Below are 452,703 nucleotides of genomic sequence, written 5' to 3' on the forward strand. Positions count from 1 at the left end.
CTTCATGTCACTGAATAGGCCAATTCTCAACCTACATATCTTTGGGCACATGAGACAGGACATCCCACAAGGTAGCGTGATCCATAGTGCAGGATTTGCTTCCTTTTCCTTCCTTCCCTGCCACTGCTCTGCCTCATCATTAAGACATTGGGATTCAAAGCGTGATGCAGCTTAATGTCGCCATTCTGAACGACTAATAGCAAGCTCCTCCTAGTCATTAAGGTCAATGCCACTATGCTTCAAGGTGAACTTCAGAGTGCATTTGAAGTATTTAATCATTTAATAAAAGTACAGCAAAATAATTAATTCTGCAAAGCAAAGGAAAATATTTGGATACACATCATCCTTTTTAATTCATACAAATGATACAGAAACAAAGACAACCATATAACTAAATGTTTCACTTGGTAGAATCACAATTATATGGAGGAAGAGTGAAACTATCGATAAGATAATGGAATAGGAAAACTATACTAGTTAGCCTAATGGCAAAAGAGCTTCTTAAGTAAGGAAAACTAGTTATTTGTATGGAGTAAGTCAATTCTCCTTTAAATAGAGTTTTACTTTTATTTTTTATGTAATTATGTCCTGCAGAATTGGGTATATTGTCTGGTGGTGGTTGTGAGAGAAATGTATAAAAACTGGCAGTTTGCATTTTGGATTTAGACTCATAAAGACCTAAGATGTTGAGCCCAGAACTGTGACACATTTGAATTCCCAACCAAACATCATCATAAGTATGACTAATTACATGTATGTTTAAGCACTATTGCCTGCAGTGTGTGCTTAATAAACTTAATACTCCTGATTTCAACATTTAAGAGCCTTACTAAAACCTTATGTAAACAATTGGATGCTTTATATGTATTGAATGGTCTTGAGAAGGCATCCAATGTTTTTAAATTGAGACTGCATCTCTGCACCAACAGTTTCTGTTATTTATGAACATAGGCTATTCATTTTTATTTAATATACCATGTATCTAATTGCCGATACATCATCAGTATTTTTCTTTCATGTAATTTATCACCTTTTCTGTACAGACATGAGTTGTGTCCTGGATGTGGTTAAAACTTAGTTTGTCATACATTTCATGGTACAGGAACATTCAATTCATATGCTATTACTACATAAACTCTCAAATATTTAATGGAAAAGTGTTTCTACCTTCACCGATCTGATCAAAGTTCATTATCTCAGAAGCTATGGAAGCTTCTAGTTTATCATGAGTTGGAAGAACAATTACTCTCATTTATCTATAATGCAATTTACATACATACTTTGCTTTAAAATGTTTCCTATTTCAGAGCATCATCCTTTATTCAATAAATACATCTCATTATTTTTAAATGGTTCTACCATCTATCTCATTCCTTTTGGTCAAAACCCAGATTGCTAACATTTCTACAATTTGGCAGCATGGAGATTGACTCCTGTGACCATTACATGTAAATAGTCAAGCCATTTTACCACTAATGGTGCAGTTTTAATTCCAGACCTAAACTCAGTTCCTAAATATAAAGCAATCACAACTGCAGTCAGGTCTTTTAATCACACATTATCAGTTGAAGAAATCAACTGTTGGAGTATTTTGAAGAAGAAAACAATCCCACTTATCACAGACAGTATTAGATTTGGCATTTCCAAAATAAATCTAGCGGCTGCAAGAGATAAATCATTGCAAGTACTTTTGGTCTACACATAATGTCACAGTCTTAGGCAATCTGCAAAGTAGCTCACTCATTGGCATTCAAATTGTACAAACTGGCATGGCAATTCTTACAGCTGTCACAGCGAGACACCATGCAGACTGCTGTACCAGAAATGTGAAAAATAAACAAGAGATCAGTACAGTATATTACTTGGCCATGGTCATTGCGGGAGATTTCCAGGAGGTGACAATTCAAATACTTTAGGAATGTGCTCAAAGCATCTCTGAAGAGGTCAAACATCCCCACCAATTCATGGGAGTCCTGGCTTTGACTGATCAAAATGGAGAAGGTTCATTCGGAAGTGCACTAAACATGTCAAGAGAATTCATCGGGAACACAAAGAGATGAAGTCAAGGTGCCGCGGAGAGTGCACAAACCTCCCAACAATTCATCCACCCAAACTTCCAAGCACCATTTTCCTCACATGTGGCAAATTCAGCAGTTCCTGCACTGGACTTATCAGTCATTTCGGAACCCATCAAACCAGAAAGGAAGCAAGTCATCCTCAATCTTGAGGGACTGACTAAGAAGATAAAATAGATGAAAAACAAGGCAAACCAGTAATTTGGAATTTGAAGTTGTTTATCTGACAGACAGGAAGTTGCCACCAATATTCTGGCTTGATCCATTTGGATAGCAATCAGAAAATTGTGCACATAATTTTGCAAATGGAAATAAAACAAATCAATAAGAGGCAAAGCCTTCACAATGACCATGTGTTTGGCCTGTTATGACCAAGCAAGAAGGGGTGAACTGGATCCATTCTATTCAACATCCTCAGTCACAACAAAGGTTCAAGTTTCTTTTTCACAGAGATATGCCTTGTCCAAATCAAAATGTATTTAACTACTTAAGCTCTGAGCAATAAGTTTTCTTGAGTCAAAGGAAGAGCAAATTTATTAACCACTAAACCTGAGAAAAATAATAAAAATGTGACGACAAGCATCCAGTCCCCATGTAGTCATTAGAGCCCATACACAAAACACACGCACATATACACACACACACACACACACACACACACACAGGTACCAGAAATAAGGAGAGAGTCCAATAAAAAAGGTAAAGGAATTTACGGTTAAATGTCCTTTGATTGTCCTTGAGGCATAGATTTTAAACATTGTGGCTGATTTAGGTTAGCTGATTTCTTGGTTGCAGCCAGATGTGAAAGATGTTGCAATTATAACAAGATCTCGGTTTGCTGATAGGTTTCTGGTAGAGTTGGCTTCTCGAACTGGGTGATAACCTTATTCGAAAAGAGAGAGAGAGGGGGAGAGAGCAGCCCTCGGCTTGTTTCCTCTGTTGAAGACTTTCTTGACACTGTGTGTGCCACTTGCAATCTCTCTAAAGTGGCTGACAGCCTTGCCTTGAAATACTTCACCCATTGTGTATTTCCAAGCAGTTTTGGGTGTGTCTGTCTGTGGCTGCTGTTTCAGTACTTTGCATTTTTAATGTCTCTTTCTTGGTTACGAGTTTCGTTGTGTGTCTGGATTATAGGAAATGTCTCCTTCTTCATACTCCTGAGGGAGATTTGTTTGTTTCTCACTGTTATCTTGGAATATGGCCTTGCATTTTTGAGCTGTTTGCTCTGCATCAGTTCAAATTGCAATATTTCCAGTCAGTTGAAAGTTGAAAAATCATATTTTCAAAAATAAAGGGGCATAGCCATGTGACAGGCCAGGCACTGTTTACCGGCCAACTCGTATTAATGAGCATCATACCAATTGTGAAACAGCAATTAAATTTGATCAGGACATTAAAACTGCAACATATTTCACTGTTACCCCAACATATCAAAAGTAAATTTTGGGACTGACTCTTTTCACCTCCACGCAATCGCATGAAGCTCTGAACCACTGAAATAACAGAGAACAAAAGGCATGAAGTTTTTGACTTACAAAGCAAAATATATGAATTTTCACACCATAAGATGCAACACTAATGTTGTCCAATAATACAGAAATTAACACATAACAACATTAGTGTTTGGTTTCTTGGTGATCCGTAGTGATGCAATTCTGAGAACATTCATCATATATTATGTCATCATTAGGTTTATATTGGTTCTTTCATTATTGTTCTTACCTCCTTCACATTATTGTATTTCTCATCATTGTTCTTTAACAAGAATAACGAAAACTTGCATTTATATAATGCCTTTAACATAGTAAAACAACCCAAGGTGCTTCACAGAGTGTTGTTAGACAAAATTTAATGCTGAACCATATGAAGAAATATTAGCACAGGTTAGTTTTCAGAAGCAGCTAAAAATAAGAGGGAGAGTTTTTGTGCTATTTCAGCACCAGAAGTATCAGAAAGTTTTCTTTATGTTGACAGCAATATGCATGGATTATCCTATCCTTAAGTGACCTGGGTGCTGAAGACCCACGTTTGCCATAATTGAACTATAGATCGACAGATTTTTGATTCACAAGGAAGGTGGAGTTTATGGGGGCCAGGCAGGAAAGTGGAGTTAAGGCTGCAGTCAGATCAGCCATGATGTTATTGAATGGCGGAGCAGGCTCAGGGGGCTAAATAGCCTACTCTTGCTTCTATTTCTTGTTATGTTATGTTCTACTATAGTTAATTAGTCTCCATGGTTAGGGAATGCAGCCTCTTTGGTAGATATTCTGTGAAGTTGTATTAAAAGACAGATGTTGCAAAGCATTCTATAGATATATAGATAATTTTATTCCAAATAAAAGTGAATAACACACTACTAGTAAAGCAGCTATGTTGCTTAATCAGTTTTTCAGCCTCGTTCTCTTTTGCTTCTATAAATCAGTTACAATGCTCTGCTGAAACTAATCTGACAAGAGCTAAATTTTCAGTTCTGAGCTACTAAATTCTGTTCCTCCTCCAATTCAGTTACTGGGCAGCTATTGTTGTTCTCTGTTCCAAATATTGCTTCCAAAAAAGTGAAAGTTATGCTTATTTAAGAATTTTACACTGTTCTTGTAGTGACAATTATAAGCATCATTATCAATGGCTAAAAAGTGGTAACTTGAAACTCTTCCCTCAAAAAAATGTCCTGCAAGTAAATCTTTTCAAATGGAAGTAAGGAGAATCTGAGCAATAGAAATTTCAATTTAAGATCTTCTTTTATGCATTAATGCAGTGAAGGTAATTACTCTGGAAATCAAATGGTAGGAAATCAAAATATGCTACTAATCCACAAAACTGCAAGGGAATATTTAAAAAAGACCTAGGTGAGATTCTTCAACAAAGACTAAAGGTGCCTTTCTCTTCTAAGAATTACAGTATCATTTTCTATTTTTACAATAGATTTCCAGCATTTGAAGTTTTTCATGTTATTGCTAATATAAGGTCTTACTTGTCTCTTCATGTTCTTAATTTTCCTAATGCAACTGCTGTATCTCCATAACTTAACAACTCATCCAAAAATTAAGCATAGGTTGCTAAATTAAGAGAATTAATTAAAAGTTATATTTAGGTAAAAGTAGTATTTTCTAGATGAGTGATTAGAATCTGTATTAATTATTAATCAGTGCCAAATGATTACTCCTTGTCAATACTGGGAAACTTTCTTTAAAAAACAGTGTGGAGGTAAACCTCAGATAAGACAAGGCCAGCAATCAGTAATAAGAAATATTTCCACAACCTAGACTGGTTAGATAGTTTGTCGCAATCTCTATCTCTATTCATTGGCCATGGAACATTTTATGCATCAAAATTGGAAGTATTCAACTGGGGAAAATATAGCAGCTGTATCATTTCACAGAAAGATATTTCAATGACGAGTTACCACAGAGCAAAATCAGTTTCTTTTTATCTGACACCACTGTGCTTTAAAAGTCTCCAACAAAGCTATTGAGAAATTTGCACGGGTAGCCTCTCCATTGACCCAAAACAGAACACTCCATAGGAAGATGCTGCACTTCTCTAATTCCAGACAGTTTAGGTGCAGATTGAGTTATGGACTCCAAACATAGGGGTGTGGTTGGAGTTTAACCACTGAAATAGTGGGGAGGTGATGGCATAGTGGTATTGTTGCTGGACTAGTAATCCAGAGATCCAGGGTAATGTTCTGGCCTGGGTTCAAATTCTGCAACAGCAGATGGCGGAATTTGAATTCAATAAAAACGTAGAATGACCATGACACCATTGTCATAAAAACCCATCTGGTTGACCAATGGCCTTTATTGTGCCATCCTTACCTGGTCTGGCCTAGCCTACACAGGAATGTTATTGACTCTGAAATGGCCGAGCAAGTCACTCAAACCGTTACAAGGCCTCAAAAACAGGAATGAAACTGGACAGACTGCCCAACATCAACCTAGGCACCGGAAACAACAATGACAAACTCAACCCTGTCAACACTGCAAAGTGCCCAAAGTTGGGACAGCTGTCTCACAAACTAGTCAAGCAACAGCCTGACATAGACATCCTCACAGAATCATGTCCATCACCAAGACTGACTCTGTAGCACCACTAAAAGACATAGCTGCTAGACTAGGTCTGTGGCAGAATTGTACTCAAACATGATATGCAACCTCATAGCCTGGCATATCCCACACTCTACCATTACCATCAAGCCAGGGGATCAACTTTGGTTCAATGGGGCATGCCAGGAGCAACACCAGGCATACCTAAAAATGAGGTGTCAACCTAGTGAAGCCATAACACAAGACTACTTGCATGCCAAACAGCATAAGCAGCAAGTGATAGACAGAGTTAAGTGACACCACAGCCAATGGATCAGATCTAAGCTCTGCAGTCCTGCCACATCCAGTGGTGGACAATTAAACAACTCACTGGAGGAGGAGGCTCCACAAATATCGCCATCCTCAATGATAGGGGAGCCCAGCACATCAGTGCATAAGATAAGGCTGAAGCAATTGCTAGAATCTTCAACCAACAGTGCCAAGTGGGTGATTCATCTCCACTTTCTCCAGAGGTCTCCAGCATCACAGATGCCAGTCTTCAGTCAATTTGATTTACTCCACAAAATATCAAGAAACGGCTGAAGGCACTGGATACTGCAAAGGCTATGGGGATTGACGATATTCTGGCAATAGTACTGAAGACTTGTGCTTCAGAACTTGCCTCGTCCCTAGCCAAGCTGCTTCAGTACATCTACAACACTGGCATCAACCCAGCTATATGGAATGTTGCCCAGGTATGTCCTGTACACAAAAGGCAGGACAAATCCAACCTGGCCAATTCCTGCCCCATCGGTCTACTCTTGATCATCAGTAAAGTAATGGGATCATTAACAGTGCTATCAAGCGGCACTTGCTTAGCTAAAACCTGCTCACTGACACCCAGTTTAGGTTCCATCAGGACCACTCAGCTCCTGACTTTATTACAGCCTTGGTTCAAACATGGACAAAAGAACCTAACCCCAGAGGTGAGGTGAGAGTGACTGGGCCTTAACATCAAGGCCGCATTTGACCAAATGTGGCATCACGGAGCCCTAGCAAAACTGGAATCATTGGGAATCAGGGGTAAAACTCTCCACTGGTGGAGTCATACCTAGCACAAAGAAAGATGGTTGTGGTTGTTGGAAGTCCGTCGTCTCAGTTCCAGGACATCACTGCAGGAGTTCCTCAGGGTAGTGTCCTTGGCCCAACCATCTTCAGCTGCTTCAACAATGACATTCCTTCCATCATAAGGTCAGAAGACTGGATGTTTGCTGATGATTGCACAATATTCAGCACCATTTGCGACTCCTCAGGTACTGAAGCAGTCCATGTCCAAATGCAGCAAGACCTGGACAACATCCAGGCTTGGGCTGATGAGTGGCAAGTAACATTCGCAACACACAAGTGTCAGGCAATGACCATCTCCAACAAGAGAGAATCTAACCATCGTCCCTTGACATTCAATGGCATTACCATCACTGAATCCCCCACTATCAACATCCCGGGGGTTACCATTGACCAGAAACTGAATTGGACTAGCTATACAAATACTGTGGCTACAACAGCAGGTCAGAAGCTAGGGATCCTGCGATGAGTAACTCAACTCCTGACTCCCCAAAGCCTGTTCACCATCTAAAAGGCACAAGACAAGAGTGTGATGGAATACTCCCCACTTGCTTGGATGAGTGCAGCTCCCAAAACAGTCAAGAAGCTTGACACCATCCAGGACAAAGCAGCCCGCTTGATTGGCAACACGTCCACAAACATTCACTCCCTCCACCACTGACGCACAGTAGCAGCAGTGCATACCTCTACAAGATGTACTCAGAAACTCACCAAGGCTCCTTAGGCAGCACGTTCCAAGCCCATCTAGAAGGACCAGGGCAGCGGATAGATGGGAACACCATCACCTGGCAATTCTCCTCCAAGCCACATACAGTCCCAATTTGGAAATATATTGCCATTCCTTCACTGACGCTGGGTCATAATCCTGGAACTCCCTTCCTTGTAGCACAGTGGTTGTACCTACACCACAGAGACAACAGCTGTTCAAGAAGGCAGCTCACCACCACCTTCTCAAGGACAACTAAGGATGGGCAATAAATGCTGGTCCAGCCAGCAAAGCTCACATCCCTTCAACAAATTTAAAAAAGGCTTATCAGTATGGTGACTAGTAAGCTACTTACTGCTTCTCCAACCAACACCCGCATATCCATAAGCACATTGGTTTGTGGGGTTACAAGGAAATAAGTGGAAGAATCCCTAGCCCCTAGGGACAGGTCTATCTTCCCTGCCCCCATCAATGAGCTAGGCTGATTGGTCAATTATCAACAGTGCCTGGAATACTGTAGATCAATGTTCATGTACTAGATAACAGAGTTTAAAATAAAGGGATTCACTCTCCACAGATGCTACCAGACCTGCTGAGTATTTCCAGCATTTCTGTTTTTATTTCAGATTTCCAGCATCTATGCTTCTGTAGAATAAAGGGTTGACTCATTTGGCAATCTTCAATCTTTGGCATTTCACTTTGGAGTCAGCTAACGTTAATAGGATTTTAGTGGTGTTCTTGAGTGGATTCTAAAGGTTTTATCTTTGAAACAGTTGAAAAGCTCAGAATAATCAATATCTGAACTGTTTCAAGACATTACTATTAAAAACAATGCAAGAAAGGGGAATAATAACATTTTTAAAAAAGGTTTTATGTTACATTTCCACAGGGAGGGGGAAGCTCTTGTTATCAGGCATTTCACATTTTTATTAACTTGGTGCTTTGTCTTTGCAATTGAGGAATCTAAGATGATTGGAAAGAGGTTTCCATGTGCTTGCCGGAAGCACCAAGCCTATCCAGCACAATGCAGTCATGCTCAGAAATGTTACAACAACACTTTATACACAAAAAGGATGTACCAGTGTGGAGTTCGCAATGGGTAAACACATGAATTTGAAGCCTTTGGAATTCTAAATGTATTTGAATTCTGTCAGAACAACACCCTGCACTTATATAGCACCTATAAAATAGTAAAACACCCCAAGACATCAAAAATGGATACTGCGGTAAAGAAGGAAAAATTAGGAGGTGACCAAAAGCTTATTTCAGAGATGGATTTTAAGGAAGGTCTTAAAGGAGGAGAAAATGGAAAAGCAGAGCTGTTTCAAAGAGGAATTCCAGAGTGTGGAATTTATGCCGCTGAAAGTATGGAGATTAATGGTGAAGCTAAAGGAATGATGAAAGTACAAGTGGCCTGGATCAGACAAAAGGATGATTTAAGAGATGCAAAGCACAGAGGCAGGGAACAAAGAGGTTACAAATAGACATAATCAAGGGTTGAAAATTTTAAATTTGAGGTGTTGGTGTATTGGGAGCCAATGTTATTCACCCATGTGGGACAAAATATTTACACCAACGTTTTGAATGAACTGAAGTCTGCAGAAGATGGAGAGTAGGAAGCTGGCCAAAATATTGTTGGATAATGGAGTTCAGAGGTGACAAAGAAATAAACAAAGATTTCCGAGGCCAAATGGGCCAATATGGGTATCGAAAGTGGAGAAACAGTGTCTATGTGATAAATCAGATATGAGGTTAAAAGTTCAGCTCAGGACCAAGTAGCATGCTGATTATGCATTTATTGTGGTTTAGTCTAAGATAATAATATCTTTTTTTTTACCTTTTTGCCACTATCAGCACCTTCTATAGCCTTCACACTACCATTAACACTCCCTTTTTTCTGTGTCCATGACATCTTTGTCAATCTCTCCTTAGCTCCCACCTATCCCTGACCTTCTATCTTGTTCCACCTACTCAACCCCCTCTTAAACAGTATAAAATCCATCACGTTTCCATTCCTCTTTAGCTCTGAAAAAGAGTCGGACGGACTGGAAATATTAAGTCTGTTTCTCTCTCCACAGGTGATGCCAGACCAGCTGGGTTTTTCCAACATTTTCTGTCTTTATTTCAGATTTCTAGCATCCACAATATTTTGCTTTTATCTTAGTGAAAGATAGAACTGGACCTAATCTTTATATACTTAAAAGCATATATTTACAGAAACACATTATGTATCGTGTACCTCCAATCCAACAACCACAGTTTCAGCCAGCTCCTATATAATATACAAGTCAGCACAGGTGGGTTCTCAGTTAATGTACGCCACCAGAATATAATTTTTTTTATTTGTTCATGGGATGTGGGTCACTGGCTAGGCCAGCATTTATTGCCCATCCCTAATTGCCCTTGTACAGAGGGCACTTAAGAGTCAACCACATCAATGTGAGTCTGGAGTCACATGTAAGCCAGACCAGGTAAGGACAGCAGATTTCCTTCCCTAAAGGGCATTAGTGAAGCAGATGGGTTTTTCCAACAATCAGCAATGGTTTTTTGGTCACCATCAGACTTTTAAATTCAAATTTCACCATCTGCTGTGGTGGGATTTGAGCCCCCATCCCAGGAGCATTACCCTGGATCTCTGGAATACTGGTCCAGTGGCAATACTACTATGCCACTGCCTCCCCAACTGATATCCAATTAACAGATGGCGAGAGTACAGAGTTCATGATGGAGACAAAAGATCATGGCTTCAGTCCTCCCAGTATTTATCTGATGCAAGTTATGGTTCATTTAATATTGAGTGTCAGGCAAGAAGTCTGAGAGATGGTGCGGTCAAATATGTTCAAAGACTATAAAGACGTCAGGGAAGATGAGAAAGAAGAATTCATCACAGTCACAGATAATGCTAACAGTTACTTTGCTTTGAGCTGCCTTAGTGTTGTGGGAGTGACAGGAACCTGAGGGTTTTAAACAAAGATTTCTTGGAGAGATGGGCATGGATTTGAGAGGTAACAACATAATCGGAGCCACAAAAACAAAATACTGCAGATGCTGGGAATCTGAAAGAAAAACAGAAAATGCTGGAAATATTTAGCAGGTCAGCATCTGCAGAGAGAAACAGAGTTAACATTTCAGGTCTATGACCTTTCATCAGAAAAGAAGGAAAATAGAAGTGTGGGAGTTTTTAGGCCAGGAGGGAGAGGGATAGAGCAGGAAGAACAAAAGAGAAGGTCTGTGATAGGGTGGAGAGCAGCTAGGAGAGATCAATTAACATAAGATTTTATGATGCAAAAGCCAAAGAGAATGGTAATGGGCATAGTAAAGAAACAAAGTTTGTGTCCAAAGGCATGAGTGGCTGTAGTAGCAACATGAAGGAATAAAGAAAGAAACAAGCCAATAAAAAAAACATAGAACAAGATGGAGGCACAGGTTATGATGCAATGCAAACTTGAGAAACAGCACCTCACCTTTTGTCTTGGCACTTTGCAGCCTTCTGGACTCAATATTGATTTTAACAATTTTAGATCATAATCTCTGCCTCTATCTTGGGCTATGTGTTTTTTTTTGTTGTCTTTTTTTCCCACTGGGCTTGTTTCTTTCTTTATTCCTTCATGTTGCATTCAGACTGCTGTTATATAGCCACTCATACCTCATCTGGACACAGCCTTCATTTCCTTATTATATTCATTACTGCATATTCAAAAACCTTGGAGATCAAAGATTCAAAATGATCCAGTAGTTAGTGAGGTTGAGCATTTTTCTTTGGATGGGACAGTACCTATGGAGAGGGAGCCATTTACAATGTAACTCAGCACAGATATCAGGAAGAGAATGGAGTGGTCATCAGCTTAGTGCGTATGGGGTCAAGGGAGCAACTTGGTCTCATGGGTGAGATGAGGTTGGACGGGGAATGGAAGAGAAATTAGTGAGATCTAGGGTGGGAAAGGCCTGGAGGTCAGTTTGACTGCTTGGGCAAGAGAAAGGGGGGAAAGCAGCAAAGGCACCTGCAAAGACAGTCCCTATCCTAGGGATAAAGAAATCCATGAGGTCCTCACGCATGTTGCTAGAGTTGACAGAAAAGGAGTTGGGAAGACAGATTTAAGGAGACGATTGTTAGCAGATCCTGGGATTGCATTTGTCCACCAAAATGGGTGTTTTGGCAGCAGACAACAGGACCCATGACAGCCAGGTTTGGCAAAAATGGCAGTTAGAGTCATTTTAATATCAATTTCCATACTAAAAGTGGCCTATTGCAATTTAGACCCCCAGTGATTGGCCTTTTTCAAAATTGAGTCAGTTAAATTATAAAGTGATCCCATTCTGAGGCAATTATTATCCTGTTAAAGCCAGGCCAAAGCAGTCAAACATCAACCCCACTATGGCCAGGATTTTCTGCACCAGTTTGCAGCGGTCGTGGAATAAATTGTGAGAAGGCCAAAAACCGGTTTCACATTGTCGTGAAACTAGTTTGTGATTGTCCACTCCATCCATCAATGGCGGACTGTGTTTCCCATTGCCACATGTCAGGAACATCATTTTAATACATTTGCATCTCGTTGTAAGCCCTGCTTGCCAGATTCATCCCCCCCATGGTGGATCACCTGGCTATGTCGGTGGAAATTAGAACAATGTGTTTCACGATTATAATATAAGCGACGTTCACCCGGTGACCTGCACTTCACTCATCACTTCAAGGTTAGTCTGCCTTCCTTGCATTGTGCAGCGCTCACAGGAAGCACCACATTGCTTTCAGGTGGGTGTCACAGGCAAGTATCGGCCTACCCGATACAGTGGTAAGGCGGGGGTGGCTTTTAATTGGCTGCAGGGTTAGGGCTGCATTGGGGAAAGAGGAAAAAGGCATCAGAAGGAGAAGGGGCTGCAGGGCTAGGTGTGTACTGGGCGTTATGAGTGGGGAATGCTGCACACAGATACATGACTGGGGGGTGGGTGAGTGGGTGGTATTTGTTCAACAGTGTAAGTAGTCTCAAGATGGGGGATGGGTGAGGTCCACATGGGACATAGGCACATCCACTTCAAAATGTTCAGGGGCTAATAAATGGACATGCCGCAGAAGCACAATGGGATCGAAGAGTACACGGGGTGGATGGAGAGCTCTGTGAGGGAGGAAACCTGAACATAAAACTCCTCTGGTACAATGGGGTCAGTTTCACACAGGGAGGGTCCAAGCTGGTCTGGCAGTGAGAGTTCCGCACCGCCGTCTTCCACCCTGCAATGATGGTGCAATGCAAAATTAAAATGAGGAGAAGATCTGCTGGTGAAGGCTCTGTGGGCACATTGGAGGGCAGCTGCATGTACTGGTGGGGTGGGGGGCTGATTACACTGGCACACAATTGAACTGTGCATTCCCCAATGAGGAGAGAGGCACATCTGAGACATGTTGGGAAACTTTCAATGGCAGTGCAGGGAATCAGGAAAGTGAAGCAATGTTGCCCATTCTTCTGAGACTAATCCCGCAAAGTGGCACTAATCGATCTCCTTGTTTAACCCCTTGTTTGCTGCGTGGTAATTCCCCAAAATAATAATGAACTCAATAGCAACTGGGTGAATGGACAAGCTGCATAAGTTGTTAGAAAGTTGGCGCTGGACGGTTCACTGAAAAGAAGCTCAGTCCCGCCCTTCAAATAATCTCATTCCCTGAATGAACATTTACCCTCATGTTTATTCCCACGAGTGTAGTATTAGAGTGCAGTGACTGAGGGTCCCAGCAACTAGGCTGAAAGCAGCATATCTAAGCACCTCGCCAAAGCAATGCCGTAGCGGTGGTCATGTTGGGTGTCGGGGGCAGGTGGGGCGCCTTAATATGCACCCCGTACTGACCATCATTTCAGGGGCAAGCACTCTCGACACAGGGACAAAGCCCTTGAACCCACATTCACTGATGAGTCAGTGACAGAAAGAGGACCTTTGGAGACTAATGCTGACACTTGTCTCTTTCTCATTGATGCTGCAGAGAGGAGACCATCAGAAAAATGGAGACTGGATTTATCGCTGCCTGTATTTATTGCTTATAGGTAGGAGAGAGGAAGGAGAAAATTGCAACAGAGGCGCCTGGATCACCAAAGGGAGGAGCAAGACTTTTATGTCTTGGGTAAATGAGTTCATTGGCCAACCGAACGTTAACTGCACGCCTTCCTATGTTCTCCTCAATCGCTGCTTGCAATCAATAACAGGGAGAGACTGATGTAAGAATAAACAGTGATGGTTTATTGAGACATAGGGCAGAGGACTAGATCATATGTGCTCACTCAGAAACCTCCAGAACTAGGCTTAAAGTTCCCAGTTGCCCGCACAGTACAGTGATTCACCTGTGCTGTCACATGATCAGTACACTTGCATTCTCTTAATGGGACAAGGTACCTCACTTTACCACAAAGACCTTCAAGACCAAGGACCAGCAGGGCCTCCTCCAGATACAGGGGATGAGGCTCACAGAGAAGTTGTGAGTAGGCGGTTTGCAAGACCCAGGGCCTACAAAACTCAATGTCTTATCTGCAGATGAGCAAAAACCAGTGTCGCTGAATTACTTTGCATGTCCAGGGATCTGGAGACTCACATTTGCCACATGCTCCGGGAATTGGTGCCATTTGCTGGTGCCTGTGAAAGTGACGGCTGCTCTAAACTTCTATATCAGTAGTTCCTTCCAGGGCTCCACTGGGGACCTCTGTGAGATTTCTCAAGCGTCCACACACAAATGCATTCTTGAGGTCATAGAAGCCCTTTTTGCCAAGGTCCACAGTTACATAAACTTCGACAGAGATCAAGCCAGCTAGGAAGCCAGAGCATTGGGCTTTGCTGGGATTTCTGGATTCCTACAGGTGCAGGGTGCTATCGAATGCACTCATGCGGCTATAAAAACTCCCTGGCAACAGGCACTGCAATACAGAAACAGGAAAGACTACCACTCGCTCAATGTACAGCTGGTCTGTGACCACAAGAAAGCTGTAAAACATGCAGCTTTGTGCTGGATACCCAGGAAGTGTTCATGACTCATACATCTTGAGTAGATCGCAGGTACCAGACATCTTCAAGGGGCCACATAGAATCCAGGGCTGCCTCCTCTGTCACAAGGGCTACCTGCAAAGGACATGGCTGATGACGCCCTCAAACTCCTGCAGATAGAAGGTATGACAATGCTCATGCCACTGCCCCAGCGTTAGTGGAGCACACCAAAGGGATCCTAAAGATGTGATTCTGATGCCTGGACAGATCGGTGGAGCACTCCAGTACAATCTCCAGAGGGTCTCATGGATCATCATGGCTTGCTGCACGGTGCACAGCCTGGCACTGCAAAGTGGAAAGGACTTGCCAGATGATGAGGTAGAGAAGCTCAAAGACGGTGAGGGTGATGAGTTTGAGGAAGACAAGGCTGCAGGGTAAGAGGTCATAGCACGGGGCAGATGAAGCAGGCGTGTGCATGAGGCCCTGATAACCATCACATTCCACCAGGAGGATGACAAGTTGTAATGAGTACCCTGTTGGACAAGAGCCCTCCATCATGGGCCAGCATGAGTTCCAGCGTTGCTATTACTCTTATTTCAGTCATGCATTTCAATATGAGACTGAATAGTTACACATAAGGCTCACATTGTCCTGATCCTTTGAAGGGTGACAAACCCTGGACAGTATGTGTCCTTGCTAGACAAGGGGTCCTGGCATCAAATGGCAGAAGGTGCTGCTTGTTCAAGCGTCTCTCCAGCATCCCAGTCACAACAGCAGCTTACAAGAGCCCCAGGAGCTGTCAGTCGATCCTCAGTGGTCTGCTAACTGTATGCCTTCAATGTGACAAGGCTCCTGAAGGACATCCATCTGAAGCAACAGAACAACACACTCCGTGTAACATTGATGGTGAATCAGATAATTGAGTCAAGGCAGCAGATGACGTTCCGCTGCTGTGAATCCATTTAGAGTTGACTCAACCGTCTATGGTGCATTCTTCCAAACCACACTGACATCCAGCACTCTCAGTTAGCGATCCTGGGCTGCATTTATCCTCAGCTTGATAAGGATGCAGACCGCCTGAGCATGACAAAGTCAAACACCTGTCTGCCAGACATTAAAATGCCTCCTGTTTAACACATACATTGTGCCCTCATGGCCAGCCCCAGCCCTTGCCAAGTCAAAATGTAACACACCATGAAGTCCTCAAGGGCACGCATCATTGCAAATAAAGCTTCAGCTTCAGCACATCTTCGCTCTTATCCCATTGCTCCTCTACACATTGTCTAAAACAACCACACACGCTTGTACAGCCTGCTCAAAGCCTGTATTGCTGGCTAGAGTGCTCAGGTGAGGGGATGCACAGCACTGCATCCCTAGTTTGTGACAAGAACCTTGTCCCCGCAAGACACAGAACTACAAGGAGAGAGACACATAAGCTTGGACATTCGAGCATCAGGGCAATAATGTGGCTGACAGGGGCCGAGCTTCATCACCTTCAGGTAGCAAGGTGCCCCCATTTATTGGTGAGCTTAGCAGATGCACAGTCTGAAAGTCATAAGATAGCAGAACATACAACCTCGGAAAATGGGCTCATAGCATGGGAACCCTACCAACAGACAGAGAGCTCATGGAGTTGCATGATATATGACCCTTCTCCATGCGTGAACACATCTCTCCTTGTACACTGCATCTTCACCTTTCAAGAATGCAGACGAGATAGGAGAACACCTCTGCCTCAATCTTACACAATCAAGAATAGGCATGACATGACCCTGCAAAGCATGTGAACGAGGTTCATTCCACAAGCACACTTAACATTAAGGTCGAGACATCACTGATATCAAGAATGATGTGCGAAAGGGACACACACTGTGGTGCTATGAAAACACACTACATAGGCGAGAGGCCCATGATAGCGATATCTGCAATAAGTGGGGGGAGGCACTATGGTATCACACCTGATTGACAGCAACACAGCTCATCAGCAAAAGGAGGCATACACAAGAGGAGATGTGAAATGGGTGCAACTCTATCTACATTTACATTACCTACATGTTGTGAACATCCATGTCTTCGCTGCGCTACTAGATCTTTGGAACTTTCCTAACCCCACCGTTAAGTCTTGGTGCTTGCCCGACATCCACAGTGGAGGTGGAGGCAGCCTGCTGACTGCTACACCCTGTTGTCTCTGATGACATTGGCAGGCATCCTCTGGAGCACCGAGACCTGGAAGGCCTGCTTTGAGTGTCCTGCTATGGAGCAGGTGCACCTTCCTCGGCCTGTGGAGCTGGAGGTGATGGGGTCACAGGAAGAGGGAATTCGGATGGGCCAGAGAGTCCCAGTGTCACCTGGCTGGATGATCCCGAGGTGTCCAGCTGCTGGTCCTTCTCCCTATGGATGCTTGAGGGCCCCTGGCTGACTCCTTGAGGATAAGGGACAGCTTGGAGTGAGATCGAGGTGACCTACCTCCCTATCACATTAACATTGTTGGACGCCACCAAGAGCTACAGCAATGGAGTGCAGCTCCTGCAGCAGTGCAGGACCAATACCCTGAACCAAGATCTCCATGGCGGCCGCCATCCTGCCAGTATTGACCTCGGTGCGCTGGCACCTTCACCTAAAACTGAATGCGGACGGACTCCTCCATTGTCCGTTGCAATGTGAGGAATGCAGCTGACACCCCTTCCTGATGTTTCCGTGAATGTCACTGCAGCTCCACCAATTGAATTAGGGCCAAGCCCTGAGGCTCGTCATCAGACTCAGACTCAGCAGAATCGTAGCCTCCAGTAGTCCTCTGAGTGCCGGTGACCTTGGACACCTGTGCCTCCGCCTGCTGTGAAGCAGATTGTGCGCTGTGCTCACTGGATTGTGACCCAGAGGCTGCCCTGGAACCAGGTCTCACTGAAGTGTGTATCTCTGCACTGGTGGAGGGTGTGAGTGAGGTGCTGTCCTCAGTTTCCTCATCTGAGGTGTCCTTGAAGCTGGAACTAAGGGCCTGGCTGGCTGAGGGCCTCAGCCACTTGGCGGAAGTGCCGATGGAAGAAAATAGAGATAATTAGCGCGTGGCAGCTGAATAAACAAAAGGACAATGCACTCACAGTCGTGTTGAGTGACGGGTGAGTTGGTGCAGGATCCTCACATGGGTGTTTGCCACCAATGTCACCATCGCCACAGGCACGGTCCACATCCTTTCTAGCCAGCTCAATGGTGCGATTTTCAAAGGGAGTGAGATCCTTGAGTTCTGGCACTCCACCACCACCGTCTGGGACCTCTTCCTTTTATTGTGTGTGAACTTATCCTGCGTAAAGACAGATGGAGAGAGTGTGAGCAAGACACATGCAAGGGTAAAAATGCAGTTTATCACGTCCGCTCCTGCACTTAGTACAATGGGGGGAAAATGTCTACCCATTGTCCTGCACACATATAGCATCCTAATCATTTGTAATCACAATCACTGTTCTTTCTGCAATGTCTGTTTGAATGACAAAAAATATGACAGATATAATTTTAAGATAAAGTACAAACAGACTTTAACTTCAAATAACCTTGAATTAAATAAAGTTCGCTGCCTCAGTAGAAGTACATAGCAAGATTGAGTGAAGTAATAATATAGCAATTTCAAAGCATCAAGCAGAATATATTTTAAAGATATCTTATCTAGCTTGTCTGCATGTTAGTGCAAAAGTCCAATGATATTTCCATTTGCCAGGTAATAATGCTTCAGTTTCCCCCACAGTATTGTGGTACCATTTCAATACTGGACTAAATTGGATGTACTGGCTGCAAATTTTAGTTGTGCCATGCCCATATTTTCAACACTATTGACACCACGTTGGTTCCAAAATACTGTCACAGTTCTTGTACATGCGACACTGGTCAACATAGTAGGAAGGGCTTTAGTGTGGGCACTGGGAGCACACACGAAAAGTATGCAGAGTAGGCAGATTGTGATATCAATTAGTGTGTAATGTTGACTTGGCACCAGTGCTGGCATTTTGAAGCTCCAGCTAACGCGGTCTCTAAAACTTCCACACTCGTTCAGCAGGAGGAAGGACCCTCACCCCCACCAGCACCATTTAAAGGGATCATCAATTATTTTCAGGTTTGTTACTGATTGATTTCTTCTGGCTATTGTCGAGTTTTCAGAAGCATCAAGTGGTTTGTAATGCCATTTAAAGCTGCTGAAGTCTACCTGGAATGATGTGGCTATTGCTGAAGACCTTTGTCCTGACTTCAAGGTTTGAGCACAGACCATTGGCTCCCATACATGAGTGCAGCAGTTTGTATTGCCCTGGGCCTGCAGCATGGCATGGATAAATGACAAAGGCTACTTCAAAGGAGGGCAAACTGCTCAAAGACGGAAGGAGGGTGGGGAGTAGATTTTTCAGCTTGCGTCGTTATCTACCCAAGGTCTTCAGGGACTAACTCTCCTACCTCAGTCTCAATGAGGAAGAGTATGCATGACACCTCTGCTTCACTAAGGAGGTATTCACTGAAATCTGCCACTTGTAGCAGCCAAAACTGCAGCTTGAGAGCAGGCTGAGGACATCAGTGCCAACGGCTGTGAAGGTGACTATGCCCATCAAATTTTATGCATTGGTGTCCTCCCAGGCTGGAGTAGATGATATTTGTAACATCTCCCAGTTTGCCGTCCACTGTTCCATAAGGGGCAGGGGGTTGGAACATGGTGGGGGGAGGGGGGGGTGCGGCACGGGGGCACTGAGTCTCAGTATTCTAAGAGAGCTGAATACCTTTCATTTTCTCTTACCGAGAGAAGCAGGCAAAAAAAAACTTGTGGCTTTGCTAGGATCGCAGGCTTCCCCTTGGTGCAGGATGCCATCAGTTGCACACATTTGGTTTTGTAGGTGCTGCGTACAAATTCAGAGATACACTGAAAGAGAAAGAGATTCCACCCTCTCAGTTGATGTGTAACCATATTCAGAGCATAATGCAGGTCAGTCTCAAGTATCCTGTCTTGATGTTTTGTCCTGTGGCAGTATTCTCAACTACCGCATTTGAGCTGCCACCACAAACCAAAGAGTGGCTCCTGGGTAAGAAGAGCTATCCACTGACCACCTGGCTCATGACTCCTGTACCCAGTTCATACATATGTGGGCAGCATGTGCAAAATAAAAACCATGCTGCCACACCAAATGTGATTGAGCAAGCCCCTTTGAATGTGAATATCTGCAGCTATGATACTAGCAATCTAAGCCTTCATGGCAGCAAGCAGACTTCACACAATTTCAGTCTGAGCATCCACTTCAGCACCCAAACATTGAGTGGCTTCCATTTGCACTGCATCAAGGATGGGTCCACAAGTATTTTCATGGAGCTGGCCACCACTTCCACACTGGACAGTACAGACTCCAAACGGTGTCAAAGCCCTATGCCAGGTTGGTGTTGGATTCCCCCATGCTCCTTGGCATTGACTACATGCGTTCTGGCTGGCCTGTGAATGCACCAAGCATTTCAGTGCGCAATTCAACCTTCTTCTGTAGTTTGCTCCATCAAAATCCTCTGCAGCAAACTCATATGCAATCTGAGCTGGCATACATGAGGGCTTTGCCCCATTCCCTGGCTGCAGATCACAATGTGCCCTATGTCACATCATGTGCAGATCCTACCTCCAAACTATCCTGTAATGTACGCGTACTGTCAGTATCTGAGCTGGTGGCTGCAATTATGAGAGTGACGGACAGTGTTTCCCAATGCTTTCATTTCTTTCTCTTCCACCACTGCATGACCAGGTTGCAGTTCTTGGTAATGTGAAAAGGGAAAGACACAAGTGTAGGGTTATGGTCGGGCGGGGGGGGGGGGGTGGGGGTGGGGGGGGGGGCGCTGCATGGAAAACAAGAAATGCATGCTTACACCATCTGAAGCTTGTAAATCAGGGGAGATTCTGGGTTGAGGAGGAAGTGGGATATGAGAAGGAGGATTAGGCATGACCCACAGCCTCAGTCATGGCCACTGCAATGATGACAATGATGACAAGTACCAACTCTTCCTTTGAGGTAAGAAAATGCAGCCGTGCTTATCGCCCCCTGGTTAGATTCTGCTGCCTCTGGTTATCTACCACCTTATCCTGCAAGAGAAAGGAAAGTACTTCCTTGAGTGTGGTGCAGTGTGTTTGGGTGATGTGCCTCTTAGTGTTGAATCCCTGGCAGCGTGTGCAAGCTGTGTGATGTGAATATGCATCAATGCTAAGTGTGTGAAGGTGCAGTGAATGCTAGGTATGAGTTGTAATTAATATGGACTGTGGTACATTGTCCAGTGTTTGAGGCTAATGGTTCAGTTGCGATATAATTTTTGAAGATGCTTCACGTTTTGATCGCTCGTGTGAGGTTGCTGAACTTCTTACAACGCTGCATCCAGGCCGACACTGCTGACATTAGCAGTGACAGCTAACTGCCTTCTCAGTGCCTGCCTAGAGGAACTCCTGGCCCACTCTGAATAGCAGACATCTCTCCTTCTCTCCACTGCCTGTACCAAGACATCCAGTGGAGGGTCTTAAAACCTTGCAGCATGCTCTGTCTTCTGTTACACAATAGTTACTCCTCTAGCAGGTCAGGCACTCAACCGCAGTCACTTCCAGTACCTTCTCCAGCCAGAATGCATTCCCCTTCAAGAGGTGGCTGGCTTTTAGTAATGCAGACTAGCTTTACGTAGTGCTAATGTTACATGAACTTGGGTCCCTTGTTAAGGTGTCCTTTTTTTTAATACATTCATGGGGTATGGGCATTGTCGGCTAGGCCTGCATTTATTGCCCATCCCTAATTTCCCTTGAGAAGGTGGTGATGAGCTGCCTTCTTGAACTGCAATCCATATGGTGTAGGTACACCCACAATGCTGGTAAGAAGGGAGTTCCAGGATTTTGACCCAGTGACGGTGAAGGAATGGCGATATATTTCCAAGTCAGGATGGTGAGTGTCTTGGAGGGGAACTTCAAGGAGTTGGTGATCCCATCTATCTGCTGCCCTTGTCCTTCTAGATGGTAGAGGTCGTGGGTTTGGAAGGTGCTGCTTAAGGGACCTTGGTGAGGTCCTGCAGTGAATCTTGTAGATGGTACACACTGCTGCTACTGTATGTCAGAGGTGGGGGGAGTGAATGTTTGTGGATGGGGTCCAAACAAACAGGTTGTTTTGTCCTGGATGGTGTGAAGCTCCTGAGTATTGTTTGAGATGCACTCATCCAGGAAAGTAGAGAGTATTCCATCACACTCCTGATTTGTGCCTTAAGATGGAGAACAGGCGTTGGGGAGTCCGGAGGTGAATTTCTCACCACAGGGTTCCTAGCCTCTGACCCGCTCTTGTAGCCACAGTATTTATATGGTTAGTCCAGTTCAGTATCTGGTCAATGGTGACCCCCCACCCCCCCACCACCCCCACGTTGATAGTGGGGGATTTGGTGATGGTAATGCCATTGAATGTCAAGGGGCAATGGTTAGATTCTCTCTTGTTGGAGATGGTCATTGTCTGGCACTTGGATGGCATGAATGTACTTGCCACTTGTCAGCCCAAACCTAGATACTGTCCAAGTCTTGCTGCATATGAGCACTACTGCGTCCAGCCACACATCAGCTCATTTACTGCTGGGTTACATGCTACAATCATTTAAATGAGCAGGCAGCACAAAGTTTGCGCTTTGTCTGCATCAGAAGCAATGGCACTAGCTAATTGCATATCATGATCCCTGTGACTGTTTTCAGGGACTATCCAATTTTGCCTCCACTTTAATGTTCCATTGCCTTAAATTTTAGCCCACATATAAATTTAGAATGCTGCAAAAACATTTTCCTTCTTTAAATAAAGTAAAATATAGATTTCAATTATTCAATCAGGAAGATGGAGAAACACTATGAAGCAAAATCTAAATAGCTAGATGAAATTTGTCTCCATTTCCTTAGAAAAGGATTTACTGAGATAATGTTCATGCAGAATGGTTCCTAAATTATCATACATAGCAAGACACTACACAAAATAATTCATTGCGTGAATTGCAAGATTATTATAATGACAATATAATGGATTGCTTAATACTTATCAATTAAAATTTTAATAATAATACTAAAGGAATATGAAGAACAAAAACACATATCCAAGCAGGAGATATCAGGTGCATGGAGTCTTATTTTGTGGTCGTTGCTACACCTTTGTTTGAAAGGATTTGAAAGGCACGCAGCAACTTGAAACATTATATTGCCAACATTACAGATGGAAAATGTTGTTTGCATCTCCACTCACATTGGTGTAATACAATGACAAGACTGGTAACACCTCATAGCACATTGAATCGCATTTTATCCAGTCACAATAAAAATGGCCTAACCAGGTTCTCACCATATTTCAAACTCAGGAGACTGACAGAATAAATACAATGCATAAATCAGGAACCACAAAACTTTTGTTTGCGCTTACTTTCAATAGCTCTGTTCATGCCAACTGAACTGCATAATGTACCACAGTGCACAGGCCCACATCCCCTGGTTCCGAAGGCCACCTCTGTAACTGGCACATGGCACATACCAAAAAGCAGTGCATATTCGTAATGCTGAGATGCCATTTTACAAGGATAACCTTGCACTTATGCATTTATAGATTCTATTAATTTTACAAGCAACACAATACTGCTCTTGCCTATGTTTAACACTTCAGAATGCTTTTAATGAATTGAAGCTCAATTCATGCTTTCTTCAGCAAACACAATAAAGAATGTACAGACACTGTTTTGCTGCTGCTCAAGGCAACAGGTTATATGGAACTGACATAATTGTGACAGAGCCAAGAGCACCTGTGCAGTCTAAAGTTCTCTTTCCACCCTAACACTGTCAAATAAATGCAGTTAATATGTGCATTCTACCTAAGATATGATGAAATAAAATCACAATAAAATGGTATGAAATTATTTTATATTTGCTTGTCAGTTGAAATATACAGGGCCATAATTCACCAGAAATGACAAACTATAATTTACTTATCAAATTAACATGCAAAAACTTGCTATATTTGTGTGACATCCTCACGCCTCGGTACAAGCTGAGTACTTGCCCCTTTATTATTAATAGCTTAATGTCTTTGTTGTTCATCATGTTCACCTGTTAACATCATCAACAATAAAATCTGCATTTATATGACATATTTAGAGATCAGAGGATAATCCCCATATACGAACATCACATGGGACAGACCACTAGTGTCAGAATTTAAAAATACCAATTGCTTTAGAGAATAAGCATGTCAGTGTGCATTATTTAGAGAAGTTCTCTCCATCGTTAAATATTTGTTGCAAGACTCCCCAGACACAATATAATTGCAGACTATTTGCTGATTTGTCAATTACACAAAAAGGGCTTGAGATGTTGATGCTCTTCAAAAAAAAACAGGGCACAGCACTCGAAGCACTTAGTCTCAGCACAGATGCCAATTTAGTGATCCCAATGCTTTCTCTTACAAATTTTGCTATTTCAGTCTTGGCCATATTTCTTAGTGTTGCTAAGCAAACGAATGCACGGTTGCTAACCAGGAGGCTTTTGCATTCCTTGAATCCAGGTCTCTTGTGATTTCAGGCCTACATTTCCTACAGGGAAGTTAAGCCCCTGATTGATGAGATGCACCTGAACAATTTAAATTGGTCTTGAGTGGCAAAGTGACAAGGTCACAAACCAAAGGCCTGGATTATTACAAACAAAATATGTTTGATTACAAGACTTGTTACTGTCACTTGCTAGTTCTTCAATCACACACAATCAGAAATGAGGAAGAAAACTGAATTTAAACTCAAACCAATACAAAGTTGGATTTTTTTGCATGTTGTCTGAAATCTGAAATCCAAGCAAAAGATCCTCACTGATACTGACATACCAATGACTATTTATCTATGACTATTATCCATTTTATCACGTGCATTTCATGATCAGAGTGAGATCCAGTCATTTCCATTTTGCATCTAAAGTTATGTACTAATAGCATAGTATACCAATTCTAATTTCAGGTCAAAGTTAATGCCTGCTGTGAATACTTCCCTATATGTCTCCTTCCAAGCCCATAACTAACTATGATAAATTCAGTGTAAAAGGAACAGAAGGTGCAGAATTTTTAAAATGCATCCAGGAGCATTTTCCTTTTTTAGCCAGTACGACACAAACCTAACAAAGGAAGGGACTGTTCTTGACTTAGTTTTAGGGAATGAACCTAAACAGGCGAAAGTGGTATCAGTGGGAGAGCATTTTAGTAGTAGTGAGATTTAGAGTAGATATGGAAAAGGACAAAGACAGAGCAAAAGTAAAACTTTTAAACTGGGAAAGGCCAGTTTTACGAAGCTGAGATGTGATTTGGCAAGAGTGGATTGGAAGCAGCTACTTGAACATAAATCTGTGTCAGGGCACTGGGAGACCATTCAAGGAGGAGCTAAGGAGGGTTCAGAATAAATATGTTCCCACAAAGAAAGAAGGGTGGGACTCACAAATCTAGACCCTGCTGGATGTCAAAGAGTTACAGAGTGGGATAGGGCAAAAAAAAATAAAGCGTATGTTAGACGCCAAAAGCTCAACGCAGTAGAAAGCCTCAAATAGAATGGAAACTGCAGGGGTGAAATTAAAAAGGAAATAGGAAAGCAAAGAGCGGGCATGAAAAATTTTGACAAGTAAATCAAGGAAAAGAACAAGAGGATAACTAAAGAAAGAATAGCACCAATGAGAGCAAAAGAGGTAACCTGTGTGTGACACAGAAATATGGGCATGGCTCTCAATGAATACTTTCTGCCTGGTTGATAAAAGAGAGTGACAAAGCAGACATTGTAGTTAAGGAGAAGGAGTGTGAAATCTTGAATGGGATAAATATAGTGAGGAAGGAAATTTTAAGGTGTTTACCATCCTTAAACCACCAGGCCAGGACGAAATGTATCCCAGATTGCTGAGGGAAGCAAAGGAAGAAATAGTGGAGGCTCTGATCATCATTTTCCATTTCCCTGTAGCTACATGCATGGTGTTGGAGTACTCAAGGACTGCTAATGTTGTACCTTGGTTTAAAAAGGTGGGGAGGTGTGGAAGAACCTGAGTAATTACAGGCCAATCAGCCTAACCCTGGTGAACAAATTATAGGAAAATCTTCTGAGGGGCAGTGGAGAAGCATGGAGAAATCAAAGACAGTCAGCATGAGTTTGTTAGGGGAAGGTCGTATCTGACTAACTTAATTGAACTTTTGAGGAAGTAATAAGGAGGGTCAGTGAGGGTAGCATGTTTGGTTTGGCCTACATTGATTTTAGCTTGGATTCTGACAGGCCCACATGGCAATTTAAAAAAAAAAATCAGGAAATTAAAAGCCCATGGAGCCGCTTGCCCTGAGACTGTAACTCCTAGTCCTGGACCCACCAGGTGGGGAAAACAATCTCTTAACATCTATCCTGTTGAGTCCTCCAAGAATTTCATACATTTCAATGTGATCATCTTTCATTCTTCCAAATTCCAGAGGATATAGGCCCATTCTACTCAATCTCTCCTCATAGAACAGCCATTACATCCCTGGAACAAGTTTAATGCACCTTTGTACATCCCCTCTAAGGCAAGTATATCCTTCCTTAGGCAAGGAGACCAAAATTGTACCTCAACCCCTTTGCAAAAGAGGCTAAGATATCATTGCCTTTCTAATTAATTACTGTACCTACATGCTAACTTTCTGTGATTTGTTTACAAGAACCCTCAAATCACTCTGAATACCATCACTTACCAGTCTCTCACCTTTTAGAAAATAATCTACTTTTCTATTCTTCCTACTAATGTGGATAAATTCACACTTCCCCAACTTCTCCACCATGTGCCACCCTCTTGGCCAAACACTTAACCGGTTTATATTCCTTTTCAGTCTCTTGTGTCCTCCTCATTGTTTATTTTTTCATCTAGTTTTGTATCATTAGAAAACTTGGATATAATGCACTCAGTTCCCTCAAATAAGTCATTAATATAGATTATAAATAGCTGAGGCCCAAACACCAATCCTTGTGGCACTCCAGTTAGTTACATTAGTCTACCATCCTGAAAATTACCCATTTAGTTTTACTCTCTGTCTTCTGTCAGTTAACCAATCCTCAATCCATGCTAAAATATTACCTCCAACACTATGAGCCCTATTCTGGTGCGACAACAGCTTGCGTGGCACCTAATGGAAAGCCTTTTGAAAATCCAAATATACAACAGACACTAGCTCCCCCACTAAGCTGCTAGCTACATGCTCAAAAATCTCTAATGGATTTGTCAAACATGCTACATTTGCTACTTTCCATTCCATGTGGACTGTTTTAAGAACTAGGGAATTCTTGAAGATAAAAACCAATGCATCCACTATCTCTGTAGCCCCTTCTTTTAATAGGTATCGATCATCAGGTCCCAGGGAATTGTCAGCTCTTAGTCCCATTAATTCCTCCAATATTTTTTATTTACTAATATTTGCTTTAAGTTTCTCACTCTCATTAGACCCTTGGTTCCCCACTATTTCCAGAACATTTTTTGAAGACAGACACAAAGAGCAAGATTTTCGTGGCCCAATTCGGGCCAGAGTTGAAGTGGGTGACCTGAGAAAATGGTGTCAATGATGTGCGGCCAGTTGTCTTGGACAGACATAGGCTCCAGGCATCACCTGGACATGAAGGAAACCACGTGTGATTGAAGTTTCCACTTTAATTTTGGTTATTATTAACCTCTGTTCCAGCATCAGTGCTTTTCATGAGAGTGGGGGAGAGCACAAGCCTCCAACCTCACCTACACTTATTACCAGGTCATTTAAAGGACTTAAGGGCTTATTGAAAGCCCAACTCTCGGACGTTTTGGGACTTTAGTGGAGGCAGCCAGCCCTTAGGAACCCTCAGCTATCACATGGACTGGAGGCAGGTGTGCAGCATGTCAGAGGCAAGCCAAGAGAGAGGAAAACTTCACGAAGGTTGGTGGCATGCTTTAAGATTGTGAATTATCTATCTTATTTAGAGCAGTACACAATATGAAAAGGATAGAAGGGCTATTGAAGGTGGCAGGAAGGGATATACTGGTGCCAATCCATGTGGGGGTGTAAATACAAGGAAGAAATAATAGCAAAGTCCTACTCAAAAGGATTGCCTTAAAACTCCAAGGTAGTACAGCAATATTCCCTAAGATAATCCTAGGGCTGGGCAAGGCAGCGAGTTTACCAAAAAAACTGTGCATGTTGTTATGTCCATAAGAAATGAGAGAGATCGTAAACTTTGTAAATCAAGCTTTACTTTCAGCTGATTTAAAAATGTATTTTGCTGGACCAAAAGCACAGCTACTACAGGTCACATGATTTGCATATTGGCTACAGTTCAGGAAAATTCCAACAGTAATTACATGACAAAGCTCTACCCTCATCTTTGTCGAATCTCACCATTTATTGTTGTGTGGACCCATTACAATCAATGAAACAAGGGAGCAGCAGATGGCCTGTCTCCCCAGCCTGGATTTACAACAAAGAGAGAGCCATCAAAACTCATTATACCTGCGGAGGCGCTAATAGCTACCATCTATCTCCTAAGGTGAACAACGAATTTTGATCAGAGACATATGTCATGAGATTTTGCTCATTGATGAGTCAGTTTCAGGTTAACAATCAGTTTCTAAGCTCCTTTGGCCCTTGGAAAATTTTAGTGTTACATTTCTGGACTCCCAGGACAGTCTGCTGTTAACATCCAGCCAACGCCAAAACAGGATTCCAGGCTGACACTAAAGCATGCCTCATGTCTAAACCTCCTTGAAGTCTGGTTCTCTGGAAGATTCCTGCCATTGCCTGTAGAGTGAACCAAGTATCTATATATTAATCTCACCTTACTGCATCATCAACTACTTTGAAGAAATTCAGCAACTCCTGTTTTCAGCTAGCTGAATCTGCCTGAACTTTAACTCCTGCATGAAGGAACCCTCACTAGATTCTGGCATTCCAGATGCTGATATTCACTTGAAATAATATCCATAGCTTTGCTTTTTTGTTTTAAGTTATTCCTAGTTATAGAAGTCATTTCTTTCCTTTCTCCTTCTTGTGTGCTGGAGTGTACATGTAGTTGCAATGACGATTGTCCGGATTTGAATGTATGGATAAACAATGCCCTGATCTAACCCTAAGGCGAAGCAGTGGTGTTGTGGTAATGTCACTAAACCATTAATTCAGAGGGTCAGGCTAATGTTCTGAGGAGGTGGGTTCGAAACCCACCACAACAGCTGGTGGGATTTAAATTCAGTTAATAAATCTGGAATTAAAAAGCTAGTCTTGGTAACAATGACCATGAGACCATTGTCGATTGTCATAAAAATCCATCTGGTTCATTAATGCCCCTTTAGAGAAGGAAATCTGCTGTTGTTACCTGGTGCAGACTCAAAGCAATGTGGTTGACTCTTAAATGCCCTTTGAAGTGGTCTAGCAAACCACACAGCTATAATAAAAAATGCTACAAACTCTATGAAAAGGAATGAAACTGAACTGATCACCCAACATTGGTCTAGGTATCGGAAACAACAGTGTCAAAACCCAATCGTGTCGACCCTGCAAAGTCATACTCACAGGAACATACCTTACAGACAATGACCCAGACATCACCATCACCATCCCTCTGTATGTTCTGTCCCACCAACAGGACAGGCTCACCAGAGGTGGTGGCACAGTGATAGAAAGTCATGAGGGAGTTGCCCTGGGAGTCCTCAACATCAATGCTGGACCCCATGAAGTCACATGGCATCAGATCAAACATGGGCAAGGAAACCTCCTGCTGATTATCACCTACCATTACCCCCCACCCACCTCAGCTGATGAATCCTCCATCTTGAATGCCACTTGCAGGAAGCACTGAGTGGGGAATGGGAAAGTACTCTGGGTTGGGGGCTTCAATGTCCATCACCAACAATGGCCTGGTAGCATCACGACTGACTGAGCTGGCTGATTCCTAAGGGACATAGCTGCTAGACTGGGTCTTTGGCAGGTGGTGAGAGAACCAATAAAAGGGAAAAATCTCATCCTTACCAATCTACCTGTCATGGATGCATCTATCCATGACAGTATCAGTAGGAGTGAACACTGTACAGTTATTGTCGAGATGAAGTCCCATCTTCACATTGAGGATGCCTTCCATTGTGTGGTACTATCACCACACTAAATGGGATAGATTTTGAACAGATCTAGCAACTCAAAACTGGGCATCCATGAGGCCATCAGCAATAGCAGAATTGTATACAACCACAATCTGTAACCTCATGGCCCGTTATTTCCCCCACTCTATCATTATCATTAAGCCGGGGTTGAACCCCTGGCTCAACGAAGAGTGCAGGAGGGCATGCAAGGAGCAACACCAGGCATACCTAAAAATGAGGTGTCAACCTGGTTAAGCTATAACACAGGACTACGTGCGTGCCAAGCAGCATATGCAGCAAGCGATAGACAGAGCTAAGCAATCCCACAGCCAACAGATCAGATCTAAACTCTGCAGTCCTGCCACATCCAGTTGTGAATGGTGATGGGCAATTAAACAACTCACTGGAGGAGGAGGATCCACAAATATCCCCATCCTTAATGATGGAAGAGCCCACCATACCAGCGCAAAAGACAAGGCTGAAGCAGAATCTTCAGCCAGAATTACCAAGTCAATGATCCAACCTGGCCTCCTCCTGAGGCCCCCAGCATCACAGATTCCAGTCTTCAGCCAATTCAATTCACTCCACATTAAATCAAGAAACAGCTGAAGGCATTGGATAGTGCAAAGGCTTTGGGCCCTGACAACATTACAGCAATAACACTGACATCTACCCAGCATTGTGGAAAATCGCCCAGGTATGTCTGGACCACAAGAAGCAGGACAAATCCAATCCGGTAAATTACTGCCCCATCAGTCTACTCTCAATCAAGAGTAAAGTGATGGAAGGGGTCATTAATAGTGCTATCAAGAGGCACTTACTCAGCAAAAACCTGTTTATTGATACTTAGTTTGGGTTCCACCAGGGCCTCTGAGCTCCTGACCTCATTGCAGCCTTACTTAACTGGCTGTGGTTGTTGGAAGTCAATGATCTCAGTCCCAGGGCATCACAGCAGGAGTTCCTCATGGTAGTGTCCTCAGCCCAACCATCTTCAGCTACTTCACCAATGACCTTCCTCCCATTATAAGGTCAGAAGTGGGGATGTTCGCTGATGATTACACAATGTTCAGCACCATTCACAACTCCTCAGATACTGAAGCAGTCTGTGCCATTAGGCAGCAAGATATGGGCAACATTCAGGCTTGGGCTGATGAGTGGCAAGTAACATTTGTGCCATACAAGATCCGGGCAATGACAATTCCCAACAATAGAGAATCCAACCATCTCTCCTTGACTATCAATGGCATTACCATCATTGAAACCCCCACCATCAACATCCTAGGGGTTACCATTACCAGAAACTGAACTGTACCAGCCAAATAAATACTGTGGCTACAAGGGCAGGTCAGAGGCTGGGAATTCCGGAGAAAGTAACTCACTTCCTGACTCCCCAAAGCCTGTCCAACATCTACAAGGCACAAGTCAGGAGTGTGTCGGAATACTGTCCACTTGCGTGGATGAGTGCAGCTCCTACAACACTCAAGAAGCTTGACACCATTCAGGAAAAAGCAACCTGTTTGATTGGCACCACATCCAACACCTTCAACATCCATTCCTTCCACCACTGACACACAGTAGCAGCATGGTGTACCATCTACAAGGTGCACTGTATCAACTCATCAAGGCTCCTTTGACAGCACCTTCCAAACCTGCAATCTCTACCATCTAGTAGGAGAAGGGCAGCAGCTAGTTGATAGCAGTCTAATGAGCACAGGGGGCCCATGATGGGGGAGGGGACCTCTCCCCTCCACCACCAGCCACCAGCTCAAGCAATGAAAGCTGCTGAACTGCACACTTGGCGTTGGCTTCTCCCAAATCAAGTTAAATCCCAATAGTGAAGGGAGGACATTAATTGACCATTTAAGGGCCTCAATTGGCCCACAGCCAGGCAGGCAGGCCTCCTGACTCCTCACCCGCCTGGCAAAATTGTGGCAAGGGAAGGAGAGGGCAGGTGGGCAGGTGCTAGGAACATCAGCCATGGTATGGCACCCACTTTTCCAGCCACTCCCCACCTGCAAACCCACCCTGGAGACCTAAAAATCCATCCTTAAATTTCTTGCTCGATCTCCTGATCTATCTACCATTTATTCATATCTTTTCATCTTTACTCTCCTATTTTTTCCCTCTTTATCAATTTCTGGATCATCCTTTCTGATTTTTAAGATCTTTCAATCCTCAGTCTTATGATTGATTTGTCAACATTGTAAGCCTTTATTTTAATCTAACACTATCCTTAAAAGCTTTAATTAGCTATGCTTGTAGCATGTCTCCTGTGGAGTTTTTATTCCTTAAGGAAATGTATATTTATTGAGAATTATTTCTTTAAATGGTTGCTATTGCTTACCTATGGCCATATCTTTTGAACTGATTTCCTAATCTACCTCAGCCAACTTGCCCACTTACACCTCCATATTTGGCTTTGTTTAAATTTAAGACCTTAGTTTTTACTTAACCACATCAGTCTCAGACTTAATATGAAATTCTAAAAATGGTGAAAAATCAATTTGCAACCAATATGAGGAAGCACAAAGACTCATCATTCTTGAAATGTTGTTCTGGACAGGATAGTGAAGGAAGAAACCTTAGGCCTGTTGGAGATCTAGTAGAATGAGGTCATTTTTTTTTCTCTTTTATAGATAAACTAAGGTGGAACAAACATCATCCAAATTTACCTTATGAACTAAATGTTATAAAAGAACAATATGAATTTAGCCTCCCAGCCTGTCAACCATTCTTATGCTTGCTACCTGCATATTCAACATTTCTCAATGCTCAAAATGGTTCACTATACATTAGAATAACTGAACATCCAGAGACAAAACCAATCACACAGAGGAAAATTTTAGTGTGACATTATATCTTTGGAAAAGCTTCCTATAAATTAGTGCACCAAATAAATCAAACTGTGTGAGTTTTGTTTGTGCTTTGGAGATCATATGCAATGATTCCATTTTTTTTGCATAAAAATCAATCAGTGTATTCTCTGAACCAACTCAACTTTTATCCAAGTGTCTGAGCACCTGTGAAAGCCTCAGTTATTATAAGCAGAGAATGGACCCTTGCCATGTCTTTTTTCCACATTTATCTGTTTCACATCCTCTTTTCACCCCAAACAGCCCATACAAATCTACTACTGTCCGTTTATTAAGACAATAATTATATGGGACTTGTGCCTCTTACGGGTCAAGAAATGTCTTTCTAAGGGAGTAATTAAGCCCCTCAGGGTACAAGTATGTCCTTCCCTTTCTTGCTTGCATTGGTGACAGATTCAGAGCCCTGGAAAGTGTGTGTGTGCTTTTTATATACCCTGTGGCAAGATGCATGTTCAAATGAAACAGGTCTGTGTGACTTCTTTAAAAATAATTGATCAACTTAAAGGAGTTTTTTTTTGTTTCTAAATAGCACAGGCATCATGATTTTAACAAAAATATCTGTTGATAACAGAGAAATCCACCAACACCCTTTCCGATTCTTCCACAACCAATGGAGGACAGACAGAATTGAAAGTTTCAAAAAACCACAAAACTGAATGATTGCATCTAATGCACCAAATTAAATTCCATGACAAAACTGAAACTTATTTGCAAGAATACAGCCTGTGATGTTTAGCATCTCTACTTATCTAAACATTAGCATGGCCTGATTTTATTTGGCTAAAGTTTTGATGTGTAAATATTGTTGAAACTGAATGGCTTAAAGGTTACACTGATCACGAGGTTTTAGCTGAATTTGGCTCCTGACCACTAGTTCACCAATTTGATTTAAAAAATGTTTTACTTGCCTGCCTTTATCTCACTGTATGATATTTTGGGATATAAACTCACAATATATCAATAATCATACTAAAGTAATAAGTAAAATATAGTACAATTTTAATTCTGTTTTATTTGTAACAACTAAGTGACAGTTCAGCTGGTATGAATCTCACCTCTGAGCTAGAACATTTTTCTACTGCAGAAACCTCAAAGCACAGGAGAAGTACCACCTGTGGTGCCTTTGCAAGATCCCCCAAATTCGATGGCAAGAAAAGCAGTCCAACAGCTGTGTCTTCTCACAAGCCAACAAGCCCAAACACTGAGGCCCCAATCACTCAAATCCAGCTCTGCCCGGTGGGTCATACCATTCATATGCCAGACACAAGACTTCCGAAGCAAATATTCTACTCGGAACTTGGTCATGGCAGGAGACTCACAGGACAACGGTGGAAATGCTCAAAGCATCCCTGAAGAAGTTAATCAAACATCCCCACCAACTCTTGGAAGTGCCTGACTTATGACTGATCAAAATGGAGAAGGTTTATTTCAGAAGGCATCGAGACACTTTGTCAGGCACACAGAGTGAAGTCAAGGCATTGGAGGCAGAGCACGAACCTCCAAACAACTCATCTACCCAAACCTTCAAGCACCACCTTTGCCCCGGATGTGGCAGAGTCTGCAGGTCACACCTTGGACTTATCAGCCATCTCAGAATCTATTGAACCATCCTCAATCTCAAAGGACTGCCTCAGAAGAGGGGGGAGAATATTGTATGATTTGAACAGATAATCTAGGTTGAAAATCCAGTGTAAATTCCGAGGGAGTGCTGCATTGTCAGGGGTGCAATCCTTCAGATGAGATGTTAAAACAAGACCCTATCTACCTGTTATGGTGGTTCAGGTGGGCATTTCATATCTTCTCATCATTAAGAAGCTGACTACAAAGCTCCAGGCAAAGATTCCTCCTTCAAGCAACATCGCTCAAAAGAACTTGGGGGTAATTTTTATTTTCAAGGGGGTGGGGGGGGGGGGGGGGGGGGGGGGGGGGGGGGGAGGTGGGGGGGGGGGGGGGGGGGGGGGGGGGGGGGGGGGGGGGGGGGATGTGGGGGGGGGGGGGGGGGGGGTTGGTGGGGGGGGTGGGGGGGGTGGGGGGGGGGGGTGCAGAACACTTGTGATATCAGGTCAACTGCTCATTATGCTCCACGCCTGATTTTCCTTTCCACTGAAGTCAATGTTTGCATCTAAGGGTGTGAAAGTAGTAGGGGAAATTTATGGTGTAGACCTCCCACACTCTTGGGGCAGAATTTTATGTATGATGTGTGGGTGGCAGAGCCCACACATCAGCGCTTAAAATGTCGCATGCTGACGTCGGGCGAGTGTCCCAACGTCAGCATGCGCCATCGCAATATTTAGCTGGGTGGGCGCACTATGCAGCGCGACGTGCGCCCGCCATTAATTAAAGGCCTTGTTAAGGCCCTTAACTCAGCAATTGACACCAATTTTGAGGCGCCCGTGCGATCTTTGGCTCGTCGCATGGGCACAACGAGCAGGCGGGTAAGTGATTTTTTAACAACCCTCATCCACGGGCGGGATATGTGAGCTCAGAGGAGTTGTTAATGTTTTATCTGAAGTATTTAATGCAGAAAGTGTTTTAAACTTGCCTGTGTGATAGTTAGCAGTTCAGATCAATTTCCAACAGCTTTCTCTGTACTTTGAAGCTTCAGCTCACCAGTCTGCAGACAGTAATCTTTATTGGGCCTGCAGCTTTCCGGAGGCCTCCATTTAGCCTGGGTATGGGTTCTGACATCTCCACTGGAGGCAGCTCCACTGAGGAGGAAGGGAGGGATAGAATAAGGAGGAGGCCAGGAGTGCACAATCAGCCTCCAGGGGAGCCACCTTTGGGAGGCCAGGCGCAGGCACAAGGGGCGCAGGGCCGAGAGATTGTCCAAGGTGGAAGGGGCCACAGGAGACGCCATTATCCCGCTGCCGGTGTATACAGGCGGAGAAGCAGCTACCTCAATATGAATGAGGTGCAGTGCCGAAGGAGTCTCCCACTGTCAAGGGGGACAGTGAACTATATCTGTCAGATGATCGGCCCTGAGATCTCTCCTAACTATGTGGGTGGACACCCCATGCCAGCGACTCTGAAGCTCACAGTTGCCCTCCACTTCTATGCCTCTGGCTCCTTCCAGGGCTCGGTGGGTGATCTTTGTGGTGCCTCCCAATCAGCTGTCCACACTTGTGTCAAGCAGGTGACAGACGCTCTGTTCAGACGGGCATTGACCTTCATCCACTTCCGCTGCAACCAGGCAAGTCAGATACAGCGAGCCAGAGGCTTTCCGGCCATTGCTGACTTCCCCCATGTCCAGGGTGCTATAGACTGTACACATGTGGCCATCAAGGCGCCAGCAGGTGAGCCCGGTGCCTTCGTCAACAGGAAGGGCTTCCACTCCATGAACGTGCAGATAATGTGTGATCACAGGATGCAGATTCTGCAAGTTTGTGCAAGGTACCCAGGCAGCTCCCACAACGCCTACATCCTCAGACACTCCCAGGTGCTGGGGCTCTTCAGTGCTCCAGCTCGGCTGGATGGATGGCTGGTGGGTGACAAGGGCTATCACCTCAGAAGGTGGCTCATGACGTCTCTCCGCCATCCAAAAACAGAAACTGAGCAGCGGTACAATAGGAGCCACAGCACCGCAAGGGTTGTGGTGGAGAGAGCCATCGGTCTTCTCTAGATGCGCTTCCATTGCCTGGACCACTCAGGGAGTACACTCCATTACCCCCCAGATCGTGTCTCTGTGATAGTGGTAGCATGCTGCACTCTGCACAATCTTATGCTGGAAAGGGGGGATGCAGTTGATGATGAAGATCTTGACGCAGTGGATGAGGTTGCACATGATGAATCCAGCAGTGCCTCAGAGGATGAGGAAACACAGGGCGATGATGAGGGGCAGCACGCCGACCCGCTACAACACCAAGGAGGCAGGGACATCAGGGACACTTTAATCCAACGAACCTTCAGCTAGCTCCACACACATGGATCTGTAGGACCAGCATTGCCTGGCACTTCCACACGTGGCACTTAGGTGTTACAACTTCCATCCCATCAGCTGCAACTAAGGGCTTAGTATAGAAACATCAATATCCACTGAAACACTCATGATATGTCTGTGAAACATACAAATGCAGCACAAAGGAAACACCCTCAGCCATGGTCAGAAATGTGGACTTCATTGCCACCAAAATAAACAACAAATGTTGCTCTGACGCAAATAATGAAACATTCCCTAATCTAGGGCCAACAAAAAATCACCAGTGACAAACCCGTGGAGTGCCTAACGTTTGCGGGTGCTACGTCTTGGTGCCGCCCCATCGCTCGGAGTGGCATAAAATTCTGCCCAGTATCATCCAACTCATATCTTGCTCACATCCTCACGGATATACTGATCCTATATACTGATATGCATTTAAGTAGAACCATCACACATAGTTAGTGCCTTCAAACACACATTTGGCCTTTTCCTGTTGTAGACCTGGTGAGTCTTGGATACCACACCATGGAGTGGGCATCTTGCCAATGCTTGCTGGCACCATCTCATTATTAATAATCTGGCAGGCACAATTAGCAAACTTGAGGAGATATCTCCAGTAAGTCACTGTGTATGGGTGAGCAATAGTAACTGCCTGGATGGCCACATGGCTACAATCAATGACTCCTCCACCCCAGTTTAACTTTAACTATTCAATGTGAAAGGCAATGTTAGTATCAGCTATGCTTACTGAATTAGCAACTGCCTGTTGGCTGCATAGACTAATAATCTGCAAATGATCCCTATCCTAGTTTGGAAGGAGATAGAGACAGAAAAGGTGAGGGGTAAAAGTCACTGACTTCCACTGATAGTGCAGGTATCCTTGCAGCATATGGCACAGCTCAGGATTGGCACCCTGATGGCCTAAATCTTGCAGAGTTGGTTTCTTTTGTCATTGTTATATAAGTGTATCCAGGCCTTTAAGATCTGTTTGGTGTAGGGCTGCAAACCCTCCAGGATTGGCCTGGAGTCTCCAAGAATTGAAGGTCCATCTCCGGGAGACAGCTATGTGCAACCCTGGAAAAAATTCGCTGAGACATTAAGAAAGATAGTTTTTAAAAGTACTATCTTTGAACATTTCTCTTTAGCAGATATAAAAATATTGAAGATGGGTAAGAAAAGGCTGTTTGGCTGACAGTTGAACATCATCCAATTGGGTAATGAATCTTTTTGCTTTCCAGTTGGCGTGGGAAGGCATTGTGTCAAAAGGATGGATATTTTGGCTGACAAATGGCTGGAGCATGGTCATGTGATGAAATCTCTAGGAATACATTTAATTACAGTTGGCAACCCAATTTAGTGGCATAATATTATATGTTGGCATATCAGATCAGGTGCCTTCCTTCATCTTGTAGCAGCTTAACCATAAAATAATTAGATACTTTAAAACCATCTTATGTAATTAAGTTTACTTTGCTGGTCTTGTACACTCTTGTGCCTTAGATGCCTTGTCATTCAATAAACTCCCGTGAAAATTTATATTTCCTGTCCCTTCTTTTTTTGGTTCTTCCCCTTTAACAGACATAATATATTTCAGTCTTTCATCTTGGAAAATTGTTTCCTGTTTGTCCTTTTTCACAAGAAAACTAACATGGCTGCTAACATTTAAAAAAAATCATCCATGGGATGTGGGCATCACTGGCTAGGCCAGCATTTATTGCCCATCCCTAGTTGCCCTTGAGAAGATGGTGGTGAGCTGCCTTCTTGAACCATTGCAGTCCCCGTGGTGTAGAAACACCCACAATACTGTTAGGGAGGGAGTTCCAGGATTTTGACCCAGTGACAGTGAAGGAATGGTGAAATATTTCCAAGTCAGGATGGTGTGTGGCTTGGGGGGAAACTTGCAGGTAGGGGTGTTACCAGCCATCTGCTGCCCTTGTCCTTCTAGGTGGTAGAGGTCATGGGTTTGGAAGGTGCTGTCAAAGGACCCTTGGTGAGTTGGTGTATTACAGCTTTTCAAAGGTACACACTGCTGCCACTGTGCGTCGGTGCTGGAGGGAGCAAATGTTTGTGGATGGGGTGCCAATCAATTGGGCTGCTTTGTCCTGGATGGTGTCAAACTTTATGAGTGTTGTTGGAGCTGCTCTCATAAGGCAAGTGGAGAGTTATTTCATCACACTCCTGACTTGTGCCTCAAGGGTGGTGGACAGGCTTTGGGGAGTCAGGAGGTGAGTTATTCACCACAGGATTCCTAGCCTCTGAGCTCCTCTTGTAGCCACAGTATTTACGTGGCTAGTCACAGTATTTATATGGCTAGTCCAGTTCAGTTTCTGATCAATGGTAACCCCCAGGATTTTGATAGTGGTGGATTCAGAGATGGTAATTGCCCTGAATGTCAAGGTTAGATGGTTAGATTCTCTCTTGTTGGAGATGGTCATTACCTGCCACTTGTGTGGTGCAAATGTTACTTGCCACTTGTCAGCCCAAGCCTGGATATTGTCCAGTTCTTGCTACATTTGGACATGGACTGCTTCAGTATCTGAAGGGTTGCGAATGGTTCTGAACGTTGTGCAACCATTAGCAAACATCCCCACTTCTGACTTTATGATGGAAGATGGTTGGGCCGAGAAAACACCTTTGTGTCGTGGTGATGATAGTCCACTATGTCCTTTGATGGGGGTTACATTCAGACTCCCCCACCACACACACACACCACTCCCCTCCCCCCCACCACCACCACCACCAACCCCATCCTTACTTTTTGGCTGGTCTATTCATTTTTTTTTATAAATGTTTGGTGATAACACATTTATACTCTGCTGCCCATATCCTAACTTGCACCAAGTCCTGTTCACGCACCCTATCTGTAGTCATGGCCTGCATTGGTTCTGATATGACACTGCCTTGATTTTAAAATTCTCATTCTTGTTTAAAAATTCTTACATGGCCTCATGCCTCCCTATCTCTGTAACTTCCTCCAATCCTACCATCCTCAGAAATCTCTGTGCTTCTCCAATTCTGCATCTCCAATTGGCAGCCAATACAATCAGGCAGAGACAACATGACTTTGAGAAAGTGACTTTGTGTTTGACAAATTTATTAGAATTCTTTGAGGTTCTCAAGTGCAATCAGGGATGGCAATAAAAATGCTGGCCTATAGCCAGCGACAGACATGTGCTGTGACAGAATTTTTAAATGTAACAAGCAGGGTGGATACAGGTGAACCAGTAGATGTAGTGAATTTGGATTTCCAAAAGGCATTTGACTTGGGCTTGGAACTGACCTCCCGTCCATGTGAAAAATCCCAGCAGTAGAGGGAGGAGGTCCTTAAGTGGTTAAGTACCTGCAGGGGCAGGCAGAGGCAGGTAGGTGCCATGGCGTGCAATTTTATTATATGCCTTGTCTGTCAACACGCTGCCAGTGGAGCATAAAATTCTGGCCCAGAAGTGGTATTGGGGAGTTGGGGGGAATTAGCCTATTCCCCTCCACTGCCTGTACCAACACTGCTCAAAGATCTAGCCCTGAGGATTGATTTGTAAGTTTCAAGGGGTAAGGCTCAGACTCGTATAGCTCCTGCTATGGTAGGAAATTGAAGAACAAAAGGAATATTGCGCAAATAAAAGTTAACTAGAAAAGAGTAATTTAGCATTGAGATTGCAATCCTTGGTTGTTTTCCTTTAAAGGCTAGATAGAAGGATTTCTATTGTGTGCGCCTGTGAATCTGCACCGTATCATCTCCATTGCCCCAATTTCCTTCTTATAGCATGGAGTCCAAAATAGCATATCATTGCCGTTTATGGGACTTTGCTGTAATTAGATGGCTACTGCACTTGCAGGTAACAGTTAATAGCAACAGTCTTTGCAATTCAAAACAATTCTTCCATTTGTGAATTACTTAGATATTTCAGAATGTCACAAAATGTTAACAGAAGTCACTGATTTAAGGTGCTTGGGAAAAGAAGCAATGGTGCTTTGAGCAAAAACTATCTTACACAGCGAGTGGTTAGGATCTGGAAGGCACTGCCTGAGAATGTGGTGGAGGCTGATTCAATCTTGGCTTTCACAGAGAATTGAGTCATTGGACGGAACCTTGTACTACTCCTAGGAGAAGGAAGCAAGGCAGGCAGGAGAACTTAATTGAGCGGAAGGCCAAAAATCACAAAACTAACCTGCCCTTCTCTTGGCCAAAGTTCAGCTGAGGAGGAATGGGTGCAGGTTAGCCCAGGGCCAGGAGCAGCAGAGGCCAGTGCAACAAGAGGCTGCGGCGCAGAGCTTCAAGGAGGTCAGGATGCAGGCAACTAAGGGCCAGAGCAACGGCGAGAATTGGCCCGAAATTGGATATATCACAGTCGCTGCAGGTCTCGGCAGATGAGTGACAGGCAATGCCAGAGGTGTCTTAGGATGTCTGAGATGTGATTAATCACACACATCCAGTGTTCCATTAAATCCTGCAAATGCAAGGACTGGGAAGCAATCCAATGCCGTGGCATTAATGATGACCGTGGCCCAAAACTACTTTACCAGTGCCTCCTTCCAGTTTGTTGAGTTCCACTTAGTTCCAGAGAGCCAGGCAGCAAGAGCTTTGGGTTTTGCAGCCAATGCAGAATTCCCACAAGTGCAAGGGGCTATTATCTGCACACAGGGTGCTGACAGCTCCCTCAGCAGGCTGCATTCATTGAAAGGAAAGGTTTCCACTCATTAAATATTCAGATAGTTTGTGATCACACCAAACAAATCCTTCATGTTTGTGTGCGCTACCCAGGGAGCTCTTATGATGCCTACATTCTCAACCACCCACAAGTGCCTCAAATCTTTGGTCCACCTTGTCGATTGCAGGCTTGCTCATTGGGGACCCAGAATACCTGGCTGATGACACCAGTTTAGAAACTGCAAAGTGCCGCCAAGGAGAGGTACAATGCTACCCATGCCTCAACAACGGCTACCATTGAGCAGACAATAGGCCTGCTGAAAAAGAGGTTCAGCTGTCTGGACCGCTCATTCAGGACACTTCAGTATTCCCCACAGAGAGTTTCCAGGATTGTTGTGATATGTTGCGCCCTGTATAACCACACTCAACAAAGGGGGAGATGTCTTCACAGAGGGAAAGATGGAGGATCAAGATGTCCCCTCCGACGATAAGGGAGGGGAAGGAGATGGTGATGATGAGGACCAGGATATTGCGGATGCACAGGCAGAAGGCATGGCAATGGTGCAACATGGCAGACAAACCCATGACAATCTAATCACTGTCAGATTCCAGGCCGAGTGAGCTACTGATACATTTCTTTTACACTATTGTTTCAATCCTCTGCTGGCTAGGAGGCTGGGGCTCCCTATTTGGGGGAATATTAGAGTTTACTTTCATTGACCTTGTTTTCTGGTGGTTGAAATAAATTGTACTATTTCATGTTAATTCTGCTGGCATTGCAATCCTTTGCACGTGCCAATCTAAGATGAAACACATCCCACTTGCACCAAATGCATACAGCAGGACCTGCAAAACACTACATACTTCCCTAACCTCTGGTGTCTAGAAGTAAAATAGATGCAGGCCTTTGGTCCTAGCGAGCCCGAATACATGCTATACTGGATGCCACATGCACACCTAATTCACTCATAGCTCCAAGATAGGTGCCATAGGTTGGGGCAATGTCTTGCACAGCTGCACTCGGCATCATAGGAACATATAAAACAGCAGCGTGAGTAGCCATTTGGCCCATGAGCCTGTTCCAACATTTACCTAGACCATGGCTGATTTTCTACCTCAACGACATTTCTCCTCATTATCCACATTATCTTTATCATTATCTTTAATAAGTAGAAATCTAACAATGTCTGTGTTGGACATACTCAATGACTGTGCCTCCACTGCTCTCTGGGGTAGAGAATTCCTAGGCTTTTCCACCCTTTGAGTGAAGAAATTCCACCTCATCTCAGTCCTAAAAGTCATACTTCTTATTCAGAGACTGTCCACTGGCTCTAGGACACTCAACCAGCGAATCATCCTTCCTGCATCTACCCTGTCGAGGTCTGTAAGAATTCTGCATGCTTCACTGAGATCATCTCTCATTATTCTGAACTTCAGATAATGCAAGCCCAGATTCCTCAATCTCTCTTCATAGGACAATCCTGCCAAGCCTGGAATGAGTCTGTGGAACATTGGTTGCACTCCCTCTATGGGAAATATACCCTTCCTTAGGTAAGGAGACCAACACAACACACAATACTCCAGGTGCAGTCTCACCAAGGCAACTGCAGCAAGACATCTTTACTCCTGCACACAATTCCTCTTGCAATCAAGGCCAACCTGCCAGTTGCCTACCTAATTTCTTGATGGGCCTGCATGTTAGCTTTCAGTGACTTATGAACAAGGACACCCAGGTCCCTTTGGACATCAGAGCTTCCCAATCTCTTACCATTTAAGAAATAATCTGCTTTTCTGTAGTTCCTACCACAATGCATAATTCAAATTTTCCCACTTGACATTCCATCAGCCATGTTATCATTAGATGTAACCTATCTAACTCCCCTTGAGGCCTCTTTGTATCCTCCTCACAACTCACAGCAGGACACCAGCAAGACATGTGATGACTTGGCTACAGATACTCAGACAGCAGCCAGAGGAATCATAATGGGGTGAACATGACCTACTGGCTTGCCAGATGTGATCCAAGGCCACTACTTTACAAATGATGCCCACGGTTCAATAGTATACTCAGAGATGGCACTACTGATGATGTGACACAATAAATGTTGTATCCATAGGCCCATATCAACCAAGACTGATCAGGAATGAAATGCAATGGCCTTAAGTGCATGTGACCATTGCAGCAACTAGCAACATAATAGGAATACAATATATATAAATAAAGTACAATTAAACAAATATTTACAGGTGTGTTTCATATATACAATGATTAGTCGCCTGTGCCACCTTGGTGCTCTCGTAATTCCTTAGTCTTTCCTTTTCTATTACTATGCCTAGGTGCAGCCCTGACATCCACAGCTGAGGTGGAGTCAGATTGCTGACTGCTATGACCTGTTCCTGAGATGAACTTGGTTGTTGTCCTCTGGAAGCCTGAGGCCTAGCGGGTTCCAGCTTGCTGAAGATCTCCTGCACAGGTGCAAACAATGCAGATTGCAGAGAAATATTTCTCTGTAATCATGAGGTTCATGCTGCAGTTCACAACTTAATGGAGCCGACCATCAGGATGCTGAAGATGAGGAGGTGATGATGTAGTGGTAATCACCTGACTAGTAATCCAGAGACCCAGGATAATTCTCTGGGGACCCAGGTTTGAATCCCACCATGGCAGATGGTGGAATTTGAATTCAATAAAAATCTGGAATTAAAAGTCTGATGATGACCATGAAACCATTGCCAATTGTTGTAAAAACCCATCTCGTTCACTCCTTTAGGGAAGGAAATCTACTGTCCTTACCTAGTCTGGCCTACATGTGACTCTTAACAAGGGCATCTAAGGATGGGTTATAAATGCTGGCCAGCGATGCCTACATCCCATGAACGAATAAATAAAACGGTTCAGATGCATGGACCGATCTGGTGGAGACCTGCAATACAGTCTGCAGAGGGTGTCACGCATCATCGTTGTCTGCTGTGCCCTTTACAACCTGGCACTCCAACGGGGAGACGAGCTGGCTGAGGAGGATGCCGATGGGGATGGCGTTGAGGTTGACCAGGTCCTCGGAAGCGACGATAACCTCGCACTGGCTAAACAAGGCATGTGCACTTGGGAGGCCCTCAGAGCTGCTAGATTTGTGGATGATAATGACAACATGCAGTGAGGTGATCCTATTGTTCCTCACATTGCATCTGTGAATGTTTGACTCCAGTCTGGCTTATGGCAGTGCGAATACCCTCTGTGAGAATGCTCCTGTCATGGAAAGGCAGTGGAGGCCTTCAATTGCAGGAAGGTACATTGAGGACACTCCATAAATCATCACACAGCCTCTGAGAATGTCTGGTCGAAGGCATCTCACTTCCGTTCCGTGATCAGGGTCATATCAGAGAGGCATCCATGAAACTTTACAAGCATCTGATGCTTTGTCTGCCTTCAACACCTTTTTTTTTATTTGTTCATTGGTCCTAGTCTCTCCCACAAGGGGAAACAGCCTCTCAGCATCTAATGTGTCAAGCCCCCTAAGAATCGAATATGTTTCAATAAGGCCGCCTCTCATTCTTCTAAATTCCAATGAATGCAGGCCCAACCTACTCAACCTCTCTTTATAAGAAAATCCCTCCATACCTGGGATCAACCTAGTGAACCTTCTCCAGGATGCCTCCAACGCCAATTTATGTTTCCTTAGATAAGGGTACCAAAATTGTTCACAGTATTCTAAGTGTGGTCTAACTAGTGCCTTGTACAGTTTTAGCAAGACTTTTCTATTTTTATATAAAAGCAAAAAACTGCGGATGCTGGAAATCCAAAACAGAAACAAAAATACCTGGAAAAACTCACAGGTCTGGCAGCATCTGCGGAGAGGAGCACAGTTAACGTTTCGAGTCTGAATGACCCTTCAACAGAACTAAGTAAAAATAGAAGAGAGGTGAAATATAAGCTAGTTTAAGGGGGGTGGTGGGGGGTGGGGTGGGGTGGTGGGACAAGTAGAGCTGGATAGAGGGCCAATGATAGGTGGAGATAACCAAAAGATGTCACAGACAAAAGGACAAAGAGGTGTTGAAGGTGGTGATATTATCTGAGGAATGTGCTAATTAAGGGTAGAAAGCAGGACAAACAAGGTACAGATAGCCTTAGTGGGGGTGGGGTTGGGTTTCCATCCATTGTTTTACGTCTACCTTCTAGCCTTTTAGGATTCCTTCACCCCACCCCACCCCCACTAGGGCTTCTGTACCTTGCTTGTCCTGCTTTCTACCCTTAATTAGCACATTCCTCAGATAATATCACCACCTTCAACATCTCTTTGTCCTTTTGTCTGTGACATCTTTTGGTTATCTCCACCAATCACTGGCCCTCTATCCAGCTCTACTTGTCCCACCAACACCACCACCCCCCCCCCCCGCCCCACCGCCCCCTCAACTAGCTTATATTTCACCTCTCTTCTATTTTTACTTAGTTCTGTTGAAGGGTCATTCGTACTCAAAACATTAACTGTGTTCCTCCCCACAGATGCTGCCAGACCTGCAGAGCTCTTCCAGGTATTTTTGTTTTTGTTTCCTATTTTTATACTCCATTCGCTTTGAAATAAAGGCTAACATTCCATTTGCTTTCCCTATTATCTGTTGAACTTGTATGTTAGCTTTTTGGGATTCATGCACAAGGACTCCCAAATCCCTTTGTGTTGCAGCTTTCTGCAGTCTTTCTCCATTTAAATAATATTCTGCTCCTCTATTCTTCCTGCCAAAGTGCATAACCTCACACTTTCTCACATTATATTCCACCTGCCAAGTTTTTGCCCACTCACTTACCCTGTCTATATCCCTCTGTAGACTGTGTGTCATCCTCACCACTTGCCTTCCCACCTATATTTATATCATCAGCAAACTTAGCGATAGTACATTCACTTCCCTCATCTAAATCATTAATGTATATTGTAAATAATTGAGGCCCCAGCACTGATCCCTGTGGCACTCTACTAATTACAGGTTGCCATCCCAAAAATGCCCCCCTTATCCCAACTCTCTGTCTTCTATTAGTTAGCCAATCCTCTATCCATGCTTATATACTACCCCAACACCATGGGCTCTTATCTTATAAAGTAGCATTATATGCGGAACCTTATCGAATGCCTTTTGGAAATCAAAATATATTACATCTACTGGTCCCCCTTTATCTATCCTGCTTGTTACCAGTTCAAAGAATTCTCATAAATTTGTCAGGCATGATTTCCCCTTCATGAAGCCACTCTGACTGTGCTTGATTAGATTATGTATTTCGAAATGCTCTGCTATTACATCCATTATAATAGACTCCAACATTTTCCCAATGACAGATGTTAAGATAACTGGCCTATAGTTACTGTTTTTTGTCTCCCTCCCTTTTTGAATAATTGGCCGTTCTCCAATCCTCTGGGACTTTTCCAGAATCTAAGGATTCTTGGAAGATTACTACCAGTGCATCCACTATCTCTGTTGCTATTTCCTTTAATATCCTAGGATGCAACCCATCAAGTCCAGGGGACTTACCAGCCTTTAGCCTTGTTAGTTTCCCTAGTATTTTTTCTCTAGTGATAGTTATTGTATTTATTTCCTCTCCATCTTTTGCCCCTTGATTATGTAATATTTTTGGAATGCTATTAATATTTTCTACTGTGAAGACTGAAGCAAAGTATTTATTCAACTCCTCTGCCATTTCCTGGTTCCCTATAATTATTTTCCCAGCCTCATTCTCTAAGGGGCCTATGTTCTTTTTGACTTCTCTCTTCCTTTTTATGTATTTAAACAAGTTTTTACTGTCCGTTTTTATATTACTTGCTAATTTACCCTCAAAGTTTATTTTCTCCCTCTAAATGATTGTTTTGGTCATCTTTTGTTGGTTTTTAAGACTTTCCCAATCCTCTGGCTTACCATTAATCTTTGCCACATTGTATGTTTTCTCTTTCAATTTGATACTATCTTTAACTTCCTTGGTTAACCATGGTTGGTTTATCCCCTTTCTTGAATCCTTTTTCCTCACTGGGATATATCTTTGTTGAGAGTCATGACCTATTTTCTTAAATGTCTGCCATTGTTCATCAAAAGTCTTTTCTGCTATACTGCTTTCCCAGCCCACTCCAGCCAACTCTGCCCTCATTCCTTTGTAATTACCTTTATTTAAGTTTAGCACAGTTGTTTCTGACCCAAGTTTCTCGCTCTCAAATTGAATGCTAAATTCTACCATGTTATGATCACTGTTTCCTAGAGGATCCATTACTCTGAGATCATTTATTAAATCTACCTCATTACACATTAACAGATCTAAAATAGCCTGATCCCTGGTTGGATTCACAACATATTGTTCTAAGAATCTGTCCTGAATGCCTTCAGATTCCTCTTCAGAGGTTTCTTCAAGGCTTGATTGGAGGTCCTGGGCCATGGACTCTTTCGGCTGTTTGGTAGATGTGCCTTCGAAAGCAAGGAGAGATAGTTAGTGCATGGCAGTGGCCTGTGAAAGAGGACACATCACTCACGGCATGGTTGTCTGATAGATGTTGCACTACTGGATCCTCACTTGGTAACCGCTGGCACCGCCAACCTCATCATTAGCACAGAACTGGTCCAAATCCTCACCAGACTAGATGATAAATGTGCCTGGCTTGCGCAGGTGGTGAGTGGTCCCATGGAAGGGATGAGGACAATGACGGTGAGTGTGAGAGTGAATGGGGATGTCCCTTGAAGTGGCAGTGAGTGAGGGCACTGTGGAAGTGTGCTGGGTTTGTGAGTGTGTGAGTTGAGAGTGATGAAAATGTGACTTACCCTGGCAGAACGGAGGAGATCATTCATCCTCTTGCGGCACTGGGTGAAAATTCGTCAGCGGGCAGCATGCCATTTTACCCATTCACTGCCATGCTTAGTTCTCTTCTGAAGGGCATTGGCACTGGCCACCACTGCCCCCACCTCCCAAGCCAGATTGGTCACGTTGCTGCCCATCCTATGGCCAGAGTGGGGGTACAGGACATCATGGTGGGCCTCCACAGCCTGAAGTCTTCTTGCCTTTGAGGGCCGTGTCTCCCAGTGGTGAGCTGGAAGCAATGAGCGCTGTGCTTGAGGCTGGCTTTTAAACATGGTGGGATGTAATGGATGGGTGATGGCAGGCAGATGAATGCCATGGAGATGGTGTGTTTCCTGAGAGTGCATAAATAATGATGCAGGCTAGGGACAATATGGTGTGAAAACCCGCCATCACCGTCGGTGGGCAGCATACTGTTTTACCCGCCTGCTGCCGCACTTAGTGCAAATTTGGGAAAATTCCACCCTATCTTTCTGCACTGGACTCATGAGCTGCTGTGTCCATGATCTTCCGCTCTGCTTTAACTACAAAGTAACTTTGTTCAGCTTGCAGTGCCCTTCCCTCAACATTGCTGTTTCCTGCGGAGCCTCTGACTGATCTACTGGCTCTACTGGTTTTTCAGCTTCAGTTACAATCTGATCACTGACTGGGCTGAAGGACATCTCTTCTTGCCACTACTTTTGGACTTTATGGTGTTTGGTAACCTCCAGCATTGTCATCATCTTCCTGGACACAACTAATTCTGCACACGCTTGGATCCTCATTAAAACAAAAATACCTCCATCAGTGCATCTTGTCAGGAAGATGTAATAATTGTGATAATGTTATTGGAATTTTTTGTAAAGTAGAATAATAGTGGTGTGTGTGCATGTGTGTGTGTGTGTGTGTGTGTGTGTGTGTGACTTAATTAGATTAAAGGCAGCTGGTCTGAAGGCTTTAATGTAAACATGGTAAACATGGGGGAAGTTTAGAATGTAAGGTAAAAGGACATTTGCATTTTAAAATAAACCAGACTAGATTGTTTTCAAAGGAGGGGTGAAATATGTCACCTAACCAGGTGAATTTTAGAAACAGTTTGTTTATTTTTCCCAGAGATTATTGGTAAAACTTAGTGCTATGAGAGGTTTTTATTATCAGGAAGATAAAGTACAAAAACATAGTAAAACAATGGGAATATGCATTCAAAGGGGAAAATATGTATAAAGGACTGAAGGCTGTGTGTAAGGGTAAGCATTTTAAGATCTTACAAGTGTGAAAAGCCTTCAGCATCTATGCCTCAAGCTGCTATTTTCAAAGAACTGAAATTAAGAAAACTCACTTTGAATTCGACTTGTTCAGGGTATCATGTTTCTTTGCCTGGGTCTTTTAAAATCTATGTGGCCAGGATTTTTTCCTCATTAGGCGAGTTCAAAAAGTTGGGAAGCCAATCGCTGCCCGCAATTGGGGCCCAACCATGATTTCACGCTGGTGGGCCAATCAAGGCTCGTCCAGTGAGAAAAGCTTGCTGCAGTGCTCAGCACTGCCTGTGCAGGGGGGAGGAGGGCAAGTTTGCAAGTTTGCACATGCACACAGATGCACACAAGAGAAGCTCCCTGAGGCACAGACCTGCCTCAGGGAGATAAAGATTTTGAAAAATTAAAAATAAAGAATTTTAAAATGTTAAAAAATGTCTCCTCATGTGACTCTGTCACATGAGCAGGGACATGTTATTAATGAAATTTAAACATTTTTCCCAAAGATTATTGGTAAAACTTTCTGTTTTATTTGCTGTTGGATTTATTTGCCCATGGATGAGGTTTCCTAAAAAACCCAAAGGCCGCTTGGCCTTTTCACCTGCCCAACAATCGTAAGGTTGGACAGGCAGTGAAAAATTTAACTTGATTCTTACTTTAATTGCCTTAGTAGGCTTTTAATTGTTAGCGGGTGCATTGCCGACTCCTGCGTGCGCCCGCTGACCGAAATATCGTGTGAGTGCATGATGACTTCAGGATACTTGCCTGACATTCATCGCGCATCATTTTACGTTCGTTCACCTGACGAGCGAAAAATTCTGGCCTATGTGTCTTACTGTTGCCTTAACGAAAGTGTAACTGGGAGTTAGATTGATTTGGGGATTTAGAAATTATCAAAGTAGCAATTTGTAGATCTATGTATGTATTTAAAAATCATTTCTCTTATTAATAAATGTTTAATCTAGTTTTATAAAACCTATAAGACTTGGTGGTCTTATTATTACTGAATTCAAGGCATGCATCTCGAAATTTATACAAACTGTGAAACAAGTTGTGGCAGTTGTTTTAAGTTTCCCTTTGAGATTTGAACAATTCAGCTTTTACCATCAGCTATGCCATAACAATCTGCATCCTCTGATTCGCTAACCTTCAGATAGGCTCTGGAATTTCCAACACACCATTCTCCAAAGTTAAACAACAGTTCATTAGTGTTCCATGCTGAATCCACTATGCCTACATCATCTTTAATCTACCATGAGACCTCTGACTTTAACTCTGGACATACTCCTATTGTCTCCTCCCTTCTCTCCATTTGGTATTATATTCATCTTAATAATTTCTACATAACTAGGCCTTTGCAACTTTTGCTTTCTGTGTCCATTCATACACACATTTTGGCTGCCACTTTGGATCCAAGCTTATCACCTCTATTCTGAGACTAGGGAATTAATCATGGAAGAGGACTTGCCAGCGACTTTGAATAAATATTTTGTACCTGTCTTGATGGGTAGAGGATACTAAAAGCATCCCACTAATAGTAGAAAATCAGGAGACAAAAAGTAGGGAGGAATTTTTAAAAATCACTTATCACTAGAGAAATAGTAATAGGCAAATGTATGGGACTAGAGCAGAGGTGGGAAACCTATGGGTATGTGGGCCTTTGCTCAATTCCATTCAGCCTGCAGCAAGGGTTCTAAAGATATAGGTCTATGACAGTTGGGCCTTCAAAATAGCATTTATCATCATGGTTACGAATTTGCTTTGGATAGAAGTGTCAGCTAAATTACTATAATAATATTTAACAATATAATGTTCAAATTTAGCCATCACATTAAAACAGCGGGTGAGTTGAACATTTCTGTATTCTCTCTAAAAAATCCAAATTAAGTTGACTTTTATGCGTTTGTGGCCCACGACTGATTTTGCCTATGTGTGAATGGCCCGTGAAATGAAAACTTCTCCCCCACCGCCGGACTAAAGGCTGACAAGTCCGTTGGACCTGATGGCCTACGTCCTAGAGCCTTAAAAGAAGTGGCTGCAGAAAGTGGAGATAAGTAACCTTCCAAAATTCCCTAGATTCTAGAAAGTTCCAGCAGATTGGAAAACTGCAAATGTAATGCCCCAATTCAAGAAAGGAGGGATCGAGACAGATTAAAAGCTGTCATTGGGAAAATGCTGGAATCGAATGTTATAGTAGCAAGGCATTTAGAAAATTGTCATACAATCAGAAAGAGTTACCATGGTTTTGTGAAAGGGAAATTGTGTTTGACAAATTTATTAGAGTTCTTTGAGGATGTAGCAAGCAGGGTGCATAAAGGGGAACCAGGGGATTTAGTGTATCTGGATTTCCAAAAGGCATTCAATAAGGTAACACATCAAAGGTTACTACACAAGATAACAGCTCATGGTGTTGGAGGTGATGTATTAACATGAATAGAGGATTGGCTAACTAGCAGGAAACAGAGAATTGGGATAAAGGGGTCATTTTTAGATTGCCAAACTGTAACTAGCTGAGTGCCTCAGGGATCAGTGCTGGGATCTCAACTGTTTACACTCTATATATCATGACATAGGTGAAGGGACCAAGTGTAATGTGGCCAAATTTTCTGAAAATAGAAAGATAGGTAGGAAAGTGAGCTAAGAAGAGGACACAAAGGTCTTCTGAGGGCGGGAACGCAGGTGGGGCAGATACTGAAAATAGCAGTGCTGACCAGTGTGCCAGTTTTCCATTGCTGTTCCTGCCATCCAGGGTTTTGTCAGGATGGGAAAGACCAGGCCTGGGAACTCAATTATCCAGTTAAAGAAAGCTTTCAGAGGGCCAGCTTGAGATTTTAGTGGAAGTGAACAGGCTGCACGCTGGATCAGGTGCAGACCACATGCATGGAAGCGGCAACAAAGTGGGGAGCCAGTAATGGCTGCCCAAGAAATTAGGTGGGCCACTTAAAAGGGAGAACAGCTGAGTGGGACAGTCAGCCACACAGGTGCCATCAGGTATGCACAGTCAGTGGGGAGAATATTCACTGCGCGATCGGGCAATGCAGGGGGTGGTCACTGTCCAGGCCATCAGGCTTCTGAAGATGTGTTTCTGGTGCCTGGGCCAGTCAGGTGGTGCCCTGCAGTATTCTTGGGCAAGGGTCTCACACATTGTGGTGGTGTGTTGTGCCCTCCAGAGGGGTCTGGACAACAACAATAACTTATACTTATATAGCACATGTAACATAATGAAACATCCCAAAGCACTTCACAGGACCATTATAAAACAACATATGACACCAGGTCAGAGAAGGGCATATTAGGTCAGATGATCAAAAGCATAGTCAAAGAGGCAGGTTTTAAGGAGTGCCTTAAAGAAGGAAAGAGAAGTAGAAAGGCAGAGAGGTATAGGGAGGGTATTCCACAGCTTGGGGCCTAGGCAACTGAAGGCCTGGCCACACATGGTACAGCAATTAAAATTAGGAATGCACAAGAGACCAGAATTAGAGGAGCGTAGATATTTCAGAGGGTTGTGGAGCTGGAGGAGATTAGAGAGATAGGGAGGGGGCAAGGCCATGGAGGGAATAAGGAATAGAGTTTTGAAGTCAAGATATTTTTTGACCGGGAGCCTATGTCGTCAAGCACAGGAGTGATAGGGAAAGGGGACTTGGTGTGAGTTAAGACATGGACAGCAGAGATTTGGATGACCTCAAGTTTATGGAAGGTAGAATGTGGCAGACCAGTTAGATGTGAGTTGGAATAATTGGGTCTAGAGGTAACAAAGGCATGAATGAAGATTTCAGTAGCAGATGAGCTGAGACAGGGACTGAATCAGGCAGTTTTAAGGAGGAGGAAATTATAATATTCTTGGTATTGTTAGACTAATTCAAAATACTTGATGAGTTTCAGAGATATGTGAAACAGTCACCTTATTGGAACAGACCTTACTGCTCTGACTCACATTTTCCACAAGACTGTATGAGAGACCAAATCATGTGATGTTGCATCACTTCCTCTGATGACATACGAAGTAAACTTTGAGAGACCTGGCCACCAAATGGAGTACCTTGCTCTGACTCAACATTTTTTGGTGCCCAAACGTCCTTGATCTGATTGTTGCAGTCTGTCGTGTCTTAGAACTCACGGAATGACCACTCATATAAATGAGTAAATCATTGAGGTGTTCTCTCTGTTCATATTGCTGTCTGAGAATGGGGTTGTGTGACATGTATGCTGGCCACCCTTTTACGCTCTGACCTGAGCACATTTTTCATCAGATTTCTGTTCATCTCTGATGCCATTCAGTTGCTGAGCTGTTGCTGGTAGAGTTGTGGTTGTTGTCGATACAAAGGGTTACATCACTTGTTCGGGCCTTGTCACTGGGATGTGGGTCAAAGCATCTGCTGTATTCTGCTGCTTTCCCGGAACATATTGTGTCCTTGCACCAAACCTCTTCATCCTCATTCTGAATTGTTGTACTCACGGAGGCATTTTTGCTAACTCCTTAGAATTAGGAGTGTCACTAAGGGCTTGTGGTCTGTCTCTATCGTGAAGGGAGACCAAGAACATAAGCTGTAGACTTCTCACAAGCCCATATTGCAGCTAGTGCTTCTTTTTCTATCACTGCATATCTCTGTTCAAGTCTCTGTCAGTGAATGGGATGCGTAGTAAACTGATCTGTGCCTTCCATCCATCCATATCTGAACAAGTACAGCTCCCAGTTCCTGTAGAAGATGAATCTGCAGCAATGAGAGTGGGCAGCTGGGGGACACCCAGAAGGATAAAACAGCAAAAACTGGGAAATAAGGGTACAGGTCCAAAGTGCTTTTTTCCTTCTGGTGAGCTAAAATATCAGGTGATATCAGTATCTCTTCAATTTTCTTAAGAGACTTCAGTTGTGTTTCCTCCCAGCACCATATATTGCCTTGTCGCAACTGCTAAGGTAGTGGCTCATTGACAGCTAGGTTGGACTTAGTTTACCACACGCATGAATTTGTGGGGCTCAGTCACATTCTGAGAAGCTGGGAACTTCTTGATTGCTCTTCTCTTCTGTGGATCAACTCTGGTACCAGATGCAGCCACAATGTGCCCAAGAAACTTTGCATTTGTTGTTGAGTGTAAGCCCTGCTTCCTGTAGGCGTCACAGCACAGCTCACATTCTAATGTCATATTCTGTCTCAGTGAGTCCATGAATCAGGACAGCATCCATGTGACAGTTCTGTTGAAGGGTCATGAGGATTCGAAACGTCAACTTTGTTCTTCTCCACCGATGCTGCCAGACCTGTTGAGTTTTTCCAGGTATTTCTGTTTTAGTTTTGGATTTCCAGCATCCTCAGTTTTTTTGTTTTTATCTAAGGTTATGAGCAACTTCAACTCTTCATTGGGGGTTAGTTGCCAAAAACCACTATTTGCATCCAGCTTCATGAAGATCAAACTCTCCCAATTTAGTTAAGCTCTCATCCAAAGATGACATATGAGGAACTTCATGTTCAACTGCTTTGTTCAGTTGTGTAATGTCTATGCAAATTCTGTTAGATCCATTGGGTTTTTGGCACCCAAACCATCTCCAAGCATCAGCTCATTGATTCTGTCACAGGTGAAATAACCCCTTGCTTCAACAAGTCAATTTCCTTCTTACTCTTGGCAAGAGTGGATGAGGAACTTTTCTTAGCGTAAATAAAATCACAGACTGTTACAATGCAGAAGGAAGCTATTCAGCCCATCATGTCTGCACCAGCTCTCCAAATGAGCAATTCACTTAGTGCCATTCTTCTGCCTTCTCTTCGTAACCCTGCAGATTGTTTATTTTCAAATAACCATCTAGTTCCCTTTGAATGCCTGATTGAACCTCCCTCCACCACAATCTCAGGCAGTACATCCCAGACCCTAACCACTCGCTGCGTGAAAAAAGCTTTTTCTTGTACCATCTTTTACCAATTAACTTAAGTCTGTGCCCTCGGGGTACTCAATCCTTTCATCAATGGGAACAGTTACTCCCTATCTACCCTGCCCAGGTCCCTCATGATTTTGAATACTTCTATCAAATCTCCTCTCAGCCTTCTTTTCTCCAAGGGAAAGAGTTCCAACTTCTCCAATCTATCTTCATTACTGTAGTTTCTCATCCAGGCACGCTGGCTTCTTTTCTGGATATGGGGTTATGTGGAATGCTGTTTTCAGCTTTCTTAGTCCTGTGAACAGCTGTGGGACTTTAACTCTGAAGTTTTTGGGCTGATCTTCTTGGCTTTGCCATTCCTCTATTCTGCAAATCAGATGCAAGTCAGTATAGGCTTTCCTGCTCAAAAGTGAGCAACTCTGGTTCTGAATCACACACAATGGCCAGAATTTTGAGGTTGGCAGGCTCGGGAGCAGCTGGGAAATGGCCTGCCACCTGCGATTGGCCCCCAACTGTGGTTTCATGCTGGCAGGCCAATTAAGGTCAGCCCGGTGTGAAAAGTGGCTCCTCACTGGTTGGGAAGGGGTGGGTGGGGGCCTGTTGGTCGCCTGGTCCAATGGTGACCCAGCGGCCAGCTTAATAACAGCCCAGGCAGCCCCTGGAAGACTACCACGGAAGAATGTCTCCTCTGAGTCTTCAACATTCAAGTTATGGAATCGAATGCGGCTGGACACGGCAGGCGGGAGGTCAGGTCGGGTGGGTACTCGGCCCCCCCGCATTTCGGATGAGTGCCTCGCGGTCCTCTTGGAGGAGGTGGCTGCCAGGGGGGACACCCTTGTCCCCAGGGATGGGAGGAGGAGGCCATCGCACTTCACAAAGAGGGCATGGGAGGAGGTGGCAGCACTGGTTAGCAGCCATGGTGTGGTGTGGTGCACATGGATGCAGTGCCGGAAGAGGTTCAATAACCTGCTGCGCTCAGGAAGGGTGACCACCATGTTGGTATGGGTCAGTGTGCAGAAGTGTTAAGGTGTGGCCATCCCTCCATGGATCCCAGGGATGCTAGAGTCTGAGTGCCAACTGTCAATTACGCCGGAGCTGGCCAAGGGGGTGAGCCCTGGCTGCTTGGACTGAGTGTCTTGCGGCTCAAGGGCCACGACTCGGACGTGCCCTGCAAAGTGTTCCTCAGCTGGGATTGGCCAGGCTGCAATGGGGCTGCAGGTAGAGAGTGGACTAATAAATGCTCTTCTGTCCTTTCAGGAGAAGACAAGTCAGAACCAATGAGCGAGAGCACGTACAGGTAGAGGCCTGTCCAACCTGCTGCTGCTCACCAGGTTCAAGCAGGATGCCCTTGAGCTGGAAAGCCGGCACACTCCATGTGCAACTGGGCGTGGAGTGACAGGGCTGCCAGACAAGGTAAGAGTGCAGCGCACAGAAGTGAGAGTTTCAGATTGTGCAACCATTCTAGTGTAGTTTCTTCATTGATTTGAGCCTTGAATCTGGCGTCCCCATTGATCATTGAAAGATGATGGCACCATGATGAAGATCTTTATTGTCTCACCAGGGTGCCTGGCATGCACAGTGACAGTGTGATGACTTTAACTAATACATGCCCCTGCTCTCCCTTAGATTCACCAGCAGGCTTTCACTCTTTGGGCCCCAAAAGGCCACCCCTGAAGCCGGAGGACCACCGGGCTTCATTTGCAAATGCTTCACCTGCTCTCTGAACCAGGTACCAGCACAGATACCAGCACCTGGGTGGGCTTAGATTAGCGGCTAGAATGTTGGTGCGCATTGGTGAGGGCACTTCACACTCACTTGAGGTGCAGGTGGAGGCAGAGAATGCCCAGGGCGCTGGCAGCTGGAGCACTGCTGGGAACCAGGATGATGCTCAGTTGAAGGCTGATTATAAGTCTCTGGCATCGTCCATTAGGCGGCAGATGCTGGATGTCCAATGGGATGTGAGGGAGGAGCTGGAGGGTCTGCATACCATGGTCTCTGTTGTGGAGGGGTCCATGTGGAGCATAAGCAGTACATTGACCCTCATGGTCGAGCACGCAGCCTCCTCTGTTGAGAGAGTGGTGACTCTCATGGAGAGGCAGCTCCAGGGACAGAATCAGGGATTCCTGGGGTTGCACTCAGACCTGCAAGCCCTCAAACAGGCACTGAGCTCAGGTAGGCAGTGCCAGTGTGGGAGATGGATGAGGCACCCAGTATCTCAGCTAGGTGCCTGTCTATCAACGGTGAGCAGGGAGGTCCAGATCAATCTCACGTTGGTGCACGAGCTGCCTGTTGTTTCTGTGGGCTCCTCTCAGGGTGCTCTGGATGATGGCAGCAGGTCCTCTGCCCCTCCGCCAGTGACCATGGCATCTGATGAGGCTGCAATGACTGGGGAGATACCAGCTGTGGCACTAGTTGCTCCGTCCCAGGAGGGGCCAGCACAAGCTCCACTGACCAGAGGACGACCTCCAAAGTCATCAAGGCCAACAAAACAGCAGAGTCAGCAGACTGTCTCTACTGCTGGTGCCAGTGAGGGGGGAACACCTTGAGGTAACACTCAGAAACGTAAGTTAAAGGCACTATGAACACAAGAGGGACAGGTCACAGGTGATCTATGTTCATTTATGTTTGGTTTATATATCTGCTGGTAAGGACATCAATACCAGTAATGGTAATGTCATTATGATTTCAATGTGACAAGAACATTAAATTTGCTTTGGTTCTGATGGCCTGAGTATACTTCACCTTTTTTTTTCTGGTGCAGGGTATGCCAGTATGTAATGCTGGACGTGAGTGGCTCGATACTTTATTGCACAGGCACTGAGTGGACTTTGGGTGCAAATGAAAGGGTCATTTCAGGCATCCGGGATGGAGGCGGCAGCCCTGGCATGAGGTGGAAGCAGATCTTTGGCAGCCTAGCTGAAGGAGCGTTGGATCAAGGGCGTCCTTGGTGTCACTGCCTCCCTGGAAGTTACCGAGGTCTGTCTCCACGCCCTCAGTGTTCCCCTCACTGTGCTCTTCTTCTGACTCACTACTGGGTTCATCATCTGTGGCCTGTGCAGCTGTATTAAGATCCTCTCCCTCCAGTGGGTCCCCCCTTGCCAGTGCCAGATTGTGGAGAGTGCAGCATGCAACCACGATCAGTGACTCCCACTCTGAGGGGTATTATGGTGTACCCCCTGAACAGTCCAGGCATCGATAGAGCATCTTGTGAAGACCTATGTGTCCTCTCCACTACCGCCCTTGTGGAGGCATGACTCCTATTATAATGCTTCTCTCTTCTGTTCTTGGATGGTGGAGAGGCATCAAGAGCCAACTCTTCAATGGATAGCCCTTGTCACCCAGCAGCCATCCATCCAGTCAGGCTAGAGAACTGAAGAGCTTCGGTGCCTGGGAGTGTCTTAGGATGTAAGCACATGGGAACTGCCAGGGTACTTTGTACAGACTTGCAGAATCAGCATCCTGTGCTCACACATTATCTGCACATTCATGGAGTGGAAGCCCTTCCTGTTGATGAAGGCACCCAGCTGACCTGCTGGCACCTTGATATCCACACGTGTGCAGTCTATTGCACCCTGGACACGGGGGAACCCAGCAATCACTGAAAAACCTCTGGCTTGCTCAGCCTGGCTGGCCTCATCCGTATGGTAAAGAATAAAGGTCAGTACCTGCCTGAACAGAGCTTCTGTCACCAGTTTGACGCAACTGTGAACAGCTGATTGGGGACTCCACACAGATCCCCTACTGACCCCTGGAAAGAGCCTGAGGCATAGAAGTTGAGGGCTACTGTGACCTTCAGAGGCACTGGTATGGGCTGTCCAACCACACAGTTGGAGCTGATCTCAGGCCCAATCATCTGGAAAACAGAGGTCACACTCTCCCTGGAGAGGTGGAGCCTCCTTTAGCATTGCACCTTAGACATATTGAGGTAGCTGCATCGCCGCCTGTAAACCCTGACTGCAGGATAGTGGCATCTTCTGCGGCCCCTTCTGCCTTTGACTATCTGCTGGCCCTGCACCCCTTTTGCCTGCGCCTCTTCTCCCACAGATCCCTCCCCTGGAAGCTGCATTGGGACACCTGGCCTCCTCCCCCTTCTGCCCCTCTCCTCCTCCTTAGAGGAGGTGCGTCCAGTGGAGACCACAATCCCAATTAACAGCGTAACAGAAGGCTGTCTGATACCTGGAAGGGTCCACGTGGTCTGAATCCTCCGGGGGCCTTGGAGACACTGATGAGTCGTGAAATGAAGCCTGGAAATAGTAAGAATGAAGCTCTGAACAGATAAGGAGCTGCCAAGTACCAATAAGAAACCAACAGCAACTTATCCCCCAAACTCCTCACTACTCACACTGGCAATGCTGCTGACCCTTTTTATCCCGCCCTTGGATGAGGTTATTGAAATTGTCAGCAGGCCGCATGTCCGTTTTGCCCATGTGATGAGTGTGATGTGCACGGGCAATGTAAAATCCAGCTTAATTGCATTTTCAATGGTCTTAACTGGCCTCGTAATTAATGGTGGGTGCGGCTCCGACTCCCACTCACAGCCACCAAATGAAATATCGTGCTAGTGTGCGATGACGTCAGGACACTCATCTGACGTCCTCACGTGCTATGTTACACTCGAGCGTGTCGGCCCCACACCCGCATGCCCAGCAAAAAATTCTGCCCAATGTTTCTGTGACTTCTTTCTTTCTATATTAGAGGGTTGTTTTCAGTTCTCCCATACCTTGAATTCTATCCATCCCGGGGATAGTTTTTTGCATGATGGCTGAAGAGAGCTTCTCTCCAATCACGATTCCAGATCAGGAAGAACAGAAACTGCTGCACCTTTGTCTAACTTAAAGTGCAGCTTGCTTCCATCAACCAGAATATCAGCAGTCCAGTAGCTTCTGTTTGGTTCCTGGATCTCTCCAAGGAAAGGCACCTCAATATCATTGATATCACCTACTTCATGAATCTTACCACCTTTCAAAGGCTTCTCTTTGTGTGTATTCTGTGTGGGCTTCTTTCTATGGCACACAGCCTGGAAGTGGTCCATCTTTCTGCATAAAAGACATACAGGCTCTTTGTCAGGGCAGTTTTCATGCCTGTGTTTTTCCCTGCCACACCAACTACATTTAGCTGTTGACGGATGCTCTTTCTGTCTCCCCTGCTTTTTAATGATTGCTTTTCCTTTTTTTTATTTTTCATATGCTTTATTGTGTCAGCTGCTTTTGAGATAGGGCTCCCCCTATCACCGTGAACCATAGATTGATTCTGTTCCCTGACCTCAGCTTGTCTGCTCAGTTGGATCGCCTTTGCTAAGGTTCAATCATCTCTTGATTGCAAGTGATCAGACAAAGGCATCATCCAACACTCCACAGCAATTCTGTCTCCGATCAGTTTACCTTTCAAGCTGCCATACTCTCAGTCCTTTGCAAGTCTATACAGGTCATTTATAAATGCATCAACACTACCCCTTTGATGTAGGGTATGTTTGTTAAATTAGTTTGTTCAATAATGGCATTCTTCTCAGATTGAAATATGTATCAACAGCTTTGATTATTTTATTGTATGTGGCTTTCTCCTCATCAATACCTTGTGTGATGAGGATACCATCCACACAATCACCCATCAATTATAATAGCGTACTGACCTGCTCACTGTTTGCTTTCACAGCGAGGCCCAAAGTGGTGCAATATCTGGCAAATCTTCAATACCATTTCAGCCATGCTTCTGTTTGATTGAGGCCTTCAACCTTCTCAAAGCTTTCAGGTAATGTTAGAGAATTCTCTATTTTTCATGCACTGCCACCACATAATATTCTTGATATTGTTAGATGAATGCAAAATATTTAATGAGTCCGAAGAGGTATAGGAAACAGGAACTTTATTTGAAACACATCGAACTGCTCTAGCTTACATCTTCCACAAAACTGTGCAAGAGACCAAATCATGTGATGTTGCATCACTTCCTGTGATAATGTACACAGTATATGGTTAGCATATTAAACAATTAGAATTAACCCATTAACAACCCAATATTCAATATAACACATTATGCCACAGAAGGAGGTGGTCTTAGTGATGGGGTGAATATGAAGTTGGCAGCTCATCTCAGGATCAAATATAACACCAATGTTGTGAACAGACGGGTTTAATCTCAGACAAGTGCCAGGGAGAGGAATGGAATTGGGAGCTGGAGAAATTGAAGAGGATGAAGTGTTTGCTTGATGCAGTTCATCAGAGGAAGAGGAGGAGCAAAACAGGAGGAGGAGGAAGATGCAGAACAGAAAGGGGTCCTAGCTGCTTGGGAGGTGGCTGGGCCTAATGCAGGTCTTGAGGGTTTTGTTAGGATGCTATCAAAGTCAGGGGTCATCTGATCCAGTCACATTTCAGTCGAACCCTTCCAACTTAGGAGGATTGCGTGATCTGGAACTCACTTTGAGTTCCCTATGAGAACACTTGCATTGAGGATGCAGCCTGGAATAGATTTGCTCTTGCCAGCAATGAAGGATTCACATATGTCCAGAGGTCTCGCTGACCCCCTTCAAAGACCATTGCTTCCTTTCATGATTTCTTCCCTCTTTTCCAGTCTCTCCATTAAATAATGGAAGCTCACATATCTGGCATTATATGTCAATATTTACAGTGTGTTAGGAAAGTGAAAAAGTGCACATTTAGAAGGCAAACAAACTCAGTGCTCTGCCCAATGTGATGGCCTCTGCTCTTGGTCATTTCTATGCAGCATTTCCCTTGTTGCCTCGGATGAGTTGGAGACAGCCTGCTCACTTGTGTCTGCTTGCAACTGAGATGCATGTGGTGGTCATCATCACAGAGTCCTGCTGCATAGATGATCCCTCAGTCAGAGGGGCCAAGCTGGACAATGATAATGATGCTGCTCCATGATGGGTGGCACCCTCATCCCCCTTGGTGCAGCCTCAGTCTTTGGACGGTGCTCTGAATGGCTGGAGGAGGTCACCAGCTGGGACACAACTGGCATTCACTCCAAACATCTCTGTGCCACCAATGCCTCTAACTGGTTCATGATCCAGAATATAGCATGCATCCTGTGCATGTTAGTATACTGCTCTGCATCCACTTTGAGTGCTGTTGCATATGGCTCTCCATGAGGTTGGGCACTCTCTCAGTGGAGGAGCTCATGTATTCAAAGTCCTGAGCCAGGGTGGTACACATGAGCTGGATGGACTCCTCCATTCTCAGCTCATACCCTTGCTCTGTCTCAGGAAACTCTGACATTGATAACACATCGGGTTGCTGTTTGTCTAGGTAGAGCCTCTACCCTGTGACTCCTGAGGCTCTGCATTTGTGCCGAGCTGAACATGACTGTAACAAAAACAAAAAATACTGGAAAAAGTCAGCAGGTCTGACAGCATCTGTGGTGAGAAAGACAGAGTTAACGTTTCGAGTCTGCATACAGATTCAAAACATTGATCTCCACAGATGCTGTCAGACCTGCTGAGTTTTTCCATAATTTTTTGTTTTTGTTTCAGATTTCCAGCATCTGCAATATTTTGACTTTATCTGAACATGATTGTATCAGTCCTCCTTCTTCTAAGTGGAACTGCCCATTTGCCTCTGCCTCTCTTATCTCCTCCTGCTCACTCGTGGCCTGCTCATCATCCAGTGCCACCCTAACTAAGCATGCACGAGGTCCCCCCAAGGTGGCTGTATCTGATCTGGTGGAGGGTATGTGTGTAAGATGTAATGCTACTGGCTGTGCTATTTCAGTTTTTTGTGATGACCCTGGTGCCCTTACAGGACTCATGCATTGCCCTTTCACAAGAAGAAAAGGAGAAACAAGAAAAGATCATGAAAACTAGCCTTTGGGAGCAGAAGCCTCTGCAGAGTTGAGGTTTCCTAATGCAGTTTAGTTTTTGGCAGGCTGCCTGACAAGGAGGAGCGCACTCCAGCCCCTTCATCTATAGATTGCAATATCTTTTCACCCCCTCCACCAGGAAAGCCCACCTGCCCTTCCCAGACTTGCTCCTGCAGGGCCACTCTTGCAATTTTCATGGCTCTCCCCTCCATGGCAGTGACAATGGAGAGCTGCGGCAATTCTCCTCCAGTCAGAGTCCTTGCCCTGGCACTGTGCACCCTTTCCTCCTGAAAGAACAAAAAAGAAAAGGATAAGGAACTACTAGTTTCTACGGCCAAAGCCTGCAGCCCATTGGCATAGGAAGCTTCATGTATCAGTGTTGGTAAGTCCTGAGAAGCACTATGTCTTAGGCCCTCACTGAGGGGTCGGTAGATACCCTGGGAACCTCTTTGCTCCTATGTTCAGACGCATCATGTGCACTCAGCTTCTTCAGCTGGTGTGGCTGCTGGAGGTCTAATAGCCTGTCCTCAGTGCCTGGCATCGCATCCACCTTGCCAGAGCCAATGTCATTAAAATTTTCTTTCCCTGCACTCAGTTCTTCCTGACTGTCTGCAGATGGTCTCAGCCACCTCTTTCCAGTCCTGCTTTGTTTGGTAAGGTGGTCTCCTGCACCCTCCCTCCTCTCCCTCAATGCCTCCAGGAGGAGCTCAAGGCCAGCCTCGGAGGATTAAGGGGCAGCTCTGCCGGGTTTCTGCCTCTCACTCTCGAATCCCTGGTGTATCCGTTCATTCAGCCAGTGTAGTAATGGCTGCTATGATGTGGTGGAATCAGGCCCACGCTTCTTCAGTCCTGCTTCCATTCTCACACTGGTGGCCACCAATTGGCTCCCTAACCTGTCCTCTAATCAACAAATTGTGGGCTGTGGCCTTGGAGGGAGAAACTTGCCCAACAAGTCTGCAAAAGGATATAAATAGTTTAAGTGAGTAGACAAAAATTTGGCAGGACTAGAAGGTAGGAAAATGGGAGGCTAACCACTTTAGTTGGAAAAATAAAAAGCAAAATATTATTTAAATGGAGAGACTTCAGAATGCTGCAATGCAGCGGGATATGGGTTTCCTTGTACATGAAACATAAAAAGTTAGTTTGCTAGTACAAAAAGTAATTAGGAAGGAAAATGGAATGCTGGCCTTTGTTGCAAGGGGGTTGGAGTATAAAAGTAAGGAAACCTTGTATTATAGACAGGAATGAGAGAGAAATGAAACTCCTATTTCTTTCCCTTCCTGACTGTAATCAGTGTGTTTTTGAAATGGAATATGTGGGTGTTTCTTAACCCCTGAGTGTATGGTCAATTTGAATAACCAGCAATTCACTTTCCATGGGTTTAAATAAATAACATTATTTATTTACACATTTGCCCCAAAAATCTAATGCTTTTTCACTCATTCACCAGTCACACACAAACACACACATGCACATTAGAGAAAAATGCAATTAAAGAGGATAGTGCACTTTTACAAATTACAAACAAAAGGAATAGTATGTAAGTCACATAATTGGCTCAACTCAGTGCATGCCTCTTGAAGCGTAGCTAGGTGAATTCACTGATCAAAGTCATACATCAAAGTCATTGTAGGATTCCCTCAAAGATATGGATGTTTCAGCAGGTCATAAAATTAGTTGCTTGTAGTCTTATTACTAGGAGGTTGGTTTTCAGCACTGGTGGACTTGAAAGGGAACAGGCTTGGAAAACTTACAATGTTACAGTCGTCACAGATGTTGCTGCCTTTGCAATTGTTGTTTCTTGCTGTGCTGTTTGCAGTCTGATTTGTCTCTCCCTGGTGCTTGGCGAAATAAGATTGGTTTTCTGAAGTCATTTCAGTCAGATGACCGCTGATTGATACTTTTATTGTTTATCCAGAATGATTTAAAGTTAGAAGCCATTGTTACACAATGGGAAATGGAAGATGGCCAATCACACCTACTTATGAAGAACGGGTTTCTCTACAGCACTTTGTTAAGTTTTGATTTTAGACATAGTGAATCTGGCAGTCCATGGATTTTGGAAATGTGAGTTCCACAATGCTTTTCATCTTGGCATGTCCATTCAGGGCAGGCACTTCACCTATGGTCATTCAAATAGGAACTTTCCAGACATTTGAGATACTTCTGAGTCTGCGCAGAAATTGCAAAAGTCACCCGGCCCTTAGCAGCCATCTTAGCAGCCTTTTCATATCTACTTTTAAAAGAAGGCAGTTCCAGAAAATTCTATACTGAATACAATTCCTGTTTAAAATTATGACTATAACATGCCTTTACTGGGGGTGACACATGCTACAACAGTACATAGCATTATTGGTGAGACCACACCTAGTACTGAATACAGTTTTGGACTCCTTATTTAAGGACTTGTTCAGAGAAGGTTACATACATACAAACATATAAATTAGGAGCAGCATTTGGCCATTCAGCCCCTCAAGCCTGCTCAGCCATTTGATAATATTATGGCTGATTTTGGCCTTATCTCTACTTTCCTGTCTACCCTCTATACCCTTTGATTCCTTTGTAAATCAAGAATCTATCTACCTCAGCCTTAAAAATATTCAATAACCTAGCCCCCACTGCACTCTAGGGAAGAAAATTCCACATACCAACGACCCTCTCAGAGAATTTTTTTCCCTCATTTCCATCTTAAATTATTTTTAAACTGTGTCCCCTAGTTCTAGTCTCTCCCACAAGGGGAGACGTCTTTTCAGAATCCACCCTGTCAAGTCCTCTCAGGAGCTTATATGTTTCAATAAGATCACTGCTCATTCTTCTAAACTCCAATGGACACATGCCCAACCTGTCCAACTTTTCCTCATAAGATAACCCCCCAATCCCAGGAATCAGTCAAGTGAACCCTCTCTGAATTGTTTCTCATGCAATTATAACTTCTTTTCAAATAAGGAGGCCAAAACTGTACACAGTACTGCAGATGAAGTCTCACCAAATGTACAACTGTAACAAAACTTCATTACTTTTATACTCGATTCCCCTTGTAATAAACACCAACATTCCATGTGCCTTCCTAATCACTTGCTGCAACGGCATACCAATTTTTGTGATTCATGTACCAGGACACCAGGATCCCTCTGTATCAGAGATTGGCACTCTCCACTTAAATTATATATTGCTTTGCTATTCTTCCTGCCAAAGTGGACAAGTTCATATTTACCACATTATACACCATTTGCCAAATTTTTTGCCCGCTCACTTAACCTATTTGCAGACTCCTACTGTCCTATTCACATCTTTTGTATCTTTGTGCAATTTGCACCTTTACCAATCATACATTCTGACACTTCATCCAAGTCATTGATACAGATTGTAAACAGTTGTGGCATCAGTAATGATCCCTATGGCACTCCTTTAGTCACAGCTTGCCAACCTAAAAATGGTCTATTCACCCCTGCACTTTGCTTCCTGTTACCTAACTGATCCTATATCCATGCTGATATGTTACCTCCTACACCATGAGCTCTTATTTTGTGTAGTAACCTTTGATGTGGCACCTTGTCAAATGCCTTCTGGAAATCCACATCCACAGGTCCCCTTTTATACACATGCTTGTTACTTCCTCAAATAACTCGAATAAATTAGTCAAACATAAATTCCCTTTCAAAACACCATGTTGACGCTGCCTGATATTATTAAGATTTTCTAAATTTCCTGCTATATCTTCCTTAATAACAGATGCTAGCATTTTCCCAATGACAGACATTAGGCTAACTGGCCTGTAGTTTCCTGCGTTCTGTCTCCCTCCTTCCTCAAATAAAGGAATTTCAATTTCTTAGAATACTTTTGATTTCTCGGATGAAAGGGCTGTCTTATGAGGAAAGATTGAGCAGGCTGGACCTATCTCATCGGAGTTTAGAGAATGAGTAGTAAGTTTATTGAAACATAGAAGATTCTGACGGGGCCTGACAGGGAAGATGTTGAGAGGATGTTTTGTCTTATGGGAGAATCTAGAACTGGTGGTTTGTTTCAGCATAAAGGTTTTCCCATGAGACGATGAAGGTGAGGAGGAATTTTTTCTCTCAGAGGTTTGTGAATCTTTGGAATTCTTTACCCATAGCAGCTGTGGAGGCAAGGTTATTGAATATATTCAAGGCTAAGATACACAGGGTCTTGAACTATAGGGAAGTCAAGGGTTATGGAGAACATGCAGGAAAGTAGAATTAAGGCCAGAGATTAGATCAGCCACAATCTTGTTGGAAGGTGGAGCAGGTTCAAGGAATCGTAAGGGCTGTTCCTGCTCCTATTTCTTAAATTCTTATTTTCATTCTTTTCTCTACACCATTGTTCTTCTTTTCCAGGAGCCCTCTATTGTTTCATTATGCATTCTTTCTGATATTGTGCTCTCCCAAATCCTTATTCCAACCCTTTAGTGCTCCTTGACTTTCCTACTCTCCTGTCATCCCAGGCGATGTCCTCTTAGATAAGCCGACAGTTTCCCACTGCGCCTCTCTTAGAATCATCCAAAGAGTGCATCAAGGTGTTTAGCTCCTTATGACAGTGACACTATCTGGCCCATCTTATTTTCTCACTGACCTTCCTGCCTAGCATATCCATTGAGGATTAGTCTTTCCAATCTCTTCCCCATCCAACTGACTCCTTCCAGTGCTGACCCTGTGGACTGTGCCAGCAGATCAGCTAACACCACTTCTCTCTAGCTCCCTCCAAAATGCCCATTCACTCGTGGACAAGGATCTTGTGTATATGACCTCATTGTTAATAATTGCATCGACATCTTGACCTTAATGCAAACCTGGCTGAGCAGTGTCGGCACCTTCCCCCTAAGTGAAGCCTCCATGTCTGGCTATACCTATCACCACTTAGCTTACCGAGGCCATCACAGTTGGGGTGTGGCTCTTATCACCAAATAGTACCTTGGTCTGTCTTCCTGTGAGCATCTCAGCTTAATCCGCCCCTCACTTCTCATTTAAAGTCTTTGTTCCCAACCTAAATGGGTAAATCCCAAGAAACAAACATTTTCTCACCGAGGTTTCTTCACTGCTTTCCTCCCTGAGCCTTTGCACCGAGCGACTGCTCATCCTCAATGATTTCAGCCTCCATTTCATTTCATTATGCTCTCCCTCCTCCCTGGTTCACTGTCCTCTTACCTTCCTGTAATCTCTCTCTCCATATAAGCTTCCCAACCTCACATCCACGTCCTTCCATCTCACTTGGCCTAGCTATTCCCATCATATTAATTACAGATAAGGACATCTCTGATCAATTCTTATATCACCCACAACCTCAGCTCCACCTCTGGCACCCCAGTCCCCATTAAAACCAATTCTCTCTCTCACCCTGGCCATTCCCCTGGTTCAATCCTCATTCCCACACCCTTAAGTCCGAGGGACGCAGACTAGAATGAAAATGACAAACAATTGGTTTAACCATTCAGCATCAGATCTGGCTACACCACAAAAAGCCAAAATTCTCATGACCACAACAGGATCACTCCAAGTTAAAGTGTCAGTTTCCACCTGTACACTGATGACACCCAGCTCTACCTCATCACCACCCCATTCTCAACTCCCCCACCATCTCGAAATTTTCAGACTGCTTATGCGACAGCCATTACTGGATGTGCAGAAATTGCTTTCAATTAAATATTGGGAAGACTAAAGCCATTGTTTATGTTCCTCCCCACAAACTTTGTTCCTTAGACATTCCCTGGCAAGTGCCTGAGGTTGAATGAGACCGTTCGCAACCTTGATGTCATACTTGACCCCAGGATGAGCTTCCAACCACATATCCACACCGTCACTAACATCACCTATTACCATCTCAGTATGATTGCCTGACTCTACACCTGCCTTAGCTCATGTGCAGCTGAAGATCTCATCCATGCCTTTGTTACCTCTAGACTTGACCAACTCTCTTGGCCAGGCTCCCACATTCTGCCCACCAGAAAATTGAGGTCATCCAAAACTTTGCTGACTGTGTCCCAGCTCACACTAAGTCTCATTCACCCATCAATTCTCTGTTAGTTTACAGGAGACAATTCCATAAACAGTTAAATAAGCAAGGATGAAAAATATAAAATGAAGTGGAAATAAATGACCCATTCACTCAGAGTCAAAATCTCGAGGGCGTTTCTTATTTTCCGAAAGATAGCATCAATAATAAAAGGCTGCCAGTTCACCCCCTGAATGTTATAATGTGGGCGGCCTCCATGTTATTATTTGTAATATAGTTCTGAAACACCTATTATTTAGGGCAGTTTGAGTAAAAAATGCGGAACATTTCCCTCAGATCTCAGTGACTGGGAGAATATCTGATGCTACCACTGGATGGCGCTCATGCAAACTAGAGCAATGGCCAGGTACAGATAAGAGCATTTGATCCATCTGAACTGATTCATCCAGAGACTTTACATCTTCCCCATCAGAGGATCCAGCTGTTCTTTCCATGTTGTTTCACATTCAGAATTCCATTCCAGTATTGTTGCTCTCTGAAAAGGAACTGTCGTCAGTCTTAAATTTTAATTTTGCTTATTAAAATTGTGCCCCTTTGTTCCCCACTCCTGATTTAGCTTCAAACGGTGATCTGAATTTCCCTTTCCATACCACTTACTATATTACATATGCCAAAAAGATTACCTGATGGTCAAGGTTAAGTAGTACAAGTTGTTACAACCTTCCCTCATAATTTAGTTCTTTTCTGCTATGAAAGAAACTCTAGGCTTTCCCTGCACCACCGTCAGAGCATCAGTGTCTCTCCTTGTGTCTCAGTGGCCACAGCACAGTCTGATCTCTGACTAAAGTACCCTAAGTTGTCAACCTAACATCCTCCAACTTGAGCTCTATCATTTTGATTCTATAGTTTAGCATCAATTTGCTATGCTGATTGCTTTTCCTATCCATTGTGTCACTTGCTGCAAAAAAGTCAAGAACGTTAGCCTGGCAAGATTTTCTAAAGATGCATTTGTCATGATCAATAAAGTTTATTACTTTGCAAATAAAAGACATGTCTTCTGTGAGTGCTTAATTGCTCAAACTGTAGGACTAAGATAAAAGAAAACATATATGAGTGAGAATAGTGATGAAGATGAAATCCTTGTATTCCAGCTCCAGTAGGTTTTGTCACTGATAGTGAACAAATGGGACAATTTCTTCCTGAAAACAAGATTGAAGTGAAAGCCTCTGTGTTCCTGATTATCACCAGATTGCCCCATTTTACCATGGGGTTTTCAGCTGAATGATAGTTGAACGTAAGGTTCAGAAGAAGGGAAAAAGAAACTTTTTTCCCAAACAAATAATGTGCTACAATTCCTCTTGCAGCTGTTGAAAACTCAGATATTCTCAACACCATGAGCACCTCTAGTATTTTGCCAGCTTAGGAACCTTCTGGTTCCGGGTACCTAAGTCATCTATTACCCAGAATGAGAAAACAGTAAAAACTGGGAAATAAGAATACTGGTCCGAACTGGTCTTGTATACTTTAAAATGGAGCACCAGTAAAAACTGGAAAATAAGAATACTGTCCGAACTGTTTTTTCCTTCTGGGTAATATTGTAACATTGCATGAAAATAAGGTCTTTAGGACTCTCAGTACTCAGAACATGGTGTATTCTAATGCAAAGCATCATAAGGCTAGCTTGGTGGGAGTGAAGAATTACTATGACATGAGTATGGAATGATTTGCATAATTAACAGTGGAAATCACTGAATTGTTACAACAGGAAAATTTCTTTTAGAACACACATATCATTTGTTGAACAGTCTCAACAAAGTAAGAGTTCCAGAGGGCACCATGGCAAGTTTCATATATCTTCCAAAACCTTTATGAAAACTGTTTGACATAATGGCCTCTCAACTAGAAGTAGACTGACAGACGAGACAGTAAACCTGCCTCAACTAGTTGTCCAAGAGTTATTGTGATCAGTTTTCCATTTATCAGAGAAAAGAGAGAGCCTTTGTTGAGTCTGTGTAAAACCTGAGATCAACTGGTTGAATCAGAGGCAATAGTACATAGTAGTGATATGGCTAATGATAACCAGAGTGTGACAGAAAGGCATAGAGCTTACAAACATAAGCGTGCACCAACAAATAAGGCAGAGTAGGGAAAAATGTTAAAAAGGCAGATTTAAAGGCTCTTTATCTGAATGCACTCAGCATTTGTATCAAGACGGATGAATTGATAGCACAAATAGAAATAAATGAGTGTGATATGATAGCCATTACAGAGACATTGTTGCAAGATAACCAAGGCTGGGACCTGAATATTCAAGAAAGACAAGAAGAAAGGAAAGGAGGTGGGGCAGCTCTGTTAATACAGAGTGAGATCAGTGCAGTAGTGAAATGATCCTAGCTTTGAAGGCCAAGATGTAGAATCATTTTGGGTGGAGATCAGAAATAGCAAAGGCAAGAAGTTACTGGTGTGAGTAGTTTATAGGCCGCTTAACAGTGGCTACATGGGAGGACAGAAACCAAGAAATAATAGGGGCTTGTAAGAAAAAATAAATGATAAGAGTTTGTAAGATACTGCAATAATTGTAGACAATTTTAATCTTCATATAGATTAAATTAAATTAGCTAAGGTAGCCTGGAGGATGAGTTCACTGAGTGTATTTGGAACAGTTTCTTAGAACAATACCTTCTTGAACCAACCAGAGAGCAGGCTGTTTTAGACTTGGTAATGTGCAATGAGACAGAATTCATTAATGGTCTCATAGTAAAGGATTTACTCGCCAAGTGTTCCTTAATCCCACAGTCCCTATCCCATCCTCATGCCTTTAGCCTTGGGTCTCTCAATGATTACGGGCCTCTGATGCATGCACTGCCTGAAGTTACCATCACTCATGGTGCTGCTGACAGGGAGGACTTCTATCGTCGGGGTCCTGAATTCCAGGGAAGGCCCAACAGTAGCTACTTCAGGAATAACATCATGCACGCCCCCTTATGGAAATGGTGGGGGTTCCCCATCAATTTCCCACTGCTGGGCGAGACCCCCATCAAGCTGACTAAATCTCGCCCAGAGCTGGCTGAAGTAGACTGAGAAAATAGGTTAAAAGGTAAGACAGTAGAGAACCTATGGCAGACATTTGAAGAGATATTTCATAACTCTCAACAAAGATATATTCCATCGAGAAAGAAAGTCTCTATCAGAAGGATGTACCAGCCACGATTGACTAAGGGAATTAGGGCTGGTGTCAAATTGAAAGAAAAGATGTACAATGCTGGGAAGATTGGTGGCAAATTTTAGAAACCAGCAAAGAATGACTAAAAAAAAATAAAGAGTGAGAAATTGGAGTACGGGAGAGAACTAGCAAGAAATATAAAAACAGACAGTAAAAATTTCTATATATATAAAATGGAAAAGAGTAACTAAAATGAACATTGGTCCCTTGGAAGGGGAATTAATAATGGGGAACAAGAAAACGGCAGAGACTTTGAATAAGTATTTTGTTTCTGTCTTCAAGGTAGAAGACACAAAAGTATCTCAAGAATATAGAAACACAAGAGGCAAAAGGGAGGGAGGAATTTAAAACAAGCACAATTTCAAGGGAAAAAATAGTAGGAAAACTAATGGGACTAAAGGCTGAAAAGTCCCCTGGACCTGATGACCTATATCCTAGGATCTTAAATTAAGTGGCTGTGTAGGTAGTTGGTGTATTGGTTATATTCTTCCAAATTTCCCTAGATTCTGCAAAGGTCCCAGCAAATTGGAAAATCACAGATGTAACAACTCTAGTCAGGAAAGGAGGGACACAAAAAACAGGAAACTATAGGCCAGTTAACCTAACATCTTTCATTGGGAAATGCTAGAATCGTTTATCAAGGAAGCGGCAGCAGGACATTTAGAAAATCACAATACAATTCAGACGGAGTCAACATAGTTTTGTGAAGGGGAATTGTGTTTGACAATTCTATTAGCGCTCTTTGAGGATGTAACAAGCAGGCTGGGTAAAGGGAAACCAGTAGGTGAAGTGTATTTGGATAAAGACATTCAATAAGTTGCCTCATAAAAGGTTACGACACAAAATCCAAGCTCATAGTCTCGGGGGTGATATATGACCATGGATAGAGGGTTGGCAAACTAACCGGAAACAGAGTTGGAATAAATGGGTAATTTTCAGGCTGGCAAACTGTAACCAGTGGAGTACAGCAGGGATCAGTGCGGGGGCCTCACTTACAATTTATATTAATGACTTAGATGAAAGGACTGACTGTGTTGTAGCCAAATTTGCTGATGATACAAACATAAGGGAGGAAAGCAAGTTGTGAGGAGGACACAGAGTCTGCAAAGGGAAATAGATAGGTTAAGTGAGCTGGCAAAAAATTGGCAGATGGAGTATAATGTGGGAAAACGTGAGATTGTCCACTTTGGCAGGAAGAAAGGAAAAGTAGAATGTTATTTAAATAGAGAGAGGCTGCAAAATGCTGCAGTACATAGTGATCTGCGTGTCCTTGTACTTGAATCACAAAATGTTGGCATGCAGGTATAGCAAGTAATTAGGAAGGCAAATGGAATATTGACTGTTATTGTTAGGGAGATGGAGTATAAAAGTAGGGAAGTCTTACCCCAACTGTAGAGGGTTATTGAAGCCATGCCTGGAGTACTGCGTACAATTTTAGTCTCCTTATTTAAGAAGGAATATATTTGCATTGGATGCAGTTCAGAGAAGGTTCACTAGATTAATTCCTGAGATGAAGTGGTTGTCTTATGAGGAAAGATTAAGAGTATAGGTTGGGCCTATACTCACTGGAGTTTAGAAGAATGAGAGGTGATCTTATTGAAATATAAATGATTCTGAGGGGGCTTGATGAGGATTTTTCCTCTCATGCAGGAGTCTAGAACTAGGGGTAAATTTTAAAATCAAGGGGTCTCCCATTTAAACAGAGGTAAGGAGGAATTTCTTCCCTCAGAGGATAATCATTTTGGAATTCTCTTCCCTGGAGAACCGTGGAGGTTGGGTCATTGAATATTATTGGATAGACAGAGGAAGGGCAGGGAAGCTCTGACCCCCTGGAATGCACATTCCGTTCCATGTCGGAACTCCAGGGCATTTCCTGTCTCCTTGATAACCCTAAGTGCAGGAAGTGTCATCAGCTTGAGCAGCAACTGGTGTCACTGCAGCACCTCTGCAAGTTTGAGGGCTTCATGGATGGCACGGTTATAGATGTGGTCACCCTGCAGCTTATGAGTATGCAGGGAGAGAGAGAATGGGTGACCACCAGGCAATCAAGAAGAATCAGGCATGTAGTGCAGGAGTTCCCTGTGTGCAGTCAGTATTCAGCTCTAAATACTGATGAAAATGGTGGTTCATCTGGAGAGTGCAGCCAGTGCAAAGTTCATGGCACCACAGCCGGCTCAACTGTACAGGGAGGGATGACAAAGACTGGAAGAGCAATAGTAATAGGAGATGTGATAATTAGGGGAACAGAGAGGTAGTTCTATGGCTGCAGTTGTGAATCCAGGATGGTATGTTGCCTTCCTGGTGCCAGGGTCAAGGATGTCACTGAACAGCTACAGAGTATCCTTAGGTGGGGAGGGTGAACAGAAAGCAGTGGTGGTCCACATCAGTACCAATGACATAGGTAGAAAGAGGAGTGTGGTCCTGCTGTCAAAATTTAGGGAGCTAGGGAAGAAATTAACAAGCAGGATCCCAAAAGTCATAATCTCCAGATTACTCTGGGTACTATGTGCAAGTGAGTATAGAAATAGGAGGATAATGCAGATGAATGTGTGGCTGGAAAGATGGCGCAGGAGGGAGGGCTTTAGATTCTTGGGACATTGGCATCAATTCTGGGGGAGATGGAACCTATACAGATGGGTTGTACCTATAGAGCCAGGACCAATTTCCTTGCGGGTCCGTTTGCTAGTCCTACTGGGGAGGGTTTCAACTAACTTGGCAGGGGTGTGGAAACCAGGAGGTAATATTAGCGAGGATTATCAAGATGCACAGAATACTGGGAGAGACAGATAGTACTAGAATAGGAAATAGTAAGGGATTCGATGTATTCAGCATAAGACGGAAAGTAATAAAAGTCTAAATTAGGGATACGGTGCTTGTATGTGAATGTACAGAGTGTGGAAATCAGACTGGTGAGTTGCAGATGCAGATAATCACATGGAAATATGATGTTTTAGTGATAACAGAGGCCTGGTTCAAAGAAAGGGAGGACCTGAATACAAGGTGTTCAGGAAAGATAGGAAAGGAGGAGAGGTGGCAGCAGTGATTAAGGAGAACATATAGTCTATAGGCTATAAATTGGAATTAAAGATTAGCAGGCAAAGTTGTAACTGAACAACGGGCTGCCTTTAAAGAAGAGATAGTTCAAATACTGTTGAGGTATATTCCCATGAAGGGGAAGGTAGGGCAAATAAATCCAGAGCTCCCTGTAAGCTCCCCATCAATCCACACACCATCCTGACTTGGAACTATGTCACTGTTCCTTCACTGTCACTAGGTCAAACTCCTGAAACTTCCTTCTGGCAGCACTGTGGATGCCTACACAGCATGGATTGCAATGGTTCAAAAAGACAGCTGGCCACCATCTTCTCAAGGACAATTAGAAATGGGCAAAAGATGCTGGCCTTACTCACAATGTTCACATCAATGAACACGTTAAAAAAGAATTGAGCCTTGCCTGAAGCACCAATGAGACTGCCACTCTCTCTATGGCAGACAATCTAGCAATTGTCTGCAACACCAATCCACTTCATTTGGAGGTGGACTCCTCCATCCTCTCCACTATTGAGGGAATGTGTGTGGCACACCTCCCAGTAACTTATACACTTGCTGATGCATCTCTATAACTCTTCATTTTAATAATGGCCTCAGGGTTCAGCTGAACAGAGCTAAGAGGATTTTGTCCCTTGATATGGACTCTCCACAGCTGTCCTCATCATCAATTGCTGCTTGTATTTGTTTGTGAGGTGTAAGTTACCAGCTAAAAACCCAACCAGCTGTCTAAATGGACCTACTGAAGTGCAAATGTTTGCACTGGTGCATGCTGCACCGTATGTCCTGAGAGAGTGCACCTTCAGAAAGAATGGTGTTCTCTGATGAATCACCATCAGGCATGTCCCCAGACTGTTGCTCTACCTGCAAAAGCTCGGGAAGACAAAAGGAGAATATAAATTAGACGTGGCAAAGTAACAATCTTGGCAATCACCATACTCAGTTTTCTCATAGTTCAGACCGAATATGCGTCAGAGATATTATTAATTTTGCCTCACGTTACTTGTGAGTTTCTTATCGCTCCATCTCTGATTGAGAGAGACACAGGTGTGCCACTTATCTTCATAGCTGTGAGCTGGACAAGTTGTGGTGGCCCATTTCCAGTCTTCCCCCACTTCTTTGATTTTTGTAGCCTCTTCTCCTACAAGGAGTGAAAGAACAGAGCTGCGAGTGACTGAAGGTCACGTAATTATCCAAGAGATGCAATGTATTTAGTGCAGATGGCTATCAGACAGCCGCAGCATGTATCATAAGGATTGGGGTGAGTAGCAGCGATGAATGGATAAATGGGTGCTATTGAAACTGAATTGTATGAGGAGTGATGTGGAGCACATTTGACAAGTTGAGTGAGAGGGAGGGGAATTGTTGAACACCTCAGGATATATGAGAATCTGCTTCTCCTAACCTGGTTAGATTGTTAAATCACTTCCTGCACTGCCTCTAAGACCAGAGCATAATGCTCCTCTTGCTCACATCCTCAAACACTTCCAACCACTCCTCTGGGTGACCACAGCTGGTTTCTTTGCCCATTGCTAAGGAACAGTATGCTCCTGCTGCTCCTGACTGCACCCAGCACATTGAATCTGGATACTGGCTTTGTTTGTTCCGAACATCATCTCCTTCCAAAACCTATGAGCTCCTCCAAATTCCATTTTTACATTGGTCCTTTAAGTAATGGAGTTGAGGTTATATTATGCCAGTGAACATCATGCCCATTGTCTCAGCCTGGAGACATGAAATCAGGAGGGAAATATTTAATTAGACAGCTAGGCTGAAATTGGACATTATAACCCACTAAATTTTCTTCAAGGTCTGTGCACACAACTCACTTCCCTCTCCCCACTCGGATCCTGACTCTGCATTAATGTTCAGGCCTTTCACGTCCAAGTAATTCCGAAATATTCTGCATTGTGTTTCAATATTCAAGACACCTATCTCTAGATTAACTAAGCGCAGGAATTTTGGTTAATAGCAACTTCCAATTGCCACTGAAGTGATTTCACTAAATTGAGAACACTATAAAAATCATATTAAATCATATAATCACTATAAAAATAGGCATTCTTTCAGTAAACCAAAGTGATTGATGTTAAATAATCTGCCTTTAAACTACTTCTGTGCTTCCAACATAGTCAGAGGGACAAAATATAGGGCGGATTTTCCATCCCCTCCCACTGGCAAAGTCTTCTGCTCCCAAAGTCAATGGGGATTTAACTGGATCACCGCATCTGCCGCAGGAAAACTCACCACAGCGGGGCCAGAAAGTCTCAGTGATAGTGTCTTAAGCAAATATAAATACTGTTGTGCCTTTTGGTTCCTATAAGTTAGAAATCATCATACTTTAGACTCAAAATGCTGGAGCTCCAAGGAGTGTATTTCTTGTTGCTCTCCACGTGGCTGGTGAACTGATAGACTGATACATTATGACTCAGCACATGACTGCAGTGCAGGAGTCTGGCACCCTGGGATATATATTCACATAGCAATTAGTTCCTAGTCTTTACAAATAATACAACAATATAACAAATACTTTACAAAGGGAAAGAATAAACCTAGGCCTTACCTTCGAAACTGAATAAATGAGTGAACTAATGAGTAAAATGGCTCAAATCAATAACCTAAAACTAAAGAAAAGATTAACTAATTGATAGCTTTCCTTTTTCAGTAACATTTCTGTAGTTTGAGGCACGGATTTGAGACCTCCTGTTTATAAACTATGTCCAAATACAGGCCTTTTTGACACCCAAATGCCTTCTTTACTTGAATAGTGCCAAAATACCTTGCCCTAATTTAACCCCTTCTTTGCTGGCAAAGCCAGCATGTCTTACCCATCCTTAGTTGCCCTTGAGAAAGTGGTGGTGAGCCACTTCTTGAACCACTGGAATCCATTATAGTGCTTTTGATACCACTAAATATTTTGGTTGGCCATTTTAGAAGGCAGTCAAGAGTCAACCAAAGTCCAGACCAGGCAGGGTAGCAGGCTTTCTTCCCTCAAGGGTATTAATGAACCAAACAGGTTTTTACAACAACTTGATAGTTACATTGTCACCATTATCGATACCAGCTTCTTATTTCAGATTTAATTAACCAGTGCAATTTAAATTCCCCTGTTGCCATGGTGTGATTTGAACTCACATCTCTGAATTCATCCAGGCTTCTGGGTTACTAGTCCAGTAATATAACCATTATCTACTGTACCCCAAATGCAAAGTTTCATGCTACATGTACAAGATAGTATGTATGCAAGGATATTATGGCTAAATGGTCATACATTACACATTCTGCACCAGTTGCTCCATAAATTCCACTGCTCCGTATTAGATGGGGTTGGCTTCAGGTGCACACCCACCTACAAATATGTGTTCAGGAATATAATAAGTCTCACAGCTTAGTGCTGTCTGGGTAGACAGGGTGTCCACAGTGAAAAGCTATCACAACTCTTGATACATGTTTTCTCACTCATTGGTGGAGTGCAGCATCACCCACAACAAGCACAAGGCTGAAATAGGTGGAATATCTATCATTCAGAGTGATTGATGTTTGGCCTTTTACTTGAATTTGCTGGGGACAAGAGCATCAATTGTGGAGGAGAGAGAATGGTTCAGCAGATTGACAGTTGTAGTTGCATCTTGGTGAACCTGACCAAAACATTTAGCTCGGTAAAAAAACAAGGCTCTGTGGATTGCACTCCAAAGATTTGGATGACCAAGAAACTTCATCACAATCCTACAATTGCTTCATGATGACATGACTGCAAATAGCCCCCATACTACCTATAATCTACCTGACAGTGGCTATTCACCTCATCAAAGATCAACTGCCTACCACTGAGTATTAAATACTGCTAAGATGAAAACTCACCTCTGTGCAAAAACTGAACTGGTTACCATAGACATGATCTACAGACTGTGGATGACTGCAGTGCCATTGTACAATATTTGCAAGCTGTTCTCTCTTCAATTCTGATACAAGTGGCTTGGCCTGTCCTTGAATATTGCCAAAACAAAACAAAAATTGTCAACCCACACCTGGTCAGGCAAATATTCCACTCCCATATATGTTGAAGGAGAGACTCTGGAATATCTTGGGTACTTGCCATACCTTGGCAGTCACCTCCCTCAAATGAGGAGATCCAACACAGGATCAGCTGCTCCAGCTCAGCCTTCTACAAAATGAAGCAGCGAGTGTTTGACAACAAAGACCTCCCCAAGTCAACAGAGCAGCTGTCTTCACCACACTCCTGTACTGCAGTGAGACCTGGGCTGAGTAACAGCGACACATAAGAGTGCTGGAGAAATTCCATCAGCAATGTCTCTGCCACATCCTCCGGATTCAATGGGAAGACTGTCAAATACAAGTGACCTTCTTGAAGACTGCTCCACAAGCATTCAGGCAAAGCTCCTGCAAATCAACTATGACAGACTGGACACTGCACTCAGATGGCTGACAAGCATCTCCTCCACCAGGTCCTACTTTCTCAACTCTCAAATGGAAAATGTTCCAGGGGAGGACATAGAAACTACTTCAAAGACATTGTGAAGCTCTACTTGAAGTGCGGCAGCATCGTCATTAATGATTGGGAGGGTTTTGCTACCAATCATTCAAAATGGTGACAACTTGTCCATCAAGCTGCATCACACTTTGACTCCTTTTCTTTCCTTCTCTGCTGCCTTAATGATGAGGCAGAGTGGCAGCAGAGAAGGAAAGAAAAGGAAGCAAATCCTGCACCCTGATCCCACTGACTCGTGGGACATCCTGTCCCAGGTGCCCAAAGATCTGCAGGTAAAGAATCAGTCTGTTCGGTCACATGAAGACCTATGGCAGAAACTCGTGATCCTGGGTAGACATCATCCTCAAAATGAGGGACAGCTGTCACCAGTGACAACCTAAGTCATCTGGGGAGAATTTATTGGAAGGCAGATGAAGTAAGAAGTGAAGTTGGAAGGGAGTTGGGAAATATAGATAGCGAATGATACAAGAAAGTGCTTCATCAAGACCATGAGAATGTTAAGGCCAAAGGACATTATGACCAGTCTAAATCCCTTTCTGTTGGACCCAATCAACACAAACTACCCCCTCAGCAAAGCACCCCACAAAGTGGCTACCAGCCCATTCAACAGCATGTAGGGCCTCTCTCCATCATCCCAAAGCCCAACCAATTACCACATTCAAACATCAAACAGGTTTCTTTGGACCCTTAAATTGCATTGCTGCCAGTGTAGGCAGGCTGAAGCAGCAATACATTCCACCGTGTAGCTGGAATGCACAAAGATTCCATCCATAAACTCTGAATGGGAACACATACACTCATAAAATAGAGAACAGCTTCATAAAATATGTGTGTAAATGTATACCACAGTACAAAAGTTAAATGTCTGGGTGCAGATCTATTTCAGAACCCAACAACAAAGTGAAAGGAAAAAGAATTGCATTTCAAATAAAAATCATTTCACACTGCAAATGTTTCTCACAACAAAAGCTAAAGCTCGCTCAAAAGTGGTTTGCAGGAACTGGCACTGAGTGTTGTTTTGTGTTCTCAGGTGGGTCTGACTGACAGCATCCAGCCTGGGGTTAAAATGCATTATGCTCACTGAACATAAGTGGCACTTTCTGTATTTCATTGTTTATGTTGTGCACTTTAATACAGATATTGTGTTTATGACACAAGCAAAGCAATTTTGTCCACAATGCATTTTGGTGTTTGTCCGTGCTTCTTTTGTGTTGTACCAGGGGTTAAAAATCAGCTTAAAACATGGAAATCATTTTCTTGTTCAATTCAATACATTGTCAGGGAGATTGTTCAGTTGGTCACCAAACAGCCTGCTTGATGGAGGAGTCAATTCAAAGACAACAAGGCTGTATGAATTGCTCAGATACGTGTCTGGATTGACAACATGGAATTTAAAATTGTTTTTTTACTATTTCATGAAGCTTCATTCAATATATTTGTCAGCCTGTAATTTTCAGATCTATAGGTTTGATCTAGAACCTTCAAAGAAAATCTCTCACACTGGAATTTCTAAAGACAATTAGCTGAGCCAGATAAGATAAAAGGGTTATATAACTATCAGCTCAAAAATTACTAAGTATTTACTGTTACGAGGCAGGGACATATTTCCACCTCTTGACCTTACCAACATGGCCTCTCTACTCCCATGACCTTGATTCAATCACATTCTTATCTCGCTCACCATCTACCTTCCTCAACTCTCTTCCAATCCTGCTTCCTACTGAAATAAGAACAGGAAATGCTTAAAAAAATCCAACAGGTCTGGCTGCATCTGCGGAGAGAGAAACAGATTTAACGTTTTGAGTCTGTATGATGCTTCTTCACAGCTAAAGAGAGGTAGAAATGTGATGTGATGGGTTTTATACTGTTTAAGAGGGAGTGGAGCAGGTGGAGCAAAATAGGTCAGGGTTAGGTGAGAGCTCAGGGGGAAATTTGACAAAGATGACATGGACACAGGACAAAGGGAGTATTAATGGTAGCATTAAAGACTAAAGAAAGTGCTGATTGTAGCATAAAGGTAAGATAGCAGAATTTGTTAAAAGCAGAACAAGGGCCTGTGAAAACAAAACATAAGGGCATGTGACAGAAAGGCTGTGATGGGGGTAGGGGGGGGCTGATGGGGGCGGTTGGGGAATTTTTTTTTGGATTAAAAAGAGGCAAAGATGGAGGAGAGAGTTCATGGTCTGAAGTTGTTGAACTCAATGAATGCGGAGGCTAGTGGGGTGATAGGGGGACCCTATCATGGTTCTGGGAGGGAGGGGAAGGGGTCAGGGCAGATGTGCGGGAGATGGGTCGGACATAGTAGAGGGCCCTGCCAACCCACAGTAGGTGTGGAGGGGAGCGGAACCCTTGGTTCAGGAAAAAGGAAGACATGTCAGAAACACCATTTTGGGAGGTAGATCTTTCTTATTCCTTAACCGAGGGATCCCCCCATTGTGATTGACAGGGACCTCAATCATGTCAAACCCATCTCCCACCCCTCTGGTGTCACCTCTTCCATTCCTTCCCAGGACCAGTATAGGGTCTCCCTTGTCCTCACTTTTCACCCCACCAGCCTCCGCATTCAAAGTATCATTTTCCACCATTTCCGTCAACTCCAGCATGATGCCACCACCAAACAGATTTTCCCCTCACACCCTCCAACAGCATTCCGCAGGGACCATTCCTTCCGTGATGCTCTCATCCACTCCTCTATCACCCTCAATTCCTCATCCCCTTCCCATGGAGCCTTCCCATGCAATTGCAGAAAGTGCAACATCTGCACCTTTGCCTCCTGCCTTTCCACTCTCCAAGGCCCCAATCACTCCTTTCAGGTGAAGCAGTGCTTCACTTGCACCTCCTTCAATTTGGTTTACTGCATTCGCTGCTCCCAATGTGGTCTCCTCTACATTGGGGAGACTAAATGCAGACTGGGTGACCATTTTGTGGAACACCTTTCGCTCAGTCCCCAAGCATGACCCAGACCTTCCTGTGGCCTGTCATTTCAACACACTACCCTGCTCTCATGCCACACATCCATCCTTGGCCTGCTGAAATGTTCCAGTGAAGCCCAACGCAAACTGAAGGAACCTCATCTTCTGATTAGGCATTTGTCTGCCGTCTGGACTTAACATTGTGTTCAACGACTTCAGACCATGAACTGTCTCCTCCATCTTTACCCATTTTTAATCCAATTACTTTATTTATTTATGTACAAACCAACCCCCACCCGCAACCACCACCATCCACCCCTAACCCCCACAGGGCCATCTGTCACTTATTCTCATGGTTTGCTTTCACAGAACACTGACCCTTATTCTGCTATTAACATATTTTGCTATTTTGCTATCAGCACCTTCTTTAGTCTTTAACACTACCATTAACACTCCCTTTGTCCTGTGTCCATGACATCTTTGTCAAGTGCCTCCTTAACTCCTGCCTATCCCTGACCTTCTATTTTGCTCCACCTGTTCCACCCCCTCTTAAACAGTATAAGACCATCACATTTCTACCCCACTTCAGCTCTGAAAAAGCCATATGAATTTGAAAGTTTAACTGTTTCTCTCTCCAAAGAGGCTGCCAGATGTACTGAGTTTTCCAGCATTTCTGTTTTCCTTTCAGATTTCCTGCATCCGCAGTATTTTGCTTTTATCCTATTTCCTACTGCATCTTTCCCCACCTGAACTAAAATGGTTGACTCTTAACTGTCCTCTGAAATGGCTCATTGCATCAAACAGTGACATAAATAAAATTCCCTTCATCACGGAGAGTGCAGTGGTTCAAGAAGAAGGTCCACCACCACTTCCTCAGGGAAACTAAGAGCAGTAGCACCTAGATCCTGAGAATACTTGTAAAATTGCATGACCAAAGCCTTTGTCTTCAGACTCCACCACAAACACTTTACCTTCACCATGATTTTATCCCTCTCGTTGAGTTGAACCAGACTTTTTGCAACTTCAGAGTCGGAGATAAGCCTCTGAGATCCTACCTCTGTAACATGGCCTGCATCGACTGCTGCTTCCACCCATCTGCTGCTGAAGTCCCATACATGCCTTGTTCAGCCTCTCATCTCCCATTCTCTGAAAAACATTAAGTTCATCCAAACTTTTGCTGACATGTCCTATCTCACAAGTCCCACTCATCCATCACCCTATGCTCATATTGATTCCCAGCTCACCAACACCTCGCGTTAAAAATTCTCATCCTTATATTTAAATCCCTTCATGGCTTCAATTCTCCCTTCTCTGTAACAACCCTATAACTATCTGATCCCTTCAACTCCAGCCTCTTATGCATCTACCTCTTCTTCTCCATTATCGGTGGCTGTGCCTTCAGCTGTCTAGGCCCTAAGCTCGAGAATTCTGTCCCTAAATCTCTCTGGGTCTCTATTTTTCTTTCCTTCTTTAAAGCCCTCCATTAAAATCACTTTTTTTTTTTTTTACAGCAAGCTTTTAGCCACCACTCCTAATAACTCCTTTTTTGCTCAATATTCATTTTTATCTAATTGCACTTCTGAGAAATGTGTTGGAATATTTTTTTACATGAAAGGTGACTAAATATAAATGCAAATTGTTGCTGTTCTTGTTGAGTTCACCCTTGCTTTCCCTCACAATAGTCCACTTATCAATATCAGTTTATTAAATACGTATTCATAAACACAGGTTTCAAAATCATAATGAATACTTATGATGTTTTTACAATTTTCATCTAAAATCTTTGTAAGATCTCAAAGGCAATTTTAAGCTAATCTAAATAGAAAACATTGGTCGAGTGTCCAACAGTTTAGCAAACTTCAAGGCAAGGAGCAGAAAGATCCCAGGTCACTGTGTGTTTAAAAAACAATTATAATCTTTATCACACCACCAATTTGGAAGGTTACTTAGTTCAAAATAAAGTTCATTCTGAGCTCTGGCTTCATACACTGAAGCAAGGCTATTAAGATGCAATTGCTCAATACGCAGCATATTTTAAAAATGTATAGATTTTTCTCTCACTCAAATGTTCTTCCCTTTACAGAAAACATGGAGTCCTTGCTGGGGCATCATACTACGGCCACTCTTTGGCAACTGAACACTTGTCCAAGTTGCCATTCTTCATGTGTAAACTTTGACAATCAATGTCTGTAAATAACGTAGCACATGAGCACTCACAGTCAAGTCTAAATCTGTTCTTATCCAATGTAAACACAGGTATTCACTAGGGGGTTCTGCAATCACTGGAAGCAGGGATGGGCTGGAGTCTTTTGTCTTTGTCCTTTCTTTTATCAGGAACACTGGAGCCTTCCTATGTATAGCACTTTGGCTGGATCAGACAACGGACCTATCCGCACAACGTAGTTCAGCTGCAGAGTTCACAACCACTGGGCTAGCCTCGTACATTGTCTTGAACTTCTGGATCTTCGTTCACTGAGCAATAAAGTAGGTTTCACGTATGCTGACATTGTCAGGCTCCAGTGGTCCACATGCCTCAGCAAAATGCCTCTATCATCCTCCTACTTGCCTACAAAACCTCGTCTCACCCTAATCTAGTGATCTCCTCCAACCATACTTCACTGCATGTACCCTCTGCTGTTCTGGTACCAATCTACAATACTACATGATCCCTGCTCCCTCTGCTCTACCAATGGTGGCTGCTCCTTCAACCCCATGTCCATCCTCTGGAATGCTCTCTCCCAGTATCTCCTCCTTGGTATCTACCTCACTGCTTCCAAAGGTCTTCTTTAGAGCCCCCTCTCTCTCATTGTGTTGTTGCGCACATCCACCTTCCCACCTAATACACTACCCGCGGGACACAATGTGGCTTCTCACGCCATATCATCTCAAATCCGCCGCATTAATTATACATTCCCCAGAGACACGCCGTTTCCATGGCGGGTGGGCTCTTATTTGCCTGCCATGCCATCACCTTGCCACTTCATCATGCTGGGCGCCATATTTAAAGTGCAGCCATGTGCACACCTCTCAGTGCTTCCAGCCCATGACTGTTGCACAGAAGACATGGCCCTGAATGGCAAGAAGACTGCAGTCTCCAGGTTTAATGCCGCATCCCTCAAGTGCCTTTTGGACACGGTGGAGGCCCTCCATGATGTCCTCTACCCACGCTCTGGTCACAGGATGGGCAGAAACATCACTAGTCTGGCTTGGAAGGCAGTGGCAGCGGTGGCCAGCACCATCACCCTGCAAAAGTGGACAGCCACCCAGTGCCGCAACAGGATGAATGATCTCCTCCATTCTTCAAGGGTAAGTCATTCTTATCATCACTCTCAACTCACACACCCACAAGCACATCACACATCCACAGGGATCTCACTCACTGTCAGTTCAAAGGACATCACCATTCACTCTCCCTCACACACCTCCATTGTCCTCATCATGTCTGTAGGACCAATCACCACCTACACAGGCCAGGCATATTCATCATCTGGCCTAGTAGGCATCCTGCTCACACTCTCTCCATCTGTATTCATGCAGGACAAGCTGGCACACAAGAGGGAGAGGTCGCAGACCGGTGGAGAAATGCCTGAAATCAAGGTCCTCATGGACTTTGAAAACAGAGCCATCCAGCTGTTCGGCGAGGATCTGGACCGGTCCTGTGCTGAAGGTGAGGTCGGTGCTGCTCTACCAAGTGAGGGTCCAGCAGTGCAACATCCATCAGACAACCATGCTGTGAGTGATCTGTTCACAGGCTATTGCCATGCACTAATTATCTCCCCTTGCTTTTGCAGGCACCTCTGCCAAACAGCCAAGAGAGTCCGTGACCCAGGGCCTCCAATCAAGCCCTGAGGAAAGTTCAGAAGAGGACTCCCTGAAGTCTCATCACAGCGCTCACCCACACCCTCCACCAGTGCAGAGACATGCACCTCACTTGATGGGACCTAGCTTTAGAGTAACCTTGGGATCACAATCTGGCGAGTACATTGCACTCTCTGAATCACAGCAGGTGGAGGCAGAGACTTCCCAGGTCCCTGGCACTCGGAGGGCTGCTGGAGGCCAGACATTTGATGAGTCTGAGTCAGATGACGAGCCTCTGGACAGCTGCAGGAGCTGCAAAGGCAAGTTAGGGAACAAGAGGAAGGGATGTCTGCTGCGTTCCTCAGATTGCAAGGCACGATGGAGGAGTCTGTCTGCCTTCACTCTGAGGTAATAGTGCCGGCATGCCAACACGCTGAGGTCAACCCTGGTAGGATGGTCCAGAACGTCGCTCCTGCCCTGCTGCGTGGGTTGAACTCCATAGTTGGCCTCCAATAGTGTGTATGCGAGAGGGGTACGGGACAACTCAATCTCACTCCAGCTACCCCTTCTCCTCAAGGAGTCAGCCAGGGGCCCTTGGGCACACAAGGGGAGGAGGATCAGCAGGTGTACTCCCAAGCCATCCATCTAGGTGACTCCAGGGATATCGGGCCCACCCGAATTGCCTCCTCCTGTGACCTCAGCAGCTCCAGCTCCACAGGCCCAGGAGGACACCACTGACACACAGCAGGACCCCAAAAGCAGACCTCCAGGTCTCAGCCCTCTAGAGGATACCATCCAAGGTCATCACAGACAGCAAGCTGCCTCCACCTCCGTTGTGAATGTCCAGGGAGCACCAAGACAGGGTTAGGAAAGTTAAGAAAATGTAGCAGCACAGCCTGGGCACGGGTGTTAATCATTTGTGCATAATGTTCACTAATGTCAATAAACTCCCAAGAAAGTCTCCCTACCTATGGATCCTTGTTCTGATGGGCAGTGTTCTTATAACTCAGATATGGAACCTTTCTGCTCAAGATAAAGGCAGGTGTCTCAGTCCAGGGCCTCTTCCCTGTGCTTTGTGCAGCCTTCAGACCAAAGTGATGGTCCAGCCTCACACTCCCTGGAGACATTACTGATGCCTGCACCTCATTGGTGCTGCCAGAATGTTGTGGGCAGGTGTCACAGAGTTCCCTCATCCTCTTTGTGTGCTCTCAGCACCTTTAAGGTGGGTGTGGCCCTCATCTCATCAGCATCTATGACCGGTGATACTGTGCTCCTGAAGGGCTCAGGTGCTGAAGGTGCACAAAGGATCAGATGCTTTTCAACTTTCATGGCTGTGTCTCTATGATATGACCCTGATCACAGGGCGCAAGACCAGACTGGAGTCAGACATCCTCAGGGGTTATGTGAAGATCTACAGGGTGTCGTCACTGCATGTTGTCATCATCCTCCTGCGATCGAGCGACTATTAGGGCCTCCACTGTGTCTCCATGTCAGAAGCATTCTCACAGAGGGTATTCGTGCTTCCATAAGCCAGACTGGAGTCAAATATTCATAAATGCGATGTGAGGATCTATGTTGTCTCCTCATGTCATGTTGTCATCATCATCCTCAAATCTAGCAGCTATGAGGGCCTCCCGAGCGTGCCTGCCTCATCTAACCAGCACAAGGACCTCCTCACCCTCATACCCATCAACGTCCTCATCGGAGGAGACCTCCAGCTCCTCCATCTCCTCCTCAGCCAGCTCCTCTCCCCGTTGCAGCGTCAGATTGTAAAGGGCACAGCAGGCGATAACAATGTGTGACACCCTCTGCGGACTGTATTGCAGGGCTCCACCAGACTGGTCCCGGCACTGGAACCACATCTATAGCATCCCGATGGTCTGCTCCACCAAATTGCAAGCTGTTGCATGAGCCTCATTATAGCGTCGCTCTGCTGCAGTCTGAGGCCACCGCATGGGTGTCATCAGCCATGGCCTCTGTGGGTAGCCCTTGTCCTCGAGGACCCAACCCTGCAGCTTCTGTGGACCCTGGAAGACTCCAGGGATCTATGACTAACTAAGGGTGTAGGCTTCATGCACACTCCCTGGAAACCGTGTGCACACCTGCAGGATGCATTTGTGGTGGTTGCACACTAGCTGCACGTTTAGCGAATGGAAGCCCTTGCGGTTGACATAGTTGACCCCTTGTTGCGATGGAGATCTGAGTGCCATGTGAGAGCAGTTGATGGCGCCCTGCACCTGTGGGAAACCCGAGATCTGGGCAAATCCCAGTTCTCTTGCATCCTGGCTCTTTTGGTCCAGGGCGAAATGCACAAAGTTGTGTGCCCTCACAAAAGTGGCATCCGTGACCTCATGAATGCATTTGTGGGTGGAGACTTGTGATATCCCATGAGGTCACCTGTGGAGCCCTGAAAGGAACCACTGGTGTAAAAATTGGGCACCGTGGTCACTTTCACATCCATTGGCAGTGGATACTCTCCATGTCCCCATGGCATCAAATCCTGCAGCAGCTGCCAGATGTGACCGACCAGTTCTCTAGACATGCACAGTTTTCGGTGACACTGGTTCTCAGTCATCTGTAGGAATGAAAGGCGGTGTCTATTGACCCTGGGTCTAGCTAGGCACCGACCAGCGACACCAAGCTGTGGCTTTTCAGCAATGTATGTGGGAGCTCTAGCCGCTCCTTCTTCCAGAGAGGGTGCTGCTCCTCCCTCTGCGCATCCAGACACCTTAGTCACTCTCTTCTCCAACATCTCCACTCTCTGTATGCCACGAGACACACAGCTAGTTCACCTGGCTCCATGATCCTGATGTACTCCTCCTGGAGGATGAAAGAGAGAGACACGTGGGTTAGCTTGGATATACTGAGTATCTCTTTTACTTAAGTCTGAAGGCTCCTTAACGCATCCCAGAGAGTGCTGGCAACCACTTGGATGGCCAGAGTTTAGTGCTCTGCATGGCTGCCTAAGATCCCACCCAACCTCCGCCCTATTCTACCTGACCAATTGGCGACAGTTTTGCCCACTGGACTGCATGCTGTGCTTTCAGCTCAGGCACAGGCATTCTCCTAACCCACACTGCAAGGCTGCACTGTTAGCTTGAATCATGGGGGAGACTGGTCCAAACCAGGATGCTGACATTGCAAGGGGCTGTGAGCGCCTCCACCAGTGACTCTCCATGGCCAGCTTTAGCAAAGAGATTGTACAATATGCCCAGTTGTCCAAATGTTCTGCAGTCCACTAAAATGCACATTAGTTTGCAGACTGTGCCCAAGGGGTGAAAAGCTCTGGAGCACTTGGTGGCACTTGCATGCCCCTGCGCTGCTAGATAAGCTAGAGACCTGACTCTACACGTCAATGTGGCTGTATCTGAACTGGCTCAGCTGCAGAGGAATGGTCACGTTATACAAGGTTTACCAAATGCATGGCCGCTTCCCTTCCCGCCAGCCCGTACATGCTTGTGCACTACCTTCAACCACAGGGCAGTCCTTGCTCCCACCCCCTCCAATGCACCGCAACCTTGAAGTCCAACAGGCATCCCTTGTGAACACTCTGTAACATTACTGTGCACTCACCTCCGAGTTGCTCTCACATTGTAGCCCACCAAGTGCCTACCTTTTATATGGTGCTGTGAAACACGTCGGCATGCAATCACACCGATGTGGGTGGACATTGCAGGGGGGCGGTTGTGGATCAATCCAGTGGGCAAGTCTTATAGTGATATGCTGATGTATTACAAAGAGGTTCCTGACGTCCAGAAGCAGGAAACATGGCTGAGCAGACAATCGCAAACTGGTTTCACAACGTCCTGAAACTGACTTTTGGCCTCCTCGCCATATTGTCCACTCACGCCACCGAACCCGACTGACGCCAGCGGGCATGAACGATTCTGCCCCCTATGTTTTTCCACATCTGAAAGTCATCTGGTTTGACTCAAACAAATTTCTGACTGCTCTGTCATGCAGCATGGCAGCCTAACTATATCCTGTCTGAAAAACTGACTAACTGCCTTTATCTCTGTGTTTTGTCCCTTATCCTTCACAGCCAGAAAGGGAGGGTCTATCAAATCCCAGGAGGAGTGCCAGGGTCAATGACTTCCCAGCACACAAGTGTGGGATGACTTATTGCTGGTTAATGCGAGCTAATGAATTGCTTAATGCTTATTCCTACTGATGGAAAACAACATCAAAGCTAGCACATTAACATCTTAACTACTTATCATCTTAGGGCCTTTAACTTGCTTGATTATGCTGTGCTTTAAAGCCCAAGATTTAAAAGTAGCCGCCCCCTCACCCAAAACTTTTCTACGTAAATATGATAAAAAGCTTCCAAATGTGATGGTGAGGTTAGCCAGACTTTGTATGCTTTCAGGAGTCTTTTTCCTTGACTTGGTGTGCGGGTAAACCTGAGAACCGGCAATTGTATTTCTTAATATGAGATTTCTTTCACAGATGTTCATTAAAAGGTTTAATATTTTGCAATGATTGTGGAACATTTTACTCAGTGCACTAGTTCTTTTAACTGAGTAATTTTGCATTTTTGTTTTTCTTCATTACAGTTTCTTGGCTGTGCTGCCATTTGAGTCACATTGAGTAAAGTTGTGCAGATGGAAATTTCTCTGTGGGTTCTGCACTGCCTGATTTATAGAACAAGTCACTTGCATGAAACATTTTGCCCATGTAACCAGTACCCTGAGACCTATGTTTACATGCCAGAAATGTACCAAGCACACATACGGGGCATGTTTGAGAAAACTGTCTTTGTTGCCTCCAGGTCAGAAGAGAGGCTCTTGAGAGTCATACAATCTGCTGTATGATAACCTGCAGTGATGGCTCTGTCCATAGCAGTGATGGCTAACAGGACATCAATCTTTCATTGCTAGTATGTTCTTCCAAGCCACCCCAGGGGACAACTGCTGGATAGGCCAGTCCAAAAGGCATAATTAACAACACAAAGTTTGCAAATGAGAGGAGAAATCAACTGGACAGGGTGCAGATTTTTCACCGGGGGCTGGTTTTCTTGATTGCAGAGCACTTTAGATGACATTAATTAATGAAACAGGACTCCTGATATCAATCCCATGGAGGGTTTGTGCTGAACATAAATAGTATTATGCACTTAAGTGGCCTTTATCCAGGCGATGCGATACCTGCTCTTTTAGCTCCTCTCTCCTCAATGTCCAAGGCCCCAAACACTCCTTCCAGGTGAAAGGTGATTTAGGTCTACTTGTTTCAATTTAGTTTACAGTATTCGCTACTCATAATATAGTCTCCTCTACATTGAGATTGGGTGACCGCTTTGCGGAATACCTCTGCTCAACCTCTAAGCATGACCCTGAGATTCCAGTCACCTGTCATTTTAATTCTTCATCTTGATTTCAGCTGACTCTCTGTCCTCAGTCACTTGTAATGTTCTAACAAAGCTCATAGTAAGCCTAAGGAACAGCACCTCATTTCTCAATTAGACACTTTACAGCCTTCCAGACTAAATATTGAGTTTAACAATTCTAGACCTTAATCTCTGCTCCCATTTTGTTTCCTTTGCAGGTTTCAGTTTTACTCCCATTTTTGTTTCCCGGTAGCAACTAGTCTTCATTCTGCCATTCGCATCTCCTCCAGACACCTCTTTTGTTTCTTTGCTTATCCCATTACCACTCTCTTTGGCCTTGCACCACCAACCCTTTTGTCATTTAATCTCTCCTGTCTTCAACCCTATCTCAGACCTTACCTCTTGTCCTTTATCCCACCTTCCCTCTTTCACTTGTTTCTCTAATCGATTCCCTCTGTAAGGAAGAAATTGATGCATCCATGTTGGTGGCTGACACAGATCCAAAAAATGAATAGGCAAAGGGAGAAACAAAACTAATGCAGTGAGTATAACACATTTCTCAAATCATTTTTGTACTTTTAGTACTTGTATGGGGAGTTAGAAATTCTAAAGGATTTGGAAGGAAATTTTCTATAATGTCTGGTACAGATGGGCTATAAAGTAATGAAAGCCAGAAATTTCATTTCATAAGGTTTTATATGTTTGGAACTTACCATAAACTTATCATAAACTCTTGAAAAATAATAGATGGTTTTTCAGAGTTAAAATTGGACATATTAGAAGAACATAGAGTTACAGAATCAAATAGCACAGTAGGTCATTCGGCCTATGATGCCTATGCCAGGTCTCAAAAAGGGCTATCCATTTGGCTCACTGTTCTTTCCCCATAGCCTTGCATGTTTTTCTTTCCAAGTAATATGTTATATATCCAAGATAGTCTGCCTTATAGGCTAAAAGTGTTTGTTTACAATTGTGTTGTTGGCAAGCAGTTCAGTATTTGACTACACAGAAAATTAAATATGTTGCACTTGGAACCTGACTGATATGGTTGTATAATTTTACCCGCAGCTGTGATATTACAATCCCCAAAGTCATGTCTAAACAGCATGGTGTCAGAAGCAGTAGTCTACCCAAAGCCATGTTCAGGACAATATACAGATCTCATGCACATGAAGTTCAGAACATTATGTGATGTAACATAAATTTTTCAATGAGATTTTTCCCTCTCAAGTTATATTTGGTGCCTTTGGGGACCTCAGAATGTATGAAAGAGCTTACAGTCAATGAAATACATACAAAAAACAGAACATCTTCTCAAGGGCAATCTGTAATAATGCTATGTCATAGCACTGGTCCTATCACTTTTTACGTATAAATGTTAAAATGTATTTCACAAGGCATTTAACACTTATTGAAAACAGTTAAACATTGAAAATGTCATTACAATTTAAAAATCAAATCCGGTATGTAAACCTTAATAAATACCTTTTTGTTGGAAAAAATTAAAGTGACTGTAGTAACATTTTCAACTAAATGTATTAAAGGTGGCTTTGTTCCTAAAATATATTTACTGATATAATTGGACTAGCAAATGTAAGAAACAATACTTCATATGCTACAATCAAACCCAGTCCAAGAAATGCTGCTATTTTTATCTATTAAACAATTGAGACAGTTCAGGAAATACATCTATTTCTAATTAATAGTTTGATTTTGTTAATAAGGTTAATCTCTAACAGTACAGCATTATTGTTTATTTAACTTGAATCAGCTCAAGTTTATCTCTTTAATCATTAGTACCAAATGAGCTATGGATGTAATTCTCACCAGTTCATTATTTAATATTATGATGGAATTTCCAGTTATCTTAAGTGTTCACTGTTTTGAGTGCATATTCATTCCCAGGGGAAGTAGGGGAAAAATTAAACAAATCCTCATTTTACACAAAACAATGGCACTATCATGGAGAGGGCACAAAATAAATTCACAAATCTAACACCAGGTATGGGAGGCTTTGGTTGTGAGGAGACTAAAGTAACAGACGCTCTGTTTAATAAGACAAAGGAGGTTAAGAGGAGATTTGATAGAGATTTTCATAAGAGAGAAAAAAATTGCACTGATTATTGCATTTGTAACTTGAGGTCAAAAAAGTTAAGATCATCCAAAGAATGAGAGACAGGTTAAAAAAAAGTATTTTTATGTAGAGTTTTGTTAAGACTTGGAATGCCTAAGTCGTGGAACAGAATCATATGCAAAGCAGATTTTATTTTAATAAGGATACAGCAAAAGGATGGGGGAATGGATTACACCTTTCAGAGAACTGGCATGGGCACAATGAGCCAGGTGGCCACCTGAGCAGTAGGATTCTATGGTCCTGCACTATGGTGTGTTAAAAGGTGATTCCAATGCCAGTTACTTCTGCTTTACTTTGTCCTCTCTCCAAAACCTTTGAACTTAAGTGTCATCTTCAACCAATGCTTTGGTGCTTCAATTAGGGAGGCGGTGGTGTAGCGGTATTGTTACTGGACTGGTAATCCAGAGACTCAGGGTAATGTTATAGGGACCTGGGTTTGAATCCCACCACAGCAACTCCAATAAAAATCTGGAATTAAAATTCTAATGATGACCATGAAACCATTGCCAATTGTTGAAAAAACCCATCTGGATCACTGATGTCCTTTAGGGAAGGATATCTGCAGTTCCTGCTTGGCCTGGCCTACATGAGAGCTCCGACCCACAGCAATGTGGTTGACTCTTATATGCCCCTTTAAACAAGGGCAATTAGGGATGAGCAATAATGCCCACATCCCAAGAACAAATTAAAAAGCTCTTCAATATAAATGCTGTCTTTTTGTGAACTCAAATTCAGAAGAGCATAGCTTTTAGTTCTATATCATATTTTCTCCATTCTCCTGGTCTTTGCATTACATATAGAAGTTAAGGAGATGAACAGTTACATAAACATGGTCAATGTGAACTCCTGGACTTATTCAGATCACCTGAGAAAGTTAGAGAGAACCTTTCCAGAGGTTTTCTGTCCCTTATTGGGCCTAGGTTTTTTTGTCATTCTCCAGGAGGCTACATGGCTGCACATGACGGGAGGATATGTCTAGCTATGAAGCTGAAGGCACCATGAGGATAGGGGAGTCTTAATGCTTTTTTTCTGACCTCATTTTTGTATGTTCATGTCTTTCAATGCCAAACTAGAACCAGGATTGAAAGCACTCAAATTTACACTCAGTGTCTACTATAACTCAGTTACAGCTTTCAGATATATAGAGTTTTTTCTTATTCTTTAACGCGACGTGGGCATCACTGGCTAGGCCAGCATTTTTATTGCCCATCCCTAATTGCCCTTGAGAAGGTTGTTAGTGAGCCACCTTCTTGAACTACTGCATTTCATGTGGTGTAGGTACACCCACAGTCCTGTTATGAGGGGAGTTCCAGGATTTTAACCCAGTGACAGTGAAGGAACAATATATTTCCAAGTCAGGATGGCATGTGGCTTGGAGAGGAACTTCCAGGTGGTGGTGTTCTCACTCTTCAGCTGCCCTTGTGCTCTTAGGTGGCATGGGTCATGAGTTTGGAAGGTGCTGCCCAAGGATCTTTGGTGAGTTGCTGCAGTGCATCTTGTAGGTGGTACACACACTGCTGCTACTGTGCATCGGTGGTGGAGGGAGTGGATATTGAAGGTGGTGGATAGGATGCCAATCGGGGGAGGCAGCGCTTTTTAAAAATTCATTTGTAGGCTTTGCTGGCTGGGCCAGTATTTATTGCCAATCTTACCATTGAGAAGGTGGTGGTGAGCTGCCTTCTTGAACCGCTTCAATCCATGTGGTGTAAGTACACCCACAGTGTTGTTAGGAAGAAAGTTCCTGGATTTTGACCCAACGACAGTGAAGGAACGGCGATATAGTTCCAAGTCAGGATGGCGTGTGACTTGGAGTGGAACTTCCAGGTGGTGATGTTCCCATCTATCTGCTGCCCTTGTCCTTCTAGACGGTGATGGTCATGGGTTTGGAAGGTGCTGTTGAAGGACCGTTGGTGAATTCCTGCAGTGCATCTTGTAGATGGTACACATATTTGCTGCTACCATGCATCGGTGCTGGAGGAAGTGAATGTTTGTGGATGTGGTGCAAATCAAGCAGGCTGCTTGGTCCTGGATGGTGTCAAGGTTCTTGAGTGTTGCAGGAGCTGCACTCATCCAGGCAAGCGGGGAGTATTCCATCACACTCCTGACGTGCCTTGTAGGTGGTGGACAGGCTCTGGGGAGTCAGGTAGTGAGTTACTCATTTCCTCCCAGCCTCTGACCTGCTTTTGTAGCCACAGTATTTATAAGGCAAGTCTGTTTCAGTTTCTGGTCAATGGTAACCCTCAGGATGTTGATAGTGGGCAATCCAGTGATGATAATGCCATTGAACATCAAGGGGCGATGGTTGGATGCTCTCTTGCTGGAGATGGTCATTGCCTGATGCTTCTGTGGTGCAAATGTTATTTGCCACTTGTCAGCCCAAGCCTGGATATTGTCCAGGTCTTTCTGCATTTGGACATGGACTGTTCCAGTATCTGAGGAGTTGCAAATGATGCTGAACATTGTGCAATCATCAGTGAACATCCCCACTTCTGACCTTATGATGGAAGGAAGGTCATTGTTGAAGCAGCTGAAGATGGTTGGGCCAAGGACACTACCCTGAGGATCTCCTGCAGTGATGTCCTGGAGCTGAGATAACTGGCCTCCAACAACCACAACCATTTTCCTTTGCACTAGGTATGACTCTAACCAGTGGAGCATTTTCCCCCTGATTCCCATTGACTCCAGCTTTGCTCAGGCTCCTTGATGCCACACTTGGTCAAATGTAGCCTTTATGTCAAGGGTAGTAACTCTCACCTGACTTCGGGGTTCAGCTCCTTTGTCCATGATTGAACCAAGGCTGTAATGAGATCAGGAGCTGAGTGGTCCTGGCAGAACACAAACTGGGCGCCAGTGAGCAGGTTAATGCTAAGCAAGTGCCGCTTGATAGCACTGTCCATGACCCCTTCCATTACTTTACCTACGATCAAGAATAGACTGATTGGGCAGTAATTGGCCGGGTTGGATTTGTCCTTTTTGTGTACAGGACGTACCCACATAGCCGGATAGATGCCAGTATTGTACTTATACTGGAGCAGCTTGGCTAGGGGCGTGGCAAGTTCTGGAGCACAAGTCTTCAGTACTATTGCCAGAATATTGTCAGGGCCCATTGCTTTTGCACTATCCAGTGCCTTCAGCCATTTCTTGATATCACATGGAGTGAAATCGAATTGGCTAAAGACTGGCATCTGTGATGCTGGGGACCACCAGAGGAAGCAGAGATGGATCATCCACTCGGCACTTCTGGCTGAAGATTGTTGCAGATGCTTCAGCCCAATCTTTTGCACTGATGTGCTGGGCTCCTCTATCATTGAGGATGGAGATGTATGTGAAGTCTCCTCCTCCTCTAAGTTGTTTAAAAGTCTACCACCATTCACGACCGGATGTGGCAGGACTGCAGAGCTTAGAGATCATCTGTTGGTTGTGGGATTGCTTAGCTCTATCACTTGCTGCTTATGCTGTTTGACACACAAGTAGTCCTGTGTTATAACTTCACCAGGTTGACACCTCATTTTTAGGTGTGCCTGGTATGCCCTCCTGCACTCTTCATTGAGCCAGGGTTGATCTCCTGGCTTGATGGTAATGGCAGAGTGGGGGCCATGAGGTTATAGATTGTGTTCACATAAAAGTCTGATGATGACCATGAAACCGTTATCAATTGTTGTAAAAACCCATCTGATTCACTAATGTCCTTTAGGGGAGGAAATATGTCGTCCTTACCTGGTCTGGCCTACAAGGTTGACTCTAAATCAGCCTAGCAAGCTTCTCAAACTGCAACAAAACCTCAAAAAAGGAATGAAACTGGACAGAATGAAACTGGACTGGCATCAGAAATGACAATGCTGCAAACCCAGCCCTATTGATCATGCTCCTTACTAACATTTGGGGGCTCGTGCCAAAATTGGGGAAAGCTGTCTCACTAGACTAACCTGACATCGATATCCTGATGGAATGATATCTTACAGATAATGTCCCAGACACCACCTCACCATGTCCTGTCCCACTGGCAGGACAGATGCAGCAGAGGTGCAGCACTGTGGTGTACAGTTGGGAGGGAGTTGCTCCATCCACTCCGGACCTCACGAAGCCTCAGATCAAACATAGGCAAGGAAACCTCTTGCTGATTACCACGTATTGCCCTCCCTCAGCTGATGATTCAGTGCTCCTCCCATGCTGAACAGCACTTGGAGGAAGCACTGAGGGCGCAGAATGTACTCTGGGTGAGGAACCTCAATGTCTATCACCAAGAGTGGCTTGGTAGCACCACTACTGACTGAGGTGGCCAAGTCTTGAAGGACATCACAGCTAGACTAGGTCTGCGGCAGGTGATGAGGAAAGCAATAAGTGGGAAAAACATAGCTGACCTCATCCTCACCAACCTGCCTGACGCAAGTACATCTGTTCATGACAGTATCGGTAAGAGCAAACACCGCACAGTCATTGTGGAGATGAAGTCCCGTCTTATTGAGGATACCCTCCATCATGTTGTGTGGTACTACCACCATGCTAAATGGGATAGATTTTGAAAAGATCTAGCAATTCAAGGCAGGCATGTCTACTGTGGGCCATCACAACGGCACAATAGTACTTGAACACAATCCGTAACCTCATGGCCCAGCATAACACTCACTCTAGCATTACCATCAAGCCAGGGGATCAACCCTGGTTCAATGAAGAACGCAAGAGGGCAGGCCAGGAGTAGCACAGGCATACCTAAAAAAGAGATGAAGCTATAACACAGCACTATTTGCATGCCAAACAGCATAAGCAGCAAATGTTAGGCAGAGCTATGAGGTCCCACAACCAACAGATCAGATCTAAGCTCTGCAGTCCTGCCACATCCAGTCGTGAATGATGGTGGACAATAAACAACTCACTGGATATCCCGCCCTCAACGATGGAGGAGCCCAGCACATCAGTGCAAAAGATAAGGCTGAAGCATTTGCAACAATCTTCAGCCAGAAGTGCCGAATGGATGATCCATCTCAGCCTCCTCCGGGGGTTCCCAGCATCACAGATGCCAGTCTTCTGTTATCAAGAAATGGCTGAAGGCACTGTATAGTGCAAAGGCTATGGGCCCTGATGATATTTGGCAATAGTACTTCAGACTTGTGCTCCAGAACTTGCCGTACCCCTAGCCAAGCTTATCCAGTATAGTTACAACACTGGCATCTACAAGCTATGCAGAAAATTGCCCAGGTATGTCCTGTACACAAAAAGCAGGACAAATCCAACCCGACCAATTACTGCCCCATCAGTCTACTCCCTATCCATTAAAATAATGGAAGGGATCATAAATAGTGCTATCAAGTGGCACTTGCTTAGCAATAACCTGCTCACTGAACCCCAGTTTGGGTTCCAACAGGGCCACTCAGCTCCTGACCTCATTTCAGCCTTGGTTCAATCATGGACAAAAGAGCTGAGCTCCCGAGGTCAGGTGAGAGTGACTACCCTTGACATCAAGGCTGCGTTTGACCGAATGTAGCATCAAGGAGCTCTAGCAAAACTGTAGTCAATGGGAGTCGGGAGGGAAAACTCTCCACTGGTTGGAGTCATACCTAGCACAAAGGAAAATGGTTCTGGTTGTTGTGGGCCAGTTATCTCAGCTCCAGGACATCACTTCAGCAGTTCCTCAGGGTAGTGTCTTTGGCCCAACCATCTTCAGCTGCTTCAACAATGACCTTCCTTCCATCATAAGGTCAGAAGTGGGGATGTTCACTGATGATTGCACAACGTTCAGCATCATTTGCAACTCCTCAGGTACTGGAACAGTCCATGTTCAAATGCAGAAAGACCTGGACAATATCCAGGCTTGGGCTGACAAGTGGCAAGTAACATTTGCGCCACACAAGTGCCAGGCAATGACCATCTCGAACAAGGGAATCTAACCATTGCCCCATGACATTCAATGGCATTACCATCACTAAATCCCCCACTATCAACATCCTGGGGTTTATCATTGAACAGAAACTGAACTGGACTAGCCATATAAATACTGTGACTAAAAGAGCAGGTCAGAGGCTAGGAATCCTGCAACGAGTAACTCACCTCCTGACTCCCTAAAGCCTGTCCACCATCTACAAGCCACAAGTCAGGAGTGTGACGGAATACTCTCCACTTACCTAGATGAGTACAGCTCCCACAACACTCAAGAAGCTTGATACCATGCAGGACAAAGCAGCCTGCTTGATTGGGAACACATGCATAAACATCCACTCCCTCCACCGCCAACGCACAGTGGCAGCAGTGCGTACCATCTACAAGATGCACTGCAGGAATTCACCAATGCTCCTTAGGCAACACCTTCAAAAGCCATGACCACTACCAACTAAAAGGACAAGGACTGCAGATAGTTGGGAACACCACCACCTGGAAGTTCCCCTCTAAGTCACTCACTATCCTGACTTGGAAATACATCATCCTTTACTGTCGCTGGGTCAAAATCCTAGAACTCCCTTCCTACCAGCACTGTGGGTGTACCTACACCAGGTGGTCTGCATTAATTGAGGTTAAAAATCATTGCTCGTCTGAAAAGACTGGAGCAATCCTCTCATCTCAGTGGCATCTTGATTTAAGCTCACCACCACCTTCTCAAGGGGAACTAGTGATGGGCTATAAATGCTGGCCCAGCCAGCGAAGCCCACATCCTGTGAATTAATTTTAAAAAAAGCAGACTTCTTTGTCCTGGATGGTGTGGAGCCTCTTGAATGCTGTTGGAGCTGCATGCTTCCAGGCAAGTGGAGAGTATTCCATCACAGTTCTGACTTGTGCCTTGTAGATTGTGGACAGGCTTTGGGAGTCCGGAGGGGAGTTATTCTCCGCAGAGTTCCCAGCCCTGACCTGCACTTGTAGCAATGGTATTTATATGGCTGGTCCAGTTCAGTTTCTGGTCAATGGTAACCTACAGGATGTTGATAGTGGGGGGTTTAGTGATGATAATCCCATTGAATGTCAAGGAGAGATAGCTGGATTCTCTCTTGTTGGCACTTGTATGGTGTGACATGCCACTCATAAGCCCAAGTTTGAATGTTGACTAGTTCTTGCTGCACAGGCTGCTTTAGTATCTGAGGAGTTGCAAATGGTGCTGAATACTGTGCACGTCCCCACTTCTGATCTTATGATAGAAGGAGGTCATTGATGAAGCAGCTGAAGACGGTTAGGCTAAGAACACTACACTGAGGACTCCTGCAGTGATGTGCTAGGACTGAGATGATTGAGCTCCAACAACCACAACCATTTTGCTTTGTGCTAGGTATGAGTCCGACCAGTGGAGAGTTTCCCACCCGATTTCCATTGACTCCAGTTTTGCCATGATTCCTTGATGCCACGCTCAGTGAAATACTATTTTGATGTCAACGACAGTCACTGTCACCTCGAGTTCAGCTCTTATGTCCATGTTTGGACTAAGACTGTAAGAGATCAGGAGCTGAGTGGCCCTGGCGGAACCCAAACTGAGTGTCAAGCTGGTTATTGCTGAGTAAGTGCTGCTTGATCGCACTGTTGACAATCTCTTCTATCACTTTGCTGATGATCAAGAATAGACTGACGGGATGGTAACTGGCCAGATTGTGTTTGTCCTGCTTTTTGTGGACAGGATGTAACTGGGCAGTTTCCACATCGCCAGGTAGATGCTAGTGTTATAGTTGTACTGAAACAGATTGACTAAGGTCGCACCTAGTTCTGGAGCATAAGTCTTCAGTATTATTGCAAGAATGTTGTCAGTGTCCATAGCCTTTGCAGTATCCAATGCCTTCAGCCCTTTCTTGATATCATTTGGAGTGAATTGAATTGGCTGAAGACTGGCATGTATGATGCTGGGAACCTCAGGAGGAGGCCAAGATGGGTCATTCTTTCGGCACTTCTGGCTGAAGATTGTTGCAAATGCTTCAGCTTTGTCTTTTACACTAATGTGATGTGTTCCCCCATCATTGCGAATGGGGATATTTGTGAAGCCTCCTCCAGTGAGTTGTTTAATTGTCCACCACTGCTCCTGGTTGCACTGCAGGGACAAGAGAGCTGCCAGTCACTTGACGGGGGCAATGGTGGTGGAAGGCCCACCTCTAGCCAATTAACTGCCTGAAAGCATTAAATGGCTGCGAGGCAAGAAGACTAAGCGGAGGGACCCCTACCCACCACAGCATAAAATTCAACCCAAGTCTGTATTCGCTGTACTGTGCTAACCAAGGCCCCTCTCTGAAATCTTATATAATTAAACAACCCAAGGTTAATAGCACTTTCATTAAAATAGTAACAGGGAAGTGGCACTCAATTAGAAATCAATAACAATTTTAAAGTCAAGGTGATAATTATTTTTTCAAGCTTACACAAGTAGCAAAAGTTATCCGCCTCAGTCAATTATACACTAAATATGTTGAGCTGAATGTCTGTTGCTATTATCCAAATAGTTACTGGTAAGACTACAAGAAGTTAATGGAGACAAAGAAGCTGCACAACTTTATCAAGTTTTGAACGTGGCACAAGTCTTCATTAATCCAGCTTTCCTGAGAATATGAACAAAAACATTAAATAAGAAGTGAATTATATTTGAAAGTCTCATTTACTCCAATATTATATATAGGTCAAAAGAAAACATAAATGTATAAATATTGTTATCACTACATCCCTTTACAAAGCCTCATGAATCTTGAAGAGATCCATTGATTGGAAAGACAATTTATCAAAATATTATGATTTATGTTATAAGGGTTTTAAGTTCTAAATGTACTAACTGTCTTGATTATTCAAAAAATGTCTGGACATGTTCCTTTTGCCTGCAGGCAAAAGGAATAACTGTCTTGAGATCTGTTGGATGATCACTGTTTTAAGGAACCTAATTGAATGTTGAGAATAGGAATGAGTGATTAGTTGATGCCAACCATAGAGTTTAAGAGTTTCTTAAAGGTACTGTGATATCTTTTAGTGGGTTTAATCCAATTAGCAAGTTTCTTTCCTCTTTGCTACTAATGATCTGAATGTTCCTAACTAAATGTCAGATAGCTAATGTCATCTATCCTCATTTCTAAGTTAAGTCAATGTGTAATTAAAAGAAAACACCTCAATACATTTTTGTGTGCTCTGACCAGCTGTCTTCACATATGTTTACAGTACAAAAATAATAATTCAAATATAGTCCTTCAGTGATCTTTCAAAAAACTGAAAACAAGATAATGCTCATTTGAAAACACCATAGCATTGTCTTCGTATGTGTGAAGCGTCAACGCTAATCACAGAAGCAGAGTAATACACAGTTTGATGCCTTAAAGGTCACTACCCGGACTTTTAGTATGAATATGCAAAACATAGAACAGATTATTAACTAGAAGATGAAGTATCTGGAGTCATGATATCCCAGTTGTCGTTTTATGCCCATGTTCATCTGTAAATTTGAAGTCGTAATGCATTCTCATGCCTTGGCTAGTTCATTACTTGCGAGAACTGTTGCAGTACTATGCCCAGAATGAGTTTTCAGTCATTCTAGAGGAACACTGCTCATACATTAAGTAACTAACACTGATTCATTAAATTAATGGCCAGATTTTGAGGTCAGTGGTGAAGCAATAGCACCCGCCACTGACCTCAAAGAAAGCTGCCCATAAAGATAAAGCAGGGTCTATGTCACTAGTTTCCCTATTCTGATGTAAATTAAATTTTGGCCAGTCTATATGGGATCTTGCTGTGGAACAATGAAGTCATCAAGTAGGCTGGGCAATCAGATTGAAGAATTATCATATATAGTAAGCCGAAAAGTAGAAAACACTGATTATCAATCACTTTTAAATCATTTTGCAGTGAGAAAAATAAAGATTGGGACATATACACAGGATTAAGGTAGAGTTGAAATATCAAACAAACTTTAAAAAAAATGATTTTTATTATTTTAAAAATCTATGTTTTGTTTGAATCATTGAATGGAGTGAGTGTGGGCATCACTGACAAGACCAGTTGCTTATTCCTAAATTGCTCTCAAGAAGATGGTAGTGAGCTTTTTCTTGAACCGCTGCTGTCAGTGTGGTGACACCCACAGTGTCATTTGGTAAGGAGTTCCATGATTTTGACCCAACAACCATGAAGGAGAACTTGGACATGATGGTGTTCCCACTATACCTGTTGCCCTTGCCCTTTGAAGTGGTGAAATGTGCACTTGAAGAAGCCGTGGCTGTAAATATTACAGACTGTTTTGAACAGCCAAGGCATGAGAATGCATTACGACTTCAAATTTACAGATAAACATGGGCATAAAACGACAACGGGGATATCATGACTCCAGATTAACAGTAAGGAAATCTGCAAGAGATCATCAGGAAACTTGGCACAAACATATTTCAGTTCTTTTATTGATAATTTCACTCAACATTCATTAACTGCCTTCAGTCCCTCAGTAAACGCAGATTCTATTATTGTCATAATTAAATCACTACACCTTAATTTTCACCATGACCAGAATTTTTAGCTCGGTGAGTGGGCGCATGCCCAACCCGACCGAGCATGAAATGATGCGCGATGACATTGGGCAAGTGTCCCGATGTCATCGCGCAGTTAGTGGGCATGCACTGGAGCCACCAGCGCGCATGCCAACAATTAACTTATCAATCGTCCTGAATTTTTCACTGCCTGTCCAACCCAATGGATGACGGGCAGGTGAAAAGGCCAAGCGGCCTTTGCATTTTTTTGGAAACCTCATCCATGGGCGGGATGAGGTTTCCAAAAGCAAAAGCAAATGAAATAAAAACTTTAATTTTTAATTAAAAACATGTCCCTGCTCATGTCACAGGTCACATGAGCAGGGACATGTTTTATTAATTTTTTATGCTGTTTAATGATTTTTTCAGTATATTCTTCATTGCCCTGAAGCAGCTCTGTGCCTCAGGGAGATTACTCAGTGCTCTATCGCGCACATGCGTGAAGTGTGTGCAAGGCCTGCTCGCCCTCCTGCCCCCGATCACACAGGCAAAGCTCAGCGCTGCCACTCGTGTTATGCTGGGCGGGCCTTAATTGGCCCACCAGTGTGAATTCGCGCTGCACTGTGGATCGCGGGTGGTGGCCGGCTTCCGGACCGCCCCCACCAAGCCCGCATGCCAAGGGCAAAATTTTGCCCCATAGGAGCAATCACAATCTTGTTTTAAACCCTTGCAGCCCAGTGAGCAAAGATACCACTGAGCCTGGTGCCAAGTCATACAGACCAGAAAGCTCAAGCTTATTTTGCAATCTGCATTTATTTTCACCTGGGTAACAATTCAGCACTACAATTGGTATTACCATCACTGGGGTAAGGAGGAGAAAGAACAGGCTGGGTTCCCCCTCTGATCTGTTGTGAACCTGTCACTAAAGCAACAGCCAGGGCTTCAAGGGCAGGAGGGAAGGCGATTGTCAAAGAACTCCTCTTTTGAATAAATTCTCAAAAAAATTATTTTTCTCTGCATCACTCCCAAATCTAACCACCTTCTTCCAAAGGCTGGACTTAGATTCCTCCAAAAACAAATTCATTACAAGTCACATTTCTTGGATCTCACAAATGCTGGCAGAAACTTTGACCTCTGTTGGATAGTTTGGAAGTTACTGGCATGATTTTAAGAGTAAGAATCAGTACTTACGCCTCTTTTTTGAATGTTGCCAGAGTGATCTTATTATCAAGGGCACCCAATGGCTCCATTACAAAATCCTTTACTCCCATGGTTTTCAAAGCTGAAATGATTCCAAGCGAGGAATTAATACTGAGCTTCTAAGTTGCAGTAATTTATACACGAAGATCCTATACAACTGGATATGAGAATCTTACCTTCTCTGTACTGCCTCAAAGTTATATGCCCTTGTCTTGTAGTGTCCAAAATCCCAAACACAGTATCTAAATTTGACTCATCAAACAAGCAAGGGTAGTCCTTTTCAGTCTGCCTGGCGACATTCAGTTTTTCCAGTTGACCTATTAAAAACTCCAATGGCTTGGCTGCAAACATGAAAATAGGTTTAATTTAACAGTTGTTAAATGTAGTTCAGTCAACTACGTTATTTATTTTCTTCAAACTGACCAGAAATAACTTTCTAGGTTTTATAATAGATAGGTCTACAATCAAATTTTTTATAATAGAAACTGTTCCCACTCAAGAGAATATCAAGAACTAGAGGGCGCAGATTCAAAATAATTGGCAAAAGGAGTAAATGTGATGTGGGGGATAATGCTTTCATTGGAGTCTGGAACAAACTTCTTGAAAAGGGTGCTGGAGGCAGGTTTGATCAAGGTATTCAAAAGGGAATTGGATTGCTACCTGAAAAGAAAGAACGTGCAAGGTTACAGGGCTAAGGCAAGGGAGTGGGACTAGGTGGAATGCTCTTTCAGAGAGCCAGTGCAGACTCGATGGGCCGAATGGTCTCCTTCTGCACTGTAAAGATACTGCAATACTATAGTTTAACAATCTGATGAATAAGCAGCATAGCTCGAGGTGGCAAAACAATCTTACCCAATTTGCTGTTCACCAGATCACTGTTTCCTGTTTTCTGTTCATATATGTCTCACTCGGAAAATCATCAGTTCTCTACACCATCTGACACACTAATCTTTCAAAACTATTTATTTGCTATTTTTGTTCACTGCGAGAGGTTGCAGCTCCTTTTCCTCAACTTCTGGCTTAGTCCTCCCTTCAGTCCTAGCTCCTGATCTTTGGCCACCCAGTGTGGAGAGGGGTGGGCAAGCCAGAGGGCCTGAGTGGGTCTATGTCTGGGCCTGGCCAAGCTGATCACCTACAGGTTCAGCCTGGAAATAGGTGATCGGTCTAGCAGCCTGCCTCTCTTTTGCTTTCTTGTGCATGCTAAGACATGGCTGGAGAAAGAATGCACAGTGTCTCACTGCAATTAGTGGGCACCACAGTGTAAACAGTACTGGATAATGGCAACAGCATTATTATTTAAATTTACAAGTTTTTTAGGTTTAATCCTTTATTAGTTATGCCCTAAAAGTGGGGGCATTTTGCTAGGTTTTTAATTGATAATTTGTTTATTTAGAAAAGACATAACCAATCTTTCCGCAATGTTGACTGGTCTATGGGGTGTTCTGACTCATTTATCCATCTTCACTTCATCATTATAACATAGTTACAAAGAATTACATAGATATACAACACTGAAAACAGGCTATTCAGCCCAAACAGACCTTCCCTGTCAGTTATTAATGCTCCACGGTGAAAAATAAATATGACAAACCCCCACCCACCAGATTGGTTTAAGGGTGCGCGGAGGATGGGATCAGGAGGTGCAATGTCAGGATGGGTTTGGGTTGGAGGTGCATTGACAGGGTGAGGCTTAAGATGGACCTGTGGTGCCAGGATAGGGTGCGGTGTCAGGGTGGGGTTTGGAGTGGGGGGTGCAGTGTCAGAGTGGGGTTTGGAGTGGGGGGTGCAGTGTCAGGGTGGGGTTTGGAGTGGGGGGTGCAGTGTCAGGGTGGGGTTTGGAGTGGGGGGTGCAGTGTCAGGGTGGGGTTTGGAGTGGGGGGTGCAGTGTCAGGGTGGGGTTTGGAGTGGGGGGTGCAGTGTCAGGGTGGGGTTTGGAGTGGGGGGTGCAGTGTCAGGGTGGGGTTTGGAGTGGGGGGTGCAGTGTCAGGGTGGGGTTTGGAGTGGGGGGTGCAGTGTCAGGGTGGGGTTTGGAGTGGGGGGTGCAGTGTCAGGGTGGGGTTTGGAGTGGGGGGTGCAGTGTCAGGGTGGGGTTTGGAGTGGGGGGTGCAGTGTCAGGGTGGGGTTGGGAGTGGGGGGGTGCAGTATCAGGGTGGGGTTTGGAGTGGGGGGGTGCAGTGTCAGGGTGGGGTTTGGAGTGGGGGGGTGCAGTGTCAGGGTGGGGTTTGGAGTGGGGGGGTGCAGTGTCAACATAGGGTTTGGAGTGGGGGGTGCAGTGTCAGGGTGGGGTTTGGAGTGGGGGGGTGCAGTGTCAACGTAGGGTTTGGAGTGGGGGGTGCAGTGTTAGGGTGGGGTTTGGAGTGGAGGGGCGGTGTCAGGGTGGGGTTTGGAGTGGAGGGGCGGTGTCAGGGTGGGGTTTGGAGTGGAGGGGCGGTGTCAGGGTGGGGTTTGGAGTGGAGGGGCGGTGTCAGGGTGGGGTTTGGAGTGGAGGGGCGGTGTCAGGGTGGGGTTTGGAGTGGAGGGGCGGTGTCAGGGTGGGGTTTGGAGTGGAGGGGCGGTGTCAGGGTGGGGGCGGTCGGGGCCGAGCTCCGGGTCCGGGTCCGGGTCCGCCTTTGGGCCGATCCCAGAGCTCTGTCCGCCGGGGCTCTCGCTCTCTTACCCGGCCGCTGGTACAGCAACAAGCTGGTCAGGTTGTCGAGCAGCTCCAGGATCTGATGTTCCGCCAGGTACTCGGCCGCCTCCCGCTCCAGAGGAGACGCCATGCCGGCTGAACGACGCGGTTACCAATGGTAACCGGGCCGGCTCAGTCTGGGCGGAAGCTCCGCCTGATCGAGGGGGATGGGGGGTGGGGGGGGCTGTGGGGAGGTGCAGCCTCTGATTTCTGCTCAGCCTCTTCTAATTTACATAAAGCAGCAGCTGGAAGGTAAGATCCTAATACCTGGGTTGGGGGGTGTACCCCCCCCCCCCGGTAAGTAATTGAATGAAATGAAAATGGGTGCGAAATCTGCCCTGGGCGGGAGCGCACATCAGGTCGGATCGCATCAGCCGCTCGGTGTTACACTAGGCCCCATTTTCAGCTCATTGGGCTGAGTGGCACCAAGGAGGCTGCCTGCCCTCAGAATGGCTTAGGGCAATGATTCACGAGACATCCGGGCTGCGCCCCACATTACAATGGTATTTGCCCGGGCATGTTGTGCCATGCATGTGCCAGAAACATCCCAAACAACCAGATCTTCATGTCCATCAAATGTCCTGAATTTCAACCTATGATTTTGGAACTTAGGCTGCTCAGGTTCACTGCATACACTCACTATCCACTCACTGCATTTTGTAGTTTTCAGCTGCAAAATGAAACTTGCAGCTAGGGTAAGTAAGGATAGCTTCTGCTATTGCAAAGTCTCTTCAAGTACTGTGGGGTGTAGATGTTGTGGTGAGTTGCCACCTGATCACACAAACTCTGCAACAAGTATATGACAGCACCTGTGGATCTGCAACATGACAGGGAGATAGAAGAGAGACTACAGACAGGGACTGACTACTGTACAGGAACGCCTTCCCTCCAGGGGTACTGTCCGCGAGTGCCTGATCAGACTCCGGCTCCCTAACGATGACATCCCTTCACCATCATTGCTCCACTGTACCCCACCTCCCCGTTCATCGGCAAGTCCTGTCACACCTTTCTCTTCACCAAAATCCTGAAATAAAAACCACTAAAAAGATCTTGCCATAACATCTTTATCCAATACCACATCCAATTCCCTCAGTGCCTGTCTTGCATGTGCCCTTGTGCTCCAATGCTACCCCAGTGGGTGCAGTATGGCAGGGTGAGGCTTAAGATGGACCTGTGGTGCCCGGATAGTGTGCGGTGTCAGGGTGGGGTTTGGAGTGGGGGGTGCAGTGTCAGGGTGGGGTTTGGAGTGGGGGGTGCAGTGTCAGGGTGGGGTTTGGAGTGGGGGGTGCAGTGTCAGGGTGGGGTTTGGAGTGGGGGGTGCAGTGTCAGGGTGGGGTTTGGAGTGGGGGGTGCAGTGTCAGGGTGGGGTTTGGAGTGGGGGGTGCAGTGTCAGGGTGGGGTTTGGAGTGGGGGGTGCAGTGTCAGGGTGGGGTTTGGAGCGGGGGCGCAGTGTCAGGGTGGGGTTTGGAGCGGAGGTGCGGTGTAGATGCTGGGACTGGGGACTGGTGATTTTTAAGGACACCCTTAAGCAGCTCTGGACCAAAGGCCTGGCTTTGGATTCACCTCCTTGGAATCGACAGTAGCAGACTGGCTTGGCCAGCAAGATCACTGGTAGAGTAGCAGTGGTGTGGGCGAATTGTGACCACCCACCCCGAGCCCAAAAACAAGCCTGAACAAATTTTTAGCCCGTTGACTAATGAAATGTCGGATGTTGCACATAATGCGTGGGCAATACACTAACAACCATTGGGGTAAAAATTCATTTTTACCCCAAAGTTTTAAGATTGCTAGGGTCATCTAACATGGCAATTTGTTTAATTAAGATAGGATTATATTTCATGATTTTTTTCCTTTTAGTAAAAATGGTAAATTAGTTACTCGTCTGCTGTGCAGCTGTTAATATACCCATATGGCAAGAATATGGCAGAGATAATAGCAGAGGACATTAATTTTATTGATAGGTTTCTGTAAGAGGGGGCGGTGCTGTCAGAATTATCTTACTGCTCAGTGCAGTTACGGGTTGAGCTGCTGGTATACTGCAATAGGTTTTTGTCATAGACCAATCGGTCTCAAGGTTTTGTTTTGGGAGAGTACTTGGATATGAGCTTGACGGATCAAACACAACTATTGCAAATGTCTAGTTTTCAAATGAGACTTTCACAATAAGATTTAAACGGAAATATTATTAGTTCAAACCAATCCAACAATTCAAATAAATAAAATTAAGAGAAAAATCAATCTTGTAACAAGTCTAAATGCCAGTTACCTGTTCGAATCTGAATCCGAGTTCAAAATTTAGAAATCCAAGCGCTGCCCCCATGTGTTTGCTTGACCCCGGTATTAGTATTCTGTGTGCATTTAATACTAACCGCACAACTTGTGTTCTTCAGCGAAGGCTGGCTACAACGTATACAACTATAGGTCTCCTCTGGATAAGCGCTCTCTTCAGACAGACTCAGGGCAGCAGTCACATGGTAAGTTACATCATTTCTTTTACACTGTTGTCTGTTAAAACTTGGCCACACCTCCTAATAGTATCCCGCAACAGTGTGAGCCCATTCGTTGGTAAATTTTCAATTAAAACATTTTGTATATTAATAATTTTCTCCAGCTAACACAAGACTAAATCCAGATTAAAACGGCTTCCATGGCAACAATCAGGAAGACATAATTTATTAACACTATTAGCCAAATAAAATCATACTACAGTGATTGTTTTAAAATGAATCACAAAAGATTGAAAATCAAGTAATGATATTATAATGATCACATTTATTTTTATTATAAATTATTGAACTTATATCAATCACAAAACTAAATAATCAACTTTTCAGCCATTCATGTTGATTCCCTCAACTCAAGATTGTTAAACAGGAGGCTAAATTTGTTCCCGCTTAGACTTTTCGGTGTTTTTGACAGAGGCTTTAATTATTCTACGTGTTGACATGCCTTTTATTACGTTTCTAATTGCTGATTATCAGTACTTTAATCCGGGGATAGAGTTCCATGCGCATTAGGTTGTGGTTATAACCGGAATGAATTAATCCTCCCTTGTCTCAGGCATCGACTCCGAAGTGGCTGCAATTCAGCCCTCTACTGTTTCCTAAAGCTGTTGACGTGACTTTAAAATAAACCCCTGAACAGGGGGATGAACTACCACGACAGGCTACTCGTCTCCTGCCTGCAGCAGCTCTTGGACGTCTAAATAACCTTTCAAGGTTAGAGCTCAAGTGTTTGAGACTTTCGTCTTCACGACATTCACTTTTGGTACGAACGGAATCAAAATTATTCAGAAGTTGTCTCCGGGCAGAAGCGGTACATAATTTCATGGGGTTTCCCTAAGTGGGTGTACTGCGCCTGCTGATACCAAGCCCAAATAAATCAACGTTAAATGCAGCATAAACTGTGAGCAATCAGCCCAAATTGACGAATTACAGCCCCCCCCTGCCGCTTTATAAAGCAGCCCGTGCGGAAAGCTCATCGAGACGTGCAGCAACATCCGGATTTCGGCGCATTTGAAATGTTTAGACTTCGTGATGCCATTCCAACTTTACACATTGTAAACATCTTAACGTTCACCGCTGTTGGAATCTCAAAATCCGGGCCAAACAAGTCGAAAGATGTTTGAACACTGAACAACACTCCACCCAGCCCTTGCCAAGCCACTGCCACATTATAAATGTATAGATGGTTCAGTTATCATGAGTACTTTAGTTCCAGACTTTTTGAATATAAAACTGCCTTTACTACTGACATGTGGACCAAGTTTGGTTGTTGTTAGCCTCTTCCTTGAGCGTTGGCGAGTCAGGATAGTATTCACTGCTGCCACCAGCTTCACACTGGACTCACCTTTTCTAGTCCGCTCTCACCGTCTCACTTCGTTCCAGGCTGCAACAGAACTCCCCGCCTTCCAGATTGCTCTGAGGTTTTCCTCCCTCCAGGAGTTATTCTGAGGATTCCAAGTCGACCTCTCGCCACCGATCCGGGTTTCACTCCTCTCTTGCTGCCACGTGCGCCTGACAATAGGTATTTCGTGTCTTGATTCCTATGCTTAGCTCTGGTATCTCCCGCTGTCTTATATCCCTGCACTCTGCTTGTGGTTTCTCCTGTTTAAATGCTTCTTAAAGCATTCTTTATTTTAGTTGCAGTACTAATTCCCCTTAGCCGTCCTTGGTGCTTCTTTTATATCTTTGCTCACATTTACTTTTTCCACGCTTGTTTTCCCACTCTCCGGGCCCTTATATTTTTGTCACACATCTTTCTGCACTCCACTTTCCTGTTTCCTTCTAGATCTCCAGTTCCCCTGCTCTCCTAGTTGTGCTCCAAAGATGTACCCCAGCAAGCTCCGCCCTCAATTACTTGGTCCCGGAAAAGCATCTTCCTCGCCTGCCGGGATTCTTTATATTGCTCCATTGGCTGCTCAGAATCAATATTACACAGTGGCTAAGGAGGTAACCTATTCAGCTTTCACCTCCCATTCTGTTGATATAAAAAAAATCAAGCTCATCTGAAAGCCATTAAACATATGGAATCGTGTTTGTTTAAACTCAGTTTTAAAGTATTCATAGAATTTTTTAGGTATACTTATTTTTAAAAATTGAGAAGCCAAGGTAAGTGGCCAAATGTATAGAAAAACCCAAAGCTGCTACTTTAAAACAAGTTCTCTTTCCTGTCTTTTCCTGCTTTAGTCACCATTGCCTACCTATCATTTAGTAACATAGGATGATTTGAGTTGCAATTGCAGTCTTCTGTAACTGCTACTGATTTGACTGCACAATTGTGAAACAGGAGACAGCATTCAAGTATTGTACAGTACCTAAAAACCCACCCATCAAGGTGCACTTACACAAAAGCTTCAATACAATTGTCGGTGAGCCTTGTGGAGGAGGAGGCTGATTCGCACCACTTGAGTTTGACAGTTTGACACCGTAACAATGGAAAGCTGACGAGACCAGTTAAGTGTGAAAGATCATCATCTCTTTCTATTGTATAATCAATGTTGTTGACCATATGACTGAAATTGGTTCTCTGATACTAAAATCCTTTTATCCCAAAACTCAGAAGAGACCTGGGGACAGTCTGCAGAATAACACTGACAACAGCTGCAGAAAATGTTTGTGCCATTTTTGCCTTTTAAGAACTGAGAGGCTTAAAAAGCCCCCCAGCCTGATTCCAAAGCTCTGAGTCCACTTGTAAAGAAACTGGACCTCCTGATACCACAGTATCTAAATTCAAAACCTACTAGATATTCTTCTCATCAAAGGAATCCTGCAGTAATCCTGGTATCTGACCTTAACTACCTGAACTTATTGGAAGTACAATTTGAGAGGAAAAAAGCTTCCTCCTTCACTGGACTCTCCAGACACTTGAACTGTCAACTATTCTTTTGGTTTAATACTTGTAGAAGTGCACTATCTTCTTTAATTGTATCTTTATGGAGTGTGTGATGTGTGACTGACATAGCGTTTAGATCTTTCAGCCTGTGGTATCAGGAGGTCCATTTTCCTCCCAGTTCTTAAAAGGCAAAGATGGCACAAACTTTTCCTGCAGCTGTTATTGGCAGGCAGGATCACACCTGGTTTATAAAGTGCTCAGGAGTTCTTTGTGTTACAAACAGAGGTGGAGAGAGAAACTGAAACTCCCAATTCACTTCCCTTTATTCCACAATTATGTGGTTTATTTTTTGAAAAGGTAGATCTGTGGGCAATTTAAAAGAATCAGCAGCAGATTTCCGTGAGTTTAAATAGAGGGTTATTTATTCACACGTAACATCCTAAAAGATCTAAACACTATGTCAGTCACACAGCACACACTCCAGAAAGATACAATTAAAGATAGTGCAATTCTACAAGTGTTAAACCAAAATAATAGTTGACAGTTCGTGTCTTTGAGAGTCCAATGAAGGAGGAAGCTTTTTTTTCTCTCTTGAATTGTAGTTCCAATAAGTTCAGGTAGCTGAGGTCAGATATCAGGATTCCTTTGATGAGAAGAATGTCCAGCAGGTCTTGAATTCAGACACTCGTGCCTGTGGTATCAGGAGGTCTAGTTTCTTTACAAGTGAACTCAAGAGTTTTGGAATCAGGCCGGGAAGCTTTCTTAAGTGCCTCGGTTCTTAAAAGGCAAAGATGGCACAAACTTCATCTGCAGCTATTGTTGGTGCTACCCTGCAGACAACCCCCAGGTCTCTTCTGAGTTTTGGGATAAAAGGATTTTAGTATCAGAGATAAAAGCAAAAAACTGCGGATGCTGGAAATCCAAAGCAAAAATAAAAATACCTGGAAAAACTCAGCAGGTCTGACAGCATCTGCGGAGAGGAACACAGTTAACGTTCCGAGTATGTATGACTCTTCAACAGAACTAAGGAAAAATAGAAGAGAGGTGAAATATAAGCTGGTTTAAGGGGGGATGGGATACCTCTTTGTCCTTTTGTCTATGACATCTTTTGGCAATCTCCACCTATCACTGGCCCTCCATCCAGCTTTACTTATCCCCCCCCCGCCTTAAACCAGCTTATATTTCACCTCTCTTCTATTTTTCCTTGGTTCTGTTGAAGAGCCATACGGACTCGAAACATTAACTGTGTTCCTCTCCACAGATACTATCAGACCTGATGAGTTTTTAGTATCTCAGAACCAGTTTCTGTCACATGGTCAACAGCTATTGATATACGATAGAAAGTAGATGGTGATCTTTCACACCTAACTGGCCTCGTCAGCTTTCTGTTGTTACATTGCAAACATAGTGACAGAGGTTAGGAGTCCTTTGCCACTGTTTTGGAGTAAGCTTCAAACATTGGTAGTCATGAATTCCACAAAAGAGTGCTGTCAAGGCATGTTCACTTAAGGGAGAGACCCCCACCCATTATGATTCAGTTTGGAACTTTCCAGAAGCTTGACAATTGGTGTTAAATTTACAAAGGTCACCTGACCACCTTGGCAGCCATCTTAAGAGTTCATCAATGGCCATTTTGAAATAAATAAAGGCTGTTCAGAAGCTTCCATACGAGCACAGTCCATAATTAAAGTTATGAAAATGACATGCCTTTTACAGGGCATGATACTTGTAAAGCTGTTTTAAATGCGTTGTGACTACAGACTTTTCTGCTTGTGATTGTTACATTTTTAAGGCTGGGAATGTGATCTGTACATACAGGGAGCACTCCTGGATTTGAAAGCCAAATCACAGACAGGCAAAGTCAGTCATCTGTGAACACATAACGCAACAATTTGTGAGCAGTATTTGCAATGTAAGTACATCCTTAAGCATTGCTTTTCTGAATTAGTGGAAATAAATGGTTCTCTTTTCTGTAAAGTCTGAAAAATTCCACTTAATATTAATAGAGCGCTGATTTTCTAGAATTGTTTCAGAAGTAATTTCTTCTTTAGTCTTTTTTTGTGAGCCAGTGAGTAAAGTGCTCCATCCACTGGTCTGACTCGGAACTGGAGGCATTTGAGTAGTCCATAGCTCAATGGTGGCTGACTGAAGCATAAACATTAATAGGAAAGGACTTTGGCACTTGATTTAAATAAAATGGAAGGGAATGTGAAGAAACAGCAAGTCTTTAACAGAAAACAATAATTTAAATGTAATTAACCCCTCAGAACAACAAAAGTTCTTTCGTAACTCAAAATAGAAAATGCCAGGAATGCTCAGCAGGTCTAGTAGCATCTGTGGTGAGAGAAACCAAGTTAACATGTCAGGTTGATGACATGTCATCAGGAGTACTTTCTTTGCTGGATAGGTGTTATCAATTGGTAGAGATTATTATGCTCCCTATTATTTAGCGATGAACAGTTGTATCTCAGGAAGTACCTACAGAACAACTTGATGACGTGTTAAAAAACTTCAACAAAATTACAAATTTGAAAGTCCTTATTTGTAAAAAGAGTGGTATAGAGCAGAAAGTTCTTGAAAAAAATGACTTTTACACTGAAGGACATCAGATGCTATTACCAATCTGATTTAAGTGTTAATCATCTATAACAGACCTTTGGTAAATTATAAATCTAGCGTTTTACTGCATTATGTACATTTGTACAACTTGCTATAACCTGCCTCACTTTCAGGCTGTTTATTGTTTCTCAAGCAGCAGTATAGCAACGTTCATGAAAATTAACAAATTGAAAGAAAAAACCTGTAAATGCTGGAAATCTGAAATAAAAACACAATGGTGTTTAAATAAATGGTCATTAAATAATAGGAAGCAGTAATAATCTCTATCAATTGCTAACACCTATACAGCAAAGAAAGAGCTCTTGATGAAATGTCATCTGCCTGATACATTGACTGGGTTTCTCTTGCCACAGATTCTGCCAGATCTGCTGACCATTCCCAGTTAGTTCTAGTTATTAAAGAGCTTTTGTTGCTCTGATGGGTTAATTATACTTAAATTGTTGTTTTTTGTTAAAGACTTGCTGTTTCTTCACATTCCCTTCCATTTTATTTAAATCAAGTTCTGAAGTCCTTTCCTACTAATGGTTATACTACAGTCAGCCACCATCTGAAATAAAACACAAGAGTTGGAAATGTATGGGATTTCTCCTAGTATCCATGAAGGAAAAGATAGTTTAATTTTTTGGGGTGGGCCCTTCATAAGAATTGAAAATTGAAATTAAGTAAGCCCTTCAATAGAATTGAACAAAATGAGAAAAAAAATGGACTTCAAAAAATACATGTATTTAGGTATTTAAGCCATAGGCCTGAATTTCATATTCCCCCACTGGCAGGTTTTTGGGTGGGGGGAAGAGTGTGAAATTGAAGGAACAGGATTCCCTCCATGTTCCTGCCCGCCCCAACCACACAGCAATTTTATGCTGCGACGGGCAAGGTCTCGGCTGGGAAGCCCACGCTTCCCCCAGTTGAGGCTCTTCAGTGGCTAATCATTGGCCGTTCCCCGCCCAGCCTCAGCCAGAAGGATTGACCTTGTGTGGGGGAAGCCCAAAAATCAACGGACTTAGACCTTGGGGGGGCGAAGGGGGGGGTGGTCGGGGGGTCCCTCTATCAGAAGTCTACGCCCCTGGACCACCCTCCCCCTGCACTGGCCTCTCCTCTGAGACCCCGATCGCACCCCTCCCCAGCTTTCCCTACCCTTCAACTTTGCACCCCCAACCTTTCAGCCCTGGGACTCTTTAAACTGGCTCCTGGTGCCCAGACTTCGTCTCAGGATCTTTGTTAAATTGCTCTTCAGTTCACAGAGATAAAAACAAAAATCTGCAGATGCTGGAAATCCAAAACAAAAACAGAATTACCTGGAAAAACTCAGCAGGTCTGGCAGCATCGGCGGAGAAAAGAGTTGACATTTTGAGTCCTCATGACCCTTCAACAGAACTGGAAATTACTTCAGAACTGGAAACTCAGTTCTGTTGAAGGGTTATGAGGACTCGAAACGTCAACTCTTTTCTTCTCCGCCGATGCTGCCAGACCTGCTGAGTTTTTCCAGGGAATTCTGTTTTTGTTTTGCTCTTCAGTTCACTGCAGCTCTTGTCGCTGCAGGAATTGGAAGCTGCTGGCAAATCAGATTCTTCCGGAGTGAGGGGCGGCAGTCCCGCCTGCAGCCACCTGAAGCTCATTCGAGCGAGAAATGGCTGCGGGGCACTCAGAGTCAGCGGGAAATGAGACCCCATCATCCAAAAAATTCAAGCCATAATTTCTCTTTCACCCTCTCGTTCTTTTGTTTAATCTAATTAAAGGGCTCACTTTTCTGATGGTCAATGATCTCAACATAATCTGTCTTTCCTTTCAAAAGATGCTGATAAACCTGCTCGACATTTCCAGCATATTTTATTTTTATTTACAACAATGGAAGTCAACCTGTATCACTTCTGTGCATCATCCAGTTTTTAAAGAGCAGTAAATCTCCTGTTTGACATTAGGGCAGTTAAAGTAAAAAGTAACGTGTGCAGACTGAGAATGATTTCAGTAATCAGCATCATGGCATATTTTGTAGCAATAATTTGATTGGTAAAACTGCCTTGTTTGAACAATCCTCTCTCCAGAAGGAAATGGTTGCCAAGTGGAGCTCCTTTAAGACTCTGCTATTGTCTCAGGAAATACCTCCAGCAGTTTCTCAATCTCCAGTTCCATGACAATTTTACTGCTTGCATTCTCTTGATTCTCTGGCTTTTGTTAAAAAATTGTATAGTCCTTTCTGAGGCTTTCATTAATATTCATTAAACATACCATGTGTTGAAAGGTGTTTCTCATTAAAAACTGTACTAGAGATCTAAGCTCATCCTCAAACATTCCCAACCCCATACTCGGTGCTGAGAACATTTGGTAAAATTTTAAAAGGTGTTTTGGTAATTCATAACTATCGTTAAACAAGCCTGTTCTTTATAAATTCCTTTACATTTTAGTGGCAAAAACCAATCTTCACTCCTGCCCACAACCATTTTGTCTCCAGACCACCTGTTGACAGCTATTCTACTGTAACCTTAACACTTTTGTGTTAACTCTGACTCTGTAAGCGTTTTACGATTGCATGGAAAATCTTTATAATCAGATTTTTAAAAAAATCTTTCATTAAACATTTCACTAATATATTGCTCTTACCACTGAACATCCTCATTCTGTGGAAATCTCAAAAGAACATGAAAGGTACTGACAAGCTCCCACAATTTACAAGGTGGGTCAGGCTGGCATTAGGGCTCAAGTGTTGATTTAGTGCCCTCACTATATTGCAGAGCAGCTTCTGCTTAGAGTGGTTCTGCAACAAGCCAGAGTTGTCTGAGCTGGAATAGATGCTTTATTTTCATGACAGGTAGGTTTTGGAGTGTTTAATGAATTAACAAATTAATGATGGGAAAGGCCCATGCAAGTCAGCAATGCTAGAAATGCAATTCCCAAAAGCAATGTTACTTTCAGTGGCAGTGTCAATATATAAGATTATTACAAAAGGTGCATTGACACTATAATTTCAAATGAGAAACGGAAGTAATCGGATTTGCATAGCTACTGCAATGAAACATGCTACAACAGCAGAGAGGAACAGTGACGTGCGGGCAGTGGTTGTGGTAGTGGGGGGTAACGGGAGAAGTTTCTATAAGTGGTCTTAAGCATTATTAGGATATTGATGAGAGTGGAGAAATCAGTCATGATGTCATTCCTTTTCACTGTTCTTACTGAAGGTGTGCACTGGATGAATACAGAATTAAATCCCAAGCTGAAACAGACTGATGACACTGCCAAAGGTTCATGTCTGAATAATGGCTGTATGAGTTACGGCTGAGGTCATCTTACTCCCTGGAGTCTGCCAACACCATTCTGAGCCACCCTATCATCACTATGCTCAGTGTTTTAACCTAATTAAAACTGGAATTACATGTCAACAATACCCTGCAACAGAGATTTCTTCATTCAGATCTGAACAGGAGGCTTTTCTTTCATGCTACACCACTTGAGAAAACAGACGTAGGCCACTCTGCAATAATTTTGACAAAACTGACAAGGAAAATCAGAGTAAAGTCCACCCTGAGTCTACCAGGATAGCCTTTCATCGCATCATCGCTGCGAAGGAAGGCAAACATCATTACATTACAAGAGGTTAAACATCACTTCCATATTTAGAGCAGTCAAATCCAAGTTACGGTCAAGGCTGAGATTTGAACTAGTAAGGGTATAAGTTCAAATGAAATAGAAAATCTGGAGTATTCCATCACTCCTAACTTGTGCCTTGTAGATAGTGGACAGGCTTTGGAGAGTCAGGAGCTGAGCTAATCGCTACAGGATTCCTACCCTCTGATCTGCTCTTTTAGCCACAGTATTTATGTGGCTAGTCCAGTTCAGTTTCTGGTCAATGGTCATTGCCTGGCATTTGTGTAGTGCGAATGTTTCTTGCCACTCGTCAGCCCAAGCCTGGATGTTGTCCAGGTCTTGCTGCATTTGGACGTGGACCACTTCAGTATCTGAGGAGTCTTGAATGGTGCTGAACATTGTACAATCATCAGCGAACATCCCCACCTCTGACCTTATGATGGAAGGAAGGTCATTGATGAAGCAGATGAAGATGGTTGGGCTTAGGACACCACCCTGAGGAACTCCTGCAGTGATGTCCTGGAGTTGAGATGACTGACCTCCAACAACCATAACCATCTTCCTTTATTTGGAGAATTTTCCCCCTGATTCCCAATGACTCCAGTTTTGCTAGGGCTCACATGTGCCAGTCAATGACCATCTCCGATAAGAGAGAGTCTAACCATCACCCCTTGACATTCAATGGCATTACCATTACTGAATCCCCCTCTATCAACATCCTGGAGGTTACCATTGACCAGAAACTGACTGGACCAGATATTTAAATACTGTGGCTACAAGAGCAGTTCAGAGGCTCAGAATTCTGCAGAGAGTAACTCACTTCCTGACTCCTCAAAGCCCGTCCACCATCTATAAGACACAAGTCAGGGGTGTGATGGAATACTCTAAACTTGCCTGGATGAGTGCGGCTCTAATAACACTCAAGAAGCTCAACATCATTCAGGACAAAGCAGCCCACTTGATTGGCAGCCTATTCACCACCTTCAACATCCAGTCCCTCCACCACTGATGCACAGTGGCAGCAGTATGTATCATCTACAAGATGCACTGCAATAACTCACCAAGGCACCTTCAACATCATCTTCCAAACCCGTGACCTCTACCACCTAGGACAAGGGCAGCAGATGCATGGGAACCACCTGCAAGTCTCTCAGCTTCATTACTTGGAACTATATCCTTCACTCTTGTTGGGTCAAAATCTTGGAACTCCTTCCCAAACATCACTGTGTGTGTCCCTACAACACATGGTCTGCAGCAGTTCAAGAAGAGAGCTCACCACCACCTTCTCAAGGGCCATTAGGGATGGGCAATAAATGCTGGCCTAGCCAGTGACACCCACATCCCATGAAAGATTAAAAACAAAGTATGACCCTGAGCTTCCAGGCACCTGTCCTTTTCATTCTCCAACTTGCTCCCACTCTGACCTTGGCCTGGTACAGTGTTCCAATGAAGCTCAATGCAAACTTGAGGAACCGCAACTCACCTTTCGACTCTGGCACTATACAGCCTTCTAGACTCAACATTGAGTTCAACAATGGTAGATCATAACTTCTCTCCTCGTTTTGTTTAATTTTTCTTTGCTGGTTTGATTTTTTTCTCTTTTGTTTCGCTCTTATTTCCTTTCCTCTGCATTCTGGCGGCAGCTCTTCAGGATCCTACCATTCACACCTCATCTAGACACACATTTGCCCCATTACCATTTCCTTTGGTCTTGCACGATGAATCCTTTTATCATTTACAATTTCCTGTCTTCCACACCAGAGTGGGATGTTCGCTGATGATTGCACAGTGATCAGCACCATTCAGGACTCCAGATACTGAAGCAGTCCATGTCCAAATGCAACAAGACCTGGACAATACCCAGGCTTGGCCTGAAAAAATAGCAAGTAACATTTGTGCCATGCAAGGGCCAGGCAATGACCATCTCCAACAAGAGAGAATTAACCATCGCCCCTTGAAGTGCAATGGCATTACCATCGCTGAATCCCCCACTATCAACATCCTGGGGGTTACCATTGACCAGAAACTGAGCTGGATCAGACATATAAATACTGTGGCTACAAGAGCAGGTCAGAGGCTAGGAATCCTGTGGCGAGTAACTCATCTCCTGATTCCGCAAAGCCTGTCCACCATCCACAGGACACAAGTCAGGAATGTGATGGAATACTTCCAACTTGCCTGGATGAGTGCAGCTCCAACAACACCCAAGAAGCTCAAGACCATCCAGGACAAAGCAGCCGCTTGATTGGCACCCCATCCACAAACATTCACTCCCTCCACCACCGATGCACAGTGGCAGCAGTGTGTACCATCTACAAGATGCACTGCTGCAACTCATCAAAGCTCTTTACTCAGCGCCTTCCAAACCCACGACCACTACCATCTAGAAGAGCAAGGGCAGCAGATTCATGGGAACACCTGAAAGCTCCCCTCCAAGTCACTAACCATACTGACTTGGAAATATATCACTGTTCCTTCACTGTCACTGGGTCAAAATCCTGGAACGCTGTGGGTTCACCTACAAGCAGCAAGAAGACAGCTCAGCACCACCTTCTCAAGAGCAATTAGCAATGGGCAATAAATGTTAACTCAGCCAGTGATGGCCACATCCCATGAAAGAATGAATAGCGGTGTTACCATGCATCTGCTGCCCTTGCCCTCCCAAGTGGTAGAGGTTATGGGTTTGAAAGATGCTGTTGAGGGAACCTTGGTGAGCTGAAGATGGTTGGGCATACCCTGAAGAACCCCTGCAGCAATGTTCTAGGACTGAGATGATTGACCTCCAACAACTGCAATCATCATCCTTTGTGCTAGGTATGACTCCAACCAATGGAGAATTTTCCTGCTGATTCCCATTAACTCCAGTTCTGCTGTGGCTCCTTGATGCCACATTTGGTCAAATGCTGCCTTGATGTCAAGGGCAGTCACTCCTCACCTCTTGAGTTCAGCTCTTTTGTCCATGTTTGGACTAAGGCTGTAATGAGGTCAGGAGCTGAGTGGCCCCGGCAGAATCCAAATTGAGCATCAGTGAGCAGGTTATTGCTGAGCAAGTGCCACTTGATAGCACTGTCGACCACTCGTTCTTTCATTTTGCTGAGTAGAGTAGACTGATGGGATGGAGGGGTTGCGGGGGTGGGGTAATTGGCTGGGTTGATTTGTCCAACATTTTGTGAACAGGCCATATCTGAGCAGTTTTCCAAATGGCCGAGTAGATGCCAGTGTTGTAGCTGTACTGGAATAGCTTGGCTAGGGGCGCAGTTAATTCAGGAGCACAAGTCTTCAGTTCTATTGCCTAAATGTTGTCAGGGTCCATTGTCTTTGCACTATCCAGTGCCTTCAGCCATTTCCTGATTTCACATGGACTGAAGACTGGCATCTGTGATGCTGGAGATCTCAGGAGGAGGCCAAGATGGATTATCCACTCGGCCCTTTTGGCTGAAGATTGTTGTAAATGCTTCAGCCTCATCTTTTGCATTGATGTGTTGGGCTCCCTGATCATTGAGACTGAATGTGATTTATGGAGCCTCCATCTCCTGTTAGTTGTTTAATTGTTCACCATCATTCACGACTGGATGTGGCAGGTCTGCAGAGCTTAGATCTGATCAGTTGATTGTGAGATTGCTTAGCTCTGTCAATTGCATGCTACTTCTGCTGTTTGACATGTAAGTAGTCCTGTGCTGTAGCTTCTGCAAGTTGACACTTCATTTTTAAGTATGCCCGGCGCTGCTCCTACCATTCTCACCTGCATGCTCCATTAAACCCTCATTAAATCAACATTAAAAGGTTGATTCCCCCGGCTTGATGGTAGAATGGGGGATATGCTGGGCCACAAGGTTACAGGTTGTGTTCGAGTACAATTCTGCTGCTGCTGATGGCCCACAGTGTCTCTTGGATGCCCAGTTTTGAGTTGCTAGATCTGTTTGAAATCTATCCTATTTCACATGAGGGTAGTGGCACACAACACGATGATGGATACCCTCAATGTGAAGACAGGACATCGTCTCCATAGGACTATGCGTTGGTCGCTTCTACTGATACTATCATGGACAGATGCCTCTGTGGTAGGTAGATTGGTGAGGATGAGGTCAGTTGGGTTTTTCCCTCTTGTTGGCTCCTTCACCACCTGACACAGAGACCGTCTGGCAGCTGTTTGATCCTTTGGATTGCTGGTAAAGAACAAATGGACACTTAATTCTGCAACTGCAAGGTTGCAAAGAGTGTAAAGTAACTTCTTATGAAGTTAAATCACCACAGTAATACATTGCCATAACTCAGGTGACACAAGTTTGAATGCCATGCTTCTGAAGTGAGGGTGTGAGCTCCACTGGTGGAAGGCTTCCCTAGAATTGGCTGTGGTGGTGGGCTGGGGATTCAGCTCCCGACTGCTGTTGCACATCTCCCAGTGGCTGTCTTAGAGCAGCATTGATAGACAAGGAGGAAATTACTTGACTGTCTTTTTAGCTATGGGTAGTGCACACACTACAGGAGGATAATGTTTTGACACAGAATCATAGGGCAAAATTTTACGTCCCTTGGGCAGGCATAAAATAGCACATGGCGATGTCAGGTGAGCATTCTGACGTCATTGTGCACTCGTGTGATATTTCAGTCGGCGGGCGCACAGGCCCACCAACAGTTAAAACCATTAAAATATTAATTATGAGAGATTTTTTGCTGCCCGTCCAACCTTACAGTTGGCGGGCAGGCGAATTGGCCAGGTGGCCTTTGCATTTTTGAGGAACCTTCATCTACGGGCAGGATGAGGTTTCCGACATTAATGAAAAAATTAAAATGTTTTGACAACTTTTATGATGTATATGTTCATGTCCTATTGTGGGGACATTTTTTTCAGAATTCCCAAATTTTTATTTTTGATTTTAAAATTCTTCAGCTCCCTGAGGCAGCTCTTCGTCTTCAGGGAGCTTTCATTGCTCCTCCACGCCTGTGCAGACTTCAGCGCTCACTCTCCTCCTGCCCCAGCCCTAGCAGCGCTGAGCCTTTCAGCACGCATTTCACACGGTCGATAGCTGATCGTGGGCAGCAGACCATTTCCTGGCCGCTCCCGGGCCTGCCCGATGACACGAAAATCCTGCCCATAGAATGACTCAGCAGAGGAGGAAGCCATTCAGCCCATCAAGCCTGTGATAGCTCTTTGGTAGAGCTATCCAATTAGTTCCACGCCCCTGCTCTTTCTCCATATCCCTGTAATTTGTTTCCTTTTAAGGATTTGTAGAATTCCCTTTTGAAAGTTACAATTGAATCTGCTTCCAGCACCCTTTCAGGCAGCATGTTCCAGTTAACAATAACTTGTTGAATATTCTTTTCCTCTCATTTTGCCTCCAGTATTTTGCTAATCACCTTAAACCTGTGACTTCTGGTTACTGACCCATGTAATTCCTGTCACATAAGACCGTGTAAATTACTTTTCCCAGCACTGGAAGCAGGGAAGGTGTGGTTGGAAGTAGCTGAGGTGGTGAGTAGTAAGTCCATTGTGCCTTGGTCTTGGCCTTGGATGCAGTGCAGGAAGCAGTTTAATGACCTCAGTAGGTCAGGAAAAATGAATACATTTGTTGGTTCACACTCACTCCTCATTCCTTCTGAAGGTTCAAAATCAAAGAACATACAGCCGTGCACCAGTGCAAATAATTGCACTTTAGTGGGTCCACTAAAGACAGTTTGTTGGAATTTCGCCTAGTGATTCCCATCTGATAAGTGAGCATGAGCAGCCAGTGGTGGCAGGGACAACTATGGAGAGTCTGCATCATGCAGCACAGTTTGCTCCAAGCTTTCTCAGCTGCACTCAGATACTGAACCCCAGGGTCTATCATTGTGAAGGAGAATGCTAAAGATGCAAAGAAACTTAGCCAGGCGCTGTCAGATATGCCAAACACACTCTGCATAATAGCCAAAAGGATGGGGGAGTCCAACTCAATCACTAATGGGTTGGTGGTGCGGTGAATTAGAAGAATGTCTGCCACCTTCATGGATGCTTCAAACAAGGCTCTCAAATGAGTTGATGCAGGCAATTAGCATGGCTATGCACACTTTGCAGGCTAACATATGCGCTGCTTTAAACAGGTTATCTGGTGCTTTATCTGTGACTCTACAACACATCACTGATCTTCATGAGGTTGGTCTGCAACAGTGTGGTAGGAGTAATGATGGCAAAAGGGAACATAGAAGTGAAATCTCCACTCAAAAGTGCTTCTACTTCTCGGTATGAGGGGCTGGGGGTTGTAGTGGGTGTTTGTTCTGGTAGTGAGAGCAGGCCAGAAGATTTCATTTCTGAATGTTTTCCTGTGTGAGTTCTCACTAGCTGAACCTTTGAGCTATTAGGGCAGCTTTAGCATCCTTGACAGCAATCTCTGTTACTGATAGAAACCGTAGAAAAGTTACAGCACAGAAGGAGGCCATTTGGCTCATCTTATCCATGCCAGATCGAAGACACCCAGGTGCCCTTTCTAATCCCACCTTCCTGCACCCGGTCCAGAGCGCTGCAGCTTACAGCACTTAAGGTACAGATCCAGGTACTTTTTAAAAGAGTTTAAAGTTTCTGCTTCTACCACTAACTTGGGCAGCGAATTCTAGACACCCACTACCCTCTGCGGAACAAAGTTCTTCCTCATGTCCCCCCCTACACTTTCTGCCACTTATCTTGAATCTATGTTGCCTGGTTCTAGAATTCTCCACCAAGGGAAACAATTTTATCCTGTCCACTCTATTTATTCCCCTCATAATTTTGTACACCTCAATCAAGTCACCTCTCAGCCTCTTTGTTCTAAGGAAAATAACCCCAACCTATCCAATCTCTCCTCGTAGCTACACTTTCCTAACCCTGGCAACATTCTTGTAAACCTCCTCTGCACTCTCTCCAGAGCTATTATGTCCTTCCTGTAATGTGGTGACCAGAACTTCACACAATATTCCAGTTGTGGCCTCACCAGTGTTTTACACAATTCCAACATTATATCCTTACTTTTATATTCTATACCTCTGCCAGTGAAGGAGAGCATTCCATATGCCTTCCTTACAACCTTGTCTACTTGAACTGCTGCCTTCAGGGACCTGTGTAGTTGTACGCCAAGATCTCTCACTTCATCTACCCCTCTTAGTATATTCCCATTTATTGTGTAATCCCTGTAACTGTTTGGCCTCCCTAAATGTATGACCTCACATTTCTCTATGTTAAAATCTACCTGCCACTTTACCATGCACTCCACAAACCCATCTATATCATTTTGGAGATTTTGGCTATCCTCTACACTATCCACTACTCAGCCAATCTTTGTGTCATCTGCAAATTTCCCAATCGTGCCCCCCACGTTCACGTCCAAATTGTTAATATATAATAAAAACAGCAAGGGTCCTAACACCGAGCCCTGTGGAACACCACTTGAGACAACTTTCCATTCGCAAGGGCATCCATCGACCATTGGCCTTTGTTTCCTGTTACAAAGCCAACCTTTTATCCAGTTTGCCACATTACCCTGAATCCTATAGGCTTTTACTTTCCTGACCAATCTGCCATGTGGGACCTTGTCAAATGCCTTGCTAAAATCCATATACACAACATCCACTACACTACCTTCATCAACCCTTCTTGTCACTTCCTCAAAGAATTCAATCAAATTTGTGAGGCAAGACCTTCCTTTAACAAATCCATGTTGACTATCCCTGACTAGTCCATGCCTTTCCACATGACAGCTAATCCTATCTCTCAGGATTGATTCTACTAATTTGCTCACCACTGATGTAAGACTAACTGGCCTGCAATTGTTTGGCATTTCCTTTGATCCCTTTTTAATGGAACCACGTTTACATTTCTCCAGTCCTCCAGTACCTCCCCTGTATCTAGTGAGGATTGGAAAATCATCCTCAGAGCATCTGCTATCTCCTCCCTGACTTCCTTCAGCAGCCTCGGAAACAATCCATCTGGCCCTGGTGACTTATCAGCTTTCAAGGATTTTAATCCTTCGAGTACTTCCTCTCTCTTTATGACTATCCCGTCCAATATTTTGCAGTGTTCCTCCTGGACAAACACATCCACCCTTTCCTTTGTAAACACGGAGTCAAAATATTCATTCAAAACCCTTCCCACAGCCTCTGCATCTACACACAAGTTTCCATCTTCATTCTGATAGGTCCCGCTTTTTACTTAACTAACCTTTTAGCATAATGTATTGGTAAAACATCTTTGGGTTATCTCTAACTTTACTTGCTAAGCTTTTATCATGCCCTCTCATTGATTTCCTTATTACCTTCTTTACTTCGTCCCTACACTTCCTATATTTGTCTAGGTTATCTGCAGTGCTTAGTTCTTTGTGCCTATCATACACTTTCTTTTTCTGTTTGATCTTCCCCTGTATTCCTCTAGACAACCAGGGGGGTCTAGATTTGGCAGTACCACTCTTATTTTTGTAGGGGACATGTCTATTTTGTATAATTAGGATCTCGCTTTTTAGTACTTCCCACTGGTTTTCCACTGTTTTATCCTCTAGCAGTGCTGTCCAGTCCACCTCAACCAAGTCCCTTCTCATTTCTGCAAAATTTGCCTTCCCCCAGTTCAATACTTTTACTTTTGCCTTATCTGTGTCCTTTTCTATGGTAATGCAAAATCTAGCTGAATTGTGATCACTGTCCCTGATATGGTCGCCAACTGTCACTTCACCCACTTGCCCTTTTTCGTTCCCCACAACTAGGTCTAGAATTGCATCTCCTCTCGTTGGGTTTGTCACTAATTGGTTGAAAAAATTTTCCTGGACACACTCCATGAATTTTTCTCCCTCAGTGCCCCTTATATTGTTTGAATCCCAGTTGATATTAGGATAGTTGAAGTCTCCTATTATTATTGCCCTCTTGTTCTTACAAGCAGAAATTTGCCTAAATATTTGTTCTTCTATCTCCCTTTCACTATTTGGGGGTCTGTGGTATACTTCCAGTAGTGTGACTACCTCTTTTTTATTTCTAAGCTCAATCCATAAAGCCTCGTTTCTTGACCCATTTAGTATATCATCCTTTCTCACAACTGGAATTGATTCTTTGACCATTAATGCTACCCGCGCCCCCCCCCTTCCTTTTTTATCTCCTACTCCATCTTGTCTGAAAACTCTATAACCAGGGATATTAAGCTGCCAATAAATACCAGTTCTCAGGCATTCCTTAGTCCAGAGGACACGGTAGAGCCCTATCTTGTTGGTAATGGTTACAACTGTGTGGCTCTAGGGAAGTGTTTCATTCCTGGAGGAGAAACGTCTGTGACCGCATTGGTATTGCTGTTCACCAGGAAAGTGATAATTACCTAGTTCGATTGTAAAGTTAAAACAACTTGGTCCAGTATCCATTTGCAGTTAGGTCAATGATTTTACAAAGTATTTGCAGCACAAGAATAACTATTTGGCCCAACAGGTCCACGCTGGTGTTTGCTCCATTCTGAGCTTCCTCCCATCCCTCTTCATCTAGCCTTATCAACATATCATTCTATTCCTTTTTCCTTCATGTGCTTATCTAACTTCCTTGAATGCATCTGCATTATTTCCATCTCAACTACTCCCTGTGGTGGTGAGTTCTATGTTCTAACCTGGGTAAAGAGTTTCTCCTGAATTCCATGTTGGATTTATTATTGACCATCTTATATCTGTGGCATTTAGTTCTGATCCAGCCTGCAACTGGAACTATCTTCTCCACACTTATCCTGTCACACCCCTTCATAATCCTAAAGACCTTTATCGGTTATGCCTCAGACTTCTCTTTTAAAAAGTGCTCCATCCTGTTCAATCTTGCCTGTTAGTTACAATTTCTCAATTCTGGTATTATTCTAATAAGTCTTTTCTGTGCCTTCTTCAGTGCCTCTATATTCATTTTATAATTTGGAGAGCAGAACTGCTCACAGTATTCCTAGGGTGGTCTAACCAAACTTCTAACCAAGCTCGATATAGAATTGAAAAGCAGAAGCAGCTATCTCCCTCGACATGAACCCCAATGGTGTGTTTGTTTTTTTAGAACTGCTTCTGTTTCTGTGATTTGGGTATCTGTACCCACATAGCTTATGATCTCTGTCCCTCCTTCCCATTTAGATGCTTATTTTCTAAGGTGGATGTGGTCTTTCATTCTTCCTGCCAGAAGTTGCTACCTCAGACTTATCTATATTGAAGGGTGGAATTTCAGTTGGAATCCATGTGAAATAAGTCAGAGCTGGAGTCAGTTACTGGGAAGGAGATGTGGCTGTAAAAGCAAGTTTCAGTAGATATCTTTTTTATTCGTTCATGGGATGTGGGCGTTGCTGGATGGGCCAGCATTTATTGCCCATCCCTAATTGCCCTTGAGAACTGAGTGGCTTGCTAGGCCATTTAAGAGTCAACCACATTGCTTGGGTCTGGAGTCACATGTAGGCCAGATAAGGACAGCAGATTTCCTTCTGTAAAGGATATTAGTGAACCAGATGGGTTTTACGACAATCAACAATGGTTTCATGGTCATCATTAGACTTTTAATTGCATATTTTTTATTGAATTCAAATTTCACCACCTGCTGTGGTGATGCTCTGGGGATCCGGGTATCTGGATTACTAGTCCAGTGACAATACCACTACGCCACCATCTCCCCAACCTGGTCAAAGGGAAATAGAAATCATTGAAGGTGTATATGGTAAAAGAGAAAAACTGAAATCTTGACAGAGAGAACAGCAGAATGTCTTCAGGGTGGATGTTTTTGGAGGAGACATGGAAGTGAATTAGGGTGAGATGGGGATGTAGTTGTAATGTCACTAGATTAGTAATCCAGAGGTCCAGGCTAATGCTCTGGGGACATGGGTTCAAATTCCACCACAGCAGGTGGTGAAATTTAAATTCAATTAATAAATCTGGAATATAAAGCTGGTCTCAGTAATGATGAAACCAACACTGATTGTTGTAAAAATCCATCTGGTTCACTTGGGAAGAAAATATGCCATCCTTACCCAGTCTGGCCTACAGCTATTAGTAAAGATGTTATAGCAGGGCACTTAGAAAAATTCAAGGCAATCAGGCTGAGTTATCATGGTTTTGTGAAAGGGAAATCAGGTTTAACCAATGTATTAGAATTCTTTGAAGATGTAACATGTGCTGTGGATAAAGGAGAACCAGTGGATGTACTGTACTTAGATTTCCAGAAGGCAATTGAGAAGGTGCCACATGGAAGGTTATCGTGGAAAATAAAAGCTCATAGTGTAGGGGGTAACATATTGGCATGGATAGAAGCTTGGCTAGCTAACAGGAAACAAAGTAGGCATAAATGGGTCATTTTCTGGTTAGCAAGATGTAACAAGTGGTGTGCCACAAGGATCAGTGCTGGGGCCTCAATGTTTTACAATTTATTTAAATGACTTGGATGAATGGATGGAAGGTATGGTTGCTAAATTTGCTGATGACACAAAGATAGGTTGGAAAGTAGGTTTTGAAGAGGACATAAAGGAAGCTACAAAGGGATATAGATAGTTTTAGTGAGTGGGCAAAGATCTGGAAAATGGAGTATAATGTGAGAAAATGTGAAATTGTTCATTTTGGCAGGAAGAATAAAAAAGGAGCATATTATCTAAATGGTGAGAGATTAAACAGCTCTGAGATGCAGAGGGATCTGGGTATTCTAGTGCATGAATCACAAAATGTTAGTATGCACATACAGCAAGTAATGAGGAAAGTCAATAGAATGCTATCATTTATTGCAGGGGGAATTAAATACAAAAGTAGGGAAGTTATGCAGGGCATTGGTGTGATGACATCTGGAGTCTCGTGTACAATATTGGTCACCTTATTTAAGGAAGAATATAAGTGCTTTGGAAGCAGTTCAGATAAGGTTTTCTAGACTAATACCTGGAATGGGCGGTTGTCTTATGAGGAAAACTTGGACAGGCTAGGCTTGTATCTGCTGGAGTTGAGAAGAGTAAGAGACGATTTGCTTGAAACATATAAGATCCTGAGGGGTCTTGACAGGGTGGATGTGGAAAGGATGTTTCCTTTTGTGGGAACTTGGGGTCATTGTTTAAAAATAAGGGTTCATCCATTTAAGACAGAGGTGAGGAGAAATTCTTTCTCTCAGAGGGTTGCCTGTGGAACTCTCTTCCTCAAAAGACAGTGGCAGCAGAGTCTTTGAATATTTTGAAGGCAGAGGTAGATAGATTATTGATAAACAAGGGGGTTATAGGTTATCTGGGGTAGACGGGAATGTAGAGTTGAGGTTTCAATTAGATCAGCCATGATCTTATTGAATGAAGGAGCAGGCTTGAGGGGCCGAGTGGCTTACTCCTGCTCCTAATTCTTATGTTTGTATATACTTGTGACGCCAGACCCACAGCAATGTGGTTGACTTTGAAATGCTCTAGTAAGCCAACAGTTCAAGGACAGTTAGAGATGGGCAACAAATTCTGGCCTTGCCAGTTATGTCCACATCCTATGAAAGAATAAAGATAGAAAAAGCACTTACACAAAAGCAAAATACAGTGGATGCTGGAAGTATAAAATAACAACAGAAAATACTGGAAATGCTCAGCAGTTTAGGCAGTTTCCGTGGAGAGAAACAGAGTTTATTTTTCAGGTTGATGACATTTCAGAATTCATGATTATATTTCATCGACCTGCAATGTTAACAATGTTTCTCTCTCCACAGTGAAGATCTGATCAGTGTGCAGTTCAGCAGCCCTCCGAGTAAGTGGAGAGTCAGGAGGTGAAAGTGGGGTAGATATATCTGAATGCAGTCTGCTGCTGAGGTTTTTAAAAATGAACTTACCTTGTTGGTTGCACCAGGAACTGCATTTTAGAAGGGTTTTTTCCTCACGTCTTCTGAAGCTTGGCCTAGTATCTAATGTACTTGGAAAAAGGGGAGATTGATAATGATTAGCAGCGCAGCAGAGAGGGTAAGCGTAGCAAATGCCAAGTCTGAGGAGCAATATTTTTGGTTGACATGGTTAGTCATCACTCTCCACTGCAGATAACAACAGAAAATACTGGAAATGCTCAGCAGTTTAGGCAGCTTCCGTGGAGAGAAACAGAGTTTATTTTTCAGGTTGATGACATTTCAGAATTCCTGATTATATTTCATTGACCTGCATTGTTAACAATGTTTCTCTCTCCACAGTGAAGATCTGATCAGTGTGCTGTTCAGCAGCCCTCCGAGTAAGTGGAGAGTCAGGAGGTGAAAGTGGGGTAGATATATCTGAATGCATTTTTTGCCTGGGCATCTAACACCCACCATTTGGGAAGAGGACCTTCTTTGCTGTTAACTTGTTCCACCACACCATCCAAAAGTCTGGTGGCCTTGGCTGCAGTCACCTTTTTAGCATAATTGGAAATACCCACTCCAATGTCCATCATCCAGATATGCACCATCCCTTTTATAAGGTACGTTGCTTTTAAATAGCGGCAGCTCAGCTAGATTTCCTGGCCTACCAACGGGAGTATGAATGTTGCTGGCGGATCACCGTCAATATTAAAATGAGGTTCCTGATCAACATCATCAGATGGGCATAGTGACAGCCACTTCAAACTCACTCGCATAATCTTTGCAGGTAAACAGATACTGAAATATGTGTGCACAACTTAAGTGTAAATTCTGAATGCACATTTCAGTTTCAACGTTTGCTGGTGTTGACACCACACTATCCCATTTAAGTAAATGAGACATTGTAAAAAAAAATTGAAAGAAAGCACTGCATGATTTGCATTTTCAGTTTTATTTTGCAAGGAACAGAGGGCTTGGTGCATCATTACCAACGTTCATTGTTCACATGCAAAATTATACAAGTACTTAACTGTGCACTGTTCATTTTTTCTGTTCACGGCCCCACCTGAAACTCTTTGGTTCAGTGGTTGTCAAAACTGAATGCCGCTTTGCTAGATTTACTTTAATAAATATAAACAGACCAGCTACATAATGAAATAGTGCTTAAAGAGGAAATTGCTTCATGAAATAAGTGTTGTTTACACACTTCCTCCTCTATTATTCTCATGAAAAGAGCCTTTTATAATGAAGTTCCATCCCCTGTACTTTCCCTCACTCCATCCTGAAATTCAGTTTAGAAACAGATCAGCATTTAATTTCACAACTCCATTGAGGACAAATCACTTTACAAATTTCTAATGCTACAAAGGCAATATGGTTATTTTCACCAAAGAAGCCAGTAATTGTTAGGAAAGTACTTTTTAAAAAAGATTATAATTTATGTTTGTTTCTGCTATTGACCTGCCTCTTCCTTTGTATTAGATGGAGTTGATGCTGCTTGGACAAAACTTACATTGGAAAATTAAGTATTGTATGTTGTGAAGCTGCATGCATATCCCAACAATTACTGAAATTAATTTGCCAAATAATTCCTAGGTTTCCAATTGAGCAAAATTTATGTCTAGCAGGATAGAATTGAGAAGTAGTGAAGCTGTGTTAAACTTGTATAAAACCTTGGTTCGATCACTAATACAAAAGCAAAATATCATTAATGCTGGAAATCTGAAATGAAAACATAATGCAGGTAATACTCAGGTCTGGCAGCATCTGTGGAGAGGGAAACAGTGAATGTTTCAGGTCTGTGACCTTCTGTCAGAAAGGTTAGATCGCACTTAGCATACTGTGGACAGTTCTGGCCACCATATTATAAAAGGGATTTTGAGGCACTGGAAAGGGTGCAAAAAATTACAAGGATGGTAACATAAATGTGAGGTTATACCCACCAGACTGGGTCTCTTTTCTTCTGAAAAGAGAAGGCTGAGGGATGACCTAACAGAGGACTTAAATTATGAAAGGTTTTGTTAGGGTATTGGTGAGGAAGAACAATACCAGTGGCCATTAATACAAAATAGTCACCAAGAAACCCAGCAAGGAATTCAGAAGAAACTTTAGAGAGTGGTGTGAATGTGAAACATCCTACCACAGGAAGTGTTTGAGGTGAATAGTATAGATGTATTTCAGTGGAGGCATGATAAGTATATGAAGAAGAGAAGAGGGTCACGCTGATAGTTAGATGAGGAAGGATGCTCAAATGGTGCATAAACACTAGCATAGACTACTTGGGTTGAATGGCCTGTTTCAGTGCTGGATTTTCTATATCAACTGGATGGCTGTCCCTTCCTTCTATTCCTTTTCTTTTCCTCAATTTTCTCCTCATCTAAATTTGAATTGTGAGCACTTTCACCCTTCTTCACCTGCATCACACCTCTATCATCCCGGGCACCCTTGCTGGTGAGTACTGAAGGACGCCTTCAGACCTAGCTAAAATATCTTCAGCATGCTCTAAGATACACCTTACTCTACCTCTGTGCTGAACAACTTACCTTCGATGAATTTCAATCTTCTAAATTTTCTTTGCATCCCATCCTCAATTTCACTTTTCCCTTGAGATTCAAAATCACACTCCATATACATACCTCTATCCAAACTCTCAGCCAATCCATTGATCTTGCTACCTTGGGTAGACTTGCTAATTTTGAGACCTTTCTCTTCAACAAAGTTATTAATGATTACTTGCTTCCTTTAATTATCCATGTTTCCATGCCTGCTTCTCTTTGCAATCACCTGCTGCTCCTGGAGAAAAAGCTTTCTTTCCAACATCCTCTCAAACTCTCAATTTTTCTCTCACTTCAACATACCCTCTTAACATGACTTGCTCAAAAGTACTATTGTCCTTCAATCCAATTTCCAACCTGCTCTCATAAAAATAATCAGTTGCATCCTTTGTAACTGTGGATACAGTGTGCTATCCTTTGTTGTCCTTGTTGACCTCACTGAAATGTTTAACTTGCTCTTTCTCTACCATCTCTTCTCTGTTTCTCATCTCTCAGACCACTACCATTACACAGTTCCACTCTTATGCCTTCCAACAGTCAGCAACATTCCTGTAATGGATTCATTGGACATATCTGGTGTGGCCCAAAGATTGATCATTGGTCCCCTTTTCCTTGTCTACATGTTGGCCCTTAGCAACATCATTCAATAGCATGAAATTAACTGTCACCTGTATGCCTTCCCACATCTATAACATCTAATTTCACCATCTCCTTCACCACTCATGGTTCCTTAACTAGTGAACTGTCCAACTGCTTAGATAATAAGTCAGGGATGATCAAAAATTTTCTTCAACACTGGCAAAAATGAAGTCATTGTATTCCATTCCCACCTAAAATGATCCCTTCGTTACCTTGCTTTCTTCTAATTTCTGTCATATCCATAAGATATTGATTCACAACCATGGTCTCCTGTTTTGATGCCAAGCTGAGTTTCAAACTCCTTATTCTTGTCACACAAACACCATTGATTTCCACCTCTAAAGCTTTGCTCACCTCTGCCTCCAAATTCACTTTTACTGAAATGCCTAATGTTTTCTTCATCTCCAAATTCGGATTATTCCAGTGCCCTCCCTAGTTCTAATCCTTACGATTTGCAACTTGGTTGAAATCACTCAGGCATTTTACCTATCCATCACCTTGCTAACATTTCCTCAAAATCTCTCTTCCATCTTGTTTTCAGTCACCACCCCAATCCATCCTCCCTGCATTTCTTACTCTTTTTATAACATTTGCCAAGCATTTTGTGACATTTTATCACTTTAATATGCTACATAAGTGTAATTTGTTATTCAACTCCAGAAGTCTATTGTTTATGTTTCAGCAATTATGAGGAAATGGTACAGGTCAAATTAGGTGTTAGAATGGCATGCAATAACTCTTCAACAATGTCTTTGAGCTTGAATGATGGAACACTTGTTTGGAGACAGAGATTATATAAAACATGTGTTTTATTCTTTAATCTTTTGTTCACTTCATTTTGTGGAATTGACACTTGGCCTCTGTAGGCTAACACAGGAATCATGCCAACTACAGAGTTTCACTTTGAGAAGTCTTATTGCATAAATTGTAGGGAATAGGTTCCAGCAAAAGACATTTTAACTCTTTGTTGATTGATTCCTTCTTCATTATTTTCAAATATTGTGTTATTAGTGGCTTGCTTTTTCTTTCTGCCTTAATGCAATATCAAACATGTAAATAAATCTACCTGTTACAGCTTGAATGCATTTATTTCACAGAATGGTTAAAAAGCACTTCATGGAATACATGAGGGAATATGGCTGGTATCCTATATGTTCATCAGTGCATCCATCACAGCTAAGGGTAGTTATTCCCATTGAACATTACTCTGCTCCTGGCATTCATAAGGATCCAGAGAGATTGTCTGTGAATGGAAACAGCTTTTTTCTGTATTTTTAGAAAACCTAAACTGTTAACAGCTTAGTATGTGAAATTTTGTTCTATGTCCACTTGAGTTATGAAAAAAATATTGAAGTAAAATTAATTTATAGATTCCATCCTTCTGGAGAAAGTATTCGGAGCTTGATTGAACATAGGTAATTACAGGCTTATCATGGATGAGTTTAGCAATTTAAAGTAGCTAATTAAGATCACTATACAAGAAATGTAATGGTATCAATCTGCTAAATTAACCAGATATCTCTGACCTCTAACCACTCAAGTAATTTGTTGTATGTACACTTAGTCCTAAAATCACATTGCTTATAAATTTACCAGATATGTCTGCTCACTAGAAATATCACTGGAAACATGACACTGCTCACCCAGTTTTGTCTTCATCTTCTAGTTTAGCCATTACCTTGTTCCCATTTGATGCTAATAAGTAATTATGTAGATTTATTTATATAAGTTCCAGCTCATTCAGATCAGAGTACACTGCAGGAATCAACTCTATGGCATTAGATGTTACTTAAACATGTTGTAATTTCTCATGCCAAGAGAAGATACCACATTTAGCAGGACATTAGGAATTGGTCCAAGCATTGACCTATCCATAATAATAAAAACAAAAAAACTGCGGATGCTGGAGATCCAAAACAAAAACAGAATTACCTGGAAAAACTCAGCAGGTCTGGCAGCATCGGCGGAGAAGAAAAGAGTTGACGTTTCGAGTCCTCATGACCCTTCGACAGAACTTGAGTTCGAGTCCAAGAAAGAGTTGAAATATAAGCTGGTTTAAGGTGTGTGTGTGGGGGGCGGAGAGAGAGAAGTGGAGGGGGGTGTGGTTGTAGGGACAAACAAGCAGTGATAGAAGCAGATCATCAAAAGATGTCAACAACAATAGAACAAAAGAACACATAGGTGTTAAAGTTGGTGATATTATCTAAACGAATGTGCTAATTAAGAATGGATGGTAGGGCACTCAAGGTATAGCTCTAGTGGGGGTGGGGAGAGCATAAAAGATTTTAAAATATTTAAAAATAATGGAAATAGGTGGGAAAAGAAAAATCTCTATAATTTATTGGAAAAAAAAAGGAAGGGGGAAACAGAAAGGGGGTGGGGATGGGGGGGGGGGCGGTGGGGAGCTCACAACCTAAAGTTGTTGAATTCAGTATTCAGTCCGGAAGGCTGTAAAGTGCCTAATTGGAAGATGAGCTGTTGTTCCTCCAGTTTGCATTGGCCTTCACTGGAACAATGCAGCAAGCCAAGGACAGACATGTGGGCAAGAGAGCAGGGTGGAGTGTTAAAATGGCAAGCGACAGGGAGGTTTGGGTCATTCTTGCGGACAGACCGCAGGTGTTCTGCAAAGCGGTTGCCCAGTTTACGTTTGGTCTCTCCAATGTAGAGGAGACCACATTGGGAGCAACGAATGCAGTAGACTAAGTTGGGGGAAATGCAAGTGAAATGCTGCTTCACTTGAAAGGAGTGTTTGGGCCTTTGGACGGGGAGGAGAGAGGAAGTGAAGGGGCAGGTGTTGCATCTTTTGCGTGGGCATGGGGTGGTGCCATAGGAGGGGTTGAGGAGTAGGGGGTGATGGAGGAGTGGACCAGGGTGTCCCGGAGGGAGCGATCCCTACGGAATGCCGATTGGGGGGGGGGGGGGGGGTGAAGGGAAGATGTGTTTGGTGGTGGCATCATGCTGGAGTTGGTGGAAATGGCGGAGGATGATCCTTTGAATGAGGAGGCTGGTGGGGTGATAAGTGAGGACAAAGGGGACACTATCATGTTTCTGGGAGGGAGGAGAAGGCATGAGGGCGGATGCGTGGGAGATGGGCCGGACAGGTTTGAGGGCCCTGTCAACGACCGTGGGTGGAAAACCTCGGTTAAGGAAGAAGGAGGACATGTCAGAGGAACTGTTTTTGAAGGTAGCATCATCGGAACAGATTGTCCCTACAACCACACCCCCCCCCCACTTCTCTCTCTCTCTCTCTCTCCGTCTCCCACACACACACCTTAAACCAGCTTATATTTCAAATCTTTCTTGGACTCGAACTCAAGTTCTGTCGAAGGGTCATGAGGACTCGAAACGTCAACTCTTTTCTTCTCCGCCGATGCTGCCAGACCTGCTGAGTTTTTCCATTGATCTATCCATGTTGTTAGGAACTAGAGATTGTTTAAGTAAGTTATATTTGTTTTTGTAGGTGATAGGATTAAGATATATCTTTAAGTTTGAGGTTTAGCTTTAAGTTTAATGTATATTTTCTATTTGTGGGTGAAAGGTGAAACCTGGGATCTAGTTTCATTTTAAGAGTGGAGACAGCAGATCTAAGGCTTTGTTTGTGTGCCTGCATTCTCTTGAGATTTTACAACTCTTGAAGGGAAGGCAAAACAAACAAAGGTAGAAAATAACTGCTGTTGCCTAGCAAAAGGAGACCCCACAGTGACAGAAAAGTAATTTCAGTTCAGTTTGGTTGCAGTTGGTGTGTGCTCCAAGGTTGAAAGGAGTTGCGAGCAGAAGCAGCATAAGAGCAGAACAGATAGCAAGTCCCAAACTAAAGTTGAAGCCAGCTGCCTGGAGAGGCTGGACACAGCAGAGGGAACTGTAAAGGATGCAAGTTCCTCCAAAGAACAGACGGAGGAAGACCTTGAGAACACGTTCTAGTAAAAGGGAAGAACAGAAATCTGGAAAAGGTCCTGTTAAGTGAAGAGTCAGGAGCAGAAGAAAGCTGCAGGAAGCAGACTTAAAGTAAAAATGGCTAGTGAGAAGCCAGAAGGTCCAAGGAGACAGCTGAAGGTCTGTAACCCTTTACTATGGGCATGTGAAGCACTAGTGTTCTGTTGGCATGGCTGAGCCAGTAAGCATGCATGTGGAAGAAAGTTTGAAAGCACGTGGTGATCCAGGGGAGAGGAACATCGGAAGGAGAGTTTGAAACTCTGGAGGTGGACCCTTGTGGAAGGCGTCTGAAAGTGTTGGTTTGGGAGAAGATTCCAAAGTGAGTTCTTGGAGAGTGGAGATTGGAAACCCTCGTGTGAAAGATAGGGTTCAGTGAGACCAGTTGGTTCACGGTGTGACAAGCATCTGGGGGGAGTTGATGAGAGATCCATGGCATCTGTCACTTGGGTTCAGAGTGTGGTGTGCCTAACCATAGATCATCTATTGGTTTACATGGACTGTGTACTTACCCGTAACATAAGATAGCTTTTGTAACTTGTGTTATCCTTATGAATCTATATATATCAGTAAAGGTATATTTGTGGGTGAAGCAGTATTGTAAAATTAGTTCATCTTTTCTTGTTTATTAAATGTTTTATTCTTTTGTTAAAAGTTCATCAGCTGACTCCTATGACTCTGTTCAGTAGCCACTCTCCAGATAACTAAGCAAAGAAATAAAAATTAGGATCTATCAAGCCGGGTTCCATCCTGGGATCTGACTTGTCCAGCAGTAACATCAGCTGGGATTAAATCAATGTGTAATACGAAGTGAAAACAATTCATGAACGAAGAGTGAATTTTAGAGATCCTTTCAGTCTCACCTATTAATGAGGGCCTAAGATTTGCACATTTCAAAGAAAGGCACATAAGTTAAATTAAATGTCGATACTGTCTAGAAAGATGGTATCCAGACCATTTTACTCTTGTACTAAATCTTCATCTACATACATGATGGAGTGAACTGGCAGGAGTTATTTGATGAAGCTGATCTATTTTACTGGAATCTTTTTATTGTTCATTGGATTGATTAGGATTAAAGGATTTCCCTGACCACAATATAGTATATCAGAAAAGTGCTGATTTATACAGAAGGCAGTAAATCAGTATGAATGCATTGCAGAATGTAATTGGTAAAAAAAAAATTAATTCTACAGAATTTACTTTAAAATTTGTACTCATTTTGAAGAATGTAATTGAGACTAGTCACTAGATTAGAGATAGTCATGCTGTTAACGAACCATTAGCCAGAACATGTAGCATGAGACCGATGAAATAATATCTTGTTGGTATAATATTGTAAAGTGGACTACTTAATCACAGTGGAATGTAACTCAGCCCTTGGAGATGATTTATTGCCAATGAGTTAACTAACTGAAGTATTTTAAGTTTCAAAAAGGCTGGCCTTTCCCTTTAAAACTTTCTAAATAGAAACAATTTACATTTAATTTGATATCCAATGAATGTCACAATACCAGGATCTATACTGTAATTGGAATTGTATCCCACCCTGGCCATACCAATAGTCATATAAATTAGCAGATTTAAGCATACAGTTAAGTTTTGGTCATATGTTTTCAATTAGTCTCAGTTACCAAAAGACTGTAAGCAGAAATGTGATAAACACAATGGTAGAAAACCAACTATCAGGTTTAGCTGATGCAGAGTATAGATGTGACTGATAGAATTATCAGAAAAGGGGCAATTGAAGACCTGTTGCAGTGATGGAGCTGCTTCTTGCTAAAGTAAAGTTGAAGTATGTCCCAGGAGTCATTGTACAGTGAGTTTTAGTCTAGCACCTGCTTACAGCGTTGTGGAGCTGATAGGCCCGGGTTATACTGCCAAAGCCACTTCACTCTTTGGCCAGGTCAAGATTAGCTCTGCTTACATGTATAGATTAAACTTGGCTCATTGGTATCTGTATGCCAAGTAAGATTTAGCACTAAAACATTAACCACAGTCATCTTTATTAATATTTAAAAGTTCTAAAATTATGCTTAAAATATAATTGGACAAACCTGGGAACACAAGCTTGGTGTCTTGCCCAACAAAAATGTCTTGGAGATGCTGTGCGAGACCAGTTCCTGAAAATGGTACCAAAATATCTGACTAAATCTGATTTTTACACCTAAATCTCAAGGCACTATTTGTACTAATGGAAAAGCGAAACCACTTTTCATCAACTCAAATTGTTGACTCAATTATCATGTAGCTAACTTATAAACATTTTCTCATATTGATTGAAAAAACTAAAACAATTGGAGGGAGTCTACAAATTGGATTAAAGATACAACAGGAAAGTGCACTTCTTACAAACATATAAATTATTTTTTATTTACAAAGCCTGTTACAAAACAAAACAAAAAAAAATACATCCCTCACTAGAGAATATCTCCAAGCTGGGTGTTGAACCATGGCAGTATCAATCAGAAACAAGGTTTGTTCAATTTATTTTCTCTGTATGCCATCAAATTAACTATTTACAGCTATTCTAGACACCATTCTGTTAACAATACCACAAAGATGAAGGTAGGCATGGAATGAATGCAATGACACTGCTGGGTTGGGTTGGATTGGGGGGGGAAGGCGGTGCTGTGAAGTGAGAGGAAGAGATGGAAAAGAAAAGTGCACAAAGCAAAGTGAAAATACGTAGTGTTATTAAATCCATTTACAGAAAGAGAACGGTTACAGTATGGCACGCAGGATGATTTTTACATGCTTTCATTATCACTGGATGGGGGAATAAATTGAAATCTGCAGTAGGAAAGCACAATGAGGCAGGTGCAAATTCTTGTCTGTGCAACAGCAGTATTAACACACCCATGACTGACCAGCAATGCAAAACCCACAGAGTTTTGTCAAAATGCCATGGGTCAACAGTGTAACAAAAAAATAAGGTGTAAATAGAAAAACTTTTTCCCAAGAATTCACTGAGATTCAGCAATAATATAATAATGCTGTATAAACTATTTTCTACAAAGTTTTTGATCAGCTTTATATACAATTGTTACATCAATACAAAAGAAGGCATACAGTAATCTGCTGTCTTTTTATGGCTGACAGGCTTATGCATTGCGTCCATGATTTGTACTGGTACAATATACAATACCAAAACCCACAATGTGGGCAATTGCTGACACTTTTTTTTATAGTTACCAAGCTATTCCCTTCAGTCACGGACTTCTTTTGCATCTCACTGCCCAGTAGCAGTTTATGACGAGCACAGCCAGTGTCAGAAGGAAAGCTTGTATTCATGACAGACTTCAGCTTCTGTTTTAATATATATATAAAAAAATTATTCTAATTATTGGGAATTTATTTCCCACCCCCTGTAGTTTTATAACAACCCACAATAAATTAGAAAAATTAAAATACTTATAAGCTCCTAAGCTAACCATGACAAACATTTGTGCAAAAATAACAACAGATATGTACACAATCTTCAGTCTAACAAAATGTACATAGCAAAAGTTCAATCCAAATTTATTTAAAAAATATATAAACACACAATTTCCGACTTTCCTAAATTCTATTTCTGAACCTATCCTGGTCAGTTAGAGCATTAATAAAATGACAAATCATAAATTAATGAAAATTAACACTAACAAAGGAACAATCTCTCAACTGGGTGGATGATGATTAGCTTAAGAAAAATATTTATCTGTGCCGCAACTTCATTTTAACAGTCTCTGCACACCAGCTTTAGTTCATTTCACAATGTCCTCTTTCAACTTCTATCCATTATTAAAAACCATAAAATCCATCCCTATTACAGGAACATCCTTGTCTTCCTTTAATCCCTGCCTGTTCTTTTCTCATTGGGAAGGATCCATCACAAATAAGTGCACTTTTAACACTGAATAATAAGACATCATTAACACTTCCTTAACCTTTGCTCTCTACTTAATCTCTCATCAGTCCCTCTGCAACTACACATGACTCCACCTTTTTGAAACATCCCTTGATACAAAGCTGGTGGCAATCAAGTTTCCATTACTCTCCTAACTTAAAAGGGTACTTTCTCAAGATTCCACCTGTGCCAATGAATGAATATATTTTGCCTTCAACAGAGAAAGACTGTATTTAAAAAACCTATATTTTTGTTTTCTGGTAGCTGGGTCTCTTCAGGGATGGAATTACAAATGCAACACTAAAGTGTGAGTGCTGGTACAACAAAGGTTAGACATTTTCCTTCAATGCCTCACACTGCGCAAGACCTGCCATGTCACAAAACAACATTTTATGTTAGGATATATCATTTATATAAAATCTATAGGGATACAAATTTTAATCAGGTTGGATTCCATAAATCCTGCCAATTGTCAAGAATTTAAAAAAATGTCCAGGTAAAAAATAGATTTTGATAACTTTTATCTTTGCGCATTTGCCAAGTTACTTTAGATCATGATTAACATTTCTGATTATAACTATCCCCATAGGAGGTGGAAGGGTGGGGGGAAGGAAATCATGATTATCCCGGCTTTTCTAGAATTTGTTATATTGCGTTACTGGGCATCTCTAAACCACCACCAAAGGGAACAGGTGAAATAGGGCTCTCTTTCATAAAACAAAGGAATGATCGGTAAGTCACAACACGTTCTTTCACCATTGCTAAAAGAATGGGGGAAAAGGCCGCTAGGAGGTATTGGCTGAGAGGGAGGGTTCTTCACGTCTTCAGAGCAGAGGTTTTCGTCTTATCGATGCAGTCCATTGTGCAGTTAAAGGTGAGTACCAGTGCCATTTGTAATCACTGTCTTGGACTAATACCCCATAAAATCAGTTTTCACTGATGAACTTTTGGCTGTAAAGAGAGAAATAGAATTAAACTCCAGTATAAACAGAAAGAAGCAAAAACACTGAGTTTGTTAAATACAGTAATAGCAGGTTCAAATGGAGATATTGACAAAAATAAGTAATCTAGTCACTTTAATATTATTTAACAATATATTCTTGAGATGGTGACTCTGGGTGTAAGGTGAAATTTAGGGATGTTTTCTTCAGAAATTCAGAAGCTTATGTTAAAATAAGAATTTGGTCCACTCCACCACACAACAGCATCTTAAATAAGAAAAGAAACAAAGTTCAATCAATACACACATTTTTCTCTCTCTTTCCTTAAAAAAATGGAAAGTTTGGACAGAGAAGAGATGGAACCAAGATTAAGATTAAACAACAATTGATTAGGCACAGAGAATTCAATTGGTCTCAGAAGAACAATGAGTAGCATTCATAATTGAGACACAACTATCTGAATATGAGTTCACCCAAACTATGACAGCAAACCACTAACTATAGGATCTGTACAGAAAATGACATTCAGTAATATGAATAGGATTTTGCAAGTCAAATCATAAGACTACAAGCCATTTTTGTAGAGACTGGAATCAACAGGAATTTTCAAATTAGCACAGGCTCATGTGCTCATTATAAGAGTTAACAACTTTTAATTTGTTAGTGCCACAAATATCTCCCTTGTCTCTCCCTCTACCTCCCACATTTCTGTTACTAGTCTAATGATGCTACCTCTCCTGAGATGCCTCAGCCAGTGGATGTGCCTGTAATGCTCATCATTGCCAGTGCTTCACTGACCTGTTAAGGAAGTGTGCTTGACCAACACCAACCATAATTGCATATGTATATTTTGCGTCTTTAATGCATAATATCACACTGTGCAGAGGAGAAAAGGAGTGGACACCAACATGATAATCTTCAATCCTGCCCTCCCTTGAAACTATAGAAAGCCAAAGTTGTGGGGCATGACGGATTACCAATAAGTCAAGACTGAAATTCAAGTACCTAAAGCAAGGCTTGTAATTATTCTAGGGTAGGAAAATTCATTGTTTGCTTTTCTTGAGTTCAAACCAGAGATAGTGGGCTGGAATTTTATTCCAGAGTCCCAATCCTGATGACAGGAGCAATTCAGGGATCCTGGAAGTGATTTTGCAGAAGGCCTGCCAGCAGTGAAAGATTGCAAGCCACACTGTCAGGGATGAGAGCTGCCAATGTAGGCAGGAGAAAGAGAGCGCACTTCAAGATGGAGTTGCCTTTGAAGTCCTTTTTACAAGTTAATAAATACAAAGAGGCTACAACTGCTAGGCTGTAATCCTGCAGGGGTAACCCTTCCACTGGACACCAGCTGTGGCTCAATGGTTATTGCAAATGCAGGGTGGGATGGGGATTTTCTTTGCGGATGGTACACTGGTCTCCCAGTCTTCTGCCGAGAGGCCTTCTCCATCCCTTGGTTGCTTTTGGGCCTTGGGGTGGGGGTTGAGTGGGTTGAGGGCCACACACCAATTGTAAAATTCTAGTCATCATCAGCAGAATGGTCTAAATAGGCCCTTTAGGTGGCCTTAATTGGTTAACCACAACTTGCAGGCAGGTGGCTGTCAACACTCACCTCCCTCAATCCAGACGGTTCCAAAATGGCCTGGAAGCAGGAACATGCCAGTAAACTGGTAGTGGGAAATTGCTGGCCTGCTCACCTCCAGCCCCACTTCCTCAGCCAAATGAAAATTCAGCCCAATTCTGTTTATACCAATGACTGCAGCTACTGTTCATTCAATAATCGCACAATATCAAGCACAATACTAAGAATCCGATTAATTAAAGATACTCTTACTCACAACTTGCGCTTTTTCCCAACTGTTGATCCAGCTGGATAATAGTTACAAGCTTCATTTACAATTTAATCCACTTAAATGTTCAGAATTATGGTGGTTTCTTTTTTAAAAGTACGTACTTAAAAGCTGTTAATTCAAATATTTTTTCTGGGAATTCATTCTAGCAGAGAAGTATAAGTTTTTCAGTCGATACAAATATTATCATTACAAATGCTAATCTGTTAATTGTTCATCTGTCGACTTTGATCAGCCAAAGCAAATGCTGCACTCCCAAGCTCTTTAGGCAATCGTATGCTCTTATTATTTTAGCATAAAATAGCATTTTTCCTGATAAATGGGTTTTAAAAGTACTACAAAATTCTTCACTGGGATTGTCAATCCTTGACCAGCAGTGTGTGAGAAAACATGGAAAATCAGTTATACACTTAACAGGACTGGACTGGACTGCATAGTTCCATCGCTGTATTCTAATCCTTCTTCCTTCCCGGGAGCCAAAGAAAGTTTTAAGGAATTAAAGGGATTAAGGTTCCCTTGAGGAAATCTCTACCATCTACCAGCTTCTTGGTTTTTGAAGAAAGAGGTGTTACATTGGAATTTGAAGCTTTTTCTTTCAGTTTTGCGTCCTAGGTATCTTTCTCTCCCAGTGTGATTTAAAGGAAGTATCAGTATGGTCTTTGTCAATTTGTTAAAATGTCAATATACTCCATACTTATGCTACTTACCATAAAGATGTACAAGTAACCTGGTACTAGTTAAAATATGTGCTGTTTTATTATTGTACAGGAATTTTGGAGTAAACATAAATCTGTGGGCGCCACCTGAGCTTTATTGAAGGGCTACACTCAATCCAATTAAAAAAACAAACCTGCCATCTTAAGATCACAAAAAATATACTGCACGTCCACTGGAGGCATTAGTACTGGTGTAAATACTTACTTGTCTATTACCATGTACAGGGTTTGTTGCAGTTGAAGGACTGGACTGTGATAAAGATATGCTGCTACTTTTCCCAATCTGCATAAAAGAAATGAGAAAGTTTAAAAAAAATTCAAGTCAAAGATAATTTACCACTTGGTGACAGTATAAAATTTTCCACCCTGGAAATTAAGATTAATTTCTAGTGACATTACAGATGCAAGAATGTGAACACATATTTCTTTTCAAAAGAATGACAGGTGTCAATGCTAGCTGCAGTTAAATAACGCAATAAAACAATTATTTGCACATTGCTGAAAAGAGCCAAAGCTCTTTGCCTTGCACTCATCAGGACAAACAAAAGAATGCCAAATTTCAAATGATCACAACCATTTATACTACAGGAGGAAAGGGTGCCGACTGGTTGGCAAGTCAACTCTGATTGGCCAAGATGTTGGGAAGTCAACTCTGGCCAAGACGTTGCCATGGAGCAAATAACAGGGAGCTATCGGCTCCCCTAGCTCTTTGTTAATTCAAAAGAGGTGTAAGGCTTTAACATATTCCTTTTGCTTGCAGAGAATGGGTTCCTGCATATGAATGTCGCTTCTTGTAAGCATAAATGAGCCATGTTACAAGGTTGATTATCTCAAATTGATTGTTAGTGTAGCTATTAGCACACTCAGGATTATTTTGAGTGCTGCCCATTGTAGAATCATAGCTAACAGTAGATGTTTTGTTTTGAGTTTTACAAGCGCTGGTGGTAGAGTACGGTTTGTCCTCTGTATATTACGAACAGCCAAAGGAACACGCTGTTTGATTCAATCAGCCCATTGTTGGGACATATGGTCTATGTACCTGGCATCACATTGGCATTGAAATTCATCCATGATGTTGCTCAATTGTGTGCTAACCAGGTGTCTTTTTGGACTGACAGCAGCATCCTGTTAATGGAAAATACCACTAGTGTAATAGCAGTGTGAAAACGTTTCCTTAACCTGTTGTTCAAATTTTTGAGATACTTTGCCTTTCCATGGTAATTTGAGGTAGCCTGGACACTTTGAAGGTCTGAAAATGGCCGTCTTTGGCCCATTTGCAAGCTTGTGCAATACACCGTGAACAATGATCTGATCAGAATAGCCACAGCCTGCAGAAAAAACTTTGACATGCTTTATTTCTGTATTAAGCTTTCAGAAGGCTAGGGCCCTATTTACAGTATTGCTTATAAGGCAAATCTTATAGCAAGTGGAGCTACGTGAATCCCGACATGTATATTGCCCAGCGAAATTAGGCTAGTGATAGATACTAAAGGAGAACCTATTTGTGGATTTCTCAACATGTTAGACTGCTCCATCTCAAAAGTAAACTTGAGCGCTGGATGGAATGTATTAAGGAATGTAAGGAAATCCTCAGGCGACTACATATTCTAGCTCCTCCCAATTGGTGGCGAGGGCTGGGAGCAGGTCTAGAACCAGGGAGCATAGTCTCAAAATAAGGGGTAGGCCAATTTAGGACTGAGATGAGGAGGTTTTTTTCGTTCAGAGGATGGCGGAGACACAGGATAAAAGAGCGCGAGGAGAGCGGCGGAGACACAGGATAAAAGAGCGCGAGGAGAGCGGCGGAGACACAGGATAAAAGAGCGCGAGGAGAGCGGCGGAGACACAGGATAAAAGAGCGCGAGGAGAGCGGCGGAGACACAGGATAAAAGAGCATGAGGAGAGCAGCGGGGACACAGAATGAAAGAGCATGAGGAGAGCAGAGACACAGGATAAAAGAGCGCCAGGAGAGCGGAGGAGACACAGGATAAAAGAACGCGAAGACATACCTTGTAGTTAAGAAGCATATAACCCTAGTTGTCAGTGGTACTAGTATTCAATAAACACAGTAAAATGTAACATACATAGGAAGAAAGTAATTGAAGTAAATTAAATAGCACAAGTGAGAACGGCAGGACAGGTGTCATGTTGAGCTGTGAAATATGGGAGCTTTTGGATGCCAAGTTGATCCAATACAAAACACGTTTGCAGGAAGTGTAAGCAGCTTGAGGAATTCTGGATCAGGAAGGCAAAATGCAGACACTGCACAACATAAGGGAGGGGAAGAAATACCTGGATACTTTGTTCAAGAAGAAAGGCACACCTCTTAAAAGTGGGTCATCTGTTTTGGTCCGTATTGAGGGACAGGAGAATATGGCAGGTCATGGGACCGAGCAGATAGTAGTGGAGGCAGACTTTGCAATTGTCAAACAGGTTTGCGGTGCTCACAACCTGTGTGGATGAAAGCGAAGTCTGCAAGCTGGATGAGCTGACTGGCCATGACACTGTGGTACAGGAAGCCATTCAAGTGGGGGGAGCAAAAAGGAATGTAGTGGTAATAGGGGACAGCATAGTGAAGGGGATTGAAACTATTCTCTGCAGCAAAGAGCAAGAGTCCAGATGGTTATGTTGCCTGCCCGGTGCCAGGGTTCAGGACATCTGTTCAGGGCTGGAGAGGAACTTGCAGTGGGAGGCGGAGGATTCAGTTGTTGTGGTCCATATAGATACCAATGATATAGGTAGAACTAGGAAAGAGGTTCCGCAAAGTCAGCATGAGGAGCTACATAACAAATTAAAAAGCAGAACCTCAAAGGCAATAATCTCTGGATTATTACCTGAGCTACTTGCAAATTGGCATAGGTCAAATAAGATTAGAGAGACAAATGCGTGGCTCAAAGACTGGTGTGGGGGGAATCGGTTCTGGTTTGTGGAGCACTGGCATCAGTACTAGGGAGAGTGGGGGCTGTACCGTTGGGACGGTTTACACCTGAACCATGCTGGGATGAGTGTCCTCGTAAATTGCATAACTAGGGAAGTAGAGAGGGCTTTAAACTAAACAAGATGGGTGAAGTATCAAGTTTGGGTAGAGGTAACAATTCAAGATGTAGAGTCAAGGCAGGAGAGCAAAATAGTAAAATGAGAAATGAGGGTCAGAGAACGGCAGGAAGGGACATGGAGAGAAAAAAACCTATGAATACATCAACAGTGAAGACTAGATGTTACAAAGGTAACAAAAAAACAAAACTGAAGGCTCTCTGTCTGAATGCACGTAGCATCCATAACAAAGTAAATGAATTGATGGCCCTCATTGAAGTAAATAAGTACAATCTGATAGCAATTACGGAGTTGTTGCTGCAGGAAGACAAAGATTGGGTCCTTAATATTGAAGTTTACGTGATATTCAAGAAGAATAGGAAGGTAGGTAAAGGTAGAGGGGTAGCACTGTTAACCAAAGAGGGCATTGGTGCAATAGTTAGAGATGACCTTGGTTCAGGAGATCAGGATGTAGAATCGGTTTGGATGGAGATGAGGAATAGTAGGGGAAAAAGTATTTAGTGGGAGTAGTCTACAGGCCCCCTAACAGAAGCCATGGTGTAGGACAAAGTATTGAAGAGAAAATATTGTGTGCTTGTGATAAAGAGACATGGGTGATTTTAATCTACACATAAACTGGAAAAAACAGATTGGCAATAGTAGCTTGGATGAGGAGTTCTTAGAATGCTTTCAAGATAGTTTCTTAGAGCAGCATGTTCTGGAACCAACCAGAGAGCAGGTTATATTAGATTTCGTATTTTGTAATGTGACAGGCTTAATGAATTACCTCAGAGTAAAGGCACCACAATATGATTGAATTTTACATCCAGTTTGAAAGGGAGAAGAGCATGTCTAAGACTAGTATCTTAAACTTAAATAAGGGCAACTATGTGGGGATGAAAGCTGAGCTAGCCTAAGTGAACTGGGAAACTAGGCTAGAGAATAGATTAATACAGAAGCAGTGGCAGACATTTAAGGGGATATTTCAGAGTATTCAGAATAAGTACATTCCCACTATAAAGAAAAATTATAAGGGGAGGACCCACCATCCGTGGTTAACTAAAGAAGCTAAGGAAAGCATCAAACTTAAGGAAAAAGCGTACAACTCCGCAAAGATGAGTGGCGGGGCAGATGATTGGACAGAATATAAAGAATGGCAGAGAAACACTAAAAGGTTAATCAGGAGAAAAAGAAATTAGAGTATGAGAAGAAGTTAGCAAGAAATGTCAGAAAGCCAAGTCAGAAAGCAGAGAGTATGCATAAGTGGATCTTTTTCTGATAGAAAGAGTTTCTACAGGTACTTAAAAAGGAAAGGAGTAAGTAAAGTGAGTGTTGGTCCTCTCGAGAGTGACAGTGGGGAGTTCACAGTAGATAATAAGGAAATGGTGGAAGAAATGAACAAATATTTTGCTTCTATGTCCACTATAGGGATACAAAAACATTCCAGTAATAGCTGCAAATCAGGAGGTGAATGGGAGAGGAACTTGGTGAAATTGAAATCACTAGGGAAATGGTACTGAGCAAATTGATGGAGTTGCAGGCTGGCAAGTCTCTGGGTCCCAATGGATTACATCCTAGGATGTTAAAAGAGGTGGCGAATGGAGTAATTGACACGCTGGTGTTAATTTTCCAAAATTTGCTAGATTCTGGAAAAGTTCCATCAGATTTGAAAGTAGCAAATATAATCCCTCTATTCAAGAAGGGAGGGAAGCAGAAAACAGGAACTATAGGTCAGTTTGCTTGATGTCTGTCGTGGGAAAGTTATTAGAATCAATCACTAAGGAGGTTAAAGCTGAGCACTTAGAAGACCTCAAGGCAATAGAGAAGAGTCAGCATGTTTTTGTGAAAGGAAATTCATGATTAACCAATTTATTGGAGTTTTTTGAAGCAGTAACATGCGCAGTGGATAAAGGGGAGCCTGTAGATGTACTGTACTTGGATTTCCAGAAGGCATTTGCTAAGGTGCCACGTCAAAGATTATTAAGGAAAATAAAAGCACATGGTGTACTGGGCAACATATTAGCATGGGTAGAAGATTGGCTGGCTGTCAGAAAGCAGAGAGTATGCATAAATGGGTCTTTTTCTGACTGGCAGGATGTGACGAGTAGAGTTCCACAGGGGTCTGTACTGGGGCCTCAACTTTTCATGATTTACATCAATGAATTAGGTGAGGGGAGTGAAGACATGGTAGCTAAATTTGCAGATGACACAAAGATAGGTAGGAAAGTATGTTGTGAAGAGGACATGAGGAGGTTGCAGATGGATATAGATAGGTTGAGTGAGTGAGCAAAGATCTGGCAAATGGAGTTTAATGTGGGAAGATGTGAAATTGTTCACTTTGGCAGGAAGAACAAAAAAGCAGAGTATTACTTAAATGGAGAACGGCTACACAATTCTGAGGTGCAGAGGGAACCAGGTGTTCTAGTACATGAGTCACAGTATGCAGGTACAGCAAGTATTTAAGGCTAATGGAATGCTATCCTTTATTACGAGAGGGATTGAACACAAAAGTAAGGATGTTATGCTTCAGTTATACAGGGCATTGGTGAGACCTCACCTCAAATACTGTGTATTTGGTCTCCTTATTTAAGGAAGGATGTAAATGCATTGGAGGCGGTTCAAAGGAGGTTTACTAGTTTGATACATGGAATGAGTGGGCTCTCTTATGAGGAAAGGTTGGTCAGACTGGGCTTGTTTCCACTGGAGTTTAGAAGAGTGAAGGGTGATTTGATTGAAGTAGGCAAGATCCTGAACGGACTTGACAAAGCAGACGTCGAAAGGATGTTTCCTCTTGTGGGTGAGTCCAGAACTGGGGGGGGGCACTGTTTTAAAATTAGGGGTTGCCCTTTTAGGACAGAGGTGAGGTGAAAATTTTTTTCTCAGAGGGTTGTGCAACTTTGGAATTCTCTGGAAGGTGGTGGAGGCAAGGTCATTGAATATTTTTAAGGCAGAGGTAGATAGATTCATTTTAGGCAAGGGAATCAAAGGCTATCGGGGGTAGATGGGAATGTGGAAATCGAAACACAAGATCATCAGCCATGATCTTGTTGAATGGCAGAGCAGGCTCAGTCACTGAGTACATTCAAGGCAAAAATTCACAGATTTTTAGCTATTAAAAGCATCAAGGGATATGGGTACGGTGCGGGAAAATAGCATTGAGGTAGATCATCAGCCATGATCCAGTTCAATGTTGAAGCAGGCTAGAGGGGCCAAATAGCCTCTCCTGCTCCTATGTTCAAAGATTGCGATTGCATTATCTACATATTGGAAATATGCACTGGGTAGGAGATTAGGTGTCATTCCATCAAATATGAACATATGAAACAGGAGAATAAGTAGGCCATTCAGCCCCTTGAGCCTGATCCGCCATTCATTAAGACCAGGGCTGATGTTTGTATTTTGAGTTCTACATTCCCATCTATCCCTGATAACTTCTGATTCCCTTGCTTAACAATATTCTATTTACCTCTGCCTTAAAAATATTCAGTGACCCTGCTTCCACTCTCTTCTGAGGGAGAGAGTTCCAAAGTCAGATGAAACTCAGAGAAAAAAAAATTCTCATCTGTCCTATAAGGGTGACCCCTAATTTTAAAATAGTGCCCACTTGTTCTGGACTCACCCACAAGAAACATCCTTTCCACGTCCACCTTGTCAAGAACATTCAGGATCTTATATGCTTTAATGAAGTCACCCCTCACTCTTCTAAACTCCAGCCCAGCCTGTCCAACTTATTCTCATAAGACAACCCACTCATTCCAGGTATCAACTGAGTAAACCTCCTCTGAACCGCCTCCAACCCATTTACATCCTTCCTTAAACAAAGAGACCAAAACTGCACAAAGTGTTCGAGATGCAGTCTCAACAATGTCCTGTATAACTGAAGCATAACATCCTTACTTTTAAGTTCAATTCCTCTCGTAATAAAGGATAGCATTCCATTAGCCTTCTTGACTACATGCTGCACCTGCATACTTTTTGTGACTCATGTCCTAGAACACCTAGTTCCCTCTGCACCTCGGAATTCTGCGGTCGTTCTCTGTTTAAGTAACATCCTGCTTTTTTATTCTTCCTGCCAAAGTGAACAACCTCACATTTTCCCACATTATACTCTTCTTGCCAGATTTTTGCCCACTCACAACTTATCTATATCCGTCTGCAAACTCATGTCTTCTTCACAAAATACTTTCCTACCTATCTTTGTGTCATCTGTAAATTTAGCTACCATGTCTTTGCTCTCCTCTTCTAAGTCTTTGATATAAATTGTAAAAATTTGAGGCCCCAGCACAGACCCCTGCAGAACTCCACTAGTCACATCCTGCCAATCAGAGAAAGACCTATTTATGCATACTCTGTTTTCTGCCAGCCAGCCAATCCTGCATCCAAGCTAATTTGTTACCACCTACACCATGAACTTTTATTTTTCGCAATAACCTTTGATGTAGCACTTTATCAAATGCCTTCAGGAAATCCAAGTACAGTACGTCTACAGGCTTCCCTTTATCCACAGCACATTTCGCACTTTCAAATAACTGATAAATTGGTTAAACATGATTTCCCTTTCAAAAAACCATGCTGATTGACTCTTCCTTGTGTTTTCCTAAGTGCTCAGCTATAACTTCTTTAGTGATTGATTCTAACACGTTCCCCATGATATCAAGCTAACTGGTCTATAATTCCGTTTTCTGCCTCCCTCCCTTCTTGAATAGGAGGGTTATATTTGCTACTTTATAGACTGATGGAACCTTTCCAGAATATAGGGAATTTTGGAAAATTACACCAACGCATCTACTACCTCATTAGCCACCTCTTTTAAGGCCCGAGGATGAAATTCACCTGGACCCAGAGACTTGTCGGCCCGCAGCTCCATCAGTTTGCTCATTAGTGATTCCTTATTGATTGAAATTTCACTAAGTTCCTCCCTCCCCTCCACCTCTTGATTTACAGCTATTAGTGGAATATTTTTTATATCTTCTATAGTGAAGACAGAAGCAAAATACTATTCATTTCACCCTCTATTTCTTTATTATCAACTATTATCTCACTCTTAGAGAACTAACACTCACTTTACCTACTCTTTTCCTGTTTAAAAAAGGTGTTTCTGGTGGAAACCAATGAAAACATTAGCAAATGCTAGAGGGGATCCTATGGCTACACAATCTATTTGGGCATACATGGTGCCATTAAAAGTGAATTCAACTTTATCAGTTTCTAACTTCAATTAATACAAATTCAGAAATTCATGGTGCATCTATATTGCTGTCATATAGCAACACGGCGCAAATGTCAATGGCTTCCTTCAGTGACACGTTCGTAAATAAGCTCGCAATGTAAAATGAACATATAGACAAGGCTTTGCTATCAATACATAGGTCTTGTATAGTTTTTGCAAAGCTGAAGGAATCTTTCACTGCGTTATGTGCAAAACACCTAAGAACTGGCTGTAGTAATTCACTCAACCATTTGACCAATTCATCTACACAGAACTGGTCATTGATTAAATAGGCTGCAATGGTATAACACTTCTGTGCGCTTCAGCAGCCCATACATGCATGGATGCAGTGAGCCAAGAGGACTAATCCTATAATATGTCACAAGGCAGCTTGTTACTCTTACACAACTCTTAGCAAACGCTTTTGTAAATTGCTTTCGAGCAAAACTGTGCAGTGAGATTGGCGGCAGCTCCAATAAGTGCAAATTTGGAATTGTCATTGAGAACAGTTTGCATTTTGGCAACATAATCGTGGTTATTTAGAATGACTACTCCAGTTTCTTGATCAGGCTTACAAATATGTCTGGGTTGGCCCTGAGGCCGTGCAAAGCCACCAGACATTTGTGCTTCATGTAAAAAAATCATTAAGTATTCCACTATATACGTGCGTTAGATCAGCAAGATGCGCTTTCAAGGATTCTTCATGTGTCTTCACTGAATGCTGGTTTGTAGCTGAGTAAATTGGGCCTACATTGTATAGAATAATGAGAGGTGATCTCATTGAAATATACAAGATTCTGAAGGGACTGGAGAAGATAGATGCTGAGGCACCATTTCCCTTGGGTGGGAAATCTAGAAAGAAGGGGCACAATCTCAGGATAAAGGGCCGATAATTTAGGATTGAAATGGTGAGAAATTTCTTCACTCAAGGGCTATGAATCATTGGAATTCTCCGCTTCAGAGAGGGTGTGGATGCTCCATCATTGAGTATTTTTCAGGCTGAGATAGACTTTTGGTGTCTCAGAGATGCAAAGTTGATGGGGAACAGCCAGGAAGCGGAGTTGAGATAGAAAATCAGCCACGATTGTACTGAATGGCGGAACAGGCTTGAGAGGCTATATGATCTACTTCTACTCCTATATCTTATGTGGAAGTTTATAGATTATAAGCCCATGGAACTAATGGCATGTTAATAAGCGATTTTCAAATTTGCTTGGCAACAAAAATCAGCGGATGATGAGGTGGAAACATTTTGCTTCAGAGGCTTTGGCCTATGGAGTTCTGTGATGATCTCTTTCCGGCATTGTGCTGTGTGGCCAGAGAAGTTCTATAAAATCTATGGAATTTTTATCATGGAATGGAGAGAATGACACTCCAGACATCTGTTGCGAATTTTTCACAACCAGAGAAATTGTGCAGCAGTAACTATGACCATTATAATATCAGTTACATCTCATTTGACAAATCTTCACTTTTTCAATGATTTTTACAGTGAGAATAGTGCATACAAAGTTAAGGTGCATGTCAAATCAATGATTCTGTTGCATCTAGGAAGACTGCAACAAGGCGCCCAGTGGAGGTGCAAGGTATCACTGACAGCAACTTTTGGCCTTCATGTTTACCTGCGCAAGTGTAGACACCAAAAGTTCTTGTCAGTTTTACACCATAATGGCAGTGAACATTGATAGTTTTGCCATCATATAACTGCAAATTCCAGGTCCTTACCTCTATTCACACTATCAAATCCTTTAATCACCTTAAACAGCTCAGTTAGATCACCCCTGAATCTTCTATATTCAAGGGAATTACAACCAGTCAATTGGTGGTACAGAACTTGAGTATTGCTGAAAAAAGAGAAGCTTTTTGTCCTGCACTCATGAGAATAGATTCACAAGAATACCAATTGTAAAAGGAACAACAATTTATACTGCATGAGAAGAGAGTGCTGACTGGTTAGCAAGTAGAGTCTAGAGGCATTGGCATTGAGAATGCACCGGGGAATAGTTAACTGCCAAGCTTTTGCTTAAACTCAAACCAGGCAGGTTGACTCTGATTGATAAAGGCATTGCCATGGGGAATGAACCAGGGAATGGCTGTCCCCCAAGCTTTTGTTTAGCTGAAATGCGTGGACGTGCTCCTTCTGTCTGCAAAGGACATGGCCCCGTATGTGAAAAATGTAGCTTCTAGCACACATAACTGAGCCCAAATGATAATCTTAAATTGGTTGTCAGTGTAATTCTTAGCACAATCAGGAAGGATTGTTTAGCAAGTGCTGTCCAATCACAGAATCACATCTAATGTTGGGCACTATGTTTTGAACTTTGCAAGCATGGGCTGGTTGGGTACTGGTAGTACTTTGCCTGTTGTAAACAGCTGAAGGGATGTACTGTTTGATATGATCTGCCAGTCGTTGGGACATATGGCCTACATACCTGGCATCACACTTGCATTCAAATTCATATATTCATTTGTGAGATAGGCAGAACATCTTTTTAGCTTGACAGCAGCTTCCTGTTATTGGAGAAAACCACTTCTGTTGCTACTGCACAATAGCAGTGTGAAATGGCTAGCTTCACCTGATGTTCAAATTTTTGAAGCATCTTACTCTTCCATTCATCAGTTTGCATGATATATAGCGAGAAATAATCTGATTGGGGTAGCCATTATCTTGCAAGCTGGCTTTGATGCACACTATTTCAGCATCAAGCTTACACAGGCCAATCTTATAGCACATGGAACCGTAGGAATCTCAATGCCTATACTGACCAATGAAGATAGGCTTGTGGTAGACAGCAGTGGAGAACCCATTAGCAGATTTCTCAACTAGCACATTGAGGAAAGGGAGCTTGTTTGACTGCTCCATTTCAAAGGTGAATTTCCTCAAAGGGAATAAGAATCCTAGTTTAGGCAACCTGCATTAACAATTTAACTTTTTGAGGCCCAGTATCAAGCACAAAGATGTATTAAAGGTGTTTAGTTATAAGTTGGAAAATAGTATTTTACTCCTGCACAAATCTTCACTAAAGTTACCTACCTCCAGGTTAGCCGTGGCTCAGTTGCGAGTATTCTCACCTCCACGTCAGAATGTTGTGGGTTCAAGTCCCACTTTCGAAATGTGAACAAGTAATGTAGACTATCAATTTAGTACAATATTGAGGAAGAAAAATATATTTAAAAAAATTATAATTATTGGAAAAAGGGAGATCGGAAAGGGGGTGGGGATGGAGGAAAGAGTTCATGATTCACAACCCAAACTGGAGGAACAGCACCTCATCTTCCGACCTGGCACTTTGCAGCCTTCCGGACTTAACACTGAGTTCCACAACTTCAGATCGTGAACTCTCTCCTTCATCCCCACCCCCTTTCCGATCCCCCTTTTTCCAATAACTTATAATTTAAAAAAAATATATTTTTCTTTTCCCACCTATTTCCATTATTTTTAAATGTATTTCCATGCATTGTTTTATCTCTATCTTTTAGCCTATTTCGATCCCTTCCCCGCACCCCACCCCCCAGGGCTGTCACTTGCTCGTCCTGCTTTCTACCCTTAATGTCATCATTAACACATTCCTCAGCTAATATCACCACCGTCAACACCCCTTTGTCCTTTTGTCTATGACATCTTTGGCAATCTCTTCTTTGCCTCCACCTATCACAGGCCCTCTATCTAGCTCTACCTGTCCCACTCCCCTCAACCAGCTTAAATTTCACCTCATTTCTATATTTTAGTTCTGATGAAGAGTCATACGGACTAGAAATGTTAACTGTATTCCTGTCTGCAGATGCTGTCAGACCTGCTGAGTTTTTCCAGTTATTTTTGTTTCAGATTTCCAGCATCTGCAGTATTTTGCTTGTACCCTGTGAATTTCTAGTTCACCTAGGTGCAACATGGTTCTTTTGCCAGAGCACTGCAATTCTACATCAACAATCTTGATGGTAGTAAATTGATTTCTGAACAGACCTGAGTGAGACCTTGAATAAAGTGGGAGTGAATACCTTATTTAATTGAGACTGCAAATGCAGAGTGGAAGAACACAAGAATAGTATTAAAATGCCCAAGCAAGAAGACTAATAGACAAATGGAGTAAGGTTCCTGTAAAGAAACTTAAGTAGGTTCATTCATTTTAGAAACAGGGCAGCATAAATATAAAGTTATAAGTAGGATTGCAGAATTTAAGACAATGTAAATATTCAGCCTCATGTTCTATGGTCCTTGTGCTAAAACAACAACAACTTGCATTTTTATAGTGCCTTTAAAAGGATATCTGCCGACTGAGACTGGTCAGGATTGAGTAATGTAGGCTACAATATTAGATAGATATCCTGAAATTTTGCTAGATTAGCTTTAGGGACCAGAAAAATATTGAACCTCAACTTCTTGGAGATTTCATCTACTTTTGGCACTTCCACAGGAGAGTAAATAATGATAGGAGAAATGATAGGAGATAGCACTCATAATAGGAGAAATTCTACATGTTCGGTGGAAGAAACAAGCTTAAGGAGCTGAATGATCTTTTCCCGGTGTTCACTTTATTTTATGCTCTATAAGAATCTGAGATGTAGGAAAAAGAATAGACACAAGAGATAAATGTCAGTCACTGAAAATACACATATATGTGTCAATTAAGATGAAAATAATAAATAGTAGATTAGGTTCTGCATGCTGCTGCTCAGTGCTTCGTCCAAAAATAGTCAGTTTCTACATACGTTGATGCCACCCAGGTCTATTTCACCAAAACCTGTATTGCCCCCTCCACTGTCACAAAATTTTCAGACTGCATGTCTGACATCCAATTCTGGATGAGCAAAAACTTTTCTCAAACTAAATATTGGAATGCCAAAGCCATTGATCTTCGTTCCCTCCACAAACACTTGTGCCCGAATCACCAATTCCATTCCTCTCCTTAACAACTGTATGATGCTTAACTAGACCGTTTGTAAGCCAGGTGCCATACCCAATCCCGAGAAGAGCTGCTGACAATATATTCATATATTCACTAAGACCATCTATATTCACCTCTGTAACATCACCCAAGTCTGTCCCACCATTTCTCATCTGCTGCTGAAACGCTCAAGGCTAAAATCACTCTGTTAAAATTCACAATTGTTTTAAGGCTTCAAATGGCTTTACATCTCTGAATTTGGAGAATAACAATGCACTCTACTTTTTGAAAGCATGCAGCATAAAAGGTTTATAAGTTGTCTTAATGTCCTCAAAAATGCCTTAAATTTTCTCCAATATATGGCTAAATAATTGAGTAGCGTGCCATACAACTTCATATTTGTGTTGCAAAATTGATAATAATACTCAAGTGTCAGTCATGGCTCAGTTGGTAACACACTTACCTCTGAATTACAAGGTTTCGGGGTTCAGGGCTTGATTAGAGTGTCAGCCTTGAATTTTTGCAGAGTTGGAGGTCTGGTCTTTCAGATGACATGTTAAACAGAGAGGTCCCATCTGCCTGCTTGGGAGGATGTAAAAGATCCCTTGGCACTATTTTGAACAGGAACAAGCAAGTTATCCCTGGTGTGCTGGCCAATATGAATCCCTCAATCAACATTACTAAGAACAGATTATCTGGTCAGTATCATACTGTTGTTTGTGGGAACTTGCTGTGTGCAAATTGGCTGCCACGTTTCCTACATTACAACAGTGAATGAATGGCATCTGTCTGTTTCAGGAGACAATGGACTGCCCCCAGGGTGTATGTCATTTCTGGATTGAACATAGATTTTGTGGCTGTAGATGGCACAGATGAATAGCATTGGCTGAGTTCAACCGATGTTTTTTCCTTCTGCTGGGGTCTTTTTTCCACCATCTGCTCGTTTTTTTTTACCCTCTGCTTTTTCCAACGCCTTTCCTGACCGCTTCTCTCCAGACACTCCGGTCAGCAGTGAGGACTTACCATGCATCAACTCTGATCCCAGTGAACTTGAGGTCTTGCTTGCAGGCAGGGTGACCTCTTGGTCTTGTGCTAATAGCAAGCTTGCCATAGAGCATGTCTTTGGGGATGCGGTCATCATTCATTTGGCTCACATGCCCAGTCAACATAGTTGTCAGTGATTCAAGAGGCAAACACTCAAGCGCCTGGTGTACTTCCACATTCTGCACTCTTGCCAGGAGATGTCCAATATTTGTCTGAAGCAGCAGAGGCGGAAGCAGGTCAGCCTCTTTTCTTGCCTCGCGTAAGTTGTTCATGCTTCACTACTGTAAAGGAGGGTGCTGAGAACACAAGAGTGAATACACTTCAAAAAGTACTGCATTGGCTGTAAAGCATCTTGAGATGTCAGCTGGTCGTCAAAAGCACCATAGAAATGCAAGCCTTTTTACTTACAAAATGCTTCCTAATCTCTCAATGCATTGTATAAAGCTATCTGCAAAGAGTTATTTAATGGAACTGAATAGCAGAGACAAACTGCTTTCGGCTCGAGTTAGCCAGAATAACAGAGTAAGAAAGGGGAAAACACAATACTATACGGTAGAGGTATGAATAATTGGTACCAGCAAATTTAATTGATCATATTTAGATTGTTTGTATATGGACCACAGAGTTTCTGGTTAACTACTTTAAAGTATTTTTGAATAATCTTGCAATAACAAAGTCACAATTGTTGATGCCTCAGTGTGAGTCACACCAATGAGTCTGCGCTGGCAGAGTCAGAACCAGAACAACAAAAATGGTTAAAAGACTCCAGAAATTTGAATCAGGCATTTCAAACCTAGATACCTAAGAAACGTTTGAGATTGTAATCTAATCCTAAATCTTAGACAATTATCATCCATTCAAGTTTCAGTCCTGTGCTTTATGACGTCCTCAATTAGTTTGGACCTGTCATCAACTATATAAAACATACACATACATACACACTTATACAAGAGATAACACCAAAATACCAATCGATGCCAAAGAACCTGGCACGTGAAACCGCTATCCTTTGGTTACACATTGCAGTCAGCACCAATTTCTAATCTAAACTTCATAACTACCAGATCAAAGCAGCTATCATTCTTTTATCACAAGTAAGTCTTTAGATCAGTATATTCAGGGACCAATTTTATATCTTTCCACTGTCTCCTATCAGAGATATTTATCATTACAGAATTATTACAGGGCAGAAGGAGGCCATTCGGACAATCGTGTCTGCACTGGATCTCCGAATGCATATTACGACTCAATGCTAATCTCCTTCCTTTTCCTCGTAACCCGCACAATGTTTCTAGTTAAATAATGATCTAATGCTCTCTTGAATGCCTCGATTGAATCTGCCTCGACCACACTTCAGGCAGTGCATTCCAGACCTGAACACTGGCTGTGTGAAAAAGTTTTTTTTCACATCGCATTTGCTTCTTTTGCAAATCACTTTAAGTTTGTGCCCTCTCGTTCTCGATCCTTTATGAGCAGGAACAGTTTCTCCCTATCTACTCTGTCCAGCCGCCTTATGCTTTTGAATACCTCTATCAAATCTCCTCTTAGCCTTCTCCTCTCCAAGGAGGACAGTTCCAACTTCTCCAATTTATCTTTAAAACTGAAATTTCTCATCACTGGAACCAGTTCTGTAAACCTCTTTTGTGAACAGTATTAAATCCTGTCTAATACTTGTAATGTCATAGAGGTCTACAGCACAGAAAATGGCCCTTTGGCCCATCGAGTCTGCATCGGTCAACCAAGTACCTAACTATTCTAATCCCATTTTTCGGCACTACGCCCATAGCCTTGTATGCCATGGCATTACAAGTGCACATCCAAATACTACTAAAATGTTATGAAGGTTTCTGCCTCTACCACCCTTTCAGGCAGTGAGTTCCATATTCCCACCACCCTCTGGGTGAAAAAATTCTTCCTCATATCCCCTCTAAACCTCCAGCCCCTTACCTTAAATCTATGCCCTCTGGTTACTGATCCCTTCACCAAGAAGAAAAATTCTTCCTGTCTACCCTATCGATGCCCCTCGATTTTATACACCTCAATCATGTCCCCCCTCAATCTCCTCTGCTCCAGGGAAAATAACCCCAGTCTATCCAAAACAAAAATACCTGGAAAACCTCAGCAGGTCTGGTAGCATCCACGGAGAGGAGCACAGTTAACGTTTCGAATCCAAATGACCCTTCACCAGTTTTTTGCTTTTATCCCATTCTATCCAATCTCTCCTCATAACTAAAACTCTCCAGCCCAACATCCTTGTTAATCTCCTCTGCACACTCTCTAGTGCAATCACATCCTTCCTGTAATGCGGATTCCAGAACTGCATGCAAGCTGTGGCCTAATCAGCATTTAATACAGTTCTAGCATAACCTCCCTGCTCTGATATTCTATGTCTCGGTTTATAAAGCAAGTATTCCATGTGCCTTCTTGACCATCTTACTTACATGTCCTTAAGGGACTGGTGGACATGCATACCAAGGTCCCTCTGTTCCTTGATACTTCCCAGGGTCCTACCATTCATTGTGTATTCCCATGCCTTGTTTGTCCTGCCCAAGTGCATCGCCTCACACTTATCCAGATTAAATTCTATTTGCCACTGATCAGCCCGTCTATATTCTCCTGTAAACTAAGGCTATCCTCCTCACTATTTACTATCACAACAATTTTCGTGTCATCCGCGAACTTACTGGTCAAACCTCCTACATTCAAGTCTAAATCGTTTATATATACTACAAACAGCAAGGGACCCAATACTGATTCCTGTGGAACTCCACTGGACACAGGCATCCAGTCACAAAAACAGCCCTGGACCATTAACCTCTGCTTCCTGCCACTCAGCCAATTCTGGATCCAATGTGCCAAACTGCCTTGGATCCCATGGGCTCTTACCTTGGTTATCAGTCTCCCATGCTGGACCTTATCAAAAGCCTTGCTGAGGTCCAAGTAGACTACGTCAAATTGTCCTCATTTACACACCTGGTCACCTCTTTGAAAAATTCAATCAAATTGGTCAGACATGACCTCCCCTTAACAAAACCATGCTGACTGTCCTTGAGTAATCCCTGCCTCTCCAAGTGTAGATTAATTCTGTGCCTCAGAATTGCTTCCAATAGTTTCCCCACCACTGAGGTTAGACTGACTGGCCTGTAGTTCCCTGGTTTATCTCTTCCTCCCTTCTTGAATAATGGTACTACAGTGGCTGTCCTCCAGTACTCTGGCATCTTTCCTGTGGCCAGAGAGGTATTGAAAATTATTGCCAGTGCCCCTGCTATCTCCTCCTTTGTCTCGCTCAACAACCTGGGATACATTTCATCTGGGCCTGGAGATTTATCTACTTTTAAGCCTGCCAGGCCACTTAGAACCTCCTTCCTTTCTATGCTAATTTCTTTAATTATATCACAGTCCTTCTGCCTGATTTCAATACCCACGTCATCCCTCTCACCTGCGAACACAGACACAAAGTATTCATTTAGAACCCTATACACGTCTTCCGATTCCACACACAAATTACCACTATGGTCCTTAATGGGCCCTCTTTCCCTAGTTATCCTCTTACTCTTAATGTACTTGTAAAATAACTTTTGATTTTCCTTTATTTTACCTGCCAATGTTTCTTCATGCCCCCTTTTTGCTCTCCTAATTTCCTTTTTAAGTTCCCCCCTACACATGTTGTTTTGAGCCCTCAGTATCTGCCATAAGCATCCTTTTTCCTCTTTATCCAATCCTGTATATCCCTTCACATCCAGGGTTCCTTGCATTTGTTGGTCGCACCCTTTGTCTTTACTAGAATATGTTGGCCCTGTACGCTCCCTATTTCCTTCTTGAATGCGTCCCACTTTTTTGATCCAGATTTACCGAAAAGTAGCTGCTCCCAGTCCACTCTGGCCAAATCATATCTGATCTTATCAAATCGCCTTCCCCCAATTTAGAACTCTGATTTCTGGCCCATCCTTGTCCTTTTTCATAACAACCTTGAATCTAATGGATTTATGATCACTATCTGCAAAACGCTCCCCCACCGATACCTCTACCACTTGCCCGGCTTCATTCCCTAAAATTAAGTCCAGGACCGCCCCTTCTCCTGTGGGGCCTTCTAAGTACTGGCTTAAAAAGCCCTCCTGGATGCATTTTAAGAATTCCGCTCCCTCTAAACCTATCACACTCTGACTAACCCAGTTAATGTTGGGGAAGTTGAAATCCCCCACTATTACTACCCTATTATTTTTACACTTCTCTGAAATTTGCCTACATAGCTGCTTTTCTATTCCTCTGTCTGTTTGGGGGCCTATGGTACACTCCCAGAAATGTGATTGCTCCTTTTTTGTTCTTAAGTTCGACCCACATGGCTTCATTTGAGGAGCTCTCTAAGATGTCATCCTTCTTTACTGCTGTAATTGATTCCTTGATCAATATTGCGATACCCCCTCCTCTTTTACCTCCTTCCCTGTCTAGCCTGAAGACCCAATATCCTGGAATATTGAGCTGCCAATCCTGCTCCTCTGTCAATCATGTCTCTGTGACAGCAATGTCATCATACTTCCATGCGTTAATTAGTGCCCTCAACTCACCTGCCTTATTCGTCAGACTCCCCACATTAAAATAAATACCATTCAACCTTGCCAAACTCCCTTGTGCCTTAACTGGCCTATAATTTCTATGCCTTCCAGACTCACTTGCTCTCTCTTCTAATTTTGGCTGTGCATCTCCCTCTACTGAACTTCCTCTCAGGATCCCATCCCCCTGCCAAGTTAGTTGAAACCCTCCCTAACAGCGCTAGCAAACCTCCCTGCAAGGATGTTGGTCTCATTCCGGTTCAGCTGCAACCCGTCCGCCTTGTACAGGTCCCACCACTCCCAGAAACAGTCCCAATATCCCAGAAATCTAAAGTCCTCCCTCCTGCACCATTTCTCCAGCCACACATTCATCTGCACTAACTTCCTATTTCTATACTCACTAGCGCTTGACACCAGAAATAATCCAGAGAATACTATCTTTGAGGTCCTGTTTTTTAATCTGCTTCCTAGCTCCCTAAATTCTGCTTGCAGGACCTCATTCCCCTTTCTACCTACGTCGTTGGTACCAATATGTACCACGATCTCTGTCTGTTTGTCCTCCCCTTTAGAATGCCCTGCAACTGTACAGTGACATCCTTGACCCTGGCACCAGGGAGGCAACATACCATCCTGGAGTCAGATCTACGGCCGCAGAAACACCTGTGAGTTCCCCTTACTATCGCGTCTCCTACCACTATTGCTCTTCCCCTCTTTAACCTCCCCCACTGTGCAGCTGAGCCACTCACAATGCCATGAGCGTGGCTGCACTCCCCAGAGGAACTGTCACTCTCACTGTTTTCCAACACAAAAACGGTTCTCGAGTGAGATGCACCCTAGGGATTTCCTGATTACCTGCCTGACACCTTTTTCCTGACTGCACTTCCGTAAGCTGTGGGTTGACAACGTCTAAAAACATGCTATCCACGAAACTCTCAGCCTCGCTGATGCACCTCAGTGCCTCTAGCTGTCGCTCAAGCTCCGAAACTCAGAGCTCAAACAGCCGCAGCTGGTGGACTTCTTGCACATGTGGTCGGTCAGAGCGCAAGCAGCATCTAGGGCTTCCCACATGTTGCAGGCGGTACATAACGTGGGACTGAGCTGCCCTGCCATGCCTCTAGTTGAAAAAAAACCCCTTACTTTAAGTTATGTACAGCAAAAGAAAGTTAAATTATTTATGTACTTTAAATAAAAACTAGAACTCTTACCTTTCCTTAGCTTAATTTATTTTAAACTGGAGAAAAAAACTGGAGAAAAACACTTACCCGCTAACTCACCAATGAGCTCTCACCTTTGATGTGGGATTAAATTAATGGTAAATTTTGCCGAAATAAATTAAAATAGTGAAGTTAACACTGTAAATTATTAGACAATCTTAGTGAATCTGTGGGTCACTATGTCACTAAATATTTTGATTGAAAATTACACAGGTATTTAGCATTTATAGTACCAAATAATAAAATTATAGTTCACAAACACTAGTTCTTAAATAAATCCTGAGTACAAAGTGCTGGAAATTTCAATTGCAATGGAACAGAATAGTGCGTAAAAATTGTAATTAACAAGTGAATATGAGCAATGGTAAATCCAAAGTTTTTCACATCATAACCTTCTGAAGCTACTAGTTTTAAGCTTGGAGACACTTATTTGTGACAGAACAGATGCAAATCTCATGCTGGGGTAAGAAGGTTTAGGAGGAGAACACGTTTTCCAGGTTCATCTCCTAAATCTGCATACTTTTTCTTAAAATAAAATAAAAGCTTATAGAAATGCCACAACTACCTGAAAAGGCTAGATGTCAGAACTTAGCAAAGAGGCTTCACACAAAGACTAAGGCTGGGACTCTCCTTATTCCCACATTAAATGACAAACCGTTTTCACTTGCTATTTTGAGTGAAAAATGGCGAGCTCAGAGCACAGTGTCTAACAGAGCAAGTGATTGATATTTTGGCCCTATTAATATCAATCACTTGTTCCATTTAGACACTAAGTTCTTAACTTGTCCCTCTCAAAAGCCAGACTATTATTTGATGTCAAAACTTTCCTTCCTTAAAGGATAACCAATCAACCAATTATTGTCTCCGAAAGAAATAGTCTGTTTATCAGGAGGAATAGGAGGCCCAAGAACTGCACTTGCCCTGACTAGATAAGAATTTCCTTTAGGAAAAAAACCTGCCATTTCTATAGTTCATTTCATAACCTCGGGATGTCCCAAAGTGGTTTACAGGCAATTAAGTATTTTCAAACTATAGTCACTGTGGTAATGAAGGAAATGTGCATGCAGCAAGGCCCCACAGACAGCAATGTGATTAGGACCAGATTATATGTTCAGTGATGTTGGTTAAGGATTAAATATTCATCAGGACATTGGGATTGGGAAGAACTGTCCTGTTCTTCTTTAAAGTACTCTAATGAGATCTTTTACATCCACCTGAGAGACTAGCTCCAACGGTGTAGCACTCCTTCAGCAGTGCTTTGAGATATTAGCCTGGATTTGTGCTCAGGTTTCTGGAGTAGTCTGGAATGCATGACCTTCTGATTTACAAAGGTTTGTTTTACTTTGGAGTGAACCTGGTAGAAAAAAATCCAGATTATCTAATGCACAATATTACTATTTTACCTAGACTTGTAATCCGGCTTTTTGTCCCAAGAAAGAGATTGAGAAAAGATATAAGCATTCACAACCTACTTTCCCCAAAGGTGCTAACTGGTGGTTGTCATCGGGCAGCTGCAAGGCTGAGCAGGTTGGGCCAATACATATTGGAGTTTAGAAGAAGTAGTGGTGATCTCATTGAAGCATAAAATTCTGTGAGGGCTTGATGGAGCTGGTGCTGAGAGGATGTTACCTTCATTTAGAATAGGCAGCACATCTTCAGAAGGAGGGGGCTTCCATTTAAGATGGAGATGAGGAAGAGTTTCTTTTCTCAGACGGTTGTTAATCTTTGGAATTCACTTTCATAAAGAGCAATGGAGGATGGGTCATTGAACAAGTTCAAGGCTGAGTTAGACACATTTTTGATTTACAAGGGAGTCCAAGGACTATGGAGGACAGGCAGGAAAGTAGAGCTGAGGCCACAATCAGATTAGTTATGATCTTATTGAACGGGGGAGCTGGCTCAAAGGTCATATTGGCCTACTCGAGCTCCTATTTCTTGAGCTCTTTTGTAGGACATTTGAACCTCAGTCCATATTCCACAAGATGCTTCCGGATATGGTGCTTGAGGTATTCAACTGAGATGAGTTCTGGCACTAAAGACAGGAACTGAAAGTAGTTCATGGTGGAGTACTATATACGGTGTGTAAAAAGTGGAAGTCAGGTGCAGGATAGATAATTCAAGGACTAATTCCTATTGCTAAACTGATACTCTCCTATTTTAAGGTCTGAATAAAAACATTGCTTTAAAATCATAATAACAGACAGGCCATTACAAACATTTATCAAAAACTAACAGGCAAATACCAGAAGGAAGAAAAAGTGCATGTTTTATAATTTTAGCCAAATAAGGTATCTTGGTATTTTTCAGTTCAAATGGACTTGTGCCTCTGCTCGTTAGCCTGCTTGCAAAGCTCTATTGATGGCCACCTTCGGCTGACCACACAAGTGCTGGACTAACCTGCCTAATTTTCCTTTCCCTCCTTGAAGAGAAATCCAAGCCTTTAACTCATCATCTCTGTAGTCAGTATGGCTCAAGATTTAGAACTGGGCAGAGTGGGAAATCACAATAGACATTAGCGAGCCAAAGCTTAGAATTACCATAATATAAAAGCAAAATACTGCGGATGCTGGAAATCTAAAACAAAAACAGAAAATGCTGGAAAATCTCAGCAGGTTTGGCAGCATCTGTAGAGAGAGAAACAGTGTTAACGTTTCGAGTCCTTATGACCCTTCTTCAGATCTGGAGTAGTAGAAATCTGATGAAGTTTATATTGTTGAAGTGGGGGATGGTGGAGCAGGTGAAGCTGGATAGAAGGCCAACGATAGGTGGGGACAAAGGAGAGATTGACAAAGATGTCATGAACAAAAAGACAAAAGGATAGAATTACCATTTTGCCAAGGCCACTGTTAAAATACAGCCACTTATCGTTAAAGAGGATTAACAATATTAGTAAATTTGTATTAGTAAATGTGACAGAACTGCCTTTATGCAAAAAGACCTGAGTAAGCAGGAATTCAAATAAATGGAAATATACTCCCCATTACTATAATTAGCAAATGGTAGACAGGAGACAAGACTCAAACTGGTTTCAAAAGGTAATTCAAGTAAACAGATTTGTTACTGAGGAAAAACCTTCCTTTAATTGCTTTATCATTTAAAAGGTTGTTTTCAAGTTTAAGATAGTGAAGTGTTTCCAATTTTTTTTAAAGTTAACATATACTGCCTGACCAGTTGAGGATTTCTATTACTGTCATATTTTGCATTGTTCATTTTACGCTGGTTCCTTATGTTGCACAATTACTAAATAGAGACACAGATTAAAAAAAACTGGTGAAATTGCTGCTCAAGAAACAGAAGATCAATGGCTCAGCACAACAAACAAAAAGCTTGAAGTATCAATGGGATTCCAGTTATGTGACATTATTTATAATATCAATGTTGATCTTAATTTGCCCAAGGCCTTGTTAGTTTTAAGCTCAGAGATAAAAACAAAAAACTGCGGATGCTGGAAATCCAAAACAAAAACAGAATTACCTGGAAAAACTCAGCAGGTCCAGCAGCATCGGCGGAGAAGCACAAAATTGACGTTTCGAGTCCTCATGACCCTTCAACAGAACTGAGTAAAAATAGGAGAGGGATGAAATATAAACTGGCTTAAGGTCGGGGGGGGAGAGAAGTGGGGGGGTAGTTGTAGGGACAAGCAAGCAGTGATAGGAGCAGATAATCAAAAGATGTCACAGACAAAAGAACAAAGAGGTGTTGAAGGTGGTGATATTATCTAAATGAATGTGCTAATTAAGAATGGATGGCAGGACACACAAGGTACAGCTCTAGTGGGGGTGGGGTGGAATAAGACTAACAGGGTTTAAGAGGTATAGATTTAAAAATAATGGAAATAGGTGGGAAAAGAAAAATCTATATAAATTATTGGAAAAAACAAGAGGGAGGGGGTAGAAACGTAAAGGGGGTGGGGATGAAGGAGGGAGTTCAAGATCTAAAGTTGTTGAATTCAATATTCAGTCCGGAAGGCTGTAAAGTGCCTAGTCGGAAGATGAGGTGCTGTTCCTCCAGTTTGCGTTGAGCTTCACTGGAACAATGTAGCAAGCCAAGGACAGACATGCGGGCAAGAGAGCAGGATGGAGTGTTAAAATGGCGAGCGACAGGGAGGTTTGGGTCATTCTTGCGGACAGACCGCAGGTGTTCTGCAAAGTAGTCGCCCAGTTTGTGTTTGGTCTCTCCAATGTAGAGGAGACGGCATTGGGAGCAACGAATGCAGTAGACTAAGTTGGGGGAAATGCAAGTGAAATGCTGCTTCACTTGAAAGGAGTGTTTGGGCCCTTGGACGGTGAGGAGAGAGGAAGTGAAGGGGCAGGTGTTGCATCTTTTGCGTATGCAAGTGGATGTGCCATAGGTGGGGGTTGAGGAGTAGGGGGTGATGGAGGAGTGGACCAGGGTGTCCCGGAGGGAACGATCCCTATGGAATGCCACCAGGGGTGTGAAGGGAAGATGTGTTTGGTGGTGGCATCATGCTGGAGTTGGCGGAAATGGCGGAGGATGATCCTTTGAATGCGGAGGCTGGTAGGGTGATAAGTGAGGACAAGGGGGACCCCATCATGTTTCTGGGAGGGAGGAGAAGGCGCGAGGGCGGATGCGTGGGAGATGGGCCGGACACGGTTGAGGGCCCTGTCAACGACCGTGGGTGGAAAACCTCGGTTAAGGAAGAAGGAGGACATGTCAGAGAAACTGTTTTTGAAGTGGGGTGTGAGGAGCTGTAGTCGAGGTAGCTGTGGGAGTCGGTAGGCTTGTAATGGATATTGGTGGACAGTCTATCACCAGAGATTGAGACAGAGAGGTCAAGGAAGGGAAGGGAAGTGTCAGAGATGGACCACGTGAAAATGATGGAGGAGTGGGGATTGGAAGCAAAACTAACAAATTTTTCCAAGTCCCGACGAGAGCATGAAGCAGCACCGAAGTAATCAACGATGTACCGGAGAAAGAGTTGTGGAAGGGGGCCGGTGTAGGACTGGAACAAGGAATGTTCCACATACCCCATAAAGCGACAGGCAGAGCTGGGGCCCATGTGGGTACCCATAGCCACACCTTTTTTATCAGAGGCCCGAACAATCCCCATCCAACACTACTCTCCTCCGTCTGGCTGAACTTGTCCTCACACTGAAAAATTTCTCCTTTAACTCCACTCACTTCCTCCAAATAAAAGGTGTGGCTATGGGTACCCGCATGGGCCCCAGCTATGCCTGCCTCTTTATGGGGTATGTGGAACATACCTTGTTCCAGTCCCACTCCGACCCCCTCCCACAACTCTTTCTCCGGTATATCGATGATTACTTCGGTGCTGTTTCATGCTCTTGTCAGGACCTGGAAAAATTTATTAATTTTGCTTCCAATCTCCACCCCTCCATCATTTTCATATGGTCCATCTCTGACACTTCCCTTCCTTTCCTTGACCTCTCTGTCTCAATTTCTGGTGATAGACTGTCCACCAATATCCATTACAAGCCTACCGATTCCCACAGCTACCTCGACTACAGCTCCTCACACCCCGCTTCCTGTAAGGACTCCATCCCATTCTCTCAGTTCCTTCGCCTCCGTTGCATCTGTTCTGATGATGCTACCTTCAAAAACAGTTCCTCTGACATGTCCTCCTTCTTCCTTAACCGAGGTTTTCCACCCACGGTCGTTGACAGGGCCCTCAACCGTGTCTGGCCCATCTCCCGTGCATCCGCCCTCACGCCTTCTCCTCCCTCCCAGAAACGTGATAGGGTCCCCCTTGTCCTCACTTATCACCCCACCAGCCTCCGCATTCAAAGGATCATCCTCCGCCATTTCTGCCAACTCCAGCATGATGCCACCACCAAACACATCTTCCCTTCACCCCCCTGGCGGCATTCCATAGGGATCGTTCCCTCTGGGACACCCTGGTCCACTCCTCCATCACCCCCTACTCCTCAACCACCACCTGCATACGCAAAAGATGCAACACCTGCCCCTTCACTTCCCCTCTCCTCACCGTCCAAGGGCCCAAACACTCCTTTCAAGTGAAGCAGCATTTCACTTGCATTTCCCCCAAATTAGTCTAATGCATTCGTTGCTCCCAATGTGGTCTCTTCTATATTGGAGAGACCAAACACAAACTGGGCGACTGCTTTGCAGAACACCTGCGGTCTGTCCGCAAGAATGACTCAAACCTCCCTGTCGCTCGCCATTTTAACACTCCACCCTGCTCTCTTGCCCACATGTCCGTCCTTGGCTTGCTGCATTGTTCCAGTGAAGCTCAACGCAAACTGGAGGAACAGCACCTCATCTTCCGACTAGGCACTTTACAGCCTTCCGGACTGAATATTGAATTCAACAACTTTAGATCTTGAACTCCCTCCTTCATCCCCACCCCCTTTCCGTTTCTTACTACTCCCTTTTGTTTTTTCCAATAATTTATATAGATTTTTCTATTCCCACCTATTTCCATTATTTTTAAATCTATACCTTTTAAGCCCTGTTAGTCTTATTTCACCCCACCCCCACTAGAGCTGTACCTTGTGTGTCCTGCCATCCATTCTTAATTAGCACATTCGTTTAGATAATATCACCACCTTCAACACCTCTTTGTTCTTTTGTCTATGACATCTTTTGATTATCTGCTCCTATCACTGCTTGCTTGTCCCTACAACCACCCCCCACCTTAAACCAGCTTATATTTCACCCCTCTCCTTGTAAAGAAAAATCAGTTCTGTTGAAGGGTCATGAGGACTCGAAACGTCAACTTTTTTCTTCTCCGCCAATGCTGCCAGACCTGCTGAATTTTTCCAGGTAATTCTGTTTTTGTTTTAGTTTTAAGCTGCTTTGTACAAAAGAACCTACATCTGATGACCCACTTCAGTTATGTGCAGAGACTGGAGAAGCAAAGGAGGTTAAGAAAAGAATTGATGGGGGTCTTCAAAATAATGAATGGTTTTGATAGGGTAAATAAAGAGAAACTGTTTCCAGTAGCAGAAGGGTCGCGAACCAGAAGACACAGATATAAGGTGCTTAGCAAAAGAACCTGATACAGCTAAACAAAAATTAGGCAATGAGTTGTTGTGATCTGGAATGCACTGTCTGATAGAGTAGGGGAAACAAATGAAATATTTGCCCAAACCTTCCTGGAAATTGTTCGCAAGTTTCAATTCCAATGGGCAATTCCCTTGCTCCCCAGGACCCTCCGCAAATGTCTCAGACTCTGAGTTAGAGTTAGAGACTTTGAGCCGTTCTAATGTATTTACCTGGATAGTTACCCAGGAAATGTCAGACAGATTAAAACGTGGTCTGACATTTGGGTAACTACACAACTGATCCACCTCACTCACACCAACCACCCAGCTACCCCATGACCCCGACTACCTCCCTGACCACCCTACTATCATTCCAACCAGACCCAACCACCCCCTCCTGAACAGACCAGACGACCTGCTGGACCACCATCCCCCCACCTCCCCCGGCCCGACCATCCGACTATCCCTGTCTCCGACCCGACCAGACTACCCCCAACCCAACCTGACTACCCACCCCCCTCCCCACCGCCACCTCACTCACCCTACGCATTGTCCTACTTACCTCACCCACCTACTTATTCATCCATTCACTAAACTGGACATTTAAACTTCCATTCGGCAGCTGGTGCTGCAATAAGTGGGTGTGTGCTGTCTCGCCTTCGACTCTAGTCTGCTTTGATAGCTCACCGAGGGACACTGCACTCCACATTTCTGGAAAAGCCAGGCTTGGAAGGTCCCAGAAAAATGTGGAGCCGCATTGAGTTGGAGGAATTTTTGAGCGGAGTGCCAACTTGATGATTGCTGCTCTTCAGAAGATCTGGGCCATAATTTTCAAGAGAAAATTGGATATAACCTTAAAGGAACACAAATTAGAGGAGTATGCGGAAAGAGTGGGCGAGTGGGACCAATTGGGTATCTCTAACAAAGCAATAGCACATGTAAAACAGGCTGAATCATTGTATAGTTACAGCAAAGGAGGCAGCCATTCAGCACATTGTGTCCTTGCTGGCTCTCTGCAAGAGTAACTCAGCTAGTCCCTTTCCGCTGTCTTTTCCCCTTAGCCCTGCAAATATTATCTTTCAGATAAGTATCCAATTCTCTTTTGAAGACCTTGATCGAATCTGCCTCCACCACACTCTCAGGCAGTGCATTCCAGATTCTAACCAATTTCTTCATTAAAAAAAGCCTTTTCTCATTTTGCTGTTGCTTCTTCTGCCCATCACCTTTCTTTTGTCCATCAGCTTACATTAGTGTGTTCTGGTTCGGGATCCTTCTGCCAACAGGAACAGGTTTTCCCTACCTACTCTGTCCAGACTTCTCATGACTTTAAATAGCTCTATCAAATCTTTTCTTAATCTTCTCTGCTCCAAGGAAAACACCCCAGCTTCTCCAATCTATTCATAACTCAAATCCCTCATTCCCGGAACCAGTCTTATGAATCTTTTCCGTACCCTCTCTAGTTGAGGCTGAACCGTGTTTTATATATGATTTATCATACCTTCCTTGTTTTTGTACTCTATGGCCCTATTGATAAAGCCCAGAAATCCGTACGCTTTATTAATCAGTTTCTCAACCTGCTCTGCCATCCTCAATGACTTATGCACTTAAGTCCCTGGGTCCTTCTGCTTCTGCACCCCCTATAAATTGTACCCTTTTATTTTACATTGCCTCTCCTCATTCTTCCTACCAAATTTAATCACTTCATACTTCTCTGCATTAGACTTCATCTGCCACATTTGCCCATTGCACCAACATGTCTATTTTCCTCACACTTCTGATTCTGTGTCATCCACCATTTTTGAAATTGTGCCCTATATACCCAAATTTAGGTGACTAATATATATCAGGAAAAACAGGGATCCTAATGTTGACCCTGGGGAACCCCACTATTTGCCTTCCACCAGTCCAACAAAACATCAACTGTATTACCCTCAGCAAACCTCTCTGTTACCTCGTCAAAAAACTCGAGCAATTAGTTAAATACAATTTGCCCTTAATAAATCCATACTGATTTTCTTCATCCACATTTGTCCAAGTGACTGTTAGTGTTATCCAGAATTGTTGTTTCCAAAAGCTTCCCCACTGCCAAGGTTAAACTGACAGGTCTGTAATTGCTACGCTTATTTTCTCACCTTTTTTCGAACATTCTTGCAATTCTCCACTTTTCTGGCACCACCCCCGTGTCTAAGAAGAGATTGGACGTTTATGGCCAGTGCCCCTGCAATTTTCTCCCTTATATCCCTCAGATGCATCTCATCTGGTCCTGGTGGCTTATCAGTTTTAAGTACAGCCAGTTTATCCAATATCTCTATCAGTTTTTAGCCCATCCAGTATCTTACCTACCACCTCTTTCACTATGACTTAGGCAGCACCTTCTCTCTTGGCAAAGACAGATGCAGAGTACTAAGTTAATACTGGCCTCCTTCTGTACTTTATCATTCTGTTGGATTCGGAAACAGTACTGACAGGCAGCAATTTCAAGCTACTATGCTTAAGAGTTCTAATAAAAACCAAGACTAGACACTCTCACCACACGTACAAAAAAACTGTGACTGCATTTTATCATAAAGAAAAGCTAACTGCAACATAAGGATCCTACAAAATGGAATTAAGAACCCAGTAGATTTACTGTAAAAACCAGCGAAATGGCTAACAGCATTATAGAAATGAATACGATGGAAACCAGATATTTTTAAATATTCATATCTTTAAATTAAATCTGAAGTAAAATACATTTTTAAGAGAACCTAATTATTATGGGTAGTAGTTTCAAATAAAACTAATTACTCATTCACATTTTTCCATTCATAATCCAATCTCTTGTTCTACTAGACTCTGGTACTAGAACCGGGATAAATATTTTCTGTTGCCAGTGGAAACACTTCATTGACATCACATAGGTGAAGAGGAGGGAACTGTCTGCTAGTCATGCAGTTACACAATGTTGGCTTGACTACAAATTGAACTTTACATTTTTACAACTGTCTGGCCAAGTTTTTCAGTGAACTGCATAACCCATCTAGTTTACAGTAACTGCTGTAAAAGTGCATCAACCAAAGGATCCAAATCGTGTTCAAGTCTACAATTCCATAAACACTGACCTCCTGAATTCCATTATGCCACCAACTGGGGTTGTGGAAGGCAAGGGATAGAAGGAAGGAAGGATCTACCACCACAGGAGGCAGCCATTCAGAAGGAAGAGGAGTTCCCCCTGATGAAATGGTCAATATATATCACTCAATTAACATCATTAAAAAGACAGATTATCTGGTCATTATCACTGCTATTGTGGGAGCTTGCTGTGTGCAAATTGGCTGCCACATTTCCTATGTTACAACAGTGACAACTGTGACTGCACTTCAAAAGTACTTCATTGGCTGTAGAGTGCTTTGAGACATCTGGTGGTTGTGAAAGGCACTAGTTGAATGCAAGTCTTTTTTTAAGTTCTCTTATTTGAGGTTGACCTATTTTACAGGGCTCTCTATCAATTACCTAACTGGAAGTGTCTTAAAAGAAGAAGCTGAGAAGAAGCTACCGTCAAATATAGAACTGGCTTTAAACCAAATGCCCCGTGAAATTCAAAAGGGCCACAGAATCCTTCTCCATTATCTTTGAATAATTTTAGTAAGGACTATGAACCTTTATAACTCACCAAACTATCTCAACAGTATCAACTGTGAAAATGAAGACAGGGGCTGCATTATATGAAGGGTATCCAAAGTCTAGCTCACAATCTGATTCACAAGGTCCAGACAATTCAGTTCAGTTTGCATGTACATTTCTTTGTAGCACAATAGTTAAATTTAAATTTTATAATCTTGAAGATTTGTAAAATTATTTTCTCAGTACTGCTTTCTCATTGGTGACTAAATGCTAAATCAGAATACCAAGATCTGTTGGTATTTATAGTTTGAAAGATATGCAAATTCTGGGTACATTAGCATAATGGTGATGTTACTGAACTAGAGGCCTGGGATACAGGAGCTTAAATTCCACGATGGCAGTTTGGGAAGTGAAATTCAGTTAATTAAATAAATCTGGAATAGAAAGATAGCATCAGTAATAGTGATCAAGAAACTACCAGACTATCATAAAAAGCCCATTTAGTTCACCAACTTCTATTAGGGAAGGAAATCTGCTGTCCTTACCAGACTCAGTCTGGCCTACACGTGACACCAAACTCACAGAAATGTGGATTGTCTCAACTGCCCTCTGAAATGCCCTAGCAAGCCACTCAGTTGCGCTCAAGAAGGTAGCTTATCATCACCTTAAAGGCAATTAGGAATGGGTAATTAATACTGGTCTTACCACATCCATAGGCATTCTTCAACCAATTAGGTACTTTTGTAGTGACATCACTGTTGCAATTTAAGTAATATAGCAGTCAATTTGTGCATAAGATCACACAAACAGCAATGAGATAAATTGTCAGATAAGTAGTGCAAGAGGCAAAATCCTTAACAGTTCCAGATTAGCAAGAGTTTTCAGAAAGAAAGTTACAGAAATCAGAATCCTTACCTGGCGAGAGACAGAATTGTTTGTAGATTCTGAGACTGAAGACATAACGTTGGCAGCACTTCGTTTGTGAACACTGTTCATACCAGGCATTTTGGTTATTTTACTGGATTTACTGCTGGAACTAGAGTTTTTACGCTTTTTCCCTTCTGACTTGTCAAAAGGTAGGGGCAGCGAAGACATAGCATTGTGTGCTGCTAGTGCATGGTCCCCTGGGTGGTGCACCAGGGAAGAAACAGAGAGAGTAGGGTCAATACTGCTCACCACCATGCTCATGTGTTTAATAGAATCTGTCGAGCTGCCAGGCAAAGAAGTCCGTCCTGAGGGGTCTATTTTGGCACTGAGTGCGTTGGTTCCATTGTTCGTATTGTGCACAGACATTACGCTGTAGGAAGATGTTGCAGGAAATGAGTTCAATGTGGTGCCGGGGTTCAGCACACAGTTCCTTTTGTGCGACCCTGAAAACGATGAAGTTGAAGATGAGGTCTGTAACGACGATGAAAATGGAGAGGAGGCAGGAGGTGGTGCCGGTGGTTTCTTCCTCTTATTACACGAGCCCTTGTCACCGTGTGAAGATAGGTCCTTAACTTTGGAGGATCTGCTGGTTTTTGTTTTCAGTGGTTTACTGAGAGACGGGGAAGGTATGACGACAGGTACCGGTGATAATAACGACGGGGCCTTGAACCCAGAGTCCATCAGATTAAATGCAGTTGCTGCCTGTGGAAAGGCAGCAGTGTATGACATGATGGAATTGGTGTCCACTGTAGTCACAAATCCTGCTGACGACAACACTGGGGCTGTCATTACGCAAGACGGAGTGATTGGTGAGCTTGAAGGAAGATAAACTGCTGAAGGGCTGCTCAAAGGCTGTAGCACTGGTGCTGAGAAAGCTGTGGTAATAGGTGCTGCAGGAGATGGCATAGGGCTGTCTGCGGCAGGAGGGATTTTCCTAAAATTGTTTGTGAAGGAAAAAAAAACCAGAAGATTTACGTTTAATATTCCACTTGTGATTTCTGCACTAATAAAGATAAACCAACAATTCTGACATAAAAGACAGAGAAAACAAATTTTAATTTCACTTGTTTCACTGCATGGCATTGGTCATTTGGTTAAGCACTTCTGGGGGATGGGAAGGTTTTCTCTGTTTGTAATTTGTTGCAAAATCAGGAATGCTTTTATCAAAGTCATGTTTATAATTTTGCAATATACAGCAAACAGAGGACATCTGTCCCCCAGGGCAACATAACCTTGCACTGATACAATTTTCTGGGGGCTACCTGTCTTGAGTCCAATTGAAGACACCTTGATGGGCTCAGTGGAGCAGCACTCTTCAAAGATGGGTCTGGTTTTCAGTAAAACACCTTGCAAGATACAAGGAGTTGAGGATTAACATCCAGATTACTTGCTATAGGCTGTTCAATTGGTCTTTAAGTGCTTGTCCAGGACCAATAGAGACAGGTTTACATCTGATAAAGGTTGACAACCCTCTTTGCTTGTCAGCACATGATGACTTTTACCTTTTCTCTGTTGGCTTAAACGACCTAGGGAAAAACTGAAAGTCTCATGTCAGAACTTGAGAGCCCAGCCCTGATAGCCACATTCTACCAGCAACTCAACAGGAAAGTGTTTGTAAATGGAGTTGAAGGTGAATCCACAGATCCACTTAGGTTGTTCTTCTGATGGAAGAAGCACAGGTGTGGGGTTGAGATCAAAGAAATTAAATATCAGAAAGAAAAACAAACATTTGAACGAATGATTTGTACAGTTCTAGTCACTACTGAAAACTACTGAAATGTAATGTAATTAATCATTTGCAATTAATCATTCTTTATTAAAAGATCCAGGAGGAGTATTATTTATATTAGGTCAAGATATACTTCAATAATATCTATGTGTACTCTCTGACTTTCTGAATTCTCATATAGTTAGTATTCCTCCATCTCAACCCTCCTTCCAATCTATTCTCACTTCTTCTGTAAAAACCGTCTTGCTTCTTTGTCTTACAAGGTAAGATACAGATGTGAAAAGTCTTTGGGCCAGCTTAGTTCATTCATTCAAAGATCTTATAGCCCTACAGTCTCCCCATCACAGCATCCAATTTCTTAATTGATTCCAGGGCTTTTTTTCCCTCCACCACCCTTCCAAGATTTCCATTCCATATATTTGCATTGTTGTGTGAAGAATTTCGTGACATTAGTCCAAAATTTGCTTTTAATTATAGTTTGAACCAATGTCTTTTCATCCTTAGGTTACCTTAGTCACTTCCTTTTAAGACAGGATAATACAAGCCTCTGCAATCTATCTTTATAACCCAGTCTTATGGCATTAACATGAGCCTTGTGGCTCTTTTCTCAGCTGCTTCTAGTTGCCAACAACCAGATGCATTGTGCAGTCCAGTATATGAACTCCTGCCTGCCTGGCTGCAATGCCACAATTCAGTAGCAAGAAGGTAACATTACATGGGCATGATGGACAATAAGGATACTTTCCTTCCACTGAGACTGAAGTACCACAACCAATGATTTAACTGAGAACTGATAAGATACATTCCAGTTCAACAGACAACTGACCCAGTGACTTGGAACCAAATTTCCATTAGAATAGTAACCAGCCTTGTTACCAGTAGATTATTCAGCCATCCATATAGAAAGTTAGATGAAATGTGCACTTGCAGCCAGGCTGAGGTGAAAACACACCTGATAATCCGGCATTCATTGTGTAACCAAGATCAGGTTTTAGTACAATATTTGTCAACACACTCATTAGGTGTTTATCAGGGACTAAAATAAAACCTTCACGTTCAAAACTGTTCTCATGTTAACCTCACGAACTAGGGTGAATATTGGACTCACTTCCACATCTGTGAATTTAGGTGTTTTTCTACCATTGAATTAAGTGCCAGTCGAAAACGGTCCCATCGTCTGTCAAAGACATAGAAACCTCTGCCCATCAAGCGACTCCCAAAAGTGCAATACTACAAAACAATGCAAAGCAATTATTTTAAACCACATATTTTGAGATTGAAAAACATGAAACTCAAGTGTTAAAAACAAATATGAGACACTGAAGTAAAATGTACAACATACGCCTAGTGGCCTTGGGTGATGCCCAGAATAATGACAGTCCAGTTTTTCTGATTCCTCTGCACCTTCCATTTCTCCTTCATCACTGGATAATCGGCTTGCTAAATCTCCAATTATGGGCAATGGTAATTCCAATACTGTTGCACTGCTAGATGTAGTGCCCATACTATTTATGCTGCTCGTAGATGAAACCCTGTTGAAAGCAAAGGACAAACATTCAATTAATTTGAGACTGTATTTCAGATCTTCAGTACTGATTTTTTGATGTTGGATCAGATAACAGAAAATAAAAAGAACACAGAATTACACAGAAATTGCAACACAGAAACAGACCTTATGGCCCAATCTTGGTGATATTTATTCTCCACCTGAACAGTAGTCTCAATTCCACATGCACACTTTGTTTCCATATCTCTTTTTTCACTATTCCTATCAACCCATCTGAGCTATTTTTAAATGTTCACATGGCCGCTACTTTAATCACTGGCTCAGGTCAGTGACCACAGGCTCGTAAATCCCCTCATTCTAGACTTCTCAATCACTCTAAAAGTTTATTTCTAACTACTCTGCCCCATTCCATCATAATTTTCAACATTTTTATCAAACCATCCTGGAATCTCCTTTATTCTAACCAATGTAGCCCCAAGTTTTTAAATCTTTCTTCATATTTGTACCTCCTCATATGAGGCAGCATTCTAGTGAATCTGTGCAATAGCCTCACTAATGCCTCAATATCCTTCCTGTAGTGTCACAGCCTAAAACTGCACATAATACTCCAATTGTGGTTTTGTTAAAGTTGAAAGTTTATATATTATAATCTCTACTTTTATGTTCTGTACTTTTTGCCATAAAACAACTGCTCAATAGATCATGTGACATTATTAAATCATCTTCAAACAATTAATATTTATTTAACATCTACCACCACCGCAACAGCAATCAGACAACTCAGTATAAGTTGAGCATTGAACCAGAGACCTGACTTATTGCTGTGGCTTCAGTACTCCATCCTTTAACCAGCAAATCAACGGAGTGGGGGAAGCCCAATTTTTATACACAGTTCCACAACATAAACTCCACTAGAACGCAAATGTACAAACAAATGTATCGCAATTAAGTGTCTAAGATTTTTGGCAAAATGACCTTCATTTGAGATTTTTAATAATATTGATACAAGATATTTATATAAATGACATAGATGATTATGTGGGGGGTAGGATTAGTAATGTTGCGGATGACACAAAGATTGGCCGGGTGGTTAACAGTGAGGTTGAGTGTCTTGGGCGACAGGAAAATATAGACGAGATGGTCAAATGGACAGATAAGTGGCAGATGGAATTTAACCCTGAAAAGTGAGAGGTGATACACTTTGGAAGGAGTAATTTGACAAGGAAGTATTCAATGAATGGCATGACACTAAGAAGTTCTGAGGAACAAAGGGACCTTGCCGTGTGTGTCCATAGATCTCTGAAGGTGGAGGGGCATGTTAGTGGGGTGGTGAACAAGGCATATGGGACACTTGCCCTTATCAATTGAGGCATAGATTACAAAAGTAGGGAGATCATGTTGGAGTTGTATAGAACCTTGGTGAGATCACAGCTGGAGTACTGTGTGCAGTTCTGATCGCTACATTATAGGGAGGATGTGATTGCACTGGTGGGGGTGCAGAGGAGATTCACCAGGATGTTGCCTGGGATGAAACATTTAAGTTTTGAAGAGAGTTTGGATAGACTTGGGTTGTTTTCATTGGAGCAGAGAAGACCGAGGGGCGGCCTGATCGAGGTGTACAAGGTTATGAGGGTCATGGACAGGGTGGATAGGGAGCAGCTGTTCCCCTTAGTTGAAGGGTCGGTCATGAGAGGACATAAGTTCAAGGTGAGGGGCAGGAGGTTTAGGGAGGATATGAGGAAAAACTTTTTTACCCAGAGGGTGGTGACTATCTGGAATTTACTGCCTGGAAGGGTGGTGGAGGCAGGTTGCCTCACATCCTTTAAAAAGTACCTGGATGAGCAGTTGGCATGTCATAACATTCAAGGCTACGGGCCAAGTGGGATTAGTAGGTAGGTCAGGTGTTTCTCACGTGTTGGTGCAGACTCGATGGGCCGAAGGGCCTCTTCTGCACTGTGTGATTCTGTGATTTTGAAACATCACACATTAAAGAGCAGAGATGGAACTGAAGTGAACAAAATGATGCACAAGTCACATCCTCGTTAAAACTTTATAACTATAACTATAACTATAAAAATTAAATGACAGACAGATTGCTTACCTAGGAGTTATCATTTTTCAAATTAAGTTCTCGTCCACATCCCATGAATACATTTCTAGATACCTGTCCATTTAAGAGAGCATTGCATCATCCCATCACGTGACCTTCTCTTCTGCTCTGTTGTCTCACTTTCATTTCTTCCCTCACCTGCACCAATTTACTAAGCTCCTTTCAATGATATGGGCCAAATAAGAGTACTTGTCAATTTAATAAATCTATTTTAGATTACTGTGAATAGATGAATACTCCCAATTATCAAATAGTTCATGAAGGTAGAATTCTCTTAACAAGATTTGGCTTTTGCAAAAAAAAAGTAATTAAATTAAGGAAGTACACAGTTTTTGTTTTATGAACACAGAGGGTGCATTACACAGCAAAGTTTACACACCAGAAATGCCTCTTCAATTCAGATCCCTGCTGAAAATGAAACTAGTAAACTCTATTTGAAGGAGGATTACTACACAGTGAAAAAGTATTTTATCTGCTTTGTTCCCTTGTATACAATGGATAATTTCTCAAGAGAAAGCAAAAGAAGATTTTTGGTAATGTTAGCAATGATTTCGTTATGACCCCAAGATGAGCAGAAATGCATCAGAATGGAACAGGTATATTTTTTATTAACTTCTACAGTCAGAATTCAACTATTCAACAGGCCTTTGCTCCTGTTCTCTACTCCTGTAGAAATTTTTCACTCTTCCACAGCAAGTATAATCATTTTTGCAATCAACAGCATAAGGACAAATTTCATATTTCTTGGTCAGGCTGGGGTCCTTTTCAGGGCCTTGGTTGAGTCATCATAGGCCTCAAACTAACCATTTCTAGAATGACAGAGAGGCAGCAACCCTACTATCTCCACAAAAGTACACTTAACAGGCTGCCCTGTTAAAAGATAGAATACATCTCTAACCAAACTGTGCCCAAAGAATAACTCACCTATCCTGAGTTAACTGACAGCCCACAATATGAAACATTTAAGAGCATATTGGTGTGCATTTTAGACACAGATGGATGAGCTAACTATTCCACGATAGTCATAGCTTCCTTTTATGAAAGTCCTGAATGCAAAGTATCAACAATAGTTTCTACCAGTAACAGGTAAGGTCTTCCTGCAATTTACATAAAATCTAAAGCCAATATAAAGAAAGTAACTCTCAGCATGTACTTGGGCGCACTTAATACAGACAGAATACTGTACAATAATTCTCTCCCATGAGCAGAAGAGGCAGGAAGGCGTGAATGATTTGGTCCTCACTTAGCTACATAGGAATCCATACAGGTTTTCTCATGAGTTTTTTAATTTAAGGATTATTCCCCTAATATGCTGGATCAACTAGTCAATGTACATTTTATTCATGTACAAATGATACATTGCGCCAAACCACTATTTGGAATCTTTTGAAGTAATTGTTGTAAAAGATTGGTATACATAATAATTTGTAGAAATTGGCTTCCAAATAAGATACTCATTTTGTTACTAATTTCAATAGTTTAATTGGCTAAACCCTCCAAGATTGCTTACCTGGAATCAGAGCAAGGAGTCAGTAAGAAACTGGCAATTTCATTATACAGTAATACAGCTGTAAATTACATTTTCTTCTGCAAATGTCTCATACCACTCTGTGTACAGGGCAGAATTTTAGCTGAGTTCATTATATCTTTTAGACATTATCAGGAAAAAAAATGTATTTCTATTGATGTGGTGCATGCAGCACAAGTCAATGAATTACCACTGTTTCTTTTTTCTGTCCAACTGGCAATGAAATCGCACAGTTCTCCCTCTCTCTGATTAGACTATCTCACTTAATTATGGTTGTTTTTCTGGGACTTTTACGTGACATTTGAATCTGTTCAGTGCACAAATTCCGGGACAGGTTCATGTCGATGGGTGAATGTGCACTCCAGTTTCCTTTGAAATTCAGAATGCCATTGTAAGCAAAAGCACATACAAATGATACAGGATGCAGCTTGCAATCACTGGATAAACTTGTTGAGTGGTTAAGTTAGCTCTCAGAACAGAGTTGACAATTGTAAACAACAAAATCATGTTACAACTCACCTAGAAAGGGCAGTATTCAGCAGTCTCGATTTTGCTGGCGATGTAACTTTAGGCTCCAAACCAGTGTTAGTTAAAGATCCTGTAACCTGCTCTTGTGTAGGCATAGACTGGCTCTGATGAGTTTCCTTTGACACTAGTAGGTGTTCCTTGTCTTTTACAGTTTCCTTCTCCCTTGAGCGAGCTTTATGTTCAGCAAGAAGAATGTCAAATTGTTTCCTTCGCCCTGGCACTGCTCTCCGATGATTAAGTGAATGAGTCTGTGCAGAGGCCAGAATAAAAAATATGAAAGGCATACCAGATACAATGTCTTGGGTGAAATGATGCTTATAATTATGAAGTAGCTTAACAGAATTAGCTTAGTTGTAAATATTGTGCCTTATGTATTGTTGAAATGATTCAAAGCACTTCAAACATTTTTGATGTGAAATGGCTGTTGCTTTGTTAATAAAGATTTCAAACTCAAATTCAAAGTATTTGATATAACTTTAATATACACATGCATTTTTACATTTCAATAACTACCTATAAAATATACTTTGTTTTGAAAATTCCAATGCAAGTATCAACAAATAAGTCAGCCAATCATTTTGAATAAAAGGAATACCTTGCACGTGAGTGACCTTGTACATGGTTTCTTTGTCTCAGGATCCATGACACCACAATGTCTGTTGGGGTCAAATTCCCTCTCTGTTGAAATTAAAATAAATTGAATTCTGTTACAATGACTATTGATCATGGCCAGACAAATGGGGTTTTTCCCACAAAATCTATACCCAAGCTGATTGTGAGCACAAAAAAGCAGAAATATATAATGTTCCAGCTGAGGCAAAATGCTCAGTGTTCAAGTTTATTAATATTCTGCTTAATATAAAATATTGTTGAGCCTACAAATTGAGATTTGACATACATTAGGCAAGTTCATCAACTGTCAAGTGTTCCACTTTAAACTTGTAAACAGCTTATATTATTTGTTCAACCTTTTTTAACGGTTCGCTTTTTGTGCGGTCATGAACCAGTAGCTGGGACAGCTGGTTCAGGAATTGAAGCTCCTTCACTTTCCAGCAACAATGCGTTAATGTGGACGCGTCATATAGCTGGACTCCATGATGGCAGGATCACATCGATGACCAGTGGAATATATCTCCACGCACAGCTCAGTTGAAAAGCAACAATCAAATCCATCATGCATGAAGCAGGCACACCAGAGCATGCAGAACTGAAAACAGTCATCAGAAATACAAGGTGATCTCCTCACACCTGCATTTGTAAATATAAAATTATGCATTTTATGCTTACAATAGCATAGAATCATACAGCACAGAAGGAGGCCATACAGCCCATCATATCTGTGCCAGTTCATTGAAAGATCTGTCCAATCAGACCCACACCCATTCAAATGTTTCCTTTTCAAGTTTATATTCAATTTCATTTTGAATATTACTATTGAATCTTCTTCCACCACCCTGTTGGGCAATACATTCCAAATCATAACTTACATAACTCTTGCCTCTGGCTATCTTAAATGTCTCTCTCCTGGTTCTGATCCCAAACAGTTTATTCTTATTTACTCTATCAAAACACTTCATTATTTCAAACATCTTTAATTAATTATTCCCTTAAATTTCTTTGCTTGAACAATGATCTCCGAATCTCCATATAACTAAAGTCTCTCATCCCTGGTGCCGTTCTAGTAAATCTCTTTTGTACCCTCTCCAGGATCTTGACATCCTTCCTAAAGTGTGGTGTCCAAAATTAGGCACAATACTCCAACTGAGGCCCAACCATTGATTAGCATAATTTCCTTGATTTTGTATGATATGCCTTTATTTATAAATCTCAGGAACCTGAAGGCTTTTTCAGCAGCTTTACAAATTGTCCTTCTTTCTTCAAAGGTCTTTGTTTTAGCTCACCCGCAGCACAAATAAAAATCCAAAGGAAGTATAAAAAGTATCAGATATCATTCACAAAATAAATATAATTTCCTAATTATTTTAGCCAAAAGCTTCAAATTTTGAGATTTTAAAAATATCATTATCTTATCCTAAGTAGTTCAGCAGTATATGTCGCAAAGTAATTTCACCACTGCCCTTCACACTACCTTTTAATCCACATTTATTGCTTATGATGCACATTGATTCTGCAGCAGCAACTTACAGCTGTAACTTTTCCCACATTCACTTCCTGAAAAAGTTTCACATTACAAAATCCTTGTGTAGGATGCCTACACATGAAATGACACTAGCGATGGGCTGCAAAATGGCCACTTGCTTCACACTTCCAACTTACGTTTGCTTTTTTGCTTGTAGACCATGATGTCACATAATAGAAGAGGTCCAACTGGACTGGAAGAGGCCTATTAAAAGATCAAGTTGGTGACTGCATTTGAAGATGCCATCTTGAAGATCAGTGGGCCAGAATGCATAGAGGAAGTACAGAAGGGTAAAGTTGAAGGTTGCCCCCAAACTCTGGATCATTACTATCTTTCTTGTGTCCTTCCATCTCACTCTACTCATGCTTTCATTGTTCCAAAGGCATACACTTAAGGTCAGGCTGCATAGTGTGTTCTCAATGTCATGCAGTCAGTAAAGTACGTTGCTTTTTACATAGATGTTTCACAGGTAAAAGTGACAGGTCATAGTCCCTTCTAAGAATGGAAGCACCCTGTAACCATCACTCCTTCCGATACAAGCATTAGCTCTAGAGGTATATCCATGCTGAGGGTTTTAAACAGTGAATTACTAGAAGGTGTGCTGGCTGAATAATTATAATGAGGAGCTAAAAGCAGGGATGGCAAAGAAAAGAACTTCCATGTATATAACATCTTTCATGTCAACGTATCATAACCAATTAAGTACATTTGAAGTACACTGTTATGATGCAGAGACAGAAAGCAGCCAAGTTACACACTCACACAAACAGCAGGGAGATAAATGACCAGAAAATTTGTTTCAGTGGTGTTCGTTCAGAATAAATATTGACCAGAATTTTTGAGGGAACAGCCCTGCTTGGGGCAGAAGAGCTTCGACTAAACATCTCATTGGAAAGACAGTAACCCCAAAAGTGTAGTACTCCCTCAGTACTGCACTGAATTGTCAGCCGAAATTATCTGCTGCAGTCTCTGCAGTGGGACTTGACCTTTGGTTTCAGAGACCAGAATGTTACCACTGAGCGAAGCCTGACATTTTGGAAAGAATAGAGCCGACAGGTCAGTGGGTCAGCTTGAATCCTTTCTCAGCTCATCGGCCAAAGATTTCTGGCTTCAAGATAAAAGTTTAAAAAAAGGATGATTTTGGAGCTCTAACTGCTTTCTTCACTCATTTGAGGATTTGTCATGTGCTTGTGCAGTCAGAGGGCAAGTGTGGAGGCTAGTAACCACATTAATGCAATTATGCAAGACAGATTCACATCACTACTGTCAACCATGGAACACACTGCAACACCAGGGAGCTCTCCAGTATTGCCTCTAGTTACAGGGTTACGAAACCAGTTGAAGTGTCCTATAAGAATTTTGTCAGAATATATATTAACCTGATATGTCAATATAAAATTATTATATATATCAATCTGATATTTTCATTGTTTCTCTTTCTACAAATATTACCTGACCTGAATATTTCCAGCATTTTCTGTTTTCCAGTAAATTTCCTTTCAAATTTCCAGTAGCCATAATATTTTGCTTTGGTGTGGCATCTGCTTGTTGGCATTTATCATTTTTAATTTTACACTCATCAGGTCAATTCACGTGAATACCAAATTATAAAGGGAACAACAATTCATACAATATGAGAAGAGAGCGCTGATTGGTTGGCAAGTGGACTCTGATTGGTAGAGGCATTGCCATGGAGAACGCACAATTTTAGAGAATGCCAAAAAGACGCTCATCACACAAGTGAGTAATGTGGAATGTGAATTTCAGTGCCAGTGTGATGCTAGGTATGTAGGCCACACATCCCAAAGGCTGGTGGATCACATCAAACAGCACGTCCCTTCCGCTGTTTGCAATGGGCAAGGTAGAGACCGTACCCAACCAGCCCATGCTTGCAATACTCAAAACAGTGTCCAACATTAGGTGTGATTTTGCGATTAGACACCATTTGCTAAATCAGTGTACTACGAATTATGCTGACAATCAATTTAAGATTGTCAATCGGGCTTGCAGGGTGGCGGATGTGTCTGTATTGGAAGCTACAGGGAGGGCCCTGTTCTTTGCAGACAGAAAGAACATATACACATATTGCACCTGTTTCAGCTAAACAAAACAAGTGACAGTCATTTGCTGGTTCATTCTTCAGGGCAATGCATTGACCAATCAGAGTTAAGTTGCCTGGATTAAATTTTCAAAGAACTGCCTTGGAGAAAACACCATCAGCTGGTGTATTCTCCATGGCAACACCTCTACCATTCAGAATTCTCTTCTCATATAGTATAAATTGCTGTTCCCTTTACATTTGGTAATTTGGTATTCTTGCAAACTGTCCTGATGAGTGCAAGATGAAAAGCTTCAACAAAGATTTCAGCAATACTCATTTTTAATCTATTAAAACAACTAGCCAGAAAGAGATATAAATTACAGTAGCTTTAAAGTATATGTATCACCTGGAACAATAAACAGAGATATTATAGTTTTCATTTATTCTGGATTTTTAATCATGGTTCAGCAATTGCACTCTGCAACTCAATCCATCTACACATTGAAAAAGATAAATAAATTATCAAGGTTTTCAGAGCTATATCAGAAAACTTGAAGCCTGCCATCTCCCCTGTTGTACTATTAGGCACTCTTCTTTCAGGTTAGAAACCTTTCCCCAGCCATTTTTAGCACCTGCTCCAGTCAAAATACAGGCTGGAGAGGTGCAGGCTGGCTTTAAGCAGCACAGCCTAGCTTGGACTCATGCTAGCCTCTCACGATTTTGCAGCCCTGCTCTGGAATATAGCTATTCAACAGCACACTTAACACTCACATAAATGAGCAGGCAGTACAAAGTCTGTAGTCTGCCCGTATTGGACATGGATTAATCATGCATTGCGATCCCCATACATGTTTTTAGGCCTTATTGAATTCCGTGACCAGTATTTAATACTTTATGGTGTTGTATGATCTCTTCAGACTTCAACTGTAAATATCTCTTGTCATATATCCCAACATTGGTCACTGTATCAATGTTTTATATGGCAAACAATCAGAGGTCTGTTGTTTTGAATTATAACACTTATTGGGGCGCCACTGGTGCAAATCATATCTAAATCTTAAGTGCTGTGCAGCAGCGTTCATACCAATGTGTCATTGCACTGAAATTTCCTTTACTAATTCGCCCATATTATTATCCACAGGTCCTTGTGCAGACCGAGTGTAAAGAACATACTAGGTGAAGCCAGGAAATTGCATGAAAGGGTGGAACAACAATTCTGAAAGGCTCAAAATGGCATTTCAATTCATTAGCAGCCACTGCCAAGGGTGAAAGTGATTGAGTTGTGACAAAAAGAAAGCTCAGGGGCAGATGTAAGGCACAATTGATTGGTTCAATTGTTGGCAGTACAAACCCTATGTTGAATGTTGGTAGCGTCTATAGAGTAAATGGCAAGGTTCTGCACCTGCCTCACTGTCCCAGATTACTCTTCACACTATGTCTGAAAATTCGATTGGTGACGACTTACTAAACTCAGCCCACTAGGCTTTGTAATGATCAGCACAACAAACCTCTGGATTCCCAGTTACATTATGTTGGAGGTTACGCCTCTTATTTTTCCTATAGACTGGAATTGGCACACACACAGCTTACTAAGTAGAAGTAATCAACCCCTCTACATTTAGTGCAGGAGCTGAGTCTGTTGTGAATGTGAACCAAGGTATCTGATGTGGAGTCAACTTCATGTTCTGAATCTGTCAAACAGGAAAAAAAAATGCCTCTTCCAAGTTTTGCAATCCCATTCATGGTGTCCTGGTAATATGGCCAGAGGCTAACAAGGGCTCCTTCGGAATTTAGTCTCACTTAAAACATCACATCACTAACATAGTCAACATAAAATTATTGCACTACTGATCAAAATATTAAGACATTTTATTACTTTGAAACAGGAACTGAAAGTTCAACTTTGTAACTTAAAGACTGTTATGGTCATTCTTGGTTTTCACAGAATCACACAGTGCAGAAGAGGCCCTTCGGCCCATCGAGTCTGCACCGACACGTGAGAAACACTTGGCCTACCTACCTAATCCCATTTACCAGCATTTGACCCATAGCCTTGAATGTTATGACATGCCAAGTGCTCATCCAGGTACTTTTTAAAGGATGTGAGGCAACCCGCCTCCACCACCCTCCCAGCGCATTCTAAACCGTCACCACCCTCTGGGTAAAAATGTTTTTCCTCACATCCCCCCTAAACCTCCTGTCCTACACCTTGAACTTGTGTCCCCTTGCGACTGACCCTTCAACTAAGGGGTGCTTCCTATCTACCCTGTCCATGACCCTCATAATCTTGTACACCTCGATCAGGCCGCCCCTCAATCTTCTCTGCTCCAGCGAAAACAACCCAAGTCTATCCAACCTCTCTGCATAACTTAAATGTTTCATCCCTGGCAACATCCTGGTGAATCTCCTCTGCACCCCTCCAGTGCAGTCATATCTTTTCTATAATGTGGTGACCAGAACTGCACACAGTACTCCAGCTGTGGCCTCACCAAGGTTCTACACAACTCCAACATGATCTCCCTACTTTTGTAATCTATGCCTCGATTGATGAAGGCAAGTGTCCCATATGCCTTTTTCACCACCCCACTAACATGCCCCTCCACCTTCAGAGATCTATGGACGCACATGCCAAGGTCCCTTTGTTCCTCAGAACTTCCCAGTGTCATGCCGTTCATTCCTTGTTGAATTACTCATTGCAAAGTGTATCACCTCACACTTTTCAGGGTTAAATTCCATCTGCTACTTATCTGTCCATTTGACCATCCCGTCTATATCTTCCTGTAGCCCATGACACTCAACCTCACTGTTAACCATCCGGCCAATCTTTGTGTCATCCGCAAACTTACTAATCCTACCCCACACATATTCATCTATGTCGTTTATATAACTGACAAATAATAGGGGACCCAGCACAGATCCCTGTGGTAAGCCACTGGACACTGGCTTCCAGTCACTAAAAACAGCCTTCTGCCATCACCTTCTGTCTCCTACAACTAAGCCAATTTTGAATCCACCTTATCAAATTACCCTGTATCCCATGTGCATTTGCCTTCTTTATAATTCTTCCATGTGGGACCTTGTCAAAGGCTTTGCTGAAATCCATATAAACTACATCTACTGCACTACCCTCATCTACACACCTGGTCACCTCCTCAAAAAATTCAATCAAATTTGTTAGGCATGACCTCCTTCTGACAAAGCCATGTTGACTATCCCTAAGCGAATCATGCCTCTCCAAGTGGAGATAGATTCTCTCCTTCAGAATTTTCTCCAATAGTTTCCTTACCACTGATGTGAGACTCACTGGTCTATAGTTCCCTGGCTTATCTCTACAACCCTTCTTAAATAGCAGAACCACATTAGCTGTTCTCCAGTCCTCTGGCACCTCTCCCATGGCCAGAGAGGAATTAAAACTTTTGGTCAGAGCCCCTGCGATCTCCTCCCTTGCCTCCCTCAGCAGCCTGAGACACAAATCATCTTGACCTGGAGATTTGTCCACTTTTAAGCCTGCCAACATCTCCAATATCTTGTCACTCCTATTTCAATTTGCTTAAGAACCTCGCAGTCCCTCTCCCCGAGTTCCATACCTTCATCCTCATTCTCTTGGGTGAAGACGGATGTGAAGTATTCGTTCAAAACTCTACCAGTGTTCTCTGGCTCCACCTACAGATTGCCCCCTTGGTCCCTAATGGGCCCTACTCTTTCCTCGGTTATCCTCTTCCCATTGATATACTTATAGAATATGTTGGGATTTTCCTTACTTTTACCAGCCAGAGCTTTCTCATTTTTCTCTTATTTTGTTTAAATTTACTTTTTAATAAAGCTGATTTATAGTTTATAGACTGTGATATATGGTCTGTCAATGTTATTTGATAATGCATCAGAGAAAACAGGAGTGTAAAGCGGCAATCAATATGAATTCCAGTGTATATCCCATTGAAAAATGAGTTCATTGATCACCCTCAGTTCAAAGGGAATGTAGGAATAAACGTGGAAGTCGATATTCTGTTGGGCATGAGAAAAAGTTTATGGAATTAGTTTAATTGTAATAACATTTTTAAAGTTTTGACTTTACAATATAATCTCATCGTATGCAAATTCACCCGAATAGCTTGACTTTTGATTTGTAATTAGCTTTTTAAATACTTTTTTGGGATGTTGGCATTACTGGCAAGGCCAACATTTATTGCCCATCTCTAATTGCTCTTGAGAAGATGGTGGTGAGCTGCTGCAGTCCATGGGATGTCGGAGCACCCAAAGTGCTGGTAGGGACGGAGTTCTAGGATTTTGCTGTTCCTTTATCATCACTGAGTCAATATATTTCCAAATCAGGATGCTATGTGAATTAGAAAAAGATTTTGCCATTTGTACCCTCAAAATATGCATTACATCACATTTCTCAGTAATGAATATCCTTGTGCTTCTTAACCTTAAATGGCTGCAGACTTTTTTGATTGATATCTGCTTCTAGGACAATTTTTTGTCAAATAAAAAACTTCAAAGAAGCATCAATGTCGGACAAGACTGAACACTGGAAGCGCAGGAACTTTCAAGTACACTTGGTAAAGCTGCTCAGTCTAATCTAAAACTGTCGAGAATTATCCTCCACTGCCTATAATTTAGCCAATTATTAATCAGGATTGTACGCTTCATCTTGGATTGCATGAGCTTTTGCATTAGGTTTGCATAAACTTTACAGGAACCTAATTAAATATTTAAATAAGGATTGCATTACCATGAGGACAGAGAGTTACATGTCTATGAATTTCCCGAAGTTCTCTTGGGCATACCTTACTTTTCAAAACCACCAGCAGTTTGTAATAATCATCCTTATCTAATTTAATGTTGCTGAATAGCTTCATTTTTGATCGAACCTAATATGTATGTCAGGCAACTAGTTGAATCGAAAAGAATCCCAAGAATCTCAATATAACTATTACAACACTTGGGAATTCTGCGACAGAATTAATAAGTATTGGATTCCAACCTCAATAGGGGAGGCAGTAATGATATTGTCACTGGACTAGTAATCCAGAGACCTGGGATAATGCTCTGGGGACCCAGGTTCAAATCCTACCACGGCAGACGGTGATATTTGAATTCAATAAAACATCTGAAATTAAAAGTCTAATGAGGACCATGTAGCCATTGTCAGTTGTCATAAAAGCCCATCGCTAATGTCCTTTAGGGAAGGAAATCTGCCATCTTTATCTGATCTGGCTCACATATGACTCTAGCAATGTGGTTGACTCTGAAATGACCGAGCAAGCCACTTGGTTCAAGGGCAATTCGGAATGGGCAATAAATGCTGGCCTAGCCAGCGCCCACCCCACCCCTCCCTCTATATCTTATAACTTGAATTGTATGGAAAATTCACCCTTTGTAAATTCATTAAAAACTCAGTTGCCTGTAACTTGCATCAAGTCCCGTTCACTCATCACCCCTGTGCTTGCTGCCCAACATTGGTTTCTGGTCTGGCAAAGCCTTGATTTTAAAATTTTCATCCTTATTTTCAAATCCCTGCATAGCATTATCCCTCGCTATCTCTAACTTCCTCCAGACTGACAACCCTCCAAGATCTCCATCCTCCACCAATTCTGGCCTCTCGAATAGCTCTGATTTTCATCATTCCAGCATTGGCAGCCAGATCAGCTGCCCAGGTCCTAAGCTTTGGAATTTTCTCCCTAAACCTCTCGACTTCTCTCTCCTCCATTAAGATGCTCTTTAAGCAATAAAGATAAAAGCAATAAAACTGCGAATGCTGGAAATCCAAAACAAAAACAAAAATACCTGGAAAAACTCAGCAGGTCTGGCAGCATCTGTGGAGAGGAACATAGTTAATGTTTCGAGTCCGAATGACCCTTCAACAGAATTAAGTAAAAATAGAAGAGAGGTGAAATATAAGCTGGTTTAAGGGTGGGTGGGACAGGTAGAGCTGGATAGAGGGCCAGTGATAGGTGGAGATAACCAAAAGATGTCACAGACAAAAGGACAAAGAGGTGTTGAAGGTGATGATATTATCTAAGGAATGTGATAATTAAGGGGAGAAAGCAGGACAAGCAAGGTACAGATAGCCCTAGTGGGGGTGGGGTGGGGTGAAGGAATCAAAAAAGGCTAAAAGGTAGAGATAAAACAATGGATGGAAATACATTTAAAAATAATGGAAATAGGTGGAAAAAGAAAAATCTGTATAAATTATTGGGGAAGAAAAAGGAGGGGGATCGGAAATGGGGTGGGGATGGAGGAGAGAGTTCATGATCTAAAATTGTTGAACACAATATTCAGTCCGGAAGGCTGTAAAATGCCTAGTTGGAAGATGAGGTGCTGTTCCTCCAGTTGGCGTTGAGCTTCACTGGAACAATGCAGCAAGCCAAGGATGGACATGTGGGCATTAGAGCAGGGTGGAGTGTTGAAATGGCAAGCGACAGGGAGGTCTGGATAATGCTTGCGGACAGACCGAAGATGTTCTGCAAAGCGGTCACCCAGTATGTGTTTGGTCTCTCTGATGTAGAGGAAACTGCATTGGGAGCAGCGAATGCAGTAGACTAAATTGAGGGAAGTGCAAGTGAAATGCTGCTTCACTTGAGTGTTTGGGCCCTTGGACGGCGAGGAGAGGGGAAGTAAAGGGGCAGGTGTTGCACCTTCTGCGGTTGCATGGGAAGGTGCTGTGGGAGGGGGTTGAGGTATAGGGGGTGATGGAGGAGTGGACCAGGGTTTCCCGGAGGGAACGATCCCTGCGGAATGCCGCCGGGGGGAGAGGGAGTGAAGGGAAGATGTGTTTGGTGGTGGCATCAAACACATCTTTTCTTCACCACCCCCGGCGGCATTCCGCAGGGATCGTTCCTTCCGGGACACCCTGGTCCACTCCTCCATCACCCCCTACACCTCAACCCCCTCCCACGGCACCTTCCCATGCAACCGCAGAAGGTGCAACACCTGCCCCTTTACTTCCCCTCTTCTCACCGTCCAAAGGCCCAAACACTCCTTTCAAGTGAAGCAGCATTTCACTTGCACTTCTCTCAATTTAGTCTACTGCATTCGGTGCTCCCAATGTAGTTTCCTCTACATTGGAGAGACCAAACGCAGACTGGGTGACCTCTTTGCAGAACATCTTTGGTCTGTCCGCAAGCATTACCCAGACCTCCCTGTCGCTTGCCATTTCAACACTCCACCCTGCTCTAATGCCCACATGTCCGTCCTTGGCTTGCTGCATTGTTCCAGTGAAGCTCAACGCAAACTGGAGGAACAGCACCTCATCTTCTGACTAGGCATTTTACAGCCTTCCGGACTGAATATTGAGTTCAACAATTTTAGATCATGAACTCTCTCCTCTGTCCTGCTTTCTACCCTTAATTATCACATTCCTTAGATAATATCACCACCTTCAACACCTCTTTGTCCTTTTGTCTGTGACATCTTTTGGTTATCTCCACCTATCACTGGCTCTCTATCCAGCTCTACCTGTCCTACCGCCACCAACCACCCACCCCCCCCCCCCAACCCTTAAACCAGCTTATATTTCACCTCTCTTCTATTTTTACTTAGTTCTGTTGCAGGGTCATTCGGACTCGAAACATTAACTGTGTTCCTCTCCGCAGATACTGCCAGACCTGCTGAGATTTTCCAGGTATTTTTGTTTTTGTTTTGCTCTTTAAACCTACCTGTTTTAACAAAGCTATTGGCCACCTACGTGCTTGATGCCAAAATTTGTTTGATAACACTCCTGAAGTGCCTTGCAATGTTTTACTACAGTAAAGAGATCATATAAATGCCTTTGGGTTCCACGGTTACAGAGTTAGTCTTTTTTTATTATAAGCCAAGTGGCTGAAGCAATGTCACTGCACTGAATTAGGCTACAACTTATTCATTTATTCACAGAATGCTGAGAAAGCTCACTGCTCACTGTATTTCTTCAATTCTGTACTATTAGACTAAATATTAGATATATACAGAAAATGATGCTTAGAACTACTTTTGTGACCATATAGGAGTATACTTTGAAAGCTAGAAACACTGTGGGCTCATTCTTACCGCTTTAATCCTTCCAAGGCAACGGGAGCATTTTCTAGCGCCGAGCTCCCTGCACAAGACACCCAGCAGTTGCTTTTTGAGGGCAAACCAATTACCAGCCCACCTCTGGCCTCTCCAACCAGGGAGTGGAAGGCAGGGTGATGTGTTCATTATGTCTAGAGACAGTCTTCTAATTACAGGGATCACAGCATGTTTCAGGAAAACTCACCAGCAACTACAGGCCAAGTGGTTATGGTACTGGGCTTGTAACCCCAAGATCAAGAGTTCAAATCTCACAATGGCAAACTATGAAACAATGTAACTTCATCTGAATAGGAACAGATGGAAACGTTTTTGTACTCGAAAGAGTCACAGGAATGGAGAGGAGACCGGGGAACATTGTTCTACCCTAAGGCCTCTCATTCTTATCTCGAGGTCCTGCTGTGGGATCTGACTGGGTTGCAGTATGGTGAGCTCTCCCAAGGACAGGAAGAAGAGGGCAATTTCTCCAACCAAGCAGTTCATAGATGAAAGTAGCTGAGGAAGTTAGCAGCAAGAACGTGCTCCCCCCAAGCTGCAGGCAGTGCGAGAGGATCCAGGACCTCAGCATGGCATGACAGGCAAGTGGTGTACCAAAACTGCAACTGCGATTTGCCCAACATTCTCCTGCATAGTATGCCTCAGGTCAACACACAGCTTCATTCATTCCTCACTGCAGTCTCCTCACATCCCAATCTGAAGAGTCAACACTCAGCCTATCATCCTTTCAAATTTATGCCTCAAACTCACCTCCACAAATAGTATACTTCCCTTCCCCACACACATGCCATTACAAATATACACATCTCTCTGCTTTCTTTCTTTGCTAATTGGTGAGAAGCAAAAACCTAGGGATTGTCCCTCCAGTGATAAGCACATCATTGGCCACTAGCAGTATCGCCCACTGGTCCATTAGGAAGGAGGTCTCGTTTCAAGAGGCTGCAGATGTCAGTAGAAGGCTAAGGCAGCAAGTCACTGAGGCACTGGTGCTCAGACATCTTGAAAGAGTTGATCCTCTGGCTGTGGACCGAGTTGAGGTCTCGCCTTCTTCGAGCCGAATCTTGGTGTTCATCTTTTCTGCCATTTGGAGCTGAGAAGGCAGCTGGTGCTGCTACTGATGTCGTTCCACTGCAATTGGCAGTGGTGTGGCCTCAGCTCTTCACCCTCAGGTGGAAGGTGGAACTGCATAAGCTGTCCCCATGCATCAAGGAGGCTGACAGCAAGGAAGTGCCACTGAAGGTGAGCAAAGTGCTAGAGAAGTGAAATGCCTTCCAAGAAGGTGGCAATCACCTGTCAAGCAGTTAAAGCACTCTCAGAGAAGTAATGCTTTGAATTGCAGTCCCTTATTGGCCATGCCTGGAGTTCTTCAGTGTAACTGATCAAAACCTTCCTAGCTTGTCATTTCACTGACTAGGCTCTTCCCACTGTGACCCTCGTCCCACTTCCCTTGTCGACCCTGGCGAGTTGCTGGCAGGTCAGGAAACAGGTTCCATCCAGGAGTCGAGGACAACCTCGTAATCAGCTTAACAACCTTAGCAAACCCATAATTTTTACCCCACAGATCCAAAAGGGTTGTCAGCACATCTTCAAATGCTGCCCTGGGGAAAGCTGAAAGAGGGCAAGATCACATTGGAATCCCAACCAGATATTACCTTCTGGAACTTTCCCACCCTTGTTATCTTTAAACCCACCTCCAAATGCCTGGGAAAATTCTGCCCTATATTCCTCAGGGATAACTGGGGCCCTCATCCTGCAACATAACACAGAAGTCGATCTTTCATAGAAATAAATAAAAATTGAGATATTCTGTTTCTATGTGGGACTTATTCCTGGAACTTCAGCTGAAATGAAGGTGAATTTGAGTTATCAAGTGACAAATATGCACATCTCCTTTATGGCCTTTGATTTTTGATACATTAATTATCACTTTACTGGGCACTGAAATCAATATTTGCTACCTGAAAATAAAGGCAGTTTATTCCCTTGTGGCCCAATCACACAAGTGGTGTACAAGTGTCAACTACCATTTTACAACTGCCTCATGCTGAATATTGTTTGATTCAGAACTCCAATTCAGTCAGGACAGACTTTATTCAGAATTTTCCAATGCCTTGCTTTATGCTTATACATATAATCCTGATAAGCAGATTAAAGATCACAGAAAATTGGCCTTGTCCTTAAGTAGAATGTTTTGCTTTTATTCATGGAAATGGACTGGCTCATCCTATAATCTTCCCAATTGTCTTGCAGTAAAGTTCCTGCACAAGGCTTTAAGTATCCAGTGTCCTTGCTATCCAAGTAGGTTCAAGGTGTAAATTTTCCCCAACAAATGTGCGCACTGTGATTTCTAGCAGTCCTCCATTCAGGATATATGACAGGCTGTTTGCAATTTGCCTCAAAGATCAGATTGTATGAACCAAAATGCTTTCCATGGATAATTATGTCAAGCACAACACATGACGCTTAGTAACTGACTTACATCTAGCCTGAATGGTTCTATCCACAAAATCTATACTCCTAATTTAATGGAACGATAGTGGGACATGACTTTGAGTCCAATATTATACGTTATATTGAAATGCAGGAAGCCAATAAGATCTCCAAGTATGAACAAAAGCTTTATTGTTTCATTGAAAATTATAACTACTTGTGCAGTTAAGTCAGCAGTGCCGCTTTGGGCAGGTGGACAACGTAACAAACTAGAGACTGAAGGTTCACGAGTTCAAGTTCTGGGCTGCCTGACATGCAGATATGTCTGCCTCAACTACAATGAGTACCATGAGCTTCTCATCCAGTATGTCTGGAACGTACAGAAAGGTGCAACGTTTGAAAACTTTCTGAGTTTTGATGTCTGGAAAGAGATCCAAAAACACCCCACCCCACCCTCTGCCCGCCCCCCTCGTGTGGGGGTTGGGGGAAAGAAGGGGGAAAATTAGCCATGGTTTCCATCCATTACAATCCATTGCTCCCAAGTGGAACGCGGCTGTATAAACATCAGTTGAGGACAAATTCAGGTTCAGATATGTCTGTCTCAACTACAATGAGTTCCAAGAGTTTCTCCTGTACCAGACACAATGTTCCAATTTTACTTGAATTGGCAGAACTGCTGTTATAAAAACAGAAAATACTGGAAATATGCAGTAGGTCAAGGAACACCTGTAGAAAGAGAAACAGAGTTAACATTTCAGGTCGATGAACTTCCATCAAGGTCAGCGATCTGAAACGTTAACTCTGTTCCTCTTTCCACAATTACTACCTGACCTACTGGGCATTTCCAACAATTTCTATTTTCATTTCAGATTTCCAGATCTGCATTATTTCCCTTTGGAATTGGTGTTATTCCACTTCAATATTTGGCTTGCTTTATTTATTTTTAAAAAAGGACTTACAATAAAACACGATCTTGCATTGTTTTCTGCAAGATGGAATAGCGGAAGAGCCAGTCATAATGTATCTATAGTAATGTGCTGAATCAGTTATTCAGCTGCTAATTATGCCCTCAATGGCTGAGATCTACAAAACTTCGTTCGCATGCCACTTGTGTTTGTTGCTCCAATTGGCTTGGCTGACAGCGCACCTAAAGACCATGCATTTATTCAGTTCTTCAATCCTTCAGTTAACTTCATGATAAGAAAAACTGAGCGAGCAGTGATTATTACATGTGCAGAATCCTAGCGGCAATTTTAAAAAACAACCAGAGTATTAAGATTATTAAAACAAATTTTATACTTCAACAGGCACTTAACTTGTGTACCAGCCAATTTCCTTCTCTTACAATCCAAAGATGCAAAAAGGATATCAGGCAGTCATGGATCTGCCTTTCAGAGCAGCCAGAGATAATGGGAGTTATTTTTTTGTTTGTTTGTGGTTGGGGGGGGGGGGGGGGGGGGTGGGGGGCAGCGGTGGGGAGGAGGGGAGGGGAAGAGAGAAGACGAAAAAAATACAGAATTGCAATGGCAGTAAGTGCCTCGTTGTCAATTGTGGACTTTGGCTGAGTTTCAGCAAGCAACCATTGGGCCAACAACACAAGTTTGCAAACAATCAAAAGCTAATACACTGGCAGCAAATAAGAATGTGGAGGCTGCAAATTAAAGACAAGCTGGGGAATGTGCAGCTGTACTAAATCAAGTTATTTTATTAAATCAATTGAAATACTTACTGTTCTAACTTTCATTTTGAAAAAAGGACGAAAAATGGACCACTTTTTTCAGATCAGTGCAAATTTTTAGAATGGAAATACTGCCTATACTTCATGAAACAAAATGTAAACACATCAAATCACTTATGCTGTCGGTTATGTCAGTGATTTATGTTTATCTGTTTACTGGTCATATTCTGAATCAGCAAAGCTATATTACTGCTGTTATAGAGTTGGTTTTCCAGGTGACTTTTCTTGGTGGAAACATTGAACTTTATTTACAAGACAGGAGCAGCAGCTACTTGTGTGCATCCAACTCTATAACTAAAGAAGAACTCTCCCCTGGAGGTTCCCTCATGCTGCTAACTCATTGGTTTACACATGTGATTTTACAACACAGGATTATTCTTAAAGCTAATTACAACATTCCTCTCGCTTTAAGTTTTCTGTACATTTTGTATTTACAAGGATATTTAACTCATGACATTACAATATTTACACAAGTCATGAAATTAGAAGCTCAGTCTTTCAGGTGATTTCCTGATCCGTGTGGAATGTCGTAGCTCCATGACTTCTGATCCTTTTGCAGGAACCACATTCTCTGGAACCGCTTTAACATCAGGTACCTTATTAGGCACAGGCAGTTCAGTGTCTTCCACTCCAACAGAGACATCGGGCAAGTCTATCCTTGGTTGAGCAACTTCAAAAGGAACCACAGATTCAGCAATGGTTACAGGTGAAACATCATTTTGTTGGGGTAAACCCTCATTTTTAATGATCCACATGCCTATGGGTGATCCGGCCCTCCAATTCCAAATGGCCCGGTCACAGAGCTTACTTTACCAGGTAACCGCTTTGGTCGTCCACCGAAATTCCTTACATATATGACTTCTCCAACAGTAAATTGTCGCTCATGACTATGAAAATCATGAGTCGCTTTTTGGTTCCCTTGACTTTTCTCCACCTTCCCCATCAAATTGGAAAGTATCAGACTTTGTGTTGTTTGAAGACGGTGCCTCATCAGTAACCCTGCAGGTGTTGCACCTGTTGTAGCGTGGGGGGTTGTTTTGTCATGAAATGGGAAACCAGCAAGTTTAGTTTCCAACGATTCACCTGTTAGCTTTTTCATTCCCACCTTTTATTGCCTTTTGGGATCTTCTTTTTTGTCGTCTTCTTTCTACCATAGAGTTTAGTCTCGGCCTTCTTTTTGACTTTACTGGTGGCCAGACTTCTCTCAGGTGAAATCTCAACTTGTCTTAGTTTGGTAGTTGAGCCATGATTTCATTATCTACTCGCATCTTGGAAAGTTCCAAGACTTTTCCATCAAGGCCTCTTTAGCTTCATTCAGCTGATTCTTCAGCTTTTCTGTCTCCTTCTTGTATCTTTTGGCTTCCTCCTAGAACCTTCAACATTGTTGCATCTTCTCTGCCAACTGGTTCTTCAGTTTGTTCAGAGTGTTGTTAAATTCTTCCTGCTTCTCTTCATAATTTTCCAGAGGTACAAACTTTGGCCTGAGGGATCCTTGTAGTGTGCAAAGGTCTTTCAACAGGTTTTCCTTTTCTTTGTGAATTTAACTCGCTTCATCTTGAATTCTGTCATTCAGCAGTCTCCTTGAATTTCTTCTGTTGTTCTTCCATGTCATTATTTAAGACAGTCTTTGTTTCTTCAGGTTGTTGAATGGCCGCACAATCCTTTGCATCCAGTTGCAGTCCTTGCACTCTCCTGGCTCTTTCTGAAGTACACGGTTTGTTCCTTTTCCAACTCAGGAATTCTTCCTACTTCCTTTTGAAGTCTCACCGGCCAATCAAGATTAATTTCCCTCAACCAATTTCAACCTAGAAGGCTTGGTCCTCTACCTTCTAATACCATCACTGGTAGTTGTGCTGTTTGGTGACTGTAATATACAGGTACTATAGTGTTACCTTTTACCTTTCTTCACCTGTGTACATTTTCAACTTGGCAGAGGTTTGTTCCAAATTTAATTGTTGAGCACCTTTATTTAAATACCTGAAAGTACATTCTCCTACACAGTGGTAGAAGCACCAGTGTCTACTTCCATTTTTAAGGGTTTACCATTCACTTGCAATGTGTCAGTAATTGATTCTGTCTTCCCAACTTGCACATTGAATAAGGAATAAATGTCAGAATTGGTTGTTTCTGACTCTTCCACACTATATACTTCATTGGACTTCGTTTGTTGCCTGGAAGCCTGTTTTAATCTTGTTTTGCAATGTTTCAATATGTGCCCACTCCACCTTTTTAAATTAACAATTGTTAGGATTATGGTTGTTTCCACATCGATAAAAATTAGTTTTCGAATTTGCTGCTAAGCTGCTTCCTCTAAATTTTCAGTTCGTGGGGGCTGTTTCCTGCTTCGCGGCAGAGTCCCAGCTTTTTGCGCCACTTTCAGCTGACTGTTCCTGCCCAACCAGGAAAATGGCACCATCTTGCACACCTTGAATCACTTGTGAATCCCTTGCAGTACTTTACATTACATGTGCTATTTCTAACGCTTTCTTAAAATCAAAATGCACTTCAGCCAGCAATCTTTGCTGAATAGCATCCTCTTGCACATCACAGACCAAACTATCACTGAGCATATCATTCAGGGTTTCACCAAAATCACACTATTCCATTGGCTGTTTTAATTTTGCCACGTAGGTAGTAATGATCTCCACTGGGGCTCTATTCCGTAGGAACTTGAACATCTGCATTGTGACTGAAGGCTTGGGTTGAAAATGTCGCTTAACGAGATCTACTAATTCACTGAAGGTCTTCGAATCGGGGCACTGGGGACAATCAAGCTTCGAATTAAACTGTAGGCCTTTCTCCCACAAATACTCAGGAGAATCACTCTCCCCTTTTCCTTCCCTGTGATTTCGTTGGCTCGAAATCAAGATGGTCTATATATTGAAAGCAGTCGTGGATGAGTACATCTTCCTTTCTTTTTAATTATCTCAGATACTCACACCCGCTGGGTGAGGGACAGCACCAGATCTGATTTATGCTCATCGCCAGTTTGTTAGAGAGTTGATTTTCCAGGCAACTTTTCTTGGTGGAAACACAACTTTATTTACAAGACAGCAGTAGCAGCTACATTTGTGCATCTAACTCTATAACTAAAGAAGAACTCTCCCCTAGAGGTTCCCCCACGTTGCTAACTCATTGGTTTACACAGATCATGTGATCTTAGAACACAGGATTATTCTTAAAGCTACAGTCCTGCGTTTATCAGAACCATAATTACTACATCTGTATAACGTAGTGTCCTAGAGCAGTCAAGGTCAGAATCTATTTGGTTAAATCTAAGAAACAATACCATCACACTACTGGGTATATTCAATAGGCCACCAACCAGTGGGAAAGGTATAGAGGAACAAATTTGCAAGGAAGTTACAGAGAGGTGCAAGAATGGAGGATTTTCATTATCCTAATATAGACTAGGAAAGAAATAATGTAAAAAGCAGAGAGGGGGCAGACTTTCTAAGTGCACTCAGGAAAACTTTCTCGATCAGTATGTTTCTAGCCCAACGAGAAAGGAAGCAGTCCTGGACCTATTTCTGGGAATGAGGTGAAGTGGATCAAGTACTAGCAGGGGAGCAATTAGGGGACAGTGATGACTGTATCAAAAATTTAGGTTGGTTATGGGAAAGGACAAGGAAAACTCATTTGCTTTTCCAGAACCGCTTCATCCAATTCAGGGTTGCGGGGGGTGGGAGCCTATCCCGATAGACAATGAACACTAGGCGGGGTACACCCAGGATGGGATGCCAGTCCATCAAAGCGCACAAACTCACATGCCCACACAGACATACACACTGGGGGACCAGTTTATCGTAGCCAATCCACTTAACCAGCACATCTTTGGACGGTGGGAGGAAACCAAAGCACCTGGTGGAAACCCACGCAGACATGGGGAGAAAGTGCGAACTCCACACAGACAGACACCCGAGGTCAGGATTGAACCTGGGTCCCTGGAGTTGTGAGGCAGAAGCACTAACCGCTGTGCCACCCTGCTGCCCAGCTGTATCGCTAGTGCCCTGGCCAATATTTATCCCTCAACCAACAAGGAGCAGAATAAAATAATTAACGGGGGAGGGCCAGCTTCAATAGGGTGGGAACTGATCTGGCTCAAGGAATCTAAGGTTGGCAGGCAAAATGGTAATGCAACAATGATGTGCCTTTGAAGAGGACATAGTTTGGGTATAGTCTAGGTACATTTCCATGAAGGGGATAAAATAGGACAACCAAACCCTGGGTGACAAAAGAAATAGAGAGTAAGATGAAGCAAGAAAAAAAGGGATGCATATGACAGATGTCAGGTGGATAATAAAATTGAGAACCAGTTGAATATGGAAGTTCAGAGGGGAAGTGAAAAAAAACAAGAGAAGCAAAGAGAGAATATGAGAAAAGACTAGCAGTTAACATAAAAGGGAATCATAAATGCTTCTATAAAAGGGTGGTAAAAAGAGGAGTGGGGCTGATTAAGGACTAAAAAAAGGATATACGCATGGAGGCAGAGGATATGGCTGAGGTACTAAATGATTACTTTGCACCTCTCTTTACCAAGGAAGAAGATGCTGCCAAAATCATAACAAAAGAGGATGCAGTTGAGATATTGCATGGGCTAAAAATTGATAAACAGGACATACTGGATAGACTGGTTGCACATAAAATTGATAAGTCACTTGGACAAGTTGAGATGAGGCCATAATCTTCCAATTCTCCTTAGACATAGGGATAGAGGAAGGTTTGCAGTGGAGTTCCCCGGGGTCGGTATTGGGACCCTTGCTTTTCCTGATATATATTAAAGATCTAGATCTTGGTGTGCAGGGGACAATTTCAAATTTTGCAGATGATATGAAACTTGGGAGTTATAAATTGCAAGGAGGACAGTGTAGAACTTCAAAAGGACATAGACAAGTTGGTGGGGTGGGCAGATAGGTGGCAAATGAACTTCAATGTGGAGAAGTGTGAGGTGATGCATTTTGATAGGAAGAACATGGACAGACCATATAAATTAAGGGGTGAAGGAACAGAAAGACCTGGGTGTCTATATGCATAGATCATTGAAGATGGCAGGACAGGTGGAGAGAGCAGTTAATAAAGCATATAATATCCTGGGCTTTATTAATAGGGGCATAGAGTACAACAGCAAGGAGGTTATGCTGAATTTATATAAGACACTCATCAGACCTCAGCTGGAGTATTGTGTACATTTCTGGGTACCACACTATACGGAGGGTGTGAACACATTGGAGAGACTGTAGAAGAGGTTTATAAGCATGGCTCCAGGGATGAGAAACTTCAGTTATGAAGATAGATTGGAGAGGTTGGGACTTCTCCTTGGGCAGAACAAGACTAAGAGGAGATTTGATAGCGATGTTCAAAATCATGAGGGGGCTAGACAGAGTAGATAGGGGGAAGCTGTTCCAACTCGTAAGCAGATCAAGAACAAGAGGACACAGATTTAAAGTGATTTGCAAAAGAAGCAAAAGTGACATGAGAGAAAACTTTTTCACACAAGTGGTTTGGATCTGGAATGTACTGCCTGGGAGAGTGGTGGAGGCAGGTTCAATCGAGACATTCAAGAGGGCATTAGATGATTATTTGAATAGAAACAATGCACAGGGGTACGGGGAAAAAGACAGGGAAATGGCACTAGCTCATGATGTTCATTTGGAAAGCTACTGCAGACACAATGGGCAGAATGGCCTCCTTCTCTGCTGCTAAATTGTGAGATTCTGTGGTGTCAGAGGACTGGAGAACAGCAAATGTTACACCCTTGCTCAAAAAAGGGTGCAAGGATAGGCCCAGCAACTACAGGGCTTTCAATTTAACATTGCTGGTTGGAAAAGCTTTAGAAATGATCATCTGGGACAAAATTAACAGTCATGTGGACAAACATCGATTAATTAAGGAAAGTCAGCATGGATTTGTCAAGGACAAATCATGTTTAACTAACTTGATTGAGTTCTTTGATGAGTAATGTAGATGGCTGATGAGGGTAGGATAATGTAGTTGATGTGGTGCACATAGTCTTTCAAAGGACATTTGATAAAGTGCCACATAACAAACTTGAAACAAAAGTTAAAGACCATGGAATAAAGGGGACAGTAGCAGCATGGATACAAAGTTGGCTGAATGACAGGAAACAGAATAATGATAAATAGTTGTTTCTCAGACAGGAGGAAGGTGAATAGTAGGGCTTGGTGTTAGGACCACTGAATTTTTTAATCTATATTAATAACTTACTTAAGTTTAAAAGTTGTGGCTTGACACAAAACTTGGAAGTATTGTGAACTGAGGTGGATAGTGAAGAGGACATAGACTGGTGGAATGGGCAGGCACATGGCAGATGAAATTTAATGCAGAGAAGTGTGAAATGATTCATTTTGGTAGGAAGAACAAGGAGTGGCAATATAAAAGAAAGGATATTATTCTAAAGATGGTGCTGGAACAATGAGGGTTATGGGTGTGTGTCCACAGGTTGAGAGAGCGGTTATTAAGGCATACGGGATCCTGGTCTTTATAAGTAGGTGCACAGAGCACGAAAGCAAGGAGGTTCTGACGATCTTTTATAAAACACTGTTTGGGGCTCAACTGGAGTATCGTGAGCAGTTCTGGGCATCAGCCTTTATGAAGGATGTGAAGGCATTAGAGAGGGTGCAGAAAAGATTCACAAGAATGATTCCAGGAATGCGGGACTTCAATTGGGTGGATAGAGAAGCTGGGGCAGTTCTCCTTCAAGAAGGGATTAAAAGGAGATCTGATACAGGAGTTCAAAATCATGAGGGGTCTGGACAGACTAAATGAGGAAAAACAGTTCCCTGTGGTGGATGAATTAAGGTGATTGATAAAAGAAACAGTGATACGAGAAGAACTTTTTATGCAGCAAATAGTTAGGAATGCACTACCTGATAGTATGGAGGAGACATATTTAATATAAGGTTTTCAAAAGAAAATTGAATCATTATTTGAGGGAAAAGAATTTGCAGGGCTACAGGGAAAAGATGGGACTAGATAAAGATGTTGAAGAAGCTGATAGATTGGCAATAAGGAGGAAGTGTAGCAATCTCAAGCCACAGAAATGCAAATAGCTAGAGAATCCAATGCTTTTCAAAATAATCAAACAAGCACCACCAATTATTATGGCAGTGTTTCTCACAGCTACTTTAGAGGGTGGAATTTATGTTAATACTCAGTGATTAATAGAGCTTCTTGGCATATATGGCTCAGTATGACATCACAAGGGGCACGTCAAATCACCTACTGACAAAATATTTAGCCAAATTAATCTCAAGTGTACATGCAGCCCTAAACCTTTCTGAAAAAAAATGCCGAACTTTGATAGCACTTCATTTAATTCAACCCCAGCATCAGAAATCTATCACTGCATACTGATCTGTATACTATTACGATGCGTCAAGTGGACCTAAATATTACTCTGATGTAGTAGGTTGACAGGATCAGGTAGGTTTCATGTGTATTGAAAAGTCTAGTCCAGGGTCGGCAACCTGTGGCTCATTAGGAATTTGTGTGCAACTCCTGACCTTGATCAATCAAACCCATCATTTTTCATTATCAATTTTCAGAAAACACCTGTGTTTCTAATTTAAATCGAATATCAGATATCTAAAATTTGCTCTGCAATGGATATTTTAACAGATAGCAAGCAGCCAGAACTTGTGAAATATTTAATCACAAAAGTATGAAATTCTTTCAAAAGTTGCTTGGACTACACGTCATAACAAATTACAGCTGCATTATGTTGCCATGCACCATCACGATAATGGCTTATGTATTGCCCGCTAGCCAATCATGCAAATCACTCACAGATGGGGACATGTACATCAATAAAGGAACTAACTGTGGCCCTCTGTTTGAGGCGATTTTGTGAGGAAGTTTGCAGCATTCATCAGTAGTACTGGTTGTGAGACACACTGCTGTAACCATTGGTGTTGCTTGCTGTGTCATTTAAGTACAAATGATGTCCAAAATTCAGCTGTTCGCAAACCCGAATTGTCTGAAAACCAGACATTTTTCTCTCGGGAGATCTGGACACCTCTCCCTGAATAGGGTAAACCAGGGAATGAAGAGGCCATTTTCGGCCTGATCCAAAGGACAGAATCAGCAAGAGTTTTGCACGCATAGGACCCGAGTCCATTGCGGCGCTTTAAAATCTGCGTCTGCCAGCCTTCCCTGTTCTCCGGACACAAAGTTGCCTGTTCCCTCAGTGGGAGAGTGTCAGGGATTCTCTCTGCATGTTCTATTGCAACATTTCTGGCTGTTTTCAGGGGAGAGAATCAGAAATCAGTCATTTATCTCAGTCCCCGTGAAGCCTGTGTAAAGGAGTTGGTTAGTTAATCCAAAACCCCAGAAAATCCAAATTTGGCACGGTCTCAACCCTGAGGGTGCTGGATTTTGGACATCATGTCTGTAGTACTATTAAGGTTGACGGACACTTCTTTTTTACATATTAGCGTTTGAATTTAATTTGAAAAAATTGGCATCATTAAAGGAGCTGAAATGGCCTCAAAAGATATAAATCGAATATGAAAATCAAGAATTTCAAAACCAACAGATTTATTCGCTGTGTCTCCTACCAACAGGAACATGGCCACCTGCGCAATGCTCCGCGCAGATGTCACTCTACTGCGCCCAGCCTGCCAATTATTCTGTAAAAATGTGCCCAAAACATTGGCTTTGTAGGCAGGAAATGTATGCAGGTCTTCAGATTTTTAATATTTTATAACTACAGATGAATGGCAGAAAAATGATTGAAAAATCACATTTACACTAACAACGTTCAACCAGCAAAATTCACAAAAAAGGCAAGAAAAATATTGCTGATGCTGCAACTCGGAAACAGAAAACTCTGGAAGCTGCCTGAGTGTCTCCAAGATTTTCTGTTCATAGGTTTGCTGCTTTAAATTACCAACTTTATTTCTGCATTAAAACGGTGCAAAAGTTTTTTTTTGACACTGAATGAATTTCAATCTAGCAGTGTCAAGTATATGAAATCCTGTTCTGCTGCCAGTCTGATACAATGGGCCAGTCTTAAAGATGGCCACCCCAATTAATCACAGCTGCATGAGTCTGTAAAGCAGTAAATATAGCAGAGGAACACTAGAGCTATGCATGAATGGCGTTGGCAGAAAACGCAGCCTAATTTATTCATATTCACCTGAATTTGCAACTCAATTGCAATGAGAAATTCGACAACAAAAAGATCAAATCTTGACAGGCATTTTACTAAAAAACACTACCTTAGCCAAAAAGTATCTGTCTTGTGTTTCATTATTATTGGCATTGTGGCTCTTGAAATGAATTTGAAAAATGGTTCTTGTTATTAAGGTTGCCGAGCCCTGGTCTAGTCCTTCTCATTACATTTTAGCACTTGGAGAAGAGTTTACTGTCCAGCAAACTTAACATTTTTATAGACTCTGCAAAGACAAGAAGGACAACTATTATATTCATCATGATATCTGCTGTATTCTGTACACTGTATAATCCTGAATAATCTGCATTCTAGATTACTGAATTTTTCACACAAAGGAAATAAAGGTCAGAAAATGAGAACAATGTATTCTTTGGAGAATAACTTTCATTCTTAACATCAATATTGGATAAAAAGTTGCATCCACTGAGAGATTTACATGGAAAAGATTATGTCAACTCAGAAGGTATGTACATCGAGGAACAAACTTTGAGGAAAAAGAATAGTTTCTAACCAAATTGGAATTTAACTGTGACATAGTACAGGCTAGCAAAGTAGTGGATTTAAGTAGATCCTAAAGTAACTTTCCTTTGAATATTTCCATTTTAGGTATTAAGGGCAGGAAACAAAACAGTGCTCTGTGAAACTTAGCCCATCACCATGCAAATGTATCAATCGAGTGCTTTCTCGGTGTGTATTTATTATGCATCAATATTAATGTCAGCAATTATATATTCTCCCAATAGTTGAGAGTTTGAATAATCAGCTGGATTGAAAAATATCACAGTAGGTTTTGTTGGACAGTAGCCCAGTTCCTTCTCTGAAGTTTCAAAACCAACTGGAATTGTTCATGTTATCTAGGACATGGCACTCAACTACAACTGAATTTTTAAATCAAATCACAATACAGTGAGGACCGCTGTAGAAGAGTGCTTCTTTTTGTCACACCATTGTGAAACTTGTCGTTAGTTATTCAATTGAAATTTTGGGGCTTTCCAAAACCATTCTGACACATTTTCAGTCAAACCTCAGATTAGCATGCTGTCACTTTTGGAAATATTCGTATTTGAGAAAATATAGAATGCAAGACCTTTCACAGCTACAGATGTCCAATATGGTGAATACTTCTGAGTTTGATTCTGGATCGATAATTGAATTGTAGCTTAATGCCAAAGTATTCCCCAGCACCAAAAACCTTCAGATTTATTTGGAGTGACAATAAGGGCGGATAACAGTCAGAAGGGGGGAAAAATAATTCTCTCTCTGAACTCAGAGATTAGGGAAATTAATGGTCAAGACAGTAGAACAACAACCTGTGAACACAGCTCTATATCGATCTAATGAACGTATATTAAAGTGCACATATTATTCATATTAATTACCATTTTATAGAACAACCAGCCTACCTTGAATCTGCAGAACAATGTCAAAGTAAGCTGTTTATACAAACATTTTAAAAGAAATTGAAACAGTTAAAATAATGATTTCAAACTTTTTGCATACTTTGGTTGAGGGTGTATAGCAAAGGATATTTGACTGCAACAGAGTAAACACTATTGATGGCCAAGAGAAACGGCATCCCAGGTTGTGTAGTATGTATCAGCTGCTTTCTGGAGCTTGAAGAGTGAACAACTCTGATGTTCAGTAAAGGCATGGAATGAAATCAGCTTTGTGTTGGGCTGGGACACATCTGATGTGGCTGCAGGTCATTGAGAGATGTTGGCAGGACTTTGGAATCAGCACCAGCTGCAGCATTTGAAGGAATGAAAGAAGGGAAGTGAGGTTGACCGAGGGAAGATTTGTGGATTTGTAAAGTGGACTGAATGAATAGGAGCTTCCTAACTTTACGTGAATATGAATACAATGTAATGGAAGACCTTTTATTAGGTGTGGGAAGGAAGGCCCATTCACTTTTTTTTAAAACAAAGAACTCAATCCATCTTTGGAAAATTCATATATATTTCCACTAATATTAAGCATTAAGAGTACTTGCTGCATGAAGTAAATTTCCAGGCACATTTATCCCATAATTTTTATTTTCTCTTTTTCCTTTCATCTGGTTTCCCTATCATCTGTGTCTGTAAATGCTGGGATGTAAACTACCGCCAGGCCTGCACTGGCCATCATCAATATCCGGGTTCCAGGACATGCCCAAGTGAGATTCCCCCTTCCTCTGAGAGGACACCTGGGCCAGAATTTTCCCTTTGACGAGCGGGTGGGCAGCTGATTGCCGCCGCCGAAACGGACCTCGCCGCTATTTTCCGCGGTGGAGAACATGAAAATAGTTGCGGGGGCGGGGTCTTCAGGCCGCCAGTTCCAATGGGGAACCGGCAGCCTGCTTGAGACAGTGCACCAGGGCCACTCGGGGAGAGAGGGAGGCAGCTGTGGTTCCACAGGAGCATGAGCAGGAGAAGGGGGACAGGCTGCAGGAGCGGCCAGCGGGGGGGCCATTGTGACCCTTGATTCTCTGATGCATGCCTTGCTGTCCTCCTCCAAAAGGTTTCCAGCTGGCAGGATGTGTTGTATCTGGATGATGGGAGGAGGAGGGCCCCCCTATGTCACCAGCCAGGCGTGGGAGGAGGTTGGTGATGCTGTCAGTGCCCATGATGATGTGCGGCGCACAGGCACACAGTGCCTCAAGAGATTCAATGATTTGCTGCGCTCTGGAAGCGTGAGTACCATGTCGGCCTTGGCCATTTGACCCAGAAGGTAGCCTTAGCCTTTGAGCCCGCCCGCGCCCCCACATCTTGCTGTCATTACTGTATTGGGCATTTGGCGCACACTGGGTGGGCAAAAGGGTATTGACCATGCTTACACAAGCCTTAGTGGTTGAGGAGAAGATGGGTTCTCCCCACACCATATGTTGGTGTTTGTCACATTTGAGTAGTCTGGGGACAACCTGCAGGGGAGGCAGCTAGGCACATACTCAGAACTCCAACACATGTCATATTGATGGTGATGGGGTGGTGCAAGGGGTGCCTCAAGGTGTTGTGGCCAAGTGCCATCGGCTAGCATCGGCGCCACACCTAGTTGTGCCTCCTCGCCATGGGCGCTAAGAGCCATGTGATGTTCAAAGTGATGGACGCCGAATGTATCCAAGGTGGCCTTTGGGGGAGGGGGTTGGGACCAGCCGTACTATCTTCTGGGGACTGGTCACCAGTAGTGTGGACAGGAGCCGCTGGAGGCCTCAGATAGGCCACTGTGGTTGGGGTGCGGCGTGCGCGTGCAGAGTACATGAGCGATCAGCTCCAATAAATCGTCTTCTCTGTTCTGCAGGGACAAAGTCAACACAATCAGCAGGAGCACCAGATGACTGGAATTGGGCAATCCCTGCTCCAGCGCCTCATGACATTTGAAGAGCAGGCCATGGAGCTGGGGAGGAGGCAGGAGGCCAGGGCGGCGAGGCTGGGGTCCAGCGGCCAGGTATTTGAGGTCCACAGAGTGAATAGGAATTCACTCTGTCTGCCCACCATCCAAACAACTGATGGTTGCTGCAATCGTTAATGCTGCAACACTGCTCACTCACAGACTGAGACATTCTGAAGTGTGGGTCATACACAAAGGTCCCTCATGCCCTTGAGGATTCACGTCTCCATCACCTTCCAAAGTCAACTTATCCCATTTGTGACTACTATCCCCATGGCCTAACATGCCATGGCATCGCTGCTGCACAGCCAAAGACTTATTTCATCTTAGGGGTTTGGGACCTCCAGCACCCTTTCAGCCAGTGAGCCCCACATTACTCTGTCCAAAAGGTCCTCAGCACCTCAGCTGTGAACCTCATGGCGCTCAACTTAAATAAATGCCACCATGTTACTTATCCCTGCGGCAAGGGGAAATGTTGCCTTCTGCCCACCCGGTCTATGTCCCTCCTAACGGTGTGAAGGTCAATAATGTGACCTCTCAATCTCCTGTGATCCAAGGCAAATGTTGCAAGTGTTTGCTATGTTTCCTCAGCAGCAGAACTCTCCAGGCCAGCATGCATCCAGATCAGGTACCTCTGCACTTTCCCCACTCCAATGGTACATTACATGCCATATGGCATTTCTGAGGCCATCTGACCAGCCTGTCTGTATGCACGTCTAATGGTTGGGCCTCCTGTTGACTCTTTTCCACCCCACCAATATTTGTCTCCTTAGGGACTTGAAGGGTGAGCAACTTATGAAGCTGGGGGGGAAAGGGATGAAAGGTTTAACTGACTGTACACTAACTGGTGCACTGTCCTTGTTGTTAATTTCAGCATCACCACCACATGACACCAGAGCCCCACCTCCACACCCGAGGTCCAAGACGTGCAACTTGTGGCACATCATTTCAGCCAGGCAGTCATCAGCACAGACACAAACACCTCGGTGGGGAATTTACCATCGGCTAGTGTCCGGGGTCACAGTGGGGAGGGCACTTCACAATCGCTGGAGGAGATGGTTGGGGCAGAGAGTGCTGATGGCGCCAGTAGCCGGAGGGCTGCAGGGGACGAAGCACATGCTGAGTCTGGCACTGGACTCTGGACTTGTCACCAATGCAGCAGCTGTAGGACAAGCGGCAGGAAGCGCGTTTGCATCTGGCAGGGTTGCATGAGGGTATGCTTCAGTTGGTCTCTACGATGGAGGAGTCCAGGCAGAGTGCACGTGAAGGTATGAACCTCAGGGCAGAGCTTCAGGCTTCCTCCGCTGAGAGATTGGCAACTCTCATGGAGAGGGGATTCGATCGGATGGAAAATCTTCTGACTGGGTTACACCCTGACCTGCAAGCCCTCACAGCGGTACTGGCCACGGATGGTCATTCCCAATGTGGAAGATGTTGTGGGCACCAATCGTCGGCACTTGGTGCCCATACATCTGCGGTGAGCAGGGAGGTCGAATGGGACCTCACATCGGCGCAGCAGTTGTCTGTCATCGCTGCGAGCTCCTCTCAGGATGCTCCAAATGAGGGCAGCAGCTCCTCCGCCCCTCTGCCAGTCAAAGTTGCTTCCATTGAGGCTACAACAACTGGGGAGGTGCCAGTTCTGGAACTGGCCATTCCGCCCCCAGGCTCCATGGGCCAGAGGATGCCCGCCAAGGTCATCGAGGCCAACAGGACAGCAGAGTCAGCAGACTGTCTCACGAGCCACTCCGACCGATGGGGCAGCACCTAGATGTAGCACCCGCAAATGAAAGCAAAAGGCACTTTAGGACTCCACGGGTATGTCACTGGTGATTTTGTGTTGGCCTCAGAAGAGAGAAAAAAATTCTTATGTTTGCAATGGAGAAGTCACTGTTTTATTTTGGACATCATAAAGTCCACTTTTCTGACCGTGGCTGAGGGTGTTTCCATTGTGCTGCATTTGTATGTTTCACAGACATATCATGAGTGTTTGTGTGGACATAGATGTTTCTGTACTAAGCCTTTAGTTGCAGCTGATAAGACAATAAGACCATAGGAGCAGAAATTAGGCCATTCGGCCCATTGAGTCTGCTCTGCCATTCAATCATGGCTGATAAATTTCTCAACCCCATTCTCCTGCCTTCTCCCCATAACCTTTGATCCCCTTACCAATCAAGAACCTATCTATCTCGGTCTTAAATACACTCAATGACCTGGCCTCCACAGCCTTCTGTGGCAATGAATTCCATAGATTCACCACTCTCTGGCCAAAGAAGTTTTTCTACATCTCTGTTCTAAAAGGTCTTCCATTTACCCTGAGGCTGTACCCTCGGGTCCTAGTCTCTCCTACTAATGGAAACATCTTCCCCACGTCCACTCTATCCACACCTTTCAGTATTCTGTAAGTTTAAATTGGATCCCCCTCATCCTTCTAAACTCCATCGTGTATAGACCCAGAGTCCTCAAACGTTCCTCATATGTTAAGCCTTTCATTCCTGGGATCGTTCTCGTGAACCTCCTCTGGAACCTTTCCAGGGCAAGAACAACCTTCCTGAGATACGGGACCCAAAATTGCTCACAATATTCTAAATGTGGTCTGACCAGAGCCTTATAAAGCCTCAGCAGCACATCCCTGCTTTTATATTCTAGTCCCCTCGAAATAAATGCCAACATTGCATTTGCCTTCCTAACTACCGACTCAACCTGCAAGTTAACCTGAAGAGAATCCTGGACTAGGACGCCCAAGTCCCTTTGCACTCCAGATTTCTGAATTCACTCCCCATTTAGAAAATAGTCTGGTGGAAGATGTAGAACCTAAGTGCCTTGTGTGGAAGCGCCAGACAATGCTGTTCCTGCTGATCAATGTGTGTGGAGCTTGCTGAAGGTTTGTTGGATTAAATTGTCCCAGGTGTCCCTGCCTCCTTGGTGTAGTAGCGGGTTCAGCGTGCAGCCCCTCATCATCGCCCTGTGCTTCTTCATCCTCTGAGCCACTGCTGGATTCATCATGTGCAGCCTCATCCAGGGCGTCAAGGTCTTCATCGTCAACTGCATTCCCTCTTTCCAGCACAAGATTGTGCAGAGTGCAGCATGCTACCACTATCACAGAGACGCGATCTGGGGAGGTAGTGGAGTGCACCCCCTGAGCGGTCCAGGCAACGGAAGCGCATCTTGAGAAGACTGATTGCTCTCTCCACCACAGCCCTTGTGGTGCCCTGGCTCCTATTGTAGCGCTGCTCAGTTTCTGTTCTTGGATGGCGGAGAGGCGTCATGAGCCACCTTCTGAGGGGATAGCCCTTGTCACCCAGCAGTCACCCAGCCAGCCGAGCCAGAGCCACTGAAGAGCTCCGGCACCTGAGTGTGTCTGAGGATGTAGGCGTCATGGGAGCTGCCTGGGTACCTTGCACAAACTTGTAGAATCTGCATCCTGTGATCACACACTATCTGCACGTTCATGGAGTGGAAGCCCTTCCTGTTGACCACCGGGCTCACCTGCTGGCGCCTTGATGGCCACATGTGTACAGTCTATAGCACCCCGGACGCGGGGGAAGCCAGCAATGGCCGCGAAGCCTCTGGCTTGCTGTGTCTGACTTGCCTGGTTGCAGAGGAAATGGATGAAGGTCAATACTTGTCTGAACAGAGCGTCTGTAACCTGCTTGACACAAGGGCAGCTGATTGGGAGACCCTGCAAAGATCACCCACTGAGCCCTGGAAGGAGCCAGAGGCATAGAAGTGGAGGGCAACTGTGAACTTCAGAGCCGCTGGCATGGGGTAATCTCCCACACAGTTAGGGGAGATCTCAGGGCCAATCATCTGACTGATATAGTTGACTGTCTCTTCATGGGGCATGTGGAACATTCCTTGTTCCAGTCCTACTCTGGCCCCATCCCACAACTCTTTCTCCGGTACATCGATGATTGTTTCGGTGCTGCTTCAGGCTCTTGTCGGAACCTGGAAAAATTTACTAATTTTGCTTCCAATTTCCACCCTTCCGTCATTTTCAAATGGTCCATCTCTGACACTTCCCTTCCCTTCCTTGACCTCTCTGTCTCAATCTCTGGTGATAGACTGTCCACCAATATCCATTACAAGCCTACCGACTCCCACAGCTACCTCGAATACAGCTCCTCACACCCCGCTTCCTGTAAGGACTCCATCCCATTCCCTCAGTTCCTTCGCCTCCGTCGCATCTGTTCTGATGATGCCACTTTCAAAAACAGTTCCTCTGACATGTCTTCCTTCTTCCTTAACCGAGGTTTTCCACCTACGGTGGTTGACAGGGCCCTCAACCGTGTCCGGCCCATCTCCCGCGCATCCGCCCTCACACTTTCCTCTCCCTCCCAGAAACATGATAGGGTCCCCCTTGTCCTCACTTATCACCCCACCAGCCTTCGCCTTCAAAGGATCATCCTCCGCCATTTCCGCCAATTCCAGCATGATGCCACCACCAAACATGTCTTCCCTTCACCCCCGGTGGCATTCCGCAGGGATGGTTCCCTCCAGGACACCCTGGTCCACTCCTCCATCACCCCGTACACCTCAACACCCTCCCACGGCACCTTCCCATGCAACCGCAGAAGGTGCAACACCTGCCCCTTTACTTCCCCTCTTCTCACCGTCCAAAGGCCCAAACACTCCTTTCAAGTGAAGCAGCATTTCACTTGCACTTCCCTCAATTTAGTCTACTGCATTCGTTGCTCCCAATGCAGTTTCCTCTACATTGGAGAGACCAAACGCAGACTGTGTGACCGCTTTGCAGAACACCTTCGGTCTGTCCGCAAGCATGACCCAGATCTCCCTGTCGCTTGCCATTTCAACACTCCACCCTGCTCTAATGCCCACATGTCCGTCCTTGGCTTGCTGCATTGTTCCAGTGAAGCTCAACGCAAACTGGAGGAACAGCACCTCATCTTCCGACTAGGCACTTTACAGCCTTCCGGACTGAATATTGAATTCAACAACTTTAGATCTTGAACTCCCTCCTTCATCCCCACCCCCTTTACGTTTCTACCCCCTCCCTCTTGTTTTTCCCAATAATTTATATAGATTTTTCTTTCCCCACCTATTTCCATTATTTTTAAATGTATTTCCATCCATTGTTTTATCTCTGCCTTTTAGCCTATTTCGCTTCCTTCACCCCACCCCTACTAGGGCCATCTGTACCTTGCTTGTCTTGCTTTCTACCCTTAATTATCACATTCCTTAGATAATATCATCACCTTCACACCTCTTTGTCCTTTTGTCTGTGACATCGTTTGGTTATCTCCACCTATCACTGGCCCTCTATTCAGCTCTACCTGTCCCACGCTGCTCTCCACCCCCCCCAAACCAGCTTATATTTCACCTCTCTTCTAGTTTTTCTTAATTCTGTTGAAGAGTCATACGGACACGAAACGTTAACTGAGTTCCTCTCCGCAGATGCTGCCCGACCTGCTGAGGTTTTTCCAGGTATTTTTGTTTTTGCTTTAGACATAAGGAACTGACTGAAGTGGAGGATCAAACATAGATCATGTTGCTTTATGACCCTATGCATTCACTGTACTACATGAATCCTCTTTGAATAAATTTAGTTGCTGAAAATTTCTTGAAAATATAGGGAGGGTCATTACGATTTACTGCAAATGACTACTGCAGTCAATATGAGATTCATGAAGCAGCTCAAGCTTTACATTGCAATTTCCCTAGCCTGACTGCAGTTTAAAATACAAGGTCTGAACATGAATGAATTGTAAGTAAATTAGAACTAATGACGATATGATAAAATGATGGGCTTGATAGCTGAACAGAAAATGCATCATACTTCTCACATTCCCCAGCTATTTAACAATACTATCCGACAATCTCAATTCTTTAACACACATGATGGAAAAGTGATGAATAAGCAAACAAGAAAAAATTTGGATTTTACCCCAAAATACATGAGGTAGTCAAATAAAGGCATCTTGTAGCATTAGGAAGATGCATTCAATACATCTGAAAAACTTCTGAGGTCATTAATCTTTACAAGTACTAATTTGCTCAGCTTGCCACTGGCACCCTATATGAAACAGAATCTCAGATTTTATTAACTGTTCTATGCAAAGATTCAGATTCTAACAATTAATTTTTCAAATTCCCATTTTATCATAAGAAACATAAGAAATAAGGAACAGGAGTAGGCCATTCAGTCCCTCAAGCCTGCTCTGCCATTCAATAAGATCATGACTGATCTGCTTGTGTTTCAAATTCCACATTCCCATCTACCCCCAATAATCTTTGATTCCCTTGTCTAACAAGAATCTATCACCTCTGCCTTAAAAATATTCAATGACCCCACCTCCACCTGAGGCAGAGAGTTCCAAAGTTGCACAACCCGTAGAGAAAAAACTTCTCATCTGTCCTAAAAGGTCGACTCTTAATTTTAAAACAGAGTCCTCTAGTTCTGGATTCACCCACAAGAGGAAACATCCTTTCCACATCCACCTTGTCAAGACCGTTCAGGATCTTGTATGTTTCAATCAAATCACCCCTCGCTCTTCTAAACTCCAGTGTGTCCAATCTTTCCTCATAAGACAACCCCCCTCATTCCAGGTATCAATCTAGTAAACCTCCTTTGAACCGCCTCCAACACATTTACATCCTTCCTTGAATAAGGAAACCAAACCTGCACACATTATTCAAGATGCAGCCTCACCAATGTCCTGTATAATTGAAGCATAACATCCTTACTGTTATCCCTACCTGCTCCTCATTTGATTCCCTAATTCTCCAAATCTAATCCTTCAAATCTTAAAAAAATGTTGAAAGAAGGGCAATGATTCCTCTTCCATTAAAAAGAACTTTCCAATGCCATCATTAAAAGCAGCATTGAAATGAACCAATCTGAAGACTTTTTTTGAAAATTCTTAAAAATTCTGATCTGCCGGATAGATGTGAAATTACTATTAATTATTATTTGCCGAGTCATAGAATCACAGTACAGGAGGCTATTCAGCCTGTTGTGCCTGTCCCAGTTCTTTTGAGAGAGTTATGCAATTAGTCCCACTCTATCCCCATAGCCCTGCAAATTTTACATTTTAAGGATACAGTACACTGAATTATTGAATAATGTAAATTAGGGATACCTAAGGGACTTGCATCAGGTGCCTTTTATTTTCAAAATCATTATATGTACATTCTGAAAGCTAAATATTCCAGGATTTGCTGCATCTCATTCAGCATTCCTTCATTTTTTCCACCCTTACTTGGGATTGTGCAAAATTCTGGAGGCTTACCAGCAGGATAAAATTTTAGTTCATTTTCTGTTTGTTGGGTTTCCTCGCTCATTGCAGTCTAATGGTCCTTTTCCATTGAGGGAGGAGGGATTCCCTAATCCTACGATCTGCTTTTGTTTGCAGCTTTCATAGGGCGAGGTGGCTGATGTAGGATCACAGTGCCTGTCAGATTCCAACCAAACTATGGGGGAGATTGACGTCCTGCAAATTGCTAAGAACCCCAGTTCTGTGTGCTACAGCTGCTGATATCTGAAGTGGTAGGCGGTGGATAGTCGCTCATCAACACCTGACATACTGGTGGGGTATGGTATCCAACTCTGGCTGATGACATTCGCTGAAGTTTAATCTTCTGATATGTTGACCACATGACATCGGATCATGTGACATCAGATCACATGGCACTGACTCACATGACTTCGAGAAATGTAATTGGACACCTTTAAAAATAAATCTCCCTGTAGTTGAGATTTTTTGTGTGTGGTTTTATGCCAACAGCTGTTATGAGATATTCCAAGAACCAGGAAAACATCTGGCAGCAGCTAAAGAGGGTAAGCTGGGAATGGGGAAAAGGGGGAACAATTTGCTCCATCACACATCCCAAGACTCCATGTGTCCATTTTGGCCCCCCACCCCTCAAACATGAGCCTCTTGCAATTTCAGTGAGAGTGCCCTGCATCTCCATGATTTTGGGACCCCTAAATTCTCAATTTTTTCTTTGCAAGCAGTCATGCAGAGAGAGAGGGTGTGGCTGTGTGTGCACGTTGGTGGTTTCTCTGTCATTGTACATGCTGGGTAAATAGATCTCCATTACACAAAAGATCCCTTGCCTGTGTGGTATTTTATGATATACCAAAATGGGCTGTGTGCATTGAAGGCTATTTATAATTCATAAATTGCAACCACTGTGGTTTCAAGGGATAGTTATTATTTCTATTATAAGCTATTTGGGGTGATCAATAAGTGTCTGTTTTTTTACAGGTGTCTTTTTTTGTGGGGTGTCCATTTGTACAGGTTTCATTGTATTCTCTATTTCTCTTTGAAGCTGTTGGTGAATATACCACTCTTTCAGGCAGTGATATATTCACCATTCCAGATTACAACAGATTATAACTTGTTGCATAATTTTATTTCTTCATTCCTACCCTGGTTCTTTTGCCAGTTATCTTAAATCTGCATCCCCTTGCTCCTGACCCCGCTGGTTTCTCCTTATTTAATCAATCAGAACCCCTCACAATTTTGAATATCAATATTAAATCTCCTCTTGACATTATGTGCTCTCAGGCAAACAATCCCAGCTTCCCTAGTCTCTGATACCATTCTGTTAAATCTCCTGTGCACCCTCTCCAAGCCTTGGCAGCTTTCCTGAAGTGTGGTGCCCAGAATTGGACACACTACTCCAGCTGAGACTGAACCAGTGATTTGTAAAGTTTTATCATAATTTCTTTGCTTTTGTATTCTGTCTCTACTTATAAAGCCAAGGGTCCCCCATGCATTTTTGTTTCCAAAGCAGCCTTACCAACTTCTTCTACTGCCTTCAAGGGTTTGTGGATGCAAATTCCCCAGGTTTCTCTCTTCCTACAACCCTTGCAAAATTGTACCATTTAATTTATATTACCTTTCCTCACGCTTCCTGCCAAAATGTCTGCCCATTTCACCTGAAGACTGCTAATGTCCTCATGCTTATAACATTTCAAAGTTTTGTGTCGTCTGAAAACTTAGAAATTATGCCTCATATGCCTAAGTCCAGGTTATGTGCATCAAAAAGAGCTGTGTCCCTAATATTGATCACTGGGCAACACCACCCAACTTCCCCCAATCTGAAAAACAACTTTTCATCATTACTCCTGTTAGCTGTCACTTGGTCAATTTTGTATCCATGTTGTCACTGTTATTCGCTGGCATTTCCTTTCCTGAGAATATTGATTCTTGCTGACATATAGATTCATAGGTAAGAGGAATACATCAGTACATTATCCAAGTAGCCAGCCTTCATACCAGGACCTAGGCAGTCAGTGTTAAGATGTTGTTTGACAATGGAGGGCAGTGCAGCTGAACCAACTGTGTCCTCACTGAACATCCAGACACAAGCACATTCCATTGGAGCCCCTGGATACAGATCACAGCAGGATCTCTGGATAATTTTATTCCCTCCCTAGCCTGTGGACAGCAAGGCTTATTGTGCAACACTATATTCTCTGAAACCCGAAGCATTTCATCCCAGCACATGTACATGTACACACTGTACACCAATTCTGGTTTCTTTAAAATGCAAGTATTTTAAATGGGACTAACTTCCAAAAAATAAACATATTTTTCAAAGTTCCAACCTTTCCCCTCCCCCGGAAGCCCAGATGATTAAATACATAAGCTTTAGATTAAGCTCACTGAGATGACCAGGTTGTAATGAATAACTTCTTTCAAGCTTAAGTGATTTTTTTGCTTTAAATCTTAACTTCAACATGAATATATCAGCGAACAACAATCCAGCTATTTAACACCTCACAGGTATTCCAAAACAAAAACAGAATTACCTGGAAAAACTCAGCAGGTCTGGCAGCATCAATGCTGCCAGACCTGCTGAGTTTTTCCAGGTAATTCTGTTTTTGTTTTGGATTTCCAGCATCCGCAGTTTTTTGTTTTTACCTCACAGGTATTGCTCTGCCGAGTTACTATAGATTTCCTTTTAATTATTAATATGAACAATGACAAATATTAACTGTATTACAGGAGAAAGGAGGTGGCAATGCTCACCAGAAAGTCTTTTGTGAGACTTATTACTGCTTTTAGTGCCATTTTGGTGTTTCTTGTCTATCGCAGGAGATACTATTGCTTTCCCATTCAGAATCTTCTCAGGTGAAGGTGGCACAGGCTTTGATGTTGTTGATGTCAAAGCAGATTTAACCAAAGCTGCAGAAGATGTGGAAGATGAAGAGGCAGAGGAGGTGGTAGAGGTGGTAGTGGTGGTGGAACTCATTTTAACATTGGCACCATCTGCTTTCACCAGGTTAGGGATCTTCTCAAGGCTGACTACTGGGACAGGAACGCTGCAAGAAAAAGTCCCACTAATTAGAATTGATCCATGCTACAGTCTCGTGTTAACTATTTCACCAGCACAAACAGAAAGTTAAATTTAGAGTTGAGCAATCTACTCCAGACACTTTTTGCCCAATATTTCTGATACCAGGGCTGCATTCATTTTTAAACTAAATGATACATTTCTGCACCTTAATATTTTGTGGATGAAATGGATGCATCAAGTTTTAGCAAAATGAAGAGTAGGGAATGAAATCGTCTCCAATTAGTAATAAGCAATAAAATAAATCAGAGACAATCTCAGAAGTACCCATTTGTAGTTCCAAGTCCTTCCACACAAGGCTGAAATAGCAAGTGAAAGCGCTAAAAGGACAGTATATGTTTTTTGGTGCTGTTAAGTTTCACCCCAAAAACTTAATTGAAACAACAATTAACAAATTCTTAATTATTTTTACGCACAGACGAGTTGAGTTAAATACTTCAAGACATTTTAAGAATAGCAGCATGTCAAAGTGATCAAGATTGATAGAATATTCAAATTGCACTGTTATAAATAAATCATGTCCATCCTTCCCAATGGCTCAACTGGTCAGTTCACTTTGTATTATGATACTGAGCAGTATTGATGAGGCAATCTTTGTTGAAAGAACCAAACCCTGCCACGGTGCAGTGGACCCTCAACATTCCTGGGCTGGTGCACAGAAATGGTGACAAAAATGACTAGTTAGGGTTTCCATTGCCGATTTCAGTAATTCCTGTTACAGCTATACATTATTGAATCCAGCTCAGCTGTAATGGTTTCCATGGCACAACCTCCTCTTGACACTCTTTGTCCAGTCTTATTCCAGAGGAATGATCAGTGGAGTGAGCTACAAGAGCACTGTCTCCACCATTAAAACAAAGAGGAGTAAAGGAGATGGACATGAAATAAACAGATCTTGTGGCAAAAGTCAGTTTTCTAAAAATAATACCTTTCAACTTTCAGAATTACCAATCAGCATCATAGCAAGGTAGTAAAAGGAGTTAACACAGAACTGGAGGCACACAGTCTGATTGTGTTGCAAGCTGAATTAATGATGTGAAATTCCTACAATGGCTGGTCACTGAAAATTCAGCATTCTAAAGGATAGCAGACACCATTGAACTCCTTAACAATTGCAGTGGAGGCTGACACTTTTCTCCCACATTAGCTTAAAACAAATATAAGCATGCAATAAACATATTACATTATCTGGTAGTCAGGGCACTGAAAAAGCTTGCCTCAATGTTTAAATGGAAATGTTGGAACCTGCAATATTCAGTGTGTACTGAGGTTGGGAGGGGAGCAGAATAAAATCTGACTGCTGGCTCTAAGTTAAACTATATGATAATGAGTCTAGTGTGATTGAACTTACTGATGTCAGTTTAAAGTCTGCCCTAGACTACAGCTAACATCGAAACAACTATTTGTGCACAGATACACAAAACGCAGTTTCCGTGACTTTTCCAGATACAGACCTTCTCTGACATTAGAGAAAGGCCCATAAAGGCCATCAACATCAAAACTGGACAATGGATCTGTAGAGAAGGACCTACCTGCAGCCTGAGAAAAGGGTGCTCAATGGCAACTAGCATCATTTACCTTTGCCTCAGCACTGTAGGAATCCATTTTGTGAGGGGCAGCTCCAAATGCATCATTGATGTTATTGGCAAAGCTTCAGCAAAAGACTGTGCCACAATATAATTGTCACAAAGCAGCGAGTTTTAGACCAGCAGGGCTCTGGGGAAAAAGCTGCTTGTTACTAGATTAGGGAATGATGGTTATGTAGGTGGAACTAAGAGGAGACGACCAGATTGAAATATGTCCCTAGGTCATATCTACATTCCATCAAAGCCAGACCTAATCAAAGATTCAAGAAAAACTGTTAGATCAAAATAAACAGACAAATAGAATAAAAGAACACATAAAAGAGAAAAAATAAAATTTTGATGAAATGTTCATTTAAATATCTATCATTTTGCAGATTCGGAATGTGAAAAGAAAGACTTGCATTTATATAGCACATTTCACAAGCACTGCATGTCTTAAAGTGTTTAACAGTCAATGAAGTATTTTTGAAGTGTAGTCACTGTTGTAATGTAGAAATGTAGCTGCCAATCTGTGCATAGCAAATTCTTACAAAAAGCAATATGTTAATAAAATAATCTGGTTTTTGCGATGATGCTTAAGGGATAAACATTGGCCAGAACACCGGGGTTAACTCCACTGCTCTTCTTCAAAATAGTGACATGGGATCTTTTGCATCCACCTGAGCAGGCAAATGGGACCTCGTTTAACATCTCAGCCATACTGGACTGCCAGCCTTGATATTTGTGTTCAAGCGCTGTAGGAATGGAACCCAGAGCCCTGTGAGTCAAAGGCAAGAGTGCAACCAACTGAGTCATGGCTGGCAAAATACGAGGTGAAGTATTTGTCACTCCAGCAAATTAAAATGCACTGAAGAAACCTTGGAACTCCCCATCTATGAACATTGCAAGAACTTCACCACACCAAATACACCAGTTCAAGGCCAACGAGGGATAGACAATAAATGCCAACCTTGCCAGTGATATCCATATCGCCAGAATTAATTAAAAAAAACACTTTCACTGCTGGCTGTTCACTTAATGAGATCATCTGTATTGGTGTGGCTCCAGGTCAAATGTACTGGTTTCTTATCTTCGACTTCACTAGGACCATTTGGATGTAGATCCCTGTTTGATACATCCCTAACCACCCTGGCTGAGCCCCTGAAATCTTCACCATGCTAGTTTCTCTCCTGTACTACTCCCCTCTGTGACCATCAATAAGAGTAACACAGGTTAATAAGGCCATAAAAAGAAGCAAACAAAACACTGGGCTTGAATTCCAGAGCAAGATACTTGAAGACCAGAGAGATTATATTAACTTGTGCAGAATCTTGGTTAGACCACACTTGGAGTGCTGTGAACGGTTCTGGTCTCCATATTATAAAAAAAAATATAGAGGCACTGGTGAATGTGAAAATTAGATGTACTTAAACGATACTAGAACTAAAGAGGTCATACCTATCAGGGAACATTGAACCAGCTGGGGCTCTTTTCACTAGGAAAGAGAAAATTGAGGGATGCCCCAATAAAGATATTTTATCTTTATGGGTCCTAATTCTGGTCTCCGCATGAGTGGAAATATATCTGTCTGCCCTATGAAAACATTTCATAATCTTAATAGTCATTAATAAATCCAGTAGGTAATTCAGGAGAAACCTCTTTATCCAGTGAGTGGTTAGAATGCAGAACTCACTAACACAAGGAATAGTTCAGGTGACAAGCAGAGATGCATTTAAGGGGCTTGAAAAACACATGAGGAGAAAGAAATTGAGGGGTAGGTTGATGGGGCTAGATGAAGGAGGACCGGAGGAGGTTAGTGAGAATCATACAACAGCATGGACCTGTTAAGGCCTAATGACATGTTTCTGTGCTGTTAATATGTTATTCTATGCAGATGACGCCCAATATCCAATTCCCATGCTGCTCCTGTTTTCTCATTCTCCTCCTCCCATTTCATTTCTTCTGCTTTGTCTACCCCTCCCTTCTGCTCTTCTTCCCCCTCTTTCCTCCCTTGGTTCAAATGTGCACTTTTGCTTTTCCTGCTTGACCTTTAAAAAAAATTATATGTCAACTAGCCCTCGTCACTACGAATCCAAAATGCTTTTCATCCACAATTTCTATTTCAGTAATTCACACCTCTAATGTCCAAAATAAGGGTGTGAACAAAATAAAATTGAATTGAATAAATTATATATTTCACAATAACACAATTTACTTGTTTTTGAAAGCCTCTGCCTAGAGGAGAGCATGAGGTGATTGCAAGTGTTCAAGTCCTGTGCCTTATTTTAGTTTAATATTTATCAGATAAATACCGCACTAAGTTGTCTCAGTTTTGTCTAAACAGTCTTTAGGTATTGCTTGATTAAAACACCATATTCTTACTGCAATGGGTTCAGGGAAATTCAGCCTTTTACGTTGGTGTGATTGTACAGGCAAAGACAGAGATCCAGTTGTTCGTTTGTTGTCTATTAGGTAATAAATCTTGGAAAATTATTCATAAAAAGTAGTTGCTAGTGGCTTACAACTAAGAAGAAAATTAACAAATATCAGATGAGGCTAAAGACCTAGATAAATTTCCCACTAATAATAATATGGGGGAGAATTTTTCCCATGACGGGCGGGCTAGGCATGAGCGGAGCCGATTGCCGCCTGCGATCGGCTGTGCACCACCATTTTATGGAGCTGCCTCAGGGAGATTGAATGGTTGTGATAACTTTTAAAGAAATAAAGTGCAAATTAATTTAAGCATGTCCCCTCATGTGACAGTGTCACATGAGCTGGGCCATGTTTGTGAAGTAAAATTTATTTATTTATTTTATGAAACCTTCAGGAAACTTCATCCCGCCCGTGGATGAGGTTTCCTGAAAAACATGAAGGCCATTTTGGCTCTTCACCTGCCCACCAACCTGAAGGTTGAATGGGCAGCATTATTAACAAGTTAAATTACTTTTTTAATGGCCTTAATAGACCGCTGACAGTTTGGCAGGCGTGTAGCTGCCTCTGGTGTGCGCCCGCCGAACGAAATGATGCACGCCCGACGTCATCACGTGTCGGCATGTCGGGCCCACCCCAGCACGCCAACCAGAAGATTCAGCCCATGCAGAATAGATTTTCATCAAAAGGAGCTAATTCGGTCTTAACTCCATCAAAAAGAACTGAATAAGTATCTGGGGTACAGAGAGCTGGAGACAGAGAGAGGGGTAACCAAATACATCGTGGAACACAACAGTTCTTGTGCTGCTAGAACAAAGGACATGTAATTGGTGGAAAGTGATCAGTCAGGGTTGAAGCGTGAAGATGTGGGAATCGATGGATTGATTTTCTGGAGTCATGAGACAAGTTATGCAAAAAATTCCTACAGGAGATTAAGTAAGGTACGGTTATAATATATAGGAGTAAACTGTTTCAGGCAAAGAGCATTTATCCCTTTTATGTCATTTTAGGTTTGTAACTACTTTTACTGGTTGTATGTCCAAAAAAAATCTAATAAGTGTGGACTTTCATCCCTAATGGATAACAAGATAGCCACCATTACCACTACTTTGTTCACATTGTAAGATTACGCTTTACTTCGAAACCGTCGCACATATGCTGACAAAAGTATTGGTTGAAAGGTTTTCAATCAAGTTTGTAATCCTAGTTTAGATGATACAGGCATGGGAATATAGTACACTAAAGTTTATGAAATTATACAAGTTACAGCACAAGGAGGGCCATTGGCCCATCATACCTGTGCTGGTGCTAGCTCTTCAACCAAAGCTATATCCCTGCTCTTTGCCCATATCCTTTACAGAATGGGGTTAGGATTAGAAACAGGAAACAGCAAAACTTGAGTCCCAGCCTCTGGAGAATAAAACAAATGCAAACAAGGCAGGAAAATGATAACTTGAACATAAACAGATCACTGGTTCAGCACCTATTTACCTATTATACATTAAATTTTACATGCAGGACATGCTTCACAGAAAACTCGTTTAAGTATCTGCAGTACCTGTTCTCCTGTAGGTGATGCTATGATAGGAATTTTCAATGTTAAATATAGCACATTGTGTGCCACACAAAAGTTCCTACTGTTTTCAGTAACTGAAGGTGAAGCTATTAGGGGAAGTGCAAGGAGAGGGATGGAGGAGGAGAAAAGAGTAAAACATGTGACTGGAAGAGTGAATGGGAAAGGATGGACACTTTTTCCCCCAATCCTCACCCCAAATACCATTAATGGTTTATTTCCTTGCTAGACCACCCACCATCTTACACCTGAAAGAAAAGACAAGACAGAAAGATCATCAAAAGGACATATTTAGGAAAGAGAAGCAGCAAAGAGAGAAGAGAAATATAGGAGCAGAAGAGGAAAAACTAAGAAAATCAGCAACACGAGACTTCAGAGACAGAAATTCTCTGACAACCATATGGTCTTACCACCTGGCCGGTAAAATAGCAGAGCAGCGCACCATCCTTTATCGAACCTGCCTGACTCACTTCAATGATTTAATAAGGACAGGAAGGCAGTAGACCCTGGGGGTGGGGGCATTCACGCTGCAAGATTACTGCCTTGATGATGACTGCCAAAATCTCTCCTCCTCTGTGCAGCAGTACAGGAGATTGATGAGATAACATTAAAAATGCTATGCCTTTTCTTGCACATAACGCATTTCAGAAGTCAAAACTTTGTTTCAAAGGAATAGCAATCTAGAAGCCTAGGTTTCACCTCGTTTGTCTTTTGCTTTGACAGGTTCACCAACTGGAAGTCAGTCTGATTGACAAGCTTGGCTTCTAGCCAGGTGGGGAAGACTCTGGAGCAGGTAGGACCAATTAACAATTGAGGGAGAACGAGCAGGTCCAATCCCCAACCTGGGGTCTTTGTATAAGAGAGGGTGAGGTTTCTTATCGGTCTGGGAGGAAGCACTCTTGCTGTTCCTAACTCTTAAACTGTGCTACAGAAAGGCATTCCTTCTTCCTGAAACTGTCTTTGCCTCCTTTTAGCTACTGGGTTTACCAAGGTTTAGGCTACTGATGAACCATCAAAGCAGGTTAAATCAGAGGCTGCAAGCTTCATTAAAATACTTCAATTTCCAACCCGCCTCCTTGAGGTGTGTCAGCTGCCCACCTCTTGTCCTAACTGCATTAAACTTGGGAGTGGGCTGGTTGGAGGCAAGTCGGGGTTGGGTTTGAGAATTTGAATATCTAACCTGACCTCAATCCACTGTATTTCTGTTATTAAAGTTCAGCACACTGTTTTTGAAATAAATGATTATTTTTATTCAAAACCTTATTTGTACTCTAACCAAGAAGGAAGCACAGAATGATCCTTCAAACAGTATGATAATGTTTAAAGATCGGCTTAGTGTTGCAAATATCTACTGCATACGTTTTAGAATATAACTTTTAGTTTTGGGAATTAAAGTTTTAACTGTAGAAAAATGGAGGCACTCGACTGAGAAACTGATAAACAACCCAGAAGTAAATGCAATTCTAACAAGGTTGAAGTTAATTACAGTTAAAAGCTAACTTGAGTTTATCTTGCAAGGTCAGAGTTGATGGTGAAAAATTCAAACAATGAATGACCCACCTTGAAGCATGTAATGGACCAAGGGAGTCTGGAGAGAGGGCAATTACATCCATTAGAAATATATATTATTCCTTTGGGTTGCAGAATCAAAGAGCTGTGTTGAAGATAAAATAATTTGTTTGCATTTTTGTTTGAACCATCCCAAAGCATGCCACGTTGCCAGAGATAACGATTCAGAGTGCAACCTTGGTCAAAAGGTTCTTTTGTTTAATTTATTTGTGTGTGTTTGGTGACAGGAGCAATTAGTTCAGTTGGGGGAAAAGACAGAGGCAGTTGCAGATGTGGCCTTGTGTAGGCTACAGCTCAGAGTGGGGAAAGCCAAAGAAAATGCATGTTAGTCAGCTAGGCCTGCACTTCAAGCAGTGAAGATACTAACTTTATTTTTCCTTGCAAGGAATACGGGTGGGGGTTCTATCTCAGTTTGGATTCTAAGAGGGGGAAAGCAGCTGGAGATTTGCCTAGTTTGAAACTAAAGGAAGAAATCTACAGCGGCATTACCCTCGCTGAATCTCCCACTATTGTGACGATCCCAGCTGATGTTAATAATGGACAAGTCAGGTTCCAGAGTGAAACCTGGCTTCATTGATCCTGTGTTTTTTTTTAGAAACTGTGGAGAAAAGTTAATGAACAAATTCGCAGGAGTTTACTGATGAACTTTGAACGTAACGAATAAAACATTTATTAAACAGGGAAAAAAGCTATATTACACCAGATAAAAAGGTTGGAGGGATCTCAATACAAATGCAAGAAAACGATTCATACTCACACCATTCCTTTTACCCTAGCAATACCCTTACAGACGCTAAACTCAGTGAAGATTTACAATATCTTAACACCAAGGGTTCTTGCTTGGGCCTCCAGCTGATATCTCTCCCTGAGACACCCAAAACTGCACTCTAAATGCACTATTACTTCAACTATAAGACCAGGACAAGAAAGAAGGTCAATGGGATTAGTTTGGAATTACTGAAGCAAAGTGTTAGCAGAGACACAACAGGCCAATTGGCTTCTTCTGTACTGCAAACTTCAGTAGTTCTATGGAAGAAAATGCACACAATGAGGATGGAACCTATTTTGGAGAGGGAGAACCAAACATCTGAGCTGCTCGCCAACATTTAGCAGCAGCCAAAGCATCTGGTCTTAGTTTAATCAGGTGGCTGATATGGAATTCCTGGTTTCACAGGGCAGGGTGGGGAGGTGGTAGAATCTAGAAGTTCCAAAAGGAAGACTTTCAGCAAGTTAAACAAGTGGGTACAGAACTCTTCGACAGAGCAATGACTTTTTAAAAAATTGTTCTCGGCATTGTTGCGTTGTTGGCATTTATTGCCCATGCTTAATCACCCTGAGAGATGGTGGTGAACTGCCTTCTAGAACCACTGCAGTCCATGTAGTATAGGTACACCCAGTGTTGGAAGATGCCAGGCCGAAGAGCCAACTTGCTTGTTACAAAGACCCATGAAGAGCAGTACAGGGGTAATAGAAGAGAATGAGCTGAGCCATCAGCCCTATGCATACTTGTCAATGCAGTCCTACAGAAGGTAACTGAACTTACTATCGCACTTAAAAGGGTTGATATTTATTCCACTTAATGTTTTAAATACATATACTTTCAACGTTCAATGGCTAAATGTGCAACAGCACCCCACTGAATCAGAGTTAGAAACCTGGTATTTCTTTAATAAATTATGAGCAAGTTTAATTCTGCAAAAATGCATTTACTTCTAAAAACAATATTGCACCATGTCAATGCAGTAATGGTCATGAACCATCCTCCCAGAAACCTCACGATCATATTTTCATGGTCGAATCCAGACTGGCCAAACTCTAGTAAGCTTGGAAATGATCGGGCCCTTAAAGTATTACCACATCCTAAACGTGCTGTGTGTTGCAGGAGAACAAGATGAGTGAATCTTTTAGCAATTATGCTCACAATACTCACTTTAGTTACCAAAACACGACAGTGCTACCTTTGGACATAATCCAACACATGCTGATTACTAAAGCAAAACTGCGCAAAAATCATGTAAATTATGAAATAAGGAAAATGTCACTGGCCTAAAACACTAATTTTGTAACTGTAGTAGTAAAGCAGGAAAATCAAACAGATTACAAAATGTTTTACCTTATATTTGTAAAGCCTCATTATCATTACCCTTGACATAGTGATTTGTAATGGATAAAATATAATTATATTAGTGACTTTGGGAGTTTTCACACTTAAGTCAGGAATAAACACGAGTGCATACGAAGTTATACCTGAATGAGATCAAAAGATTAATGGATAACAGTAATTTTGAGATGAAGCAGATATTCTATAATCTGGTGCTCAGTAATTCTAGGTGACAGTCATCCTCTCTTCTTGTCTGAGATCTAAACAGAGTGAAATTATTTTGCTCCTCTCATCTCCTTCCATAATCATTACTAGTCTTTCTGAAATGTGCTTTACTACATCATCCATGATCATGTGATAAAATCTATTACACATTTTATTTGTTTTGTGGTACATCCTTGGCTACCCAGGGAATGTAACACAATATTGCTCCAGGGCATTTCATGCTAGACGAAATTCTACAGTGGTACAAGGGAAAATTACAAGCACCAGAATTCTGGAGGGACTCATTAGTGTTATGGTTACATATTAGGAAAGAATTTCAATATCACTAATGGGAAAATTTCCACTGTGAACAATTTAGCCATTTTGAAACAAGAGATTGGTCACTTAGCAATGGCAGTGCAATCATTCCACCTAATAAGTAACCTAACAGAAAGGCCCCTTCTTGCCAAAGTTGTATTACCAATGGTCAATGAGAACACTATGGTCTAATGTGTTTCACTGTTTTAACTGCAAGAGAGGAACAGGCAAACATACCAGAGACACACAGCATTGCAATAGCACCAAAAATCATAAGATAATTTTGGTGAGAGGACCGGGGAAGTTTGGGGGTGCAGGGTGGGGAAGGCAAGTTAACAATTCAATTAGGATTACAGGTTTTGTTTATTTTGTGGTACATCCTTGGCTACTTAGGGAATGTAACACTAGATGTTGCTCCAGGACAAGACGGGGGTTGGAAACAATATTTAGCAGTCCAGACAGTGTGCTCTAGATGTTCTAGTATCTCCTGGATAATGGAGTAAAGAACCTTTCAGAAAGACTGGTAATGATTATGGAAGGAGATAAGAGGAGCCATACAGAGGGGTCAACAATATAAGAAAGAAAAGGCTTGAAGTCCTATAAAAGAAGTTCAGGAGGTTAGAAAGCACTGTTAGGAACTTCAAGGGTTATAATCTTTGGGTTATACTCCCAGCCATGTGCTAGAATAGGGAAGGATAAGACGATTAGGAAGATTGGTATTTGGCTAAAGCAATAAGCCAGGAAGATGGTAGTTGTTCCAGAAAAGTAAGCTGCATCTGAACAGAAAGGGAGGTAATGAAATACTGAAGCGCAGGCTCATTTGAACTAGGGAGGAAGGCAACAGGGAAAATAAAAGCATTCAAAGGGAGCAAGAGAACGTAGATGTAGATGAAACAAAAATAAAAGGAACAAAAATTTAGCAAAAGAAACATGCAGAGGGAATAATAGGAGCAGAAGGAGAATATTAAAATCAACCAGTTTGAAGCAGGCAAAATGTAGCTTGTTATAAAACTGGTGAAAGGAATGGCATTAATTACGAAAAGACAAAGAAGGTGGTCATGTACTGCATTGCTCAAGTGTGTGGGAAATAAACTGGGGAATTAAATGCAATGTTGTAACAGAGAAATATAGATACAACAGCAGTAACAGATGTCTCACTGCAAACTGAGTGGCAGTGAACAATAAAAATATTGGATTATATTTTTAGGAGGGAATAAAAAGTTAAGAAGAAAGGGTAATGGTAAAACTGAAGAAGAAATACATGTTGTACAAAGGATTGGTGTACAAGAAAAAAGTCAATATAGTAAGTCAGAGGTAAAAAAAATAAAGGGGCTGTTTCTTTAATGGGGTTGTACAACAGAGCCACTAATTATGGGAGGGAAATGGTCAAGGAAATCTGTAGGCAGATCAGGGAGATTACATTATATAGAAAATACAGCATAGAAACAGTCCATTCAGCCCAAATGCTCCATGCTGGTGTTCATGCTCCACATAAGCCATCCCCCACCCCTCTTCAACTCACTCTATCTATACCCTTCTAATCCTTTCTCCTTCATGTACTTATCTAGCTTCCCTGTAAATGCAAAGCTTTTACTAGCCTCAACTACACTAGGCAGCAGTGAGTTCCAAATTCTAATCATTCTCTGAGTAAAGAATTTTTTCTCAAGTTCCTTATTGGATCTTTCAGTGATTGTTTTATATTTATGACCTTTACTTTTGGAATCCTCCAGAAGTGGAAATATCTTCTCTATGCCCACCCCATTAGACCCTTTCAATCTTGAGGCCTTGGTTATGTCACCCCTCTCAGCTTTTGGTTTTCTAGAGCAAAATGTCCCAGCCTGTTCAGCCATTCTTGATAGTTAATAAAATGCATGGGATTAATAAAATTACTGTTCTGGGAGATTTTAATTATTCATTGATTGGGACAGGGAGGGAGTAAATGCAAAAGAATTCTTGAAATGTGTGTAAGCTTCTTTAAGCAGTATGTTCACATGCATTTAAGGAAAAAAGGATCACTAGATCTCGTTACAAGTAACCAAAAAGATGAGTTGAATATAGGTGTGCATCTCAGCAACATGAAATAAGGCTGAAATAGAAAGTGAACATAAAAACAAGGGTGCTGGATTGGAATAGGGTAGATTTCCAAAAGATGAAGAGTAAGCTAGAGTTGGAAAGAGAAAATTTTACCATAGACTGGAGAACAATAATAGAAATGTGTTTAAAAAACAAAAGACAGCAAGATTGCAAAATAAATGCAATGGGAAGCAGTGGCGTAGTGCTGATGTCATTGGACTAGTAAGGGTTCAAATCCCACCACGGTGGAATTTAAATTCAATAAATCTACATTTAAAGCTAGTCTCAGTAATGCTGACTATAAAACCGTTGTCCACTGTCGTTAAAAACCCATCTGGTTCACCAATGATTTTTAGGGAAGGAAATCTACTATTCTTATCTGGTCTGATCTACATATGACTCCAGCCACACAACAAAGTGGTTGACTCTTAAATGGCCTAGCACTCAGTTGTATCAAACTGCTACAGAAAAGAATAAGGAATGAAACCGATGGAACAACCGGCATCAACCCAGCATGAAATGACAACAGCACATCTAGCCCTGTCGATCCTGCAAAGTCCTCCTTGCTAACATCTGGGGGCTTGTGCCAAAGTTGGGAGAACTGTCTCACAGTCTAGTCAAGCAACAGCCTGACATAGTCATATTCATGGAATAATACCTTAGATAGTAACCCAGACACCACCATCACCATCCCTGAGTATGTCCTGTCCCACAGGCATGACAGATCCAGCAGACATGGCAGCACAGTGGTAAACAGTCAGTAAGGAGCTGCTCTGGATGTCCTCAACATTGACTCTGGACCCCATGAAGTCTCATGGCATCAGGTCAAACATGGGCAAGGAAACCTCCAGCTGATTACCAACTATTGCCTCCCCTCAGCTGATGAATCAGTGCTCCTCCATGTTGAACACCAATTGGAAACAACACTGAAGGTGGAAAGAACACAGAATGGACTCTGGGTGCAGGACTTCAATGTCACGGTAGCACCACTGCTGACTGAGCTGGCCTAGAACTAAAGGACATAGCTGCTAGACTGGGTTTGTGGCAGGTGAGGAGGGAACCAGGAAGGAAAAACCTACCTGACTTTGTCCTAACCAATCTATCTGTCGCAGGCACAGCTGTCCATGACAGTGCTGATAGGAAGTCCTGCCTTTAAATTGAGGTTACCCTCCATCTTCTTGTGTGGCACTACTACTGTGCTAAGTGGGATAGATTTCAAACATATCTAGCAACTCAAAACTGGGCATCCATGAGGCGCTTTGGGCCATCAGCAGAAGCAGAATCATATTCAACCACCATCTGTAACCTCATGGCCCGGCATATCCCCCACTCTACCATTACTATCAAGGCGGGATTCAACCTTAGTTCAATGAAGAGTGCAGGAAGGCATGCAAGGAGCAGCAACAGACATACCTAAAAATGAGGTGTCAACCTGGTGAATCTACAACACCGGACTACTTGCATGCCAAACTGCAGAAGCAGCATGCGACAGACAGAGCTAAGCGATCCCACAACCAACAGATCAGATCAAAGCTCTGCAGTCCTGCCACATCCAATGGTGAATGGTGGTGGGCAAGTAAACAACTAACAGGAAGACCAGATTCAACAAATATCCCCATCCTCAGTGATGGGGGAGCCCAACATACCAGTGCAAAAAACAAGGTTGAAACACTTGCCACCATCTTCAGCCAGAAGTACAAGGTGGACAATCCATCTCAACCTCTTCCTGAGGTCCCCAGCATCACAGATGCCAGTCTTCAGCCAATTCCAAATACTACATGTGATATCAAGAAATGGCTGAAGGCACTGGATACTGCAAAGGCTATGGACCCTGACAATTTTCTAGCAATTGTACTGAAGACTAGTGCTCCAAAATAGTTGTGCTCCTAGCCAAGCTGTCCCAGTTCAGCTGAAACACTGGCATTCCTGCTGGCAATGTGGGAAAACAGGAAAAAAAACAGGACAAATCCAGCCTGGCTAATTACCATTCCATCAGTCTACTCTTGATCATCAGCAAAGTGATGGAAGGTGATGTTGATTGGCACTTACTCAGCAGCAACCTACTCACTGATGCTTAGTTTGGGTTCCACCAGGGTCACCTAGCTCCTGACCTCATTACAGCCATGGTCCAAACATGGACCAAAGAGCTGAACTCAAGAGGTGAGGTGAGAGTGCCTGCCCTTGGCATCAAGGCAGCATTTGACTGAGTGTGGCATTAAGGAACCGTAACAAAACTGGAGTCATTGGGAATAAGAGGAAAAAGCATCCTACTGGTTGGAGTCATACCTATCTCAAAGTAAGACGGTGGAGGTCAATCTCAGCCCTGCATCACTGCAGGAGTTCCTCAGGGTAGTGTCCTAGGCCCAGCCATCTTCAGCAGCTTGATCAATGACCTTCCCTCTATTATAAGATCAGAGCTGGGGATGTTCACTGATGATTATGCAACGTTCAGCACCATTCATGCCTTTTGGGATACTGATGCAGTCAGTGTCCATACACACCAAGATTTGGGCAAGTAGCATTCGTGCTACACAAGTACCAGGCAATGACCATCTCCAACAAGAGAGCATTTAACAATCTTCCCTTGACATTCAATGGCACTACCATAGCTGAATCCCCCTTTATCAACATCCTGGGTGTTACCATTGACCAGAAGCTGAACTGGACCAGCCATATGAATACCATGGCTGCAAGAGTAGGTCAGAGGCTGGGAATTCTGCAGAGAGTAACCTTCTCTTGACTCCCCAAGGCCTTTCCACCATCTACAAGGCAAGTGTCAGGAGTGTGATGGAATACTCTCCACTTTCCTGGATGAGTGCAGCTCCAACAGCACTTAAGAAACTTGACACCATCCAGAACAAAGCAGCCCGCTTGACTGTTGCCCTATCCACACCAATGCATAGTGGCAGCCATGTGTACCATCTACAAAATGCACTGGAGCAACTCACCAAGGCTCCTTCGACAGCACATTCCAAATCTGCAACCTCTGCCATCTCGAAGGACAAAGTTAGCTCAATGTATTAGAACACCTGCAAGTTCCTGTCAAACCACACGTCATCCTGACTTGGAACTATATCATCATTCCTTCATTATTGTTGGTCAAAATTCTGAACTCCCTTCCTAACAGCACCGTGGGTGTATATACAGTACGTGGACTGTAGCGGCTCAAGAAGTTGGCTCACCAGCACCTTCTAAAGGGCAGTTAGGGAGGGGCAATAAATGCTGGCCTGGTCAGTGATGCCCACACCCCATGAAAGAATAAAAAATACCATGAACAAAAATTGTCAAATTTCAGAAAGCTGTGAGTAAATGAAGTTTGAAACAAAACTAAAGTTGAAGAGGAGGGGTTATGATGGGTTTTGGTATAATAAAAGTAAGATTATGAGAAAATAAGGAATGAGACTCAGGAAGGGATAAGGAAAACAAGGAGGTAGCATGAGGATAGAATTTCAAAAGAGATTCTTAAAAACAGTGAACATATAGTACAAATATATCAGTAAAAAAAATCTGTTCCATGTAATTAGAGACATTCAGAGGGAAGGATATTGAGTTAATACTACAAAAGTTAGTTAAGATAAAAGAAGGCATGACTGGGAACTTCCAAAGATCCTTAGGGAAATAGGGAAAGAAATACAGAGATTTCTTAAAGTCCTAGGAATTAGATTTCATGATTCTATCATTCTATTCAATGGACTGGAGGACTAGACAGTAATCAATGTAATGGCTATTTTGAGAGACAAAGGTAGCCAAGGTCATTAGAGGCCAGTTGGTTTAATATCTGTGGTAGGAAAGAATTCTGCAATCATGATTTTAAGATGAAATTATTAAATATTCAACTGAATAGAAAATAATTTGAAGCAGCTAATAAGATTTCAGAAAGGGAGATTATGCTTGTCAAACTTGTAAGAGTTATTTGAGGCAATGAAAGTCATGATGGATGGTAGGGGGAATGTAGTGGATTTGGTGTAAATGGATTTCTGGAAAGCCTTTGAGAAGGTACCACATAAAAAATTTACCTTAGAACATCAATGGATAAGAAATTAGAAGAACAAAACAAATTGAATTTAAAACTGATAATAAGGAACAATGCCAAGGGTTGGAGTCAAGAACAGATTGTCAGTGGTTGGAAATGGGTCTATTTCATTGGTTTCAGTTCTGTTTTGTTCACTGCATACATTAAATGATTTGGTTATAGAGGTAGTAGCTGTATCCAAATTTGCAGATGTCACTGAATAGGAGGCATCGTTAGTAATTCTGAGGACCGAACAAAGCTGTAAGGAAGGACTCATAATATGTTGAACAGGTAAAAAGAGCGACAGATAGAATTTAACTGTCAGTTGGTATATTCTGATGCTCTTTATGATGGAAAACTGGGTGATGTGGAAGAAGAGGGAATTGGGGGCTCAGGTTCACAAGACATTAAAAGCAGTATCTCGAGTGGATAAGGGCATTAAAAAGTATAATGGAAAACTGAATTGTATGGCAAGGGATATAGAACATAAAAGACAAGTATTTGTCAATCCACATAAATCTTTGAAAGACCATAAAGGAAATAGCATATGCCGTTTTGGACCCCAGACAACAGTAATGACGTTGGGACAACAGGTGGTACAATGCAGATTCACTAGGATGCTGCCTGGTATGAGCAAATACAAAGAAACATTTGGAAAAATTGTGGCTGTTCTCATGAGAACAGTGATTATTGAAGTATTTGATAAAGGTGCTTAAAATTATGAAAAATTGATCAGAAGAGGCAGAAAGAAACTGTTTCCTGTGAATGAGTAGTGTAGAGCAAAGGGACATAGATATCAGGTTAAATATGTTATTTTAGTTCAGATCAGGAGAAACGTTTTCTTTTACATACAGGGTTGTGAGGCAATGGAACATACTTAATGGTTCAGGTAGAGACCATTTCAACAATTAAGAATAAGTTAGATAGATGATTAAAGGAAAGGAGAATACAAGGACCTAGGAACAGTCAGGTTTGGAAACCAATGATCTTAAAAACACCACAAAGCACCAGGCAGCTCCACTGAAGATTAAAGCCTATACCAGACTGAACAGAGGCTGTTGCCTTCATATAATGCAGCTCCTGCTGAATTTGTAGCAGTCACTGCACAGATCGTAAAAGCTCAACTGAAGCTGCATCAAAAGAAATTGCTCTCATTTACTAATGCTAACAAACCAATTATGCAACGATCAATGGTGATGAGTTGATGTACTCTTTGAGGCCGTCTGAGGATTTACACAGGCCTTGTAACCAATGATTATTCTGCAATGACAACAAGCAGTTAAACAATCATAATTAATGATAAGCGTGGAGGACAAACCCCTCACTCAAGAGTGCTTTCTTCATCTTTGACTGGCCACTCACCTGTTCTGTTGAAGAGTCATACGGACTCAAAACATTAACTGTATTCCTCTCCGGAGGTGCTGCCAGACCTGCTGAGTTTTTCCAGGTATTTTTATTTTTGTTTTGGATTTCTAGCATCTGCAGTTTTTTGCTTTTAACTCACTTTAAGGACTTGAATTTGATTTTGAACTGTACCTGTAAACTGATTCGAGTTCTGCTAGCTCTAAGCTGGAGAAAAAGTGGAGAGAAATGTTGGCAAAAAAAGGCCTACTGTATAAAGACAGAAAAGACACTGCTAGAGAATCAAGAAACAATGGTAGCTGCGGACAAACTCAATATGTCACCCTTCTGCTGGGAGGGAATGTGTGGCAGTGACAGTTTCCAGGAAGGGAATGAAGTTTAGCAACCTATTTATGATACTGACCTGTTTACAGTCAGCACTGTTCTTGGTGTATTAATTTTCACGGCTCTTACATTGCAGGACAGATTCTGCAACTCAGAATCACAGAATTATTACAGCACAGGAGGACATTTGGCCCACCGCGTCTGCACCCACTCTCCCAATGACCAATTCACCGAATGCCATTCCCCCTCCTTCTCTCCATAACACTGCACATTCTTCCTGTTCAGAAACAGTCTTAATTCCGTTTTGAATGCTTCGATTGAGCCTGTCTCCACCACACTTTCATACGGTGCATTGCAGATGACTATTCGCTGTGTGAATGGTTTTCGAGTTGCTTTTGCTTCTTTTGTCAATTTGTCTCTCTCCCCTCCCACTATCTATCTCTCTCCCATCCCGCTGTCAGTCTGTCTCCCTCCCTTTCCACTATCTCTCCCATTTCCCACTGTCTGTCTCTCTCGCTTCCCACTGTGTCTGTCTCTCTCGCTTCCCACTGTGTCTGTCTGTCTCTCTCGCTTCCCACTTTCTGTATGTCTTGCTCCCTTTGCACAGTCTATCAGCCTCTCTCCCTTCCCACTCTGTGTCTCCCTTCCCACTGTCTGTCTGTCTCTCTCCCTTCCCACTATCAGTCCGTCTGTCTCTCTCCCTTCCCACTATCAGTCTGTCTGTCTCCCTTCCCACAGTCAGTCTGTCTGTCTCCCTTCCCACAGTCAGCCTGTCTGTCTCCCTTCCCACAGTCAGTCTGTCTGTCTCCCTTCCCACTGTCCGCCTGACACTCTCCCTTCCCACTGTGAGTCTGTCTCTCTCTCTTCCCACTGTCCTTCTCTCTCTCTTCCCACTGTCCGTCTGTCTCTCTCTTTTCCCGTTGTCCGTCTGTCTCTCTCCCCGCCCACTGTCCGTCTGTCTCTCTCCCTTCCCACTGTCCATCTGTCTCTCTCCCTTCCCTGTCTGCCTCTCTCCCTCCCTTCCAACTGTCCGTCTGTCTCTCTCCCTCCCTTCCCACTGTCCGTCTGCATCTCTCCCTCCCTTCCCACTGTCCGTCTGACTCGCTCCCTCCCTTCCCAGCGTCCGTCTGCCTCTCTCCCTCCCTTCCCACTGCCCGTCTGCCTCTCTCCCACCCTTCCCACTGTCCCCGTCTGTCTCTCTCCCTCCCTTCCCACTGTCCGTCTGTCTCTCTCCCACCCTTCCCACTTTCCGTCTGTCTCTCTTCCTCCCTTCCCACTGTCCGTCTGTCTCTCTCCCTCCCTTCCCACTGTCCGTCTGTCTCTCTCCCTCCCTTCCCACTGTCCGTCTGTCTCTCTCCCTCCCCTCCCACTGTCCGTCTGTCTCTCTCCCTCCACTCCCACTGTCCGTCTGTCTCTCTCCCTCCCCTCCCACTGTCCGTCTGTTTCTCTCCCTCCCCTCCCACTGTCCGTCTGTCTCTCTCCCTCCCCTCCCACTGTCCGTCTGTGTCTCTCCCTCCCCTCCCACTGTCCGTCTGTCTCTCTCCCTCCCCTCCCACTGTCCGTCTGTGTCTCTCCCTCCCCTCCCACTGTCCGTCTGTCTCTCTCTGCTCTCACTGTCCGTCTGTCTCTCTCGCTCCCTTCCCACTGTCCGTCTGTCTCTTTCCCTCACTTCCCACTGTCCGTCTGTCTCTCTCCCTCCCCTCCCACTGTCCGTCTCTCTCTCTCTCTCTTCCCACTGTCTATCTGTCTCCCTCCCTTCCCACTGTCCGTCTGTCTCTCTCCCTCCCTTCCCACTGTCCGTCTGTCTCTCTCCCCTCCCACTGTCCGTCTGTCTCTCTCTCTCTTCCCACTGTCTGTCTCTCTCTTTCTCTTCCCACTGTCTGTCTCTCTAGCTTCCCACTTTCTGTCTGTCTTTCTCCTTTTGCACACAGTCTGTCAGCCTCTCTCCCTTCCCACTCACTATCTGACTCCCTCCCTTCCCACTCTGTGTCTCCCTTCCCAGTGTCTGTCTGTCTCTCTCCCTTCCCACTATCCGTCTGTCTCTCTCCCTCCCTTCCCACTTTCTGTCTGTCTCCCTCCCTCCCTTCCCACTGTCCGTCTGTCTCTCTCCCTCCCTTCCCACTGTCCGTCTGTCTCTCTCCCTCCCTTCCCACAGACCGTCTGTCTCCCTCCTTCCAACAGACCATCTGTCTCTCTCCCTTCCCATAGTCCGCCTGTCTCTCTCCCTTCCCACTGCCCGCCTGTCTCTCTCCCTTCCCACTGTTCGCTGGTCTCTCCCCCCTCCCTCTGTGAGTCGGTCTCTCTCCCTCCCTTCCCACTGTCAGTCTGTCTTTCTCCCTCCCTTCCCACTGTCCGTCTGTCTCTCTCCCCTCCCACTGTCCGTCTGTCTCTCTCTCTCTTCCCACTGTCTGTCTCTCTCTTTCTCTTCCCACTGTCTGTCTGTCTCTCTAGCTTCCCACTTTCTGTCTGTCTTTCTCCCTTTGCACACAGTCTGTCAGCCTCTCTCCCTTCCCACTCACTATGTGTCTCCCTCCCTTCCCACTCTGTGTCTCCTTTCCCAGTGTCTGTCTGCCTCTTTCCCCTCCCACTGTCCGTCTGCCTCTCTCCCCTCCCACTGTCCGTCTGCCTCTCTCCCTTCCCACTGTCAGTCTGCCTCTTTCCCTTCCCACTGTCCGTCTGCCTGTCTCCCTTCCCACTGTCCGTCTGTCTTTCTCCCTCCCTTCCCACTGTCCGTCTGTCTCTCTCCCTCCCTTTCCACTGTCCGTCTGTCTCTCTCCCTCCTTTCCCACTGTCCGTGTTTCTCTCCCTCCCTTCCCACTGTCCGTCTGTCTCTCTCCCTCCCTTCCCACTGCCCGGCTGTCTCTCTCCCTCCCTTCCCACTGTCCGTCTGTCTCTCTCCCTCCTTTCCCACTGTCCGTCTGTCTCTCTCCCTCCTTTCCCACTGTCCATCTGTCTCTCTCCCTCCTTTCCCACTGTCCGTCTGTCACTCTCCCTCCCTTCCCACTGCCCGTCTGTCTCTCTCCCTTCCCACTGCCCGCCTGTCTCTCTCCCTTCCCACTGTTCGCTGGTCTCTCCCCCTTCCCACTGTGGGTCTGTCTTTCTCCCTCCCTTCCCAGTGTCCGTCTGTCTCTCTCCCTTTCCACTGTCCGTCTGTCCCTCTCCCTTCCCACGGTCTGTCTGCCTCTCTCCCCTCCCACTGTCCGTCTGCCTCTCTCCCTTCCCACTGTCAGTCTGCCTCTTTCCCTTCCCACTGTCCGTCTGCCTCTCTCCCTGCCCACTGTCCGTCTGTCTTTCTCCCTCACTTCCCACTGTCCGTCTGTCTCCCTCCCTCCCTTCCCACTGTCCGTGTCTCTCTCCCTCCCTTCCCACTGTCCGTCTGTCTCTCTCCCTCCCTTCCCACTGTCCGTCTGTCTCTCTCCCTCCCTCCCCACCGTCCGTCTGTCTCTCTCCCTCCCTTCCCACTGCCCGGCTGTGTCTCTCCCTCCCATCCCACTGCCCGGCTGTCTCTCTCCCTCCCTTCCCACTGCCCGGCTGTCTCTCTCCCTCCCTTCCCACTGCCCGTCTGTCTCTCTCCCTCCTTTCCCACTGCCCGTCTGTCTCTCTCCCTCCCTTCCCACTGCCCGTCTGTCTCTCTCCCTTCCCACTGCCCGCCTGTCTCTCTCCCTTCCCACTGTTCGCTGGTCTCTCCCCCTTCCCACTGTGAGTCGGCCTCTCTCCCTCCCTTCCCACTGTCAGTCTGTCTTTCTCCCTCCCTTCCCACTGTCCGTCTGCCTCTCTCCCTTCCCACTGTCCGTCTGCCTCTCTCCCTCCCTTCCCACTGTCCGTCTGTCTCTCTCCCCTCCCACTGTCCGTCTGTCTCTCTCTCTCTTCCCACTGTCTGTCTGTCTCTCTAGCTTCCCACTTTTTGTCTGTCTTTCTCCCTTTGCACACAGTCTGTCAGCCTCTCTCACTTCCCACTCACTATCTGTCTCCCTCCCTTCCCACTCTGTGTCTCCCTTCCCAGTGTCTGTCTGTCTCTCTCTCTCCCTTCCCACTATCCGTCTGTCTCTCTCCCTCCCTTCCCATTGTCTGTCTGTCTCCCTCCCTCCCTTCCCACAGACCGTCTGGCTCTCTCCCTCCCTTCCCACAGACCGTCTGTCTCTCTCCCTTCCCACAGAACGTCTGTCTCTCTCCCTTCCCATAGTCCACCTGTCTCTCTCCCTTCCCACTGTCCGCCTGACTCTCTCCCTTCCCACTGTCCGCCTGACTCTCTCCCTTCCCACTGTCCGCCTGTCTCTCTCCCTTCCCACTGTCCGCCTGTCTCTCTCCCTTCCCACTGTCCGCTGGTCTCTCCCCCTTCCCACTGTGAGTCGGTCTCTCTCCCTCCCTTCCCACTGTCAGTCTGTCTTTCTCCCTCCGTTCCCACTGTCCGTCTGCCTCTCTCCCTTCCCACTGTCCGTCTGTCTTTCTCCCTCCCTTCCCACTGTCCGTCTGCCTCTCTCCCTCCCTTCCCACTGTGGGTCTGTCTTTCTCCCTCCCTTCCCACTGTCAGTCTGCCTCTTTCCCTTCCCACTGTCCGTCTGCCTCTCTCCCTTCCCACTGTCCGTCTGTCTTTCTCCCTCCCTTCCCACTGTCCGTCTGTCTCCCTCCCTCCCTTCCCACTGTCCGTCTGTCTCTCTCCCTCCCTTCCCACTGTCCGTGTTTCTCTCCCTCCCTTCCCGCTGTCCGTCTGTCTCTCTCCCTCCCTTCCCACTGCCCGGCTGTCTCTCTCCCTCCCTTCCCACTGTCCGTCTGTCTCTCTCCCTCCTTTCCCACTGTCCGTCTGTCTCTCTCCCTCCTTTCCCACTGTCCGTCTGTCTCTCTCCCTCCTTTCCCACTGTCCGTCTGTCTCTCTCCCTCCTTTCCCACTGTCCGTCTGTCTCTCTCCCTCCCTTCCCACTGCCCGTCTGTCTCTCTCCCTTCCCACTGCCCGCCTGTCTCTCTCCCTTCCCACTGTTCGCTGGTCTCTCCCCCTTCCCACTGTGGGTCTGTCTTTCTCCCTCCCTTCCCAGTGTCCGTCAGTCTCTCTCCCTTTCCACTGTCCGTCTGTCCCTCTCCCTTCCCACTGTCTGTCTGCCTCTCTCCCCTCCCACTGTCCGTCTGCCTCTCTCCCTTCCCACTGTCCGTCTGCCTCTCTCCCTGCCCACTGTCCGTCTGCCTCTCTCCCTGCCCACTGTCCGTCTGCCTCTCTCCCTGCCCACTGTCTGTCTGTCTTTCTCCCTCCCTTCCCACTGTCCGTCTGTCTCCCTCCCTCCCTTCCCACTGTCCGTCTGTCTCCCTCCCTCCCTTCCCACTGTCCGTGTCTCTCTCCCTCCCTTCCCACTGTCCGTCTGTCTCTCTCCCTCCCTTCCCACTGTCCGTCTGTCTCTCTCCCTCCCTTCCCACTGCCCGGCTGTCTTTCTCCCTCCCTTCCCACTGCCTGGCTGTCTCTCTCCCTCCTTTCCCACTGTCCGTCTGTCTCTCTCCCTCCTTTCCCACTGTCCGTCTGTCTCTCTCCCTCCTTTCCCACTGTCCGTCTGTCTCTCTCCCTCCCTTCCCACTGCCCGTCTGTCTCTCTCCCTCCCTTCCCACTGCCCGTCTGTCTCTCTCCCTCCCTTCCCACTGTCCGTCTGTCTCTCTCCCTTTCCACTGCCCGCCTGTCTCTCTCCCTTCCCACTGTTCGCTCGTCTCTCCCCCTTCCCACTGTGAGTCGGTCTCTCTCCCTCCCTTCCCACTGTCAGTCTGTCTTTCTCCCTCCCTTCCCACTGTCCGTCTGCCTCTCTCCCTTCCCACTGTCCGTCTGCCTCTCTCCCTCCCTTCCCACTGTCCGTCTGTCTCTCTCCCCTCCCACTGTCCGTCTGTCTCTCTTTCTCTTCCCACTGTCTGTCTCTCTCTTTCTCTTCCCACTGTCTGTCTCTCTCTTTCTCTTCCCACTGTCTGTCTGTCTCTCTAGCTTCCCACTTTTTGTCTGTCTTTCTCCCTTTGCACACAGTCTGTCAGCCTCTCTCCCTTCCCACTCACTATCTGTCTCCCTCCCTTCCCACTCTGTGTCTCCCTTCCCAGTGTCTGTCTGTCTCTCTCCCTTCCCACTATCCGTCTGTCTCTCTCCCTCCCTTCCCATTGTCTGTCTGTCTCCCTCCCTCCCTTCCCACTGTCCGTCTGTCTCTCTTCCTCCCTTCCCACTGTCCGTCTGTCTCTCTCCCTCCCTTCCCAAAGACCGTCTGTCTCTCTCCCTCCCTTCCCACAGACCGTCTGTCTCTCTCCCTTCCCACAGAACGTCTGTCTCTCTCCCTTCCCACAGAACGTCTGTCTCTCTCCCTTCCCACAGAACGTCTGTCTCTCTCCCTTCCCATAGTCCACCTGTCTCTCTCCCTTCCCACTGTCCGCCTGACTCTCTCCCTTCCCACTGTCCACCTGTCTCTCTCCCTTCCCACTGTCCGCCTGTCTCTCTCCCTTCCCACTGTTCGCTGGTCTCTCCCCCTTCCCACTGTGAGTCGGTCTCTCTCCCTCCCTTCCCACTGTCAGTCTGTCTTTCTCCCTCCCTTCCCACTGTCCGTCTGCCTCTCTCCCTTCCCACTGTCCATCTGCCTCTCTCCCTCCCTTCCCACTGTGGGTCTGTCTTTCTCCCTCCCTTCCCACTGTCCGTCTGTCTCTCTCCCTTTCCACTGTCCGTCTGTCCCTCTCCCTTCCCACTGTCTGTCTGCCTCTTTCCCCTCCCACTGTCCGTCTGCCTCTCTCCCCTCCCACTGTCCGTCTGCCTCTCTCCATTCCCACTGTCAGTCTGCCTCTCTCCCTTCCCACTGTCCGTCTGCCTCTCTCCCTTCCCACTGTCAGTCTGTCTTTCTCCCTCCCTTCCCACTGTTCGTCTGTCTCCCTCCCTCCCTTCCCACTGTCTGTCTGTCTCTCTCCCTCCCTTCCCACTGTCCGTCTGTCTCTCTCCCTCCCTTCCCACTGTCCGTGTCTCTCTCCCTCCTTTCCCACTGTCCGTCTGTCTATCTCCCTCCTTTCCCACTGTCCGTCTGTCTCTCTCCCTCCCTTCCCACTGCCCGTCTGTCTCTCTCCATTCCCACTGCCCGCCTGTCTCTCTCCCTTCCCACTGTTCGCTGGTCTCTCCCTCTTCCCACTGTGGGTCTGTCTTTCTCTCTCCCTTCCCACTGTCCGTCTGTCTCTCTCCCTTTCCACTGTCCGTCTGTCCCTCTCCCTTCCCATTGTCTGTCTGCCTCTTTCCCCTCCCACTGTCCGTCTGCCTCTCTCTCCTCCCACTGTCCGTCTGCCTCTCTCCCCTCCCACTGTCCGTCTGCCTCTCTCCCTTCCCACTGTCAGTCTGCCTCTTTCCCTTCCCACTGTCCGTCTGCCTCTCTCCCTCCCTTCCCACTGTCCGTCTGTCTCTCTCCCTCCCTTCCCACTGTCCGTCTGTCTCTCTCCCTCCCTTCCCACTGTCCGTCTGTCTCTCTCCCTCCCTTCCCACTGCCCGGCTGTCTCTCTCCCTCCCTTCCCATGCCCGCCTGTCTCTCTCCCTTCCCACTGTTCGCTGGTCTCTCCCCCTTCCCACTGTGGGTCTGTCTTTCTCTCTCCCTTCCCACTGTCTGTCTGTCTCTCTCCCTTTCCACTGTCCGTCTGTCCCTCTCCCTTCCCATTGTCTGTCTGCCTCTTTCCCCTCCCACTGTCCGTCTGCCTCTCTCTCCTCCCACTGTCCGTCTGCCTCTCTCCCCTCCCACTGTCCGTCTGCCTCTCTCCCTTCCCACTGTCAGTCTGCCTCTTTCCCTTCCCACTGTCCGTCTGCCTCCCTCCCTTCCCACTGTCCGTCTGTCTCTCTCCCTCCCTTCCCACTGTCCGTCTGTCTCTCTGCCTCCCTTTCCACTGTCCGTCTGTCTCTCTCCTTCCCTTCCCACTGTCCGTCTGTCTCTCTGCCTCCCTTTCCACTGTCCGTCTGTCTCTCTCCTTCCCTTCCCACTGCCCGGCTGTCTCTCTCCCTCCCTTCCCACTGCCCGGCTGTCTCTCTCCCTCCCTTCCCATGCCCGGCTGTCTCTCTCCCTCCCTTCCCACTGCCCGGCTGTCTCTCTCCCTCCCTTCCCACTGCCCGGCTGTCTCTCTCCCTCCCTTCCCACTGCCCGGCTGTCTCTCTCCCTCCCTTCCCACTGCCCGGCTGTCTCTCTCCCTCCCTTCCCACTGCCCGGCTGTCTCTCTCCCTCCCTTCCCACTGCCCGGCTGTCTCTCTCCCTCCCTTCCCACTGCCCGGCTGTCTCTCTCCCTCCCTTCCCACTGCCCGGCTGTCTCTCTCCCTCCCTTCCCACTGCCCGGCTGTCTCTCTCCCTCCCTTCCCACTGTCCGTCTGTCTCTCTCCCTCCCTTCCCACTGTCCGTCTGTCTCTCTCCCTCCCATCCCACTGTCCGTCTGTCTCTCTCCCTCCCTTCCCACTGTCCGTCTGTCTCTCTCCCTCCCTTCCCACTGCCCGTCTGTCTCTCTCCCTTCCCACTACCCGTCTGTCTCTGTCCCTCCTCACCACCGTCCGTCTGTCTCTCTCCCTCCCTTCCCACTGTCCGTCTGTCTCTCTCTCTTCCCACTATCCATCTGTCTCTCTCTTTTCCCACTGTCCGTCTGTCTCTCTCCCTTCCCACTGTCCGTCTGTCTCTCTCCCTTCCTACTGTCCGTCTCTCTCTCTCTCTCTACCCACTGTCCATCTGTCTCTCTCCCTCCCTTCCCACTGCCCGTCTGCCTCTCTCCCTCCCTTCCCACTGTCCGTCTGCCTCTCTCCCTCCCTTCCCACTGTCCGTCTGTCTCTCTCCCTCCCTTCCCACTGTCCGTCTGTCTCTCTCCCTCCCTTCCCACTGTCCGTCTGTCTCTCTCCCTCCTTTCCCACTGTCCGTCTGTCTCTCTCCCTCCTTTCCCACTGTCCGTCTGTCTCTCTCCCTCCCTTCCCACTGTCCGTCTGTCTCTCTCCCTCCCTTCCCACTGTCCGTCTGTCTCTCTCCCTCCTTTCCCACTGTCCGTCTGTCTCTCTCCCTCCTTTCCCACTGTCCGTCTGTCTTTCTCCCTCCCTTCCCACTGTCCGTCTGCCTCTCTCCCTCCCTTCCCACTGTGGGTCTGTCTTTCTCCCTCCCTTCCCACTGTCAGTCTGCCTCTTTCCCTTCCCACTGTCCGTCTGCCTCTCTCCCTTCCCACTGTCCGTCTGTCTTTCTCCCTCCCTTCCCACTGTCCGTCTGTCTCCCTCCCTCCCTTCCCACTGTCCGTCTGTCTCTCTCCCTCCCTTCCCACTGTCCGTGTTTCTCTCCCTCCCTTCCCGCTGTCCGTCTGTCTCTCTCCCTCCCTTCCCACTGCCCGGCTGTCTCTCTCCCTCCCTTCCCACTGTCCGTCTGTCTCTCTCCCTCCTTTCCCACTGTCCGTCTGTCTCTCTCCCTCCTTTCCCACTGTCCGTCTGTCTCTCTCCCTCCTTTCCCACTGTCCGTCTGTCTCTCTCCCTCCTTTCCCACTGTCCGTCTGTCTCTCTCCCTCCCTTCCCACTGCCCGTCTGTCTCTCTCCCTTCCCACTGCCCGCCTGTCTCTCTCCCTTCCCACTGTTCGCTGGTCTCTCCCCCTTCCCACTGTGGGTCTGTCTTTCTCCCTCCCTTCCCAGTGTCCGTCAGTCTCTCTCCCTTTCCACTGTCCGTCTGTCCCTCTCCCTTCCCACTGTCCGTCTGCCTCTCTCCCTTCCCACTGTCCGTCTGCCTCTCTCCCTTCCCACTGTCCGTCTGCCTCTCTCCCTGCCCACTGTCCGTCTGCCTCTCTCCCTGCCCACTGTCCGTCTGCCTCTCTCCCTGCCCACTGTCCGTCTGTCTTTCTCCCTCCCTTCCCACTGTCCGTCTGTCTCCCTCCCTCCCTTCCCACTGTCCGTCTGTCTCCCTCCCTCCCTTCCCACTGTCCGTGTCTCTCTCCCTCCCTTCCCACTGTCCGTCTGTCTCTCTCCCTCCCTTCCCACTGTCCGTCTGTCTCTCTCCCTCCCTTCCCACTGCCCGGCTGTCTTTCTCCCTCCCTTCCCACTGCCTGGCTGTCTCTCTCCCTCCTTTCCCACTGTCCGTCTGTCTCTCTCCCTCCTTTCCCACTGTCCGTCTGTCTCTCTCCCTCCTTTCCCACTGTCCGTCTGTCTCTCTCCCTCCCTTCCCACTGCCCGTCTGTCTCTCTCCCTCCCTTCCCACTGCCCGTCTGTCTCTCTCCCTCCCTTCCCACTGTCCGTCTGTCTCTCTCCCTTTCCACTGCCCGCCTGTCTCTCTCCCTTCCCACTGTTCGCTCGTCTCTCCCCCTTCCCACTGTGAGTCGGTCTCTCTCCCTCCCTTCCCACTGTCAGTCTGTCTTTCTCCCTCCCTTCCCACTGTCCGTCTGCCTCTCTCCCTTCCCACTGTCCGTCTGCCTCTCTCCCTCCCTTCCCACTGTCCGTCTGTCTCTCTCCCCTCCCACTGTCCGTCTGTCTCTCTCTCTCTTCCCACTGTCTGTCTCTCTCTTTCTCTTCCCACTGTCTGTCTCTCTCTTTCTCTTCCCACTGTCTGTCTGTCTCTCTAGCTTCCCACTTTTTGTCTGTCTTTCTCCCTTTGCACACAGTCTGTCAGCCTCTCTCCCTTCCCACTCACTATCTGTCTCCCTCCCTTCCCACTCTGTGTCTCCCTTCCCAGTGTCTGTCTGTCTCTCTCCCTTCCCACTATCCGTCTGTCTCTCTCCCTCCCTTCCCATTGTCTGTCTGTCTCCCTCCCTCCCTTCCCACTGTCCGTCTGTCTCTCTCCCTCCCTTCCCACTGTCCGTCTGTCTCTCTCCCTCCCTTCCCAAAGACCGTCTGTCTCTCTCCCTCCCTTCCCACAGACCGTCTGTCTCTCTCCCTTCCCACAGAACGTCTGTCTCTCTCCCTTCCCACAGAACGTCTGTCTCTCTCCCTTCCCACAGAACGTCTGTCTCTCTCCCTTCCCATAGTCCACCTGTCTCTCTCCCTTCCCACTGTCCGCCTGACTCTCTCCCTTCCCACTGTCCACCTGTCTCTCTCCCTTCCCACTGTCCGCCTGTCTCTCTCCCTTCCCACTGTTCGCTGGTCTCTCCCCCTTCCCACTGTGAGTCGGTCTCTCTCCCTCCCTTCCCACTGTCAGTCTGTCTTTCTCCCTCCCTTCCCACTGTCCGTCTGCCTCTCTCCCTTCCCACTGTCCATCTGCCTCTCTCCCTCCCTTCCCACTGTGGGTCTGTCTTTCTCCCTCCCTTCCCACTGTCCGTCTGTCTCTCTCCCTTTCCACTGTCCGTCTGTCCCTCTCCCTTCCCACTGTCTGTCTGCCTCTTTCCCCTCCCACTGTCCGTCTGCCTCTCTCCCCTCCCACTGTCCGTCTGCCTCTCTCCCTTCCCACTGTCAGTCTGCCTCTCTCCCTTCCCACTGTCCGTCTGCCTCTCTCCCTTCCCACTGTCAGTCTGTCTTTCTCCCTCCCTTCCCACTGTTCGTCTGTCTCCCTCCCTCCCTTCCCACTGTCTGTCTGTCTCTCTCCCTCCCTTCCCACTGTCCGTCTGTCTCTCTCCCTCCCTTCCCACTGTCCGTGTCTCTCTCCCTCCTTTCCCACTGTCCGTCTGTCTATCTCCCTCCTTTCCCACTGTCCGTCTGTCTCTCTCCCTCCCTTCCCACTGCCCGTCTGTCTCTCTCCATTCCCACTTCCCGCCTGTCTCTCTCCCTTCCCACTGTTCGCTGGTCTCTCCCTCTTCCCACTGTGGGTCTGTCTTTCTCTCTCCCTTCCCACTGTCCGTCTGTCTCTCTCCCTTTCCACTGTCCGTCTGTCCCTCTCCCTTCCCATTGTCTGTCTGCCTCTTTCCCCTCCCACTGTCCGTCTGCCTCTCTCTCCTCCCACTGTCCGTCTGCCTCTCTCCCCTCCCACTGTCCGTCTGCCTCTCTCCCTTCCCACTGTCAGTCTGCCTCTTTCCCTTCCCACTGTCCGTCTGCCTCTCTCCCTCCCTTCCCACTGTCCGTCTGTCTCTCTCCCTCCCTTCCCACTGTCCGTCTGTCTCTCTCCCTCCCTTCCCACTGTCCGTCTGTCTCTCTCCCTCCCTTCCCACTGCCCGGCTGTCTCTCTCCCTCCCTTCCCATGCCCGCCTGTCTGTCTCCCTTCCCGCTGTTCGCTGGTCTCTCCCCCTTCCCACTGTGGGTCTGTCTTTCTCTCTCCCTTCCCACTGTCCGTCTGTCTCTCTCCCTTTCCACTGTCCGTCTGTCCCTCTCCCTTCCCATTGTCTGTCTGCCTCTTTCCCCTCCCACTGTCCGTCTGCCTCTCTCTCCTCCCACTGTCCGTCTGCCTCTCTCCCCTCCCACTGTCCGTCTGCCTCTCTCCCTTCCCACTGTCAGTCTGCCTCTTTCCCTTCCCACTGTCCGTCTGCCTCCCTCCCTTCCCACTGTCCGTCTGTCTCTCTCCCTCCCTTCCCACTGTCCGTGTCTCTCTCCCTCCCTTCCCACTGTACGTCTGTCTCTCTCCCTCCCTTCCCACTGACCGTCTGTCTCTCTCCCTCCCTTCCCACTGTCCGTCTGTCTCTCTGCCTCCCTTCCCACTGTCCGTCTGTCTCTCTCCTTCCCTTCCCACTGCCCGGCTGTCTCTCTCCCTCCCTTCCCATGCCCGGCTGTCTCTCTCCCTCCCTTCCCACTGCCCGGCTGTCTCTCTCCCTCCCTTCCCACTGCCCGGCTGTCTCTCTCCCTCCCTTCCCACTGCCCGGCTGTCTCTCTCCCTCCCTTCCCACTGCCCGGCTGTCTCTCTCCCTCCCTTCCCACTGCCCGGCTGTCTCTCTCCCTCCCTTCCCACTGCCCGGCTGTCTCTCTCCCTCCCTTCCCACTGCCCGGCTGTCTCTCTCCCTCCCTTCCCACTGCCCGGCTGTCTCTCTCCCTCCCTTCCCACTGCCCGGCTGTCTCTCTCCCTCCCTTCCCACTGTCCGTCTGTCTCTCTCCCTCCCTTCCCACTGTCCGTCTGTCTCTCTCCCTCCCATCCCACTGTCCGTCTGTCTCTCTCCCTCCCTTCCCACTGTCCGTCTGTCTCTCTCCCTCCCTTCCCACTGCCCGTCTGTCTCTCTCCCTTCCCACTACCCGTCTGTCTCTGTCCCTCCTCACCACCGTCCGTCTGTCTCTCTCCCTCCCTTCCCACTGTCCGTCTGTCTCTCTCTCTTCCCACTATCCATCTGTCTCTCTCTTTTCCCACTGTCCGTCTGTCTCTCTCCCTTCCCACTGTCCGTCTGTCTCTCTCCCTTCCTACTGTCCGTCTCTCTCTCTCTCTCTACCCACTGTCCATCTGTCTCTCTCCCTCCCTTCCCACTGCCCGTCTGCCTCTCTCCCTCCCTTCCCACTGTCCGTCTGCCTCTCTCCCTCCCTTCCCACTGTCCGTCTGTCTCTCTCCCTCCCTTCCCACTGTCCGTCTGTCTCTCTCCCTCCCTTCCCACTGTCCGTCTGTCTCTCTCCCTCCTTTCCCACTGTCCGTCTGTCTCTCTCCCTCCTTTCCCACTGTCCGTCTGTCTCTCTCCCTCCCTTCCCACTGTCCGTCTGTCTCTCTCCCTCCCTTCCCACTGTCCGTCTGTCTCTCTCCCTCCTTTCCCACTGTCCGTCTGTCTCTCTCCCTCCTTTCCCACTGTCCGTCTGTCTCTCTCCCTCCTTTCCCACTGTCCGTCTGTCTCTCTCCATCCCTTCCCACTGCCCGTCTGTCTCTCTCCCTCCCTTCCCACTGCCCGTCTGTCTCTCTCCCTTCCCACTGCCCGCCTGTCTCTCTCCCTTCCCACTGTTCGCTGGTCTCTCCCCCTTCCCACTGTGAGTCGGTCTCTCTCCCTCCCTTCCCACTGTCAGTCTGTCTTTCTCCCTCCCTTCCCACTGTCCGTCTGCCTCTCTCCCTTCCCACTGTCCGTCTGCCTCTCTCCCTCCCTTCCCACTGTCCGTCTGTCTCTCTCCCCTCCCACTGTCCGTCTGTCTCTCTCTCTCTTCCCACTGTCTGTCTCTCTCTTTCTCTTCCCACTGTCTGTCTGTCTCTCTAGCTTCCCACTTTTTGTCTGTCTTTCTCCCTTTGCACACAGTCTGTCAGCCTCTCTCCCTTCCCACTCACTATCTGTCTCGCTCCCTTCCCACACTGTGTCTCCCTTCCCAGTGTCTGTCTGTCTCTCGCCCTTCCCACTATCCGTCTGTCCCTCTCCCTCCCTTCCCATTGTCTGTCTGTCTCCCTCCCTCCCTTCCCACAGACCGTCTGTCTCTCTCCCTTCCCATAGTCCACCTGTCTCTCTCCCTTCCCACTGTCCGCCTGACTCTCTCCCTTCCCACTGTCCACCTGTCTCTCTCCCTTCCCACTGTCCGCCTGTCTCTCTCCCTTCCCACTGTCCGCCTGTCTCTCTCCCTTCCCACTGTTCGCCTGTCTCTCTCCCTTCCCACTGTTCACTGGTCTCTCCCCCTTCCCACTGTGAGTCGGTCTCTCTCCCTCCCTTCCCACTGTCAGTCTGTCTTTCTCCCTCCCTTCCCACTGTCCGTCTGCCTCTCTCCCTTCCCACTGTCCGTCTGCCTCTCTCCCTTTCCACTGTCCGTCTGTCCCTCTCCCTTCCCACTGTCCGTCTGCCTCTTTCCCCTCCCACTGTCCGTCTGCCTCTCTCCCCTCCCACTGTCCGTCTGCCTCTCTCCCTTCCCACTGTCAGTCTGCCTCTCTCCCTTCCCACTGTCCGTCTGCCTCTCTCTCCCTTCCCACTGTCCGTCTGTCTTTCTCCCTCCCTTCCCACTGTCCGTCTGTCTCCCTCCCTCCCTTCCCACTGTCTGTCTGTCTCTCTTCCTCCCTTCCCACTGTCCGTCTGTCTCTCTCCCTCCCTTCCCACTGTCCGTGTCTCCCTCCCTCCCTTCCCACTGTCTGTCTGTCTCTCTCCCTCCCTTCCCACTGTCCGTCTGTCTCTCTCCCTCCCTTCCCACTGCCCGGCTGTCTCTCTCCCTCCCTTCCCACTGTCCGTCTGTCTCTCTCCCTCCTTTCCCACTGTCCGTCTGTCTCTCTCCCTCCTTTCCCACTGTCCGTCTGTCTATCTCCCTCCTTTCCCACTGTCCGTCTGTCTCTCTCCCTCCCTTCCCACTGCCCGTCTGTCTCTCTCCCTTCCCACTGCCCGCCTGTCTCTCTCCCTTCCCACTGTTCGCTGGTCTCTCCCCCTTCCCACTGTGGGTCTGTCTTTCTCTCTCCCTTCCCACTGTCCGTCTGTCTCTCTCCCCTCCCACTGTCCGTCTGCCTCTCTCTCCTCCCACTGTCCGTCTGCCTCTCTCCCCTCCCACTGTCCGTCTGCCTCTCTCCCTTCCCACTGTCAGTCTGCCTCTTTCCCTTCCCACTGTCCGTCTGCCTCTCTCCCTTCCCACTGTCCGTCTGTCTTTCTCCCTCCCTTCCCACTGTCTGTCTGTCTCCCTCCCTCCCTTCCCACTGTCCGTCTGTCTCTCTCCCTCCCTTCCCACTGTCCGTGTCTCTCTCCCTCCCTTCTCACTGTCCGTCTGTCTCTCTCCCTCCCTTCCCACTGTCCGTCTGTCTCTCTCCCTCCCTTCCCACTGTCCGTCAGTCTCTCTCCCTCCCTTCCCACTGTCCGTCTGTCTCTCTCCCTCCCTTCCAACTGTCCGTCTGTCTCTCTCCCTCCCTTCCCACTGCCCGGCTGTCTCTCTCCCTCCCTTCCCATGCCCGGCTGTCTCTCTCCCTCCCTTCCCACTGCCCGGCTGTCTCTCTCCCTCCCTTCCCACTGCCCGCTGTCTCTCTCCCTCCCTTCCCACTGCCCGGCTGTCTCTCTCCCTCCCTTCCCACTGCCCGGCTGTCTCTCTCCCTCCCTTCCCACTGTCCGGCTGTCTCTCTCACTCCCTTCCCACTGTCCGTCTGTCTCTCTCCCTCCCTTCCCACTGTCCGTCTGTCTCTCTCCCTCCCTTCCCACTGTCCGTCTGTCTCTCTCCCTCCCTTCCCACTGCCCGTCTGTCTCTCTCCCTTCCCACTGCCCGTCTGTCTCTGTCCCTCCTCACCACCGTCCGTCTGTCTCTCTCCCTTCCTACTGTCCGTCTCTCTCTCTCTCTCTCTACCCACTGTCCGTCTGTCTCTCTCCCTCCCTTCCCACTGTCCGTCTGCCTCTCTCCTTCCCTTCCCACTGTCCGTCTGCCTCTCTCCCTCCCTTCCCACTGTCCGTCTGCCTCTCTCCCTCCCTTCCCACTGTCCGTCTGCCTCTCTCCCTCCCTTCCCACTGTCCGTCTGTCTCTCTCCCTCCCTTCCCACTGTCCGTCTGTCTCTCTCCCTCCCTTCCCACTGTCCGTCTGTCTCTCTCCCTCCCTTGCCACTGTCCGTCTGTCTCTCTCCCTCCCTTCCCACTGTCCGTCTGTCTCTCTCCCTCCCTTCCCACTGTCCGTCTGTCTCTCTCCCTCCCTTCCCACTGTCCGTCTGTCTCTCTCCCTCCCTTCCCACTGTCCGTCTGTCTCTCTCCCTCCCTTCCCACTGTCCGTCTGTCTCTCTCCCTCCCTTCCCACAGACCGTCTGTCTCTCTCCCTCCCTTCCCACAGACCGTCTGTCTCTCTCCCTTCCCACAGAACGTCTGTCTCTCTCCCTTCCCATAGTCCACCTGTCTCTCTCCCTTCCCACTGTCCGCCTGACTCTCTCCCTTCCCACTGTCCGCCTGACTCTCTCCCTTCCCACTGTCCGCCTGTCTCTCTCCCTTCCCACTGTTCGCTGGTCTCTCCCCCTTCCCACTGTGAGTCGGTCTCTCTCCCTCCCTTCCCACTGTCAGTCTGTCTTACTCCCTCCCTTCCCACTGTCCGTCTGCCTCCCTCCCTTCCCACTGTCCGTCTGCCTCTCTCCCTCCCTTCCCACTGTGGGTCTGTCTTTCTCCCTCCCTTCCCACTGTCCGTCTGTCTCTCTCCCTTTCCACTGTCCGTCTGTCCCTCTCCCTTCCCACTGTCTGTCTGCCTCTTTCCCCTCCCACTGTCCGTCTGCCTCTCTCCCCTCCCACTGTCCGTCTGCCTCTCTCCCTTCCCACTGTCAGTCTGCCTCTCTCCCTTCCCACTGTCCGTCTGTCTTTCTCCCTCCCTTCCCACTGTCCGTCTGTCTTTCTCCCTCCCTTCCCACTGTCCGTCTGTCTCCCTCCCTCCCTTCCCACTGTCTGTCTGTCTCTCTCCCTCCCTTCCCACTGTCCGTCTGTCTCTCTCCCTCCCTTCCCACTGTCCGTGTCTCCCTCCCTCCCTTCCCACTGTCTGTCTGTCTCTCTCCCTCCCTTCCCACTGTCCGTCTGTCTCTCTCCCTCCCTTCCCACTGCCCGGCTGTCTCTCTCCCTCCCTTCCCACTGTCCGTCTGTCTCTCTCCCTCCCTTCCCACTGTCCGTCTGTCTCTCTCCCTCCTTTCCCACTGTCCGTCTGTCTATCTCCCTCCTTTCCCACTGTCCGTCTGTCTCTCTCCCTCCCTTCCCACTGCCCGTCTGTCTCTCTCCCTTCCCACTGCCCGCCTGTCTCTCTCCCTTCCCACTGTTCGCTGGTCTCTCCCCCTTCCCACTGTGGGTCTGTCTTTCTCTCTCCCTTCCCACTGTCCGTCTGTCTCTCTCCCCTCCCACTGTCCGTCTGCCTCTCTCTCCTCCCACTGTCCGTCTGCCTCTTTCCCTTCCCACTCTCCGTCTGCCTCTCTCCCTTCCCACTGTCCGTCTGTCTTTCTCCCTCCCTTCCCACTGTCTTTCTGTCTCCCTCCCTCCCTTCCCACTGTCCGTCTGTCTCTCTCCCTCCCTTCCCACTGTCCGTCTGTCTCTCTCCCTCCCTTCCCACTGCCCGTCTGTCTCTCTCCCTCCCTTCCCACTGTCCGGCTGTCTCTCTCCCTCCCTTCCCACTGTCCGGCTGTCTCTCTCCCTCCCTTCCCACTGCCCGGCTGTCTCTCTCCCTCCCTTCCCACTGCCCGGCTGTCTCTCTCCCACCCTTCCCACTGCCCGGCTGTCTCTCTACCTCCCTTCCCACTGTCCGGCTGTCTCTCTCACTCCCTTCCCACTGTCCGTCTGTCTCTCTCCCTCCCTTCCCACTGTCCGTCTGTCTCTCTCCCTCCCTTCCCACTGCCCGTCTGTCTCTCTCCCTCCCTTCCCACTGCCCGTCTGTCTCTCTCCCTTCCCACTGCCCGTCTGTCTCTGTCCCTCCTCACCACCGTCCGTCTGTCTCTCTCCTTCCCTTCCCACTGTCCGTCTGCCTCTCTCCTTCCCTTCCCACTGTCCGTCTGTCTCTCTCCCTCCTTTCCCACTGTCCGTCTGCCTCTCTCCTTCCCTTCCCACTGTCCGTCTGTCTCTCTCCCTCCTTTCCCACTGTCTGTCTGTCTATCTCCCTCCTTTCCCACTGTCTGTCTGTCTCTCTCCCTCCCTTCCCACTGCCCGTCTCTCTCTCTCCCTTCCCACTGCCCGCCTGTCTCTCTCCCTTCCCACTGTTCGCTGGTCTCTCCCCCTTCCCACTGTGGGTCTGTCTTTCTCTCTCCCTTCCCACTGTCCGTCTGTCTCTCTCCCCTCCCACTGTCCGTCTGCCTCTCTCTCCTCCCACTGTCCGTCTGCCTCTCTCCCCTCCCACTGTCCGTCTGCCTCTCTCCCTTCCCACTGTCAGTCTGCCTCTTTCCCTTCCCACTGTCCGTCTGCCTCTCTCCCTTCCCACTGTCCGTCTGTCTTTCTCCCTCCCTTCCCACTGTCTGTCTGTCTCCCTCCCTCCCTTCCCACTGTCCGTCTGTCTCTCTCCCTCCCTTCCCACTGTCCGTGTCTCTGTCCCTCCCTTCCCACTGTCCGTGTCTCTGTCCCTCCCTTCCCACTGTCCGTGTCTCTCTCCCTCCCTTCTCACTGTCCGTCTGTCTCTCTCCCTCCCTTCCCACTGTCCGTCTGTCTCTCTCCCTCCCTTCCCACTGTCCGTCAGTCTCTCTCCCTCCCTTCCCACTGTCCGTCAGTCTCTCTCCCTCCCTTCCCACTGTCCGTCTGTCTCTCTCCCTCCCTTCCCACTGCCCGGCTGTCTGTCTCCCTCCCTTCCCATGCCCGGCAGTCTCTCTCCCTCCCTTCCCACTGCCCGGCTGTCTCTCTCCCTCCCTTCCCACTGCCCGGCTGTCTCTCTCCCTCCCTTCCCACTGCCCGGCTGTCTCTCTCCCTCCCTTCCCACTGCCCGGCTGTCTCTCTCCCTCCCTTCCCACTGTCCGGCTGTCTCTCTCACTCCCTTCCCACTGTCCGTCTGTCTCTCTCCCTCCCTTCCCATTGTCCGTCTGTCTCTCTCCCTCCCTTCCCACTGTCCGTCTGTCTCTCTCCCTCCCTTCCCACTGCCCGTCTGTCTCTCTCCCTTCCCACTGCCCGTCTGTCTCTGTCCCTCCTCACCACCGTCCTTCTGTCTCTCTCCCTTCCTACTGTCCGTCTCTCTCTCTCTCTCTACCCACTGTCCGTCTGTCTCTCTCCCTCCCTTCCCACTGTCCGTCTGCCTCTCTCCTTCCCTTCCCACTGTCCGTCTGCCTCTCTCCCTCCCTTCCCACTGTCCGTCTGTCTCTCTCCCTCCCTTCCCACTGTCCGTCTGCCTCTCTCCCTCCCTTCCCACTGTCCGTCTGTCTCTCTCCCTCCCTTCCCACTGTCCGTCTGTCTCTCTCCCTCCCTTCCCACTGTCCGTCTGTCTCTCTCCCTCCCTTCCCACTGTCCGTCTGTCTCTCTCCCTCCCTTCCCACTGTCCGTCTGCCTCTCTCCCTCCCTTCCCACTGTCCGTCTGTCTCTCTCCCTCCCTTCCCACTGTCCGTCTGTCTCTCTCCCTCCCTTCCCACTGTCCGTCTGTCTCTCTCCCTCCCTTCCCACTGTCCGTCTGTCTCTCTCCCTCCCTTCCCACAGACCGTCTGTCTCTCTCCCTCCCTTCCCAAAGACCGTCTGTCTCTCTCCCTTCCCACAGAACGTCTGTCTCTCTCCCTTCCCATAGTCCACCTGTCTCTCTCCCTTCCCACTGTCCGCCTGACTCTCTCCCTTCCCACTGTCCACCTGTCTCTCTCCCTTCCCACTGTCCGCCTGTCTCTCTCCCTTCCCACTGTTCGCTGGTCTCTCCCCCTTCCCACTGTGAGTCGGTCTCTCTCCCTCCCTTCCCACTGTCAGTCTGTCTTTCTCCCTCCCTTCCCACTGTCCGTCTGCCTCCCTCCCTTCCCACTGTCCGTCTGCCTCTCTCCCTCCCTTCCCACTGTGGGTCTGTCTTTCTCCCTCCCTTCCCACTGTCCGTCTGTCTCTCTCCCTTTCCACTGTCCGTCTGTCCCTCTCCCTTCCCACTGTCTGTCTGCCTCTTTCCCCTCCCACTGTCCGTCTGCCTCTCTCCCCTCCCACTGTCCGTCTGCCTCTCTCCCTTCCCACTGTCAGTCTGCCTCTCTCCCTTCCCACTGTCCGTCTGTCTTTCTCCCTCCCTTCCCACTGTCAGTCTGTCTTTCTCCCTCCCTTCCCACTGTCCGTCTGTCTCCCTCCCTCCCTTCCCACTGTCTGTCTGTCTCTCTCCCTCCCTTCCCACTGTCCGTCTGTCTCTCTCCCTCCCTTCCCACTGTCCGTGTCTCCCTCCCTCCCTTCCCACTGTCTGTCTGTCTCTCTCCCTCCCTTCCCACTGTCCGTCTGTCTCTCTCCCTCCCTTCCCACTGCCCGGCTGTCTCTCTCCCTCCCTTCCCACTGTCCGTCTGTCTCTCTCCCTCCCTTCCCACTGTCCGTCTGTCTCTCTCCCTCCTTTCCCACTGTCCGTCTGTCTATCTCCCTCCTTTCCCACTGTCCGTCTGTCTCTCTCCCTTCCTTCCCACTGCCCGTCTGTCTCTCTCCCTTCCCACTGCCCGCCTGTCTCTCTCCCTTCCCACTGTTCGCTGGTCTCTCCCCCTTCCCACTGTGGGTCTGTCTTTCTCTCTCCCTTCCCACTGTCCGTCTGTCTCTCTCCCCTCCCACTGTCCGTCTGCCTCTCTCTCCTCCTACTGTCCGTCTGCCTCTCTCCCCTCCCACTGTCCGTCTGCCTCTCTCCCTTCCCACTGTCCGTCTGCCTCTTTCCCTTCCCACTGTCCGTCTGCCTCTCTCCCTTCCCACTGTCCGTCTGTCTTTCTCCCTCCCTTCCCACTGTCTGTCTGTCTCCCTCCCTCCCTTCCCACTGTCCGTCTGTCTCTCTCCCTCCCTTCCCACTGTCCGTCTGTCTCTCTCCCTCCCTTCCCACTGCCCGTCTGTCTCTCTCCCTCCCTTCCCACTGTCCGTCTGTCTCTCTCCCTCCCTTCCCACTGTCCGTCTGTCTCTCTCCCTCCCTTCCCACTGTCCGTCTGTCTCTCTCCCTCCCTTCCCACTGTCCGTCTGTCTCTCTCCCTCCCTTCCCACTGTCCGTCTGTCTCTCTCCCTCCCTTCCCACTGTCCGTCTGTCTCTCTCCCTCCCTTCCCACTGTCCGTCTGTCTCTCTCCCTCCCTTCCCACTGTCCGTCTGTCTCTCTCCCTCCCTTCCCACTGCCCGTCTGTCTCTCTCCCTTCCCACTGCCCGTCCGTCTCTGTCCCTCTTCACCACCGTCCGTCTGTCTCTCTCCCTTCCTACTGTCCGTCTCTCTCTCTCTCTCTACCCACTGTCCGTCTGTCTCTCTCCCTCCCTTCCCACTGTCCGTCTGCCTCTCTCCTTCCCTTCCCACTGTCCGTCTGCCTCTCTCCCTCCCTTCCCACTGTCCGTCTGCCTCTCTCCCTCCCTTCCCACTGTCCGTCTGCCTCTCTCCCTCCCTTCCCACAGTCCGTCTGTCTCTCTCCCTCCCTTCCCACTGTCCGTCTGTCTCTCTCCCTCCCTTCCCACTGTCCGTCTGTCTCTCTCCCTCCCTTCCCACTGTCCGTCTGTCTCTCTCCCTCCCTTCCCACTGTCCGTCTGTCTCTCTCCCTCCCTTCCCACTGTCCGTCTGTCTCTCTCCCTCCCTTCCCACTGTCCGTCTGTCTCTCTCCCTCCCTTCCCACTGTCCGTCTGTCTCTCTCCCTCCCTTCCCACAGACCGTCTGTCTCTCTCCCTCCCTTCCCACAGACCGTCTGTCTCTCTCCCTTCCCACAGAACGTCTGTCTCTCTCCCTTCCCATAGTCCGTCTGTCTCTCTCCCTTCCCACTGTCCGCCTGACTCTCTCCCTTCCCACTGCCCGTCTGTCTCTCTCCCTTCCCACTGCCCGCCTGTCTCTCTCCCTTCCCACTGTTCGCTGGTCTCTCCCCCTTCCCACTGTGAGTCGGTCTCTCTCCCTCCCTTCCCACTGTCAGTCTGTCTTTCTCCCTCCCTTCCCACTGTCCGTCTGCCTCTCTCCCTTCCCACTGTCCGTCTGCCTCTCTCCCTCCCTTCCCACTGTCCGTCTGTCTCTCTCCCCTCCCACTGTCCGTCTGTCTCTCTCTCTCTTCCCACTGTCTGTCTCTCTCTTTCTCTTCCCACTGTCTGTCTGTCTCTCTAGCTTCCCACTTTTTGTCTGTCTTTCTCCCTTTGCACACAGTCTTTCAGCCTCTCTCCCTTCCCACTCACTATCTGTCTCCCTCCCTTCCCACTCTGTGTCTCCCTTCCCAGTGTCTGTCTGTCTCTCTCCCTTCCCACTATCCGTCTGTCTCTCTCCCTCCCTTCCCATTGTCTGTCTGTCTCCCTCCCTCCCTTCCCACTGTCCGTCTGTCTCTCTCCCTCCCTTCCCACTGTCCGTCTGTCTCTCTCCCTCCTTTCCCACAGACCGTCTGTCTCTCTCCCTCCCTTCCCACAGACCGTCTGTCTCTCTCCCTCCCTTCCCACAGACCGTCTGTCTCTCTCCCTTCCCACAGAACGTCTGTCTCTCTCCCTTCCCATAGTCCACCTGTCTCTCTCCCTTCCCACTGTCCGCCTGACTCTCTCCCTTCCCACTGTCCGCCTGTCTCTCTCCCTTCCCACTGTCCGCCTGTCTCTCTCCCTTCCCACTGTTCGCTGGTCTCTCCCCCTTCCCACTGTCAGTCTGTCTTTCTCCCTCCCTTCCCACTGTCCGTCTGTCTTTCTCCCTCCCTTCCCACTGTCCGTCTGCCTCTCTCCCTTCCCACTGTCCGTCTGCCTCTCTCCCTCCCTTCCCACTGTGGGTCTGTCTTTCTCCCTCCCTTCCCACTGTCCGTCTGTCTCTCTCCCTTTCCACTGTCCGTCTGTCCCTCTCCCTTCCCACTGTCTGTCTGCCTCTTTCCCCTCCCACTGTCTGTCTGTCTCTCTCCCTCCCTTCCCACTGTCCGTCTGTCTCTCTCCCTCCCTTCCCACTGTCCGTGTCTCCCTCCCTCCCTTCCCACTGTCTGTCTGTCTCTCTCCCTCCCTTCCCACTGTCCGTCTGTCTCTCTCCCTCCCTTCCCACTGCCCGGCTGTCTCTCTCCCTCCCTTCCCACTGTCCGTCTGTCTCTCTCCCTCCTTTCCCACTGTCCGTCTGTCTCTCTCCCTCCTTTCCCACTGTCCGTCTGTCTATCTCCCTCCTTTCCCACTGTCCGTCTGTCTCTCTCCCTCCCTTCCCACTGCCCGTCTGTCTCTCTCCCTTCCCACTGCCCGCCTGTCTCTCTCCCTTCCCACTGTTCGCTTTTCTCTCCCCCTTCCCACTGTGGGTCTGTCTTTCTCTCTCCCTTCCCACTGTCCGTCTGTCTCTCTCCCCTCCCACTGTCCGTCTGCCTCTCTCTCCTCCCACTGTCCGTCTGCCTCTCTCCCCTCCCACTGTCCGTCTGCCTCTCTCCCTTCCCACTGTCAGTCTGCCTCTTTCCCTTCCCACTGTCCGTCTGCCTCTCTCCCTTCCCACTGTCCGTCTGTCTTTCTCCCTCCCTTCCCACTGTCTGTCTGTCTCCCTCCCTCCCTTCCCACTGTCTGTCTGTCTCCCTCCCTCCCTTCCCACTGTCCGTCTGTCTCTCTCCCTCCCTTCCCACTGTCCGTGTCTCTCTCCCTCCCTTCTCACTGTCCGTCTGTCTCTCTCCCTCCCTTCCCACTGTCCGTCTGTCTCTCTCCCTCCCTTCCCACTGTCCGTCAGTCTCTCTCCCTCCCTTCCCACTGTCCGTCTGTCTCTCTCCCTCCCTTCCCACTGTCCGTCTGTCTCTCTCCCTCCCTTCCCACTGCCCGGCTGTCTCTCTCCCTCCCTTCCCATGCCCGGCTGTCTCTCTCCCTCCCTTCCCACTGCCCGGCTGTCTCTCTCCCTCCCTTCCCACTGCCCGGCTGTCTCTCTCCCTCCCTTCCCACTGCCCGGCTGTCTCTCTCCCTCCCTTCCCACTGCCCGGCTGTCTCTCTCCCTCCCTTCCCACTGTCCGGCTGTCTCTCTCACTCCCTTCCCACTGTCCGTCTGTCTCTCTCCCTCCCTTCCCACTGTCCGTCTGTCTCTCTGCCTCCCTTCCCACTGTCCGTCTGTCTCTCTCCCTCCCTTCCCACTGCCCGTCTGTCTCTCTCCCTTCCCACTGCCCGTCTGTCTCTGTCCCTCCTCACCACCGTCCGTCTGTCTCTCTCCCTCCCTTCCCATTGTCTGTCTGTCTCCCTCCCTCCCTTCCCACTGTCCGTCTGTCTCTCTCCCTCCCTTCCCACTGTCCGTCTGTCTCTCTCCCTCCCTTCCCACTGTCCGTCTGTCTCTCTCCCTCCCTTCCCACAGACCGTCTGTCTCTCTCCCTCCCTTCCCACAGACCGTCTGTCTCTCTCCCTCCCTTCCCACAGACCGTCTGTCTCTCTCCCTTCCCACAGAACGTCTGTCTCTCTCCCTTCCCATAGTCCACCTGTCTCTCTCCCTTCCCACTGTCCGCCTGACTCTCTCCCTTCCCACTGTCCGCCTGTCTCTCTCCCTTCCCACTGTCCGCCTGTCTCTCTCCCTTCCCACTGTTCGCTGGTCTCTCCCCCTTCCCACTGTGAGTCGGTCTCTCTCCCTCCCTTCCCACTGTCAGTCTGTCTTTCTCCCTCCCTTCCCACTGCCCGTCTGCCTCTCTCCCTTCCCACTGTCCGTCTGCCTCTCTCCCTCCCTTCCCACTGTGGGTCTGTCTTTCTCCCTCCCTTCCCACTGTCCGTCTGTCTCTCTCCCTTTCCACTGTCCGTCTGTCCCTCTCCCTTCCCACTGTCTGTCTGCCTCTTTCCCCTCCCACTGTCTGTCTGTCTCTCTCCCTCCCTTCCCACTGTCCGTCTGTCTCTCTCCCTCCCTTCCCACTGTCCGTGTCTCCCTCCCTCCCTTCCCACTGTCTGTCTGTCTCTCTCCCTCCCTTCCCACTGTCCGTCTGTCTCTCTCCCTCCCTTCCCACTGCCCGGCTGTCTCTCTCCCTCCCTTCCCACTGTCCGTCTGTCTCTCTCCCTCCTTTCCCACTGTCCGTCTGTCTCTCTCCCTCCTTTCCCACTGTCCGTCTGTCTCTCTCCCTCCCTTCCCACTGCCCGTCTGTCTCTCTCCCTTCCCACTGCCCGCCTGTCTCTCTCCCTTCCCACTGTTCGCTTTTCTCTCCCCCTTCCCACTGTGGGTCTGTCTTTCTCTCTCCCTTCCCACTGTCCGTCTGTCTCTCTCCCCTCCCACTGTCCGTCTGCCTCTCTCTCCTCCCACTGTCCGTCTGCCTCTCTCCCCTCCCACTGTCCGTCTGCCTCTCTCCCTTCCCACTGTCAGTCTGCCTCTTTCCCTTCCCACTGTCCGTCTGCCTCTCTCCCTTCCCACTGTCCGTCTGTCTTTCCCCCTCCCTTCCCACTGTCTGTCTGTCTCCCTCCCTTCCCACTGTCTGTCTGTCTCCCTCCCTCCCTTCCCACTGTCTGTCTGTCTCCCTCCCTCCCTTCCCACTGTCCGTCTGTCTCTCTCCCTCCCTTCCCACTGTCCGTCTGTCTCTCTCCCTCCCTTCCCACTGTCCGTCTGTCTCTCTCCCTCCCTTCCCACTGTCCGTCTGTCTCTCTCCCTCCCTTCCCACTGTCCGTCAGTCTCTCTCCCTCCCTTCCCACTGTCCGTCTGTCTCTCTCCCTCCCTTCCCACTGTCCGTCTGTCTCTCTCCCTCCCTTCCCACTGCCCGGCTGTCTCTCTCCCTCCCTTCCCATGCCCGGCTGTCTCTCTCCCTCCCTTCCCACTGCCCGGCTGTCTCTCTCCCTCCCTTCCCACTGCCCGGCTGTCTCTCTCCCTCCCTTCCCACTGCCCGGCTGTCTCTCTCCCTCCCTTCCCACTGCCCGGCTGTCTCTCTCCCTCCCTTCCCACTGTCCGGCTGTCTCTCTCACTCCCTTCCCACTGTCCGTCTGTCTCTCTCCCTCCCTTCCCATTGTCCGTCTGTCTCTCTCCCTCCCTTCCCACTGTCCGTCTGTCTCTCTCCCTCCCTTCCCACTGCCCGTCTGTCTCTCTCCCTTCCCACTGCCCGTCTGTCTCTGTCCCTCCTCACCACCGTCCGTCTGTCTCTCTCCCTTCCTACTGTCCGTCTCTCTCTCTCTCTCTACCCACTGTCCGTCTGTCTCTCTCCCTCCCTTCCCACTGTCCGTCTGCCTCTCTCCTTCCCTTCCCACTGTCCGTCTGCCTCTCTCCCTCCCTTCCCACTGTCCGTCTGTCTCTCTCCCTCCCTTCCCACTGTCCGTCTGCCTCTCTCCCTCCCTTCCCACTGTCCGTCTGTCTCTCTCCCTCCCTTCCCACTGTCCGTCTGTCTCTCTCCCTCCCTTCCCACTGTCCGTCTGTCTCTCTCCCTCCCTTCCCACTGTCCGTCTGTCTCTCTCCCTCCCTTCCCACTGTCCGTCTGCCTCTCTCCCTCCCTTCCCACTGTCCGTCTGTCTCTCTCCCTCCCTTCCCACTGTCCGTCTGTCTCTCTCCCTCCCTTCCCACTGTCCGTCTGTCTCTCTCCCTCCCTTCCCACTGTCCGTCTGTCTCTCTCCCTCCCTTCCCACAGACCGTCTGTCTCTCTCCCTCCCTTCCCAAAGACCGTCTGTCTCTCTCCCTTCCCACAGAACGTCTGTCTCTCTCCCTTCCCATAGTCCACCTGTCTCTCTCCCTTCCCACTGTCCGCCTGACTCTCTCCCTTCCCACTGTCCACCTGTCTCTCTCCCTTCCCACTGTCCGCCTGTCTCTCTCCCTTCCCACTGTTCGCTGGTCTCTCCCCCTTCCCACTGTGAGTCGGTCTCTCTCCCTCCCTTCCCACTGTCAGTCTGTCTTTCTCCCTCCCTTCCCACTGTCCGTCTGCCTCCCTCCCTTCCCACTGTCCGTCTGCCTCTCTCCCTCCCTTCCCACTGTGGGTCTGTCTTTCTCCCTCCCTTCCCACTGTCCGTCTGTCTCTCTCCCTTTCCACTGTCCGTCTGTCCCTCTCCCTTCCCACTGTCTGTCTGCCTCTTTCCCCTCCCACTGTCCGTCTGCCTCTCTCCCCTCCCACTGTCCGTCTGCCTCTCTCCCTTCCCACTGTCAGTCTGCCTCTCTCCCTTCCCACTGTCCGTCTGTCTTTCTCCCTCCCTTCCCACTGTCAGTCTGTCTTTCTCCCTCCCTTCCCACTGTCCGTCTGTCTCCCTCCCTCCCTTCCCACTGTCTGTCTGTCTCTCTCCCTCCCTTCCCACTGTCCGTCTGTCTCTCTCCCTCCCTTCCCACTGTCCGTGTCTCCCTCCCTCCCTTCCCACTGTCTGTCTGTCTCTCTCCCTCCCTTCCCACTGTCCGTCTGTCTCTCTCCCTCCCTTCCCACTGCCCGGCTGTCTCTCTCCCTCCCTTCCCACTGTCCGTCTGTCTCTCTCCCTCCCTTCCCACTGTCCGTCTGTCTCTCTCCCTCCTTTCCCACTGTCCGTCTGTCTATCTCCCTCCTTTCCCACTGCCCGTCTGTCTCTCTCCCTTCCCACTGCCCGCCTGTCTCTCTCCCTTCCCACTGTTCGCTGGTCTCTCCCCCTTCCCACTGTGGGTCTGTCTTTCTCTCTCCCTTCCCACTGTCCGTCTGTCTCTCTCCCCTCCCACTGTCCGTCTGCCTCTCTCTCCTCCTACTGTCCGTCTGCCTCTCTCCCCTCCCACTGTCCGTCTGCCTCTCTCCCTTCCCACTGTCCGTCTGCCTCTTTCCCATCCCACTGTCCGTCTGCCTCTCTCCCTTCCCACTGTCCGTCTGTCTTTCTCCCTCCCTTCCCACTGTCTGTCTGTCTCCCTCCCTCCCTTCCCACTGTCCGTCTGTCTCTCTCCCTCCCTTCCCACTGTCCGTCTGTCTCTCTCCCTCCCTTCCCACTGCCCGTCTGTCTCTCTCCCTCCCTTCCCACTGTCCGTCTGTCTCTCTCCCTCCCTTCCCACTGTCCGTCTGTCTCTCTCCCTCCCTTCCCACTGTCCGTCTGTCTCTCTCCCTCCCTTCCCACTGTCCGTCTGTCTCTCTCCCTCCCTTCCCACTGTCCGTCTGTCTCTCTCCCTCCCTTCCCACTGTCCGTCTGTCTCTCTCCCTCCCTTCCCACTGTCCGTCTGTCTCTCTCCCTCCCTTCACACTGCCCGTCTGTCTCTCTCCCTTCCCACTGCCCGTCCGTCTCTGTCCCTCTTCACCACCGTCCGTCTGTCTCTCTCCCTTCCTACTGTCCGTCTCTCTCTCTCTCTCTACCCACTGTCCGTCTGTCTCTCTCCCTCCCTTCCCACTGTCCGTCTGCCTCTCTCCTTCCCTTCCCACTGTCCGTCTGCCTCTCTCCCTCCCTTCCCACTGTCCGTCTGCCTCTCTCCCTCCCTTCCCACTGTCCGTCTGCCTCTCTCCCTCCCTTCCCACAGTCCGTCTGTCTCTCTCCCTCCCTTCCCACTGTCCGTCTGTCTCTCTCCCTCCCTTCCCACTGTCCGTCTGTCTCTCTCCCTCCCTTCCCACTGTCCGTCTGTCTCTCTCCCTCCCTTCCCACTGTCCGTCTGTCTCTCTCCCTCCCTTCCCACTGTCCGTCTGTCTCTCTCCCTCCCTTCCCACTGTCCGTCTGTCTCTCTCCCTCCCTTCCCACTGTCCGTCTGTCTCTCTCCCTCCCTTCCCACAGACCGTCTGTCTCTCTCCCTCCCTTCCCACAGACCGTCTGTCTCTCTCCCTTCCCACAGAACGTCTGTCTCTCTCCCTTCCCATAGTCCACCTGTCTCTCTCCCTTCCCACTGTCCGCCTGACTCGCTCCCTTCCCACTGCCCGTCTGTCTCTCTCCCTTCCCACTGCCCGCCTGTCTCTCTCCCTTCCCACTGTTCGCTGGTCTCTCCCCCTTCCCACTGTGAGTCGGTCTCTCTCCCTCCCTTCCCACTGTCAGTCTGTCTTTCTCCCTCCCTTCCCACTGTCCGTCTGCCTCTCTCCCTTCCCACTGTCCGTCTGCCTCTCTCCCTCCCTTCCCACTGTCCGTCTGTCTCTCTCCCCTCCCACTGTCCGTCTGTCTCTCTCTCTCTTCCCACTGTCTGTCTCTCTCTTTCTCTTCCCACTGTCTGTCTGTCTCTCTAGCTTCCCACTTTTTGTCTGTCTTTCTCCCTTTGCACACAGTCTTTCAGCCTCTCTCCCTTCCCACTCACTATCTGTCTCCCTCCCTTCCCACTCTGTGTCTCCCTTCCCAGTGTCTGTCTGTCTCTCTCCCTTCCCACTATCCGTCTGTCTCTCTCCCTCCCTTCCCATTGTCTGTCTGTCTCCCTCCCTCCCTTCCCACTGTCCGTCTGTCTCTCTCCCTCCCTTCCCACTGTCCGTCTGTCTCTCTCCCTCCTTTCCCACAGACCGTCTGTCTCTCTCCCTCCCTTCCCACAGACCGTCTGTCTCTCTCCCTCCCTTCCCACAGACCGTCTGTCTCTCTCCCTTCCCACAGAACGTCTGTCTCTCTCCCTTCCCATAGTCCACCTGTCTCTCTCCCTTCCCACTGTCCGCCTGACTCTCTCCCTTCCCACTGTCCGCCTGTCTCTCTCCCTTCCCACTGTCCGCCTGTCTCTCTCCCTTCCCACTGTTCGCTGGTCTCTCCCCCTTCCCACTGTCAGTCTGTCTTTCTCCCTCCCTTCCCACTGTCCGTCTGTCTTTCTCCCTCCCTTCCCACTGTCCGTCTGCCTCTCTCCCTTCCCACTGTCCGTCTGCCTCTCTCCCTCCCTTCCCACTGTGGGTCTGTCTTTCTCCCTCCCTTCCCACTGTCCGTCTGTCTCTCTCCCTTTCCACTGTCCGTCTGTCCCTCTCCCTTCCCACTGTCTGTCTGCCTCTTTCCCCTCCCACTGTCTGTCTGTCTCTCTCCCTCCCTTCCCACTGTCCGTCTGTCTCTCTCCCTCCCTTCCCACTGTCCGTGTCTCCCTCCCTCCCTTCCCACTGTCTGTCTGTCTCTCTCCCTCCCTTCCCACTGTCCGTCTGTCTCTCTCCCTCCCTTCCCACTGCCCGGCTGTCTCTCTCCCTCCCTTCCCACTGTCCGTCTGTCTCTCTCCCTCCTTTCCCACTGTCCGTCTGTCTCTCTCCCTCCTTTCCCACTGTCCGTCTGTCTATCTCCCTCCTTTCCCACTGTCCGTCTGTCTCTCTCCCTCCCTTCCCACTGCCCGTCTGTCTCTCTCCCTTCCCACTGCCCGCCTGTCTCTCTCCCTTCCCACTGTTCGCTTTTCTCTCCCCCTTCCCACTGTGGGTCTGTCTTTCTCTCTCCCTTCCCACTGTCCGTCTGTCTCTCTCCCCTCCCACTGTCCGTCTGCCTCTCTCTCCTCCCACTGTCCGTCTGCCTCTCTCCCCTCCCACTGTCCGTCTGCCTCTCTCCCTTCCCACTGTCAGTCTGCCTCTTTCCCTTCCCACTGTCCGTCTGCCTCTCTCCCTTCCCACTGTCCGTCTGTCTCCCTCCCTCCCTTCCCACTGTCTGTCTGTCTCCCTCCCTCCCTTCCCACTGTCTGTCTGTCTCCCTCCCTCCCTTCCCACTGTCCGTCTGTCTCTCTCCCTCCCTTCCCACTGTCCGTGTCTCTTTCCCTCCCTTCTCACTGTCCGTCTGTCTCTCTCCCTCCCTTCCCACTGTCCGTCTGTCTCTCTCCCTCCCTTCCCACTGTCCGTCAGTCTCTCTCCCTCCCTTCCCACTGTCCGTCTGTCTCTCTCCCTCCCTTCCCACTGTCCGTCTGTCTCTCTCCCTCCCTTCCCACTGCCCGGCTGTCTCTCTCCCTCCCTTCCCATGCCCGGCTGTCTCTCTCCCTCCCTTCCCACTGCCCGGCTGTCTCTCTCCCTCCCTTCCCACTGCCCGGCTGTCTCTCTCCCTCCCTTCCCACTGCCCGGCTGTCTCTCTCCCTCCCTTCCCACTGCCCGGCTGTCTCTCTCCCTCCCTTCCCACTGTCCGGCTGTCTCTCTCACACCCTTCCCACTGTCCGTCTGTCTCTCTCCCTCCCTTCCCACTGTCCGTCTGTCTCTCTGCCTCCCTTCCCACTGTCCGTCTGTCTCTCTCCCTCCCTTCCCACTGCCCGTCTGTCTCTCTCCCTTCCCACTGCCCGTCTGTCTCTGTCCCTCCTCACCACCGTCCGTCTGTCTCTCTCCCTCCCTTCCCATTGTCTGTCTGTCTCCCTCCCTCCCTTCCCACTGTCCGTCTGTCTCTCTCCCTCCCTTCCCACTGTCCGTCTGTCTCTCTCCCTCCCTTCCCACTGTCCGTCTGTCTCTCTCCCTCCCTTCCCACAGACCGTCTGTCTCTCTCCCTCCCTTCCCACAGACCGTCTGTCTCTCTCCCTCCCTTCCCACAGACCGTCTGTCTCTCTCCGTTCCCACAGAACGTCTGTCTCTCTCCCTTCCCATAGTCCACCTGTCTCTCTCCCTTCCCACTGTCCGCCTGACTCTCTCCCTTCCCACTGTCCGCCTGTCTCTCTCCCTTCCCACTGTCCGCCTGTCTCTCTCCCTTCCCACTGTTCGCTGGTCTCTCCCCCTTCCCACTGTGAGTCGGTCTCTCTCCCTCCCTTCCCACTGTCAGTCTGTCTTTCTCCCTCCCTTCCCACTGTCCGTCTGCCTCTCTCCCTTCCCACTGTCCGTCTGCCTCTCTCTCCTCCCACTGTCCGTCTGCCTCTCTCCCCTCCCACTGTCCGTCTGCCTCTCTCCCTTCCCACTGTCAGTCTGCCTCTTTCCCTTCCCACTGTCCGTCTGTCTCTCTGCCTCCCTTCCCACTGTCCGTCTGTCTCTCTCCCTCCCTTCCCACTGCCCGTCTGTCTCTCTCCCTTCCCACTGCCCGTCTGTCTCTGTCCCTCCTCACCACCGTCCGTCTGTCTCTCTCCCTCCCTTCCCATTGTCTGTCTGTCTCCCTCCCTCCCTTCCCACTGTCCGTCTGTCTCTCTCCCTCCCTTCCCACTGTCCGTCTGTCTCTCTCCCTCCCTTCCCACTGTCCGTCTGTCTCTCTCCCTCCCTTCCCACAGACCGTCTGTCTCTCTCCCTCCCTTCCCACAGACCGTCTGTCTCTCTCCCTCCCTTCCCACAGACCGTCTGTCTCTCTCCCTTCCCACAGAACGTCTGTCTCTCTCCCTTCCCATAGTCCACCTGTCTCTCTCCCTTCCCACTGTCCGCCTGACTCTCTCCCTTCCCACTGTCCGCCTGTCTCTCTCCCTTCCCACTGTCCGCCTGTCTCTCTCCCTTCCCACTGTTCGCTGGTCTCTCCCCCTTCCCACTGTGAGTCGGTCTCTCTCCCTCCCTTCCCACTGTCAGTCTGTCTTTCTCCCTCCCTTCCCACTGTCCGTCTGCCTCTCTCCCTTCCCACTGTCCGTCTGCCTCTCTCCCTCCCTTCCCACTGTGGGTCTGTCTTTCTCCCTCCCTTCCCACTGTCCGTCTGTCTCTCTCCCTTTCCACTGTCCGTCTGTCCCTCTCCCTTCCCACTGTCTGTCTGCCTCTTTCCCCTCCCACTGTCTGTCTGTCTCTCTCCCTCCCTTCCCACTGTCCGTCTGTCTCTCTCCCTCCCTTCCCACTGTCCGTGTCTCCCTCCCTCCCTTCCCACTGTCTGTCTGTCTCTCTCCCTCCCTTCCCACTGTCCGTCTGTCTCTCTCCCTCCCTTCCCACTGCCCGGCTGTCTCTCTCCCTCCCTTCCCACTGTCCGTCTGTCTCTCTCCCTCCTTTCCCACTGTCCGTCTGTCTCTCTCCCTCCTTTCCCACTGTCCGTCTGTCTCTCTCCCTCCCTTCCCACTGCCCGTCTGTCTCTCTCCCTTCCCACTGCCCGCCTGTCTCTCTCCCTTCCCACTGTTCGCTTTTCTCTCCCCCTTCCCACTGTGGGTCTGTCTTTCTCTCTCCCTTCCCACTGTCCGTCTGTCTCTCTCCCCTCCCACTGTCCGTCTGCCTCTCTCTCCTCCCACTGTCCGTCTGCCTCTCTCCCCTCCCACTGTCCGTCTGCCTCTCTCCCTTCCCACTGTCAGTCTGCCTCTTTCCCTTCCCACTGTCCGTCTGCCTCTCTCCCTTCCCACTGTCCGTCTGTCTTTCCCCCTCCCTTCCCACTGTCTGTCTGTCTCCCTCCCTCCCTTCCCACTGTCTGTCTGTCTCCCTCCCTCCCTTCCCACTGTCCGTCTGTCTCTCTCCCTCCCTTCCCACTGTCCGTGTCTCTCTCCCTCCCTTCTCACTGTCCGTCTGTCTCTCTCCCTCCCTTCCCACTGTCCGTCTGTCTCTCTCCCTCCCTTCCCACTGTCCGTCAGTCTCTCTCCCTCCCTTCCCACTGTCCGTCTGTCTCTCTCCCTCCCTTCCCACTGTCCGTCTGTCTCTCTCCCTCCCTTCCCACTGCCCGGCTGTCTCTCTCCCTCCCTTCCCATGCCCGGCTGTCTCTCTCCCTCCCTTCCCACTGCCCGGCTGTCTCTCTCCCTCCCTTCCCACTGCCCGGCTGTCTCTCTCCCTCCCTTCCCACTGCCCGGCTGTCTCTCTCCCTCCCTTCCCACTGCCCGGCTGTCTCTCTCCCTCCCTTCCCACTGCCCGGCTGTCTCTCTCCCTCCCTTCCCACTGTCCGGCTGTCTCTCTCACTCCCTTCCCACTGTCCGTCTGTCTCTCTCCCTCCCTTCCCACTGTCCGTCTGTCTCTCTGCCTCCCTTCCCACTGTCCGTCTGTCTCTCTCCCTCCCTTCCCACTGCCCGTCTGTCTCTCTCCCTTCCCACTGCCCGTCTGTCTCTGTCCCTCCTCACCACCGTCCGTCTGTCTCTCTCCCTTCCTACTGTCCGTCTCTCTCTCTCTCTCTACCCACTGTCCGTCTGTCTCTCTCCCTCCCTTCCCACTGTCCGTCTGCCTCTCTCCTTCCCTTCCCACTGTCCGTCTGCCTCTCTCCCTCCCTTCCCACTCTCCGTCTGCCTCTCTCCCTCCCTTCCCACTGTCCGTCTGTCTCTCTCCCTCCCTTCCCACTGTCCGTCTGTCTCTCTCCCTCCCTTCCCACTGTCCGTCTGTCTCTCTCCCTCCCTTCCCACTGTCCGTCTGTCTCTCTCCCTCCCTTCCCACAGACCGTCTGTCTCTCTCCCTCCCTTCCCACAGACCGTCTGTCTCTCTCCCTTCCCACAGAACGTCTGTCTCTCTTCCTTCCCATAGTCCACCTGTCTCTCTCCCTTCCCACTGTCCGCCTGACTCTCTCCCTTCCCACTGTCCACCTGTCTCTCTCCCTTCCCACTGTCCGCCTGTCTCTCTCCCTTCCCACTGTTCGCTGGTCTCTCCCCCTTCCCACTGTGAGTCGGTCTCTCTCCCTCCCTTCCCACTGTCAGTCTGTCTTTCTCCCTCCCTTCCCACTGTCCGTCTGCCTCTCTCCCTTCCCACTGTCCGTCTGCCTCTCTCCCTCCCTTCCCACTGTGGGTCTGTCTTTCTCCCTCCCTTCCCACTGTCCGTCTGTCTCTCTCCCTTTCCACTGTCCGTCTGTCCCTCTCCCTTCCCACTGTCTGTCTGCCTCTTTCCCCTCCTACTGTCCGTCTGCCTCTCTCCCTTCCCACTGCCCGCCTGTCTCTCTCCATTCCCACTGTTCGCAGGTCTCTCCCCCTTCCCACTGTGGGTCTGTCTTTCTCTCTCCCTTCCCACTGTCCGTCTGTCTCTCTCCCCCCCACTGTCCGTCTGCCTCTCTCTCCTCCCACTGTCCGTCTGCCACTTTCCCTTCCCACTGTCCGTCTGCCTCTCTCCCTTCCCACTGTCCGTCTGTCTTTCTCCCTCCCTTCCCACTGTCTGTCTGTCTCCCTCCCTCCCTTCCCACTGCCCGTCTGTCTCTGTCCCTCCTCAGCACCGTCCGTCTGTCTCTCTCCCTTCCTACTGTCCGTCTCTCTCTCTCTCTCTACCCACTGTCCGTCTGTCTCTCTCCCTCCCTTCCCACTGTCCGTCTGCCTCTCTCCTTCCCTTCCCACTGTCCGTCTGCCTCTCTCCCTCCCTTCCCACTGTCCGTCTGCCTCTCTCCCTCCCTTCCCACTGTCCGTCTGCCTCTCTCCCTCCCTTCCCACTGTCCGTCTGTCTCTCTCCCTCCCTTCCCACTGTCCGTCTGTCTCTCTCCCTCCCTTCCCACTGTCCGTCTGTCTCTCTCCCTCCCTTCCCACTGTCCGTCTGTCTCTCTCCCTCCCTTCCCACTGTCCGTCTGTCTCTCTCCCTCCCTTCCCACTGTCCGTCTGTCTCTCTCCCTCCCTTCCCACTGTCCGTCTGTCTCTCTCCCTCCCTTCCCACTGTCCGTCTGTCTCTCCCTCCCTTCCCACTGTCCGTCTGTCTCTCTCCCTCCCTTCCCACTGTCCGTCTGTCTCTCTCCCTCCCCTCCCACTGTCCGTCTGTCTCTCTCCCTCCCTTCCCACTGTCCGTCTGTCTCTCTCCCTCCCTTCCCACTGTCCGTCTGTCTCTCTCCCTCCCTTCCCACTGTCCGTCTGCCTCTCTCCCTTCCCACTGTCAGTCTGCCTCTTTCCCTTCCCACTGTCCGTCTGCCTCTCTCCCTTCCCACTGTCCGTCTGTCTTTCCCCCTCCCTTCCCACTGTCTGTCTGTCTCCCTCCCTCCCTTCCCACTGTCTGTCTGTCTCCCTCCCTCCCTTCCCACTGTCCGTCTGTCTCTCTCCCTCCCTTCCCACTGTCCGTGTCTCTCTCCCTCCCTTCTCACTGTCCGTCTGTCTCTCTCCCTCCCTTCCCACTGTCCGTCTGTCTCTCTCCCTCCCTTCCCACTGTCCGTCAGTCTCTCTCCCTCCCTTCCCACTGTCCGTCTGTCTCTCTCCCTCCCTTCCCACTGTCCGTCTGTCTCTCTCCCTCCCTTCCCACTGCCCGGCTGTCTCTCTCCCTCCCTTCCCATGCCCGGCTGTCTCTCTCCCTCCCTTCCCACTGCCCGGCTGTCTCTCTCCCTCCCTTCCCACTGCCCGGCTGTCTCTCTCCCTCCCTTCCCACTGCCCGGCTGTCTCTCTCCCTCCCTTCCCACTGCCCGGCTGTCTCTCTCCCTCCCTTCCCACTGTCCGGCTGTCTCTCTCACTCCCTTCCCACTGTCCGTCTGTCTCTCTCCCTCCCTTCCCACTGTCCGTCTGTCTCTCTGCCTCCCTTCCCACTGTCCGTCTGTCTCTCTCCCTCCCTTCCCACTGCCCGTCTGTCTCTCTCCCTTCCCACTGCCCGTCTGTCTCTGTCCCTCCTCACCACCGTCCGTCTGTCTCTCTCCCTTCCTACTGTCCGTCTCTCTCTCTCTCTCTACCCACTGTCCGTCTGTCTCTCTCCCTCCCTTCCCACTGTCCGTCTGCCTCTCTCCTTCCCTTCCCACTGTCCGTCTGCCTCTCTCCCTCCCTTCCCACTCTCCGTCTGCCTCTCTCCCTCCCTTCCCACTGTCCGTCTGTCTCTCTCCCTCCCTTCCCACTGTCCGTCTGTCTCTCTCCCTCCCTTCCCACTGTCCGTCTGTCTCTCTCCCTCCCTTCCCACTGTCCGTCTGTCTCTCTCCCTCCCTTCCCACAGACCGTCTGTCTCTCTCCCTCCCTTCCCACAGACCGTCTGTCTCTCTCCCTTCCCACAGAACGTCTGTCTCTCTTCCTTCCCATAGTCCACCTGTCTCTCTCCCTTCCCACTGTCCGCCTGACTCTCTCCCTTCCCACTGTCCACCTGTCTCTCTCCCTTCCCACTGTCCGCCTGTCTCTCTCCCTTCCCACTGTTCGCTGGTCTCTCCCCCTTCCCACTGTGAGTCGGTCTCTCTCCCTCCCTTCCCACTGTCAGTCTGTCTTTCTCCCTCCCTTCCCACTGTCCGTCTGCCTCTCTCCCTTCCCACTGTCCGTCTGCCTCTCTCCCTCCCTTCCCACTGTGGGTCTGTCTTTCTCCCTCCCTTCCCACTGTCCGTCTGTCTCTCTCCCTTTCCACTGTCCGTCTGTCCCTCTCCCTTCCCACTGTCTGTCTGCCTCTTTCCCCTCCTACTGTCCGTCTGCCTCTCTCCCTTCCCACTGCCCGCCTGTCTCTCTCCATTCCCACTGTTCGCAGGTCTCTCCCCCTTCCCACTGTGGGTCTGTCTTTCTCTCTCCCTTCCCACTGTCCGTCTGTCTCTCTCCCCCCCACTGTCCGTCTGCCTCTCTCTCCTCCCACTGTCCGTCTGCCTCTTTCCCTTCCCACTGTCCGTCTGCCTCTCTCCCTTCCCACTGTCCGTCTGTCTTTCTCCCTCCCTTCCCAGTCTGTCTGTCTCCCTCCCTCCCTTCCCACTGCCCGTCTGTCTCTGTCCCTCCTCAGCACCGTCCGTCTGTCTCTCTCCCTTCCTACTGTCCGTCTCTCTCTCTCTCTCTACCCACTGTCCGTCTGTCTCTCTCCCTCCCTTCCCACTGTCCGTCTGCCTCTCTCCTTCCCTTCCCACTGTCCGTCTGCCTCTCTCCCTCCCTTCCCACTGTCCGTCTGCCTCTCTCCCTCCCTTCCCACTGTCCGTCTGCCTCTCTCCCTCCCTTCCCACTGTCCGTCTGTCTCTCTCCCTCCCTTCCCACTGTCCGTCTGTCTCTCTCCCTCCCTTCCCACTGTCCGTCTGTCTCTCTCCCTCCCTTCCCACTGTCCGTCTGTCTCTCTCCCTCCCTTCCCACTGTCCGTCTGTCTCTCTCCCTCCCTTCCCACTATCCGTCTGTCTCTCTCCCTCCCTTCCCACTGTCCGTCTGTCTCTCTCCCTCCCTTCCCACTGTCCGTCTGTCTCTCCCTCCCTTCCCACTGTCCGTCTGTCTCTCTCCCTCCCTTCCCACTGTCCGTCTGTCTCTCTCCCTCCCCTCCCACTGTCCGTCTGTCTCTCTCCCTCCCTTCCCACTGTCCGTCTGTCTCTCTCCCTCCCTTCCCACTGTCCGTCTGTCTCTCTCCCTCCCTTCCCACTGTCCGTCTGTCTCTCTCCCTCCCTTCCTACTGTCCGTCTGTCTCTCTCCCTCCCTTCCCACTGTCCGTCTGTCTCTCTCCCTCCCTTCCCACTGTCCGTCTGTCTCTCTCCCTCCCTTCCCACTGTCCGTCTGTCTCTCTCCCTCCCTTCCCACTGTCCGTCTGTCTCTCTCCCTCCCTTCCCACTGTCCGTCTGTCTCTCTCCCACCCTTCCCACTGTCCGTCTGTCTCTCTTCCTCCCTTCCCACTGTCCGTCTGTCTCTCTTCCTCCCTTCCCACTGTCCGTCTGTCTCTCTCCCTCCCTTCCCACTGTCCGTCTGTCTCTCTCCCTCCCTTCCCACTGTCCGTCTGTCTCTCTCCCTCCCCTCCCACTGTCAGTCTGTCTCTCTCCCTCCCTTCCCACTGTCCGTCTGTCTCCCTCCCTCCCTTCCCACTGTCCGTCTGTCTCTCTCCCTTCCTTCCCACTGTCTGTCTGTCTCTCTCCCCTCCCACTGTCCGTCTGTCTCTCTCTCTCTTCCCACTGTCTGTCTGTCTCTCTCCGCTCCCACTGTCCGTCTGTCTCTCTCTCTTCCCACTGTCTATCTGTCTCTCTCACTTCCCTCTGTATATCTGTCTCTCTCACTTCCCCTTGTCTGTCTGTCTCTCTCCCTACCCACTGTCTGTCTGTCTCTCTCCCTACCCACTGTCTGTCGGTCTCTCTTCCCATTCCCTCCTGTCTGTCTGTTCCTCCCCCTCCTTTTCCACTCTGTCTCACCATTCAAACCAGCCCAGGGCAGTGACTCAACAACCCAACAACTCCCAGTTCGAGGCTGTGCCTGGGTCTGGAGCCTGGGTCCTTTCTTCAGTCTGCAGGGGTTGAGCTGCTGTCCTGGGACACCAATGGAGCTGAGAGGCGAACTGGGGGGTGATGATGAGCTGGGTGTCCTGCTCATTTTCTCCCCGCCCAGGGTTGCTCACACTTCACCACCCAATCGGCACCCAGCAGCTTCCCATCCCTGCACTCCTGCTCCTTGATCTCGGACCGCGCTCTCTCCTCACAGCCTGGACCTTTGGTGACTGAGGCTCAAGCATCAGAAAATGGTGGCGACTGGCCCAGAGTGCAGCATGTAGGGGGTTGGACGGGTGGCCAGATTTCGACAGCTCTCAGGAGATGGGCTGGGAAGTGCAAGGTCTAAAATGGCTGAGATATATGCATTATATGCATGCGATTTAAAAAAAAAATCTCACTGTAGGCCGGTTGAAAAAGTGCAACAGGCAGGATCTGGCCCCACAGGCGGGGCTCCCCACTCCCGACATAAAGGATTGTTGAAGCATAGGATGCTTTTCCACAAGGACTGGCTGAGATAGAGACCACAGAATCCTTTATTGATAAATATTGGCAGCATAGGAAGGAAAGGGCCATCATATTAGTAAGGATATTATGGGGAACAGATATTTAGTTTTAAGTTTAATTCATATTTTTGTATTTAGGTGTTAAGAAAGGTGAAGCCTGGTTTTAGTTTCATTTAGAGGTTTACGTGAGCTGGGTGCCAGGAAATCTGGGGCTCGATTTGTACACATTTCTTTTAATGAGGTTTTACAACCCTTGAAATAAAGAGATGGGTTATCAGGGGTTAATAGTTTAGTGAAGTTAAAAAAAAGTAGAAAATAAACTTTGCTATTGCCTAGTGACAGGGGTCCAGAGACACACAGAGAGACAGAGAAACACAGAAAGCCGGTCTGTTAGTGTGCGTATACCAAAACATGCAGGCTGAAGGTCTAATCTCAAATAAATCCTGCAAGCCTGCTGGGGAACTGAGTTTAAACAGCCCATGTATTTGCTCTGAAGCTGAAGTAACAGTGAGTTTAGATTGCAGCTTTCTGGTGTCTGAGAGTGAGAGAAACCAGCTGAAGAAAAGCATCTGGTGAATGCTCAGCTGTCCGCCAGAAGAAAACGGTTTGAAACTGAGCTAACCCAAGCAAGAAACCTTGGGTGTTGAGACTGCCAAATCTTCACTGGAGTTTTGTGTCTGTTAGGGTTGCTGGGATAATAGGATTAGTGTGAGTTTAAATCATTTTCCGGTATCTATACTGCTATCTTTCCAATCTTTTTGTCTAGTATAACATTGTTCATTTTTTCTTGTTTAATAAATGTTTTATTCTTTGTGTTAACAGTATACTGGCAGACTCTTGTGAATGTGTTCAGTTTCTGAACCTCCATAGTTTCTAAAAAATAAATGAAATAAGGATCTACTAAGGCATGTTTCACTCTGAAGCACAGAATCACTCATGGCAGAAGAGGCCCTTCGGACCATCGAGTCTGTGCTGACACGTGAGAAACATCTGACCTACCTACCTAATCCCATTTACCAGCACTTGGCCTGTAGCCTTGAATGTTATGATGTGCCAAGTGCTCTTCCAGGTACTTTTTAAAGGATGAGGGGCAACCCGCCTCCACCACCCTCCCAGGCAGCGCATTCCAGACTGTCACCACCCTCTGGGTAAAAAAGTTTTTCTTCACATCCCCACTAAACCTCCTGCCCCTCACCTTGAACTTATGTCCTCTCGTGACTGACTCTTCAACTAAGGGGAACAGCTGCTCCCTATCCATCCTGTCCATGCCCCTCATAACCTTGTACACCTCGATCAGGTCGCCCCTCAGCCTTCTCTGCTGCAAGGAAAACAACCCAAGTCTATCCAACCTCTCTTCATAACCTAAATGTTTCATCCCAGGCAACATCCTGGTGAATCTCTTCTGCATCCCCTCCAGTACATTCATATCCTTCCTATAATGTGACGACCAGAACTGCACACAGTACTCCAGCTGTTGCCTCACCAAGGTTCTATATAACTCCAATATGACATCTTTGGCAATCTCTTCTTTGCCTCCACCTATCACTGGCCCCCTATCCAGCTCTACCTATCCCACCCCCCTCTACCAGCTTATGTTTCACCTCATTTCTCTACTTCCTTAGTTCTGATGAAGTCATACGGACTGGAAACATCAGCTGTACTCCTCTCCGCAGATGCTGTCAGACCTGCTGAGTTTTTCCAGGTATTTTTGTTTTTGTTCCAAAGTGACCTTCCTACTTTTGTAATCTATGCCTCGAATGATAAAGGCAAGTGTCCCATATGCCTTTTTTACCACCCCACTAACATGCCCCTCCACCTTCAGAGATCTATGAACACATGCCAAGATCCCTTTGTTCCTCAGAACTTCCTAGTGCCATGTCGTTCATTGAATACTTCCTTGTCAAATTACTCCTTACACCTCACACTTTTCAGGGTTAAATTCCATCTGCCATTTATCTGTCCAGTATTACATCAGCTGGGATCATAACAATATACTTGATTTAGAAGGCCAGCAATGAAGGGTCCTAGATTGATTCCTCAGATGAGAGGGTTATCTTACAAGGAAAGGTTGAGTAGCATGCGCCTATATTCCCGAGAGTTTAGAAGAAGAGAGGCTGGACAGATTAGATGCTGAGAGGCTGCACCCCCTGGCTGGAGAGTCTAGAACTAGGGGTCTCAGTCTTTTGGACTAAGATGAGAAAACTTTTCTTCACTCAGAGGATTGTGAATCTTTGAAATTCCCTACTCCAGAGGGCTGTGGATGCTCCATCATAGAGTATATGCAAGACTGAGTTTGATAGATTTTTGGACACTAAGTGAATCAAGGGATATGGGGATAAGGCAGGAAAGTGGAGTTGATGTACAAGTTTAGCCATAATCTTATGAATGGTGAACAATTTTAAAGGGCTGTATTGCCTATTCCTGCTCCTCTTTATGTACTTATGTAATCCTACTTATTTGGGGAGAACCCTGGCTTTTGTGCAGAATAACTCAAAAACATGGCATTTTTCTTTTTCAGAGAGTTTGGAAAATACAATATGCTTCTAAAGGTCTTTAAATTAAACAGATTTAATAAATGAAAAACCCTTAGATATTCATTTTACATAAATAAAATATGATCTACAAAAATCCAACAGATGGCTGAAAATTCATTTTACTGAAGGATTTTTACAACTAAACTAAATTTTCTGAATCAGAAATATAACAGGTGATACACTCTCTTTTGCTAACCTTGTAACGTCCCAGTTCCTCTCATCTGATACTATTTGCTTCAATCATGTGTCAATAGCTACTACCTTGGAGTTTCAATGTATTTAATCCCTTGAGTCAAGATGATGGAGGTGTGGTACAATTCAGGCATTTATGATTAAAGGATTTGATAAGGTAGAGAGAAACTATTTTCTATGGGGGAGGAGTTCAGAACAAAAACAAATGTGTGGTGGCATGCTGGATAATCTTCAAAATTGAAGTAAGCCGTTCAGGGGTCATGTCAGGAAGCACTTATTCACTTAAAGGGCGCCAGAAATATGGAACTATTTTTCCCCAAAAAGCTGTTGAGACTAGATCAATGAAAAATATCCAAACTGAAATTGACAGGCACGGATACTAAGGGTTACAGAACCAAAGTGGGTAAGTGGCTGGTAAGGTAAAATCAGCCATGATCGAAGTGAACGGTAGAACAGGTTGTTGTTGAGCTGTTCCGATCTTCCCAATTTATAAATCACGGTGCCACTGCAAAATTACTTCCATCGAAATGTTTGCATTATCTTAAATGGAAAAATATGTCAGAATAATCTCAGTGCACCACAAAGCTCTCTCAGTATTTCTAAACCATGACAATTCATAAGACACTGCAACACATAAGTTGCATAGCAAATATGGTGCAGACACCTCACCCCACAGCTACATTCAACATGACAGTACTTGCAAAATGATCTTAATAGCATAGGCAGTAAACACCAACGCTTCAAAATCAAGAACAAGACTGGATAATTTGCTCAAGTTTCTAGCTACTGCATCCACTGCTAGCTGACAGACAATCATAGGTCTCAAGGGTATCCTGCACGATCTTAAAAGTTGTAGCATAGATGTTAATGAGGATCTCACAACAAGAGAAAAAGAACACCCTCTTTTTAAAAGCAAATGTAACAAGGCAAAAGGGTTCACTTCTACAGTTAAAATATTTCATTTGCAGGTGGCGTATTTGATTTAAGTATGAGTGGAAACAAGGAGAGTTACAATTACACCTTACACCCAGGAAGACACTTAAGTTTTACCTGGAAAAAATCAGCAGGTCTGGCAGCATCGGCGGAGAAGAAAAGAGTTGACGTTTCGAGTCCTCATGACCCTTCGACAGAACTGTCGTTCTGTTGAAGGGTCATGAGGACTCAAAACGTCAACTCTTTTCTTCTCCGCCGATGCTGCCAGACCTGCTGAGTTTTTCCAGGTAATTCTGTTTTTGTTTTGGATTTCCAGCATCCGCAGTTTTTTTGTTTTTATTTTTAGACACTTAAGTTTGTTCATATAAGATGGGCTGGTGGCAGAGACACCATACTTTGCCCCAGAGACAGGAAGTGTAAAAGCAGCTGATTTCCACTTCTGATTGTGATGCAGAGACTCCTGTTGAAAAGGGCATGTGTTTGGTGATTAGGTTGTTTTCATCACCCACTATCTAGCATCAGACACGTTTGCTTAGATGAGAAATTGGTGGGCAGCTGGTGCTATGGAACCATGATGAGTTAGTTCCTGAGTAAGTGTAGAAAAGTGAAAGGGAGGAGAGTAAAACAAAAAGAAAATAAGAAGAGGAATACAATAAAATAAAAGCTGCCTCACAAATACACCAGCAAACTGGTTTGTGATCTGAGTGAATATTCCAGACACAGGCACATTTCACATTTCGGAAAAAAAATCAAACTGATCAAAACTGGAAACTTGGTTTTCTCAAGTGAAGCCTTCCTTGCAGATGTTAATTCCTATGCATTTACTTCCTTTCAAATAAGCAATGGGAATCAGAATGGATAAGAAAGATCATGCTGCAGTGGGGCAACATCAGAAAGAAAAGCATTCATGCAGAAATAAAGTAACTTTCCTCATGCAATAGGAAACACCTCTGAGGGCGCTTATAAATGCAGTAGCTTCAAAGGAAGCCAAACACTGCTCGTTCAGTTTAAGAATAGCTATTGAAAAGGCATTATTTTAAAAATACCAAGACACAATTGTGACTCAGAACAGATAATTTAACTGGACCTGCCCATACAGCATGCAAATTCTAATCACTGATGCTGATTCTGACAATACATAACAAAATCACTGTCACAGTTGCCCAAAAAATACATAATCGAATATCTTAGTGAACAAAATTGATACATACTATTTAAATAGTTTTCTTTCTAAGAACAATGACCAAAAACCTGTGACCTGTTAATTATTATCAAACTGACTAAAGATACCCACCATGGTTTATCTCTTGTTACTTTGGAAGGAAAGACTGTCTGGTGTTGCTTATTATTGGAGGTATGTAGATTGTCTTTTGGTGACTTGAATGGCTTGGAGTTGCTACCAACTGGAGTATGGCTACTGCAGGCTTTGGATTTCATTGAGACTGGTGATGTTGTGGAATTGGAGGTTGATGAAGCTGGTGAGGAGGTTGCCTTACATGAAGAACCATGTCTCCTTTCTGAAAGCAAAGGCGAGAACAACGATTAGTTGGCAAACTGGATGACACAACTGCAGAAATGTTTGCAATTCATAATTTTTTTTGTAAAAGTTGACATGAACAACAAATCAAAAACTGATCCATTAAGACGCAACCATTGCAAGCACAATTACACCATACACATTTTTAAAGATATGGGTAATATTAGATTTAACTTTCTGCAGCACACATTGATCGATGGACCAGACTGAAAATTATATTAGATTGGACTATATGGTTGGTCATACGGCACCACTAATTAGCAGGTTAGTAGATGGAACATAATAAAACTTGCATTTATATAACACCTTTAACATAGTAAAACACCGTGGGATGTTTTGCAAGAGCGATATCAATTCAAATTTTGACACTGAGCCGCATATGATATTAGGCCAGATGACCAAAAGCCTGATCAAAGAGGTAGGTTTCCAGAAGCACCCAAAAGGTGGACAGGTTTAGAAAAGAACCCAGAGCTTAAGAGCAAAGGAAGCCAAAAGCACAGCCACCAATGGTGGGGTAATTAAAATTGGGCATGTACAAGATGCTGGAATTAGAAGAGTGCAGGAGATTGCAAAAGCTTGTAGGGTGGTTACAGAGATAGGCTGCGGGAGGCCATAAAGATTTCTAAAAACAAGTTATGAGGATTTTAAAACTGAAGCATTATAAGACTGGGAGCCACTGTCGGTCAGCAAGCAGAGGGGTGATAGGTGAACAGGAATTTTTGCCAGTTTTAAAACATGGGCAGCAGAATTTTGGATGGGCACAAGGTTATGTAGGATGGATGATGGGTGGTCAGTAATGAGCGCATTGTAATTGTCAAATCTAGAGGTAAAAGCTAGAAGTAGACTAGGCACTGATGAGTAAATGGACAATATTGAAAAACGCACTGGCAAACCTGGTCTGAGTTGATCATAGGTCCAGGATCAAACCGATTAGCGGAATCACTAACAACTGACATTTCAACAGCCAGAACTTGCTTCTATATAGAACCGTTAACATCATAAATGTCCCAAGGCATTTCACAAGGGCATCATAAACCAGAATGTGACACTGAGTCACTTAAGGTGATAGTACGGCATATGGCCAAAATCTTGGTTAAAGAGCTAGGTTTTATTTATTTTTATAAATGCGGGAACAGTTTTTAAAAAATTCTTTGATGGGTGTGAGCATTGCTGGCTAGGCCAGCATCAATTGCCAGGCCAGCATCAATTGCCCATCCCTAATTGCGTTTGAGAAGATGGTGGTGGTAAGCTGCTCACTGCAGTCCATGTGCTGTAGATACACCTACAGAGCTGTTAGGGAGCTTGGCCTAAATAGCCAAGTGGTTATGGTACTGGGTTTGTAACCCCAAGATCAAGAGTTCAAATCTCACAATGGCAAACTATGAAACAATGTAATTTCATCTGAAACAGATGGAAACGTGTTTGTACTCGAAAGAGTTACAGAGCTGTTAGGAAGGGAGTTCCAACATTTTGATCCAGTTACAGTGAAGGAGCAGCAATAGTTCCAAATAGTGAGTGGCTTGGAGGGGAAATTGCAGGTGATGGTGTTCCCATGGGTCTGTTGCCGTTGTCCTTCTAGATGATAGCAGCTGTGAGTTTGAAGGTGCTTTCTAAAAAGCTTTGGTGAGTTGCTGGACTGCATCTTGTAGATGGTACACACTGCTGCCACTGTGCTTCGGTGGTGGAGGGAGTGAACGTTTGTGGATGGGGTGCCAGTCAAGCGGGCTGCTTTGTCCTGGATGGTGTCAAGCTTCTTGAGTGTTGTTGGAGCTGCAGTCATCCAGGCAAGTGGAGAGCATTCCATCACACTCTTGACTTGTGCCTTGTAGATGGTGGACAGGCTTTGGGGAGTCAGGCGGTGAGTTACTTGCCACACGATTCCTAGTCCCTGACCTGCTCTTGTAGCCACAGTATAATATGGCTAGTCCAGTTCAGTTCCTGATCAATGGTAACTCCCAGGATGTTGACAGCCATGGTAATTCCACTGAATGTCAAGGGGTGATGGTTAGACTCTCTCTTGTGAAATGGCCATTGCCAGGCACTTGTGTGGCATGAATTTTACATGCCACTTGTCAGCCCAGGCCTGGATATTGTCCAGGTCTTGCTGCATTTGGACATGGACCGCATCAGGATCTGAGGAGTTACAAATGGTGCTGAACATGGTTCGCTGATGATTGCACAATCAGCGAATGTCCCCATTTCTGACCTTATGATGAAAAGGAGGTCATTGATAAAGCAGCTGAAGATGGTTGGGCCTAGGGCACTACCTTAAGCAGTTCCTGCACTGATGTCCTGGAACTAAGATGATTGATCTCCAACAACCACAGCCATCTTCCTTTGCGTTAGGTATGACTCCAGCCAGCAGCGAGTTGTCCCCCCTGAATCCCATTCAGCACTTCTGGCAGATTGTTGCGAATGCTTCAGCCTTATCTTTTGCATTGATGTACTGGGCTCCCCCATTATTGAGAATGGGGGTATTTGTGGATCCTCCTCCAGTGAGTTGCTTAATTGTCTACCACCATTCATAATTGGATGCGGCAGGACTGCAGAGCTTAGCCTTGATCAGTTGGTTGTGGAATCGCTTAGCTCTGTCTATCGCTTGCTGATGCTGTTTGGCATGCAAGTAATCCTGTGTTATAGCTTCACCAGGTTGTCACCTTAATTTTAGGTATGCCTGATGCTGCTCCTGGCATACCCTCCTTCACTCTTCATTGAACCAGTTGATCCCCTGTTGATCATTGATCCCCTGACTTGGTGGTAATGGTAGAGTGGGGGGATATACTAGGTGTTGAGGTTACAGATTGTGGTTGAGTACAATTCTGCTGCTGATGGCCCGCAGTGCCTCATGATTGCCTAGTCTCAAGTTGCTAGATCTGTTCAAAATCTAACCCATTTAGCACAGTGGTAGTGTCACACAACACGATAGAAGATATCCACAATCTGAAGACAGAACTTCGTCTCCACAAGGACTTTGCGGCGGTCAATCCTATCGATACTGTCATGGACAAATGCATCTGCTGCAGTGAATCTTGAATATAGTACACACTGCTGCCACTGGAGTCGGTGATGGAGCGGGAGAATGTTTAGGTTGATGGATAAGATGCCGGGCAAGCAGGCTACTTTAAATTGCATGGTGTCGAGTTTTTTCAGTGTTGTTGGACATGCACTCAGCAAGGCAACTGGAGAATATTCCATTACACTCCTAATTTGTTCCCTGTAGATGGTGAACAGGCTTGCATGCTGATTACTATTGCTTTTAGTTTTAGTTTGTTTGTTACAGTTAAAGATTTAAAACTTGTCATGTGATCCTTCCAGTCAATCACTGGAATTTCTGATGTCTTTTTAAAAGTTATGGGAATCTTATTACTGACAATAGCCTCCATCTGTTGTGTGCATTAATACGGTGCGAACACGATCTAGCAGCCCAAAACTGGCACTACGGGACATGAGTAGCAGCAACAGAATTGTATTCAACCACAATTTGCAATCTCATGTCCCAGCATATCCCTCACTCTACAATGACCATCAAGCCTGGGGATTGATGCTGGGTCAATGAGGAGTTCAGGAAAGCATGACAGGAGCAGCACAAGGCATACCTAAAAATGCAGTGCTAACCTGATGAGGCTACAACACAAGACTATGGGCATGCCAAACAGCTGAAACAGCATGCAACAGACAGAGCTAAGTGATCGCACAACCAATGGATCAGATCAAAGCTCTGCAGGCCTGTTGTATCCAGGCAAGAATGGTGGTGGACAATTAAACAGCTAACCTGGGAATGAGGCTCCACAAACATCCCCATCCTTAATGATGGGAGAGCCCAGGTAAGGCATTGGCAGCCATCTTCAGCCAGACATGCTGAATATATGATCCATCCTGGTCTCTTCCTGAGTTCCCCAGAATCACAGATGCCAATTCCATTCATTCCATGTGATATCAAGAAACAGCTAAAGGTACTGGACACAATGAAGTATATGGGTCCTGACAACATCCCAGCTGTAGTATTGTTCTCCAGAATGAACTGTTCCACTAACCAACTTATTCCAGGACAGCTACAATACTTGCATTTCTTTAATATGCAAAAACGCCCAGGTATGTCCTGTCTACAAAAAGGACGAATCCAATCCAGCCAATTACCGTCCCATCAGTCAACTCCCAATTATCAGCAAAGTAATGGAAGCTGTCATTGACAGTGCTATCAAGCCGCATTAACTGATCACCAGCCTACCCACTGATGATCAATTTGGGATCCACCAGGGTTACCTGGCTCTAGACCATGCTAAAGCCTTCGTCCAAAAATGGACAAACAAGCTTAATTCAAAAGATGAGGTGAAAGTAACTGCCATTCACATAAAGACAGCATTTGACCGAGTGTGACATCAAGGAATTCTAGCAAAATTGAAGTCAATGGGAGTCAAGCAGCAAACTCTCCACTAGTTATAGGAAGATGGTTGTAGTTGTTGGAGGCCAATCATCTCAATGTAGGACAAACTCAGGAGTTTCTCAGGATAATGATTAAATCCAGCTTCAGCTGCTTCATCAATGACCTTCCCTCCATCATGAGGTCAAAAGCAGAGATGTTCGTTGATGGTTGCATTGTCCAGTATCATTTGCAACATTCAAGCACGGGCTGATAAGTGGCAAGTAATGTTCATGCCAGACAATGACCATGTCCAACAATGGAGAATATAAGCATCTTCTCTTGATGTTCATCAGCATTACCATCGCCGAATCTCCCCCATCATCCACATCCTGGGGTCCATCACTGACCAGAAATTTAATTGGACGAGCCATTTAAATACTGTGGTTACATGAGCAGGTCGGAAGTTGGGAATTCTGCAGTGAATAACTCATCTCCTGACTCCCCAAAGCCTGTCCCGTTAGGAGTGTTTTGGATTCTCTTCACTTGCCTTGATGACTGCAGCTCCAACAACTCTCAAGAACCTCAGGACAACCAGGACAAAGCAGCCCGCTGGATCGGCACCCACCATCAGCATACAGTAGTAACTGTGTACACCATTTACAAGATGCACTGCAACAACTCGCCAAGGATTTTTCAACAGTGCCTTCCAAACCTGCTGCTTCTATCACTGAGAGGGACAAGGATAGCAAATGCATGGGAACACCACCACCTGCAAGTTCTCCATCAAACCACACGCCATCCTGACTTGGAACTATCGCTGTTCCTTCACTGTCGCAGAGGCAAAATCCTGGAACTCACTCCCTAACAGTAATGTGGATGTATCTACACCAAACAGACTGCAGTGGTTCAGGAAAGCAGCTCACCACCGCCTTCTCAATGTCAGTTAGGTAACAAATTCTAGCCTTGCTAGCGATGCTCACACCCCAAAAATGAAAAACTTACTATTTGCCATAGCCTTACTCCACCATTCCTAAACTCTCAAACCACATAACCTCTCTCCTACTGTTCCTGAACCTCATGCTGTTCTCAAACTCCAAACCCTCTCTCTCACAGTTCCTGAATCTTGTAACTTTCATCCCACTTTTCTGAAGCCCTGCAACCATATAACCTCCCTATCATTGCGCTTGCAACTCAATATCCTGTTTCCACCATTTCCACATTCCCAACAGCAGGACTCAAGTATCCAAGCCCTTCCTCTCCTTTTAAGATCCAAGGATCTAGGGTCATCCTCCTTAATCCTAGGCTATATTGTTCTTCCGTTGTTCCCCATCCCATTAGATGCCTCCCACTTTTCCCAGACCCCTGGTCCTCTCTTACTATACTATTAAACCATTTTATAAGAGCATAATAGGAGCAGAAGTAGACCAAAAGGCCACCCAAACCTGCTCCAATATTCAATACGATCTTGTCTCAACTCTACCTTTCTGCCCGCTCCCCATATCCCTAGATTCTGAGACCAAAAATCTGTCCATCTCAGCCTTGAATACATTCAATGGTGGTGTATCCAAAACCCTCTGAGGCAGAGAATTCCAAAGATTCAAAAGAAATTTCTCCTCATCTCAGTCATAAGTGATTGACCCCTTATCTTAAGGCTGTGCCCCCACATTCTAGATTCCTCAGCCAGGGGAAACAACCTCTCAGTATGTCCTGTGAAAACCTTTCAAGCCCAAATTATTCAGTCTCTCATCAGAAGACAACCTCCTCATCTCAGGAACCAATTTCCCAATGCTATCTGCTACCTGCCTCTCGCCTACTAGTAATACCTTCCCTAATATTTTCCCCTGTATCCTGAAATTTACTGAAAGAAAAGTTAAGAGGTATAAAGTAGTGATTAACAGTAATTAATAGGCATCACATAGTTAAAAGAACATTTACACCTGTAATTCTGAGAATTGACTTTCTTCGTATCTACTGTACTTTACGTTGTGTCAATTGGGAGCCAGGCAGTGAGATGCTGTTCTTCCAAAGCTAATGGTGGAGTGGCGCAGCTTGGACAACAACTTTTGGAGACTGGCATTTAACCGTGTAGCTGCTCCTCACCTGAAGTTGCTCTACTTCCATAAGCGTCACCATTATTTTGACAGCAAAATCTAACCCATAACATCATTATCTAGCAGAGAGCAGCATTTCCTCCAACTCACCATCAGCTATGTTATTCAGTGCTTTGTTTGTCACTTCAGATATGAGTCATATACCCTTTGCTGCAGTCTTAAAGAAAAGTCAGTCATTTAATAATGGATGCTTCTGAATTGTAGCCTATAATTTAAAAGCATTTCCAATCCACACAATTCCTCACAAACATTAAATCCTAAATGATGTGAGGTTCTGTTTAATTAACTATTAGTCTTGTGATGTTAAAGGAACTCAGCATCATCTCATCAGCAGAATAATATATTGTGCATCATGTGGTATAACACTTCTATCTTTATAAAGTTCCTTGCCTACCTTATTGTGAAGGGAAATCCTCTAGTGATAACATGACTTTTCACTCAGATTTGGAAAGCTTAATTGAAATTTTGTAGAACGTTGACTTGGTCTTATAATATTACATACACGGAACATACATTTAATTGTTTAACAGTGAATTAAATGTAATAATTCAGCCCCTCACTTCCCCTTGATATCCATTCACTATCCACTGCCCTGAAACAATTCTTTGTAAAAATGAGTGCTACAGAAATACAGCTTGCTGCTAAAGAAACATCATGAGCAAATGAACACAAGTTATTTGTCCTCCCTATTCAGCCATTACCCCCGTGCTGACCTGTGTTAGCTCCTGATCCACCAAAGCTTCAATTTAAAAATTCCCATCCTTGTGTTCAAATCATCTCCATGGCCTTCCCCCTCCCCATCCCAAACCTCTTCCAGCTCTATAATACATTGGCACCCTTATGCTCCTCCAATTCTAGCCTCTGGCCTATCCTTCACTTGCTCCTCACCGCAGCACTGGAATCCATCCCTCCCCACAAGGTCCCAAACTCTGGAATTCCCTCCCCAAACCTTTCTAACTCTACCTCAATCTTTAATATGCTTCTTAAAACCCACTGGTCAGGTGTCCTCATGCCTCCTTCTTTGGCTCAGTGTAAATTTTTGCCTGATTACATTCCTATGAAAATGCTTTGGAATGTTTTATTATTTCAATGTACAAGTAATTGCTCCTGTTGCCAACAAAACCCAGAAATGGAATTTCCTCATCCACTGTATAAGGCCTTACAACGATCAAAATATTTCAGAACTCAGCTGCTGTTTTTGCTCAACGGAAGTCGCTGGCATTCCGACTTAAGTTTTAAAAAAATCAGAATAACCCCGCCATGTGATATAAATTTGAACTTAATTACCTTTGTTTTCATGTTTTAGCTGGTTTCAGTAGCATTGCTCACAGCAAGTTACACCAATAATGTTTTATAGCAACAAAAACTTTATACCATGCAAATGGTAACCTATTATTCTGCTGCTACGCTGTAGCACGTGTAAACTGGACTGTCATTTAAACACAACAAAGCTCAATTGCTGTAAATAGGAACATAATGAGACAATTTGAGGTTAATTGCTGGTCTGGGAAGTTTGCGGATATGACCAGCAGGGTGCTTGTAAATTTATGGCACCAGCTCAGATGAAACTAGAATGACGTGGCTGCTTTTCACATTTCTTATAAGACTTTTGATTTCTGGGGGAGTGAGTGGTGCCTCACTCACCACTTTTTATGGTTGGACATAAGGGGAATGAGGTGGGGCAATGCAAGAGAATTTTGGAAACTGGTCAAAATATCATTAGGTTTAGGGTAGTTATGGAAAAGGACAAGGAACTGGATGAGGGACAATATCAATGAATTGAAAAGGGATCTGACATAGGTGAAGTGGAAATAAAGATTGGAAAGTAAAACAGTGAATGAGCAACTGGAGGCCTTCAAAGAAGAGACCGTTCACCTATAGACTGGACACAAACCTATGAGGGAGAAGGAAAGATATCCAAAGCTAGAATTCCATGGATGACTGAAGAAGGGAGATTAAAATGAAAGAGAAACAGATGCTTATGATAAATGTCAGGTTCATAATACAATTCAAAATCAAGCAGAATATAAAAAGTGTGGAGGACTGAAAAAGGAAAATGTGTCAGCCTCTATTTTGCATCTGGAATGAAAATTGAGCCCACAAGCTTCTGACTCAGTGCTATCACTGAGCCAAGCCAAGCCATGTGTACTATTGGAGATCTCCTGCGTTCTCCACACTTGTAATGAACTTGGAATTTATAAATTGTTGAACTGCTGAATTAGTATTATGGTTATGAACAATGGTATGAGCAAGACAACTACGGAACTGCTGAGGTAAGTAATAGGCAACAGATTTGGAAAAGAAGCACAACTTAAAATGGTGACCAATTTTGCTGTAACACCTATCATATAAACATGAATTGCAGGGCCAGGGTGACCATTTGTCCTGAATTTTCTGGAACCATCCCATAATTTGGCCTTTTGTTCCATGTCCTGGGTCAGGCTTTCCTGGGACACGTTTTGTCCAAAATTTTTTCTTTTGCTGGAGACTATGTTTCTGCCCTTGTGTTGGGCCTGGTCTGATTCTGGGAATGTCCTGTGGCTGACCAGAGGGCACAGGTTGCAAGATGGCACAATCAGAATCAATGCGCGGAGCAACGGGTCTCAACCATCCCCAAGTACTCACCAGTGCTGCACACTACTGTGCTCTCCACCCAGGCAGCCCGCTCTCACAGGCTCGTGAGTGCCAGCATACCCCTCCACACACCCTACTCATATGCCAAGGTGTCTGTTAATTTATTCCCCAAGAGTTGGTCACCCTGTGCGGGGCTGATTGTGCAGGCCTACACCTGCAGATTGAGTAAAAATTTCATAAGACTGCTTTCAGATCCAGCAATTAATAACAAAATAAATTAACCAATAATCTAACTCTACTGCAGTAGTAAGTTAGCTTATACAGTAGTGGTTCAGAAGGTATCATCAAGATGCAGTGCTGAAACATGAAGGAAGAGGTTCCCCATGGTTACTATTTCTAGTTAATTGTGTAAGTGTGTTAGACAAATGCATTTACAACACAGCTGGAAATAGAGATCAGAGGAAACCTTCCAGTTATTATTACAAAGTCACTAACACACTGGGATAGTTTCCTGCAGCTGCTGCAATTATAATGCCACTAACCCAAAGCATCACTGGAAAAAGTTCCATTATGACTGCAACATTTTTGCAGGAGCGACTGTAGCTCACACTCCTGTTCTGACTGCAATATTATTAATACACAATGATCAGAATGACACCCTCATGCTTTGATGATAATATGAATAACAGAGACCAGGACAAAGCCCCATGCACTGATTACCTTTCTGTTGGCACACAGGAGAAATCATCCCCCCAGGGGTGTAAGTTAGATAGACTAATTAAAATCAGGTTAATAACAGGAAAATTAGCAGACTTCCTTTTAGGCCTTGGACTGGTGCAAAACTGTTTAATGTAATTTGATTGCCAAGTTTCCCAAATCACATTTAGACAATTGTGAGAGATCTCATCGAATGAGGGGGGATACCAATCACTAATTTTTGCTATTTATCTGTTTCAAATTTTAAAAATATCCTGATAAATATTTTTTAAAATTTAACTTTAAACACTGAGAGCCTATGGGACATTCTCTTGGATCCTGAGTTTCTGTTTCTCCCAAACCAGTACCTGCAGTGCAATAACAGCCAAAGATTGAAAGTTATCCTCACATCTGTTGTCCATATATAATACTGAAACCCAAACCAGGATTCTAATAAATAGGAAGTGAAAATCAAGTTAAGGAGTTAGATTGTCAGGATAGGAAATACATGAACATGAAGGTTACCAGAACGAAAAATATACACAGCTGACAGAATCATCTGGCCTGGGCTCTCTTGCATTTCATTGCAGTACGCCACAAACCATACTCGTGCCACGGTAAACTTTGTCTTCTTTGCAATCACAAGGTGTAGCCAACTTAAAATGCGCTAATAAATACTACCAACAAAATAAAGTCTGTAGGGCTACCTGTTCCAAATTAATCACTGGAAAATGTAACCCCTGCATGTAAACTGCATAAGATAATCATTAACTGTAGCCAATAACTTAAACTACATTTCCTCTCTTACACTAAACAATGAATATTACAAAAATCAACAGAAGCTGGGGTGGGCAGGCGGGGGAGAATTCAAGCCAGTTACAAGTTTTATTCCCACATTATAACAGTGACTACACTTCAGAAGTACTTCATTAGTTGTAAAGTACTTTGCGCCGTCCTGGGTTCATGAAAGGTGCTGCAAAAATGCAAGTTATTTCTCGAATGCTTGTAATACAGAATCCATTTTCTGTTGGTTTAAGTTGCTAAGGCTGTTAACCACAGGTGATTACTTAAATTTCATTGAAATTACAGTCATAGGACACTGATTTCTCCAACTATATTTAACATTTCTGAAACAGATTTCAATCAGTTTCTCTTTTCCAGGAAACTCATAATTTCAGAGTATTTTGATCTATAGTTATTATTTGTCACAAAATACCCTGGGAACATTTATGCCATGTGGAAAGGAAGTTCTCTGAATTTTTATTTTTGTATCAATGGTACAAATTAAGTATTTTCATTCTGAAAAGTGTTAGAACTGCATGAAGCCCTCTGCAGTTCAACAGCCCAGTAACATAAATAAGAGTTTCCTTCCTAACAAATCTGATCACAAGGGGGTCTCTAGAGGGTTCATAGGTAAATGCATTTAGTCACGCAGTCCAAGAGATGTCAGGTTCAATCCCTATGTAGTGTTAGATTTGCTAACTTCAGCATGGCAACAACTGAACGGGACAAGAGTATCATTCTCGCCCGAGTTAGAGGGTCATGAGTTTAGTGGTGCCATCTTTCAGAGCAGATGTTCAACTGAGACCTTGTCTACCCCCTCAGATGGACATAAAAGATCCTATGGCACTATTCTCTCTTCGGTGTCCTGGCTAATATTTAACCCTCAACCAACACCTAAAACAGGTTATCTGGTCATTACTGTTTGTGGAAGATTGCTGTGAACAAATAAGCTGCTGCTCTTCCTAAATTACAGCAGTGGTTACACTTCAAAAGTACTTATTTGGATATAAAGCACGTGGGACATTCTGAAGTTGTGAAAGACGTTACAATTTATTAATTTATTTTCTTTTTTCCTAATTGGCCTATGTATCCCTTAAGATGGGTTGAGATGGGGTTGGCGGAGGGGGGAGGAGGGGTCAGTTGGGAAAAATAAAAGAATCAGCCACGATTTTCATTTCTGATTTCTATCCAGTGCTCCTGTGTGAACATAAACTGGGCATGGCTGTGATGTTGCCTACAGTCAAGTGACCTGCCAATACTTAGTTTTCAGGCTCCAACCTAAGAGAATGGGCACCACTGGAGTGTTGAAGCCAATGGAATAGCAGCTCGAACCATGGCTCAGGCCTTCAAAGAAGTGCAGAAGAATGCGAGAATACTGGGGAGGAGATTCGACAAGCTTTGATAAGCAAGTTAATTTATAGAACGATGAATGAAACAGCCCGGAGTGGGGGAGGGGGGCATTCAGAACAGCGTGTCTGTGCTGGCTCTTTGAAAAGGCTATCCAATTCCTTAGTGAAGTACCAGTATCAAGCATTTTGAGGAAAATGGGATCTCAGCTCAAGTGAGGAGCTGGTCAGAAGGACGGAGGAGAAAAGATTCGGGAAATAACTGGTACAATTCATCACCCACTACAAGTGAGCTTCACAAGTTAATGGTTTAGTGATATCGGTAGAGTAGTGGATTAGTATGCACATCTTCCCAGCCCCTACAAGACCACAAGCAGTCGTGTGCACTTCCCCTCCCGCAACTAGGCAGCCAGGAATCAGGTGAATTCCCCAGACGGAGGGAGTGAGAGAGATTGAAAGTCACTGAATGAGTCAGCCCAAGGCTGCTCTCACACACCACCCAGTAGCTGATTCAAGAGCAGCAGTGGCAAAGGCCTGGGAGCACATCACCTACCTTGCCCTTTTGGCCGGGGAATGGTGTGTGGCATGGGGAGACCTAAAAAGAGGGCGAGAAGAAAAAAAAATCATTAAAAATGTGAGGGTGAGAGAAACCAAAGGTTTAAGCATACTTTTTTGATCCACACATTTATGTAGAGCGAAAAAGTGACAAAAAAATCAAAGAATGACATGTTAAATTACTGGAGTTTTATCAAACAGTAAAAATAAGTGTTCACAAAAATGACAAACAAGCTCCATTTACAGACATCACACATGTAAAACAACACAAATCCCTTGTCCTGTTGCTGTATAAGCCAGTCAATCAGTGCTGACTCTAGGCTGGCAGGAACAGCACATTATTAGGGCAGAGCAGTTGAAGTTGGAAAAGCTAAACAACAGTTGCAACTCCAACCTGGCTTTGATAACAGTTACAGGCTGAGCAGAACTGAAAACTGATTTACAATTTAGTGCAAGTCACTTTGATCAGTTGACATTCTAGCTGGATTTAAGAACAGTGGACAAAATAGAAAAAAATTGTTTTTTTAAAAAAGCAAATACTTTACTTAACCATTCATAACTAATCATAAAAAATGACTAAATAAATCAAGTGTTTTAACTATCTATGTATTAAATAACTTATCCATTGGGAGGTCCACAGAATTAGCATGCTGCCTCCCACCTGAGAGAACTGGCCAGAATTCAAAAGGAAGGCACATTTGCATTGTGCCTTTCACAATCCCAGAAAATCAGATGTTTTACAACTAATGAAGTGCTTTTTTGAGGTGTAGTCACTGTTACAACATAGGTAATGCAGAGCCAACTTGTACAAGCAAGCTCCTACAAACAGCAATGTGGTATGACGGATCAGCTGTTTTAAGTGTCGGTTGAGGAATAAATGTTCCCCAGGATACTGGGGAGAACACTAATGCTCCTCTTCAAATAGTGCTGTAGGATTTTTTTTTACATCTTCTGCAGAGGCTGACAGGGTCTAAATTTAACATTTCACCTGAAAGGCATTGTCTCCAACGGCGCAGAACTCCCTCAGTAATTACACTTAGAGTAATAACTTGGTTTGCGTGCTCAAGTTTCTGCATTGGGTCTTTGAAGAGTGTCATCATGGGGACATGGCTGAGGCCTGCTAAGTTCAGGGTGAGTGATGAGATAAAATTTTAATCTTGAGCACTTTTAGTGGAATGATTAAAGACCTTTACTCTGCTGCACATATTGAAACATCAGCCCTATACCTCTTGCTGCTGCTCAGCCCAAGTTTTCTTAAACCCAATACTATTCCCCATAGGCGTCAGGCACAAGTGGAGCTCATGAATCTGGCAGGAACTCACCAGACTACCCTTCCACAGGAACAATGCGAGTTGGGTTGGTTACAACAGGGTGAACAGTCAAAAAAAACACAATGACTTGCATTTCTACATCCCAAAGCACTTTACAGCCAGAATATTTGAAGCCTAGTTGCTGTTGAAATAAAAAAAGACAGCAAATTTGAAAACAGGAAGCTCCCACAAACAGCAATGAAATGAATGACAAGATCATCTGTTTTTGTGATGTTGATTGAGGGATAAATACTGGCTGGTATTATAGCGCTCTTCTTCAAATAGGGCCAGGGGATCTTTTAGGTCCACCTGAGGGGAATGAAGAGGAGGTTTAACCTCTTACCCAAAGGACGTGCCGTCTGATAGTGCACCATTCCATTAGTACCTAACTGAAATGCTAGCTTAAGAATGTGACTCCAGAGCAAAATAACAGCATAAGATGTTGAATCTGATAATGCAGTAAGGAATGTGTGACCTCTGCAAACCATAGGAACTTTTAAAATATATTGATTCTGCAGTGGCGCAGCAAACTTGAACAATATGCACCACTGAAGTACAGGGACAGGTATCTGGTCATTGGGCTGCCAATTTCTGACCCGCTAGTGTGGTGAGGTTTTAAGTGGAGGCTGGGTATTAAAAATCACATAGCTGAAATATCCAACAAAGGGCTACATCAAGAAATGGAAGAATTTCTGAATATGGCAGTGCTTTCTAAGGGTGCAGACTAATATGGTGCATTGAAACTAGCCATATTCACATTACAAGGTTAAGTTCTGGAGCAAAACTGTTCCATTCAATTACGAAATCTAGTGTTAACCTACATTATCAAATATCGCTGATACCAAACTTCATTCTGTCTATCATGGCTTGATCTTGCGGGTTGCAGCACGATCAGTGCAGAGTGCTTGTGACAATCTAAATGACAGGATCTGAAGGTATTTTATTTTAAGTTAGCCTCCAAATGCTTAGCATAAGTTTTTTTTACAATTTTTCTTGTGCAGGAATAGTTTAATTGTAGAATTAACTTTTTTAAAAAATAAGATAGATAAAAAGATATTGCTACACACAATGGCTCACCAGTGGAAAATGAAAGAGCTGCAATAGATCGACTCAATTTGCTTTGACTTCACTTCTCAGCCACAATACCTCAACTGAGAGGAACTAGAATAACAAGATCATGAGAACACTGTCACCTCTAAATTACACACAATCCTACTGCCCTTTATACTCATACAAAGTCTTGGAATTCCCATTTAATACAATTAAACACTGCAGCGGTTCAAAAAGATTTACCAGCATCTTCTCAGAGCAACCAGAGATGGGTAATAGGTGGGGCCTTAGCAGTGTCACCAATATCTGCTGAGCAAGTGTAAACAGAAGAGTAGAAGGAAGCAAGAGACAAACAATGAATGCCTGCAGACAGGCAGGAATAGTGGGATTACTTATAAACTGACAATTTTTTGTCTTTTTCAGATTGCCAAAACTGGAACATAACTGCCTAACTGAAGAGTGCAGTTTTCCAGTTCTCATTCTGAGCCACCTCACCTGTCTCCAGACAACAAGGAATACTTATAGATGCTCATATGTTGACACAACACTGTTTACAAGCTAAAAACAAAAAAACTGCGGATGCTGGAAATCCAAAACAAAAACAAAATTACCTGGAAAAACTCAGCAGGTCTGGCAGCATCGGCGGAGAAGAAAAGAGTTGACGTTTCGAGTCCTCATGACCCTTCGACAGAACTTGAGTTCGAGTCCAAGAAAGAGTTGAAATATAAGCTGGTTTAAGGTGTGTGTGTGTGTGTGGGGGGCGGAGAGAGAGAGAGAGAGAGAGAGTGGTGGAGTGGGGGTGTGGTTGTAGGGACAAACAAGCAGTGATAGAAGCAGATCATCAAAAGATGTCAACAACAATAGTACAAAAGAACACATAGGTGTTAAAGTTAAAGTTGGTGATATTATCTAAAAGAATGGATGGTAGGGCACATGGTCTCCTCTACATTGGAGAGACCAAACGTAAACTGGGCGACCGCTTTGCAGAACACCTGCGGTCTGTCCGCAAGAATGACCCAAACCTCCCTGTCGCTTGCCATTTTAACACTCCACCCTGCTCTCTTGCCCACATGTCTGTCCCTGGCTTGCTGCATTGTTCCAGTGAAGCCCAATGCAAACTGGAGGAACAACACCTCATCTTCCGACTAGGCACTTTACAGCCATCCGGACTGAATATTGAATTCAACAACTTCAGGTCGTGAGCCCCCTACCCCATCCCCACCCCCTTTCTGTTTCCCCCTTCCTTTTCTTTTTTTTCCAATAAATTATATAGATTTTCCTTTTCCCACCTATTTCCATTATATATAAAAAAAATGCTCTCCCCACCCCCACTAGAGCTATACCTTGAGTGCCCTACCATCCATTCTTAATTAGCACATTCGTTTAGATAATATCACCAGCTTTAACTTTAACACCTATGTGTTCTTTTGTACTATTGTTGTTGACATCTTTTGATGATCTGCTTCTATCACTGCTTGTTTGTCCCTACAACCACACCCCCACTCCACCACTCTCTCTCTCTCTCCACCCCCCACACACACACCTTAAACCAGCTTATATTTCAACTCTTTCTTGGACTCGAACTCAAGTTCTGTCGAAGGGTCATGAGGACTCGAAACGTCAACTCTTTTCTTCTCTGCCGATGCTGCCAGACCTGCTGAGATTTTCCAGGTAATTTTGTTACTGTTTACAAGCTTACACTCCTGCTCTAGAATACACATTGCCATCAAGGTCTCTTTCAAAGTCTGATGCAAAGTTCAGATAATTGAGTAAGTAGCCTTCAATGGCTATAATGCATAGGATTACAAAGAATATACAGCACAGAAACAGATCATTCAGCCGATCCAGTCTATTCAAGCATTTTGAAGCAAGATTAGCACAACATCTTTATCTACAATTCTATCCCTCTGGAAATAAGCCTTAGTGCTAGGCTTGCTTTTTGAATGGCCTTGTAGCCTGTCTCACTATTTGTAGTGATTTGTGTATTTGTATTTCCAGATCCCTCTGCCTCATTTAGGTTCTCATTTGCAAATACCTTCTCAAGGGCGATTAGGGCTGGCAATAAATGTTGGTTTAGCCAGCAATGCCCACATCCCTCGAAAGAATAAAAAAATTAAAAAGCAACCACTGCCAGAAATGTAGAAGATGCTTCAATTTTGAATTGACCAGCTCTTCTCTTCACTAAGAAGTGGGAGGAAAAGTTGGAGGATAGATGGGCCACAACATATTCAATCTTATCTGATAGATATAGCCTCTTAGTTCTGGCATCATTCTAGTAAATCATTTTTTGCATCTTCTCAAGTACCTCAATATACATTTTGTAATATGGAGACCAGAACTGTTCAAGGTACTCCAAGCAAGGTCTAAACAAAGTTCTGTACAAGTTTAAAATAACTTGCTTGTTTTTCAATTCTATCCCTCCAACAAGGAATCCAAGTGCTTTGTTTGCTTTTTTAATGGCCTTATTAACCTTTATCACAACTTTTAGTGATGTGTGTTTCTGAATCCCCAGATTCCTTTGCTCCTTAAAGCGTGAAGATGATGATCAGTGAGCTACAAGCAGAAAGAGCTATGTGGGATGTGATATCCTGGCAATAATGGAAACATGGCTTACAGGTGGTGAGGATTGGGCACTTAGTATTCAAGGATATAAAGTGTTCCAAAAATAAGGACCTCACAGAGAGGCACAGAATATTCTGTAAGGGGAAGGGAGTGAGTCAGAAGTTATGGTACATGTCATTAACAATGACACAGGGCAAATATTGAGGTCCTATGATCAGATTTTCAGGAGCTAGGAAGTTAAAAAATAGGACCTCAAAGATAGTGATCTCTGGATTAGGTCCAGTGCCATGCAAATAGTTCTAGGGAAGTGAGTAGCACCACATAAGATAAGAGCAGACAAAGGAGGACTATGAGGATTAGAAAGAAAGGTCAAGAATGCATGCATGCAAATACATAAAGTGTGGTGAGTAAGTTTGGTGAGCTACAAGAACAAATAGCCATGTGGGAAAATATGTGGCAATAATGGAAACATGACTTAAAATGGCGAGGACTGGGTGATTAATATTCAGGATGTAAAATGTTCAGAAAAGATGGGGAAGAAAATAAGAAGGTAGGGAGGCACTACTAACTGGGGAAGACATTGTAGTATTGGAAAGAGAGGATGTCCTTGAGGGGGTAAGGACTGACTCCATTTGGTTAGAATTGAGAAGCAAAAAGGGTATGGGTCGGTATGTCAAACACCTGGGGATATTCTATAGGCCTCCAAATAGCAAGCGAGCAATGCATGAGTAAGTGAGTGAACAAATCTGCAGAGAAATCACAGAGATGAGGTAGAATTATAGAGTGATAATATTGAGGGAATGAAATTACCCAAATATTGACCGGATAGAGTTACAATTAAGGGTGAAGAGGGAGAGGAATTTCTGAAATGTGTTCAGGAGAACTTCCTGACCAGTATGTTCTTGGTCCAACCAGGAAGGAGGCATGTCTGGATCTGGTGTTGTGGATTGAGGTGGGTCAAGCTGACTAAGTGTCTGTGAGGGAACACTTGAGTAAGACTCATCTTTGTACCAAAAGATTTATACTAGTAATGGAGAAATGCAAGGAACAAACTAAGGTACAACTTCTAAATTGGAAGAGGGCTAACTTCATTGAGATGAGAAGAGATCTAGCCAGGGTAAAATTGTACTGAAGACTGAGAGGAATAACAGAACAATGGGTGATCTGCAAGGAAGAGATGCTGCAGGTACATTCCAACAAGGACCAAGGGTAGGGAACAAAAGCCAGGGCTCCTAGGATGATGAATTCATTGTCACAGAAGGCTGTGGAGGCCAGGTCATTGAGTGCACTTAAGACCAAGATAGATAGGTTATTGATTGGTAAGGGGATCAAAGGTTATGTGGAGAAGGCGGGGGGATGGGGTTGAGAAACTTATCAGCCATGATTGAATGGCAGAGCAGACTCGATGGGCCGAATGGCCTAATTTCTGCTCCTATTTCTTATGGTCTTATGAGAGAGAAAGAGAGAAAATAAGTTCAGACTGCGAGTGAAGAGGAAAAGACTGACAGAGAGAGAAACATCTGAGAATAGAATGGCAGTCAACATAAAACCCAAAAATCTTCTACCAGCATGTAAACAGTAAGTGGGTAGTAAAAGGCAGAGTGGATCCTATTCGGGAAAAAGAGGGTGATCGAGTAAAGGTATAGGACTCACTGGATTGCTCTACGAAGAGCCAACATAAACTTGATGTGCTGAATGGCCTGCTTCTGTGCCGTAATGAGCCTATGACTCCTCTACTCTATTTAAAATTTTCCAAGGAGTATGTGGCTTCCTTATTCTTCGTACCAATACGTTCCAACTCACATTTACATACATTGAAGTTAATTTACCAATAACATGCACATATTGCACATTTATTAATGTCCTCTTGTATTTTTGTGCAGTCCTCTATATTAACTACATGCCTTAATTTGGCGTCATCCACAGACTTTGTAAAGGTGCTTCCAATTCCCAAATACAAATCGGTCATTTAAATGATGACCATTAATGCTTTCAGCACCAACCATTGTGGAACATCACTTCCTACCTTTTGCCAGTCTCAGTGACTTATTGGTTTACTGTTTACCCCTGCTGTTTACCAGTCAGCTTGCTTTCCATTCTCCATTCACACATGCTGCCTGATCCGCTGAGTATTTTTCTGTTTATACTGTATTACAGATTGTCAGCAACTGTAGCATTTTACCTTTAGTTATCCATTCTGCTACTTGTCCCCTGACTCAACATGTTCTGACCTTAGTCATGAGTCTACCAGGTGGTACTTTATCAAAGACCTTGTGAAAATCCAAATATATTTGTCTACTACATAACCAGTGTTAACCAATTCTACTATTTCTTCAAAGAACTCAATAAGGCTGGTTGAGTATGGCCTTCCCTTTTGAAATATGTGCTGACTTCCTTGTTTCTAGATGTTTTTCAATATTACATTTTTGATTGATTAAAATATTGAGTAAGTGAGTCATGCAGACCAGGACGTTGCCAGGCTTGATGACTGATCTGAGTTTAGTTGGCTGATCTTTGCCAGAGCAGCAGGAAAGACACTAGAATTGACCTTAGCACCTTGTGTGACAAGAAGAGATATTCAATAATCATTGCATGCCAAGATTCTGACTTCTTATTTACAGGCCTGTTTTTTTTTTAAAGCAGCCCTGTTTTTGGGAAGTTGACCTTTAAAATGGAAACAAAATGTCTGTTTGCTTGCCTTAAATTTGGAATCAATAGTTATCACCACCTCTCAAGTGCAACTAGGGATGGACAATAAATGCTGGCCCAGCCAGCGAAGCCCGCATCCCATGAATGAATAAAGAAAAATCACAGTGAGGAATGATTTAACCCAGAAAGCATTTTACTTTATGGCTCCATTATAAAACCAACAGTTTCAATTTGCTCCATTGCCCCAGAGACTCAGTTGGCAAATTCAATGCTTCATGTTGGACTGCAACTGACAGATCAGGAAAACCAGATCCAATTGGTCTATGTTGGGTTATCTGATATCAGTCAAGTTGAGCAAGTACACTGAGCCTCCATGTCTCTTGGCTAGAAATAGCAACTAAACAACAATTAAAATTTATACTGCTAATTTAACATTGCCACACTTTGTGTACTTAATGGGAAAGTGGGTAGAATCACACAATGTAATCCCCAAAATATCAGTCAAAAGCCCATATAATAAAAATGGAATTTATTTATTCAACAACTTACATGTAGCAATTTTCACAAACTACTGACCCTAATTATAAAATAGACAGAATTGCACAATTGCAATCCATTGAAACACTGGGAAAAAGACTGGAATCCAAAATAAGAACAGAATGCAACTCATTTACAGTGACTGTGAAACAGAAACATGGAAACATAGGAACAGGAGGTGGCCATTTAGCCCCTTGAATCTGTTCTGCCACTCAATGAGATCATGGCTGATTACGTGACCTAACTCCATATACCTGCCTTTGCCCCATATTCCTCAGTGTCTTTGGTTAACAACAATCGATCAACCTCATAGAGTCATAGAGGTCTACAGCACAGAAAAAGGCCCTTCGGCCCAACGAGTCTGCGCCAGTTAAACAAGCACCTAATTATTCTCATCCCATTTTCCAGCACCAGGCCCATAGCCTTGTATGCCATGGTATCGCAAGTGCACATCCAAATACTTCTTAAATGTTATGAGGGTTTAAGCCTCTACTACCCTTTCAGGCAGTGAGTTCCAGATTCCCACCATCCTCTGGGTGAAAAAATTCTTCCTCACATCCCCTCTAAGCCTCCTGACACTTACCTTAAATCCACGCCCCCTAGTTATTGATCGCTCCACCAAGGGGAGAAGTTCCTTCCTGTCTACCCTATCTATGCCCCTCATAATTTTATACACCTCAGTCATGTCCCCCCTCAATCTCCTCTGCTCCAGGGAAAATAACCCCAGTCTATCCAATCTCTCCTCATAACTAAAACTCTCCAGCCCAGGCAACATCCCTGTAAATCTCCTCTGCACTCTCTCGAGTGCAATCATATTCTTCCGAGAATATGGATTCCAGAACTGCACGCAATACTCTAGCTGTGGCCTAACCAGCATTTTACACAGTTCCAGCATAACTCCCTGCTCTTATATTCTATGCCTCAGCTAATAAAGGCAAGTATCCCATATGCCTTCTTAACCACTTTATCTACCTGTCCCGCTACCTTAAGGAACTGGTGGACATGCATACCAAAGTCCCTCTGACCCTTGGTGCTTCCCAGGGTCCTACCATTCATTGTGTATTCCCATGCCTTGTTTGTCCTGCCCAAGTACATCACCTCACACCACCTGGATTAAATTCCATTTGCCACTGATCAGCCCATCTGACCTACCCGTCTATATCCTCCTGTAATCTAAGGCTATTCTCTTCACTATTTACCACCCCAACAATTTTTGTGTCACCCTCGAATTTATTGATCAAACCTCCTACATTCAAGTCTAAATCATTTATATATACTACAACAGCGAGGGCCCCAACACCGATCCCTGTGGAACCCCACTGGACACAGGCATCCAGTCACAAAAACAGCCCTGGACCATCACCCTCTGCTTCCTGCCACTCAGCCAATTCTGGATCCAATTTGCCAAATTGCCTTGGATCCCATGGGCTCTTATCTTCGTTATCAGTCTCCCATGCAGGACCTTATCAAAAGCCTTGCTGAAGTCCAAGTAGGCTATGTCAAATGCATTGCCCTCATCTACACACCAAGTCACCTCTTTGAAAAATTCAATCAAATTGGTCAGACATAACCTCCCCTTGACAAAGCCATGCTGACTGTCCTTGATCAATCCCTGCCTCTCCAAGTGTAGATTAATTCTGTCCCTCAGAATTGCTTCCAATAGTTTCCCCACCACTGAGGTTAGACTGACTGGCTTGTAGTTCCCTGGTTTATCCCTTCCTCCCTTCATGAATAATGGTACCACATTGGCTGTCCTCCAATCTTCTGGCACCTCTCCTGCGGCCAGAGAGGTATTGAAAATTATTGTCAGCGCCCCTGCTATCTCCTCTCTTGTCTCACTCATTTCATCCAGGCCTGGAGATTTATCTACTTTTAAGCCTGCTAGGCCACTTAGAACCTCCTCCCTTTCTATGCGAATTTCTTTAATTATATCATAGTCCTTCTGCCTGATTTCCATACCCACATTGTCCATCTCATTTGCGAACACCGACACAAAGTATTCATTTAGAACCCTATCTACATCTTCCTGCTCCACACACAAATTACCACTACGGTCCTGAATGGGCCCTACTCTTTCCCTAGTTATCCTCTTACTCTTAACGTACTTGTAATGTACCTCAGAGGTAGAATTACCTCAAGGACAATTAAGGATAGGCAGCAAATGCTGGCCTTGCCAGTGACACTCATATCCCATAAGCAAATAAAAAACTGGCCATTGACCTAACATCAATTGTTATTTGCAGAGTTCCAAACTTTTAACATAGTTAACTTTTAACACCATTAGTCTGGCTCGAGAATCCCCAACTAGCATAAAGAATTTCTCCCTATCTGCTCCTCTTAATATCTTGAAAACTTTGAACAAATCATCCCCCAACCTTCTAAATTCCAAAATAAAAGATGTTCATTGGACATCACTAACTGTAAAGCACTTTGAGAAGTACTTTTGAAGTGTCGTCACTGTTGAAACATAGGAAATGCAGTAATCAAATAACTCATAGTAAACTCCTGCAACCAGCAACGTCAGAACAGATAATCTATTTTTGTGATGTTGATTGAAGGATAAATATTGGCCATGACACCAGGGAAAAACACATTTACTCTTCATTGAAATGGTGCCATAGGATCCTTTGTTCACCCAAGAAAGGCAGCGTGGCCCTGGTTTAACGTCTCATATGAAGGATGGCATTCCCAACAATGCAGCACTCCTTCAGTACTGCACTGGATTTTCAGCCTTGATTTTTGTGCTTACCTCCTGGATTGGGACTTGAATCCAGAACCTGCTGACTCACAGGGGAGAGTGCTACCAAATGAATTAGGCAGCAAGGAAATACAACTCTAGTTTGTGTAATTATCCTTCTAATTTAACCATTAGAGTTCAGGTATCATTCTGATAAATCTATGCTTCTCTCCCTCCAAGTGCAATATGCTCTAAAGTCTTGGAAAAATTTATTAATTTTGCTTCCAATCTCCACCCCTCCATCATTTTCACGTGGTCCATCTCTGACACTTCCCTTCCCTTCCTTGACCTCTCTGTCTCAATCTCTGGTGATAGACTGTCCACCAATATCCATTACAAACCCACCGACTCCCACAGCTACCTCGACTACAGCTCCTCACACCCCGCTTCCTGTAGGGACTCCATCCCATTCTCTCAGTTCCTTCGCCTCCGTCGCATCTGTTCCGATGATGCTACCTTCAAAAACAGTTCCTCTGACATGTCCTCCTTCTTCCTTAACCGAAGTTTTCCACCCACGGTCGTTGACAGGGCCCTCAACCGTGTCCGGCCCATCTCCCGCGCATCTGCCCTCACACCTTCTCCTCCTTCCCAGAAACATGATAGGGTCCCCCTTGTCCTCACTTATCACCCCACCAGCCTCCGCATTCAAAGGATCATCCTCCGCCATTTCTGCCAACTCCAGCATGATGCCACCACCAAACACATCTTCCCTTCACCCCCCCTATCGGCATTCCATAGGGATCGCTCCCTCCGGGACACCCTGGTCCACTCCTCCATCACCCCCTACTCCTCAACTCCCTCCTACGGCACCACCCCATGCCCACACAAAAGATGCAACACCTGTCCCTTCACTTCCTCTCTCCTCACCGTCCAAGGGCCCACACACTCCTTTCAAGTGAAGCAGCATTTCACTTGCATTTCCCCCAACTTAGTCTACTGCATTCGTTGCTCCCAATGTGGTCTCCTCTACATTGGAGAGACCAAACGTAAACTGGGTGACTGCTTTGCAGAACACCTGCGGTCTGTCCGTAAGAATGAGCCAAACCTCCCTGTCGCTTGCCATTTTAACACTCCACCCTGCTCTCTTGCCCACATGTCTGTCCTTGGCTTGCTGCATTGTTCCAGTGAAGCCCAATGCAAACTGGAGGAACAACACCTCATCTTCCGACTAGGCACTTTACAGCCTTCCGGACTGAATATTGAATTCAACAACTTTAGGTCTTGAGCTCCCTCCTCCATCCCCACCCCCTTTCTGTTTCCCCCTTCCTTTTGTTTTTTTCCAATAAATTATGTAGATTTTTCTTTTCCCACCTATTTCCATTATTTTAAAATATTTTTAAATCTTTTATGTTCTCCCCACCCCCACTAGAGCTATACTTTGAGTGCCCTACCATCCATTCTTAATTAGCACATTCGTTTAGATAATATCACCAACTTTAACACCTATGGGTTCTTTTGTTCTGTTGTTTGTGACATCTTTTGATGATCTGCTTCTATCACTGCTTGTTTGTCCCTACAACCACACCAACCCCCTCCACTTCTCTCTCTCTCTCTCACTCCCCCCCCGCCCACACACCTTAAACCAGCTTATATTTCAACTCTTTCTTGGACTCGAACTCAAGTTCTGTCGAAGGGTCATGAGGACTCGAAACGTCAACTCTTTTCTTTTCCGCCGATGCTGCCAGACCTGCTGAGTTTTTCCAGGTAATTCTGTTTTTGTTTATGCTCTAAAGTCTGATGACCAGAACTGCTCATGATGCTCTAAGTGTGGTCTGACTTTGTATAACTGAAGCATGACTTCTACCTCGATGTATTCTAGTCCTCTAGATATAAATCCCAGCATTCCATTAGCCATCTCGATTATTTTCTGTGCGTGTTCTGTACTCCCAGTCTTTTTGGACCTCCACTGTTGCTAGCTTTTCACCATTTACCTACATTGAAATCCATTTGTCACAGTTTTATCCATTCATTTAAACTATCAATGTCTCTTTGCAATTTTATGCTTCCGTTTACGCTGCCTACAATGCTACCTCTCCATTCCATCATCTAAGTCAGTAATAAATACAGGAAATAGCTAAGGCCCCAACACAGATCCTCGTGGGATACGAGTCACATCTTGCCGATCAGAGTATGTGCCCATTGTCACTGTTCTGTCTCCGGCCGCTCAGCCAATTTTCTAACCAGATTAACAATCTGCCTTCAATTCCATGAATTTTAAATGTATCTAAGTCTCATAAGGGATTTTATCAAATGCTTTCTGGAAGTCCATATAAATCACATCCATAGATATTACCCTGCCGGCTACATTATTAGTCCTTCGAGACACTCAATCAGGTTCATCAGACATGACTTATCCTTTGAAAATTCATGCTGGCTTTCTCTGATCAGCTGAAAATTGTCAAGGTGTTACATCACTCTATCCTTAATTACAGACTTGAGCAATTCCCCGATAACAGATATTAAGCTAACTGGTCAATAATTCCCTGGTTGTCAACTGTTACTTTTTCCAAATAGTAGAGTGACATGCACAATTTTCCTATCTAAAGGGCAATTCACAAGTTCAGAGAACTTTGAAAGATTATAGTTAGGGCATCTGCAATGTTCTCACCTACTTTAAAACCTTGGGATGGAAACCATCCAGTCCTGGGGGTTTGTCACTCTTTAGTGCCATTACTTTCTTTTTATTGCTATTGTTAATTTGCTCGTGTTAATTTTGATGAGTTCAATATTTGTTTGCTTAGATGTCTTGCATGCTGACTTCTTACAAAGTAATTATTCAGCTGCCTTCCTTATTTTCATTGACAATATCAGTTATCAGCTTTCTAGCAGCTCACATTACTCCTGACCACACTCTCCATCCAAATATAACCGAACAATAGGTTAAGCAAGCCATTTCACACTATTACTAAGCAGTGACTGTACGAGTGATATTTTCTATTAGCAGGATGCGACTGTCAGTCCAAAATTGATCAACATCATGTATGAATTTCAGTGCTAGGTATGTAGGCCATACGTCCCAGCTATTGACCAATTGAATCAAACAGCATGTTCCTTTGGTTGCTCGTAACAGGCAGAGTACAGACCATACTCAACCAGCCAGCATTTGCAAAATCCAAAACAAAATGTAAGATGCAATTCCATGATGGGGGAGCACTTGCTGAACAATCCTGAGGGAATGAATAGCACACTGACGACCAATTTATGATAATTAGTCAAGCTCGTAACATGGCTCATTTACGCTTGCTAGAAGTGATATCCATTCATACACAGGGACCTGTTCTCTGCAAACAAAAGGAACATGTTCAAGCCTTGCCCTTTTTTGAATTACCTGGGAGCTTGGGAGATTATTGCTTTCTCCATGGCAACACCTCAGCCAGTCAACTTGTCAATCAATCAGCATCCTTTTCTCCAGTGAAACAAAGTATTGTGATTGCTTGAAATTTGCCATTTTTGCATTTGTCCTGATGAGTGCAATACAAGAAGCTTTGGCAACACATTCTCTCTTTTCAGCAATATCCAAATACAATTATATAACAAAAAAGAATTGATTTTGCTAACACTTGCAAGTTTCTTTTCATACTCCCTTTTTGTAGCTCCTACTATCTGCTTTGTCACCCATTGCTATTCTCTGTAATTTTCCCCATTCGCAGGATCTGTGCTGTTTCTTTTCATTTTTGTTTTTTCTTCCAGTTGCTGTCTCTTAACTCTTTAGTTGTCCATGCCTACCTTTTTTGGCAACCAGAGCTCTTGCCCCATAGGGATATAAACTGATTCTGTGATAAACTAAGTTCTATTTTGAACATCTTCCACTGATCTGTCACTTTACTTGCTCTCCAATGACCCTGGTTGGAAAGCATTGTGGGTAGAGAATGGATGAGGGCAGAATTGGACTCTGTTGTGATGCCTTGAACGGTCAAATATCATGTTGGTACTTAATTCAATTTTCAGTGTCTTAAGAAAAAGGCATCCGACATCATATTTTATAAACCATTGGACAATTTGAAAGCAAATGTGCAGCCACACTACCAGTGGGTGCTTCACTGAATTTTTCACTGATTAGTCGCTATGCTATAGGCTAAGCTCTCCTGGTAAACTTTTAATCTGCCAATTGTCTATTGAAATTAGGGAGAAACAGTTAGCTGTAGGGTAGTTTAACACTATTTTTGTCTTTATAAGAAAATAAGGGCTTTAACGCCTTATGAACAAGATGGGTCACTGCTATGATGGCCCTCTGGTACAACTGCCTGCCAACATACATGCTCTTATGTCCACACATGAAGAAGGGCCACTTGGGTGAGCTTTGGACAATTTGAAAGCAAAGGGTCAGCGTTGCACATCAAACTATATCTCAGGAGGTATGCATTCCTTTATGAGAAGCAAGGTGAAAATTTGCAAAAGGAAACTTAAATAAAGGAAGGAACTCAACTGCGGAGTTGAGATATTTTCAAGTGCTCAAGTTCCAGTTTCATCATTTATAACATTCTTTAATCTTAGCGTTGGGAATTGGTACTTTTTCATGTTTCAGAAACATCTCAAGATTATTTATTATATGCTAAGTACTTTAAGTGCAACAACTGTAGACAAAAACAGCAGCCATTTTGCATGTAGAAACATGTGCAAACAGCTACATGACAAATGACCAGTGGACTTGTTCGTGTTGGTTTTGGTTGAGGGAGGAATGTTAGCCAGGGCACTTGGAGAATTCCCTGCTTTTCTTTGAATGGTGACATGGGATCTTGAACCTCCTCACTGGAATAGGCAGTTGAGGCCATGGTTGAACATTTCATCCAAAGAGGAACACCTCTGACAATGCAGCACTCCCTCAACAGTGCACAGAAGTATCAATCGAGGTATATGCTGAAGGTATCCAAGCAAACATCTAGATCTCAATCCTCAAACAAACTGATTTTACAACACCAATTTGAACACTTTTGTTTTGACATATCAAGTGGCACAACAAAAAGGTAGCCAGGCAACTGAAATAATGACAAATACCCAAATGTATTGACACTGGCAGTTGCTAGGGGCCAAATTGAAAATCAATCTACTTTGTACAATCTGCACTGAAACCAAACAAGCATTGTTGCTAGTATACACGATGCAATACATATCACACGTGAACTTTCTCTTCACAAAAGCAAACAATTCCATATCTTTGGTGTGAAACTCTTTCAAGGAAAAACAGAAGAATACCTTTTCCCCACATGACGTTCATGCTGACTTGACCAGAATTACTTGATCAGGACCAATCTTCAACTCAAATTCCTTTTCAAGAGAGGAGGTTCAAGTATCATTAAGGAGGAAGTCACCCTCCCTGGCCATCCCCCCACCTTTAAAGATTGTTATGCAGGTTACAATAAAGCAAGCTGAGAAAGCCTGGAATACAACCCCCAGTGACCAGAGGCCACTGCTGCCACTCCCATCCACCCTTTTCTGCTTTACCCTCACACCTGACCTACAACCTAAGGCAAATAGTCCCAGAAATATCAAAATGCTAGAAATACAGTACATGAAAGGGCAGACAGCATCTCTAGCAGGAAAACATGGGGTTAATTTTTGGGGGGACGCAACTCTGCTTCAGAAGTGAACACTGAAAGATGCATTTTTATAAAGTTTGCAATTTAAATATTTAACCTGTCTCGTCTTTAGGGCAGTTTAATGGCCTGCTAAATGTCCAATATTTTCCACTTTTCTTTCAGATTGGCAACATTTTCTTCCTGGTTATTTCTGAATATTAAAATTGTCCCTGTAACTAGCAGAGAGAGATACTCTGCAGCAATCAAAAAGAAATCTGCAGGGGAAAGAGATCTGTGGAGTTGCATCTCTGCATGCCGTCAACATTTCGGCAGGGGAGATGAAAAGACAAGCAGAGAAATGAGGAAAAAATGCCACACTTGGTGTCAAATCAGCAGCTACAGAATTAACCCCCCCACCCCACCAATGGTCCTGATGAGAATGAGGAATTTAATAATAGTACCCCTGCACCAACATAACTCCTAAATTTCAGGAGGTTGGTGGTGCTTACAACATCCGGTAAGGGCCTCTTAAGAATGCAAATAGGACCCCAACGTGATTTTAACTGTCGGTCGCACGAATCTCAACCAGCGTCAGAGGATCCTGCTAACTAACAGGACTCAGGGACGAGAAGCAGTCCAGAAGGTTACATTTTTCTTCTGGTTTCATGCTCGTCCAGGAGTGTACCTCTTAATCTGACTGAATCTTACCCTGACCCAGGCCTTTCCTCCCCTCCGGCCACAATGACCTCCTGACTCCCGCTCCCAGCACCAAGTGTCAGGAAAGTTGCCGCACGTCCTCTCCTGCTGCCTGAAATTTCACCCCAGCTCCAATATTTCTGTGAGGCCCAAGAATTCAAATCTCTCGGGCCGAACATGACTTCAGGATGCCAGCTTGCAGCTTGCCCTGGCCCCCTTACACCAGAAACACACCCCAAGATAAAACCAGAGCTAGTGTTTTAAAAGTTTAAACATTTTAAAATAATCACTTGTCTCCCTCAAGACACTCCAGAAAATCCACCTGAGTAAACTTCTGGTCATCCCTCCTACTGTCTTCATCTTTGGCTGATTTCTTGTTTATGCCTCTGTGAAGCGCTTTGGGGCATTTTTCTACATTAGAAGGTGATTTGTAGATGCAAAAGTTACTGTCCATATTGTTTTACAGCTTAAGGTATAGAATATATAGATTGTGATAAATCTACATAAAAAACTTTACTAAGTTGGGCGTATGTGTGCAGTTTTGGGCTACATGCTACAGAAAGGATGTTGAGGCAACAGTAAATCAGATTCACTAGGATTTTTAAAAATATATTTATTCACGGGATGTGGGCTTCGCTGGCTGGGCCAGCATTTGTTGCCCATCCCTAGTTGCCCTCGAGGAGGTGATGGTGAGCTGCCTTCTGTTCGGTTCACACTGCAATCCATGTGATGCAGGTACACCCACAGTGCTGTTAGGAAGGGAGTTCCAGGATTTTGATCCAGCAACAGTGAAGGAATGGTGATATATTTCCAAGTCAGGATGATGAGTGGCTTGGTGGTGTTCCCATCTATCTGCTGCCCTTGTCCTTCTAGATGGTAGCGGTTGTGGGTTTTGAAAGGAGCCTTGGTGAATTCCTGCAGTGCGTCGTGTAGATGGTACACACTGCTGCTACTGTGCGTCAGTGGTGGAGGGAGTGAATGTTTGTGGATGTGGCGCCAATCAAGAGGGCTGCTTTGTCCTGGATGGTGTCAAGCTTCTTGAGTGTTGTGGGAGCTGCACTCATCAATAATGGCAGTATTCCATCACACTCCTAACTTGTGCCTTAAGGATGGCTTTGGGGAGTCAGGAGATGAGTTACTCGTCTCAGGATTCATAGCCTCTGATCTGCTCTTCTAGCCACAGTATTTATATGGCTAGTCCAGTTCAGTTTCTGGTCAATGGTAATCTCCAGGACGTTGATAGTGGGGGCTTCAGTGATGGTGATACCATTGAACGTCAAGGGGCAACGGTCAGATTCTCTCTTGAGGGAAATGGTCATTGCCTGGCACTTGTGTGGCACGAATGTTACTTTCCACTTGTCAGCCCAAGCCTGGAAACTGACCAGCTCTTGCTGCATTTCGACATGGACTGCTTCAGCATCTGAAGAGTCAAGAATGGTGCTGAACGTTGCGCAATCATCAGCGAACATGCCCACTTCTGACCTTATGATGGAAGGTAGGTCATTGATGAAATAGCTGAAGGTGGTTGTGCCGAGGACACTACCCTGAGGAACTCCTGCAGTGATGTCCTGGAGCTGAGATGACTGGCCTCCAAAAGCCACAATCATTTTCCTTTATGCTAGGTATGACTCCAACCAGCAGAGAGTCCCCCCCAACCACCACTGCCGATTCCCATTGACTCCAGTTTTGCTAGGGCTCCTTGAGGCCACACTCGGTCTTGATGTCAAGGCCAGTCACCCTCATCTTACCTCGAGAGTTCAGCTCTTTTGTCCATGTTTGAACCAAGGCTGTAATGAGGTCAGGAGCTGAGTGGCCCTGGCGGAACCCAAACTGGGTGTCAGTGAGCAGGTTATTGCTAATCAAGTGTCACTTGATAGCGCTGTTGATGACCCCTTCCATTACTTTACTGATGATTGAGTGTGGGTTGGATTTGTCCTGCTTTTTGTGTGCAGGACATAACTAGGCAATTTTCCACAAAGCCGGGTCAATGCCAATGTTGTAGCTGTACTGGAACAGCTTGGCTAGGGGCACGGCAAGTTCTGGAACACAAGTCTTCAGTACTATTGCCGGGATATTGTCAGGGCCCATAACCTTTACACTATCCAAGTGCCTTCAGCCATTTCTTGATATCATGTGGAGTGAATCAAATTGCCTGGAGACTGGCATCTGTGATGCTGGGGACCTCCGGAGGAGGCCAAGATGGATCATCCACTTGGCACTTCTGATGGATGCTGACTGTATGAGGACATACAAATATTAAGATAGAATTGAAAACTTGCTGTTGTTTTTATTAGAAGAAAGGAATTATGAGATGATGTGAAAGAGGTGTTTATAATTATAAATGGGATGGGTCACAGTAGATAAAAAAAATAGATTGTATCCAGTAATTCAAGAGCCTACAGAGGAATAGTCCCTCGAGCCTGTTTGGCCATTCAATTAGTTCACAACTAATCTGGACCTCAACTCCCATTTACCCACTTTTTTTCCCTACCTCTTGATATTCTTAGTTAATAAAAATCAGTTGGTTTCAAGTCTTGAAAATTACAATTGACCCAGCATGCACAGCCTTTTCAGGGAGCTATCACAACAGCCATTTCAGTAGAGATCCCTGGCAAAAACCACTGATCATATTCCACTAATTCCCTACTTTGTATCATACCATCTAACTAATTACCAACCCATGTCACAATGTTACCTCCAATTCCATTTGCTCTTCACTTTGCTAACAATCTCTTGTAAAAACCTTATCGAAGCCTTCCAAATGCCCAATTACATAATAACTGTAGGCAATGTCATATCCACCATATAAGTAATCTCCTCAAAAATATTCAACTAGATTAGTCAGACATGATCTACTATCAACTGAAACTATTTAAGTGCTCAAGAACACTTTCTATGTTGATTGATCTTGTTCGGAGAGATTTTGGACAGAGAACTGGTAAACTTTGTAAGGCAAAGGGATGTGAGCTTGCACAGTTGGAGTCAGTGTTTACAGGAGGGACGAGGCCAACATTAAATAACTACCTCGTGCATTTATATAGCACCTTTGAACTAAACATCCCAAGTGTTTCACAGGAACATGATCAAGCAAAATTTAACAATGCAATATGGAATTGATTGAAGGTAAAGAGAATAAAGGGATATGGAAACTGGGTTGGCGCATGAGATTAGGACTGCTGCTCTTATAGATGATAAACACAACATGGGCTGGTTGGCTGAGCCAAACATCCCATTTCTGTGTCGTAATTACTACATAATTCTTGGCTGCCTCTCCCTTCCAGCCGCCAATCCCTCAAAGTAATTGAGTGCTGGTCTTGTTTGAAAATAAATTGACTGCTACAAAAACTCCCCAAAAATACAGAGGAGGGTATAATGTGCATTGGCAACTCTTCCAGTATAAATTATCAAACTCGTAGTCCGATACAAGCAAAGCTAGTATGATACAACTCACCAGCTCTATTACTAAATTACAATAAACATACAAAATACCCATCTGCCAGCCAAAACGATGACTGGGTATTATACCTAAAGCACATTCTTCAAGCCATTAGTTTTTCAAACCCATATCCTCAAAATTGATTAGATTTCTTATCTGTCAGGGAGAGAGGAAGATGGCAGCACAAACCTCCCCTAACTTTTCAGCAAAGCTATTTTTTTAAATCTATGGCTGTGCAGGAATGATGGTTAAATGTAAACCAGAAAGACAAAATGTATGCTGTTCCTTTATATAAATAACGTGGGGTTGGTCAGCTCAGTTGGCTCGATAGCTAGAGTATGCTGCAGAATGACACCAACAGTGATTTCAATCACTATGGTTTGTAGTTTTCACTGTAGTGTAGTTTGTGGAGGGCTGCCTCTATCTTGCCCCATGCTTGATGTGGAGAGGTGTCCTTCAGGCTATGTAACTACTTGCCTCTAACAGAGAGAGAGAGAGAGAGAGAGAGAGAGAGAGAGAGAGAGATGCCTATGGTCTCTTGTGGGCCATAGCTAATTACCATATATAAACAGAAAGACGCAACAGAAGGACCATGGGAAATGCCAATTGTGTCATACGCCAGAATGTTAGTTAATATACAATTCCTTGGCAGAAAGCAGCAAGTACAGGTGAAAGGGTGCTTAATACATCAAGTTAAAGAGTACATGGTAACTTGTGAAGAAATCTGTGCCAAAATCTTCCAAGTAATGAATAACATTAGCTATTCAAATACATACCTATTTATAGAATCATACAGCATAGGAGGCTATATGGCCCATCAGGCCTGTCCTAGCTCTTTGTAAACTTTATCTAGTTAATCCATCAAGCAACTTTGTTAGAACGACAACAAGAATTTTTGGTGAGCATTGGCAACAGAATTAAGACTGTATTTTTTTGTCAAAGCCTTGTACCAATCCATTTTCCTGCATTTGGTAAATAATGGGACTGAAAGAGACTGCTGATGCTACAATCATTTGCCTAGTATTACCTTCAGGAAATTAATACTCAGCCTCCTTCCCCTGAAATGAATTCAATACCTCTTTGCTGTTGACCTATTGGGTAAAAGCATTGTCTGGCGTGTAGGGAGCAGTATCCACTAGCGGGTAGAATTTCAATTCCAAGCCTGTGTTCAGTGAGCTGATTTCAGTTGGGCCACCAGTTGAGTGCTACACTTGCCTTGGTGGGAAAAATCGATTGAGCTGCAGCTCTGTGTAAGCCATGGCTCAACTGGTAGCACTCACCTCTAAGTCACAAGGTTCCCGCTTCAGATCTTACTCCAGGAAATGAGCACAAAAAGAAGGCTGACACTCCAGTGCTGCACTGTTGAGGTGCAAGTCTTTCGGATGAGATGTTAAATGGAGGCCCCATCTACTTGTTCAGTTGGGTGTAAAGGATCCCATAGCACTATTTCGAAGAAGGCCAGGGCAGTTACCCCCACTGTCCTGGCCAGTGTTTACGTAAGAACATAAGAACTAGGAGGCGCAGGCAATTCAGCCCCTGGAGCCTGCCCTGCCATTCAATACGATCATGGCTGATCTCATTTCAGCCTCAACTCCAATTTCCCGCCCTCTCCCCATAACCTTTCAACCCATTACTAAATAAAAATCTGTCTATCTCCTCCTTAAATTTATTCAGCGTCCCGGCATCCACTGCACTCTGAGGTAGTGAATTCCACAGATTCACGACCCTATGGGAAAAGTAAATCCTCCTCATCTCTGATTTAAATCTACCACCCCTTAGCCTAAAACAATGGCCTCTCATTCTAGAATGTCCCACAAGGGGAAACATTCATCTATGTCTACTTTGACTATCCCCTTTAGCATCTTATATACCTCAATAAGATCTTCTCTCTTCCTTCTAAACTCTAGAGAGTATAGACCTAAACTGCTCAATCTCTCCACATAAGACAAGCCCCGCATCTCTGGAATCAATCTAGTGAACCTCCTCTGAACCGCCTCCAATGCAACTACATTCTTCCTCAAGTAAGGGGACCAAAACTATGCACAGTACTCCAGGTGCAGTCTCACTAATGCCTTGTACAGTTGCAACAACACTTCCTTAATGGGCCCACCCACGTAAAGTGGTGGCACGCCCTCGATTGGGGGCGTGCCTTCATGTGCCCGTTCGTACACTACCCCACCCCCCACCAATGGGGGGAAAATTCTTTCCCAAGGACCGAACCCTGTGGCACGCCACAGCCCTGTGGCTTGCAATCCAGAAAAGACCCATTTATCCCGACTCTCTGCTTTCTGTTGGTTAGCCAATCCTCTATCCAAGTTAATATATTACCCCTAATTCCATGTGATCTTATCTTGTGTATTAATCTTTTGTGCGGCACCTTATCAAAGGCCTTCTGGAAGTCCAGATATACTACATCTACAGGGCACCCATTATCCACTTTGCTTGTCACATCTTCAAAGAGCCCTAGCAAATTAGTCAAATGTGATTTACTCTTCATAAAACCGTGCTGACTCTGATGGATTGCATTTTGACTTTCAAATGCCCCATTACTACTTCCTTAATAATGGATTCCAACAATTTCCCAACAACAGACGTTAGACTAATTGGTCTATAGTTTCCTACTTTCTGCCTCCCCTACTTTTTGAATAAGGGCGTTATATTAGCATTTTTCCAATCCACTGGAACCTTTCCAGAATCCAGGGAATTTTGGAATATTATAGCCAATGCATTCACTATGTCCTCTGCCACTTCCTTTAAGACACTGGGAGGTAGGCCATCAGCTCCTGGGGGCTTGTCAAATAGTTTGCTCAGTACTTTTTCTCTAGTGATGGTGATTGTTCTAAGTTCCTCCTTCTCTATACCCTCTGCACTACCTGTTACAATTAGGGTGGTACTAGTGTCCTCCACTGTGAAAACTGAGGCAAAATATTGAATAAGCGTCTCTGCCATTTCTGCGTTCCTCACTATTAATTCCCCAGTCTCATCCTCCAGGGGACCAACATTCACTTTAGCTTCTCTCTTTCCTGTTATATACTTGTAGAAGCTTTTGCTATCAGTTTTTTACATTTTGTGCTAGTTTTCCTTCATTATTTACCGTTGATCTTTTTATTATTTTTTTAGTAACCCTTTGTTGATCTTTTAAAAGTTTCCCAATCTTCCAGTCTGCCACTGACCTTTGCAATTTGGTATGCCTTAGCCATGGATGCTTTTTCCCCCTCTTACCATCTTTCTTCCTCTTTGGAATATATTTTACTTGGGATAAATTGAATATCTCCTTAAATATTTGCCACTGTTCATCAACTGTCCTACCTTGTAGTCTTCCTGCCCAGTCCACTAGGGCCAAATCTGCCTCCAAGACTATGTAATTACCTTATTTTAACTCCAGAACACTAGTGTAGGACTCAAGTTTCTCACTCGCAAACTGAAGTTGAAATTCCAGCATCCTATGATCACTCTTCCCTAGAGGATCCTTTACTATAAGATCATTAATTAATCCCATCTCATTACATAAAACCAAATCCAGAATCGCCTGCTCCCTGGTTGGTTCCACAACATATTGCTCCAACGAACAATCTCTAATGCATTCTATGAACTCTCCCTCGAGGCTACCCTTACCAATTTGATTAGTCCAGTCTATATGCATATTAAAATCACCCATGATTATTGCCGTGTCGTTCTTACATGCTCCCAGTATTTCCAGTTTATACTTTGTCCTACTGCTGAACTACTATTTGGGGAGCTATAGATTACTCCCACCAGGGACTTACTTTCCTTGCTATTTCTCATTTCTACCCAGACTGGCTCTACGTCTTGCTCTCCAGTGCCTATATCATTCCTCACTATAGCACTGATCTCTTCATTTACTAACAAAGCTACACCACCTCCTTTTCCTTCCTGCCTCTCCTTCTGAAACACTGAGGACCCTTGGATATTCAACTCACAAATCTGTTCTCCGTGACGTCTCAGTAATCGCCACCAAATCATACCTATTAATCTCTATTTGCGCTGTTAACTCATTAGTTTTATTCCAAATGCTACGCGCATTCAGAGACAAAGCCTTTCAATTTGCTCTATTGTCAATTTTCCCTACTCTTATATGATTCTTTGGTGCAATATGGCATTCACACACTCTGTCCCTTCCTTTTACTTATTGGTAACAATCAGCCTTGTCACTAACCTACATTCTTGCCCTCTCCTTAAACTTTGATTTTTCACATTTCCATACAACTGAACCCTCCCCCCGACTATTTAGTTTAAAGCCCTATCTACAATCCTAGTTATGCAATTCGCCAGGACACTGATTCCAGCATGATTCAAGTGGAGCCCATCCAAACAGAATAGCTCCCTCTTTTCCCAGTACTGGTGCCAATGTCCCATGAATTCAAACCCATTTCTCCCACACCAATCTTTGAGCCGCGCATTTATCTATTTCATCCTATTGACCCTGTGCCAATTAGGTCGTGGCTCAGGTAGTAATCCGGAGATTATTATCTTTTTGATTCTGCTTTTTAATTTAGCCGCTAGCTGCTTGTGTTCCCTAGAAGAACCTCTTTCCTCATTCTACCTATATCGTTGGTACCTACGTAGACCATGACAACTGGATCTTTCCCTTCCCACCCCAAGTTTCTCTGCAGCCCAGATGAGATATCCTTAACCCTGGCACCAGGTAGGCAACACAGCCTTCGGGACTCTCGATCCTGGCTACAGAGATCAGTATCTATCCCCCTAACTATACTATACCTGATTATAACTACATTTCTCTTCTCTCCCCCCACTTGAATGGCTCCCTGTACCACGGTGCCATGGTCAGTTTGCTCATTCTCTCTAAAGTCCCCGCTCTCGTCCACACAGGGATCAAGAATCTCAAACCTGTTGGATAAGGGCAAGGGCAAGGGCTGAGGCTCCTGCAATGCTACTTCCTGGATCCCTCTACCTGCCTCACACATAGTCGCACCCTCCTGTCCCTGACCACTGGCCGAATTTAAGGTAGTTAATCTAAGGGGTGTGACTGTCTCCTGAAACACAGCATCCTGGTAACTCTCCCCCTCCCTGATGTGTCACAGTGTCCGAAGCTCAGACTCCAGCTCATCAACTCTGAGCTGGAGTTCCTCGAGCAACCAACATTTGCCATAGATGTGGTCACTAGGAACCACAATGGGGTCCACCAGCTCCTACATCATGCAGCTACAACACATCGCCTGGCCCTGCATCTCTATTTTATTTAATCAGTTTTTCAATTTGTTTTTAAATTTCCTACTGGTCTTTATTTTATCAATCTCTAAAATATTTCTCCTATTTACTTTTAATCTGAAAGCAAATTAGAAGAGAGATTCAAAATACACTTTTTAAAATCAGCTGGAACTCACTCTCTCTGCTGAGTTGAAGCTGAAGTGTTAGGCCTCTGATCCTGGGCCCCAGGAGTCACCTTTAATCTGAAATCAACTTAGAATAGGTAGTTAAAACTAGCAGTTACTTACCAACCAATGAATTTATGCTTTTCCTGTTATATCACTCTTTGTTTTTTTTTTCACTTGGTGACAGTGACTGCAAAGGACGCTCTTCCCAGACTGCTTCCCGACGATGGTGACTGCAGAGGACACTCTTCCCAGACTACTTCCCAGCGACAGTGACTGCAGAGGACACTCTTCCCAGACTGCTTCACAGTGATGGTGACTGCAGAGGACAGTCTTCCCAGACTGCTTCACAGTGATGGTGACTGCAGAGGACACTCTTCCCAGACTGCTTCCCGGCGACGGTGACTGCAGAGAACACTCTTCCCAGACTGCTTCATGGCAACGGTGACTGCAGAGGACACTCTTTCCAGACTGCTTCACGGCGACGGTGACAGCTCATGTCCCAGATACTACCATCAACATCCCTGGGTATGTTCTGTCCCACCAGCAGGACAGACCCAGCAGAAGAAGCTGCACAGTGGTATATAGTCAGGGGGGAGTTGCCCTGGGAGTCCTCAACATCGACTCTGGTCCCCATGAAATTTCATGGCATCAAGTCAAACGTGGGTAAAGAAATCTTTTATTATTTACCACTGACAGTCCCACCGTCCCCCTCAGCTGATAAATCTGTATTTCTTCATTCTGAACACATCTGGAAGAAGCACCGAAGGTGGAAAGGGCACAGAATGTACTCAATGTCCATCACCAAGAGTGGCCTGGTAGCACCACTACAGATTGAGCTGGCTGAGTCCTGAAGGACACATCTGCCAGATTAAGCCTCTGGTGCAACAAAAGTGAAAAACCTACTAGACCTGGTAGTCACTAATCTACCTGTCGCAGATACCTATACTGTCATGGACAGATGTGTGAGTGACCGCCACACAGTTCTTGTGAAGGCAAAGTCCCATCTTACACTGACAATACTCTCCATAGTGTTGTGTGGCACTACCATCATGCTAAATGGGATAGATTCAGGACAGATCCAGCAGCTCAAAACTGGGCATCCATGAGGTGCTGTGGGCCATCAGCAGCAGCAGAACTGCATTTAATCACAATCAGTAATCTCATGGCCCAGCATATCCCTCACCATTTCATCAAGCCAAGAGATCAACCTTGTCTCAATGAACAGTGCAGGAGCAGGTCAGGAGCTCCACTAATATCTCCAACCATAATGATAGGAGGTCCCAGCATATCAGACTAGGTTGAAGCATTTACAACCACCTTCAACCAGAAGTGGGGAATGGATTATTCACCTCGGCCTTCTCTTGAGGTCCCCAGCATCACAGGTGCCAAATCAGCTGATTTAATTCACTCTGCATAATATCAAGAAACAGCTGAAGGCACTAGATACTGCAAAGGCTATGAGCCCTGCCAACATCCCAGTAATAGTACTGAAAACTTACGCTCCATAACTAGCTGCATCCTAGCCAAGCTGTTCCAGTACAGCTACAACACTGGCATCTACCCAGCAATGTGGAAAACTGACCAGTATTTCCTGTACACAAAAAGCAGGACAAATCCAACCTGGCCATTTACTGCCCTGTTAGCCTCCTTTCAATCATCAAAGTGATAGGTGGTGTTATAATGGTACCAAGCAGCACTTCCACAGCAATAACGTGCTCACTAATGCTTAGTTTGGGCTCCGCCAGGGCCACTAAGGTCCTGACTGCATTAAATGAACAAAAAAAGCAGAATTCTAGAAGTGAAATGAGAGTGATTGCCCTTGACATCAAGGCAGCATGTGACCCAGCACGGCATCAAGGAGCCCTAGCAAAACTGGTATCAATGGGAACCGGAGGGTGGAGTTGCCCCTCCACCAGTTGGAATCGCCCCTCCACCAGTTGGAGTCATACTTGGCACAAGGGGAGATAGTTAAGGTTTTGGAGATCAATCATTTCAGCCCTGGGACATCACTGCAGGAGTTCCTCAGGGTAGTGACTTAGGCCCAATCATATTCAGCTGCTTCATCAATGACCTTTCCTACATCACAAAGTCAGAAGTGGGGATGTTCACTGATGGTTGCGCAACATGCAGTACCATCTGTAACTCCTCAGATACTGAAACAGACTAGACTCATATGCAGCAAAACCTGGACAACATTCAGGCTTGGGTTCATAAGTGACACTTGACATTCACATCACACAAGTGCTCGGCAATGACCATTTCCAACGAGAGATAATCTAACCATCTCCCTTTGACATTCTATAGCATTACCATTGTTGAGTCCCCCACTATCAACACCCTGGGTGTGGAGGTGGGGGAGGTGGGGGGGGGGGGGGGGGGGGGGGGGGGGGGGGGGGGGGGGGGGGGGGGGTTTATCATTGACCAAAAATTTAACTGGACCAGCCATATAGATGTGGCTACTACAGCAGATCAGGGGCTGGGAATTCTGTGGTTAGTAACTCATCACCTGGCTCCCCAAAACTTGTCCACCATCGACAAAGCATAAGTCAGGGATACTGTGATGGAATACTCTCCAGTTGCCTGGAGGAGCACAGCTGCAGCACTACTCAAGGAGCTCAACACCATAACGCCATCTAGGACAAAGCAGTGCCCTTGACTGGCATCCCATCCACCAACCTAAACATTCACTCCCTCCAACACCGACGTACAAAGGCAGCAGTGCGCACTATATACAAGATGCATTGCAGCAACTCACCAAGCCTCTTTCTCTAGCATGTTTCAAACTAACAACCTCTACCACCTAGAAGGACATGGTCAGCAGAGGCATTGGAACACAACTACCTACAAATTCCTCTCTAAGCCACCCACCATCCTGACTTTGAATGATATCGCTATTCCTCCACGCACTGGATAAAAATACTGCAACTTCCTCCCTAACAGCACTGAGAATATACCCACACAATACGGGCTGCAGCAGTTCAAGAAAATGGCTCACCACCGTCTTTTCAAGGGCAATTAGGGATGGCATCAAATGCTGGTCTTGCCAGTGACATTCGTGAAACAATAAAAAAAATTCTTCATTCAACATCACAGGGAGTGAATGTTTAGGTCATTATCACACTGATGTTTGTTGGAGTTTCCTGTGTGCAAGTTGGCTGCTGCATTTCCTACATTACAACAATAATGTAGGAAAAATAGCTGAAGTACTTCACTGGCTGTAAAGCACTCTGAAACATCCAATGGTTGTGAAAAGCACTATAAAAATGCAAGTTTTTCGTTCCTGCTTTTAGTTCTATCAAAAGTGATACCAAGAGTAAAGTGTATTTGTGTGCATATATGCAAATACACACTGAGTGAAGAGAGGACCACATTTGGTACTGATCCTTTTTAACATCAGTCTGCCACAAAAATTTCCTAGACTCTGAGTCATTTCAATATACTTTGGCAGGCTACCTGGCCTCTGCCAAGAAATCTACCTGGAATGGGGACAAGACTGATTGCCCCCAGTACTGATGAAGGCCTACCAGTATAATGGTGCCAGTTGCCTCATACTGTCAAAGTTGGCACCCGATGCAATTGATTCTTCAGTGATTTCAAGTTTAAATGCCCCGTGTACCTCTAGAAATGTAGGACACCAGAGACAAGCAATGTACAATGCTGCAACAGAACAGATGATATCAAGTACAATCGCTGAAACATTCCCAATATTGGAATATTATTTCATTACACTCAGCCACACGTGGGTGGCAGAAATATACATACACCTTCCCAAGGAGACGTCTCTGAAGAAATTTCTTGACAATTTCTACAACAATGGCTGGAATTTTGCTGAGGCAGCAGGATGCCACTGTCGGGGCTGAGAGTGGGACGTGACCCCCTTCGGTGGGTGGCAGAACTCAGGGCTGCATCACGCAGGACTGTATCTTGGTAATTAAGTAGCTGCTGTCTTATTGTCACGGCAAGGGGGGTGGGGGGGGGGGTGCTCTTTGATGGCCATGGAGTGTTCCTAAAGGAGCCCACCCCTGGAGTCCACTGGAAGGCCGCCAAGTTTCACAGGGTAGTCTCCCCTCATGGCAGTTAGCCCTCTTACTGCATGATGGCAGGCAATGGCCCTTAATTGGCCACTTAAGTGGCTCAGTTGGCTACCTGTTCACTAACGTAACTCCAGCAGAAAATCTGTCCCTTGATATCTGGATTGAAACATGAAAATGTCCACTTGGCCAAGGCACCAGAAACTGCTGGTACCTGCAGAACATACTTCAGCAAGTCAAATCTTTGGAAATAGAGGGGAGAAAATTGGTAACAAGGGAGCATCCGTTGTTTCTTTAAAAACAAAGCTTCGTCCAGCAAAATAACGCATTTTGCACATCTGGCCAGCAGACCACAAACATTTGCATTTTAGGGTAAGGCAGTAGATCCCCAATTACATGGTACAACCAACCTGTGTCAGCCTTGTCTCAGTAGTTGCACACCTGCCTGAGCCAGAAGGTCAAGGGATTCACAGGCCAGCTCAGAGATTTGAGCATATAATCTGGGCCAACATTTCAGTGTCAGACAACATGTTAAACTGGCATCCTGCAGGCTTGTTCAAGGTGAATGTAAAGTTTCCACGGCACCATTCAACAGCATTTTAAAGAAAATCTGGTGTTTCATCAAATCTTTCCAGTTGCTGTGCCCAAATTAGCTGCTACTTTTACCTAGATTACAACAGTGACAAAGCTGCAGTGCTCCTTAGCCGTGAATAGCTTTGGGATATCTTGCAGATGTGAAATCAAAGTTCTTTCTTTCTTCTTTATAAGCATTGTTATACAGCCTATTTCCCAGTATTCTTGTCTAAAGAGAGCAACTTCCATGTACTACTCTTTTCTTTAACTTTTCAAATCGGATGCTCGTTGCACTGGGCAGAGACCCAAATGTTTAACAGAAGGTAAACATTAAAACTTGGCTGCACAGTCATAAACCCATATTTGTGTAGGTGAACAATGTCATGATTTTTCTCAATCGTCTGATCATTTATACTATGAAGTTCAAGTAACTGAGGGAGATCTGGTTGTGTTTCGTTGGCTGCACTCCATATTAAATAGAGAGATACCTTCTAATGTTCTGATAGAGTGAAAAATAAGCTTTTAAACCATGTGCAGCCGGAAGTCAAATTTTACTTATGCACCAGGGGTGTGCTAGGTATCTGCAGGTGGCCGGGGGGTGGGGGGTTTCATGTAAAATAGAACGGGTGACTAGCTCACAGCTTTCCCGCCTATTGCCGAGCTGTCCTCCATAATATGGTGGACAGGTAAGGTGTCAGCCAGCCTGCCAGTCCTAAGGCCTATTAAGACCCTTACCTGGTAATTAATGACCAGATCAGGGCCTGTTTACACCTCCGCTGAAATAATATGTGGGGCTGGGGAAGACGTAACAAAAATAGCCAATCCACTCTTTCATAGCCTTGGGCTAAAAGACGGGAAGGAGGGGAAGTTCGTCCTTTGGGGAGGGGGTTGGTGTCCCATGCCCACTGGGGGCATCTCACCCCTAAGATGGCACTCCACTTTTTGTGCATCCCACCCTGGCACACTAGCCTCCAGAACCCTTCCCCCACCAAGGTCACTGATCCGATCCCTCCCTGACCAAAAGCCCTAGACTCACCTGTAAGTCCAGTATCCATGGATCCTCTTGCTTTGGGAGCAATTGTGCAAGTAATTTCACCCCTCCGCCCCCATAAAATTCATCCCCAAGTCTAAGAAAGCGAGACAGTTTCAGAAAGAGACAAATACTTTTTTTAAGTGCCATCCCTAAACAATACCACAGCAGATCAATGTTCAATGAACAAAGAAAATAATAAGGGGTGAGGTAATGGGAATAAGCGAGACAGGGAGGCAGGCAAAGCAAGGCCCTGTTCGTTAGTTACATGGCTAAAGTACTTCCAGATGAAATTTTAAAGCATGGTTCCCTGCATGTGAATATATGTCACTTCTAGTAGGTAAAATGAGCCATATACGAGCTTGACAGATTTTCATAAATTGATTGTTAGTGTAGGTATTAGCGCACTCAGGATTGTTCAGCAAGTGCTGCCCAATTGCAGAACCACATGTAGCAGTAGATGTTTTGTTTTGGGTCAAAGGCAGGGACCCCTTCTCTGCGAACAAAAGGAATATGTTCAAACCTTGTGCCTTTTCTGAATTACTAGGGAGCTTGGGTAGCCTAACAACGCCCTGGCCAATCTGAGTCGACTTACCAACCAATCAGCACCCTTTTCTCCTGTAGTATAATTTGCTGTGATAGTTTGAAATTTGGGTTTCTTATGTTTGTCTTGCTGAGTGCAAGACAAAAAGCTTTGGCAACATACCAGTCTTTTTTTCAGCAAACTTCAGAAGTACTTTTGGAATAGAGCGACTGACAAAATGGCTTTGTTTCAATATACTTCTTGAATTCCTAGACTTCAGCAACTCAAAAAATTATCATTTCTCTAGATGTGCAGTTGAATGGTTGTGAAACACTGTAGGCCATTGAAGCTGTAAAGGATGCTATATAAACGCCAGTAATTTATTTTTCTCCTTTAAAGTTATTTCTGATACCTCTTTCATATTTGTATTGAATTATTTGGAAGTTTTCAATTTTCATGCAGTGAAATCTTTAAAAAAAATTAAGAAAGACATCCAGAAAGACGATAATTTTTTGATAAAAACAAAAAAACTGCGGATGCTGGAAATCCAAAACAAAAACAGAAAAACTCAGCAGGTCTGGCAGCATCGGCGGAGAAGAAAAGAGTTGACGTTTCGAGTCCTCATAACCCTTCGACAGAACTTGAGTTCGAGTCCAAGAAAGAGTTGAAATATAAGCTGGTTTAAGGTGTGTGTGTGGGGGGCGGAGAGATAGAGAGACAGAGAGGTGGAGGGGGGGGGGGTGTGGTTGTAGGGACAAACAAGCAGTGATAGAAGCAGATCATCAAAAGATGTCAACGACAATAGTACAATAGAACACGTAGGTGTTAAAGTTGGTGATATTATCTAAACGAATGTGCTAATTAAGAATGGATGGTAGGGCACTCAAGGTATAGCTCTAGTGGGGTTTTTTATTTTTTTTTATATAATGGAAATAGGTGGGAAAAGGAAAATCTTTATAATTTATTGGAAAAAAAAGGAAGGGGGAAACAGAAAGGGGGTGGGGATGGGGGAGGGAGCTCACGACCTAAAGTTGTTGAATTCAATATTCAGTCCGGAAGGCTGTAAAGTCCCTAGTCGGAAGATGAGGTGTTGTTCCTCCAGTTTGCGTTGGGCTTCACTGGAATAATGCAGCAAGCCAAGGACAGACATGTGGGCAAGAGAGCAGGGTGGAGTGTTAAAATGGCAAGCGACAGGGAGGTTTGGCTCATTCTTGCGGACCGACCGCAGGTGTTCTGCAAAGCGGTCGCCCAGTTTACGTTTGGTCTCTCCAATGTAGAGGAGACCACATTGGGAGCAACGAATGCAGTAGACTAAGTTGGGGGAAATGCAAGTGAAATGCTGCTTCACTTGAAAGGAGTGTTTGGGTCCTTGGACGGTGAGGAGAGAGGAAGTGAAGGGACAGGTGTTGCATCTTTTGCGTGGGCATGGGGTGGTGCCATAGGAGGGGGTTGAGGAGTAGGGGGTGATGGAGGAGTGGACCAGGGTGTCCCGGAGGGAGCGATCCCTACTGAATGCCGATAAGGGGGGTGAAGGGAAGATGTGTTTGGTGGTGGCATCATGCTGGAGTTGGCGGAAATGGCGGAGGATGATCCTTTGAATGCGGAGGCTGGTGGGGTGATAAGTGAGGACAAGGGGGACCCTATCATGTTTCTGGGAGGGAGGAGAAGGCATGAGGGCGGATGCGCGGGACATGGGCCGGACACGGTTGAGGGCCCTGTCAACGACCGTGGGTGGAAAACCTCGGTTAAGGAAGAAGGAGGACATGTCAGAGGAACTGTTTTTGAAGGTAGCATCATCGGAACAGATGCGACGGAACTGAGAGAATGGGATGGAGTCCTTACAGGAAGCGGGGTGTGAGGAGCTGTAGTCGAGATAGCTGTGGGAGTCGGTGGGTTTGTAATGGATATTGGTGGACAGTCTATCAACAGAGATTGAGACAGAGAGGTCAAGGAAGGGAAGGGAAGTGTCAGAGATGGACCACGTGAAAATGATGGAGGGGTGGAGATTGGAAGCAAAATTAATAAATTTTTCCAAGTCCTGACGAGAGCATGAAGCGGCACCGAAGTAATCATCGATGTACCGAAGAGTTGTGGAAGGGGGCCGGAGTAGGACTGGAATAAGGAATGTTCCACATACCACATAAAGAGACAGGCATAGCTGGGGCCCATGCGGGTACCCATAGCCACACCTTTTATTTGGAGGAAGTGAGAGGAGTTGAAGGAGAAATTGTTCAGCGTGAGAACAAGTTCAGCCAGACGGAGGAGAGTAGTGGTGGATGGGAATTGTTCGGGCCTCTGTTCGAGGAAGAAGCTAAGGGCCCTCAGACCATCCTGGTGGGGGATGGAGGTGTAGAGGGATTGGACGTCCATGGTGAAGAGGAAGCGGTTGGGGCCAGGGAACTGGAAATTGTTGATGTGACGTAAGGTGTCAGAGGAATCACAGATGTAGGTGGGAAGGGACTGGACAAGGGGAGAGAGAAGGGAGTCAAGATAACGAGAAATGAGTTCTGTGGGGCAGGAGCAAGCTGAGACGATCGGTCTACCGGGGCAGTTCTGTTTGTGGATTTTGGGTAGGAGATAGAAGCGGGCCGTCCGAGGTTGGGCGACTATCAGGTTGGAAGCTGTGGGAGGGAGATCCCCAGAGGAGATGAGGTCAGTGACAGTCCTGGAAACAATGGCTTGATGTTCAGTGGTGGGGTCATGGTCCAGGGAGAGGTAGGAGGAAGTGTCTGCGAGTTGACGCTCAGCCTCCGCGAGGTAGAGGTCAGTGCGCCAGACAACAACAGCACCACCCTTGTCAGCGGGTTTGATGACAATGTCAGGGTTGGACCTGAGAGAATGGAGTGCAGTAAGTTCAGAGAGAGACAGGTTAGAATGGGTGAGAGGAGCAGAGAAATTGAGACGACTAATGTCGCGCCGACAGTTCTCGATGAAAAGATCGAGATAATTTTTTGAGTTGCTGAAGCCTAGGAATTCTAAAAATATACTGAAACAAAACCATTTTGTCAGTCACTGTATTCCAAAATTCAATAATCTCACTGGCTGCATGGGGTGTTTTCACTCCACTGAGGACAGTCAGGCCCCATTGAGCTTAACCTCACGAGGCAGTAACACGAGAAATCCCATCAACAAACCACCCTCTTACACGTGTCAGTGCAGTTCCCCACTATTGATCATGCATGCATAGTCATTTGTTAAAGGTGCAAAGGAGCACAGTGGCCTCAGGCAGCAGCAACAGAATACCATGAATGGTTCCACCTTATGAACTCGGGACTCAACCTGCAGTCCTTCAGATTAACCCAACCACCACCAGTCCTGAGTATGTCACAGGGTATTCAATATTATGACAAAATAATCACATACGGATACCTAGAAAAACTGCAATCTTACTACCAGAGTCTTTGATGCTTAAAAGGTTTAGAGGGTCAAACCAGACGATACAGAAGTGAAATGGGGGTGGGGGTAATGGCACTGGGTTGAGCAGCACTGAACAGACATTGTTCCGGGAATGAAAAGGGGGAAGAGCGAACAGAGTAATGTGTCATTGTTACAATGCTATCGTGTGAAAGTCAGATCAGGATGTATTTCGATGTTCCTCTGTTAGGTATTTGTAAACAACTGAGAAAGGCTTACCAAACAATTTTGCAAAGAGGAATTTTTTTGTGAAAGTACATGTGAGAGTAAAGGCAAATGAAAAAAAGGAAAAGTTGCAGGACTAAAACAAATCAGTAAACCTTGGAAGTATATAGTAGGCCTGCCAACCTCTGAAAATTAGGGAAAATAAACAGGTTAACATAGGATGTACTGGAAACTGGAAGAAAGTGAATCCTTTCGCAGGTCTCAACAAAACAAAGTGGGGGGGAAAAGAACATTAGAGAGTAGTTCTTTCTATTCTTTCATGGGATGTGGGCGTCACTGACAAGGCCAGCATTTGTTGCCCATCCCTAATTGCCCTTGAACTGAGTGGCTTGCCAGGCCATTTCAGAGGACAGTTAAGAGTCAACCAAATTGTGTGCCTCTGGAGTCATATGTAGGCCAGATTTCCTTCCTTATGGACATTAGTGAACCAGATATGTTTTTACGACAGCTGACGACATGGTCACCATTACTGAGACTAGCTTTATATTCCAGATTTTACTAACTGAATTTAAATTAGACCAGCTGCCATGGCGGGTTTTGAACCCATGTCCCAGAGCATCAAGCTGGGCCTCTATATTACTAGTGACATTACCACTACGCCATCGTCTCCCCCTCAACTATAATGCCTGCTGACTCCTGTTACAGGGAGACAATCAATGTGCAACAGCCAGTATTAGAAAAGCTTGACAGAGGTGCAAGGTGATGGATGAGGTACAAAGATCATCTCACTGAGGCAATGAAAATTCATCAAAAGAACAAGACCAAAATAGCAAAGCAGGTGAATGAAATGGTCGCACAGGATACACACAAACTCAAAATGGAGGTCAATGAAGCAGACATGAAAATGAGGGAAATAAAAACAAAAAATGCTCAAAATACATAACAGATCCATCAGTACCCCAAGATAGCCAATGGCCAGTTACAGATTCCCTGCCAGAACGGTCTGCATCCAAAATATGAATCTGACTCTCCTATTGCAGGTGTCAATGGACCCATGATGCATCCCAAGCAGCCCATTCTGGTTCCAAGATAATGTAAGAGCTCATTAAAGTCCAAAGTTGCTAAACTTAAATGTTCAAATCAGGGGAGTAATTAGATGCTATTTCTGAACATTATTTGGAATAGTAAAGCAGAGTGTAAATAGAAAAGGAAATAAAAATGGGGAGGCACAGAGAACTGACAAAAGGGTCAGGCAGAGTGTTTCAAGGAGATGATTGGATGTTAAGAAAAGAAACTAACGGTTATGTTTGCTCTCCAGAATGACATTGCAGTAGTGGAAGAGGAAAGCGAGGTCCAAAGGCACTTTCTATGGATCAGCCAAATTCAATGACAGAAGTTAAATCAGTTGGGTGCAAGATATTTTCAGGTCTGTACCACTTAGACTTCAGTAAGTAGAAACAGAATTATCACTGTGGATGGACAAACAAAGACTCAGCAGCTGGACGTTTTTAAAGTGCCATTTTAACTTACTTGGGAGAGAGTTTTATCCAGGGACACCCACCGAAGGATATAAGGTTAAGCACAGGAACACAGAAACAGCAGTGGGCCATTCAGCCCTTCAAACCTAAGCCATATATGGCTGATCTGATCTTCAACTTCATTTACAAACCTGTATCCCTTACAATCCTTACCTAATAAAAATCTATCAAACTCAGATTTAAAATTTTCAATTGACCGAGCCTCAACGGCTTTCTGGAAGGCGAGAGTTCCAGATTTCCACCAGTGTTTTGTGTGAAGAACTGCTTCCTGACATCACACCTGGAGGGCCGAGCCTTAGCTCCTTAATCCAAACTCTCCTATCTGAGGCAATAGTTTCTCTCTACCTAATCTCGCAAATTCTTTAATTATCTTAAACACATCATTTGGCTCACCCCTTAAACTTCTACATCCAAGGGACTACAAAGCTCGTCTACGCAAATGTATTCTTTCATCAGATGTAGGCATCGTTGGTAAGGCCAACATTTATTGCCTATTCTTAATTGCCCTCAAGAAGCTGCTGGTGAGCCGCTTTCTGGAACTGCTGCATGCCATGTGATGTAGATACATCCACAGTGCTGTAAGGTAGGAAGTTCCAGGTTTTTGACCTAGCAAAGATGAAGGAATATTAATATATTTCCAAGTCAGGATGGTGTGTGACTTTGAGAGGAACTTGCATGTGTTCTCATATGCCCACTGCCCTTGCCCTTCCAGGTGGCAGAGATTGCAGGTTTGGAAGGTACTCTCAAAAAGGCATTGGCGAGTTGCAGCAGTACATCTTGCAGATGCTACACAATGCAGCCATGGTGCACCAGTGGAGGAGGGTACAATTATTTAACACAGTGGATGGGGGCACCAATCAAGTGGGCTGCTTTCTCATGGTTGACGTTGAGCTTAAGTGTTGTTGTGGCACTCATCCAGGCAAGCGGACTGCATTCTATCACACTGCTGACTTTGGGCAGTCAGAAGGTGAGTTACCCAGCCCTAACCTGCTTTCCTGCACTGTATTGTGCAGTTGGTGCAGTTAAGTTTCTAGTCAACGACGAAGTGAACTAGAATTTTAAACCCGACTAGGAAAATTGAACATAATTTCCAACTTTGCAGTTTGTGAATTTGCTAGACAATCTTTTTTATGAAATATAAATGATAATTTGCAACCATCTTTGACATATCCTTTAACAGTAGATTGACTATCTTTTTGTAACAACTGGCAATTATGGTGCAACTTCTCTGATATTAGATAATACTTGGAGACCTTTCACTTCATTATGGAGGCAAATTATTAACTTTGCAGATAGTTATTTCAAAATAACTTGCTGTCCATCAATAAATTACTCAGATTTTATTTTCCTCTTCAATTCATGTTTATAACTCAAGAGTAATGGGAACAAAATAATTTCTCTTATGTTAGTAAAATTTAGTTGATTGTTAGATGAATGGAAGAAAAAAAACTGAATTTGAATTTCAGACAATTTTAACAACAGTTGATAAGTATACAGTGCTGAGCAGTGCTCTCTGACTAAGGCTCAAAAACACTGATTTTAATGTGCTATGCAAGGAAGAGAATTAGTATGAGTTAGATTGGGAAAAGGAAATTTGAGAAGTGAGCACATAGTGTCATGGTAAAGCTAGTAACAAAGGCTGATGTAATTGGCTTAGCAGCCTACTGAGAATTGTATATTGCTGTGGACCGCCAAATGAGTGACCTGTTCTTAGAAGGGAGTTTTTGTCAAACTGCTTATAGCACAGGGCACTAATCGATTGTGAAATAAAGATAGTGTGATCATAGTTATATTTTGGTGTAACAAATTCTTTTAAATGAGAAATTTGGTGAAGATCAACTTTCCTGAGGCCAAATGCCACTGAGGACCAAAAATAACAGAAAAGATCATGAGGTAGTCTTATCACAGTAATTGGGTAATGTCAAATATGAATTTTAAAAACCTAAGAGCTTACATGGAAGAGAAGGTAAAGAGAGTAAGGCATTCCACACTTCTGGAGTCTGTGAAAAGAACAGGTTAGAATTTTAAAAATAAGTATTAATGAAAAACTGATTTAGAATAAATGATAATAGCCTAATTTTATATTAAGAATATCAGTGAGGCTATCAGCGCTCTCTGTTAATAAGGAGTAAATTGAACAGCAACTTCCAATGTCTGCAGTTAACAGGAATATCAAAGTCTTGACTTGCTCTGCACCTTCACAAGTTTTGCATTCAAGCACATGACGTGAAGTTACTCACCCACTACACAAGCTAGGTTCATCCAATCGAGTGCAAGTGCATTTTTAATGACTTGATAAATCTTACTATCCAACAACCTGTGGCACTGAAAAGTTTACCATTTTTTCAGATTTTAATTATTATTGGAGATTTTATTAAAAATATTACATTTTTGAACTTTTTTTTTCTGTCTTTTACCTCTCTTTCCTAACCCAATCTTTCTTTCCCTCTATTTTGCATTCTGTAGAAAATTGTAGATCCATAACAATCACAACCTCATTGAGGGGGAAGCCCAGCATATCAGTATTAAAGACAAGACTGAAGCATTTGCAACCATCTTCAACCAGAAGTGGTGTGTGTGGATGATTCATCTCGGCGCCTTCCTTAGGTTCCCAGCATCAGAGATGCCAGTCTTCAGTCAATTCAATTCACTCCATGTAACATCAAGAAACGGCTAAAGATAGGTAAAAGGTTATGGGTCTTGACAACATCCTGGTTGTAGTACTGAAGACTTGTTCTCCAGAACTAATCATACCACTAACTAAGCTATTCCAGGACAAATCCAACACAGCCAATTACCACTCCATCAGTCTATTCTCAACCATCAGCAAAGTGATGAAAGGTGTCATTGACAGTGCTACCAAGTGGAAATACTCAGCAATGACCGGCTCACTGATGCTCAGTTTGGGTTACAAGGCCACTTGCCTCCTGACCTCATTATAGCCTTAGTCCAAACATGGGACAAAGGATCTGAGTCCAGAGGTGAGTTGGGAGTGACTGCACTTAATTCATGACATCATTTGAAAAATTTCTTCACTCAAAGGGTTGTGAATCTTTGGAATTCTCCACTCTAGAGGGTTGTGGATGGTCCATGGTTGACTATATTTAAGGCTGGTATAAACAAATTTTTGGCTCAAGAGAATAAATGGATACAGGGAGCAGGCAGGAAAGTAGAGTTAAAGCTCAAGGTCAGCCATGGTCGTATTGAATGGTCGAACAGGCCATATGGTATACTCCTGCTCCTATCTGCTTTGTTCTTGTGGTCAAGTGTGACGTCAAGGAGCTCTAGAAATCAATGGGAATCAGGGGGAAAACTCTCCAGTGGTTAAGGGTCATACCTGGCACAGCCTCAGGACATCGCTGTAGGAGCTCCTTAGGTAGTGTCCTCGGCCCAACCATCTTCAGATGCTTTATCAGTGACCTTCCCTCCCTCATTAGGTCAAAAATAGGGATGTTTGCTGATGAATGCACAGAAGTCAGTGCCATTCAAGACTCCTCTGATACTGAAGCAGACTGTGCCTATATGCAGCAAGACCTGGACAACATTCAGGCTTGGAATGATAAGTGGCAATTGACATTTGCATCACACAAGTGTCAGGCAATGATCATGTTCCACAAGAGAGAATCCAACGATTTTCACTTCATTCAACAGCATTACTATCGCTCAATCCTGCTCCCTTCCCCCCACATCAACATCCTGGGGGTTACCGTTGACCTGAATCTTGACCAGCCATATAAATACTGTGGCTAGAAGAGCAGGTCAGAGGCTGGGAATTCTGTGGCATATAACTCACCTCCTACTCACCAAAACCTATCCACCATCTACGAGGCCCAAGTCAGAAGAGTGGTGGAATACTCTCCACTTGCCTGGATGAGTGCAGCTCCAAAAATACTCAAGAAGCTCGAGACCATCCAGGACAAAGCAGCTTGATCAATAGCCCACCCACCACCTTAAACATTCATTCCCTCCATCACCAATGCACAGAAGCAGCAGTGTGCACGATATATAAGATACACTGCAGCAACTCACCAAGGATCCATTGATTAAACTTTCCAAAACCGTTATCACTTAAAAGGGTAAGAGCAAGGAATCTTACCTCAAAATTTGTAAGACTAGATTTAACTTTGCCTTTATAATAAAAAATGTATATTCTGGTCACTTTTACTGTCTTAAAAAAGTGACTTCCCTGTCTTATTATCAATCATTAAAAAAATCTACATGTATATACTACTACATATCGAGAAATACTCATGTAATCCTCATTTTCAGCCAATAATCTTAATTAAGGAAAAGGATGATGGCTGCTCATGCTCAAATCCTGGTTTTTAGATGCCTTTAGCAGTTTCTCATGAGAGGGAAGACTTTTTTCCTGATTTATTATACATTTTAATGTGAAAAGATTAACCCGAAGTCCATTTCCAAGTAAGCTTGGCTAACGTTTTTGTTTCCATTAAGAAGAGCCAATGTGTCAGAGTGACCTTTCCATCAATTATTTTGGTTTTACCATATGTGAAACAACCAGTCCCTGGCTACATTAAATTATATTTCTGACAACATGATGTGTTAAAAGGGGCGGCACTTTTAAACTGCTGCATCAAAACATATTGTGCTGCCAGCTGTGTTCAAAGTCAGTGACAAAACTACTGCACCAACAAAAACGTACTTTTTCATGAAGACGGTAACACTATTAATGATCTAGAAAAAGTATGGTGACAAGCACTGTACTTACATCCATTTGGGGGCTGAAAATAGAAAGCACTGCTGCACAGGAGGCGGCAGAAGGCGACAGTTAAATGGGTCATTAGCCAGAGTCCAAACAACTCACTCAATTATGCTGCATACTGAACTGTGCACACCGCCCACTTGTTGAATCCACCCCTAGCAAGGAAAGGCCGACATCATCACTTTCATGATGTTACTACTTTCTGTTTTAATTCCATATCACAAAGGAGGAGAGGAAGAGGCAGGAACCAAGTAAACAAATTCGAAAAATGTAGGGGGAGGGGGTGGTGGAAGAGACAAAATAAATTACTGCGTGCACCAAGTCAATCGACATTCCTCAAGGATTTGATCAACATTAATCTACACCGTGTACAAAACTACACATACACACACAAAGCTGCAACATAGTTAAACAAACAGCACTGCCCATGGATCTGAATGCTCAGAGCAGAGCTACAGAAGGTTCTAATGTAGAGCAGAAATCCACTTACTGAGGAATGGGGAGTCAGCCTAATCTGATGGCACAATTTTTGTAAACATGCTGGACTTCTCAGAACTTGGAGCACTTCACATTGCCATGGAGACAGCAAGCAAAATCCAGTAGCTAACCTTTCGGTGAAGGAGCCACCATGGGGGTGGGAGGGGAAGGCTTGCAAAGTCGCGTCGTCTTTAACTCGGAGTGATGATAATCCAAGACAGGAAATGTCAGAACTGAGCCTGTGCAAAATGGTCGGTTCGACAGGCACTTGTAAAAACAGCACAAAAAAAAGTTTCAGGTCCTGCCAATCGGACACCGTGAGTTCAGAGCAAAAACTTGAACCACTGCCAAAATCAGCAAGCACAGAATCCTGAGCAGCATTTCCCCAATGTTTACCAGCCATTTACCCAACCACTGGGTCACAAGAGAAATTTTAAAACACAAACACCAGATGAAATCTCCCCAGTGTGACCCTCTAGGTCCAATAGATTTGGTTTTAAAACAGCTGTTGAGTGCAGGAAAGCTAACCCTAACCTTTAGAAAGCAGCAGCCTTAAGCAATACTCTCCACCTCTTCTTGCAAATCAACACTTTGCCAGCAGCAAAAAAATTAAATGATGATTGAGTTCATGTGTGCTACTGAAGATAATTTTCGTTTGCCAAGTACAGGATATCGCCAACTCAAAAGGTAAACATGGGTGATTTGCCACTGAAAGATTTCACAAATTAAACTAAAAACCCTACAATTTAATAATATTCTTAATATAAAGAATCGAAATTAGTTTGTTTCAATAAAGTCATGGTTATTGGCTTAAATATCAAATATTGACTTCATTTATAATATTGGCTCAATATTAAATATTGGCTTTTTATCACTGAATTAACTTAAGGTGTTTGAAAAAATAAGAAAATGAGTTATCAAAGTTATATTAAGCAAATTTTTTTCAAAATTCATATTACTGAAACCATTGGACGACAAAAGTTGACATTTAAAATATACAACTTAACCCACATTTTTAAAAATTAACATTATACAGTAAAGAAAATGCTATGATGTAACACTCCTTGTTCACTTGCTAACAAGAGAACAATACTCTTCTCAATCCTTCACTGAACCTTATTTGTTTCACTTATTTGCATGTCAATTTCAGAATATTCCAGCCTGTAGCATACAGCACTTCCTGTCATACAACATTCCTGCCTCCCAAATGCTACATGCTCAATGATGCAGGTAAAAACGTTCAATAATTAAAAATTGTCTCCATGAAAGTTATTAAGTCCTTCACGTGGGCCGACGAAAACTCATTTCCCACAAGCTTCTATGAAGAAACCTCCAGGATTCCTCCTCCAAATAAACTAAACAAGGATATTTCCACATCTACTGGAGTTCTCTCCCCACCACCCCCACCCATCCCCAATGTTTAGTTTCCTCCTTGCTTCTAACAAAATGCTTGGCGAAGTGTAGTGTGTAGATCACATGCACAGTGAGAACAACCATTACGTTTGGCTCACTTAAAATAGCCTTTGGGTTATGTGCCAGCATCTTGCAGATGCTTCCCTTATGGAGTAGCTAAAGAAGTGCAACAGTTGACCAGTCAGCTGTGGCTCATTGGGAGCACTCACACCTCTGATTCCAAAAGTTGTCAAGTCTAGTCCTGCTCCAGATACTCAAAGTACTAATCTAGGCAGATACACTAATGCAGTACTGTGGGAGAGCTGCACTGTCTCATGGATGAGATGTTAAAGCGAATTATTCATGATGCCCTGGCCAATATTTAACTCTCAACCAACATTACCTGATTACCTTATTGCTGCTTGTGGAAACTTGCTGTGCACATACTGGCTGTCATGTTTTCCAGATACAACAGTGGCAATACATTAAAAGTACTTAATTTGTGTAAAGCACTTGGGAACATCCTGATGCCCTAAAAAGGATTATAGAAACTAAGATCTTTCCATCTTTCCCTTTCTCTTTTTAAGTGCACCTACATTAGGTTGCAGAAGTTGGGTGAGGATGAGAGGGAAGCTTAGCCGGAGTTCTTGCTGCTGACAGCTATCCAGGAACTCTGACAGATCTATATATACATGCCTGTAAATATCAGGTGAGGACAAAACTGGGTTTGGATATAATTCCTCCTAAAGCTAAGTAGCCTGCAGACACTTACTGTAAGCAAACACAAAGAACAACCTCTTGAGCAAAATACTGGAGACTTTAAGATCCTTGAAACACTAAACCGTAGCAGAACACAAAAGCAAGGAGGTGATTCTCATCCTTGTTTTCAAATCCCTCCTATCTTTGCAATATCCTCCAGGCCCACAGCCCGGCAAGATATCTGTACTTATCTTAATTCTGGCCTCTTGAGCATCCATGTTTTTAATTGCTCCACTATTGGTAGCTGTGCCTCCAGCTGCCTAGGTATTAAGTTCTGGAATTCGATCCCTAAACCTCTCCACCTATCTTTCTCTTCTCCTTTAAGACACTCCTCAAAAGCTACCTCTTTAACCAAGCTTTTGACCATCTGCTCTGATATCGCTTTATGTAGCTTGGTGTCAAATTTGGCTTTGTAATGCCCCTGTTAAGCCGGCTTTTTATTAGATTAAAGGGGCTACATAAATACAAGTGTTGGTAATGTTCAATGAACTTACACAACAACTTAGCCTGCAGTGGAATATTGTGTCCATTTTTGGAAATCCCATTAAAGGTCTGATAGAAAAGCAATGGACAGGTTTGATGTAGATTCATAGATACATCAATATTACAACACAGAAATAGGCTGCTTGGCCCAATCAGTCTATGTTTATCCTCCACAAGAGCAGTAATCCAAATATCATTCCCCATTCCTTCAATCGTCTATCTAACATATTCTTTAATGGTCTTTTTCAATCACTAGCTCTGGTAGAGAATTCCACAGCGTCGCAGCCTTCTGTGTAAAGAAATTTCTGCTGCGTTCTATCCTAAGCACTTTACATTTAATCTTGCATTTATATCTCCTCACTGTATACCCCTCAAACACTGGAAATAGTCTGTTCGCACCTTATCTGTCCCTTCATAATTTTTACCTCTATTAAATCACCCTGTATTCTTCTTTGAACATAAGAACTAGGAGCAGGAGTAAGCAATTCAGCCCCTCGAGCCTGCCCTGCCATTCATTACAATCATGGCTGATCTCATTTCGGCCTCAACTCCAATCTCCCGCCCTCTCCCCATAACCTTTCAACCCATTACTAATTAAAGATCTGTCTATCTCCTCCTTAAATTTATTCAGCGTCCCGGCATCCACTGCACTCTGAGGTAGTGAATTCCACAGATTCACGACCCCTTGGGAAAAGTAATTGCTCCTCATCTCTGATTTAAATCTACCACCCCTTAGCCTAAAACTATGGCCTCTCGTTCTAGAATGCCCCACAAGGGGAAACATCCACTCCACGTCTACTTTATCTATCCCCTTACAGCATCTTATAAACCTCAATTAAATCTCATTTCATCCTCCTAAACTCTAGCGAGTATAGGCCTAAACTGCTCAATCTCTCCTCATAAGACAAGCCCCACATCTCTGGAATCAATCTAGTGAACATCCTCTGAACCACCTCCAATGCAACTACATCCTTCCTCAAGTAAGGGGACCAAAACTATGCACAGTACTCCAGGTGCAGTCTCACCAATGCCTTGTACAGTTGCAACAACACTTCCCTATTTTTATGCTCTATTCCTTTAGCAATAGATGCCAAAATTCCATTTGACTTCCTCATTACCTGATGTACCTGCATACTGGCTTTCAGCGATTCATGCACGAGGACACCTACATCCCTTTGCACTGAAGCATTCTGAAGTTTCTCTCCATTTAAATAATAAGTCGCCTTTTTATTCTTCCGACCAAAATGGAGAACCTCACACTTATCCACATTCAACTCCATCTGCCAAATTTTGGCCCATTCACCCAACCTGTCCATATCCATTTGTAAGTTTCTTATTTCTTCACTGCAACTTACTTTCCCACCTATTTTGCTGTCATCTGCAAATTTAGCTATAGTACCTTCTATCCCTGAATCCAAGTCACTAATATAGATTGTAAATAGTTGGGGCCCAAGGACCGAACCCTGTGGCACCCCACTAGTTACAGCTTGCCATCCAGAAAAAGACCGATATATCCCGAATCTCTGCTTTCTGTTGGCTAGACAATCCTCTACCCAAGCTAATATATTATCTCTAACTCTGTGTGATCTTATCTTGTGTATTAATCTTTTGTACAGCACCCTATTAAAGGCCTTCTGGAAATCCAGAGGTACCACAACTACAGGATCCCCATTATCCACTTTGCTTGTAACATCTTCAAAGAACTGTAGCAAATTAGTCAAACACAATTTACTCTTCATAAAACCATGCTGACTCTGATGGGTTGCATCTGACTTTCCAAATGCCCCATTACTACTTCCTTAATAATGGATTCCAACAATTTCCCAATGATAGATGTTAAACTAACTGTCTATAGTTTCCTACTTTCTGCCTTCCCCCCCCTCAGCTTTTGAATAAGGGCGTTATATTAGCATTTTTCCAATCCACTGGAACCTTTCCAGAATCCAGGGAATTTTGGAATAATATAGCCAATGCATCCACTAGCTCCGCTGCCACTTCCTTTAAGACCCTGGGATGTCAGCCATCAGGTCCTGGGGACTTGTCACCCTTTAATCCCAATAGTTTGCTCAGTACTTGTTCTCTAGTGATGGGGATTGTTCTAACTTCCTCCTTCGCTATACTCTCTGCACTACCTGTTACTATTGGGGTGGTACTGGTGTCCTCCACTGTGAAAACTGAAGCAAAATATTGATTAAGCGTCTCTGCCATTTCTGCGTTCCCCACTATTAACTCCCAGTCTCATCCTCCAAGGGACCAACATTCACTTTAGCTACTTTGGCCGAACAAAATCAGCTGACAGTGAGTGTTTAAGGTTATAGTTAAGAGGGACTTGAGAAGTTGGAGCATTTTCTTTAACAATAAAGCTGTGAAGGGTAAGAGGTAACCATATAGAGATATCAAAATGATAAGGTAGATGAGGGCATAAATTATGTGATATTCACAGTAAGATAAAAGATCTTTATACAGGGGGTGGCTGGAATGTGAAATCCTCTGCAACAAACCATCATTGAAAAAAACTTGATTAATTCTTCTAAAAGGATTTTAGATATATGTCTGAAAAAAAAAGGAATATTGCAGGATATGAACAGCAAACAGGAAATTGTGATTAGACTAGGTGGCTCGTGTGCAGAAAAACGTTGGCACATTGAATGACCTATTTTTGTTCTGGAATGTTCTATGATTCATGGTTTTCAGGACAGGAAGGCAGAAACCATGGACAAATTCTAAAAGAAAAAGTTGCTGGTAAGTTCTGTTGAATTAAATTTGAATGGACACATTGAAGTAATACTTTGACACTTTTCACAGGCTGAAGATTTTTAACCCATTATCTTGAGTGGGATTTGAACCCACTGAGCCATGACAAATATTTATAACTTCTGTCTCTGTTACCTTTGCCAGGTAACACAAAGCACCTTGCTCATGAGTTCATCCATTGCTGTGGCCCCACTCCATCCCACATTTTGTGCATCCTAGGTTGCAGCCAAATTATATTTTCTCCTTAATCTTAAATACTTTTTTTTCTCTCACTCTCACTTTTCAACAGAAGGTTCTCCATTTTGGAACCAGAAATATTTGCTTATGATTTATCCATCTTATGTGTTTTGCTCACTGAAACCTCATCTAATACACAGTATTGCCCCATGACTTAAAAATTTTTCACAGGTCATTCTGTCTCCCCTAACCATAACTTATAATAGCTTTCTGGGTCTCAGTCTCTTTGTCAGCTGCCCTTTGGGAGGGAGGGGGTATATCTGCTGGTGGAGGGGGAGGAGGGAGGGGATATCTGCTGAGGAGGGGGGAGGGAGGAGGGAGGGAAAGGGGGAGAGGGGAGCGGAGAGAGGGAGGGGAGGGGGAAAGGGAGAGGGGAAGGAGGGAGTGGGGAGAGGGAGATGGAGGGGGGGAGACGGAGGGAGGAGGTAGATGGGGAAGGAGTGGGAGGAGATCTGGGGGAGGGGCTAGATGTGCTGAGGGAGGGGGGAGATCTGCTGAGGGAGGGGGGAGATCTGCTGAGGGAGGGGGAGGGAGTGGATCTGCTGAGGGAGAGGGGAGGGGGAAATCTGCTGAGGGAGGGAGGAGATCTGCTGAGGGATGGAGGAGATCTGCTGAGGGAGGGGGAGATCTGCTGAGGGAGGGGGGAGATCTGCCGAGGGAGGGGGGTGGGGGAAGATCTGCTGAGTGAGAGGGGAGGCCTGCTGGGGAGGGGGGAGGTCTGCTGGGGGAGGAGCGAGGTGGAGATCTGCTGGGGAGGGGTGAGGTGGAGATCTGTTGGGGGGGTGAGGCAGAAATCAGCTGAGGCGGGGAGGGAGGGTGAAGTGAGTGGAGGGACGGAGGGGGGATATCTACTGGGGGAGGGACATCAGCTGGGGGATGGGGAGGGGAGGAGGGAGGGGTTGGGGATGGGGAAGGGGGATATCTGCTGAGGGAAGGAGGTGGGAGGGAGTAATGAGGGAGGAAGGGAGGGGAGATCTGTTGAGAAGGAGAGGGTAGGTCTGCTGAGGGGGAGGGGGAGATCTGCTGCAGGGGAGGTGTAGATCTACTGAGGGGGGAGGGGAGATTTGCTGAGGGAAGGGGGAGGGGGGAATCTACTGAGGGAGGATGGGGAGATCTGCTGAGGGAGAGGGGAGGAGGAGATCTGCTGAGGGAGAGGGGGGAGATCTGCTGAGGGAGAGGGGAGAAGATCTGTTGGGGAGGGGGAGGGGAGATCTGCTGAGGGAGGGGGAGAAGATCTGCTGAGGGAGGAGGGGGAAATCGGCTGAGGGAGGGGAGATCTGCTGAGGGAGGAGGGGGAGATCTGCTGAGGGAGGAGGGGGAGATCTGCTGAGGGAGGGGAGAAGATCTGCTGGGGAGGGGAGAAGATCTGCTGGGGAGGGGGTGGGGGAGATCTGCTGAGGGAGGAGGGGGAGATCTGCTGAGGGAGGAGGGGGAGATCTGCTGTGGGAGGAGGGGGAGATCTGCTGAGGGAGGAGGGGGAGATCTGCTGAGGGAGGAGGGGGAGATCTGCTGAGGGAGGAGGGGGACATCTGCTGAGGGAAGAGGGGGACATCTGCTGAGGGAAGAGGGGGACATCTGCTGAGGGAGGAGGGGAATCTGCTGAGGGAGGGGGAGATCTGCTGGGGGAGAGAGGCGGGGGAAGAACTGCTGAGGGAGAGGGGAGGTCTGTTGGGGAGGGGGGAGGTCTGCTGGGGGAGGAGCGAGGTGGGGATCTGCTGGGGAGGGGTGAGGTGGAGATCTGTTGTGGGGGTGAGGCAGAGATCAGCTGAGGCGGGGAGGGAGGGTGAAGTGAGTGGAGGGACGGAGGGGGGATATCTACTGGGGGAGGGGGAAATATCTGCTGAGGGAGTGGGACATCAGCTGGGGGATGGGGAGGGGCTAGGGGATGGGTAAGGGGGACATCTGCTGAGGGAAGGAGGTGGGAGGGAGGAATGTGGGAGGAAGGGATGGGGAGATCTGTTGAGGAGGAGAGGGGAGGTCTGCTGAGGGGAAGGGGGAGATCTGCTGAGGGGGGAGGGGTGGGGTGAGATCTGCTGCGGGAGAGGTGTACATCTACTGAGGGGGGAAGGGAGATTTGCTGAGGGAAAGGGGAGGGGGCTAATCTGCTGAGGGAGATGGGGGAGATCTGCTGAGGGAGAGGGGGGAGATCTGCTGAGGGAGAGGGGAGGAGGAGATCTGCTAAGGGAGAGGGGAGAATATCTGCTGGGGAGGGGGTTGGGGAGATCTGCTGAGGGAGGAGGGAGAAGATCTGCTGAGGGAGGAGGGGGAGATCTGCTGAGGGAGGAGGGGGAGATCTGCTGAGGGAGGAGGGGGAGATCTGCTGAGGGAGGAAGGGAGGGCGGAGATCTGCTGAGGGAGGAAGGGAGGGCGGAGATCTGCTGAGGGAGAGGGGAGGGGGGAGATCTGCTGAGGGAGGAGGGAGAAGATCTGCTAAGGGAGGAGGGTGAACCTGCTGAGGGAGGAGGGTGAACCTGCTGAAGGAGGAGGGGGTGATCTGATGAGGGAGGAGGGGGAGATCTGCTGAGGGAGGAGGGGGAGATCTGCTGAGGGAGGAGGGGGAGATCTGCTGAGGGAGGAGGGGGAGATCTGCTGAGGTAGAGGGGAGGAGGAGATCTGCTGAGAGAGAGGGGAGGAGGAGATCTGCTGATGAAGAGGGGAGGAGGAGATCTGCTGAGGGAGAGGGGAGGAGGAGATCTGCTGAGGGAGAGGGGAGGAGGTGATCTGCTGAGGGAGAGGGGAGGAGGTGATCTGCTGAGGGAGAGGGGAGGACATGATCTGCTGAGGGTGGGGATGGGGGAGGGGAGGGAGGGCAAAGGGGGAGATCTGCTGAGGGAGGGGGAGATCTGCTGAGGGAGGAAGGAGGGGAGATCTGCTGAGGGAGGGAGAGATCTGCTGAGGGTGGAATGAGGGGAAGATCTGCTGACGGAGGGGCGAGGGGGATATCTGCGGGGGGGGGGGGGGGTGAAGCGGTAAGATGTGGGGGGAGGGGGGATATCTGCTGAAGAAGGGGGGGAATCTGCTGAGGGAGGGGGAGATCTGCTGAGGGAGGAAGGAAAGGGGTATCTGCTGATGGAGGGGAGATACCTGATGAGGGAGGGGAGATCCAGTTGTGATGGTCCACATAGGTATCAACGACATAGGCAGAACTAGGAAAGAGGTATGAGGAGCTAGGCACTAAACTATAAAACAGAGCCTCAAAGGTAATAATCTCTGGATTAAATGTAATATTTCCAAGTTTGCAAAACCACGTGGAAGTGAGAAGTATGAGGAGGATGCAAAGACGCTTCAAGGGAATTTAGACAGGGTGTGAGTGGGCAAAAATTTGGCAGATGGAATACAATGTGGAGAAATAAGGTTATCCACTTTGGTAGGGAAAACAGAAATGCAGAGTATTCCTTATATGGTGAGAGGCTGGGAAGTGTTGAACTTCAAAAGGGACTTTGGTGATCTTGTTCAAGAGTCACTTTAGCTAACATGCAGGTACAGCAAGCAATTAAGAAAGAAAATAGTATGTCTTTATTAGATGAGGACTTGGAGTATAGGAGTAAAGATGTTTTACTACAATTATATAGAGCCACACCTGGAATATTGTGTGCAGTTTTGGCCTCCTTACCCAAAGAAAGATATACTTGCCATAGAGGGAGTGCAACGAAGGTTCACCAAACTAATTCCTGGGATGGAGGGATTGTCCTTTGAGGTAAGATTAAATAGACTTGGCCTTTATTCCCTGGAATTTAGAGGGCTTGGCAGGGTAGATGCAGGAAGGATGTTTCCCCTGGTTGCCAGGGGTGGGGGGTCTAGAACTAGGGGACACGGTCTCAGAATAAGGGACAGGCCATTTATGATTGCGATGAGGAGAGATTTCTTCAAAGGGTGGTGAATCCTTGGAATTGTCTGCCCCAGAGGGCTGTGAAGGCACAGTTGTTGAGAATGTTCAAGAGTGAGATCGATAAATTTCTACATATCAAAAACATCAAGGGATATGGGAATAGTGCAGGAAAATGGTGTTAAAGTAGATCATGCTGATCTTGTTTAATGGCGAAGTGGGCTCGAAGGGCTGGATGGCCTACTTCTTTTTCTTATGTTTTTATTTACCTAATGCTACTCCTCCACCACCTTGCACATTCACTCTTTTCAGGTTATAATCCAATTACCTCTTGACTGCCTCAATTGAACTTGCCTCCAACAGACTCAGCCAGTGCATTCCAGATCCTAACCACGCGCTATATGAAAAAAAATTTCCTCGCATCGCCATTGCTTCTTTGCTAATTACATTAAATTTGCACCCCCTAGTTCTTGATCTTTCCAACAATGGAAACAGTTTTTCCTATGTCTAGACCCCTCACAATTTTAACAGTCCCAACTTCTCCAAAACCTAATCCCTGGAACCATTCTCCTGAATCTTTTCTGCAACCTCTCCAATGCCTTCAAATCCTCCCTGAAGTGTGGCACCCAGAACTGGATGCAATACTCCATTTGAGATGAACCATGTTCTACACAAGTTTAACATGACTGGCTTGCTCCATGCCCCTTTCAGTAAAGCCTAGGATGCTGTATGCTTTAAATAACTGCACTCAACCTGTCCTGCCACCTTCAACGATTTATGCACAAACAAACAAAAGTTGCTCTGTTCTTGCACCTCCTTTAGAATTGTACCCTTTATTTTGTATTATATTGCCTCTCTGCATTCTTCATACCAAAATGAGCCACTTCACATTTCAATTCACTGAAAAATTACAACTCTCAATTGCAATACATGTTGTTATAATATGCAATGCATTTGTCATCGCAAGGCCAACGATTCACCTTAAATACTGCCATGAGGATCCACTCATTCCTGCTATGTCCAATCAGTAATTTTTTGCTGATCAAATTACCACAGTATATTAAATAAAATTATCTGCTGCAACAAGCTAGAAATCAAAGCCAACTCAAGTGTATTGATAAACATCAATGCAAGAGGGGAAGAATTGTTCTGATCGTTGTGTGTGGCAAAATTAAAAGTGCATTCAGATAGAAAGCATTTACAACTACACTGGAAACGCAGGCTATAGAGAAAATGTTCTTACGATGACGCAGTGCATAATGACTTTTCCAACTGTGGTATTACTGAAGGTGGTTTGAATTATCATTTTTTATAAGAACATTCAAATTACATTAGCCACTTTAAGCAGTAACAAGAATAAATTCCATAAGATTTAAGATAGCAGCTGAGTTTTAAGAGCTGAATTTAAATAAAGAAAACACGTGCACACACAAATGGACAGCTGGAACAGTGATAACTCAAAACAGTGAGCTTTTACTGGCAACATAGGGATTGAAGTTACACTTCACTGAACTGGTCAATCTCACTCCATCATAATTTTAACTTAGTGAACTAGTGGAACAACCAGTCCAACTAAACAACTGGATTGCAATAGCATGTCTGTTTCACTGCAGATCATGTTGTGGCACAGTGCGGTCACCATTTTACAGATGAAAAACTCGGAACAATGGTGAATCACCTAGAAATGAATTACAGTATCAATGCAGGTCATATAATATCATTGTTAGAAAAGGAGAGATGTTCAACACACACACAAAGCCAGTAAAGATCATTGTTAAAATGCAACACAAATTATGACTGAAATGCATATTTTATATCGCTAATATTTCACTTTCAGAGTTTACTGGATGCAAGCCAAATCTTGGAGGTCTGGAAAATAGAAAACAAGGGACCCATCTTCAAAAAAAAAGGGGTGGGTGGAGGATATATTGTCGGATCATAGGCCTTTTAGCTATCCTCATTCTTGTCATAAAAATGTTTGAAAATATTACAAAGGTTGACATTATGGAGCATCTTATGGGCCATTAACTAATCTTAAACAGTTCAGGTGACAGGAATGAGAGGTCATGCTCAGCTAATTTTCTGGACTCCTTTGAGGAGCTGACAGTCCTAGAAGAAGTGTGGATGTTAGCTACCTGGATTTCAGGAAGATGTTTGGCATTGCCCAACATAATAGGCTAATACACAAGGTTAAAGCCCCTGGGAGAGATGAGAATATACTACATACAGACAGGTGTTTCTGTGGCCGCAGAAGTGAATTCAGGAAGATACGCTGCCTCTGGTGTTAGGGTGAAGGATGTCACTGAGCGGCTGCAGAGACTGAGGGAGAAGGGTGACCAGTCAAGCGTTCGTGCTCCACATTGGTACCAATGACATAGGTAGAAAGAGGAATGTGGTCCTGCATTTCGGGAGCAAGGTAGGGAATTAGGAAACAGGACCGCAAAAGTAGTAATCTTCAGATTACTCCAGGAAACATGTGCAAGTGAGTATAAAAATAGGAAGCTAAAGCAAATGAAAGTGTAGCTGGATAGTTGGTGCAGGAGGGAGGGCTATAGTTTCTTGGGACACTGGGGAGTTCTGGGGGAGATGGGACTTATACTGGCCGAATGTATTGCACTTAAACAAACTGCTTGCATGGCAATTTGTTTGTGCTATTAAGGAGGGTTTAAACTAACTGGACAGGGTTTGGGAACTAGGATGTAATACTGGAAAGGAATACAAAAGGTGCACAGGATACTGGGAGAGACTGTTAGCACCAGAGGTTTATTTTATTCATTCATGGGGTGTGGCTAGGCCAGCATTCATTGAACATCCTTAATTGCCCTTGAGAAGGTGGTGGTGAGCTGCCTTCTTGAACCACTGCAGTGCATGTATTGTAGGAACACCCACAGTGCTGTTAGGGAGCTTCAGGATTTTGACCCAGCGACAGTAAAGGAACGGTAATACAGTTCCAAGTCAGCATGGTGTGTGATTTGGAAGGGAACTTGCAGGTGGTGGTGTTCCCATGCATCTGCTGCCCTTGTCCTTCTAGATGGTAGCGGTCGCAGGTTTGGAAGGTGCTTTCATAGGAACCTTGGTGAGTTTCTGCAGTGCATCTTGTAGATGGTACACACGCTGCTACTGTGCGTCAGCGATGGAGGGAGTGAATATTTGAGGTGGTGGACGGGGTGTCAATCAAATGGGCTGCTTTGTCCTGGATGGCGCTGAGCTTCTTGAGAGCTGTTGGGGGTTTCACTCATCCAGGCGAGTGGAGACTATTGCAAAATAATCCTATTATTTGTGCCTTGTAGATGGTGGACTGGCTTTGGGGAGTCAGGAGGTGAGTTACTCTTTGCAGAATTCCCAGCCTTTGACCTCTTGTAGCCACAGTATTTATGTGGCTGGTCCAGTTCATTTTCTGGTCGTTAGGAAATAGTAATGTATTAAGTAGCTTCAGCATAAGAGAGAAAGAAATAAAGTTTAAGTCTAGGTCAAGGTTACTGTGTGTATACGAATGCATGGAGTGTGGTAATTAAGACTGGTGAACTGCATGCAAGATAGCCATGTGGAAGTATGATGTTGTGGTGATAAGGGAGACCTGGTTCAATGAAGGGCAGGGCTGAGTATTAAATATTCCTGGATACAAGGTATTCACCAAAGATAGGAAAGGAAGAAGGTGGCAGAATTCATCAAGGAGAACATTGTAGTGCTGGAGAGAGAGAGAGAGTACTGTATGTCTCAGAGAGTTCAAGGACATAATCCATTTGGATGGTACTAAGGAAGAAAACAGGTGCAATTACATGCTTGGTGCAGTCTCTAGACCTCCAACTAGCAGTAAAGATGAAGAGGAACACATTTGCAAGGAAATTACAGAGAGATGCAAGAATTAGAGTAGCTAGTAATTGGGGACTTTAATATAGACTGGGGTAAGAGTACTGTAAAGAACAGAGAGGAGGCAAGCGTTCCTAGAGCTTTTCCAGTCTTCTTTAGACTCAGGTACTACCAGAGGACCAGAGAATTCCAAATGTTACTTACACCCTTGTTCAAAAAAGGGTGTAAAGATAAGCCAAGCAACTACAGGCCAGTCAGTTTAACCCCAGTATTGGGGAAGCTTTTAGAAACCATAATTTGGGTCAAAATTAATGCTCACTTGGGCAAATGCATTTGAATGAAGGAAAGCCAGCATGGATTTGTTAAGGGCAAATCGTGTTTAACATGCTTGTGTTTTTAAATAGGTAACAGAGAGGGTTGATGAGGATAATGCGGTTGATGTGGTGTACCTGGACTTCCAAAAGATAGTTGATAAAGTGCCGCAAAACAGACTTGTGAGCAACATTAGAGCTCCTGCAATAAAAGGGACAGTAATAACTGGATACGAAATTGGTTGAGTGACAGGAAACAGAGTAGTAGTTCATGGATGTTTTTGGATTGGAGGAAGATTGAGCTCCCCAGGAGTAAGTGCTTGGACCCCTGCTCTTCCTGATATATATTAATTACATTAATTACCTAGGCCTTGGTGTACAGGGCACAGTTTCAAAATTTGTGAAAAATTCAAAACTAGAAAGTATTGTGAACAGTGAGGAGGATAGTCTACAGCTGGAGGAACAGGTGGAGAAAATGGCAGGTGAAATTTAATACAAAGAAGTGTGAAGAGATTCATTTTGAAAGGAAGAATGCAGATACACAATATAAAATAAAGAATACAACTCTAAAGGAGGTGTCAGGGGAAGAGGGACCTGGGTGTGTATGTGCAAAAATCATTGAATTCGGCAGGACAGATTAAGAGAGTAGTTAATAAAGCATACAGAATCCTGGGTTTTATCAATAGCGGCATAGAGTGCAAGAGCTGGGAAGTTATATTAAACCGAACAGAACAGTGGTTCTGCCTCAACTGGAGTATTTTGTCTAGATCTAAATGGCACACTTTAGGAAGGATGCGAAGGCATTGGAGAGGATGCTGAAAAGATTCATGAGAATGATTCCAGGGATGAGGAGCTTCAGTTACATCGATAGATTGGAGAAGAGAAGATTGAGAGATTTGACAGAGGTATTCAAAAATCATGAGGAGTCTGGACAGAGTAGCCTTGGAGAAACTATTCCCATTAGCGGAAGAATTGAGAAACAGAGAGCACAGATTTAAGATAACTGGCAAAAGAAGCAATGGTGACATGAGGAAATAATTCTTCATGCAGTGAGTGGCTGGAATCTGGAATTATCTGAATAAGAAGAATGTGCAGAGCTACAGGGATTAGGAAAATAGCACTAGGAAAATTGCTCCTTCAGAGAGCTAGCAAAGGTACAAACTAAATGGCCTCTTTCTGTGCAGTAGCTTATGATTCTAGGTTAAAGGATGGTTGACTGGTACAGAATGAGCAGTTGTACATGGACAGCTAGCCAGTCGGCAACCAGTTACCAGTGGAGTGCCACATCGTTCAGCATTGGGGCTGCTGTTGTTTCTTTTATAGTTGATTTTAATGGAATTCTGCCAAACATGTTCACTTTGCAGACAATACCAAATTGAGAATAATGGCAAATGATTACTGTCAATACGCACACATTCAAAAGCAGCTTGATCAGAGGGCAGTGTAATTATAGAGGCTGTTTAATACAGAGAAATGTGAAGTTATGAGATTTGACAGTTGAAAGGTTGATGAAGATTATATTGCCAAATGAGAATATATTTAATGAATTGCGAGATGTCTTGAGGGTTTTATTGGTCAAGTCACTAAAACCATCAGTGCAATGTTTCAAGGCTGCTAAAATAGCAAAAAGAATGTAGGAGTGCATAGCAAGGGGACATGGTTGATACAGAACAGAAAGATGTATGAGGAAAAAATTCCTACTCTAGGTCCTTTCTCCCTTAAAAAGAAGAGACTGAGTGAGGGATATGATTGAATAATTTTAAAATTATGGGTGAAGCAGACAAATTAAATTCTGTATGCAGTAGAAAACATAAGCACAAAGGGTCATATTTACAAATTAAGATAGGAGACACAGCAAAAACTTTTATTTTACTAAAAAGGTGGTGAATAAGTGGAACAGGTCAATATTTCCTCTACTTTCCCTTCGTTGTGCATGGCCCATTTGTTGCACTGCGCCGTCTGAAACTATTATTAAATAACCACCAAAAATACTCTAAATGGTTTTAAGCAAAACTTTTATCACTTCTGAGTTAGCAAGGTTATTTAAATAAAACTACTGGTTGCAGTTAAGAAAGCCATATACACCCAGGCTAATTACATTCCTGCCTTTCAATAGCATACCTGTTTCCATTTGTTTGTACAGGAGCTCATTCTGTCGTGTGTGCTAAAGATGATGAATTTCAGGCGAATTCCATACGTACATAGTGGGGGCTAATTCAATAGCCCCTGAAAATGCATGTGCAGTTATCAATGCACGACTAGCCCTCACATGGGATTCCAATGCAGGCAGCATGCCAACTTTGTGCTCTCTGCTCACTTCAATGATTTCAGCACTGTTGATTGGCAGGGGCCCAAATCTCAAGTGTCTAGCACCATCTAAAGCTAACCTGCACCTGTTAGCAGGGAGGAGCAGTGTGGCTGGAGCAGGTGCTGGTAGTCAGAGTCACTTCCTGAATGACCAAGAAAATGTTGAAGGATGGCACAGCATGGGAGAGAGTGAGCTCCAACCTTTTCAGACAGTGCACTGGAGGCCATGATGAAGAAAGTGGAAAGAAGGACAGATGTCCTGTATCTGAAGGGGACCAGGAGACCCTCGACACATGTTCAAAAGGTAGTGTGAGCAGTTAGCCATGGAAGTCAATTCCAGGAGTCAAGTCCAGAGGACCTGGGTGCAGTACCCAAGATGTTCAATGACATGACACAATTGGTCAAAGTCAGTGAATGCATCTTCAAATGCCTTATCTGACCAACCACTGCACAATTAACCACACGCCCCATCACTCACCTACCAACATTCTCTATCAGTCAGAACTAATCAGCCCCTAACTAATCTGTTCCAGTATAATTACAGCACTGGTATTCACCCAGCATTGTGGAAAATTGTCCAAGTATGACCTGTCCACAAAAAGCAGGTCAATCCAACCAATCCAACTACCATTCCAACTTTCCCTGAAGATCCCCCTTTTGGCCTAGCCCTAACCTTGCATTTTTCTACAATTTTTCTTCTATCCCCTCTCCTCACACCATCTCAAAGTTCATCAAAAGAAGTGAGAGCCCCACTGCAAACTTGACCTTATTCCCACTAAACTGCTGACCACCCAACTTTCCTTCCTGGCTCCCATGTTGGCTATTATTAATGGATCTCTCTCCTCGAGTACTTCCCCCCTCTTTCCAATCTGCCGTCATCAACCCTCTCCACAGGAAACCAACCCTTGACCCTTGTGTCGTTGCAAACTACCACCCCATTTTCAACATCCCTTGCTTCTTTTTCCAAAGCCCTTGAATATACTGTCACCTCCCAAATCTGTGCCCATTTTTCTTGAACTCCATGTTTGAATCCCACCAATTATCAGGCCCTACCAAAATGGCTCTCATTCCACTTCATCCTCTTCAGCTTTTGACATGGATCCCATTATCCTCCCCAATGCCTTTCCACTGGTGCCCACTTGGGTGGGACTGCACTCGCTGTTCCAGTCATAACCAGGTGATCAACCATTACAAGGACTTCTGATGTCCTCGAGGATCTATCCTTGGTCCTCTCCTTTTCTCACCTGCATGCTGTCCCTCAGAGACATCATTCAAAAACAAAACACCAGTTTTCAACTGTAGTTTAATGATAGCCAGGTCTACCTCACCTCCACCATTATCTCTAAATTGCCAGACTGCTTGCCCAACATCCAGAGCAGGAGGAATAGAAATTTCCTCCAATTAAATACTGGGAAATATGTCCTCCAGCTAAATATTATACAAAGCCATCATCTTCAGTCCCAGACACTCTGTTCTCTAACCACTGACTCCATCCATCTTCCTGGCAACTGTCTAAGACTGAGCCAGACCGATAGCCAGACCAAGTATGGTGTCATATTTGACCCCGAGATGAGCTTCCAACCATATATTCACGCCATCACTAAAACCACCTCTATTCCCACCTCTTAATATCGTCCAACTCCGTCCCTACCTCAGCTCAGCTGCTGATAATGCAAGCTTGGCACTGCTCTGAGATCACAGTTGTGGCTGCAAATGGCAGATTTCAGTGAGAACATACTTAGTGATGCGCAGGCACCTAATACGTTGTTCCTCACTGAAATTCAGACAGACATGGCCACCTGCTTAAAACCCTTCTCCCTCTTCTAGCAGCTTATCCTGCTCTGCAAGCCCTCTGTTCATTTGCCACAGCATTCCGCAAGCAAGTGGCTGGCTTGTGCAAAATCCAAAAGTTAGCAAAAGCTCCGTCAGCACCTGCCACATAACTCCCTGTAAACACCTATTCTCCATTCACTAACAGTCCCACACTTTACCTTTCCTCTTTCACTGACCAAAGCAACGGTAAACAACAAAACACCAAACAATGGTAAAATTGAAGCAACAGCCAGAAAAAAAAGCCAGCAGCTAACCTTTAAGACAATGATCCCTTGAAACTTAAGGGAGGCGATGGCGTAGTGGTATTGTCGCTGGACTAGTAATCCAGAGTAATGGCAGACCCAGGGTAATGCTCCGGGGATCCGGGTTCGAACACTGCCACGGCAGATGGTGGAATTTGAATCCAATAAAAATATGGAATTAAAGTCTAATGATGACCATGAAACCCATTGTCAATTGTTGTAAAATCCCATCTGGTTCAATAATCCACCTCCGTACCTAGTCTGGCCTACATGTGACTCCAGGCCCACAACAATGTGGTCGACTCTTAAGTGCCCTAGGGCAACTGGGGATGGCGCCCACATCCCATGAACGAATAAAACAAAAATGGCTGTAGTGCATGTATTCAGCAGTGCAAGGTTAAGAGAGGGCACAAACTGAGCTCCACATGACTACCTCAGAGTGCAGTGAATGCCGGGACATTGAATAAATTTAAGGAGGAGATAGACAGATTTTTAATTAGTAATGGATTGAAAGGTTATGGGGAGAGGGCGGTAAATTGGAGTTGAGGCCGAAATGAGACCAGCCATGATAGTATTGAATTGCGGGCAGGCTCGAGGGGCTGAATTGCCTACTCCAGCTCCTAGTTCTTATATTCTTATGGCATCACTGGTGTCAAATCAAAATTATATGCTAATTGACGTCATGCATACTTCCACAGATCATTCACTGCAAGGTGCGCTAACACCTTCACCAATATGGTCTCTGACAGGATTCATCCAAAGGTGCGTGCACTACAGATGCCATTTTGGAGCTCCAAGGATACTGCAAAAAGGCACAAAGGATCCCAATTTCTCACCCAGTGGGTATGAATGTATAATTGGTCTGGAGGTCATCGCCATAGAATTTTGCACAGCCAAGATTCTGAAAACAGCGGCACATCTGACTTCTGCTTACCCAAGAGATTAGTTCAGCATTTTTTAAAACAAGTATTTAAATTGCAGTCATAAGTCAGATAAGTAGGCATAAGAAAAAAAGAAAAATAAAGAACTTGCAATTATATAGCACCTTTCATGACCTCAAGACACCACAATGAAGTACTTTTGAGGTATAGCCATTGACGTAATGGGGGAAAATGCAATAGCCAATTTGCATACAGCAAGTTCTCATAAAGAGCAATGAGATGCATAGCCAGATAACGTGATTTCCAGTGGTATTGCTAGATGGATAAATGTAGAATCCCCCACCCCCTTTTTTGTCAAAAAGTGTGGAATTTTTTTTTAATGTTCAACTGAAAGGACAGAGAGGATCTTGGTTAACATCCCTTCTAAAAATTGGCACCTCTGACAGTGCAGCTCTGGATTACATACTCATGCAACAGGAGCTTCTGATATTCTGACTCAGTTATACTGTGTTTGATGTCAATTCAAAGTGTTATGAGATAACCCCCTCGAGGAGGCCCCACAACTCATGACTTTAGTTGTACTGCTACTATTGCGGTGATCCACATCAAAGATACATGCTATCAATGCAAAAGTAGACATATAACTGTACCCAAAAATGCAACAAGTGCTCTTATGCAGTTGTGGTTGGCAGGATATAGTGGCATGATTGAGTGAATACACACAAACAAAATTGTTTGAGAAAAACTATATCGTATAGAAACATAAAAAGTTAGCAGTGCAGGAACCCTTTTGGCCCATTGTGCTTGTGCCAGTCGAGAAAGAGTTATCCAGCCTAATCCCAATTTCCAGTTCTTGGTCCATAGTCCTGTAGGTTACAGCATTTCGAGTGCATATTCAAATTGTTGTTAAATACAATGAGAGTTTCAGCCTCCACCACCCTTTCAGACAGCTAGTTCCAGACCCTAATCACCCTCTGGGTGAAAAAATTACTTTTCAGCATCCCTCTAATCCTTCTGTCAATTTTGATCTATTTGATCATAGATCAGTGACCTCCCTGATACGGGAAATAGAGTGGATAGGAAAGACCTATCTAAATACTTCAATTTAATACGCCTCAAAACCTCCCCTCAGCCTCTTCTGTTCTTAAGAAAACAACTCCACCCTACTCAATCTTTCCTCAAAGCTCTGTGCTGGCAACATTCTCATAAATCTCCTCTGTACCCTACCTGATCCTTCACATCCTTCCTGTAATGTGGTGACAAGAACTGTGCACAGAGTCTCTAGCTGTGGTCTAACTAGTGTTTTATAATGTTCTAGCATAACCTCCCTTTTATATTCTATGCCTCAGCCAATAAAGGAGTGTATCCCATGTGCCTTCTTCACCACCTTATCTACCTGCCCTACTACCTTCAGGGGATCAATGCACATGCACGCCAAGATTCCTCTGTCTTCCTACAATTCTCGGAATCCTATCATTTATTGTTTATTTCCTTGTCTTGTTTGTCCTCCACCTCCCATATGCATTACCTCTGGACTGAATTCCGTTTTCCACTTACCAATGATATCATTCTGCTGTCTACAGCCATCTTCCTCATTATCAATCACAAGACCAATTTTCACATCATCCGCAAACTTCTTAAAATCATGTCCTCTACATTTAAGTCTAAATTTTTGATATATATACCATGAATAGCAAGGGACCTAGTACTGAACCTTGTGAAACTCCATTGGAAACAGCCTTCCACTCACAACAACACCTGTCAACCTTCCCCTTTGTTTCCTGCTATGGAAGCAATTCTGAATCCAACTTTCCCTTGGGTTCCACGGGCTCCAATTTTTCCGACCAGTCTGCCATGTGGGACGTTGTCAAAAGCCTTGCTAAAATCCATGCAGACTAATCAAATGCGCTTTCCTCATCAACCCTTCTTGTTAGCTCCTCAAAAAATTCAGTCAGACATGACCTTCTCTTAACAAATCCAGGCTGACTATACTTGATTAATTTGAGCCTTTCCAATTGATGATTTATAATGACCCTCTGAACTTTTTTCAATGGTGGGCAGATAATTGACTGGTCTGTAATTACTCAAGTCTATCCCTTTTTTAAATAATGGTACAAAGCTTACATTGTTATTTTTCTGTCTTAGTCCAAGGCAAATAAATGTGAGAACAGTGCATCATTATCAATAAAACAGTAAATTCCCCAATAAATGTCAATTTCTGAATAGCTGAAAAGTTATAAAATAACTGTGAAGAATATTCTTAAGATTACCAAATAACAAAGTGAAAATCTCGTAGAAGCATTAGGAATAGTAGCATGCCATTCAGCCCCTTGAGTCTGCTCTGCCATTCAAATAGCTACTACCAGATCTCGACCCCACCTCCATTTATCCATCTTTGCTCCTTATTCTTTGATAGGTCTAACAAAACCTATCAATCTCAATCTTCAAAGTTCCAATTGCCTCACAAAGAGAGTTACAGATGTGTGTGTGAAAAAAGGCTCCTTAATTTTTAAAAGATAACCAAGCAGCTGTGCACTGAAGCAAGAATTAACTTGCATTAATAAATCTGAGGTTGGGGAGGGGCAGTTAGCTTAGTTAGCCAGGCTAGTGTGTGGCTCAGAATAGTGCCAACAGCACAGGGTTCCATCCCAGTTCCGGATGAAGTGGACTTGTGGCCTGCCTCCACACCCTGCCCTGCAGTAAAATCACAGCATAAGCCATAGTTCAGCGACCCTCAAATAATCAAGGTTGCTACCTGGAGAAGAAGAAACTTGAACATGTACAGTTCATTAGAATCACAGACTGGTTACAGCACAGAACAAGGCCATTCTGCTCATAGTGCCTGTGCCAGCTTTCTGCAACAGCATGGCACCTAGTGCTACCTCCCACCTTTTCCCCATAGCCCTGCAAATTTTTCCTCTTCAGATAATGATCTAAATCTTTTTGAAAGTGACGACTAAATCTGCCTCCACCACACACTAAGCAGTGCGTTCCAGGTCTTAACCACTCACTACATTAAAATGTTTTCCCTTGTGTCGCCATTACCTCTTTTGCCAATCACCTTAAAAATATGTAAATAAATCCTAAAAGGATTTCAAGGAAACATGGCCACTGCCACAGGTCTTCATTTTTGTGGGTTGAAAACTTAAAGGTGAGTTATCTGGGGCGCAACAAAATCAATATTATTTAGAGGCTGTGGCTCTGCACCACTCCCTTTACACGGGAGATCCAAGGAAGTTTTCTTTAGCTTAATAATGGGATTCTCATTTTGCTGAAGGATAGCGAGCAGTGGCACTTTTCTCATTTGAATGACTGACACCAAGGGGAGAGTGGAATTCTTGAGGTGCAGAAACTTTAAAAAAACAAAAAGCTTCCGTTAAAATGTGCGCTTGGCTTGTCTTTCAACAAATTCAATTATTACTCGTGATAAAGTTATTTGTTTTATGTAACAAAAAAGCCTTTTATTAAATTGGTTTGTTCCAAATGGGCCTTATGGACAACTGCTGGATCATTTGAAGCACACTAACATGAAAATGGCCATTTGTTTCAAGTTTGCAAACTTTGGCAATGGCACAAGTAACTGATCAATTTATAACTTTCAGCACCAACCCCAACTAAAAAAAAACTCACAAACAAAAACAGAGGATGCCTATCAGTGTTCCCCAAGATTCCCAAGAAATAAAGCTGATATAGGCCTTAGTAACAAAAATAACATTGACAAGCAGCTGCAGGAAAAGTAGCGACCTAAGTGAAAGTCATACCTGATGAACACTTCCAACCTTTGATGACGCCAAGTAAGTGGAAATGTAGATTATAGGCAAGGCTGCGTGGGCCGAGTTAAACAGAAAAACAATTTATGACTGCCAGGCCTCCAGATGGTGCTGTTCAGTAGGTGCTTTTTTTTTGCACACACTGTACTATCTTGTCGTGTGACGCTCTGAAAGGACAGCACCATCTACAGGGGTGAAGCAAGAAAGCAGAAGCAAATATGAAATATTGCAACTACCACTTCAACATTTTTTAAAGGAGCAACGTTGCTGAGTCACGAGTACAGGCAAAAAGCCAGAAACTTGTTCCACTGAAACCTCTTGTTCTACAAAAACAGGTTGAATTCACAACAGCTTGATTTTGATACCCGTCATATTTTTCAGGCAACTTTTCAAATTTAGAGACATACAAATGCCTGAACATTGTGTCCAACGGCCTTCTGATTCTTTATGAAGGTACATTGTTACAATACAGTTCAAGGTCGCACCAACTTTCTTGTCTAGTTCTCATATCTTAATTGGTACTGCTGTTTGCAGTTGTCAACTTTGCATTCAATGAATAAGCCTCGAAGTGCTGCTATTGCTCACTAAATAACAGACAACAATGTGTGAGAAAGTGTTTGCTTAACACATTAGGGACACATTTTCATGCAAGGCACTGCACAGTGAGAAGGCGGACATGAGACTGTAAAAGGTCATGACAAATTGACAGCGTTGAATTTATCATTCTGATTTGATCTTTTTTGGTTAACAGAAATATTTAAATGTCAACAGTACAATTCATTGCTGTTAACTGAAACATCACCCAGATGAGTGAAGTCTTCTGCCTTGAAATTCTGAAATTCAATAGAAGCCTTGTATGATGTTTTTCCTCTTGCACAGCCAACTGTTGCACCTCAACTGTTGGCCTGGCTAAATTTGATAAATATAAACCATCATTTACAGACATAATAAGTGCTCAATGATGCCGCAATTTGGAGTGTCAGTGCATGGTCTTACATCGATGGGGCAAGCTCACAATCCAAATGCTATTAGCATAGGTAGACACAGGTGTTTAACAGAGTACGAATGAGGGAATATTGCAGAAAACCTGTAACATAATCGAGTTCCCAGTTTTATACTCAGACTTTCAGTCTTTATTTTTATATTTCCATTCTAAATTCTTGTGTTAACATTTATAATGGAAATTGCTTATGGTAACTTGTTGCACTATTATACCTTCTGGTGAAAGATGACAACTCCACTGGCTAGAAAGTGTAATTGCAGTGTGACACGTTTACATGGCTAGCTAGCTCCATCATAAATGTGGAATCTACACAAAATTTTAAAAACATTATATAGACTCTACAGAGATTCCCACGACCTTAAGTAGGTCAGACTTTCGGTTTTCCATACACCCTACAAAGTTACTCATCTGGCTATCATCATCATTAAGGCAACTTTAAACAATTTAGGAACTATCTAGAAGTGGTCCCATTTTACGAGAAGTGATCTTATCTGGAATAAACCAACCTTGCCCAATTTAAACAGCAATGCTTTGGAAACATGTGAGGGTAATCCACGTGGCCACCCTCTGGGCATTATCAATGAAACCTGATGAAAGGGAACCCACTTAGCAGCCATGGAAAAAATCAAAGACCCTTAACCAGATCTTTACCAGTTAAATAGTGAGAAAATATCCTTTTGCCATGCCATTATATTATTCTTTGTGAACCCTGCCCAAGGTCTTCTTACAATCTTCTTCTTAAGCAGTCCCTTGGGGGGGATCAGGGATGATTTGCTTCCAGTCCAGTTCAATTAATTTTTAGATGGCTGATAAGTCCAATGTGCAATCTACAGACACTGTCACACGTGAGGCAGGTAAGTGCTTGAAGGGTTGGGCAGATGGGTTGTTTGGAAGATTGTGTGCTCCCTCTGACACCTTGACTTCGCTTTTGCTCATTCCTGACGAAGTTTCTCAATGTTTTTGGCACCTTCCTGAATGAGCCTTCTCCATTTTATTCAGTTACAAGCCAGGATTTCCCATAAGTCGGCAGGTACATTTGACCTCTTCAGGGATGCTTTGAGGGCGTTCCTAAAGTGTTTCTGCTGTCCTCCTGGGAGTTTCCTGCCACAAACAAGTTTCAAATAGAGCATGGCTTCGGGAGTCTGCTGTATTCAACAAATAATTAACAAGGCTTTATAAAGGGCTTAATTGGAGAACGCAAAGTACTAAGCCCTGTGTGTACATCAACACGGTGAAATGCAAATCTAATTGATAAAAGACAGGATACAACAAGCTCTAACTTTAATGAAATTTAAGACTATCTTGGGGAAAACCTTGGGTGAATTTAAGAACAACTATGTCCTCACAACAAAACTGATCTACAACTAATTCCACACGCAGAAACTAACACTACTTAAATATACTCTAAAAACAATGTACCACCTAAAAGGTAACACATTTCAAATTATATGTTCAAAGAATTTCAAACAATAGGCCGACACACATTAAGGGCTACATTAAGATTCCATTAGGAATTGAGGGACATCTATTTGGTTACATCTACCATACAACTTACATTATGTGAAACACAAAGGAATAAAAACCTATTGGACTTGGCTCTAATGGTTCATGAAATACTATGATCAGGGCCAAATGTAAAAGAATAGAACTAGGTTTTAGACCTAGCTCAATTATTACAGTTATTCTGATATTAATGAACTTTGTATGTGAATAAGTAAATTTTGTCACAAACTATTCAGCAAATTTCCTCAACTTGACATCTAAAACTTGGATAGATAAAGATTTGCTGAGATCTCAATCAGTGAGGGGAGATCTTAATTTAAAAGCTGCCACAATAGCCATAAAAATAAAAAGAGTTCCAGCTGTCAAAGCAGAATCTGGCCACTGTGCTCCTTGGTAGTGAATGGATCTGAGTGTGAGCTAGAGCCAAAGAATTGACCCCAAAGCCCTCTTCAATGTAGTATGGCTCTCTTACACCATAGCTACCACATCCCTCACCTTGTGGCAATTAGCTTTAAGTTTGAGCAACTTGCAGCAATTCTTCCTTTTAGTTATCAAAAACATTTCCATCAAATTGAGGCAAATCAAATCAATTTCTGATGCACTGTTCAAAGTCATCTATGAAATAAGATGTAAAGGTGTTTTACTGCAGAACTGTAGACAGCAGCGGGTTGTCAAAAAGGAAAAATTAAAAGAGCATGGGCAGAATTTTCTGCCTGTCAGGCGGGCGGAGCGGGAATGGGCGCGGACCCAATCACCACCCATGATCGGTTCTGCGCCGCCATTTTATGCAGGCGGGCCAATTAAGGCCCACTGAGCGTGAATCGCGGCTCCTGAGGACAGCAGGAGTGGGCGGACAGTGGCAGAATGGCAATGACCGCTGGGTCCAATGGCAACCCAGCAGCCTGTTTTAAAAAGCTGCTGCAGCCTTTCAAAGGCTGCGAATCATGGCCAGTGGAAGGGGTCCCCAGAGCGCTGCTGGTGAACAGGCCAGGCAGGAGGGTAGGGGAGAGGACCATTGTGCCCCTCGTTTTTCTGACGATTGCCTTACTGCCCTCCTCAAGGAGGTGGCAGCACGGCAGGAGGTGCTCATACCCCAGGACGGGAGGAGGCGCCCCCCCCCCCACATAACCGAACGTGCTGGGAGGAGGTGGCGGAGACTGTCAGCTCCCATGACGTGGTGCAACGCATTGGGATCCAGTGTTGCAAGTGCTTCAATGAGTTGTGCTCAGGAAGGGTGAGTACCATGTTGGCATTGGTCACTTCACCCAGCAGATAGGCTTTCCCCCCGGTGTCCCCCACCCCCACTCAAGTCTGAGTGTAGCAACTGCATTGAATCTTTGACAGCATATGTCCTTCGCTGGGTGGGCCAGCAGATATTGCCCATGCCAAGGTCACCTTGAGAGGGTGGTGAAGCGATGGGATCTGCACCCGCAGCATGTGGTACACTGAGTCCCACATTACTCATTCAGGGGCAACCTGGAGGAGCTGCACCTAGGCACAGTGCTGGAACTCCAGGACATATCAAAGTCAGGATGATGACATGCTGGGAGGTGAGCTTCAAGGTGGCATTGGCAACGATTGATCTGCTGTCCTCTGCGCTCCACGTGCTTGCTCCTCCTTGCTATGGAAGGTTAGACCATGTGGTGCCTGATGTGAGGTAGGCAGCATTTGGCAAAGGGGTGGGGAGTGGGGGGGAACAGCTGGCCTAGCATCTTTGTGTGAGTGGTTGGCAGCAGTGGGGTGAAGAGGCACTGGAACCACTCTGGTTGGGGTGGGCCGTCCACAAAAAGTGTCCAGGTACAAGTAGCACTAATCAATGCTTTTCTCGCCTTTTCAGGAGAAGAATGCACATAATGCCGCCGAGTGGGTGAGGACTGACGGAGGGCCGGCCCAGGTGGCGATTCTCAGCTACTTCGAGCAGGAGGCCCTAGATTTGGAGATGCGCCATGCGCCCAGGTCCGCCGGTGTCAGTGAGGCTGGGGTGCCACGGGCAGGTTTGTATGCCCAGCAGTGAGGTCACCATTGTTCTCCCAACAGCCATGGCACTGCTGAATGTTCAGTGATTGAAGTTTGCAACATGGTTTGGTCATTGCTTATGGAAGGATGAACGCATAATGATCAAGGGGACAGGGATGCACATTGGATCAGTTAATGTGGAGACAATGTCAATGTCCTTGTTCTTCCTTTCAGTGTCAGCAGAGCAGGGCCGGGAGGAGGAGCAGCATGGGCCCCCCTCTCACCTGAGGGTTCTGAAGTCACAGATGCATCAGCGTCACATCATCTCTGCCAGGCAGCCTCCAACGCAGATACTAGCACCTTGGCGGGAATTAGAATGCCCTTGGGCACAGTGGTAAGGGCACTTCACAGTCGGAGGAGCTGGCAGATACAGAGAGTGTCCATGGCGCCAGCAGTCAGAGGACTGCAGGGGACCAGGCACATGCTCAGTCAGTGGCTGATGATGTGCCTCTGGTGTCTTCCGCGATGCAGCAAACGCAGGAAATGTGGCAAGGTGTGCGGGAGCATTTGGTGAAGATACATAAGGCTATGCTTGGCTTCGTGTCCATGGTGGAGTCTAAGCAGACTATCGCCAAAGCAATGAGCCTCGTGGCCGAGCGCCATGCGTCCTCCATGGAGAGAATGGCGACTGGGTCATTCGCACTTGAAACGTTAACTGTGCTCCTCTCCACAGATGCTGCCAGACCTGCTGAGTTTTTCCAGGTATTTTTGTTTTTGTTTACGGGTTTATCACTGGTGCTTTTGTGTTAGCCCACAGTGAGGTCTTTATGAGTTGGTGTGATTTTTAACACCTTTGTCATTTTGTTTTCTTAAGTTCCTTTGGTTGTAATATTAAATTCAGACATATCACCATGGCTGAGGGTGCCCCTTTTCTTCTGCAGGTGGATGGTTACCAATAACGTTGAGTGATTTGTGGGACATTCAGCTTTATTAACAAGGCCCTTAGTTAATGTTCCTATCCAAGCAGATTTTGCACTTGGATATGAGTGTGGAGCCTGCAGCCCAGGCTTGTCCTGGGGATCCGACTGCAGCGTGCTAGCTGAAGGTTCGTTGGATTAAAGCCTCCCAGGTGTCCCTGCCTCCCTGGAGTATGCCCGGGTCAGCTTCTACCCCCTCAGCATTTCCCTGTGCGTACTCATCCTCGGACTCACTGCTGGACTCATCATGTGCAGCCGCAGCCACTGCGTCTTCATCGTCCACAACGTCCCCCCTTTCCAACACAAGATTGTGGAGAGCACAGTACACAACCACTATCAGCGACACACTATCTCGGGGGTACTGGAGTGCACCCCCTGAGCAGTCCAGGCATCGGAAGCGCAACTTGAGAAGGTGGCTCTCTCCACCACAGCCCTTGTGGAGCCCTGGCTCCTATTGTACAGCTGCTCAGCTTCTGTTCTTGGATGGCGGAGAGGTGTCATGAGCCACCTTCTGAGGGGATAGCCCTTGTCACCCAGCAGCCATCCATCCAGCCGGGCTGGAGCACTGAAGAGCCCCAGCACCTGGGAGTGTCTGAGGATGTAGGTGTCATGGGAGCTGCCTGGGTACCTTGCACAAACTTGCAGAATCTACATCCTGTGATCACACACTATCTGCACATTCCTGGAGTGGAAGCCCTTCCTGTTGATGAAGGCACTGCGCTCACCTGCTGGCACCTTGATGGCCACATGTGTACAGTCTATAGCACCCTGGACACGGGGGAAGCCAGCAATCGCCGCAAAGCCTCTGGCTCACTGTGTCTGGCTTGCCTAGTCCCAGTGGTAGTAGACGAAGGTCAATGAATGCCTGAACAGAGTGTCTGTAACCTGCTTGACACGTGTGGACAGCTGATTGGGAGATGCCGCAAAGATCACCCACTGACCCCTGGAAGGAGCCAGAGGCATAGAAGTTGAGGGCAGCTGTGACCCTTAGAGCCACTGGCATGGGGTGTCCACCCACAAAGTTCACGGAAATCTCAGGCCCAATCATCTGACAGATGGAGTTGACTGTCTCCTTGAGAGACAGAGCCTCTTTCGGCATTGCACCTCAGACATATTGAGGTAGCTGCTGCGCCGCCTGTATACCCTGGCAGCAGGATAGTGGCGTCTTCTGCGGCCCCTTCTGCCGTGGACTACCTCTTGGCCCTGCATCCCTTGTGCCTGAGCCTGTCCTCCCAAAGATGGCTCCACTGGAGGCTGAATGTACACTCCTGGCCTCCTCCCCCTTCTAGCCCTTCCTTCCTCCTCAGAGGATGTGCTTCCAGTGGAGAGTTCAGCTCCCATTCCCAGGCTAAGGGAAGGCTTCCTGAAACCTGCAGGCCCAAAAAAGATTCCTCACTGCAGAGTGCTGGCCTGAAGGATGAGAGTCCAGTCCAAGCAGCTGGTATGCATTTTGAAGTACTGCAAATTACACAGGCAAGTATCAGTAACTTTGCAAAATCAATATTTGACAGAGCACATTCGTGACCCCACTGAGCCCTCTTATCAAATGTGTCCTACCCACCTGCCCGTTGCACCCGTGCGCCGACCCAAAGATCGCATGGGCACCGAAAAATCACCGTCGAATGGCGTCTCAAGGGCCTTAAGTGGCAGCCGCGCATCGGATACCATCGCACACCAGCCCAATGAAATATCGCGATGGTGCGTAGTGACATCGGGACACTCGGCCGACATCACTGCACGTCATTTTACACGTCAGCGTGCAGGGCCCGCCCCCACTGCCAATGGGAAAATTCTGGCCCATGATTTAATCTTGCCACTAACTGCAATCAAGTGGCACTGAGATGAACAAAATCCATCCAGCGCATTTGGTGACCAGCTATACATGGTTGGAGAGCCCCATGTGCATTCTTTCCATACCCTAATAATGCTCATCTATTCTTCCTCACCCTCAGCTGGTTTAAGAAGAACCTCCTGGATAATTGACTTTCCGCAGAGAAAGGACATGCAGAATGACTGCAGAACAATTCCCAGCACCTGTCCTAAAGAGTTTGTGAGGCCAAGTTGTATCCTGTACACTGGGTTTAACCAAGAGTAAGATCTAGGTTTTCCTACAACAGATCATCTCCCTGAAACTAAACCAAAGGGACGAGGGCATTAGAAACATATTAAATGCAATAGGCTATGGCTAAGGTGATATTTGAAGAGAGGGCTACTGGATTCCCAGGAGGAATTGGATCTAATTCTAGCACTAGCTGGGAGGAGAATGCCTGTGTTTTTTGTACAATTCTTGGGTGTATTCTCATTATTAATTCATCATCAGTGTATTTGTCCTCAATGCTCTCCAAATCCTCTTTTGGCAAGGCATCCAAATAGGAGAATATATCTGAATCGGCCAAGTTAGTAATAAGCTGACTAATCCAGGGTCTTTACTTATCAGTGGAGGTTACAGTAATATTGTGGTTAAAAGTATTGCACTGGCAACACAGAAATTATGAGTTCAAATCCCACCATGGAAAACTGTCAAACTGAATTCAGTAAATCTGGTTATTTGTGGGCTAGCATCAGAAGAAAATTAACACAAATGCTGCTAGATTGCCAGAAATATTTTAGCTCTTCAGTGAAGGGAATCTGTCAGCCCACCTGGTCGGTCACACACCACATAATTGACTTCCAAAGCCCTCCAAAGTGTCCTAGCAAGCCAGGCAAAAACTGTGAAAACAATAACAAAGCAACCTCCCACCATCACTTTCTAAGAGCAACTAGGGATGGATAATAAATGCAGATTTGTCGCAGTCCTAAAACGGATGATTAAAAAATGTGTACGGCTGTTCACGGATAATCCTACCCACTTGGGATGAAATCATCTGTGCTTGCTTGTTTATCAGCATCTGCAAAAAGTCAATATATTAAAGGAAAGGAGCAGTTAAAAATATCCTGAATCCAACAAGCATCCCAAATCTGGACAATATCTGGATGGTTACCACTCACTTTCTCTCCCAGAAAGTTAACAGTGAGAGCACTTTGATAGCAATCATGGACAGGGACTGCCTACACGGAAAGCGCCAGAACACATCCTAGGCTAAAAAGAGGGCCCGGTTAATAGTCGAACTATAAGGAATTAGCTGAACTAACTGATAGGAAGCCCACAGATCAACTTTGCTTACTTAGGAAATAATTTTGCTTAGCTGTTCCTTTCCTAATGGGGGGAAAGAAAGGTTCAATAGAAGGGAACCCTTCCATGGTTAGGCTAGAAATAATCATTCTATATAAATGTACTGTGCCTTTAAAACCATAGGCTGCACAAGACTGAAAACTGATCTGTACATTCAGCTGCTCCCTGTGGAGGACTAGATAAAGGCTAGGGCAATTTCAAGCTTGATGGGTCACAACTTACAAGTCCCATTCTCCCCTCTCCAAATTAGTCAGGTAGGACTGATCGAATATAAAGGCAAAATACTATGGATGCTGGAAATTGGAAATAAAAACAGAAAATGCTGGAAAAACTCAACAGGTCTGGCAGCATTTGTGGAGAGAAAGAATGAGAGTTAATGTTTCGAGTCTGTATGACTCTTCCTTCAGAGCAGAAGAAAGGAAGAAATGTGATGAGTTTTATACTGTTGAAGAGAGGAATGGAGCAAAATAAAAGGTCAGGGATAGGTGGGAGCCCAAGAGAGATTTGACAAAGATGTCATGGACACAAGACAAAGGAGGTGGTAATGATAGTGTTAAAGGCTAAGGCAGGTATTAATAGCGGCATAAAGGTCAGATAGCAGAACGTGTTAATAGCAGAACAAGGGTCAGCAATCTCTAAAAGCAAAACATAAGAACAAGTTATAGGCTGGCCTAGCTGGTACTCAATATTGATAGACAGCTTCAACAATCAGGAATGGCTAGTTCTAACCAAAATAAACCAGCTTCATGTGGCTGAAAGTTTTTAGAACTTTCATTTTATCTTAGGAACAGCATTTTGTTAATTCAACATTACAAAATCTGATTAAGTAAATTTAACCAAAAGAAACAGTTCTTACATCCATCTTCAAAAGTTAACAGATTAGTGGCATTCTTTCCTGTTTAACAGTCTTTGAATTATGGCTCCCTATCTCAAACTTCTTAATCAGGTTAAGAGCATTTGTAATGGAGTAAGAGTGGAAATTGATCTAGTCTACCACTGTCCCTTTAAATACTGTTTTACATTGGTAATTCCTAATACTCAGTGTCTGTATGATATATGTTGTTTATTTTGATTTATTTTATTCAATCATTTACTGTAAAAGTGCAACATGGCTTTGAAAAAATTCTAATTTTTTTTTAGTATGTTCACAGGATCACTGGCTAGGCCATCATTTATTGCTCATCCCTAATTGCCCTCCAGGTGGTGGTGGTGGTGAGCCGTCTTCTTGAACTGCTGCAGTCCATGTGATGTAAGTGCATCCACAGTGCCATTAGTTCCAGGATTTTGACCAGTGACAGTGAAGGAACAACGACATAGCTCCAAATCAGGGCAGTGTGTGGCTTGGAGGGGAAATTGCAGCTAGTGGTTTTCCCATGCACCTGCTGTCCTTGCTCTTTTAGGTGAAAGAGGTTGTTGGTTTGGAATGTGCTGTCAAAGGAGCATTGGTGAGTTGCTGCAGTGCATCTTGTCGATGGTACATACTGTTGCCACTGTGCTTCGGTGGTGGAGGGAGTCAATGTTTAAGGTGGTGGATAGTGTGCCAATCAAGTGGGCTGCTTTGTCCTGGATGGTGTTGAGCTTCTTGAGTGTTGTGGGAGCTGCACTCATCCAGGCAAATGGAGAGTACTCAATCACATTCCTGGATTGTGCCTTGTAGATGGTGGACAGGCTTTGGGGAGTCAGGAGGTGAGTTACCCTATGCAGAATTCCCAGCCTCTGACCACTGCTCTTGCTGCCACAGTATTTATATGGCTGGTCCAGTTTAGTTTCTGGTCAATGGTAAATCTCAGGATGTTGGCGGTTTAGCAAAGGTGAGGAAGCTTCTCTCTTCTGAGCCTGAATGATGAAACTAAGACCTCATCTAGGTCATCATGTCCTATTCCAGATATATTCCATGTAGGGAGCAAAAGAAGGTGCATTTGAGATCTGTCTCTTCCTGTAATTATATTGCCTCCTTGGGATAATCTGTATCCCTGATTGAAACCAGAATACCGAACTCCAAATGTTAAAAGTACAATGCTAAAATACCAATCTCTGCACCTTCCCGGCTGGACATTTAAAAAAAATGAGGAGGAGACAGCTGAAACAAAAATCCCCATTGGATACCCAAGAAACATACCTATTGATGCTTTATAGGTTAGGCCTGTCAGCAAAGCAATGTAGCACTCCAACAAAGACTTATAGAACAGTGCATTTTGTGTTCAGGCACTTTGGCCTGATTGGTTATAAAACATTAATGTAACGGAGTTAGAATAAGGATGATTTGACCCCTTCCAAACTCATACACCCAGAAACAACCACAAAAGAGGCTGATACAAGATTTAAGTATAACAAAGTATTTTAAAGAGCTGGAAGCGCCAATTCTCTCTCCCAAAACCTGCTTAAAAATCATAGTAACTGACTCTGGAACAAGAGAACAAAAGAGGCATTGGGTGTTTGGAGAATCTTTTCAAAACTGGAGTGTTATCACACAGGTCTTGAACTTTTATACAAGGCAGGAAAGGAGGAGATCACATGAGGTATCAATGCTGCTGACAGATAAATAACATGCAATTTCTCCACTAAACTGAGATGAAGGGGATACTTAAAATATTAAACTTATCTTTACAGATGTTTGCCTGCTGTGTAAGGTTGACAACTCTGGCTGGCTATTTTCCTGGAAATTTCTCACATGATCTCACACTGCCAAACACTCAGCCCATTTCTCCATCTCGAATTATAATTAAAAACTGAAAATATTCAAAGCAAAGAAATACAGCACACAAGTTAGTGCTCCTATGATTTTCTTTTCCTTTGGGTTGCTCGCAGTAGCGCCTGTGAAATTAATCTCCAATTCTGAGATATTCCAGGACAATCCTGGAGGATCTGCAACCTCTACTGCTGTATTATCAGCATTGTAATTTCTTTCCCCCAAGATTGCCATGTCAGAGATGCTAGTTGAAGAATATAAAAATAAACATATTCAATAAATTCCATGTTTGTGCTGTGAACTTGGCTTTTTAAAGCAATAACATCCATCCAATCTATCAATTCACCATTGCAATAACAACTCAGGACTGGTTTCTCAACCTCCTGGAACAAATTCATAATCTGTCATGAATTAGGCGAGCTATGTCCTTGATTGAGTTAGACCACTTTCCCACTATTTGCATCAAATTAAATCATTAAGTATACCTCGGTTAGGTCTAGTACAGATTCTATGCCAGATGGTATAATGATATACCTGAACTCCAACCTTTGGGCAATACTTTTCCATTGTGAAACTTGTAAATGTTGACGTTCAGAGAGATTGGAGTGTGCTTGTACAAAGAACTCAAAGTTAGCATGGAGTTATAGCAAGCGAGTAGGAAGGCAAATTACATGTTGGCCTTTATTGCAAGGGGATTGGAGTGCAGGAATAAAGAAGTATTGCTACAATTCCACAGGGCTTTGATGAGACCGCACCTGGAATACCGTGTACAGTTTTGATCTCTATTTTAAGGAAGGATATACTGCATTGAAGGCAGTACTGTGAAGGTTTACTTGAATGGTCCCTGGGATGAAAGGGTTCCCCTATGATGAGGGGCTGAGTAAATTGGGCCGATATTCTTTGGCGTTCAGAAGAATGAGAGGTGATCTCATTGAAATATGAGATTTTGAAATGGTTTGACAGGGGGAAGACACTGAGAGGTGCTTTCCCTGGCTGAGGAATCTAGATAATTGGATGGGTGGGGCACAGTCTCAGGATAAGGGGTGGATCATTTAGGATTGAGATGAGGAGAAATTTTTTCAAAGGATTGTGAATCTTTGAAATTCTCTACCCCAGAGGGTTGTGGTCTATTGTTGAACACATTTAAGGCTGGCTTATACAGATTTTTTTGGCTCTCAAGAAATCAAAGGGTATAGGGAGCGTGCAGGAAAGTGAGGTTGAATTCCAAGATTAGTTATTATCATACTGAATGGTGGAGCAGACATCATATGGGTCTACTTCTGCTCCTATCTCTTGTGTTCACCTCCCTCAGCACCTATCATGTTGTTCTCTGAATAATACTGCCAATTTAGGGCCATGTAATAAGCAATATTACACAAGGACCACAAGCCCACCAGGATAGTTTCAAATTTCCCCACATTAATGAACTCCCAATAGTTGTCAGCAACCTTCATCTCAACAGTCTAAACCGATTTCAAAACTTTTTCCCATGTATTATAGCATTATAAGTTTTCTATCATTGAATTGCTTTTTAATCTGATTTTCCTATTCCATGAATGCAATATCCAAACTCTGAGGGTTGTCCAAATACAAGATCACAACATAATATTGTTGGCAAAGAAGCCAACCTACATCAATGGTAAATATCCACACCAGCAGCAGCCCCTGTCAGCACCTTGATATGAAGAAATGAGTACATACAGTATCTAAAATTCACCAACAATGCAGTAATAAAGTCATGAAATTCTTTTCAGGGGAAGGAATTAGTACCCACGATGAGCAAAATCATTGACTTTTCAACAACTGTCTGAAAAAAAAACACATACACTTCATCAGCACTCAGTTTGGACATGAATCAGCAATCACTAAGTTCAACCAGCATGTTAAGAAATAAATTAGATCCTAGTATTTCCTTTTGAATTGAGGTTCTATACTTTATCTTCCTGACTTCAGGTAGGCTTTCTAAACACCCAAAATCTCCCAACCATTTGTCGAAGCTGTACAATCTAGTTTGGCAAAATCTCCTAAAGAACCTCTTCTAATTTAGCTTTAATAAGTAGAGGTCCTGTAGAAGTTATTTATTCCTGTAAAGTTACTATAACTCATCACTTTCATATCTGGCATGATAAGGAGACACACCATCACACATTTTGTGGATGATGCACTTCATCTTTTCAGATCCACTGCTTTGGCAACAACCAGCTTTACATTTGATTGTTGGAGAAGTCATATCTGTCACCAAATGCACATCTGGCAATGCCGTTTATACTAAATGTACATGTTAAATAAATACAATGTATGACAAGCATTGGCTGTTGGAAGTTACACATGCTTGTTTGGGAATGGGTGGTCAGCATTCGAAGAGAGAGATTTCAGAAAGCAATAGACATGGCTGGATTATAGTCAAGAATGAGTGAACAGTACTCATATTGTTTGGGAACCAATTTCGTTAACTGAGTCAATGATGACCTATGGGCAAATACTCTTATTTTTGAGGTCAAACAAGTTATTTTCCAGAAAGTCAGTTGGTGAATGATAGAACTGGAGCCAACCTTTACACACTTTTCCAAGCATTTATTTAGAGTTACCCATCATTAGCATACACATCCTAACCTAACAGCCACAGTTTCAGTTTATGTCTATTTATAGGGATGCAAGTGATCTCCCGTTAGTGCCTACCACCTGGATACAATTAAACACAATTAATATACAATTAGCCAAACACACCATCAGCCAAATAAGTTTATTCACTGCAATCAGCACTGATAATTTCATTTCGCTTTTGTTAACAGGATAACATATGTTGCTGGCAAAATTAAATAACTTTTCAACCGACATCTATGATTGAATTCAATCTTTTGGTGAACAAATTCTAAAGCCTCTCAACTGAGAAGTAATGACTGGAAATTCTCCTTCCTCTAATTAATGAGTAGATTTGACGAGTTTTTTAACCTCGTAGTGCTCCCTTGTTGGAAGATAATAACGGTAGAAATTCACTGCTTGCTTGCTTTCAACATAACCATTGCCTCAAAAACTGATAAAAATTGCAGGAAGATGCCTGTTTGAGTTGATTACAAGAATAACCACATCACCCAAATCTCAGCAACATTCATAAGGAAGTCAATGGATCAGTGTTTTTCATAGAAGAGGGAAGAAACCATTTATAAATGTGAGGAGATCTCTCAAAAGCCCAGTGGATAAAGCACCATCAGTATTACCAGGCCAAAAAGTCACTAGTTCTATACCAAGTTAGCTAAACTCAGCCAGGGCAATAAATGGGATGCAAGAATTGACTTTGCTGCCTTTGAACAAGGTTCGGGGAAAATGATTCAGAGTTCCCCACTCCTAATCTCTCTGCGTTTGCTCTTGATCCGTTGCACTGATGCAATTACCCAGCTCTGATACCAAATTCCAGCTCTTGCTCCATTCATTCTGATCGAGGTGATATGCATGTTTTCTGCGTTTTTTATTACTCAGGTTCATTATAGCACTTCACCCAAGGTTATCAAATCATTGCTTCCTAACCCGGAATCGACCCACATCCAGCCTATGAAAGCGCAGAATCCTAGCTACTGGGCCACCAGGGAAGGTCCCATTCCTAATCATTATCAGTAATCCTTAGCAGGATAATCATGATTACCAATATCAGGCAAGAACAGGATGAGGCGACGTTTGATTTGGCTGTTTGCAGTTTGACTGCCAGATTTAAATGAGGCTGGGGCCTCAAAATAGCAGGATCTGTTCACTGTCAGTATGGGCCGCTGATCCGTGCATCGATCAATTGCCCAAAAGTGGAAATAAAGACTTAAAGAAAGGAACAAAGAACATAAATTATGTTGAAGAAAGATACAGTTTTTGCTTTGTGTGCTACCAGTGATCCAAGTGCAAATTGCACTAGTTTTCAAATGTGGCTTGTTTTCTCAAGTTTCAGCTCAAACTCAGGTTCATAGGTAAAAACTTGCACGAACAAGCAGAATCAGACAGCATCATAGAATGCAATTTTTACAAATTTACATTAAATATTATTCCTTGACAGATTTAAAGAGAGTATTGCTGCATCCTACAGGGTAGACAGTGGATTGGGTGATCTGTTCACACAAAGGCTGCAACAGTTATGGGGGCTGCAGCCTTTCAGGATATACAACATGACATAGAGATGGGGTAGAGGGGAAAGGGGAAAGCTCCAAGATGCCTTCTGCCAAGTAGGAGGTGGACTCATCCGTGCTTTTGACAAAAGACAGGAAACTACCTTGCAGGCCAGCCTCTGTGTGCATTCTCATCAGCACTTTTCGGTATGCCACCCAAAAGTCTTCATCTGAGACCCCTGTAGCAGAGCTGATCTATAACCTCGCCTTCTAGGTAGCTGGCACACAAACCAACCTTTCTCCTTATGTGGATGCAGCACATTCATGCCCAGTGACTCACCACGTGCAGATCCCAAGTCTATACTAATCTCGAAGATATGTGCAGTGCCAGTATCTGGGCTAGTGGCTGTAAGTATCAGATCAAGCAACAGGGCCTATTCATTAGTACAGTGGTGTTGCTCTCTCTCTCTCTTCCTTCTAGGTGTGCTGTGGCTGGACAGGCAGCAGCTCTCGGGTGTCAGAAAGCGGAAAATCAGAAAATGGAAGGTTGAGGTGAGGAGAGGGGGGTGTGGAGTGAAAAGCAAGAGGTCCATGATCATACCATCAGCAGTTTGCACATCATGCCAGATAGCAGGATGAGGGTGTGCTGGGAGTTGACAGGGCCATAAGGCAGGAACATACCATCATCCTCAATGTTCTCAGTGTTGTCAGATGCAATGGGCCTTGTTGCAGTCAACCCCATGGTACAGAGAACCACAGGGCTCAGAAGCTGTAGGCATCCTTGTTCCCCGCTGGTTCTGCTCTGCACCCTTCTATTGTATGCCACCTTGTCCTGCAAGAAAGAGAGAGAAAGCAGAAGGTGAGTGATTATGGGGCACTGTGTTTTGTTGATGGGCCTGTCACAGCTGAACAGCTGGATGTATGTGGAGGCGGCGAGAGGTGGATGTGAAGCTGGCATCATTGGAATGTGTGTGAGGGTGAGGTGGAGTGTCTAGATGTTAGATGCAAGTCTCGAGTGTTAGAAGTGCTGCCGGGTGAATGATGGGAGAGTCGTGCTTTGATCAGCATGAAACAGTGGTGCGGTGAATATGAGATGTCATGTGACGATGTCTTCATAGACCTTTACAACCCATGAGAGGTCATTACACTTCTTGTTGCACTGCTGCTAGGTTCTTGGGGCCAGACCCATTGCACTGACCTCCCTAGCTACCTATTTCCATTGCATTTGGAGAATGGCCCCACTCCATAGAAACATGGCCTCCCTCCTCCTCTCCTTTAACACTAAGACCTCCAGTACCACAGCCGTGTACCTGGGAGTCCTCTTTCTGCCCTGACGTTCTAATTTTCTTTAGAGTTGCAGCTACAGCAGCCTCCTGTGTTTCAGTGCAGCTTTCCTTTAAGCAGGACAGACTGCATTTAGGAATAGAAAATTGCCTGCATGCTATCATGCTATCAGCACAAGCTGCTTGATCCCCTGCTGCTCGGCCCCCAGGCAGCCAGCAGAGCATGCCCCACTCAAGCCTATTCTACAGTCAGATAAATGAGAAAGCAGCACTAAGTTTGCGAGCTTCCTGCCTCAATAACAATAGGCACAGTCAGGTAGCGAATCGCAGCCCCTCTGTCCAAAAGTAGGCCATAATCAATTTTTAGCCCCACCTTTTCTAGCAGACCTTTTCTGCATGACAAAATTAAAGTTTGAGTGTCTCCTAAAAAAAGGGAGAACCATGTGTTCAGACACGTACAACAATAAAATACCATTTATACCATCAATAACAGGAGGAAGGCTTCTCTCAGTCAAGAACAAATGACTTTTGTTTAAATATTTCTCAAAATTTTGATGAGATGTTAAAGCTGCAGCATTTAGGATTGTGCAAAGTGTGGTCGTTTGCTCTTTCCCTTTATTTTTTCTGTTTCTCTTGTCATTGTACAGATTGCGTTTCCTGTTCATTGAATGCTTTTTCTTTCACTGCATGAAATGTCTACTGCCTTTTTAATCAATGAGCTTTTGTATACATTCCTTTCTTCCAGCTGATCACAACTGGACAGGTTTCTTCTCTTGCACATATCCTCTGAACCCCCTCAAGGCAATTCTTAAACAATTCTGTTGAAGAGTCATATGGACTCAAAACGTTAACCATGTTCCTCTCTGCAGATGCTGCCACATCTGCTGAGTTTTTCCAAGTATTTTTATTTTTATTTTAAACAATTCCACTGGTTTTAACATTTCTCCCTCTCATTCCCTCACTGTGGGATCCCATCAGCTACCCGAGTGGTGACTGATTCACCTTTTTATATCTTTTTCCACATAACGTAGAAATAATCAAGTTAAGGTGCCAATATTCTACCATTGAGCCTGACTGGCCTTTTAGAAACAGGTTTCCTGTCAACAGCTAATTTACATACTGCATTTATTAAGTTGTGAGAGTATATATATTAAACCCAGGTGCGAATCATCCTTGCGCTGTTCTGTTTGCCTGCATTTTTTATTTATTTTAAATGACCAATTCCTCTAACCTTGTATTAATTTTTTTTAAAAACACTCTCAATTTCAGCTACCCATTATTCATGGTTTGTACAGTACTTATTGTACCACTATTCCTTCTTTTATAAAAACATAAGAGATAAGAAATCTGCGGCAGAGAACTCTAAAGATTCACAACAACTTGAGTGAAGAAATTTCTCCTCATCTCAGTCCTAAATGATCAGTCCCTTATCCTGAAACTGTGTTCTAGATTCCCCAGCCAGGGAAAACAACCTCTCAGTATCTACTCTGAATGTTTCAATGAGATCACATCTCATTCTTCTGAACTCCAAAGAATACAGACCCAATTTATTCAGTCTCTCATCATAGGACAACCTTCTTATCCCAGGAACCAATCTAGTAATTCTTCACAGGACTACCTCCAATGCAAGTATATCTTTCCTTAAAAATGTGGAAATCAAAACTGCACAGTATTCCAGGTGTAGTCTCACCAAAGCCCCATACAACTGTAGCAAGACTTCTTTATTCTTGTACTCCAATCTCCTTGCAATAAAGGTCAACATGCCATTTGCTTTCCTAATTGTTTGCTGAATCTGCATGTTAACTTCTGTGAAAATTTTTGAAATATAAAGAAACAAACATTGAAACAAGCTTTCCACAGGTATAAGAAAATAAGCCTGGATTTACGTAAGAGCATCTCACCCACTCCCCCAAATGAACTCTAATCATGTAACATTATTCAAGCTGAATACGTTTCAATCCAATGCTGATATTCCGATGGTCAAATAGAAATGCATCATGAAGTAACAAGAGTCTATCATCTCTGCTGCACAGTAGCAGCCTCTCTTTTTCCTGATGGGCAGTCTGGTCATGAAGCATGAATATGTTCTTGTTTAAGAGGATCATCACACTTTACCACATTCCTGATAGTCCCTGGACTCACCTACTAGTAACTTAGCCTCTAGACCATCCTGTGGCGTCATCTGTCCACAAAAGGGTCGACTGACCACATAGCAGGGATGAGAATATTGAAGAACCACCTAGACTGCCTCCAAACCCAATCTGACAAGACCATTTTCCCGCATATGGTTCATGTCAATTTGGTTTAGCTGATTGCACTCGCACCTCTGGTTCTGCGTTTGTGCCTCACTACTCCAATACAGAACTGAGGAAGTGCTGATTATTGGTGCTGCCATCATGGGGAAAGATATTAACCCAATGTTCAGTTTATATTTTCAGAGGAAAATCAAAGATGCCATGTCTCTATCTGAAAAAAGAGCATAGAGTTGAACTGGTCTCTTGGCCAACATTCGTAAGTCAACCAGTATCAGCAAAAACAGGTGCATCTGATTATTCATCTCATTGCTGTCGGTGGAACATTTCTAATGTGGAATGGTTGACTTATTTGTCAACATAAGATTCAATGTATTTCAAAAGGTATTTAAATTTTTTGAAGTATTCTTAATTATAGCACCTCATCATGTTAGAACATGATGATTATGATTAGGTGTTATAATTATGTTGTGGTGGTCAGTAACTACGTCTCTGTGCACACAGGATCTGATCCTAATACTCCATTCTTTACAAACTGTTGTCGACGAGTACTATCCCATGTCAGAACATTTTGCGGCCCCTGTACTGGTAGGTTACTTTGATTGGATTTTCCAAGTTTCTGCATCTAAAAACCTGACAGAGATCACCTGCTTCTTTCCCAGTCTGGAATTTAATTTTTGTGCAAAGGGCAGAAAGTTTCCATCCGGAGCTTTTACTAATTGTCTGAAATCAAAGACTGTCAGCAGCGAACACTCCGAGTTCCGCCTTAGTATAAAGCTGTGACAGGTACGGGTAAATGTGTGGTCCTTTCACATGCAGGTATGCTGCTGTCACTGCTACCCCCCAAGATATCTTGTGGTGCTAGAAACACAGATGGCACAATTCTTGTAAGGGAATCTGTGGAATGATATGATGGCTGGTAGTTCTGCCGCTACAGCCATTGAAAGATTGCCACATTAGAAGAACTGATGAAGTAATGCAATTAATTACCTCTTATCCCAAGGTGAAGATGCTCAACTCCTCCTGGGATAGCATCAATTAAGATCTCCCAGTCTTTCTATTAAGAGATGACCTGAAAAAGTCTTCATGGTCAATTTGTCCAAATGAACAGCACATTCCAGATGGCAGGTCTGACACTCACCTAACAACTCATTTTGTAAATACAGCTTAGCGGTATACGTGATATTTTCAGAGTCAAGTCTTATTCAGGGGCTGGTCCAGGACATAGCCATCATCAGAAGTTGGTGACAAGCAAAGATCAACTCTTATATCAAAGATAGATATATAGGGCCACGGAGGTATCTTAATTAAACTATGCGACATGAAGGAGCCCATCATGGAAATGTGAATGGCACATTCTTCTTTTTAAGATCCTATTCTAGATAGTGAACCTATTTTTAGCAGTGTTACCATTACCATGTGTTTTCAGAAATAAGATCAACAGTGTCATATGATTATGACAAGTGAAATAAAATTAAAGTTGAATTAAATTACATGGGGGAAATTGCATGAGGTCACTAGCTCTATAAGACTACAACTTAATCAGGTTTTATGACTGCCAGGTGGTTAAAGTTAATTTACTTCAATTATTTAAAACACAGCATTATTTTGCTACGTTAAAGGCGCTGTACAAATTGTTGTTGTGTTTTCAAATTATGATCAGACCTGTAATATAAAGCAAGTGTTCAAATCTTGTTGAGTAATTACAACGCATCAGAAAACAACATAAATAATAGGATGCAATTCAATAATGATTATATTAGCATTATAATTTATAACTCTACATTAGTAACTGTGCAGAATAATTTACATTAATAACTGCGCAGAAAGTCAACATTTATTCAGAATTGTGTTTCAACTGACACAAACTTAACTGCTCTTCAATGACACTATAAACCAAAAAAAACAAAGAAAATTCCAAACATTTTAAGAGCTATACACGGGTAAGTGAAGAAGTAATCTGACGAGACTTCTTAATCTACAAGTGAAATGAGAATTGACAACAATCCTAGAAGCAAAAAAAAGGCACTTCACAAAGAAGTGACAAAAAAGCTTAACTATATCATCCAAGGGTATTTATCAAAATGCCTACAGGCTCTTGCACACACTCAGCATGAAGCAACCTACCTGCAGGAGGAGATCAGAATCTCTCACCTGCACCGTGCCTCCAAAGAGCATTATTCTGCTTTCTCTGGTTGGAGCGCAAGAGAAACAAAAAGTATCAAGGAGACATTGCATTCCCAGTATTCTGTGAAGCAGTAATAGTCTGTTTTTAAAATTAACAAGGGGAGAAGCAAAAGAAAACTCAACAGATACATTGGTCCTCACACCAAGGCAGGCTGTTAAAAGAAAAATAGAAAGCACAGAGTAATAAAAACAGAACGGGGGGAGGAAAGGCTGAGTGGAGGAAATAAGATAAACAGAAAAGGAAAATAAGAGATAAAATAAGAGGATCAGCCGGAAAAGCATCAGCAGGAATGTGTAAATACATTATGTAACAAAAACTGTCTATGTAAAGTGTGGACATAATTTATAATAGAAACATAAAAATAAGGACAAAATGAATGGCATTAAAATGGAGGCTGAATTAATTTTGTGTGCCCCGTCTATTAATCCCTACCCTTTAACCCCAATTTAGCTGAAGACTAGATTTGGCCTTGACTCTCCATGTGCAACACCAGATTAGATCAACTAGTTTATTTATAAAAATGTTGCATCTTGTTTGTCCATTGCACTTTGTATAAAACACCAATAAGTTAAAAGCTGGTCATTTTCTTTGTTTCTTTCTGAGCTTGAGACAAATAGTCCTCTTCCCAAAGAGAGAAGCCAAGCAGCTGTCAAGCTACCAAAATTCCTAACAGAAACATCCATTAGCCTTTAACTAATCTAAAAATGCATAAGCAACAAATAAACCTTGTATTCAAAAAGTTTGTAAAACGTGAACTCTAAGAAGCATCACTTAAAGGGTCCTCTCTAGGGTGATGCTGGATGAAAGGTTGAAAACTCAACTCAAGCCACAAGAAAACAGGATGAAAAGCAGCTTTCAAAGTGGTTGCAAGAGTTCTGTATGGATCTGACATTTTGGATGTAAAATTTCTTAATCACTCACAGCAAAAGTACTCAGTGTCATGGCATCTAGAGTTTACTTAACTTATATACACACAATCTAATACATTACTGTAATCTATTGATCTCTCACTTGATTATACAAAACCAGTATGGAACACCAAAATCTCTTGGACAAGTGTGCTGAACATGGTTTAAAGAGGAAACTTGCACGCAGTTGTAGCAGAGAAATATGTCAATTTACCATATAAATATAATTAAGTTGTAGAATTACCAAGAGTACCAATGTGCTTTTTTTGCCAGGCATAGTAACTTAGACTACCTGCACCAAATCAACTACATATAAGAACATAACATAAGAACTAGGAGCAGGAGTAGGCAATTCAGCCCCTCGAGCCTGCCCCACCATTCATTACTGTCATGGCTGATCTCATTTCGGTCTCAACTCCAATTTCCCGTCCTCTCCCCATAACCTTTCAATTAAAAATCTGTCTATCTCCTCCTAAATTTATTCAGCATCCACTGCACTCTGAGGGAATGAATTCCACAGATTCACGGCCCTTTGAGAAAAGTAATTCGTCCTCATCTCTGATTTAAATCTACCAACCCTTATCCTAAAACTATGGCCTCTCATTCTAGAATGCCCCAGAAGGGGGACCATTTATATGAAAATATAAATAGATAAACGGTGGTGTGTACTTAGTAGACGATAGCGATTAAGAGAATTCGTGCTGGAACTACAGAAACCTTTCACAGTACTAATGCTTCACCTCATTCATCAAATTGATGAACTGTCCAAGATTAATTTCAATGGTCAATTCTTCTGGCAAAATGTTATATATATCGGAATCTTAAAAATAAACATCAAATACAATGCTGAATTTCCAAATTGGAGAAGTATGCTTGCTACAGATAAAGAGAAGAGAACTTCCAGAAAAGCTTTTCCTTAAATCATGTTCAAAATCAAGACATATAGCAAGACCCTTCCCAGATCTGGAACCAGTTTTAAGTCTGAGGATTTGAACATTTTTTTTAAAAAAAAGTGCTGGGATTTACTGAACACAGCAATGGAAACCAACGTATTGAAGGAGATTTGAGATAAGTGAAGATAGCAAGAGAAACAATATGAACAAATGAGAACAAAAGATGGAACCACCAAGATTAAGAAACGAAAGCTCTTGATTGGATATGGGAGAAAATAGGAAACCTATCATTGAATGACTGGAAGAAATAAAACTTTTATTGTCCCTTTGAAAGGCATGGAGATCAAGATGTAGTGATTTAAGCATTGCATTGCAATCTGAATGAAGTTGAGCAACATGGAACAAAATCATTAGCAAGAGCTCATAGGGTCGAATAATGAGCGGAAGCAATTGCTGCAGTGGAGAAGAAATAGACAAGGAAAGAAACTGAGCTCTAGGTCACCAATGAACTAATGTTAAAAAAAAATCAAAAAATTATCTGTAACCATAAGCAAAGGATTTTCTAGAAAACTGGAAAGCCATGAAGACAGCATTGATGGAGGACTGTAACTTATTTAGTGTTATGACACAGCTGATGCTAAATACTGAGTTGTTCAAATCCCATAGGGAAACCTGAAAAAACTGTCACAACTAATTTTCAGTTTGTATAAATTTTGAGATTCATTAGTAACAAGACCACCAAGTCTTACAGGTTTTTATAAAACTAAATTAAACATTTATTAATAAGAGAAATGATTTTAAATACATACATAGATCTACAAATTACTACTATGATAACTTCTAAATCCCCCAATCAATCTAACTCCCAATTACACTTTCATTAAGGCAACAGTAAAACACACAGTTTTTAAAAGACCCAGGCAAAGAAACATAATACCCTGAACAAGTCGAATTCAAAGTGAGTTCTCTTTACTTCAGTCCCTTGAAGGCAGCAGCTTGAGGCATAGATGCTGAAGGCTTTTTCACACTTATAAGATCTTAAAATGCCTACCCTTACACACAGCCTTTGCTCCTTTACATACTTAGAATGCAAATACCTATTGTTACACTATTCCTTTGGACTTTATCTCCCTGATAATAATAATTTTGGAGAAATAAACACACTGTTTCTAAACTTCACCTGGCTAGGTGGCACATTGCACTCCCTCTTTTGAAAACAATCTAGTCTGGTGTATTTAAAAATGCAAATGTTCCCTTGACACCTATGTTTCTAAACTTCCCCATATTTATCTAATTAAGATTTCAAACCTAACCCCTCTTCTTAGATCAAAGCATCCAGACTAATTCAATTAAGTCACACACACATAGACACATACATACATCCCACTATTACTCTATTGTACATTAAATTTCAATAACATCATGAGAAGTATTATATCTTCTTGACATTAGCCATTCATGGAGTTGGACATATCCAATAAATAAGTGAATCACCAAGGTTTTTTTTATTAGTTAAAGGCCAGCATTTATTGTCCATCCCTAATTTCACTTGAGAAGGTGGCTGTGAGCTATGTTCTTGAACCGCAGCAGTACAAGTCGTATAGGTACACCCACAATGCTGTTGGGTAGGGCATTCCAGGATTTTGACCCAGTGATGAAGGAACAGTGATATATTTCCAAGTCATGAAGGTGTGTGACTTGAAGGGGAACTTTCAGGTGGTGGCATTCCCATACATCTGCTCCCTTTGTTCTTATGGTAGTACAGATTGAGGATTTGGAAGATGCTGCTGAAGGGGCCCTGGGGAGTTGCTGCAGTGCATCTTGTGGATGGTAAATAGGATGTATCGGTGGTGGATGGGGTACTAGTGGAAGAGGCTGCTTTGTTCAGGATGGTGTTGAGCATCTTTAGTTTTGTTGCAGCTGCATTCATCCAGGAATCACACTGCTGACTTGCCTGTAGATGGTGGAGAAGCTTTCAGGAGTCAGGATATGAGTTACTCACTGTTGAATTCCCAACCTTTGACCTGCTCTTGTAGCCACAGTATTTATATGGCTAGTCCTGTTAAGTTTCTGGTCAAAGGTAATCCCCCTCTCTTTCGTCAGAGCCTGTCATTGCCTGGTATGTGTGTGTCACGAATGTTGATTACTACTTCTCAGCCCAAACCTGAACATTGTCCAAGTCTTGTTGCATGCATGCAGGGACTGTTTCACTCTCTGAGGAGTTGAAAATCAGGCTAAACATCTCCACTTCTGACCTAATGATATAGGGAAGGTCATTGATGAAGCAGCTGAAGATGCTTGGTCCTAGGACACTGCCCTCGTGAACTCCTGCAGCAATGTCCTCTGGCTGAAATGATTTGTCTCCAACAACTATGACCATCTTCCTTTGTACTAGGTATGATTCCAACTACTGGAAAATTTTGCCCCGATTCTCAGTGACTTCAACTTTGCTAGGGCTCCTTGATGCTTCATCAATGCCACACTTAATTAAATGCTGCCTTGATGTCGAGGGCACTCATCCTTCACCTGTGATATTCATCGCTTTAGTCCAGGTTTGGAGCAAGGATGTATTGATGTCTGGAACTCAGCTGGACATTAGTGAGCAGGGGATTGGTGAGTTAGCATTGCTTGATAGTACTGAAGATACCTTCCATTACATTGCTGAATGACAATAGACTGAAGGGTCGGCGATTAGCTGGATTAGATTTGTCCTGTTTGTGGTGGACAGGTCGTACCTGGCCAATTTTCCATTTTGCTGAGTACATTCCGGTGTTATACCTGTACAGGAATAGATCAGCTAGAGGCATGGCTCATTCTGGAGCAGAAGTCTTCAGCACTATAGCCAAGATGTTGTCAGGGACAATAGCCTTTGCAGTACCCAGTGCGTTCAGCTGTTTCTTGATATGATGTGGACTGAACTGAATTGCAAAAAGGCTGGCATCTGTGATGTTGGGAATCTCAGAGGGAGGCAGAGATATGTCACTTTCTTGGCACTTCTGGCTGCAGACAGTGGCGAGCATGTCAGCCCTGTCTTCTGCACTCATGTGCAAAGATGCTTTGAACAGAGTTGGAGACGTGTAGTATAGTCAAGATGATTGCCTGTGGAACAATTAGAATTTATAGCCAGCCTTTCAAGGTAGTGGATCATATAAGAATTGATAGCAGCTGTCATAAATTTAGAATCTACTTCTCACAAAGATCAACTTTTATTTAAATTTAAGGAGATAAATACAGACTTCTCCAGACTCGTCAGGACCATCCATCATCGAGTTGTGCAGGCTTAATAAAGACTCACCTTTTTCTTTTTCAAACACCCCAAAAGACCAGGCAACAGGTCATGCGCGCAGCAGCACTTCTAGGAACTTAATATCACAGTTCATCACAGATGAAGTTCTGATAAGAATAGGTTGAGATTTCAAAATAAAAAAAAGTGCAGAGATTGGTTTAGTTAAACTTGAAAAAAATAGGTGCACACCATCCGTGGTTAACTAGAAAGGTTAAAGATAGTATCAAACTTAAAGAAAAAGTATATAATTATGCAAAGGTAGGTGGAAGGCCAGAAGATTGGACAGAATATATGGAACAGCAAAGGAGGACTAAAAGATTAATAAGGAGGGAAAAATTAGAGTTCGAGAGAAAGCTAGCCAGAAATATAAAAACAGATAGTAAGAGTTTCTACAAATATTTTAAAAGATGAGTTAACAAAGTGAGCATTGGTCCTATAGAAAGTGAATCTGGAGAATTGATAATGGACAACAAGGAAACGGCAGGTGAATTGAATGGGTATTTTGCATTAGTCTTCACTATAGAGGATACAAGTAACATCCCAGAGGCAGCTGTAAATCAGGAAACGGAAGGCAGGGAGGAACTGAGGAAAATTACAATCACCAGGAAGGTGGTACTGAGTAAATTGTTGGGAGCTGCGGGCTGACAAGTGCCCAAGTCCTGATGGACTTCATCTTAGGGTCCTAAAAGAAGTGGCTAGTGAGATAGTTGATGCATTGGTTTTAATTTTCCCAAACTCCCTAGATTCGGGGAAGGTCCCAATAGATTGGAAGAAAGCAAATGTACCTCCATTATTCAAAAAGTGAAGGAGCCAGAAAGTGGGAAACTACAGGCCAGTTTGCTTAACATCTGTCATAAAGAAAATATTAGAAGCTATTATTAAAGAAACTATAGCAGAGCACTTGAATAAGTTCAAGGTAATCAGGCAGAGTCAACATGGTTTTATGAAAGGGAAATCATGTTTAACCAATGTATTAGAGTTCTTTGAGGAAGTAACATGTGCTGTAGATATCAGGGATATACTGTACTTAGATTTCCAGAAGACATTTGATAAAGTGCCACGTCATAGGTTACTGCAGAAAATAAAAGCTCATGGTATAGAAGGTAACATATTGACATGAGTAGAAGATTGGCTGGCTAACAGAAGCAGAGAGTAGACAGAAATGGGTCTTTTTCAGGTTGTTAAGATGTGACGAGTGGTGCGCCACAGGGATCAGTGCTGGGACCTCAACTAATTACAATTTATATAAATGACTTGGGTGAAGGAATGATGGCCAAATTTGCTGATGACACAAAGATAGGTAGGAAAGTAAGTTGTGAAGATGACATAAGGAGGCTACAAAAAGATATAGATAGGTTAAGTGAGTACTAAATCTGTGTCCCCTAGTTCTTGTACCATCAACTAAAGGGAAGAGTTTTTTTCTTGTCTACCTTATCTAAGTCTGTCATAATCTTGTACACCTCTATCAATTCTCCCCTGAATCCCCTTTGCTCGAAGGAGAGCCCAATCTTTCCAGTCTAACTTTGTAACTAAATCCCCCAACCCTGGAACCATTCTGGTAAATCTCCTTTGCACCCTATCAAGGGCCTTCACATCTTTCCTGAAGTGTGGTGACCAGGACTGGGCGCAATACTCTCGTTGGGCTATACAAGGGTTCAGCATAATTTCCCTGCTTCTGTACTCAATACCTCTATTTCTGAAGCCCAAGATCCCATATGCTCTGCTAATCACTTGCTCAATATGTCCAGCCACCTCCAAAGGTCAATGCATAGGCACCCCTAGGTCCCCCTGTTCCTGCACACACTTTAGAATTGTGCCACAAAGTCCATATCTCTCCCTATTCTTTCTGCGAAAATGCATTACCTCACATACCCTCTGTATTAAATTCCATCTGCCACTTGTCTGCCTATTCTGCTAGCCTATGTCCCGTTGCAGGCTATTTGTATCATACTTGCTGTTTGCCACTTCTCCAAATTTGGTATCATAGATAAATTTTGAAATTTTACTTTGTACTCTAAGATCCAAGTCTTTTTATGTAAAGAAAAAAGCAGTGGTCGTAGCACTGAACAACAATGCCTACCACCTTCCAGTCCGAAAACAAACATCTACTATGACTCATTACTTTCCATCCTTAAACCAATCTTTTAATGTAATTGGACATTAACCATCCTATTCCAAGGGCTTCTATTTTGATATTAGCCTTTTATGTGGTATCTTGTCAAATGTTTTCCTAAAAACCATATAGTAATAAATATTAATATTAGTATTTTTAACCTATCCATTCTACAGCTAACAGTCTGTCATTGTGGAGCTTTGGCTTTTCAAAACTTCATGGCATCAACACACAACACCATATAAAACGACATTTAAAAACATTCCTACTAAAACATCTTATGAAATGATTTCAGTTTTCTTTCAAAAGATGGTTAAAATATGAATTCAAGAGACAGTTAAATACAAGTTTTTTCTTATTCTAAAAGTCTGAAATGACAATAAATAATTATCACTACTTCAACTCTGGTACCTAGAAGCAAAAATTCCTTCCTGTGTGTATCCCAGTCATGAGAAGTCTCGAGAAGCTAACAGCTATTTTCTTCTCCCTGAACTAACTGAAGCATATGACAACTCAGGTTGAAACTTAGCAAACGAATCAAGGAAAATAATTATTGCAACCTCAGCTTTACTGTTGTCTCTACAATTACTGTTGTCAGCATTAAGAACACTTCTTCAAAATGCAGTAACTATGTATTGGAATGCAACTATCAGTGTGCATTTTGTTGCTTACAACCCCAGAAATTCTTGTCGCTGACATTGACAAATAAAATGTTATATGACATTATTTTTATCCAGTATTTTAACTGACTTAAAATGTCCATGTGTTAAAATAATGGACAAAGGAGCATCGTTCAAGCAAAGTAAGCATTCATCTGCTTGTGTCAATTTCTACATCACAGCAATTCAAGAAATGCTATATATATTAACAAAGAATGTTCATTTTGATTAATTCCAGCCAAGAGAATAAAACGTTGTGCAATTGCTTAATAGGCATGCCCGAGAAAGATTTTATCTGTTTGCCAAGTCATTATATAAACATGATTATAAAGAATAGGTGCAAAATTTCACTACAACAAAGAAGGAGTATTTGTGCTGTGTGTTTTGTGATTTATAAAACATCAAAAGTGCATTTATTAAATATATAGGTAGGGTTGTGTCATTCGTTCTGTTTCAAATGTCAATTTTTGGAATGGACATCAAATTAAATATTAAGTAAGTCATCAGCTTACCAAACTGGTTTGTATGGTCCAAATATACACAAATAATCTGATTGTTCATATCCTGTTCTTTACAAGGCCCTTGACATCGTTCCAACATTTTGTTTTTCAATTTAACAGTTGGGCAACTGACATTTATTGGATGAAAAACAAAAGAGGGTTTATGCATTGCACTATGTGCAAAGTGCTCAATATATACTTAAGCAGCAAGTGGCTGTATTTTTATCACCACACACCAAGATTTTCGCATCCAAAGAGTCCAAACAATCAGCTACAAATTTCTAATATAAAATAAAGATCATGTGATTTTGAACTAATGGCTACAATTCATTTACAGTACCCTCATTGGAGGGAAGTAAAGGAAATGCGGTCCTGATTTGAAGCATTGGACATCATATGGGATTGATCCTGACTCTTTTAAGATTAGTCTTTTATCATCAACCAGTACACAAAAACAGAACTTTGGTTTTACCAGCCGATCGCAAGGACTATTTCTCTCACATTCACACTGTACTGAGCATTGCTATCAAGTGGTCTCAATTATGGGGCTGGAACCCATAATTGCCTGGCTGGGAAGCAGGTACATGAGTCAATTAACCCAACAATAATGGAAGTTCCATAAGTTTTCTGGGAAGGAAAACAGTTGATAATATTGCCAAACCCAAAAACTGGATTAGATCAATTGTTCAATAATGAAATACACCAAAAAAGTCCATCAGAACAAAACACAGTCTTCATTTCATCAAAGGAAACAAGTCACCTGTGCAAAAATCATGGTAAAATTTTCATGATAACCATTTATTTAACTCTGTTAAATTATAAAAATGTTAAACTAAATGTATTTAATTATTCAAACCACTGCCTATATGTGTGGACACTGCTTATAGATCAAATCCCAGATAATAATTGATAAGAATTCTTATTTAAGTATGCTGCAGAGTTTTAGTCAAATAAACATTAGGCATTGTTCTAAATATATGATGCTTACTAAACCCATCAATAGAAAGTGCGCTCACACCTTCTAGTAACCCTAAATGACTAACATCTTTTTTTCAAAAAGGCTTATGCATTCAAATTTACCGTTCAGTCTCCTTTGCTTCTTTATTATTTGGCCTGACTAGGATCAAAGATCAGAACTTTTCACTCATCTCCTCCTCTTCAATAGATGCAGTAAGAGTAAGAAAGATACTTCAGATCAAGTAGACTAAAATCTCAACTCAGCTCATCATAAACAGGGGGTCTTGTATATGTTTGTCAACATCCGAAAAGATGCACCTCTGCAAAGATCATTTGCATAGAACTATTCTGTAGCTTACCGCAATGCCCATTGAAAGCTTGTGGCTTGACTACCTGGTTGCAGTGACTGCATACAACTAGGTAAAATTCATCATGGGCTGGACAGTGGCCAAACAAGTGCATATCTGTAACAGAAAGAATTTGTGTCATTGTGCTGCAGAGTTGTACATTCCAATATTACTGAGCATGCACAGTGGAAGACACAATAAAATGGACTTTTGATCCAAAGTGGTTGCAGAACTCTTGGTGTTTTAATAGGTACATCAGTAATAATAGTTATAGTCAAACCATTTTGACATAGAATAGCAGATAGTGCAGTGTGGTCAACAAGGAGGGGCGCAAAAACAATCAACGATGGACTTGCAGTGGCCAAAGCAGAAACTAAGCTGTGTAGACAGGTGGTAAAAATGTTTGATAGTGTGTTGACCCCACAAGACACTATCCTTCCATTTCTTGTATTTTATGAAGTCTTAATGTTCTTACCATGGTGATCAATCTTCCTATTTGGAAGTTTATTTTCTATCACTGCCATCAATTTTATCTTCATTAACATAGGAGAGAATTTTAACCCCCCAAAAAAGGTGAGTTTGAGTTGGATTGGGATTTGAAGTGTTGTTTAAGAGCTACAAGTCCAAATCCTGCCCCAGTGCAGTTTTAAATGGAGGTGAATGGGGTGCAGGCAACAAATCTGCTCCAAGAAAGTGAGTTGGTATTTTAAATATTATAATGAGAATCAGTGCCTCATTTTTATCCATCACTTAAAACTTATTGAGCCTTATGACTGCCTAGCCAAATCACCACTGCTGATCGGACCCCTCTCTGACCCTTCCAATTTCCACTCTCACCATCACCATCTTGAGACATTCATTCACTCTTCTCCAGGCCTGTGACCCTACCCTTCCCAATGAGGCCTCTGACCTCCCACCCCATTCAGGGCTCAGGGTCTCCATCCCAACTTTCCACATGACCTCTGATCTTCCCCCTTTGAAACATCCAATCTATGCTTCCCAGGCCTGTTCCCCCACCTCACCCCCATGGGCTGATCTGCCTATACCTCCTCCCACCAAGGCTCCCAAACCAAACCCCCACCCACCATCCGACCTCCAACCATTGAGGCCTCCAATCACTCTTCCAACCTTCCTGTGTCCTCCGACCTCCCGCCATGGAAGCTTCCAATATCCCACAGACCATCACACATTGGAGGACCAAATCCTTTGACCTCCACCCCCTATTTGACCCCTGACTACCTCCTCCAGACTGCTCCAAATCGAAATCAAGCTCAACCAATGAGGCTGGCTTCCAGGCAGGGGGAGGGGGAGACCTGTCAGTCATATTGTGGAGCTATAACCCTGACTTCCAACCACTCCCCACACACCCCCATCCCACTCTCAGTGGGCCAAGTAACTTAAAATTTCCCCTTTAATGTCTTGCTACCTTACATAATGTGATAGGAAGTATCAAAAGGTCCAGGTAAAAAAAAAAGAGAATGATCTTAATAGACGGGAATGATCTCAATACGACAAAAGAAGCCAATTTTATTTAAAAATTTTCATCAGTAACAAATTCTGCACATTATAATTTGCCCCATCCCAGTAAAAGTTCCATTAAAGTCATCAGATGGCCCAAGGTAAGAAATTTTCATCAATTCAAGCTACCTTGTAATCATGACATTTCCCAGTAACATATGTGAAAGATGTAAATGGCAATTTTCTCAAACCTTTTTTTTAAACAAATGGAAGGTGAGATGGACTTTGAATCGAGCTGAATCTGACTGATGAAAGACAATTCTCCTTGATGGCTTAACTGAGATTATTTTGAGCCCCAGCCCTCCACTGAAGTCTCCAATCTCAAAATCCTACTGAGGCCTTCAATGACCCCTATCCCCTGATTGCAGGCCAAAGCACAAACTACCACAACTAGGTAAAATTATCCAATTTTGTGCCAATTTCCCTCATAAAGGTGCCTTCTGCTTTTGGTAAGAAATACAGTTTTAGCACAATTTTGGGTCAGATTCAAAGAAGCTGTATTCTGCACCAAACCTAAATTCAACTTGAGCTCGGCTTTAACCCCCACATTTTGTGATTAAAAATGCTTTCTCCAGCTCTGCAACAATATCCATCTCCATCCCTAACTCACCCTCTATGCTGTAACCTTCATATACACTTCTAGTTATCTCTAAAATAAACTACTCCAACTCCCTGCTTGCTTCCTATAACTCACCCACTGGTTTGCTATCCCCCAAGCATTAATTTTTAAAGTTCTTGTCCTCATGGCTAATTCCTCCACTGCCTCACCCACCCTGACTTTACAATCTCTTCTGCCCTATATCCACCAAACATTCCTTTCCTCAGCCTTCTATGCACTGCTCTCCCTCCTTTTGTCCAGTCAGTGAAGGCAGATTGTTCAGCTGCATCAGTGCTATTGCTTGGAACACCTGCATTGAGCGAATTCACCAACAGCTTGCATTTATATAGGACCGTTCACTTAGAAAAATATTTCACAGAAGGCAAAATCATAAAAATAGATTGTAAGCAAAAAAGAGAGAAAGAGAAGGGAAGGTGAACAAACAGGTAAAGTTGTTTCGACAAGCAAATTCCACAATGTGGGGTTTAGCAAATGTGGGAGAGGGGTGATACACAAGAGGTTAAAGTCAGAGGAAGAGGGCTTGGAACGTACAAAGTTAGAAGGGCAAGATCAACTCTCATTTCATCTTCAAAAACCCACTCCAGGCCCATGTGGCCAAGGGCTCTTACCAAGAACAAAACTTGCTTTCCTCGCACTGCTACTGGCAGCTACTTAAGACAACTTCCCTGCCAATTTATCCACACATTTAATTCAACTTTCAAATCCAAGAAAACCTTTTTTTCTCACTTCACGGATTTTGACAAAAGCAAAGCGACACATTTGTGGAAAAATTAAAATTCAAAACATTTAATAAAATCAGTTTGTCATGCTTGCTAAGGTTTATTGAACACCTTGCCAATGTAGGAGTAAATGAATGAAAAAGAAATTCATGTAACAGCGATACCTGTGAGGCCTGATGTTGTATCTGACTCCAACTAAAATATCTTGGGCATTACTCTTTTAGTGGTAATGGAATATTTGTTTTCAAATGCAAACAGAAGCCACTGAATTAAATGAAAGATACCAATCCCAAGCATTTTGTTTTGTACAAGTCATGGACAAATAAGAAAAAGGCAGAATCTGATCTCCTAACTTTTCTTTCACTTGACAGAGGGAAATATAAAACAGGATGACTGCCTTGTGCCCACACACTAATGGTCTACACATATGTATTATTTAACAGAGTCAATAATTATATGTAGGTTCAGAACAGCACAGAAATACTAAGCTTTTATTGCATTTATATCAATAAATAAGTTGACAGTACTGTCACCAGAGAGGAAGAAAAAAAGCAACTCAAGAAATGGTTTGGTAATGGTCCTCTGAAGACAACAGAGACTGCAACGTTTTATTCATACCATATTCATTCATAGAGAGCTTATACATTTGTTTCTTGCTGCACTGCTGCTCTGAATTTTGTGCCACTAGTATAAATGTAGTGGATTCCAGAGCACCAACAGCCAACTCAATTAACTGTTGCAATATTGAAACAATTAGTAGCTTTGATCCAATGGCTCCTTTCCTGTACTTGGTTTGAATCACTTATCCCTGCATCCATCAAGGGCCTAAAACAATGGTGCACATTCTTACCTTTTACCCCCCCAGTACGCCCCTACACCATCTGCCCCTATGACCAAGACTCATTTCCACTTACTTGTCTTGATATTTGTGCCTCCATTGATCTTGTATTGTGTAATGGGACAGGGTTAATTCATAATTTCATAGTAAAGGGTCCTACAGGGCAGAGTGGTCACAATATGACAGAATTTCACGCTAAGTTTGAGTGGCATACTTCAACCTGAAATGAAAGACTTTAAGTTAAATAATGTCAACTATATAGGTATGAGGGGCAAGCTAGCTAAGGTCAATTGGGAAAATAGATTAAAAGGAGGTGGATAAGCAGTGGAAAACATTTAAAGAAATAATTCAAAAGTCTCAACACAAATATATGCCACGCAGAAACAGAAAAGTGAGAAAGTGATACATCCATGGCTGACTAAAGCAGTTAAGGATAGTACTAAATTAAAAGAAGAGACTTATAAAGATGCTAAGATTAGTAGTAAGCCTGAGGGTTGAGAAATGTTTAAAAGCTGATTAAAAAGAGAAAACAGAATGAGAATAAACAGCAAGAAATATAAAAACAGATTATGAGGGCTTATTTAAGTATGTAAAAAGGAAGGGAGTTAATAAAAGTAAATGTTGGTCCCTTAGAGGTTGAGTTAGGAAAAATTATAATGGCAAATAAGGAAATGGCACAGAAATTCAGCAAGTTATTTTGCAGCTGTCTTCACTGTGGGGCATACAAAAAGTTTACCAATAGTAGTGAGCAAGCAAGGGGGTAATGGGAGTGAGGAACTTTAAAGTAATTAACATCAGTCAAAGAGAAGTACTGAAGAAACTAATGAGATCAAAAACTGATGCAATGGCCTACATCCTAAGTTTCTAAAAGAGATGGCTGCAGAGTTAGCAGGTTCATTTGATTGTGATCTTTCAAATTTCCCTCACGAACTGGGAGGCAGTAAATATAGCATTGCTATTCAAGAAAGGAAGGAGAGAGAAAATAGGGAACTACAGGTCAGTAAGCTTGACATCAGTCATCAGGAAATGCTGGAATCTATTATGAAGAGGATGTTAACAAGACACTTGGAAAATCATAATATGGTTAGATCAGCATGTTTTTATGAAAGGAAAATTGTGTCTGACAAATTTATTAGTTCTGTTAAAACATAACTAACAGGATATATAAAGAGGAACCAGTGGATGTAGGATATATAGATCTCCAAAAAGCATTCAATAAGGTGTCACAAAAGGAAATGAGAAGAACAACAACTTGTGTTTATACAGCGTCTTTAACATAAAACTTCCCAAGGCACTCCACAGAAACAATTATAAAGCAAATTTGACATCGAGCAACATAAGGCAATATGGGGTTAGGTGAACAAAAACTGGTCAAAAATGTAGATTTTAAGGAATATCTTAAAGGAGGAAAGCCAAGCGGAGAAGTTTAGAGAGGGAATTCCAGTGCTCAGGGCCTAGGCAGCTGAAGGCATGGCCACCTACGGTGGAGTGATTAAGATCAGGGATGCTCAAGAGGTCAGAATTAGAGGTATGAATATGTCTAAGTGGAGCTGATGGGGATTACAGAGATAGGGAGGGTCAAGGACATGGAGGGATTTAAAAATCAGCGACGAGAGTTTTAAAATCAAGGCATTGCTTACCCAGGAGCCAGTATAGGTGAACAGGATTTTGTGTGCATTAGGAAACATGCAGCAGAGTTTCAGATGATTTAAAATTTACAGACAATAAAACATGGGAGGCATCCAGGAGTGATGAAGGGAACCAGAATAATATATCCCAGTTTACTGACGATACAAAGCTAGGTGAGACAGTAAACTGTAAGAAGGGGACAAAGATGCTGCAAATTAATACAGACAGGTTAAGTGAGTGGACAATAAGGTGGCAGACAAAGCACAAGGTGGGAAAATATGAGGTTAGTCAACTGGGTAAGAAGAATAGAAAAGAAGCCTGTTTTTTTTAAATGGTGGAAAACTTTTTCATGTTGATGTTCAGAGGAGTTTGGGTTCCCTCATACAACAGACAGAAAGTTAGCATGTAGATACAGCAAGCAATTAGGAAAGCAGTGGCATGTTGACCTTTATTGAAAGGAAGTATCAGAGCAAGGAAGTCTTGCTACAATTGTACAGGCCTTTTGTGAGGTCACATCTACATAGGGTCACGCAGGATTTGAAACATAGGCCATTTGGCCTAACCAGCCCATGCTGGTATTTAAGCTAACTCAAGATTCCTGCTGTCTTTCCTCTCTAAAATCCATCAGTGTATCACTTTATTCCCTTCTCCCTCATGTTTTTGTCTAATCTTCCCTGAAAGGCAACCATATAATTCACTTCAATGTCTCCTTGTGGTAGTGAATTCCACTGGCTAAAAAAGTTTCTTCTGAATCCCTTATTGGAAATCTTGATGACTATCCTATACTGATGGCCTCTAGTTTTGCTCTTCCCCAGAAGTGGAAGCATTCTCCTGTATCCAATCTATCAAAATTTTTCATAATTTCAAAGATCTGTATTAGGTTTTCAAAAGGAAAAAAGAGACACATGTTTATCCTTTTCTGATACAGTATATATACCCGCACATTTATGATATCCCTGTAAACTTTCCCTGCACCCTCACTAGTCCCTCTAGATGCTTCTTATAATACGGTGACCAGAACTGAAGAACTGTGCAGAGTTTTGGTGTTCATATCTAAGGAAGGATATGCTTGGAGGTGGTGCAATCCTGGGATGAGAGGGTTGCCCAAGACAAGACGTTGAGTAGATTGGGTCTGTACTCTCTGGAGTTTAGAAGAATGAGAGCGATCTCATTCCAACTTATAACATTCTTGGAGTTCGGTAGAAGTTGACAGGTTGTTTCCCCTCTATGGAGAATTTAGAACTAGGGGGCACAGGCTCAGGATAAGGGGCCAATCATTTAAGACTGAGATGAGGAGGCATTTCTTCATTTTGATGGTTCTGAATCTTTGGAATTTTCAATCTCAGTTGAGCTGTGGGTGCCAAGTTGTTGGATATATTCAAGGCAGAGATGAATAGATTTTTGAACTCTAGGGGAATCAAGGGATATGGATATCAGACGGGAAACGGAAATTAATGTCAAAGATCAGCCATGATGTTACTGAATGACCAAGCATGGGCTTAGGGGTCATATAGCCTACTCCTGCCTTTATTTCTTATGATCTTATACACTGCACATATTTCTGCAATGTTCTTCCAATAACAAAATCCTGTTGACTTGAGAGCATTAAAAAGTATATGTAACAAACCACTTTTAGAAAAGTTGAAACAGCCAGCAAATCGATAAGTCAAACAATGACTACAATTTATACTGTAAAGGATTTAAATGAGAAATAATGAATTTTTCACACAAAGAAGTAGAAGTTACTAAAATTTAACAGTTAAAAATTCTTTTAAAAAGATCAGATCTCCCTGAAGTATTGCCATTAAAAAGGCCCTTTAACACTCTACTAGATAGTTTGGACAGATCTGCAATATTTGGATAGCCTTGGCAATTTGTGGTACCAAATGCATTCTTAATGTAGAAGGCAATATTCTGCCAAGAGAGTTCATTGAGTATAGAACATACACTCTGACATTTATCCTATGCCTAAGGTACAGAACGTCTAGATCAGACAACATGAAACTTTTATTCTTCTGCTTTACTAAATGCATTTTTCCATCGATTCTGAAATGTAAAAGTAACTTTTCCTTCTTGGAAAATTCCTTGTTCCAGTCCTACTCAGGCCCCCTCCCACAACTCTTTATGCGGTCCATCATGCTCTCATCTGGACCTAGAAAAATGTAATCGATTTTGAATCTAACTTCCACCCCTCTCTCATGTTAACATGTTCCATCTCCGACACTTCCCCTTCCCTTCTTTGACTTCCCTGTCTTCATTTCTGGCGATAGACTGTCTACCAATATTCATTACAAACTCACCGATTCCCACAGCTACCAACTACAGCTCTTCACACCCTGCTTCTTGTAAGGACGCCATCCCATTCTCCCAGTTCCTCCGCTTCCATTGCATCTGTTCCAATAATGCTATTTTCCAAAGCAGCACTTTTGACATTTCTTCCTCTCTCCTGAGCCGAGGTTTCCACCCGCCACCACACCCCCCCACCACCCCCCCCACCCCACTGTGGTTGACAGCTCCCTCAACCACATCCGACCCATCTCCCGCACCTCAGCCCTCACCCCTTCCCCTTCCAGAACCATGATAAGATTCCCCTAGTCCTCACTTTTCAGGCTCACCAGCCTCTGCATTCAAAGAATCATCCTCTGCCAACTCCAGAATGATGCCACCACAAACATATCTTCTCCTCACCTACCCACCCCGCCACCCCATCAGCATTCCATAGGGATCGGTCCCTCCGTGATCCACTCCTCCTGCACCCAACACCTCATCCCCTTCCCACCACATCTTCCCATGCAATCACAGAAGGTGTAACACCTGCCCCTTTAGCTCCTCACCGTCCAAGGCCCTAAGCACTCATTTCAAGTGAAGCAGCACTTCATTTGCACCTCATTCAATTTAGCTTATGGTATTTGTTGCTCACAATGCAGTCTCCTCTACACTGGGGAGACTAAGCGCAGACTGGGTGACCACTTTGTGGAGTACTTTCGCTTAGTCTGCAAACATGACCTCGACCTTCTTGTCGCTTGCCATTCCAATTCACCATCTTGCTCTCATGCCCACATTTTCATCCTTGGCTTGCTACAATGTTCCAGTGAAGCCCAAAGTAAACTGGAGGAACAGCACCTCGTCATCTGATTAGGTGCTTTACAGCCTCCTGGACTAACATCAAGTTCAACAACTTCAGATCATGAAGTCTGTCCTCCATTTTGATCTTTTTTTAAAAAAAAATCTCCCAAACCCCTAAGGGCCATCTGTAACATTTTCTTATGTTTTGCTTTCACAGAGCACTGATCCTTGATCTGCTATTAACACATTTTGCTATCTTACCTTTATGCCACGATTAGCACCTTGTTTAGTCTTTAATATTACCGTTAACACATCCTTTGTCCTGTGTCAATGACATCATTGGCAAATCTCTCCTGAGCTCCCACCTATCCCTGACCTTCTATTTTGCTCCACTAACCCTCACCTCTCTCTTCAACAGCAGCTCCATCACTTTTTTACCTCTCTTCAGCTCTGGAGAAGTCACACGGACTCAAAACGTTAACTCTCTCTGTTTCTCTCCCCACAGATACTGCCAGACCTGCTGAGTTTTTCTGTTTTTATTTCCTTTTTGGTGTTTGAATAGTTAATGTTTTGTGAGATGTTGCACAACATTCTGTGTAAATGCACACATGCAGATCTGCAAAGGCTTAGTAAAAAATTCCATAGGTTTTACAAACAAAGTAAGTTGCCTATTAATTTCATAATGAGCACCACTCTACTATTATTCCTTGTTATAGCAATGCTATTACACACATTGTAAATAAGAGAGGAAGTGAAAAACTGAACATTAGATCTGAAATCAAGACCAAAGGTTCTGGAAATACACAGCAGATCAATCAGCATGAGAGAAAATATAGCTGCATATTAATGAAGGGTCCTTTCTTGAGTCAATGGCAAAACTTGCTCTTTTCAGATAGAGATATTGGTTTCTTTACAGAGTTTCTACATTTATTGTTTTAAGTAAGCTAATTGTTGATTCCTTTTGGAACTCAGAGATGAATAACAAAAGGCAAGTACAGATCAGAGGCCAGTGAGTCCACCTCACACATCCTACAACTAAAACTTGTACTCCCAAGCACCACAACTGCCTCTTTAGTGAGTCACGGCATTTTCACTACTTTACTGAGAAGACCATTCCAAGTATTAATCACTTTTTAATTAAAAAAAAACAGAAAATGCTGGAAATACTCAGCAGGTCAGCCTACATCCGTACAGCGATGAACAGAGATAAAAACAAAAAAACTGCGGATGCTGGAAATCCAAAACAAAAACAGATTTACCTGGAAAAACTCAGCAGGTCTGGCAGCATCGGCGGAGAAGAAAAGAAACGTCAACTCTTTTCTTCTCCGCCGATGCTGCCAGACCTGCTGAGTTTTTCCAGGTAATTCTGTTTTTGGTCAGCGATGAACAGAGTTTGTTTCAAGTCAGTGACTTTTCAATCATTCTGCTGGAACAAGTGTCTCCCGACTTGAATCCTAAGCTTGCCTTTTAGTCAACTGTACCTACACAGCTTCATCTTGCATTCGTTGCTCTTCTTAAAATAATGGTCAGGATTAGTCTTCTTTTCTCCATTTAACACCTTATAAACCTCTAAAGATCATTACATTACAAACATTACTATCAGCAGAAGATCATGGATCTTGGTAATATAAGAACCATCACTTGGCTGTTACCCAAAGTTTAAACTAATGAAGTCTGACTGGAAACTAAAGTTTTTCTCTGATGAAATAACTCGCCCCCAAGCCAACACAGAAGATCCCACTGCTGTTTTAGAACATCACATTTCTTGACATCCAAGTATTCCACCATGGAGAAATGGGATAATCATTCATACATTCAAAATATAAACAGAAAAAGCTGGAAATACTCAGCAGGTCTGGCACCATCTGTGGAGCAAGAAATAGAGTTAACTCTGTGTCTTTCTCCACAGATGCTGCCAGACCTATTGAGTATTTCAAGCATTTTCTCTTTTTGTTTCAGATTTTCACAATCGGCACTATTTTGCTTTTGCATTAACACATTTAAATCAGGCTCCCACAGTTCAATTGGAATTGAGTTTTTGTAGGGTTTACACAAAGTAAACTTGTGTTGTGGTTGTTATAACTTGTGCTGTCCTGCAGTCATCAGCACTCAGTTTACTTTTTTTATATTCATTCATTCATGGAATGTGGGCTTCACTGGCTGGGCCGGCATTTTATTGCACATCCCTCGTTGCCCTTGAGAAGGTGGTGGTGATCTGTCTTCTTGAACCGCTACAGTCCACATGGTGTAGATGCATCCATGGTGCTGTTAGGAAGGAAGTTCCAGGATTTTGACCCAGCAACAGTGATGGAATGATGATATATTTTCAAGTCAGGATGGTGAGTGACTTGGAGGGGGACTTCTAGGTGGTGATTTTCCTAACCCTTGGCCTTCTAGATGGTAGTGGTCGTGGGTTTGGAAGGTTCTGTCGAAGGAGCCTTGGTGAATTCCTGCAATGCATCGTGTAGATGGTACACACTGCTGCTACTGTGCGTCAGTGGTGGAGGGAGTAAATGTTTGTGGATGTGGTGCCAATCAAGTGGGCCGCTTTGTCCTAGATGATGTCAAGCTTCTTGAGTGTTGTGGGAGCTGCAATCATCCAGGCAAGTGAGGAGTATTCCATCACACTCCTGACTTGAGCCTTGTAGAGGCTTTGAGGAGTCAGGAGGTGGGTTGTTCGTCGCACTATTCCTAGCCTCTGACCTGCCCTTGTAGCTCCTGATCAATGGTAACCCCCAGGATGTTGATAGTGGCAGATTCTGTGATGGTAATGCCATTGAACATCAAGGGGCGATGGTTAGATTTTCTCTTGCTGGAGATGGTCATTGCCTGACACTTGTATGGTGCGAATGATACTTTCCACTTGTCAGCCCAAGCCTGGATATTGTCCAGGTCTTGCTGCATTTGGACATAGGCCGCTTCAGTATCTGAGGAGTCGCGAATGGTGCTGAACATTGTGCAATCAGCGAACATCCCCACTTCTGGCCTTATGATGGCACGTCATAACATTCAAGGCTATGGGCCAAGTGCTGGTAAATGGGATTAGGTAGGTAGGTCAGGTGTTTCTCACGATTCAGTGAAGACTCAATGGGCCGAAGGGTCTCTTCTGCACTGTGATTCTGTGAAGTCATTGATAAAGCAGCTGAAGATGGTTGGGCCAAGGAAACTACCCCGAGGAACTCCTGCAGTGATGTCCTGGAGCTGAGATGACCGACTTCCAACAACCACAACCATCTTCCTTTGTGCTAGGTATGATTCCAACCAGCGGAGAGTATTCCCCCTGATTCCCATTGACTCCAGTTTGACTAGAGCTCCTTGATGCCACACCCTGTCAAGGGCAGTCACTCTCACTTTGGGTAAGCTGTGTGTTCTCTAAAATAAATCTGCTTTGCATATGAATAAAAAGCATTTAGGAGTTACCTCATCAGGGAAACGCTTTAGTTTTCAGTCAGATTTCATTAGTGCAAATGTTTGGACAACAGCCAGGTGATATTTCTTAAGTCGCCAAGATCCATGATCATCTGGTCAGTTCATTTTTCCTTAAATTACTACAGTCTTTGTGGTGGCCATGCAGCATCCACAGTGGTGTTGGATAGGGAATTATAGAATATTGATCCAATTACAATGAAGGAATGGTAACATGGGACCCAATTATGCTGGTAGTGACTGAGGGGAACTCAGAGCTAATCGTGTTCATCTCTGGACCAGGGAACACCGAGTTAGACAGACTCCTGCAACTAAAGAATTCACAAGTGGCTTCAGCTGGCCCTCACCAAAAACATCCTGTGGGAAGGAGAAATTCCTTGGCATGGTTGATTGCAAGATTGCAAAGCGGACTACACTTTGGACATTCCTATGAGTTTAATGATGCAACTTGCAAGCTTTTTGATAAGTTTGAAGATGATTATGAATCTGAGGGTTTCTAGTGTTTTGTTTTTTTGTATTACCACCGTTTTGGACACTTCTCATTTTTTTTACCAGTTGAAATCTTGTTTTGCATGTCAAGCAGTTCGGTAAAGCTTTGTTACATCATCCTTGTGCTTCTTGCCAATAATTTTCGTTATCCACACATAATATGCACTACTGCTTTTGGCAATTTTTTAGAGTAAGAAAACTAAGTAGCAAGTGATCCTGGTGTTTAAGCATTCACAATAAATACAAACTATCAAGCTCACCATCATCACTATATCAGCTCCCTAGTTTTACAATATTTTTCTGTCATTACTCTACCTTTAAACCAGTTTTCAGTTTTTCTGATCAATATGCTCTTTAAGTTGCTTATGTAAACTTATTTAAGTTGCTCTATAAGCAGATCAGATAGCAACTTGGCGAGATTGGAGAAGATAAAAATACAGCTACATAAATCAGACTGGTCTTCCGAAAACTGTACTGATAAAAGTATTTTTCAACAAATTTTAGTAATGCAATATTCAATCCATTCAACCTCTCATAACCAGCCAACTGTACGCCATTCAGAATCATAGTTACGGCACAGGAGGCCATTCAGTCCATTGTGTCCATGCCAGTTCTTTAAAAAAGCTATCCAATCAGTCTCACCTGCTTTTTCCCTACAGCCCTGTAAATGTTTTCCTTTTTAAGAAAACAACCAATTCCTTTTGAAAGCTATTATTCAATCTATCCCACTACTCTTTCATTCCAGATCATAACAATTTGCTGCATTAAACAAATTCTTCCCTCTGGTTCTTTTGCCAATTATCATAAACCTATGCCCTCTGATGACCAATCCACCCACACTCAAACAAAATCAATTTTGAATTTGAGCTCCTTTATTAAGTCTTTCGCATAACCTTCTGTTTTAAAGAGAACATTGGAAGTCATCAACATGAAATGTTAACTCCAGCCTCTCCAATGCCTTGAGACCTTTTCTAAAGTACGCTGCTCAGAGTTGGACACAATATCCCAGCTGAAACCTAGCCAGGATCCATAAACATTTAGCACTAGTTTCCTTGCTTTTACGGTCAGAAGCATCACAACTGTTAGTACTTCTTGATCCACATAGTTCCTTTCTGAATTGATCTCTTTCTTCGTGCCATTTATAGGCCTGTAATAGATTAATTTGTAGAAAATGATTGCAATGATTAATCAACAGTTCCATTATCATAATATCCTGCACCTACCAGGATGGTAGAAGATAAATGAAATAGATCTTGGTCTTTTCATTTATCCTCCCATGGGATGTGGGATCGCTGACAAGGCCAGCATTTGTTGCCCATCTCTAATTGCCTTTGAGCTGAGTGGCTTACTACACCTTTTCAGAGGGCAGCTAAGCGTCAACTACATTGCTGGTGATCTGGAATCACATGAAGGCCAGACCGAGTAAGAATGGCAGATTGCCACCCCTGGCAGGAAGAGTTGGAAGTATATTTTCTATAAGTTTCAAAGCAAAAGTAAATGACAAATAGGTAACACATTTTCCTGACAACTACAGGAATCCACATACGAGTGATTTGTATTCAGTACTGGAGAAAGTGATCTTCAAGCAATAGTGAAGTAGGAGGCATAGTAAATAACATATTAATATTCGATACTATATATTACAGAAAACTACAATAGTACCGTAAATAATTTTGTAGACTAAAGGAAGCTAGAAGAGGATATTGATAAGACAGCCAATAGGTAAAACAGGGTATATGAAATTCAGTGTCGAAGTAAGAGACAGTACAGATTCACTAGTACATCTGAAGTGGGAAAATATACATAGGAAGACTTAAAAAAAGGTTATGTTTTTATCAGAGTGGAGGGGTAATTTGATAAAGTTGTTTAAAATTATAAAATAATAGAGGACATAGGAATTGATTGGCTAAGGATCATTAATGATCTTCAGGGGTGGCAATCTGCCATTCTTACTCGGTCTGGCCTTCATGTGATTCCAGATCACCAGCAATGTAGTTGACGCTTAGCTGCCCTCTGAAAAGGTGTAGTAAGCCACTCAGCTCAAAGGCAATTAGAGATGGGCAACAAATGCTGGCCTTGTCAGCGATCCCACATCCCATGGGAGGATAAATGAAAAGACCAAGATCTATTTCATTTATCTTCTACCATCCTGGTAGGTGCAAGATATTATGATAATGGAACTGTTGATTAATCATTGCAATCATTTTCTACAAATTAATCTATTACAGGCCTATAAATGGCACGAAGAAACTCCTAGTGGTGGAGAACACTGGAAACCATAGGGACAATGCCACCTTTTCCAACCAAGCATGCTGTGCTTACCCAACAACATGTCACAAATTATTGGTAAACTGTTAACCCAGACTGTTTCCAATGGTTGATGAGTCTAGAACTGGGGCATAAGTGTAAGATTAAATAGAAGACCTTTAGGACAGAGAGCAGGAGAAGCTTCCTACATAGGAAACTATGAGGCATGAATTGTACGACTGGCATTAGCATAGATCATCAACATTTAATAAGTTACACAAGTAATTGAAGGAAAAACTAGACAAAGGAATATTGGAACAGGGCAGGCACATGATATGCAGTTTGGATCTCAAGCTGTCAGTTACTGGGGGAATTTGCACTTCTTGATGGAGTTACTACTGTTTACACACTGGGCAGAATTTAATGTCAATCAGTGGGTCCTGGCGGCAGAACTGGGCGGCATTGCTGATTGGAGCAGAAGCGGCCGGTCTAACGCAATGTACATGACAGAAATCTGCCTCTTGGTGTCAGTATCCTTCAAGTCCAGAGAGATTGGATGTGTGTACAAGACATCAGGGAGCCACCAGCATGTGTCAGAGACATGCCAACTGAGGGCAGGAGAGTTATCATTGTGTGGCGACTCACTCCCTCCTTCTACCTGCAGGATATGAGGGCCCGCAACAGCAGAGGGAGGGGGAAGACTGGTGGAAGTGTGCTGCAAATATAAACCCTGAAATCCGCTGAGGAGGCGGCTCTCGATCTGACCAGAGAACAGGATGGCCAGATGAGGGTGGATACATGATCAGAGTGTAATGTGAAGAGAGTAAAAAGTCCTCAAGCTTGGCGTCCTTTGCAACAACTGAGGTGTCAACTGCTGTAATGCTTCTTAGAAATATAGAAACATAGAAATTAGGAAGAGTAGGCCATTCGGCCCTTCAAGCCTGCGAGTAGGCCATTCGGCCCTTCAAGCCTGCTTCGCCATTCACTATGATCATGGCTGATCATCCAACTCAATAGTCTGCTCCTGCTTTCTCCCCATGTCCTTTGATCCCTTTCGCCCCAAGGGCTATATCTAACTCCTCCTTGAAAACATGCGATGTTTTGACCTCAACTACTTTCTGTGGTAGCGAATTCCACAGGCTCACCACTCTCTGGGTGAAGAAATTTCTCCTCATCTGAGTCCTAAATGATCTACCCCGTATCCTCAGACTGTGACCCCTGGTTCTGGACTCCCCCACCATTGGGAACATCCTTTCTGCATCTACCCGGTCTAGTCCTGTTAGAATTTTATAGGTTTCTATGAGATCCCCCCTCATTCTTCTCAACTCCAGCGAATATAATCCTAACCGACTCAATCTCTCCTCATATGTCAGTCCCAACATCCCAGGAATCAGTCTGGTAAGCCTTTGCTGCACTCCCTCTATAGCAAGAACATTCTTCCTCAGATAAGGAGGCCAAAACTGCACACAATATTCCAGGTGTGATCTCATCAAGGCCCTGGATAATTGCAGTAAGACATCCCGGCTCCTGTACTCGAATCCTCTCGCTATGAAGGCCAACATACCATTTGCCTTCTTTACTGCCTGCTGCACCTACATGCTTACGTTCAGCGACTAGTGTACGAGGACACCCAGGTCTCGTTGCACATTCCCCTCTCTCAATTTATTGCCATTCAGATAATAATCTGCCTTCCTATTTTTGCTACCAAAATGGATAATCTCACATTTATCCACATTATACTGCATCTGCCATGCACTTGCCCACTCACTCAGTTTGTCCAAATCACACTGAAGCATCTCTGCAACCTCCTCACAGCTCATCCTCTCACCCAGCTTTGTGTCATCTGCAAATTCAGTTCCCTCATCTAAATCATTAGTATATACTGTGAATAGCTGGGGTCCCAGCACCGATCCCTGCAGTACCCCACTAGTCACTGCCTACCATTTGGAAAAAGACCCGTTTATTCCTATTCTTTGTTTTATGTCTGCCAACCAGTTTTCTATCCATCTCAATAGCCTACCCCATGCACTTTAATTTTACACGCTAATCTCTTATGTGGGACTTTGTCGAAAGCCTTCTGAAAGTCCAAATAAACCACATCCACTGGCTCCACCTCATCAACTCTACTGGTTACATCCTCAAAAAATTCCAGTGGATTTGTCATGCGTGATTTCCCTTTGGTAAATCCATGCTGACTCTGTCCGATTCTGCTACTGTTTTCCAAGTGCTCAGCTATTAAATCTTTTAGAATGGACTCTAGAATTTTCCCCACTACTGACGTCAGGCTGACTGGTCTATAATTCCCCGTTTTCTCTCTACCTCCCTTTTTAAATAGTGGGGTTACATTAGCTACCTTCCAATCTGTAGGAACAGTTCCAGAGTCGATAGAATCTCGGAAGATGACCACCAATGCATCCACTATTTCTAGGGCCACTTCCTTAAGTACTCTGGGATGTAGATTATCAGGCCCTGGGGATTTATCAGCTTTCAATCCCATCAATTTCCCCAACACCATTTCCCGACCAATACTGATTTCTTTCAGTTCCTCCCTCTCACTAAACCCTGTGTTCCCCGACATTTCTGGTATGTTATTTGTGTCCTCCTTTGTGAAAACAGAACCAAAGTATGTATTTAGTTGGTCAACTATTTCTTCGTTCCTCATTATAAATTCCCCTGTTTCTGACTGTAAGGGACCTACATTTGTCTTCACCAATCTTTTTCTCTTCACATACCTATAGAAACTTTTACAGTCAGTTTTTATGTTCCCTGCAAGCTTTCTCTGATACTCTATTTTCCCCTTCTTAATCAATCCCTTGGTCCTCTTTTGCTGAATTCTAAACTGCTCCCAATCCTCAGGTCTGTTGTTTTTCTATGGCCAATTTGTATGCCTCTTCCTTGCATCAAATACTATCTCTAATTTCCCTTGTAAGCCATGGTTTGGTCACCTTTCCTGTTTTACTTTTGCACCAGACAGTTCAGTTGCAGTTCACCCATGTGCTCTTTGAATGTTTGCCATTGCCTATCCACTGTCATCCCTTTAAGTAACGTTTCCAAATCCATCATAGCCAACTCGCCTCATGCCATCGTAGTTTCCTTTATTAAGATTTCAGACCCTAGTCTCTGAATCAACTACGTTGCTCTCCACCTTGATGAAGAATTGTATCATATTATAGTCGCTCATCCCCAAGGGGCTTTCCACAACTAGATTGCCAATTATTCCTTTCTCATTATACAATACCCAGTCTACCATGGCCTGTTCTCTAGTTGGTATTGGTCCAGAAAACCATACCATATACACTCCAGGAATTCCTCTTCTATGGTTTTGTTACTAATTTGATTCACCCAATCTATATGCAGACTAAAGTCATCCATAATTACAGATGTTCCTTTATTGCAAACGTCTCTAATTTCCTGTTTAATGCCATTCCCAACATCACCACTACTGTTTGGGGGTCTATATACAACCCGCACTAACGTTTTTTGCCCCTTAGTGTTTCTCAGCTCTATCCATACAGATTCCACATCAGCGGAGCTATTATCTTTCCTCACTATTGCATTAATTTCCTCTTTAACCAGCAATGCAACTCAATCCCCTTTTCCTTTTTGTCTGTGCTTCCTAAATACTGAATATCCCTGGATGTTCAGTTCTCATCCCTGGTCACCCTGCAGCCATGTCTCCGTAATCCCGACTGTATCATACCTGTTTACATCTATTTGCGCGGTTAATTCATCCACTTTATTGCAAATGCTCCTCGCGTTAAGGCACAAAGCCTTAAGGCTTGTCTTTTTAACATTAATTGTCCCGTTCCCACTATTCTTCACTGAGGCCCTGTTTGACTCTTGCCCTTGATTTCTCTGCCTATCACTTTTCTTATTCCCCTTTCTGTCTTTTGTTCTTGTCCTTCATTTCCCCCTCCTCTGACTCCTTACATAGGTTCCCATCCCCCTGCCATTTTAGTTTAAACCCTCCCCAACCACTCTAGCAAATATTCCCCCTAGGACATCAATCCTGGTCCTGCCCAGGTGTAACCCGTCCAATTTGTACTGGTCCCACCTCCCCCAGAACCGGTCCCAATGTCCCAAGAATCTGAAACCCTCCCCCTCACACCATCTCTTCAGCCGTGTATTCATCCGATATATTCTACTTTTCCTACTCTGACTAGCATGTGGCACTGGTAGTAATCCTGAGAACTCTACCTTTGAGATCCTACTTTACAGCTTACTTCCTAACTCCCTAGATTCTACTTTTAGGACCTCATCCCTTTTTTCACCTATGTCGTTTGTACCAATATGTACCACGACCACTGGCTGTTCACACTCCCCCTTCAGAATGTCCTGTAATCGCTCTGAGACATCCTTGACTCTAGCACCAGTGAGACAACATACCATCCTGGAGTCTCGTTTGCGGCCACAAAAATCCCTATCTATTCCCCTCTAATTGAATCTCTTATAACTATTGCATTCCCACACTTTTTACTCCTCCCCTGTGCAGCACAGCCAACCATGGTGTAATCAATTTGGCTGTTGCTGCTTTCCCCTGAGAGGCCATTCCCCCTCAAGTTTCCAAAGCGGTATATCTGTTTTGCAGGGGAATAGCCACAGGATATTCCTACACTGCCTGCCTAGTCCTCTTGCTCTGCTTGGTAGTCACCCATTATCTTCCTGCCTGTGGACTCTAAGCCTGTGGTGCGACCACCTCTCTATACGTGCTATCCACAATACTCTCCGCCTCGTGGATACTCCAGTGTCCCCAGCTGCTCCTCCAGCTCCAAAACCCGGCCTTCCAGGAGCTGCAGCTGGAGACACTTCCTGCACAGATGCTGGCCCCGGGCACTGGAAATGTTCCTGGCTTCCCACATAAAACAGGAGGAGCACACTACAGCTTTGAGCTCTCCTGCCATGACTTAACCCTTTAAATTAAACCTTTTGGAAGGTAATTAATGTCAAATAATATCAATTATTCTAGGGCCCTTCTTCCCTGCTCCTCACTGTTACAGAATATAGCCCTTCCAAACAATGAACCACAGAATAAGACCTTAAAAACTAAAAGCAATAAAAGTAGTACATTTTCATCTAAAACGACCATACTCACGGTACTCAAAGGACCACCTCGTTCTCTACTCACCTCCTCCCTCAGTCACCAAGCTCCAACTTAAGCAGACAACTGCAGCCCAAAGCAGCACTCCAGTGCAGACAAAGTCAGCACTGTAAGATGGCCTGTTTTTATACTCTCTGGATCTAGCCTCTGAAAACCTGTTTAAGCCAGTTATCTAATTAACTAGTTGTAGCTGCAAGCACAGCCTGTATAAATCCTGTTTTAAAGCTGGCCTAAAACTCACCTTCTTCCAACCCAAACAGCAACTTTTAGTTAATTACTAAATTAAAGAAAGACTAGACTTTAGATGGAAATTAACCCTTAAGTTCCCTCAGTCACCAAACTCCAACTTAAGCACTCTACTGCAGCCCAAAGCAGCACTCCAGTGCACACTTCTGATCAGACAGCTCATAGTAAACATGGTGTTACCGCAGAAACCTCTGGTTCCTCTCTTCCAATTTTATGAAAACAATGTTTGCCAAGCAAGATCATAACTTTTTTAAAAAGCAAAATACTGCAGATGCTGGAAATCTGAAGCAAAAATAGAAAATGCTGGAAAAACTCAGCAGGTCTAAAATCTGTGGAGAGAAAAAGAAAAGTTAATGTTTCGAGTCCTTACGACTCTTCTTCAGAGCTAAAGAAAAGTAAAATGTAATGAAATTTATATTGTTTAATGGGAGGGGGTGGTGGAACGGGTGAAGCTGGATAGAAGGCCAGTGATAGGTGGAGGCGAAGGAAAGATTGCCAGAGATGTCGTGGACAAAAAGACAAAGGGGTGTTAATGATAGTGATACTGGTTAAAGGAGCTGCTAGTGGTGCCATTAAGGTCGGACAGCAGAATGTGATAATGGCAGGACAAAAATAGGCACTCAGGAAAGGGCAACATGAACAAGTGACAGATGGCCCTAGTGGGGGTAGGGTGAGGGGAGGGAGTGGTGGTGGGAAAGAGATTAAAAATATGATAAAATAATGAATAAAAATGAAGTTAAATAAAAATATAAATAAAAATAAGTGGATAAAAAATAAAACTTAAATGAGAATGAATATTGAAAAAAGGGGATATAAACGGGGAGAGGATGGAGGAGAGAGTTCATGGTCTGAAGTTGTTGAACTCAATATTCAGTCCGGAAGGCTGTAAAGTGTCTAATTGGAAGATGAGGCGCTGTTCCTCAGTTTGGGTTGGGCTTCACTGGAACATTGCAGCAGGCCAAGGACAGGCATGTGGGCATGAGAGCAAGATGGGGTGTTGAAATGGCAAGCGACAGGAAGGTCTGGATCATGCTTGCAGGCAGACCAAAGGTGTTCTGCAAAGCGATCACTCAGTCTGCGTTTGGTCTCTCCAATGTAGAGGAGACTGCAATGGGAGCAGCAAATGCAGTAGACCAAATTGAGGGAAGTGCAAGTGAAGCACTGCTTCACTTGAAAGGAGTGTTTGGGCCCTTGGACAGTGAGGAGGGGGCAGGTGAAAGGACAGGTATTGCACCTTCTGCGGTGCCATGGGAGGGAGATGAGGTGTTGGGGGTGAATCGACCAGGGTGTCCCGGAGGGAATGGTCCATATGGAATGCCGATGGGGGGTGAAGGGGAGATGTGTTTAGTAGTGGCATCATGCTGGAGTTGGCGGAAATGGCAGAGCATGATCCTTTGAATGCGGAGGCTGGTGGGGTGAAAAGTGAAGACAAGAGGGACCCTACCATAGTTCTGGGAGGGAGAGGAAGGTGTGAGGGCAGAGACGCGGGTGATGGGTCAGGCACGGTTGAGGGCGCTGTGACAGTGGGTGGGAAACTTCGGTTGAGGAAGAAGGAAGGCACGTCAGAAGCACAGTTTGGAAAGTGGCATCATCGGATGCGATGGAGGCGAAGGAACTGAGAGAATGGGATGGTGTCCTTACAGGAAGCAGGGTGTGAGGAGCTGTAGTTGAGGTAGTTGTGGGAGTCAGTGGGCTTGTAATGAATATTGGTGGACAGTCTACCACCAGAAATTGAGACAGAGAGGTCAAGGAAGGGACGTGTCAGAAATGGACCATGTGAAGTTGATGGAAGGGTGGAAGTTGGAAGCAAAAGTGACAAATTTTTCCAGGTCCAGACGAGAGTATGCAGTGGCACCAAAACAGTCATCGATATACCGAGAAAAGAATGTTGCACATACCCCATAAAGAGACAGGCATAACCAGGGCCCATGCGGGTATCCATAGCCACACCTGTTATTTGGAGAAAGTGAGATGAGGTAAGAGGAAGAGAGGTGAGTTAAAGGAGAAATTGTTCAGTCAGAGAACAAGTTCAGCCAGACGGAGAAAAGTGGTGGTGGATGGGTATTGATCGGGCCTCTGTTCAAGGGAGTAGCAGAGAGCCCTCAGACCATCCTGATGAGATATTATTCAGGTTTCTATTCAAGGAAGAAGTGAAGAGCCCTCAGACCATCCTGGTGAGGTATTGTTTGGGCCTCTGTTCATGATTTTTTTTTGTTTTGATGCAGCTTAATTCAGTAGATGTATTTCACATTGGACTTTTGTAAATGCTACATAAAGTACATAAATTTAATGCCTACAAATAAAATGTCCCTGCCACACAGATTTGAGTTAGAACAGAGGACACTGTCATTTTATTGGGCTTGTCTGAAAAAAATTGACTATTTCTTTCTAAACTTACAACCTGTTCATTTTCTATAAAAAGTCCAGACAGTTTCAGAAGCTGTCAGCTGTTGTCTTTCCAAATAGTCGTGTCTTAATATTGTTCTCTACTAATGAGACTTTTATAGACACTAAACATTTGCATATATATCAGGATCATTTGATTGAAGATATTTTTGCTTGAAGTATCAATCCTATTATTGTGTTTTAAAACTATATTAAAGATGTCAGCTCAAGTGGAATGATGCGAAATGATACTGAAGTTTTCTGCTGGTACCAGTTCAGACTAATTTAGTTGGTGTACAATTTTGAGCACTCTATAAAATATAAAAGCAATGGAAATGGTGCAGTGCAGGAGGCAGGGTTACACTAATGAAGAGAAACTTGAGAGGTTGGTGTTTTTTCCCACTAGAGCTGAGGAGGAAGAAGAGTAACCTGATGGACATACCAAGATGATGAAGAGTTATGATATAATAACTAATGACTGCTCTGCTTCTACTGGCTGACAGGATAGTAATTAAAGGATCATTCACACACCATCTTTAGTGCTGCTGTGAATCAGTTATGATGCTCAAGATTATGGGCAGAATTTAATGGAGCGGAGGCCGAAGCATGTATTTGGTGGGGGGGGGAGGGACACACGCAGAATCATGCTAGAAACACCATTCTGGATGCTCGACAACAGGAACTCTAGCCACATTATGCCTGTGATGGTGAGGTGACGATGCTGCATGAAGCAAAGGGTAGGCAATTGAGCATGCTAAAGGAGATACTTGCATCACATTTGCATGCCTCTGAATGAGTTTCAATCTCACCTTGCAAATTAAACATGTGATGCATAGGGATCACAGGCCATCAGATCTCTGTCCATAAAAACGTGTCGGTGTCCAGGCGAGGGCCTCAGGCTCTGAAGGCAAAGTTAGCCATTATGGAGCTGCTGCTTTCCAATGGAGTGGAAACTTTCACCGAAAGAGGAGAGAAGGTCAGCAAACTCATCAGGCTTATGGGCAGATTAGAGGAGCAGAGGGACAGAGCTGCAAACTAAGGAGCAACTCAGAGGGGCCGAACTGCAGGCGACAGGCATATTGGCAGCACCTGGGACTTACTGTAGAGTCATAGAGTCACAGAGATCTCCAGCACAGAAAAAGGCTCTTCGGCCTATCAAGTCTGCACCGGTCAAACAAGTGCCTAATTATTCTAATCCCATTTTCCAGCACTAGGCCCATAGTCTAATTTGCCATGGCATCGCAAGTGCACATCCAAATACTTCTTAAATGTTATGAGGGTTTCTGCCTCTACCAACCTTTCAGGTAGAGAGTTCCAGATTCCCACCACCCTCTGGGTAAAAAAATTCTTCCTCACATTCCTCTAAACCTCCTTCCCTTACCTTAAATCTATGCCCCCTGGTTATTGATCCCTGCACCAAGGGGAAATGTTCCCTCCTGTCTACCCTCACAATTTTATATACCTCAATTATGTTCCCCCTCAATCTCCTCTGCTCCAAGGAAAATAACCCCAGTCTATCCAATCTCTCATAACTAAAACTCTCCAGCCCAGGCAACATCTCCTCTGCACTTTCTCGAGTGCAATCACATCCTTCCTATAACACAGATTCCAGAACTGCACGCCTAACCAGTGTTTTATACAGTTCCAGCATAACCTCCCTGCTCTTATATTCTATGCCCCAGCTAATAAAGGCAATTATCCCAAATGCCTTCTTAACCACCTTATCTACTTGTCCTGCTACCTTAAGGGACCGGTGAACATGCACACCAAGGTCCCCTTGATCCTCGGAACTTCCCAGGGTCCTACCATTCATCATGTATTCCCGTGCCTTGTTTGTCCTGCCCAAGTGCATCACCTCACACTTATCTGGATTAAATTCCATTTGCCACTGATCAGCCCCTCTATATCCTCTTGTAATCTAAGGCTATCCTCCTCTCTACTTACCACTCCAACAATTTTCGTGTCAACCGCGAACCTACTGATCAACCCTCTTAACATTCAAGTCTAAATCGTGAATATATACCACAAACAGCAAGGGACCCAACACCGATCCCTGGGGAACCCCACTGGACACAGGCTTCCAGTCACAAAAACACCCCTCTACCATCTCCCTTTGCTTCCTGCCAATCAGCCAATTCTGGATCCAATTTGCCAAATTGCCTTGGATCCCATAGGCTCTTACCTTCGTTCTCAGTCTCCCATGTGGGATCTTATCAAAAGCCTTGAAGTCCAAGTAAACTACGTCAAATGCATTGCCCTCATCCACACAGCTGGTCACCTCTTCAAAAAAGTCAATCAGATTGGTCAGGCTGACTGTCCTTGATTAATCCCTGCCTCTCCAAGTGTATTCATTTTGTCCCTCAGAATTACTTCCAATAGCTTCCCCGCCACTGAGGTTAGACTGACTGGCCTGTAGTTCCCTGAGTCGAATGACCTACTTCTATTTATCTTATGCCAATGCCCTTACTCGCATTAACTCCCATTCATACATCACCCCTGTGCTCATTAAGCTACATTAGCTCCCATTTAAGCATCCCAGCCTTGCTTTTAGATACCTCCCTATCTCTGCAATCTTCCCCATCCCCACAATCTTCAGGAAATATCGGCATTCATTTAATTCTGACCACTTGAGTATCTCTGACTTTAATTGCACCATCAATGGATGGTATGCCTTTTGTGCTAGTCCCTAAGCTCTGGAATTTCCTCCCTGATCCTCTCCATCTCTCTTCTTCCCTTTCTTCCTTTAAGGTACTCCTTTATAAAACACTACTTTGATTGCCATATGTGACTTGGTGTCAAATGTTGCTTTACAATGTGGCCATGAAACATCTTGGAATGTTTTATTCCATTTAAAGCTTTATAAATTGAAAGCTGATGTTTAATTTAGGTGCCATGTTGGAATGTTTGCTTGAATTTACACTGGAGATTTAAAACACATCATACCAGTTTCTCAAAGATGTTCTCAGAAACACAACTATACATTGGAAATGTTTGTACAAGGAAAATAAACTTTACCCTTGCAAGAATGCTGGGATCCACTAACTCGAGGAGACACTTCATGGCCTTTGTTTGTACAGCGATCGCACTTTCTCCTAGTACACATTACGACCAATGTTATACTGTAGAATCCTTAATCAGGTAAAACAGTATACTGGATGGATACTCGATAGGCCTCCTTCTATGATCCAAACATTGAACACTGAAATTAAACCTTAAGGTGCTTTAGATATGTTATGTAAGGAAATTATCTTGCAAGACAGAAATTCAATGGGATCAACTAATGACATTAAACATGTCAATATTCGTGGAGCTAGATTTGCATCTCATTTTCTCATCTATTCAACTACATTACAAAAATGATAGCTAACTGTGTTAAGATGGCACATCCCTAGAGGTAATAATCATTGTTTTAAAAAGATGTAAGATAAAAACTAAACTAAATGAATTAAATGTTGGACAAAATATAACGTCTGAGGCCACTCTGACAGAGCCTCTGAAGTCTGTCTTTCACTGTCTGGGGTCCATACACACTGCAGATAAAGCACAGGAGTTAATCTGTTATACTTATCATTCAGTTGCAGTTACTATCATTTTGAAATGTTTGCAATGTTCTTTTTATTGCATTGAAACACCTCAGAGTGCAGCATGATTCATGTAGAAAAATTGAATATCACTGTACTTTCTATGATGGCCATTTTGAAATGTTTTGTAATGTTCTTTTGGGTATTTTATGAATAAAGTATATTTTTGCAAAAGCAAACTCAGTTCCGGCTTAATTCTAACAGCTTAATCTATGGTTAACATAAAAGTGTGTATTAGACCGGATGTCCATATTGCGATGTAAATTTTGTATATTCTAAGGAAAGTGCTGGGGAATCATTCTGTGCTTCTTTCCACATAGGATTTGCAACTGGTCCAGCAATGATTTTACCAATCTGCCATGTCCGCTACATATTCCTGTGGAAAATTACACCCATCATCATCTGTACTGATGAAAAATCACCAACCTGAAATGCTAACTCTGCTTTTCCACAAATACTGATGCCCTGCTGAGTGTTTGCAACATTTTCTTGTTTTATATCAGCTGCTCTTTGTTGTTTTTGATTGGTTTTCCCAGCAGTTCAATCCCTGCCTCCCATTCCTTGAGCTTGTTTCTTTTGACAAATAGCACACATTGTTTTTTTTGGTTGTGGGTGAGGGCAGGTAGTTCAACTAAAAATGCCATTTTTACATCCCACATTTCGAAAATGACTACACCTCAAAAGTACATAGTTAGCTGCAAAGCACTTTTGGGTGAGTTGATAATTTAAAAAGGTGTCGTGCAAATTCAAACCTTTCTTTCTATTGGCATTACTATTGCCCCAGTTCATTCAACTGTCTCTTGAGCTTTTCTAATGTAATTTCTTAGTTAATGGAGGGTATCCAAAAGGCATTGTCACTGCCAAATTGTAAGCAAAACCCAATCCTTTACTCAAGTGTTGGAATAACACTGATATTAATGAGAAACAGGGGTGGGGGGGGGGTGGCGAGAGCTTTAGCTATAGAGAAAAATGTGATGGAGATTACTGTGCTCAATCTGACATCAAGTTGCTGTTGGAGATACCACACTCTTTCACAGAGTGTGCTGTTCTACTCCTCATTGATAGCTTCAGCACTGAAATCACAGTAACAGTGTGAACTTGGGATTTTTTTTCCCACTAATTCCAAGCTAAAGGTGACTGGAAAAGTTGGTCACATTGGTAGATTCAGGAAGAAGTGTGCTTTTAGCAGAATAATAAGTGATTATTATTGAACAACCTCTCTAGCCCTGAAAAATTAATTTTACCAGCGTGTAGTCTCAGCCCCTCAAGAAAATTAATGGTGCAGTATTTTAAAATCTTTTTGTTTTATTTTTTCTGTCTTTCATTTCTTTCCCTTAATATCATCTGTATTTGCAAACTTTATTTTGCTTTTTGTACATTATATAGCTCTAATTTATATTTCCTGGTTTGGACTGTGTTTCTCAGTGGCAATATTTCAGTCTGATTGGTTGAAGAGCCTTGCTATTGCTTAATCTGTTCTGAGAAACCACAAATCTCCTGTAGAGCATGTCACACTGAAACAAATGCCAGATTAGTGTAAATCTCTACCAACAAGTCTATGAAAAGTCTGCTGGCAGTTGTATGGAGGTGAACAACACAAAAACTGTCCAGCAACTCCAACAGAAAGTCTTTTAAAAATTATAATATGAAAGGGTCAATCATGTCAGTTCACTTAGCACATTAAACGTTCCAAGAGTCAAAATCTTACAGCACAGTAGGAGGTCATTTCACCCACTGTGCCTGTGTTGGCTCTTTGAAAGAGCAGTCATATTTAGACGCACATTGCTTCTTTTTGTCCACAATCCTGTAAACTGCTCATCCTCAAGTGCCTGTCCAACTCACTTTTGAAATTACTTATGGAATCAGTTTTGTTAGAGAAATTCCCAAGCCTGGTTGTGAAGGTAGAAGCTGTTTACTGCAGTACTTATTTCTCCATTAACACCCAGTGCTGGCTGACTCTTTATATATACTGTGAGAAATGGATTTTTTAAAAATATTTTTGGGGAATATTGTGAAATTCTGAAAAGGGCTGTCTATGTGTGTGCATGATTTAATTAAGCTGGGCAGAGATTAATAGGAGACAGGTTGTCTCAGGGGGGTTTAAAACATGAAAAGGATAGGTGTAAAAACAAAAAAACTGCGGATGCTGGAAATCCAAAACAAAAACAGAATTACCTGGAAAAACTCAGCAGGTCTGGCAGCATCGGTGGAGAAGAAAAGAGTTGACGTTTCGAGTCCTCATGATCCTTCGACAGAACTTGAGTTCGAGTCCAAGAAAGAGTTGACATTAGTCGTCTCAATTTCTCTGCTCCTCTCACCCATTCTAACCTGTCTCTCTCTGAACTTACTGCACTCCGTTCTCTCAGGTCCAACCCTGACATTGTCATCAAACCCGCTGACAAGGGTGGTGCTGTTGTTGTCTGGCGCACTGACCTCTACCTCGCGGAGGCTGAGCGTCAACTCGCAGACACTTCCTCCTACCTCTCCCTGGACCATGACCCCACCACTGAACATCAAGCCATTGTTTCCAGGACTGTCACTGACCTCATCTCCTCTGGGGTTCTCCCTCCCACAGCTTCCAACCTGATAGTCGCCCAACCTCGGACAGCCCGCTTCTATCTCCTACCCAAAATCCACAAACGGAACTGCCCCGGTAGACCAATCGTCTCAGCTTGCTCCTGCCCCACAGAACTCATTTCTCGTTATCTTGACTCCCTTCTCTCTCCCCTTGTCCAGTCCCTTCCCACCTACATCCGTGATTCCTCTGACACCTTACGTCACATCAACAATTTCCAGTTCCCTGGCCCCAACCGCTTCCTCTTCACCATGGACGTCCAATCCCTCGACACCTCCATCCCCCACCAGGATGGTCTGAGGGCCCTTAGCTTCTTCCTCAAACAGAGGCCCGAACAATCCCCATCCACCACTACTCTCCTCCGTCTGGCTGAACTTGTTCTCACACTGAACAATTTCTCCTTCAACTCCTCTCACTTCCTCCAAATAAAAGGTGTGGCTATGGGTACCCGCATGGGCCCCAGCTATGCCTGTCTCTTTATGGGGTATGTGGAACATTCCTTGTTGCAGTCCTACTCCGGCCCCCTTCCACAACTCTTTCTCCGGTACATCGATGATTACTTCGGTGCCGCTTCATGCTCTCGTCAGGACTTGGAAAAATTTATTAATTTTGCTTCCAATCTCCACCCTTCCATCATTTTCACGTGGTCCATCTCTGACACTTCCCTTCCCTTCCTTGACCTCTCTGTCTCAATCTCTGGTGATAGACTGTCCACCAATATCCATTACAAACCCACCGACTCCCACAGCTATCTCGACTACAGCTCCTCACACCCTGCTTCCTGTAAGGACTCCATCCCATTCTCTCAGTTCCTTCGCCTCCGTCGCATCTGTTCCGATGATGCTACATTCAAAAACAGTTCCGCTGACATGTCCTCCTTCTTCCTTAACCGAGGTTTTCCACCCACGGTCGTTGACAGGGCCCTCAACCGTGTACGGCCCATCTCCCGCGCATCCGCCCTCACGCCTTCTCCTCCCTCCCAGAAACATGATAGGGTCCCCCTTGTCCTCACTTATCACCCCACCAGCCTCCGCATTCAAAGGATCATCCTCCGCCATTTCCGCCAACTCCAGCATGATGCCACCACCAAACACATCTTCCCTTCAGCCCCCCTATCGGCGTTCCGTAGGGATCGCTCCCTCCGGGACACCCTGGTCCACTCCTCCATCACCCCCTACTCCTCAACCCCCTCCTATGGCACCACCCCATGCCCACGCAAAAGATGCAACACCTACCCCTTCACTTCCTCTCTCCTCATCGTCCAAGGGCCCAAACACTCCTTTCAAGTGAAGCAGCATTTCACTTGCATTTCCCCCAACTTAGTCTACTGCATTCGTTGCTCCCAATGTGGTCTCCTCTACATTGGAGAGACCAAACGTAAACTGGGCGACCGCTTTGCAGAACACCTGCGGTCTGTCCGCAAGAATGACCCAAACCTCCCTGTCGCTTGCCATTTTAACACTCCACCCTGCTCTCTTGCCCACATGTCTGTCCTTGGCTTGCTGCATTGTTCCAGTGAAGCCCAACGCAAACTGGAGGAACAACACCTCATCTTCCGACTAGGCACTTTACAGCCTTCCGGACTGAATATTGAATTCAACAACTTTAGGTCGTGAGCTCCCTCCCCCATCCCCACCCCCTTTCTGTTTCCCCCTTCCTTTTTTTCCAATAAATTATAGAGATTTTTCTTTTCCCACCTATTTCCATTATTTTTAAATATTTTAAAATCTTTTATGCTCTCCCCACCCCCACTAGAGCTATACCTTGAGTGCCCTACCATCCATTCTTAATTAGCACATTCGTTTAGATAATATCACCAACTTTAACACCTATGTGTTCTTTTGTTCTATTGTTGTTGATATCTTTTGATGATCTGCTTCTATCACTGCTTGTTTGTCCCTACAACCACACCCCCCCTCCACTTCTCTCTCTCTCTCTCTCTCTCCGCCCCCCCGACACACCTTAAACCAGCTTATATTTCAACTCTTTCTTGGACTCGAACTCAAGTTCTGTCAAAGGGTCATGAGGACTCGAAAAGTCAACTCTTTTCTTCTCCGCCGATGCTGCCAGACCTGCTGAGTTTTTCCAGGTAATTCTGTTTTTGAAAAGGATAGGTGTTACGCTTGAGCTACAAGTGAATAGGTTAGATTTAATATTTGCATTTTTAGATAACTGGACAGTTTGTTTGAATATCAAAGAGGAGTCAGAGGTAACAAGAAACATGTTGCATCTTGCAGGAATTCTATAAGTAAATAGGAATGGGGATACTATATTTTATTAACCCAATTGCAAAGATAAAATGGAAACTTGAAAGTTTTATATTTGGAAGAATTTGACTTGTCCTTGTGAAGCACAATGGAACCTGATATGACAGGGAAAAAGATATTTTAGAATTACTGTGGCAAGCTTAGGGGAAGCTGGTTGAGTTGCGGTTGGGGCTGTTGAGCTGGAGCTTTGAGATGTAGCAGCTGGAGCTGTGGGCTGGGAGAGAATGCAGTTTGAATCAGCCATCCATTCAAGCCAGAAAAGTCTTGGGCTACAAAAAGCAGTTTTACTCTGAAGTTTGGATTTTCACAGCAGAGTGGAATAGAGTTAAAGGTCAAATGGTATGCCTTTATTGAAGCTACAGTAGTTTGCCTTGGGTAATATTACTGGTTTTTAAACATCTGTAAGGTGCTTGGAAGTTATTTACTTGGGGGCTCTTTTTGAGGGAATGTTTTAAGTCTAAGGTTAACTGTGTAACTGTAATATTGCGTGCTTAAGCTTTCTTTTATTCTTGTTAATAAAACTTTTACTTTTAATTTTTTAAATCCCAAAAGTGTTACTGGATTTCTGGCTACTGAGATCAGTATGACTTTTCCTCATTTTCAGAATACAAAAAAAAGGGTATGGCTCATAAGCCAAATTTCCCTCAGGGATTTGGTTTGTACAGCAATTACCGTCAGCTGTGGGTCATAACAACACATCTGAGTATAATTAACTAATCAATACCCAACACCTTATTACCTTAAACTACTAGGTATTTAACATCCATCAACACAACCTACTAAGTACTAACAAACTTTAGGTAGAGCATTTCAGATCCTGAAACTCTCAATTGAAAGATATTTCCTCATCTCCCCTCAAGATCGTTGGCCAATGATTTTAAATCGATTACTTCTGAATATTGATCCACTCACCGGGGGAATAGTTTTCCTCTATCAAAATCATCTTGAAAACCTCTACAAGGTCAACTCTTGATCTTCTCTGCTCCAAGGAAAACAGTCCTAACTTTTCCAATATCTCCTCATAACTGAAGTCCCTCATCCCTGGTAACATCCTAGTAAATCTCCTCTGTACCCTTTCTAAGGCCTCTATACTGGATGTGTTTTGCCCAGAATTGTTCACAATTCTCTATTTTTTTAAATTTGTTCTTTGGGTGTGAGCATCACTGGCAAGGTCAGCATTTATTGCCCATCCCTAATTGCCTTTGAGCAGGTTGTGGTGAGTGGCCTTCAACTGAGCGTCTTGCTAGGACTACTTCAGAGGGCAGTTAAGAGTTAATCACATTGGAGTCACATGTAGGCCAAACCGGGTAAGGATGACAGTGCTCTTAACTATCCGATAGTTTCATAGCCATTATTAATGAGACTAGCATTTTATTCCAGATTTGTTGATTAATTAAATTTGAATTCCCCACTTGTTGTGGTGGGATTCAAACAAATGGCTTTAAGATTTGTATGTATAGATACCAAGATGTCATGTCCTCATGCACACTTTTAAAAACCGTACCAGTTATTGTATACTGTCTTTCCAAATTAATCTTCCCAAAGTGCCACACTTCAAACCTCTCCGCAATGAACTCTATCCACCAAGCTTTATCCATTTCGTTATCCTATCTATACCATGCTAAAACCTAAAAGCATCCTCATTAATACCTACTACTTTGCCAAGTTTTGTTATCATCCGCAAACTTTATAATGCTGATCCTACAACTGATTCTAGGTCATTCATAAAAATTGAAAAAAGTAATGGACCCAAAATTGACCCCTGGGGACCACCACAACAAACCACCTCACAGTCTGAAAAACATCTATCCTCCAACTTTTCCTTCCTGTTGCTCAGCCAAATTTGTATACGGCCACTTTCCCCTTACTTACATGGGTTTCTATCCTCTCAATAAACCTTCCATATGACACTTCATCAAATGCCTTCCAGAAGTCCACACATATACCACTTACTGCACTATCTTAACCAACCTCATCAAAAAATCCAATCAAGTTAGTCAGACACAATTCACCTTTAAGAAATCCATATTAAGTCTCCTTGATCAACACATGCCTTTCCAAATGAAAACTTATTTTGTCCTTAATAATGGTTTTCACTAACTATCCTATCACCGATGTTAGGCGAACAACAGTGTGGCAATTTTTGAAACGTGGTGGGGGGAACCCCAATGCAAATTACCACAGAAGGTTGTTATTGTTTACGGAGGGACATGTGAGCAGAAAACCTTTAGCAAAGTGAGTTCTGTAGCCACTTGACATCTGATCCCTTCATAGTGCATAATATTGTGATTGCATGAAGAAAAGTAAAGCCTACGAGTAGATGCTGCAGTAATGTGTCGAGTTGTCTTCTCATACTTGAGTAATCCAATTTCACTTTAAGATTTGTAGCCAGTGCTGGTCACAAACCCAATCTGTCGGCAGCTGATAAAAGCAAAATACTGCGAATGCTAGATATCTGAAATAAAAACAGAAAATGCTAGAAAAACTCAGCAGGTCTGACAGCATCTGTGGAGAGAGAAACAGACTGCTGAGTTTTACCAGTATTTCCTTCAGCAGCTGAATTGGCTGCAATTGTAGCCAGAATGACAAATGTCACTACCAAACAACCAGAGCAAACATCCACACCACTCAAAACCTAATCAGTTCAAATCTGTTGTGGCTTGACCTGTTTTTGAATTATTGCTGCATTGTTTGGCTGGAGCTTTACTCTGGCTCTGGTACACCTGGCCAGTTGGGAGTGCTATAAGCATCCTATTCCTCAGCACTAATAACTTAGCTCAATCAGCACAGAAATTCATCAAATCGAGGAGAACTTGTTCACAGATGGGTGCAGAGTTGTCAACTCCGTAGGGTTGCCCCCCGCAACCTTGTCTCCATGACTTAAGGTTAATCTCCTGAGAAGGAGAAAAATTAGAAGTGGTTAGGAAGATATACTTTTTCCATTGAATACTTTTGTTTATTAGTTATAAAAATACTGGGCATTGCAGCTGTTTGACCAGGCAGGGCAGCTGCTGCAGGAAGTCATATGATTAAAGACTACAGGATCACATCAACCCTAGATGGGTTTATCACAATTAAACCCTGCACTGCAGTCAAGTTTCATATCAAAGTATTCAATCTTTCTCAAATACTGAAAAATAAATACTGCAGCATAAAACCTCATTAGTAAGTGTTTGAAATGGAAGAGAAAGCTAGCCTGGGAGTCACACAACCCCTTAACACCAGAAGGAATTTAATTTTACAGCAGTTACTGTAAATCATTGGATGTATTTCACTGGTACAATTTTATTGTTGAGTTCGTAAGCATGAAAAATTCATAATTCACAGAGCGTACATGTGAGTGAATCATATGGCTTCTCTTATGATTAATACAGACCCAGATATCTACTGTGACCACTTTAATTATAGACAGTTACTAGTGCTTAACAATAGTGAAAGCCTTTCTCTGCACCCTTTCTTTCGCAGGATTTTAGGGTCTTATGAAGTTAGGACCAGGTTCTTCTCCCCTTTCCAGAAAGGCACCCCTGGGGTTCTTAATCTAACTCAGTCTATCCTTTTGAATAATGAGAATTATCGGCTTTTCTGGAACAGAGTTCTTGGGTCTCTCCCTCAACGAATGTTAGAGAATGATACATGGCAATTTATATTATGCCTTTAATACAGTGGGACATCCAATATATTGAACAGAAGCTATGAGAGCTGAGGGAGATGACCTTTTAAAGGCTTCAAAGATGGAGGGAAATCTAGCCAAGTGGAGAGATTGTAGAATGCAGCATTGTGTTAACTAAAGATCCTGCCATTGATGATGAAGTGGTGGAAGCATTAATACACCATTCTTTGCTATAAATGCAAAATAATCTTTAAAAACAAAAAGGAAATGAGATATTTAATGTCTGTTGCATCTGACTAGAATCCTGAGGCATGCAAGCATTTTCCAATCTGCAGTTCCTTGGTCAAACAGCAATTAAACTCTGAATAACCCAAGGCTTTGTTCAGGCATTGTGGCCTTAATTGGCTATAATTCTACCTTACAAAGTATGCATTATATGGTACAACACCCTATCCTCACAAAAACAGTGCATCATCTGACGCAGCAGGACCAATATCACATGATCCAGCAGTAATATCACAAAATACATGTAGCACACACTTCCTATCAGTTGCCTTTCACGTGTCACACTGCAAAAAATTTAGAAACTCAAGGATTAATTTTAAATATACAAAGTCAAGGAACAACCGACAGTACCTCAAATAATAGAAGTAAAAAACCCTATAAACTGTGACTGATCTTAGCAATCACTTAAAATCAAGAACACAAGTCAGCGTTCAGATGCACAGTTTGAAAACCAATCAAACTTTGACTTTAGCCAGTGTTTCCCTAATACCTTAGAGGCATACTGGAACTTCCTGTATTACACGTTAAAATGACAGGAACATGCAGTAACAGCATATCATCTGACTGGCCACAAGCACGACAAAAATATCTGCTAATACGTTATAAATGATACAGTAAGCACATATAGATGTCATACTACAAATGTCACATCCTACAGTGTGAGAAGGTGGAAGAAAGACAACCACTTCATAGTAATTCTTTCTGGTCTAGATCTAGAAATTAATTACCACACTGCAATCTGCAAACTTCTCTCACAATAAGTTACTAAGCTCCGATTGACTTAATATGTCTTTCTTAAAAGAGCAGGCCAATTTAAACACAGTCCCATTCCTCTAGCAGAGAATAATAAGTTATGCACCCAAGAGCTTAACACTCCAGTCGTGGCAAAATAGTACCAGTGCATCATAGAATTTACACAAGAAAAATGGAACAGCTTTATGGTACATTGTACAGTATGATTATAAAAATATGAGGATAGAACTGTGCTCAGATGTGATAGCCCCATAATCAATGTCAACATGTTTTTTGATCAAGTTCACAAAAGGAAAATATTAAAATATTCAAGGGCTGTTATTATGCATGGAATCATACCACAGTACTGAACCGTACTCCAGTAGTGCAATGACTGTGTTACTGGAGCAGTAATACAGAGGCCAGAACTATGAAATACATGAATTCAAATCCCACTGTGGCTGTTTTAGAATAGAATTCTGTTATCAAAAATCTGGAACTTATAACCAATGAGTATCAGTAAAAGTGACGATGAAACTGTTGGATTGCTGTAAAAACCCAAGTGTTTCTCGATGGAAGAAAACTTGCCATCCTTGCCCAGCCTTGTCGATAAATGGCTCAAGTCTCACACCAACATGGTGAACTCTTAATTTCCATTTGAAGTGGCCCAGCAGGATACTCAGTTGTATTAAAAAAAAATCTATAAATAATAATATCACTAACCAAGCTGAAGGACTGTGTTTGTGGCAGGTGGTGAGAGAAAAGTGATCTCGTCCCCACTGATCTACCTGTTACAGCTGTACCTATGACAGCACAGTCCTTGTAGAAAACAAGAACAAAGGGATATGGTTAGCAATATGTACATGCATTCAGTGTACCATGTGGGTGAGAGACTGGACCAATACATAGACCAGACCAGGTAAGGGTGGCAGGTTTTCTTCCATGGTTTTCAACAACCAAAGCTTCATGATCAGTTTTACTAAGGTCCATTTTTTAAGAAAACTCCAGATTTTCAAAAGCTGAAATCAAATTATCAAACAGCCATGGTGGGATGTGACTTCATATTCTCTGAATTACTCATCTAATAACATGGGCTGCAACAGACAAATTCTGTCTTCACACTCAGGACGCCCTCCATCATATTGTGGGGTACTACACCACGTTATGCTGTGGGCTATCTCCAGCAGAACTGTATTTCTAAAATTTCATGGACTGGCATGTTCCTCATTCTTCTACCACCATCAAGCCAGATGACCAACCCTGGTTCAATGAGGAGAATAGAAAATCATGCTGGGAGCAGTACCAAGTGCACTTGCAAATCAGGTGCCAACCAAGTGACAACACAAAACTGCATGCATGCAAAACAACAGAAGTTGTATGTTAAAGAGAGAGCTAAAGGACCCCACAACCAACAGATAAAGCCCTGATTCTGAAATCCTATCATGTCCAGACATGAATGGTAATGGACTATTAAGCAACAACCAGGAGGAGGAGACTCCATGAACATCCCCTTTCTCAAGTGGTGTTAACTTCAGGAGAAGTCTTTTGCCTATCATTTTTGATTTCACCCTGTTCTGAAGCTCAGACTTTTGGGATAAAGTTCCACAAGTTCCAGCAACTTAGTTGTCTCCATCAAGGAAGTATACTTCATGTGTGAGCTTAGACAGCACCACTGCTGTGCATAATCCTACCATTGCCTAACATTCACAAGAATACACTTTCCATCAAGTGAGTGTACAACAAGAAGGACCAGAATTCCTGGATGATTTTCTCCATCAGGACTAAGAGATGTAAATGCCAATTCTGGCCTTTCAACTATTGCCCCAGCTTAGATCAGCTAAATCGCTACTGACCATGGAGGGCATTGAACTTTGGACTTTCTCATCTGTACAGCTCAGTATACGGTGTAATTTTATGATTCTATTTATTTATTGCCCCACTTTCTCAAAATCAACCAAATACAATGAGTTACATTGAAATGCAGTGATTTATGTAGGCAAATGGAGCACACATTTTGCAACTCTTTCCACAATGGAATGAGGTGAATGGCTAATTGATCTATTCTCAGTGGTGTTCGATGAGGGAGGAATGTTAAAATACCCCTGAATTCAAATAATTTAAAGGAATCTTCAACCTCCATCTGAACTTCAGTAGTGACCCATCAACTAAACACTCAACTTTGTATTAACTCGAGTGATAATTACTTGCAAAATTAAGCACATCATCAGGTGTTATTTGGAGGGTTTTCTGAGGTGTGACCTGGCAATGAAATCCCCACCAGCACCAACACAAAGTGAATTCCACCAATCACATTGATAGGTAGAGCAAACATACATTCAAGCCTAGGTCTCCAGGTCCATCCAACCCAACACCAGTCCACGGCTGGTCTCATCCCCAGATTGTACCACCTTTCTGTAGCCATTGCATCTTTTTGTTCAAACACCCTAAACTGGACCCGTTCTTTGCCTTTGGTTTCGTTATTCACTATTTGCTAAGTAATTGAATAATACTTTCAAGTTCAGCAATATTGCCATAGGTAATAAAAGAGTCATCTGCATATGTAAATTGACCTTACAACTCATGATAACTTTATTACCAAATATTTTCCCCTAGTCTTAGGGTCGCACAATTCCACAGATGCTAGTGACCTCTCGCTCCATGGTCAAGTAATCATTCTTCATGTGCAATCCGGAACGGTGACTACAGGCTTGCTATTCAACTATGGAGGGCATCAATAGTTTTTTTTGCTGCCACCATGTGATATCCACATATATTCACCTTCCACTGTGGGTGGGAGGTGGGTAGGAAGGGTCCATTAGAAACAATTAGCAACAACCAAGAAATATGTCAGAATTTCTACTCCCTAGCCCACAACTCTGCTAAGATCAGCTAATTAAGTATGAACTGGGAGTCGAACCTGTGACTTTCTGGTTGGCATACAATAGCACCATTTTCCCACTAACCTGTGCAGCGCAGCAATTGGGAACATGCTGTGCAGGGAACGAACAGGCTGCACACAAGCAGCGTTTCCTTTAAGGTGCGCACAGTGCGTCAATCATAAAAGGATTACACAGTGCAACAAGCCAGCTCCACACAGCAAAGAGATGTTAGAGGGAACATCGATCAGCTCCACATCACGTAGTGTAACAACCTTACTAAGCCATTGAGAGAGATCCTCATGCATCTTCTGAGAATCCAGAGGCATAGAACTTTGAAAAACAGATTCTTACAAGCAGTTATCTCAGTACTACACATTAATAGCAGAGGAATCTAAATTACTTGTGAACATCAGCAATACAAAGATACCTTTTCCTGAAGAACTCTTTAACAATGGAGACACTAATAGCTGTAGCAACAATTAGTGCATGGAATTGTCAGCTCATCATATTATTCTTAGCGGGTTTTGATTGACATATTTCTTGGTTGTTGCTGATGCTCAGTGCACTAAGCCACGTTAATCATATCCTTCCTTGTCCTGCTCCTGGATAATGCACCAGTCAGAGGATGTAGGAAATAAGTGCTTTAAATATATGCAAAAAGACATGCAATCTTTTTAGATGATAATTGATCCCAACTGGTTTGCAGTTAAAACACAAAACTATTGGGTTAGCTTAAAATAATGATTATAATTATGCTCACATATAATTATCCTCACATATAACTATTTGTTCAATGATTCTACCATTTTATTTTTAATCAATTACTAATAGAAGATGGTTGTTTAATTCAGGTTCAAGCCTTTTCAAAGGATTAAATCTTTCATTAGCAAAATCAGTCTTCAGCAGCCAAAAACAGTTGGATTTAATCAAAACATGTTACGCCTCTTTCTGTTGATCACCCTCCCAAATGCAAAACTACACTTGAACTAAGAGATTAGGGAGCAATACCATTCCAACACTTCTACAAACACTTAATTGTTTGAACAGGTGAGTCGGTTTCCACTATTAACTTATTCCTTCCCTTATTTGTCCTCTTCAATCTCTCTTCTGATCCTATTTTTCTTCCCCCACCCTTAGAACATCTGTCTCTTATCTAAGTTAGAGATGTAGGAAATCACAGCTAATGAATTTTTTTATATATTCTGTAGTGAAACACAATGGTAAATCAAAGAACTGCATTATTGCCCCTTACCAACCATGAATAAAACCAATGTTTTATTCTATTTGCGCTGGATTAAAAATCTTACAGCTTCACACACTTCCCAGTTGACTCTCCTGCTGTCATATATTTGTCACACTTGGTATTAACTTTTCCATAAATACTTGTATCCAGGTTTATAGTGATGGTACAAGTTCATCATTCTGACTCCACAAACTAATCTCAATTCTCAAACTGTTTTCTAAAAATTGCTTTCAACTGCCATTTTTTGCTCAATAACTAAAATTCCAATAACTAAGTAACTATAAATAACTCAATAACAAAGTTCTAAGAAATGATCAAGTCCAAATGAAAACATTTTTTACAATAACATGCTAATAAATTCTGTACTTTTTAATATCTTCATGAAATGCAAACCCTATTTGTGCAGTACAAGCATAAAAACATATGTAATGTAGTTAATTTCCCCCAATAGTTTACAAATGTTCAGCCAGCTACATGGAACGCTTCTGGCAATTTCTGCTTAACTTTTTAGAAATAATTTCAAGAAAAAAATTGAGGCACAATTTATTTTAACTTCTTTTGAGAAAGGAGCAGAGAGGATGCGTGTTTGTTCACATGTGTGTTGTTATGGAAGTATAACAATTTTCATAATATTTTTCTGCTTTATTGTAAAGTAGGTTTATGGGTCTGAGTGTAGGTGGTTCTGTCTGTGAGATTTAATTACATTCAAAGTCAGGTAGACTGCAAGCTTGGAATTATTAAAAGAAGTTAGATGTAGAAATGTGTTTGAAATGCTAATGAGTAAACAGGGATGCTAGCTTAGCATGTAAGGTGTGAAGGCAATTTGCATTTTTAGATAAGTAAAGGGATTGTTCGGATTTCAAAGGGATGTTAGTCTGTTTACAACTAGCCAGATAAGCAAGGCTAAGGAGCATGTTTATTTTTCCCAAAGGTTACTGACAATATTGCCAACATAGAAGTTTTTATATTATGGGAAAGGTACCGTTCCAAAGACTTAGGGGACAATGGAATTTACATATTAAAGAGAGAGAAACATATATAAAAGAGAATGAAAGGCTATGTGAGGGAAGAGCCAGGTAAGATTTAACAGGAGTGCGTGAAACAGCCTTCAAGAAGTCTCCAACCATTTATGCATAAAAGTCAGCTGTGTCCAGTAACTGAAGTTGGAGAAAACCATTTGGAATTCACTCTCAAGTGGGTACTGTGTTAACTTGTTGGTTTTGTTTTAAATCTAAAATCTATTTTGGATGTTGCCTTAAAGGGGCTGTGTAACTGGGAGTCAGATTAATTAGGAATTTTATTATTAGGTAGTCGTAGTCCTATATATGTGCTTGAAATCTTTTACTTTGTTAATAATTATTTTAATTTAATTTTTAAAATCTCTAAAGGTCTTGGTGGACTCATTACTTCTGAATTCAGTGCACACATATGTGCGTAATAAATACAAATTGTAAAGCCGTTGTGATAGCACGACCAAGTACAACGAAGTTTCCCTTGTGGATTTGGTCCACCTGGCACACATCATCTGCCACGTCACAACAGCGTTTGTGAGAGAGAGAGATTGAGAAAGAGAGAGAGGGAGAGCGCGCAAGAAAATAACTATTATGACACACCCGTTTGTAACCGTTGATTTCTATGATTATTACAAAGGAAAGAGACACACGTTGAGTTCAGGAAAAGACAGCACGACACAGAGATGATGGAGAAATTGAGTCTTTCTTAATGTTAATGATGCTTCCAGTTTCAGAAAAAAAAGTTAGAAAAAGTCTATGCTGATGGCTTACTAAATTTCTATAAACTGTGTGATTCTAATTTCTAACAACAATGAGACAGAGAAAATCAGAAAGAAAGGTAGTCAGTTTCTTTCCTCCTTCAAATTTGAAATAGAGCAAAACAAAACTGTCCTTGGGGAATTAGAATGGATAGAGGGTTAACCATGAAGTGACTGACAATGGGCAAAAGAGACGGAAAGATAAAGGGGTAGGGGGGAAAGGATGAGGTAGGAAAAAACATGGGTCATAGGAGGGTGAGGGAACAGGGAAAATAATGTGGGAGGATATGGGAAGGAAGTAACTGGTGGCCATATTTTCCCTCCAGTCTATATGCCCTCTAGGTTCTCACTATATCGTGACATACAGTGACCCTTTGACCCTAGAACTAGGGGATACTGTTTAAAAATAAGGGGTCACCTATTTAAGACAGACATGAGGAGAAATATTTTCACTCAGAGGGTTGTGAGCCTTTGGAACTGTCTTTCTGAAAAGGTGGCGGAAACAGAGTCTTTGAATATTTTTTAAGGCAGAGGTGGATAGATTCTTGGTAAGCAAGGGGGTGATAGGTTATCGGCGGTAGATTTCAGCTTACTATCAGATCAACCATGATCTTATTAAATAATGGAGCAGGCTCGAGGAACTGAATGGCCTACTCTTGCTCCTTGTTCGCATGTTTGTATACCACTTACCACCTGACAGTAGAGAAGAAAAGAGAAGCAAAAATAGATTTAACGAAAGGACAGAAGGGGAAGATAGTCAGAACTGAGGAGGAGAGACTAAAAAAAAGCAACAAAAATGAAACAGAAACAAGGAAAATGGAGATCATCTTCCCAAATGTGCCTTGTGCAATGTCACAGGAGATTGGCAAGTAACTTGTTAAACTGTGTAGACTGTCAACTTTTTCTGTTATTACAAAATCAAATTGTGATTACAAAGCTCCTTTAACAAAGGAAAACATCCCAAAGTGCTTAAATTCCATTCATTTGTACAATAAAGCAGCTGTATGAAAGTTGTTATTCTGCAAACATTCCAGTGAAGGTACTGCAACCACACAATTGTCAGGAGGTCATAACAGTGTGATGGGTTTACTTAGCTAGTTTCCACGCCATCTTCAGTGGAAGAAAGGGTGGAATAACAAAACCAGGGCAAACAGATGCAATTCTTTTCATTTGGAAGTCATATATCCTGTCCTTTCTTTTAAATATGTATTTTCCATTAGAAATTCCCATATTTACAATTTCAGTGGAAACATGTAATGAGGGCACTCAGTAGAATGCATACCTCCATCATGCAGTGTTTACTCAACGTTCTTACAATTATACAACTCTTCCTTGAATCTTTTCCCTGCTGGTTGGTGCCCTGGAACTACAAAGCTGGAAAAATAATTCTTTTTATTCAGAGCTTCCATTTCACTGAGGAAGCTTCAGGTCATTACACATCCAACAACCTGATCTGAAAACTTGCTCACATTTAGACATCTGTGATAAATTCCACCACAGCAGCTGAAACAATCCACAACCTTCAGTGGCGGAGGTAAATGTGTAAGCATGTCACATTGTAATGAAGCCCTCTTACCAGTGATGGCACTACCATACACTCTCCCCTGGTGGAAACAATTTCAGCAAATCTACAGGTGGACATAGGAATTTCTTACAGAGAAAGTTGACAGAGTGGAAACAGACAAAATATACACATATTACACACAGAACAGTAGAAATAATGCTGGCAAGTGAACAAAAGAAGAAAAAGACTTCCAGAATTCCAGAGAGATAATGCTAACAGTGCCCAACGTGTCCAGACAGAAATGTGATGATCCCATAAACTCCTCTGGGGGTTCATGAACCTTAGTTTGTAAATCTAGAGAGTTGCTGATGAGTGTCATTCTGTCCTGTTGGGGGAACAGCACTGTGTTGCCACCAGTTTATTTATGCAATTATGCTCTCTTTTTTTCAAATTTTGCAAGAATTATGCAGTTTACAAAATCTAGGTTGACACTCCAGTGTCATGGTGAGGGGATGCTGCACAGTGGGATGTGCTTTCAGGTGAGGTATTAAACCAAGACCCTGTCTGCCCTCCCAGGTGGATATAAACCATTGATGTTTAGGGGGCCTTGCTATGTGCAAGTTGACTGTCACATTTCCTTCATTACAATACTGACAAAACTTCAAAAGTACTTCATTGGCTTTATGTAAAGTGCTTTGGGATGTCCTGAGACCATCACAGGTGCTATATAAATACAAGATGTTTTTTAAAATCTCAGTGAAGTACAGCAACCAACAGTTTGATCCAGCTCAGAAACTAAAACACTCTTTATAATGTATTTCTTTCATCTAGTTAATGTGTGTTTATTGTACTTTCCCAAAACACTGGATCTAAGGTTCTTTGTTAAATATACACAATCCTCTAGTCTAGGCTCAAAATCTAAGTTAAATACCTTGTATATATTATCTATTCTATCAAACATTTTAAAAACATGGAAGATATTCCTTCTGTCTCCTTTACTCCAATGAGAACATTGGTACAGTCAACCTCTCTTCAGAATTTAGAGCTTTTAAGTTCTGAAATCATTCTCATCACTCTTCTCTGAACCCTCTCCAATTTATCAAAGCCATTCTGAATGGAAGGTTCTCAAAACTGTGAACATTTTTTCTAATGTGACCTAACCAGTGATTTATGAAAGATTAAAATAACTTGTTTTGAGTTATCAGGCAGAGTCATAGCTTAAAGAATTGAATGATTGTTGTCCCTATTTGTTGTAAAACCTGGCAAAAGCAAACCAGACCAAAGCAGCTGACAATTTTAACTGTTCAAGTGTCAACGGTCATGCTGCATTTCCCGTTTGTTTCAGTACCTACGAAGCTGATTTTCTGAAAGCTTCTGTTGAATTATGACCTATACACAATTGTCAAACACATAGAAAGCATTTCCTATACCATCATAAAGAAATTATTGAAATTTCAACCAATCCAAACATTAAACCAGCATACTCTCCTAATAATAACATTTTTGTGAAAATGTTGACACTTACTGATAGCTCAAATTTTAAGTGCCAAATATCGTTCAAAATATGCAACTCCACTTCTATCATAAAACCTCTATATGTGCTTTTCCAGGAAGCTTATAGAGTTTAAGAAATAGGTATGTAGAGAGTCAACACCAATTAAAATTCTCTATTTTTTGATTAATCATTGAATTATCTCGCTGTCATTTTGATGCTGCTTAATTCAAATGTTTGGACAATTAAAATGGACTATTTCTGAATATATAACATTCCGAAAATGCATTCTAATTGGATAGTGGTGCAGAAATCTCCCTCTAGTGTAGAATGTTATAAAAGCCTCAAAAATAAAGAACACTGATTATTAATGCAAACTGAAATATAAAACACTACAGTCTTAACGTTTGTTTTGATTCTCTTGCTGAATTGCTATCATAACTCTGAACTGCTTTGAAGCTGCAAAATCCCTCAGGAAAATGAAACCCCCTCCTCTCACACAAATAGTTGTGGAGTAGTAATGTAACTGGTCTAGTAATCCAGAGGGCCAAGTTAATGGTCTGGAGATGTGGGTTCAAATCCCACCACAGCAGCTGGAAATCTGCTATCCTCACCCAGTCTGGCCTACATGTGACTCCAGACCCACAGCAATGTGGTAGACTCTTAACTGCCCTCAGTTCGAGGGCAATCAGGGATGGGAAACAAATGCTGGCCTTGCCAGCAACCCCCAAATCCCTTGAAAGAATAAAGAAACAAAAAAAAATGTACAGAACAAATACAGTGGACATCATTTTTCCAAACAGCAGACAGTAGCAGCATCTTTGCCACACTTTCAGAAGCAGTGCAATATTACACAAGGGATGACGGGGATTACTTACACTGCAGTCTTAGTATAGTACTTATAAAAAAGAATATAAGAATCTTAAAGTTCCATGACTTTGTAATATCCATTATTTCACAAGTACTCAATAAATATCAGAAAATAGAAAAGTCTTTAAGATTGTAAACAATATTACAACATTGTAAAACCTTTTGTTGAATTGACTAACTCCATTCAGGTAAATAGGCAAAAAGATGAAAATCCAACTTTATCCTGGCTTGAATACAAGAATGTGGAATACAGGATTATAGATCAGATCAAGTGACACTTCAATACAAAATCACTTTCATCTCCTTACTAATCAGCACTCCTGATGAAGTTAAGCCTTTCTGATGTTGGACCAACCCAAATACAAATAGTCAGCTAATCCATAAATTAAACATCGTTGCTGAACATAAGGAGTGAGGTTTGACATTCTACAAAGAGCAGGTCTGGGCAGTGCGCTACATGGGGCTAGAAACTCACAGAACATAGGCAAGGTAAGAAATGAAACATAGCTGAGTCAAAAACAACCAGGAGCGAGCAAAGTACGAAGAAAGCCCAAGGAGTGAGCTGGGTACAACATGTACGCATTGCTAACACAGCAGATGCTCTACAACTACACACTCTCCAAAATCGTATTATAAATTCCCACAGCCACAAAGCTTCAAATAGGAGAGATAGACTAGTAGATAAGAGTATCTACATATAACCTCTAAGGTAAGTGAAGCACCATTATTTTAGTAGTAGAACTTGAAATGATGAGTTCCTATAAACTGAATTAAGTGTTCATCAAAGATTGTGTTTTCCCTTATCAAATATGTTGGTGATTATTTTAAGTCGTTCATGATGGTCAACCTTAAAAGGATCATCTAATTTTCATTATTATATTGTATAATATGGATCTGCAAATATCTCATTAATCAATTGAACTGTACAAGCTTGAAAGATGCCATCCTGGCTGCCAGTATCATTATCAGATATTAAATTGTATTTTGAAGAGCGACTGTAAGCAAATGGCAGCAAATAGTCACTTCACATATTGTGCTGATTAATTCTGTCAACACTTTACCTTTTTACAGGTTAAATAAATCACTACTTGGCTGTGTAGTTAATCACATGCCATAAAACTAATTAAACCACATCTGTGATTTCCTGAACAATGAGATATGCTCAGTGGGATATTTAGTGGCCAGGGAGTAATGCTCATGATTTACATGACCTTAGGTCACAGCTGACACGAGCATCATTTTTACTATCGGCAATCCACATGAATGTGTTGTTCGAATATCTGGTTTAGGAATAATGAAATGGGGGACAATATTGCCAATTTGTCACATCAGCAAGCACATCAATTACACGTTCTTCAATTCATGAGTCATTCAATAATACTTGAGATGCATGGGATTATATCTTGTAATCCGTGAATGAGAAACTGAGTTAATGAATGGCAGCTGCATGCGAGTATAATTCAGTCTTTGATTCACAGAATTTGGGAAGCTGACAATCCAGTGCAGCACTGAAAGAGCACAGCAATCTCAGAGGTGCCAGCTTTTGGATGGGATGTAAAACCACTGCCCTCACAGGTAAAATATCCCATAGCACTATTTCAAAGGAAAGCGGGGGATTCCATGTAGTGTGCTGGCAAATATTCATCCCTCAACTAACATAATTGAAACTGATTATCTAGTCATTCATAAGAAATCAACAAGTGGTTTATTAAATATATTATAGGAGCTCTCTCAATGGCTCAAAGAATTTCATCAGTGAACCTTAGTCTGAATTAACTGACTCCAGCCAAACAAAGGCAAAAGTGGTTAAGAAAGGGAAAATTCTGCTCCTGATGGAAGTGCATATTCAGCATTCTGCTTGGTTGTGATGCCATGATCCTGTCAGCACTCACCGCCAAGTTCATGAATTCTGCTGTCATTCCATTTCCAGACTGACTCTTGGCTACCTGAATGAGGTGCCTGCCAAACCATATCCTAACTGAGTCAGTGCATTCAGAAAAGCAGGCGGAGAAATTCAGCCAGGCAAAATACATGAAAACTTAACCAAAGGTGCAGAATACAAATGCATTTTATCATATATAGGCTCACCTTGTAAGGGGTTGAAGAGGAGCTATTCACAGAGGATTCCTGAATTTTGGAGGTGGTTGGGGAGGGATGATGGGGGGATTCAGTACAGGCAGGCAAGATCAGGGGAAAAAATGAGTGAGTCACATAAATCTGATGCTTCTTCAAGACCTGGATAGACAACATTACATTAAAGAAAACCTTCCTATTACTCGTCCATAGATTGGATGATTTTTTTTTAACCGTCTAAATAACTTGAAATATATTGTTCTGTCTAAATATCATCTTGGTGTACATAAGAAAAGACCAGCATCAAAATATTCAATCCACATTTACATAATTCAAAAGAGAACAAAGTTAAAATTAAGTACGGAACTGGTACATTACAACCCAACTTGAATGAATATTGCCATTGTACAAATATTTAACTTCTAAAGGCATCAACTGTGACTCACAGCAAACCAATTACAATTCATTTTTCACTGAGCTACATCTATCCACGTTTATGTAACATGACAAATGTATTTATTTATTTTTATTTTACCCGAGTAAGTCACAGCCACAGTACGTAACTGAAAAGAGAACTTCCCTCAAAGAGAGCTGAAAGCTGTTTTCAGCAGTCTTGCAGCAAGAATTGAACAGAATACTAGAACTAATGCTTAACTTTGCCTACAAATGACACTTGCAGATCAAGGATGAATCATTGGCTCAGAATTTATCAAAACTTTAACATACTGTCTACACTATGCTGCCCTTCAGCACACTGCATTTAAGCTTTAATGAATATCCAGAAGTACATATGCTGAATGGACACATTCTGGATACATGAAACACGCAACACAAAAAAGAATGTGAGTAAGCTAACAACTTTTAAAGTGACTTCAAGAAATAAAATTTTAGTCAAGTGCTAACTTTGCCAAAGTGTAAAAAAGATTTGAAGATGATAAGTCTGATTGATTAAGGGGAAGTAAGCTGACTCCAACTTTCAATCTATCTCAATTCCCAAGACAGTCGTGGTATTGGTGACAGGGGAGCGAGGGGGATGAACTGCACTGTCCCCATGTGTTCCTAAGTTTCTGTGTTCCTATATTGTGAATAAAGCAATTCTTCTCTCAGTGCACCGTCAATTAACTCCTTCACTGTTGTACTTCATCATCAAACTGTACCGTTGCTGGCATTTCAATGCTACATTTATATTTCATGCAATTTTTAAAATATGTACAAAATCTTATTCAAACCTAACATCAAAGTATAAGATTTTCTTTAGTATTGCCGAAAAGAGAGACACGCTGAAGCTTTTTGTCTTGCACTCATCTACATAGACACAAGAACACCAAATTCAAAGGAAACAACAATTGAGCCTGCATGAGGAAAGGGTGATGATTGGTTGGCCAGTCAACTGATTGGTACATTCTCCATGGGAATGTCTTGACCACTGTTCCCTATGCTTTTGTTTAATTTTAAAAAGGCGCACCACCTGGACATACTCTTTCTTCTTGCAGAGGACAGGTCCCTGCAAATTAATATATGTGGTCTTTAGTAAGTGTAAGTGAGCTACATTGTGAGCCTGACTGATGATCTTAAATTGGTTGTCTGCGTTTACATAGAATAAAAGGTGCAAAAAACATGCCATTCAGCCCAACAGGTCATGTCAATGTTAATATTCCCTACGAGCCTCCTCCCACTCTACTTCACCTAACTCTATTAGAATAGCGTTCTATTCATCTTCCCTTCATATTTTATCTAGCATCCTTCTAAATGCATCTATATCAGCTGCCTTAAACCCTCCTTATGGTACCGAGTTCCACATTCTTACCACTTTCTAGGTAAAGAAGTTTCTCCTGAATTTCCAATTGGATTTATTGGTGATTGTCATATTTATCACCTAGAATGTGGAAACATCTTCTCCATCAAGTCATTTCATAACCTGTCATTATCATTATCAATGACCTCCTCCACTCATCGTCCAACTTTACCCACTCTTCTGATGATTCCACCCTATATTGTTCAGCTGCCTTCAGATCATGTACCCTCAAAGCATAAAAGCCTACAACCTCCATCTCTCTCAGTGCAATGGCTGAATCAATACATCTTATTCTCTTTCATATCCAATGATAGATATACCTTTGTCTTTCTGTACTTTTCCTGCCTTGCGCTGTTGCAATCTTTTTTGTCTGTCGCTTTCTCTCTCTTCTATCAATACTAACATAGTCCTATGAACTGCTCCTGAAGTTCCAAATACCAACATCAAATGTTATTCTCCTTCTCTGTCTCTTTACTGTAATATATCAGCCCAGGTTCTGTGGTCAACAGTGAATAAAGGGTGTTTGCCACTCATTGTGCTAATAGTTGCCCATAGGCTCCTTGTAGTCTTTAGCACAACAACCTATGGTCATGAGGAGAATGAAACAGCTCACGACCTCCAGATTGATCGCGGACCTGTGTGAAAAGGGCAAGCAGGAGTGTGTCTCCTCAACTGATGAGACTAAAGAATCCTCACTGAGGCTTGAAGAGTTTAAACCAGGAAGTGTAAATTAGAACATTTAATTCAATGTAAAATCATGTACAAAAAGCAGAAGAGAGGAAAAGAAAGATGATATTAAGAATGAGAGATAAAAGAGACAGAAAGAAAATAGTTTTAACTTTTATAAAATTGCAACAATAATTAAAATCTGAAGGAATGAGACTCACTTCTAACAGTAAGTTTTCAGTGGCAGATATGTTATTGGGTAATAAAGAAGACTTAGACTCATTAAAAATACACTTATGCTCAAATGGACAAAGCCTAACTTTTTCTGGTGTGTACAATGCTTAACTAGTGGATAAATACCATAACTTCACATCCTTTGTATGCTTGAATGCAAAGCTTATGAAGGAGCAGAGCAAATCAGACAGCAATTTCTCGATTTAGCTGCGCATGTGCAGATATTGGAAGCTGCTGGTTAATTTACTTCTTGGTCTCAGAGGGCACTGACAGCCTCACTTTTATTCTCAAAATCATCTATTCTAATTCTTCATAACATTCCAAAACGGTGGAATGTCTTACTCTCTATCTTCTCTTTCACACGAAATCTTTTAAGATTAGGTTTGACATGACCTATTTATTATGATCAGATCTACTTTGTAATCTTTTCTGCTGTTTTGAACCTTGGTGGCAATTTGCACAACAAGTTGATCCTTGCCTCATTTCTCAACGTGAAAGAGTCCGGTTATAATATCATAACCATTATCACACTACTTTTCGTTTCATAATCGATTAGTGCACTGTAACATAAGCACATTGATTAAAACTCCTTTATAATAACAGGCCACTCCATTGGCAGTTCACAGCAATTTACAATCCACAGTATTTACTAAGCCAATATCAGGCTTCCTTCATAGCTTTACCATAATACTATGGGTTCTCTCTTCAACTTTCCTTTCCCCAATCCAACCAACAAACCCCATGATAAAAGCAAAATACTGCAGATGCTAGTAATCTGAAGCAAAAACAAAAATTGCTGGAAAAACTCAGCAGGTCTGACAGCATCTGTGGAGAGAAAGACAGAATTAACGTTTCGAAGTCTGTATGACTCTTCTTCAGAACTAAAGAGAAGTAAAAACGTGGTGTCTAAGCGGATTGGGACAGATGAAGCTGGATAGAAGGCAGCAAAGGAGAGATTGCAAAAGATGTCATAAACAAAAGGTTGAAGGGGTGTTGATGGTGGTGATATTAGCTAAAAAAGGTGCTAATGGTGACATTAAGAGTAGAAAGCAGGACATGCAATTAACAGATGGCAATAGTGGGGGTGAGGTGGGGGGAGGGATGGGAAAAAGATCGAAATAGGCTAAAAGGTGGGGATACAACAATGAATGGAAATAAATTTTTAAAAATAATATAGGTGGGAAAAATATACATATATAAAAAAAATTTGAAAAAAGGGGTTCAAAAAGGAGTAAGGATGGAGGAGAGATTGAACCCCTTTTTCAAATATTTATTTTTTATATATGTATATTTTTAAAATTTATTTCCATTCATTGTTTTATCCCCAACTTTTAGCCTATTTCGATCTTTTTCCCATCCCTCCCCCCACCTCACCCCCACTAGCGCCATCTGTTACTTGCTCATTCTGCTTTCTACTCTTAATGTCACCATTAGCACCTTCTTTAGCCAATATCACCATGAACACCCCTTCAACCTTTTGTTTATGACATCTTTTGCAATCTCTCCTTTGCTGCCTTCTATCCAGCTTCCTCTGTCCCAACCCGCTTAGACAGTATATATTTCACCACGTTTTTACTTCTCTTTAGTTCTGAAGAAGAGTCATACAGACCTCGAAACGTTAATTCTGTCTTTCTCGCCACAGATGCTGTCAGACCTGCTGAGTTTTTCCAGCAATTTTTGTTTTTGTAACATACCCCATCCTTGCTTAGCACATTCCAAACAATGTTTTTGAGCATTAGTCAGAGCCCACTACTCAGCACAGTCAACTGTTAAACTGTGTGAAATGCAAATTTTATTTTTTTCTTCTATTAGTCTAACAATTGACAATCAAATAAATTTTACTAACATAAGAAAAACTATTTTGTTTTGATTACTCTCAGGTTATAAACATGGATTCATAAGGCAATTAAAATCTGAATAATTTATTGTACAGGAAACATGAAATTATTTTGAAAGAACAATTTGTAAAGTTAATAATTTGCCTCCATAATGGTATAAACGGTCTCCAAATGTTATCCAATATCAGAGAAGTTAAACGTGACAATTGCCAGTTGTTACCAAAAGAAAGTAAAGCTATAAATAAAGGATACAGTTGTAACTTACTGTTGAGATTTCGCGAAATTATTCTTTAGCTAATTCACAAAATGTAAAGTTGGAAATTATGTTCAATTTCACTTCACTTTTGACTAAATAGGTAATTGGACCAGCTATATAAATACAATGGCAAAAAAAGTAAGTCAAAGGCTAGGAATTCTGCAGCAAATAACTCACTTCCTGACTCCCCAAAGCCTGTCCAGCAGCTACAAGACACAAGTCAGGAATATGATGGAATACTCTCCACTTGCCTGGATGAGTGCATCTCCAACAACACTCAAGAAACTCAACACCATCCAGGGCAAAGCAGCCTGCTTGATTGTTTTATGTGGTGGATAGGCTACCAATTACACCCTCCATCACTGGCACACGATGAGTGCAGTGTGTATCATCTGCCAAACACACTGCATCAAGGTTTCTTTGACAGCACCTTCTAAATCCAGGACCTTCAACGCTTAGAAGGACAAGGGAAGTAGGCACATGAAAACACCACCACCTACAAATCACACACAATCCTCCACACCATTCCTTCACTGTCATTGGGTCAAAATCCTGGAACTCCCTACCTGCCAGCACTGTGGATGTATCCACACCACACCGACTGCAGCAGCTAAAGAAAGCGGTTCACCATCACCTTCTTCAGGGCAATTAGGAATGGGCAATAAATGTTGGCCTTCCCATCAACACCTACATCCCATGAACGAATATAAAAATATACAAATTTAGAGACTTAACTCTGAATAAATAATTTTAAATCAAAATCTCCCCAAACTGTAACATAAGCAGAGATGGAGGCCATTCAGCCCATTGTGTCTGTGTGGGCTTATTGTAAGAACAATCCAAAACCAATCCCACTGGCTCAACCTCTCTCATGCATCTTGCTCTGCTTCAAATCTTTATCCAATTTTCCCTTAAAGTATGCAATGGTCTTTGCTTCCACTGGTCCATGTGGAAAAGCATTCTGTGCTCCGAAACATTTGTAAAATAATTATCTTAACCAATGATCCCAGTAAGTTGCAAGGCCCAGCCCAAAGGTACCACACTTTGAAAAATCTGGCTCTGTATAACAACTAAGCTTTAGAGGGAATACTGATCCTAATTTCTCTACTTACTCTGTTAGTGATGACTTTAAATTAATGACTATTAATCACTGACTTCCCAACCAGAAGCAACAGTCTTGCCTAAGTCACTCTGTCGAAAATTGTTCAGAATTTTCAAAATCTTTATTAAATCTCCTGAGGCTGCTCTGCTCCACTGAAAACAGTCCACCCTTACAACTATAGCTGCCCGTATTTGATGTGTTTGCTCGATCTACTCTCTATGGCTTTAACGTCCTCACTGTAATTGGGTGCCCAAAGCTGCACATACTAGTCTAACTATGGTCTAACCAATGTTTCGTATAAATTCAACATTACTTCTTTACTCTTGTACTCATTTAGAAAATAGCTTTATTTATTTGTACTCACACATCCAGGGAATTACACACTTGAACCACCAGTCTTTATGTTCAAACGCACATTTGCATTTCTTTCCATTAATTGTATATTCGCTATATTCACAATCGTTTTTTCTAGCACAAAGTATTACCTCACACTTATCCACAATAAATTGCATGCACCATCTGTCTCTCCCTCTCTGCCAACCTATCTATGCCTTTCTAAGTCCTCCTCATTGCATGGTAAAACTCCTGTTGTGTTTCATCGACAAATTTCAAGATTATGTTTTCTATATTCAAATCCAAAGCAATTGTTCATATCTAGATCAAAAGTGGACTGACGCCTGGATACGCCAATTCCAGTCCTTCTTCGCTTTCAGCCACGCCCATTTACCCTACCACACTGTTTCTTGGCCATCAACCAACTTTCTATCCATGCTACTAGATTTCCTCTTATACCATATGCCTGCATTTTTCTAACAAGCCTCTTGCAAGACACCTCATAGAGAGTCCTCTGAAAGTGATTTTTCTTTTTAACAGATGGGATTTATTTCCAGATTGCTTATCTTCCTCTCTTGCAGAAAATAAACCTTTGCTAATACTTACTCTGTCCAAAATGTCAACAGCATGCTTGGGGTGAAAGCTGAGCCATAAAAACGTCCTCACAAAACTCAGCCCCTCTGTAAACTTCCCAAAGCCTGTGATTTTCTGGCCATACAGTTAAGTTAAAACCTAATTATCGAAAAAAATCAGATTGTGACCTTGAAGCTTTAAAAGAAACAATTTCACCCAGCTCAAATACTGGTCAAAAGGACTCTCACTACAAAAATCATAAAGACATCAAAACAGGAAAAACTAAACAAAGAGGCAAAGAAAAACTGATCAATTGGTTGAAGGGATTTATAATAGTGTATGAATAGAACTTATTAAAGACTTCTAAAAATATAAAATTTTGGCTGGAGAGGGAGGAAAACAACTACAAAATATCGAAGAAGGGCTCTAAAATTTGCAAATTCACTGTGTTTTACTTCCTTTATGCTACTATTTTTATAATAGACCAATTAGGAGAAGGTATGCTATTAAGACAGCTCAAGGTGAAGGCTGACATGTGCAAATCATTTGTTCAGAATTGCCATTTCTAAAACAGTGATATACAAGTGCAAACATTAATTGTACTACTCAAAAGAAGAAAAAAATGTCTTAAATGAGGAAACCAAAGAAAATACTTTCCACCTTTAAACCATTAGGTAATTCAGTCACACTGTAGTTCGATGCAGAAATAAAGTAATTTTACTGCTGATACAGAATTAAGATATTTTAACTCACGTGAGACAATGAAACAGACCACGGTGTGGAACGTCACAACCATGAGACCTGTGACTAACTGTCAGCAGAAGACTCCATAAGAAGCCTGGACAGAGCAGATATGGAAAACTGTTCCCATTGATGGTAGGATCAAGAACCAGAGGGCACAGGTTTATAGTAATTGTCAAAAGAAGCAATGACAAGATGAGGAAAAACTTTTTCACACAGTGAGTAGTTAGGATCTGGAACGCACTGCCTGAGAATGTGGTGGAAGCAGGTTCAATCGAGGTATTCAAGAGAGTTGGATTATTATCCGAAAAGGAAAAATGTGCAGGGTTATGGGGAGAAGGCGGGGAATGGCACTAGGTGAATTGCTCATTCAAGGAGCCAGCACAGATATGATTGGCTGAATGGCCTCCTTCTGTGCTGTAATTATTCTATGATTCTATAACCTCCAGATTGACTGAAAGCACAATACTCAAGGTTTTAAATTAGCATCAGTAAAACTCATTCAACACTTCATTTGTATATAGCAGGAAATTCTAAATGACACAATATTTAATAACATGACTATCACTGACACTTCTTCATTACCTTATTTTAAAAAAATTATAGCTTGAGTGGAAAACTTCACCATTAAAACCTGAAAATCACATTCCCATGTACGAGGTAGAATAATATCCGCTGAATTTGAGCCTTTTTCATAGGAGCCAGCATGACACTGTTTTTCTTTAGAAAGAGTTAGTCCGAGCTAACCCTGGAACTCAGCAGGTTAGGTGTTAATGCACCCTTTAACTTCAGACAATTCATATCAACAGAACTGCACGCAGGAACAAATCCCTACCAATATGTTTTTGGTATGAGCAATTAAATGGAATTTGGTCCAAAGTTCAGGATTTTAAAGCCATTTTACACAATCATTGCATTGAAATGTCATATTCAAAACTTCAGAATATCAAAATTCCTGCACGTAGATAAACCTGTGATGGTAGCATCATTAAAAATGCATCTCTACCAACATAAGACAATACAGTTCACAAAATGTAAGTAGCTACCAGGATTGACCGAGATCCTGAAGCTGCAGATAAGATCAAATGAAAATCAAACTTTCAATCACAAATTATATGTTGTGTGTAATGGAAAGCATTTAATGCCTTTGTACTTCTATAGCCTGTGAGCAATATTGACAAATACAACAAATGTAAACATTGTGCAATCAGTATTAGAAGTCTGTCATTCATTCATTGCAATACCTGTCAAAGATTGGCAGCTGGTTAACATATGGAAACGAGATTTCACATTGTATTTGCAGGATGATGTGTTGTTGCCTTTAGCATCACTGCCACCCTTACCTTCTTTATTAAGCCTCATCACCTCTCTATTCTTTCCACCCTCTTTTCCAGTGTCTTCGGATTCTGTGTCTGCACATGAGTAAATGGAAAAGGAAAGAAATGAAAAAAAGAGAAATAAAGCCAACATGGTAGTGATGTTCAATAAGTGGCACATCGTTAACTGAAGAAGCAATCTTATTGCCAGTGTTTATCTGTCTACCTGAGCCACATGGGGGGTAACACACTTCTTTCATCGTTTTACACAAGCAGAGAGTCAGTGTGTGACCCTCATGAGGAGAGAGAGGGAGAGGCAGCACCCACAGTCCGGCCAGGCCAGGCTAGGGCCTGGCCGGCTGCCCCGCCTGTGAGGGGGGAGCCCCGTGCAGCCCCAGCCCGGCTCCCGGTCTCTGTCCCCGGCTCGCTATCTCTCACACACCGGGGGCCAGGCCAGGCCGGGCCGGGGGGAGCCGGGACCACCCGCAGCCCCTGACACACACACACACACACACACACACTGCCCTGCCCGGCCCGGCCCGGCCGGCCGCCCGCGGGGATGGAGGGGGGAGGCCGCTTACTGTCCGCACATTGCACTCTGGCAGCGTCGATCCAGCTGGACCAGGGCTTGCCCAGGAAGGCCTCAGGACTCGGCACTTTCCGCTCCAGGGTCGCCATTGCTCTGCCTTCTTGTTCCTCCGCTTCCCTTCGCCAGAGCCTGACGTCAACTTCGGCTCCTTCCGCCATCTTCAACCGAGTGGGAGGGAGGGAAGGAGAGAGAGGGGGGGTGGTGGGGGGTGAGAGAGAGAGAGGGGGGGTGGGGGGTGAGAGAGAGAGAGAGAGAGGGGTGGTGGGGGGTGAGAGAGAGAGAGAGAGAGGGGGGTGGGGGGTGAGAGAGAGAGAGAGAGAGAGGGGTGGTGGGGGGTGAGAGAGAGAGAGAGAGAGAGAGAGAGGGGTGGTGGGGGGTGAGAGAGAGAGAGAGAGAGGGGGGTGGGGGGGGGGGTGAGAGAGAGAGAGAGAGAGAGAGGGGTGGTGGGGGGTGAGAGAGAGAGAGAGAGAGAGAGAGAGGGGTGGTGGGGGGTGTGAGAGAGAGAGAGAGAGAGAGGGGTGGTGGGGGGTGTGAGAGAGAGAGAGAGAGAGAGAGGGGTGGTGGGGGGTGTGAGAGAGAGAGAGAGAGAGAGGGGTGGTGGGGGGTGTGAGAGAGAGAGAGAGAGAGGGGTGGTGGGGGGGTGTGAGAGAGAGAGAGAGAGAGAGA

General features: G+C 44.0%; 2 protein-coding genes across 24 annotated transcripts; both read right to left on the minus strand.

Annotated features, from left to right (window-relative positions):
* Positions 1–102,368: 102,368 nt before the first annotated feature.
* On the minus strand, positions 102,369–110,835 carry si:dkey-42p14.3 (EF-hand calcium-binding domain-containing protein 10). 2 transcript variants are annotated; one of them, XM_041216094.1, is made up of 4 exons: positions 108,339–108,481; positions 105,859–106,023; positions 105,674–105,764; positions 102,369–102,583 (listed from the first exon to the last, which is right to left on the minus strand). In XM_041216094.1, exons 1-4 carry the CDS (start codon positions 108,439–108,441, stop codon positions 102,541–102,543), a joined length of 402 nt encoding a protein of 133 aa, XP_041072028.1. In that variant the 5' UTR covers positions 108,442–108,481; the 3' UTR covers positions 102,369–102,540. The 2 variants fall into 2 exon arrangements, 1 of the variants encoding a protein (XP_041072028.1); XR_005946464.1 differs by lacking the exons at positions 102,369–102,583; positions 108,339–108,481 and adding an exon at positions 110,617–110,835 and having other exon boundaries at positions 105,687–105,764.
* Positions 110,836–142,113: 31,278 nt separating this feature from the next.
* On the minus strand, positions 142,114–452,225 carry LOC121292998 (ataxin-7-like protein 1). 22 transcript variants are annotated; one of them, XR_005946412.1, is made up of 14 exons: positions 452,030–452,225; positions 451,476–451,544; positions 395,445–395,549; positions 299,731–299,772; positions 287,062–287,284; positions 224,947–225,239; positions 186,590–186,672; positions 185,986–186,242; positions 181,664–181,853; positions 181,430–181,551; positions 178,581–179,526; positions 161,292–161,608; positions 147,352–147,429; positions 142,114–144,596 (listed from the first exon to the last, which is right to left on the minus strand). XR_005946412.1 is itself a non-coding variant. In XM_041215540.1 (13 exons), the coding sequence occupies exons 1-13, from the start codon at positions 452,193–452,195 to the stop codon at positions 144,579–144,581; spliced, it is 2,592 nt and encodes an 863-aa protein (XP_041071474.1). In that variant the 5' UTR covers positions 452,196–452,225; the 3' UTR covers positions 142,114–144,578. The 22 variants fall into 22 exon arrangements, 21 of the variants coding, with proteins under 21 accessions (XP_041071474.1, XP_041071475.1, XP_041071480.1 ...); XM_041215540.1 differs by lacking the exon at positions 161,292–161,608; XM_041215541.1 differs by lacking the exon at positions 161,292–161,608 and having other exon boundaries at positions 452,039–452,224.
* Positions 452,226–452,703: the final 478 nt, after the last annotated feature.

Source organism: Carcharodon carcharias, chromosome 21 (genome assembly GCF_017639515.1).
Source record: "Carcharodon carcharias isolate sCarCar2 chromosome 21, sCarCar2.pri, whole genome shotgun sequence".
NCBI lineage: Eukaryota > Metazoa > Chordata > Chondrichthyes > Lamniformes > Lamnidae > Carcharodon > Carcharodon carcharias.

What these genes read in the sequence shown, in the direction of transcription:
- si:dkey-42p14.3 (XM_041216094.1), bottom strand. Translation starts at nt 108,441, where the DNA reads ATGGCGTCTCCTCTGGAGCGGGAGGCGGCCGAGTACCTGGCGGAACAT. An exon ending in GTTGCTGTACCAGCGGCCGG is followed by an intron (nt 106,024 to 108,338) that starts GTAAGAGAGCGA and finishes TCATGTTTGCAG; the next exon opens with CCAAGCCATTGGAGTTTTTA. An exon ending in TTTGAGGCAGTACAGAGAAG is followed by an intron (nt 105,765 to 105,858) that starts GTAAGATTCTCA and finishes GAATCATTTCAG; the next exon opens with CTTTGAAAACCATGGGAGTA.
- LOC121292998 (XM_041215540.1), bottom strand. Translation starts at nt 452,195, where the DNA reads ATGGCGGAAGGAGCCGAAGTTGACGTCAGGCTCTGGCGAAGGGAAGCG. An exon ending in GTAACAAGAGATAAACCATG is followed by an intron (nt 225,240 to 287,061) that starts GTGGGTATCTTT and finishes TTTTTCTTGCAG; the next exon opens with CGTTCCTGTCCCAGTAGTCA. An exon ending in CTGAATACTGCCCTTTCTAG is followed by an intron (nt 181,854 to 185,985) that starts GTGAGTTGTAAC and finishes TGCTTTCAACAG; the next exon opens with GGTTTCATCTACGAGCAGCA.